We start from the raw sequence: 576,716 nt of genomic DNA, 5'->3' as shown, positions 1-576,716 counted from the left end.
TATCAAACTTTGGTTAGAAGCACAATGTAAACTCTACATGGGATGCTGTTGGTTTTTTGTTTGTTTGTTTGTTTGTTTTACTTCACTTAGTAATTTCAACAAATTTCTTTCTTTGTAATTTGTTTGTTTGTTTGTTTGTTTTTCTCAGGCTGCATTTTAACTCTCTATCTCCATTCTATAATCCAGAATTCTGGGATTATATGCATGTGATACTACACCTAGCTGGAATTGTTTTTAAAGTTATGTATATCAATGAGGCATTAAGAGCCTTTTCCTCTCAAAACAACATTTAATTCCATATGAAAAATTAGAGTTTATGTTTGATCAGGAGTTGTGCACCATTGATCAAATTAGAGTACAGTTGAGGCTACGAATGTAGTTCACCTGGCAGAGTACTTGCCTAGCACACATGAATCTATGCATTGTCTTCCTGCACTGCCTGTAATATGTGATAATGTACACCTGTAATGCCAGCACTGGAGAGCTGAGGCAGGAGAAGCAGTAGTTGAAAGTCATCCTCAGTTACATTACTGAGCCTGAGACCAGCTTAGGATACATGATGAGACTCTGGAGAGAGAGAGAGAGAGAGAGAGAGAGAGAGAGAGAGAGAGAGAGAGAGAGAAGAGAAGAGAAGAGAAGAGAAGAGAAGAGAAGAGAAGAGAAGAGAAGAGAAGAGAAGAGAAGAGAAGAGAAGAGGAGGGGAGGGGGTAGAGATGTAGTGGCACATGGTTTTAAGTCCAGCAGTCAGTAAACACTGTCAGGTGGATCTCTGTGGACAGAAGTTTCTGTCCCACTCAGTCACACAGCCATTCAGTCCCAAAGAAACACAGAGAGGCTTATGTTAATTATAAACTGTTTGTTCTATTAGCTCAGGCTTATTATTAACTAGCTCTTACAACTTAAATTAACCCATAATTCTTGTCTCTGTTTAACCATGTGGCTTGGTACCTTCCTCAGTAAGGCATTCTCATCTTGCTCCCTCTGTGTCTTGCTAGTGATTGTGTCTCTCTGCCTTTATTCTTCCCAGAATTCTCTTAGTCTAGTTTCCCTACTTATACTTCTTACCTGGCTACTTGCCAATCAGCATTTTATTAAACCAATACAAGTGACCAATCTTTACAGTGTACAAAAGTGTTCCACAGCAGTTTACGGATGAGTTTGAGACTAGCCTGATCTACATGGAGAATTTCAGACCAACTAGGGCTATATAGTGAGATCTTCTCTAAAATGGTTGCTGGGAGTGGGGTCATGGGGTAGATGACTTAGTGGTTTAGAATTTGTGTGATTGGCAGAGAATCTAGATTCAAATCCCAACAGCCATATGTTGACTCACAACCATCTGTAACGACAGTTCCCAGGAACATGGTACCCTCATTTGACTTCTAAGGGCATTAGGCAGGCAGGAGATCACATGCATACGTAAATGCAAGCAAAACATTCATGCAAAGAAATAAAGCCAATTCTTTTAAGACTTTGAATGCCTATCTGTAAATTTGTCTAGTTTTACAGTTACATTGCTCAGCGGGTATCAGTGTGCCCACACTGCTTCTCCGATGCTAAGGGAATAGTAGGAATCTGTGTCATCAGAGGCCAGAAAGCAACAGTTGTAGAATTTCAGTGGCTGTAAACAAAGCTCCCAACTCTCTGATGTCCAGAAAAAAGAACTCAAGACACTGACACTTGCCAAATGTTGTTTCTGTTCAAATATCCGGTCGTTAACCTTGCTGTTCTCCAGCCACTTCATTCACAGTTTATTCTGTGGTCTGGGGATCTCAATGGGCGTGCTGTTTGGAGTTGATGGTGATGTAGTGAAGCAGAATCAAAGAAAACTTCTGCCCATCAGCTGTCAAGAGACTGCAATAACGGGGCAGTGTTACAAGGTGATTAGTGGCATTTTTTCTTCTAAAGGAACATGACATTTTTTCTTCTATTTTTGCTTTAATACTCCAGTAAATAACAAATAATATGGATTGTTTTCTGGTTTGCTTGTTTGCTTGTTTGTTTGTTGTTTTTGAAGCAAGGTTGTAACCTAAGCTTTCTTAGAACTCCACATCACTGGAGTTATATACGGTTATAGGTTATAGCCATTCACTGCTTGTTGTGTGGTCCTGAGGACTTGAACTCTTGTCCTCATGCTAGCACAGCAAGCATTTACTTACTGAGAGATAGGCTTCCCACCCTATGTCAGGTGATTTTCAATGAGCAGATCTTCAACAATTGCTGAATTAAACATGTAAAGTCTGATCCTAACACAGAGCATTGACAATCACAGAGCTAAAAATGAGTTTAAGAGCAGTGGTTCACAGTACAGAGGCTGCACGAGGCCCTGGAACACACCAAAAATCATCCCAATGAGCTCAGGAGGTGGGAACCTCACTCTGAGTCTTCTTGTTAGTAGGCACTACAGCCTGTAAACACAATTTCCAAAAGAAAAGCTGGCGCTTTCTAAAGTCTCTTGAAGAGTATTTAGTCCTATTTGTTAGTAAAATGCAAGAAAACCAGCATACTTTTGCCTCTCTAGTGCAACCTAGGAGGGGCAGTTTCTCCTTCCTACTCTGTAAACATATATTGCATAACTCAGTCTCTCTTAGTCTGGTAAACATTCCACACCACACTGCCTGTTTTTTTGTTGTTGTGTTCCATTCGTGTGTGTGTGTGTGTGTGTGTGTGTGTGTGTGTGTGTGTGTGTGTGTGTGTAATCAACAAATCCCTGAACAGGTATGCATTAGTGAAAAATTCTCACCAAATACCAGGGACCCATGGGTGCAGTGGGTATAGGTTCTCACTTACTTGTTCCACCCAGATGCAGCATATGTCAGGAGATGAGGGCTTTCTTTGGTGTTAAAACAGACTCATTTGGGCAGATCTTTTAAACAGACCCCAGGACCCCAGAGGCAAAGCTCTTCTTTATTTTCTCCCCCCCAAACCCATGTTTTCAGATGCACAAGGTGGTGCGTACCTCTAATGCCAGCAGTCAGCAGGCTGAAGCACTGACATCACTGGCAATCTGGCACCAACCTGGCATACATGCATACACACATACCGTCTACAAATAAAATATAAAAAAGAAGACAGGTGTGAGGAGATGGCTCGGACAGCAAAGCACTTGCCATACAAGCATGAAGATCAAATTTCTGCTTTCCAGAACCCATATAAATTCTGGATAAATGTGCTGCATGCCTGTAATCCCAACAATGGGATGCAGAGACAGGAGATCTCTGAGTACAAACTGGCTACCTATAAACTAGCCAGACAGGTGATCTCTGGGTTCAAGTGAGAGATGCTGCCTCAGTATATAAGGTAGAGAGGGGCCAATGAAGATGTCAGTTTTGGGCCTCCATATATACACATATACATACATACATACCTGTACATATAGTGTTGTCCAATACATACATGCACAAAATTCAACAAATAAATTGCTAAGAGTATAATTACATTGGTAAAGTGCTTGTCTAGCATGCATGAAACCATGGGTTCAGTCCTCAGCACTGCATAAACTGGGAGTGGTACTTGCAATAGCAGCACTTCCAATGTAGGGAAGATGGATCAAGAGTTCAAAGCTGTACTTAGCTCCTGTAATAGTCAGGATTTGCTAGAGAAAAAGCAATAGAATGGATGCATATCACAAAGGGGGTGTTGTTAGGTTGGCTGACTTGATAAAGGCTGGGTTGTTTAACAGCGGGTCTCCTCACACTGGAAAAGCACAGAATCCAGTAGCTTCTTAGTCAGCAAAAGAAAACAGCTGTGACAAAAGCCTCTGCAGCACAATACAGGAAATGAACTCACCAGCTACGCATGAAAACAAGCATGTCAACAGCAAGAAAATTTTCCTTTTGCTGGTACCAAAACCAAACCTTTTCAGCCTTCCAACATATATTGCATCCTTCAGGCCTCCAGTGCCAGACTGTTGAGGGACTGCTGAGGCATCCAGCTTTATTGACCAAGAAGCTACACAGTAAGTTTGAGGCCTGAATATTCAGGCTACATGAAACCTTGTCACAAAAAACAGAAACAGGAACTGAATATAGGGCTCAGGAGTTAAAATCACTGTCTGTCTACTCTCCCAGAGGACCTGGGTTCAGTTCCTAGCACCCACATGACGACACAGAGCCATCTGTAACTCTAGATACAGAGTATCCATTGCCTTCTGCCTTCTGAAGGCACCAGTCATGAATGTAATAGACAGATACACATGCAGGGAAATACTCACACACATTCTTTTTTTTAATTTTTAAGCCAAAACTCAAATAAATGAGCAAAATAAAGTTACTTTAATATGACTTTTATGTGTGGAATTGCTGATGGGGGAATCTTGACATAAAAACTACACTCTAAGAATGAAGAACAACTTTTATAAATTCATAACATATACAGGCCTTTGAAACATATATGTAAGTGCTGGTGTGAAGTTCATGCTATAGATATATTTCACATGCTAGAGGCCCTGGGTTTAGTGCTTCTATTTTTATTGTTAATGCATGTGTATTATACAGAGAAATTGAAGCTCAAACTAAGCAAGGGAACAAAGTTTAAAAAAAACTGGGATATAGGTGTCCTTCTGAACCAAAATCCTCCCTTCTGTATACTTCCCGCTACTGTAGCAGGAAGGTAGCAATATGGAGCAACATATGAGGGGTTGATGCAACAGGGCACCTGGAAGAGTGATTGGCACTAAACCCAAGTACCTACGTGCAACCCCTGAACCTACAGGGTGGAAGAAGAGGACAAACTCCTACAGGTTGTATTTTGACTTTTATAATTGGATGTTTCTTTCCCACTCACCAGTTCCGAGTAACCACAAGGAGGCTTATATTAATTACAAACTTTCGGTCCACAACTCAGGCTTCTTACTATCTAACCCTTATACGTAAATTAAACCATTCTTATATGTTTACCCACATAGTGTTACCTTTATTAACATGGCACATCCATCTCCTGCTCCCTCTGCACCTGACTGGTGACTCCTGACTCCACCCTTCTCCTTCCCATCATCATTAGCATGGTTGTCTCACCTATACTTCCTGCTTGACTACTGGCCAATCAGCGTTTTATTAAATCAATTTGAGTGACAAATCTTTACAATGTACAAGAGCATTCTTCCACAGCAGACTTCCACAGATGTGCTGTTGCACACAAGCACAGAGATACACACACACACACACACACACACACACACACACACACACACACACACAGAGAGAGAGAGAGAGAGAGAGAGAGAGAGAGAGAGAGAGAGAGAGAGAGAGAGAGAGAAGTTAAAAAGTTAATATACAGGAAATAGGCGTGCCTTTAATCTAATTATTCAAGAAGCAGAGGCAGGCAGATCTCTGTGAGTTTGAGGTCAGCCTGACTTATTTAATAAGTTCCAGGCCAGTCAGAGCTAAATATATATATACCTAACTTGTGAAATCAGTTACTAATAGAAAAAGCCTGGTCTGAAACTTCTTCTCTGCCTGGGCAACAAACATGTATGAGAAAAGCCTGTGACATACAAACCTGGGGAAAGCAGGAGCTCTGTAAATGACCCATGGAGTCTTGAGATTCATGGCCCAAGCTTTTGAATGTATCTTTTCCCGGGTTGCTTGCCCACTCTTAGTCCCAGGAGTGTCTTCTTGCCTTCATTTCTTCTTCCTTCCACTAAATATATTATTGATTTGGGGTCTAAATAAATGGCTCCCTGTTTACGAGTGTTTACTGCTTTTCCAGAGGACCCAGGCTAAGTTTCCAGAACCCACATATTCACTCACAACTAACAGTGACTCCAATTCTAGGGGACCCAAGTCTTTTGCTGACCTCCTCGGGCTCCTGAATAGACATTCACTCAAACACATACATATGCACACAAAATAAAATAAATAAATCTTTGTGCACATGTGCTCCAGTACCTGAGGAGGCCAGAAGATGATGTCAGATCCCCTGGAACCAGAGCTACAGCAGTTATCAGTCAACATGTGTTTGCTAAGAGCTGAACCCAGGTCTTCTGCAAAAGCAAGAAGTCATTATTCCAGCTCCCTTCTCTTTCTTTTTTTTTCTTCATAGCGCAGATTGACATAGGTTCTCACTGCGTAGCCCTGGCTGGCCTAGAACTGGCTACACAGGTATCATAGAGATCTACCTGCCTGAGACTCCTAAGTTTAAGAGGTAGTGGTGTGCAGCACCATGCCCATCCCACCCCAGCTTCCCTCTTTCCTTTACTTTCTTAGTAAAATGTTTGTTCCTATTTCTTCTTAGTAAAATGTCTTACCTGTATTTCTATCTCTAAACTTGTGTCCCTGGTGCAGTTCTTTATCCTGGTTCACAATAAATCCCAGTCAGTGTTCTTTGTGCTCTGATCCACGTCTGTCATGCCATCTTCTCACACTTAAATGAAGAAATGTTAGTATTTTCATTTTAAACAAAAACAAAACTGTACATTTCTTCCCTTAGTATTCTGAATGTACTTAGTGATTTTTTTCTTTCATAGAAAGGCAGCTTTAATGGTATACAACTTACATGAATAAATTTTCATTTAATTTCACAATTTGAAAAGCAATATTAAATGAGTCCTGGGAACACAAGTGTAGAGCTAATGGGCACTGCAATCAAAGTACAGAAAAAGCAGGGGTAATGGCACATGCTTTTATTTCTGGCTCTCAAGAGGCAAGGCTGGCTGATCTACACACTGAGTTTTAGGCCAGCCAGGGCTTAATGGTGAGGTCCTTTCTCCAAATAAACAACAATAAAAAAATCAAACACAAAACCAAAACATTTCCATCATTCACAAAATTCTCTCAAGCTCTGTGGTGTTGAGTCTCCTCCCTTTACTAGCAACCTCTTATCTCTTTTCTGACTCCACAGCATCCCTGTCCTCTGCCCTCCCCTGTTCCCACCTCTCCCCGCTTTTCTCACTGACCTGGAGCTCAGTATGTATTCACACAACGGCAGCAACTTTCACACTAAGCCGATGACATTCCCAGTCACAGGTTGTCCAAGCTGGCAATAGAAAATAGGGGTTCTTTTCTGCAGCTCCACAGGCGAGTATGAAAGTGCACACAACCTCGGGAGACCTCAAAACACCATCAGCTGTTTGCATTTGCAAGAACAGATCACAATTCTGTTGGGCATCATACACATTTGACTTGACCAAGATAAGCCCCAATGTGCCTAAACCTTGCAGTCTGTGTGGAATGATCATCCATCCTCATTTCATGAGGTGCATATGTAGATCTTATGGATGCTTTCAAATCTGTGAATAATTCAGAAGCGAGCACTGATGTGTGTATCATTCCATTACAAATAGAGGCACTAAGAAAGTAGCTGACTGTGTGAGTGGATTCAATGAAAGTACCCTGCTATCATTCCAGGTTAATAAGAATTAGTATTGGGATCCAAGAGCTAAGGGAGCATGGAAAAAGCTTTAGCAGCAACCAATATAGCATGAGAAGATTCATCCCTTATATTAACTGCTCTGTCAAAATAACAATATTGAATACAGGGACATGGAGGGAAAATTAAATTTTATTTAATTTTCTATAATTCAATCATTCCTTAGGAGCCATCTGGATTATTTTTTTCTTGTTTTGATATCTCTCTCTCTCTCTCTCTCTCTCTCTCTCTCTCTCTCTCTCTCTCTCTCTCTCGTGTGTGTGTGTGTGTGTGTGTGTGTGTGTGTGTGTGTGTGAGACAGGGTCTCATTATGTGGGCACAACTTGCCTGGAAATAACTATATAAAATAGACAGGGTTGGAACTCGCATATATAATAAGCAAGTAAACACAATCTTAAAATAATAGTAGCAATATTGATGGATCCAGCAAGATGGCTCATTGAGAAAAGAAGCTTACTGCCGAGGAAGACAACTGGAGTTCCCTAGAACAACATGGTGAAAAGGAAAAATAAACTGGCTGTTGCAAGTTGTCCATTGACCACACACATGCACCTACCACCACATGCTACTTAACACCACCACAAGTTAATGACTAAGTGTAACACAAATTATTTAAAATCTCTTTAATGGTTTTGTAGGCAATTTTAAAGGATCCATGTTTGTTCAACTTTGCCTGAATATCTTTATTGTTCACAATATCAGGTAAAACTCCCCAACACGGTATTCATATGGCATCAACTCCAGAATATTCTCTTATAAAAGAGTATACTATAAATGTTCTATAAACTGACACCCACCTCCAAAATGTTCTCTTATAGTATAGTAGTATACTACATACACTCTATCTATAAGCACACATAGTATAATCTTGAGAGGAGATGGGAATAATAGTTCACTCTAGGACAAGCTTGGTTTTTCTCAGCTGCACTGTTCTAGCTCCATATCCATTTACTGATGCCCATTGCTCCTGTTCTTCTTGGTGCCATAAGTTAGAGTTCACTCAACTGCAGTATCAACTAAAGCCCAGGTGTTTTGAACACTAATATGGGAAGAAAATCTATGATTCATCATGAGGCTGTTGATGACTTATATGGGCCTTACTTATAAGCAACTTTGGTTTTCTCTTCAGAGAAGTCTTTGTGATAATTCTCTCCCCAGGATTTCTAATTCCAAAGCATATTGTATAGTGGGGATCATCTACATGTCCCTGTTTTCTCCTCTTTTCATTCCTTCAGTGGGCTATTGTTCATGTTTTAAAGCCTTCCAAAGGCTCACAGTGATAAATCTGGCTGTCACTTTCCCCCTTAGGAACTCTAGCACCACATAAATATTGCCATACTCCCATTTCAGTGGTCCTGGCAGGCTTCATCATCTGTCTGCCACCACTTTCCTCCCTTGTGAGAGCTTTAGCACTGTACAAGCCCATCCTTGTGCTGTTTTAAATCGTTCAGATGTCTTTCCTTCCTCATTAAGATCTTGACCCACCACAAGGCTTAGCAGATCCACTGAAACCCAATACTAATACTGAGGTACCTGACAAAATAACTCTTCTATGAACACAGTCTTATCAGCACCATGTATATCACACATGCCTAATCCCTCTTGTCTCCAATATTCATAGTCAATAACCTCAGTCGGCAATAACCAAGTGTCCCATCTATATGTTGCCTTGGATCATGTAGTCTTTTTCAGCAGGAGGGGTAGGTAGTTATAGCATGTGCTTTCTCCACTCCCATAGCATTCAGATGGATATCATCTGTGATCACCTCTACAGCATTACAAGTTGGGAATGTCAATGACTTTTTCTCTAGACTGCTTCCTGAATGGGGCAATGATATTTTTTAGAGAACGCTGATAAAATTGGAATAATATTTAAGTCCTGGAAGAGCTAGATGATTTATTTTCATTTACTCTCTGAGTGATGGGAAAGTGTATAACTGATATGAAGTCTTGTCTGGAGTAGTCTGTGAGGCTAAAAAAGTCTCATTTAGCAACTCTGAAGTTTTTCTGAATGCAGGATTTTTAGGAAACTTCAACAGAAGCATTCAGAGAGGCTGGATCATCTGGACTATGTGTATTGTCTTTATTGGTGTCTGTTTTTTTTCTGAAAACACACAAACTTAAAGGTAACATGTATCTGTATTAATGCAGTGTGGAATGTGGAGTAAGCAAAAGTCAGCTAAAGACGAGTTTTGTTTTATGTTTGAATAGATAAAAAGCATCTGTTAACTTTACAAGTTTATTTAGACTGTATAACCAACTAAACCTCTATCCCCGCCATATGAAAGAATGTCATATAATAATAAGTCATAAAAATTCTGTACTCAACAAAATTTATCATGTCTCATCCAGTCTCAGAGGTAGATCCCATGTAGAGGGATCAGCATATGTGTCACCTGTCCTGTAGTCTTTCTTGGCTTTTACCCTCATAACTGTAACCAAAATCCTCAGGAGGCCTCCCCCAATCAAATCCTATCTTTATTAATTTTGAAGAAATCCATAGCTTTGTGTTTCCTGTGAAAACAAAAGCAAAAACCTCTCCCACAACTCAGCATATTTTATGACTGCCATTCTCAAGTTAAGACATTTTTTAAATATATAAGTTTAGCAGTTTCCATAATCCAAAGTCTCACAGTAACTTTTGCTTTTTGTTGTTAAAAATTCAACATGCACCATACAGGATTCAGACACCATATGTATTTCCCATCTTTACGTGGCTTTTGCCTTTTATATTAATTTACTCTCTCTTTGGAGATTTCACTTTATTTTTAAACTATTTATTTTTCTGTGACTGTCTATACCCATTTTCTTTTCTTTCTTTACCATCAAACACATTTTTAAATAATTCTGTATTTGCTTAGAGGTTTTCTCTCTTTTTGCTCATCTGCAGCCTCCTCTAGTAGTGTGAGCCAAATCTTAAACTACTAAGCGGCAATAGGCTCTCTTCTGCTAGTATATAGTCTGACAGTTGGCTTTTCCTGCTTTGGATAAGCATAAGACTGGAGCCTTATGTCTGCAGCCCTGGCCAAGAGCTGGTCTATCCGCCCCATCTCTGTAAAGTTTCTGGGTCCACACTGCAGTAGGCATTTCTACCTAGTCTCCCACCACAGAGTAGCACACCACCTGCTACTCATAAACTCCATTCAAGAGCTTGGTAGTAAGTTTTCTTTAAAAAGCCAAGCCTATGTGTGCCACAAGCACCAAGTCTACTCGGAACTACCCCCCCTCAACTCCCTAACCCCCTACCCCAGCTTTTTCAGGCTCTTTGTAGATTCACATGCCAGACAATTGGCAACAAATGTATCAAGCTTTCTTGTTGGAGTATCTTTGGATCACCAGTCCCCAAATAACAATACAGAAACTTGTTATTAATTATGAAAGCCTGTCCTTTAGCTTAGTCTTGTCTCAACTAGCTCTTATAACTAAATTTAACCCATTTATATTAATCTACATTCTGCCATGTGGCTTTACTTATCTTTCATCTTACACCTCCTGTTTCCTATGCATACCTAGCTGATGACTCTGCCATTCTTTTTCCCAGAGTTATTTCTCTGTCGAAAGTCCTGCCTTTATTTCGTGCCTAGCTATAGGCCATTCAGCTTTTTATTACATCAACCACAGGAATACATCTTAAGAGTGTACAATTATTCCTCAACAAAGAGAGATAGGAATGGGAAATGTTAGAGAGAGAAGAAAGCATGAGTGTGAGAGTAGAGAGATATAGTGGAGAAAGAAGGAAAGAGAGACAGAGAGAGGAGAGAGCAAGGGAAGAGAGAAGAAGACAGAGGGGTGGGAGAGAGACAGGTTGGAGATAAGAAAGATGAAGTGGCAGAGAAGGTGAACATGGATGAAAGAAAAGAAAGAAAGAGAAGAGAGAAGAGGGGAAATTTAGGGCAAAGGGAGAGAGTTTAAAAGGAGAAAGGTAAGAGGGAGAGGGAAATGATTTGGAGAAAGAGAGGGGGAAATAGAAAGAAGTGGTGTTATGAGAAAAAATGAGGGAAGAGAGAACAGAGAAAGTAGAGAGGTAGAAGAAAGAGAATGGAGAAAGAGATATGAGGGAAAGGAGAGAGAGATATTGGAGAAATGAGAAGGTTGTGTGAGAGAGAAGACAGAGATGAAAAAGCAAGCGTAGAGAGAAACCAATAGAAGAGAAGGAGAGGAGGGTGCAGAGAGAAAGATAATGGAAAGAATAAATAGAGAGGATAGTGGGAGTAAGGAGAAAGAAGTAATGCATAGAGGGGTAAAAGACCAAAAAGAAGAAGCAGAGAGAGGGAAAAATACAGAAGAGAGAATACAGACAAATATTGGAGAGAAAGAGAAGGGATAAACGGAATTGACAGGAGAGATAAGGGAAAGAGAGAGGAGACAAAGAGAGGAAAAAGAGATAGAAAAAATTCAGGAAGAGGTAAGAAAGATAGAAGAGAGGAGGGAGAAGGAAAAGAGCATAAGAGATGACAGAGAGAGACTTGAGATTGGGAGACAGTGAGAGTGAGGAGAGCAAAAGCATCGAGACGAGTTGGAAGAGCAAAGGGGTAGAGAGGGTAGAGAGATAAAGGTGAGAGACTGAAAGGGAAGTGGAGTGAGAGAAGGAGAAAGAGGGGAATGGTGGAGATAGGAGAGAATGAGAAGAGAAAAATGAAAGGGGGAAAGAGTGGGGATAGAGCTATGAGAGAAGAGTGAGGAGGAGATAATACAGGGGAGAGACAGAAATAGGAAGAGAGATCAGAAAAGGGAAATGTGAATGAGAGCAGGGAGATGGAGAGAGAAAGAAGAGACTGTAGAGATAATGGAGAAAGGGATTGAGAAGGGAGGGGGAGAAAAAAGAATGATGGTGAAAAACAGAAGGGAGGAAAGAAGGGTAAGAGAGAAGAGAGAGAACGGAGGAGATGGGTGAGAGAAAAAGAGAGGGGGACACATCAATGATACATAGGAGAGAGGAAGAATACAGAGACAGAGAAAGAAGAGAGATGAGAAGAAATAGGAGAGTAAGAGAGGAGAGAGGGGATGGAGTGGTAAAAGAAGAGGAAAAACAAAGGAGAGAGATATGAGATAAAAGTGAAACAGTGGAAAAAATGAGATAAAAGAAAGTGTGAGGAGACAGGGAAAGGAAATAGAGGAATGAGAGGAAAGACAGAGTGGGGGCTATGGGACAGAGAGTGAAGAGAGTGATAAGAGATAGAAGAAAGAGTGGGCAGAGGGGATTATAGAAAGGATAGATAGAGTAGAAGAGGAAGAGAGGAGATAAAGAGGCCAGCAAGAGAACAAAATGAAAGAGAGGTGTTTTAGAAAGGAGTAAGAGGGAGAGAGAAATAGGGTAGAGAGAGAAGAGAGATAGAGAGAGTGAACAGATGCAGTGAGATTTGGAAAAGATAGGACCAAGGAATGAAGGAAAAGAGAGTAGAAGTGAGACAGTGTATAAAGAGAGAGAAGAGAGTAAGAGAAGAGAGATATAGATAGGGTTGATAAGAATAAGAGAGAGAAGAAGAAAAGAGAAAGAGGATAGAGATACAGAGATGCAATATGAGAGAGAGAAGAGAAAGGAAAGGGAGGAGAGCAAGAGCTATGGACAAGAAAAGAGGAATACAGAAAAGTGAGAAGTAAGAGAGGAGGGATAGAGAGGAAATTAGAGGGGAGAGAGGAAGGTGAATGGGGGTAAGAAAGGAGGGATAGAGAAAGGAGAGTGACATAGGACAGGAGAGAGAGAGAGAGAGAGAGAGAGAGAGAGAGAGAGAGAGAGAGAGAGAGAGAGAGAAAGCTAGTACACCTCCAGTGAACTCCTTAAAGGAGAAAGTTAGTTAAGAAAGGAATTAAGTCATCAGGGGATTCTAGAGGGGAAGGTTTCAGGTGGTAGATAGAGCTAAAAGGTTTATTTTCAGTAAAATTATGACTAGGACATGGATTGTTTAAATCAGCATGCTGCTTCTTTTCTCCCAGTATGCATAGAGGCTACCAGGTAACCAGGCAACAACCTACATAAACAGGGAAAAGCTGATGGCTCTTGATCAGATAGCAGATACACCAGATGCTGCAGTTTCTACAGACTTAGGTCTGGAGTTAGATTTACTGCTGTAAGTGAAGAAGAGACCTGGCTCTCTAAATTATCAGTTCCAGGGTATGCTATTATCAGCCATTCTGATTATGAATGTTTTGGGTCTTTCTATGGTTTGCATTTAATTATCTCTTCTGCTTTCCTTGTGAGTCCTGAACTAAAATCATCAGTAAACTGAGGTGAAGGTGACCAGAAGGAGCTAGGAATCTTTTAAGTGGGGTAAAACCAGAACAGCAGCTCGGGCAGGTAGTAATTCTGTGTCCTTGGAGATCCATGAATATCTAAGATGAAATACTCTATGCCTGGCCCCTAACCACTGATCAAATGCCTGCTGATAAAGATAATTGCAGGAAGGCAAATCTCTGCACTTAACTGAGAGAGAGGAGCAAGGCCAGGCAGTGGGAAACTGTTTTCATGAAACAGTTCTGAACTGTGAGAATTAATTCCAAATATGTAACAGAAAGAGAAGACAACTACAGAAAAAAAAATCCACAGCAAAGGACAGCCACTTATTCACAAAGAAATAATGCCCTAATTGTTGGACCCTCCCCTGACCCTACAAAATAAAAATTCCAATCTCTGGACTTGAAATTCCACCAATTTCCACCCTTAAAAGTTCCACCCCTTTCTCAAGAAACTCTATATAAGCCCTGTGTCCTGTTCAGTTTGCTGCTATTTCTTGCCCTAGCAGAGACAACCATCCCTGATCTTTTTCCTCCCAATAAAACTCTTGTGTGAGGTTTGCTGTGCAGTGTGACTTTGTGATAGTCCTTGGCTCCCGGCTAGCAGGATACCTCCCACCTGAGCTGTAACACTTAGAGTACTTGCGTGTGTGAAGCTCTCTTAACTGCATCTCTAATCACTACTCTACTATTAAATTTGTGTTCCTGTCTTTGCTAGTACAACCATGAATATTGCTATAGTACATAGTAAGTTCCAGGACATACACAATCCATATCTTAAACAAACAAAATATAAATAAATAGATCACCTTAGGCCAGTGAGGTGAGCTGGCTTATATGGTAAAAACATTTGTCAGTGAGCCTGACTACCCAAGTTGCATCCCTGGGCCCCGTCTGCTAGAAAGAAAGGGTGTTTGTTTTTGTCCTCTGACCTTCAAATATACACCTGGAAGACCCTCCTTACCCCACACCTAAAGTTAATTTCTTTGTCAAGGTACTAAAGCACAGAAATATGTTGATCACTGCCTCTTTTCATGTGTAAAGAAGGTTCCAATTCAACAGTGAAAAGCTAAAGGTGGTGTTTGTGCGACCTCTTCTGGCAAATAGGCCTTCATGCATTTTTACCTGAGCAATGCAAAAATGCTGGGCATGCCACCTACCTTCAGTCATTTTTTGTCAAACATCGTGGGTCATTTTCTCAAAAGGAAAACCAAGGTGTCCACTAACCTGCAAGATTACCCCACTGCTTCCCACTCACCTCCCTCTAGTCATTTGAACTGAGGAGACCATGATAAAATAAAAGAAAATGGTATGAGTATGTAACCACAACCATAGTTATATCTGGAGGGAACCTACATACAGGAATGTTGAATCTTTTTGTTTGTTTGTTTTTTTCGAGACAGGGTTTCTCTGTGGCTTTGGAGCCTGTCCTGGAACTAGCTCTGTAGACCAGGCTGGTCTCGAACTCACAGAGATCCGCCTGCCTCTGCCTCCCGAGTGCTGGGATTAAAGGCGTGCGCCACCATCGCCCGGCTTGGAATGCTGAATTTTTTTTTTTTTTTTTTTTTTTTTGGTTTTTCGAGACAGGGTTTCTCTGTGGCTTTGGAGCCTGTCCTGGAACTAGCTCTTGTAGACCAGGCTGGTCTCGAACTCACAGAGATCCGCCTGCCTCTGCCTCCCGAGTGCTGGGATTAAAGGCGTGCGCCACCATCGCCCGGCCTGGAATGTTGAATTTTTAAGGGGATAGTGTAACCCTGCCTTTCATGAATATTACATATGTTCTTCTTCATTAGAAACATCAACAGTAAACTGCAGGTGAAGCTAAAAAGGCTATGGAGAAAAAGAAGTGTAGTTAAAGAGCTTAGATTAGAGAACGGGGTCAGTCGGGGTAGGGATAGGGATGGGAAGAGAGGCTGAAAATATGTCTGGGCAGTTAAGAGTGCTTTATGTAGCTCTGGTTCCAAGTCACCATATCAAAGCTAACAATCCCCTGCAGTTTCCAGTTCCAGGATATGCAGTGCTGTTTTCTGGTCTCTGTCTGCACTCATATGGTGCACCCATTAGACAACAAAGCAGACAAAACACCCATTAACATAAAAAACAATTGAGAAGAGGAAGAAAGAGAGGGAGGACAGGAGAGGGAGGAGAAAAGGGAGACGGAGAGAGAGAGACTACACGTACAAATCGTGTACAGGTCCCAGTTTCAACCATGGTACATAAACTATTTCCTATGCAGAAAACACAGCTAGACCCATAAAAACATCAGAATTACATAGCCAATCAGAATTACCTGTCTCCCGATAACACCAAAAAAATGCCCTCCATTACATAGCAAAATTTTCTTGCTGGGAAATATTAGGCAATATTGCTCACCCTAATCTAAAGAGGATTCTTTCTGTAAGTCTAACCATGGAAGCATAAACTTTGATATGTGCAAAGATAAACTCCTAGCCTTAGTTAATGGTGTTATCTCTCAAATATAAACTCCTACTTTCAGTCAAGGGTATTGGTAAATGTGTATCTTCCTAAAATATTCCTCCCTACAAATATCAGTTATCTCAAAAAGTACATGAGTAGAGGACATTTATAAACAAGAGGGTGCTATAGGGTATTTGGTTAGAGAAAAGGTATCTATGTAAAATAATACTGGAGTGGGTGCAAACAATTATCCTCTAAGCCAAATGCATAAGGCTTTCTAACTCACTCATTTCTCCAGACATTATTACAAATTTATTGAGTGTGATTTATAAAATAACACATGTAAAATTTGGGCTTTTGTGGGTTTTGCATTTTCTACTAATATTTTATTCACTTCAGTTCTTGTCTGTGCCCCACTGGTTGCTAGGTTTCTGAATTCATCTTGGAATGATGAAGTTTGATCTTATACTCTGTGCCCAGAAGTGAAACAACATTCTTTATAATATCTGCAATGACAAGTTCATTTTGGGTGTCTCTTTACTAAGAGATGTATCTTGGAAGAGGAATGATTTCCTTCTGTTCATGTTTAGCCTATAACTATTGGAATAGACCAGGCTGGTCTCCTATTCCTGGAGATCTGCCAGCATCCTCCTTGAATACTGGGACTAATAGCACACACCACCATGCCAGACAGTTTCTTCTTGTCATCTCACAAACACAAACAATTAAATTCTGATGTGCTCACTATAAAGTATGCCATTTGTTTATGGGATTTGGGACAATAATTGAATTCTTCCATGACATCTGATGTGACTTGTAAAGTGAAAACTTTTATCAGGTCAGAAGACACTGGCAAGTGTTTTCCAGTGGCATTCAGTGTCCTGAGGTCCCCAAGACATACCTTGGTTCTGAAAGACCTTTGGACTTTTGCTGGGCTGAGGAGTGAGATGGATCCCACTAGAGAGCAATTGTGCCTTTCTCTGACTAGGGCTGAGTTTTTGTTAGAAATAGGGAACACTCTTGAGGGGAGGATTACTCAGGTCTGCCCTCATTCTCAACTCTGGAGCAAACCAAGGCAACTATGGCAGACACTGTTCAAGTACACAGAATTTATACTTCTACTAGGTTGCAACCTACACCTGGTTTGCGCATTCTCACAGCCTCAGGATGAGCACATGAAGACATTTTGCCAGAAGAGGTTGAAACAGAAACACCACCTTCTTTTCTCTACTTGAAGAGTGTGGTTATCACACCTGACTAACCTTTTACACAGCACAGATCTGTAGTTAGAATGGAGGAAGATGATACTTTAAGTCTCATCTCTAGCATGGATTAGAAGTTGGTATGGGCTCCTATTATATCACACAATGTTATATTGAAGTTTTAGCTAGTACCAGAACACCTGCTGCATCCACCCAAACTCACATGCTCATCTCAAGTGAATTACACAGATCTTCTATTCAAAACCTGCTACTCCCACCCAGCCTGTTGCCTTGTCCCAGACCTCAATACCAGCAGGCACTCCCTGGCCACTCTAACCAAAAAAGCAAGGAGGCTAATGGCAGATCTTTACCTCTCCCTCAAACCCCCAGGCTCATCCCAAGCTCTGTAGCAGACTTTCCATTGAGGCCTCTCCTCACTCTCTGCCCCCATTCCCGGGAATGAACTAAGCAGATTGCAATGGAACACCCTGCTCTCATTCCTCCTTTGAATCCCAGATGTGCCCCCTCTCAAGTCCTTCCTCATTCCTAAGTGTCAGAAGTCAATATCCAGAAACACATTCTATCTGGAACCTCCAATGACCACACCATTTAGGACCCCAGAAGAATTTCCTAAGTAGCAGTGCACAGCCAGCACACTCTCCTAAAAGCCAGAGAGAAAACAGAAACCTAGAAACAAAATATCCACCCAACAAAGACAATAACAGATATATTAGCACTTAGAAATACAATTTTCTCAATGCTGACATTGTCTAGACACCAGCAGAGAAACAAAATCAATAACAGCCAGGACAATATGTCTCCACTAGAGTCCAGCAACTCTACCACAGAAGGGTTTCACAGAATATTTCAACATAGCTAAAGCACACAAAAAGACCTTCAAACATTATTATCAGTATAATAGAGATCATCAAAGGGGAAATGAATAAACCCCTTAAGGAAACCTATTAAAACACAAACTGTGGAAAGAAATGAATGAAACTGTTCAAGACTTGAACATAGAAAGAGAATCAATAAATAAAACTTAAACTGAACAGTGACATCAGGATATTTGAAGGCAAACTTGAAAGAAGAATCCTGAATGAGGTAACCGAGACCCAGAAATATAAACATAGTGTGCATTCACTCATAAATGGACATTAGCTGTAAAGTAAATGACAACCATGCTACAATCCACAGACCCAGAGAGACTAGGTAACAAGTAGAGTTCAAGTGAGGAGAGAGGACACTTGGATCTCCTGGGGAAGGGGAAGTAGAAGAGATTTCTTGGGCAGACTGGGGACAGATGAGAATGGGAACATGAGGGATCAGGTTTGAGAGTGGTATACAGGGAGAGAATACTGAAAGAGACAACTGGAAAGGAGTTGTTGGAGGCTGCTGGTTCATTTCCCGGCCACCCACACTTCCAAAATAATCACACAGAAGCTATATTATTTGCAATACTGTTTGGCCAATAGTTGAAGCGCATTGCTAGCTATCTCTAACATCTAGAATTAACCCATTTCCATTATCTTATATTTTACCACAAGGTTCGTGTTCTGTTGTGAGGAGCGGCGGGCTGCATACCCAAAATAACAACACACAAATTGTATTCTTTTAAACAATGCTTGGCCCATTAGCTCTAGCCTCTTACTGGCTAACTCTCACATCTTGATTAACCCATTTCTAATAATCTGTGTAGCACCACAAGGTGGTGACTTACCGGAAAAGATCTTAACCTGCGTCCATCTTGGAGAGGAGAGCTATAGCATCTGCCTCACTGCCTTCTTCCTCCCAGCATTCAGTTCTGTTTACTCTGTCTACCTAATTTTCTGTCCTATCAAAGGGTCAAGGCAGTTACTTTATTAACCAATGAAAGTAACATATAGACAGATGACCCTCCTCCATCAGTGTTCTACCAGCAAGGTTCCAGCTGATAGCTCATGTCTTTCTCCTCTAGCAGCTACATGGCATCTCTCTGCCTCTGCCTTCTTTCTGCCAGCATTCAGTTTAGTTTTCCAGCCTAGCTCTGTTCTGACTGACTATAGGCTCAAAGCAGTTTCTTTATTCATTAACCAATAAAAAAAAACACATACACAGAAGAACTTCCCACATCAGAAAGGAAAGATAAATACATGTATTCTCTAATAAGGGGGTATTAGCCATTCAGTAAATAAATGGTCAGTCTATAATCTGTAGACTGAGAGAGGTTAGGTACAGAGTAAGGGACTAGAAGGAACAGATAAGAAAGAGAAATAGAATGGATAGGTTTGGATGGGTGGGAGGGCTATAATGGCAGGATCAAGAGGAGACAGAACAGGTAGAGGAAAAAAATATGGGGAGAGACAACTAAAATTAAGGGACATTTGAGTAGTAGTATGAAAAGTTAATACAGTAAAAACTTTCTAAAAATACATATATATATGAAGACATTTTAAATAAAATCTCACAGTGGCGGAAACAGGGTCTCAACTGTTCATTTTCTGTAATCAAACAAAGTTTTCTATACTAGGATTGGGTTATGTATAATTGAATTGTTGGCCAAAAAGATCCCATGGAAATCCCCAAACAACCCATTATGTCACCAAGACAATAGGTTACTATCCACAAACTGATACCAAGGTCCCATTGCTGAAGACAATATGTAAACAACTCAGTGACTGAATATAGAAAAGGGGAACTTGTGCTCACCTAGAAACTTCAGCCCTACAAGCTAGCATTTTTGGTGTACGAAGATACTCTCCACTCCACTATAGAGTAACATGAACACCAAGACAACCACAAACCATTTTGTCTACAATGGTGTATTGTCTGCAAGATATGCTAGGAAAATGGTAGCACAAAGCTTGAGGGAATAACAACCAATAACTGATTTGACTTAAGACCCATTCCTTGAGATAGAACCCATACCCGACACTGTATAACCAAGAATCAAAAACTAGCCCAGGAATCTAGGGTAAAACTAAATACTACTGGCCTAAGAAAAAAATGATAAAACAACTCCTTATGATATCCATAGATCAGTACCTTTGGTTTCCTCTCACAACAAAGTCCCACAGTCAGACATTACATAGAGAGTGAGAGACCTTGAAACACTCAATCCTAAATGGGATGTCTCCATCAAATCCCTCCCATCAGAGTTCAGGGAACCCAGTAAAAGAGGAGAAAGAATGATTGTAAGATGCAGATGGATGGAAGACACTAAGAAAATAGGTCCCTCTCAATCAACATGTGGTGCTGGAGAATTGTCTGTATTCTGTCAATCATGTTATAAATAAATGCTGATTGGCCAGGCAGGAAATATAGGCAGGAAAACCATACAGGAAGTAGAAATGATGTAATGAGAACAGGAGAATTCTGGGAAGGAGGAAGCTGATTCCTCCCACTCCTGCCCAGACCACCAAAGCAGCAGAATGTGATCTGCCCCACAGAAAAAAGGTACTGAGCCACAAGATGTGAGAGTTAGCTAATAAGAGGCTACAGCAAATGGGCCAATCAGCTTTATAACTTATAGAGATCTTTGTGTGATTTTTCTCTGGGACTAAACAGCTGGGGTACTAGGAGGGACAGAAACCCAAACAAACAAGCAGGCCTGGCCCCTTCATGTTACAAACATGAGCAAATCTCATATTAACTCTCAGAAACTGAAGCAGCATGCTCAGGGCCTGCAAGGGTCTGCACCTGGTCCTATACATACATACATAAATACATTATAGCCTCCAGTTTAGTGGTTTTCCTTTCTTTGGTCCAGTCAGTGTTTATCTGTAACAGTGCTAACTGTCAAGAACTTGCTCTATAGACCAGACTGGCCTTGAACTCATTGAGATCTGCCTACCTTAGGGCCCCTTAGTGCTGGGATTAAAGGTGTGCACCTCCATATCCAGTTCAGTTTGGTGTTTTTATGGGATTCCTGAGGATGAAAATGAGTGGGTTTATAATTCTTGTGCCTTCTCTTGGTCTTATTTCCTTCCATTAATTTATCCTGTCCAACTTCGATGTGATAGTTTTTCTTTTATCTTACTATATTTTATTCTGCTATATTTTAATATTAAACCTTTGGTTTTCTAATGATAGAAAGGGAGTTGATCATATGGGAAGAAGGAAGTGGGAGGATCAGACAGAGGAGAAACCATAATCAAGACATGTTATGTGGGAAAAGAATCTATTTTCAATAGAGGGAGAGAATGTAGGTTGGTACAATTGTCTCTTTGGTCATTGTCCACCCCTTGAGGGTGTTTTATTTTATTCCTTAATCAGTCCTGTCTTTCTTATTTAAAAAACTAAAAAGCAAAAGTTTCATTTAGTGGTACTATTAGGACTGCATATCATTTGAAAATAAATATACCTAATCAGCTCTTCAGTTCTACATATGTATGTGCTAGAGAAAATATGAAAGAAATGATGAAGTTCATGTTGTACAGTGACAAGAAAGAAAGAAAGAGAGAGAGAGAGAGAGAGAGAGAGAGAGAGAGAGAGAGAGAGAGAGAAAGAAAGAAAGAAAGAAAGAAAGAAAGAAAGAAAGAAAGAAAGAAAGAAAGGGAAGGGAAGGGAAGGAAGTCACTATTAACCTCAAGGAAGCATTTCAAAGTGATAGACCATTAATTATTATATATGAATTGTGGGAAAAATAAAGCAAAAGACTATCTTAACAAATATTGATAAAAAAGACTGGATATATTTTTATTTTTAATATTAGTAGTAGAAGTATATGAGTGTGTGTGTGTGTGTGTGTGTGTGTGTGTGTGTGTGTGTGCATGCTTGGGTGCGAGTGGATGCAAATGCTATGTGATCTTGTTCGCTACAAACTGCACACAGAACTCTGTCTTTCCAAGGCAGTGTCCCCAGTGGCTCTGGAACAAAGTATTTATTAAGCCATTCTATCTCCATGTGGAGAAGTGGTTTCAGGTTGACAGTGTTACATGTAACATGGTTTGTTTTTGTTGTGGTTGCTGCTGTTTGTATATTTGCTTGCTTGCTGTGTTTTGTGTGTGTGCAATTCTAAATTATAATTTAAAACTGTTTGTTTTTATGTTGGGTTCCCTGGAACTGGCATTGCAGATGGCTGTGAGCCAACATGTGGTTCCTGAGAACTGAACCCAAGTCCTCCACACAATAAACAAGTGATTTTAAATCACCAATTCACCTCTTCAGCTTCTTAATTCTAAATTCTAAATCACAGAACATATGTGCTCTGGAAATCTCTTCGCTCACCATGTCTTTCCTTTGGCACCCTTCCCTGTCCCATGCATCATTTTGGTTTCTTACTAGAATCCCTGCTATTATTCACAGACCCAAGCAGAACTGCAGCTACACACACCCATCCTTTCTTCACAAACAACAGCACCCTGTTGCTTGCTTTGTCACTGATCCTGTCTCAGAGCAGCCTTCTTGGCCAGCCCCTATTGAGAGTGCGTGTAATATGGATTCTGGCCACAAGAGGGCAGAGGATCGCTTTCGGAGGAACGCCTTCCTTCAGGTTCAGTGAGCCTGTAGAGCATGCTTCGTAGACTAAATACACTGGACATGAGAGAGTTTCCCTCCTGACACCAGCAGTTGGCGGAACCCTATCCTGTGCCCCGGTGTGTGTTTCGAGCTAGCCAGGAACAGCTCTTGGTTCCATGTCTGCCAGCTACAACTTGGAGCAAGGGTAGAAATGAGGAAATGAGGTCACTAAATTGTCTTTTTAAAGCAGTAAAAGACGTAAATAATTATATCAACATTACACAAACCCCTTTCAACACCAAAGTTGTAACGGTAACTTTGAATGGGAAAAATGTACATGAAATTGTTCATGAGAAATTCTCAGATTAATTCACTGTCTGGACATGAAGATCAATGGACTTGGATGATATGAAAAGAATACAACACCCACATACAAGATACCAACTCCTGATTCTTGACAAAGATAAAAATAACATTGAAAGAAAGACAGTGTTTTCAACAAACGTTACTGGGAAGACTTGAAACCCATAAGTAGAAGATTGAAACTAGATCCTTAACTCTCGATCTCCATAAAAAGCAACTCTAAATAATTGAAGGCCTTAATATGAAACAATAGATTCTAAAACTATTAGAGGAGAAAGAAGGAAAACAATTCAAAATGCAGATGTAGACTAATAATCTTTTTTGGTTTATCTCATATTTAGCTCCTCGTCTACAGGGTTTGGAGGCTCACCTGATTAAGCACAAGCTTGTTAGAAGCTGTTTTATAATCTAACCAGCTACAATCAGCTGAACTCAAAGAAAGGACAATAACTCCTTATGTATGTCCCTAAAAACTTCAAGTGACCAGTGGGGCTGGTGTGACTGGACCACATACATCCCTACTCTCTTCTGCCTAACTTGGTCAACTCATACCCAGCTATAAACCCTCTTATTTGTTTCTTCAGCACTGCAGTTTCTGCTGTTTTAACCCTTGATCTTCCTTTTACCTAAAGGCTTGGTTCTCACTGTAACATCCATGAGCAACAAACAGTTTCTGCTCCAGGACCTTTTTCCTTAATACCTGCCACATTATTTACAACAGTTAAGTTATAGAAACAGCCTAAGCATTCCACAGCAAAGGAAAGGAAAAAGAAAAGGTGGGTTATATACATACTGAAATATTTTCAAGCATAATGGAGATTGAACTTATATATTTGCGAGAATATGATGTTATCAAAAATAAGCCAGTCTCAGAAATACAGGTATCTTGTGTTGTGTTTTTTTATTTCTGTTTTTTTATGTGTATGGGTATTTTACCTGTACGTCTGTGCACTACATGTGTGTCTGGCGCCTGAGGAGGCCAGTGGGATCCCTTGAGACTGGTTAGTCGCCATGTGGATGCTGGGAATCAAACCCACATTCTCTCTAAGAGCAGCAATGCTCCTAGCCACTGATCATTTCTCTGACACCAATGTCATGTTTTATCTCATACATGATTTCTAGATTTTACACAGATGCATGTATGTCTATATGACATTTAAAAAAGTAAAACTGGGAGAAGAAAGGTGGTTTCAGAGGCCAGAGGACTTGGGTGAAAGCAGCAGCAGCTGAGGCAGTGAACTGCATCAGGGAGGTTTCCTGTGGTCAAGCAGAAAGCAGTGAGAAGCCCAATGCTGAGGACATGATGTCCAAAAACTATTACTTTGACTCCTATGCCCACTTTGGCATCCATGAGAAGATGCAGAAGGATGAGGTGACCACCGTTACTTCATCTTTCACAATCAGCACCTCTTCACAGACAGGGTAGTCTGGATGTGGGCTCAGGCACCAGTACCCTGTGAATGTTTGCAGCCAAGGCAGAAGCCCTCAAGGTCATTGGGATTGAATATCCAAGAATCTCTGAGTATGCTGTGAAGATTGTCAAAGCCAACAAGTTAGATCACATGGTGACCATCATGAAAGGCAAAGTGGAGGAGGTGGAGAAAGTGGACATCATCATCAGCGAGTGGATGGACTACTGTCTCTTCTACGAGTCCATGCTCAACACTGCGCTGCATGCCTATGACAAGGCAAAGTGGAGGAGGTGGAGAAAGTGGACATCATCATCAGCGAGTGGATGGACTACTGTCTCTTCTACGAGTCCATGCTCAACACTGTGCTACATGCCTATGACAAAGTGGAGGAGGTGGAGAAAGTGGACATCATCATCAGCGAGTGGATGGACTGTTGTCTCTTCTACGAGTCCATGCTCAACACTGTGCTGCATGCCTATGACAAGGCAAAGTGGAGGAGGTGGAGAAAGTGGACATCATCATCAGCGAGTGGATGGACTGTTGTCTCTTCTACGAGTCCATGCTCAACACCGTGCTGCATGCCTATGACAAAGTGGAGGAGGTGGAGAAAGTGGACATCATCATCAGCGAGTGGATGGACTGTTGTCTCTTCTACGAGTCCATGCTCAACACTGCGCTGCATGCCTATGACAAGTGCCTGGCACCTGATGGCCCCATATTCCCAGTCCAGGTCACCCTTTATGTGACGGCCATTGAGGACCGATAGTGCAAAGACTACAAGATCCATTGGTAGGAGAATGTATATGGTTTCGATATGTCCTACATCAAAGACGTGGCCATCAATGAGCCCTTGGTGAACATGGTGTAACCAAAGCAGCTGGTCACTAATGCCTGCCTCATAAATGAGGTGGACATTTATACAGTCAAGGTAGAGGACCTGACCTTCACCTCCTCTTCCTGCCTACAAGTGAAGAGGAATGACTACATGCATGCCTTGGTGGCCTACTTCAACACCGAGTTCACCCGATGCCACAAAAGGGCTGGCTTTTCTACCAGTCCTGAGTCCCTGTTTACACACTGGAAGCAGACTGTGTTCTACACGGAGGATTACCTAAGAGTGAAGACTCTTAAGGAGATCTTTTGCACCATTGGCATGAGGCCCAATGTCAAAAACAATCGTGACTTGGACTTTACCATCGACCTGGACTTCAAGTGCCAGCTATGTGAGCTTCTCTCTTGCTCCATCACCTACCCGATGCGCTGAGGTGGCTCCAGGCTGGCCCTCCTGCAGAAGGGGGCTTAGGGACTGGGCTTATAAGATGGGAGGGTACATCATGACTGTGTTTTTCATAACTTATGTTTTTATATGATTGCATTTACGCCAATCAATCCTCAACTGACAAAAAAGTAAAACTGTTCACAAATTAAAAAAAAAAGAAAAGGAGAGGTAAGAAAAGATAGCATAATAGTGTTAAGGGGGAGAATATGACCACAAATACAGTACACATTTATATGAAAATTAGACACATGCATTCACTTGCAGAGTAATAGTAGAATGGGTCAGGAGGTCAAAGGACTTGATGTACAAGTCTGAGGACCTGACTTTAGTCACTGGGATCCATGGTAAAAGCTAAGACCTGAAAGTTGGGATACATATGAACATACACACATATAAATACAAAAGTAAAATTTTTCTATGTGTAGGTATATATGGCAGATGCCAAAAGAAATATAAGATTAAACAATGTCAAATTGCTGGTTCTTTAGTTTAATAATATTTGTATATTCATTCAAACCTATATGTGTGGATGAATTTTAAAAAAAAACATAAAGATGGGACTACGTTCTATAATTTAAAAAGGATTTCATATTGCTTGGGGGAAAAGAAACCTAGAAGGTACAGAAGTAGATTGCTGGGTGTCTTTGAGAGTCTACCTTCCCTGGCTGTTTCCTTTCTTCTTCTCTGATCCTTTCTACCTTGCCAAGAACTGCTCAGGACTCTAAAGACCATAATGGACTAGAAATTTCCAACATTAGGAGCTCTAGCAAATGCTTGCTCTCTTACTATCAGGTATCTAGATCACAGAGACAAACAAACAAAATGGGACATCTGGTGGCTGGAGGGATGGTTCAGAAGTTAAGAGCACTTACTGCTGTGGCAGAGAACCCTGATTTGTTACCTAGCACACATGCCACGTGGCTCGCAACAGCTGGTAATTCAAGCTCTAGGAGGAAGTAAGCCTCTGGCCTCCTCAGTCACCTGTACAAACACAAACACACATACACACACACCACATACACACACACACAGTTAAAACAACAATAAAAGGAGAATTGTGGCAAAGAAAGAACAGCATCATTGGCATTGTAGGAAGATAATTTACATTGCACTTTGGGCAGGCTCTCCACTCTACGGGCATGTTTTGCACTATAAGAGAAAAGCATTCTTCTCTCTGTTTGCCCAATCAACAAAAAACTGAGCTCAGAAGTTTTGGCCTTTTAGGATTCTGCCTCAAATTGTGTGGCATGCTGGAAAATATGAAGCTTCCTTTAGATCATACAGGTGGATGAACTATTGAGGAAAGTACAGAGCACTACACACACACACACACACACACACACACATACACACATGTCCATGTACAAAGAGATAAAAATAAATCTTTGGCTTCCTTAAATTAGAGAGTTAATAATATTGTCAAATAGTATGTAATTCAGAAAAGAAAAACAACACACAGATATGTACACACAGACACATACTCATGTGCAGACTAACAGATACAATCCATAGTTTCCACCAATTAAAAGGCTAAGAATGTTGCCAAATAGTATGTAAGAATTGTAGCACAAATAATAAAAACTCAGAGACAGATATTGGAGTTCAACCTGAAGATCAGAGAAGCAAAGCAGCCAAGCCACTAGAGAGCTCTTACCTCTATAAAATCTTGAGACTGAAAGAGAACAAGCTAGTTGCTCTCTCATTCTGACTAATATTCCTCTCTAGTGCTGGGATTAAAGGTGTGCACCACCACCACCTACCTTCTAGGGCTAACTAGTGTGACTGATGGGATTAGTGTGTGTGCTACCACTGCCTAGCCTGTATGGTTGATTAGTGTGGCTATTTTGCGTTCTGGTCTTCAGACAAGCTTTATTTATTAAAATACAAATGATATATCATTACATTTCTCATTTTTGTCTAAAATACAGATGAGGGCTATTACTAATATAAAAACTACATATAGTAAGTACAATAACTATATACAATATATGCAGGCAGTAAATACATAAACAATGTCTAGTCCATTTGCATTTGACAAATTCAGAGAAAATACTCTATATCTATCCTATCTTGGTGAGATCAAAATCTTGTACCTAATTTACTTTCTATCATAATTTGTTTTCTGCATCTGGTAAACAAGGAAAAACATAACTATCTAACCTTCAATTGCCTTAGAGACCCAAGAAAAAAATAGTATCAACTTCCAAAAAAATGTGAGAAATGACAGAAAACATTAGCTGCCTGGAAAGTCACCCAAAGTTCCTTTGCAATGCTGGGCATCCATTTTTAACCTACAGGCCTAGCATATTCGACAGACTTTTCAGTAAAGCAGAATTTTCTGAAGGGCTGTCCCACCTTGTCTTAACACTGTTTGTCAGTCACTCTCCTTTGTGTCCTGCTTGTTCAGTTAGGACAGCATACTGTCAGCAGTTGCGGCAAGGGCATTTTCTTGCCCAGGGGCTTACTTTTTCCCCAAAGAAAGTAATCTCAATGTGAAGTTTCTTCTATGCCCATTATCTTCTCTGAAGTAGATTGGTGCTGCTAGGAACAGACATGTCTCATTGTCATTTAAAAAAAAAAAACTATGCTATTAATACATCTTTAAATGCCATATTCTGTAGATCTATGAAGTATTTGAAGATGACCTGTCTAAAATATATCTTTGTTTGATCTTGAAAACATACCTAATGTAACTACAAGTTCAATTATAATAGGTGATTAACTACTAATCTGCATTTTCTTATTATCCTAAACAGTTGGTAATACTAATTTTTAATGACTAGAAATTTGCATTACATATTTAGATGAGTTGTATAGGTACAACACCTTGAACAAGAGTAGAAATGTATTACAGTATGTTTAACAAAATTAATCTCAAAATTTGTAATGATATATAAAATTTGAATACAATATACAAAAGTCCAATCCAATGTAAAACATTTAAAACTAGTAGTTGCTTTTCAAAGGTAGATTTTAAAATCTACCATTTCATGTTATCATATCTATATCCTCTCTTTTCTCTTTTCAGAACAAGAACCTTGAATCTAATTTCTTTCATTTAGCTTCTTTCCTGACTGCTACCAACAACAACTTGTAACCAATCCCACTAAACAATGACAAATGTTCATAACTCATTGAATGACTAAAAACCACCCACCCTACGTCTTGAGAATGTGGGTGTTGTATTCTTAAATTTACTTCATGCTGTCTGGGGACAATGGTGTCTTTAGGGAATCATGAAAAGAAAAAGTTGGGTTAATTGTCAAGTCCTGGGAGAGGTAACTGTATCATTTGTTGTCCAGTCTCTGTGTAATGCGAAAGTACAGGGCTTATCGCAAGTCCTGGCTAGAGTAGTCTGTTAGGCTGGATCATCTCAGCTAGCCACCTTGAAATTGTTCTGAGCAGGTTATAGTCCAAAGCCAATCTTCAGGTGGTGTTTTTTCAGCTTAGTAGTGTTATCATAGCCCTGGAGGAATTATCGTTGGGGGACCACATCCTCCTTTTGGAGACTTCAAGTGTTGTTGTTAGACATGCTCAGAGTTCACTGCAGAAAACTGATAGAGATTCAAATCCAAAATTCTGTAGAAAAGGGTTGACTAAACCTTTTTCTAGAATTAGTTGGTATTCTATGTGACCATTAATATCATAAAAAAGTTTAATATATATTAATTTTATAAAATTTATACCTTAAGAAAAGTTGTTAAAGAGTCAATATAAAACCAAAGAATTATGAGATTAGTGGCAATAAATTAGTCCTTTAATATTTGTTTTTCTTCTGTCCCATATCAGGTGGTTCTTCTGACATGAGACAAAGATTTTGGATTTTAATTTGAAAAGCATACTAGAGTTTAGAGAAGAGAGCCGCACCCCAAACTCCAAAGCTAGCTTTAATCTTTAAGTGGACTGGGACTACAAAAAAGACTGTTTGCATTATGTGTCTGTAGATAATAGTAAAACAAACATTTGGGAAGATTTGTGAAATTTTATCCTGTTGGAAATGTGATATACCAATAGACCAATTTACTCTTTTTCTTAAGACATTTCTTTCTGGATTATGTTTTTCTTTTTCTTCAGATGTCTCATTTGTTTAGTGGTCTTTAGATTCCTTAGCTAGAAACCTCTATTCTTCTGAACCGTTCTCCAACCCTAATTTTGGGGAGATTCTTTTTTTGGCAAGTTATATCTGATCTAATTAAAATCATTTGTTAGTTTTATAGGTTAGTTTAAATTAAACAGTCATTCTTCTTACTGAACTATCTCTTCTAATTAAGAGTTATCTCTGGTTCAAATCAAATAAATTTTTTATCAATTTTTATGGTACCCATAGCTTTTTTTCTCCTGTGGAAACATAAGCAAAACCCCTTTCTCCATGTAACACAATGTCCTGGTTTCCACTCTGAGGTCAGTGCATCTTTAAAGTATATCGGATGATTTAATTCTGTAGTTTCTTCTACTATCCAATGTCTCTCTGCAACTGTTGTTTCTTTCTCTTTCTCATTAGCATTGGAAAATTCAAAGTTAATAAATCACTATGCAATATATTTCTGAGGGGTATTTATTATTCCTATCTGTTTTCTTATCCTTTAGAGTTCAATTTGATTTCTCTGTAACTGTTTGACCTATAGCATTGTGTAGTGTATGTGTAATATGCTTCATACTATAATAAGCAAAAAAAAAAACCTGTTTCATTTTCTTAGAGACATATGATGGAGCATTGTCTTCCTTTATTTCTTCAGATATATCCATGATGGCTATAGCTTCTAGCAAATGTGTGATTACCGAATCAGGCTTTTCCAAACCCAAAGCAGTTGCCCATTGAAATCCTGAATAGGTATAAATGGTGTGGTGTTCATATTTTAGTTTTCCAAAATCTACAAAATGGAACATATCCATCTACCAGATTTCAGTTTTATCTTATAATTCCATGGGACTATTTAAGTCTTTGTCACCATCTAAGTTTTCTTTAAATGAATCAGGTATTTAGGACTTTTCCCAATAGTGTGTCATAGATGTGAAATGTCCTCTAGCAATCTTTGGAAGTCATTATGAATCTGTAATTGATCTCTCCTAATTTATACCTTTGGGGATCTAATTTTTTGTAAACTTGTTTTATAGCCTAAATAATAAAATCTCTTCTTCATATTTTTTCAGGAGCAATTTGTAATTTCCAATAAGGCAAAATGTTCTTTACCTCTTCAAACATTCATTTGAATCAGACAGCAAGATGTCTCTATGTAATGGTAAACTATATATTCAGGAAATTGCTTACATATTGTTTCCAATGGTTGACTAACAAAATATTGGCACAAAATGGGGCTATTTAAAATTCCCTGTGAGAGAATCTTTCTTTGATATTTCTTAGCAGACTGAGAATTATTTTAAGTAGGCACTGTGAAGACAAACTTTTCTTGTAAAGATATAGTGAAAAAACAATCCTTTAAATCAGTGACTATAAGGCAATAGAGGAGGCAAAGGAATGCCAGACTGCAGACAACCTATTGGCTGAATCACCTTTTTAATAGCTCTTAGATCTGCTCCCATTCTCCATTTTGCAGATTTCTTTTAACAAGAAATATAGAAGAATTCTATTCTTCAATATGCTGAGCACTTAGTTACTCCTTTAACAGCTTTTCTAAAGCCTGCAGTTTCTCTATTGTTAAAGGCCATTGCTTATCCCATACAGGTTTGTCTGTCAACCATTTTAAAAATAGAGCTATTAGTGCCTTTGAAATAGCAGCTGTTATGTTCTGTTCTTGTACAACCTGAATGGTTAGTGACTGGTCTTTATAAAACCTAATAGTTTTTTTCCAGAAACATATGTTTATTTATCGTTCACTTCTGAGGTTGGGAATGTTAATTTGAGTATCCCATTGCTGTAATAAATCATGTGCCCACAAATACATTGCTATGTTAGTCACATATGGCTTTAATAGTCCTCTTTGTCCTTTTTGCCCTATACATTCAACCAATCCCATGCTCTCTTTTACCTGAGATAAAGTTCCAATCCCTAAAAATTGAACATTTAAATCCTGAAGAGGACAATTTGCATGCCAAGATTCTGATAAAATTATTGTTACATCCACATGTGTGTACCAGACCTTTAATGATATCATTTATTAATATTTTAATTGTTGTCTTTGTTCATTTATAGACATTTGCCAAAATACTCACTCTATGGTTTCTCCTTAATTTTTTGTTCTTTTTTCTATAGTTGTTCTATTATCCAGAGCAGGATGGTTTCTGACAATAGGCATTAGGTTCCTTAATTGCTCTGAGAAGGAATTTCCTCTTTAATGGCAGAAAAGACTGAACTGGATTTGGCATAGGGGCCTGTAAGAGGCCCCTCAGAGTTTCCCAATAGCAAAAGATTATCTTGAATATGCAATAGTCCAATGTCTACCTCTGCCACACCTTCTACATAATCCAGAAGGGAGACACATTCTGAATAGATTATTCTTAGAAAAAAAAAACTTTGTTTCTAGGAATGCCCTGTCTACAGTCCTTTTGAAGGTGACCTTGTTCCCCACAATTATAACATTTAACATTTTGATTTTTTCTTAAACCTCTGGAAATCACCTCTTCTATCCATGAATCATCATGTTCATGAGATTCAATATTTATTGTATCTTGGATCCATTCCTCCAAAAGTGTTAACTTTGACTTTAATGGCCTAATTATCCTTTTGTATAGAGAACTGGCATTTTCAAAAGCCAAAGATTCAATTACTATTTGCTAGTTTCTGAATTTGGCATCATTCTATTTACTACTGACATCAATCTTTGTAAGAAATGCATGAAGACTTCCTTTGGGCCATATATAACTTTAGTAAATGGCTCAATTTCCTATTTCTCAAATTCTGTCCAAAGAATTCAAAGCTGTTGCATGCGATAAACAGGGTGTGGCCATCATATATAGCATTTCTTTCTATAGTAGCATAATCTCCTCCAAGAATTTGATCTTGGAAGATTTCCCTACCTCTAGCTTTACTCTGTTGTTCAATAGTCTTAGCCTCTTCTCAGAACCAGGTGCTGTATTGCAATTGTGCACCAGGCTCTAAAAGACCTTTAACCAATTCTACCCATTTTTTAGGGATAATTCTATTACAAACTGAGCACAAGTTTAACATTTGCTTCACAAAAGATGAATGTAATGATTGTTCTGTCTCTTTAAGAGACAAGCTATGCCCACTCCCTCCCCCATCCACTGAGGCAGGCAGGTTTTCCTTCCTGCTTGCCACCTTAGTCTCTCTCTCTTTTCTGGCTTCCTCTCAGAGAGGCAGCTTCAGTCTCTCCTCTCTCTCTCTCTCTCTCTCTCTCTCTCTCTCTCTCTCTCTTTCTCTCTCTTTCTGCCTTTTGTTCTTCTCCCCTTCTCCCTTCCCTTCCATAAACACTAAATAAATATCCAATCTCATTTTGCATGATGTGCCTATCCTTCTATCTCCCGCCCACTGCCACCATATGGCTCACCACCAGGGATGCCGCTGGAGACCAGCCACCTTCAGAAACCTGACACATGGTCTCTTGCACTGTCTCTGCCTGGGACTGGCTGCTCTCAGGACCTGCTGCCTCCTGCCTGCCACCACATGGCCTGCTGCCTGCCACCACTCAGGGATCCTACAGCATTTTTATTAATCCATTACATTGGTGTCGTGACTTGGATAGGCTCTCCCAGCCTGCGTTCCTCTCCTGGGGGTCAGGATCCTGAACTAAGTTTTTTTTTTCACAACCATGTGTTCCATATGCCTGAGCAAGATTTCTACAGCATGATCTCTACTCACACCACCAGCTTCAATTGGTGAGTTTCCCCATTCTGGTCAGCTTAACCATTTCTCCTAACCCAAGGAATTGACCGTTGAGCTCCAGCAATCCTCTGGTGTTCCTAGAAATGGGGGGACTGCCCCCAACCATGGTCTTCAAGGCTACAGTTGTGCCCTTTGCTGGCATACATCTATGGATTGCTTCCCTTAGTTGAAATTGTGTTTAGAATGGCCCAGGGCCAATCCACCCACGACTGGGGCCCAGGGTCCCTCAGATTCTTCTTTCTCTTCTTTTTTTTTCATTTCTTTTGTTTTCTTTTTTTCCCTCACCTTGAAAGGCTGCTTGGAGGAGCTTCTGGCCTCTCTGGCTTCTGAGTCGCCCCAACCAGATCCAGCAAGGCCTTACCTTCTCACTCATGGCCTGAAGGAATGCCCTCCCATGGGTCTTGCGAAGGTCGCATGCTGATTCACACCCTACCCACAGCCGAGAGACATCTCACTGTGTGCCTTGTGGTGTTGCCGTTTGGTGGGTTTTCACAATTTCAGCTGTGGATAGCAAGCCATCCGTGTCCATCCCCCCTGAGATGGAAGCCTCTTAGAGGCCCTAAAACCCCAGGCCTTAATACCTTACTTCTTCAGCTCCTACCCTCACTCTACCGGTGTCCCACCAGCTCCACTTTTATGAGCGTTTTCTAACTACTGTCAGTGCACAGGCAAATGGAAGGAGTTTCCTCAAACTATCCCTGCAACTGCTGCCAACAAGATTGGTCAGTTTCACGAGGGGCGGGGTGGGGGCAGGGATGGGGCGGGACAGGGGCTGCCAGAAGGCAGAAGCAGACAGTCTGGGGCAGAGGAGTCCTGTGACCTTTGGAGCTCAGGTACTTCTGGAGTTTGGGTGGCTGTTGGAGACTGTTTCAGAGAGGCTACAAGAGGAAAGTCTTGGGGAAAAAAGAAAAGAAAGTCTAGCTGGTTGGGACTGGAGCCCATGTGCAGCTCTGGCAGGAGTCCTATGTGCAGCTCCGGCCTCTGCAGGTGGCTAAAAGCCACTGACAAATGGCTTTTTTTGGGGGGGGATTTGTACCCCCAAAAGTTGGGTACCAAATGTAGCACAAATAATAAAAACCCAGAGACAGATATTGGGGGTCAACCTGAAGATCAGAGAAGCAAAGCAGCCAAGTCAATAGAGAGCGCTTACCTCTATGAAATCTTCAGACTAAAAAGAGACCAAGTTCCTGTCTCATCCTGGCTTATATTCCTCCCTAGTGCTGGGATTAAAGGCATGCACCACCACTGCCCTGCCTCTAGAACTAACCAGTGTGGCTGCTGAGATTCAAATTGTGTGCCACCACTGCCTGACTAGTGTGGCTGTTTTGCATTCTGGTCTTCAGGCAAGCTTTATTTATTAAAAACAGAAGTATAATAACACTACAAAGAATTCCCTGTAGCATAATTTCTTTCATTTTGCTCTGCTCCATCTACCCTTTGTACCTTCTAATGCATTTACAAAAAGTCTTGGCTTTCTTTGTTCTGTTTCTATAAAAGCACCAGGAAACAGTATTCACACTGGAACATGGCATTTGAAGTAACCTGAATTGTGTTTTGTTGCCACAGTCATTCATATTTGACTCTGGGATACACTCTCTACCTTTGAGGTGAGAAGTGTGTTTCTGTGTCACCAACCCCTTGTGCAACTGCAGTGGGTGCAGATTACTTACTATCATTGCACTCCCAGTCAGGCATTCCAAAAGACACCCTCTAAACTCATTTATGAAAAAAAGAAGAAAGAAAAATGGGAGAAAATTTCTCAGTAAACCTTAAAGATGTAAACTTAAGAGCCACAAAATGGCATATATGGCTAATGAAAAATATACACAGGTGTACACATGAACAAAAATACACACATAAATGTATGTATGTACATGAACATAAAAATATACATGTTCACATACATAAATATACACATGTACATGCACATATAAACATATACATGTGCACACAAATAAAGGAACACATATACACACCTAAATATCTACATGCAAATATTTATAAATATTAACATGTAAATTTATATAAATAAACACATATAAACAGAAATAAATGTACACATATACACACACATAACTATCTACATGTAGTTACATATAAATATACACATGAACACATATATAAATATATACATGTAAATATATGTGTGTAAGCATACATAACTACGCATATATAAATACACATACAAATGTGTTCATGTACATATATTAACATAGATGCACAAGCACACACATATACTATACACATGTATACACAAAAATACACATACACAAATTTGAATATACAAAATGAACACACATAAATACACATTAGTATATAAATATAAACACAAAAATATACTAAAGTACACATGTAAATATAGCAATTGTTTAGGGTTACTATTTTGAGATGAAACACAAAAAGAAAATTGGAGAGGAAAGGGTTTATTCTGCTTACACTTCCATAACACTGTTAATCATCAAAGGAACTCAGAACAGGAGCTTGAACAGGGCTGGAACCTGGAGTCAGAAGCTGATGCAGAGGCCGTAGAAGGCTGCTGCTTACTGTTTTATTCCCCATGGCCTGTTCAGCCTGCTTTCTCATAGATCCCAGAACCACCTGCCCAGAAAGGGCACCACACACAATGAGCTGGGCCCTCCCATACTGATCACTAATTTAAAAAAGCATTATAGCTGGATCTCATGGAGACATTTTTCAATTGAGATTCACTTCTTTCAGCTAACTCAAACTTGTGTCACATTGACCCCAAAGCAAAAAGGACAGTCATATATAGAAACACAAAACACATGTACATGCACATAAATATACAGTTTTATGCACATAAACACGCACATGTACACACACGTGTTCTACATAAACATACACATAAACATATACATGCGTGCTCAAATTAACATATATAAAACACACGTGCACATGCGAACATAAATATACATATGCACACATGTGGACAAACAGCATGAACACACATAAATATTCACGTATAAATATATAAATTTAAAAATGTGAATGTACACACAAACAGAAATTTACACATGTAAACATATACAACTATACACACAAACACAAATAAACACATGTACACACACTAACATAAATATAAACATGTAAATATAACAAGTACACACATAAGTATATACATGCACATACATAAATATGCATAAGCTCACACATGAATATATAAATTGAATACACATAAATGCACACATGTATGCACATAAGTATACAAATGTACACACAAATATACTTATATACATACATATAGTCATATACAAAACACATAAAAACATGTACACACATAAATATATTTTTATACACATACAGTGTAACAGACTCCCAAACCTTAATAGGCTCCCAGACCTTAGCACAACTGATGCCATGATGGAATTATCATTCAGACTTTGGAACCCAGCACCATCAATGGTCTATATAACGGTAAATTTCAGACCCCACTCACCATTCTCTGAAGAGAGTATAAAAGCCATCAGTGAGCCGGGTGGAGGCATTGCTGCTGGACAGTGCAACCTGGATAGAAAGGATTTTTCCTTCATCTGAAGTGACCAGGACTCTGATGACACTGATCAAGTTTGGTGAGGATGCTTTGAATAATTTTTGCCAGGTCCTTTTTAGAAGGCTTAAAGATTAGCTGCTAGAAAATACTGCTTTTTTATGCAGTCAACTTCAGATAATAGAAAAAAAAACTTTAAAGGTGGAAGTCTTTGAGAGTATAAATAGGTCACAATTATTGGAGGTTACTCAAAAGGTTTACAATAACTGTGACTCTGTAGAAGAAAAACAAAACAAAAGATAAAAGTGATCTGAGAAGAGGAAAACAGAGACATCAATCAGAACAAAAAAGGAAAGAAGGCTGCCCTATCCTACAAAAGTGACTACAAGGAGTCTTTGCCCAGGTGCTAGAAACCCTGAAAGTGGCCAGTGGCCTAGCCATCCGAAAGACTTGATCCTGTTTCTTCTTGTTGGCTAGTCTGCTTGAGAGTAGCTGCTGCTCCATTCAGATTAGTTTAAAAGAAAAAAAAAAGAAAAGGTGCTCTTGTTTCCCCAAGTCCACCCTCCTTCCCTTCTACCTTTTCTCTCCCCATCTCCCCTAACCCCCATCCCACCCCACCCCCAAGATCCCACTTTTCCCCCCGGCAATTTTGTCTACTTCCCTTATCCAAGAGGATAACTATATGTTTTTCCTTGGGTTCACCTTCTTACTTAGCTTCTTTAGATTCGCCTATTGTAGACTCCGTGAACCCTATTTATGGCTAGAAACCAATTATGAGTGAGTACATCCCATGTTCGTCTTTTTGGGCCTGGGATACCTCACTCAGGATAGTGTTTTCTATTTCCATCCATTTGCATGCAAAATTCGAGAAGTCATTGTTTTTTACCGCAGCGTAGTACTCTAGTGTGTATATATTCCATACTTTCTTCATCCATTCTTCCATTGAAGGGCATCTAGGTTGTTTCCAGGTTCTGGCTATTACAAATAATACTGCTATGAACATAGTTGAACAAATGCTTTTGACATGTGATAGAGCATCTCTTGGGTAAATTCCCAAGAGTGGTATTGCTGGGTCCAGGGGTAGGTTGATCCCGAATTTCCGGAGAAACCGAAACACTGAAGGTTGGATAGGGGAGCACGGAACCACAATTCTTAGTTAAGGGACCCACTTTAGGGTGGGCAGGAGACTTGACCCTAGAGGGGCTCCCAGGTGCCCAAGCTGAGGTCCCCAGTTAGTTCCCTGGGCAGCTGAGGATAGGGAACCTGAAATGACCCTACCCTAGAGCAATACTGACGAATATATTGCATATCAGCCTAGAACTTGCATCTGGCGATGGATGGAGATAGAGACAGAGACCCACACTGGAGCACTGGACTGAGCTCCCAAGGTCCCAATGAGGAGCAGAAGGAGTGAGAACATGAGCAAAGATGTCGGGACCACGAGGAGTGCACCCACCCACTGAGACAGTGGAGATGATCTACTGGGAGCTCACCAAGGCCAGCTGGACTGTTACCAGAAAAAGCATGGGATAAAACTGGACTCTCGGAACATGGCGAACAATGAGGGCTGATGAGACGCCAAGGACAATGGCACGCGGTTTTGATCCTACGCAATGTGCTGGCTTGGTGGGAGCCTAGCCAGTCTGGATGTTCACCTTCCTAGATATGGATGGAGGGGGGAGGACCTAGGACGTACCACAGGGCAGGGAACCCTGACAGCTCTTTGGACTGGAAAGGGGGGGGGAGAGGAGTGGGGGGAAGGGGAGAGGGGTGGGAGGAGGGGGAGAAGAGTGGGAGGAGGGGGAGGGAAATGGGAGGCGGGTGGGAGGAGGTGGAAATTTGTTTTTTTTTCTTTTCTGTATCCTCCTTTTATCAATAAAAAAATTTAAAAAAAAAAAAAAAAGAAAAGGTGACAAACAGACCTTGGGCCAGGAACTGTTCCTAACCACCCCCAGAGAGGTGGATGTACAATAGTCAACGCATTTCAAGGCACTTCTTCTGGACCAGGCTTGTATCTAATTCTATATCTTTAAAACTTGAGGCAGCAGCCCAGCCAGCCTGGGCCAGATGATAACCCAACAGAGCCACTCCAAGAGAGCGGCCAAGCTAGAGTATGTAGACTCCACGGACCAGGAGAGAGACACAGCAGGGTATGATTCTGTGATGATGCAGTGGATGCAGGCAGGGTGCACTGGCACAAAACCCCCAATGGAGGGGTATGTGGTCCACGTGCTCCCCTGGCCCCTCCAGCTACAGCCAGCAGGAACTCACAGCTCAGCTTGTCCGGGCAGGTGCTGGCAATGCGTAAGTGCTTGTGGCTACAGTGAAAGGTAGACTCGAGCAGTTTCAGTGCCCACTTCAGGTAGGCCTCCAGCCCGGGCTGTTGCTGCCCCTGCTCTGCTCTGCACCCAATGTCACAACCCATACTTCCTGAAAGTAGCTGATGCAGTCCAATCCATCAGACCAGAAAAGATATGGGAGAAGTTTTGTTCAAGAAGAATTCTTGATGCTAAGGCCAAACTTTTCACCCAGGACTGGCTGGTGTGGGCCCAGTCCTTCAGCCAGGGGACTTCAACATGAAGGGATGAACTTCTGGCATTAACCCTGGCACTTCTCTGGGGAAGAGAAAAGACATCACTGTATACACATGGTCTGTCAATATGCATTTGCCATAGCTAATGGCCCTGGGGGCCCGAGAGAGAGAGAGAGAGAGAGAGAGAGAGAGAGAGAGAGAGAGAGAGAGAGAGACCCCTCTCCTTGGCCAGAAAGAAGTTAAAAAACCAAAAAACTCTGAGCCTACTAGAGGCCATACAGCTGCCAAGAGAGGTAGCCATTATCCACTGCAAAAAAGCATCAAAAGGAGAATCACCAGACGCTTAAGGGATTGGGCTAGCAGATTTGGCCACCTGGAAGGCAGCCGCCATAGAATCAGTGAGGCCTCTCCAAATCTTGGTTATCCTGCCTGAACCTGAATTGCTCAAGACCCAAACTATACACAAGAAACCAAGTAGGCAAAAGGGAAGATGCCAAACAGGAGGTAATGGGTGGTGATTCTTGCCAGATGAGAGGCCTGTACTCCATTATCAGAAGAAGATGATTGCAAAACACCATAAGGCCACCCATTTGGGAACAGTTAAAACTGATGAGCTACTCAGACCCAGATATCCCAGATAAGAAATCCTAGATTTGAGCTGCCCCTCTCCCTGGGGTCCGACAGTGGTCTGTCATTCAGGGAGGAAGTTTCTCTAAACTGGCAAATGTTGATTGGAAATTACATTATGCCTAGAGGCCACAAAGCTCAGGACAGATAAATGAAATATGTCCTTGAGACTGAAGAAAATGGAGCCAACATCCTACCTTTGGCCCTCCTAAGAGAAAGGTGTACCCCATAACAAGAAGAGAAGTTCATAAGGCAGAAATTACTAGCCATTCCATCCTCAAGTCCTTACAGGCCCTCCAACAGACCCACAGGACTATTCATCAGATAGTTTGAGAGACTGTGTCTGAACGTGTCCAGGAGTTCCGGCCTGGCAACCTTGTATTAGGAAAGAGGATCCCAGCCCAGAACCAAGAGCTAAGATAAAAAGCCATATACTCTGTGGACCTCACCACCCCTACAGCAGTAAAGATCACCAGTGTCACCCCATGGATCCACCACACCCAGCTGAAGGAGGCTACAGAGATAATGACAGATGAATTATTACCAGTACCTCCGACCCCTAAAGATGAGGCTGAAATGGTCTCTAAACTCTGGTTGTACTATCTTGTCATTTTTATCTCTCCATGATAAGATCCCAAAATCCCTCATAAGCCTGGACTTTGGGTATGGGAATTAAGAAGGACTGAAAGTGGAGAGCTCGTAGCCAATCTATTCACTGAGACACACCCACCTTCCAGGTAGATCTCTGTAAAATATTGCATACAGAGATGGTTCACTCACTCCTGGGGAGAAGCATGCCACTGGAGCTGTGGGTGCATTTGTAAAGAGAAGGGGTTCTGATCTATCCAGTATTATGCATACACAACTGTTGGACCCCTGAGTTGCCAGAAGCCAGACGAACACATTGTGCTCACCAGGGCTATAAAACTGAGTTCTTTTGAGAGCACACTAATCTCTTGATAGTCCTAGAAAGGAAACCATCATCACCTACTTGTGGTCACAGGCAATGCAATCCCATATCCATAAGGGTTATGGCATGGCAGGAAAACCAGTAGAACTTGGGGAGTCATGTTATACCTAAATGATCCAGATTCAGGCAGCAAATTTACTGAGCAAAAGAAACTTGCACCTAGAGTCATCTGGTCCCTTAGCCCAAATTGACCCATCTTTGACCCTCAGAATATGAGCCCTTAAGATATAAAGTCCCAAAACTTCAATTTTCCCAAGAATTTCTTTGGTAACTACAAAGACAAGTGTCTAGGAGGCAGTGGAATACAGTCTTTCAGTGTATACAAAGAGTGTATCAGCTAGTCTCAACTGGACATAGGTAAGAAATGATGACTACGGCTGGACCCCAGGCCTCTGTATTATGTTAGTATTTAAACCAATTAAACAATAAGCTTGACTTCTAACCCAGATTTCTATAAAATGGGACCAACCTAAGCTCACCTTGTGGGACCTCAAAAGGAAGAATTCCTGCTTAATGTCACCAAGATAAGCCCTAGATCAGTGGTTCTCAAACTTCCTAATGCTGTGACGTTTTAAAATAGTTCCTCATGTTATGGCCTCCATAAATTGTTTTTATTGTTACTTCACAGCTTCAATTTTGCTGTTATGAAATATGTAATGTAAAATATGAATTGCAATCCCTGCGAAAGAGTTATTCAACCCCCAAACAAGCTGTGACCCACAGTTTGAGAACCTCTACCCTAGATTGTTTCCATTTTGCAGATTTTTGTAAATATACATAGTATGTTAATTTCAGGAATGGTGGTTGAGTTTAATTAATTTAGTTAATTCTAGACCACAGAGACTGCTTTGCTTGGTTTCACTAATGGCTTAACCAAGTGTGCATCTTCTGAATTGTTTGCACTAGAGGAGAACCCGTTCCTTTACCTTCTTGTAAATGTTATACCACAGGCATTCGTTTATAACAGACAAGAGGGAAGGGTCCACCTAAATCTAGATTCTGGTCTTCCCCATGAGCAGTAAGCTGTCCCCATTCTAATTCCCCTGTTATAGTCAAGGAGGGCTCCACTGCAGTTGGAACTTCAGTCCTAGTTATGGAGGATAAAATCTTTAAGGAACACAGTGCTCAAGTAGACAGACCTGGACCGTATAGAAAATTCCGCTTTCCAACTGGAAGCCCAGTTGTATTATCCTTAGCCAAGGTTGTTCTTCCAAATTGAAGATGACTGGACCTTCTCTTTATGAGACAAGGGGGTCTTTGTATGACACTGGGAAAACTTGTTGCTTCTATGCCAGTCATTCAGGGATAATGAGAGAAAGTTTAGCCATGGTCAGAAACAACCTTCAGGAAAATAAAAAAGAGACATCAAGAATCTAACAATTGGTACCATTCTTTGTTTTCTTGGTGCCCCTGAGAAACTACTCCAACTGTTACAGCCATGGCTGGGCCATTAATTATTTTTCTGCTGGCTCCCACTATAGGACTCTGATTACTCAACTGTCTACTTAACTATGTAAAACAAAGAAAGAATTCTGCTAAACTATTAGTGATGTGAAGACAATAAAATTCCTGTCCCCGGAGGGGACTTAAAGGTGAGTGAGCAGCCAAGCAGTGGGACACCCCCCTCCCTAGGACCTCCACAGTGGGACACCCCCCTCCCTAGGACCTCCACAGTGGGACACCCCCCTCCCTAGGACCTCCACAGTGGGACACCCCCCTCCCTAGGACCTCCACAGTGGGACACCCCACTCCCTAGGACCTCCACAGTGGGACACCCCACTCCCTAGGACCTCCACAGTGGGACACCCCACTCCCTAGGACCTCCACAGTGGGACACCCCACTCCCTAGGACCTCCACAGTGGGACACCCCACTCCCTAGGACCTCCACAGTGGGACACCCCACTCCCTAGGACCTCCACAGTGGGATACCCAACTCCCTAGGACCTTCACAGTGGGACACCCCACTCCCTAGGACCTCCACAGTGGGACACCCCACTCCCTAGGACCTCCACAGTGGGACACCCCACTCCCTAGGACCTCCACAGTGGGATACCCAACTCCCTAGGACCTTCACAGTGGGACACCCCACTCCCTAGGACCTCCACAGTGGGACACCCCACTCCCTAGGACCTCCACAGTGGGACACCCCCTCCCTAGGACCTCCACTGTGGGACACCCCACGCCCTAGGACCTCCACAGTGGGACACCCCACTCCCTAGGACCTCCACAGTGGGACACCCCACTCCCTAGGACCTCCACAGTGGGATACCCAACTCCCTAGGACCTTCACAGTGGGACACCCCCCCTCCCTAGGACCTCCACTGTGGGACACCCCACTCCCTAGGACCTCCACAGTGGGACACCCCACTCCCTAGGACCTCCACAGTGGGATACCCAACTCCCTAGGACCTTCACAGTGGGACACTCCACTCCCTAGGACCTCCACAGTGGGACACCCCACTCCCTAGGACCTCCACAGTGGGACACCCCCTCCCTAGGACCTCCACTGTGGGACACCCCACTCCCTAGGACCTCCACAGTGGGACACCCCACTCCCTAGGACCTCCACAGTGGGACACCCCACTCCCTAGGACCTCCACAGTGGGACACCCCCCTCCCTAGGACCTCCACAGTGGGACACCCCACTCCCTAGGACCTCCACAGTGGGACACCCCACTCCCTAGGACCTCCACAGTGGGACAAAACCCCAGTACCCGCAACTCCCTTGGCTTTTCTAGCCAGCCAGCAGGGAGTTTCCTATTGGTAGGCTCTCCCAAAATCCAAACCCATCCAATGGCCCCTCCAAACTACTAGCCATACCTCACCCCCAAACCCACCTATCTTCCTGCAACCTCAGTGGAACTCTAAAACACAGCTTGCTCCAATATGGAGGGGATTTAAGAGGTGAATGAATAGTTATGTGGTGGGACACCCCACTCTTTAGGACCTTTACAGTGGTGCAAAACCCCAGGCCCCTCCCCCAACTTCCTCAGCTTTTCTAGCCAGCCAGCAGAGAGTTTCCTATGGGTAGGTTCTTCCAAAATCTAACCCCATCCACTGGACACTTCAAGCTATTAGCCATACCCCACCTAAGAGCTAAGAACTTGCTATAATACTGAGGGGACCAAGATAGACCACCAAGAGAGAAAACCAGGAGAGAAGTCCAAGAGAGCAGGCTTATACAGACCTCAGATGCTTTCTGAGACAGCCATGGACAGTACAGAGCAGACCAAGAAAAACTCCCAAACACTAAGACAGACACTTCAAGGATTAGACCAAGATGCACAGACACTGCCAGCCTCATTTGAAGGAAGAGATGGGTGGGTGCCAGTGCAAGAATTCCTCCAACAACCTAAGAAGCAACATGGCAACACCAGAACCCAGTGGTCACACAATAGGAAGACTTGATCATCCTAACCCAGAAGAAGTAGAAGAAAATAATTTTAAATGTAACTTTATGAAAATGATGGAAACCTTTAAAGATGAAATAAAAACACTCCGTTAAAGAAATGGAGAAAAAGACAAATAAAAAATTGGAAGAAATTAATAATTCTCTCAAACAAGCCCAAGAAAACCAAGAAAAAGCAATCAACCAGGTGAAGCAAACAGTTCAAGACTTGAAGGCTGAAATACAGGAAATAAAATACAAACAGGGAAATTTGGACATGGAAAATCTGGGTAAATGAACAGGAACTACAGAGATAAGTATAACGAACAGAATACAAGAGATGGAAGAAAGAATCTCAGGTGCTGAAGATACTATAGAGGAAATAAACTATTAGTCAAAGAGAACATTAAATCCAACAAATACTTAACACAAAATATCCAGGAAATCTGGAACTCCATGGAAAGGCCAAACCTAAGAATAATAGGGGTAGAAGAAGGAGAAGAACTCCAGTTCAAAGGCACAAAAAAATATATTCAACAAAATCATAAAAGAAAATTTTCCCAACCTAAAGAAGGATATCCTTATGAAGGTACAAGAAGTTTACAGAACACCAAATAGACTGGATCAAAAAAAAATCTCCTTGCCATTTAATAATCAAAACACAAAACATACAAAATAAAGAAAGAATATTAAGAGCTGCAAAGGAAAAAGGTGAACCAACATATAAAAGTAAACCTATTAGAAATATTCCTGACTTCTCAATGGAAACCATGAAATCCAGAAGGTCCTGGATAAATGTGCTGCAGACACTTAAGAGACCACGGATGCAAGCCCAGACTACTATACCCAGGAAAGCTTTTAATCACCATCGATGGAGAAAACAAAATATTCCATGACATAAAGATTTAAACAATATGTATCCACAAACCCAGCCTTACAGAAAGTACTAGAAGGAAAACCCCAACATGAGGAAGCTAACTGTACGCACAAAATTACAAGCAACTGATAACCCCCACCAGCATAACCCAAAGAAGGGAAACACACAAACACTACTACCAAAAAATAACCAGAATTAAAGTCTTCCTTGAATTCAACGAAAATAAAGGCGCAACATATCCAAACCTATGGGACACTATGAAATCAGTGCTAAGAGGAAAGTTCATAGCACTAAGTGCCCACATAATAAAATGGAGAAAGCTCACATTAGTGACATAACAGCACACCTGACCTGAAAGCTCTAGAACAAAAAGAAGCAGATTCACCCAGGAGGAGTAGAAGACAGGAAATAATCAAACTGAGGGCTGAAATCAATGAAATAGAAACAAAGAAAACAATGCAAAGAATTAAGAAAACAAAGAGCTGGTTCTTTGAGAAAATCAATAAGATAGACAAACCTTTATAGAAACTAATCAAAAGGTGGAGAGAGAACACTCAAATTAACAAAATCAGAAATGAAAAAGGGGACATAGCAAGAGACACTGAAGAAATTCAAAGAATCATTAGATCATACTACAAAAACCTGTACTCCACAAAATTGAAAAAAAGAAATGAACAATTTTTTAGATAGACACCACATACCTTAATTAAATCAAGACCAGGTGAGCAATTTAAATAGCCCTATCAATTGCAAGGAAATAGAAGTTGTCATCAAAAAAATCTTTCAACCAAAAAAAAAAGCCCAGGGCTGGATGGTTAGTGCAGAATTCTACCAGAACTTCCAAGAAGAGCTAATACCTATACTCCTCAAAGTGTTCCACAGAATAGAAACAGAAGGGACATTGCCTAACCCTTTTTATGAGGCTACAATTACCCTGATACCAAAGCCATACAAAGACTCAACCAAGAAAGAGAATTACAGACCAATCTCACTTATGAGCATAGATGCAAAAATACTCAATAAAATACTGGCAAACCGAATCCAAGAACAAATAAAAAAAATCATCCACCATGATCAAGTCAGCTTCATGCCAGAGAGGCAGGGCTGGTTCAACATATGAAAATCTATTACTGTAATCCATCATATAAATAAACTGAAAGAAAAAACATATGATCATTTCATTAGTTGCTGAAAAAGCATTTGACAAAAATCCAACACCCCTTCATGAAAAAGGTCTTGAGAGATCAGGGATATAAGGAGTATATCTAAATATAATAAAAGCAATATACAGCAAGCCGACAGACAGCCAACATCAAATTAAATGAGAGGAACTCAAAGCAATTCCACTAAAATCAGGAACAAGACAAGGTGTTGGGCCAAAATTATCTTGGGTCCTGTACCCCGAGGCCTGTAGGACAAAGAAAAGCCTGCCTCAAGTTTGAGGGAGCCAAGTGAGGTTGAGATGCAAAATCTAGGTAGATGCCCCTCCAGCCAGAAGGAGGGCTTGGCTGTCTCTCATTGACTGGAGGTACCCCCACATCACAGGATGTCACTTAACCTATATAAGCTGATGCTCACAGTAATAAATGGAGTTCTTGCTTTGACTTGACTCCCTATCTTGTCTGATTGTCCCGTATCGTGGGGCTGCATATCTGATTGTCCTGCACTGTGGGGCTGTGGAACAGGTGGATAGCATACTCACCTTTCCCTAGGGAATAAGGAGGCTAAGGAAGCCTAGCAACTGGCACCCAATGTTGGGCAACTGGTTGCAGGGCAAAGAGGTCTTCCAGGTGAGTGGGGCCATATGATGAGTAATGCAACTTCACACAAAAATGATCCAGAGCTTAAGGCATTGAGATATAAGCTACTCTCCCCAGGCCTGGAATTGTCAAATCACAATGCAATCCAGGCATGAAAGGATATAATTACCTGCCCCCCTGGGTACCTAATGGAAATCTTTTCTCATGGGACACATGGAACTGGGTGGAGACTCTGGCCAGAGAAAGGGAAAAACACTTTCATATACTCCCACCATTGGGGTTCTGTCCAACTATTATGGTCCTTAAGGCAGGTTTTCACCCCACTGTTCTGCCTCCCCCAATGGTGGGTAAGGAAAAAGTCAGAGACCTAAAGAATCTGAAAATTGCCAACTGGCTAGAAGGGCAGGGAAGAAGGAGATAGACAATGAGCAGGAAAAGGTCAAAGATTGGGAGAGGTCTAAAGAATCCAAAAATAACCAATTAACCCAAAGAACAGGAGAAAAGGAAACAGATGAGGGGGAAGGTAAAAAAAATGGGCACAATTTACTGAAGAGTTATTCCATGGGGGAAGAATCCAGCAGTCAGAGGCAAAGACAAAAAGAAAAGTAGATATTGTCTGTGATGAGGAGTGATCACTTCCTTATGCCCCCAGCTTATGCCCTTATGTCCTTAGGATAAATAGGGGCCCCTTTAAGGGGTTTACCTTGGGTCTCAAAAATCCACTCCCAGTTTCACCTCACTGTAATTGATCTAAAGGACTGCTTCTTCTCAATTCCTCTTCATGAGGAGGATTGTGAAAAGTTGACTCCTCTCGACCTGACGAGAGATATGAATGGACTGTTCTCTTCCAGGGTATGGCCAATAGTCTAGCCTTTAGCCAGCAATATTTGTATAGTATCCTCTCTCATTTTGACAAAGATAATACCCTCCTCTGTGTTTATATGGATGATCTATTCATTGGGCATTTGGAGAAATCAGGGCTAGCTCCCTGAGTAATAACTATTGTTGATATCCTCCAACAACGTGGCTTTAAAATAGCCCCGAATAAACTACAAAATATACCTCCATTTCATATATTGGGGTTTCAGTTAACACTCACTCAAACCAAAGTGAATAAACCCAAATTAATCCTGACTTTATCAGGCTTACAAAAGATACTGGGAGAAATGAACTGGGTAAGGCCCTGGTTGCCTGTTGAGACTAGGAGACTAGATGTATTATAGGATCTCCAAAAGGGGGAACAACCTTATGAGATCATTTTTGTACCCCCTGAGGGTCATCAGGTACTCACTGAATTCATCAATGAGCTCCATCAGGCTTCTTTGGCTAGAAATAATCCTAACATTCCAATCCAAGGCTGAATATGGTTAGAGAAAAAGACCATGCTGGCTGCCATTGTTCAGCAGTCACAAACACTAGAATGGGTACACACCACCCTGGAGGGAACTCCCAGAGTGTATTCTCTAGTTGATCAAAAAGCTGATATGATCATAAAAATCAGGGACACCTCCCTCTGACATTATGAAAAAGATTCCTCTAAGTTAATAATTCCATTCAAAATTAAGGATTTAGAATGTGCGGCCAGACATTGTTCTCAATTGAGCCTCACCCTGGAGGGATTTCTGGAGACCCTGGAGACCCAATTGGGGGTGTCCCAGTTAGTGAAGCTTTCTCAAGAACTACACCAGAGAGTCCCCTTAGTCTTTTCTTCTAGACCCTTGCCCCAAGCATTCACTCTTTGCACAGATGGTGGTAAGAATGGGACAGCCTTTGTAGTTTTCCGTGCAGGAGGACCAAGACATTTAATTATTTAATTAAATATTTAAGTATTTAATTATTAAAAATATAGATATCATCTCTACCCTTGTGGAGCACATGGTGTTTAGAAAAGACATTATAAGAACAAAGACCTCAATATAAATCTGACCACAGTGAACCTGATAGAAGAGAAAGTGGAAAGTAGTCTTCAATGCATGGGCACAGGAGTCCACTTCCTAAATATAACCCCAGCAGCACAGACACTGAGAGCAACAATAAATAAATGGAACCTACTGAAAATGAGAAGCTTCTGTGAAGCAAAGGACACAGTCAATAAAACAAAAAGGCAGCCTACAGAATGGGAAAAAATCTTTACCAACCCCACATCAGACAAAAGACTGATCTCCAAAATATATAAAAGACTCAAGAAATTAGACATTAAAATTCTAAATAACTCAATTAAAAACGTGGTACTAAATAAATAGAATTCTCAGAAAAAGAATGTCAAATGGCCAAAAGATACTTAAGGAAATGTTCAACATCCTTAGCCATCAGGGAAATACAAATCAAAACAACTCTGAGATACTATCTTGCACATGTCAGAATGGCTAAGACAAGAAAACATAAATGATAGCTTATGCTGGAGAGGATGTGGAATAAGGGGAACACTCATCTATTGCTGGTGGGAATGCAAACTTATACAACCACTTTGGAAGTCAGTATGACGGTTTTGTCAGAAAATTGGGAATCAACCTACCTTAGGATCCAGCAGTACCACTCTTGGGCATGGAAGTCAGTATGGAGGTTTCTCAGAAGATTGAGAATCAACCTACCTCAGGATCCAGCAATACCACTCTTGGGTATATGCCCAAAAGATGCTCAATCATCCTACAAAGACATTTGTTCAACTCTGTTCATAGCCAGAACCTGGAAACTACCTAGATGCCCCTCAACCAAAGAATGGACAAAGAAAGTGTGGCACATCTACACATTAGAGTACTACTCAGCAGTAAAAAAACAATGATATCTTAAATTTTGCATGAAAATTAATGGAATTAGAAAACACTATCCTGAATGAGGTAAACCAGACCCATAAAATGAATATGATATAATCTTACTATCATAAGTAAATACTCTCTATAAACAAGGGACATTGAACCTATAGTTCATGATCCTAGAGAAACTAAGTAATAAGGTGAACCCAAAGAAAAACATATATAAATCTACCTGGAAATTGGAAACAGACAAGATGTATACAAAATCATACACATGTATGCAATATACACATATGTGCAACATACACATGTGTGCAACATACACATGTATGCTTACATAAATTATATATGCATACACATAAATACATATGTGCAAACACAAAAACAAACACATGGACACACAAACATAAATATGCACATACATATCATAAATATATACAAGTGTACATACCTTAAATAAAAACATCAAAAACTCATAAACATAAACATGTACACCCACATAAATATTCACATGTACACATACATAGATATGCTCATGTATACATACAAAGATGTACACATATAAAACCATACAAATGTAAACATAAAAGCACGTATATGTACATGTGCATAAGTATGCATTTGTATACACATAAAATATATCCATGTATGCTAACAAATATACACATGTACACAGATAAATATCACATATACAACAACACATAAACATTAAGTACAAGTACAAGCATTGATATATACATGTACACATATAAATATATGCATATACAACATGAATAAACACAGTTACATACATAAATATGCATCTGTACAAACATAGGAATTTTTATATCTACACACACATAAATACACTCATGTACACACCTAAACATACACTATACACTCCAACATAATATACCCAGGAACACACACATAAATACAAACATGCATACACAAAAACACAAACATAAAACATGTACTCTCACAGAAATATACACATGTACACACAGAGAAATATACACATGTATACACAACAGAAATATACATATGTACACATAACAGAAATATACATGTATATATATACCAACACATAAACAACCAAACCACAAACATATATATAAACACATAAACGCATATACAACATAAATATATATAAGTACTGTTGTACATTTACTTAACCCAGATAGAAATTCCACAACAGACCAAAGTATAGAAACCACCAAAGTCCAGTTTGGTGAGTGAGTCATAAGTTTTATTTGGGGCTACATACAAAAAGATAAGTGAGGGCTTTCTTTCGGGAGCAGAAATGACTCAAAGAGATGCATTAAAAAGCTCACCCAAGCATGAGTGACAGCTCACAAAACTGGAAAAGTGGAGCATGCTGCAGTCTGCAGGCATCTCAACAGGCCCAGGTGCTCCAGGGCAATTCTTCTAGGCAACTTGACTGCTTCTTCCAGATGGCTGGTCTGGTCTCAGTCTTTGCAGCCTTTCTCCTCTATCTTCTTTGCTCCTAGGTTTCCTTTTCCCGGAGGACTCTCAGCTTTCATTGTTTCCTCTGGTCGACAGGGACCTATGAATCTGGTCAGTTTCAGGGCCTTCCTGAAGTTCTTTTGAGTTATGTACCTTCCTGCTTAAGAATCATCCCTACAGGATAAAATGTTGCAATCTCAGAAGTAGCTGTCATTTAATACCCACCCCCTCTCCAACTCTGTGTTTCTGCCCCCTCTTCCACAGAGATCACTGAGCCTTGGGGAGGGTGACTATAACATTCATCTATGACTTAGAAATAGATCATCATGCCACAGTAACAGCCAGTTGCTCTCAGGAGCTTTCCCAGTGAATGAGTTGAAGTTGATAACAGCAGTGATCTATGAATATAAATAAACATGTTTAGAAGTCAGCATGACAGGCACATCACATCCATCTAAAAAACCATAGAAGATGCTTCTCAATGGGGACCTATATGAAAGGTTTTTGCCCTGGCTTATACTACCAGGTTTGAACTCTTTCTTGTGGAGCAGGTCTTAAATCCAATTGGAAGGCTGTGTTAACCCACAATAGCCAAGCCACTATTGCCCAAGTAAGTACATCCCGCCTAGCATGTCAGTATTTTAGCACACAGTGTCCATAGCTAATCAGGAATGTTGGTGACAGTTTTCCACCAGAAGTTTGTGAAAAGCACAGTGCCCTTTCCAGCACTGTGAAAGCCAATGAGCATGGTGGGAGTTTCCAGGGAAGTCCTAGTTTAATTTCTCCCTGTCCTACAGTCAAAGTATGCAGGGCCTCTAGCAATATGGGTTTACAATCTAGTTCTGGCACACAGCCAATAGCAGTAGCCACAGCCTTTAAGAGTTTATGGTACCTCACAGAGAGGTAGTCTAACCCTGACACTGGAGTTTTCATTCAGTAACTTTATGACTTTGGGTAGTGCCCTTTTCCGACCATGTAGGATATATTTTGGATTTTTCTTTTTTTCAGTTTTACCCACCTCCATAGGGTTGTAAGGTAGGTGGAAGCACCATTGTACCTAGTTGTCTCTCCAATGGATTTCCAAATCTGCAAACCACTCAAAGGTCAGCATTATGTCATCTATATAACAGAAGCTTTTCCAGAGTCTATCACTGTGTCAACACTGTTTGAAAGTCCAAAGTTCAAAGTCTCTTCTAAGACTCATGGCAATCTCTTAACCCCTTAGAAAAAAATCAAAGAGCAGATTACATACTTCCAACATACAGTGCCACAGAATGTACATTACCATTTCTAAAGGGAAGAGAGGGAATGTAGTGAAATACTGGACCAAAGCAAGACTGAAAGCCAGCTAGGCAAACTCCAAGCTCTGGATCTCCATACCTGATGTCAAAATGTTCTTCAGATCTCCAACTCCTTTAAATTTTGTTGTTGTAACACACTTCCCTCTCTTGGGATGATTCCATACCTGGTCTGCAGCTCTGCAGGTTTCCCACAATTGGCACCTCCAACATCTTGGGGTCTCCAGTGAAAGTTAGACTTCACTTTCATAACTCCGTGGAATGACCTCTTTGAATCCCCAAGCAGGAACATCCCTGACATATGCCTGACCTCAGTGGCTTTTCCTAGCCACATAGGAAGATTCCACAATCCTTTCTTGTTTGCTTGATTCTAAAGCCAAAACCACATGGTCAAAGTTGGCAAGTGCTGATGCTAGATGGAGTTGGAACTTGGACTCTCATTCAGTCACATTTGCACCAGATTTCTGTTGATGCTGGTTTCATTTACTGCTTAAGTTTTTAATTTGTTTTCACAAGTTGGAAGCTCAGCTGGGTGGGATCTTGCCCTAAGATAACCATTCCCTTTATTCAATTAGAATTGGACTTTTCTTTAAACTTTTTATCTCCTTGAGCACTGAACTTATCACCATAACACTTTCTGGTTTAACTTTTCTCCTCAAACTATACATTTTGTATTTTTTTTTGCTCAGCCTGCTTCTTTTCATTGTAGATCTCCATAAGAGTGGCCACTAGCCAAGCAGTGATGGTGCAAGCCTTTAATCCCAGCACTTAGGAGGCAGAGGCAGGTAGATTTCTGTGAGTTCAAGGCTAGCCTGGTCTACAAAGAGAGTCATAGGACATCCAGGGATGCTACACAGAGAAACCTTGTCTTGAAAACACACACACACACACAGACACAGACACACACACACACACACACACACACACACACACACACACAGAGAGAGAGAGAGAGAGAGAAAGAGAGAGAGAGAGAGAGAGAGAGAGAGTGAGAGAGAGAGAGAGAGAGAGAGAGAGAACACTTACAACCACAAGATCAGTATTAGGCTATTTTGAAATCTGTTCTGCTAATGGCATTAAGCCAAAATTCTCCAATTTAGCATTGGGAGATTTTTAAGACAAAGGTAACAAGCAGCCACATTCTTGTCCACCAAATATGACAAGAATGGTGTATAGACCACTTACTAATATTCTTCCCCTCTAAAACTTCTTGAACTGGGTCCCTACAGTTCAAATCACCCTCAGCATTGTCTTCCATGCTCCTATAGGATGGCCCTCTTAAAGCAGCCAACCACTTTTCTAGTCCAAAGTCCCACAAGCAGCATGGTAAGCAATAACTCCCTGGTAACAATTTTCATCTTAGTCACTGTCCTAATGCTGTGAAGAAACACCATGACCAAGGCAACTTTTATAAGAGAAAACGTCTAATTGGGGACTTGTTTACAGTTTCAGAGGCCTTGTCCATTCTCATCAAGGCAGGGAACATGAGTGTAGGTGAATGTTACTTTCCTGCCAATAGCTCCCAAATAAATACACTGAGGCATATATTAATTACAAATACTTGGTCAATAGCTTAGGCTTGTTACTAGCTAACTCTTGCATTTAAATTGACTCATATTATTTTATCTACACTTCACCACATTACTTAGTATCTTTTCTCAATATAGCTTGTTTGTTCATTTTGTTTTTCTCTGTCTCTCTTGAGACTCCCCTGACTGTTTTCTTACAATCATTCTCTCTGTGTCAGGCTGTCTTACCACATCTCTTTCTGCCTGGCTACCAGCCAATAAGCTTTTTATTAACAATGAGAGCAACACTTTTTTCACAGTGTACAGGATTATTCCACATCACATAAGGACAGGAAGGGCAGGCCTGGTGTTGGAGGAGTACTTGAAAGCTACCCCCTGATCTACAGGTGGGAGGTGGGGGGGGGGGGTTGGAGTGGGCCTGGTATGGGCTTTTGAAACCTCAGAGTTCACCCTTAGTGACACACTTACTCCAACAAGGTTACACCTCCTAATCCTACCAGAGTTCTACTCTGATAGGTGACTAAGTATTCAAATATATGAGTCAATGGGAACCAGTATTATTTAAACCATAGCAGGTGCCTTTTGGATTTAAATCCATTTAGCTATTGGGTCAATTATGGGCATAAGGCAGGAGCACTTAGTTGCAGTAAAGAGGACTGGTCATCATACAGCTTGCATAGTATTGGTGCTGGAGCTTGTACACACATCTCACTGCCGTAGGTATGCATGTAAACTTGGTAGAGTTTGATTCTGTGCCACACCAGAAAACAGTTTGTCCAGGAGGCCTTCAGTCTATACAGTCAATGAGGTGGAGCCAGTTCTGATTCCACCTTCTGCAATAATGTATATTCCTCTCCTTTGCTGTTCTAATGCTGTGTGCATAGATTCTTCTTCTTTCCACGACTAAGACTAAAACCCTACTGGAATCATTTGCTCATGTTGCTTAAGCCACAGCCCCCAGTCACAGCTTCTGAATTCATGGTGACTTCCAATAGGAAGAGGCACTGGGGTAGTGGTGCACACAGCTGTTTAGCCTGTCCTACAAGAATCTTAGCCTGCTCAAAAGCTTTTGGAGCTTTTCTGTCCCAAATCCATATAACACTCTTTATCAATTTATACAGAGGATGCAAGATATGATATGAAAATCTGCCAGTATCCTAAGGGCCCCCCAAATGCTTGTAGCTTCTTTACATTTACAAGTAGGGACTGTTGTGGGTTTTATCAATAACGTTATCAGGTATCAGACACATGTTACCAGACCATAAAACTGCAAAAATTTTTACAACTGTGCCAAGCCCTTTCTCCTTCAAACCACAAAATCTGACATGCCTTTCCCTTTACTGGCCTCCCAGGTGTATCCCTAAGTTTGGGATAGCCCAAACCCCTTTATAGCCAAACATCATTCCCCTCTTGTCACCCAATTACAAAACCCTACCAATTACATCACCCAGGATCAATACTAACTCTCTCTCCAAAGTCTCAGGGGACTTAAGCCTCTTATTTCTGACCTCTTAAGAAAAGGACTTTTGTTCCCACCCCTTCCCCACTTAGCAACCCCATACTTACAGTTTAAAACCCAACAGAACCCACTGTTTGGTTCTGTATTTCCAATTATTAACTCTGTAGTGGATCCTTGGGTGAAGAGGACCCAACTCCTATGCTCTCTACCATCACCTTAGGGACCTTTAATTTCTCTGTTCTAGAATTCAAGGACGCCTTCTTTTCTATTCCTCTTGACCCTTTAGTCAGAAAATATGCTTGCTTTTACTTGAACTAACCCAGGCACCCAGCTTTCTACTAACTCACCCGGGCTATTCTATCCCATGGATTCTGGGATAGTTCACATCTACTTGGCCAGGCTTTCTACTAACTCACCCGGGCTATTCTATCCCATGGATTCTGGGATAGTTCACATCTACTTGGCCAGGCTTTGGCCTCTGATTTCATCTCTTTGTGTCTTCTTTAATCAATACGTAGATGATCTTCTCCCCTGTAGTCTATCCCTAAAAATTAGCCAGGCTGACACCTCTACTCTACTAAAATTTTTTGTCTGGCAGAGAATAGAGGGTCTCACCCTCTAAGGTCCAGCTGTTCACCACTCAGGTCATTACCCCCAGTCACTCACAGTCCCCACAAACACGGATGGAATTCTATCCTTCCTAGGGATTGCTGACTTCCAATGCTCTTGAATCTCTTCTTTCTCTCTTCTTGCTTGTCCCCAGATGAGGCAGCCCTTTACTTGAGCCACTCCTTTTACCCATTAAAGCCTTTCCATAAGCTTCAGTGAGACCTCCCAGTCTGAACCACTAATCAACAGGTCAGATTAATAGCTCTTACACACGCCTTTCAACTAGCAAGGGGAAATCCAAACCAAGCTTCTAATCTGATCAAGCTGCTGGTCTGACTCTCTAAGACATATATGAATCATTTGTTTCTGCTGACTTCTGCCACCCACCATATTTGATTCCAAATTCTAGAGTCCACCTCTTCAACCACTTCCCTGCACCTGTTCTAACCATCTATCTCTCCTTGCATGCTGAGTAAATGTCCTCTCTCTGGCTGCTGGAGTCTGCTAATCCCTCCAGGGAGCCCACCACAGGGGCACCTCATTGTTATGCCCTCCAGGGCCCCACCATGTGGGCAACTCTCTAGTTACTAAGATACTTGCTCCTGTCCCTCTATTGGAACCTTTCCTGTTTCCTTGCCTTCTCTCCATAGGAGCTGCCTGCCTGCCTAGTCCTGCAGCCTTCTTAAGCTCTTCTGGGCCTCTAGGACCTTGTCTCTTCTGTCTCAGATTCCTTCTGGAAGTCTCAGCTTCTCTATGTTCCTCCTAGGCTTCTCTTTTGTGTCTCAGTTCCCACTTGGATCTTATAAAACTGCCTTTGGCAGAGTTCATTTTGTGACTCTTTCTCCCTTCACAGACTCAGATTTTATTTTTAAAAAAATTGTTCTGTTACTGCAAACAGCTTGACCTCATTCCAGCCCAATGATCAAAACTGGAGTGCTCAATTTTAAAATTCTTCCATATGGTAACACCTTCTGACAGGACACAAACAAGTGATCAGAAAAATTTTTATATCTAAACGAGCTCTCTCCTCTTCTATTTCTTCCTATCTACACATGTCCAGGGTAGTTCTTGCATATAGATGTTTAACATTGAAGATGCCCCCCACCTCTAAGCCCTAACCCATCCTAATAAGGTTAAGAAATTGCTTTGTAGCAGACTTTCAAAGTCAATCCAGTTCTCTAACTCCCTCGTCTATATTTCCTTCACTGGGGCTTAACCCCCTATACCTCTTTTCTCTATAACCAAAAGGAAGATTACTGTAAACAGTGGTCAGAAATTATATTCCTCTCTAGTTAGTCCTGGGTTTAAAGACATGCACCACCACCCAGCCTCTATGGCTAACTAGTGTAGCTGCTGGGATTAAAGCTGTGTGCCACCACTGCCTGGCCTGTGTGGCTGACTAGTGTAGCTAGATTTGCACTCTGATATTCAGGCAAGCATTATTAGATCATAATAAATGGATTATAAACTAAACATCATTGTAAATAAATGGTCTAGCTAATTTGGAGATTGCTGGTTTTGTGTTCGTCGCAAGTTAAACCCACAACCACCATTCATGGCCTCACCCATTGGTCTATTAGACTCTCACCTCATCATCTATTAACTGCTCTGAACCAAAGATTACTACCACCCCTTATCTCTCCCACCCTTTGGTATCATAGACTGTTTTGACATTCATGGGCACACTGGTTTCTTTGGACTAGCCCTCAGCACTACTACTGAGCCTCTATGCCCAAAAATTCACAATGTCTTCATCCCTTGTGGCACTGATTCACTGCCTATCCACTGGGTGGGCTGGAACTTGTGTCCTGGTGTTTCTCTTTTTTAAATTAGAGGTGATACCTAGTGAAAAACCTTTGCTGGTTCCCCTCTTCATCCAAGACCTCCAACAGGTGGCTCACACCATCCTTACCCTCCAGGGCCAAATAGACTCATTAGCCACTGTAGAACTATAAAAGCACTGAGAATTAGATCTGCTAACTGGAGAGAGTGGCCTTGGCCTTTGTCTCTTCTTCAGTGAGAACTGTTGGTTCCATATCAATCAATTGGGTATAGTAGGACAGTATCTGACAACTCCAGACAGATCTCCAAAAATGTAAGGCACAGTTTGAGGCCTCTGGCTGACAGATCATTGATGGTCCAATATGGAATGATACTACCTTTCTTAACTCCCTTTCTCCTCCATCTCCCAATCCTACTAATTGCTCTCTGTCTTAAAATTTCTTGTCTAGATTTCTTCAACAGAAAACTCAAAAGAATTCTAACCAGACCTTGCACCAGTTGTTATTACAGGAATATTAACCCCTGGTTATGGAACCAGAGACCCACAACACCTGACTATATCCTGATGGTGAAGGTCTAGTTTACTACAAGGTCTTAAATGCTCCCAAGGAACAGGAAGTAGTTCAATGATAACATTGTCGTCCTTTGGAAAAGATCCCTGATTAGTTATCAAAAGTAAACAGAAAAGGAAAGGAATTCATTAACTTTATGTCATCTATATAACAAAACCTTTCCCAGCGGATGGGGCAGAACAAGGCAACATTCAGAACCGCCATCCCATAGCAAATATTGGGGTTACAAAGATAACCTTGGCAGAGCACTCTGAAAGTCTGTTCTAAGTGTCATCTGTTCTAGGCAAGTGTCAGGTGATTCTGGTGGTTTACAACTAAGAAGATACTAAAGTCGAACAAAAGCCAGAGTTAACACAGCCTGGTAGGATTCCATCCATTCATATTAATTGTTTCCTCTACAGATCAAAGTTGGATATAAACCATGGCTAGGATAGGCTAACTTCCTGTAATCCTCAGCCATTCTCTCTGAGCCATTAGGTTTTTGTATACTGGAACTCTTCCACAGAACCTCCCTACATTTCACCACACCTGATAAAAATGATGGGTCTGATTTCATCTGATTAGCCCTCCTCAGGGTCAAAGGTGAGCATGGTTTTGCTCTCCTCTGCTGTACCCGCTTGCTCCCTAGGTCAGAGAGACCCTGGGTTGGCACTTGCCCTGTAGCAGCTGTTGCCTCTCCATATACCATACCTTGATGTTGGGGGCAGTTCCTGGCTGGGCAAACCATCTCCAACCCAGCATAACCTTTTGCTGGAGGGAATTGTACCCTCCTTAATTGAAACATATAATTACCCACCCATGGAACAGGCTTGCTTGTCTTCACCTGTAATGTTCTATCATGGATGTCTTCTGTAAAGTGCACCTCAGACTTTAAAAGAGTGGTTCTCAACCTGTGAGTTTTGACCCAGGGGGATTGCATATCAGGTATCCTGAATATCATATATTTACATTACAATTCATAACAATGAAAAATAACAGTTATGAGGTAGCAATAGAACAATTTTATGGTTGAGGGAGTCACCATAACATGAGGAACAGTATTAAAGAGTCACAGCATTAGGAAGATTGAGAACCACAGCTTTAATGCATTCCTGTTTCTTAGCACACAGTTTGACGTTCTCTCAATTCTTTCTTTAGGAACAGAATTTGACATAGATCCTGCTACATTTATTATTAAGTAATCCAGGCAACCTATTCCTCTGTTTTACCTTTGGCTTATTGCCTGTAGCTTGTTCTTTTACTTTACAGACACTTTACATTCTGGTCTAAGTCACTGATATCTGTCAAAGCCTTTCCTGCTTTATAAAGATCTTACCCATCAACAGGCTCAGCAAAGCTGCTGAAGTTCCATAGACATCTCAGGGTCTTGCTGGATCAATCTTTTTCTTTAACACTGAACACAGTGTTATCTGGTCCAGTGAACTGGGGTTCAAATGTAGCTTTTCTTATTCCTAATTCCTTCAATAGCCTCTGCCCTCCTCCATGGGCCTCCAGTTCCTGATATTTATGGAACTTCAGACAGTGATAACTAAGTGTTCTTAATTTAATAAGTCAATCCATCAGGGACTGATTCCTTGCATACTATCTCAGGTTATGCAACCTTTGCCTTAAGGGTGGTTAGTTACATCACTCAGTTTTCCTGTCTCTACAGCACTTCCAATCCTCACGGCCTCACAAGCCAGGCTGAGGCATTTTCTTTCAATGTTTAAGTCTTTCCTAATTTCAGCCACTGAAGTGCTGAGTGTTTCCGAATCACACTAGCTTCTTGCATTGGCCCATGGGTGCAGATTTTTTTCTACTAAAAAAGGTGTCATTTATTACTTTTACCATTTCTCTTTCATCCTCTTGTTTATATAATTTAGTTGCCAAATTAGAGGTTAGCACAGAGGATGCTTGCTTTATTGTTGCAATTGTTCCTGTACTTGAACAAGTTCCTGTTTTACATAATCAAGTTCCTGCTTAACCTCCCTCTTGGCTTCAGAAGCATTTCTAACTACACACAACAGTGGCCGGGCAAGCTTAACCTCCCTCTCGGCTTCAGAAGCATTTCTAACTACACACAACAGTGGCCAGGCAAGCTCTCCCATTGCTTGTCATCAGTTTTGACTCTTCTGCATTAATCTCAAAGACTACAAAATTTATTCTAAACCTTTGACTTTTCAGGACATCTCTGTACTCATGTGTTAGAACTGACTCATAAAGCAGGCATGCCACCCTATACCATATAGATGAAGACTGCCTTTCTGGTATTCCTTCCACAGATACTCCTAACACTCATGGCTCACTGTTAGTTGTATGTCTCACTACCTGTAGCAAGAACTATGCAACTGCTGTCATAGTGAGAAGGCACACTAACATACACAATACAGAAAAGGGCAACTGTACCATAATTTCCTCCACGGATGTTCCCCTGTCAGGCTCCTCAGCCTCAGTAACATGCCATTGTCAGCACAGTGCACCCACTCCTCCCCAACTCACCTTTGGTTCTGTTGGACCCTGGTCTCACAGTACAGATACTACCACAGTCCAACTTGGAGAACCATAGGTTACATTGGAGTTTCATACAGGAATCTGAGTGAGGGATTACTTATGGAACAGAAATGACTCAAAGACACGTGCATAAACAAAGTCCACCCCAGCATGGGAACCAGGAGCACACTGCACAGCCTGCAGGCATAAAGGATGTCTTTCCAGATGCTTCAGTTAGTCTAAACCTCTTGCAGGCAGCTCAGCTGGTTTCTGCTTCTTACAGACAGCTCAGCTGGACTCAGAGTCTTCTTGCAGCTTTTTTCATCTTAGAGTATTCTTTACAGCTCAGCGTTCTTTCAGCTTAGAGGGACACTCAGCTTTTCTAGGGAGGGATCTGGTGAATCTAGTCAGTTTTAGCAACTTTCTGAAGAGATTTTGAGTCATTTACCTTCCTGCTTAAGGATGGTAATGTTTCAGTCACAAAAGAAACTGTTATCCAACAAGAACACACACAAAAATATACACATATATGCACACAAGTATGTATACCTGTAAAATGCATAAATATACTCACAGACACACACTTAAATATACACATATGAACATACATAAACACACATTACAATACATTAACATAAACACATACATACATAATCATAGATATGTATGCACAGATTATGTGTGTTCATGTGTATAACTATGTACATATACTGTATATATTTATTTTGTGTCCATGTGTATACTTATATGTGTCTACAAAGGTGTATGTTTATGGTGGTATGTATATATGAGTATATTAATGTTTGTGTGTTTGTGTGAGAATGCTTATGTATGTGTTTACATGGTGTATATTTATGTGAACATTTATTGTGTGTACATGTGGACATTATGTGTATACATGTATATATTTATGTGTGTGCTTATGTGTGTTTATATGTGTTTATGTGAGTGTATTTATTTGTGTGTACATGTGTATGTTTATGTGTACATGCATATTTATATATTTGTATATTTATGTGTGTATATGTATATATTATGGGAATATATAGGTGTGAATGTTTATGTTTGTGTGTATATGTTTACATTTATACATGTGTGTACATGTGGCTATATATGCACACATGTGTTTTTTATTGTGTGTATTTTATCTGTGCATGCATTTTATATCCATGTTTATGTATACACATTTATGCTTATGGATTTATGCAAGTGTATGTTTATATGTGTTTATGTGTGTACATGTGTATATTCATGTGTATACACATTTCATTTATGTGTGTGTATATCTTTAGGTGTATATACATGTGTATAATCATGTTTGTACCTATGTGTATGTATGTATGAGTATATTTATGTGTTTATGCATGTGCATATTTCTGTGTGTACATCTGTATATTATGTATATGTACATATATGTGAGTGCACATGAATATATAATCAAGTGTATAGATGTGTATATTAATTTGTCTGTGGTCATGAGTATTTATATGTATGTATACGCATATACTTGTGCGTACATGTGTATGTTTATGTGTGTATATGTATATGTCTTCAAGAATGTAAAAGTGTATGTTTATATGTGTACATGTGGATGTATTGCTTCTTTAGATTTGTGTTTACATGGGTATACTTACATGTGTACATGCTTATTATGTTGCATATGTGAATATCTAATGTTTACTTGTACATACTTATGTCTGTGTACAATGTGTATAATTATACCTGTACATGTGAATCTTTATTTGTGTACATGTCTGTATTTGTACATGTGTACATGTGAATATTATGTGACTGTACAAGTGTATGCTTATGTGTTTTTATATTTGTGCATATATTTGTATGTGCTTGTTTTTGTGTGTACATGTCCATGTTTGTGTATATCCATGTATATGTTTATGTGTGTGTACATATGTATATTTATCCTTGTACTTTTGTGTACATATATATATTTTTATGTGTGAATACATGTATATATTTTATATTACAGGTATAGGTTTATGTTTGCGTGTCCATGTGCATGTTATGTATGTACATGTGCATATTTACATGTATATGTACTTGTGTATGTATCTTTATGTGTATGTTTATGTTTATGTGTTTATATGTACAGGTATCTATTTATGTGTGTAAACATGTGTATATTTATGTGTGTGCCTGTGTGTACATGCTTTTGTTTATGTATGTGTACATTTTATATTTACTTATGTGTGCAAATGTGTACATTATTCCTCCCTATGATTTCAGAAAAAATATTCCATCCTCAGAGAGGTTTTCCTTGAACACTGTAAAAGGATATTGCTTCGTTATTTGGTGTTCTCTAATTCCCCTTGTAACATTTACTATCTTCTCTAAATATCTGAGTTATTTGCCCATTTATGTGTTCATCACTGGCCCTACTTGCTTTGCTCTAAGTACCATGAGTGAAAAGTCCAATTTTGGTTGTTTTCTAAAGTGTCTCTGAGTTATAGTTTGCACATTTTTGGTGGGTGAGTGATGGATGGATGGATGGATGGATGGATGGATGGATGGATGGATGGAATCTCCTAGACCACACATTTGATGCACATTTTGTGGGTTCCTTATAGGACCTTACAAGAGATTGAGTTTTGCCTTCAACACCAAAGGCTGGGAGTGGTGCAGCTGAGCCCACAAAATTGTGGACTTCCCACCAGAACATTTTTCCTGAAGGGAAATGATTCTGGGCAGCAAATGTAGCTTGGCTGAATAATAGACTAAGTCCCCAAAGGGAAACCGGATGGCAGAGATTCCAGTGTTCCTACCTCTTAAAGAGGCAGAGCTGCCAACATGTGGCTAAGGATTCCGTCCAATTCCAAATTCCAGACTGCACTTGGGCATTTCACACACCTAGTAAGTGCCCGATGATCATCAGAACAGTGCAGTAATTGTTTGGGAAGGGAAATGAGACCCATGAGCTTGAAAGAAGGCCTGATCTAGGACCCTCTTCAGAGACGGATGAAATGAGAACGCTGTTTTTACTTCCCTCTCACAGTGTGGCTGAGTTGGGAAGATTTTGTCATTTCTCAGGTCACTGCTGATGCTTGCAAGCAGGCCCCATTATTTCCACTATAAAATCCTGCTTTCCCTACTGATAATAAGCTGGCAGCTGAAAACCATCTCTATGATTCTAGAATGGCAGTTTCTGTAGAGAGAACTTGGGATGTGAAGAGAACCCTGGCTCAGAAATCAGAAGTGGGAAGGCCTGTGGGTGTCCAGCTAGACTTGAGGCTGTCATTGGCCCTCAACTGCCTCCCATGTAAGGAGTGATTTGAGTTTGATGGTGACTTGGGAGTTGGGAGGTTTAAAATCTGACCTTGATTCAGCAGCCATTTTTCAGTGTGAGATACTGTCAAGACCCCCCTCCTTTTCTGTAAGTCTTTGTTTATTGTTCACAGACAATATGTTTAGAGGGTCTGAGGCTCAAGATCATTCTAGCTGGGTAGGTTCAACTAAGCTATTTCATCACCAAGCAAAACTGCCTATACATAGCACTGAGCACAAAACTTCCTAATAGTGACGATTCAGTAGTGATCCGTCCTGTTTTGACACTTGTTCCTTCTGTAACTCTTTCAGACACTTGCTTGTTTCTTTAAGGTGGGTTTTGTCTATCCTTCAGAAGCCAGCCCTTAGAAGTCAGTATAAAATCAATAGCTACCACGAAATAGTTGATCAGAGAACATCAAAGTCCTAAGCAATTTCAGGGGCACCTCAAATAGAAGGCAGAGTTAAGTGTCCACTGTTCCAAATCCTCCTTCAGTGCTGGTACTACCCTCTGGCAGGCACAGGCTGTGGTGAAGGAACTTCATCAGAGGGCAGAAGGCAGAGGTCATAAGATGGAAGGAGTGTGACTTCTCAGCCAGTCTAGAAATTCTGGCAGTGGAGACTTAAGGACATTGGATTCTCCTGACCTTCACCTATTATAAAGAAAGGCAGTTGAGGAAAAGCAGCCTTATAACAACGTTTCTTGAATAGTCATGTTTAGCTCTCAATGCTTTATATATTTGGTTTTGCTTGATGATGCTTATCCTACCAAGAAGGAAACCAGGACAGTTAGCTAAAATTGCTTAACTGAATCTACAAAGCTAGAATGACCAGGATTGAATCCAAGGACTCTTTACTGCCAAATTGATGTCTGTCCTAACAACAGCCATAAAAAAAAAATAACCAAAGTGGAGGGAATGTAGTAAGCAGTGGTAGAAACCACTTTGGAACTGAGGTCTAAAGTCCTTAGTGACCTTAGACAAATTATTTGACTACTTTGAGTGACAAGATACTTCCTTATAACATGGGAATAATCAATCTTTACTTCACAGTATAATGTTAAAGGACTGCACATGCCAAGTATTTCCTGTTGGTGTCTGACATGCAATAAATGCTTTGTAAATGCCATTCACAGTTAGTATTATTGCTACTGCTATTACTTCCTTCTTCCTTCCAGGGCTCTTACAAGGCTGACAGGGGGAAGCGGCTGGGAAAGTTCTGTTTGCTGTGTGCTTGTCAGCAATCTCTTTTGTTACAATTATAGCAGTCTAAGGGAAAGAGTTATTCCAGAAGCTCAGATCCCATTCCCCTTCAGAATCGTTCAAATTCTTTACTCTGTTGCCAACAGTGATGACGAGCAAAGTTTGACTCAGTGCCCACTGAGAATGACGTCCTTCAACATCTCAAGAACTGTGCAGCAAATGCTTTTTCTGGGCTTATTTTAACATCAGAGGGACTTTGAAGCTAGGTTTCAACATTTAACATTATTATTTAGAGATGGTGTTTTTCAATGGATAAAGGGTTCTGACTTAGAGGTACCAGAGGGTAGACCAAGGGCATGAAGGAAAAGCACCTTAGATTCAAGCTAATTCTGTTGTTGATTGTTACTGATTATGACAACAGTGTATATGCATTGTAAAAAAATGCAGAAATATGTGGAGAGAAATTTAAAACATCCTGAGTGCAGTCACTCAGAAACAAAAAATGCTTATAGATCAGTGTACTTTGACTTGTTTTTATTCCGTGTTATCATTTTACATGTATTGCATAATTGTAATCATATGAGTTGTGTAATATATATTTTCCATAATTTCATACTACCAGAATATTAATTCACTTTATTTTTTTGTTTTAGGTTTATTTATTTTTACTTATGTCTTTGCGTGCTTCCTTTCTCTCTGATGGTGTTTGTGTGTGTGTGTGTGTGTGTGTGTGTGTGTGTGTCCAAGGATTCCAGAGGAAGGTGTTGGATCTTTGGAGCTGATGTTACAGATGTCTGGGAACCAAACTTAGGTCATCTACAAGAGCAGCAAATTCTCTTAATCCATCTCTCCAAGCCCCATGAATTCATTTTTAGTTTGTAGATGCTTCATATTCCAACAAAGAAGCATAGAACACAAAATACTTAATCAATTCCTTTTTAATTGTTTGGTTTTTTTCTAATTCTTACTAACCTTTTTCCCTCCCTGAGGCAGGATCTCCAGGCTGGTCTTAATCTCTACCTCTACCTCCCAAGTCTTGGGATCATAAGCATCTGCCATCATGCCAAGCATTTAATTTTTGTACACACACACACACACACACACACACACACACACACACACACATTTATTTTCTTTGAGTAGAATCTTAGTGATAAGAGTTGAAGAAGAAGAATGAAAAGGAGGAGGAGAAGAGAGTCAAAGAAGAGAATAAACAAGTTCAAGGCTTCCTAGAAAGACTTCATTCTATTAATTTTTACAGTCCTAACAACTATGAGTGACACTCTTTGATCAGTAGCAAGTAAAAATAATTCTTAAAATATTTTGATACCAGGCAAATCAGTAGGTTTAAAAGGATAGCAATCCGCCATCTTGGATTGCATTGCTGACTACTCTAGCTGCACATGCAGCATTTCTTGTTTTTAGTCACATGTTTCTTCCTTCGGGAGTTGTCTACTGTATTCTTTGCTGGACAGACTTGATTAATAGTGGCCCTGATAGCCCTACAGTTGTCTGCATAAGATGCCAAACCTTGCATTCAGCCACATCTGATAGGAGACCAGATTCCTGAAGGATTAGTAAGAGTCTGTATTAGCACTTATGTTTCAATGAAACCAGAAAGGGCAAAGAGTCTGTGTATCATAAAGGCTTTGCTATCATATTTTTATGCTTTCTGACTTCCAATACCTCTTTTTTTCTGAACTGCTGCTCTAGCAGGAGGGCTAAATTTGGTGCATGTGTCTGACCTTTCTTCAGTATTTGCCTTTGGCCTCCTGCTATGCGCAACACCCAGTGTCCACATTAACAGACTCCAGTATAGAGACAAGAATTGGCTTTGAAGTCAGGCAGACCTTGGGCAAGTCTCAACCTTTTAGACATTTATTTTCCTCTTTCAAGTATAGATGACAGTCCCAACTATAAGGAATGAATGTGTTTCTGTTTTTATGGTGCTGAGGATCAAATTCAACGTCCCACGCATGCCAGGCAATCACTCTACTCAGCTTCCGGGAGTATAAAACTCCGGAACAGTGCCTGCCCTATCACAAGACTCCTCTTACCTCAAGAATTTCTGAGCTGATTCTGTGGATTTCATGCTTAGCTAGTGCCTAGCACAAAGTGGAATTAGACTGTCCCTTCTTCAGCATCTGCTCAAACAGACTCCGAGCAGACCTTCTCTGCATCTTTGTGACCTTAACTGTCATAGTGGGACAACAGGAAAAGTACTGAACCCATTCTGATACACAGCGTCAGAGTCATTACTTCTGTCTGCTCTTCTCTTCCTAACGTGATATCATGAGCATTTTCCCTTTGCAGTTAATGATGCCAGCCTGAATCCAGCCACTCTTCCTTATTAAGGGACCTTAGGCAAGCTGCTTAACTTCTCTGTGTCCTAGCTTCCTTACTTGGATCATACAGATAATGAAAAGTATAGAATCACTCTGTGCTACTCCTAGGCTTGTGTGTTGAAATGCTAAAAGATCCTAGACAACTCCTTTGTCCTTTCTTCCACAAGAAGACAGTGAAAGGATGGTATCTGTGAACTAGGAATAAAGCTCTTCCCAGACACTCTACAAGGTGGCAGCATCTTGATCTTGGATGTCTTAACCACCAAAATTGTGAGAGACAAATTGGCATTGTTTGTAAGTGCCGTAGTCTTTGTTATAGTAACCCAAACAGTCTAGGACATAAGTACTTACTTGGTGAGGTTCTGAGGGTTCAATGAAGTAAGTCATGAAGATCTCATGACTGGCACATGCAAACTCTGTTATCTGCTATTGATATCGGCTCTGCTATCTTGACAGCCACCCTGATATGATGTTATATAACTAAATCGAACAGATGTATTCCTCTTTTCTGATGTTGGATATATATGGTATTTCCCATTTTTCAATGTAAACTATAAAGTTTACTTACAAAATAAGTCATGTTGGGCATGATGTAATCCCAGTATTCAGGAAACTAAGGTAGAGGACTATTGTGAGTTCTAACCTAAACTGGGCTACATAGGGAGTTGCAGGCCAGCCCAGATCACAAAGTAAAACTCTGCTTCAGAAAACATCTTGTAGTTTGTGGTTTAGAGATAACATCAAAGCAGTGACTTAAAAAAACGTGGGCTGGTGAGATGACTTAGAGGACAAAGGTACTAGGTACCATGCCTGCAACCTGAATTTGCTATGTGAAACTCATACAGAGGAAGGAGAGAACCAGCTCCCCCAAAATGTCTTCTGACTTCTACATGTGAGCCAAAGCATGCATATGATCATGTGCATACACACAAATGAAATAAGCTTTTAAAAAGTAATAAAAAGAATTAATGTTGAATGGAGCAATACTAGTATATTTAAGTTATTTTACAGAGCTGGAGTGGTGGTTATATCTGAAGCCAGCACCTGGGAGACTGGGGCCAGTCTATGCTATAAAGGGAAACTGTCTCAAAGTTTTATCATAAAGAAACTCAACATATCCTTGCCATGTTTCTGGCTAATTGTCCCACCTCAGAAACCTAGCCTGAAACATCCTTATTTGAGGCCCAGGAGACCTGGTCACTCTGCAAGGTCTTCTAGGCCTTTGCTCTGGAATCCTCCTGGCAGAAAAGCCAAATCAGCTTTTCTCCTCCGGTGGCGGAGAATCTCTGATACAGCACAGCTCCAGCCAGACCAGCAGTTTTTAGACAGCATTTGGAAATATCCAGTAGGGCAAGAGTCAAACCATGTCACCTGATCTGTAGTTTATGGGACAGAGGTTTCTGCAGACAGAGGCTTCTGTCTGTTAGTCTTTCAGCTAACAAAACTCAGAGTTAGCAATAGCAACCAAAATATGTAGTGACATACAGAGTGCATTTTGCATGTCAGGGTATTCATTTTTTTTTAAAAAAAGGTCTGATTTGTTTAAGGAATTAATGGCCTCCTTTTATAGACCAGGAAACTGAGGTTCAGAGAAGGTAAAGTTTTCCTCCAGGGAAACTTGATCGGAATCTGTGGCTGTAAAGGCCCAGCTCTCCCCATGAGCACAACAGGATCTTTCAGTTTAACCAGCATGTATTAGTGCTCTCTGGTAGGCACTGGTACAGACAGAGCCTGATGGGAGAGAAAAGCAGGGTATTAATAACAAGTTCTAGTCCTAAGGATGTGAGTGCTCAGGAGAAGTAATTAAGTCAGGTGGGTGGTTCATTTTATTTGTGGTACATATGTCTGAAAGCCTTCATTAATCCTTTTAGGAAGAGGCAGGGGTTGAAAGATCAGGGTTATAAACAAAGGACAGTAGGGAAATGTATGTGTGTGTGGGATGAACTCCCACTCAGAAATTCAAGTCTCCTAGAGGATGTGGCATTTTGGTTGGGGTTGAGGAACCAAAAGAATATGGCTTGGGGGAGGGAATGCCATGTCCACTCCCTTATTAAGGACAAGTAAAAATAGAACTCTGGTCAGTACTTGCTAAATATTGACCTTCAGAATAATATATAGCCCTCTCATTTTGCCCCCTTTCTTACATAGATAGGTCTATAAAGACACAGCCAGAGACAACCTCACATTCAAAATAGGAAACTGACACAAAACACAACACTGATACACATGCACACATTATTATGTTAAACATATCATATAAATTTATACAAGTTCTTATATTCACAGACTCACAGATACACACAATCTTCTCAGAAAAACAAATGTGTTTATGCTTTCATACACAAGCTTGAACATATCCTCTCTCCACCCACTACTCATTCAGGCAAATAAATGCATGCTTTCATTAACACGCACGAGTTCACACACAAATCTCACCCTGCCTGTCTGGTTGGAGGAGGATGACTAATGGGAAAGCATGCACAAAGGCAAGCATCCTAGGAGAGACCAGGGCTGCCTTTAGCAGTGAGGCTGGTAGGATGGGACTAAACCATCGGAAGACAAACTTTAGAAGTTGCTCAGCAGAGGCTACAGAGTCAGATACTGCACTGGATCCTAGTGATGGTGTAAGTTTGCCTGCATGATTTCCAACGTCTTCCAGAGTTTAAAGTCATCCAGGGTCAAGCTATGCTATCAGCCCCACCCCAAGGCCGGCCACAGGCTGGAATCTCTGGGGATGTAGAGGCAGTGCAGGCTGCTTTCCAACCTCAGGAGTGTCCTGACACAGTGCAACCCCGAGTGGTTAGCATTAATGATGGTTTAGAAGGGTGGGTCAAGCACTAAGCCCTTCGTGTACATGATATCATGCTCACAACAGCTCTGTGAGGGGAATGGGGTGTTTCCTCTCATCTCACCATTTAAGTGGTTGAGAACACTGCCTGAGCCACAAAAACACTCAGCAAGAGGTGAGGAGCTGAAATTCAACCTGGTCCTGTCCTATTCTTCCAGAGGTTCGGGCCATGAAGTGCGCATGCGAGTGTGTCTCCCCGGAGCCCGAAGCTTGCACCTTGTGCTCAAGATGGGACTCTAGACTGTCCCATCCAAATTAGTCCAGCGCCAGCCCCCTAGCAGGTGTCTGTTGGGGGTTCTAGGACTGACTTCCTGAAGCTGTCAGCAAGAGCTCCAGTTTCCCCATCTCTGAAATGGGGGTGGCAGTGCTGACACTGCAGGGCGGGGGCCAGGCTCTCTTGAGCAACAAAGTGAGTGTAGAAAACCCATCTATATACCGCTGCCACCTCCCGCGCCCATCGCCGCGACGCAGCCCGGTCCCCGCCCGAGTCGGGGTACCGCTCCGCGTCCCCATTGTTCAGGAGGGCGGAGATACTGCCCCCAGGGGACTCCCCGCCCCGGGTCCAGATTGGAGCCCAGTGGAACAGATGACTTGGCCGGGTGTCTGCCGCGCGGGGCGCGTCCTTTGTCTCCTCGGCGGCGCCGGGTGCCCGAGGCCCGCGTCCCACTCTGTGGATAGACAAAGCCGGGGCAGCCGCGAACCGGGCCGGCTCCAGCGCCGCTCGCGCCTCCCGACGTCCCGCCTGCTCCCTTCTGCGTCCTCTGATTGGTCCGCGCCGTTACAAAGAGGCCGGGGAGCGGGCGGGTCACGTGGGTGGATGCGGCTTCCTATTGGTGGACCCTGGCTGTCTATCGAGGAGGGCGGGCAGTGCGCGCTCCGCCGGGTCTCTCCCTCCGCTCTGAGGCCCGCCCGCGGGGCCGGCCGCCTGTCAGAGGGAGGTGGCGATGGTGCGCCCGGTGGCGGCAGCGGCGGCGGCGGCGGCGGCGGCGACGGCTTCCTTGGTCGGACGGCAGGGAGGAGAAGATGACTGACCGACCGACCGGATGAATGAATGAATGGCGGAGCCGAGCGCGCCATGAGGAGCCTGCCGAGCCTGGGCGGCCTCGCCCTGTTGTGTTGCGCGGCGGCCGCCGCCGCTTCAGCTGCCTCGGCGGGGAATGTCACCAGCGGCGGCGGGGCGGAGGGGCAGGTGGTCGTGTCGCCCACCCCGGGGCTGCGGGACCAAGATAGCCACCCCTTCCCTAAGGCCGCGGCTCCCACGGCGCAGGCCCCGCGGAGCGGCCCCCCGCGCAGCACTGTCCGCAGAGCAGGGGCTGCGACCCCGCCAGCCGGCTCCCCGGAGACCACCCCTCTCCGCCCCACCGCGCCACCCGCTGCCACCACCTCCCCGGTTCTAGGCCCTTCGCCCGCCACCCCTTCGGAGGAGGGACGCACTCCCGCCACCCAGCCACCACCCTCCGGACCCGCGCCCAGCACCCTTGAGAGCACAGCTGGCCAGGTGCCGACCACCCCCATAGTCACCACCGCTCAGGCTCCCAGCACTGCCGGGACCCCGACTGCCCAGTCCTGGAACAGCAGCCGCCACAGCAGCGTCCCGCCCACCGCACCTGCCACTGAAGCCCCTGCGCCTCCTCCCCCAGGTGAGTCTCGGCGCTTGCTCGCTCTCTGTCCTTTCCCCAGGCACTGCCCGTCTTCACCCCGTTCTGGCCACTTCGTGCCCTATAGACTCCCAGGGAAAATCCAGGCTCCAGCTAAGACTCAACACCAATCCTCCAAATCTAGAAAGCCTTTTGTCCCCCCTCACCCGGTGCTGTGCTCCATCCAGAGGGAAAGGCTGCTTAGTGCCTCTTCCTAAAACAGGGTTTTCTGGCTTTTATCAGAGTCCCAGAATGGCCACGAACTTTTAGGATCCGCTCAGAAAACCACCCTGTTTGGGTTATTTGGGGGAAGTTTGAAAGCCAGAATGGTGCTCTGTCAACCCCCAGGTAAAAACCTGAAAGGATTCCTCCGAAGTTCCAATTTCCTCGTTTCTTTTTATTGGTGTAGTTAATAGATGCTGGTGTGTGTGTAGAGGGGTTGGGGGTGGAAGACATACAGAGTGAATTTTGCCTACAAACAGGTCACTTTGGGACCTGAAATTAAAAATAAAAATGGCATTGTAATCCATATCTTCTCTGCAAGAGAAGTAAGTAGACTTGTTAGATTATTTGGGACAGGTGTGTATCTAGGTTGAGCACGTTTATAAATTAGGTTAAATCCCTTCCTTGCACTACTTCATTTTGTCTCAATTCCAAGGTCAGTGCTTGGGCAAATGCCATTTAAGCAAGGATGTCCATTTTTGCCTGTTTAAATCTAGGATGTGCCTTACTGCTGATGTTGACATGCCAATTTCTGTTTGCGCTCACAGTAAGAAATACAGCTCTTCTGCTAGTGAAACTCTTCAAGCAAAGTTAAGAGGCAACTGCCGTTCTTTCGCCCTTTGTATCTTAAGTGGGCCAGGAGCTTAACCCATAACTCCTACCTCTCTAAGACATTTGACAAGTGTCTGAGATCCTTTGCTTTGCATTGGGGTGGAGATTTGCCTAAAGCACTTGTCTAGCTTGATCTGATCATTGACCTAATTCTTTGGCTCAGTGGTTTACTGGGGAGTCAGGTATGGACTTTGGACTATAATTGAGCTGGTAGAGGATTTTCCCAGATAGTTAAGTCTTGAATTGTAGTTGGAGCTTGGCAAAGGCATAAGTAGGAATGCAGATTATTCACCCCAAGAAGCCACATTTGGATCTCTTTCAGTTTCAAGGAACATATTAACCAGCCATTTTTTTTAGACCTGAAATACTTTTTGGCTTTTATAAAGAGATTGACGTATTACTGAAGTTAGACTAGTAGTTAAGTGTAGACTCTGAAGTCCATTTTTAGGTTTGAGTTAGAGCTTATTTCCCCCCTTTGCCCGTGTGAGTATGAACAGGTCCTTAGTCCTTGTGCTCTCACTTTCTTCAGTCTTGAGATAAAGGTTATCACAGTCCTTATAGGTTTGCTGCACAAATTATGTAAGCTGGGCTGAGTGTGTATAGTGATATACTGAGGAAGCAGAGACAAGATCAGTTCAAAGCCAGCCTTGACTACATACCAAAACTCTATCAAGAAAGACAGAAACAGGGGAGAGAAGTTAGGAGAGCAAACAATATTTCCCTAAGTTAATGCATACCTAACTAAAGCTTAGAATAGTTCCCATGCACACCACGTGTATGCCACTTTTCGCTATGACCAGCTCTTTTCTGATCAGAAAATTATTAGAGAAGCTGAGTGGAGATTTGTGATTTTTATACTTTGTTTTAATAACAGAAAAAGAATATTAGAATCTTTAAAGTGTTAAGCTTACAATATTTAAGTAGAAATTGCATGTTTTTGTTAATATCTGATAAATACACTTGAGTCATTTCACTTTTATCATTTTAAGTTCAAAAGAAATAATGAGAACCCTACAAAGAAAATGGTAAGCATCACTTTATCGCTTCTCTAGTTCCATTCCCCAGAGGTTACTCTTCTTAGCAGTTTGGTGGAGCTTTAAAAGAATGCTCTGGGCATATATCAACGTAAAAATACTTTAACATAATTTTTAGGGCTCAGGAATAGAGATTTGCTTGGTTTGCACCCTCTCTGACACCATCAAACTTAATCAAATAGTCTGTAAAAATTAAAATGCAATAATTCTATACATATTGTTTCAACTTAGTGTATTCACTTAACTAAGTAGCATAAAACTTAATTTTTTCATGTCAGTACTTAGGATCTACCTTATTCCTTCCAATAGTTGTGTTTTTCATTGTAAATGTACACAGAATAAGGAGACTTGTTTAACAAGTTCCTTATTAATTTATTTAACTGGTTCCTAATATATATACATAGATTACTTTGAAAATCACAGAGAAGAATTCTTAAGTCTATATGTATTTATTATGTTCTCTGATACTTTGATACCAAATCAATACATATAATTCAAATCAACTTGACGTGAAGCAAAGCTGGGGTGATGAATATTTCCCAATCTGAACCTTCAGTAGTTTCCACGTTCTAATATTCATATGGTTGTCTATCTGTAGCAAACACGTTCAGGACATCAAACTGAGGTCATTCACCTTCGTTTAAATAGTCTGTAATTTATACTCTTCTGTGAATTCATTCTGTTGTCTATATTTAGTTCTCAGAGACTCAACTGACTTTGTGGCCTTCTGGTAGGCAATTTTAGCCTTACAGTGATATAATTAAGTGGGACTTTTTAATTGTAGCATGAGCTCCATTCTACTTTAGATAGTGAGTATAGCTCTTTGACAGAGGTAAACTTCTATTTGAATTTGAAAAAGCTGATTTGGCTTGCAAAGCTGGATATCCTGCCATTGGGGAAGATGGTTGTAGAATTTTATTTCAACATTTCTATGAGGACTGAGTACCATTTACTATATCATTTGGTTGAGCAGATCTTATGGCTGCATATGAATCAGTAAGAATTTTTCTCCTGGAGATTTAGCTGAAAGCTCTTACCTAACTACCAGTTAGGGCCCAGTTGTTTACAGGGTCACTGATCTGCAAACTGAAACTAATTATGGAGCAGGCAGGCCCTTTCCTCTCACAAACCTAGTACAACACTATATGGATTGTTGGATGAAGAGTGGAGAGAAATGCTGTTATCTTACTAGAGAGTAATAATCAGCAGTAAGGCCCTGAGGTAAGGACAAATGCTTGCTTGCTTGTTTGTTTTAAATGGACTTTGGAGGCAGGTAGGAGCTTAGAAGCCATTTAAAGGCCAGTATGACTTGACATTTTAAGAAATATTTCTATAGTCTTAGGTGAAACACCTCTGCCTGTACCTAACACTTGACTAGGCAGAGTCTGGGCTTTGGGAACATGTACAAGTCTGCTTTCCCTGTTCATTTCTTCCGATTTTGCAGATGTAATCGTACTCTGAGTCTTAGCTAAATAACTTCAGCATCTCCAATTGGTCTTTGACATGGTTTCATATTTCCTCACTACCCTGGTCACCTCTATTCTGAATCTTTTCAGTCTTTGTGTGTCTCTCCTAAAACAGCTGAACTGAACCTAATAATCTACTTGTACTCCAGTATAGCTCATAGCAGAGAGAGTGGTTACCATTGTTCAATACTGATTATGTGTTTAGTTCCCTAAGCACAGTTTCTTTTTTTTGGCAGCCAAATTACGCTGTTGACTCATTTACTATATCAAATATCAGACTCTTTTTTTACATATAATATATTTAAAATATATGTTAGATAAATCTTCTTTTATCTGAACTTAGAAATTATTGTAGTTTTCTAAAAATATAATCTGAAACATTTTCCAAGCTTTTAAGATTTATTATGTTAAATTCAGATGATCTTTTTCACTCCAGATTTGTCTGTCTGTTTACTCCACCTAAGTTGTTCATGACTTGCAGGGTGTTCCTATAGACCAAGTCTAAGCACAAGTCAGGACAAGTTATAGTTACCTCACTGGAAAAAGAAATTCGTGGATGTTAAAACAGTTTGGAAGGAAAGGAATAATAGTTTAGATTAGTTCTTAAGGGTCTCTCTCTTCCAGCTCTTAAGTTTTGAGATATTAGATACATATGATTCAAGGTACCCCATAAGCAATCTTAATTATTTATTTATGATTCAGACTACAAGAATAGATGTTGCTTAGCCAAGCCAGAGAATTCAGTTGAAATCTCTAACTACTATGAGGTATGAATGCAACATTGCAAATGGATTCTTTATTTGCTTGGTTTTGTTTAAGATAGGGTCTAGTTGTATAACTCAGGCTGACCTCTAAGTCGTCATTCTCTTGTTGCTGTCTCCCTGGTTTTTGAATATGCCACTATGCCTGGCTCTTTAGAATAGATTTGAAAGGAACATTCTAGAAACTCAGGTTCCTCCTAGCTGAACCAGAAAATGTTTTCTTTATCCCAACACTGTCTACTACTAAAGCCCAGAGTTGTCTTATGTGTGGTTGTGACTGTAACATTTATTTTATGAAAAAAACAAACTCTATAGGCTCCAAAGATAAAGATTTAGAGTCTTTCTTCCAAAACCTGTGTGTCTTGATATATTGGAGAATATTTCAGATTTTAGAAAGTTGGCAAATACATCATGGTGAAGTTAGGACAATATCTACTAAACAGACTAATGAAGACTTCCGTATCAACATGCACATTTAGTGGGATAAAGACCGTAAGTAACCTTGCATTTGATCAGGTCAGGCTTTGTTGACATCCACTTTCAGGGAAGGGCTTGGAGGACAGACAGCATGGTTCTTCACCTGTCTTGGAATACATGCAAGCACTTCTCTCTCGCATTTAGATAAGGTTTCACTATGTTACCTAGATTGGCCTTGTATTCAAAGACTCAAGTCATCCTTCTGCCTCAGCCTAAGTAACTAGAATTACCGGAACTCACCAATATGCCTGGATTCATAATAGTTTTTGGTGTTGGCCATTTGGCAAAAGCAAGGTAATGCAAAGTCCTAGCTCAACCATGCCAAATGAGAACAGAAAATTTTTATGGCCAATATTTCTCTGTGCCTGCCTAGGAAGGGGACTATATGAGCCAAGGCAGGATCTTCTGCCTTGGGAGAGGGACTATAGGACACTGATATTAAGAATAGTTTAGAGCTGGGGGATTCTCTGTCAGCACTTAAAGCTTTATAGGTTACCCCTCATCAGAGCTATAGTTTGGGAGCCTATCTTAAACATTGTCTCTTCCCTGGACTAGTTGTGGCTTGGTCCTAGAATTGGTCTGCATCCCTACCCTCTACACCTCAAGAACTGGAGTAAGTTAGAGGGAAACAGCATGGGCATTGGGTAAAAACATATGGGCTCCGAACACTGAGAATGCTCTGCACAGCCTTCTGCTTTGAAGACAAAATGGCATTCTAGTGGGTTCTATGTTTCTCCTGCCTCAGGGCCAGACTGAAGCGTGGGGGTGTATAAACCTTAGCACCATGAAGAGATTAAGGGTGGCTGGTGCCTCTCGATGGTGTTGTTAAAAGGGAGTCTACTTGAGGCTAATGAAGCTTCAGCTTCTTTTGGTATTTGTTCTAAATCTTGGTATCTTTTGCTACTAAGAGTTACAGAAAAAAAATATTTGATTTTGGATCTTCCACTATTTAACATTAGGTTTGAAGGCTATGAACCACTGTAATAGTAATTGCAAACATGCTGTGCTCCTGGCACAAAATATCTTACATGTGTTATTTAATCCTTTGAACAGTAAGATACTGAATTATATATTATGATCCTTATTTTTTTTTTTTGATGCTAGGGATTAAATCCAGTCACTTACACATGAGAAGCATATACTCTATGGGCTATAAGCTCAACAGTTTTATAAATAAAGAAGCAGGCCCAGAAGCAGTGCTCTTTGGAATTTATTGTGTGCTGCTCATCCATCTTTAACTTTTTGTTTTATAATGGTTTATTGCTGTGATACTAAACTATAGCTCATCTTTTTAATTAGGATTTGTCTTGCTTTTTTTTGGATATATTTGTCTGAATTATCTTTAGGACCAGACAGGGATTCTTACATTTTATTGTGTCTTATTCCTTGCCTTAGTGCCTAGTTTTGTGTAGAAATTCTTTCATCTGATTAGTTTCTGGAATATCATAAACTCCATAACATTAGTTTAGAATCTTTCAAATAAAATTTCCAGGAGGCCTTCTGGCTAGTTGAAAATTTACACATTGAAATAATCTGACTAGGTCTTTTTATCTTGATTTAACTAAAGACTCATAAAATTAAAGTACATTACTTTTCATCTCAACATTCTAAACATGTGTGCATTACCTTCCAGACATCCTGGCTCCCTTATAAAAAGAATGGACCAAAGTATTATATTGCTGTTTTTACTGATGGGCAAATTATGGGTAGAGAATTACTGCTCTAGGGACATTTCATAGAGCAGAAGTAAACAGAGATAGGTGATCTTGTTTAGCTGAAAGAAGGTTAGATAATATTTTTAGTTTTATATAGCTTTAATCTATGCTTTTTGCCATGGTCTTGATTTTTTTTTGTTGCTTTCTTTAGATATAAAAAAATCTTTATTGTTAATTTTGGCATTATGTTACAGTGTGGCTACTTTTAGGTCTTTATAAAATACAGATTTCAGTTTACCTCTTTTTTTTTTTTAGTAGAAACAGTTATACCATCTTCACTTGTACCTTTAAAAGGAGAGTTTTTTTAAAAAAATTGTGATAAAGAAGATAAAGATTGTACCAAGATCCATATGTGTTTAAATTACAGCAAATACTTACTCAAAAGTAGTAATCTTTTAGGTCTTTCTGCCCAAGTATGTCCAATAAATTATGTCAAAATAGTCTCTTTAGTAATGCTATTTTTCCATGAGTCACTGTCAGAGATCTCTTTCCCTACTTTCCTTCTCTATTTGCTAATGTTTTCAGTGCAAACTATTCCTTGTATTCCTCTTACTCTGTCTCATTCTTGGGCCCAACCCGTCTTTCCGTGTTATTTAAGGAGCCAAATTACCCTCTCTGGTGAACAATTTACCACTTTGTCCTCCTTCAGTGCCTCCTCAAAGCCTGATTCTTCTAAGAGATCTTTCTAGATGAACAAAAAGTCCTTGAAGATGTCTTGGTGTCAGGGTGCATGGGGCTGAAGCCTTTTCATGCAGAACAAAACTTGTCTGTTTTTTTTTCCTGTGACTTTGACTTTCTTCTTGATGATTTGGTTTTAGTCTACATAATGTAGATTATTAGGCCTATTTGATAAGGAAATATCATTTATATAATAAACACATGTAATTTCAGTACATAGTGCTGGAAAAAATGAAGAAAGTATTTCAAAATGGAGACTATATGTTGTTGTTGTGTTTTACTTTTTAATGTTGGGAATCAAATCAATTTTGAATACTGGAAAAGCATTATCACTGAGTCATATATCCAATCCTGAAGTTTTCATCATTTTTCAGCCTTCCATTCCTTCTAAGGAACAATAAAGAAAAAAAGAAACTTTCCTAACAATAAAATATAAACCTTTTAAGGAGCAATTTCCCTTTTCTGTTTATGAATAATAAGGCTACTTCTTGTTATATTGATTTGGTATATGAGGCTTAATTTGGTCGAGAAACAAATATTTTCATCTTTCAAATGACAATTTTCTCTGTAGAAATAAAATTAATGTTAATAGTGAACCGAATGAACCTAATAATTAACAAGTATGGTTCTTGAAATACTCAGCATCCTCTAGCGTTTTCCATCTATCTTAGGTTAATTTCTGTGTATTAAATGAGTGTAAAAAGGCTTAGTTCCTGCCCTCCTTTGATCCTTTTATTGGTAAGTTGGTAGGTTTCACACTTGATCATTTTTATTTCTAGCTGTTGTCCTTGGAATTTGTTTGTTGAGTTTAATTCTTTGGCTGGTTTTTAATTTTTTTGGCTCATATTTCAATAGCAGAAAGATGGTGGTTAGAGATTATGATTGTCTACCTTTCTTTCCTTGACACTAAATAGGGTTCAATATAATAATGAACCAGGCATAATTGAAAATAAATGGTGCTGAAGATAACAAGTGAAGCAATGGAACTAGATTGGGAAACTCAAGTAAATTTCTCTTTTTCATTTTAAAATATTTTTTAGGGTTAGGAATAATAGGAATCTGTTTGTAAATATCTTAATCTACTTCTTCAGCTGTGTTGCCCCAAATGAAATTGCTGGTATAAAAGAAACTTCCATTTTACCTCTCCTTTCTTGTCTGTGGCGAAGAATATAGAGTACTTATATGGCCAATTGCTTGTCAGGAATTTAAAATATGTATCATCACTTCTTCAACAAGAAAGGAGTTAATGTCATCATCCTCGTTTTATAGATGACAATCCTGGGACTCAAGAAGCTGAAAAGGAAAGATCAGTGAGATGACTCAGCTGATTGTTGAACCCAATAACATGGGTTCATTCCCCTGGACCCTTGTGGCAGAGGAAGAAAACTGGCTCTTGCAAGTCTGATTTCCACATGTATATGCAAGCACACTCTTATGTGCAACCAAGCATAAACACCTCATCCACCTATACACTAAATAGATAAATTTAACAAGAGGGGAGGAAGGAGTTGACTCCGACAGTTGTCCCACAAATGATCTCCACTCACTCAGCATGCTACATAAATAAATAAACGTAATTTTAAATAGGTTATTTACATTTATATCTCCACTAATTAACCCCAAGTAAAATTTCATTATTTAGTGATGAAATAAATGGAGTGATTGGTAGTTAAGAGTAGGCATGCAGTATATTCTTGAGGAAAATAATGTAATCATGATTTTTCTCTTTTAAAATAAAGTTCCCTCTAACTTTTCCCTTTTGATTATAATAGTAGGGCATGTGGAACTCTGAGAACTCACATATATTAAATCAATTATTCATTTTTATGACTTGGAATTTTTCATTCTATCTTTCTTAGTTGAAAGAAAAGCTAAAGTAAACAAATGAGAATCTGATGACTTTTGTGGAACAAAAAGCTAAGTTAGAAAACAGAATCCTTGTCTATAAGATATAAGGACTTGGGGCCCTTTTACTAATCTCACAAGTTGCGCAAATAATTTCATCTCTGAACATGGCGAACAATGAGGGCTGATGAGACGCCAAAGACAATGGCACGTGGTTTTGATCCTACGCAATCTGCTGGCTTGGTGGGAGCCTAGCCAGTTTGGATGTTCACCTTCCTAGATATGGACGGAGGGGGGAGGACCTAGGACTTACCACAGGACAGGGAACCCTGACTGCTCTTTGGACTGGAGAGGGAGGGGGAGAGGAGTGGGAGGAGGGGAGAGGGGTGGGAGGAGGGGGAGATGAGTGGGAGGAGGGGGAGAAGAGTGGGAGGAGGGGGAGGGAAATGGGAGGCTGGGAGGAGGTGGAAATTTGTTTTTTTCTTTCTTTATTGTCCTTTTATCAATAAAAAAAATATATTAAAAAAAAATGAGATGAGACCTCTGGCTTGTAAATTGGGCTCTGTGGGTATTTCTGCTTCCTCAGGTGTTTTTGGAGTCCAGTATTGGGATGCAAGAGGTGAAGTGGGTTTACTCGTGCAGTTATCAACCTCCAGTGCCGACTTCTCACTCCATACACTAGCTTCCAGTCAGCTTTGTTCTCCTGGTCTGTATGATGAGTACATTCTTTCAGTGGAGATTTAAATAGGAATTCTACTACTCTTAAAAGTTTATGGTAAATAAATTGTACTAGTTTCTGAATTATTATATAGTCATTAAAAGTCTTTCACTGGGGTAGCAAAATACATAGGAAAGAGATCTACCAAAATAGTAATTGATAAAGAGTTAAGTAGGGGGATTGTGAGTAAATTTTAAGTCTTTTCTTTGTGTTTTTTATGAAATTTCCAAGTTGTTTTTTTGTTTACTGTATCCAATTTTAATTCTGTAGTCATAACATAAATATAAAATGAGAACAATGGACAATAGTTGTAATAAGCATGATAAATCTCTGTGTATAAGAGATTAAGTCAGATTATATCACACAAAGTCATTTACCTACAATTCTGTAGTAAATTTGATGTGCATCTGAGATATTTACTCAGCATCAGTGAGAAGTAATTCTGAAGAAAGCATCTGCTGAAGATGCTATCTTGATATAAGAAACCTACTGAAACCTGACAAACCTTAGGTATGTAGATATGATGGATCATATACATTATACACACACATATGTATGTGTGTGTTCTTTTGGGAAGATTAACTGTGTGTTCTTTTTATTTTTTTTAATTTTTTTTTATTATTATTTTTTGGTTTGTTGAGACAGGGTATCTCTGTAGTTTTGGAGCCTGTCCTGGAACTCTTGTAGGCCAGGCTGGCTTCGAACTTACAGAGATCTGCCTGCCTCTGCCTTCCGAGAGCTGGGATTAAAGACATGCGCCACCACTGCCTGGCTAACTTTGTATTCTTTACGAAATCTGAACATAGGAAATTTGGTCTTTTCTCCATTTTATTCAGTTTAAAGGATTGAAATATGCGCTTTAAAATCAACTTATCTTTCACTTGTATAGAAATTTATTCAAAATGGAACAAAACCTTATTTAAAACTTGAAACATTTCAGCTTCTAAAAGAAAAAAAAAGGTGATATCCTTCAAAATGGTAGGGTAGACAAGAACATTTTTAGTAGAATACTACTATCACAGGAACTGAACTCAGGTATCAGTAGATAGGATGTCATATACAGTGAAAGAAATAACCAGCAGAGCAAATATCCCACATAAGGAGAGAAAATCCTTACCAGCTGAACATCAGACAAGGGGCTTAAAGCCAGAATTTGGGAAGAAATGCTGAAATTAAATACCAAGGAAATAGCCATTTAAAAATGGGCAATGAAAATATATACATTTAAAAAAAACACACAAATGTCCAATAACTATTTTAAGAAATGTTCAGTATCCCCACACATTGGGAGAATGTAAATTAAACTATTTTGAGATCCTACCCAGACTGGCTATCATAAATAAATATGATAACGCATATTGAACAGGTGTGGAGAAAAAGAAGTCTTATATTCTGTTGGTGGGAGTGCAAATTAATATAACCATTGTGAAAATTAGTTTGGATTGTTCTCAAAAATTTAGAAATAGAACTAGCATATGACCCAGCTATTTCATTCCTGAACTTATACCCAGAGAATCCCACAAGCTACCACAGAGATAGCAGCCCCATGTTTATTGCTACTTTATTCACTATAGCAAAGAACTGAAGTCAACCTAGTTGTCAATCAACAGATGAATGGATAATGAAAATTTGCTGGGCATATAAATGAACACTATTAGAATGTATAATATTAAATATGGCCAAACAATTTCAGAAATGAAAAATATGTTCTCCCTCATATGCATAATCTGGCCAATAATATATATAAATATGTAAGCAATATGCATGTGGTACAGTATAGCTTGTAGAAAAGAAGAAAGGCTAAATATTAGGAGATGAGGAAGGATTGTGTACAAAGTAATGGACACAAGTTATGAAAGAGGATATAAAACTAATTGTTTTTCTGGTTATAATTCTGTCATTCATATTTAACTTTTGAAACTAAATAAATACATAAAAATATATTTGATAGTGAGACTGTAAAATCCAGTCTGAAGCTCCATAACTTCTGTTCCCAGTGCTATTCTAGCTGAATATAAGTTCATTGAGTTGTACGGTTTGAGGGTCTGGTTAATTTGGATGTGTCATTTTTATTTGCAATTTTAAAAATATATAATAAAATTTAAAGTAAGAAAACAATTAAAAATTATTTTATTAAAAACACACTGTTTAAATTAAAAAATATTTTAATTCATGGCATTGTTCACTGTCTTTACCAATAGTAATCTATAATTTTTTCCCCTTAAAGATACAGAACCCTCTAGAATCTTGGTTTCAGTCTGCCCATATGGTTTGCAGTTATATCAGATGGGTTGCTTTTATACTGGTAATAGAACAGCTGTTCTATAAGATGCCTTGCCAAGGAGACAACTAAGCTCCAAGGAAAGGAGAAATTTATTCATTTGGAAGAAGGAATGTATTCTGCCTAGTCAAAGAGAAAGTGATAAGGAAAAGGAATGTTTTCAACTTGCAAGAGGAATGCTAAATAACATTTAGTTAGTCAACATTAGGCCCTTGAGATAACTGATTTTGAAAGCATATCTCAGTCTTGCATGGTTCTTAGCAACTAGCATATTTTCAGGGATCTTCTTACATTTTCATGATTTGTTTTAAACCTGATTCCTTTACTTCATGTATGTGGGCAGACAGGAGAGCAGTGATCAGGATATGATAGTCACAAGTTCCTTTTTAATGTTCATAAAATGTGATTTTTTTTGTTTTAGTATATTCTAGGAAATGTTTGGATATTGGCTACTGTGGAGGAAATTGGGAGAACTGAATAGTTTTTTAGGTGTTGTTCAGCCTTGTCAGTCATTTATAGAAATGAAATACAGATGTAGGCAGGGTTATTGGAAATAAATGAGACTGAAGTAGGGGTGCTCTGCGTTCCCGTGTGCTCTTCTGTCCTCTTTTCCCGTTGAGGCCTGATTAAATGAGGATGGCAGGACTTTGCTGCTGTGATTTCTCATCTGCTTTATGTTCCTTACAGTCCTAGTTCTGTGTGTATAGCAGTAATAGTACAAACCGCCACCCACTAACAATGTGTGGGATAATGAATAGCTAGACAGTGCACCAAATACTCAAAGCAATTTGGCTGTTGGGTATTATTATACTGAATTGTTGGTGTATTGCCTAAAAACCTATCCAGTTTAACTGGTTTTAATTTTTATGTTAGTTTGTTGTTTCAACTTGTCCACAAACGCAGGGCTGAATGGTCCAGCTAATCAGTGGAATGGCAGTCAGAGCTAAATTCCAGTCTTTCTTTCATTGATTCTGTATGCTATATAGAACACATTTTCTGATGTTCTCATATCTTAGTTTTTCTATCCATAGAATGAAGTATATAGTTTCCAGTCTTCCAAGGTTTTTGAGCAGTAAAATATATGTCAATTTGGGTTTTTCTTAACCAGAAAGTCTTTATAGAGTTCAAGCTCTTTTGGAGTATTTTTCCAGATTACATGGATTATATTTGTTTATAATATAACGTGAATTAAGATAGCTTTGTTAAAAAACACCACATGTACAAATTTATATGTGACTTTATGTTATGTTTTATAGTGTGTCTGGTTTACTCTTTTGTATAATAAAGTATGCTATTTTTTTAAAAGTTTGGGATACTTTAGTGCTATTCTTTATTTCCCTGATGATATAAAAATAATAAATTAAGCTTTATAGGTATTTAGTATTATTTCAGTTGATTTTTGAGAGGTTTTGCTTGGTTTCAATTTTGGGACAGGGTCTTGATATCTTACCTGAAATTTCACTGAGTGAAAATAGAGTAGCCTTGATCTTAGATCTTCCTGCTCCAGCCTCTCAAGTTCTGGGATTATAGGCATGTGCCACTAGGTCTGGCTCATGGTTGTGCTGTTTTTAGTGGATTCTGTTTAACCATTTTTTACATTTAAATATATAAAGATATATTCATTTTAGAAAATGTAAGCAGTTATAAAGCTTAAAAGTGGACCCAGTTATAATGACATTTTAGTGGTAACCACAGATGTTTTTTATTAACATTGTTTTTCTCTCCTTCCCTGTCACTGAGATAATTCTGTATGGATATAAGGTATAGATACCATCCTTTCACATTTTAGTGTTTTAAAATGACATGGTTTCCAATTGAAGTTGAAAGTAGAAACTTTGGTCTTATTATGTTAATTTACTTATCAAACTTTGAGAGCTTGGTATGTTCAAATTAACATATTGTTGCTTCCTTATTTTTACAGGAAGAAATCTAACCTATAAAGCTTTTTATCACTGAGTTTAATATTTTATTGCTATGCATATTGCTCCATTTCTCACAGCAATAAATGAGATCACTTATTTGTTAAGAAAACAAAAATGCAAGTTGGATTCAGCACTCTGAAGTCAAAGATATAACAGATCTACATGGGAAAATTTACCTTATTTAAATAATTTATTTGTTCTCCATAAAGAGTACAAATCTATTTTAGACAGTGACCAAGACTCTGTATGATACTTTGCTTGGTGTTCTCAGGCAGATCCAGATCAGTCACTTGCTTTTTTGTGTTTCTCCAGTACAAAAATGCTTTTTCTTGGGTGCAAGGCGACCCATGAAGCCTAAAGCTGTCTGGAACCAAGCCTGGCATGTGGTATTTTCAGTCTTGTGGTGAGAAGCCAAGGTACCCATCTGCCCAGCTCATTTATTGCCAAACGCTTAGGTGCTATGCTGAGGAAATGGCTTAAATGTAGCTCTGTCCCTCCAGAAACTGGTATTTGTCTTAAAAAATCATCTGTACTTTCTCAATTTTGAACTTTGAAATCAATATAAATGATATAAGTGAATCACATAATGCTATTGAGAAAGGATTAGATTAATTAATGATGTAAATCAATTTGACAGTGTTAAATAATTTGCGCTTAGATTAATAGACACCACATACTAAATACTCAAGATTAGCTTTAATTATTATTAATATTGCTTTATTACCTATCAGTAATGTTTGGGTAGCATCAGAGAGAACATTGTCTATTAATTCTAGATTAATAAACTTATCATTTTCCTTGATAGTCTGATAAGACTGTTATAATCAGGAAGACATACACATTGTCACAGACCAAACTTCTCTTAATGATGTTTCTAATATGCAGAGTAGGATCAGTGTTCTCGCAAAGGTTATGGATTATCCTTTAGAGGGACCCAGTTCAAGTTAGAATCATCCCATGCCATGCTGTCAGACATGACAGTACTGGTACTGCTTAGCACTGGGCTACCTAGAAACTATTTTCAAAACACAAGTGTAAGTACTCAGGAATAAGAGGCAGGAGGATCATGATACCAATACCAGCCTCAGCTACATGAGACCCTACCTCAAAACAAACAAACAAAAACATAGAAGAAAAAGCAACAGCAGCAAATGCAAATGTAAGACTCTTAAGAAATCTCCGGAATAGCCACTGTCCAGTCTGGTAGAAGTACATGCCTCTGGGATCTTTTGTTAGTATCAGGCCATAGTCACAAATGACCTAAGAAAGTGAAAGTCAGAGTACATGTGTTCAGTTCTGTATTGGTAGCATGTTGTTATTCTTAAAGAATACAAAATACACTCTGCATGTAACAAATGCAAATTATTCAAGCTCCCTGGACTTCAATACTACCCCTGTAACATGAGTATAATATTGCTACTTAATAGAGTTCTTGAGTGTTAGCCGTATCATTTAAACCCACTTCTGCCTGACTCCACAGTTTATGCATTTTTTCCTCTGACTAAATTGTATTATATTGCCAAAGCAGATGGGAGTAGCAGAAAATGGAATAAAGCATTAAGTGGGTACAAAACTCATTTTGGCTTCTGATTTTCTCACCTTTTTTAGCCTCCCCCAGCAAGCTCATATTTCTTTTTCTTTCTTGACACTTGGTTCCAGTTGTACACAGTGATCCGATCCATGTTTGCTTTCAGTAGCTCCTACAAAAATCAAAATTAGATCAAAGAGTCTTTCTCAAAGGCAGATATGGGTGCTAAGTAGGAGTAGAGAGAGGAGTTGGTGGTGAGAATAATATGAGGACAAACAGGTGCATGAGCATGGAAATGTAGAATAGAACTGAGAAGTAACTGAGATTTTCTTTCAACTCCAGACGGTTGAGACCGACTATGTCATTCTTGTTAGAATTTGGCAAGCGATACCACACACTGTGAAATGGAAGTATTGATTGTTTTTGACTGACAATAAGACCTTTCATAATTAGCATAATATGGACTCTAGATTAAGATGCTGATGTATCATAACATTGTACAAAAGTCCTAGAAGACTCCTGCTTGCAAATATGAGTCAGACTTCTGCCAGTTACTTCAGGTTACAACCATCTCCCTATTTAATGAACTTCTCAGAGAAAAGTTAGTTTCTCTTGGGAAAAGGAATAGTTGGTGTTTCAGCTATAGACCCAGCTCCATCTGATACACTCACAAAACATTGACACATACATATGTGTAAATTTTTGGAGGGTTTGTTTGCTAAAAAGAATTGAATAGCTTCAGTGTGTGGGGAATCGATATTCAACAATTATACTATCACACCTGCAAGTGGATAAGAGCAGTGATCAGGTCCAACTTCAGATGTAGAGAACACATATATAATACAAAACCAAATCATGTCATTCTCCTAATTAATAATTTAATATTTATATTGTAGTATAATAGTCCTTCAAGTAAGCAGTAAGTAATCTCAGCCCATAAAGTTCAGATTGTTTAATATGATTTGAAAGTTCTTCATTATCTCTCTTTGTCTTCAGGTCCTACATCCCTTTGCTTGTGCTTTAGACTAGTAGAATCCAACTGCCATATTTAGTGTCATATACATACTTTATGTCATCATTAGTAGTACTGGAGCAGTCGTCTGTGGAGATCTTTCTCTATGTCAGACACTAAGCTTTAGATCAGTTGCGTGACCTCATTTAATTCTCAAAAAGTATAATAAGAAATGTGCATTATCATCCCACTCTGTTAAGCTGGAATTGAAGTTTTGGGATTTTAAATAGAATGAGCAGATTTTTTATGGCTAGTAGAATGTTGAACCTTGATTTCCATTCAAATCTTTCTAGCCCCAAAGCCTGCTTTCTTAATCATTAAGCTAACTAGACTATTGCTTCTTTTTTTTTTGCCATTCTTCTGCCTGGAATATCTCTCTCTTCAGTTTAAATAGGAGTCTTATTTGTAAGTATCATAAATTACATTCTGATTAAACAGAAATGGAGTTTATTACAAGGATTTTGAGGAATTCACAAAATTTCCAGGGGAAACAAATGTAGGTCATGAAGCTGACAGTGATGCCTGATCACACCACCAAATGGGCTGCAGACAGTGCCACTGCGTGAGAACACTGCTCCCTGGGTACTGACCCTGATCGTAGGCTCTGCTGCCCATTGTCATACTAGATCATCCCCTCCTCAGCCACCAGAAAGGGCCTCATGCCCAGTCTTTGAATCACTAGTTTCTAATTTTAAAACAAGGATGATAATTTGATTGTTTCATTTTCTGTCACTGTGTATGTCCTGCTTGCAGGGAAGGCCAAAAAAACAAGACTCTGGCTTGAACCACTTGGTGGGGAATCAGGGCTAAAAAATGTGTATAATTCCTTTACAGAGACAGGGATTCTGAAGTGGTGGGAAATTATAATAGCAATCTGCTGAAAAGAATGTCAGACATAAAAAACATCTCTTCCAGAGTCTAACAAACTTATTTGTCCTTGAAAAACACCATTCATGCTGCCTTTTTACTACAATTGTGTCTTATAGGTTGTAACATTTCTGAATATATGTTAGGATTACTTGTTTTAAAGGACTGTTGTTTTAATATCAACAGTCTGTGTACTAGTTCTCTGTCCTCTTATCTGAAAGTCCGTTCTTTATTGCTGTTTGCACTTTGAAATCATCTCATGTTTAGCATGGAGGGTTATATTGCACTGGGGTGTACTTTCTTCCCACCTCCACCTCTAGAATGTCATTTCTATAAAGACAGCCCCCAACACCCAAACACAGGCTCCTAGATTAATTTTCCATGTATGTAATTCCTCAGTAATTATTGGATAGGAGAAAACTCCTGAGATAAATTATTTACCTTTGAGAATGAAACCGTAGTCAGAGAGACCTTTGAATGAGTATAGCCAGTTCAGAGCATTGTGTCATAGTTTCCAATTAAGCTATAAACAGTAAGTGGGTGGAAACAGCCTATTCTCTTTGGTTACCTCTTCCTCCTATCCAGAAGCATAACCAGAAAAGGGTAATTGTGAATTTTCCCGCAGATATGCTACTATGGTCTCTAGCAAAATGACCTGAGGGTACTATTCTTGCTCTATACAAACCCTTGTATCCCTTCTCCATTATAACCAGCTTTATTCATGATTATTGTCTGTTCTTGAGGAATAAAGAACTGTTGTGGAAACTGCCTTGAATTTATGTTTTTAAAAAATAACCCATTGAAAATAGAGACTGGGAGATGTCTCAGTGCAAGGCCTGAGTTTGATACTCATTACCAGTGTAAAAAGCCAGGGTGGTGTTGTAGGAGGCAGATACAGGAGAATTCCTAAGGCTCACTGAAGCCACACCAGCTGAATATCAAGCCCCATGGTTAGAAAGGGACTCTATCTCAAAATACAAGGTTGAGATCATGGAAGACACCTGACATCAACTTCTGGCCTCAATATATAGATACATGCATGAATACATACAAATACTATCCTATAAGAACATGTACACACACAAAATTAAAATTAGAAACTTTACTTGGAGAAATGGAGTTTAATAATTCTGAAATTAACTTTTGTAAGAGTGGTGGAATAGTAGAAATACAGGCTGGAATTTTGTGCCTTTTTTATGTTAAGTGTTTTGGCATGAACAAAAGTATGATTTGGTTAGATTGAAAGGGAGCTTTCAAGTTAACTTGAGAATCATTATTAATGACAGCTATCATCTCTGAAGCTTTGGGCTGTGCTGCTTACCTAATGTCCTCATCTATAAAATGGGCATAATGGGGATTAATATGTGAATTAAACACTAATATGTACAGCACCTAAAATTTCTGACATAAACTGGCCTTGTAAATATTAGCTGTTCTTTTCACTGCTGTGTTTTGGATACCTGCTTGCCCTTTTTTACACCCAATTCTTAATTCTTCTGTACATCTAATACTTCCAATTCTGGTGATTAGTGATGCACTATCTGCTACAGTGAAGAACCAGAATCTAAAATGAGGTTAGGTTGTTTGCCCAATAATCTGGTGGCTGAGAAGTGCTAGTTATGGAATTCAAACTCATATATTTTTTGAAATTTTTCTGTAATGGCAAAATTACATGCTAGAAAGAGATTTAATTTAATGCTCTCTATTATCCCTTTCTTTCACTCCTGTTAGTTTTAAATGCATCATTCACCCCTTTAACATCTTTATTTCTCTTTTCTCATTTTTAGTCATAGTTTCTTTATGTCTATACCATCTGTTTGCTACTCTCTTTAGCTTTGTTCGTGATGTTTATAGTAGAAAGTTTGCAAATGATTGGAAAGAACAAAGTATATTATCCCACACTACTCTGTCAATTTTTATTTTTCTTTCTTTTGTTGTTGTTTTTTTTAGCCTAACTGGTCTGTATAGTGGTGGGTTGGTTTCCAGAGGATTTATTGCATCAGATGAGTAAATATACATTATCCAGGTTTGCCATTAAGGGAAAATATCATATGTTCATACACTGAGAGCCATTTTATCTGGTATAAAAGGTGAGGAATAAGTTGCTTAGAGCTGGAGATAGTAACAGTGAAGATACTGATATACCTCGGAAGTTTTACAACCTGGGCATGGACTTTTGTGTGCATTAATCTTAAACTTGTGCACAAGACACTTGAAATTTTTCAAGTAGATTCTAGACATTTGTAGAAAAGAAAAGGTGTTTTTAAAGTTGCTATTGCTGTTCTGATAGCAACCCCTTGCCCCCATTTATAACAACAGGTCTTTTAATGGTTTATCAGAAAGTCAACATTTGTATTTGTTGTGCTTTTTAAATTGATAATCTGTGTAACAGTATCAATTTAAAAATATATACAATTAAAGTCAGTGATTACTAGTTTTCAGGGATGATAATCACAATTGTCAAGATGTAATTAATTTGTTTCCTTACTATTTAACCAATTTTCAATGTGATCTTCCATCTTTTAACTTAATCATATAAATTTTCAGATGTTCGTTTCTCTATATGTATCTGTATCTATGCTCAATTTTTTTTCCACTATACTTCATTAGCATGCTTAAACTCCACATTCCCTTCTTATTTATTGTCATTCTGAGGATTGATCTCAGGGTCTTCAGCATGCTCAATGAGGGTTCAACCATCAGCTAATCATCCAGCTCTATATTTATTTGTGTTTATGTAATAAAGCAAAGGGTGCACTTTTGGTAATAACTTTACATTTGCTTTACTCATAGTTATTATTGGCAGTTCTTTTATTCATTCATCAGGTCTTTGTAAGTTTTCCACTAGGCACTGAGTGTTTGTTAATATAGCTACTGGGGGGACAAATAAGACAGGTTTTGCATCCTGGACAACACAGTGGAGGATGACAAAAATTAGAGGATAGACTGGTATGGGTAGAGAATAAGAGTAACAAAGAAGGGACACCCCACCCAGAGTTTTCTAAGATGTAGGAGAAGGATGAGAAAAGCTTTCTGGATGAGGTTTTCTATGAGCTGAGTCTTGAAAATAAATAGGAAATGTCCAGGTGATAGAGAAGGTGAATCTAGGGAAATTACATAGAAAAAAATGTACAGAGGTAAGAGGGGACATGGGTAGGGCATTTGGAAAGTCTTAAGTGGCTAAAACATTATTGGGGTGGTACAGAGAACAGTGACATCTGAAACTGGAATGAGTTAGCAGTGTCAAATCATGGACTGCTTCCCATGTCATTTTCAGAATTTTTTCTGAAAGCCATGATGAGTTGCAGTGTAACCCAGGAAATGAACATGGTAAGGTTTGTGCTTTGAAAAGATTGTTGTGGAAAATGCATTGTTCTTTCAAAAGTGTGCTGACTCCCAGCAAATGTAATTAGAAGCCCCTGGTTATTTCTTTTATTCTTTTCTGTCACCAATTTTCTGGATTAAAGAGCTTTGGTGCTAACATAATACTAGAGGGGGCATGAATTAGTTCTCTATCCTCTCTTGTTAAGAAAACATTTGAAACCTATTTGGCTTGTTGATATAATGTTTAGCTTAGATGATTAAAGTAAATAAAATAAAACCAATAAAGTCATTTTCTTTTATGTACATTTTACTTTCTAACCTTACTGTAAACCTATAGGATCTGGTGAGGGAACTGAGGAGAAATAATGAATTTTCTCAGGGTCATATTTAGTAATGCATAGTTAATAAGCACTATTCAATATTTTATCTTTTTTCACTTACCCCTACCATATTTCATTAGTCTGAAGTGTTCCTCCCCCTTAATTATTTCCAGTGCCAACCAAACCAAAACTAGTATTATGAGAAAATGTTGGCAAAGCACTTAAACAGTAAGAACACAGAAACCCTAACAGACCTTAGAATCACTGTAGGAATAGCAGCTTATCTATGTTCCAAAAAATAGTGCATTTGAACTGTTTTGCCATATTCAAATTAATCTTGGTGAAGAGCCTTCGTCTGGCACATATTTGAACTCTGGTTTCTTGTTCAGGAGCTCATCACAAATACAGATACAAGGAAGTATGCCATGTGAATAGCTTAAACATGACTTTATTGTGGGAAAATTGGTGTTTTTCCAAAATAAACATAATAGGATTATGACGACTTTTGCACCTATTATCCATATGGGCAAGCATTTTCTGTACCACCTGAATAAGATATTGTCTCTTTTTTTTAATTGATTTTTATTGAGCTTTGCATTTTTCTCTGCTCCCCTCCCTGCCCCTCCTGTCCCCCCCTTCAAACCTCCGCCAAGGTCCCCATGCTCCCAATTTACTCAGGAGATCTTGTCTTTTTCTACTTCCCATGTAGATCATGAATACTTTCATCTGTTTAACTTATTCTGAAATTGTTTTGAAATAAATGCCAATCATTGTATCATCTATGAATATTTCAGAATATAATTTTGAAAGAAATGGTTTTCCATTCAAAATCATACTTAAAAATTAAAATATTTCTTAAACTAATTAAATGGAGATTCAGAAAGCCGTTTTCTTTTTTAACCAAAGAAATCTTTGGTTGCTTGCTTCTAGGTACATTTAGAGGTTTGAATTGGGATATATAAAAAACATACAGTATAGTGACCTTTTTTGTACCTGCTACCCATTTGGACTGCCATCACCCCATGTTGTACTCTGCCTTAATCGATACTTCCACCCATTTACCTTGCTAAAGCTAATTGTAAGGCTGAACTTGTCCTTTATTTTTTGTTGTTATTATTGAGAATTGGTGGTTTTTGTTATTGTCTCTGTCCTTCTAAATGTCTCCTACAGTCCAACTGAGGATAGATATAGCAAGGAACCTTGGGGATGTTTTTGGTAGTGTAGGATAAAGATTATTATCCACTTTCTTAATGTAAGGTAACTGGTTCAAATAGATGGCTTACCAATATTAAGGTGTTAAGTACTGTTGAAATTTCTTATTTGAACCATGCACATCCATAAATATATATTAAATGCAAGAAGCTGTTTGTAGTTATTTTTGAGGTATAATTTTATGTGCATAAATGTCTTCCCTGCATATATATGTAAATGCACCACATATGTGCCTTGTTCCTGTGGAGGTCAGATGTTTTTGTATCCCCACAAACTGGAGTTACAGAAGGTTTTGAGTTGCCATGTAGATGCTGAGAATCAAACACAGGTCCTCTACAATAGCACCAAGTGCTCTTAACTACCAAGCCATCTCTCCAACCCCTTACATTTTTTTCTAATGCCTATTACCCACATAATTTTTATAATTATGCTACTTCTGTCTTTGAATATCTAATTTCTTGTACTTTCTTAACATTCTTCTTCCTCTGACTTACCCTACCTAACTTGAGTAACTTTAGAGCTAATATAGAAGAAATTTTGGTCTCCAACAAAGTGTCAGTTGCAACTATGAAAACAACTCAAGCAAATAGTCTATTGATAGAAGAACTTTTCATTACAAAATGTTCTTTTTAAACTCCAGGATATTGGTTACTCAGTCACTGAGGAGTCTGTACTGCCATTCACTAGCACCCTGGGTGTCTGAGCAGACCTGGATAGGAATGCGCTGTTCATTTTGAATAAGAGAAAAGGATAGGGAAACTGCCGCAAACATTGCATCGTCCAAGCCAAACATTCTATTTGTTTGGGACAAGCTATTGATCTTAGGGAATATCCTCAGATACAAAGAGGTTTCATTGTAAGTGGGCTTATTTTTACTGCTCTCTGTGGGTAAATAAAATTGTTTAATGTGTGTTAGGTCTAGTGCTGTCAGAAAATGTGCACTTTGCCCACCATCTTTATTTCTGTTGAATTTTCAAGCCCTGGGGCCTTATAATTACCCTAACACTTGCATGCTGTCCACTTGACAATTAGAATGTAGTGCTAATGGAGTATGTCTTTTATATTAGCTCGGTTATATATCTGGAATGTTTATTCCCCAACGCTTTCCAACTGAGGGAGCCCAGCATGAACTCCTACTTTGGAAAATATCTGAGTGGGCAGGACTGTTTGCCACATTACCCTCATTGTCTGTCTTTGTTTATTCAGCTGAAAAGCAGTACTTGCCTCTTAGGCAGCCAGGGAGAACCTCCAGGTTTCAGAAGCTATTCAAGTGGGTAGGAAAATTGTTTGAGGAAGAGAAAGGATGAAAATTGTTATCAGACATTAACAAACTGTGCAGATGCTTTCTTATGTGAAGAATGTAATGATTTTTTTGTGATTATGTAGCCTAACTCTGGAAACATTTTTTTGTGGACGGTTTTATTAAGGTCTTTGATTTCATTTACCTTCTTACATTCAGGATAAGAGGCACTACTACTAACTTACTGACAAGCTTTATTTATTTTTACTACAGTAAAAAGTACCCTAGGTTTTTAAGACCCAAGCTGCGATCAGGTACAGGTGATGATGAAATTTCTGTGTCTAGATTAGCAGGCACATATTCTTGGCAGTTTTCTTTCATTGTCTTCATCTCTCAAGTGAATTGTTTTAGTGGGCTCCTGAAATTTTCTTTGTTTTTATCCTTACCCAGACTTTTCCCACGTTGCCTCCCGAGTTATAGTTCTATAATGCACAGCTGTGATTCTTACGTAAAATTCTTTCATAGCTACTGAGGCCTCACATGTCACCACTTCTGTCTTCTCTTCTTGCCCTAGTTACAGTCTCTAGGATATTCTTGCTTATTTGCTCATCACCCACAAACTATCTCCTTCTCTTAGTCATACCTCCTCAATTCTTTGTTCCTAGGTTAGATGTTTCTCCTTCAGAAAACCTGAACTAGATGTTTACATGTGCAAACACATGTGCTGTGCTTTTCTTTAACACCATGTGCATATCTCTGTGTAGTACTTAACAGGATATATTGCTTCTTTCCTTTTCGTTTTTTTCTTCCATAAGACAGTAAATTGTTGGAGATCAGGGATTATGTCTGCCTTAGTTGTTGTATCTCCATTTCCTAGAAATTATAGTCTCCATTTCTGGCATAGTGTAGCTTGCTGAATGATTGAATTAATAGACATGTATTTTGCTCAGAATCTTTCTTTGGTGAATGCAGAAATTTTAGCTTCTTGTTCTTGTGTTCTTGAACTTTTCCTTCTTATGTTCTATTAATTTTCATTTGTTCATTCATTGATTGTCAGTCTGACAAAATCTGGAATCACCTAGGCAACAACCTCCAGACACACCTGTGAGGGATTATCTTGATTAGGTTAGCCTCTGGCTAAGCATGTGAAGGATTATGTTAACTGAGATGGGAAAACCCAATGACTATAGGTGGCACCATTCCATGGGTTGAAGTCCTGTACTAAATAAAGATGACAGTGAGGTGAGCATCTCACTCTCCACTTTCTGACTACAGGCACAGCATGATCAGCTATCTCAAGTTTCTGTTGCTAGTTCTTTTCCACCACAATGGACTGTACACTTGAACTGTGAGCCAAAATAAACCCTTCCTTCCCTAAGTTGCTCTTGTCAGGTTATTTTATCATAGCAACAGGAAAAGAAAATAAGACACCCAATTATTCAACAAAATGTTGCTTTGAACTTTTTGAACCTCCATGCCTTTCCCAGATGCACATGCAGAGATCTGAAAGGAGAACTTCAGCTATGTACGATTGCACTATGACAGCAGGAGTGGCCCCTCTTAGGCCCCCTTTTATACCTGAACATTTAATAATTTTCTAGCTACTAGATGATCGATCAAAGTGCATTGTTTTGTTTATTTCCTGCATTTTGTACAGATGGGAAAACTCAGGCTCATAATTAAATGTTAGAACCATTGTTTGGATTCTAGACTGCTTAGCTTCAAAATTGGTTTGGAAAATATGCATACTTCTTTTGGCTTCAGTTAAGCTTCAGTCAAGAGTAGAAAAAGAAGAGAGTGATAGAGCAGGTGAGCATATGTTTAAGTGTCAGAACTTTTTTCTTTTTTTTCTTTTTTTGGTTTTTTTCGAGACAGGGTTTCTCTGTGGCTTTGGAGCCTGTCCTGGAACTAGCTCTGTAGACCAGGCTGGTCTCGAACTCACAGAGATCCACCTGCCTCTGCCTCCCGAGTGCTGGGATTAAAGGCGTGCGCCACCACCGCCCGGCCTAAGTGTCAGAACTTAAGACTCCTTCAAATCTATGGTTGGCAAAGAAATAAATGAAGGCATACTATATAATATTAGTTTCCTCCCTAAAACTAGGCTAGACCCATGGAATTTGCCACTTTGTCATACAATTCAGTAGTATTTTATGTTATCTCCAGAAATTTTTATCTTGCAAACCTGAAACTCTGTGCCCATTCAGTAGCTCCCTATTTCTCCTTCCCTAAGCCCTAGCAACCCAATTCTTTGGTTTATTTTTATGAATTTAGTTACTGCAGATAATTTCCCAATGGGCAGTCATACAATTGTCTTTTTGTGCTTTGTGATTAGCTTATTTTACTTAGTAACTGAAAATTTCACTTATGTTATAGCATGCCACATTTTTAAAAATATTCTGTGGTTTGTGTGTGTGTATAAATGTGTGTTTATGTGCCACATTTTAAAAATTTATTTGCTTATCAGTGATTATTTAGGTTCTGCCATTCTTTGAAAATGAAATATCTCCCACAGTTGCATGTGTTTGAATATTTTGTCCCCAGCTGGTGGTGCTGTTTTGGGAAGTTGTGGGACCTTTAGGAGATAGAGCCTAGAGGGTCACTGAAATGTAAGCCTTGAGGAATATACGTAATGCCACTTCTGGCCCAAACACTTTGCTTCCTGATCCACTGAGATATTTGGAGTAAGCCTGGTCCCATGTACCTATGGACACCTACTGCCATACCTTCCCTGTGTATTCACTGAACCATGGTCCCAAATAAATCCTCTCTTCCTTGTGTTGCTTCTGTCAAACATTCTGTAATGACAAGGGAAATAATACAAATCATCTCTTTTTTGTGGCTCTTATGAGCACAGCTGTTTAAAGTTCTCTCTGAAGCCCTGTTTAATGCTTCAGACATATACACTCAGACATATTGGTTCATATGGAAGGTCTATTTTTAATTTCTTGAGGAACTGCCATACTGTGATGGCTAATTTTGTTTGTCAGCTTGTTGAAATTTAGAATCACCATGGAAACACACTTCTGAGTGTGTCTCTGAGGATGTTTTCATAAAGGCTTAACTGAGCAGGAAAGACCCATACTAAATGTTGGTGGCTTTGGTACCAGACTGAAGGCAGGTAAAGCAGCTTTATTCACAAGCCATTGCTTCCTGTTTCAAGTGCAGTGTTGGCCAGTTGCTTCACCTTCCTTGCTAATGTATTGCAAACTATACACTGAAATAAACACTTCCTCCTTTATCTTGCTGTTGTCAGGTATTTGACCATAGAAATGAGAAACATAACTAATACACATATTATTTTCTTTTTTTATCTCCCCCCCTTTCTTTCCATGGTTCTGGAATCAAATTCAGGGCCTTGAGCATGTTGAACAAGGCTTTTATTACTGAACTGCATCCTCCCCAACCCCCTTTTGGAGGAAGTTTCTGTATGTAGCATCCATCATACTTGTGATCTTTATGCCTCTGACTCCTAAGTTCTAGAATTATAGGACAGTACCACCACACCCAGCTACCATACTATTTACTATAGTGGTGTACTGTTTTTTGGTCCTACTGAGACTATTGATACAACCAAAAGCAAATAGAAGGAATGAAAACAAAAATGAAGTAAGAAGAGTTGGCAGTTTTGTTAGTATGAATGGAAACATCACTAAGCAATTTACTTCCTTTAGATTTTTCAGCTAACACTTCCTTTTCTCCTCAGCCCCCAGGGCAAATACTTCAGGAAGAAACCCAAAATATTTTAACAACCATTGATCACTGAGAATTTCTATGATTACTAATTTTGATAGTACCGTGGCAATTATTAGGGAAAACTTGAGGATTGTATTTTGCATTTTTCTCTGAAATTTCATTTTGGAATGATAGTAACATGAAACACTGTTAAGAGTTTTGATGTCTGTGTGATTCCAAATTCTTATTTATTTATTTTTTAAGTGAAGTATCTTAATCTGTATTTTAGCTACTAATATTTAGCATTATGAGTTCTGATGTCTTAGCTTCCTCTTGAGGATTCCATAAGTGTGTGTATTGCTGAGGAAGTGGTTGAGTTCCATCAATGTGGGTAAGATAAGGAGCCAGCAATGTAGTAATAATAGGGATTCCAAATAGATTAAACTTGTAGCCCTCTCATCACTGTAGATGCATTTTCCTCTTTGCAATATTTATTCATTCAGAAAGCAAGCAAACAGACTCAATTGTATTATATAACACAAAGAGAAACTCTATTACTGTGCCAAACCTGTGTGTTTCAAGAAATGGTTTTACTAATCCTGCCCAAACTAGGATTTTCCTTTATACAGCTACAATAATTTACTAATAAATATATTGCCTCCGTTATCTTTGTTCCAATCCTTCCTTTGTCCTGCTGTTCTAATCCCAGATGGATTACATGGCCATCTGACCATTGGAAAGTTACTTAATTTCTCTCTGCCTCCATTTCACCATTTTATCCTACAGCTGGTAAACACCTTTAGTAATATGGCAGGATACAAGATCAACTCCAAAAAATCAGTTGCCCTCCTATACACAAAGGATAAGGAAGCAGAGAGGGAAATCAGAGAAACATCACCTTTCACGATAGCCACAAATAGCATAAAGTATCTTGGGGTAACTCTAACCAAGGAAGTGAAAGATCTGTTTGACAAAACTTTAAGTCTTTGAAGAAAGAAATTGAAGAGGATACCAGAAAATGGAAGGATCTCCCATGCTCTTGGATTGGGAGGATCAACATAGTAAAAATGGCATTTCTAACAAAGCAATCTATAGATTCAATGCAATCCCCAACAAAATCCCAACAAAATTCTTCACAGACCTTGAAAGAACAATAATCAACTTTATATGGAAAAACAAAAAACCCAGGATAGCCAAAACAATCCTATACAATTTTATCCTAAGATAAATATTGTACATATCTTTTAATTTCTTAGTAAATTTCCAATGATTTAGGGCATGTAGAATACATAAGACAATGTCTGATGTGTAATAAGGAAGTAAATTAATAAAACAGTAAATAGTCATAGAGGTTGTTACTGTTTGGTTTTTTTGTTATTATTATTACTCATTTTTGCTTCTGAAGTAGAATTCGGGATACCTGTTTCAATTAGTTTTATGTAAACTTGACACAAGTTACAGTCATCTGAAAGAAGGGGACCTCAGTTGAGAAAATGTCTCCATAAACTGTAGGCAAGCCTGTTGAGCATATTCTTAACTAGAAATTAATGGAGGAGGGTCCAGGTCATTGTGGGAGGTTCTATTCCTGGACTGATGTCTTGGGTTCTTTAAGAAAGCAGGCTGAGCCAGGCAGTGGTGCTACATGCCTTCAATACCAGCACTCAGGAGACAGAAGCAGGTCTATCTATGTACATTCAAGGCCAGCCGGGTCTACAAGAGCTAATTCCAGGACAGGCTCTAAAGCTACAGAGAAACCCTGTCTTGAAAAACCAAAGTGAAGAAAAAAGAAAAGAAAAGGAAATCAGGTTGAGAAAGTCATGAAGAGTAGACCATTAGGCCAGTAATCAACACAATTCCATGGCTTCTGCATCAGTTCCTGCCTCCAGGTTTCTGCCCTATTTCAGTTCCTGTCCGGATTCCCTTCAATGATGAACTATGATGTGTAATGGTAATTCAAATAATCCATTTCTTTCCCAACTTACTTGTGGTCAAGTGTTTCATTGTAGCGATAGAAACACGTACTAAGACACTACCTTATTACATTGATCAAGAATTTTGCATTTTCCTTTGCTTATGACAAACCTTTCAGAGACATTAGAGTAATATTTCAGACTTGTAGTGATGCATAATCCTGAGTACCCTACCAGATCTGGATGAACCCCAGGAATTAGTGTATCATTATGCTCTCTAGCTTTGGTGCTGGAATCTTTGGTGGTAAATCATTCCATGCAGGATCAAATGCAAACTTATCCTAGGTTCGGGCATGCAGGTAACTTTTTCTCCTTCTATTATTCCCCATTAATTTTTGCTGCAGCATGGTAAGTAAATCTTCACTTCACTCAACTATCTATTACTATAACTTTTGAAGTTTCTTAGGATGGTATATATAGTTCAACTCTGAGATCAAATACATACATCCTCAGTAAGCTATCCATTTAATAATATGTTCCACAGTTGGTTGCATTTGAGTATTAAGATATAATAATAATCTTCCTTTGGTTACATCCCCAGCTACTTCAGGACAGCAGCTTTCAACTGACCTTTCCTTTGTTCTCTTTGCACTCTTCTAAATGACTTTTCCAGGCATTACAGTGAGTAAATAGTTTCAGGCTTTAAGTTGCTCAGCTGCCTTCTGTAAACAGAGAAACAAAGGCAGATTCAGTCCAATGACAAAAAACATAGTATTTGAAATTGAAATTCTATTTCATCTTGTGTTTCTATTATACTGGGAATAAGATGAAGACATTACTTAGATTATTTGAGTGTATTCAGATTTTTCTGATGGTCTTTTTAGTCTACAGTTCTTGCTGTCTGTAGTTACACCTACACCACTTTCCAGAAAGAGTGCTTACAACAATAATATAGGGTAGAGAAAGAAACTACTTCTGTAGATATTCTTTTGCCTTGTATCTTCTAATTCTCAAGACACTCTTCAGTTAGGGATCAAGTGTCCTGGTTTACAAGCAGGCATGAAATTCAGTATTACAGAGCAATGAACAATGGTTTCAGGTTAGACCCCAAATCCTTTGACCCCACAGACTGATTTCCTTTTTCTTCTTTTTTAAAAATTGATTTTATTGAGCTCTACCTTTTTCTCTGCTCCCCTCCCTGTCTCCCTGCCTCTCCCTTTCCCCCTAGAACTCTCCCCCTAAGTCCCCATGCTCCCAATTTACTCAGGAGATCTTGTCTTTTCTACTTTTCATGTAGATTAATTAGATCTATGTAAGTCTCTCTTAGTGTTCTCATTGTTGTCTAAGTTCTCTGGGATTGTGATTTGTAGGCTGGTTTTCTTTGCTTTATGTTTAAAAACGACCTATGAGTGAGTACATGCAATAATTGTCTTTCTGTGTCTGGGTTACCTCACTCAAAATAATGTTTTCTAGCTCTATCTATTTTCCTGCAAAATTCAAGGTGTCGTTATTTTTTCTGCTCCATTGTGTAAATGTACCACATTTTTCTTATACATTCTTTGGTCGAGGGCACATCAGACAGAGGTCTGATCTCCAAAATATACAAAGAACTCAAGAAATTGCTCATCAAAAGAACAAATAATCCAATTTAAAAAATGTAATACAGACCTAAACAGAGAACTCTCAACAGAAGAATCTAAAATGGCTGAAAGACTCTTAAGGAAATGTTCAACATTCTTAGTCATTAGAGAAATGTAAATCAAAACAACTCTGAGATTCCATCTTACACCTGTAAGAATGGTCAAGATCAAAAACACTGATGATAACGTATGCTGGAGAGGATGTGGGGAAAAGGAAACACTGCTGCATTGCTGGTGGGAATGCAAGCTGGTACAGCCCCTTTGGATGTCAGTGTAGCAATTTCTCAGAAAATTAGGAAACAACCTTCCTCAAGACCCAGTAATACCACTTTTGGGTATATATCCAAAGGATGCTCAATCATGCCACAAGGACATGTGCTCAACTATGTTCATAGCAGCATTGTTTGTCATAGCCAGAACCTGGAAACAGACTGATTTCTTTCTACTGTTCTCTGGGCCAGATTTTAGGCTGTTCAAATTACTGTGTTTACTCTTTCAACCTCTTCCATCCCATTAAACTCTGGGCAACTGTGATCATGCTCTCAGAGAAGAGACCCATATATATACAAAAATGATTAAGATGGAGTAACAATCCTGCAGATACTAAGATATAATACTTTTTAGGCCTCAGATAGTTTAGCAATAAGTTTATTTGTTTAGTGCATTTTAGATTTGACAGTGACCTGGGAGAAGAAAAATAGTTTTTATTAAATGGGAAATTTTTCACGTAGCCTTGAAAACTGTACGTTTGGAGAAATAGTAGCACCAAGTTGCGTGGTTGTCTGTTTATTTATCTATTGTTTTCATTGAGCTATATATTTTTCTCTGCTCCCCTCCTATACATTCTTCCCTGTTCCCCTTCTACCCTTTCCTGTGATCCCCACGCTCCCAATTTACTCAGATCATCTTGTCTTTTTCTACTTCCCATGTAGATTGAATCCATGTATTTCTCTCTTAGGGTGCTCTTTGTTGCATGTCTGTCTAGGTCCAGGTAGCAGGTTGTTAGTTTAGCTTAGTCCATCCCTGAAAGTCTTGGCTTTAATTTAGCACAATTTCTTTTATAAAGATATTTGAAAACTAATTCATGGTATTACTTTGGTAATAATAGTGCATTCAAATAAATTAAGCTGATGACAAATATTAAATCATAAATTGGATGTGTACAATGTATTAAGACTTGCAAGCCAAAAGCAAATTCAAGATGCTCTGTGTCACCAGTTGAGAATTAATTTTGTTTCTTGAGCAACTGTTTCCCCCTACCCACCATTTGGTAATCATTTGATTTGATGTTACTTGCTTACAGAGAAAGCAAATGAAAGAGATGGATTAGACATAATTGGTAAATGGCCCATCTCTTATCTGAAGGAAGAAGGTTGTGGGGTGAAGTAAAATGAACAAGGACATCAGAGTAAAACAAGCATAAGTGTGCCTTCTGCCTCAGCCACTTACTACAACTGTGGATTCAGGCAATTACTGTGGATCTTTAAGTTTCTGTTTTCCTATTAATGAACTCAGGCTTAAAAGCATATGAGAGCTAAATGTTAATTGAAGTAAAATGATCAACAAAGGTTGGCATATTATTGATAATAGTGAATGGTAACTTTTTATTGTAATTAATAATAATAAGGTTGATTATACTAGTAAGGTTTTTATTACTATGAAAATACCCTGGGAGAAGGGATTTAAAAGGAAGAAGAATTTATTTTCAGTCCCAGTTTCAGAGAGTACATGATCAAGTGGCTACTGGTTTTGAGCCTGTGGTAAAACAAAATATGGTAGTGTTAAGTATGTGGCAGAGGAGGCAAAGATGCCTGGGACAAGACACAGTCTGCAAGATCACAACTCCAGTACCTACTTCCTCCAACTAGGCCCCACCTCTGAAATATTCTGAGCCTGTCTTAGTTGGGCTTTTATTGCTTTAAAGAGACACCATGATCATGGAAACTTTTACAAAGAAAACTTTTAATTGGAGTGACTTACCTACATTTTCTGAGGCTCTGTTATCATCATGATGAGACGCATAGTGACATGTCAGCAGATGTGGTACTGGAAGAATAGCTGAGAGTCCTACACATTGCAGGAAACAGAAAGTTGACTGACAGTCATACTGAGGGAAGTGAACAAAAGAGACTTGGAAACCCACGCCCACAGTGTCATACTTCCTCCAACAAGCTCACAACTCCTAATAGTGCCACTCCCATTGGGAGATTTTGTTTTAAACCACAAGATGATTCATTCATCAATGGATAAATCTATTGATTAGGTCAAAGCCCTACTGACCTACTTACGATGAGTAGAGCCATCAACTGAGGATCAAACTTACAACACCTGATCCTTCTGAGGGACATTTTATATCCATATTCAAACCATAACACTGACTTAGTTGTATGAATCATTTATTGACAAGGTACTGTGGTTAAGGAAAGTTAAAATTTGCTGTTAACTCAGATAAGTATAACCTTCAGTGGGTGACCTTATAACATGTAACTTAGATATAAGAATCTTATAGAGAACCAAGGAGAAAAATCATCTGGAATAAATTCATTAGAATGTTTCTGTGATTCTCATAATGTAAAAGTTAATAATTCCTATTAACTAATGTTTGATAGAAGATAAAATGGAAAACAATCAGTTTTAACCACTACTGACAATGAGTAAACAGTTTAGAGGTAATCGCCACAAAATTTATATAAAACACATACATATATAATTTTTTCAGTTTATTTATTTATTAAAGATTTCTGTCTCTTCCCCGCCACCGCCTCCCATTTCCCTCCCCCTCCCCCAATCAAGTTCCCCTCCCTTGTCAGCCCATAGAGCTATCAAGGTTCCCTGCCCTGTGGGAAGTCCAAGGACCACCCACCTCCATCCAGGTCTAGTAAGGTGAGCATCCAAACTGCCTAGGCTCCCAGAAAGCCAGTGCGTGCAGTAGGATCAAAAACCCATTGCCATTGTTCTTGAGTTCTCAGTAGTCCTCACTGACCACTATGTTCAGCGAGTCCAGTTTTATCCCATGCATTTTCAGACCCAGGCCAGCTGGCCTTGGTGAGCTCCCGATAGAACATCCCCATTGTCTCAGTGTGTGGGTGCACCCCTCGCGGTCCTGAGTTCCTTGCTCGTACTTCATCTCCTTCTGCTCCTGATTTGGACCTTGAGATTTCTGTCTGGTGCTCCAATGTGGGTCTCCGTCTCTATCTCCTTTCATCGCCTGATGAGGGTTAATATTCAGGAGGATGCCTATATGATTTTCTTTGTGTTCTCCTTCTTATTTAGCTTCTCTAGGATCACTAATTATAGGCTCAATGTCCTTTGTTTATGGCTAGAAACCAAATATGAGTGAGTACATCCCATGTTCCTCTTTTTGGGTCTGGCTTACCTCACTCAGGATAATGTTTTCTATTTCTATCCATTTGTATGCAAAATTCAAGAAGTCCTTGTTTTTTACTGCTGAGTAGTACTCTAATATGTATACATTCCATACTTTCTTCATCCATTCTTCTGTGGAAGGGCATCTAGGTTGTTTCCAGGTTCTGGCTATTACAAACAATGCTGCTATGAACATAGTAGAGCATATACTTTTGTTGTATGATAAGGCCTTTCTTGGGTATATTCCCAAGAGTAGTATTGCTGGTCCAGGGGTAGGTTGATCCCGAATTTCCTGAGAAACCGCCACACTGCTTTCCAAAGTGGTTGCACAAGTTTGCATTCCCACCAGCAGTGGATGAGGTTACCCCTTTCTCCACAACCTCTCCAGCAAAGGCTATCAATGATGTTTTTTATTTTAGCCATTCTGACAGGTGTAAGATGGTATCTTAAAGTTGTCTTGATTTGCATTTCCCTGATCGCTAAGGAAGTTGAGCATGACCTTAAGTGTCTTTTGGCCATTTGAATTTCTTCTTTTGAGAATTCTCTGTTCAGCTCAGTGCCCCATTTTATAATTGGGTTGATTAGATTTTTACGGTCTAGTTTCTTGAGTTCTTTATATATTTTGGAGATCAGACCTTTGTCAGTTGCGGGGTTGGTGAAGATCTTCTCCCAGTCAGTGGGTTGCCTTTGTGTCTTAGTGACAGTGTCCTTTGCTTTACAGAAGCTTCTCAGTCTCAGGAGGTCTTATTTATTCAATGAGGCCCTTAGTGTCTGTGCTGCTGGGGTTATACGTAGGAAGTGGTCTCCTGTGTCCATGTGTTAAAGAGTACTTCCCATTTTCTCTTCTATCAGGTTCAGTGTGTTCGGACTGATATTGAGGTCTTTAATCCATTTGGACTTGAGTTTTGTGCATGGCGATAGATATGGATCTATTTTCATTCTTCTACAGGTTGATATCCAGTTTTGCCAGCACAATTTGTTGAACATGCTCTCTTTTTTCCATTGTATATTTTTAGCTCCTTTATCGAAAATCAGGTGTTCATATGTTTATGGGTTAATGTCAGGGTCTTCTATTCGATTCCATTGGTCGACTTCTCTGTTTTTATGCCAATACCAAGCTGTTTTTAATACTGTAGCTCTGTAATAGAGTTTGAAGTCAGGGATGGTAATGCCTCCAGATGATCCTTTATTGTATAAGATTGTTTTGGCTATCCTGGGTTTTTTGTTTTTCCATATAAAATTGATTATTGTCTTCTCCAGATCTGTGAAGAATTTTGATGGGAGTTTGATGGGAATTGCATTGAATCTATAGATTGCTTTTGGTAGAATTGCCATTTTTACTATGTTGAACCTCCCAATCCAAGAGCAGGGGAGATCCTTCCATTTTCTGGTGTCTGCTTCAATTTCTTTCTTCAAAGACTTAAAGTTTTGTCAAACAGATCTTTCACTTTCTTGGTCAGAGTTACCCCAAGATATTTTATGTTATTTGTGGCTATCGTGAAAGGTGATGCTTCTCTGATTTCCCTCTCTGTTTCCTTATCCTTAGTGTATAGGAAGGCCACTGATTTTTTGGAGTTGATCTTGTATCCTGCCACATTACTAAAGGTGTTTATCAGATGTAGGAGTTCTTTGGTAGAGTTTTTGGGGTCGCTTATGTACACTATCATATCATCTGCAAATAACGAAAAGTTAAATTCTTCCTTTCCAATACGAATCCCCTTGATCCCCTTATGTTGTCTTATTGCTATTGCTAGAACTTCAAGCACTATATTGAAGAGGTATGGAGAGAGTGGACATCCTTGTCGAGTTCCTGATTTTAGTGGAATGGCTTTGAGTTTTTCTCCATTTATTTTAATGTTAGCTGTCGGCTTGCTGTAAATAGCTTTTATTATATTTAGGTATGACCCTTGTATACCTAGTCTCTCCAAGATCTTCATCATAAAGGGGTGTTGAATTTTGTCGAATGCTTTTTCAGCATCTAATGAAATGATCATATGTTTTTTTTTTCTGTCAGTTTATTTATATTGTGGATTACATTGATAGATTTGTGTATGTTGAACCAGCCCTGCATCTCTGGGATGAAGCCTACTTGATCATGTTTTCTAATGTGTTCTTGGATTCGGTTTGCCAGTATTTTATTGAGGATTTTTGCGTCAATGTTCATGAGTGAGATTGGCCTGTAATTCTCTTTCTTGGTTGAGTCTTTGTGTGGTTTTGGTAACAGAGTGACTGTAGCTTCATAAAAGGAATTTGGCAATGACTCTTCTGTTTCTATATTGTGAAATACATTAAGGAGTATAGGTATTAGTTCTTCTTGGAAGTTCTGGTAGAATTCCGCATTGAAACCATCTGGTCCTGGGCTTTTTTTGGTAGGGAGGTTTTTGATGACAGCTTCTAATTCTTCGCGACTAACCGGTCTATTTAGATTGTTCACCTGGTCCTGGTTTAACTTTGGTATATGGTATTTATCTAAAAAAGTGTCCATTTCTTTTACATTTTCCAGTTTTGTGGCATACAGGCTTTTGTAGTAAGATCTAATGATTCTCTGAATTTCCTCTGTGTTTGTGGTTATGTCCCCCTTTTCATTTCTGATCTTATTAATTTGCATATTCTCTCTCTGCCGTTTAATTAGTTTGGATAGGGGTTTGTTGATCTTGTTGATTTTCTCCAAGAACCAACTTTTTGTTTCATTGATTCTTTGGACTGTTTTCTGTGTTTCTATTTTGTTGATTTCAGCCCTCAGTTTGATTATTTCCAGTCTTCTGCTCCTCCTGGGAGCGTCTGCTTCTTTTTTTTTTCTAAAGCTTTCAGGTGTGCTGTTAAGTCCCCGATGTGTGCATTTTCCGTTTTCTTTAAGTGGGCACTTAGTGCTATGAACTTTCCTCTTAGCACTGCTTTCATCGTGTCCCATAGGTTTGAGTATGTTGTCTCTTTATTTTGATTAAATTCAAGGAAGATTTTAATTTCTTTCTTAATTTCTTTCTTGACCCAGGTGTGGTTCAGTGGTTGACTGTTCAGTTTCCATGAGTTTGTCGGCTTTCTGTGGGTAGTATTGTTGTTGCCTTCTAACTTTAATCCGTGGTGATCAGATAGGACACAGGTGGACACTGATATTTTTTTTTGTATCTGTGGAGGTTTCCTTTGTTTCCAAGTATGTGGTCAGTTTTTGAGAAGGTTCCATGAGCTGCAGAGAAGAAGGTATATTCTTTCTTATTCGGGTGGAGTGTTCTATAAATGTCTGTTAAATCCATTTGCTTCATTACCTCCAATAATTCTCTTAATTCTCTATTAGGTTTCTGTCTATTTGACCTGTCCACTGGAGAGAGAGGTGTGTTGAAGTCTCCTACTACTAGTGTGTGTGGTTTGATGTCTGCCTTGAGTTCTAGTAATATTTCTTTTACATAAGTGGGTGCTTTTTTATTAGGGGCCTAGATATTCAGAATTGAAACTTCATCCTGATGAATTGTTCCTGTTATGAGTATAAAGTGTCCATCTCGATCTCTTCTGATATATTTTAGTTTGAAGTCAGTTTTGTTAGAAATTAGTATGGCCACACCTGATTTTTTCTTAGGACCATTTGCTTGAAACACCTTTTCCCAACCCTTTACTCTGAGTAGATGCCTGTCTTTGTGGTTGAGATGTGTTTCTTGCAAACAGCAGAATGTTGGATCCTGTTTTCGTATCAAATCTCTTAGCCTGTGCCTTTTTATGGGTGAACTGAGCCCATTAATATTAAGTGATATTAATGACCAGTGGTTGTTTACGCCGGTTATTCTTATTGTTTTTGGTAGTAGAGTTTGTGTGTCTCCCTTCTTTGAGTTGTGTTGGTGAAGGGTCGCTAGATGCCTGAGTTATTGTAGGCAGTGTTGGCAATGTTGTGTTCCTTGGGTTGCGATTTTCCTTCTACTACTTTCTGTAGGGCAATATTGTGGCTACGTATTGTTTAAATTTGTTCTTATCCTGGAATGTCTTGATTTCTCCATTGATAATGAACAGTAGCTTGGCTGGGTATAGTAGTTCGGGTTTGCATCCCTGGTCTCTTTGCTTCTGAAGTACCTCGATCGAGGACCTTCTGGCTTTCATGGTTTCCATAGAGAAGTCACGTGTAAGTCTGATAGGTTTACCTTTATAAGTTACTTGGCCTTTTTCTTTTGCAGCTCTTAATATTCTTTCTTTAACCTGTGTATTTAGTGTTTTGATTATTATATGGTGAGGGGATGTTTTTCTTTGATCCAGTCTGTTTGGTGTTCTGTATGCTTCTTGAATATTTAAATGAATATCTTTCTTTATGTTGGGAAAGTTTTCTTCCATAATTTTGTTAAAAATATTTTCTGGGCCTTTGAGCTGTGACTCTTCTTCTTCTATTCCTATTATTCTTAGGTTTGGTCTTTTTATTGTGTCCCATATTTCCTGAATGTTTTGTGATGGAAATTTGTTGGCTTTGCTGTTTTCTTTGATCAGTGCATTTATTTTCTCTATTTTGTCCTCAGAATCTGAGATTCTTTCTTCTATCTCTTGTATTCTATTGATTATGCTTGTTTCTGTAGGCTCTGCTCGTTGACCTAGATTTTCCCTATCCAGCTGGTCCTCAGTTTGTGTTTTCTTCCTTGCTTCCATTTCAGTTTTCAATTCTTGAACTGTTTCCATTACTTGTTTGATCATTTTTTCTTGGTTTCCCAGGGTATCATGTACATATTTACTCATTTCTTCAAACTTTTTGTTATACTTCTCATCCATTTTTATAAGGGCGTTTTTCACATGTTGTTTAAGGGACTCTATTGCTTTCATAAAGTCAATTTTTTCCACTTCTTCTGTGTTAGGGTGTTCAAGTCCTTCTGTTGTAAGATCATTGGATTCTGGTGTTTTCATGCTTTTTTTTTGAGATTATTGGGTGAATTTTTGCCTTGGCGTCTGCCCATCTCCTCCTATCGATGCTATCTAATGGGTCTTTTAAAACCGGTTCTGGTTTCCCTGCTGGCCAGGGGCTCTTCTTACAAAATGTCCTCACTCTGTTTCCTGGCTCCTGCTGGGGGCCATAATCCCTCTCACCCCTCAGAAGGGTCTTCAGGAACAGGACCCGGCTCCTCTTTTGCTAGGGACCTCGCCAACCAAAGGCCTACCTCTTTGATTTAATTGTAGTTTGGCGATCTGCTCTCAGTGTTGTGCACCAGTCCCCACCATCTGCGGTCCCTGCGCATCGTCCTCTGCCGTGCTGGTCCCCAGCGTCCACCTCTACATATATAATTTTTAATTATAAACTTTTACTGATGCTATAAAAATACTGAATAAATAAGTTGTAAGGTATACCAGTACTTTTAGTTGGAAAATTCAAATATTGTAAAAGCTACTCATCTTTAATTTTTAGGATAAATGAAATTTTTAGGAAAACTACTATGGTATTTTTGGAAGGAATGTGACTACCATGTTTAGAAATATAAATAATTATGGTAATGTGAGATGTTTTGTATATGTGTTGCTTTTATTGGTTAATGAATAAAGTTGTTTGGGCGAATGGCTTAGCAGAGTAAAGCCATGTGGGATATATCCAAACAGAGATATAGAGAGAGTAGACAGAGTCAAAGAGACGCCAATGTAGCTGTTGAAGGAGACAGATGCTGGAACTTTACCAGTAGGCCACAACCTCGTGGTGATACATTGATTAATAGGAGTGGGTTAATTTAAGATATAAGAGTTACTTAATAAGAAACCTGAGCTAGTAGGCCAAACATTGTTGTAATTAATATAGTTTCTGTGTGATTATTCAGGTCTGGGTGGCTGGGAAACAAATGAGTAGTCTCCAGTTACGTTATGGAGAACTAAAGGCAAATGTGGAGACGAACAACTAAGGAGCATTTTATAAAGCTGTAGTTAGTAAAACCATTTTTCTTCTACTGGCATACAGACAGATCAATTTAATAAGTTAAAAATTGATTTTGATGTTTAGAAATGTATAGTGTGTGTGTGTATATGTGTGTATGCTTTCATATGGGTCTACATGTATGTGGGTGTGTGTGCAAATATATGCAAGTGGGTGGGAGCCAGAGTCAACTTTGGGTGTTATTCCTCAAGCCATTTCCCTCATTTATTCAAATTAGGGGGCCTGCCTTGCTGTGCCTACCTGAGGGGGAAGGGAGTTCTGTCAGCAGCTGTTGTCCGGCCCACCCCATCTCACATGCCTCAAGAGAGCAGTGTTCATGTGTATGCAAAACAAACTGAGATAGTCTGCTTTATTGCACATGTGCAACCACTTAAATAGTGGAAGCCTATCAACTGTGATTGATTAACACATTATCTCAATTTGTGAGTGCTTATAATACCAGGTTCTCTATGTGGAGGAAGCCCACTAAAGGAATATATTTTGGGGTTTTTTGGTTTTGTTTTAATAAAGTATAATTTGTATATTTTTCTTTTTGTGAATTTTATTTTTGTTGTTATATTTAAAAGCTCTTCATATAATGCAAGGATTTGTCAAACCCAATCAAATTTTTCTTGGTTTTCTTCTGGTAGTGTTGTATTTTTTTTAATGTGTATTTAGGATGATGTTTCTTCTGATAAAAAACATCTATGTAAGATATGAAGTTAGATCAAATTTTAGTCTTTTTTCTATGGAAACTTATTTTAGTGTTAACTGTCAGCTTAACAGAATTTAGAATCATCTGAGAGATGAGTCTCTGAGCGTGCCTCTTAGAGATTTTTCTCACTGAGTTATTTAACATCGAAAGACCCACTCTGAATGAGGCAGAGAGAGCTGAGCAGCAAGCATGCGTTTGGTACTTTCTTCTGACTGTGAACACAGTGTGGATAGGTGCCTCAAGGTCTTGCTGCTGTACCTTCCCAACACTGATGGACTGTAAACTAAAACTTGGAGATTAAAAAACTAAGATAAACCCCAACTGTTTAAAATCATTTGTTTTGATAAAAAAGAAACATATCCTTTTTACATTCACTTGGCTTTTCTCTTTGTTAAAACTTGGTTGATATCTATGAAAAACTTGTTTGTGGCTTTGGGAGGGGTTGAAGTAAAGACATAAACCAATAAATAAATAAAATGTAAGGGCAGATAGAGTGATGTATTTGTACAAATAGTGTAATTGTATTAATGATATTTAATTTAAGACTTAAAATTGATAAAATAGTAAATTTTGCTGTATCTATTTTGCCACAATTGAAAAAAACTCTTAAAAATATCAAGGAACTAAGAAACCAGTAAATAAGAAAAATTATCCATCTAGTGACATAGTAACCTCTTTACATACTAACCAGTTTTGTATAAATATTTAGCCTTAGATGTTTCTAAAAATTATTCAAATACAATTTAATTGAACTTTAATTGTATTTTATGATATATTGTTATTATAAAAACTAAATACCATGGTGGCTCACTTTCTACCATATACTATACTAAAAAAATTATTTTGCAGAATTCTATAAGGTATCACATGAGTGTGTGTGTATATGTGTGATATATGTGTGGGCATGTGTATCATGGTATATCTGTGAGGTCAGAGGACAATGTTGTGTCAGTTCTCTCAATTCTCTCCTTCCAGCTTCATATGGATTCTGGGTATTGAACTCGGTTTCCATCTTGCTAGCTAGTCAGTGTATAAGGTGTCTTTAGAGAAAACAAATATAAAAACAAACCAAGAGGGGCTGGAGAGATGGCTCAGCGGTTAAGAGCATTGCTTGCTCTTCCAAAGGTCCTGAGTTCAATTCCCAGCAACTACATGGTGGCTCACAACCATCTGTAATCAGGTCTGGTGCCCTCTTCTGGCCTGCAGGCATACACACAGACAGAATATTATATACATAATAAATAAATAAATAAAAGAAAAAAAACAAACCAAGAAAGTATAATTACAACACTTCTGTTCTCCACACCCTCCCCAACACCTTTTGTTTTTGAGATTGGATCTCACTATATAACTGTCCTGAAATTTGCAATATAGAACAGTCTGACCTCAGACTCTCATAGATTCTCCTGCTTCTGCCTGTCGTGTGCTACCTCAATCTGTCCCTCTCTTGTTTCCCCCTCCTTCCTTCCTTACTTCTTTCCTTCCTTCCTTTCTTCCTTCCTTCATTCTTTTCTTTCTTTTTTTTTGTACAGGTTTTTGCCATGTAGCTCAGAATGAACTGAAATTTGTGATGTTTCTGCCTTGATCTCCTTAGTGCTGGTAATTCAAGAATACTAGCCTTGCTAAGCAAACAGTGACTTATTGAATAGATGGAGTCTAGTTAGGTATCTGTAGCCAGAAAAGGAAAATTGTTCTAAAAATGTTGTTATTCGTGTTGCTGGGAATGGAGCCCATATGTGGTAGACAAGTGCTGTACTACTGAATTACATCCTCAGCCCTGAAGCCATTTCATGTAACTGACTGTGATGAACGTATCTTATTTAGGCCACTGGGTATCGGATGTCTATTGTAGTGTGACAGCAAATAACAAATCTCAGGGACATAAACCAACATTAGTGATTTATTTCTGTTTCTGGATGATTCTGTTGATTTCTTCTGGACTTACTCATTACTTTAGTTTGCTTTTCTGTTACAATGATAAAACACTGATCAACAGGAGCTTAAGGGAAGAAATAGTTTGTTTTATTTTACAATTTCCAGGTCACTATGATTCCCAGGTCATTGAGGGAAGTCAGGACAGGAGTTCAAGCAGGAACTTGGAGGCAGGGACTGAATCAGGGAACATGGAGGAGTGTGAATTACCGGTTTACTTGTGTTCTGCTTCAGTGATTTGCTAAAATGCTTTTCTTATATAGCCCAAGCCCTCCTGCCTATGGATGATTTTGCTCACAATGGTCTTCTTATATCAATTAGAAATTAAGAAATGGCCCACAAGTATGCCCACAGGACAATCTGATCAAAACATTTTCTCAATTGAGGTTCTCTAGTCCCAAATGACTAATCTGTGTCTAGGTGACAAACCAGTATTGTTTGTCAACCCATGTTGTTGAATTGGTGCATTAACTAGATCTAGAGAATCTAAGATGGTCTTATTCATGGTTGGTGCCCCACTAGGGATGTGTGGATAGCCACCTTTTCTATCCATAGAATTTATTGTAAAAGTCTTTTAAATTAGATTTATTTATTTTACTTCATATGTGAGTGTTTTGCCTGCATGTGTTTGTACGTGTGTGTGTGTGTGTGTGTGTGTGAGAGAGAGAGAGAGAGAGAGAGAGAGAGAGAGAGAGAGAGAGAGAGAGAGAGAGAGAGAGAGAGATTGGTGCCTGCAGAGGTCAGAAGAAGAATCAGATCCCCAGGAACTGTAGTTAGCAATGACTGTGAACTACCCTGTGGGTGCTATGAATTGAATCTAGCTCCTCTGCCAGAGCAACAAGTGCTCTTAACTGTTCAGCCATCTCTCTAGCCCCATCTGTAGAATTTCTTCTTATTACTTCTCCTTCTTCTTTCTTCTTCTTCTTTTAGTCTTTCAAAACTGTTTCTTTGTGTAGCCTTGGTTGTCCTATAACTTGCTCTGCAGACCAAGCTGTCCTCAACTCACAGAGATCCCCTCTGCCTCCCGAGTGCTGGAATTAAAGGTGTGCACCACCACGGCCCAAAGAATTTCTTATTGTATAGGTTTTTTTTTTGTTTTGTTTTTTTTGTTTTGTTTTGTTTAGCTCAGGTTTCTCTGTGGCAACTGGGTCCGAAACTAATGAAGGCAGAAGATCAAAGGTACTCTGAGACCAGGTTTGGAACTGTCACCTCACTTATGCCACATTGATAAGACCAAATCTTCTGATGAGAACATCACAGTGCAAGGAGGTATAGACACAGGCAAAATTCATTGGGAAACATTATTATAAGGATCTTCAGTGACAGGCACACAAGCAAAGGATAGGAATTAGCATGGTAAGTTCTCAGTGAATACTCAAAGTTGTTAGAGACTTAAGTGGAGAAAGGACCCAGAAAGGAAAGAGAAGGTATGTGAGTGTAGCTAAGTGATGGATCACATCCTTAGATGTGTGAAGCTCTGCGTTCAATTGCCCTACCTCTCCTCTCCGCCCCCCCCAAAAGAAGAAGTAATCAAAGATTAAAGGGGTAAGTGGCTTAGGAAGGCTGATGTTTTGTATCCTTAATTTTTGAGAGAGTATTTTCAGTAGTTCAGAAAAAGATTGCAGAATATTAAAGAAAAAACAAAACACATGGTAAAAAAAATCTTTCATTTTGGGAACTTTATTTGGAAGATGAATGGTTGTTATACGGGACAGAAGGTTAAGGCAAATATATCTTAGACTCTCAGAGCACTTATTTGAAGGCTGATCTGTAAAAAGTGAAAGACTGAATAGGTGTGAATGGAGACGAGTGAAGAGAGGAGAGAATCATGAAAAGAGCTGGGAGAAGGGGTGGCAAAGAGCACACTTGCAAAGACTAATTAGTTCATCTGGAAGGAGCTGGACAGTCTGAAACTGGAGAGAAAGTTAAGTGGTTGTACAAATGGAGGAAGAGAAACATTCTGTGTCCATGAAACTGGAAATAAAATCATTTGTATTTTGTAAAGAAAAGTATTTTCAGAAAGTCTTAGTTAGTACATGTAACCATAGATAATTTGACCTTTTATTTACCCATTTTTATGGTGAATGATGAGAATCAGACTCATCATTTAAGACTCATCAAAGAGCACAGAGCTAGCAAACGAGTCCTAAAGTATAACGTTAAGTGGTTATGGCTTTGTCGAATGGTATTTCTTTATTTCTTTGGTTCTAGTTAGTTATATAATTTATTTCTTCTTCTGAGTATCAGATTTCACACTCAAGATTCCTATATCCCTGTAGTAATAGGGAGCGCGGCGGCGGGGCTGCGTCCCCAAACACCCCAGCCGCCTGCCCGGCTAGCTTTACCCGAAATAATTACACAGACACTGTATTCATTTAAACACTGCTTTGGCCCCTTCCTATCTAGCCTCTTCTACGCTAATTCTCACATATTAATTTAGCCCATTTCTAATCATCTGTGTAGCGCCCCTAGGTGTGCTTACCGCGAAGATTCTAGCCTAAGTCCATCCTGGGTCGGAGCTTCATCACGTGCATCTGCCTGGCAGCTGGGCATGGCGTCTCTCTGAAGCGTCTGCTCCGGAGAGGAGAGCTGCGGAGTCTGACCTCACTTCCTCTTCCTCCCAGCGTTTTGTTCTGTTTACTCCACCTACCTATGTCCTAACCAATAACACGGGCCAAGGCAGTTCCTTTATTAGCCAATGACCTTCCTCCATCATATCCCCAGGTTGTAGTAGATAACAAGGGAGGCCATTCATGCTGTTTCTAATGTTATATATGACATATGTAGCACATATTAAATGACTGATGATATCATTTTCATACAAGTAGTAAAAGCTAGCTGTTACCTTCTTGGACTCTATCATCTTGTCCTATTAATTAGATGAATTGCCCTTGAATTGTGGAATTCTGGCAGGGATAAGCTACACTAACAATATAGCCTTCGCTGTGAGACAGAAAATTTTGTGCAAAATGTCTGCTCCTTTATTCTCAAATGTCTACATTAAAGTAAATTAAATGTTTCACTGTAGAAAATTGTGTTTGGGAAGTTTTGTGGATACATTTTTATTTTTAAGAGTTAATTTTAGAGCTTTGCTTTACAAGCAGTGACTTTTAAACTTTCCACATTTCTACTAAGCCTGCTTTAGCTCAAGAAACTCATCAGCTTTAACATTGTTTCCCAGATTTTTAAATATTTATGACCCTAACCTAGCATATCATAAACATGAAATGTAACTCGAATATCAATGCTATGTTTGAGTAAGACCCTTTATGAAAGTAAAAAACAGTAGATTTCTCCTTTTCCTTAGAGTGAAGCCTTTCCAAGATTCCTTTTCTCCAAATATACTAAAAGTGACACAGTCCTAATTTTAAAAAAATTACATTTGAACACACCATATCTTTAGGAAATCAGGCCTGTGGTCAACGTATTTTTCTAGTTTTTTGTTTGTTTGTTTGGTTTGGTTTTCAAGAGAAGGTTTCTCAGTAGCTTTAGAACCTGTCCTGGAACTAGCTCTTGCAGACCAGGCTGGCCTTGAACTCACAGGGATCCTCCTGCTTCTGCCTCCTAAGTGCTGGGTTTAAAAGCCTGCGCCACTGCCACCCAGCATTTTTAAGAATCACTTGACGTGGCCTGAATCAGCGAAGAACACAAAAGGTGCCCCTGCCCTAGACTTTTAGGTCTGTGGGGGCCACAAGCATCCAGGAGCTGACCTGGTGTCTCTGATGCCAGGCGATCAGATACCATCATTCTAAGTACTGCCAGCGGTCTCTAGGTCCTGGAATAGGGGAGAGGAGAAGCAACAGCTAAGCACCATTCCTTATGACTGGGGTGGGCAGTATTCATCCAAGTCCCACCTGTGACCCAAATGAAAGCCCATTTGCTAGGTGGTTGGACCCCATAGTGGTGAGAGAGTACAGGATACAGAAGTAGAAGAGAAGGAGAAGTAGAATGGTTTGTGGGCTGGGGAGAGAGGTGGATCCAGAGAGGTGAGAGTGGTGAGAGACTGATGTGAATGGCTGGTTGGCCACCCAAGTCCAGGGCGATGTCTGGGCCAGAACTATGACCTTATTTAAATAATTGGTTTGCTGTTTTTTTGTTTTGTTTTGTTTTTCGAGACAGGTATAGTTCTTTTGCCTCTGTAAAGGGCTAACACACTATTGTACAAAGTTAATTGAGCTTTTGGACATCACCATTAGTTCTAAGATTTATAACATTCAGAAAGAACTTTTAAAGATAGCATAGGGAGGGGGCACACACTGGCTAGGATGTGCTAGTAGTATTAGAACACAGACATGCACACACCTATCGGTTTTGTTTGTGTTTGCTTGTTTGTTTAATTTTTGAGATAAGGACTCAGATATTTCAGGTTAGCACTAAACTTACTATATAGCCAGGATTAGCCTTGAACTCCTCATCACCTTGCTTCTGCTTCCCAGCTACAAATACCAAAAAGCACTGAAAGTTCTCTAACGGGTATAATTGACCTCTGTGTATGTGATACTGGGGATTGAACCAAGGACCTTATGAACTCTAGGCAAAATCCCCTTTCATGAGCTATATCATCCCTAGCCTTTTTACTATTTTAAGACAAGGTCTCACTAAATTGTCCAGATTGGCCTCAGACTCATAATCCTCCTGTCTCAGCCTGTAAAACAGCTTGGATTGTAGGAATATGGCACAACTCCCAACTGAACAAAAACATAGATTATGAAAGTTAGAGAAACAAAAAATTTCCCAGTATGTACAAGGCTCCCAAGAAGTCAGTTATACATTAATGAAGATAATGCCCTTCCAGAATAGATGTTTGCATATGAAAAAGACACTTAAGAGAACTTGCAAGAAAAATCTTCCCTGAAAGCCAAGGTGGTTTCATTTATTGATCTTTAGTAGAGGGACTCTTGAAGAAATGTGCTGATGGGGGTAGAGATTCAATGACTCCCATGATATTTTACATTAAAATCATTCCATAAATTTAAATTCTCAGGAGAACTACTGTCTTTCTCTGGGTCTTCACATTTCGATTCTCAAACACTAAAGCAGGGCTGGAGAGGTGGCTCAGGGGTTGGAGGCACTTGCAGAGGATCCAGGTTTGGTTCCCAGCACCCACATGATGGTTTACAACTATCTGTAACTTCAGAGCCAGGGGCATCCATGTGGTATGCAGACAAAAACCTGTACATATGAGTTAAGCATTAAAAACAAAACGAACAAACAATCAAAAACCTTAAAGCCATTTAGTACCCGATTTTAGAGTTTTTTTCAGGGTTCAAATCACTTTATTACATTATTCTTCAGAACCCAGGCAACAAAATGTTGCCCAATATTGTAGTCTGTCTGTGAGCATTTATTTTACATCACTCCTTCTAATTATATCTTTATAGAGTTTTCCCCTAGGATTTCAAGGCTTTAGAAGATATACACTTGATAAACAGTATTCCATATTCACTCCTAGGAAACTGAATGAGCTTTGCATACTGTCTGTGATGAGCTTCTGTTATTTCATCTCCATTAGTGGCTGTATTGGTGCCTTACTATTAATCATACCATAGCCCCTTTGTGTTACTCTGATGTCTATGATTACAACTTATTAAAAGTCAGTACTTCCTCTGTTGCCTTGGGCTACATGTCCTTCCTATTATTTTATCAACTGAAATTTACTTTTTTCATTTTTGTAGAGCTTTCCATTAAGGGGATTTACTATTTCTGCATTAACGCCTATAGTTCCACATGAATGTCTATAGTTGTAAAAGATCTGAGATTTTTCTTACAAGTTATTAAATTACCTTGACATAATATAATGGATACTCACAGTGTTTCATATTTATTGCAGTTGCTCATCTTTCATTTGGTGTGCATAATTTTTATTTGTGGACCATCTCTGAGATAGAGGCCAAAATTCTGAGCTATAATTTAAAAGCACATATACTCTCTCACATTTATCCTAGCTTCCTGTCCTTGCTTATGTTTGTGAGATTTTTGTGATATTGCATCATTTTATCTTTTCTATTATTGGATCCGTCTTTTTGGCTCAAATATTTGTCACTTACTCTGTTACTGTTAGTATGGCCTAACACTGTAATACCAAGTGTATCTAATCAATACATATTGTTTTCATTCTCCTTGAAAATTCTGTCGTAAATTCTTTTATTTTCATCACTATATCATGGGCATATTTATCAGTACTGCACATAACCCATTATATATAGACAATTATAACAGTGCTAATTCTGTTTTCCAGACATTGTCCAAAAATAATCTTTCCCATAGGGCATAGCAAAACCGTGAATCTAACATCTGAACTACATTTGTATATTTTGTGTGGTATCACCTTCCACTGTTTTCCTACTCTTACTTCAGTTATTACAATACTTCAGACCCTATTTGGAACTATAATACAAATGCTATTATTCTACACTGTATACAGATGAAAAAAAAGAAAGCAGAGTAACTTACTTAAGACTATACAGTTAGGAGGTAAGAAGGCAGAATTTTAAACCTCAGCTCACTACCTCTTTCCCGTCTTTCTAAATTTCTCTCATATGAGAGTTACAGGAAATATGTAGTGTTTTGTTTCACAGTAATAAAATAAATTTTAGCTTTTTGTTGAATTTGATTGTATGAGAGAACCTTCAAGAATGTAACAGAAAATGAACAAAGATTCAGAGATAGGCTCAATGAGTATTTTTAGGGAATAATGAAAACATTTAATTTTCTCCATAGATATAATAAATAACCAGTTATCTTGACATCCAAGGTTTATCCACTAGAACTCTACTAAAGAAATATTTTGTTTTAAAAATATATATATTTTTAGATTAATTAGATTTTTAAAAAAATACTACTAATTGGAGATGGAGATAATAACTCAGTAGTTTAGAGTACTAGCTGCTCTTCAGAAGTCCAGATTTGATTCCTTGCACCCACATGAAGGCTCACACCTGTCTCTAATTCTAACCCCAGGGGATCTAAACTCTTTTGGCCTCAGCAGGCACCAGGCACGTGTGTGGTCCACAGACACACATGCATACAAAACACCCATACACATAAAATAATATAACAAAAAGACATGTTCTAAAAAGTAAATAAGATACTGCTAATTGTATATAATCTGTTGAGAGTACTGATTTATTTTTAATAAATACTTTATTAGTAAAGGAATAATAAAACTTTCAGTGATTATTGTAAGGCCTCTTCATCTTCTTTTTTCTTGAGACATTTTTGTCCAGTCCAGCATTATTTGTTTAGCATGTAATGAAATTTGATCTAGCGAGAAGTGTTAGATGTATGTTGAATTTTTTGCCAAATTCCAGAAGAAAGATGTTATTTTGTTTTGGCCAATTTTTGTCCAGCAGAGGTCTTGTCATGACAGGTTTACAAACTACTGAATGTGGTTTCTTTATATTCAAAAAAGACTGCCCACATATCCAAAGTATGAGACACAGAGAGGGCCTTACACATGCTAGGAAAATGTTCCACTAGTTTACAATCCCCAGGCCAAATATAAGAATCCTGATTTTGTGATAAAGCTGATTCCTTTCCCTAATCTTGGGACTAAAGATGTTAGATCTCTCCATTAGATTTTATAGTTCGCCATTCATGCTTGAAATATACAAAAAAAATTATCCACTAGTATATTCATTACCTTTACAGATTCAAAGGAAATGGGAAGAAATGAACTGATATCAAAGTATAGGAAGAGAAAAAGCATGAGGGGTGGTTGGCCTAATGGGGATTTTATGTGGAATCCTTTGTTTTTACCTGTATGGATATGCTATTTTTTAAAACTTATTTCTCTTTCTACAATACAACCTTATAAACACCCTTACTATGTAAGACTCTGGATTTACTGCTATCTAGTAATTTTTTAAATGATAAATAATAATGTTAATTAAGATTAGTTAACTAATGTTAAGTTAAAGTTTTGTCATTACAATGGCATTTTTATAGTGCCTTAATTATTCACAAATATAATTTTTCTCTCACCCAGTTTATCCCTATTTGTGAATGAAAGAAACTGGTCTATAGAATATACACAACATTTTATTTTTTTCCTAAAATTGATTTAAAGGGCATCTTTTACAAAAACAAACTTGCAAAGTCCTTTGTTAATACTGTATTAAGCTCTGTTAAAAAAATACTTTGCCTTTGCTAAAATGAGCAGAAATACTAGCAAAAACTTGCAAACAAATATTTGCATTAGAAGGCTAAAACTAGGGACTTCTAAGTCATTTACATCCAAAAAACTGTTTGAAATATACCTAAGAAAATGTTTATTTTCTAATAATTTAACTTAGAAAAGATATTTGATTTGTGATTGATTTCTCATCAGGGTGAACTTGTACTTCCTTCTCTGGGCTTATTGTTCACTTCCCTTACCACTGAGTTTTAATCCTCCATTTCTTCCTAGTTAGAACATTGAATTTCTGATTCCAGCTGTGACACAGTTTTATGTGACCTTGTATAGCTTACTGGAGTTAGTCACCAGAGCCTTATGTCTTTGCTGCTCACAGGAGAGTTATTTATGATTTAACATGTTGTCATTTCCAGCATGTACTCTGAGAGTCATGTAAATAAGCCTGCTTTGAAAGGCTTTAGTTCAGAAGCACACATGCGCAAACACACACACACAGGTTTAGGGTAAGGAAGTAGACAATGAAGACTACTGTAAAGCAAATTGAGAATGTCAGTTTTATAATTATGAACTATACACATGTTTTGTAATCTGTATACATTGCTCAATTTAAATAAACTGAATAATATGGGAAGTCAAAACTAGACTTGATTTTATTTGGCCTTACAAATTTGTCACAATTGTTTATTAACAAAAATGAAGGTTTAATAATGGCTCCCTTCTCTTTTCAGAGTATATGTGTAACTGTTCTGAGGTTGGAAGCTTGGATGTGAAGCACTGCAACCAGACATCAGGGCAGTGTGAGTGTCGTCCAGGTTACCAGGGACTTCACTGTGAAACCTGCAAAGAGGGCTTTTTCCTGAATCACACTGTTGGTCTCTGCCTGCCGTGTCACTGCAGTCCACATGGATCTCTTAGCATTCTCTGCAACAGGTAAGCAGCAGAGGGTGGAGGTGAAATTCATTGTATTTTAGTAAGGAAAAAATGTACTGGGGAGCTAGGAGGAATCAGAGGAAAAGAGCAGGGGATAGGAATGGCTAAGATTACCTATGTGTGTGTGTGTGTGCACATGTGTGTGCACATGTGTGTGTACATGCACACACACAAACACACACATATAGATATAAAAGAATAAAACACAAAGGTTTTCACTGTGGAGAATCAGTCATTTAATTAATGGGGAAAGTCACTATGTCATAGATTTATAAAATTTCATATACACTAATTCTATCACTTTGTATATTATATTTCATATCATAATTAAAACATTCTTTTTCTGCTTTAGTTGATTAAGAGGACTTTGGCTTTGTAATGGTTTTTCTAAGTTTCCTGGAAAAAAATCAACGAAGGATTCTGTTTACTGGAGGGAGTTCCTTTCAGGCATTTTTAGTGGAATATTCTTGTTGTAGTTATTAAATGTGGCTGTATATTAAGGTAACGTATTCTTGATTTACTTTTTCTGTTATCAAAAGTCTCAAATTTGTGTGCACTATTTATTGTTGATGTTTTTGTTTTCTTATTGTGGGGAGGGGTGCCATTGCACTTGTGTGGAAGTCAGATCTCTATTTGTATAGGTCCTAGAAATTGAACTCAAGACATTAGGCTTAGTGGAAAACACCTCTACCCACTAGGCCATCTCAGCAATCATACATCTATTTTTTTAATGAGTGGATAATAAACTTCATTCTTGTGGGGGAGATGGGTGTGGGAGAGATACTAAATTAAATTATTTTCTATGAGGAGGTGACTTAATCTTATGGTCCATGTTCTTTGACATTTGCTTTGTACTACATGAAAGTTTTGTGTTTTGTGTTTTGTGAACCTCAAGCTAAGAAGCTGAAGAGCCAGTGTTTCACAGTGACAAGAGCATAAACTTTAGAGTTAATGTAATCTGAATATGGACCCAGTATCTGGAGCCATTTCTGAACTGCACTGTGCTGTGGCAGTTCCACTTATTTCAGTGACTCGGCTTCTTCTCAAGGCTGCTATAAAGTGAAATGAGTTTGTGCATATAAATTGTTTAGCACATATAAATCAAGAAATTTATACTTCATTTCAAAGGAATATTGTTGAATTAATTGAGGATTTTTTAAAATAATACTTTAATTGAATCTTTGAGAATTTCATATTTGCATACAATATATATTATTATATTTATACCATACTCCTTATGATGAATTTTAAAAGAATTTTATAGCTCCATGATTTAAAATATGCTTTAGAGCTTACCAATGTATATTTTAGGTGCTTTATAAACCATTGTGTTATTATATAATGTGCTTGTATTAAAATATAGAAATAAATTTGACTGAAAACTTTATATTTTGAAATGCAACAATAATGAATGTTTATGTTATGTTATGTTATGTTAATGTTCTCTTAATCCTTATAGTAACTTTTTATATGTAGGTTAGTAGGTCATAAAGATATTAAATGACAGAATAAGAATTCCAAATTAGACCTTTTAAGTCCAAGTCCTGGCTTTACCACCATGCCTCATGCCACCTATAATGAAAAGATTGATACTCTGGTTTTTGAGATTGAGGCTATAGTACTTTTTAAAAAGACAAACAAACAAACAAAAACAACAAACATCTGTGTAGCCCTGGATGACTTGGAACTCTTAAACCAGGCTCTTCTCAAACTAATGGAGATATGGCTGCCTCTGCTGCCTCTGTTTCTGTCACTCTGCTTCTGCTTCTCAAGTGTTGGGATTAAAATTATGCACCACTATGCCTGCACATTTAAAAATTTCTTACTATACCCCCAAATCCATGCCCACACAAGCCATAATTTAGAAACTCCTCACTTAGTTTTATTGTGGTACTGGTGACTGAACCCAGGATCTTGTGCATGCTAAACAGGCACTCTACCACAAAGTGATAGTCTCAGGCCAACACACCTACCATTTTAAAAGACAGGATGCTAAAAAGCTGATAATTTGCTGACTAGCTTAATATCTTAAGATATATGTACTTTCTGAACCTCAGTGTTTTAATTTATAAAATATGATTAATATATTTAGCATGAAGGATGTCTATGAGAATTAAATTTTGTGTGGTATGTATATATTTACATTGTGAGCTGTATTTAGGTTTGGCTCAATAATTCAATAACTCTTAGAATTGAATCTGATTTGTTTGTTTTCGTTTTATTTTATTTTTGGGGGTATAAATTCTTTTTTAAATTTTTTTTATGTATTTATTTATTTATTAAAGATTTCTGCCTTCTCCCCACCACCGCCTCCCATTTCCCTCCCCCTCCCCCATCAAGTCCCCCTCCCTCATCAGCCCAAAGAGCAATCAGGGTTCCCTGCCCTGTGGGAAATCCAAGGACCACCCACCTCCATCCAGGTCTAGTAAGGTGAGCATCCAAACTGCCTAGGCTCCCAGAAAGCCAGTAAGTGCAGTAGGATCAAAAACCCATTGCCATTGTTCTTGAGTTCTCAGTAGTCCTCACTGACCGCTATGTTCAGCGAGTCCGGTTTTATCTCATGATTTTTCAGACCCGGGCCAGCAACTGAGAAATAGAATTAGTGTCTCACAAAGGAGAAGGATTAAGTCAGCAGGCTTGGATATGAGTACAATATGGAGCCATTTGTTAGTAAGTTATAGGAGAAATGAATGATTCATTATAAAAGAAAAAACTGCTTTTTTCTATTTGTATTGTTTAGCACATACAAATCAATTATAGCATGGAAAACTAACATTCTATATTTTAGGAAAAGAATATCTAAAAATAATTGAATATATGGTAAACAATTTTCTGTGCCCTTCACAATTAAACCTCATGTCAAGCATATGAAGTAGACACTAGCATTGCCATTCTTATTACATTGCGGCTTTGAACATTTGCCTAGGTAGTAGCTAGCAAGATAGAGAGTAGTTTCTAAAATACCTGCTTTCTAGAACTAGAGTACATACTCCTGTCTACTATCATGATACAACCTTTCTCAGAACCAAGAGAGTAAGCATTATCGTTTTGAGCTCTGATTCTTGACTACTAATGTTCAGAGTACTTGAATTGTTAAGGAATTTCCTCCAGTGGTCTTCTGGTAATTAGATCGTGACCCTGGTAAGGTAATTCATGTTAAATCATAACTAATCCCAGTGTAGATTTAGAAGATAAAGATCAATCCTGTAAATAAGTAACTTCTGTGATGCTTGTGTTGCTTTCTCATTACACTAGCACTTTGGAGTGAAAATATACATTTGTTCTTATCAGGAAACATATACTCTGTAAAGACTAAGGACATAGGCTATTAACTAGAAAGTAACACAAAAGAGTGTCTGTTATCTGCTGGCCTAGTCTGTCACCTGGGTACCCTGTTCCTTTAAGAGAACCAAGAGAGGCCTTATCATACAACAAAAGTATATGCTCTACAATGTTCATAGCAGCATTGTTTGTGATAGCCAGAACCTGGAAACAACCTAGATGCCCTTCAATGGAAGAATGGATGAAGAAAGTATGGAATTTATACATATTAGAGTACTACTCAGCAATAAAAAACAAGGACTTCATGAATTTTGCATACAAATGGATGGAAATAGAAAACACTATCCTGAGTGAGGTAAGCCAGACCCAAAAAGAGGAACATGGGATGTACTCACTCATATTTGGTTTCTAGCCATAAACCAAGGACATTGAGCTTATAATTAGTGATCCTAGAGAAGCTAAATAAGGAGAACCCAAAGAAAAACATATAGGCATCCTCCTGAATATTAACCTTCAGCAAGCGATGAAAGGAGACAGAGACAGAGACCCAAATTGGAGCACAGGACTGAAATCTCAAGGTCCAAATCAGGAGCAGAAGGAGAGAGAGCACGAGCATGGAACTCAGGACCGCGAGGGGTGCACCCACACACTGAGACAATGGGGATGTTCTATTGGGAACTCACCAAGGCCAGCTGGCCTCGGTCTGGAAAAGCCTGGGATAAAACCGGACTCTCTGAACATAGCGGACAATGAGGACTACTGAGAACTCAAGAACAATGGCAATGGGTTTCTGATCCTACTGCACGCACTGGCTTTGTGGGAGCCTAGGCAGTTTGGATGCTCAACTTACTAGACCTGGATGGAGGTGGGGGTTCCTTGGACTTCCCACAGGACAGGGAACCCTGATTGCTTTTCGGGCTGGGGGGAGACTTAATTGGGGGAGGGGGAGGGAAATGGGAGGCGGTGGCGGGGAAGAGACAGAAATCTTTAATAAATAAATAAATTTAAAAAAAAAAAAGAGAAAAACCCCGCCCACTCCCAAACCGCCCTTCCACTGAGGCAAAGGGACTCTTCCTCTCTTACCCTCTCCCTTCCCCACCTTTCCTTTCCCCACTTACCCCTCCATAATCCACTAGATAAACTCTATACCCAAACTCTCTGCATGACTTATCTGTCTGTCTCTCACCCGCCCCGCTGTGGTTTCCCACTTGATGTTAAGGCCTCACCTCATCAGTCCCACCATATGTTTATAAATAACAGTGTCTGAATGCAAGCCTTTTATCTACCAAAGGAACTGAGATGCGCCTTTTGGGGTTCTGATTTAAGGAAGTAGAGCGATAAGACCTTATTGTGGGGAGGTGACACAGGATTCTAGAGAATTTCCTAAAATAATACAAGAAGATGAGAAATCGCGTCCCTTAATGCCTGCCTAAAATCTTTTGACTTGATCTCTCTATTCTCATTAATAATGAATAGAAGTTCTGACCTGACACTTTCACACATTGAAGGTCTATGGAATAAACAACTGACTTTTTAAAAATTCATTTTGCCACTCTTTCTGTCCACATGTTCAATGGGAGTTGCTTCAGTGAGGGTAGATTTTGCTTGTAGGAGGCAGATGTGGGTTGAGCAGTGTCTTTGTGTGCAAACACAGAGTCCTCTATGTACTGACAGAAGGTCACCCCCTCATGTCAGTATTGGTGTTCCAGTCTGTTTAATTGGAAAAAGTTGGCCTGTAGCATCTGAACTTTTTTATTTTTGATTTGGATCACATTCCTGGTGTTTTCCTGGTCACATTTTAATCTTCAATAAATAAAGATACAATAATTTTTAATTTTGTTATTTATTTTACATACCAACCACAGTTCCCCCTCCCTCCCCTCCTCTGGCTCACCCTACTTTACCACACTCTAACCCCATCCACTCTCCAGAAAGGGTAAGACCTCTCATGGGGAGTCATTGAAGCCTGGCACATTAAGCTGAAGCAGAGTCAAGCCCCTCCCACCTATATCAAGGCTGAGCAAGGCATTCCAACATAGGGAATGGGCCTCAAAAAGCCAACTCATGCACCAGGAATAGATCCTGGTCCCACTGCTAGGGGCCCCACAAACAGACGAAGCCACATAAATGTCATCCACATACAGAGGGCCTAGTTCAGTCCCATGCAGACTCCCCAGCTGTTGGTCCAGAGTTCATGAGGGTCCCAGAAGCTCAGGTCAGCTGGCTCTGTGGGTTTCCCCAAAGCGGTAATATTTGATTTAAAAAAAAAGCATTCTGCTAGTAATGTCCTAAATCTTTTCATATATAGCTCTTAAGATATTTTCAGATCTGACTTTGTATGTAAGTAATTAAATGTATCTGCAATTTTTAAATATTCATAATATTAGGATACATGATTTGGTATTTTAGGTTACCTTAACATGGTAAGTTTTATGATGATCTAATATTCTTCCCCTTAAAATCCATGTTTGCTGCTATATAGTATATCTTGAAATACTTATTACTTTGCTTTTTCAGTTATTGGAAGGTGCTGCAGATGAGAAGGCAAATGTTAATTATGTCATAAACAAACACCAAAATTAATTTCAAATAGAAAGATTCCAGAACTCCTCCAAGGGTTATGTCCATAGAGGGCACAGAAAATAAGTTTTTGTGTGTAGTATTTGGGGGGAAACAGCTGGTACAAAATCACTGCTTTATTGTGAAGTTCTAGAAATTTTGAAAAGAAAACTTTTGATCACTGAAAGCAACAATATGGAAAGCTTTGTCATTTCATCTACCCATTGTTTCATGTAATACAGACAATTGCATTGCCAGCCATGGCAAAAGATATTATCCCTATTCTCAAGAAATTCACACGTTATTAGAAGGGTAGCTGTGAAAACCAAATGTTAGAACTTGCAGAGTATGTGAGTTAATTCAGGAAGTTCTTAGGAGAAAATTCGTATTTAAACTGAAATTTGATAAGTAATTAGAAATTTATATGAAAAGAAAGGATCACTATTTCTTGAAGGCAAAGATTGGTCATAGAGAGGAAGGTTTAAAAGAGAATAGGAAGTAGGACTCTTGTCGTTTATTTTCTGTTGTATCTCTAAAGTTTGACTGTAGTAGACACCCAATAAGCATTTGATAAGTGAAAAGAATAGATTAATGAAGAATTAATAGAGCAAGACCATGAAGGAACTAGTGTGTCCTCACATTCAGTAAATATGGTTGAATAGGAAGTGATAAGAGATTCATTTTTTAGAAAAATCATCTGCCATCCATCTTCCATCTTGTGAATGGAAAGAGTCTAATCAGGCAAGGAAACACATAAGAAAGTCTTCTCTGGAAGAACAGTACATGCTCTTTCTGTTAAACAGAAAGCTTGATAACAATTTAAGCAAGAGAAGAGAAGCCCATATCTACAGCACAGAGAAGGGAACTAATTTTAGGGTTAAATGGTTACTTTAAATGTATGAAGTTAATGGGAAATGACCTACATGTCTCTTTCTCACTTGGACATAGTAGTAAAAGTATGCACCTTGCCAGAACAAAAGAAAGAAAGAAAGAAAGAAAGAAAGAAAGAAAGAAAGAAAGAAAGAAAGAAAGAAAGAAAGAAAGATAGATGACAAGCTTAAGGCAAGTTGAAAGAAGACAGTGATGCTGTTTTGCTTTAATCATGTAGATATTGAAATGACTGAAAATTCATATAGAGATATCTAGTTGACATTTTCTTATATGTTTTCTGACAAACTAAAGAAATATTCTAAGTTATTATTTCTTAAAGGTTTATTTTAAAGTATATGTTTATGCATGTGTGTGTTCATGTGAGTACAGGTGCCTGTGGAATTCAGAAAAACGTATTGGTACCTCTAGAGCTGAACTAACAAGTGGCTGTGAGCCACGTAATATGGATGCTAAGAACTGAATCCAGGTTTGTAAATGCAGTATATACATAAGATACTATACTTTGTGCTGTTTTGTAGAAAAAATAAAACAGCACTTCAAACTTTATCCTATATACCAATTATTATTCCTACAAGTCACAAACCTCAAGTTTAAAGTATTTTTTATCCTTCAATATACTTTTTCTTAAAAGATAATCATAGTGGTAAAAAGAAGTATATAACTCAGTCTGTATATTTGATCTTGGCTTGTTTGTTTCAATAAGCATTTATACATTGTCAGATAGTTTATGTTTTAGGAGACGTGACACATAGGTTTGTGGGAAAACAAGTTAGGCTAAAGTGTGACCTCAGTGGTCAGAGAGGGTCTTGTTCAGAAACGGGCACTGAGAACACTGAGGTGTTTATGGAAACAATGCATATCTAATGTGGTCTGGAAAGAGTGGTCTGTCTTATATCTAAAGACTCCATTTCATGGCAGGCACAATTTGCCCTCCTAGTCATCTAATTATTAACTAGATAGCAGCTGTAGGCAAATGAATGGAAGAAAGAAAAAAAAACATCATTCCAGCCACTAGTGACCTTTGAGACAAGGTGTCACAGTGAATTGATACTGCTGTTGAACAAACATGTTACTGTGGCTAAATCTTATCATAGACTCCTCTTGTTTAAATCAGTTTTAGAGAAGTTTGGAATTTTGAAAGTAGTATTTTAATGCTTTATTATTGGTAACATTAAACAATCTTTTATTTTGCTTCTAATAGTCTAGTCTACTTCATCTACATGCTAATGGTAAAATCAAGTTCATATAAATGTTGTAGTTAGTATCAAGGTATTATTTGCTTAAGGTAAAAACTGACTCATATCACAAAATATGAATATGAACTATTTAAAGTGATCAAGAAGCTGAGAGACATCAGTTATACATGAAAACCAGAGTTCATTCATTGACACAGTAGCATTTAACCTGTTTATGAAGAAAGGAAACAATTTAGATATACAGAGTTTACAAAAAAAGAGGACTTTTTAGAATAGAAAATGAGAGTTAATGACTCAGTGATACACTCAACATAGATGTCAAATATAAAAAAGAGCAGGGATAAGAGATGAATCTTATAAGTTCTTCTGGGGTCAGGTCACAAAAGGCCATATAAATAGAAATTTACTCACTAAATATTTTTTAAAGATTTATTATTATTGTTAATTATATGTATGTGTATCTGTATGGGGTTTGGGCAGATGAGTACAATTCCATAGAGGTCAGAAGTGGGAATTAGATTCCCTGGAGTTGAAGTTATAGGTGGTTGTGAGTTGGCTAACATGGATACTGGGAACTGAAAATGAATCCTCTGGAAAAACAGTACACGCTCTTAACTGCTGGGCCTTATCACCAACTCCCTAGCAAGCTATCCTCAACAGCAGGAGTAAGATCAGCACTGTATTGTAGCAATATCCAATGGGGTTATGTGTAATGGTGAGTGCTTAAATGCAGAGTGAAAATTAACAAGGATCGAAATAAGTGTAACACAACAAGAATAAGAGAATGGTAAGAAAATTAAGAGTAGTTTGAAGGATAAAGTGTTGTAACAGCCGTGTTCCTGTGCATAATCTCTAGGAATTAATGCTTGGATTAATGCAAACAAATGTAAGGGTAGTTTGTGTTCATAAACTGAATTAGTAGACGTGTGCAGCAGTGCCAGCTTCCTTCTCAGGTCTATACCCTCTCGATGTGCTTTCTGTTCTATTGTTGTAGGCTGCAGGGGTTGAATTGCTGTACCCACTATCCCTCAGGAAATTTTAATCTCCCCAAGTCTTGCTGTTGAGTATCAAACAGTGCCTCTATTCCCATGTTCTTTATGTGCTGCTAAATATAAATCCAAGGATCTTTAAAGAGTTTTAAGAGCTGTTATTTTTTGTAGGGAGGCCTTTGGTGTACAAACGTAAATCAACAACTTATATGGTTGACAGTTTTTCACAAAGTTTGAATGAAATTATTCTTCTAATTACTTAATTTCTACTTAATTACTTTGGCCCTCATATGTAGTAGCAAAAAGTGCAGTGCTTTCCTTTTAAGGTCACCCATTCTCCAACAGTTAATTACTCATTCTTCAGCAACTCTGGGGGCAGTCAGTCCCCCTATGACACTAAGTATAAAGGGAATGATTCTGATCAGTTCACTGATGTTTTTTGCTGATATATGGAATTACTGATGACAGCTTGGTCCCTGAAAAACTGGATGCCTGATACACGCTCACTATTTTGATGGTATTTTACCAGTCTGGATCCTTACAGGTAGCGGTGATCTTTTTGTTTTAAGGGAGGATGAATTTAATCCTTTAATGCCAAGTTCTTGAAAGTATGCTCTTAACTGGGCTTCCTAAGTTACAGATCTTAACAATTAGTGTACACAGACTGCCATATCCTCTTGTGTTCTTGCCAGGGCCAAGAATATCTTTTAGAATTTCTACTAATAAATCTGAAATTCTCCCCCTTCCTGTCATAGACATTCAAAATGAAAAGGGCTTTGTTAAATCCTTCTCTCCAGATAATGGGACTTGTTCAACCCACATTTACATAACTGAGGGAAACCCAAGTAAGTTAAAGGATTCAGTTTAGGAGGATCAGCCTCAATGTTATTTTCGACCTCTGTTCAAATGACAAAGCAACCATAAGTTTCTCCTGCTTAAGAAAAAAGAAACCACAGAAGTAATCTCTAGGTAAATATCTTCATCATAGGTAATTTCATTACACTTTGAAAGTTTTAGAACCTTACTTCGCTGCTCCGTCCCTCCCCCAACCTGATCCCTCGTGTTCCCATTCGCCCCTCTCCCAGTTTACATATGAGATCTCTTCTATTTCATCCTTCCCAGGAAAATCTATATGTTCCACTTAGGGTCTTCCTTGTTACCTAGCCTCTCTGGAGATGTGGCTTGTAGCCTAGTTATCCTTTACTTTATAACTAACAGCTATTCATGAGTGAGTACATGCCATGTTTGTCTTTCTCAGTCTGATTACCCCACTCAGGATGATTCTTTTTCTAGTTCTATCTAGTTGCATGCAAATTTTATGATGTCATTTTTTGTAGCTGAGTAGTAGTCCATTGTGTAAATGCATCACATATTCTTCATCCATTTTTTTGGTTGAGGGGCTTCTAGTTTGTTTCTGAGTAACAGGGAGGGGAACATTTTGGGGGTTAGGGAGAAACCTGGTACCAGGGAGACTCCAAGGAATCCACAAAGATAACCCCAGCTAAGACTCTTAGCAATAGTAGAGAGGGTGCCTGAAATGACCTTCTCTTGTAATCAGATTGGTGACTACCCTAATTGTCATCAGATAACCTTCATCCAGTAACTGATGGAAACAAATGCAAAGATCCACCAGTCAAGCACTGGGCCAAGCTCTGGGAATCCTGTTGAAGAGAAGGAGGAAGGATTGTACAAGCCAGATAAATCAATTTCATCACAAGGAAACCCAAAGAAACAACTAACCTGGGTTTTTATGAGCTTACAGATTCTGGACCGACAGCTAAGGAGCCTGCATGAGGTGAACCTAGGCCATGCATGAGGTGAACATATGTGTGACAGTTGTGTAGAGTGGTCTATTTGTGGGACTCCTAGCAGTGGGAACATGTCCTGTCCCTAAGGCTTGAGCTGACTTTTGGGAACCTATTCCCCTTACTAGGTTGCCTCACCCAGGCTTAATACAAAAGAAAGAGTTTAATCCTATGTCAGCTTGATAGGCTTGCTTTATTGACACTCAAGGGAGGAGGCCTGTCTCTTTCTAAACAGAAGCAGAGGAGAAGTGGATGGGGGGAAAGAAGTGGGGAGGGAACTGGAGGAGAGGAGGGAGGAGAAACTTCAGTCAGAATGTAAAAAATATGAAAATTTTAACTAATAAAAAGAGAAAAAAGCTTTAAAGCCTTATAAACATATAATGAGTCTATAGTCTAACTTCCTTCTAAGATGAAAATAGCATATAATTAGAAAACGCTACTGACATGTTACTACATGCTATATATCCTTTCTCTAAAATGCTTGGAACCAGAAGTGTTTTACATTTTAGATATTTTTATTAACTTTACTAGTAGTTTAAGCAACCATAATCCAGAAGTCAAAAGTCTGGTGTAGAATTTCCAACAAAAATTATTTCAAAGTTTCAAGGTCATAATTGACAAGGAAGGACATTGAAGTTACAAAATTGTAGAGACTCCTTTGAGATGTGACTAGTAAATGATGGATGATAGCCTAAGAACCTGCAACAGAAAGACATAATTGGAAAGTTTAGAAAAATCCAAGTAAAGTCTGTAGTTATTAGCAGTCATATTAGGATTCTCTAGCAAAACAGAACTTATAGAATATATATATTATTAGATATCATAGAGAGAGAGATAACATGGGTATAATATTCTATAAGACAAGATGTATAGAGATATATGGGTGTACTATATATAATACAGGAGTATTATATCTGTATGTTTAGAATATAGAATATTTATTTATTTATTTATTTATTTAAAGGGATTTATTAGAATGGCTTACAGACTGTGGTCCAGCTAGTCCAACAATGACTGTCTACTTACTAATGGAGGGTCCAAGATTCCAGTAGTTTTTCAGTCCACTAGGCTGAATGTTTCAGCTGGTCTTCAGTGTATATCAGAATCCTGAAGGAGTAGTGTGCTGGCTAGTATTATGTCAACTTTGACAGAAGCCAGAGTCATTGGAGAAGAGGGAACCTCAACTGAGAAAATACCTCCTTAAGATCAGGTTATAGGTAAACCTGTAGGCCATTTTTTAATTAGTGATTGGTGTAGGAGGGCGCTTGTGAGTTGGGGCCACTCCTGGGCAGGTAGTCTTGGGTTCTTTAAGAAAGCAGACTGAGCAGGCCAGGTAGAGCAAGCCAATAAACAGCACTCTTCCATTGACTCTGTATCCGCTCTTGCCTCCAGGGTCCTGCCTATTTGAGTCCCTGTCCTGACTTTCTTCAGCGATGAACAGTGATATGGAAGTGTAAATCAAATTAAACCCTTTTCTCCTTAAGTTGCTTTGGTCATGGTGTATTTTTCAAAGCAGTAATAACCTTAACTAAGAGAAAAATAGGCTCCAATGGCAGTGAGGGAATGGATTTGCTAATGAGAGTGAGGGCAAGTAGGTAAAGAGTGTTTTCTTCTTTTATGTCCTTTATATAGGCTGCCAGCAGAAGGTGTGGCCCAGATTAAAGATAGATCTTCCCACCTCAAAAGATCTAAATTAAAAGTGAGTCTTTCTACTCCAAATGATGTAATTAAGAAAAAAAAAACCCTCATAGGTGTACCCAGCTGCTTGGATTTTAGTTAATTCAAGATATGTTCAAGTTGATAACCATCACATCAGTGTATGTTAACTTCTCAGTCTATAAATGTTTAGTGGTTATATATAATATTTAACTAAACATTAGGGGAAGTTGGGTGTTTAGTTAGGGTTTCTGTTGCTATAAAGAGACACCATGACCATGGCAACTCTTATAAAGGAATACATTTAATAGAGTAGCTTATAATTTCAGAAGATTAGTCTATTATCATCATGTTGGGACATGAATGTGAGCAGGCAGACATGGTGCTGGAGAAGGAGCTGAGAGTTCTACATCTTGATACACAGGCAATAGGAAGTAAACTGAGACACTGGGCATAGTTTGACCATAGGAGACCTCAAAGCCCACCCCCACAGTGACAGACTCCCTCAAAGAGACCATATACTTTTTTAAAAAGCCACATCTTCTAATAGTGCCACTCCCTGTGAACTTACATGGGCCAGTTGCATTCAAACTGCCACATTGGGAAAAAGACATGTGTTACTGGGTCCTAACATCTCCCTCAGGGGAGAGGGTGAGAAGGCACAGAGTCAACAGGAAAGATTCAGAGAGTCAGGCAAGTGCCAAAGCAGACTCATTTATTCAGCAACGTGGAGAGCCTTATTTTTTTTTAGAGTCTAATAAAACAATTTAATAAAACAAGGCATAATGTTTAAGGCAAAATTCATGAAGAAGGTATATAAAGTTAATATAAGATATTTTTCATAACCTTTGGGGGAAGAGACACAAGAATTTAAATAGTTTAAACATTCTTTTTAGAATATTAGACATTATAAGGTAACATAAATTTGATACAACAGGACTATATCTTTTCCAGGAGACAAACTCCATTATTAGTTCACATTTCTGAGTTACATTTTAATTATGTATATACTTATATAGCTATTTCTAATATATAAGACTTTAGGTACTGAAAATTAAAGATGTCAGAGCATATATAATAATTTGACCAAAATAAAAGTAACACCTTTTCAGCATCTTGTTGGCATTTGAAGCCCCCAACTTTACAGAAAGCTCAGGCTGATTATGTAGACAGTCTTTCCCATTGTGTTCTTCTCTAAGAAACACCAAGTAGACTCAGAATGCAACAGACCTCAACACAAGTCTGCACATGACTGTTAGAAAGTGACCACTGGAGTCAACACTGTTTCTCAGGAACACCAGTACTAACCATGTGAACTGTGAGAACTATCCCTAGACACAACTATCCCTAGACACAAAACCAACCAACTTATTTATAATTCCAGTAACAGCAGTACCAACCTCATCCTAATTTCTTCTTCCAGCTGGAGTTTTGAATAATATACAATTTTATTCAATTTGTTCATGGCAAAAGAATAAAGTATGTTCTAGTAAATACAGACAGTTTTATTCATGTAAATAACCTTCACCAAGCTACTAGATTTAATACACGCATAATACACACATGAGACTGAATATTCTATCAATTATTGAGGCTGACTAATGCTAAGAGAAAATCTAGCAGCACCTGTCAAGACCACCTCCTAAGTGTTCAGCTGTGAGCTAGTGGAATGCTTAATTTAATCCTTAGTAAATAGAGATCAAGAAAATGTAAAAGAACAGTGGCACTTATACATATTAAACTACCCTCTTTCAACCTATAGAAAAACTAGCGATATAACATACTAATCCTCAGTGACAATATTTTCCTAAGATGCTATAAATATAACAGCAGAACTTCTGTTGTCTTTTGAGGTAGCATATACATTTAAATAAAATACTATATAAAAGATAAACTTCTCTTCTGAGGGCATAGTGGTGGTAGTGGTGCTTGATGCTTGCTTCCAGTGGGCTCTGATCTCCTTGCACAGTATGATTAGGATTCCCTCTCCAGAATTCCCTCCCATACCAACAGCGGGCCCTGTTGTAGTAAAGGAAATCTCTCAGGATCAGTGTTTCTCCAAGTCAATGCAGAAGACCACAAGACCATCACTTGTATACCCTACTCCCAGCACCCAGGCTGTGTTCAGATTCATTGACATTGCATAGTCGCATGATCAGGATTCTGGCACAGCCTGTTGCTAGACCCTCAGGCCTACTCCAGGTTGGCTCAACTCTAGGCCTTGTCTTCCTTCAGCATGTGAGAACTCTGTATACTTTAAAGACTCTCTTTTAATCTCATATTTTATGATTAAAAGTCAATAGAATCATTATTGGAAGCAGTCAAAAAAGGTAATGTGGATAGCATTGTTGTCTTGACATGAGAAGAGAGTTAGTCCTAGTGATACTTCTTAGGCTAAAGGAATAAATATGGTTCATTGTATTTGCACATTTAGATATATAACATTGTTGTAAGAACACACAATTAAACTCAAAGCTAATTTAATAACCTTTCTTAAAGAAGACTTTCTAGAACTATGCTAGTAGACTTAGTTTGAAATAGAAGGAATTCTATTCCTACAGAGAAGACATTATCTTCCCTCGTGTCTTAAATCAACATGACTTTTTCCATTTTCCATCTCTGATTTTTTTTCCATCATCCCACTCCCCCAAAAAAAGAAAGTGTCATAGTAGGCAAAGCTACTGGAATGTGGAGCTTTTTTTTTCCTACCAGAATGTAATTTCCACTCAAAATGCCTAAATTTTTTAACCCAGGAAAAGGATTTGGTTATGACATTTCTCCAGACTTCCTAAAAGAAAGGCTTAAGTCCATCAGCAGTATTATTGTGGCCTTCAAAATGTAAGGTTGGTTTAAAAAAATCTTTTGTCATTAGTCTCTGATATGATACAATGCACTTTGACAATTATTTACTGAATTACATTTTTTACTCATATATAAAAACAAAAGTTATAAAGTACATCTGTACATTGTTCTATTTGCATTGAAAATATATCTATCTCTTCAAACATGTATCCTTTCTTTATGATAAAAAATTTAAGTCATTCCCTCCATTTGTGACAGTGGAAAAAATAAAGTTTTTCTTAGGTCCTTTTGAAATGCACAGCACATATTTGACATCAGTAGTCCCCTTAAAGTGCAGAGGCACACCAGAACTCTTAGTCCCCTTCCCCTCACTCATACATCTTTCTTTCTCATTTCCTAGTTCTACTCTTCCAGGGCTCTGGTAACTACCATTCTATTTTCAACTTCAATGAGATCAACTTTCTATTTTACATGTGAATGAGGTCATGTAGTATTATCTTTCTCTGTGTGGCTTATTTCATTTAACATAATGATCTCCTATATTATCACAAATGACAGAGTTTCATAATTTCTATGTCTGAATAGGGTTCTATTGTGCATACTTCTTTATCCATTCTTCAAGTGATGGACAGTAGGGTGTATTGTATTTCTAGATTCTTGTGAATAGTGCTCCAATAAACATGAGAGTAAAGATTCCTCTTTAGCATGATGATTAAATTTTTCTTGGTTATATAACCAGTAGTGGGATTGCTGGATCATATAGTTGCTCTTTTTTAATTGTTTTAAGGAACTTCTGTTCTCTTTTTTTCATCATAGCTAGCTGTAGTAGGATACATTGCCACCAATGATGCAGTGCTTCCCTTTTTTCTACTGAATTTGTCAAACTTCTACTTGTATTGGTAAATTCAGTATTTTTGTGAGAACGTTTATTTGATAATATTTGTGAAGCAATTTACAGTTCATAGTATTCTTCTAATTTGATTCAATAGCAACTTTGAGAATTAGATAAGTGTGATTATCCAGCAAATTACAGATAAAAAAATAACAATCAAAAGGTTATATAGGCCCAAGTTTGGTACCTTTTACTACCAGACTGAGTGGAGTCAATTTGATGGCTTCTACCATTGCATTTTCTTTCACTACTTTAAACTCCCATGAACTGTAGTGTCATACAGGAGGCAGTTCAGAAAGAGATCACAAGTTCTAGGGTAGCCTAGGCTAAATAGCAAACCCTAGTCTCAAGGAAGAACAACAAAGAAATAACAAGAACAAACCCTAAAGATTTCTATGGCATTCAGTGCTGTGTTAGTTTGAGGCTCTGTGTTCTAGATCAAGAGTTCTCAACTAAGAGGGAGACACAAAAAATATTTGAATAAGTACATTTTTCAGTAGATATGTTCCATAATATTGGATAGGTTCTCAAAGATATCACAAGAGTTAAATTTTATTATAATTACTACACTGAAAGGGCATAACCATAATTTCCATGTTGTCAAAAAACCTATAATAAAAAGAAAGCTTCTGGTGTCAATGACAAACCTTTTTCTCTTCTGTGTCTAATTTTCAACACATACCATGACAATATCATTTATTTTTACCTTTTTAATCTTGTAATAATCCCTTAAAGAGTTTAGAAAATGAATAGGATGTACAATACAACAGATGCTAAAGCTATTTTAAGGAAATATTTACAAGGAAATGTATTACTTTTCTTGACTGGCCTATTTGTTCAAAGAAGCAGCATAGTCCAGGAAAAGTATCAGGGGATATAAGGAGATTCGTGCTAATGAATGTGGTTAATCCTCTGTGTTTGATGCTTTACATGTACACACTCTCCAACTCCTGACAACTCAATCCTCATTCTCTCAGGGTAAGTTACTTAGCGACATGTAATAATTATTAAATAGCACAGTTTCTATTTGAACTGAGGGAAAATAAACCCGATAACTTGCACATGTTAGACAACTGCTTTTGAACTTTATAAATGGAATCTTAGAGTTAAAAAATAGTTGAACTCAGATCTGTTTGGCCCAAAGACTCTTCCCACTGTGCATTGAAATAGAACATGGCAAGATTATAAATGGCAGTGTGGGTATCTCATGGAAGTGCTAGTTGGTGTGTGTAAGCATGATTCATTGCTGTAGGGGTTGTTCGTTGAAGAGATAAATTTAGAAACCGCATTGGTCCACAATGACAATAAGTATTTTATAGAAGGAAACATGAAGTAGTGAGAGTACATATTGAGAATCATTGAAAGGAAAAGGAAAGAAGTAGGGCATATCAAACTGATCTGAAGAGTCAGAATATGTCTTGGGATTTTAATTACAGGTACTTTACTTTTGGAGATCTAAACACAAGTGTCATGGATTTATTCACTCGAGTGGGAATAAGGCAGACAGGGCAACTAGGACTAATAGCCAAACACTGCAAAGCTAGAGACAGTAATTGTAATTCCATTATTGAGAAGATTAGAGAAAGGTAAAAAGGTATTGGGGCTTAATGACATACCCCTGGGGTCATTTGCCTGAAGTAGGTTGGAATTCCTGTCAAGCTAATAGTATAATTCTGAGCCTAGAGATGGAAAGTTTACCAGGAAGGACTAGAACTGTAAACATGAAATATCTAGTGATTTTTTTCAAGTTAATTTCATACAGTTTCTCTAGTTATGGTCTCTGAAGCAATATGAGCATAGTCTGGGGATTAGTTGAAAATATAAATCCTAGGCTCAAACCAGACTCGTTGAACCAAAACCTCTGAGATAGGACTCAACAATGAAGTTACAATAAGTCCTCTGATAATTCTGGTGCATACTATACAATTCCAGAACCACTGATAATAGTGAACAATAAAAAAAATTGTTGCCAATACCCAGATAACATATATACATGAGCAAGAAACGCAAGTGAAAGAGGATGGTAGAGGAATCCTCTAGTCTTTGCTTATATAAAATAATGAAAAATGTTTGTCAGAGTCTTAATTGATTAAGCAAATTTATTAAGAGAGGTTTAGCTGAGGTAGGGGTGATTCATTTGGTAAAGTGCTTGCCAGACTGAGTTTGGATTTGCAGTACCAATTTAAAAAGTTGGACATTGTGGCACACACTTGTAATCCAAGCGCTTGGAGGACAGATACGGGAGGGTCACTGGAGCTTCCTGACCAGCTAGTTTTGTTGAATAACTGAGCTTCAGATAAAGTAAAAAAAAAAAAATAGGGGGCTGGAGAGATGGCTCAGCGGTTAAGAGCATTGTGTGCTCTTCTAAAGGACCCGAGTTTGATTCCCAGCAACCACATGGTGGCTCACAACCATCTGTAATGAGGTCTGGTGTCCTCTTCTAGCAGGCATATATGCAAACAGAATATTGTATCTATAATAAATACATAAATATTTAAAAAATACTTTCTCAAAAAAAAACACAGTGGGAAGAATAGATGAAGATACCCACCAATTCTTTAGACTGCTACCTGTACAGACACACACACACAAAAAAAAAAATTTATGTGTATATATAACATGTATGGCAAGGTTTAAGCAAAATAGTTTTTTCTTTGAGGTACTTTTTTTTCCCGGTAATCTTTTGTTTGTCTTGTTTTAAAGAACAAATCTAAGATCTCTGATGTGTTTATTGGCCCATCAGGACCTGCCATTAAGGTTTGTTCCGGTCACCTAGAATGTCATTTTATTCCCAGAATTTAAAGAGTGTACAAAATGTGACATAAAGGATCGGGACAAAGTGCACGGGAGATACTAAATGTACTAAGGCGCAAACAGATGTAATACAGTTAGAGATTATCATGAGTTAATGAAGAAATTTCATGAATTTTGGAGCCAAACGAAGTCTGTGTGACTGACTGCTGCTACATAACAAGCTGTGCATTGGAAATACAACAATGGATAAAGCACATAAAGAAAATATGATACATTTACACAATGGAGTGCTACACGGTGGTAAAAAAAATAATGGCATCTTTAAATTTGCAGGCACATGGATGGATCTAGAAAAAAACATATTAAATGAGGTAACACAGACCCAGAAAGACAAATATACTATGTACTCACTTATAAGTGGCTTCTAGACATAAAGCAAAGAAAAACCAAGCTACAGTCCATAACACCAGACAACATAGACAACAAAGAGGACCCTAAGAGAGATGTACATATATCCACATAGAAAGGAGAAAAAGACAAGATCTCCTGAGTAAATTGAGAGCATAGGAATCATGAGAGAGGATAGAAGGAAAGGGAGAGGGAGGGGAGCAGAGAAAGATGTATAGCTCAATAAATAAATAAATAAATAAATAATAAATTATGAAAAGGGGAAAAAAAACTCCTTGACTTCATAGAACTGATTTCCTAGAGGAAGAGAGAAAGTGAACAAGATAACAAGAAAATAAAATGTGTACTTATATAGAGTATTAAAAAAAACTTAGAATTTTTAGTGTGATTAGGTAAGTTCTTATAGAAAATAAAGCATTTGAATAAGAAACAGAATAAATTAGGGGCATGTCATCAGCCTCTGTTTTGGAAGAGTATTGCCAGTGTCTCTGATAAAGGAGTATGCTTTGCTATTTGGGCAATGCAGAGTCATTGTGGCTATAGTGGTGAAAAATTGGAAGTAGTCATTAGAGAAGCAGAATGCTCAAAAATTTCAGAGATATGCAGAATGCTGCTCTTTTGACAGCTATGTTTTCAAATGTTCCCATAACGACATTGGTGGGAAGTAAGATGACAGCAGTTCCAACACTGTCAATCTAGCTCAGAGACAGGCATAAAGATAAGACAGTGTGAACCCTAAGATAGCTCATATGCACAAAGACACAAACATGTGGCAGAAGAAGTTCTCAGGAGTAGAGGCGAAGGAGTTTACTTCCCAATAGATCTTACTAGAGTCTTGATTAACTGATACTATTATGAAGAAAGTGTGGTGGTACCCCTAATTTATAACATACACAAAGGAAGATTTCAGGCAGATTAAAGACTTAAATGTGAAAACAAACATAAAATTGTAGGAGACAGCACAGAGAGATGCTTTAACAGTAGTATAAAACTAATGGCAGCATATATAATTTTTAATGTGTCAGACATTGTTCTACATACATGCCTAACATGTTTACTAAATTAACCTTTATGGCACTTTTATGAGATGCTTTCTCCATTTATAGGTAGTAAAGGGGGTTAAGTAATTTATATAGAAATAAGGAAAGGGATTAAATGATTGACCCAGAACTAGAGAAATGGCTCAACAGTTAAGAGCACTTAGTCATTGTTCTATTGCTGTGAAGAGATACAATAACCACAACAACCCTTTTAATTGGGATTGCTTATAGTTCCAGAGGTTTAGTTCGTTGTCATCTCATGGTAGGAAGCATGGTGGCATGCAGGCAAACATTGTGCTCGAGAAGTAGCTCACAGTTCTACATCAAGATTCTTAGACAGCAGAAAGAGAGATAGTTGCTAGGAATTACTTGGGTTTTTGAAATTTCACACCCCACTCCCCCGCCCCCACCCCACCAGTGACACACTTGTTCCAACAAGGCCATACCTCCTAATCCTTTCAAATAGTATCACTCCCTGATAACCTAGCATTCAAATCTATGAGCCTATGGGCACCATACTCATTCAAACCACTATATCCAACTCCTTGGCCTTCTAGTCACATCATAACTTAAAATGTATTTAGTCTAACTTCAAAAGTCCCAATAGTCTATAAAGTCTCAATACTGTTTAAAAGTCCAAAGTCATGAGAATCAAGGAAATTTCTCTTAATTGTAACCCCCTGTCAAACCAAAATCAAAAAGTGAATCACATTCTTGGCACAAAATATACATTACATTCCAAAAGGGAGGAAAGCAAGCTTAGTGATGAAATATTAGATCAAAGCAAGTCCAAAAAACAGCAGGGCAAACTCCAAATTCTATATCTCCATAGCTAATGGCAAAATGGTTTTTCGTTCTGCAACTCCTTTCAGCTTTTTTGACTGTAACCGTTTCCCTCTTAGGCTGGTTCGACACCCAGTCTGCAGTTTTCTTTAGAAGATATTCCACAACCCTGACTTCTCCAACATCTTGGAGTTTCCAAGGAAATCCAGGCTTCACCTTTGCAGCTTCACAAACTGGCCTCTCTGGGCCTCCATGACAGACATGCTTGGTCTCAGAGGCTTTCCTTAGCTATGGAAGGAGATTCCACAATGTCTTTCCTTGACTCTAAAGCCAGAACCATGTGACCAAAGCTGCCAGGTTCTACTGCTTGCTGGGGCTAGAACTTGGCCCCCATGTTCAAATACACATTTAACAGCTTTTTGTTTCCAGTGGTTTCCTTCACTCCTCAAGTTTTTGTTTAGTTCCTTTTCACAAATTGGAAGCTTAGCTGGGAGGGATCTTGCCCTGAGGTCTCCACTCCCTTTATTTCCTTCAACATCAGGCTTTTCTTTAAATTTTTTATCTCCTTGAGTGCTGGACTTAACTCCATTGCTTATCTCCTCAAATGTACATTTTGCATTTTTTCTTGCTCCTTTTATTGTAGATATTTATAGGAGTGGCCACTAATAACCACTTGACACAATCAATACTAGGCTGTCTTGAAATCACTGTTAATGCTATTAATCCAAAACTCTTCCATTTAGCCTCAGGCAGATTTTTTTTTTTTTGAACAAGGGCAAAAGCAGCCACATTCTTTACCAAAATAATGGTTTCTAGGTCACTTAACTAATATTCTTCCTTTCTGAAACTGCTTGAACTGGACTCCCATCATTTAAATTGCTCTCAGCACTGTCTTCCATGCTCCCCCTAGTATGGTCCATTGAGCTTCAAAAAAAAAGAATGTTCAAATACTTTTCTAATTCAAAGTCCCAAAATCCACATGCTGCCAACCAAAAGTGTGATCAGGTCTGTTTTAGTCATCTGTTGCTGTAAAGAAAAACCATGATTACAGAAACTCCTATAAAGGAAAACATTTAATCGCAGCTTGCTTACAGTTTCAGAGGCTTAGTCCATTGTCAACATGGCTGGAAGTATGGGCTTGCACAGGCAGACATGGTGCTGGAGAAGTAACTGAAAGTTCTATAGCAGGATTCACAGGCAACAGGAAGAGAGACAGCTGCTGGTCCTGCTGTGAACTTTTGAAACTTCAAAACCCATCTCCCAGTGACACACTTGCCCTCCTAATTCTTTCAAATAGTATCACTCCCTGGTAACCACGCATGCAAATCTGTGAGCCTAAGGAACCATTCTCATTCAAAACACCACACTGTTTTTTCAGAGTAAAATTTAGATCCCAATATCCATGATAGAGATAGATGAATGTAATCCCAGCTCTTGAGGATCCCACACCATCTTCTAGCCTCTGTAGGCACCCATGTACATATGCATGTGTACATACAAATTAAACATAAAAACTTCAACAATATTTTTAGGTTTATTATATATATGAATATATACATACATGCATCCATGTTTGTATACCACATGTGTGCCTGATATCCATGGGATTCAAAATAGGATGTTAGATATGGAACTGGAGTTATGTATGGTTGTGATCCACCATGTAGATTCTGAGAATTGAATCCAGGTCCCCTGCAAAAGTGACAAGTGATCCTATCTGCTAAGCCACCTCTCCAGTCTCATAAAAAAAAATCTTAAAAGTATGATTTGCATAGAATCATATGACTAGTGAGAGAACGAAGGTTTGAATTCAGGCAGTCTAATTCCTGAGTTTGTGTTTTTGTGTTTATTTTTCACAGATACATAAAATATAAAAAGTTGTACATCAGTGTCATGTATACAACATGCATATGACTTTTTAGTGCATATACACTTTGTTTATTATTTAAATCTGGTTAAATATATCTGTCTCCTCAACTACTTTTCAATTTCTTTATGCTGAAAACTTTCAAAATGCTTTCATGTTTTTTTAGTTAAATTTTTATTTGCATGGGTGTTTCACTTGCAAGTATATCTGTGCATCTCTTGCATGAGGCCAGAAGTGGAAATATAGGGTCCCCTGGGCCTGGAGTTACAATTGTGACCCACCATGTGAGTGCTGGGAATAGAATTTGGGTCCCCTAGAGGATCAATCAGTGCTTGTTACTGCTGTGCCTCACCAGCCCTTTATTATTTTTTAAATGCATTAAACATTATTACTTTAGTGTGTATGCCCTTAATTTTGTTAAACTAATCTTCAAAATATAGAAAGGAAAATTCTGATCAATTTAACTACATTAAAAGTAAAAAAAAAAAAGTCGAGACTTCTGTTTAAGAAAAGATCTTATAAAGAAAACAAAGAGAAACCACATTTTGAGAAAGGACAGTTACAGCATTTGAAAGTGACAGGACTGCTTTCCCAGAAACATTTCTAGAGTTTCTAGAAATAAATGTGAAAGGCACTTGGGAGACCCTTTACTGAAGAGCAAACTCACATGACCTGCAGTTATGAAGACACACCTCATCACTTTAATAATCACAAGAATGCCAAGTGTTGCTGAAACACAGAGCACTTTGCTTCAGTTCAAAACCTGCACTGCCTGGTGAAGTCAGTTGACTAGTAATTTATTCCTTAGGGTGAATTGTACTCAGGAGCATAAGGGATATAGAACAGGTCTGCAGAGTGCTGATCACAACAGTTCAAAAGTTGAAAACAAACCAGGCATGATGACACACATCTTTGATTCCAACACTTAGCAGACAGAGGCAGGGGGATCTCTGTGAATTCAGGGCCAGCCTGATTTGCATAGCAAGTTCAAGGTCAGCCAGGGACACAGAATGAGACCCTGTCTCAAAGAAAGAAATCACTGTCCAAGTAATGAAGTAATTGAGCGGGCTGAGAATTCTTAGAGCTCTATTTCATCTCTTAAAAAAAAAATAAGTGACTGCTCTTCGGACTGGAGAGGGAGGGGGAGAGGAGTGAGGGAGGGGGAAGGGGAAGGGCAAAGGGAGGTGGGGAGGAGGCGGAAATTTTTAATAAAAAAATTGCTTCATACAAAAAAAAGTGAAGGGAATGAGAAATAACTTTCCTCTCAAAATTAAGCCAAGCTCCTGAGTTATAGCTCTGGGAATATATTTTTGCTGTTTTTTGTCTCTGTTTTGCTTTTGCATTTTCAAATAGACTTTTAAATTTGATGATGGTAAAGTTAGTTATTAGAAAATGTTTGTACTTAGACAGTATATTTTAATTAATAGGAATTTCTGTCTGAATTTGACTTTCCTCTAATATTCTGTGCTATTTGTTCTTAAAAATTACAAGGAATGTTTGGCATAATAGCCCAGTGTTTTCAACAATAAAGCTACCCTTTTTCCTCCAGAAAAGGAGCTTTGCTCATTGTATAATGATCTTTTCCATGACTAGAAAGATAGGGAACAGACAATCTTCAGCCAAAACGTCTAATTGTTGAGTGTTTCTGCTAATAACACAGGAAGCTATTTTATCATCCCCTTTACAAAACTATGGCTCAAAAATAAAATGAAGAATTGTCAGTAACTTTTATTTTATTTTCCTATGTAAAACCTTTTTTACTGGCTAAATTTTCTTACTACCGCCTAAGCCTTACTTTAATAGTTTGAGAGAAGTTGTAATCAACAGAGATTGGGGGGGGGGGAGTGTTGGTTTGTCTATTTGTTTGGTTTTGGTTTTTCATGATAGCTTTAGAACCTGTCCAAGAACTAGCTCTTGTTTCCCAGGCTGGCCTCAAACTCACAGACATCCTCCTACATCTGCCTCTTGAGTGCTGCAATTAAAGGCAAGTCCCACCACTGCCCTGCTTCAACAAAGTTTTTTCATAATTCTATTTTAATTACCCACCTCAATCTCTTGCCAAACTAAAACATTCCTCCTTAAAACAAAAAGTAAAAAGAAAATTGATAGACATAGTTGACATAATTTTTCTGTTTCTTGTTCTCTCTGTCAGAGTATCAACATGTAAACTATCTGAGAAAGAAAGAGAAGAGTAAGGATCTTCAGGGACATGTATATATGTATTCTCTCTCTCTCTCTCTCTCTCTCTCTCTCTCTCTCTCTCTCTCTCTCTCTCTCTCTCTGTGTGTGTGTGTGTGTGTGTGTGTGTGTGTGTGTGTGTGTGTGTGTACAGATGTGTATATATGTGTATAAGGGTGCCCACCTCGGTTCAGAACATTGCATTGAATCCTCTTCAGCTGGAGTTATAGGCAGATATAAGCTTCAGGGAATAGGTACTAGAAACCAAACTCTGATCCCCTATAAGAGCATCAAGTGCTTTTAATCACTGAACAATCCCTCCAATCCTAGTGACCATTAATACATCATTTTATATATTTTAATTAAAGTTAATGACATTATATTTAAATGTATACATAAACATGTAGTTTATATCCTGCAAATCTTAAGAATCATACAGACAGATGTTTTAATGAAAAAATTCCAAGATATTTGTATTTAAAAAATAAATGAAATCATTCGCTGATGGATACAAATGGTCCAGCTGGCTTTGATTCTATATAAGGTAGGACTCTCCAGAGTTTTCTCTTGACGATTTTACATTTTCTTTCCAGAAACTATTTGTAACCTTGTATCATTATATATGTCTTTCCCTAGCTACCTGTTACTCCAAACTAATGAAAAATTGTTTACCATTAATTTAGTACAACTTTTTAAAGGTTTTATGCATTGAATCTAAAAAGTAAATAACTCGGAGTCTTTCCTTTATTTAGATACTGTAAATTCCACCTATTCTAATGTCTTGAGGGAAAAACATGATCTAAGGCTATTGTTACCATCTTCACAGTTGCTTTCATGTTTGAGTTGAAGTCTATACTAACATTGTATGTATGGCTTTTATCTTCACTTTACGAACGAGAATAGGTAGGCTAAGGGAGAACATGTGCTTTGTGCAAGCTACTCACCAGGAAAGCTGGATGAGAACCAAGCTCTATATCCTCAGGTGCTTTCCATAAGCTCCGATACCTTCTTTCCTATCTTCCACCCCTCTCACATAGTCAAGGAAATTCTGAATACTCTATGTCCACACATCTTAAGCAAAACAACCCTTTTTAAAAAACAGATTAGTGAGTACATTTTACATGGATATGAGTCATATCTTGAGATGCCAGACTTTTGAATTTCTTTTTGAAAAATGAGTAGCTATTCATGTTGGAAAACAACCAACTTTTAAGAAATGCACTTATTGGGGTAAAGATTAAACCCAGGACCTTAATGTGTTTGTGTGCTCTGCAAGTTGAGCTAGGCTGTCAGCTATAAGAAATAACTTCCTAAAGCTTTTACTGAGTTTTTTGACAAATCATTTATATATAATACTCATTCTGATTATTGAACTTTGCTGAAGAAATATCTTTTTAAGTATTAAAGCCTTACAATATTTATTGATACCAATTTTTGTGCAAATTACGTAACTAAGCATTGGTACCACAAGAAAATCTAAAACCATATTTCGATACGTTAAGATATGTGGGGTGTATGCACAATTTTCTTTTCTTTTTTTTTAGAGTTTTGTTAATCTTTATTAAAGATCCTTCAGGAATTGTGTAAGGATTAGGACTATAACCAGAAATTAGCATTTTTAAAGTGTTTTTAACTATTGAGATAAGACATGTCATTACCAAGTAAATTAATGACAAGAGAAAATTAGCAAATAAAGCAGAGTGAAAATATGTTTATTGTGCTATGACAGCAAAGAAATCACACCAATATTCTCTTGTCATTAATCAGACTTACTATTTGAAAACATAAACCCTAAAAATAGAAATACTGATAAATAGAATATGCATATGGATGAGCAGTTGAGACCTGTTTTCTCTTCCACAATTTTCTTTTTTTCTTTTTTTCACAATTTTCTTAAATAGAGTAAACTGATTCTCAGTAAAATGTTCACAGTTTGCTAGAAATACAAATCCCTAGGAAACGACAGCAGAGGAACAACTTCTACCTTAACTGTCTTACTAGCATATCTTATAGATTTTTTTTATTTCTACTCAAGAACAAACCCTCTTTTTTACAGCCACTCCCCCACGTTTATATCATTGACCTTTGCTTGTGAATGCATTCAGCAGTCTGTGACAGGGAACCCATGAAAGGGTGCTGTATGGCTTTGCTCCGTAAAAGAAGTCATACAGGCAAAGCTTTATGTTTGCTGACTGATTGAATTCTTTAATGAAACTGATGGTGTGCCGTGAGTAACATGATGGAAAGGCACTTTTAGTGCACATCCCATAAGCAAACTTCCCACTCTATTCCCTCGATTTTTTTAAGTGAAAAAAAAAGCACCTTCTTCCCTGTTGTTAAAAAAAAAAATCTCCACAAGAAAAGTGAAGTGTGATATCTAGATTCAACAATTGACTTTGTCAGGATTCCTGAATTAAGGTCTTAAAATAAGTAACTAAGAGATAGATTCTCTAGGGAAAAACATGACATCAGTGTTTTCCAGCTGACATGGGTGTTCTGAGTGCCCAGAACAGAATGCTAAAGAGAAAACACCTTAGAGACCACTGGTTCTCAACCTTCCTAATGCTTCAAGTCTGTAATATAATTCCTCCTGTTGTGGTTGCCCCACACATGAGTTTTTCTTGCTACTTCATAACTGTAATTTTCCACTGTTATGAATCATAATGTAAATATCTGATATGCGACCTCCAAAGGGGTCATGAACCCCAGATTGAGAATTGATGTCATAGAGATAGCAACAACTAAGAAAACATGTCTATATTATAGCTGTGGGATATTTGCAATTCATTGTCTCATGGTAGATCCTCAAAAGTAACTCTTGATCCACTTGTATGTGAAGTCATTTCTTAGTGGAATGAAGAGCAAGCATGTTTCTATAGATGCCTCAGAATTCTTAAAACTTGGCTAATAAAATGCCGGTAGCCATCTTCATTATGAGTGATATTTCCTTGTGATTTTTCTCACATGTAGAAGGACTTAAGTGATCCTTCTTACTGAATCACAAAATCTTCCTGTGTTTCAGACACGATGAAAAAGTACATTCTCTATGCCAGTAGCTTTGAGGTATATTTGGGGAAGAATAAATATGTATTAGGGCAACTTTTATGTTTTTCATAGTTAAGAGGATTTACTTAACTAAATTCCTATTGGATTTTATGAAAGAGCAGTGCTCACCATCTATATGGATGGTACAAAGTTTATAACTGTCATCTAGCTTGAATATCTGAATACCTGCTATTGTATTCTCTGAGAACCTTGGGCTTTGTTACCCTACCACAGCTTTTCAAACTTCCAATTGTTCATCTTCTATTGGGGAAAATTTGACTCTTACTGGAAGTGAGAAAGAAACAAAATTTATCCTAAACAAAGTATAAAAGAATTACTGCTCAGAACTGTAGGGACACTGAGCTATGATGACCTGTGATTCACAGAATGATGGTGACAAATAAACCCAACCCACTGACTATAGACAATAACTCTGCCTTCACCAGTCAAATTAAAGGTTATGACTTCCACTTACAACAGTTACTTGGAGAGGAAGGAGAATATTTATTAACTTAGGTCTTCAACAGAGGGACTCATTGTTTTTATATTATTGTTGTATTGTTACTTCTTTTAGATTGCCTCCATTTTAAGTTTTTTATGTAGATTTACTTATTTGCCAGAAATTTACATGGCTGAATAGACTAGGTAGCTTTGAATAGTAATGCAATTCAATGTATTTTTTTTTATTTAAGATACGGTAGTTGAAAGGTGGTGTAGCACAAATCCTAAATGTCCTTAATAACAAAAACCTGGAGTCTACCATCAGGGCAAAAGCTGAAAGATCAGAAAAGTAAAAGAGCTAGGGAGTTCTTTTACCTCTACTACTAGGGAGTTCTTATGCTCAGACCAAAGAGGCGATCATGTCCCTTGGAATCATCAGTCGTTCATACTCTCTCTACAAAACCTCAGACTGCATCTGAGCTCCTGTCTCTTCCCTCCTTATTTTCCTCTTTCTGCCCAGCTATGTCCCTCTGGTCTCCATCTTCCTAGTGCTGGGATTAAAGGCATGTGATCCTAACTGCTGGATCCCCTTTGTGTGAGCTGTGTTTCTCTTTTAGACGGATTCAATCTCATGTAGCCCAGAGTATCTTTAACTCACAGAGATCTGTCTGTCTCTGTCTCCCAAGTGCTAGGATTAAAGTTGTGGCCACCCCTGTCTGACTTCTATTACTAACTTAGTGAGTTAACTCTGCACTCTGATCTTCAGGCAAGCTTTATTTGTTAGATTACAAACAAAATATCACTACAAAGTGGTAAGTTTATAATATTAACACAAGACCGGCCTTCTTTCCTTCTTTCTTTCTTTTCTAGATTACATTTATTTGAGTAAAGCTGCACTAACTTTCCGTGCAAAAATGAGGGGTTTTGTTCCTACTTTTCTGCTCCTTTTGACAATTCTCCAGATAGCCATGACAAGAAGAGGAAAGTGTCTTAGTTATTCTTCCTGTTGTGATAAAAAATACTTGGGCAAAAGCAACTTATGGCAGAAAGGACTTATTTCAGCCTTCAGCTTCACCATACAGTCAGTAATGGTGGCAAAGTTCTGATACCAGAAGCTTGGGACTGCCGGTCATAATGCATCCCCAGTCAGGAAGCAGAGAATAATGAATAATAATGAATGCTCATGCTGAGCAGCCTTTCTCCTTTTTATGCATTCCAGAACCCAAGCCACTTTTAGGATGGGTCTGCCCACCTCAAATAGCCTAGTCAACATAATCCCTCATAGGTGTTCCTCAGGTCTTGCCTTCTGGATCATTCCCGATCCTATGAAACTGGCCATCAACACTAACCATCACAGAAGCAAGGTTCAACTCTGTTTAAAATATTTTCTTAGGGATGAAAGTTAAACTTACTCTTTGGACTAGGAGCATAGTAAACTGAGAAGCGTATCTTAGTTAAATAAATAAAACCTTTACATTTGTAAACTATAGTCCAGTATCATGGTTAAAAGTTATACTCTGAAAAATTCAGTCCAGAGTCCCAATAATCTTCAAATTTAGAACTTCTATTTTTATTGCACTAATAGAAGTAGGGGTGTGATAGGGAATTGCACTAACTGACATGCATAAGAGCTGTGTAAGTATTAATAGTTTTAGCTTGGCCTGCTAAACTGAATCAACAACTCCTTAGGGAATCATTATTAGAAGCTAAATCTCTAAGAAATCTATTTTGAAATGTAGCCTACAGTTAGACTGTATCCTATGCAAAATGGCTGTTGCCAAAATCTGCTCAGACAAAGTCTAAACTTTTGAGGTCTAGATGAGCATGTAATAAAAGGCATGCATGCCTGTGGTCACAGCATTCAGCAGGCTGAAAGAGAGGGAGAAGCCCAGCTTGGACTGGATGACCCACTGAATGTCTATCTTCAAAAAAATAAAACAACCAAACAAAAACATTATCCCTAGTGAAGAAAAGGGGGACAAAGAGAGAATACTTTGGTTCTTTTTTCCCCAAGAACTCTGGTAATTAGTGTTTTTAATTTTTTTCTCTTCTCAGCACCTAATTCTAAATTTTTGTCTGTCTATTCATTGAACATTCATCAGTTATTCATTAAATATTTATAACAAACCAGGCATTTACTTTTCTGCATTTCTGAGGTTATCAGGTTGCTTACCTTTGGATTGAAATACCCATTTAACAAGGTATACATTAAAACACTCTGTTACAAGTCCCTGTACTTGTATAGATCGTGACAAAAGGAAACTACTTGATCAGCCTTTGTTTGGGGAATTTTTATAATCTAATGGCAAATAAAAGCTTAACATGTTTAAAAAATATAAAACTGATTGTACTTGGGATTAAAATGTAAATATGGAACCCACAAGAACTCTGTGTATGACTAGGAAAAGTTTCATTGGAAAAAGAACCTTGAAAGCAGCAAAAATTATATAGAGGTAAAAATGAAGAAAACTATTGCAGAAAAGTTTACAGAAGAAATAACTGTGCCAAGAGTTACTTGAGGAGAATTTTGCAGAAATAGCTGATAAACCCCAGATAAGTGAATGTTTGTAAGAATGTGGTGTGTGAAGGAGTTGAAAATATCCAGAGGGATCACTGTGAATTTATTAAATGCTGTCAGTTATACCTTATTCAGCCATTCTGAAATGCTGTGCTCTGTGCCATGTGTTCCAGTCACTTTGTTGGCCTCTGTGACTTTGGATAGAATATACCAGGCAGTGATTTTTTTTCCAGACAGGTCTGGAATTGGTCATCAGATCCCCCTGGATCTGATTTTCAGATTTTCTGGGGCTGGAACTATGGATGGTTGTGAGCCGCAGTGAGGGGGCTGGGAATTGAACTTGGGTCCTCTGCAAGAGCAGTAAGTGCTCTTAACCAGTAAGCAAACTCTCCAGCAAAATATTTTGTATATTTCTGCACCAACTCGCTGTGATTTTCCTAAAATCCATGTCATTATTTCTCCAGGAGCCTTCCTGCTTCTTGTCGTTGGTGTACCACATGCTCAACCTGGTCCCAGCATTTGTATTAGTCAGACATTAAAAGCAACCTAAATTCCATCTAGAGTGGTATGTTGCTATGAAATAATCATTTGAGGACTGGGGTTGAGTGTTTGCCTGGCAAATTATGTCATGTCTTGGGTTTAAGTCCTCAAAACTGAAACACAAACCTGTATACTGGTATGGACCCTCTCTGCTAGATGTTTATGTAGATGACAACCACAAGCATATCCTCCTTTTGTTCCTTCCATTTCCTCTTGACCCTGATCCTCTTGTGTATGGTGGAAGGCTGTCTTAAATGGATCACAGCAATGGGTGTCCTGTTTGTAGTGGAAGGCTGCTTTGTATGGGTCACAAGAATGAATGTTCTTGCCCTCTGACTTTTGTTTTGATTCATTCAACAGAAGTTATTAAACTGGATGTGGTAACACATACCTTTAATCCCAGCATTTAGGAGGCAGAGGTAGGAGGACCTCTGTGTATGTGAGGCCTGCTGGTCTACATAGTGAATTCCAGGACAGCCAGGATTACATTGGGAGACCCCATCTCAAAACAAAAACAAAAATTGTACTGTTTAAAATAAAATACCCCAACGTTTTATGTTTTAATGATTGAAGAGGATTATTAGTTTTATAATGGTCATCTATGAAAAGAAAATATAGAGAAATGAGATAGTAAATAAAAATTTTAAGTATTTTATTTTTAGTTCAAGAGGTTGATGATCAACCTAGAATTTTTATAGGATTTAGTGAAAGAGCTGGAGAAATGATTTTGTGCTTAAGAGTGCTTGCTGTTCTTATAAGGGACTAGAGTTCAGTTGCTAGTACCTATGTCTGTCAACTCACAATAGTCTGTGGCATCCAAGACCACCTTCTGCCATCTGGCATATAGGCAGACACACAAATACATAAAGATAAAATTTTAACAATTTAGTGTAAAATGCATCAGATGTCCTCATTCCAATTGTAATAGCTTAATTGTGAACACCATCTTACTTACCAGAACTATGATTTAAATACATTGTAGGCTCAAAATAGAGAATTAAATCAAATTCCTAGTCTAGAAATGAGGGTGAACTGGTTCACTTATCAAGATCTTTTTTATTCATTTGTTTGTTTAGAGTTCATTTGTTTGGGTGTTTTATTGATTTTTATTGAGCTCTACATTTTTCTCTGCTCCCCTCCCTGCCTCTCCCTTTCACTTCAACCCTCTCCCAAGGTTCCCATGCTCACAATTTACTCAAAAGATCTTGTCCCTTTCTACTTCCCATGTAGATTAGATCTATGTATGTCTCTCTTAAGGTCCTCATTGTTGTAGGTTCTCTGGGATTGTGATTTGTAGGATTGTTTTCATTTCTTTATGTTTAAAAACCACTTAATGTCAGAATACTTGTGAAAATTGTCTTTCTGGGTCTGGGTTACCTCACTCACAATGACGTTGTCTAGCCCCATCCATTTTACTGCAAAATTCAACCTGTCGTTATTTTTTTCTGCTGTGTAGTACTCCATTGTGTAAATGTGCCATGTTTTCTTTATCTATTCTTCAGTCGAGGGTATTTGGGTTGCTTCCAGGTTCTGGCTATGACAAACAATTCTGCTATGAACATAGTTGAACACATGTCCTTGTAGCACGACTGAGCATCCTTTGGATATTATAGAGGGAGGGCCCGCTTGTTCTTTTGGCCGCCTGGCTAGCTTAGCCCTGAAATAATCACACAGAAATTGTACTAATTAAATCACTGCTTGGTCAATTACCACTGGCATCTATTTGGCTAACTCTTACATCTTAATTTAACCCATTTCTAGTAATCTGTGTATCGCCACTTAGCAGTGGCTTACTGTCAAAGATTCTGCATGTCTGACTCTGGTGGCTCCATGGTGTCTCTCTGACTCTTTCCTTCTCCCAGCATTCAGTTCTGTCTTCCCCGCCTACCTAAGTTCTGCCCTATCAACAAGCCAAGGCAGTTTCTTTATTCATTAACCAATGAAAGGAAAACATAGACAGAAGGACCTCCCACCCGAATATACCTAAAAGTGGTATTACTGGGTCTTGAGGAAGGTTGTTTCCTAATTTTCTGAATGTTTTTGGTTTTTGAGACAGGATTTCTCTGTGTAACAGCTCTTACTGCCCTGAAACTAGCTTTGTATAGCAGGTTGGTCACAGAAACTCATTTGCCTCTGCCTCACAAATGCTGGGAATAAAGGCATGTGCCACTGTGCCTGGTTCATTTATCAAGATATTAATCTTCACATTTGTGAGAAAGAAGCTAAGTAAAGACTGGCTTATTTTCTCCAAATTGGAACAGATGCCTGTTGAGCTGTGGGATAATCTTGAAATGGGAAACCGCAATGGCACAAGTTCTAAGCCCCCACTGGTCATTAAAGAGAAGTTTTACACTGATAACTCCATGGATCCTTTGTCATGTATTTTAAATAGAGGATGGAATTGTCATGAAGTATTATTATTAATGCTATTCACTGAATTATATCCTTGAAGTTCTCTAGTTTTGAAATCTGGGGCTAGGAGGTTATGACTTGTGGCAAGCCTGAGCTACGTAGAGAGGTCCAGGCCAGACTTGGCTACACAGTGACACTCGGGTTCCAGAAAACAAAACCAATCAGACAAACAAAAGCCCTTTAAAAATCCCTATTATGCCTCTGGAAAGTAAAATCTAGTAGAAACTCTTGGCTGTCTTCAATTAATCTGTGGAGCTTTAAATAATGCAGTTTTCAAAATCACTGAACTTCAGTTCATTGTTCATTGTGTTTTATTTTATTCGTAGTTCTGGGAATTGCCAGTGCAGAGCAGGTGTCACTGGCTCCCTGTGTGACCGATGCGAAGACGGACATTATGGCTTTAATAAGACAGGCTGCTTGCCCTGCCAGTGCAACAACCGGTCTGATAGTTGTGATGTTCTTACAGGTACGTAGTTTCCTTAATTCGTATGAAATTACTCTTTATTAGTTCAATCTTGAAGTCTTTATATATTCTTTTCAAATATAATTTATTTTCTCTTTTTTATAATTTTTTGTTCTTTTAAAAATATATAATAAATCACATGGCAAGCCAAACTTTTATAACAACAAATATATTTCATGACTTTCAAATAGCATTGATTGAAGAGTTCTAGAAGTATGGAGATCAACACCACATGAAGTAAAGACTCGGAAGTGAAGAAATGTGTTAGAATTCTTACAAGCGAGCATGATCACTTGGGAAATTTTGTGTGAAAAAAGTTAAAACTCCATGAGATCTGAGGAAGAGTCAGATAGATCCAGGATTGCAGGGTACAATTTACTGGGCACGCTTGTACATAAGAATGGTCAAAGGTGGTAGCAAGATTGACCAGTCCTCACAACTTGAATCAACAAGTGAAAATTATGTAGTGTTACGAGGACAAAGGTGACTCTCATTAAACCTAGAATGAAGCTAGTTTATCTCACACTAACATCAAAGATGCCAGGCACATTCCTGGTGATATTGGACAGGTTCTAATAGTGAAGTTCCGTTTACCGTACCACTTTAGTTTTTTTTTTTATTAAGGATTTCTGCCTCCTCCCCGCCACCGCCTCCCTTTTCCCTCCCCCTCCCCCAATCAAGTCACCCTCCCTCATCTGCTCAAAGAGCAATCAGGGTTCCCTGACCTGTGGGTAGCCCAAGGACCGCCCACCTCTATCCAGGTCTAGTAAGGTGAGCATCCAAACTGCCTAGGCTCCCCCAAAGCCAGTACGTGCAGTAGGATCAAAAACCCACTGCGATTGTTCTTGAGTTCCCATTCTTCCTCATTGTCCGCTATGTTCAGCTAGTCCAAATTTATCCCATGCTTTTTCAGACCCAGGCCAGCTGGCCTTGGTGAGTTCCCGATAGAACATCCCCATTGTCTCAGTGTGTGGGTGAACCCCTTGCGGTCCTGAGTTCCTTGCTCGTGCTTCATCTCCTTCTGCTCCTGATTTGGACCTTGAGATTTCTGTCTGGTGTTCCAATGTGGGTCTCTGTCTCTGTCTCCTTTCATCGCCTGATGAAGGTTAATATTCATGAGGATGTCTATGTGTTTGTCTTTGGATTCACCTTCTTATTTAGCTTCTCTAGGAACATGAATTGTAAGCTCAATGTCCTTTATTTATGGCTAGAAACCAAATATGAGTGAGTACATCCCATGTTCCTCTTTTTGGGTCTGGCTTACCTCACTCAGGATAGTGTTTTCTATTTCCATCCATTTGCATGCAAAATTCAAGAAGTCGTTGTTTTTTACTGCTGAGTAATACTCTAATATGTATATATTCCATACTTTCTTCATCCATTCTTCCGTTGAAGTGCATCTAGGTTGTTTCCAGGTTCTGGCTATTACAAACAATGCTGCTATGAACCAAGTCCAAATGAATTAAAGACCTCAATATCAGTCCGAACACACTGAACCTGATAGAAGAGAAAGTGGGAAGTACTCTACAGCACATGGGCACAGGAGACCACTTCCTAGGTATAACCCCAGCAGCACAGACACTAAGGGCATCATTGAATAAATGGGACCTCCTGGGACTGAGAAGCTTCTGTAAAGCAAACGACATTGTCACTAAGACAAAAAGGCAACCTACTGACTGGGAGAAGATCCTCACCAACCCCGCAACAGACAAAGGTCTGATCTCCAAAATATATAAAGAAATCAAGAAACTAGACCGTAAAATGCTAATCAACCCAATTATAAAATGGGGCACTGAACTGAACAGAGAATTCTCAACAGAAGAAGTTCAAATGGCCAAAAGACACTTAAGGTCATGCTCAACTTCCTTAGCGATCAGGGAAATGCAAATCAAGATAACTTTAAGATACCATCTTACACCTGTCAGAATGGCTAAAATAAAAAACACCAATGATAGCCTTTGCTGGAGAGGTTGTGGAGAAAGGGGTACACTCACCCATTGCTGGTGGATTGCAAACTTGTGCAACCACTCTGGAAAGCAGTGTTTCGGTTTCTCAGGAAATTCGGGATCAACCTACCCTTGGATCCAGCAATACCACTCTTGGGAATATACCCAAGAGAGGCCCTATCATACAACAAAAGTATATGCTCCACTTTAGTTTTTTTATCTGAAGTGTGCAGGGGAGCTATTTAAGATAAGGGGATAGGGTTACTTAGGCATAATCATGAAAGTTATGGCTCGTGTTTTCTACAGTTAAGTCAAACTACATGTTTCTTTTCAGGGGAGATTTGCTGGTTCTGGGTGTGGGGTGAGGAGTAAGGGTTAGCCACAAGGAAAGGATGTGTACTTGAAGAAGAGCTTTTGACTGTGATTTGGAGCCTGCAGCACAGTTGGAAACTAGAAGAACCCTAAGCAGAAGACTGGTTTCCCCGAGGCCAGAAAATTCTTTATGCTGAGGAGACAAAATCCTTTTAGAGAGAGGAGAACCTGTTAAAACATACAGCCAGCTCTTTCTGAATCTATTATCAAACTCTAAAGATTCATGGAATGGGTTCGATTGGCACCAATGGCCATTGCTGAATCTCTCAAAGTCTTTCAGAGCTGAGGAGACAAAAGTCTGCCAGATTCTTAATCCAAAAGATCATGCTAAGAAATAGTGAAGAAGTAGAGACAGATACAAAAATTGAAGTCTACATACAACCCATTTACATGCCTGATTTAATTGGCACTATCATTTTCTCATATTTGCCTAATACAGGAAAAGAGGATCCTTTCTGATTCTTTTATATATCAAGTATGATATACAATAATAAATAACAAATACAATAATAAATAACAAAAAAATAAATAACAAAAATGGAGAAATGTGTCCAGTGATAAGCAACGGAGTCAGTACTACGAGTAATAGTGTTATAAGAGTTAACTTTAAACCTTTAAAATACCTAAAATTAGTATATTGTGGAATTAGAGGGAAAATCAGACAAAATGGGTAAAAAGAGATAAAATGTTACTACAGAACAGCACTATACTGAACATGCACACACACACGGGGTGGAGTGGAGATCATGAAGATGAGGGAGGTAGGTAATTCAGTGAAGTGTTTGCTGTGCAATCATGAGGACCTGAGTTCTAACCCCAAAGCTCATGTAAAAATGTTGTGTAGTTCTATATGTATGGGTGCTTTGTCTGCATGTATGTCTGTGCACCACATATGTGCAGTGTATGTGTAGGTTGGAAGAAGGCATCTGATTCCCCTGTAACTAGAGTAGTAAACACTTGTGAGCAGTTTCCATGTGAGTACTCGGAATTGAATGTGCGTCCTCTGGAAGAGCAGCCAATACTCTGAGCCACCCATGTCTGCAGCCCCAATGGCATGCAGTGGTAATCATAGTGCTGGGGAAACTGAGATATCCAGTCTACCCTAATTGATGAACTACAGGTCAATGAGAGATTCTCATCTCAAAAGAAATGGACAGCATTCCTGAGGATGACACTTGAAATTGACTGCTGACTTCCACTGTGCACACAACATATACTTACCTACATATAAACCTGCTCACACGTACACGTGCATTTAAAAGTAGCAATCTTGAAATTGACTGCTGACTTCCACTGTGCACACAACATATACTTACCTACATATAAACCTGCTCACACATACACGTGCATACATATACATATACATATACATACTTACCTACATATAGACCTGCTCACACATACACGTGCATACATATACATATACATATACATACTTACCTACATATAGACCTGCTCACACATACACGTGCATACATATACATATACATACTTACCTACATATAAACCTGCTCACACATACACGTGCATACATATACATATACATATACATACTTACCTACATATAAACCTGCTCACACATACACGTGCATACATATACATATACATACTTACCTACATATAGACCTGCTCACACATACACGTGCATACATATACATATACATATACATACTTACCTACATATAGACCTGCTCACACATACACGTGCATACATATACATATACATACTTACCTACATATAAACCTGCTCACACATACATGTGCATTTAAAAGTAGCAATCTTGAAATGGACTGCTGCCTTCCACTGTGCACACAAACATATACTTACCTACATATAAACCTGCTCACACATACACGTGCATACATATACATATACATACTTACCTACATATAGACCTGCTCACACATACACGTGCATACATATACATATACATACTTACCTACATATAAACCTGCTCACACATACACGTGCATACATATACATATACATATACATACTTACCTACATATAAACCTGCTCACACATACACGTGCATACATATACATATACATATACATACTTACCTACATATAAACCTGCTCACACATACACGTGCATACATATACATATACATACTTACCTACATATAAACCTGCATACATATACATATACATACTTACCTACATATAAACCTGCTCACACATACACGTGCATTTAAAAGTAGCAATCTAAAACTGAAAATTAGTGATTTTTTAAGTTAATAACATGACATTAGTTTAAGAGCAGGTTTTACCCAGTGAAGACAAAGTTAGAACCAAAGGAATACAATAAAGACCATCTAAACATACACATTTTGATAAAATTGTAGTAGAAGAAATGACAGGGACAAGTAGGTCACAGCCTGAGTTCATGTAAATATAAGGGAGGCTCTGGAAGTTATGGCCTGGAATTTTCTAAATGATTAATAAAAAAGAAAGAGTACAAAGTCCACCTACAGATCAAAAATCTGAGCAATACCCACCCTATAACAGAGAAAACCACATTTGTGCAAACTCATTTAAATTGTCACAGATTCCCTAAATGTAAGATTAGAGGAACTCGTTAGAAAGTTTTTAAACACCAACAGAAAAAATCCAGGACTTAAAGAATTCGATAAACACAAGAGGTTATGAGATAAGAGTATCAGAATATTTGAAACTGAATGGATTCCCAGAAGAAAATATGCTAGAAACTTATACTGTATGCTAATCCTCTATTCTCCAGTGAAGTGTGCATGGAGAAATCTGTCCAGAAGACACTGCGTTATATTTTCTGTGTCATCTGGCCATCCCATACCTGTGCATGATATTGCCTACTGTTCTTCTTTATTGATATATGTGTGATCCCAGCCTCTCTTCTATTCCAGAGTTATGATTCGTGATATTTCCTTCTGCCAAGAATCACCTTTCTAAGCTACCTCTATCCACACTGCAGACCCCTTTGTCTTATTAAGTCATATTCTTCCTTTAGGTCTGTCTTCATTAGCATTTCCTAATGCTCCTCACGAAACGAAAGTCCTTTGCTATACGTTACCACGTGCACTTGTAATTTTTCAGAGCACTTGTCACAGTGATGTTTACATGTTTACTTATAACCGTCACTCTCATGTGCTTGCCCACAGTAAGTTCTTTCAGGTCAGGAACATCATCAGCTTCGTCGCCATCCTTTCCGCAATCTCTAGCACAGATATTGGCACATAGTGAGCACTCACTGAATCTTTGTTGGATAAGTGAACAAACTAATGGGAAAACATGAACAAAAACAGTGAGGCTCAACATTAGATAACAAGAAGAATGCTTCATTGTCCTGTCCATTAGTTGCTCACGGGGTCTTTTATGGTACCGGAAAGCCATGTATAAGATTCTTTTCTTTTGTATCACTGAGGCAGCTCTCACACACTCTTGCACGTACTCTGGAGATAAAGAAAAATAAATCCTTTGAATTATTCTGATTTCTAAAAGAAACAAATGTTTACCATATAAAAAACTAAGAATCCAATTTAAAGAAGTGACCACCTGACTTAGAGCAGCCAGTTTATGTACAACTTTCCTAACAAGTGAGTTTTTAACAGTGCTGGGATACGGTTGCCCTCTGCTGGCCACGTTGTGTGTTTGCTCAGCTGTTCTTCCCTATATTTCTGTTTTAACTTGGTTTCAAAGTTCTGTTTTTGTAATAAAAATAAATTGGTGGAAATGGCACAGGGACAATTTTGACAATATATATAGAAAGGGTCTTAAAATATTTGACTCAGAAATTCTATTTTCAGAAACCTTCTGAGAAAATAATTCTAAATTCATTAAAAGGTTCACGTTGAAAATGAAAATGCTCATCAGAATGGTATTTATGATCCTAAAAAAGGTAGAAACTCAAATTCATAACAATAGGCAACTAATAATGTTGCCTAGATATATATGGTTAGAAACACATTAAGTCAAAGCCACCTAGTAGGTTGTTGTAAAATTAAATACATTTGTACATCTACAGGACCGTGATCATCATAAGAAGCTGAGAAATGGTATCTACTAGAATGTTTTCATTGCAGAGCTTTTATGACATATAACTACACGACAATGTGAATAATCAGACTATAAAATGATAAGTACCATATAATTAGACTGTTTCAGTGGCAAACCCCTTAATTAAAATAAAACATTAGAAGGTCAATTATTTTCTAACTATAAACTTTTCCTTCAGATAGCAGGCTTATTTTTAAGAACTCAAGACCCTATTGTGTGTTGGTAGTGTTCCACACAACAGATTCCAGCAGCCTGACTCACTGGCTGCCTTGACTGCTCAAGAACCACTTTGCTTCAGGATGCCACATCCTCCTGGCTTTCTTTGTATGGCTGCTTTTCCTTCTCCGTCAGCTGTGCTCCATCTCCCTTAGTCAGCTCTACACTAGTGCCTTGGGCTTGGAACTTAGCACGTTTGTCAGCTCTGCTTGTCCTTTTCCTCTGAGTGATCTCACCAGGTCTCAGATTTAGCTTAAATGACATTAATATATGAGCTCTTGTCAGATTTGCTTCTCCCTTGGTCTCCATGTCCAAACATCTATGTGTCATTCTTGAGTTTGCTTTCCAGCCAGTGCTGTCTTTAACACACCTGTTTGTATACATTGCTAATTCATTCTTCACTACAAATTCCAAACTATGAAAGTGCCACAATTTATTTACTCTTCTATTGACATATATTATCTGTTTTATAATTTGTGCAAAGTCAGTCTGTTTTTAGTGTGTAGCCAAAAATGGCATATTGTGACTATAATCACACACCCAGCTTTTTTTTCTCATAGGACACATTGAATTCACAGACAAGTCTAGATCAGAAATAAATCAGGAAGGGTTGGAAAGATGACTCCACAGTTAAAAACACTTGTTTCTTGGAGAGGCCCCAGATTGGGTTCCCAGCACCTTCTCTGGGCAGCTGACAACCACCTATGACTCCAATTAAAGAGCTACATTTCCCTCTTCTGCACTCTAAGGGCATCTTCACACAATGAATGTTGGGACTGCATGTATCCATGTCTACCTGGTGCCCACAGAGTTCAGAAGAGGTTGGTCTTCACAACCTAAATCTCTCTCTCTCTCTCTCTCTCTCTCTCTCTCTTTCTTTCTTTCTTTCTTTCTTTCTTTCTTTCTTTCTTTCTTTCTCTCTCTCTCTCTCCCTCCATCCCTCCCTCCCTCCTTACTTTCTTCCCTTCCTTCCTTTCTTTTTCTTTCTTTTTTCTTTTATTTATAACAGAATAGAAAACAAACACTACTCCTGTTATTTTTTTTTGTATGTAATTTTATGGTCTTCTTGTTGCAATCAGGATTTCTGAAAGTTCCTTAACTCTGAAACAATTATTTGATTCTTTTAGGTGCTTGTTTGAACTGCCAGGAAAATAGCAAAGGGGATCACTGTGAAGAATGCAAAGAGGGATTTTATCAGAGTCCTGATGCTACTAAAGAATGCCGCCAGTGCCCTTGTTCAGAAGTGACTTCTACAGGCAATTGCACCATAGGTAAGGACTTTATTTCTAGGGCTTCACTTCCTTTGGTGAAGTACAGTGCATTGATGAAATAGGTTCTGGAGGATGTAAGTGAAAGTGAGATATAAAAATCACAGTAGTTTCCCTTTCTACAAATTTACAACCAAAGCCTAATACATATATGAAAAGATACCTCAGATGTCCTAATAGCCAACACTGTGCATGTATCTGGCTTCTTTCTTGTAACATATCTTCAAAGTACACCTATATTGTAATATATATTAGTAATGTTTACTTCTTGTTGAATTATACAGATGCCGCACTTTACTTATTCTTCCCTATATTGGTGGACATTTGACAGTTACCTAGTACAGCAATACTGCTATGAACATTTCTGTTCATGTTTTTGTGTATATAAATATTGTATATAAAATATAATGTTGTCAGTACACCCTTCTGTCAGTTGATATTGGATGTTTTCCCCCATTGCTGGAGATTGAGCTCAGGAATTCATTCACATTTGCTAGCCAAGCACTGTGCCTCTGAACTGAATCCCCCAATGTTTGTCTGTACAAGTGTTTTCATTTCTTTGGGGTATATAACTAGGAGTGATTTTTTTATGTCATTTATCAGTTCTGTTTAACTCTGTGATGGAGTACCAGATGTTTTTCCAAAATTAAACACCATTTTCTGTTATCATTTTGTTGGGGATGGTCCATGCATAATGTGTATAAGTTTGTGTGTGCACAGCATGTTGTGTGCAAGGCAAAGAAACATATGAAATAGCTTCTGTCTCCATCCATCCTATATTTTTAAGATTTTCTATATTTTTAGTTACTTGTGTGTGTTTGTATGTGTGTATGTGTGTGTGTGTATTATGTACATGTGCATGTGAGTGCATTGCCTATAGAGGCCAAAAGAGGGCATCCAATTTCCAATTTCCTAGGTCTCCAAAGGTGAAGTTATAGGCCATTGCGAGCTGCCCTACATGGGTGCTGGGACCTGAATTATGGAAGAACAGTGCTTGCCCTTAACCACTGAGCTTTTTTTCTAGCCTCCCCATCTTTGTGGGGGGCAAGATTTCTCAGTAAACCTAAAACACACTGATTTAGATTGGCTAACTAGCAAGGTCCAGGGATCTACCTGTCTCTACCTTTTCAACACAGACATGCGTAGCACCATGCAGTGTAATCCCCATGGTTCTTGGGGCTTGAAATCAGGTCCTCATGCTTCCACAACAAGTGCTTTACTGATTCAGCTGTCTCTCTATTCCCTGCATCATCATTGGTAACAAGAATATCCGAGGATTCTAAATTGTTCACAGCCTCAACAACACTTTTTTTTTACACCTGTAGCTTTCCTAATGGATGTTAAATGGTATTGCATTGTGGCTTTAATTTGGACGTCTCTTATGGCTAATTGTATGCGTATTGACCACTTTTATATTTCTTTTGGGCAAATAAATCTTGAATTTTTTTATTCGTCTTAAAATTATAGCATTTTTATCAATTTGTTGATAGAGTTATAGATACAAATCACTTACCAGATGCATGATTTGTAAGAAATAAGGATATAGCTCTATGGGGGAGCTATTGCCCAGAAAGTAGGAGGTCCTAAGTTTGTTCTTTAGCATTGTAAAGTATTTGAATAAAAAAGGTTTAAAACATAACCACTTGCAAATATTTTCACTTATCCCATTAATCAATTTTTTACTTGCTTGATGTCCTTTAAGCACAAAGGATTTGTTTCTTTGATTTCACGGGCATTCAGTTTAATTTTCTTTCATTGTTTATGTTGGCTTGGGATTTCTTATGAGACTGCAGTCAAGATATTAGTCAGGGCTGCAGTCAGTAGTCTGACGGCTTAATTGGAACTGTAGAATCTGCTTTCAGTATGACTTACTCATATGGCTTGCTAGAGGCAAAAATATTCTGATAGTTACCATGTGAACTTCTTCATTAAGCTACTTAATATTATTGCAAAATGACTGCTGGATCCCCTACAAGGGAATGATCAAAAGAGGGCAGTATGGGAGCCACAGTGTATTCTTATCATTTAGTTTCTAAAGCCATCGAGATGTTCCCAGGGCCACATTACTTACTCATGCCTATCCTATCCAGTATGAACATGTCATTATCAGGGGTAGGGAACATTTGACAGAATCTGAAGTCAGTTGCTATACCTAGTCATAAGCACTGCTATATTCCTCTTTTCATAGGAAGCTATGAAAAATTTTTTCATTTAGTTCACAAATAGTAATTGAGTGCCTAATGCATGCTTGCCATTGTGATACATAAGAAATACAAAAGTCTAAAATATGCTCTTTTTTCTAAAAGACTATTCAGTGTCATAGAGAGAAAAATACACAAAGCAAATAAATGTATGGGTATGAACTTACAGGACACGAAGAAGGCTGAGCCATTGTCCCTGGGACTGGATTTATTAACTCCTAATTTTTCCTAAAAGTGATGATGCTTTTATATAGCATAATTTGATATTTATCACTATATATGTATGCATACTAAACATTTCAATGTTATGACTATCATCTTGAGTCAGGAGTATGGAAATTGTGTGTTAATATTGAAATTTGCATCAGCAGTATCAGAATTCCAGAGCATACATAGTAACATACTGTTAGTGACAATTTAAGATTTAAGACTTTTATAGGATTTGCAAGTAAGACCTTTGGCTACATAAGTTTGGCTTATTTTAAAGAACATTTTATCAAATTGCTTTACTTAGGATGTTGGTTTTTAATTATTTAATTGAGTAACTGATTGAATTCTCTTTCATATGATGAATTTAAAATGTAGAATTTTGGGGCTGGAGAGATGGTTCGGTGGTTAAGAACACTGTCTGCTCTTGCAGAGGACCCAAATTCAATTCTCAGCACCCACAAGTCAGCTCACAACTGTCTGTATCTCTAGTTCTAGGGAATCCAACAGCTGCACACAGACACAAATGCAGCTAGAACACCAATGTATATAAAATAGAAATAAATCAATCAATTTTTTAAAAAAATATAGAATTTCTCTGTGGAAAAAACATCCCTGTGAAAGTAATATACTTGAAATTCTTTGTTCATTTTTTATTTTTCTTTTAAAAAAAAACAAACTATCATTTTTTATTTTACATATCCATCCCAGTTACCACTCTTTCCCCTCCTCCTATTCCGTCAACCTCCTCCCAACCCACGCCCCACCCACTCCCTAGAAAGGCAAAGGCCCATTTCTCCAAGAAAGGACCAAGACCCTCCCCACTATATTCAGGCTGAACGAGGTATCCATCCAAAGAGATTGGGTTCCAAAAATCCGGTACAAAACAGCAGGGGCAAATCCTGGTACCACTACCAGTGGCCCCACAGTCTGCCTCTGCCATACAACTGTCACCCACATTCAGAGGATCTAGTTCGGTCCTATACTGATTTCTTCCCTATCCAACTGGAGTTGGTGAGCTCCCATTAGCTCTGGTAAACTGTTTCAGTGGGTGACCTCATCAAAGTCTTGACCTCTTTGCTCATATTCTTACCTGTCCCACTCTTAACTGGACATGGGAGCTCAGCCCAGTGCTCCACTGCTGGTCTCTGCCCCATTTCCATCAGTTGCTGGATGAAGGTTCTATGGGACATTTAAGATAGCCATCAGTCTGGCTACAGGGCAAGGCCAGTTTGGGCACCCTCTCTGCTATTGCTTAGGATCTTAGCTTGGGTCATCCTTTTGGATTCCAGGAAATTTCTCTTATGCCAGGTTTCTTGCTAGCTCTGTAATGACTCCCTCAATCAAAATATCTCTTTCCTTGCTCTCCATCTCTTTCGTTCCCCCATCTCAACTATCCCGTTCCCTTAAGTTCTCCTCACCTCTTCCCCTTTTCCCCTCCTCCTCCCACCCCCATGCTCCCAATTTTGTCAGAAGATCTTGTCTAGTTTCTCTTCCAAGGGGAATCTATATATGTCCCTCTTAGGGTTCACCTTGTTACTTACCTTCTTAGAGTTGTGGACTATAGGCTCTTTTTCCTTTGCTTCACAGCTAGTATCCACTTATGAGTGAGTACATACCATGCTCATCTTTCTGGGTCTGGGTTAATTCAGGATGTTTTTTTTTCTAGTTCAATCCATTTGCCTGCAAATTTCAAGATGTCATTGTTTTTACCATTTAGTATACTCCATTATGTAGATGTACAACATTTTCTTTATCCATTTTTCATTTGAGGGGCATCTAGGGTGTTTCCATGTTCTGGCTATTTACAAATATGCTGCTATGAATATAGTTGAACAAAGGTCCTTGTAGTATGATTGAGCAACCTTTGGGTATATACCCAAGAGTGGTGTTGCTGGATCCTGCGGTAGGCTGATTCCCAATTTTCTGAGATGCTGTCATACTAATTTAGAGTGGTTGTACAAATTTGCATTCTCACCAGCAATGGAGGAGCATTCCCCTTACTCCCACATCATCTCCAACATAAACTTTTATAGTAATATGAGCGGCGGCGGGGCTGCGTCCCCCGCACCCCAGCCGCCTGCTCGGCTAGCTTTTGCCCCGAAATAATTACAGACACTGTATTCATTTAAACACTGCTTTGGCCCATTCCTATCTAGCCTCTTCTAGGCTAATTCTCACATATTAATTTAGCCCATTTCTAATCATCTGTGTAGCGCCCCTAGGTGCGCTTACCGGGAAGATTCTAGCCTATGTCCATCCTGGGTCGGAGCTTCATTGCTAGCATCTGCCCGGGAGCGGGGCATGGCGTCTCTCGTGAGGCGTCGGCTCCCGAGAGGAGAGCTGTCGAGTCTGAGCTCACTTCCGCTTCCTCCCGGCATTCTGTTCTGTTTACTCCACCTACCTATGTCCTAACCAATAAAATGGGCCAAGGCAGTGTTTAAATGAATACAGTGTCTGTAATTATTTCGGGGCAAAAGCTAGCCCAGCAGGCGGCTGGGGTGCTGGGGACACAGCCCTGCCGCTGCTCATATTACTACAAATGGCGCCCCACGTTGGGCGCCAAAATGAAGGCGTAAGTCACAAACAATGCCACACCAATTTGGAATTATGATTAATAGGGTGGTATTTATTTAAAGGGGAAAAAACTTACAGATCACTGTCCCAGGCAACAGCCCTCTACGCAACCAGGAAAGGAGTCTAGTTGCCGGCGGAGCAGGAAGTGGAGAGAGAGAGGAGAGGGAAGTGGCTGCTTTTTTAAAGGGAGAGAGAACACGCCCCAATGGGCTGGTATCTCAGCGGCTATTGGCTGGAGGAGTGGGAGGACCTCCCGCAACAAACTTTCATCAGTGTTTTTGATATAGCCATTCTGACTGATGTAAGATGGTATCTCAGAGTAGTTTTGATTTGTAAGTTTTGATTTGTATTTCCCTGATGGCTAAGAATGTAAAACATTTCTTTAAGTGTCTTTTGTCCATTTGAGATTCTTCTGTTGAGAATTCTCTGTTTAGATCTGTAACCCATTTTTAATTACATTATTTGGAATTTTGATGTCTAATTTCTTGAGGTCTTTGTATATCAGTACTCTGTCTGACGGCGGGTTGAGGAAGCTCTTTCCCATTCATTAGGTTGCCTTTTGTCTTACTGACTGTGTTCTTTGCTTTAAGAAGCTTCTCAGTTTCAGGAGGTCCCATTTATTTATTGTTGCTCTCAGTGTTTGTGCTACTGGTGTTATATTTAGGAAATGGTCTTCTGTACCCATGCATTGAAGGATACTTCCCTCTTTCTCTTCTCTAAGGTTCAGTGTGGTCAGATTTATGTTGAGGTCTTTGTTCTTATAATGTCTCTTCTAAATACCATGTGTTCCACAAGGGTAGAGATAATATCTATATTTTTAATAATTAAATACCCAGTTATTGTTAATGCCATTAGTACATGCTGAATAAGTAGAAAGGGATATAGCTATAAGTCAGGTAGAGAGTAGTCAGGTATGTAAACTTGGAGTTTAGTCAGCTTTGGAGGGACTTATTTTTCCTACTGGGAAGTACAGAAAAGTCTTTTTGAGAAAAGTTATGAATGAACTGGGCCTTGCAAAGTAAGGACTGACTGGGAGGACACTTAGAAATTTATCCATGTAAAGGCAGTAGATCACAGCCAGAATAAATTGGGTTGGAAGAAATCTAACTAAGGTGTGCATGTGCCTGTAGGGGTAGAAAGTTCTAAGTCAATTCAGTTTGATACTTTCAGAGATTGTAGTTTGTTTTCTTACTCTTACTCTTTGAGACCTGTTACCCAGCTCTACAATAATTACAGAGAGGCTTATTCTTTCTTATGAGTGCCCAGACTTACCTTAACATGGTTCTAACCAATTTTTCTTAACTTAAATTATCCCATCTTCCTTTTACCTCTAGGCTTTTATTTATTTCTATTTTGTATACTTTTCTTTACTTCTAGTTCTGTGTCTGCTGTGTGACTAAGTGGCTGGTCCCTGGAGTCCTCCTTTTGTTCTCTTTTCTCCTCACTTCTTGGCCTTTTCTTTTCTTCCTTCTATTTATTCTCTCTGCTTTGTAGTCCCACCTGTTTCTCTCTCCTGCATAGCTATTAGCCATTCAGCTCTTTATTAAACCAATCAGATGTTTTAGACAAGCAAAGTAACACAGCTTCACAGAGTTAAACAAGTACAACATAAAATAATGCAACACATCTTCGCATCATTACACAAATATTCCACAGCATAAATAACTGTAAGGCATCTTCAACTAACATTCCACAATAAGCGATCATTGTGTGTAATGCACAAATAAGTTCCATGTAGTGATTCAATCTATATACAGTCGATGCACTAATAGGGCTTTTAGTTGAGGTTTCTATTACTGTGATAATACACCACTACCAAAAGCAACTTGGAGACGAAGAGTTTGTTTCATCTTAAAATTTCAGGTAACAGTCCATCTTTGAGCAAAGTCAGGAGAAGAACTCAAGCAGGGCAGGAACCAGGAGGGAAGAACTGAGACAGAAGCCATAGTAGAGAGCTGCTTACTGGCTTGCTCCTCCTGTCTTGCTCAACTTGCTTTTTCATAGCACCTAAGACCTACATTCAGGAATGGCACCAACCACAGTGAACTGGGTCGTCCCACATCAATCACCAGTCAATTTAATGTCCCAGGTTTGCCCATTGTCCAATCTATTGGGGACAGTTTCTCAATTGAAATGCCATTTTCTCAAATGACTGTCTTGTGGCAAGCTGATGTAAAACTAGCCAGCACAAAGGGAAGCATTCTAGGCTAGTGGGGGAATATCAGTAATAGTCTCAGAAAGAGGTGGTCGTGTGGTGAGAGTCAATGGAAGGAAGGTTGTTTCAAGTCAGCAGTAGGGACAAGGAGGCAAAAGAATCAAAAGTTTAGGACCAGATTGGTCTATATAGTGAGACACTCTTTTTAAAACAAACATCAAATAAGACAGAGTCACAAGAGGAATGTTAAAATCATGGATCAGATACTATAAGTGAGGCAGAAGTAAAGTGCAAGCAAGGAGGAGTAAAAGAAGAGGCAGATCGTGAATATCATGTCATGAGGTCCACAGGGTTCGAACATTAGAGAGAGGAAACACTCTTACAAGCCTTGATTTCAGCCCTTCAATCGCTTCTAACTGTAATTTTTGAAAAGAGTTAGTGTGCTATAGCTGTTAACAATAAAAATGTAAAACATGGTAACATTGTAAGTTATAAACTTCTCCAAAATAGGTAGAAACTTTTTGTTAAGTATTTTTTCCTATCTATCATCTGTTGCAAGAGTTATGAATTCACTCAATTGTCACTGTTTTGTACAAAGTAATTTAAGAATTTCTGACTTAAAATCCCTTAATTATAATATGGGAAACCAAGATTCTGAGTTTATTGGCTTAACTTGATGCCACGTGGCCAACTGGAGCTATAAATGCTAAGTTAAATTTGTTCCTCACTCATACAAATTTATATTTGTATGTGGATTATACTGAAAACTCTTGATTTTGATAGTGTGGATGACAAATTATGGATTGTTTCTCAAATGAAACTCACTTTTCATACAGAGTCTGAGATGAGGTACCTTGCTGCCATTTTCATTACCCTTGTAAATTATTCTTTGTGTAATAAGTTTACTATGTAAGATGAAATTATGCAAGTAGCAAACATTTATTGAACAGATACTGTGTGTAAGATACTAGGAAAGGATTGAAGATAAAGATGGAACACAAGTAGCTTTTAGTGTGATGGATGAGATAGACCACTAATCCAATTATTACCCCTTTGATGATATGTATTATGGCTGAGTATCTGACTCAAGCCCCGCTTTACCCTGCCATGGTCAGTTTATTGAGTACTAGCCTGAACTACAGAGGAGAAACAGGGTGAGCACGGGCAGGGCCAAAGTAGCTCCTGAAACAGCTATGAATTCTACTATAAAGAACATCTAGGATCCTGTTAGTAGACAGTGCTATTATTGGAAGGGGCAAGGGGCAGTTATACCCTAGGAGGAATGGCCAGTTGGGTCTATACAGTAGTATGCCATTGGTTGTGACAATAACATCTAGGAGTTCTCATTTGCATACTCTGGGGCAACAGGAGCCAGGGGAAGGAACCTTATAAGGTCATATAAAGTCCAGCCAGGATTATTTTCATGGTCAGAAATGGGGCACGTCCGCACATACACTTGAGGAAGCCTAACTGCTTGGGACATGGGGTGGTGCCAGACACTACTATTGCTCTCAGGATGAGAAAACCAGGATTTTAGGCATGTCTCCCCCTTCTTGGCTTTAGGCCAGACCAAAGGCTGAAGAGTATCTCTAACCCAAACAAAGAATCAGGTACAAATTTTTGTGCTTCTGAAAAGTAAGACATGAGTTAATTTTTACAGTTTAAATTTGCAAAGTGATTATGGGTAAGGAGGCAAGATTATGCTGTGTGTTGACAAAACCATAATACAACATTTCAGAGAAGAAAACAGGCAGGCTCTGGGAGTACTCCTAAGCCATCTGATAAGCTTGAAGCAAAGTAGATGGTGAAGTGTGGAGAGAAATGAAAAGAGCTAGGGAAAGTGGGCAGGGATTAGATTATTTTCAGTAGAAAATTCTATTTAGTTTTCACTAGTCTGACAGCCCATTAGAATTGAAGCGACTTCTCTAGATTGTTAGTATATGTAGTCAGATTCACTCTGGAGGTGATAGAGTCTGTAGAAGTGTACTACAGTAAAGAGCTGTAGGAAATATTGAGAGCGTTGGAGGTAAGAAATGATTAGAGCCTTAACCAGGAGCATAACACTAGACTAAACTCCCGCCAATATAAGAGTCTTTTAAACGATCACTGACATGAACTGCTAACTGCTCAAAATTGGGAAGGAGATGGAGGACTGAGAGTTGGTTCTTAAGTTTGGGACCTAGGCAAGTGGATGGATGTTGGAACCATCTCTATGGTGTTGAGGACAGTCATCTGTGTTAAATTTGAAAAGTTTGTAGACCCAGGTACACAGGCAGTTTGTACATCATATCCATTTTGTAATATAAGATAGGGAAAATGGAGTTGAGATACACTCCATCTTCCTTTGTTAACTGTACAAGTGAATGAACTCACCCATGGGTAAATGGATAGAGTGAAAGGTGAAAGAAACCAAGCATTGGCTTTCTGGACAGGCATATCATTCCTTCAGTATGCTAAAGAGTTAATAAACTATCTCGAGTATTGTTTCTGCTTATCTCTTTTTTTTTATTGAGAAAAGGAAAAAAAGTTTCAGCCTCCTCCCAGCCTCCCATTTCCCTCCCCCTCCTCCCACCCATCTTCCCCTCCCCCAACTCCTCTCCCCCTCCCTCTCCAGTCCAAAGAGCAGTCAGGGTTCCCTGCCCTGTGGAAAGTCCAAGGTCCTCCCCCCTCCGTCCATGTCTAGGAAGGTGAGCATCCAAACTGGCTAGGCTCCCACAAAGCCAGAACATGAAGTAGGTTCAAAACCCCGTGCCATTGTCCTTGGCTTCCTATCAGCCCTCATTGCTCGCCATGTTCAGAGAGTCCGGTTTTATCCCATGCTTTTTCAGTCATAGTCCAGCTGGCCTTGGTGGGCTCCCAATAGATCAGCCCCACTGTCTCAGTGGATGGGTGCACCCCTCGTGGTCCTTGCTCATCTTCTCCCTCCTTCTGCTCCTCATTGGGACCTTGGGAGCTAGGTCCAGTGCTCCAGTGTGGGTCTCTGTCTCTATCTCCATCCATCACCAGATGAAGGTTCATAGCCAAGAGGATAACTATGTTTTTCCTTGGGTTCACTTTCTTAAGCTTCTTTAGGTTCAGCAATTGTAGACTCCGCGACAATAATCAACTTTATATGGAAAAACAAAAAACCCAGGATAGCCAAACAATCCTATACAATAAAGGATCTTCTGGAGGCATTACCATCCCTGACTTCAAACTCTATTACAGAGCTACAGTAATGAAAACAGTGTGGTACTGGCATAAAAACAGAGAAGTCGACCAATGGAATCGTATAGAAGACCTGGATTTTAACCCACAAACCTATGAACACCTCATTTTCGATAAAGGAGCCAAAAGTATACAATGGAAGAAAGAAAGCATCTTCAACAAATGGTGCTGGCACAACTGGATGTCAACCTGTAGAAGAATGAAAATAGACCCATATCTATCACCAAGCACAAAACTCAAGTCCAAATGGATTAAAGACCTCAATATCAGTCTGAACACACTGAACCTGATAGAAGAGAAAGTGGAAAGTACCCTACAACAGATGGGCACAGGAGATCGCTTCTTATGTATAACCCCAGCAGCACAGACATTAAGGGCAACATTGAATAAATGGGACCTTCTGAAACTGAGAAGCTTCTGTAAAGCAAAGGACACTGTCACTAAGACAAAAAGGCAACATACTGACTGGGAGAAGATCTTCACCAACCCCGCAACAGACAAAGGTCTGATCTCCAAAATATATAGTGAACTCAAGAAACTAGACTTTAAAATGCTAATTAACCCAATTAAAAATGGGGCACTGAACTGAACAGAGAATTCTCAAAAGAAGAAGTTCAGATGGCCAAAAGACACTTAAGGTCATGCTCAACCTCCTTAGCAATCAGGGAAATGCAAATCAAAACAACTTTGAGGTATCATCTTACACCTGTCAGAATGGCTAAAGTCAAAAACACCAATGATAGCCTTTGCTGGAGAGTCTGTGGAGGAAGGGGTACCCTCATCCATTGCTGGTGGGAATGCAATCTTGTGCAACCACTGTGGAAATCAGTGTTTCGGTTTCTCAGGAAATTTGAAATCAACCTACCCCTGGACCCAGCAATACCACTCTTGGGAACATACCCAAGAGATGCCCTATCATATGACAAAAGCGTTTGTTCAACAATGTTCATAGCAGTATTATTTGTAATAGCCAGAACCTGGAAACAACCTAGATGCCCTTCAATGGAAGAATGGATGAAGAAAATGTGGAATATCTACACATTAGAGTACTATGCTGCGGTAAAAAACAATGACTTCTCGAATTTTGCATGCAAATGAATGGAAATAGAAAACACTATCCTGAGTGAGGTAACCCAGACCCAAAAAGATGAACATGGGATGTACTCACTCATAATTGGTTTCTAGCCATAAATAAGGGTCTGCTTATCTCTTAACAGTGAGTGAGAGAATTTACCAGGGAGGATTTGTAAACATTTTTGGAGGGCAAATAATTTAATATTTTAATGTAGCTTGAGAATTTACTGAATTATTTTTATGTTCTTTCTATTTTAGAATCTGGTGAATTGGAGCCTACATGTGTCCAGTGTAAAGATGGTTACACAGGACAGAACTGCAACAAATGTGAAAATGGCTATTACAATTATGACAGCATCTGCATACCGTGCAAGTGTCATGGCCATGTGGACCCAACTACAACTCCAAAGATTTGCAAACCTGAGAGTGGTGAATGCATCAACTGCATCCATAACACCACTGGGTTCCTGTGTGAAGCCTGCCTAGAAGGGTATGTTCGAGACCTCCAGAACAACTGCATCAAGCAAGGTAAGGCTCTATCTAAGATTACACATTTTGTATCTAATGCCAATGGTGAATGTTTCTAGACAACTGCAATTAGCTTTGTAAACCTTCCAGTTCCACCAGAGGAGTTTCTAGAAATAAATGTTGATAGGTCTTTGCCTAAAGAGGCTTCTTTCTCTTCCTGATTGTCTCCTGAAACTAGCATTAACTCTAGAAATATAAAGACTAAGACAAAGTAGGTGCGACAGTGAGACAAAGTGTGCTCATGTTTCCTCCTATCTGTTATAATTGAAAGGTCCCATCATTTGTTTTCCTCAGTGATAATGAAAGGCCTTTTCAGGTAGGGACCTATAGTCTGCTTAGAAGTTCCTCTGGAAAACTGGAGTTTATTCTGTCCTCTCACCTTTTGAGCTGACATATCTCTGTCTGTGGTATGTGAAATTTCATTAATATTCCCTTTGTTTTTTTTAAAAAAATGCCATTCATAACATAGAATGTTTTCTGTAGAGAAATTTTGTGAGGATTAACAAAAGTTAGTTAGAAATTCAGGAGGAGTTAGGGATATTTAACTATTATTAGAAGACAGAGATGTTAGCCCCTGCTCTTATACAAACTACTCCTTGTGATATTCTAATGCACACTGATTACTAAGCTGAGGTACAGTTGGTCTGTGACCTGTGACATCTTTCTGCCATGTTATTGATATTTGTGATTAGATTGTACCACATCAGTAGGTAGAAATGTTGTCACTCTGCATCCACCATGTGGGAGGTATACCTTATCCAGTCCAACGAGTACCAAGAAGACAGATTGATGGTATTTGTTAGCCATGAAGAAATACAAGCTTTGTCTGTGTTAGGTTAATTGATGTAGTGTACTGTGGTGATGAATAATACTAGTTATTTTATAGTAATTTTATTGAGTATCTATAATGTTCATTGAAGTCTTCACAAAAGCTCTGTGAAGCATGCATTATTACCCATGTTTAACATTGAAAACTCTAAAATTCTGAGAGATTGACTTTCTTATTGTAATAGAGTCCTAACAATTCCAAAGCTTTCATCCTCCCTTTGAGCCATGCTTTGGAGTAGAAGTCTAAAATGTAGTTCCTTGGTTATAAAATAGTTCAAATATACACAAAGCAAGAACTCTATACATGGAATTAAAGGAAAGCTCTTTTCTATATTGGCTGACATCAACTCTGATGTCAATAGATTTTTAATAGATTCTTAGACTTCCTCTGAAGAAAATTTTACCTTCATGAAATGACATCAGGTGTGTTGGATATATTTTTGGTCACATAATTGTCACCATTAACCATGTGATTTAGAACTTGTTGGTGGCACATTACTGCCTTTACAGAAATGTCTGAGATTATCAGTGAATGAGGAGGGAGGGAAAACGCCTATGTTCAAATTTTCTTAAAGTTTCAGCATGGGTATCATACACATTGAAGATATAATAAATAGGCTTTCTAGATCCCATAGCTTATCATTATATTTATTTAAAAATTATTTTTAGCTTGCCTTAACTTGGGTGGAGTACCATGTCAACATCCCACATCAACTTCCACTCTCATGTGTATTTCTTTTATTGTTTCTCAAAACTAGATAATTTTGTCTTTTACATTTCATTCTCTGTTTTTATTTTCAGAAGTTATTGTTCCAACTCCAGAAGTTTCTACCATTTTGGTTTTCAATGCCTCTTTGACCACATCAGTGCCCACCCCTGTTATAAATAGTACATTTGCCCCCACAACCCTGCAGACTATCTTTTCAGTAAGTTCTTCTGAAAACAGCACCTCAGCTCTTGCTGATGTATCATGGACCCAGTTTAACATCATCATTTTGACAGTCATCATCATTGTGGTAGTGCTGCTAATGGGATTCGTAGGAGCTGTGTATATGTACCGGGAATACCAAAACCGGAAACTCAATGCTCCCTTTTGGACCATCGAGCTGAAAGAAGACAATATCAGTTTCAGCAGCTACCATGACAGCATTCCCAATGCAGATGTGTCAGGATTGTTGGAGGACGATGGCAGTGAAGTGGCTCCCAATGGGCAGCTGACCCTGACGACACCCATTCATAACTACAAAGCTTGAGGAGCTGGGCTGTCCTGGAGTGTCAGGACACAATACTCACTAAATTGAATCTGCCCTCCAACCCCACATAGCCTGGGTAGAGTTTGCTGAGAATGGCATCGTGCAAATGAACTGTTCAGGTACAAACTGTAGTGCGCTTAGCCTATCTGTTGCTCTTAATTCATCCCCATGAAGATCTGAAGCACTCGTCATCATTGAGGACTTGAAGTAAAGTATATTTTTGTAACAAACCACATGTGTGTATGGAAAGGCTGAATCCCACACAGAAGCTCAAGTCTACCCAGCCTCTCAGAGGACTGCTGGGAAAGCGTTCATCTCACCAGCCATGACAAAATGCTGATGTGGAGGGGAAGACTGGTAGACTACATCATCTTCATTTTGGAAACATATATTTTAAGGAGAGGCAGGGATTGCGTATATTTCACTGTACTAAAAGCTATAACTGATGAAAAGCTGATGTCTAGGCTGAACCACACTAAACAAGCTTGGCTCTGTGTAGACTGAGGGCAGAAATGTTCCAAGAGGATCTGTAGAAGGGCTTGGATTTCCTCCCATGAGTCTCCTTCAAGGATGGGATGAAAGCACAGGATAAGCCTCTGTGGTGAGGGCGGGTGCAGCATCCAGAGAGCAGAAAGTTGATGATCCTCCTCAGGGGAGGTGCCTGCCTCTAAAGAAGCAAGGTGTACATAGTAATGTAGCATACCTGCTCAACATTGTACGTGTGTCTATTTGTAAAATAATCATGTCCTATTTTATCATCTAGACTTTATTTGTATAGCAGTTACTGGTGTTGTAAAAAGAAGATATGGAAATTGGTTAAATACTGTAAAATAGGTGGCAATATTGCTAGAGCTGGGACTCTGTTGAACACCATTCATTTTCGTCCCTATTTGGACACTGTTGAAATTTACAAGAGGTCAAATGTTTCTAATCTTTCCTCTCTCAACCTAGAGTCATATACTCTTTGACTTCCCATAGATTCAAGCAATAGATTTGAAGTCTGTATTATTAAACTGGGACACAGGATGCATTCTCTAGATACCCACTTAATTAGCCACTCTGTGTGTTTTACATTGCTCAGTGTAAACATCCTCAGAGAAAGACTTCTTTCCTGAATGTAAAGGACAGTCTTCCAAAGGACAGAAATTTTAAATTAAAAAAGAAAAGCCATCACGTTACTTGGGGCCCCTTGTTTTTATGCCCATGAAATACTTATGTACCTCCCATAACCTCCAAAATAAAGGCCTCTGACATTTGAGCATAACCTGTTCCCCACGAATCATGAGGGGTGTTTGACTTCTTCAGTGTAGAATTCATCCGTCTTCTTTCTGGCCGAGGGTTACTGTGGTTGAGTGTGCATTTAGTCCTTGTTTGTAGGTGCCATTTCCCCTGAGGCTGAGTACTGATTTTTTCATCTGTTATGCACTGACAGGTTGTGGACTAAGCAGGTCAAAAAAGGTGACCCAGTCCATGTGGTTAGGGAAATACAAAACAATGACTAGACCTAGGAAACTCAGACTTACCTTCCTCACAGAGAAAAAGAGTTTGTTCATCCTCTGTAGGAGACCCCACGTTTGTCTCAGGGTTTGGAAATGACTGGACTAGAGGATCCGGAGGTAACCTGAGGGCGCTCTGATTATGTGACTTCTTTATTAGAGTAAACATGCATCTCCTTGTACAGAAACCATTTTCAACGGGCTGATGAGCTTAGCATATGAGTTTAATGGGTTTAATCCCCACAATTACAGAATAGATCAATATTTTTACTGTCCTTTGTCATTTACAAAACACACTTTCCCATGCGTGTTCTTTTATCCTAACCGTGTCCTCTTAAGGAAGTAGTCTTGTACCCATTTTATAAATGAAGAGATGCTAAATCATTCAGGGCTATATGCACACTATTTTATGCTTGGAATCAATTCTCACCTCTGTGCCATAGTCATTTGGCTATATGATATGATATATATATATATATATATATATATATATATATATATATGAATGAATCTACTAATCCTAGGCCCTAGAAGGCTGGGATGAAGATTCACATATGTGGATGATTCTACTAGAGTTCTTATGTGCTCTCAAGTGTGCTTCCCCCTCGTGTGTGTGCACGTGTGCGTGTTTGTGTTTCTCTCTGTGCGTGATATATGTGCTTTGCAAGCACAATTCAGGGCCACATAGCTACAACTGACTTTGTGGAAAGAACACATGAGGATTTCTATCTAAAGTCAGAATTAATGATGATAAGGTAAAACTGCCAGTTAGAGTTCATTAAAATGAATGAATTCCTGGAATGGGGGGAGGGGCTTCCTCTAGCAATTGCAGCACAGGTGTGTACTGACTGCATCACACAAATTACAGAGCATTATGCAGAGTGATTACCTCACTGATACCAAAAATAAAGGTAAGGAGATAAAAAGCAAACATTTGTTAAACAGATGTTTACCCAATAAATAAATAAGAAGTGTTTGTAGGAGCCTAAAAACCAGTCAAATAGTCAAGATTCCAGCTCAGTAGAGATTCCTTGAAACAACTCTTAAAAGATAACACAGAAATTAAACCATAAAGAATGTTTATCAAGTAAGGCTCCTAGGTCATATTAATTTTTCACAATGATGAAAAGGTATAGCCTTAAAATGTATTTTAAATACACAGCACTCTGCTTGTAGAAATATTTTTGCTCTAAAGATCAACCATGAGGTAATCTCTTCAAATTAGAGTCGTAAACCATCGTAAAACACAATGCAGGGTTTTCATTCTCTGGATGCTTCACTGTCCAGCACCAAGTGTCCTCTGGAAAATCTAATGTTTGAACAACTTTTGTCTAAGTATTGATTGTGTTTTCTTTTTAAAATATAATACCTATGTGAACCTTGCTGAGAAATAGTCATCACTGCTATAAATGAACTGATGCTTGCTTGCATCTTTATTGGCTTTTGTAGTAAGCCCTATGCATTTCTGTTAGCTGGGTGTTCTCATCAGACTCAAGTGTTTCTTTGACCTCCCTATCACTAATGCCCTCCACACCACTTCCCAGGGCTGTCTTATTTACAGTCTTTTCAATTATAGAAAAGGAAAAAGGATAGTAAAATCTCTTATTTATTTGAACATTCTGAGTGCATTATTTTTCCCCAGGATACTTGAATTTTTAGAGAGGGCAAAAAGGCAGACATGGACTAGGAAAAAAGGGTTTTATTTGTTTTTCTTAACAAGATTATCCAAGTCCCAAATGATATCACTATTCTGTAGTTCCAGTAGTCCATGAACCGTTAACCATCAAAGCAGCACTCATTGACCTGCCAGATTGTCTGGGTTATTTTATCATCCAGATGTAATTTGGAAGGCGAGAGACAGCTGGAGCTTGATTATTGATTATTCACCCTGGCCCTATACCTTTTTCTTTGTGTTGTTGCTTGTAAACATAAGATTGATTCTAAATGACTGTCCCTGGCTTCTTACATTTTGAAGTAGTATTGGGTGGGAGTTGAGTTTCTGTATCCCTCAATGAAAGTTCTCTGGCAAAATATTCAGAATAAGTTAAAAAAAAAAACAGTGTAATCAGTTAGGGTAGCAGAAGTCTTTGTGATCACACACACACACACACACACACACACACACACACACACACCCTAATCTGTTGCTACTTCTGACAGCAGGTGGTTTAGGAACTGAAATGGGTTTGGTGTCTATGCTCAGGGTTGGAGAAGGTGATGGAGGGTTAAATCATCATTTTCTTTCACTCCGAGCCAGTGACTGTGCCATGGGAAGAAGCAAGAAAAACAGTTATCAGTCTGAAGAAGTCAAATAAATACTATCTAATGGCTAATGGTTATGTATCATTAAAATGTCAGTGGTTTGAATGATAATTTTTCAAAGGCCTTGGGGATCTTTCTTGTTACTTATGCATATGCAGAAATTGCAGCAGCCCTGGAATGAGCCCAGAGCTTCAGATTCGAGATAGCCCAAAGCTAAGTGGCTTCTAATCAATTGTAATGCTAGGCACAAGTACTCTGTACTCTTAAATTTCAACCCAATTAATTAGGGAATGTTTCTAAAACATTAAACTTGTATTTAGGTCACTAAAATCCTAACCCAAAATTTAAAGACATGTCTCATATGTGTACTGTACTAGGTTTCAGATGCATTTCTAAATTTGTGTATGATTTGAATATATGAAAGAATTTATACAAGAGTGTTATTTAAAATTATTAATAAATGTATATAATTTGTACCATTGTGGATTGGTTTCAATTTTTTATGCAGTGAGAAATTTTAGAAGTCTTCAGGTAAGTCCTGCAGGTCATTTGTCAGCTCACTTCATGGAAGTTATTGAATCCTTCATGTATAGACCAACATTTTATATCAGTTCATTAAAGGAGAGTCTACCCCTTGGGGAGAAGATAGCACATGGAACAATTCCTTCTCATAAAGCAAATCCATACAGAGATGAAAATACATATTAAAACATAGTATTGGGTAGGCATTTGGCTTATTTTTAGGGCACTTGCATATCGTGCACTGGTCTCCAGGTTCCATCCCAGCACTTCCAGTAAACAAACGCTAGCATATATTTTTGTTCATGCTGCTTTCTGTCCTCTTTGTTATTCACTGGGATATCTATCAAAATTGTGTTGAGAGTGACTCCCTTTGAATTTCTGACTTTCACGTGTGACACTTTCTGAAGTCTGGAAGTGAACATATTCTGTGTTGATTAGGTAACCCCTAACAAGAGTGCATCTTTCTATTATTTCCAAGTTCCCTTGAAGAGGCTCTCTTGACATTTAAACCATATTTAATGAGACACTGTCTGCATATCCCATTACATATCCAAGGGGTGTTTTGAAAAGAGGCTACAAGAAGTCTAATTTTTTTGTACTGAGAACTTTATAACCTTGAATCAATTTATTCTACCTCAGAGGCTCATAACTCATACCTGTGATCCCAGCACTCGGGAAGTGAAGGCAGGAGGATCAGGAGTTCAGGGTTATCCTGCTGATATAGTGAATTCTAGACCATCTTAGGCTATGTCAAACTATCTTAAAAAGAAATTATGTTTCAGTTAATTAATCTGGAATTTTAAAACACATTTTTTGTCCTTAACTTTACAATCATACTTTAAGAAGTTAACATCATCTGTCTGTCTAATGTATATAAATTCGGTATTTTAATAAAATGAAATAATTATGCCAGAAAGCTAAACAAATTAAATTTTCAAGAGAAAAAAAATGTATACAAACTCAGTCACTAGGAAAAATACCACTAAAACAATAAAGTATTTTATGCTTCTGGTGAAAGTCTATAAAACATCTCCATTCCATTATCACAACTGATTGTATTAATTTTCTGAGGAAAGCAAGACATGTGCCAAAGAATCAAATGCTCTTTTGTAATTCAACTGTGAAGGCAATAGTGAATAAAACCATTATAATTAGTTTTGTCTTACTGCTATTTCTTGCGGTGCTGGATCTCATATCTGCTAGACTCTAAGCCTTGCTTATTCAGATCTTCAGAATGAAACTAGGACTGGTGGGGTGGCTCAGCTGGCGGAGGTGCACAAGCCTGCAGATGTGAGTTCGGTCACCAGGACCCAGGAAAGGTGGACGATAGTACTGACTCGGCAGAGGTGTCTTCTGACTCCAACTGCACGCTGTAGCCCACATGAGTACCCACTCATAATAAAACAATTAATTAAAAACAAATTTTTTTGCAAAAGTTGATAGTGTTACTAATGTGAGCATCCTGAAAAGCCAAGTCTACGTCAGGTTAAAGTCAGTTTCACCTGTAAGTCTACTTTTAGTTTTAAAAGTCATTTTATGAAAAATAATTACAGTAAATATTTTTCAGGTTTTCTAAAATTCCTATTTATAAAATGAAAGCCACTGGACAATGATAAAATGTATTGTTCTAGAATGCGCTTGATTACATTAGTCAGTAATTTTCAAACTGGTGTGCCAGAGCTGGGGAGATGATTCCATCGGTGTTGTACATGCATGAGGACTTGGGTTCAGATCCCCAGAATTCACATAAAGGGCCACATATGGCAGTGTCTGTTTGTGATACCGGTGTTGTGGAATCAGAGAGGCAGATCCCTGGTCAGTTGATCCAGCCAAATCAGTGAACTACAGGGTCAGTGTGAGGTAAGACCCTGTCTCCAAAAATAAAAATCACTAGAAGAACACATCTCATACTAAGCTCTGGGCCTCCACACACACTCCAGAATACATATGTGCACATGCATCTGCTTGCATCCTCAAATGTATACACGCACAAACACTCAAAGTCACACATACACATGCGTGTCCCAAACAAAAACCCTGTCTGCTGCTGAGCTGAGCATTGCACTTCACACTGTTAGAGAATAAAAGCAGAATATTTATTATGTGTGCAATAGTAAGCTTTTGTAAGAAAAGGTTTGGAGGAGAGTTTTTGTGGTTCCATTTGTGTTTTCAGATCAACTGCTAAAATCATGTGTGTTGGTATTTTAATTTCTGTCCCAAATAAGGGCTCCCAGCTCTTTCCCATGCTCATTATTAACATTCAAATCTACCACTTTCAGCACATGTATAATTTCCCATATATTCATCTTAAGAACTTTTTTCTTTACCAGTGCCCCTACATATAACATCATGAGAGTGTTCATTCTTCACAGCCCTTTGGTAGAGAGCTTGTGGCTTCTTAATATGTGAAATGATATGAACACTTCTTGCTGTACCTTACTGAAAAGGCCTTTCTTTATTCCTTCCTCTTACTGTAGCATCATTTTCCTTACAACCAGGAGCTTTTCTTCTATCTCTGGTGTCTATATGTTGCTGATACTTCATAAACTCTGAGTTGTGGTTGTATAAAATTAATGGAGCCAGGCAGAATTGGTTTATGAACTTACTGGGCTTAGTATGGTAATGTTATGGTAGGATGCTAGAGTTCTTGTAGCATTGGTCTTCCTAGGAATTCCTGTACTGTCTTCACCCCCAGGATGATAGCAGTATGGAGGTGATGAAATCTTTTAAAAGCATCTTTTAAAAGATGGGCTCAATGGGAGGTGACCAGGTCTTAAGAGGTATAGATGCTTGTATCCTGGAAGTGTGAGCTTCCTCTCACAAGAGAGTCTCAAGAGAGCAGCTTGCTAGGTGAGTCCTGACCTTTCTCTATGTTTGCTGCCGGTAACTCTTGAATTTTTCCCACCCTTTACAATGCCATCTACGGTTAGACCCTCCCTATAAGCAAGCAAATGCCAACCATGCTCTTGAGTTCCCTGAAATGTGAGCTAAATAAAGCTTTATAAAGTACCCTGCCTTAGGTATTTCATTATAGCGACACAGATAAACTCAGAGAAGTACAATATTTCCTATGCAATAGCGCTATCAACATACAGGCTTCAGAGGGTTTGAGAAACCCTTCAAACTCTTATAGATCTAGCTCTTATTTATTTGTTTGATTTTCGCTTTTTGAGTTTAAGGATTAACAATTGCTTGGATAGGGATTATTTCTCTTTTTTTTAACAGTAGATATTCTCCTAAGGAATGTTAATTGATTCAGTTAATAAACTGGTTTTGACATAAAAAAAAAATCCAAGACCTAAAAAAACAGAGACTTCTACACAAGATTTTTTTTTCCAGTCTTGTGTGCAGTGTTTCTAAAATGGGAGAAAATTCTAGATGTTCAACAATAGGGAGATAGCTTAATGCAGATTCTTGTTAGATAATATATAGCCAGTAAAAATGATTAAGAATTATTAAAATGGAATGAAGATTAAGAAAAATGTGAAATTTAAAGACAAGCCTGAAATTACATTCCCTGGACTACTAGATATAGAACTGCTTATGTGCGTGCACCAGATTCCTTGTTGAAGCATTATTAAAGTAAGATAATTACAACCAGCCATATGTCTGTCACTATAAGAATGGATAAATTACAGTCTACTTATATTCTCATAGAATCCTATGCAGTAGTGGAAGATACATGAATTATAGCTATTCATTGGCTTGATTATTATGGCATCCCCTAAAAACATTGAAAAGGGGAAAAAAGCATGTCATGGTGAGTGTACATATAGAACAATTTATCTTATAAAAAAGCCAAGAATTGGGAAATAAGACATGTTGTTCGGAAGTATATGTATCTCAAAACAATGGAATAATTAGTACAAAAATGTAACTTTAGACCAAAGGAGGAACTGCAGAGATGGCTATGATTGTATTGGAAATGCTCACTTCTGAAGCCATCATAAAGAGATGGGTAATCATGCAGCTCTTGTACCCATAGAAAATCGGTGTCAGGACACCAAGCACTACAAATGCTGCAGATGCTGGTACTCCTAATGTAAATTTATGTCATATTTATAACCTACACATGTTGTATAGACTTCAAGGCATCTCTGATTTCTATTACCTACTGTAATATAAAGTTAAATTTTTGTTAATCTCCAAAGATATCATATATGGTTTTTTTGTGTCTAGACAAGGCATTTTTATTGAAATAACATAGATAAGGATAAGCATTTTAACTGGAAAACAGAATGGTAAGTGATGAGCAGATGGTTCAGGAACATTGCTATCTTCAAAGGAAATAAAATGGGGATTAAAAATTTAGAAAAAAAGTATCATCTGTAGACCTAGAGTTCAGTCACCTGTGGAAAAAAACCCAATCTTTATTGCACTCATATTTGGCAATCATCAAATCATAAAGAAGAGAAAAACGTTCTGTCTTGCTCTAGAAACTACATTCTAATTATTAGTATAACCAGCAAAGTTGGCAGGAGTGAAGCATCATGGTCAAAACTGCCAGGCACATGGTCTCAACCCAAAATATCGCATTAGAAACTTATAATTTCATTACAAATTCCTGATAACTCAGTGTATTTCTTTTTTTTCTTTTTTATTACTGTTCTTTTAATTAAAAATGTCCACCTCCTCCCACTTCTTTCCCCTTCCCCCACCTCCCCTTCCCCTCCCTCTCCAGTCCAAAGAGCAGTCAGGGTTCCCTGCCCTGTGGGAAGTCCAAGGTCCTCCCTGCTTCCCTCAGATCCAGGAAGGTGCACATCCAAACACACTAGGCTTCCACAAAGCCTGTCCGTGCAGTAGAATCAAAACCCAGTGCCATTTTCCTTAGCTTGTCAGTCATCCTCCACCGTCAGCCACATTGAGAGAGTCCGGTTTGATCCCATGCTCGTTCAGTCCCTGTCCAGCTGGCCTTGGTGAGCTCCCAATAGATCAGCCCCACTGTCTCAGTGGGTGGGTGCACCCCTCGTGGTCCTGACTTCCTTGCTCATGTTCTCCCTCCTGCTCCTCATTTGGACCTTGGGAGCTCAGTCCAGTGCTCCATTGTGGGTCTGTCTCTATCAAGGATATCATATATGTTTTTACACCACACGTTTTTGAAAGCATTCTGATTCATGCTTGCTTGAATCAATGATTGTAGAAGATAAGGATATAGAGGGGTGATGATTATAACAGACATTGTTATATATGTAGCATACGTAATGAAAACTTTTAAAAATTACACTTTGTTGTTTGGGTTGGGGGCACATTCCCTGGAGTGTGGGTGTGTAGATCAGAGAACAATGTTTGAGAGTTAGTTCCCTCCTTCCACCTTTGAGTCTCACTAATGGACCACTTAATAGAGGAGGGTCAGAGAGTTAATAGAATAGCATGATTTAATGTGTGATAGTTTGCATAAGAATATCAACCCCTCAAAAGACTCCTTTGTTTAAATGTTTGGTTCTCAGTAAGTAGAAGTGTTTGAGGAGGATTAGGAGGCTGTTTTGGAGGAGGCTTCAGAAGTTCACACTAGTCCCAGTCTTGTTCGCTTCTCCCACCACCCCTGCCCCCTCACCACATAGCAGATAAGATGTGACCTCTCAACTACTTCTTCAGCAGCATGCCTGCTTGCTGCTTGCCTGCCACCATGTTCCCCACCATGAAGTTAACGGACTAAGTCTGAAACTATAAGCAAGACCCAAATGAAACACTTTCTCTTAAAGGTTGCCTTTGCCATGTATCTCCTCACAGCTAGAGAACAGTAGCTAAGATATCATCTATGTCAAAAATATATACCTATGAAGGGGATATTTCTGGGGAAAATACCATAACTTAATTACCTGTGCTAAAGAACAAACAATATGAAGATACTGCTTTATTTCATAATGGTAAAAGAATAAATATAACGAGAGTACAAAATCCTGTTTATATGTACTTAATAATGTTGCTTCAAACCAGATGAAACCAAAACTAATAATTCCTTTAAAAAATAGATAAACCCACAATTATAATTGGAGGTTATGATACCTCTCTTAATGCAAAGAACAAGTAGACAGAAAGCCAGTAATGATGTAAAAAAACAGGAAAACACTCTGCCCATCTTGGCCTTGTTAGCCTAGAGCACTACAACCAACAACAGCAGCCTATTATAGAACACTTACCAAGATAGGCCATACAGTGGGCCATTAAACAAGATGAAATAAACTTATAGTATCAAATCAGGGCCAGTAATATGAATCACCAGGTAAAACACTTGCTGCCCAAACCTGATGACCTGAGTTTTCATCCCCGGAACCCATGTAAGGTGGAAGCAAAGAACAGACCCCTCTGCATGTGCTTGATGACACCCATGTTCACATCTTGGCGCATTAAAAAGCAGAGAAAGGGAAGTGCTGTCCCTCAGATGACTTCTTTTGTTATTTAGTCCAAGACTCCAGCCCAAAAGATGTTACCTTCACCAAGCTTAATTCTTCTACAGGTACCCTCGCAGATATACTCAAAGGTGTGCCTCATTAATGCCCAAGGTGGTGTGTTTGCTTGTTTGTTTGAAGATTTATTGATTTGTATTCCATGTGTATGAATGTTGTATCTACATGTGTAGCTATACACTACATGTGTGCCTGGTGAGTAAGAATGTCAGACGCCTACATCAGATCCTCTGAAACTGACATTACAGATTGTTATAAGCTGCCATGACAATGCTAAGAATTGAACCTTGGTCTTCGGGAAGAGCAGTGCATGCATCTAAACCACTGAGTTCTCCAGACTCTTATGTTCATCATCTTCTTTTTTTGAGACAGGGTTTCTCTGTGTAGCCTGGTTTTCCTGGCACTTGCTCTGTAGAACATGCTGGCCTCAAACTCAGAGATCTCTGCCTGCTTCTCGTTCTTGATTTCTGAAATTAAAGGCATGTGCCACCACAGAGGTTTCCAGGTCACCATGCACAAATGAAAAACCTTTGCCTGCTATCTTACAGATCCAAGGTATTTTTCAATCCAATAAATTTATCACTCAAAATTAACCACCTTTGCCATGCATCATGGTGCATACCTTTAATCCCAGCACTGGGAAGGCAGAGGTAGGTAGATCTCTGTGAGTAAAAGGCCAGCCTGGTCTACATAGGGAGTTCAAAGCGACCCTGGTCTACATAGGGAATCCAAGGCCAGCCAGGGCTACATAGGGAGTTACAGACCAGCCTGGTCTTCATAAAGAGTTCCAGGAGAGCCAAGGTTACATAGCAAGATCCTGTTTCAAAATGAACAAAAAAGAAACAACCCCAAATTAACCACCACATTAGTTGGTAAAAAGCCATAGAAACATCCAGTTCTGAATATCTGGGTTTTATTGCTGACCCTTGAAATAGTTCCAGAATGGTAAAGGTATAAGGAACTATTTTTTTTGAAACCTTAAGCCCTTGTCTACTGTACCTGAATTAAAAATTGTCAGAAAATCCTTATAGATGACATAGATGGCCAAGCGAATCAAATCCACGATTTCAGAGGGTCCAGATATTTAGTCTACCTCCTAAGGTCTAGAGAAGGGAGAAAGGCTGAGAGTGATTTTAATTATCAGTGGTCAGTGTCCTCATTAGTTAGACCCATGAAATGACACCTCCTTAAAACTCTAACCTGAGGAGTTTGGACAACTTTCAAATTGGTGACCATGTAGAGATGTAGGGATAGACTGTTCCAAGACAGCTCCTGAATTTCTGCTACCTGTGTTTTAGCCTGTTCATCCCATCTACCTGGCAGTTCTGAGTTACACTCTGTAATAAACAGGTAAGCGCAAGGAAAGGTTCCTTCTGATTTCTGCCATCCGTTCTAGCACAGTAGCAAACTAGAGGAAGAAATCATAAAAGCATTCTGTCAGAGTCAGCATAGGAGGCCTGGATTTACATAGACATCTGACATGGGACACATTTTAGTGGGATAGTATCCCAAGGCTATTGGATCTCATACTACTTCCAGGTAGACAGTGTCAGAATAACAATAAACTGTGTGCAGACCTTTTGTAGTTGGCAAGGATTTGGGGAATAGTCTGCATATATATTTGGTGTCTGTCTTAGCATTTGTATTGCTATAAAGAGACACAATGACCACAACAACTCTTTTTTTTAAATTTTAATAATATATTTTATTTTACCAATGTATTGAAGACATTTTTGCTTCAGTGTGTAATATTATAAACATTTATGTTGAAATCAGAATAATTTTTTAAAAAATTTCTACCAAATTCTCAAAAGGTGGTACATGTTTTTTTTTTTTTTTTACTTTACAACACATCCTAATTCAGACTGGCCACATTTTAAGCACTTGATGCTTTTTGTAGCTTATTTTTTGTTCTTTTTTCACTGTTGGTGCTCCAATCCAGGGCGTACAAAGTAGGCACATTCCCTATTGTGGAATAATACTCATAGAGCCCAGTTCAGATGCTGTTTTTTACCTCTTATCTTTCCTTCTTATCTCTTACCCCTTATCTCGTCTTATGTGTCTACTCATAATATGTCTTATATGTACCATTGGTTGCATTCCAGGCCCTGTCTCTAGAACTCGTGAGCTGCGACCAGCAAATCACATTCATATATCAGGCCCAATGTCTTTTTATTAGCATTGCTAAGAAATCTCCAAATTGTATAGCTGGAGAATGCATGGATTTTGTTTGTTGATTGGTTTGTTTTTACAAAAAGACGTCCATGTGTTATAGATAATGTTATTTGTTCCAAACAAAATAATAACAACTCTTATAAAGGAAAACATTTAATTGGGAAACATTTAATTAGATTGAAAGGGTTAGTAAATTACTGTTGTGGGAAGAAGCATGGCAGCATGCAGGCAAACATGGTGCTGGAGAGGTAGCTGAAGGTTCTACATCTCTGCAAGCAAGAAGAAAGACACCGGGCAAGGTTTGAGTATTTGAAACCTCAAAGATTACCCCTGGTGATACACTTCTTCCGAAAGGCCACAACTACTCCAACAAGGCCACATCTCTTAATATTGCTACTCCCTGTTGGTCCAGTATTTAAATCTATGCACCTGTGGGGGCCATTACTATCCAAACCACCACAGGGACAGAGGTGAAATACATGAGAGTATCAGAATTGGCTCCCTCCATTTTTCTTTTTCTGATGTGAGATGATGTATGCAAGTTGATGGCAAAGGCTGTCCTGTTGTCAGAGGTTTCTATTCTGCCTGGTTTCTGTCTTCCCACCAGGTCCCATAGCTGTTTAGCCCTAAAGAAATTACACAGAGGTCTATATTAACGATAAACTGATTGTCCCATTAGCTCAGAATTCTTATTAACTCTTATAACGTATAAACCCATTATTCTTATCTATGTTAGCCAGGCCAATCACATCTTCCTTCTTCTTTGGTTGGGACAGGACTGGGGTGGAATGGGCTTCCTCATTCCCAGAATTCTCCTGTTCTCATTGACCCGCCTCTACTTCCTGTCTGGTTGTCCCACCTATACTTCCTGCCTGGCTACTGGCCATTCAGCACTTATTTAAGCCATAATTGACAGGATATAAACAATTGTCCCTCACCACTTTCCCTTCTTAAAAACAAACAAACAAACAAACAAGAATACCCATGGTCAATTTTTCTGGGACTATGGGCATCGTTTTCCAGGCTACCCCCTGCTAATGTGGGGCACTAATAATCTTATGGGGACCTAAAGAAAATTTAGAATTATGATCGATTCTAAATCAAGTCCTGACTGGATATCCTGTGAGTCTTGATCATCTCAAGCAGCAGACTTGAATCTATTCTGTATGTAGAATTCAGACATCCAGGCCATCTGTTCCTACTGGAGATATCTTAGGTGGTCTTCCTTGATCAAACCTGATTTTTCTTAACTCAGAATGAATCCACAGTCTCTCATTTCCTGTGGAAACAAAAGCAAAATCTCTTCTCCAAAGTAACATACCTTTAACTTCAATTTTGAAGTCAACGTATTTTCAAAATACCTATCTTGGATTAATTTAGCAGCATTTATAAACAAATATATTTTAGCATTTGTTACTCCTTCCTCAGCATTCAAACAATTCAAAGGGAACATAATAACATGCACTATCCAGTCTCTCTGTATATTTTTCACCTTTATATGGCTTTATTTTAACCTCTATAACCTCTATTTCTTTTATTTTTACTTTTATTTTTGGCTTTTTGAGACAGGTTTTCTGTGTATCTTTGTCCCAGAACTCACTCTGTAGACCAGGCTGTCCTTGAACTCACAGAGAGCCACCTGTCACTGCCTCCCAGGTGCTGGGATTAGAAGTGTGTGTCAACACATCCTTGAATTCACAGATATCTGTCTGCTTCTACCTCCCAAGCTTTGGAATTAAAGGTGTGTGCCACCACACCTTGAACTCACAAAGGTATGCCTGCCTCTGTCTCCCAAGTGTTGGGATTAAAGGTGTGTATCACTACAGCCAACTGCCCTCTTTCTTTCTTTTTTACATTAAGGCCTTTAACCTTTAGCCTGCATATATTTTTAACACACTGTAAACCTTCTAGAGGTTTTCTTTATATTTAACACTCTCTTTACTGTATATCTCTCTTTTTTTCTGACCACATGAGACTTTAATTTGCAAAGCAATATGAAGAGGATTAAATCCATGGCTTTGACTGCTAGATACAGCCAATTCTGTAGCTTTCTGAAATTCTAGGCTCATGGCAGAGGTACCATGTTTATTGCCACAACATTGTGGCATTTCAAGGTCCTTGCCAGCAAGCAATCTGCAACAGTGTGTCCACAAACAACACTTAAATGCTCTCTCTGTTTGTACTGGCAGAACAGCCCAGAAAGCTGGGATTTTTTTTTCTGCTATCGCTGAAAACCAAAAAGCATGTGGTCAGCTTTTATCAACACCATTTAAGTGTTTCGTGGCAGGACATCTTAAAGAGCTGCAGGGTTTTGCAGCTAAAGGTGAGTCATAAAGCCTCTCTTAATTGAGAGTGTTGCTTGCCTCTAGCAAGCAGAGCAGAGCCCATCTGAGAAAATGCTGCTACAATAAGTCATGCTTTAATTCCCAATCTCTGTCAAGTTTTATGCAGATGCAATTGTCCACGTGGGTGCCATTTGTTGTCTGGGTTTCTGTCCTCCCACCAGGTTCCACAACCATTTAGCCCCAAAGTAATCACACAGAGGTCTATATTAATAATAAACTGATTGGCCCATTTGCTCAGGCTTCTTATTAACTCTTATAACTTACATTAACCCATCATTCTGATCTATGTTAGCCACATGGCTCAGTACCTTTTTCAGGGGGGCAATCACATCTTTCTTCTTCTGTGGTTGGGACAGTACTGGGAAAAAACGGGTTTTCTCCTTCCCAGAATTCTTTTGTTCTCATTGACCCACCTCTACTTCCTGTCTGGTGGTCCCTCCTATACTTCTTGCCTGGCTACTGGCATTTATTTAAAACATAATTGAAAGAATATAGACAATTGTCCCGCACCACTGTCCTTAATTTGGCATTCCATTAAAGTAGAGGGCTAGCGTCCTTCATTCTAGAGAGGCTCAGAAAATACTAATAAATGAGAAATGGAATCCTGGGTAAATGTAGTGGACACTGCCTATACATTGCAGCCTGGGACGTTGAGTTAGTACTTGATTCGAAGACCAAAGAGGCTGGCGTTTGGGTAAGCATCAAGTCCTCTGTAAAGAGAGATGCTTGTGAGGGACCCTGGGAAAAGTACAGCCTTCTTGACTAGTGGAATGATGCTGATGCAGCAGATTACTTAGGGAGGCCTCCTCTGTGGCTGGGCTAAGGATCTTCACACTTCCACACACCATCCTTCATGCTGAGTGGGTAGGAAGCAAACCTCTTCTGAAGTGTGGATGCTTTGGGTGCCCTCCCCTGTCTGCCTTTATTTTTAGAAACTTGTTGAACAGACAGACTGCAATATAGCATTTTACACATACACACATACACACACACACACACACACACACACACACTAATCATTTTCTAAATGAGTCATTGTCTTTAATAACCATGGAAAAAGTATTATACAGTCTTCCTTAAAAGGAATTTTTTTTCTTGCCAAGAGAAAAAGTTCTCCCAGACCAGAAGAAGGACATTAAGGATTGCCTATTGAGATTCTGCTTTAATTTAGATAATAATTTGTGAATAATTAACTAAATTGTATAGACATCAATGGACCATAAGTCCCTCAGAGGAATTGCCTAAGATGCACAGAACTTAAAGTGTTGAAAGAAGAGATCAGAGCCAGGTAGTGGTGGTGCATGCTTTTAATCCCAACACTCAGGAGGCAGAGGCAAGTGAATCTCTGTGAATTCAAGGCCAGCGTGGTCTACAAGAACTAGAACCAGGACGGGCTCCAAAGCTACAGAGAAACCCTGACTCAAAAAAAAAAAAAGAACAACAGATCAGAATTAGGCAGCAGTTACTTTTGAGTTTCCTGGCATTATAATGAAAAGGTAGATTCAGAAATGTCTCTTATTCTACTCACTTAGGAGGATCCCAAGCTCAATGCTAGATTGGGCAATTTAATGAAACACTATCTCCAAATAAAAGATAAGGCTTGTATTTAGGTGTGTAGTAGCTCAGTGGTAGAAAGCTTCCCTAGCATGGGGTCCTGAACCACAAACAGGAAGCAGAAAGAGCCAGCTAAAAATGACAAGAGTCTTTTGAAACCATAAACTATCCCCAGTGACATACTTCCTCCACAAGGCACTTTCCCTACTTTCCCTAAGAGCCACCAAATAGGGGTCAAGCATTGAAGTGCACAAGACTTAGGGACGCTACCTCATTCAAACTGCCACCTTCCCTTCACTGGCTTGTGGCCATATCACAATGTAAAATGCATTTAGTCCTACTTTTCAAAAGTTCCATAGTCTTTCACAGTCTCAACAATGTTTGAGGTCTAATGCCTCTTGTGACACTCTAAGAGATCTTTTAACTGTAACCCTGTAGATTAAAAAGGAGGTATGATTCTTTCAACATACAATGACACATAATATACATTACTATTCCAAACAGGGGGAATTAGAACAAAATGGGAAAATACTGGACAAAAGCAAGGCCAAAGCCCAGCAGGACATGCTCCAAATCCTGTAGCTCCATGATTCCTAATACTAAATGGTTTAAATGTCTCTGCTTTGTTGCCTGCAAAATACAGCCTCTCTTTCTTGGGTTGGTTCTAATCTGTGTGTGTAATGGTTCTTGGCAGATGTCTCTGGTTTTGGAAACCTCTAATCTCTTGAAGTCAGACTTTACATTCATGGCTTCAGAAAATGACATCTTATGGCCTCCACACAGGGACTTCACACACAGCCACAAAGCTGGCCTCAGTGATTCTCCATAACCACAGAGGAAAGTTACAGGACCCCTTTACTTGTGTATGCTTCCTGACACTAAAGGCAACACCAGAAGGATACATACCATTTCCCCTCAGATTCAATTAGCCAGGTTTTTTGCTTGTTATAGCGAATCTTAGCTGGACCCTGATGGGGTGCTGAGGCCCTATATGAAACCTTGCATACTCATATACACTTAAAATTAATCTTTCCCCTTTATTTTTAATGTAGAAATTTATGTTAAAAAGCTATATATTGACACACATAACTCTACTCTTGAATTTCTTGGCAACCAATGGAACATGAAAGCTGAGTCTTGAAATATCAACAGAAAATCTATTTGTCTGGGTTTTAAATAACAGGTCACACTACCAAGAACATTTTTTTTTGAAGCAGAGAGATACAGCTTCCAATGCAAGCTTCTCAACTACAGGCTTTTAAGAAAGTCATCTGTAAAAAGAGGAGCAGACTTATCTCCTACTATTGCAGTGCTGCTTAATGAAGCACCCAGGCACACTCAAGCTCTGCGGTGCATGGCAGTTCCCTTCCTCTCTCCCTGCTCCTTACCAAGTTTTCAAGGAGGACATTATGGAACAATAGAGTGTTGTCCTTTCTCTGGTGAGTGAAGAGCTGTATCAGGAACAGTAAGCTTTGTCTTCTGATGAGAAGGTCAGCACACACCCTAGGGTTGTCATCAGCCCATTGCTAGGTTTGGGGAACATTTGAAACAGGATGAGTTGCTGCTGTTTTTGTGTTTTCTATAGGTGAGCCAGAGGACTGAAAAGGCAATGTGATATCTGGGCACATCCTGTGGCATCATGGGAATCACTGTGCTCATCTGTTAGAAATTGGTGTGTATACGCATCTATGTTTTGTGAAGTAAGAAAGATGAATGCTTAAGAGTCTGCACACGCCCTAAGCTTCCAGTGATTGTGGACAACACTGACCCCATCTGGAACTAATTCAGTTTTCCATGCTATATCAGGAGATTTTGTTGCTGTTCTTCGTGGGGCATTTATATTACTGATTTCTATTATGTGACAGCAAAAGACTGTTTATGGGTTCAGGTCATTGCTTCTGGTTAAGACTGAGTCATTCATGCTTTCAACAACATTTACTGAATACTCACCATCTTCCAGAAACTGTAATAGACCCCAGAATATAAAATTAAAACCCTCCTATTCAGAGAAGACTAACACAAAAGAGAACATGCTTTCTCTGGAATAGTCTGTCTGTACATGGTATAAATTGCGCTGTGATTGCTTTAATAAAAAAGCTAACTGGCCGAGAGTGGGACAGGATAAGGTTACATGAAATATACAGACTAAGGACTTTGGGTAGAAGAAGGATGGAGATAGGGGAGTCCCCAGTGAGACACAGAGAGGAAACAGGAGGTGCAAGATGAAAGAGAAGTAACACCACAATTAATGCAGATTAATATAAATGAGTTAATTTAAGTTGTAAGAACTAGTCAGTAATAAGCCTGAGCTATTGATCAAGCATTTATAATTTATATTAAACCTCTGTGGATATTTTGGAGCAGCTGCCAAGACACAGAAAAACTCCAACTACAAGAACACATGGGGCATTACACTTACATGAACACTCAAATCCTTAACATGGAGAGAGAAAGATTTCCACTAGGTCATTGGGGATCTTTTAGAAGTGAGGGAAATCTTTTCTCTTTATGCTGAAATAATAGTTAGTTGCTTACTATAGCTAGGTAGACTTAGGATAGTTATGTACAATATAATACTTCAGGGCTGGGGATATGGTTCAGTTGGTGAAATTCTTTTCCAACATACATGAAGCATTGGTGTAGGGATAAGTCCCGCCCCTAAGGGGACGTGTTTGCCTCGGACTAATGTTTGCCTATAAATTTGGCGAGCGTGCTCCCAGCCACTGATTCTGCTTTCCTGGTCTCCACCGGAACGATGGTTCTGAAAGTCCATTTCTCCATTAAAGGTGTATATATATTTTTACAATCTGCCTGCATTCGTTTACGCCGTTACACATTGGCTTTAAAATCCCAGCATCATATAAACTGTACTGATGTCATAAACCTGTAATACTAGCATACAAGAGGTAAAGGCAAGATCATCAGAAGATTAAGGTTATCTTTGGCCTTATGCATTTCAAGCTAGCCTGTGACACAAAAATCAATAATGGTGAGATGTCTTACATCAAGAAATCTCAGCAATGCAGTGGTAGAGACAAGAAGATTGCCATGAGTTCTAGTCCAGTCATCATTATATAATGAGTTTCAGGCCAATCTGGGCTACAATGGGAGACCTTCCCTGTCTGAAAAAAAATCAGAAAAAAATTAAGTCACTCATTCATAAAGTTATACGTGCATGTTTCACTTCACATGTGTAGCTGGTAGTTACTTTATTGGACACCAAAGACTGAGATCACTTCTGTATTCCCTCAGAGATTTGTCAGGGAATATCGTGAGATATCCTACTGTGGCAATGGTTACATAGATGTAAGCTTTTCTTGAATTAAAATTGGTTCAACATAAAGTCAGTCTCCAGGCGCTCACCGTATAACAGATGGCTAAGGGCCATCATGAATGTAAGTTTGAACCAGATGTGATATTGTATGCTATAACCACAGCACAGAGAAGCTGAGGCAGGAGAATCATGGGTTCAAGACCAGCTTGGCAATTACAGCAAATAGACTCCCCCACCCAAAAAAAAAAAAAAATATGTCCAAAATGGCTCAGCAGAAAAAGTGTTTGTGGCAAAGCATTTGGACTTGAGTTCAGATCCATAGTATCTAGGTATAAGCCAGGAGTGAAGGTAAATTTATAACCATGGTATTCAGGGGCAAGAGGATTGGTGACATGCAGACCTTGGATCTTACTAACCAACCAGTTTAGCAAAACCATGAGTGTCAGCTTCAGTGAGAGAGCCTGCCTAAAAACTAAGGGGGAGAATAATGAAGGACATTTGACATTGACCCCTAAGTTCTACACATTTGCTGCTGCACATACATTCATACACACCTATGGAACCACACACACAATAAACACACACAGAAACTTCTTCACATACAAATATCACACAGGTGCACTTATATGAATATCACACATACATTCACATACAAGCTCAGAGAACTATGGAAGTTGGGGCCCATATGAGGCTCCAAAACATTCTCCTCAACTGTAGCCACAGGGGTTTAATGGCATACTGAAGATAGGCTTAGCATATATGAGGCCCTAAGTTCAATCATCAGTACCAAACACATTTCAAATCTGATTTGGAAGATGCTAAGAAATCACAGTATAAGCAGTATAAAAAGTCTCCTACACTGACTCACTGAAGCCATGCTTCCCAAGCCAAGAATCCCTGGCTTGTTGAACAGAGCTCTCACTGATGTTCAGTCTCCTCTTGTTTGTTGGCTCTAAGATTTGTTCAGGAAGAAGACTGTGCAGGGTGCTGGCACTCTGTCAGACAGAGTAGCCAGGGTTTGGGGGAGGCAGAGAAGCCTGATGCTCATCCCTTTGGGGCAGGAGGCACTGTTGCCTTCCCAGGCCAGCACTATTCTCTGCTGTGGCTCACTTTGTAAGGAGCAAGCGATATTTACCACCCACTTCTGCGACTCACAGACTCTATGTTCACCTTTTTATCTGCAAAATGTCCAGGAAATTTATTGACTTGATTATCCTCCTTTGCCCAGAGGAATTGTTATTTTACATATTTAATAAAGGGCTGTGAATGATGATTATAAGCATTCTCTGAAATTTTGGGATAATTTCCCCAGAAGCCTTTGGCCTTCTTTTGGTTTTAGATATCCTGAAATGTGCCTTTGACAATGAAGCTCATCAATGTAAGCTCACCATGTATCTTGACTCTCTGTGCTTTATGATGTTTACAAGTGTCAGGTTTGGAAGAATGGGAATTGAAGCTCAAGTTCATGAACTTGCTCCATGACTTCTGACAAAACTGGTTCATAAGTCTGAGTCTCAGTTTCTTTATCCCAATAATAATGGGAAAAGAGCTTCTCCCAGGGCTGATTTGAGGAAGTATTAAGAGATGAAGAACAGGGACTGGAGAGATGAGTCAGAAATTAAGAGCACCGGCTGTTCTTCCAGAAGTTCTGAGTTCAAGTACCAGCAATCACATGATGGCTCACAACCATCTGTAATGAGATTTGATGCCCTCTGTTAGCATGTAGGCAGAACACTATATACTAAATAAATAAAACCTAAAAGAGAGAAAGAAAGAGATGGGCCTAGTGATGCAGGACTGTATTTGGGAGGTCGAGGATGTAGGACCTTAAATTAAGTTCAAGGCCTGTCAAAGCTACTCAGTGAGTTCAAGGACACTGGGTAAATTTTCTCTCTCTCATACAAAACCAAGAATTGCCCACTCGTACAAGGTTCGATACTGTATAGCACACATCTTGTTGCCCATACGACATACATTGAAGAATGAGACACAGGCTTTGTAAGTAATGTTAAACAGTTGCACATCCAATTGGAGGTTTTGCTTTCTTTCCATGCGTCTCAAAAAGTAACACTACTGTGGTTTTGGTATATTCAGGTTTCCTTTTATAGGGAAGAGATCTTATTTATAAAACCTTTTCCAAAACCTGGATCACAGGAATTTGATCCCTATCCTGATTTTTATTTTTCTTATGTTAATAAAATAAGGTTTTTTCTTTTGCGTCTAATTATGAATACTTAATTCAGCTGCTTGAGGGAAGGGATTCGACCAGCCCACCAAAAGGAAAGATTATGTAACTTAATAGTGACCATGGGCTTCAGAGTGAAATCTGGGCTCAAATTCCAGCTTTGCTGTTTAGCTGCTTGCAAGGTGGTTGGGAGGAAAATACTTTATCTTCTCAGGTTCAGTAGCCAAGAGATCAATGACTTGAACTAGCAAAAGACACATTAACGGGAAAAAAGGGAATGTCATGTTTTATAAACAGTTATATGTACAAGAGTTTATACAAAAGAAGTAAAACTCAGGGAAGTGTGGGCTAGTGAGTTGATTTAATAAAAAGAAAGGAGAGTTGGCCTTCAGGGGATGGTAAGTCATTGGGAACTGACAGTAGACCATCACAAAGGGATGCTTATGCTTTGATTTTAGGAGGAAAGGGGGAATGTAAGTAAGTAATCCTTCTTTATCTTGTGGTCTTATTTGCCTTTAGCTGCAAACGATCCTTAAGCCAAAAAGACACATTTGATGCTGACATGTTAAGTGACCAGTCAAATTTGTTCTTCCCCTCAACTTGTCAACTGTAAATCTGGATCATAAGCATTCCTTCACGGGGCTGTTGTGAGGATTCAATGCACTTGGGTCAACATTCAGAGTATTCAGCGAGCTCAAGTCCTGGTAGCTCATTTCAACTATTCATGGAATTTCTCACTTGAAGAGGCCTTGGTGCTGTGATGCAATGCATTCTGTACACTGGCAAAAATAAAGCAAAATAAAATACAAGAGCCAGAAGGTTGAATTGGCAAGTGATGCTAACTAGTTGGGCTTTTGTTTGTTTGTTTTTGTCAGTTTGATACAATCTAAAGTCATTTGAGGAAGAGAATGTCAATTGAGGAACTGCCTCCATGAGATTGGACTGAATTAGGCAAGTCTGCTGAGCATTTTCTTGATTAATGATCGATGTGGAAAAGCCCAGCCCACTGTGAATGTTACCAACCCAGGCAGATGCTGCTCCTGGATTATATAAGAAAACAGAATGAGCAAATCAGTAAGTATCCTTCTTCTTTAGTGTTTCATTGAATTCCTGTTCGGATTTGCTTCAAAAATGGACTGTGATGTGGAAGTGTAAGCTAAATAAATATTCTGCCCCCAAGTTGGGTCATAGTGTTTATCTCAGCAATGGAAAGCAAACTAGGACACAATCCAAGTGTAATGTCATATTGTGTTGATGCTTTCCCATCAATCTTATCTTGTTCCTCAGAAAAGGGTGTCTGTTATCCCCTTCATATTGTTCAATTGTATTTTAAATTAACATAATGATTGTATTCCTAAGTGTATTTCAGAACATGTACACAAGATATTCAATCAAATCAGAACAGAAAGGATTTTTAGTTCCTTATTTCTTTATATGTGGATACTTTAAGTTTTTCTCATTTGATTCTTTTCATATATATAAGTCTTTGTGAACTATATCCACCCCACTCTTATCATCTTGAGAAGAAGCCAGGACTGGAATTAATTTACCAAACTGGCAATAACACTTACCATGTGCATAGCCTTAGGCTAGATGTTGGATTTATTATAGTGTTGATAAACCAGCATACTGTGAAAAGGAACTGGGTGATAATTGGGCGCTATCTCTCAATATGAATGTTGGATGTTGCAGTCTAGCTGCAAAGAGTTCTTCAGAATAAGGAGGTCTTTCAGAATATTTCTAACTTTGGGAAAAAACAGACTGGTTTTTGATCTTGGTTTGGCACAGCCTGGAGTTAGAAGAGATTGACCAGAACTAGTGCAATTTATGCAACAAGACAGAAGACAGATAATAGCAATTGACTTTAACAAACAAAATGAAATAAATTTATGCAAGGCCTTACTAAAGAAAATAGGTAACTGTGGTAGTTTGAATGTAATTGACCCTCATAAAATCAGACAGTGGCTCTTTTAGGTCTGGCTTTTGGAGTAGGCGTGGCCTTCTTGGAGGAAGTATGGCACTGTGGAGGGGCACTTTGAGGTCTCTTGTGCTCAGCCCACACCCAGTGTCTCAGTTCACTTCCTATTGCCTTCAGATCAAGATGTATAATTCTCAGCAACTTCTCTAGCACCATGTCTGCCGGCACACTGCCATGTCTCACCTACCATGATAAAAATGAATGATAAAGATCTGTACTATTAGCCACCCCAACTAAAAGTTTTCCTTTAGAAGAGTTGCCATGGTCGTGTTGTCTTTTTACAACAATAGAAAGCCCAAGACAGTAATTGAATAAACAGTTAAGAAGGGATGATGAAAAAGTTCTTCCTTAGAGTTAAATTTCAATAATAACTTTCAATAATAGAAAGAAAAGGATGGAAATACAAAAATCACCAACTGGCAAATGACATAGTCTTGGTTGTTTGGCTTATTTTTTCCAAAACTGTTTTGTATTATACAGAGGAGTGTGTGTGTGTGTACATTTGTGTGTGTGTGTGTGTGTGTCATTGTGTGCATGTGGAGATCATAGCACAACCCCAGGTGTCTGCCTTTGCTTTCCATCTTGAGACAGGGTGTCTTTCTTGTTGTCAGGCTGGCTGGACTGTGACCTTGCAGGGATTCTCCTTTCTCTGCCTCCCACCTCTGCACAGGAGCCTTGCTACAGCATCAGGCTTTCACATGGATTCAAATCAGGTTATCATGGTTGAGTGGCAATTGTTTTCCCATAGTGGCATTGGGTAAGATTTAGACACACATGGTAAAATTACTGTAGAAGTTTGAGAAACAGATTATGAAATCTCAAATAGTTCAAATAGCTCCCCACAAGAGTCTTTATTTTGTTCTTGGTTTATTTTTGTTTTTGTTTTGTTTTTTTGAGACAGGGTTTCTCTGTGTAACTGGCTGTGCTAGAACTTGCTATGTAGACGAGCTGGCCTTGAACTCATAGACTCATAGAGATCTGCCTGCTTCTGTTTCCCAAGTGCTGGTATTAAAGGCACGTGATGCCACCACCTGGCCCCACAAGGTTCTTATTAATTACAAAGGAAAAATAATACTTTTATTGTAGGGAACTTGGCATATGAAAACCTCATCTAAAATATGAGTTGCTATCCCACTCAGTAAATATATCAAATTCACATGCCTCCTTTCTACACCCTGAGAAGAGCATAGCATCTCAGTTTTGTAACATTCTAATGATAAACACATCATCTATAGTTGATCGTGGTGTGGGATTGTTTGTGACTTACACCTTCAGTACATTATGGGAGGTTGCTGCTCCCCTGCTGGTAGCCAGGAAGCAAATACTGAGAAAGAAGGGAGGCACCAGAATCCAGTTATCCCCTTCAAGTGCATGCCTCCAATGATCTGCCTGCCTTAAAGTAGGTTTTACCTCTTAAAGATTATACCATCCCCCATTGGGGACATCATTAGGGGATTTGGCTGTGGCTTTTGTCACTCAGTTGATCACTGAACCTGATTTGGCTGGCTAGGCTGGTGTCCCCTTCCTCTTTCACTTCTTCATGGGTACCCTTCCAGAAGCTGCAGCCTCCATTGAACATGGCATCTTTCCGTAATGGAGAACTATTCTTCCATCGAGGGCATAGGAGGAGATGGACTCCCCTGCTAGAAGTACAAGCAAGTTCTCATAGGCCACCATCTCCTAATAGCATCACAGGCTTGTGACTAAACTTTGATATGTGGAACTTTGGATACAAACTGTAGTGTTGCTCATCTGTATGGGGGTGGGGCAACCATCCTCGTCAACTTCCTAGAATCAGGAAGAAAAAATAGACTACAACAAAGAGCAATGTGAACATTTTAACCTGCAAAATTTATTCTTGCTGTTAGTAATAGTAACTCTACTGTCTTCAGCTGCAGAGGGTTCCTGCCAAATCAAAAGCATCTGGACACAAATGACTTCCAGCCATGCAGAATGCCCTTGTCCAAAGAAGTAATAATGCTGTCTTTGTGGGTGGACGACTGTTGTCATGGAGATGGCTCCAGAGAACCCAAACAACTGATGGGGGTGATGTCACTTCTAGGCTTGGTGGAAAGAAAACCCACAAAGAAAAAAAATGGGGCAATGGCTTCTCTAACAATGAATATGATCCAGGAGCATAAAAAACAACTTCTGATATAATTTTTATTTTGCATAATTGATTCTATTTTCAGTTTTCAGGTTCACCAAAGGTTAAGCTCATAATCCAGAAACATGGTCTTACTGAACAGGTCAAGGGATTAATCTGAATGGGAACTTCCTATAGGTTCTTTGTAGTTCTCTATTCTGTTTTTCTTTGTGGAAAAGGCAAAGTACTGAAAGGGGAGGAATAAGTTGTAGTTAGAATCTAGGCCTCCACAATTCTAGTAATGCAATCCTATCACAGCCACCTTGAAACATTTGCTTAAAGAATGAGTCTGGTGATCATAGCATTACAGTTCTGTACTATCTACACTAGACTTGATGTCTTCCTTTGATTTCTGCTTTTGTTTTTACATTTATACACATATACAGTTTCTTATGATCATATTCATCACCTCCCATCACATTCTCTTGTCCTGATGCACTCCTGATGACTCCTTTGTTCTTTCTAACGAGTCTCTCTCCTACTTTCAAGTCCCTTGTCTCAACACCGAGTTTCATTAGAATTGCTTGTCTGAGCATGGATGGGGGTTATTCATTGGAGTGTGTGTAACTAACAATGAAAGCTAATGACACCTACTCTCCCAGCAATAACAGATCTCACGTCTGAATTATAAGTTCTAAGGTGGAAACAGATCTGAACACTTGGGGAATATTGCCTGTCTGAACCACTTAAGACGTTTGATTTCAGAAGCATCTGGGTTTAAATCACAACCCTGACTCTTGCCAGTTTGTAAAAAAAGAATATTTGGAGTTATGGGGAACGAGAATGAAAATGTGAACATATAGAATTATTATTGACAGATTTCCTAAAGATATCTCACGTCAAAATTCTGTAGGATAGGTACTAGCCCATTCTCTCAGATTGAGCACTTATGCTTGTCGGTCAAGGTCACCCATTTCGTCCCCCAGAACCACAGAATATAGCAGGTAAAAGTCTCACCCCGTAAGTCTGGAGTTAGTGGTGTCCAGTACAAAAAGCCTTGTAACTGCAGAGTACCCAGCCAAAAAAACAAAACAAAAGGACAATCTGCTCCAGTTAGCAAACACTGTTCCATATCCATGTATCCTCCCCATTCCTTTCCCCCTCCTCTTTTCCCTTTGCTTCCTTCTTCTCTCTCTCTCTCTCTCTCTCTCTCTCTCTCTCTCTCTCTCTCTCTCTCTCTCTCTCTCCCTCTCTCCCTCCCTCTCTCTCCCTCTCTCCCTCCCCCTTCTTCCTCTCCCTCTTCATCCTTACTCCCTTCCCTCCCTTTCCCATTCCTCAGGACCCAGAGTGATTTTTCTCAGAATATCTTCATTCTGTTAAAGAAGGTTAAAAAAAAAAAATGGTTCCTGGGAGCCCAGATCTAAATTCAAGGAGCTGAGGATCTGATTTTAGTGGATAGTAAAATTATTTATTACTTTGGGCAAGTTATACTTCTCTCTGGGTCTCAGTTTACTGACTGTTGGTACTTGAGCCCTAATGGTAACTAAATGTACTGAGAGCTTTGACATGAAGTATTGGTGATACAGGTAGGTATAAGGCTTCAAACTCAACCTATAAATTAGCTTATAGTAGCGCTCCACCGGTGTTATTTTTATAAATCGAGGCAGAACTCAGTTATCTGAGTTTCAACATGAGGCAGAAGTCTTTTGGGGTAAAAGTAGCAAGGCGCAGGGTGTGAGGGGGCGTCATGATTACAACAGCAAACAGAATTAGATACCATGAGCTGCCCCACCTCCGACTTTTACCCTCAACAAATATGGTTCCTACCTTGGCTTAGGCACAAGTGCCCTCACACACACAAAAAAAATGTCGACCGGCCTCTCCTGTCTCAGGTTCAAGCGCGGCGGTTCTGCCCTGAGTTAAGATGGCGCCCACTCACGCTTCCCTGCCCGGTTTCAGGCCTGGCAGGGCGGCTTCAAGGCCCGTGCCTACTGACCCCGCCTGGTTTCCGTAGTAAGACGCGGAGGAAAGACGGCGGCAGCTGCGGTTTGAATTCCAGCCGCGCCGCCAGACTGAGAACAAGAGCTGGGCTGGAAGGGGCGGGACCTGGGCAGCCCAGCCGGTCGCGACAGCTTGGAGAACCTGTGGCGCCGCGGCACACACCTGTGCCACCGTCTCTGTGTTCATGATGGACTCGGGGATGGAAGAGGACGTCACCCTGCCTGGGACCCTCAGCGGCTGCAGGTGCGGCCCTGGCTTTGGGGTTCGTGGTAACTGGGTTGGGGTTCGTATTGATGGCGGTTCTCTCCCTTGAGGCCCGTGTGTGTTGGAACCTGACGGTGTCCAGGCAGCTCCACATTCGTCTGTGGTATTCTGGAACACACTCTGAGAAAATGTGTGGAATGTAAGGGACTTTTTGAAAGAGTGGGAGGAGATGGGCCTAATTGGGATTTGTATTAGTAGGGGCTGGTTGGGACTGGGCTCCTAGGGCGCTTAGTGATTCGTTCTTGTCTGAGAATCTGCATTCACTGTGGGAAGTGTGTTGTTATTTTAGACTTTCTAAGGGCTCACACAGCAGCCACCCAGGGCAGAGGCAGTGCAGGAGTTAAGAGCCTTGGCTGGAGATGGATGGAACTGGATTCAAGTCCAGCCCATAAATTGACTCTGTGGGTGACCTTGGAAAGGACTTCTGCTCTGCTCTGTAAAATGGTAATAGGCACAGATGCCCTCACCAGAATTGAATGAGATGAAAAGGAACAAGTCCTGCCTAGCAGTTCTCTTGGCAAGGCTAGCAGCTGACACAACAATGTTGAAAGGGATAATCTGTATTGCCATCACTACCACTACTACAAGTTGTGTCTTCTGTCCAAGGCCCTTGGGACCAGAAATTAGATTATTTGAGATATTTGGAATGGGTGGTTGGCATGAGAACTAACCTAGCGCAGTGTCTAACTCAGTGGATCTGCTAATACTCTCTTTCATCCTCCTGCCTTGACAGGGGAGATGCTACATTCATTTCTGGTAATTTGCCTCCTAACCCACTCTAAGCCCTCCAGGCAACTTGCCATGTTCAGGATGAAGTTTTGTAATGTGGCTTTCTAGTTTCTTCATAGCCTGCTGCATCTGCCTCTAGCTTCCCCTCTCTCTGGTTCCCAACTCTGTTTGTTCCCCAAACTCTTGGTCCTATGCCTGACTGTTAAGTTCTGTGTCAGGAATGATCTTGCTGTGTTCTTCCTACACCTTTTGCCTTATTAACACCCCTGTTCCACTGCTAGGAAACCATCACTGCTATTCCCCTCCTTGAGTGGGCTATCTATACTGTTCCAGCTACTCTCACCTGTCCCTGTCTGAACCTTGTTGACAGTTATCAGCACTGTCCAAAAGGAATACAACCAAGGCTGTATATTTAATTAAAAACTGTGATGTAAGCAGGCATGGTGGTCTCACCTTTTCCCCTAGCACTCAGGAGGCAGAAGCAGGTGGATTTCAGAGTTCAAGGCCAGCTTGGTCTACAGAGCAAGTTCCAGTATAGCCAGGGCGACATAGAGAAACCCTGTCTCAAAACAGCAACAACAAATTTCTGATATTCACAATTAAAAAGAAGAAAAAGAAACTAGTGAAATTCCTTCATTTGTGGTGCTGGAGTTTGAAGGCAGGGTCTCACATGTGCTCAGCAAATGCTTTACCACCAAGCAGCAGCAGCTTTGAAAACAGGTGAATTAGTAACATACTTTATGTAGCTTAATATTTCCATATATAATTCTAGCAGTATCTATAGAAAAACTTGTTGATGGTGTATTTTACATTTTTCAATCTTAATGTTTGACATCTGGCATGAAATTTTACACTTTGTTTCCTTTTCTGTTTGGACAAACTGCATCTCAAATCATAGTTAATGACTTGTGTGTTGGGCAGTGCAGGTGTTGGCTTTTAACATACGGTCACCACCAGATGAGATGGAGACCTATTTTAGAGCAGGAACTAGTTTTGTCCATTTTAGCAACCTCACTCCCTAGCCTAGTGTCTGGTATACAATGGGAGCAGAATGACATTTATTAAGTCACTGAGTGAAAACTGATTCTTTGAGGGGCTGCTTTTTTCCATGTTACCTGTGGGACCCCTAAAGCACAGACAGGTGAAAAGAATGGTCTGGGGTCACATGACAAATCAGGACGTAAATCTAAGCTTCCTGACTCTAAGCCTGCTCTGCCTTCTGGTTAGTCTAAACTAATCAAACTGGGTATTCCGGGGTTCTTGCTGACGTTCTGGTTAGTCTAAACTAATCAAACTGGGTATTCTCGGGCTCTTGCGGACCTGGTTAGTCTAAACTAATCAAACTGAGTATTCAGGGGCTCTTTCAGGGCTTCTGCCACTAACTGGCCCTTCAAGAGATTCAGATATATTCTGGGAGGAGTGGATCTCCATTAGGTGACCACAACAGGAGAAAATAGTTCCTGTAGCACGAATTCTAATTGGTATTAGTAATAAAAATCCAGAGTCAGTTACAGGGTTAATGCTGAAGATCAGAGAAGTAGAGAGGCCAGCTACTAGAGAGTCTTTCACCTCTACCTGTGCCCAGAGAGAGGGGTGGTCCTGCCGTCAGACTGCATCTCCAGACTCCATTAGTCTCCACCACGTCTCAGACTGTACTGAGTTCCTGTCTCCTTCTGCCTTACATTCCTCTCTCCACCCAGCCATATCCCTCCTGTCTCTACCTCCCTACTGTAAAAGTAAAGGTGTGCGATACCCAGTGATGGGATCACCTTTGTGTGAGCTCTTTTTCTCTCCTGTAGAGAGATTCAGTCTTCGTGCCCAGGGTGGTCTTGATCTAACAGAGATCCCTCTGCCTCTGTCTCTAGAGCCCTGGGATTAAAAGTGTGCGTCCCCACTTCCTGGCCTCTAGTGGCTTAGTTCTGTATTCTGATCTTCAGGCAAGCTTTATTTGTTAAAACATGAAATGTTACTACAAGTCCCAGGATAAAACCATAGCTTTTCATTTTAATATGTTGCTTTCTGAGCACCTTTCTCTTGGTAATTTGCAAACCCCATGTTTACAGCCTAAACTGAGGCCAGTTTGTCTGGGAACTTTTGTTTCATTAGGTCAGGGTACACTATTTGCTTTGAACCTAATCCTTCTGTGTGTTTCAAACAGCTTTATCCTTGTGTAATTTGGACCCAGGGATCCAGCCCCATTTAAGAAATTTACTCAGGAGGCAGAGGCAGGCAGATCTCTGTGAGTTCAAGGCCAGCCTGGTCTACAAGAGCTAATTACAGGACAGGCTCCAAAAGTACAGAGAAACCCTGTCTTGAAAAACCAAAAAACAAAAATTAACAAAAAGAGAAATTTACATCTTTTTATGTAGAAAGATCCTGTGCTTGGCAGTCAGTGTGATAACACAGATACAGATGACAGTATAAACCCTCATTGAACCACTTCCTAGTTATGCTGCTTTGACTAAGTCACTTATCTTACAAGCTTCAGTTTTACTTTGTTGATAAGATATTTTACTGATGGCAATGCAGATGAAGTAAGAGTGTACATACTAAGCACCTGGCACCTACAGGAGAAAATGTGAACTCAGTGTGTGTTCTTAAATTCCTACTGTTGTCAATACAGGATCCTCAGCACTGCAGCCCTCAGTTCATCTCTTTGTTTCATGCCAACTGTCTGTGTTCAGCTTGAGTGTCCTGAGGCCTGAGCTATTAAGTACCTGCTGCCATATCACGAGCAGGCTGGAAGGAGATGTTTAGCCATAAGCGCAGTTTTATTTGGACCATCATCATGGATGCCAGGAGAAAGGGTCTGAAAAGAGGACAGGGTAAAATCAGATGAGGACTTGGTGGTAGTGGGAGGGCTACCTCGGATCCAGGGCTTTCTTGAGCCGCGAGGCTTGAGAACTGTGGTTCCTCAGTTGATAAAGGACCTGAGTTTGATCACCAGAACCTCCCTATAGAATGCTAGGCATGGTGATGTGTGCCAGAGGGCTGAGATCAGAGGATCCCTAGGGTTAGCAGATGAGCCAGTTTAGAATAATCTGCCAACCCCAGGCACAAGAAAAAAGACCCTGTTTTAAAGAAAACAAAACAGCCAAGGCAGATGGCTCCTGAGGAAAGACCCCCCCCCCATGACCTACTCACCTCCCCGTGTCTCTGAACACTCGTGTGCATACATGCACACTGACATATGCCCCCATATGAACAGGTGCATATACATGAACATGTAGTTTTTATATCATAAAGCCTACCCATTGAAAGAAACTACAGAATATAAATAGTGTGTCAACATAACCATAATTCAAATTTAAAACATTTTCATTATTTGAAAAGAAACATGTGTCCCTTAGCAATCCTTCCTCATTTTCTTATTGTCACCCCGACGCCACTTCAGACCCCGTGGTCCACGGTCAAGAGTTTTGAGTCAAGATTTGTCTGTTCATATATAAGGCACCTTACAGTGCACATTCTTTTGTGAGATACACATTGCAGCATGCATCACTGCTTTTTTTTTCCTTTTGTATCAAATAATAGTCTGTTGTACCTATGTGCCATGTCTTGTTCATGTCAATGGATGTTGTTACTTTTTTCTGTCTATTATGAACAATGTTATGAACCTTTAATTGGATATGAGTTTTGTTTGGACACGAGTTCTCTTTGAAACTATGGAACTCCTGGTTCCACACAGGAGTAGAACTGCTAGGCTGTATGGAACTCTGTGCTTGTTATTTGAGGGACTGCCAAACACGTTTCAAAGATGGGGCCCATTTTTCTCTCTCACCAGCAGTGTTTTGCAGGCTCTGCGTTTTTGTATTTCACCAGCAATTCTCACTGTCTTTTCTACTCCAGTCATCATGGTAGGTGTGATATTATGTCACTGTAGAATTGATCCTTTAATGCAGAATGGTAGTGTATATCTTCTTATGTGCTTCTTAACCATTTGTGTGTTTTCTTTGGTGACATGTCTTTTGTGCCCAGATTAAAAAATGTAAATTATTTCAGCCCCACACTTTCATTTCTTCATATCTGCTCTAGAGGCATCTTCATACATGTACACAACAGTTATAGGTATCATACAGCATGTTTTTAAAAGAGCTGCTTAGAAACAAGTTGAATTCCAGTTAGCAGGGGATCAGGTAAATACAAATCCTTTCAAAAGCACCTTTCAGACTGCATGCAACCCCCACTGTTGGCTCTTATAAGTCAGCTTCCTGGGTTACAGTCAGGCATTTTGAAGTAGGACAGAACAGAGATGGTTTTAGGCAGTAAGGAATTCTTTATGGATCATTGTCAGTAGAACTCAAAAATTAATGCGGCGGAATGCTCTGTAGGGTTATAAATATGGTCACAGACCCATGTATACAGTCACTGAAAATGTAGGATGAATCTGTAGCTAGAGGAAGGGTGGTGTAGAGTATCACACTCACTTTAAATGCATTGGTGTGTGTCCATCCTCTGTGTCCCTTCATGGATCTTCCTCTGCCTGTTGCTCCCCACCTTGGTTTTTGAGATAGAGTCTCTCATTAACCTGGTGCTTTGCATATACTGGCTGACCAGGAATTCCCCAGATGCACGCTTTAGCACTGCCCCTACCAGTGCTGGGGTTATAGGCATATGCCACCACAGCCGTCTTCTACATGGTCTCTTGGTATCCAAACTGAGCTGTTTATGCATGTGCAGCAGACAGTTTGCCCACTGAGCTGTCTCCCCAGCCTGCATTTGTCTTATTTTAAGCCAGAACATAAAACTGTGATTCTCTGTATATAAATGCCCAGACCAAGGTTAGGAGGCACCTTGTTTCTGAAGTCATTGCTTACCTCTTAGGAAGTGACTGCGTTGGGACTCTCTAGGGAGAAAGAGCATTAGGTATGTCTGATTTTCATCTTTATGCATTTCTTCTCTAATTAAAATTCATGGCATACAGTGGAAAAGGATGTTCAGAGACAAACAACAGTGCGCTTGTTCAAGGGATTGTTTTTTTCAGGGTGAGTCCAGTTCTGCTTGAGCTCTGATGGCACTGCCAGTAAAAAGCTTAGTTCCCTTTGGGTCTTCTAGTGTGAAAGACAGTTATTTCTAGTGACTAGACGCACAGAAAGAGACAGCTTTCTTCAGAGAGGCAATAAAATAAGGCAGGAGGATGAGGTAGAGAAGTGCACTCGCTCTGGGGCCCAAGTCCTTCCTCGCCTGACACATGGTAGATGCTCATTGGTTTATGAATGTTCACCCGTTCATCCAGCAAAGAATGGTGGCCATGCTGTGTGCTGAGGCTAGAAGACCCTTCCTCTTCTCATTTATTCTTCATCATCCCTACCCCTGGCGTCAGGAGGCCATAGTAGTGAGGAGGTGCAAAGTGTACAAAGTGAAATCAAGCCAGTGTAGGCTTCTTAACTTTACTTTTAGAAGCTATATATATGTGTGTGTCTGTGTGTATATATATATATATATATATATATATGTGTGTGTGTGTGTGTGTGTGTGTGTGTGTGTGTATATATATATGTATATCACAACAAAAGAAAAAAGCAAAATTTAAAATAGCAATCATTCAAAAGATGGTGGTTGAATTTGATTTTAGTCTTTAAAATTCAGTGTAGAAAATAGTGTTTGTTCTTTAGTGATGCTTATTGTAAGAAATAGAAAATTAAGGTGAAGGAAAATATGTCTGTTCCCTTTAGTAATACTTTTGGTTCTTTGGAATATTTTCTTGGTGTTAGGTATTTTGTTGATCACCACATTTTTCAAGAAATTGTAGAATTACTTTGCATGTGATTTTTCATGATTGAAGCATGTTCTACGTACGTTTCCCCAGTTATCTTCTTCGCTGATCTACTTTAAGTGCTCATATTCTTGGTGTTGGATTTTTGTATTTCCCGGTTTTTGCTTGGTGTGATCCTGAGAGCTTTGTTTCAGTTCAAAGTTTGTTGTTCAGGAACTGTCTGAGGTGGGTCACATTCATGGAGTTGGAGGCAGAAAGAGTTTGCCAGCTGTGCTACCAAGTCAGTTTAGTTCTGTCTCAGTTACCGATATGTGAGGCAGAGGAAGCATATGTCAGGATGCCACATGACTCATGTATTTCTGGGGTTCATCGCCTTGGCATATGTGGCTATATTGCAATCAATGTAGGTATTTTGCCAATATTGAGAATGTAGTAATTACTGATTTCAGTCTGTAAATGCCAGCAGGCCAAAAGTGCCTGTGGGTACACTGAGTGCTATTCTGATTTTCTCTCTTGCTCTTGGCCCCTCTAGGGATGCTGGCAGCCTGAATACACTAACAATTTTGTCTCTTTGCCTTTCAAAAGGGCTCCCAAACGTGTCACAAGAAAAGGTCTGGCCTACCAGAGCCTGGAACATGAAGGACTTTGAAAAATGTAAGTGAAGAATCCAAATCATCCTCCTCTAAGAAGTTATGTCTGCTGCCACCATGTACCCAGACCAGGAGAGAACTGTTTCTTGAGAACTGTTTGAGTTATGCCAGAGGCGGGGGAGGGGGTGATACACGCCATGGGGCTTTCGTGGCCTGGGCCTTATATGAGGGGGCATTTACGTGTACACACCACCAGTCTTTCATAAAGGTTCTGCTAGGTTCTGACAGGTAATTGGTTTGTTTCTGGTGTCTTAAAGATGAGAGTGTTGCCGTATTATTCAGTGAAGTGTAGCTGACAATATCATAGGTACATGATTTATAAGTCGGCCTTGATTCTTGCTGCAACTCATGAGGTATTTTCTATTAGCAATTTTACAAAGGAGTTCTCAAAATAGGAGAGACTGATTTATGGTCATATTGAAAGACCCTACAGACCCCCTCCTCAAAACCCGCAGCTAGCATGCTCCCGGGGGAACGTCCTGTTTGCTTTTAAAAAATTCTCCGGATCAGTAGCCAGCCTGCTCTCGTAAGAATATCCCATGTGCTTGAGAGAGCAGGGTGTCTATGAGATAGGAAGACTGCAAGGCAGGATGTCAATACGATAGGACATCAACAAAGCAGGTTGACTGCAAAACAGGATATCTATAAGATAGGAACAGGATGACTGTTGCCAGACATCCATGATGAGAGAGGAAGCCATGCCCCCCACCTCGTTCCTATAACCACGCTTTTGCTTCTGTAAACTTGCTTTTTGCTCTTCCCTATAAAAAGCCCACCCTCCAGTTGGCAGGTGCGCAAAGTCCTCCAAAAGACTTTGCCGCCCGCAGGTACCTGTGTTTACTCAATAAGCCTCTTGCTAATTGCATCCTGTGGCCTGGTCTCGGAGTGTCTTGGTTCTGGGGTCTTCATCTGGGAAAAAGGTCCTCTCTGAGGGTCTTTCAATATAATAAATCTGTAAAAGGCAGAACTGGGATTTAAATTCATATTCCTTTAAGGTTTATTTTAATCTACTTTAGTGTGTGGTATGTGTATGCTGTGTGTGTGTGGTGCATGCATGTTGAGTATGCTAAATGTGTAGGTCTGTGTGGTTTTATGTCAAGGCCAGAGCAAGATGGCAGTTATTTTCCTCTGTCACTGTCTGCCTTATTCCCTTGCGACTGAACTTTTGCAGCTGGTCTGGCAGGTTGACTGGCTGGCCAGCAAAATCCGAGCATTTTCAATGTCTGTAAGACAATAATTTAGGTCATCTCTGCTCCTCCCACTGCTGGGCTCATATGCATGCCTGACCCTGCCCAGGTTTTTTGTTTGCTTGTTTTTCTTTCTTTTTAAGTGAGTGCTGGGGATTTGGATTCAGGTCTTGATGCCTGCATAACAGGAGCTCCACTGCCTGAGTTCACTTAAGCTTTGTTGTTCTGCTGCATTGCCCCGCCCCTTTCATTTTGTAGACTTTGTGGCTGGTGAATGGAGCATGGGTATTCTGTACCCAGTGCTGTGTTGTAATTGTCAGAGAACGGATTACTGGTGACAGGTTTGGTTTGATGCTCAGTGACTTCCAACATTGTTACCTTTCATTAGTTAGCAGACGGGGTTGTTGCCAAGTAACAGGAAACTCAGGTTATTTTCCAAATTCCAATTCTCTTTAACAAGTTACCTGCTCAACACTCTCATTCATCATGGGAAGAATTAGACTCTTCTTCATTTGTAACCAAATGAAATCCATACTATGCAAGACACAGGAAATATTTGTCAGAGAGAAGATGGAGGACGCAGAGGGAAGGACGCCTACAATTATGTCTTTCTCTCCCCAGTTGTCTTTGCAGAACAGAGTGGTGCTGTCTCTGGATTTAATTTAGCATACTCATTACTGCTAATAGTTATCTGCAAACCACTAGTGACCAATTGAAGAAATGGCTTGTCAGATCTCTAATGGAAACAAGTCATTTTTGAGCTTAGAGTTGTTATAATTTCAGCTGTACATGCGCTGTTACGCTGTGGGATCTGGGGCCTGAACTGAATGGGTTCTGATTGTTTCACATCGTGTATAATTAAAATATGCTCTCCTGTTAAAGGCTTGTTCCTATTTGATCGTAATAGCAATAATAACTGCTGTTTATTAGGCTCTGGCTCTGAGCTTGGCACTTTAAATATGAAGTTCCTCATAATATTAGAGCAACTTTGTGAGATCAACAGTTATTATTCATTGTTGAAGAACGTGGTTTTAAATTTCATTATCAGATGAGGAAATTTAGCAGCATTGTATAATTTTGGCTTCACATCTGCCTTTTGAACCCTAAAGAATCCTGCCTGCCCTATTTAAGATACTTAGGAGATACCGAGGCTTGGGGATGTGGTGTGGCAAAGGTGTTCTCAAAGGACATTACTAAGGACCACAGCTTCTCCACATAGGCTGTCTTTTGGTCTCTTTTTGCTGGCGACTTTGGGCCAGCGGCTTAGCCTCCGTCTACTTCTCTTTCAGATGGGCTGTTAGGAGGATGATGCCTCTGTCATTGAGTACCTCCGTGTGTCAGGTGGCCCTCCTTCTCCTTACTGTCTTATTACTGTCATTTTTCTCAGCTCTGCCTTGTGATTGAAGTTTCTCTTGCTCGACTGTTCTTGATGGCCAAAATCTCATTTTTCTGGAAGGTGACGGAGAGCTTTCTATGCCAATATGTTTTAGAATTTATGTTTTTTCTTTATGACTGTGGTCCTTTGGCTGCTGTTAGGTTTTTATGGCATTAATATTTTTTATTGTAGCATTTTCGAGAGCAAATTTTGCAGCTCAAGTTGAAATGACCACCCTGTTCTCACTGTATCCCTTGCAGGTCTTTATAAGTCACTGAAATTTTTCATTTGGCCTGAGCTACATTTTGTGGTGGCATTCTGGGCTTTCTGGGAGATGCCTCTAGGAAAAGAACTTGGCATCTAAGTGAGATTTAAAGGGACATGCATATGAAAGAGGCAGAATCATTTTGAGTTAGAAGGGAGACTCCTGCTTTTCTTGTTCTAGTCTTGGGTGACAACTGCATGAGCATCAGCAGGTGCATTTATCTAGGGTTTAGTGAGACATTGATCTGCTTGTGCTTCTCTCAGAGTTTATCTGTTCAGTAAACAGTTTCACATAGGCAAACCAGGTTGTCTGTCGGGTTGGGGAATCTGCAGTGGGTCCTGCCCTGGTAAGTTTCCCTGTTCTGATCTTACTGGAAAGATGGATAGGAAGATAGTTTGGTGATGCAGTGAGTGCATAAGCAGAGGGTACTGTGTGATCACCTGTGGATACCAGGGACAGATAGCAGTTGAGTAAGTGACCTGGGCTTGGAGAATACTATGTATATGAAGATTCATATACAGCTTTGAGAGAGCATGTTAATAAAGTCAGGAAACTGTGAGAATGTATTTTCAGAATGAGGCTATCTCAAGGAAATATAGCCTAGAAGTAGGAAGGCAGTCTGTTTCTTGACTGTTACACTGCTGATTTTTTGTGAAGGTGAAAGGAGAGTATGGCCATAGCTGCAGAGCTAGAGGACCTCTGGTCATTTGACAAGCCTCATTTGCAAGCCCAGAGGGCTAGGGACCCACTCAGACTTTGAACCCAGCCCTTCTGGCAGAAGGTCTTCCTGGTGGTTTCATGGTGTTGTACAAACACTGATGTGAAAACCAGGTTTCTTCCTTTATGTACTGAAACTGTTACCTGGTCATGTGCTGTCTGTGGTAACAGATGACACAGTCAGCTTTACACATGGAAGGCCTTAGGCAAGAAGTCAACAAAGAACTTTAGTTCACTGAAAGCCTGACTTTGGCTTCCCAGATGTTGTGTACTAGGGTCTTTGGATCAAACAGGACCTGGTGAAGTCAGCATTTTGTGAAGGTCTGTGATTGTCTCCTGGGACCTGGACTAGACCTATTGTTCCTTAAAAAAACTGAATATTATCCTTCATCAGGCGATGAAAGGAGACAGAGACAGAGACCCACATTGGAGCACTGGACATAAATCTCAAGGTCCCAATCAGGAGAAGAAGGAGAGAGAGCACGAGCAAGGAACTCAGGACTGCAAGGGGTGCACCCACACACTGAGACAATGGGGATGTTCTATTGGGAACTCACCAAGGCCAGCTGGCCTGGGGCAGAAAAAGCCTGGGATAAAACCGGACTCTGAATATAGCCAACAATGAGGACTAATGAGAATTCAAGAACAATGGCAATGGGTTTCTGATCCTACTGCACGTACTGGCTTTGTGGGAGCCTAGGCAGTTTGGATGCTGAACTTACTAGACCTGGATGGAGGTGGGGGTTCCTTAAACTTACCACAGGGCAGGGAACCCTGATTGCTCTTCGGGCTGATGAGGGAGGAGGACCTAATTGGGGGAGGGGGAGGGAAATGGGAGGCGGTGTCGGGGAAGAGACAGAAATCTTTAATAAATAAATAAATTAAAAAAAAGAATAAAAAAGAAAAAAAATGATTATGGCCAGGGGTGGTGGGGCACACCTTTAATCCCAGTACTTGGGAGGCAGAAGCGGGTGGATTTCTGTGAGTTTGTGGCCAACGTGGTCTACAAGAACTAGTTCCATGACTAAAGCTAAAAGCTACAGAGAAGGCCCTAAAGCTACAGAGAAGACCTGTCTCAGAAAACTGAATGAAAAACAAAAAATTATTATGTATGAGTGAGGAGGACCCTACATCTGGTGTGCATAGAATAGTTCACCTCCAGGTTTTGGCAGAGGGTGGCATAAGTAGTTTCCATTTCAGTTGTTTGTCATGAAAGCATCAGAGAGGAACCTGTATTCCACTGAGTGTGTTGGACCATAATTGTCTCTGATAAGACCTTCTGGTTTCTCATTTACAATAGTTACATATGAGACAGTAAAACTATCCTTCTGCATATTGTCTTTTTATATTTGTGTAATTTTTCTTGGGTGGGGGGGGGAATGAATGACTGGAAATGGGAGTTCTGGATGGCCCAAGCTTTAAATCAGAATCATATGCAGCCAACAATAGACCCCAGAGTCGACCTGACTTCCACCGGTGTCTTCTCAAGAATTGGGAGAAACTGGGTGGTGAGGTTGACAGCTGCTTTTCCTCATGTCTCAGCCTGATCTGCTTGAGGTTCCGGAGTCCTTTGGTCAAAACCCTTATTCCTACTTGTTGAAAAGCTTGGCTTCAGCTGACGCAGTTGGTCAGATTTGAGTGGCTAATCTGATTGGCAGGGTTACTATCTTGAAATTTGCTCTGTAATACCTGTGCTGCACTGGTTTGTCACTGGGGAGCATCCCCCTTGTCCTTCACCTCATGTCTGCAGCCTGACAGGTTAAAATCTATGCTGGATTTTAACTTTGGTTTTACGTCTCATTTGTTGACTACCAACTGGTGGTCCCATATGGCTGACTTCCAGATTGTCCTGTGAAAGTGAAGCCAGTGAGGTATTTCAGGGTTGTGTAGCAGATTTTGAGCCTTGGTATAGGAAGAACCTAGCATGATGTCCAAACTGCTGAAGTCTGCCATAAGGTGAGGGTTGCTAACCACTGCCTGAAGTTCTGCATACCAGATTCTATTTTCTGTGGTCCTCTTGATTTCCTTGACCTGGGAATAAAGTTTCTAAGTTCTTGCCATGGTCCTCGAGGCCCAGCCCAATGTGATGATCAGTTCTTTGTTTCTTGGTATTTGGCATGTTCTTGTCTCTGTATCACACAGTGCTCCATCCCACAAACTGCTTTTTACCACCACACCCAGCTTCTTCCCGTCCCAGGCCTGGGACACTGTGTCTCCCTTTCCTTGGTTGTCTGGACCTTCATGTCTAAGTTTTAATTTGAATTTGTTAGAAAGGTTATTCCTAATGCTATGTCCCAGTTCTGTGTTTTGTCTCCTAGCAGTCCCTCAGCACCCTGTCTTTGAATATTTGCTAACATGTATCACTTTTCTGTCTTGTACTCAACATTGAAGCAAATAAAATAGTAGACTTTTAGCAAGCATATGTTGATTGAATGAGTAGCTGCATGACATACTGAACCACTAAGTTTTGATTGCTTCTTCTGTAAAATGGGAAACTTAATATTTATCTAATAAACTTGTGGTGAACACAGTGCGTGGCATTTAGGTCTTCAACAAATGGTTTCTCTATGGTAGTTGTTAATAAAATGAATGGAGATAGCACTGCTAGAGGGAGACAGATTGTAATGAGGATGGGGCATGTAGAACCAGAGTGACAGGAAAAAGAGCAGAAACAAAACCGAGGTGAGGCTAAGAGTGGGAAGAGTTTGAGCAAGGCAGCAGCAGAAGAACCTGCTGGGATCCAGCCAGGCCTAGTGGCATGCAGGATGAGGATTCTCTGTGGACTTACCTGTGTGACATGGGTCTTTACAGTGTCCAGGAGTCAATTTTGGCTTTTCACTGCTAATTGTTGGGCACAGAGATTTGTGCAGTGGCAAGGCCTAGATTGAGCCTTCTGAGTTCCCAGACTCCTGCATGTTCTGTTCTGGCCATGCCCTCCAAACACCTGGCCAGATGGTGGGCTGGGCAGTCTAAATTTCTACAATCTTTGTGAAGGCCATTTGGAAAGAGATTTTGATAGTTATAAAAATAAAATTACTCTTGAGCCCAATAATCCATTTTGGGGAAATTTATCCTAAACAACCAACCCACTGGAAGGAAACAAAAAAGTCCCTGTTCACGAAGCTATTTCTTGCCACATTGTGTATAATTATGAAAAATTGGGAACAAGGGAAATTATATTTTATATTTGCCGTCTCTGACTCTTTGGCCCAAGCTTGTTTTGAGGCTATTTCATAAATGAGGAAGCGGCGGTTACAAAGATGAAATGACTTGCTTGTGAGCCTGGTTTGAGTTTAGACCTTACCTTTCAGATTGTGAAGCCTTTACCACAGCACACTGAAGCCAAGAATTCTCAGTAGAGTATAGCTGATAATTGACTCTCACTGATGTCAACGAAACTTGATACTGTCTGTGTTGGGGGGGACACATGTTTGTGTGTATCAGTGTGTGTTCATGTGTATATGCATATGTAAAGGTCAGAGGTTGTCACTGGATGCCTTTTGCAATTTCATTTAACCTACATTTTGAGACAAAAGTTTCTCTCCAAACTTGGCAGTTAGGGATTTAGCCAGCAAGTGCCAGGAATTCTTCTGTTTTTACCTCCCTAGTGTAGGATTACAGGCTTATATTGCCACCCATGGCTAATTTAATTGGGTACTGGGGGTCAGACTTGGATCTTTATGTTTGCATAACAAGCAAGCTTGGTACTGACTGAGCTATCTGTCCAGTCCTAGTGTAATCTTTTAAAGTGATCATTAGCACACACATAGTGCATAGACACACATTCAGGCAAAATACTTGTATGTATTTAAGATTGTAATCTTAAATAAAGTGATGGATATGTTTAGCTCTATAACAACATGAAACATACCTACAGTGTAATATTACATGAAAGCAGTGGAATCTACAGTCTTACCTGTGCTGTGCTGCTGTAAATGGTATTTGTGAGCAGAGACTGAAAAGCATGGGCAGAGAACTGACTGATGAGGTGGTTATGCTCCATATGTTACTCAGTTATTTTTAAACCAGCTTCTTTTTTACGTTTAATTTTATTAAAATTGTGTATGTGTGTGTGTGTTTAATGATGTGCACGTGTGTGCAGGTGCCCAAAGAGTCCAGAGGTATGAAGTTACTGGCAGTTGTGTGCCGTCTGATGTGGGTGCTGGGCCTCACACACGGGTCTTCTGGAAGAGCAGTACATGCCCTTAACCACTGAGTCATCTCTCCTGCCCTCAGTTTTTTGGTTTTGTTTTGTTTTGGGACAGGATTTTTCTCTGCAGTCACACTGCACTTTCTATGTTGCCCAGGCTAGCCGTTAACTCACCACAATTCCCTAGCTTCAGATGTGTGAGTAGTAGGATTGTTGGCATGAGCTACCATACTTGGCTGGGATCCAGTTTTAAGATCATATTCTGCTACAGTTTTGTTTGTGAATAAGTAGATATTTGCCTAGGAAAGTGTTCTTGATGGTTTGAAGACTCTAGGGAGTGTATTGGCATCAGAAACAAATTCTAAAGCATCTTCTCATTTCACTAACTCATTTGATGCTGTTGGCAGAACATTCTTATACACAATATTGCTCACCAGAGATGAAGTTTGGGAAACAAGAGGGCATACACTTTGTTATGTCTTGGTGAGATACGACAGCTTTTGTACATGCAAAGAGGATACAAAAATTATGTTAACCCAAAGCTGTGCTTGTGGAGGGCTGCAGTGAGAAATGGTTCCTTTAAAAGCTCTGCCCTGTGTACCGATTGCTAAGTGCTCGGCTCTGCCAGGTGCTTAGCTCCTTTAGTTGTCACAGCATCCCTTCAAGGTAATTGATTTTATTCTCATTTTATAGACAAGCCAACCAGTGACTCAAAGATGTCAGATAATCTTCCCAAGGTCACACAACTCATGAGCAGCGGCAAAGTGGGTTCCTATGATCCAAAGCCCTTGGTCTGAAGGAATGACATGGTAGAGTGGGCTTTGGTCTTTGGCAAGTCAGGAAACAGTCAGAGGGAGGTACTTTATGTTTCTGCTGAGGTCGACATCGTTTTTTTTTTGTTGTTGTTGTTGTTGTTGTTTTTTTTATATTTGACTTTTGTATTTTTCTCCTTTGGTTGGAGCTTGCAGCCCGCCAAGACTTTTTTGTTTGTTTGTTTTGTTTTTTGAGACAGCATTTCTCTGTAACTTTGGAGACTGTCTGGGAACTAGGTCTTGTAGACCAGACCTGCTTCGAATTCACAGAGATTCACCTGCCTCTGCCTCCCAAGTACTGGGATTAAAGTCATGCTCCACCACTGCCCGGCCAACCAAGGCTTTGATGGAGAATGGGAGCAGGAGGGAACGAGAGTCTCCCAGAGGCAGATCTTGCAAATAGGATCCTCTCATTTTAGATGACTGCCATTCCCAGCAGTGTGAGCTTCTGAGGGCTGAACTGTGGCAGATGCAGCCCTAGTGTTAGATTACTTTTGAGCACTGTTTCTAAGTCATAGTTGGTGGGTGTTATATTTTGGAGTGTTTATTCCTCTTGCATGATAAGCAGATTTTAGTTCTTCCACATAAAGCCCTCCTACCCCTAAAATTTGTTTCTCATAGAGAGGGAAATTATGCACTAGTAAAACACTGTTGTAGATTGAATTATTTTCTGAAAAACGTGTGTGAGTGTGTGTGTGTCTTGCAAGGTCAGTAGAATCCAGATCATACAGCACTTTGGACATATTTGAATCTAAGAGTGATGGGGAAAACAAACAGAAATAAAAAAACAAAACAAATGAAGCAATGTAGGAGGGTCTTCTGTTTTTTGTTGATTTCATTGGTTAATAAAGAGACTGCCTTGGCCATTTGATAGGCCAGCCCTTAGGTGGATGGAGTAGACAGAACAGAATGCTGGGAGGAAGAGGGAAGTGAGGCAATCACATGCCTTCTCCTCTCTGGGACAGATGCAATGGAGCCTGCTGCCATGTCAGACATGCTGAATCTTTCCCAGTAAGACACCACCTCAATAGAAATGGGTTAATCAAGACGTGAGAGTTAGCTAAGAAGAGGCTAGATATAATGGGCCAGACAGTGTTTAAATGAATACAGGTTGTGTGTTGTTATTTCGGGTGTTAAGCTAGCCGTGCTGGAGTCGGGCGGGATGAAAAGCAGGCCTGCTCGCCTCATTTCTACAGAGAGGTTTATGCAAGAGAGTAGCATGAGCAGATCTGTTTGACTGAAGACGGTGAGGTTGTATTTCCTTGACACAAGCATCCAGCGTGTTCTAGTTCTCTCCTGTGTTTCAACAAGTACACGTGAGATAGACATGTTCCTTCTGAGATATGGTGGGTTGAAAGGTGAGTGGCCAATGTGCCAGCACAGTTGCTAAGATGGGGAGAACAAAGGTTTGTGGAAACACCAGCCAGAGAAAACTTTAGGCAAATGATTCTAGACAGAGAGCTGGCTGGTCACCTGGCCAGAAAGATGATATTTGTGTCGAATTTTACTCATTTTGCCTGTTTGACATTTATTTGACCTCAAGAAGTCACATTTGCTCTTCCCTTATGCTTAAAAAAATCTCTATAAATAGGACAAGTATTGTTTCAAGTGTTGTTAGGACCATTCTAGCTATTGCCATAAATATTTTATTGGTAGCTGAGTAATAGAATAAGCTTTCTCTTTATAGGAAGCATCTGGCCTGGTAGAGTTTTGTTTGAATGAATATTTTACATGTTGTTTTCTTAAAACATTTAAAAGGACCCCAATGCATTGTTCCCTGCGAGCTCTATGGAGACCAATACATGGTGGACCTAGTAAGTGAGACAACAGTGGCCCTGGGACCCCGGACCCCTACTCCCTAAAACCTACATGTGGGAGAAAGGCCAGGGGCTCCCCCTCCCCAGGTGCCGTCGGCATTCCTAGCACCAGCAGGTAGCTGTTCTGCTAGACAGCCATCTACCCCACTCCCAAAGTATCATTCCCTACGAGCTCCATGGAGACCAATTTTTGGTGGACATAAGAGACATAAGGAAGAGATGGGAAAGCCCCAATGCAAGAACTCCTCCAGCATCCTAAAAAGCAACATGGTACCACCAGAACCCTGCAGACACACAACAGGAAGACTTGATCATCCTAACCCAGAAGAAGTAGAAGAAAACGACTTTAAGCGTTATGTAATGAAAATGATGGAGACCCTTAAAGAGGAAGTGAAAAACTCCCTTAAAGAAACAGAGAAGACAAACAAAAAGGTGGAAGAAATTAATAAATCCCTCAAAGAAACCCATGAACACCAAGAAAAAGCAATCAAATAGGTGAAGGAAACAGTTCATGATTTGAAGACGAAATAGAGGTAATAAAGAAAACACAAATCGAGGGAAATGGAAAATCTGGGTAAAGGAACAAGAACTACAGAGACATAACCAACAGAATACAAGAGATAGAAGAAAGAATCTCAGGCGCTGAAGATTCTATTGAGGAAATAAACTCAGTGGTCAAAGAAAACACTAAATCCAACTAATTCTTAACACAAAACATTCAGGAAATCTGGGACACAGTGAAAAGACCAAACCTGAGAATAATATGGGTAGAAGAAGGAGAAGAATTACAGCTCAAAGGCACAGAAAATATATTCAACAAAATTATACAAGAAAACTTTGCCAATCTAAAGAAGGCTATACCTATGAAGGTACAAGAATTTTACAGAACACCAAATAAACTGGATCAAAAAAAAATCCCCTCGCCATAAAATAATAAAACACAAAACATACAGAACAAAGAAAGCATATTAAGAGCCACAAAAGAAAAAGGTCAAGTAAAGCATCAGAGATGAAGAAGGACATTTTATACTCATAACAGGAACAATTGATCAAGACGAAGTCTCAATCCTCAATATCTATGCCCCTAATTCAAGTGCACCCACATATGTAAAAGAAACATTACTGAAACTTGAATCGCATATCAAACCCCACATAATAATAGTAGGAGATTTCAACACTCCTCTCTCAATATTGGACAAGTCAAATAAACAGAAACTTAAAGAGAAATAAGAGAACTAACAGATGTAATGAATCAAATGAACGTAACAGACATCTATAGAACATTCAACCCAAACAAAAAAGAATATACTTTCTTCTCAGCACCTCATGGAACCTTCTCTAAAATTGATCACATTCTTGATAACAAAGCAAACACCCACAGATACAAAAAAAAAAAAGTTATACACTGTATCTTATCAGATCACCATAGAGTAAAGTTAGAATTCAAACTCATGGAAACTGAACAGTCAACTACCTAACCACTCCTGGGTCAAGTAAGAAATAAATAAAGAAATTAAAATCTTCCTTGAATTCAATGAAAATGAAGGCAGAACATATCCAAGCCTATGGGACACTATGAAAACAGTGCTTAGAGGAAAGTTTATAGCACTAAGTGCCCACATAAGGAAAATGGAGAAAGCTCACATCAGTGACCTAACAGCATGCCTGAAAGCTCTAGAAAAAAAAAAGCAGACTCACCCAAAAAGAGAAGACAGGAAATAATCAAGTTGAGGGCTGAAATCAACAAAAGAGAAACACGGAAAACAATCCAAAGAATCAATAAAAAGATTTTTTTAAAGAAAATCAACAAGATTGATAAACCCTTATCCAAACTAATCAAAAGGCAGAGAGAGAACATCCAAATTAACAAAATCAGAGATGAAAAGGGGGACATAACAACAGACACTGAGGAAATTTAGAGAATCATTAGGTCTTACTACAAAAATCTGTATTCCACAAAACTGGAAAATGTAAAAGAAATGGACAATTTTTTAGATAGATACCACCTACCAAAATTATATCAAGACTGGGTGAGCAATTCAAATAGACATATAAGCTGCGAGGAGATAGGAGCTGCCATCAAAAACCTCCCAACAAAAAAGAAGCCCTGGGCTGGATGGTTTTATTGCTGAATTCTGCCAGAACTTTCAAGAAGAGCTAATACCTATACTCCTCAAAGTGTTCCACATAATAGAAACGGAAGGCTCACTGCCAAACTACAGTTACCCTGGACCAAAACTGCACAAAGACTCAAGCAAGAAAGAATTACAGACCAATCTCATGAATGTTAAAAAATGCTGCAAGATCCTGGGCAGCAGTAGGCAAAGGGCCCACAGAGCAGCTAGTCCCAGGCAGAGGCGGCTGCTGGTTCCTGAGCAGTGCCTGGTCCCAGGCATGCTGGTGCCAGTGAGCCCAGGGGTGTGAGCAGGCGGCGGGTAGAAGGCACATGGACAAACAAATTGTGCAGAATAGAATTGGATATTTATTACTTAGAGGGGAGAGGAGGCACGGGAAGAAGGAGAAGAGAAAGGAGAGAGGGTGTGCGTGCACCAAAAGGGAACAGTGGGAATCAAGATAGCAAGAGGAGGGCAGAGGTCATCAGGAGTGGGCGTGGCTTGTCTCTTAAAGTTACAATTAACCATAATAATGAACATGAATCCAAAAATTCTCAAAAAAATTCTGGCAAACCAAATCCAAGAACACATTAAAAAAAATCATCCATTATGATCAAGTAGGCTTCATCCCAGAGATGCAGGGCTGGTTCAACATACGAAAATCAATCAATGTAATCAACCATACAAATAAAATGAAAGAAGAAAAAACCCATATGATCATTTCACTGGATGCAGAAAAAGCATTTGACAAAATTTATCATTCCTTCATGATAAAGATATTGGAGAGATTAGGGATCCAAGGATCATATCTAAATATAATGAAAGTAATATACAGCAAGCCGACAGCTAACATCAAATTAAATGGAGGAAAAACTCAAAAACTAAAATCAGGAATGACACAAGTCTGTCTGTTCTCTCCATATCTCTTCAACATAGTTTTTGAAGTTTTAGCAATAGCAATAAGACAACATAAGGAGATCAAAGGAATTCAAATCACAAAGGAAAAAGTTAAACTTTCGTCATTTGCAGACGATATGATAGTGTATATAAGTGACCCCAAAAACTCTCCCAGAGAACTCCTACAGCTGATAAATACCTTAAGGATACAAGATCAACTCAAAAAAATCAGTAGTCCTCCTATACACAAAGGATAAAGAAGCTGAAAGGGAAATCAGAGAAACATCACTTTTCACAGTAGCCACAAATCACATAAAATATCTTGGAGTAACCCTAACAAGGACATGAAAGACCTAGTTGACAAGAACTTTATGTCTTTGAAGAAAGACATTGAAGAAGATACTGGAAAATGGAAATATCTCCCATGCTCTTGGATGGGAAGGATTAACATAGTAAAAATGGCAATCTTACCAAAGGCAATCTATACATTCAATGCAGTCCCCATCAAAATTCCAACACAATTCTTCACAGACATTAAGAGAATGATAATTTCATATGGAAAAACAAGAAACCCAGGATAGCCAAAACAATCCTGTATAATAAAGGAACTGCTGGAGGCATTACCATCCCTGACTTCAAGCTCTATAAAAGAGCTACATTAATGAAAATATCTTGGTATTGGCAGAAAATCAAAGACGTTGACCAGTGGAATCTAATTGAAGACCTGGATATTAATTCACACACCTATGAACACCTGATTTTTGACAAAGAAGCAAAAAAGATAAAATGGAAAAGAGAAAGCATCTTCAACAAATGGTGCTGGCATAACTGGAGGTCAACTTGTAGAAGAATGAAAATAGATCCATATCTATCACCATGCACAAAATTCAAGTCCAAATGGATTAAAGACCTCAATATAAATCCTACCACACTGAACCTGATAGAGGAGAAAGTGGGAAGTAACCTTCAATGCATGGGCACAGGAGACCACTTCCTAAATATAACCCCAGTAGCACAGATAATAAGAGCAACAATAAATAAATGGGACCTCCTAAAACTGAGAAGCTTCTGTAAAGCAAAAGACACAGTCAATAAGGCAAAAAGGCAGCCTACTGATTGGGTAAAAATCTTTACCAACCCCACATCAGACAAAGGACTGATCTCCAAAATATATACAGAACTCAAGAAATTAGACATTAAAATTATAAATAACCCAATTAAAAAGTGGTGTAATGAACTAAACTGAAAATTCTCATCAGAAGAATTTCAAATGGCCAAAAGATACTTAAGGACATGTTCTTTGTCCTTAGTTATCAGGAAGATTCAAATCAAAACAACCTTGAGATACCATCTTACACCTGTCAGAATGACTAAGACCAAAAACACTAATGACAGCTCATGCTAGAGAGGTTGTGGAGCAAGGGGTACACTCATCCATTGCTGGTGGTAATGCAAACTTGTGCAACCACTATGGAAATCAGTGTGGCGGTTTCTCAGAAAACTGGATATCAACCTACCTCAGGATCCAGCAGTTCCACTCTTGGGAATATATCCAAAAGATGCTCAATCATACTACAAAGACATTTGTTCAACTATGTTCATAGCAGCATTTTTTTTTTGTAATGGACAGAACTTGGAAACAACCTAGATGCCCCTCAACTGAAGAATGGATAAAGTGTGGCACATCTACACATTAGAGTACTACTCAGCAGTAAAAAATAATGACATCTTGAATTTTGCATGCAAATGGTTGGAATTAGAAAACATCCTGAGTGAGGTGACCCAGTGCCAAAAAAACGAATATGGTATGTACTCACTCATAAGTGGATACTAGTCATAAACAAAGGGCAATGAGCCTATGGCTTAGGATCCTAGAGAATCTAAGTAATAAGGTGAACCCAAAGAAAAACATATGTAGACCCACCTGGAAATTAGAATCAGACAAAAATTTGGGAGCTGGGGGTTGGGGGGGGAGAAGGGGTGTGGAGGAGAACTTGAGGGAATGGGATGGTCAAGATGGAGGAAGTACAGATATGAGAGCAAGGAAAGAGATATATTGATCGAGGGAGCCATTATGGAGTTAGCAAGAAACCTGGCTCTAGAAAAATGCCCAAGAACCCACAGGGATGAACCCAGCTGAGACCCTATGCAATAGAGGAGAGGGTGTCTGAACTGACTTTATCCTATAGTCAGACTTAATATCTTAAATATCACCATAGAACCTTTGTCCAACAACAGACAGGGACAGAGGCAATGACCCACACTGGACTGATCACGCAAGATCCAATTGAAGAGTGGAGGGAGTGAGAGTATGAGCAAGGAATTCAAGACCATGAAGGGGTCATCCACTGAGACAGTTTGATTGAGCTAATGGTAGCATTTTTGGGGCACTGGGTCATCTCACTCAGTCAACTCCAACTGGACTGGGAGTGAACAAGCATGGGAACAACCAAGGCCCTCTGAAGGGGGCTGACAACTGCTGCAGACTGAGGGGCCACTGATAGTGACACTGGGATGTGTCTCTACCGCATGTACCGGCTTCGTGGGATCCTATTCTCTTTGGATGTAAACCTTGCTCAGACTAGATGTAGTAGGGAGGGCCTTGGAGTTTCCACAGAGCAGGCATGGCATCTCCCTTAGGGTTGGAACGGTAGGGGGAGAATCTGTGGAGGGAGAGAGAGGGGACTGGGAGGAGGGAAGGGAGTGAGAATTTGGATTGGAATTTTTTTAAGTAATAAAAAAAGGGAAAAACATTTAAAAGGGGCTTTAATGAACCTTCCAGTTGTTTCTTGTGCTTTTCTATTAATCACAAAATTGAACCCTTAAGTATTATTAACAAGAGGACAAGGGTAGAAAGCTTGAAAAGTATATTACACCTAGAATATGCCCGTCATTTATCCGGTCCTAAAACTGTGTTTGTTAAGAAGAATAGTGCAGATGGGATATGGAGAGGATGGGTCAGTGGTTAAGAACCTTTGCTTTGGATCCTATCACCTAGGAGTCTTGCACATGCCTGAAACCCAGGCTTCAAGGTCAGCAGAGACAGGACCATTAGTGGGGCTTTCTGGCTTCATTCTATATGAGTCCAGGTTCAGGAAGAGACATAGTTTCAAAGGAATAGGCAGAGAGTGGTAGAAATGGTTATCTGATGTCTTCCTCGGGTCTCCATGTGCATGTATACATATGTTCATACACTCACACAGACACTGCACACATAAATAAATCTTTAAAAACAGAATAGTATGTGACATTAACTATTTTAAAATTGTCAAAAAAAAGGGGGATTTGATGAGTATGTATATGTGAAGATGTGCTAGAGTCCAAGTCTGGCTCTTCTGTTTTAACCATGTTTCAGTTGCATTATGTCAATTATCTTTATTTGTTGTTGTTGTTGTTAGATAACATTTTTCTGACTGGTCTGGAACTCACTGTGTATACTAGGTCTATCTTATTCAACTTCATTGAAATATAAATTTATATAAAGTAAATTTTACCAGTTTTAAGTATTGGATGTAGCCGGGCGGTGGTGGCGCACGCCTTTAATCCCAGCACTCGGGAGGCAGAGGCAGGCGGATCTCTGTGAGTTCGAGACCAGCCTGGTCTACAAGAGCTAGTTCCAGGACAGGCTCCAAAACCACATAGAAACCCTGCCTCGAACAACCAAAAAAAAAAAAAAAGTATTGGATGTATTTTAACTTGTGTGTTCCTGTAACTGATAGTAACTAAGATATCTATGATTGTATTTTTTTCTGTTTGTGTGTGTATGTGTGTGTAAGTGTACAGTTCTAGGCTTTTGTAACCGTCACCGCAGTCAGCATTTACAGCAATTCCATAGTAACAAAATTTCCTTGTGTTGCCTCTTTGTGGTCAAACCCTCTCTCTGCCATCAACCTCTGACAACTAGTGTTGTGTTTTCTCCGTTCCTATCATTTTCCGTTTCCTAGAATATCATACATGGAAGCATGTGTTAATGTAATGTTTGGGACAGGCTTTTTTTCTGGTGGCATGTCATTGTAATCCATTCATGGTCTGCGTTTTGTAGCTGTGACTGCTGTTTCTAAGTATTGGTGACTGTTTGTCCATTAGGGTTTGGAAGGGCTGGTGACTTCTTCCCAGCTTCCGATGCTTAGAAATCAATTGCAGTAACTCTCTGTGTTGAGGTTTCTGTGTGAGCATAGATTTCATTGGTTAGAGTGAGTAGGAGTGAAATTGCAATCTTTGATAAGTATAGTAAGTGTAGGTTTTGGTCAGACACTGCCCAACTCTTAATTGGTGTGGCCATTCCCTTTTTCATCCCAGAGAGAGAGAGAGAATTCTGCTTTCTTCTCATTTTCTTCTGCATTTGCTGTTGTCAATTAAAATATAGTTTTAGCTGTTACAATAGATGTGTTTCTCATTATAGTTTTATATTTCCCTAAAAGCTAAAGATGTTGAAATGATTTTTTTGTGTGCCTATTTACCATCTGCATATCTTCTGCTGTGTACCTTCTGCTCAAGTCTTTTGCCTTTTTTTTCTCCAAGAATAATTGGGTTTTTAGTTGTTTTCTTACAGTTATATTTGGAGAGCTATTGCGTATTCTGGATATAATTCCTCTGTAGATATGTGATATGCAAATATTTTCTCCCAGAGTGCAGCTGTCTTTTCATTCTCTTAACACTCTTTTTCAGAGCAAGTATTAAATTTTAATGAAGCCCAATGTATTGATTTTTTTTCTGTTATAGATCATGCCTTCAGTGTTATATCTAAAGAACTGTCTGCCTTGTTCTAGAGTCCAAAAATATAGTTTTATATATCTTTTTCTTAAAAAAATTATATTTTATGTGTTACATTCAGATCTGCTAGTTCATTTAAATCAACTTTTATTTAAAATGTAATTTAGGTCAAAGTTAGTTGTTCATAAAAGGATATCCAATTCCAACCATTTGTTGAAAGAATTTCCTTTCTCCCTTTCATTCATTAATCTGTTTGTTTGTTTGTTTGTTTGTTATCGCATGTGCATGGACAGTATGCAGCTCAGTGCATGTTAGGTGGTCAGAGGACAACTTGACGGCTTTTGCCTACTACTGTGTAGGTTCTAAGATCAAACAGGTTCCCAGCCTTGGAGGCAGACACCCTAAGCTCCTGAAGCAGCTCCCAACTTGCTTTTTCCTTTGATTGCTATCACTCATTATAACAGAACTCACCTGACCACATTTGGAAGCGTTCATTTGAATTTCCAACCTTCACGTTACATTCTCCTCTTTCAAGGTGGCTTCAATTCCTCTGGCTCTTCACTATTTCAAGTAAACTTTATAATCAGCTTGCTTGTGTTTACAAAAATCCTGCTAGTATTTTAATAGAATTTGTGTTAAATCTTTAAGTAAATTTCAAGAGAATTGATACTTTGTTAAGTAGAGTCTTCTAATCTGGGAATTTCACTTCCAAGAAAGTCACCTCCATTGGTTGTGGAGGTGTCACCAATGCTTTGTATTTTTAAGTACACAGTTATGTGTCTTATTAATACTGAAGGCTTTCATTTTTGGATTTATTGGAGCTGCTTCTTAAAAGGATCAATTTATGGTCATTTTTGCCATTCTTTTGAAATACAGTGGATATTTGCATGCTGACCTTGCCAAAGTTACTTTTATGTGCTAGAAATGTTTTGTGGATTCTTTCAGCTCTCTTTTCTATCTAATGTGAGTACCTTAAATTTCACATATCATGAGTGTGTGTGCACAGTTGTGCACTTTATTGCACTGCTCAGGGCTTTAAATGTAGTGTTGAAGAGCAATTCTGAGAGTAGATAGTCTTTCTTTATTCCTGAAGTTAGGGTAATAGTCCAGGCTGTCCAACCTTACCAAACTGTGCATGGGGAGGATAGGCATGCTAGCTAGCCATCGGGTCAGGCACAAGCCATGCTCTTAGAACACACTCTGTCAGCGCCCATACCTGCTCTGCTCTGTGGGAGCTGGTGGAGGAGCCCAAGGCTTGCGGGGTGTTCCTGACAGAGGCACACATGGAGATATTATGCCCCACCACTCTGGGTCTTATCTGTTATGCAAAGGGACAGTTGTTTTAGAGAGAAATTCTGCCTCATGGGCAGGCTTGCCTTCCGGTCTGACAGCGAAGGAGAAGTACAGGCTTCTTTCAGTGTGTATTTGGTTCTCCAGTCCTCCCGTCACAGTGGGCACCTTGGCCCTCTCTTGACAGTATGGGATCTGACAGTCACAGCTCTCCTTTCTCATCTTCTGGATGTGTCTCTAAGGACAGGCACAGGTTCACCCTGCTGGCTGCGTTATTCTCAGGGTCTGTCATGTTGACTTCAGCTACACCCGTCACTAGCACTCAGGTGTGTGTGAAGTGAATACACGAGTATCCACAGTGAAGGGGCCTGTGTCCTTCAGTGTGGGCTGCACTCTTGACTCTGCGTGCTCCTCTCCCCAGAGCCACTAGGCAGGAAGGAGGGAGACATATCCTTTGGATTATAAATTTTATAAAAGTGTTATTATTTTAAAAATACAAATGTGGTAGAAGAAAATGTAAAATCCGCATGCATTATTAAAAAAAAAAGTGAGAATTCAGAGAAATCTTGATTTGCTATCACTCCTTTGCATGCCGTATGCTAGTCTCCAGGACATGACTGCTTTGTGCATGCTCTCTCGACTGCATTTGGGGCAAAGTGAGAAGCCTACCATGTCTCTGTTGCCTCCCACTGACTGCCACCTGCCATAAATTTTGTCTTTGTGTTCTCCTGTGAGTCAGTTGTGAGCCCAGGGCCATGTGCGACTTCCTTTGTTCTAGTCCCTTAAGGGAAAAAAGGTTAATGACTCTGTGATATCCCTTAGAGATGGCTTCCCACCTAAGCTGGGGCCTTTTGTGAGTGTCCTGAAATCTCACACTGAAATGTGACAGGTTATACTGAGGTCTCCCATTTATCCATTCACAAGTCTTATTTTATTTTCATTAAGTCTGTAGCACGCTCCTAGTGCAACAACCACATGCGTGATTGTAAACAGCTAGGAGTAATTGCCTTTGAATGGGAAAAGCAGACTGTAAATTTGCTTGGTGGAGGGCAAACAATTTTTACGTCAGCCCCACTAAAGTGACATTTGTGCCTAGGTGATTGAATGCTCTGGCTGTTAGACACTGGGACATTTACATCATTGTTCCAAGTCCTATGGAATCCAGGGCTTTCTCTTGAGACCCGCAGTCCTTAATAATTCCCTTTTTCTGTGCTTCAGGGCTAATGAGGCTTTTGAGTGTAACATCTGCAATTGCAAGTGTGGCATAGTTAGTCCAGGCCAGAGTAGTTTGGCCACCATCAGCGCTTGCTATTCCTGCACCTTACACTGTGTCTTTTCTTACCTTTTCGCTCTGGAAGAACATTGAACTCAAGGTGGAAGTGGAAAGTCTGAAGCAGAAGCTCCAGGAGAGAGATCAGTTGCTCATCAGTGCCTCGTGAGTACCTGTCAACGAAGAGCTTGGCCATCGGGTCCCACGGGTGGGTGTTGGGCTGGGCAGTGAAGCACAACCAGCTGCTTCTCTAAGCCACTTGTTTTCTGACTGGCTTCTGAGGCTCCTTGGAGCTTGTAGTTTTTATTAAATTGTTTGTCAACTGTTTTTAAAGTATTGTAGTTATAGGAAGATGTACAGGACTTAAGGGCAAAGTGTGATGGATTTATATGAAGCAGAACACTATGTGCGACCCCCATCTGAGCCAGAAAGGAAGCATCATCAAGCTTCCAGAAAGCCCCCTTGCCTTCATGTCCTCACAGCCTCTCCCTTTTCCCAGGACACGCACTGCTCTCAACACAATTACTTTGTTCTGCCTATTTTTGAACTTTATATAAATGGAATCATACAGTAGGTCCTCTTTTGGGTCTAGCTTCCTTCCCTAGCCGTGTTTGTGAGAGTCAAGCCACTTGTGTTGTGTTTTGGGAGCTCATTTGTTCTCACTGATGAAAATGCCTAGGAGTAGAGGGGGTTCTACTGGGTAAGGATCAGAGGGCGGGTTTCAGCTAGTAACTTGTTTTAAGGCTGTTTTGTATCCTAGGGACTCCTGTAGTATGTTGTTTAAAGGAAATTGTTGGGTTTTAATGCTTAGAAGGAAAAAACCTACTATACCTATTAATAAGTTAATTTATTTAAATCTTTATTGAGTGTCTACTTGTAGACCGAGTGGCACCACAGAATTACTAGCACCATACACTGAAGCTTTCCAGGGACACCACTCACACCCCAACCCCATAGCTGTAGGCTCCCCTGAGGCACACTATGAGCAACTGGGGTATTCTGGAGGTGTTCTGGAGGCTTGTGTGACAAGTGGACACCCCAGAATGTGCCCAGAGTTTGCCCCAGAATTGTAGCAAGTTGGCTCTGCTGCAGCTCCTGAACCCACTCTGGCTTGATGTGAAGTAAACATGTTTGTGTGCTGGTCTTCCATTGTTCTGTGTATCAGTTACAATAAGGGGGCATTAAAAACAAAAGCAGTCATATTGTTGGGAGTAAATTTTATCTCTGTAACTTTAAAACACATACAAAAAGTAATTCCATTAGCAGAGGCAAATTGCACCATACTGCTGAGTATAAATTTTATTGCTACAGTAACTGTAAAATACAAAGATGATAAATGAAACGTTGGAACATTTATCATTGTGAGTTTATTTTATTGGTATAACTAAAACACAAACAAAGTGAATAAAGCTAGTAGTTGTTCAAAATTGTACGGCCTCTTGACAGCATATGTGATTTAGGCAGTGAAATGGCAAGATTAGATCTGGGCTGATGGAAGGGAGTCCAGAGTGCAGCAGAGGGAAGGGGCCATACAGGGCGCTATACAGCCCCATGGCTAAAACATCCTGAGCACCCAGGTAGAAAGAATTCAGAACCAGAACCATCTGTGTAGGAGCTGGAGGGGTGCTAAGTGTTCTGAGTGTTTGTTGTGGAAGTATAGGGACCTGAGTTTGGATTCCCAGCGCCCATATCAAATGTGGGAAAGATGTTTGTAACCTGGAGTGTGGTGGCAGGGGAGATGATGATGATGTTTAAGGAGTTACAGGGTCAGTGATACACCTGTTTAAAAAAAAATAAGGATGAGAGCAATAGAAGACAGTGACACCCTTTGTCCTCATACACATGTGTGTGAGCCACACATTCAGACATGCAGAAAAGGTAAAAATCTTTGTCTACAGCTTGGGAAAGAGAGGAGGCAGTCCACAGTTGTTCTTGTCTGTGATGCCCCTTGAGGAGTGATGGAAATTACTGTGAGTCACTGTGAACTGGAGACAGCCCTGGTCCCAGAAGTGAGCTGAGTGAGTGGGGGCTGAGGACACTTAGGGCAGTGATCAGGAAGGGAGCATGTTGGCCTAGGTTCTGGCAGGGGCTGATCTGTTCTGAGCTCAGACTCCAGCTGAGGGGTGGCAGGAGGCCTCTCAGCAGCACAGCAGGGTTGGTGCTGCCCTGGCCTCACAGGAGAGGCCTCCCAGCAGGGTGGGAGGGGGAACCTGCAGAGTACTGAGGCAGGCCTGCAGAGGACCCCTTGTGGTAGCCCATTAGTTCCAAGAGGTAATCATCTCATTTCTCACATGAGGAGACTGAGGTGTAACAACTTATTAACTGAGGCTAGAAATTTTACCCAGAGCCACACTGGGGTTGGGATAGAGTGAGAATTTAGAAGCAAATCTGTCCAGCCTGAGCCAGTGTTCCTCCTTTCAGTTATTCACACTGGATTCTATTATTGTGATATTGTGGTGGCTTTCTGAAGCCTTGCTGAAAGGAAAACTCTTCAATAAGGGCTCTGTTTACAGGTGATTTCTGTGGGAGCTTGGACAGCCAGGAGAGCCCTTTGGGTGCCCTGTTCTGGTGAATGATTCACATGGTCCAGTGTGTGAGCACCTGGTTACAGGGCTTTGGGTTAGGGAAATTAATATACTCCTGGAGTCAAGTGAGGTACTGAGTGGCAAGGAGTTTTGTTTAATTCTTCTGCTGTTGCTTTTCTGAGAAGCCAGCTTTAGGTGGAGCCATTTCCTCAGTTTTCCTTCTGGAGACTGCAGCCACTGAGGATGCAGTGAGGACTGAAGTCTCACAGCTGCAGCCAGCACCTCTCTTCCTGCATCACTGCTCATGGCCCTGTGTCTGGTTGAGTGTCTCCCACAGAGAGAACATTCTAAGGCCACAGCCCAGTGCCCTGGGCATTTAATATCACAATACCAGGTGCAGGGTGCTTGCACCCAAGTCCCTCTTCTCACCCTAAGTCGTAGTGTGTGCTGGATCCATTTTGGTGTACTTAAAACGTTTGCCCTCAGGCTGGTGCAAGGTGGAGCATGCAAATGCTAACTAACCTCACAGATCTGCTTGTTGCATGCTGCTTCTTTGCCCATTGGTTCCTGTACCACCTTCTATACCTCTGGTGTAAGAGTACTAGCAGGAAAATTGGCAGCTGCCATCAAGAATATTAAAGTGTGCTTACCCTTGGGCTCAGGGATTCCCCTTCTAGTAGTGTGTCCCTAGAAACCATTAAGTCACAACACTAATGTGTAGTGAGCAGTTTCTCGGTACCGGGCACCTCTTCTTAGATCTTGGTGTTAGTCACATGTGTTCATCAGAAGCAGCTTAGAGACTTGACTTCATAAAGTATGTTCTGTATAGTGATACAGTCGTTAAGATGATGATGCAGATTCATGTTTACTGACTTTCTAAAGCATGTTCTCAGCATAGTGAGTGATTCACTGTCCAGGTTAGTTCACTAGTATACACTACATGGTTCTGTGTGGGTAGGTAGAGCCCTGAAATGCTGTGTGTTAAAATGTTAATTCTATCCTGTGGGATAAGTACCCTCCCGTTTCTGAATTATAAGTATTATTATTTTTTTTAAAAGGAAACTTAGCTCAGGCAAATGGGAGGAATGACTGACAAATACCCCTTATCTTTTGGGGCTGGGGAAATTGTCATCAGACAGGCCCCCGACTCAGCCTGCCCTTTACCTCTCTGCAGCAAAGCAGTGGAGAGTCTCACCAAAGGGGGAGGTTCTGAAGTCCAGCGCGTGAAAGAAGATGCGAGGAGGAAGGTGCAGCAGGTTGAAGACCTCCTGACGGAAAGGATACATCTTCTAGAAGAAGTAAGTCTGGAGATGCTGTGGTCAGGCCTGGGGCGTGTGTGGTGGCCTCCTGTCTCCATGAGCATCACCTTTCTGCAGCAGTTACTGGGTGTCCTTTGGGTCTGTCCTCATGTAGGCACTCTGCCCCTGTAATTTACCTGGTTGTCTCCTTCCTGTGAGGACCCTGAGGTACAGAGAGAAGTACTAACTGGCCCAGGTGGTTGCCGAGCCCCACTGAAGGAGTTAGCCCTGAGCAAGCCTGCACTCAGATTGCTGCTGCTCGGCTATTGCCTGCCCGCCCGGCTCTTGTCCTCTCGCCAGCCTCGGTCCAGGATCTTGGAGAACTGAGTGGCTGCTCTTCTCTAGTGGACACCACAGCTTCCTGTGCTCTTCCTTCTGTCAGCAGCTGCTGTGACCCGCTAAACATCTGCCTCTGGTTGGGACAACAGACAGTGTTTCTCTATTTTAAGCTGGCATTAGAAAAACAGTTTGAGTAGCCCTTTCCTGAAGTGCTTGGATCCAGAAGTAGTTTAGACTTGCGATTATTATTATTATTGTTGTTATTATTGAACGTTTTTGCATAACTAATGAGATGTCTTAGGGATGGGCTCCAAGACTAGACACAGAACTCACTTATATTTCACGTATGCATTGTATATGTAATTAGGGAATTTTGCGCAATATTTTAACATGGCTGTGTTTGACTACAACCCATCACATGAGGTCAGGTGTTAAATTTTCTATTTTTGACATGTTGATAATCAGAAAGTTTTATATTTCGAGCCTTTCAGAATTTAGATTGGGCTGATCTATATATTAATAATTATTATGATATTTATTTATTTTTGAGGCATGATCTGGTAGGTAGAGATTTTGCTCTCAAACTTGCAATCCTCCTGTTTTAGCTTCTCAAATACTATAATTATATGCACATACTACTGTCTAAGCATTTCTTTTGCTGTAAAAGATACCATGATCACAACTCTTGGTTTTTTGAGACATGGTTTCTTTGTAGCTTTGGAGCCTTTGGAACCTGTCCTGGAAATAGCTCTTGTAGATCAAGCTGGCCTCAAACTCACAGAGATCCTTCTGCCTCTGCCTCTGCCTCTGCCTCTGCCTCTGCCTCTGCCTCTGCCTCTGCCTCTGCCTCTGCCTCTGCCTCTGCCTCTGCCTCTGCCTCTGCCTCTGCCTTTGCCTCTGCCTCTGCCTCCCCAGTGCTGGGATTAAAGGCATGCACCACTACCACCCAGCTTGACCACAAAATCTCTTATAAAAGAAAACATTTGATTGGGACTGGTTTTCAGTTTAGAGGTTTAGTCCATTATCATCATAGCAGGAAGCATGGAAGAATGAAAGCGGACATGGTGCTGGAGAGGTAGTTGAGGGCTATACATCTGGAAAGGCAGGTAGAGAGAGATCCTGGGCCTGGCTTGAATATTTGAAACTTCAAAGCTCCCCCCAGTATATGGCTTCTTCTAGTGATACCATACCAAATCCTACAACCCCTATTGATGGAGAAAATGATGATCTGTCTATGTGTTACTCTCATTGGTTAATAAAGAAACTGCCGTGGCCCATTTTAGAGGCCAGCCCTCAGGTGGGTGGAGTAGACAGAACACAAGGCTGGGAGGAAGTGAGGCAATCGCCATGCCTCTCCTCTCTGGGGCAGATATGATGAAACTGACCCAAGATGGACGTAGGCTAGAATCCTACTTCCTGGTAAGTCACCACCTCTTGGTGCTACACACATTAACAGAAATGGGTTAACCAAGATGTGAGAATTAGCCAGAATAGGCTTGAGATAATGGGCCAGACAGTGTTTAAATGAATACCATTTGTGTGTTGTTATTTTGGGGCATAAGCTAGCCAGGATATCAGGAGCCAGGTGGCAGGAACGCAGCCTGCAGCTCCTTCTATACCCCATCTCCCAATTGTGCCTTTCCTGGTTACCAAGCATTTAGATCTGTGAACATATAGTATTGCAGTGTTGGGGGTGGGGCATTTTTATTCAAGTCACCACAACCACCACCCACCACACCCTTAATCAAGACACTTGAGAAAGTTGTCACCTCTTGATGCAGCACTTGTTTGTCCCATGAGTACTTCCCAGTGCTCCTGCTTTGTAGCTTGCTGCATTTATCCCATTGGGTGAAGCATTTGCCTGTTCTGTGTTGAACACAGAAGCACCAGCTTGCAGCACTGGCTGCAGTAACAAGAACACATACTAAGCTCTGAGACCTCCCCACAGGTAGAGTTCCCCTGCTAAACCTCACGTGTGTACTTAGATATCCTTTTAAGAAACCTATGTGCTAACTACTTCCATTTCTCCCTTTCTCTCTTTTTCTCTTTTTTTAAACATACTGAAACATTAGGCCCAGAGTGGCCAGGTCATTTGCTGAAGGTCACACAGATGGTAAAGATCAGGTGATCTGGCCACATTTTAGGCTCTAACATTCTGTTGTCTCGGTCCACAACACTTTAGGGTTAGGTCAAGATCAAATGTGATATAAGACTTCTTGCTTCAGAGCCTGGCATTTAGTAGACACTCAGCAAACAACAGGCATCGTTGTTTGCTGCCTAAGAAATATGGAGTGACAGACAAGCCTCTTAAACAGATAGTTAGTGGAAAGGGCGGAGAAGAGAGGCCAGGCTTTAGCTTCTGGGTGCCAGGTGTTGGCAGTCTCCCAGCAGCTCGTTGATGGAATGTTAGGTTTCTTGTCTTCTGGAATAAGAACCAGGGCTCAGAGCTTGAATGGCTGTCCAAAGTCACACAGCAAGTATCATAGGAGAGCTGCACTTTGAACCCACGTCTATTTGGCTTTTATGTTTGCGGTGTGATCTTGAGGCAGTGGTCTTTGTGGGTGGAGAGTCAGGCCTGTTCCAGGTCACTTGCGTGCGCACCAGAGCCTTCCCCCAACAGACACATGGTGTAAATGATTTAGAAGATAATTTCCATGGTGGCTTCTCTGAGCACTCAGGAAAAGCATAGAGCTCTTCACCACTTAAATCACCTTGGAGATACAGAAATGCATTTTAGAAATGTGTAGTCATTATCTTAAAAAGAAATAGTGGGGGGCTGTTGGCTGTGGGATGAATTTGCATGGAGATTAGGGTGACTCTGGGACTTATGCATGTTTTAGTATTGAGAAGCGCATTTCTTCTTGTTCTCATTGAAGCTGTAAATATTGATCTGATTTTTCAAAACCAAAAGTACAGTTCTTGTAGAGTTGACTCTTTTCCATTGGAAGTGCCCATTACTCTTCTGATACAAGAGGGAAAAATGGTTTGCAAATATATTTATTACGCATTCTTTCCATGTATAGTAAGTACATTCAGGGAGGGGAAATGTGCCGGAGAAAAAGTCATAAATATTTATATTTTAATCCAATTTCCTTTCAAAATGTTCCCAATTGTATTGAAAAATTGCATCAAATGCATTTTATTTAACTGTAGGATGTGAAAGCCGCCCAAGCAGAACTGGAGAAGGCCTTTGCAGAGACAGAAACAGAGAAGGCGTTTCGTCTCAGCTTGGAAAGCAAGCTCTCTGAGATGAAGAAGATGCAGGAGCAGGACCTGGAGTTGACTCTGGCTCTGGAAGACAAGGACAGGTCTGGATCTGCTCCCTGGGAAGCTCAGGTCTCATCATCTGGAGAGGGAGAGAACCTAGCCTTCCTCTCCCTCCTATCTGTCATTGTTCTTCTCTAGAGTGGACTACCTTCCTGGAGTGTAGTTAACACAGCAAGATAGAAGACTGGGCATGAGAGAAACAGGAACAAGATAGTAGTGGGCGAGAGGCGGTCAGTAGACAAGTTCATGTTAGAAAGGGGCGCTGAGACCCTAAGTCTAGTGTTTAGCTTGGCTGCAGCTTCCTGGTAGACAAAAGGAAAAGTAGCCCTATAGACCTGAGATTCGTATTACCCATGAGGTAAAACAAGCCTGGATTCAGGGGAAAGCCAGTTTTGCTTGGCCCTAGCAGAGGGAAAGTGCTCTGGTGGTTCTTTCTACAAGGAGCAGTAAGTGGTGATGTCCCCACAATGAGTGCTAGTGAATTTTGTGTTATCCATTTCTCATCATGGATTTTAATGTTGACTACAGGCTGAAATTAAGCGGCGTTATACAACAAAGAGCACTGTAGATCAAATACAGAGTTCTTCAGTGCGTTGAGAATAAAATGTGTGGTGTTGGGTCAGGGAAATGGATGGGCAGTAGGGCTGTTAGGCCCACTCTAATGACCAGTCTATCCTGCAGCCAAACTTTTGACAAAACCTGTGAAGAAGAAGTTGAAATTTCCTTCTGACATTTTGATTGTCTTATTTGTTGTGTCTAAGTGGAAGGGAGGTAGCGTTAAGACAGTGGAGACAGGCCGGGCAGTGGTGGCGCACGCCTTTAATCCTAGCACTTAGGAGGCAGAGGCAGACAGATCTCTGTGAGTTCGAGACCAGCCTGGTCTACAAGAGCTAGTTCCAGGGCAGCCTCCAAAACCACAGAGAAACCCTGTCTCGAAAAACCAAAAAAAAAAAAAAAAAAAAAAAAAAAGACAGTGGAGACACACTGATACCACAGGTGCTGAAGAGCCACACCTATCTGGAATTGGATGAGACTGTTCCTGAGTGAATTGTCTCCAGAGGGTTCTGCCTGTGGTTTCTTTTCTCAGCCACTCAGTGCCCTGTGGAATGGTGTGTCCCACCACATTATTTAGCTAGTTAAAGCCCAGGCTGGCACAGACTCACTGTGTGGCAGAGGCTGTCTTTGAACTCCTGATGTCCCTACCACCCCCTCCCCATGTGCAGAGAATTTACAGGGTATGTCAGCCTGCCTAGCTGTTTAGGTTTTTGTGCCAAGTGCTGTTTGCCTTTACTTCTGACTCAGTGCCACCCTGCTATTTACCTAAATATCAAAATACTGAGGTCTGCAACTTCGTTTTCAGTTTGGCCTTGGGAAATCAGCAGAGCACATCTTCTGGGATTCTTTCCTTGAGAGGACTGAGTCAGTGGTCCTGTGGTCCACTGTGAGGGAGCCTGTGGTCATGGTCACCATATTTCAGTACCCTCTCACATCAGGTATTCATAGGACAGTATTTATTGTGATCACTGGAACCTTTTTTAGGTTCCTTTTCAGTTCTTTTATTTTTGGCTCATCGTTTAAAGTATTTTTTTTAATTTTAGTTTTGGGCCTTTAGAACTTAATGCTTCTTCAGAGTAGATTACAGGGTAGGAAGCTAAAACCATGGGCAATTCATATCTGACAGCTACTTGTGATGATGTTGAATCCTGTCCTTGTGCCTTCTTTCCCAGTTCATCAGCTCCAATAATTTCCACAATTATTTCAAATTGTTTTACTATTGTCTTTTGCAAAGGCTGAATCTCCTGGCCTGTATATATTTCTAGTGATTTCATTAAGGCACCTAGCCTCTGGTCCTCATTCTGCATTTGTGATTCCAAGGTCTGAAATTTCTCCTTTAAAGATAACATCTCATACTTGGACATTACTTGAATGGCATGCAGATTGCCATCCTGGAGAGATAGATACTCTATCGGCTAACTTAATCATAACTTTTTAACAAATTTTGATTGTCAAAATTCAATAGAAGGAATTCTTTCAAATAACTTCTTAGTACCCGCAGATATGGATTCAATTTTGCCTGTTAAATTAATGTTATCCTTATAAACAGTAATATTTTTTTCAGGTAATTTTTGATGGTATTAATCCAGTCAACTAGCTGTTCATTATTAGTCTGTAAAGACTGTACCATTCTTAAAAGTGCAATATTCCTTGTTAATGATAGAATATGGAGAAAACTGAGTCCCAATACCCAATAAATTGAAGTATCACAATAACCATATAAGCCTCATATAATACAATCCATAGCATTAGAAAAAAGTTACTAAAAGTTTCAATATTAATGCAGTCTGCCATATTGATCTGGTAAACTGTAATCTTTATTGTTCAGCAGATGTCGTGATTGCAGAGTTGCGACTTGAAGCAATGCAACCGGTGGCGACAGGAATGGTGGCTTTAGTTTCCACCTTGGTGATGGTTAAATACTGAGAAGTATGCTTTGCTTGACAAATTAAAAGCAATTAAATCAATTCCATATACAAAGCAAGAAGACTAGAACTCATGGGAAGGGATCAGAAACTGGAAGCTGTACAACTCGCCACTAGGCGAGGAATCGTGCTGGGGAACACAGCAGTCATACGTGCACTTGGGAAACTTCCATGTTGCCACATGCGGTAAACTCCACTACGGTGGGGGTTCTAAAAAATGGCTTAGGTAAAAGCAAGCCAAGCGGGCAGGGTTGGGAGACTGTCTGGGCCCTGGACCAGCTAGGCCTTTAGGCTGTCTACCCAGTATGCATAGAGTCTGAATCCACATGGGCACCAAATGAAGAAGGAAGCTAAAAAGAAATCCCACACTAGCTCAGAATTGAGAAATAGTCATTTATTTAGGGGTAGACACAAAAATAAGAATCCTCTGCTTGAACGAAGATCAGAAACTGAATCCCGCAGCCGGAAAATAGGCCAGACACATGCTCTACTTTGGCATAAATAGTGTAAGAGACGGGTGGGTAACCAGTGGCGGTAAGACTTCCTACAGCAGTTAGCACAGTGCAGTATTTTTATGAAAGAGTCCACATTCACATATTTTACTACTGACTATTGCTGCAACTGGCTGCTTTTTAAATTTTACTCTGTCTGATTTATCAATTAAACTCTAACACAGATATGTAAGTATTGGGGTGAAGGTGCACACCAAGTGAAGGCTGAATACAGTCAGGATTGTCTCAGTTCATGAATGCCTATTTAACATGAGAGGCTTCTCTTGAACCCTTCACAATGAATTTGTAAACAGTAACGAGAAACCACTGTTTGACCCATCTAGTCCTGATCCTTCTCTTCCTGCCTTCCACTCTATCCACCTAGCCAACTAGATAAGCTTTGGTTTTGGCAATGCAAGTCCTGCTTACAACTTTAATCCCTGCTATGTGGAACAGAAGATACACGGAAATATCTGTTGAATAAAGGGCATCATCATCCAATAGAACCAATGAAATAACTGCTAAACATGTCAGGACCCTCACAAGAATCTGTCCCATAATTTCCTGCAAAGTTTTTTTTTTCCTCCTCCTTTCTTCCTAGTCTCCAGTATTAAGAATTTTCCTTTCTCCCCCTATGGCTACTCAGACATTCTGCCCTAGCCTAATCCATTCCATAGGCTCCTTACCCCCAATTGAACTTATACAATTTATTAGTTCTCCAAGAAAGATAAGCCCATATGCCTTCTAAGGACTTCCTACCAATCAACAAGGAAAGAGATCATGGAATACAACAATGACTTATATAGAATTTCTAGATGTGGTAGTTCTTCACTGTTCATGAATGCTACCTAGCCAAGGAAGTCAGCAAAACAAACGAAAACCACATTCTCTTCCTGACAACATGGTCAAGAAAAACTGAATCGCAAAGGGATAGATGGGGATAGTAACTCATTTTCTGCACCAAAGTCCAGATACAACACTTCTATTTCACAGACCAAATAGGAAGAGAGGGCCAACTTCTGACCTCCATGCATTTATGCACACATACACCAAAATTAAAATTTAAAAAATACCTCTAAGCGATGAGCAATCTGCATGCTATTCAAGTAATGTCCAAGTATGAGATGTTATCTTTAAAGGAGAAATTTCAGACCTTGGAATCACAAATGCAGAATGAGGACCAGAGGCTAGGTGCCTTAATGAAATCACTAGAAATATATACAGGCTAGGAGATTCAGCCTTTGCAAAAGACAATAGTAAAACAATTTGAAATAATTGTGGAAATTATTGGAGCTGATGAACTGGGAAAGAAGGCACAAGGACAGGATTCAACATCATCACAAGTAGCTGTCAGATATGAATTGCCCATGGTTTTAGCTTCCTACCCTGTAATCTACTCTGAAGAAGCATCTAGTTCTAAAGGCCCAAAAGGATCCAAAGAAGGTAGATGGATACCTATAGAAATGAATGATCTAAAAGAAATTAAGCAGGATGGTGTAACTTGTTTGCATTCTGTATTTGTTAGGGAGATGATAAAGACATGGTCTTCTAGCATTAAAGCAACACCACATGATTGGATTCGATTTGTTTCAGCAGTCATAGAAGATGGGCCTCAATTAATGTTTAGAATTTATTTCAGAGAAGAGGCAAAAATTTTGGAACAACAGGGAAAAGCAAAAGGCCTTGAGCATTCCCAAGATCAAATTCCTGGTTGAAGGCCCTTATGCTGACCCACAGGTTCAGGCTCTTTAAGATGAACAAATCTTGTCCCTATGCCATTAGAGCAGCCTTAAATGCTTGGGACAGGATTCAAGAACTAGAAAAAACAATAATTGAATCATATACCAGGGTTAAATAGGGCCAGAGAGAACCCTTTACTGACTTTTTACAAAGATTAAATAAGGCTGTACAAATAGGAGTAACAGACCCAGATGCTACATGAGTACTTATTGAATCTCTAGCTTTTGAAAATGCCAACTTAGAATGCAAAAAGATACCTGGGCCTTTAAAGGTTAGATGAGCACCTATGGATGAATGGATCCTGCATACAATGAACATTGAGACATTTGATTATAATACTGAATCTTGGGTAGGAGAAGCAATATCCAAAGAAATGAGGAGACATCAAAATTCCAAATTATGGTAGAATAAGGCACCTGAGAAGGGATTGTAGACAAGGAATTCCTAGGAATGGCAAGAATAGGAGGACTCAGCCTTCAGATATATGTAGAAGGTGTGGCAAAGGCCAACATTGGACCAATGAATGCAGATCAACAAAAGGCAGACAAGGCAACTCAATACCATCGGGAAACTCCTTGAGGGGCCCCTCGCAGACCCCCAAGTCAAAAATGGCCCAGACATTCCCAGTTACTATGAAGAACATGTCTCACCAGGAAAATTAAAAAATCCAGAGCCTTCTGTAAAAGACATACTGCTCTAGATAATGGCATACACTGGAGGATAAGTCAAAAATTCCAATGGGAAATAGGAAGCATATATTCTGACAGACTTCTATAAATGATCAAAGACTAAAGCTAAGAGTGTGTATAAATGGCATTGTAATTGTTGGTTTGATAGACACAGGAGCAGATGTGAATATCATTATTCCAGAATCTTGGCATGCAAATTGGCCTCTTCAAAAGGCAGATATTCAATTACTAGGAATTGGAACCATATCTCAAGTTAAACAAAGCACAAGATAGGTTGACTGTATTGGGCCAGAAGATCAAAGAAGGAAGCTGATGCCATATGTGGCTAATATTGCAGTAAATTTATGGGGTCATGACCTGCTGCAGCAATGGAATACCCAGATTAACATTCTTGCCATCCTAAGAGCTCATAATTCTGGGAAGGATATTATAAGTTTAGGCTGTACAAGAACATAAAGCAACTAACAAACCTTTAGAGGTACCAACAGTCCTACTTTTAAAATGGTTAACTAAGAAGCCTATATGGCTTAAGCAGTAGCCTCTAGCTGAAGAAAATTGCAGGCTTTAGAACAGCTGGTACAATATGGTATAAGATGTTCACCATATTGAAGAAATCAACCAGCCCTTGGAATTCTCCTGTATTTGTTGTAAGAAAGAAATCTGGTAAATGGAGAATGAAGAAATCGATCAATTATTCATTGGAAGCATATTGCATGCCTCAGAATTTCATAAAAAATATTATGTCAATAGCAAAGGTTTAAAGAAAGAGTTTTCTATTACATGACAACAAGCTAAGGAGATTATAAAGAGATGCCCTACTTGCTATTTCTGTAACCAACCACTGGTACCTGCAGGGACTAACCCAAAGGGCATTCAAAGGAATAAAATCTGGCAGATGGATGTGTTCTACTTTGAAGAATTTGGAAAATTAAAATATGTACACCACACCATTGATACTGATTCAGATTTTCAGTGGGTAACTGCTTTAAGCTCAGAAAAGTCTGCTTCAGTAATCACACATTTATTAGAAGTTATGGCCATCATGGGTATATCTGCACAAATAAACACAATGGAAGTCAGGAGATGTGCTACGTTGGGGAAGGGGTTTTGTTCTTGTTTCCACAGGAGAAGAAAAACTATGGATAACATCAAAATTAATAAAGATTCAGTTTGAAAACGAGAAACCTCTTGAAAAGGAGAAATGACAGCTCCTCCACAATTGTGACAGTTATACAGATGATAAAGAAACCTCATAAGGGTTGGGGCAGGGTTCTGTTCTTGTCTTTGCAGGAAAATCCTAATCTTCAAAAATTCAAAACACCCTGGATGTTTGAATGTTGACACATGGAAAAATAACTATCCAATAAGGATCATCAAGAAAAACAAATATGACTCATAAATACAGGTGATAAAACATATACATGTATATATGTCTGTATATATATGTATATATATATACACACACATACATATACATATACGTGTGTGTGTGTGTGTGTGTGTGTGTGTGTGTGTGAATATATAGAGCTGGCTTTGGAGTTGGACACTAGCTCTGTCCCTCTCTGAATCCAAGCATGTTGTTAAAATAAAAATTCAGAGTTTCTGTCTCATGTCAGGAGCCATGATATGGGACAGAAAGAAAAATGAATTTAGAAAAAAATTTACTTTTCTTCATATTTTTTTTGTCTCTATTGTACTTTTTATTGAATATATATGTCTGTGTATGTCTATATAAATAATGTTTAAGTTTTCCACAATGAACAATGAATTTTCCTGCAGTAATCTTTGAAGTTTTCATAAAGAAGATGGGGCCCCAGAACAACAACTCCACCTGGTTGATATGACATCATGATGCTCATAGTGCTACTACAAAACCTGTTTTGGAGACCAGCTGCTCAGTGATGTGGGAGTGTCATATATCAATCTGTTGCTTTCATTGGTTAATTAATAAAGAAACTGCTTGGCCTGATAGGTTAGAACATAGGTGGGTGGAGTAAACAGAACAGAATGAACATAGTGGACAATGAAGACTACTGAGAACTCAAGAACAATGGCAATGGGTTTTTGATCCTACTGCACGTACTGGCTTTGTGGGAGCCTAGGCAGTTTGGATGCTCACCTTACTAGACCTGGATGGAGGTGGGTGGTCCTTGGACTTCCCACAGGGCAGGGAACCCTGATTGCTCTTTGGGCTGACGAGGGAGGGGGACTTGACTGGGGGAGGGAAATAGGAGGCGGTGGCGGGGAAGAGACAGAAATCTTTAAAAATAAATAAACAAACAAATAAATAAAAATATTGGAACTTAAACATCATTTTACTTTCATAGGATCCCATAGAAAGAACATTGCCCCCATGACAGCTAGAAGTAATTCTAGAAGATGATGTCCCTTCTCCCAACAATGTTTATCCTCAGGGTTAGGGACATCATTTAGGGGTTGATTATAATTAATATAGAATTGGGTTTTGGGGGTAAAATTTATAGGCTGAGGAATTTCTTTGAACAAAAGAAGGGAAAATTGGATGGTATAATAGATTAGTATGAGCTTACTCCCACTAATAATAATAGTGAGTAATAGAGTGCATACTTGTGAGTTATTATTTATAGGCAATTACATTGGCATAGATTATTGTATATTGATACACAGTAAAATTATATTGAATATTGTATGCATGTATGCTTCCACCTCTGCTTAAAATATTTTTATATATTTATATATATTTATCATATTGCAGTGTACATTTCTACCTCTGATCAAGATACTTATACATTGTTTACATGTTGAGGTCATTGCCCTTATTTGTTGCACAGTTGTTTATTGTATAAAATTCTAATATGAAATCTTAGTCTTTAAGTTATATAGGTATTAAGAATTATAGATCAATAGTCATCTATGTTTGTCATACTTATAGTTAGACTAATCAGGTTCTTCAGATACATAGAGATTATATTCTACATAGATAATCTTCAACCACTTTAAAGATCTGTAGAATATGGCATTTAAATGATTTAAGGTTCTGTTGAAGTGAGACCCGATTGGTCCTGGCAGCACCAATCTATTCCTGAGAGAGTGTTGAGCACTGAAGACACTCCACTTGGAGGTTGTTTTCTTCTTGGCAAAACTGGCCCTTGGTCAAAGAAATGTCCATGCCTCAACCACTGACAAGGTATATGGTATCCAGAAATGAATAAGCAGGACTGTCAAATCTTACCAAGACAGGGTAAGACGGTTTTGAAAAAATTCCTGCCTCTGAAAATGGTCTCTCATTTATTCTAGGCCTTAGCCAAAGTTGGTTGCTTCAATGTTGCAAATGAGATTTTGGGTGATTGCCCAGGTAGCGGGTCGTGTCTGTCATTTGTTGCACATTTTGAAAATTGCTTGATTGTACTTCCTGCTTACTCAAGTAACATTATTTTTCTTCTCAGATATTTGATGGGGTTGAAGACTAGATAGTTGCACTTACTTTTCTCTCATGACTTGGCCAAGTTATTTATTATACAAGATTTAAACTAGTTAGGATAATATAATAATTGAATGTACTTGTTCTTATTGTATATAATTTTGTATTAGGCTTAGAACTCTCTTATTTAAACAGAAGGGGGAGGTGTTATAGGAAGTCTTACAGCCACTGGTAATCTGCCCACTGGGACATAGCCTCTTATACTATATATGCCTATGTAGACCATGCATCCGACCTCTTTTCTGGCTGTGGGATTTGGATTCTGATCTCCAGTCAAGCAGAGATTCTGATTTGTGAATCTACCCCTAAATAAATAACTGTCTATTTCTCAATTCTGAGCTAGTGTGGGATTTCTTTTAAGTATCCTTCAGGCTAACTTTATTGTGATGATGTGAGATGATATGTGGTGGCGTGAAGTGTGGTAAATGACACAGGCATGATACACTGTTGGGTGACTGTGTAATGGTTTTCTTGATTGTTAGCATCACGGAACTGTTCTGTCAGTCATGACTGCTAATTAGTTAAAAGGGAGGTAGCGTATACAGTGTGGATATGCTGGACAGGCCACTGGGCCTTGTGGGAGAATCGATTCATCTGAAGGGCATAGGAAAATCATTGAAGAGTTAGGGGGGGAGCATGGGGAACCTACATGATTAGATTTTTAGTTATTGCAGTTCTTTGCTTGCCTTGGGGCTGGATTGTCACAGGGCTCTCATGCTGATGCAGACATCCAGATAGATGATGACAACTGAGACTGAAAGTCTGGGATGGGATGGAGGCGAACAGGTGATAGCAGGTGAAATGGGCACAGTGGGCTTTAAGGGCTTTGGGAAATGGGAGGATGATGCTTCCGTTAGGACAGGAGCTCTGGCGTCTGTGAGCATCTATTGTGGAGGGGGGGCAAGTGGAGGGGAGGGTGAATGGAGGGAAGGGTGAGTAAAGTGGCGGGCGAGTAGAGGGGAGAGTGAGCAGAGAGGGCATGAGTAGAGGAGAGGGTGAATGGAGGGGGTAAGTGGAGGGGCAGACAAGTGGTGGTATGGATGAGGTGAGGGCCAGGGGAGGTGCTGGCAAGCAGAAGTGAGGGGTAGGGCAGGTGAGGGGTGGGGAGGTGAGCATGAGGGGATGTGGGCAAGCTGAAGTATGCGTTTCTAGATTCCTGGCATGTGTACAGGTCTGGCTAGACAGGTATAGAAACCTGGCTTGCAGGTCTACCATTTTGTCAATCTCAGCAGTAAAGGTGTCCCAGTTAAACTCCCAGAGTCCAGCAGCCAGATGTCACCTTGATTTTTCCATTAGGATATAACGATTTGGTAAATCTCTAGGAACAAAATCTCACTTAGCCCATATTTAAGTCAAGGTCACAAGGTTAGCCCAGCACAGCAGCAAGGGTCATTATTTATATCCGGGTGACATGGATCTGACCAGCCACACAGAGGAACCTGCTGTTAGGCATGGCGAGCTGGTGAATCTTGGGGTCTGGCCTCTACTTGCATGGGTACTGCCAGTGTCTTGCTGGATTCCCACCACTGTAGTGTTGAGGCAAGCAGGCCTGCTTTTCGTCCTGCTCGGCTCCTGCACGGCTCGATTTGCACCCAAAATAACTTCCCACAGGCAGGGAACCTGATTGCTCTTTGGGCTGACGAGGGAGGGGGAGGAAAATGGGAGGCAGTGGCGGGGAAGAGGCAGAAATCTTAAATAAATAAATGAATGAATGAATGAATGAATGAATGAAAGAGATAGGTCCAGGAGAGGCACCAAAACTACAGAAATACTGTCTCAAAATAAATAAATAAAATAAAATAAAATAAAGCATTTGGAAAAAAACGTACAAACTTTATTCTTTTAAACACTGCTTGGCCCATTATATCTAGCCTCTTCTTGGCTAACTCTCATATCTTGATTAACCCATATCTAATAATCTATGTAGCACCACGAGGTGATGGCTTACCAGGAAGATTCTAGTGTACGTCCATCTTGGGCTGGAGCTTCATCACGTCTGCCCTGGAGAGGAGCGGCATGGCGTCTGACTCACTTCCCTTCTTCCCAGCATTTTGTTCTGTCTACTCCACCTACCTAATTTTCTGACCTATCAGACCAAGCAGTTTTCTTTATTGATTAACCAATGAAACAACAGATTGACAAATGACCTTCCCACATCACACCATCTGTTTCAAAGGGTCGTTATTTTCCCTACTTTAGTTTCTTCAGTCTGGGTTTTGAGCTGTTCTGCATCTGAAGGTGATCATGTTGGGAGCCCTATAGGTTGACTATAGCCAATAGATAGATTTTCTTGAAACTAAATAGTATTTTTAAAAGCTTGGATTTGTTGCTGGCATTTAAAATATCGTATTTCACAGAAGAGTGGGTTCTCACTGTTCTTGAGCCCAAAGATGTAACGCCTGTGGGTTCTTACTGGCTCAAGACTTCTGCCCTACGTGATGGGCTGAGCCGCCAGTGTCCTTTAATTGTCTAAGTTCAGGCGCCCACTTTCTCTTTTAAACTTATATTTGGTGAGGTTTTGCTCTCCATTTGCTTATTTATTATATCAGAGCTGAACCCCTAGAGGGCAGTATTGCGACTCCCTTCAGGTTTCTGGGCCAGCAAGCTGATCCTATGGTGCTCTGATTCCAGTGCACTGCTAGGTGTTTCTGCTCCCTTCTCACCTCACTGTTGTCAGGGAAGCCAGGTGCTTCACGAGGGCAGCTCTGCCAAATCTCCAGGCCTCTACTGTACAAAACTAGGTTGCTTTCTAGGCTTAGGTAACAAAGAACTCTTTGGTGAGTTTTCCAACAAAGTAACTGTTGAATATTTAATAGGCAGGGCTGGTTTTGGAGACATAGTTTCCTGGACAAAATGCTTGTCATTTGAGCACAAGGACCTGAGTTCTGATTTCCAGCACTCATGAAAAGCTGGATGTGACGATATGCATCGCGCGCATTGTAAGGCAGAGAGACAAACGGATCCCTAGAGCTAGCTTGCTAGCCAGCCCACAAAGCCAAAATAAGATGGAAACACAACTGTGGAAAAATTTGGACATTGTACTCTAACCTACACACACACACACACACACACACACACACACACACACCACATGCACAAGTAGCATGCCAGCTGTCATTTATTGATTTCAGTTGTATGTCAGAAGTGTACTCTTTTCAAGTTGTCCAACACAGGCTCAGAAAAGTAGAATGACTTATCTTGGTCACAGAGCAGCTAATCAAGCACATTGAGTTTGGTTCCAGAGAGGGAAATGTTCACATCTTCTAGAGGGCGTTATGGTTGTAGGTGGCAGCGTTTCTCCCAGACTCAGAGATGGAAGGTGCAGTTAAGGAACTCTGGTTTTATCAGGAAGGATAGAAAGGGGTTTGGGCAGAAGGTATTGATAACATATGCAAAGGCATTGAGGAACACGAAAAGCTTTGGGGTGAGCTGTCTGTGAGCTGCTGAGTACTGATCAGGATACGGATGAAACTCGGTTGTTATGACCTAAGAGCCGGGTGACTGGATGCCTCATCCTGAAGTCTGACTGTTATCTTGAGACAGGTGTTTTTAAGCATTGTCTGCTAGCTGTGGAGAGATATTCCTGCTTTTTAAATCCACACCTACCCAAACAGCTCTTGATTGGTTGTTTGCTTAGACTTCAGGGACAGCTTTCTTTCAGAGAGGGGATTTCTTACTCAGTGGCCTGCTTCTGCTGGTGAGGGATGCTGAAGGTCTGAGAAAGTGCATGACTTGACCAGCCCAGGTGCAGCTCAGAGCTAAATTCCTGGACGAGGCTAGAGACACGTGAACTCATTAACATCCCATAAATTCTGGCCCAAGCTCTGTGACCTGTGAGTGAATGCAGTTCTGTTTGTGCGTATTTATTGGACACATCTACTTTGAAGATGTCTGGCCCTGCTTCCTACCTCCTCCTGCTCCAGTGAGCTAAGAGAGCAGCTCAGAATTAATATTTAAATTTTGTTCTCTTTTAGACTGATTGAGGAGTTGAAGCTGTCTTTGAAGAGCAAAGAAGCTTTAATTCAGTGCCTTCAAGAGGAGAAATCTCAGATGGCATCTCCTGACGAGAATGTGTCATCTGGAGAACTCCGAGGACTTGCTGCCACTCTGAGGGAAGCAAAGGAGAGAGACGCTGAGGTGAGGTGACAGGGCACAGCAGGAGGGGGAGCATATCAGACTGTTCAATGGAAGTGGGGCACTCTTCAGTCTGCACGGTTTGCACAGTAACTTCCACATGCAAGTTCTCTGTCAGCTGAGGAATCTGCAGGATCCCCCTTTGTTAGGGGCTGCCTTTGTTCACGTGTCTTTAACTTCTGCATCTGTGTTTTACCATGTGTTAATTTGCTGTCACCTTGGGGCTTCTTTTTCATCCTTAGGGCTTTCTTAGTGTAAACCTGTGGTGCATTGTTCATGTCCTGTTTTCCTTTGTTGTTAGAGGCTGGCTTGTCGTCCATATTTGGTGTGAAACATCAGAGTCTGTGTGGGAAGGGGACTGGTTCTGGGCCTGGCATCATATGAGATGTTCAGTTCAGGCCTCCCGGACCTTTGGCCAAGTAGAGATTGTGATCTCCTGACCGAGTTAGGACCAGCCTTAGACCAGTCATCTCTCCAGGTTCTAAGAAGTGAACTATCAGACCTGGGCCCAAATCTCCTGGACTCCTCTTGCTCTTGTGGTTTCCAGCGGAAGCTATGTTGACTTTTCCATTCCTCTTGGGTGGAGGAAGTCGGCTGCATGGTCTGTCCACATCAGGGTATGTTCTGGAAGCTCCAGAAAGGTCGTGATTTCTCTATGAAGCAGGGTCCTTGTCCTTGTGACTGGAGCAGATTCTTAGCCTCATCAGTTAGTTTTCATTTGGAATGTGGTTGCCACTTCAGTTCCCAGGCTGTTTTCTAGTGGGCCCTTTACCTTTTCTCCTGAAGCATCTGTTTACTCTGTGAGACTCACAGTCAAACTGTGGACTGCTGCTTCACACTTTTCCTCCCTCAAACCACGTCGGACTACGAAGGAGGGCACAGCTGTGTTAATGAGGTGTGCAGCAGTGGGCGGAGTGAGTTGTGAGGTGCTCACTCAGATGGCTGTGGGAAAGCCTTCGGCACACCGCCTCTTTCTGCTCACTCATGAATACCTTTTCCTAGGCTGCACAGAGGGAATGGCAGAAGGAGAGAAATCACTGGGAAGAGAAGATCCAGGTATGTTGATTCATTTTAAGACTATTCTGAAGACTTTTTCTCCTCTTGCTTCTCATTTATTCTGAGTGCAACAGATAATTCTTTGTGACAAGAGCTACCATCGATCAGATGCCGCTGAGCACCAGTTATGCATCCAGCACAGTAGAGGTAGTTCCTCTGTCCTCACCATGACTCTCATTCCCATGTTGTACATGTAGTAGCTGAGGTTCAGAAAGGTGAAGTCACTTGCTCATGATCCCATAGCTGGAGGGAGGAATCTGCCTGTTTGATTCAACAGCTGGGCTCCAAGGGCCCTTAGTCACAACAGCTGCAATTTGTACAGTGCCTGCCAGCTTAGAAAGTACTTTCACATCTATTATCTCATCTGATCCTCACAGCAGCCCAGGAGGGAGGCAGCAGTGATTTTCTTAAGACGTGAACTCAGACTGTAAATGCAGGGCTCAGTCCCCATCAAACCAAACTCTCTGCCAGCTTTTGTAGCATTAAGGAATGAAATTAATGATCTGTTATTTCCTCCAAATAACCTGGTGCAGTCTCGAAGACTCTGATGTGACTATATTCAGATTTTAGAAGGCACTGGAGTCCTTCCCATAGGAATAGCTGTCAGCTTCTCAAATGATCAGATCCCCTTCCCTTCACTCGGCCCTGTTGCCGTGAGCAGTAACACAGTAACTGGGAGCTGATGCCACAGCGTTTGGCTCAACTAGAAAACATTAATCACAGGTTCTGATCCCAGAACCCACTTAAATGTGGAAGGAAAAAAAATGACTCTTACAGTTTTCCTCCAACCTCCATACACTTATATCAACACACACACACGTACACACACACACACACACACACACACACCGCATAATAATAAGTAACAGAACTTTGAAATCCCTGATTTTTATGAGAGAATGATGGATTTACTGGACTCCATCCTTCCATGATGTCTGCTGTGTCATGGTGGTCACTAAGTATAGAAACAGAGCAGTTTTACCATGTGTCTTTGAAGTGGATAGCAGCACTGGGTTTGGGTTGGAGCTGAGTTTCCTTCAGGACATTTAACCTCTAAGCCAACTATTTAGCTTTTCTAGACAAATTCTCGCCCTTCTAAAATGGCATCAGTCCTGTGTATTTTAGCAGTAAAGAAATGAGTAATGAAATATCGTATGTGAGAGTGACAAATGGAGTCTGGACTGTCCACTGGAGTCCCTTGGACAGTGCTAAGTGTGGTTCATGCTTTTCCAGTCAGCCAAGCTGCACGTTCACATCTTCCTTGATCAACAGCAACCTCTGCTCCAAGGAGCGTGCTTGTCTTTTCCTTTCAAGCCGACTGACCCCTTAGAGAAAGGGGCCAGAAGGCCCTTTGGTCGAGGGGCTTGGGCATGCTAGTAGCTCTTGCCCAAGGCTGCTGTAAAGGCTGCTTTAAAATGCTGACCTTTTGTTTCCTGGTGGCATAGCTGTGGTCTCCATGGGCCACCAACAAGGAGACTTGTCACCACTACTTATTTCCTCACTCTACTGTTCTGGGCCCTGGGCACAGCGGGCAGAGTCAAGTCAGACACTCTCTGACGGCTTCTGTGGAGAGCTGTGATGGAGGTGCAGGTAGAACTGAGTACAGTACACTCAGTGCTGACAGTGGGGTAGACCAGATCTCCCAAAGGAGCTCAGCCTCTGTGCTAAGGGAGCTGTGGGGAAGAGGGGAGGAGGCTTCACAGAGGAAATCAGAGCTCCTGGTGCTGGGGTGGGAGAGGCAGAGATGCATTCCTGGTAGAGGGAAGAGAAGTTACCTGCTCCAGGGTGGAGGTGGCAATGAACCTGGTATCTGGGAAGCCTGAGTGGGGCTGAAGAGGGGCAAGTTTGTTCCTGTGTACCCCTAGGTGTGATTAGAGACGTGCAGCAGGTCTGTGCTGTCCTAGTCATGGCCTAATATCTTCTCAGTGTAAGAGTCTGTGCTGTCCTAGTCATGCCCTAATATCTTCTCAGTGTAAGAGTCTGTGCTGTCCTGGTCATGCCCTAATATCTTCTCAGTGTAAGAGTCTGTGCTGTCCTAGTCATGCCCTAATATCTTCTCAGTGTAAGAGTCTGTGCTGTCCTGGTCATGCCCTAATATCTTCTCAGTGTAAGAGTCTGTGCTGTCCTAGTCATGCCCTAATATCTTCTCAGTGTAAGAGTCTGTGCTGTCCTGGTCATGCCCTAATATCTTCTCAGTGTAAGAGTCTGTGCTGTCCTAGTCATGCCCTAATATCTTCTCAGTGTAAGAGTCTGTGCTGTCCTGGTCATGCCCTAATATCTTCTCAGTGTAAGAGTCTGTGCTGTCCTGGTCATGCCCTAATATCTTCTCAGTGTAAGAGTCTGTGCTGTCCTGGTCATGCCCTAATATCTTCTCAGTGTAAGAGTCTGTGCTGTCCTGGTCATGCCCTAATATCTTCTCAGTGTAAGAGTCTGTGCTGTCCTAGTCATGCCCTAATATCTTCTCAGTGTAAGAGTCTGTGCTGTCCTGGTCATGTCCTAATATCTTCTCAGTGTAAGAGTCTGTGCTGTCCTAGTCATGTCCTAATATCTTCTCAGTGTAAGAGTCTGTGCTGTCCTATTCATGCCCTAATATCTTCTCAGTGTAAGAGTCTGTGCTGTCCTGGTCATGCCCTAATATCTTCTCAGTGTAAGAGTCTGTGCTGTCCTGGTCATGCCCTAATATCTTCTCAGTGTAAGAGTCTGTGCTGTCCTGGTCATGCCCTAATATCTTCTCAGTGTAAGAGTCTGTGCTGTCCTGGTCATGCCCTAATATCTTCTCATTGTAAGAGTCTGTGCTGTCCTAGTCATGCCCTAATATCTTCTCAGTGTAAGAGTCTGTGCTGTCCTGGTCATGCCCTAATATCTTCTCAGTGTAAGAGTCTGTGCTGTCCTGGTCATGCCCTAATATCTTCTCAGTGTAAGAGTCTGTGCTGTCCTGGTCATGCCCTAATATCTTCTCAGTGTAAGAGTCTGTGCTGTCCTAGTCATGCCCTAATATCTTCTCAGTGTAAGAGTCTGTGCTGTCCTGGTCATGCCCTAATATCTTCTCAGTGTAAGAGTCTGTGCTGTCCTGGTCATGCCCTAATATCTTCTCAGTGTAAGAGTCTGTGCTGTCCTGGTCATGCCCTAATATCTTCTCAGTGTAAGAGTCTGTGCTGTCCTGGTCATGCCCTAATATCTTCTCAGTGTAAGAGTCTGTGCTGTCCTAGTCATGCCCTAATATCTTCTCAGTGTAAGAGTCTGTGCTGTCCTGGTCATGCCCTAATATCTTCTCAGTGTAAGAGTCTGTGCTGTCCTGGTCATGCCCTAATATCTTCTCAGTGTAAGAGTCTGTGCTGTCCTGGTCATGCCCTAATATCTTCTCAGTGTAAGAGTCTGTGCTGTCCTAGTCATGCCCTAATATCTTCTCAGTGTAAGAGTCTGTGCTGTCCTGGTCATGCCCTAATATCTTCTCAGTGTAAGAGTCTGTGCTGTCCTAGTCATGCCCTAATATCTTCTCAGTGTAAGAGTCTGTGCTGTCCTGGTCATGCCCTAATATCTTCTCAGTGTAAGAGTCTGTGCTGTCCTAGTCATGCCCTAATATCTTCTCAGTGTAAGAGTCTGTGCTGTCCTGGTCATGCCCTAATATCTTCTCAGTGTAAGAGTCTGTGCTGTCCTAGTCATGCCCTAATATCTTCTCAGTGTAAGAGTCTGTGCTGTCCTGGTCATGCCCTAATATCTTCTCAGTGTAAGAGTCTGTGCTGTCCTGGTCATGCCCTAATATCTTCTCAGTGTAAGAGTCTGTGCTGTCCTGGTCATGCCCTAATATCTTCTCAGTGTAAGAGTCTGTGCTGTCCTGGTCATGCCCTAATATCTTCTCAGTGTAAGAGTCTGTGCTGTCCTAGTCATGCCCTAATATCTTCTCAGTGTAAGAGTCTGTGCTGTCCTGGTCATGCCCTAATATCTTTTCAGTGTAAGAGTCTGTGCTGTCCTGGTCATGCCCTAATATCTTCTCAGTGTAAGAGTCTGTGCTGTCCTGGTCATGCCCTAATATCTTCTCAGTGTAAGAGTCTGTGCTGTCCTGGTCATGCCCTAATATCTTCTCAGTGTAAGAGTCTGTGCTGTCCTGGTCATGCCCTAATATCTTCTCAGTGTAAGAGTCTGTGCTGTCCTGGTCATGCCCTAATATCTTCTCAGTGTAAGAGTCTGTGCTGTCCTGGTCATGCCCTAATATCTTCTCAGTGTAAGAGTCTGTGCTGTCCTGGTCATGCCCTAATATCTTCTCAGTGTAAGAGTCTGTGCTGTCCTGGTCATGCCCTAATATCTTCTCAGTGTAAGAGTCTGTGCTGTCCTGGTCATGCCCTAATATCTTCTCAGTGTAAGAGTCTGTGCTGTCCTGGTCATGCCCTAATATCTTCTCAGTGTAAGAGTCTGTGCTGTCCTGGTCATGCCCTAATATCTTCTCAGTGTAAGAGTCTGTGCTGTCCTGGTCATGCCCTAATATCTTCTCAGTGTAAGAGTCTGTGCTGTCCTGGTCATGCCCTAATATCTTCTCAGTGTAAGAGTCTGTGCTGTCCTGGTCATGCCCTAATATCTTCTCAGTGTAAGAGTCTGTGCTGTCCTGGTCATGCCCTAATATCTTCTCAGTGTAAGAGTCTGTGCTGTCCTAGTCATGCCCTAATATCTTCTCAGTGTAAGAGTCTGTGCTGTCCTGGTCATGCCCTAATATCTTCTCAGTGTAAGAGTCTGTGCTGTCCTGGTCATGCCCTAATATCTTCTCAGTGTAAGAGTCTGTGCTGTCCTGGTCATGCCCTAATATCTTCTCAGTGTAAGAGTCTGTGCTGTCCTAGTCATGCCCTAATATCTTCTCAGTGTAAGAGTCTGTGCTGTCCTGGTCATGCCCTAATATCTTCTCAGTGTAAGAGTCTGTGCTGTCCTAGTCATGCCCTAATATCTTCTCAGTGTAAGAGTCTGTGCTGTCCTGGTCATGTCCTAATATCTTCTCAGTGTAAGAGTCTGTGCTGTCCTGGTCATGCCCTAATATCTTCTCAGTGTAAGAGTCTGTGCTGTCCTAGTCATGCCCTAATATCTTCTCAGTGTAAGAGTCTGTGCTGTCCTGGTCATGCCCTAATATCTTCTCAGTGTAAGAGTCTGTGCTGTCCTGGTCATGCCCTAATATCTTCTCAGTGTAAGAGTCTGTGCTGTCCTGGTCATGCCCTAATATCTTCTCAGTGTAAGAGTCTGTGCTGTCCTGGTCATGCCCTAATATCTTCTCAGTGTAAGCCCTGGCTTCTTTGTCCATTCCCCAGAGGGGTCTTTTTTTTATTTTTATTTTAAGACAGTGTATTTTGTAGCCGTAGTGGACCTTGACCTCACTGTGTAGACAAAAATGACCCAGAATATCTGACCTCCCTGCCTTCAATTCCCATGTGCTAAATTTCATGTGTGCCATCTGTGCAGGACTGTCTTGTTTCAGTGACTTCTATTTTTCTTCAAGATTTTTTCATTCTTGTTATTATTATTATTTTTTATGTGTATGGGTGTTTTGCCTACATGTGCACCATGGGCATGCTGGGTGTCTACAGAGGCCAGAAGAGGGCATTGGATTTCCTTGAACTGGAGTTACAGACAGGTACAAACTGTTCTTTGGGTGCTGGGATTTGGTCCTGTGGAAGAACAGCCACTCTTAATTGCTATGCCATCTCTCAGTCCTTGTTATTCTTATATTATGCATATGTGTAAATGCCAGGCATGTGGGTATCCATAGAGATGGAGATCATAAGAGTGTGTTGGACCTCTGGAATTGGACTTACAGGTGGCTGACAGCCGCCTGATGTCAGTGTTAGGAACTGAACTCAGTTCCTCTGGAAGACCAGTAAGAGTTCTTACCACTGAGCCATCTCCACATCCTTCCTTCCTTCTGTCTTTTATTGTTCACATTGCATTTGTTGTTCAAATGAACTCTTGCAGAAAGAGGATGTGAAGTGCCCTATTAATTGCATAGCCCTTTAACTGATGTTAAAAACATTCTTTTGAATTATTAGGAATTTTATTTGTTTTCATAGCTTTAAAGTTTATTGTAAGATTTGTAATTGATTTACAAATTTATAAGAGGTTTAGGATATTGGATTGGGTGTGTTTTTTTGAGAGAGAAATAGAATTTAGTATTTACTTTAATTTAGTAACATGATCTGAAATCCTGATACTTAAAGTTTCTTAGCTCCTTGCACTCCATATAGGGAGGGTGATTGCATCACGGAGGGCTTTGTGACACAGGTGGCACCATGATTGCACCTTGGAAAGTGGCATGCTGCCTCCATTGTGTTTTGGGGGGCTTATATATGGCAAATGCTCATATGGAAGGGCCTAGGTGCAGACAGGCCAAGCACCCAGAAAGTGTCTGAATGAAATGGCGGGTGATAGAGCTAGTTTGAGATAAGCTGAGGCTCAACTGTTGCTTCTTGAAGAGCTCGGGATGGGCTGCTTCCTCTTGAGTTTTTGTCTGCAGTTTCTGTCCCCATGTGGCTATGTGAACACAAAGACATAGGGTTGGCAAATGGCCACAGTTGCCCTTGTGAGAGTGGTGTTCTGAAGGAGGCCTGTGAAGGAGATGCCCTGAGAGGAAAGTCTGAGCTCCTCCTAATTGTGCAGTGTAAACCCTTCCTTAGTCTGGTCCTTTCCATGGGAGAGTTGTTCAGTAGATTTGTGACCAGAAGATTTATGGGGCCATCCTAACTGCAAGGAGGCATGGTGCCCTAAGGCAAGAGCCCAAGTTGCAAATTCCTCAGCTTCCCTATTCAGACCTAGAGGCCCAGCTCTGTTGGGAGGACTGAAGCCACCATTTCCTCATGAATCTTCTCTGTTGTTCCTGGATTCTTAAGGAAGAGTATTCAATTGGTTCATTCAGTTGGACATGTTCCTTCCCCTCCCCAAGTAGTGACAGCAACAACAAAGAACTCAAAATCTTTCTGTCAAGTGTGACTCCAGATAAGTGATGTCACAGCATTGTACTTTGACTCTCACTCTCGTGTGCTTTCATCTGTCCAGGGCCTAGATTAGCTCTGGGATGCAGTGGTGGTCAGCAGGGCGGGATTCACGTCCAGGCTCTGTGTCTCTTTCTCTCAAATACTATACTAAGAGAGAAGAGATTTGTTGCACCTCAGCCTCAGCCTTCATGCTGGGCACTCATCCTGCCCTCTTTTGTTTAACCTCAAAGCCCAAAGAAGCTACCTTATCATCTCGTTTCTGGGAAGGGAGCCACTCATGTCCATGGTCACATAACTAGTCAGCAGTTGAGCCATGAATCAAGGCAAAGTCTGTTTGTTTACACAGCCCTGGAATATTGAAGGAGGTTTGAGGGAACTACCCAAGGTCACCAATTTTCAGTTCTGATTGTTTTGCTTCAGCAAGGCATGCTGTCTCCATGCCTCCCCGAAACATTTATTTTAACTCTGTGGATTGTGAGTGCATGAGACAGTTGGCTGTCTTTGTGTTGCCATGGCAGCTGTTCTTCCTCAAGGTCATCTTAATACACATCCTCCCATAGCCTCCAGGCTCTTTGCTTTAAGCCTTTTCCCATTGCAGACCATATGAGTAGGTAGATCCTGTTCCTGCTTTATCCTTTTGGAGGAGGCCCCTTACATTCAGCTGCATAGGCATTATAAAATTGAGTTGTGATATTGAAAGTATTGCCTAATGAAAGTCCAAGATTTAGAGTGCTTTAATACTTCTCATCTTCACAGTTGATGTTGAGACCACAGAATTTGGGCCACACTGGCCTGGATTTCAATGTTAAGATTAGAAATTATATAAATCTTTGTCCTTCTCTCTGTCTCTGTGAGCATTTTTTATCTTTCTGGGAAATAAGACTGATGATCCTTAGCATATATATAAAGTCAGCAGTATCTCTCATCACAGTGCTCTTGGCCCATGGTTGGCTTGTAGCTGGTGCTCAGAAAATGGTGAGTCCCATAACTGATGTAGTCACACTGAGGGAAAGGGCTTGTCTTCTTGGGGTTCTTGACTTTGCATTGTTCCTTGATGATACTGTGGGTCATATACCCCATGATGCTTATTCTCTCTACCTCCCACCTCAGCTTCTCTTTATTTCTCTCATAGTACACCAAGGGCTATGTGAGGCCTTGGGTTTCTCCCCCTAATCTTGAAGGGTGACACTTTGTAGAATATGGCACAGACCATTTTCATGTTTTAACTTGGTTTGGGGGACATGGGTCAGAACATGGCCTGCTCTAGTTACCTTTATCATTTGTTCTCTTAGATAGCTCAATTAAAACTCTTAAAGCAAACGAGAAAGGAGAGTAGAATAAATGATTATGGGACATTAATACTATAACAGTGTTTCTCAACCTGTGGGTCATAACCCCTCTGGGCATCAAACGACCCTTTCACAGGGCTTGCATAACAGATGTCCTGCATATCATGTTTTACATTTTGATTCATAACAGTGGAAAATTACAGTTATGAAGTAGCATTGAAATAATTTAATGTGCCGGGCGGTGGTGGCGCACGCCTTTAATCCCAGCACTCGGGAGGCAGAGGCAGGGGAATCTCTGTGATTTTGAGACCAGCCTGGTGTACAAGAGCTAGTTCCAGGACAGGCTCCAAAACCACAGAGAAACCCTGTCTCGAAAAACCAAAAAAAAGAGAGAGAGAGAGAGAGAGAGAGAGAGAGAGAGAGAGAGAGAGAGAGAGAGAGAGAGAGCGCCATTGCAGTACATTGAGCTCCATAGAGACAGTGCCGGGGCAAGCGAGAGCCGGACGGGCACTGGGCGACTCTGTGTCTCGCGGACGAAAATCAACTAAACATGGGCAAAGGAGATCCTAAGAAGCCGAGAGGCAAAATGTCCTCGTATGCATTCGTTGTGCAAACCTGCCGGGAGGAACACAAGAAGAAGCACCCGGATGCTTCTGTCAGCTTCTCAGAGTTCTCCTAGAAGTGCTCAGAAAGGTGGAAGACCATGTCTGCTAAAGAAAAGGGGAAATTTGAAGACATGGCCAAGGCTGACAAGGCTCGTTATGAAAGAGAAATGAAAACCTATATCCCCCCCAAAGGGGAGACCAAAAAGAAGTTCAAGGACCCCAATGCACCCAAGAGGCCTCCTTCGGCCTTCTTCTTGTTCTGTTCTGAGTATTGCCCCAAAATCAAAGGAGAACACCCTGGCTTATCCATTGGTGATGTTGCAAAGAAACTGGGAGAGATGTGGAAGGACACTTTGCAGATGACAAGCAGCCCTATGAAAAGAAGGCTGCCAAGCTGAAGGAGAAGTATGAAAAGTATATTGCTGCTTACAGAGCTAAAGGAAAACCCGATGCAGCGAAAAAGGGGGTGGTCAAGGCGGAAAAGAACAAGAAAAAGGAGGAAGAAGAAGATGATGAGGAAGACGAAGAGGATGAAGAGGAGGAGGAAGAAGAGGAAGATGAAGATAAGGAAGAAGATGATGATGAATAAGTTGGTTCTAGCACAGTTTTTTTTTCTTGTCTATAAAGCATTTAACCCCCCTGTACACAACTCACTCCTTTTAAAGAAAAAAATTGAAATGTAAGGCTGTGTAAGATTTGTTTTTAAACTGTACAGTGTCTTTTTATGTATAGACACATACACTACCGAATGTGTCTTTAGATAGCCCTGTCCTAGTGGTATTTTCAATAGCCACTAACCTTGCCTGGTACAGCCTGGGGGTTGTAAATTGGCATGGAAATTTAAAGCAGGTTCTTGTTGGTGCACAGCACAAATTAGTTATATATGGGGACGGTAGTTTTTTTGTTTGTTTGTTTTGGTTTTGGTTTTGTTTTTCATCTTCAGTTGTCTCTGATGCAGCTTATACGAAGATAATTGTTGTTCTGTTAATGAATACCACTCTGTAATTGCAAAAAAAAATTGCAGCTGTTTTGTTGACATTCTGAATCCTTCTAAGTAAATACAATTTTTTTTTATTAAAAAAAAGAAAGAAAGAATTTTATGTTTGGCGGTCACCACAACATGAGGAATTCCATTAAAGGGTCACAGCATTAAGAAATTTAAGAACCACTGTATTAGAACTTGAATCATCATCAAAATATGGGTCTAAGTGTTAGTTTAAAGAAAAGAGCTGAACATAGCAATTAGTGTAAATAGACTTATAGTACCACGCAGAGAAAGAATGCACACCTAGCATGAAATATGAATATTTAAACGGTTGGAATACCATTTTCACAAATAGACAGAAAAACAAATATAATCACAACATATGGTCTTGGATTAGGACTGAATAATCTCTTCAATGAATGGAGGTAGGATAATTGTCATTGTGAAATGCAAACTATAACCACAGCAAGATATCACCTTGAAGCTGTTAGCTTGGTTATTACCAAAAAGTCGAAAGAGAATGAGAGTAAAATTGAAATTTATCTCATCCCTTATTAAAAATGAACTCAAAACTAGATGACACACAGGAGTTAAAGTTTGCGACAATTGTTCTGGGCAGTGATTTTTTTTTATGATATAATCCTGAAAATATAGGCGGCAAAACAAAAACTTTCCCAGCGCAAATGAAACAATTTAAGAGAAACTGAGACAGCCTGTAACTGGGGAGAAAGTATAGATCTTACAGGCAGTTGATAAGTATCCATAATATTTAAGAAATCTAAACAACATTTCCGCAAGAAAACTAAATAAGCAAAGGACTTGATTAGACTTCTCAGTTGACCATAGAAATAGTACTTTATGAAAAAATATTCCCAGTCATTGTTTAAATAAATGCAAATTCCAACCACAACAGCATATCACGTATCACCTTGAAGCTGTGAGAATGGTTATTACAGAAGACGGAAGATTCGAATGCTGGGGAGGATGCAGAGGATGGGGACTCCTGTGCACTGTTGGTGGGGATGTAAATGAGTGGAATTGTTTTGAGCCCAGTATGAAAGTTCCTCAGAAAATGAAACTAGAATTATCTTACGATTCAGTAATTGCCCTTTTGTGTATACATGGAAAAGGATTGAAGTCAGTATGTTACAGAAATATCTCCACTTCCATTTCTTGTTCACTGCGGCACTGTTGACAGCAGTCAAGAATGGAAGCAACCTAAGTGTTCAACACCTACTGTATGGAAAAGAAAAATGCACACCCAGCATATTCATACACACGGACACCAGGAATTTTATTCAGCTATAAAGTGAAACTTTCATTAATAACAACATGTGTGGACCTTGGATCTAAAGAAGCTGATCCTCCGGAAGTCAAGAGTAGAGTGGTGTTTCCTGGAGTATGGTAGGGTTTGTGGGGGATATGGTGAGATGTTGACCAAAGGGAAAGCGTTTCGAACAAGAGGGATCAATTTTCTTGATGTATTATTGGTATGGTGAATATAATATGTTTAATACTTTTAACATTGCTAAAAGGACAAATTTTGAATGTCACTAAAAGATACATTTAAATGACAAACATGTTAATTTGCTTGATATACTTGTTCCTCAGTGTTTATATCAAAACATGCCATTTTACCCATAAGTATGGTTATTTTCCATTTAAAAGTAACATATTAAAACAATATTTACATGTAAAACGAAATTCTAAAGAAACACAATCTTTCTAAAGTAGTGTGCAGATTTACTGCTTGTGTGTATGTGTGTTTTAAGTATGTGTTCATGTGGGCCTATGCATATGTGTACCAATATATGTGCTAAAGGTCAGAGGTTTATGTCAGGCATCTTCCTTTGTCGCTCTCTACCTGTGAGATAAGGTTTCTCACTGAACCTGGAACTCACTGCTTCTGCCAGTCTGGCCAGTGAACTCTAGGGATATTCTTGTTTCTGTGCCTGTTTCCCCAACTCTGGATCTGTAGATTGCCCATGTCTAGATTTTTGCAGGTGCTAGTAATCAAACTCAAGGTCTTCATGCCTTCACTCTTGCTCCATTGTAGTGTTAAAGAGATATGTTTAAGTGGCTATTTTAATATAAGATCTTAAACTGCCTTGAATTTTGTGTGTGTGTGTGTATGTGAGTGGTCCTTCCAAGTGGTGTGGTGGATAGGTTTAATTAAGTGGATTGAGATCAGTGCATTATTTAAAAAAAGGGGGGGGGTAAGCCTCAGATGTGTGCTTTTGTGTAGGTATGAACTGAGAGGGTTTGGAACCGGATACCAGCTGTGTATTTTTCCTTAGTCAAGGTGATTACAAGTCTAGGACCCAGCCATGACTGGCTCAATAGAGGCCTGAGTCTCACTAGTTTACCATGGTTCTGATAAAGACCACAAACTGAGACTTACCAGGTGCCGCCTACGAAGAGACCATACAAAAAAGGATTCCTAATGTTCCAACCTCTGTAGATAGGATCACCTGCAAGTACACACCCATTACTTTTCACCAGGACATCCCTAGACAAATGTCAGCCAATCAGGGAACCTAAATCTTAGAAACCTGTCACCCCACGCCCTGCTAATGTAACCTTTCTGGTTTTTCCCTTTAAATAATGCCCTTTAGAAGGACAGGGTGCCTTGTCTTGCCACTGCTGCACCAGTTGCTGTGAGGAGGTCCTGCTGGATTGTATTATGCACTCAATGCACCTTGCTTTTGTTTTGGAGAGTTGGTCTCCCTGGTGTTCTTTTGGGGTCCCTACAGACTAGGCACAACACAAGTAACTTAGCTTCCCTTAGCCCCTTTCATTGCTCATAAAATGGGAGCAGGTCTAGAGTGTACCTCATTGGTAGAGCACCATAAGACCCCAGATTCCATCCTCTGTCTTTACTTATTTATTCATTATTTTACTCACTCTTTACTTCATTTATTTACTAAATACTTGGATATTTTATTGTGTGATGATTTGGTTATTGCTGTATAACAGATCACCCCAAAGTTGGTGTCTAAAATGACGATTTTATATTTCATTTTCCTAGCCAAGGATTTGGGCAGTGCTCATCGGAATGCTTTTGTGCTCCATGTGCCTGTCACTTGTACTGATTTAGTGGTGGGCTGCTTTGGAGAGCAAATGACTCTTAAATTAGTACCTTGATGGACATGGGTGGGAAATTAAGCTGAGGTTATCAACTGGAGTACCTGCCTTTGTCCTCTCCAGTGTAGGAAAATTAGGATGGCCATTCCTCTTAGATGTAGAATTTCCAGGCCTCCCAAAGAGTGCCCAAGGAGACAGGGATTAGAAACTTTCAGACTGAAAGTCCTGGATAAATCTAGACCTCCACAGCAGGAAGAAAATAGCTGAAAAATCCAAGCAGGAAGAGAAGAATCAAAAATCTAGGATTAGCCAGTTCAGTTTCTGTGTTTCAGGAACTAGCTGAAGATAAAGTTAGATTGTAATCTTGAGAATAATCTTGAGAAACAGGGAGTGTTTCTTCTGATTTTAGGAACTAGCTGATTATGACCTTGAGTGATCTTGAGAGGCAGGGAGTTGTCCCCTTGTGACTTTCTGTTCCATCCTCCCTGTCCCTTTGGATTACTGGGCTGTGGTTTCTTCCTATAAAAACCCCTTCCCCAGGTCACTCGGGGTCAAACTCTTCCCCTGTGTGGGTTATGAGTCTCGGCCCCAGTGCACTCATTCCCATCTCATCTCATCATTAAAGCCTCGTGTGATTGCAGCAAGGATGGTCTCTCGTGAGTTACTGGGGGGTCGTGTTATCCCGAGGCTTGAGTGAGAGTCTCCCCAGCACTGGAGGTCTTTCAAAACCTGGACCAGAAATGGTGCGTGTTCTTTAGGCTGCAATGGTCACTACATTTCTAAGCTTTAAAAAGTGGAGAGAAAAAAATTCCCTATTTCTTCATGTCCACGTGTGTATGACTCTCTTGAATACAGTAATTTCTATGTGGATGGGGCCATTACAGGGGATAGAGTAATTTCTATGTGTGTGGTGCCATTACAGGGGATAGAGTTGAGCAGTAACGAAAATATGGTCGGCTCTTGGAGGACTGAGAAAGTTCACAGAAAATATTAGCAAGTGCTATGGGGAGAGAAAATGGAGGAAAGGAGTGTGCAGGAGGAGGTGGCTGGAGGGAAGTTGTGAAAACTGGAGTGAGGTGACAGACCTGCAGAAGGTGAAGGGCAGCTCTGAACTGCAGGCCTCGGGTACAGCAAGCATGAAGGTCATGATTTGAGTAAGTACCTACAATGTAGAAGCCCGGCCAGGACAGTCAGTTGCTAGAACAGAAAGAGTGGGGCGAGCGGAGAGCTTTGAGGTAGCCAGGATTCAGCTGGAGTCAGGATGGGCTCAAAGCTCATCATCATGCTTTTGTTTTTGAGGCAAGGTCTCACTAGGGATCCCTGCCTGACTTGGGACTCAACTGTGTCGACCAGGATGGCTTCAAACTCAGAATTCTGCATGCCTCTACCTCCCGAGTGCTGGGATTAAAGACATGCACCACCATACCTCCATCATAAATTTTGAAGATAAAATAGATTAACTAAGACAATGCCTGGAACATGTCTGGGTCATGGTAAGTGCTTGCCCCAATACTTTGTGGACCATTGACCCAAAATTTGGGAGCATTCCAGTCCCTCTTTGTTGCATTGCCTACTTCTCAGTCACAGCTGCTTCTCTGACACTGGTGTGTGTACACTCTGATCAGAAACAGCAACAGGATCCCAAGGGGAAATTTTAATAAAGTATTGTTGTTGGACAGGTGAATCGTGCCTCTTCTGTAACAGCTTTCAGAAGGTAGATGGACTTTGCCCTGGCAGATATTCTGATGTGGAAGAATTGACTCTGTGCTTTGTAAGTTCACACTTTGGGTGATTCTTTTTTTACTGGCTAAATTTTCTTACTACCTTGTAAATAAAATCCTTACTTTAATATTTTAATAGTTTAATGGTTTGAGTGAAGTTATAATCAACGGAGCTTTTTTTTTTTTCGTGACATGGGTGACAGGGTTTCTATCTTTAGAACCTGTCCTAAAACTAGCTCTTGTTTCCCAGCTTGGCCTCAAACTCATAGAGATCTGCCTACATCTGCCTCCAGGGTGCTGCAATTAAAGGCGTGTCCCACCACTGCCTGGCTTCAACAGTTTTTTTCATATTCTATTTTAATTAGCCATCTCAGTTTCTTGCCAAACTAAATAATTCCTCCTTTTTAAAACAAACAGAAAAAAGAAAATTGATAGACTTAAATAACATAATTTTTCTGTTTCTTGTTCTCTCTGTCAGAGCGTCAACATGTAAACTATCTGAGAAAGAAAGAGAAGAGTAAGGATCTTCAGGGACATATATATTCATTTTCTGTGTGTGTGTGTGTATGTGTGTACAGATGTGTGTATGTGTGTATAAGGGTGCCCATAAAGGCCAGAACATTGCATTGAATCCTTTTCAGCTGGAGTTATAGGCAGTTATAAGCTTCAGGGTATAGGTACTAGAAACCAAATTCTGTTCCCTTATAAGAACATCAAGTGTTTTTAATCACTGAATAATCCCTCCAATCATAGTGACCATTAATACATCATTTTATATATTTTAAAGTTAATGACATTATTTTAAATGTATACATAAACATGTAGTTTATATTTTGCAAATCTTAAAGACAAATCATATAGACAGATGTTTTAATGAAAAAAATGCCAAGATATTTGATATTTAAAAAATAAATGAATCATTCACTGATGGATACAAATGGTCCAGCTGGCTTTGATTCTATATAAGTTAGGACTCTATAGTTTTCTCTTGATGATTTTAACATTTTCTTTCCAGAAACTATTTGTAATCTTGTATCATAATATATGTCCTTCATTAGCTGCCTGTTGCTCCAAACTGATAAAAATTGAGTGTTTACCTTTAATTTAGTGCCACTTTTGAAAAGTTTTAAAATTTGAATCTAAAAAGTAAATAACTCGGAGTCTTTCCTTTATTTAGATACTGTAAATTCCACCTATTCTAATGTCTTGAGGGAAAATCATGATCTAAAGCTATTCTTACCATCTTCACAGTTGCTTTCATGTTTGAGTTGAAGTCTATACTAACATTGTATGTATGGCTTTTATCTTCACTTTACGAAGGAGAATAGGTAGGCTAAGGGAGAACATGTGCTTTGTGCAAGCTACTCACCAGGAAAGCTGGGTGAGAACCAAGCTCTATATCCTCAGGTGCTTTCCATAGCTTCAATTCCTTCTTTCCTATCTTCCACCCCACTCACGTAGTCAATATAATTATAAAATAATGGAAATTCTGAATACTCTATGTCCACACATCTTATGCAAAACAGAACCTTTTTTAAAAAACAGATTAGTGAGTACTTTTTTATATGGATGTGTGTCATATCTTGAGATGCCAGACTTTTGAATTTCTTTTTGAAAAATGAGTAACTATTCTTGTTGGAAGACAACCAACTTGTTTAAATACTTTTAAGAAATGCATTTATTGGGGTAAAGATTAAACCCAAAGCCTTACACATGTTTGTGTGCTCTGTAAATTGAGCTATGCTGCCAGGTATAAGAAATAACTTTCTAAACTTTTACTGAGTTTTTTTTTTGACAAATCATTCATATATAATATTCATTCTGATTATTGAACTTTCCTGAAGTAATAACTGTTTAAAGCCTTTCAATATTTATTGATACTAATGATTGTGCAAATTCTGTAACTAAGCATTGGTACCTCAAGAAAATGTAAAACCATATTTGGATAGTTTAAGATATGTGGGGTATATGCACAATTTTCTTAAATAGAGTAAAATGTTCACAGTTTGCTAGAAATACAAATCCCTAGGAAACGACAGCAGAGGAACAACTTCTACCTTAAATGTCTTACTAGCATATCTTATAGATTTTTTTTATTTCTATTCAAGAACAAACCAACGTTTTTACAGCCACTCCCCCACGTTTATATCATTGACCTTTGCTTGTGAATGCATTCAGCAGTCTATGACAGAGAACCCATGAAAGGGTGCTGTATGGCTTTCTCCGTAAAAGAAGTCATACAGGCAAAGCTTTATGTTTTCTGACTGATTGGATTCTTTAATGAAATTGATGGTGTGCCGTGAGTAACCTGATGGAGAGGCTTTTAGTGCACATCCCATAAGCAAACTTCCCACTCTATTCCCTCGATTTTTTTAAGTGAAAAGAAAGCACCTTCTTGCGTGTTACTAAAAAAAAAAATCTACCCAAGAAAAGTGAAGTGTGATATCTAGATTCAACAATTGACTTTGTCAGGATTCCTGAATTAAGTCTGGTTGGTCTTAAAATAAGTAACTAAGAGATAGATTCTCTAGGGAAAAACATGGCATCAGTGTTTTCCAGCTGACATGGGTGTTCTGAGTGCCCGGAACAGAATGCTAAAGAGAAAACACCTTAGAGACCACTGGTTCTCAACCTTCCTAATGCTTCAAGTCTGTAATATAATTCCTCCTGTTGTGGTTGCCCCACACATGAGTTTTTCTTGCTACTTCATAGCTGTAATTTTCCACTGTTATGAATCATAATGTAAATATCTGATATGCGACCTCCAAAGGGGTCATGAACCCCAGATTGAGAATTGATGTCATAGAGATAGCAACAACTAAGAAAACATGTCTATATTATAGCTGTGGGATATTTGCAATTCATTGTCTCATGGTAGATCCTCAGAAGTAACTCTTGATCCACTTGTATATGAAGTCATTTCTTAGTGGAATGAAGAGCAAGCATGTTTCTATAGATGCCTCAGAATTCTTAAAACTCAGCTAATAAAATGCAGGTAGCCATCTTCATTATGAGTGATATTTCCTTGTGATTTTCTCACATGTAGAAGGACTAAAGTGATCCTTCTTACTGAATCACAAAATTTTGCGCTGTTTCAGACATGACAAAAGTACATTCTCTTTGCCAGTAGCTTTGAGTTATATATTTGGGGAAGACTAAATATGTATCGGGGCATCTTTTATGTTTTTCAAGGTTACTTAAGAGGATTTACTTAACTAAATTCGTATTGGATTTTATGAAAGAGCAGTGCTCACCATCTATATGGATGGTACAAAGTTTATAACTGTCATCTAGCTTGAATATCTGAATACCTGCTATTGTATTCTCTGAGAACCTTGGGCTTTGTTACCCTACCACAGCTCTTCAAACTTCCAATTGTTCATCTTCTATTGGGCAAAATTTGACGTTTACTGGAAGTGAGAAAGAAACAAAATTTATTCTAGAAAAGTATAAAAGAATTACTGCTCAGAACTGTAGGGACACTGAGCTATGATGACTGGGATTCACAGAATGATGGTGACAAATAAACCCAACCCACTGACTATAGACAATAACTCTGCCTTCACCAATCAAATTCAAGGTTATGACTTCCACTTACAACAGTTACTTGGAGAGGAAGGAGAATATTTATTAACTTAGTTCTTCAACAGAGGGGCTCACTGTTTTTATATTAATGTTGTATTGTTACTTCTTTTAGAATGCCTCCATTTTAAGTTATTTTTATATAGATTCACTTATTTGCCAAAAATTTACATGGCTGAATAGACTAGGTAGCTTTGAATAGAAATGCCATTCAATGTATTTTTTTTTTAATTTAAGATACAGTAGTTGAAAGGTGGTGTAGCACAAATCCTAAATGTCCTTAATAACAAAAACCTGGAGTCTACCATCGGGGCGAAAGCTGAAAGATCAGAAAAATAAAAGAGCTAGGGAGTTCTTTTACCTCTACTACTAGGGAGTTCTTAACCTCTATCACTGCTCAGACCAAAGAGGCGATCATCTCCCTAGGAATCATCAGACTGCATACTCTCTCTACAAAACCTCAGACTGCATCTGAGCTCCTGTCTCTTCCCTCCTTGTTTTCCTCTTTCTGCCCAGCTATATCCCTCTGGTCTCCACCTTCAGAGTGCTGGGATTAAAGGCATGTGATCCTAACTGCTGGATCCCCTTTGTGTGAGCTGTGTTTCTCTTTTAGACGGATTCATTCTCATGTAGCCCACAGTATACTTTAACTCACAGAGATCTGTCTGTCTCTGTCTCCCAAGTGCTAGGATTAAAGTTGTGACCACCCCTGTCTGACTTCTATTACTAACTTAGTGAGTTAGCTCTGCACTCTGATCTTCAGGCAAGCTTTATTTGTTAGATTACAAACAAAATATCACTACAAAGTGGTAAGTTTATAATATTAACACAAGACCGGCCTTCTTTCCTTCTTTCTTTCTCTTCTAGGTTAAATTTATTTGAGTAAAGCTGCACTAACTTTCCGTGCAAAAATGAGGGGTTTTGTTCCTACTTTTCTGCTTCTTTTGACAATTCTCCAGATAGCCATGACAAGAAGAGGAAAGTGTCTTAGTTATTCTTCCTGTTGTGATAAAAATACTTGGGCAAAAGCAACTTATGGCAGAAAGGACTTATTTCAGCCCTCAGCTTCAGGCTACATACAGTCAGTAATGGTGGCAAAGTTCTGATACCAGAAGCTTGTGACTGCCGGTCATAATGCATCCCCAATTAGGAAGCAGAGAATAATGAATAATAATGAATGCTCATGCTGAGCAGCCTTTCTCCTTTTTATGCATTCCAGAACCCAAGCCACTTTTAGGATGGGTCTGCCCGCCTCAAATAGCCTAGTCAACATAATCCTTCATAGGTGTTCCTCAGGTCTTGCCTTCTGGATCATTCCCGATCCTATGAAACTGGCCATCAACACTAACCACCACAGAAGCAAGGTTCAACTCTGTTTAAAATATTTTCTTAGGGGTAGAAGGTAAGCTGACTGGTTGGACTAGAAGCATAGTAAACTGAGAAGCGTATCTTAGTTAAATAAATAAAACCTTTACATTTGTAAACTATAGTCCAGTATCATGGCTAAAAGTTATACTCTGCAAAATTCAGTCCATAGTCCCAATAATCTTTCAGTTTAGAACTTCTATTTTTATTGCACTAATAGAAGTAGGGGTGTGATAGGGAATTGCACTAACTGACATGCATAAGAGCTGTGTAAGTATTAATAGTTTTAGCTTGGCCTGCTGAACTGAATCAACAGCTCCTTAGGGAATCACTATTAGAAGCTAAATCTCTAAGAAATCTATTTTTAACTGTAGCCTTCAGTTAAATTGTCTCCTATGCAGTGGGACTGTTGCCAAGATCTGCTCAGACAAAGTCTAAACTTCTGAGGTCTAGATGAGCATCTAATGAAAGGCATGCATGCCTGTGGTCACAGCATTCAGCAGACTGAAAGAGAGGACTTGCGTGGACTGGATGACCCAATGAATGCCTATCTTCAAAAATATAAAACAGCCAAACAAAAACATTATCCCTAGTGAAGAAAAGGGGGACAAAGAGAGAATACTTTAGTTCTTTTTTTTCCCCAAGAACTCTAGTAATTAGTGTTTTTCATCTTTTTTCTTCCCAGTGCCTAATTCCAAATTTTTGTCTGTCTATTCATTGAACATTCATCAGTTATTCATTAAATATGTACAACAAACCAGGCATTTACTTTTCTGCATTTCTTAGGTTACCAGGTTGCTTACCTTTGGATTGAAATACCCATTTAACAAGGTATACATTAAAACATTCTGTTACAAGTCCCTGTACTTTTGATAGATCCTGACAAAAGGAAACTACTTTATCAGCCTTTGTTTGGGAATTTTATAATCTAGTGTGAATAAAGATTAACATATTGAAAGAGTATAAAACAGATTATACTTGGGATTAAAATGTAAATAGGAGACCCACAAGATCTCTGTGGACCAGCTAGGGAAAGTTTCATTGGAAAAAGAACTTTGAAAGCAGCAAAAATTATAGAAGTAAAAATGAAGAAAACTATTGCAGGAAAGTTTACAGAAGAAATAACTGTTCCAAGAGTTACTTGAGGAGAATTTTGCAGAAATGGTTGATAAAGCACAGATAAGTGAATGTTTGTAAGAATGTGGAGTGTGAAGGAGTTGAAAATATCCAGAGGGATCACTGTGAATTTATTAAATGCTGTCAGTTATACCTTATTCAGCCATTCTGAAATGCTGTGCTCTGTGCCATGTGTTCCAGTCACTTTGTTGGCCTCTGTGACTTTGAATGGAATATTCCAGGCAGTGATTTTTTTCCAGACAGGTCTGGAATAGGTCATCAGATACTCCTGGATCTGATTTTCAGATTCCTTGGGGCTAGAACTATGGATGGTTGTGGAGCTGTAGTGAGAGTGCTGGGAATTGAACGTGGGTCCTCTGCAAGAGCAGTAAGTGCTCTTAACCAGTAAGCAAACTCTCCAGCAAAATATTTTGTATATTTCTGCCCCAACTAGCTGTGATTTTCCTAAAATCCATGTCATTATTTCTCCAGGAGCCTTTGTTCAACGCCCTTCCTGCTTCTTGCCATTGATGTACCTCAGGCCCAACCTTGTTCTCAGCGCTTGTATTAGTCAGATGTCAGAAGCAACGTAAATTCCATCTAGAGTGGTATGTTGCTATGAAATAATCATTTGAGGACTGGGGTTGAGTGTTTGCCTGGCATATTATATCATGCCTTGGGTTTAAATCCTCAAAACTGAAACACAAACCTGTATACTGATATGGACCCTCTCTGCTAGATGTTTATGTAGATGACAACCACAAGCATATCCTCCTTTTGTTCCTTCCGTTTCCTCTTGGCCCTGATCCTCCTGTGTATGGTGGAAGGCTGTCTTATAAAGGATCACAGCAATGGATGTCCTCCTGTGTGTTAGGGAAGGCTGTTTTGCATGGGCACAGGAATGAATGTTCTTGCCCTTTGACTTCTGTTTTGATTCATTCAACAGGAGTTATTAAATTGGATGTGGTAACACATGCCTTTAATCCCAGCATTTAGGAGGCAGAGGTAGGAGGGCCTCTGTGTATTTGAGGCCTGCTGCTCTAGATAGTGAATTCCAGAACAGCCAGGATTACATTGGGAGATCCCATCTCAAAACAAAAACAAAAATTGTAGTGTTTAAAAGAAAATAACTAAAAGTTTTATGTTTTAATGATTGGAGAGAATTATTAGTGTTATAAAATAAGTAGAAAGAGATCAGATTGTAAACTAAAATTTTATGTCTTTTATTTTATTTTTATTAGCATTTCCTGATGCTCCTCACAAAACGAAAGTCCTTTGCTATACATTACCACGTGCACTTGTAATTTTTCAGAACACTTGTCACAGTGATGTTTACATGTTTACTTATAACTGTCACTCTCATGTGCTTGCCCACAGTAAGTTCTTTCAGGTCAGGAACATCATCAACTTCGTCGCCATCCTTTCCGCAATCTCTAGCACAGATATTGGCACATAGTGAGCACTCACTGAATCTTTGTGGATAAGTGAACAAACTAATGGGAAAACATGAACAAAAACAGTGAGGCTCGACATTAGATAACAAGAAGAATGCTTCATTGTCCTGTCCATTAGTTGCTCACGGGGTCTTTTATGGTACCGGAAAGCCATGTATAAGATTCTTTTCTTTTGTATCACTGAGGCAGCTCTCACACACTCTTGCACATACTCTGGAGATAAAGTAAAATAAATCCTTTGAATTATTCTGATTTCTAAAAGAAACAAATGTTTACCATATAAAAAACTAAGAATCCAATTTAAAAAAGTGACCACCTGACTTAAAGCAGCCAGTTCATGTACAACTTTCCTAACAAGTGAGTTTTAACAGTGCTGGGATATGGTTGCCCTCTGGTGGCCACGTTGTATGTTTGCTCAGCTGTTCTTTCCAATTTTTTTTTTTTATTAAGAAAAGGAAAAAAAAGTTTCAGCCTCCTCCCAGCCTCCCATTTCCCTCCCCCTCCTCCCACCCGTCTTCCTCTCCCCCCACTTCTCTCCCCCTCCCTCTCCAGTCCAAAGAGCAGTCAGGGTTTTCTGCCCTGTGGAAAGTCCAAGGTCCTCCCCCCTCCGTCCATGTCTAGGAAGGCGAGCATCCAAACTGGCTAGGCTCCCACAAAGCCAGAACATGAAGTAGGAACAAAACCCCTTGCCATTGTCCTTGGCTTCTCATCAGCCCTCCTTGCTCGCCATGTTCAGAGAGTCCGGTTTTATCCCATGCTTTTTCAGTCATAGTCCAGCTGGCCTTGGTGAGCTCCCAATAGATCAGCCCCACTGTCTCAGTGGGTGGGTGCACCCCTCGTGGTCCTGACTTCCTTGCTCATCTTCTCCCTCCTTCCGCTCCCCATTGGGACCTTGGGAGCTCAGTCCAGTGCTCCAGTGTGGGTCTCTGTCTCTATCTCCATCCATCACCAGATGAAGGTTCTATGGTGATATGCAAGATATTTGTCAGTATTGCTATAGGATAGGGTCATTTCAGGTTCCCTATCCTCAGCTGCCCAAGGAACTAACTGGGGACATCGCCTTGGGCTCCTGGGAGCCACTCTAGGTTCAAGTCTCTTGCCAACCCTAAGGTGGCTCCCTTAACTAAGAATTGTGCATCCGTGCTCCCCTATCCAGCCTTCCTATATCCCAATCATCCTGTTTCCCCAAGTTCCCGCCATCCTCCCCTTCTCACTTTTCTCTCCCTATCTCCCCTTACACCCATCCCTCCCCACCCCCAAGATCCCAATGTTCTTCCCAATTTTTCTGGAATTTCTGTTTTAAATTGGTTTCAAAGTTCTGTTTTTGTAGTAAAAATAAATTGGTGAAAATAGCACAGGGACAATTTTGACAATATATATAGAAAGGGTCTTAAAATATTTGACCCAGAAATTTTATTTTCAGAAACCTTCTGAGAAAATAATTCTAAATTCAGTAAAAGGTTCACGTTGAAAAAGAAAATTCTCATCAGAATGGTATTTATGATCCTAAAAAAGGTAGATACTCAAATTCATAACAATAGGCAATTAATAATGTAGCCTGGATATATATGGTTAGAAACACATTAAGTCAAAGCCACCTAGTAGGTTGTTGTAAAATTAAATACATTTGTACATCTACAGGACCGTGATCATCATAAGAAGCTGAGAAATGGTATCTACTAGAATGTTTTCATTGCAGAGCTTTTATGACATATAACTACACGACAGTGTGAATAATCAGACTATAAAATGATAAGTACCATATAATTAGACTGTTTCAGTGGCAAACCCCTTAATTAAAATAAAACTTTAGAGGGTCAATTATTTTCTAACTATAAACTTTTCCTTCAGATAGCAGGCTTATTTTCAAGAACTCACGACCCTATTGTGTGTTGGTAGTGTTCCACACAACAGATTCCAGCAGCCTGACTCACTGGCTGCCTTGACTGCTCAAGAACCACTTTGCTTCAGGATGCCACATCCTCCTGGCTTTCTTTGTATGGCTGCTTTTCCTTCTCCGTCAGCTGTGCTCCATCTCCCTTAGTCAGCTCTACACTAGTGCCTTGGGCTTGGAACTTAGCACGTTTGTCAGCTCTGCTTGTCCTTTTCCTCTGAGTGATCTCACCAGGTCTCAGATTTAGCTTAAATGACATTAATATATGAGCTCTTGTCAGATTTGCTTCTCCCTTGGTCTCCATGTCCAAACATCTATGTGTCATTCTTGAGTTTGCTTTCCAGCCAGTGCTGTCTTTAACACACCTGTTTGTATACATTGCTAGTTCATTCTTCACTACAAATTCCAAACTATGAAAGTGCCACAATTTATTTACTCTTCTATTGACATATATTATCTGTTTTATAATTTGTGCAAAGTCAGTCTGTTTTTAGTGTGTAGCCAAAAATGGCATATTGTGACTATAATCACACACCCAGCTTTTTTTTCTCATAGGACACATTGAATTCACAGACAAGTCTAGATCAGAAATAAATCAGGAAGGGTTGGAAAGATGACTCCACAGTTAAAAACACTTGTTTCTTGGAGAGGCCCCAGGTTGGGTTCCCAGCACCTTCTCTGGGCAGCTGACAACCACCTGTGACTCCATTTAAAGAGCTACAGTTCCGTCTTCTGCACTCTAAGGGCATCTTCACACAATGGTGCACAGAACCAGGGGTAGGCACCCACACACATACTCATGAACAACGAATCTTCTTTTAAAGTTAGGTGTATTTATTTTATTGTTTTGTGTAGATGAATGTTGGGCCTGCATGTATCCATGTGCTCACAGAGGTCAGAAAAGGGTGGCCTCCACCTCTAAATCTTTCTTTCTTTCTTTCTTTCTTTCTTTCTTTCTTTCTTTCTTTCTTTCTTTCTTTCTTTCTCTTTCTTTTATTCTTTCTGTTTCTCACTCTTTCTTCCTTCCTTTCTTTTTTTCTTTTTCTTTTTTATAACAGAATAAAAAGCAACACTACTCCTGTTGTTTTTTCTTTTTTTAAATATTTATTTATTTATTATGCATACAATATTCTGCCTGTGTGTATGTCTGCAGGCCAGAAGAGGGCAACAGATCTCTTTACAGATGGTTGTGAGCCACCATGTGGTTGCCGGGAATTGAACTCAGGACCTTTGGAAGAGCAGGCAATGCTCTTAACCGCTGAGCCATCTCTCCAGCCCCTCCTGTTATTTTTTCTATGTAATTTTATGGTCTTCTTGTTGCAAGCAGGATTTCTGAAATTTCCTTAACTTTGAAACAATTATTTGATTCTTTTAGGTGCTTGTTTGAACTGTCAAGAAAATAGCAAAGGGGATCAATGTGAAGAATGCAAAGGAGGATTTTATCAGAGTCCTGATGCTACTAAAGAATGCCGCCAGTGCCCTTGTTCAGAAGTGACTTCTACAGGCAATTGCACCATAGGTAAGGACTTTTTTTTCTAGGGCTTCACTTCCTTTGGTGAAGTACAGTGCATTGATGAAATAGGTTCTGGAGGATGTAAGTGAAAGTGAGATATAAAAATCACAGTAGTTTCCCTTTCTACAAATTTACAACCAAAGCCTAATACATATATGAAAAGATACCTCAGATGTCCTAATAGCCAACACTGTGCATGTATCTGGCTTGTTTCTTGTAACATATCTTCAAAGTTCACCTATATTGTAGTATATATATATCAGTAATGCCTACATCTTCTGGTTGAATTTTACAGATGCCACACTTTATTTATTCTTCCCTGGATTGGTGAACATTTGACAGTTACGTAGTACAGCAATACTGCTATGAACATTTCTGTTCATGTTTTTGTGTATATAAATGTTGTATATAAAATATAATGTTGTCAGTACACCCTCCAGTCAGTTGATATTGGATGTTTTCCCCATTGCTGGAGATTGAGCTCAGGAATTCATTCACATTTGCTGGCCAAGCACTGTGCCTCTGAACTGAATCCCCCAGTGTTTGTCTGTGCAAGTGTTTTCATTTCTTTGTGGTATATAAGTAGGAGTGAATTTTTTATGTCATTTATCAGTTCTGTTTAACTCTGTGAGGGAATACCAGATATATTTCCAAAATTAAACACCATTTTCTGTTATCATTTTGTTGGGGATGGTCCATGCATAATGTGTATAAGTTTGTATGGGCACAGCATGTTGTGTGCAAGGCAAAGAAACATATGAAATATCTCCTGTCTCCATCCACCCTATATTTTTAAGATTGACTTTATTTTTAATTACGTGTGTGTGTGCGTGTGTGTCTGTGTTATTATGTGCATGTGCGTGTGAGTGCATTGCCTGTAGAGGCCAGAAAAGGGCTTCCAATTTCCTTGGTCCCCAGAGGTGAAGTTAAAGGCCGTTGCGAGCTGCACTACATGGGTGCTGGGACCTGAATTATGGAAGAACAGTGCTTGCCCTTAACCACTGAGCTTTTTTTCTAGCCTCCCCATCTTTGTGGGGGGCAAGATTTCTCAGTAAACCCGAAACACACTGATTTGGATTGGCTAACTAGCAAGGTCCAGGGATCTACCTGTCTCTACCTTTTCAACAGAGACATGCATAGCACCATGCAGTGTAATTGCCATGGTTCTTGGGGCTTGAAATCAGGTCCTCATGCTTCTACAGCAAGCGTTTTACTGATTCAGCTGTCTCTCTATTCTCTACATCATCATTGGTAACAAGAATATCTGAGGATTCTAAATTGTTCACAGCCTCAACAACACTTAACATCTATCTTTTTTTACACCTGTAGCCTTACTGATGGTGTAAATGTGAAATGGTATTGCATTGTGGTTTAATTTGCATGTCTCTGATGCCTAATTGTATGCTTATTGACCACTTTCATATTTCTTTTGAACAAATAACTCTTGAGTTTTTTGTTCATCTTAAAATTATAGTATTTTTTATCATTGTGTTGATAGAGTTATAGATACAAATCACTTATCAGATGCATGATTTGTAGGAAATAAAGATATAGCTCTATGGGGGAGCTATTGCCCAGAAAGTAGGAGGTCCTAAGTTTGTTCTTTAGCATTGTAAAATACTTGAATAAAAAAGGTTTAAAGCATAATCACTTGCAAATATTTTCACTTATCCCATTAATCAATTTTTTACTTGCTTGATGTCCTTTTAGCACAAAGGATTTGTTTCTTTGATTTCACGGGCATTCAGTTTAATTTTCTTTCATTGTTTATGTTGGCTTGGGATTTCTTATGAGACTGCAGTCAAGATATTAGTCAGGGCTGCAGTCAGTAGTCTGACGGCTTAATTGGAACTGTAGAATCTGCTTTCAGTATGACTTACTCATATGGCTTGCTAGAGGCAAAAATATTCTGATAGTTACCATGTGAACTTCTTCATTAAGCTACTTAATATTATTGCAAAATGACTGCTGGTTCCCCTACAAGGGAATGATCAAAAGAGGGCAGTATGGGAGCCACAGTGTATTCTTATCATTTAGTTTCTAAAGCCATCGAGATGTTCCCAGGGCCACATTACTTACTCATGCCTATCCTATCCAGTATGAACATGTCATTATCAGGGGTAGGGAACATTTGACAGAATCTGAAGTCAGTTGCTATACCTAGTCATAAGCACTGCTATATTCCTCTTTTCATAGGAAGCTATGAAAAATTCTTTCATTTAGTTCACAAATAGTAATTGAGTGCCTAATGCATGCTTGTCATTGTGATACATAAGAAATACAAAAGTCTAAAATATGCTCTTTTTTTTCTAAAAGACTATTCACTGTCATAGAGAGTAAAATACACAAAGCAAATAAATGTATGGGTATGAACTTACAGGACACGAAGAAGGCTGAGCCATTGTCCCTGGGGCTGGATTTATTAACCCCTAATTTTTCCTAAAAGTGATGATGCTTTTACAAAGCATAATTTGATATTTATCACTATATATATACATATTAAACATTTCGATGTTATGACTATCATCTTGAGTCAGGAATATGAAAATTGTGTGTTAATATTGAAATTTGCATCAGCAGTATCAGAATTCCAGAGCATACATAGTAACATACTGTTAGTGACAACTTAAGATTTAAGACCTTTATAGGATTTGCAAATAAGACCTTTGGCTACATAAGTTTGGCTTATTTTGAAGAACATTTTAACAAAAGACTTTATTTAGAATATTGCTTTTTAATTATTTAATTGAGTAACTGATTGAATTCTCTTTCATATGATGAATTTAAAATGTAGAATTTTGGGACTGGAGAGATGGTTCAGTGGTTAAGAACACTGTCTGCTCTTGCAGAGGACCCAAATTCAATTCCCAGCACCCACAAGTCAGCTCACAACTGTCTGTATCTCTAGTTCTAGGGGATCCAACAGCTGCACACAGACACACATGCAGCCAGAACACCAATGTATATAAAATAGAAATAAATCAATCATTTTTTAAAAAAATATAGAATTTATCTGTGGAAAAAAATCCCTGTGAAAGTAATGTACTTGAAATTCTTTGTTCATTTTTTTATTTTTTTAAAAAAATACTATCTTTTTTTATTTTACATACCCATCCCAGTAGCCACTCCCTCCCCTCTTCCTATTCCTTCAACCTCCCCGCAACCCACGCCCCACCCACTCCCTAGAAAGAAAAAGGCACATTTCTCCTAGGAAGAACCAAGACCCTCCCCACTATATTCAGGCTGAATGAGGTATCCATCCAAAGTTTGTACTTCCAAAAATCCGGTACAAACAGCAAGGGCAAATCCTGGTATCACTGCCAGTGGCCCCACAGTTTGCCCCAGCCATACAACTGTTCCCCACATTCAGAGGGTCTAGTTCGATCCTATACTGATTCCGTAGTGAACTCCCATTAGCTCAGGTAAGGTATTTTAGTGGGTGTCCTCATCATAGTCTTGACCTCTTTGTTCATATTCTTATCTACGCTACTATTAACTGCATATGGGAGCTCAGCCCAGTGCTCTGCTGCTGGTCTCTGCCCCATTTCATTCAATTGCTGGATGAAGGTTCTGTGGGTCATTTAAGATAGTCATCAGTCTGACTACAGGGCAAGGCCAGTTTGGGCACCCTCTCTGCTATTGCTTAGGATCTTAGCTGGAGTCATTCTTGTGGATTCCTGGGAATTTCTCTGATGCCAGGTTTCTTGCTAGCTCTGTAATGACTCCCTCAATCAAAAAATCTCTTTCCTTGCTCTCCATCTCTGTCCTTCCTCCATCTCAACTATCCCATTCCCATAAGTTCTCCTTACCCCCCCCCCACTTTCCCCTCCTCCTCCCATCCCCTTGCTCCCAATCTGTTAGGAGATCTTGTCTGGTTCCCCTTTCCATGGGGATCTATAAATATTTCTCTTAGGGTTCAGCCTGTTACTTTGCTTCTCTAGTGTTCTGGACTATAGGCTCTTTATCCTTTGCTTCACAGCTAGTATCCACTTATGAGTGAGTACATACCATGCTCATCTTTCTGGGTCTGGGTTAAATCATGATGTTTTTTTTTTTTCTAGTTCAATCCATTTGCCTGCAAATTTCAAGATGTCATTGTTTTTTACCACTGAGTAGTACTCCATTGTGTAGGTGTACCACATTTTCTTTATCCATTTTTCATTTGAGGGGCATCTAGGTTGTTTCCAGGTTCTGGCTATTTACAAATATGCTGCTATGAATATAGTTGAACAAAGGTCTTTATAGTATGATTGAGCAACCTTTGGGTATATGCCCAAGAGTGGTGTTGCTGGATCCTGCGGTAGGCTGATTCCCAATTATCTGAGGTGCTGTCATAGTGATTTAGAGTGGTTGTACAAATTTGCATTCTCACCAGCATCTCCAACATAAACTTTCATCAGTGTTTTTGATATAGCCATTCTGACTGGTGTAAGATGGTATCTCAGAGTAGTTTTGATTTGTAAGTTTTGATTTGTATTTCCCTGATGGCTAAAGATGTAAAACATTTCTTTAAGTGTCTTTTGTCCATTTGAGATTCTTCTGTTGAGAATTCTCTGTTTAGATCTGTAACCCATTTTTAATTACATTATTTGGAATTTTGATGTCTAATTTCTTGAGGTCTTTGTATATCAGTACTCTGTCTGACGGCGGGTTGAGGAAGCTCTTTCCCATTCATTAGGTTGCCTTTTGTCTTACTGACTGTTCTTTGCTTTAAGAAGCTTCTCAGTTTCAGGAGGTCCCATTTATTTATTGTTGCTCTCAGTGTTTGTGCTACTGGTGTTATATTTAGGAAATGGTCTTCTGTACCCATGCATTGAAGGATACTTCCCTCTTTCTCTTCTCTAAGGTTCAGTGTGGTCAGATTTATGTTGAGGTCTTTGTTCTTATAATGTCTCTTCTAAATACCATGTGTTCCACAAGGGTAGAGATAATATCTATATTTTTAATAATTAAATACCCAGTTATTGTTAATGCCATTAGTACATGCTGAATAAGTAGAAAGGGATATAGCTATAAGTCAGGTAGAGAGTAGTCAGGTATGTAAACCTGGAGTTTAGTCAGCTTTGGAGGGACTTATTTTTCCTACTGGGATGTACAGAAAAGTCTTTTTGAGAAAAGTTATGAATGAACTGGGCCTTGCAAAGTAAGGACTGACTGGGAGGACACTTAGAAATTTATCCATGTAAAGGCAGTAGATCACAGCCAGAATAAATTGGGTTGGAAGAAATCTAACTAAGGTGTGCATGTGCCTGTAGGGGTAGAAAATTCTAAGTCAATTCAGTTTGATACTTTCAGAGATTGTAGTTTGTTTTCTTACTCTTACTCTTTGGGACCTGTTACCCAGCTCTACAATAATTACAGAGAGGCTTATTCTTTCTTATGAGTGCCCAGACTTACCTTAACATGGTTCTAACCAATTTTTCTTAACTTAAATTATCCCATCTACCTTTTACCTTGGGCTTTTATCTTTCGCTATTCTGTAAACCTTCCTTTACTTTAATTCTGTGGCTTGTTGTGTGACTGGGTGGCTGGCCCTTGTTATCCTCCTCTTCTTCTCCTTTCTCCTCTCTTCTTGGTGTTTTCTTTTTCTCCTTCTATTTATTCTCTCTGCTTTGTAGTCCCACCTATTTCTCTCTCCTGCATAGCTATTGGCCCTTCAGCTCTTTATTAAACCCATCGAGTATTTAGACAAAGTAACACAGATTCACGGAGTTAAGCAAGTGCAACACAAAAGAACACAACAGACCTTCGCATCATTACACAAATATTCCACAGCATAAATAACTGTAGGACAACTTCAACTAACATTTCACAATAAGCGATTATTGTGTGTAATGCACCAATAAGTTACGTGTAGTGATTCAATCTATATACAGTCGATGCCCTAATAGGGTTTCTCGTTGAGGTTTCTATTACTGTGATAATACACCACTACCAAAAGCAACTTGGAGACGAGGAGTTTGTTTCGTCTTAAAATTTCAGGTAACAGTTCATCTTTGAGCAAAGTGAGGAGAACTCAAACAGGGCAGGAACCTGGAGGGAAGAACTGAGACAGAAGTCATAATAGAGTTCTGCATACTGGCCTACATTCAGGGATGGCACCAACCACAGTGAACGGGGTCCTCCCACATCAATCACCAATGAAGAAAATATCCCGTGTTTGCCCATTTTCCAATCTATTGGGGGCAGTTTCTCAATTGAAATGCCATTTTCTCAAATGACTGTCTTGTGGCAAGCTGATGTAAAACTAATCAGCACAAAGAAAAGCATTCTAGGCTAGTGGGGGAATATCAATAATAGTCTCAGAAAGAGGTGGTCGTGTGGTGAGTGAGAGTCAATGGAAGGAAGGATGTTTCATGTCAGTAGTAGGGACAGAGAGGCAGAAGGATCACAAGTTTAAGACCAGCTTGGTCTACATAGTGAGATACTCTCTTTAAAACAAATAAACAAGACAGAGTCACAAGAGGGATGTTAAAATCACTGATCAAATACTATAGGTGAGGCCGAAGCAAAGTGCAAGCAAGGAGGAGTAAAAGAAGAGGCAGATCGTGAATATCATGTCGTGAGGTCACAGGGTTTGAACGTTAGAGAGAGGAAACACTCTTACAAGCCTTGATTTCAGCCCTTCAATCTCTTCTAACTGTAATTGTTGAAAAGAGTTTGTGTGCTATGACTGTTAACCATGAAAATGTAAAACATGGTAACATTGTAAGTTATAAGCTTCTCCAAAATAAGGAGAAACTTTTTGTTAAGTATTTTTTCCTACATATCATCTGTTGCAAGAGTTATGAATTCACTCAATTGTCACTGTTTTGTACAAAGTAATTTAAGAATTTCTGATTTAAAATCCCTTAATTATAATATGGGAAACCAAGGTTCTGAGTTTATTGGCTTAACTTCATGCCACGTGACCAACTGGAGCTATAAATGCTAAGTTAAATTTGTTCCTCACTCATACAACTCTGTGGATTATACTGAAAACCCTTGATTTGGAAGTGTGGAAGACAAATTATGGATTGTTTCTCAAATGAAACTCACTTTTCATACAGAGTGTGAGATGAGGTACCTTGCTGCCGCTTTCATTACCCTTGTAAATTATTCTTTGTGTAATAAGTTTACTATGTAAGATGAAATTATGCAAGTAGCAAACATTTATTGAACAGATACTGTGTGTAAGACACTAGGAAAGGATTGAAGATAAAGATGGAACACAAGTAGCTTTTAATGTGATGGATGAGATAGACCACTAATCCAATTATTACCCCTTTGATGTTATGTGTTATGGCTGAGTATTGGACTCAAGTCCCACTTTACCCTGCCATGGTCGGTTTATTGAGTATTAGCCTGAACTACAGAGGAGAAACAGGGTGAGCACGGGCAGGGCCAAAGTAGCTCCTGAAACAGCTATGAATTCTACTGGAAAGAAGACCTGGGATCCTGTTAGTAGACAGTGCAATTATTGGAAGGAACAGGGGACAGTTATACTCTAGGAAAAATGGCCAGTTGGATCCATACTGTGGTATGCCATTGGTTGTGACAGGAACATCTAGGGGGTCTTCATTTGCATACTCTGGGGCAACAGGACTCAGGGGAAGGAACCTTTTAAGGTAATATAGGAAATCCAGCCAGGAATATTTCAGTGGTCAGATATGGAACACATCCCCACATGCACTTGAGGAAGCCTAACTGCTTGGGGCATGGGGTGGTGCCAGACACTACTATTGCTCTCAGGATGAGGAAATCCAAGATTTTAGGCATGCCTCCCCCTTCTTAGCTTCAAGCCAGACCCACAGCTGAACAGAGTATCTCTAACCCAAAAAAGATTCAGGTACAACTTTTTGTGCTTCTGAAAAGTAAGACCTGAGTTAATTTTTACAGTTTAAATTTGCAAAGTGATTATGGGTAAGGAGGCAAGATTATGCTGTGTGTTGACAAAACCATAATACAACATTTCAGAGAAGAAAACGGGCAGGCTCTGGGAGTACTCCTAAGCCATCTGATAAGCTTGAAACAAAGTAGATGGTGAAGTGTGGAGAGAAATGAAAAGAGCTAGGGAAAGTGGGCAGGGATTAGATTATTTTCAGTAGAAAATTCTATTTAGTTTTCACTAGTCTGACAGCCCATTAGAATTGAAGCGACTTCTCTAGATTGTTAGTATGTGTAGTCAGATTCACTCTGGAGGTGATAGAGACTGTAGAAGTGTACTACAGTAAAGAGCTTTAGGAAATATTGAGAGCGTTGGAGGTAGGAAATGATGAGAGCCTTACCCAGGAGCATAACAGTGGAATAGACTCCCGCCAATATAAGAGTCTTTTAAACAATCACTGACATGAACTACTAACTGCTCAAAATTGGGAAGGAGATGGAGGACTGAGAGTTGGTTCTTAAGTTTGGGACCTAGCCAAGTGGATAGATGTTGGGACCATCATTATGGTGTTGAGGACAGTCATCTGTGTTAAATTTGAAAAGTTTGTAGACCCAGTTACGCAGGCAGTTTGTACATCATATCCATTTTGTAATATAAGACAGGGAAAATGGAGTGGAGATACACTCCATCTTCCTTTGTTAACTGTACAAGTGAATGAACTCACCCATGGGTAAATGGATAGAGTGAAAGGTGAAAGAAACCAAGCATTGGCTTTCTGGACAGGCATATCATTCCTTCAGTATGCTGAAAAGTTAATAAACTATCTCGAGTATTGTTTCTGCTTATCTCTTAACAGAGAGAAAGGGAGTTTACCAGGGAGGATTTGTAAACATTTTTGGAGGGCAAATAATTTAGTATTTTAATGTAGCTTGAGAATTTACTGAATTATTTTTATGTTCTTTCTATCTTAGAATCTGGTGAATTGGAGCCTACATGTGTCCAGTGTAAAGATGGTTACACAGGACAGAACTGCAATAAATGTGAGAATGGCTATTACAATTATGACAGAATCTGCATACCGTGCAAGTGTCATGGGCATCTAGGTTGTTTCCAGGTTCTGGCTATTACAAACACTGTCACTAAGACAAAAAGACAACCCACTGACTGGGAGAAGATCTTCACCAACCCCGCAACTGACAAAGGTCTGATCTCCAAAATATATAAAGAACTCAAGAAACTAGACTGTAAAATGCTAATCAACCCAATTATAAAATGGGGCACTGAGCTGAACAGAGAATTCTCAACAGAAGAAGTTCAAATTGCCAAAAGACACTTAGGGTCATGCTCAACTTCCTTAGCTATCAGGGAAATGCAAATCAAGACAACTTTAAGATACCATCTTACAACTATCAGAATGGCTAAAATCAGAAACACCAATGATAGCCTTTGCTGGAGAGGTTGTGGAGTAAGGGGTGCACTCATCCATTGCTGGTGGAAATGCAAACTTGTGCAACTACTTTGGAAAGCAGTGTGGCGGTTTCTCAGGAAATTCGGGATCAACCTAACCCTGGACCCAGCAATACCACTCTTGGGAATATACCCAACAGATGCCCTATCATACAACAAAAGTATATGCTCAACTATGTTCATAGCAGCATTGTTTATAATAGCCAGAACCTGAAAATAGTTATTTTTTATAATAATTTTATTGAGTACCTATAATGTTCATTGAAGTCTTCTCAAAAGCTCTTTGAAGCATGCATTATTACTCATCTTTAACAGTTAAAAATCTAAAATTCTGAGAGATTGACTTTCTTGTAGTAATACAGTCCTAACAAGTCCAAAGCTTTCATCCTCCCATTGAGCTATGCTTTTGAGTAGATGTCTAAAATGTAGTTCATTGGTTATAAAATAGTTCAAATATACACAAAGCAAGAACTCTATACGTGGAATTAAAGGAAAGCTCTTTTCTATATTGGCTGACATCAACTCTGAGCATGTAAGTATCATTTTTAATAGATTTTAAAGACTTCCTCTGTGGAAACTTTTATCCTTCATGAAACACCATCAGGTGTATTGGATATATGTTCGGTCACATAATTGTCACCATTAACCATGTGATTTAGAACTTGGTGGTGGCACATTACTGCCTTTACAGAAATGTCTGAGATTATCAGTGAATGAGGAGAGAGGGAAAACTTCTATGTTAGAAATTTCTTAAAGTTTCAGAATGGGTGTCATACACATTGGAGATGTAATAACTGGGCTTTCAAGAGCCCATATCTTATTATTATATTTATTTAAAAAATTATTTTTACCTTGTATTATCCTGGGCAGAGTACCATGTCAACATCCCACATCAATTTCCACTCTCATGTGTATTTCCTTTATTGTTTCTCAAAACTAGATAATTTTGTCTTTTACATTTCATTCTCTGTTTTTATTTTCAGAAGTTATTGTTCCAACTCCAGAAGTTTCTACCATTTTGGTTTTCAATGCCTCTTTGACCACATCAGTGCCCACCCCTGTTATAAATAGTACATTTGCCCCCACAACCCTGCAGACTATCTTTTCAGTAAGTTCTTCTGAAAACAGCACCTCAGCTCTTGCTGATGTATCATGGACCCAGTTTAACATCATCATTTTGACAGTCATCATCATTGTGGTAGTGCTGCTAATGGGATTCGTAGGAGCTGTGTATATGTACCGGGAATACCAAAACCGGAAACTCAATGCTCCCTTTTGGACCATCGAGCTGAAAGAAGACAATATCAGTTTCAGCAGCTACCATGACAGCATTCCCAATGCAGATGTGTCAGGATTGTTGGAGGACGATGGCAGTGAAGTGGCTCCCAATGGGCAGCTGACCCTGACGACACCCATTCATAACTACAAAGCTTGAGGAGCTGGGCTGTCCTGGAGTGTCAGGACACAATACTCACTAAATTGAATCTGCCCTCCAACCCCACATAGCCTGGGTAGAGTTTGCTGAGAATGGCATCGTGCAAATGAACTGTTCAGGTACAAACTGTAGTGCGCTTAGCCTATCTGTTGCTCTTAATTCATCCCCATGAAGATCTGAAGCACTCGTCATCATTGAGGACTTGAAGTAAAGTATATTTTTGTAAGAAACCACATGTGTGTATGGAAAGGCTGAATCCCACACAGAAGCTCAAGTCTACCCAGCCTCTCAGAGGACTGCTGGGAAAGCGTTCATCTCACCAGCCATGACAAAATGCTGATGTGGAGGGGAAGACTGGTAGACTACATCATCTTCATTTTGGAAACATATATTTTAAGGAGAGGCAGGGATTGCGTATATTTCACTGTACTAAAAGCTATAACTGATGAAAAGCTGATGTCTAGGCTGAACCACACTAAACAAGCTTGGCTCTGTGTAGACTGAGGGCAGAAATGTTCCAAGAGGATCTGTAGAAGGGCTTGGATTTCCTCCCATGAGTCTCCTTCAAGGATGGGATGAAAGCACAGGATAAGCCTCTGTGGTGAGGGCGGGTGCAGCATCCAGAGAGCAGAAAGTTGATGATCCTCCTCAGGGGAGGTGCCTGCCTCTAAAGAAGCAAGGTGTACATAGTAATGTAGCATACCTGCTCAACATTGTACGTGTGTCTATTTGTAAAATAATCATGTCCTATTTTATCATCTAGACTTTATTTGTATAGCAGTTACTGGTGTTGTAAAAAGAAGATATGGAAATTGGTTAAATACTGTAAAATAGGTGGCAATATTGCTAGAGCTGGGACTCTGTTGAACACCATTCATTTTCGTCCCTATTTGGACACTGTTGAAATTTACAAGAGGTCAAATGTTTCTAATCTTTCCTCTCTCAACCTAGAGTCATATACTCTTTGACTTCCCATAGATTCAAGCAATAGATTTGAAGTCTGTATTATTAAACTGGGACACAGGATGCATTCTCTAGATACCCACTTAATTAGCCACTCTGTGTGTTTTACATTGCTCAGTGTAAACATCCTCAGAGAAAGACTTCTTTCCTGAATGTAAAGGACAGTCTTCCAAAGGACAGAAATTTTAAATTAAAAAAGAAAAGCCATCACGTTACTTGGGGCCCCTTGTTTTTATGCCCATGAAATACTTATGTACCTCCCATAACCTCCAAAATAAAGGCCTCTGACATTTGAGCATAACCTGTTCCCCACGAATCATGAGGGGTGTTTGACTTCTTCAGTGTAGAATTCATCCGTCTTCTTTCTGGCCGAGGGTTACTGTGGTTGAGTGTGCATTTAGTCCTTGTTTGTAGGTGCCATTTCCCCTGAGGCTGAGTACTGATTTTTTCATCTGTTATGCACTGACAGGTTGTGGACTAAGCAGGTCAAAAAAGGTGACCCAGTCCATGTGGTTAGGGAAATACAAAACAATGACTAGACCTAGGAAACTCAGACTTACCTTCCTCACAGAGAAAAAGAGTTTGTTCATCCTCTGTAGGAGACCCCACGTTTGTCTCAGGGTTTGGAAATGACTGGACTAGAGGATCCGGAGGTAACCTGAGGGCGCTCTGATTATGTGACTTCTTTATTAGAGTAAACATGCATCTCCTTGTACAGAAACCATTTTCAACGGGCTGATGAGCTTAGCATATGAGTTTAATGGGTTTAATCCCCACAATTACAGAATAGATCAATATTTTTACTGTCCTTTGTCATTTACAAAACACACTTTCCCATGCGTGTTCTTTTATCCTAACCGTGTCCTCTTAAGGAAGTAGTCTTGTACCCATTTTATAAATGAAGAGATGCTAAATCATTCAGGGCTATATGCACACTATTTTATGCTTGGAATCAATTCTCACCTCTGTGCCATAGTCATTTGGCTATATGATATGATATATATATATATATATATATATATATATATATATATATATATGAATGAATCTACTAATCCTAGGCCCTAGAAGGCTGGGATGAAGATTCACATATGTGGATGATTCTACTAGAGTTCTTATGTGCTCTCAAGTGTGCTTCCCCCTCGTGTGTGTGCACGTGTGCGTGTTTGTGTTTCTCTCTGTGCGTGATATATGTGCTTTGCAAGCACAATTCAGGGCCACATAGCTACAACTGACTTTGTGGAAAGAACACATGAGGATTTCTATCTAAAGTCAGAATTAATGATGATAAGGTAAAACTGCCAGTTAGAGTTCATTAAAATGAATGAATTCCTGGAATGGGGGAGGGGCTTCCTCTAGCAATTGCAGCACAGGTGTGTACTGACTGCATCACACAAATTACAGAGCATTATGCAGAGTGATTACCTCACTGATACCAAAAATAAAGGTAAGGAGATAAAAAGCAAACATTTGTTAAACAGATGTTTACCCAATAAATAAATAAGAAGTGTTTGTAGGAGCCTAAAAACCAGTCAAATAGTCAAGATTCCAGCTCAGTAGAGATTCCTTGAAACAACTCTTAAAAGATAACACAGAAATTAAACCATAAAGAATGTTTATCAAGTAAGGCTCCTAGGTCATATTAATTTTTCACAATGATGAAAAGGTATAGCCTTAAAATGTATTTTAAATACACAGCACTCTGCTTGTAGAAATATTTTTGCTCTAAAGATCAACCAGGAGGTAATCTTCTCTTCAAATTAGAGTCGTAAACCATCGTAAAACACAATGCAGGGTTTTCATTCTCTGGATGCTTCACTGTCCAGCACCAAGTGTCCTCTGGAAAATCTAATGTTTGAACAACTTTTGTCTAAGTATTGATTGTGTTTTCTTTTTAAAATATAATACCTATGTGAACCTTGCTGAGAAATAGTCATCACTGCTATAAATGAACTGATGCTTGCTTGCATCTTTATTGGCTTTTGTAGTAAGCCCTATGCATTTCTGTTAGCTGGGTGTTCTCATCAGACTCAAGTGTTTCTTTGACCTCCCTATCACTAACGCCCTCCACACCACTTCCCAGGGCTGTCTTATTTACAGTCTTTTCAATTATAGAAAAGGAAAAAGGATAGTAAAATCTCTTATTTATTTGAACATCCTGAGTACATTATTTTTCCCCAGGATACTTGAATTTTTAGAGAGGGCAAAAAGGCAGACATGGACTAGGAAAAAGGGTTTTATTTGTTTTTCTTAACAAGATTATCCAAGTCCCAAATGATATCACTATTCTGTAGTTCCAGTAGTCCATGAACCGTTAACCATCAAAGCAGCACTCATTGACCTGCCAGATTGTCTGGGTTATTTTATCATCCAGATGTACTTTGGAAGGCGAGAGACAGCTGGAGCTTGATTATTGATTATTCACCCTGGCCCTATACCTTTTTCTTTGTGTTGTTGCTTGTAAACATAAGATTGATTCTAAATGACTGTCCCTGGCTTCTTACATTTTGAAGTAGTATTGGGTGGGAGTTGAGTTTCTGTATCCCTCAATGAAAGTTCTCTGGCAAAATATTCAGAATAAGTTAAAAAAACAGTGTAATCAATTAGGGTAGCAGAAGTCTTTGTGATCTCATACACACACACACACACACACACACACACACACACACACACACACACACACCCTAATCTGTTGCTACTTCTGACAGCAGGTGGTTTAGGAACTGAAATGGGTTTGGTGTCTATGCTCAGGGTTGGAGAAGGTGATGGAGGGTTAAATCATCATTTTCTTTCACTCCGAGCCAGTGACTGTGCCATGGGAAGAAGCAAGAAAAACAGTTATCAGTCTGAAGAAGTCAAATAAATACTATCTAATGGCTAATGGTTATGTATCATTAAAATGTCAGTGGTTTGAATGATAATTTTTCAAAGGCCTTGGGGATCTTTCTTGTTACTTATGCATTTGCAGAAACTGCAGCAGCCCTGGAATGAGCCCAAGCTTCAGATTCGAGCTAGCCCAAAGCTAAGTGTCTTCTAGTCAATTGTAATGCTAGGCACAAGTACTCTGTACCCTTAAATTTCAACCCAAATTAATTAGGGAATGTTTCTAAAACATTAAACTTGTATTTAGGTCACTAAAACCCTAACCCAAAATTTAAAATCATGTCTCATGTGTACTGTACTAGGTTTCAGATGCATTTCTAAATTTGTGTATGATTTGAATATATGAAAGAATTTATACGAGAGTGTTATTTAAAATTATTAATAAATGTATATAATTTGTTCCATTGTGGATTGGTTTCACTTTTTTATGGGGTGAGAAATTTTAGAAGTCTTCAGGTAAGTCCTGCAGGTCATTTGTCAGCTCACTTCATGGAAGTCATTGAATCCTACATGTACAGACCAACATTTTATATCAGTTCATTAAAGGAGAGTCTACCCCTTGGAACGCTAGCATATATTTTTGTTCATGCTGCTTTCTGTCCTCTTTGCTATTCACTGGGATATCTATCAAAATTGTGTTGAGAGTGACTCCCTTTGAACTTCTGACTTTCGCGTGTGACACTTTCTGAAGTCTGGAAGTGAACATATTCTGTGTTGATTAGGTAACCCCTAACAAGAGTGCATGTTTGTAATATTTCAAAATTCCATCGAAGAGCCTCTCTTTTGACAGTTAAACCATGTTTAATGAGACACTGTCTGGTCTGCATATCCCATTACACATCCAAGGGGTGTTTTGAAAAGAGGCTACAAGAAGTCTAATTTTTTTGTACTGAGAACTTTATAACCTTGAATCAATTTATTCTACCTCAGAGGCTCATAACTCATACCTGTGATCCCAGCACTCGGGAAGTGAAGGCAGGAGGATCAGGAGTTCAGGGTCATCCTGCCGATATAGTGAATTCTAGTCCATTTTAGGCTATATGAGACTATCCTAAAAAAAATTATGTTTCAGTTAATTAATCTGGAATTTTAAAACATAATTTTTTGTCCTTAACAATCAAACTTTAAGAAGTTAAATCATCTGTCTAATGTATATAAATTGGGTATTTTAAGAGAATGGAATAATTACACCAGAAGCTAGACAAATTAAATTTTTAAGAGAAAAAAAATGTATACATACTCAGTCACTAGGAAAAATACCACTAAAACAATAAAGTATTTTATGCTTCTGGTGAAAGTCTATAAAGACATCTCCATTCCATTATCACAGCTGATTGTATTAATTTTCTGAGGAAAGGAAGACATGTGCCAAAGAATCAAATGCTCTTTTGTAATTCAACTGTGAAGGCAATTGTGAATAAAACCATTATAATTAGTTTTGTCTTACTGCTATTTCTTGCGGTGCTGGACATCAGGTGCTGGATCTCATATCTGCTAGACTCTAAGCCTTGCTTATTCAGATCTTCAGAATGAAACTAGGACTGGTGGGGTGGCTCAGCTGGCGGAGGTGCACAAGCCTGCAGATGTGAGTTCGGTCACCAGGACCCAGGAAAGGTGGACGATAGTACTGACTCGGCAGAGGTGTCTTCTGACTCCAACTGCACGCTGTAGCCCACTCATAATAAAACAATTAATTAAAAACGAATTTTTTTGCAAAAGTTGATAGTGTTACTAATGTGAGCAGCCTGAAAAGCCAAGTCTACGTCAGGTTAAAGTCAGTTTCACCTGTAAGTCTACTTTTACTTTTAAAAGCCATTTTATGAAAAATAATTACAGTAAATATTTTTCAGGTTTTCTAAAATTCCTATTTATAAAACGAAAGCCACTGGACAATGGTAAAATGTATTGTTCTAGAATGCACTTGATTACATTACTCATTAATTTTCAAACTGGTGTGCCAGAGCTGGGGAGATGATTCCATCGGTGTTGTACATGCATGAGGACTTGGGTTCAGATCCCCAGAATTCACATAAAGGGCCACATATGGCAGTGTCTGTTTGTGATACCAGTGTTGTGGAATCAGAGAGGCAGATCCCTGGTCAGTTGATCCAGCCAAATCAGTGAACTACAGGGTCAGTGTGAGGTAAGACCCTGTCTCCAAAAATAAAAATCACTAGAAGGACACATCTGATACTAAGCTCTGGGCCTCCACACACACTCCAGAATACATATGTGCACATGTGTCTGCTTGCATCCTCAAATGTATACACACACAAACACTCAAAGTCACACATACACATGTGTGTCCCAAACAAAAACCCTGTCTGCTGCTGAGCTGAGCATTGCACTTCACACTGTTACAGAATAAAAGCAGAATATTTATTACGTGTGTAATAGCAAGCTTTTGTAAGAAAATGTTTGGGAGGAGAATTTTTGTAGTTCCCTTTGTGCTTTCAAATCAACTGCTAAATTGGTGTGTGTTGGTATTTTAATTTCTGTCCCGAATATGGACTCCCAGCTCTTTCCCATGCTTATTATTACCATCCAAATCTACTACTTTCAGCACATGTATAATTTCGCATGTATATTCATCTTGTGAACTTTTTCCTTTACCAGTGCTGTTTTTCCTACCTATAACATCCTGAGAATGTTCATTCTTGCATCCCTTTGGTATAGAGCTTATGGCTTCTTAATATTTGAAATGATATGAACACTTCTTGCTGCACATTACTGAAAGGGCCTTTTTTTTCCTGCCTCTCTCTGTAGCCTTGTTTTCCTTACAACCTGATGTGGGAGTGTCATATATCAATCTGTTGATTTCATTGGTTAAGCAATAACGAAACTGCTTGGTTCTCATAGGTTAAAACATAGGTGGGTGGAAGTGAACAGAATGCTGGGAGGAAGAGGAAGTGAGCTCAGAATCGACAGCTCTGCTCTCTGGAGCAGAGAGGCCATACTCTGCTCTCCTGGACAGACACACGTGATGAAGCTCTGACCCAGGATGGACGTAGGCTAGAATCTTCCCGGTAAGCACACCTTGAGGTGCTACACACCTGATTGGAAATGGGCTAGTCCAGGTGCGAGAGTTAGCCGAGAAGAGGCTAGATATAATGGGCCAAGCAGTGTTTAAAAGAATACAGTGTCTGTGTAATTATTTCAGGGTATAAGCTAGCCAGACAGCCGGGTTGCTGGGGACGCAGCCCCACCACTCTTATTACAACAACAACCAGGCAGAATTGGTTTGTGAACTTTCTGGGCTAAATATGGTAATGTTATGGTAGGATGCTAGAGTTAAACAAAGCCGTACAAAGATGGAAAATAATCAGAGAATTTGGATACTGTATGCTATTATGCTCTTTTTAAATTGTTTGCATGCTGAGGAAAGAGCAACAGCTGCTAAAAGATATTTGTTTATAAATGCTGCTGAACTAATCCAACATAGATATTTTGAAAATACCTTGACTTTGAAATTTGGATCTAAGGGCATGATGCTTTGGAAAGGAGTTTCTTATTTTGTTTTTACAGAGGATGAGACCCAGTTCATTTCTTCTATTCTGATTTGGTATGATGGACCACGCCCTCCTGAAGGGTTGGTATGAACATCTTCAGAAAATTGCTTCACTCAACTGCCAACTGAGATGAAACTAGCACACATGTTATACCATGAAAAACCTAATTAACGATGCCCCCATTCAGCATGAAGCAGTTTGGAGAGAAAACACTGCGCCCATGTTCCCAAATATGGTTTATAAACGTTCTTTTACATTTAAAGGGGGATATGATATAGGTATGAATAATTTGTATTAGTATAGATTATTGATAGAGATTTAAGGTCAATTTTGTTATATGTATATGCATATTTCTGCTATTGATTAAAGTATTGTGATTGTGTAGTTCATTAAAAATGTAATGTATAATTAAGAAATATATGTTGTTAATGGATAATCATCAGTAATAGTCAAGCTTGTATTCATGTTAGTTAGATTTTCTAGATATATAGATATACATTTCAGTTAGATAGACATTCTTCATATCTTTCAAAGACTGCAGAATATGGCATTTAATGTTTTAATAACTTAGGACTTTTCATGACAATGAGACACTCTGCTCCTGGCAGCACCAATCTACTTCAAGAAGAAGATGGGCATCGAAGAGGATCTTTATGGAGTTTGATAGCCATTTGGGCAAGAAACTGCTCTTGCCTGGACTATTGCATAAACTGCAAACAGAGAACCCGCAGAGAGAGAACTACTGAACTTGCCTAAAGGTGAGATGATCTTTCGGGGTTCCTGATTCATGAAGGAGTCTGCAAGACATTCTGCAGGACACAACAGATAGTGGCTGAACTGACTTTGAATTTTCCTGCTTCATGGAAATGTCTGCTGGAAACTATGGGCCTGTAGGCTGATGATGGATGCCCCAGCTGTACAGAGGAACTTTGGGTGACTGTCCAGGCAGTGAGATGTCTCTGTCATTTCTAGAGTTTGAAAATTGCTTTTTTCTTGTTTGCTTAGGTAATATTGTATCTTTCTGGAGTCTTTGATGGAGTTAAGAATAGTTAGTTATAGTTATAGTTTTCCTTAGTTATGATAAAGATTATTGTAATTTTTACTTGATAACTGTTTTGTTATATGTAATTTTGCTATGTTAAAGTTAAGGCATTCCTTTGTTTTTGTTTAAACAGAAAAAGGGAAATGATGGAGGAAGGTCATTGGTTAAAAAAATAAAGAAACTGCTTGGCTGGCCCTCATAGGTTAGAACACAGGTGGGTGGAGAAAACAGAACAGAATGCTGGGAGGAAGAAGAAGTGAGCTCAGACTCCACAGCTCTCCTCTCTGGAGCAGATGCCTCAGAGAGACGCCATGCTTCCGGCTCCTGGGCAGACACACACAATGAAGCTCCGACCCAGGATGGACGTAGGCTAGAATCTTCCTGGTAAGCTCACCTAGCTGTGCTACATAGAATATTAGAAATGGGCTTGTCCAGGTGCGAGAGTTTGCCTAGAAAAGGCTAGATAGAAATGGGCCAAGCAATGTTTAAATGAATACAGTTTGTGTGTAATTATTTCGGGTAAAGCTAGCTGTGTGGGCGGCCGGGTGCCGGGGACGCAGCCTGCCGCTCGAACCACAACACTGTCCCTCAGATGACTTCTTTTGTTATTTAGTCCAAGACCCAGCCCAAAAGATGTTACCTTCACCAAGCTTAACTCTTCCACAGGTACCCTCACAGACATACTCAAAGGTGTGCCTCATTAATGCCCAAGGTGGTTTGTTTGTTTGAAGATTTATTGATTTGTATTCCATGTGTATGAATGTTGTATCTACATGTGTAGCTGTATACTAAATGTCTACTTGGTGCCTAAGAATGTCAAATGCCTGGCATAGGAGGTCCTTTTGTTTGTGTGCTGCTTTCATTGGTTAATAAATAAAGAAACTGCCTTGGCCTAGTCGATAGGACAGAACTTAGGTGGGCGGGGTGTGGGGAACAGAACTGAATGCTGGTGGAAGAAAGGCAGAGTGGGAGAGAGATACCATGGAGTGGCCAGAATCAGATATGCCGAATCTTTCCTGGTAAGCCACTGTCAATTGGCAATACATAGATTAATAGAAATGGTCTAAATCAAGGTGTAAAAGTTAGCCAATAAGATGTTAGAACAAATAGTCCAAGAGTGATTTAATGAACACAGTTCCTGTGTGGTTATTTCAAGGCTAAGCAAGCCAGGCAGCCAGGATGAACAAGCGGACCCTCTGGTTGCAAAAGATGCCTACATCAGATCCTTTGGAACTGGCATTACAAATTGTTTTAAGTTGCTATGTCAGTGCTGAGAATTGAACCTTGATCTTCTGGAAGAGCAGAAGCAGTGCATGCATTTAACCACTGAGCTCTCCAGACTCTTATGTTTCATCATCTTCTTTTTGTTGAGACAGGGTTTCTCTGTGTAGCCCTGGCTTTCCTGGCACTTGCTCTGTAGACCACACTGGCCTCAAACTCATAGGTCTGCCTGCTTCTCGTTCTTGATTTCTGAAATTAAAGGCATGTGCCACCACAAAGAGGTTTCCAGGTCAACATGCACAAATGAAAAACCTTCACCTGCTGAGGCATCTTACAAATCCAAGGTGTTTTTTTTAATTCAATAAAGTTATCACTCGAAATTAACCACCTTTGCCATGCATCGTGGTGCATGCCATTAATCCCAGCACTGGAAAAGCAGAGGAAGGCATATCATTGCGAGTCCAAGCCCAGCCACGTCTACATAAGGAGTCCAAGGCCAGCCAGGGCCACATAGGGAGTTACATACCAGCCTGGTCTACATAAGGAATTCCAGGAGAGCCAGGGTTACATGGCAAGATCCTGCCTCAAAATGAACAAAATAGAAACAACTCCAAATTAACCACCACATTAACTAGTAAAGAGCCATAGAAACATTGCATTGTCTGAAAATGTGGGTTTTATCTGGTATTATCAGAGATAAATATTTCCAGAGTGGTAAAGGTAAAAGGAACTATTTTTTTGTAACCTTAAGCTCTTGTCTACTATACCTGAATTAACAATTGTTAGAAAATCCTTATAGATGACATAGATGGCCAAGTGAATCAAATCCACGATTTCAGAGGGTCCAGACATTTAGTCTACCTCCTAAGGTCTAGAGAAGGGAGAAAGGCTGAGAGTGATTTTAATTATCAGTGGTCAGTGACCTCATTAGTTAGACCCCTGAAATGACACCTCCTTAAAACTCTAACCTGAGGAGTTTGGACAACTTTCAAATTAGTGGCCATGTAGAGATGTAGGGATAGACTGTTCCAAGACAGCTCCTGGAATTTCTGCTACCCGTACTTTAGCCTGTTCGTTCCATCACTTGGCATTTCTGAGTTACAGATTCTGTAATAAACAGGTAAGCACAAGGCAAGGGTTCTCCTGAATTCTGCCATCCATTCTAGCACAGTAGCAAACTAGAGGAAGAAATCATAAAAGCATTCTGTCAGAGTCAGCACAGGAGGCCTGGATTTACATAGACATCTGACATGGGACACATCTCAGAGGGACTGTATTCCAAGGCAAGGATCTTTTTTTTTTTTTTCGAGACAGGGTTTCTCTGTGGCTTTGGAGCCTGTCCTGGAACTAGCTCTGTAGACCAGGCTGGTCTCGAACTCACAGAGATCCGCCTGCCTCTGCCTCCTGAGTGCTGGGATTAAAGGCGTGTGCCACCATCGCCTGGCTCTGGCAATAGGATCTTATATCACTTCCAGGTAGACAGTGTCAGAATAGCAATAAACTGTAAGCAAACATTTTGTTGTCGGCAAGGATTTGGGGAATAGCCTGCACATATATTTGGTGTCTGTCTTAGCGTTTCTATTGCTATAAAGAGACACAATGACCACAACAACTCTTATTAAGGAAAACATTTAATTGGGAAACATTTAATTAGATTGAAAGTGTTAGCCCAATACTGTTGTGGGAGGAAGCATGGCAGCATGCAGGCAAACATGGTGCTGGAGAGGTAGCTGAAGGTTCTACATCTCTGCAAGCAAGAAGAAATACACTGGGCAAGGCTTGAGTATTTGAAACCTCAAGGATCACCCCTAGTGATACACTTCTTCCAACAAGGCCACACCTACTCCAACAAGGCCACTCCCTGGTGGTCCAGCATTCATACCTGTAGAAGCCATTACCATCCAAACCACCACAGGGTCAGAGGTGGAATACGTGAGAGCATCAGAATTGGCTTCCCTCCATTTTCCTTTTTCTGCTGTGAGATGATGTGTGCAAGTTGATGGCAAGGGCTGTCCTTAGTTTTGCATTCCATTAAAGTAGAGGGCTAGCGTCCTTCATTCTAGAGAGGCTCAGAAAATACTATTAAATGAGAAGCAGAATCCTGGGTAAATGTAGTGGACACTGCCTATACATTGCAGCCTGACGTTGAGTTAGTGCTTGATTCGAAGACCAAGAGGCTGGCGTTTGGGTAAGCATCAAGTCCTCTGTAAAGAGAGATGCTTGTGAGGGACCCTGGGAAAAGTACAGCCTTCTTGACTAGTGGAATGATGCTGATGCAGCAGATTCCTTAGGGAGGACTCCTCTGTGGCCTGGGCTAAGGATCTTCACACTTCCACACACCGTCCTTCATGCTGAGTGGGTAGGAAGCAAACCTCTTCTGAAGTGTGGATGCTTTGGGTTCCCTCCCCTGTCTGCCTTTATTTTCCGAAACTTGTTGAACAGAGAGGCTGCATCATAGCATTTTACATGCATGTGCACGCACACACATACCAATCATTTTCAGAATGAGCCATTGTCTTTAATCACCATGGAAAAGGTATTAAACAGTCTTGATTAAAGGGAATTTTTTTTCTTGACAAGAGATGAAGTTCTCCCAGACAAGGATAAGGGCATTAAGAATTGCCTATTAAGATTCTGCTTTGATTTAGATAATAATTCGTGGATAATTAACTAAATTGTATAGACGCCAATGGACCATGAATCCCCCAGAGGAATTGCCTAAGATGCACAGGACTGAAAGTGTTGAAAGAACAGATCAGAGCTGGGCAGTGGTGGTGCATGCTTTTAATCCTAGCACTAAGGGCGCAGAGGCCACAAAGCTGGGCTCAGCGATTCTCCATAACCACAGAGGAAAGTTACAGGACCCCTTTACTTGTGTATGCTTCCTGACACTAAAGGTAACACCAGAAGGATACATACATTTTCCACTCAGATTCAATTAGCCAGGTTTTTGCTTACTATAGCGAATCTTAGCTGGACCCTGATGGAGTGCTGAGGCCCTATATGAAACCTTACATACTCATATACACTTAAAATTAATCTTTTCCCTTTATTTTTAATGTAGAAAACGTATGCTAAAAAGCTAAATTATTAATTGACACATAACTCTACTCTTGAGTTTCTTGGCAACCACGGAACATGAAAGATGAGTCTTGAAATGTCAATAGAAAAATCTATTTGTCTAGGTTCTAAATAACAGGTCACGCTACCAAGAACATTTTTTTTTTGAAGCAGAGAAATACAGCTTCCAATGCAAACTTTCAATTACAGGCTTTTAAGAAAGTCATCTGTAAAAAGAGAAGCAGACTTATCTCCTACCATTGCAGTGAGGCTTGGTGAAGCACCCAGGTATACTCAAGCTCTGCGGTGCATGGCAGTTCCCTTCCTCTCTCCCTGCTCCTTACCAAGTTTTCAAGGATGACATTACAGAACAATAGAGTGTTGTCCTTTCTCTGGTGAGTGAAGAGCTGTATCAGGAACAGTGAGCTTTGTCTTCTGATGAGAAGGTCAGCGCATACCCTAGGGTTGTCGTCAGCCCATTGCTAGGTTGGGGAACATTTGAAACAGGATGAGTTGCTGCTGTTTCTGTGTTTTCTATAGGTGAGCCAGAGGACTGAAAAGGCAATGTGATATCTGGGTACATCCTGTGGCACCATGGGAATCACTGTGCTCACCTGTTAGAAATGGGTGTGTACGCATCTATGTTTTGTGAAGTAAGAAAGATGAATGCTTAAGAGTCTGCACACGCCCTAAGCTTCCAGTGATTGTGGACAACACTGACCCCATCTGGAACTAATTCAGTTTTCCATGCTATATCAGGAGATTTTGTTGCTGTTCTTCATGGGGCATTTATATTACTGATTTCTATTATGTGACAGCAAAAGACTGTTTATGGGTTCAGGTCATTGCTTCTGGTTAAGACTGAGTCATTCATGCTTTCAACAACATTTACTGAATACTCACCATCTTCCAGAAACTGTAATAGACCCCAGAATATAAAATTAAAACCCTCCTATTCAGAGAAGACTAACACAAAAGAGAACATGCTTTCTCTGGAATAATCTGTCTGTACATGGTATAAATTATGCTGTGATTGCTTTAATAAGGAAGCTATCTGGATGATATCGGGACAGGATAAGGTTACATGAAATATACAGACTAAGGACTTTGGGAAAAAGAAGGACGGAGATAGAGGAGTCCCCAGTGAAACACAGAAAGGAAACAGGAGGTGCAAGATGAAAGAGAAGTAACACCACAATTAATGCAGATTAATATAAATGAGTTAATTTAAGTTGTAAGAACTAGTCAGTAATAAGCCTGAGCTATTGATCAAGCATTTATAATTTATATTAAACCTCTGTGGATATTTTGGAGCAGCTGCCAAGACACAGAAAAATCTGCCTACAAGAACACATGGGGCATTACAGTTACATGAAAAGTCAAATCCTTAACATGGAGAGAGAAAGATTTCCACTAGGTCACTGGGGAACTTTTAGAAGTGAGGAAAATCTTTTCCTTTATGCTAAAATAATAGTTAGTTGCTTACTATAGCTAGGTAGACTTAGGCTAGTTATGTACAATATAATACTTCAGGGCTGGGGATATGGTTTAGTTGGTGGAGTTCTTTTCTAACATGCATGAAGCATTGGCTTAGAAATCCCAGCATCATATAAACTGTACTGATGTCATAAACCTGTAATACTAGCATACAAGAGGTAAAGGCAAGATTTAGATAGAAGATTAAGTTTATCTTTGGCCTTATGCATTTGAAGCTAGCCTGGGATACAAAAATCAATAATGGTGAGTGTCTCACAAAAAGAAATCTCAGCAATGCAGTGGTAGAGACAAGAAGATTGCCATGAGTTCTAGTCCAGTCATCATTATATAATGAGTTTTAGGTCAGTCTGGAATACAATGGGAGACCTATACTGTCTGAAAAAGAAATCAGAAAAAAATTAAGTCAGTCATTCATAAAGTTATATGTGCATGTTTCACTTCACATGTGTAGCTGGTAGTTACTTTATTGGACACCAAAGACTGAGATCACTTCTGTATTCCCTCACAGTTTTGTCAGGGAATATCGTGAGATATCCTACTGTGGCAATGGTTACATAGATGTAAGCCTTGGAAATAAAATTGGTTCAACATAAAGTCAGTCTCCAGGAGCTCACCGTATGACAGATGGCTAAGGGCCATCATGAATGTAAATTTGAACCAGATGTGATATTGTATGCTATAACCACAGCACAAGGAATCTGAGGCAGGAGATTCATGGGTACAAGACCAGCCTGGCAATATAGCAAATGAGACTCCCCCCAAAAGAAATATCTCCAAAATGAATCAGCAGGATAAGTGCTTGTGGCAAAGCATTTGGACTTGAGTTCAGATCCATAGTGTCTAGGTATAAACCAGGCGTGAAGGTAAATTTATAACCAAGGTTTTCAGGGGCGAGAGGATTGGTGACATGCAGACCTTGGATCTTACTAACTAACCAGTTTAGCAAAACCATGAGTGTCAGCTTCAGTGAGAGAGCCTGTCTAAAAACTAATAGTGAAGGACATCTGACATTGACCCCTAAGTTCTACACATTTGCTGGTGCACATACATTTATACACACCTATGGAAACATACACACACAGTTCACACATGCAAGTATCACACAGGTGCACTTATTTGAATATCACACATACATTCACATACAAGCTCAGAGAACTATGGAAGTTGGGGCACATATGAGGCTCCAAAACATTCTCCTCAACTGTAGCCACAGGGGTTTAATGGCATAGTGAAGATAGGCTTAGCATATACAAGGCCATAGTTTCAATCATCAGTACCAAACACATTTCAAATCTGATTTGGAAGACGCTAGGAAATTCACAGTATAAGCAGTAGAAACAGTCTCTTCCACTGACTCACTGAAGGCATGCTTCCCAAGCCAAGAACCCCTGGCTTGTTGAACAGAGCTCTCACTGATGTTCAGTCTCCTCTTGTTTGTGGGCTCTAAGGATCTGTTCAGGACAAGCCTGTGCAGGGTGCCTGTCACTCTGTAAGACAGAGCGGCTGGGGCCTGGGCGAGGCAGAGAAGCCTGATGCACCATCCCTCTGTGGCAGGAGGCCCTGTAGCCTTCCCAGGCCAGCACTATTCTCTGCTGTGGCTCACTTTGTAAGGAGCAGGCGATATTTACCACCCACTTCTGCAACTCACAGACTCTATGTTCACCTTTTAATCTGCAAAATGTCCAGGCAATTTATTGACTTGATTATCCTCCTTTGCCTAGAGCAATTGATATTTTACATATTTAATAAAGGGCTGTGAATGATGATTATAAGCATTCTCTGAAATTTTGGGATAATTTCCCCAGAAGCCTTTGGCCTTCTTCTGGTTTTAGATATCCTGAAATGTGCCTTTGACAATGAAGCTCATCAATGTAAGCTCATCATGTATCTGTGTCTTTCTGGATTTTATGATGTTTACAAGTGTTAGCTTTTGAAGAACAGGAATTGAAGCTCAAGTTCATGAACTTGCTCCATGACTTCTGACAAAATTGGTTCATAAATCTGAGTCTCAGTTTCTTCATCAGAATAAGAATGGAATAATAGCTTCGCTCAGGGTTGTTTTGAGGAAGTATTAAGAGATGAAGAACAGGGACTGGAGAGATGGGTCAGAAGTTAAGAGCACTGGATGCTCTTCAAGAGGTTCTGAGTTTAAGTCCTAGAAACTACATGGTGGCTCACAACCATCTGTAATGAGATTTGATGCCCTCTTCTAGCATGCAGGCATAACACTATATACTAAATAAATAAAACCTGAGAGAGAGAGAGAGAGAGAGAGAGAGAGAGAGAGAGAGAGAGAGAGAGAGAGAGAGAGAGATGGGCCTAGTGGTGCAGGACTGTATTTGGGAGGTCAAGGATGTAGGACCTTAAATTAAGTTCAAGGCCTGTCAAAGCTACTCAGTGAGTTCAAGGACACTCTGGGTAAATTTTCGCTGTCTCATACAAAACCAAGTATTGCCCACTCACACAATGTTCAATAATGTATAGCACATATCATGTTACCCATACCACATACATTGACGAATGAGACACAGGATTTGTAAGTAATGTTAAACAGTTGCACATCCAATTGGAGGTTTTGCTTTCTTTCCAAGAGCCTCAAAAAGTAACACTACTGTGGTTTTGTTATATTCAGGTTTCCCTTTATAGGGAGAGATCTTATTTATAAAACTTTTTCCAAAACCTGGATCACAGGAATTTGATCACTATCCTTATTTTTTATTTTTCTTCTGTTGATAAAATAAGGTTTTTCTTTTGTGTCTAATTATGAATACTTAATTCAGCTGCTTGAGGGAAGAAATTCGTCCAGCCCACCAAAAGGAAAGGTTATGTAACTTAATAGTGAGCATGGACTTCAGAGTGAAATCTGGGCTCAAATTCCAGCTTTACTGTTTAGCTGCTTGCAAGGTGGTTGGGAGGAAAATACTTTATCTTCTCAGGTTCAGTAGCCAAGAGATCAATGACTTGAACTAGCAAAAGACACATTAATGGGAAAAAAGGGAATGTCATGTTTTATAAACAGTTATATGTACAAGAGTTTATACAAAAGAAGTAAAACTCAGGGAAGTGTGGGCCAGTGAGTTGATTTAATAAAAAGAAAGGAGAGTTGGCCTTCAGGGGATGGTAAGTCATTGGGAACTGACAGTAGACCATCACAAAGGGATGCTTATGCTTTGATTTTAGGAGGAAAGGGGGAATGTAAGTAATCCTTCTTTATCTTGTGGTCTTATTTTCCTTTAGCTGCAAACGATCCTTAAGCCAAAAAGACACATTTGATGCTGACATGTTAAGTGACCAGTCAAATTTGTTCTTCCCCTCAACTTGTCAACTGTAAATCTGGAACATAAGCATTCCTTCACGGGGCTATTGTGAGGGTTCAATGCACTTGGGTCAACATTCGGAGTATTCAGCGAGCTCAAGTCCTGGTAGCTCATTTCAACTATTCATGGAATTTCTCAGTTGAAGAGGCCTTGGTGCTGTGATGCAATGCATTCTGTACACTGGCAAAAATAAAGCAAAATAAAATACAAGAGCCAGAAGGTTGAATTGGCAAGTGATGCTAACTAGTTGGGGTTTTGTTTGTATTTGTCAATTTGATAAAATCTAAAGTCATTTGAGAAAGAGAATGTCAATTGAGGAACTTCCTCCATGAGATTGGACTGTATTAGGCAAGTCTGCTGAGCATTTTCTTGATTAATGATCGCTGTGGGAAAGCCCAACCCACTGTGGGTGTTGCCAACCCAGGCAGATAGATGCTGCTCCTAGATTATATAAGAAAGCAGAATGAGTAAATCAGTAAGTATCTTTCTGGGGTGTTTCCTTCAATTCCTTTTCTGGATTTGCTTCAATAATGGACTGTGATGTGGAAGTGTAAGCTAGGTAAATCTTTTCTGTCCCCATGTTGGGTCATAGTGTTTATCTCACCAATGGAAAGCAAAGTAGGATACAAGCCAAGTGTAATGTCATATTATATTGATGCTTTCCCAACAATCCTATCCCGTTCCTCAGAAAAGGGTGTGTCTCATCCCCTTCCTATTGTTCAATTTTATTTTAAATTAACATAATAATTGTATTCCTAAGTGTATATCAGTATATGTACACAAGATATACTAATCAAATCAGAACAGAAAAGATTTTCAGTTCCTTATTTCTTTATATGTGGATACTTTGAGTTTTTCTCATTTGATTCTTTTCATATATATAAGTCTTTGTGAACTATATCCACTGTGCTCTTATCATCTTGAGAAGAAGCCAGGACTGGAATTAATTTAACAAACTGGCAATAACAATTACCATGTGCATAGCCTTAGGCTAGATGTTGGATTTATTATAGTGTTGATAAACCAGCATACTGTGAAAAGGAAGTGGGTGATAATTGGGAGCTATCTCTCAATATGAATGTTGGATGTTGCAGTCTAGCTGGAAAGAGTTTTTCAGAATAAGGAGGTCTTTCAGAATACTTCTGACCTTGGGATCAAACAGGCTGTTTTTTTGATCTTGGCTTGGCACAGCCTGGAGATAGAAGAGAAGCTTGCGCAGATCTAGGCCAATTTTTGCAACAAGACAAATAATAGCAATTGGCTTTACCACACAAAATGAAATAAATTTATGTAAGGCCTTACTAATGAAAATAGGTAACTGTGGTAGTTTGAATGTAATTGACCCTCATAAACTCATAGACAGTAGCACTTTTAGGTGTGGCTTTTGGAGTAGGCGTGGCCTTGTTGGAGGAAGTATGGCACTGTGGAGGGGCACTTTGAGGTCTCTTGTGCTCAGCCCACACCCAGTGTCTCAGTTCACTTGCTGTTGCCTTCAGATCAACTTGTAGAATTCTTAGTGACTCCTTAAGCACCATCTGTGCCGGCACACTGCCATGTCTCACTTACCGTGATAAATATGAATGATGAAGATCTGTAGTATAAACCACCCCAACTAAAAGTTTTCCTTTAGAAGAGTTGCCATGGTCATGGTGTCTTTTTACAGCAATAGCAATCCTAAGACAGTAAATAAATTACTGATTAAGAAGGGATGATAAGAAAGTTCTTCCTTAGAGTTAAATTTCAATAAATAACTTTCAATAATAGAGAGGAAAGGATTGAAACACAAAACCACCAACTGGCAAATGACACTGTCTTGTTTGGCTTTTTTTTCCAAAACTGTTTTGTATTTATATAGAGGAGTGTGTGTGTACGTGTGTGTATGTGTGTGTGTCATTGTGTGCATATGGAGATCATAGGACAACTCCACATGTCTGTCTTTGCTTTCCATCTTGAGACAGGGTCTCTTTCTTGTTGTCAGGCTGGCTGGCCTGTGACCTTGCAGGGATTCTCCTTTCTTTGCCTCCCACCTCTGCACAGGAGTCTTGCTACAGCATCAGGCTTTCACATGCATTCAAATCAGGTTATCATGGTTGCATGGCAATTGTTTTCCTATAGATTGGGTAAGATTTAAACATACATGGTAAAATTACTGTAGAAGTTTGAAAAACAGATTATGAAATCTCAAATAGTTCAAATAGCTTTGCATAAGAGCTATTTTTTTTGAGACAGGGTTTCTCTGTGTAACTGGCTGTGCTAGAACTTGCTTTGTAGACCACCTGGCCTTGAACTCATAGAGATCTACTTGCTTCTTTCTCCCAAGTCCTAGTATTAAAGGCATATTAATTACATCACCACCTGGCCCCACAAGATTCTCAATAATTAGTAAGGAAAAATAATACTTTTATTGTAGGGAACTTGGCATATGAAAACCTCATTTAAAATATGAGTTGCTATTCCAATCAGTGAAACATATCAACTTTACATCCCTCCTTTTCTACACCCGAGAAGAGCATAGCATCTCATTTTTGTAATATTCTAACTATAAACACATCATCTATAGTTGATCGTGATTAAAAATCACAGACACCTGACTGAAAAACATTCTAGAAAATACCTGGCATAAAGTTTTAGGAAGTTAATTGATCTCATGAAAAATAAAGAAATGTAATTTACTAGAGGAGAGGTACGAGTTGTGACAGTAAAGTACTGTGTCGCCATTTATACAATCAAAACCCTGCAAAAATCAAAGCTAATGAGCAATCTGAGTACCTTGCAATCAAATCTATAGTAAATTGTATTGTATCAGTGAAACTCCTTTTTTTCTTATGTTTGACAGCAGCTGTATTATGTTTGTATAACATGTGAATATTTCAGGGAGCAAGGTGAAGGTAAATATAACGAATTCACACACACACACACACACACACACACACACACACACACACTTACTTGAGGTGGATGCTATAACCTCACAATATATGTCCATGTTGGCCTTAAACTCATGACCCTCTTGTTCTAGCCTCCTGAGTCCTGGGACTGCAGCTGTGTACCACCATCCTTAGCTTTCTTAGACTTCCTTTGCAATAGATTTTTAAGTCTAAAATTGTTCTTAAATGAAAATCCAGGAAAGTAGATATGGCCTTTGACAAGTCTCTTTTTCCTCTCTGAGAATAATTTTCTCCTGTTAAAACTCTCTTCACAGTGAGGGAAAGATTCTTGAGATACCCAGTTCATAAAGGAGAAAGGTGTATTTTGAGGCATGGTTTCTGAGGCACTAGTCCATCGTTATACGGCCCCAGGGTGGTGGCACAGTACAGCATGGGAGGTTGCTGCTCCCCTGCTGGTAGCCAGGAAGCAAATACTGAGAAAGAAGGGAGGCTGCAGCAGAATCCTGTTATCCCCTTCAAGTGCATGCCTCCAATGACCTGCCTGCCTAAAGTGTGTTCTACCTCTTAAAGATTATACCATCTCCCAAGGGAATTTGGCTGTGGCTTCTGTCACTCAGTTGATCACTGAACCTGATTTGGCTGGCTAGGCTGCTGCCACCTGCCTCTTTCGCTTCTTCATGGGTACCCTTCCAGAAGCTGCAGCCTCCATTGAAAATGGCATCTTTCCGTAATGGAGAACTATTCTTCCATCGAGAGCATAGGAGGAGATGGACTCCCCTGCTAGAAGTACAAGCAAGTTCTCATAGGCCACCATCTCCTAATAGCATCAAAGGCTTGTGACTAAACTTTGATATGTGGAACTTTGGATACAAACTGTAGTGTTGCTCATCTGTATGGGGGTGGGGCAACCATCCTCGTCAACTTCCTAGAATCAGGAAGAAAAAATCGACTACAACAAAGAGCAATGTGAACATTTTAATCTGCAAAATTTCTTCTTGCTGTTAGTAATAGTAACTCTACTGTCTTGAGCTGCAGAGGGTTCCTGCCAAATCAAAAGCATCTGGAAGCAAATGACTTCCAGGCATGCAGATTGCCTTTGTCCAAAGAAGTAATAATGCTGTCTTTGTGGGTGGACGACTGTTGTCAAGGAGATGGCTCCAGAAACCCCAAACAACTGATGGGGGTGATGTCACTTCTAGGCTTGGTGGAAAGAAAACCCACAAAGAAAAAAAAATGGGGTAATGGCCTCTCTGTCTCTAAGCATGAATATGCTCCAGTCGCAGGAAAAACAACTTCCGATACAGTTTTTCTTGTGTATAATTGATTCTATTTTCAGTTTTCAGGTTCACCAAAGGTTAAGCTCATCATCCACAAACATGGTCTTACTGAATAGGACAAGTGATTAATCAAAATGGGAACTTCCTATAAGTTCTTTTTAGTTCTCTACTACGATTTTGTATATAGGAAAGCCAAAGTACTGAAAGGGGAGGAATAAGTTGTAGTTAGAATCTAGGCCTCCACAATTCTAGTAATGCAATTCTATCACAGCCACCTTGAAACATTTGCTTAAAGAATGAGTCTGGTGATCATAGCATTAGAGTTCTGTACTATCTACACTAGACTTGATGTCTTCCTTTGATTTCTGCTTTTGTTTTTACATTTATACACATATACAGTTTCTTATGATCATATTCATCACCTCCCATCACATTCTCTTGTCCTGATGCACTCCTGATGACTCCTTTGTTCTTTCTAACGAGTCTCTCTCCTACTTTCAAGTCCCTTTTCTCACCACCGAGTTTCATTAGAGTTGCTTGTCTGAACATGGATGGGGGTTATTCATTGGAGTGTGTGTAACTAACCATGGAAGCTAATGACACGTACTCTCCCAGCAGTAACAGATCTCACGTCTGAATTATAAGTTCTAAGGTGGAAACAGATCTGAACACTTGGGGAATATTGCCTGTCTGAACCACTTAAGACTTTGGAGTTCAGAAGCACCTGGGCTCAAATCACAGCTCCGATTCTTGTCAGATTTGTAAAGGAAGAATCTTTGGGGGGGGGTATGGGGAATGAGAATGAAGATGTGAACACATAGAATTATTATTGACAAATTTCCTAAAAATATTTCACGTTATCCTCACAAAAATCCTATAGGAGGGGACTGGGGAGATGGCTCAGTGGTTAAGAGCACTGCCTGCTCTTCCAAAGGTCCCGAGTTCAATTCCCAGCAACCACATGGTGGCTCACAACCATCTGTAAAGAGATCTGGTGCCCTCTTCTGGCCTGCAGGCACACATGCAGACAGAATACTGAGAATAGTGTATACATAAATAAATGAATAAAAAAAAATCCTATAGGATAGGTACTTGTCCATTCTCTCAGATGAGCATTTGTGCTTGTTGATCAAGGTCACCCATTTTGTCCCCCAGAACCATAGAATATGGTAGGTAAAAGTGTCACCGTAAAAGTCTGGAGTTAGTGGTGTCTAGTACAAAAAGCCTTGTAACTGAAGAGTCCCCAGCCAAAAAAACAAAACAAAACAAACAAACCAAAACAACCCAAAAAACTAAAAACAAAACAAACAAACAAACAAAAAACAAAAAACGGCAGGACGATCTGCTCTACAGTTAGCAAGCACTGTTCCACATCCTTGTATTCCCCTCCACCTTCAATTCCCCCTCTCCTCTGTCTCTTCTTTGCTCTCTCTTGGGGTGCTCTCTCTCCCTCTCCCTCCCCACTCCCTGCTGTCCCCTTCCCATTCCTCTATCACATACCTGTGTTGATTTGTTAAAAAAGAAAGTGAAGAAAAACTCTTGAGAATGGGTTTCCAAGGGAAGAATACCTGAAATTCTAATTTTGTCCACACTATTATTTGTGATGGCACAGAATGGCTCTTCTCAGAATATCTTCATTCTCTGTTCAGGAAGGTTAAAAAATGGTTCCAGGCAACCCAGATCTCAATGCAAGGAGCTAAGGATCTGGTTTTAGTGGATAGTAATCTTATTTATTACTTAGGGCAAGTTATTTCTTCTCTCTCGGTCTCAGTTTACTGATTCTTGGTGCCTGAGTCCTAATGGTAAGTAAATGTACTGAGAGCTTTGACATGAAGTATTGCTAATATAAGTACGAGGCTTCAAACTCAACCTGTAAATTAGTTTATACTAGCGATACACAGGTGTTATTTTTCTAAATCGAAGAACTCAGTTATCTGAGTTTCAACATAAGGCAGAAGCCTTTGGGTAGAAGAACCAATTCGCGAAGGGTGGTGGGGAGTCATGATTATAACAGCAAACACAATCAGATATTATGAGCTGCCCCACCTCCCGCTTAAATTAACTGACGCGGGCGGAGGTTTACCCTCAACAAATATGGTTCCTACCTTGGCTTAGGCACAAATGTCCTCACACTCAAAAAAATGGCGGCCGGCCTCTCTTGTCTCAGTATTACAGGTTCAAGCGCGGCGGTTCTGCCCTGAGTTAAGATGGCGCCCACTCACGCTTCCCTGCCCGGTTTCAGGCCTGGCAGGGCGGCTTCAAGGCCCGTGCCTACTGACCCCGCCTGGTTTCCGTAGTAAGACGCGGAGGAAAGATGGCGGCAGCTGCGGTTTGAATTCCAGCCGCGCCGCCAGACTGAGAACAAGAGCTGGGCTGGAAGGGGCGGGACCTGGGCAGCCCAGCCGGTCGCGACAGCTTGGAGAACCTGTGGCGCCGCGGCACACACCTGTGCCACCGTCTCTGTGTTCATGATGGACTCGGGGATGGAAGAGGACGTCACCCTGCCTGGGACCCTCAGCGGCTGCAGGTGCGGCCCTGGCTTTGGGGTTCGTGGTAACTGGGTTGGGGTTCGTATTGATGGCGGTTCTCTCCCTTGAGGCCCGTGTGTGTTGGAACCTGACGGTGTCCAGGCAGCTCCACATTCGTCTGTGGTATTCTGGAACACACTCTGAGAAAATGTGTGGAATGTAAGGGACTTTTTGAAAGAGTGGGAGGAGATGGGCCTAATTGGGATTTGTATTAGTAGGGGCTGGTTGGGACTGGGCTCCTAGGGCGCTTAGTGATTCGTTCTTGTCTGAGAATCTGCATTCACTGTGGGAAGTGTATTGTTATTTTAGACTTTCTAAGGGCTCACACAGCAGCCACCCAGGGCAGAGGCAGTGCAGGAGTTAAGAGCCTTGGCTGGAGATGGATGGAACTGGATTCAAGTCCAGCCCATAAATTGACTCTGTGGGTGACCTTGGAAAGGACTTCTGCTCTGCTCTGTAAAATGGTAATAGGCACAGATGCCCTCACCAGAATTGAATGAGATGAAAAGGAACAATTCCTGCCTAGCAGTTCTCTTGGCAAGGCTAGCAGCTGACACAACAATGTTGAAAGGGATGATCTGTATTGCCATCACTACCACTACTACAAGTTGTGTCTTCTGTCCAAGGCCCTTGGGACCAGAAATTAGATTATTTTGGATATTTGGAATAGGTGGTTGGCATGAGAACTAACCTAGCGCAGTGTCTAACTCAGGGGATCTGCTAATACTCTCTTTCATCCTCCTGCCTTGACAGGGGAGATGCTACATTCATTTCTGGTAATTCGCCTCCTAACCCACTCTAAGCCCTCCAGGCAACTTTGCCATGTTCAGGATGAAGTTTTGTAATGTGGCTTTCTAGTTTCTTCATAGCCTGCTGCATCTGCCTCTAGCTTCCCCTCTCTCTGGTTCCCAACTCTGTTTGTTCCCCAAACTCTTGGTCCTATGCCTGACTGTTAAGTTCTGTGTCAGGAATGATCTTGCTGTGTTCTTCCTACACCTTTTGCCTTATTAATACCCCTGTTCCACTGCTAGGAAACCATCACTGCTATTCCCCTCCTTGAGTGGGCTATCTATACTGTTCCAGCTACTCTCACTTGTCTCTGAACCTTGTTGACAGTCATCAGCACTGTCCAAAAGGAATACAACCAAGGCTGTATATTTAATTAAAAACTCTGATGTAAGACCAGGCATGGTGGTCTCACCTTTTCCCCTAGCACTCAGGAGGCAGAGGCAGGTGGATTTCAGAGTTCAAGGCCAGCTTGGTCTACAGAGCAAGTTCCAGTATAGCTAGGGCGACACAGAGAAACCCTGTCTCAAAACAGCAACAACAAATTTCTGGTATTCACAATTAAAAAGAAGAAAAAGAAACAAGTGAATTCCTTTCTTTGTGGTGCTGGAGTTTGAAGGCAGGGTCTCACATGTGCTCAGCAAATGCTTTACCACCAAGCAGCAGCAGCAGCTTTGAAGACAGGTGAATTAGTAACATACTTGATGTAGGTTAATATTTCCATATATAGTTCTAGCAAAATCTGTAGAAAAACTTGTTCATGGTGTATTTTACATTTTTCAGTCTTAATGTTTGACATCTGGCATGAAATTTTACACCTTGTTTCCTTTTCCATTTGGACAAACTGCATCTCAAGTCATAGTTAATGACTTGTGTGTTGGGCAGTGCAGGTGTTGGCTTTTAACATAAGGTCACCACTAGATGAGATGGAGACCTATTTTAGAGCAGGAACTAGTTTTGTTCATTTTAGCAACCTCACTCCCTAGCCTAGTGTCTGGTATACAATGGGAGCAGAATGACATTTATTAAGTCACTGAGTGAAAACTGATTCTTTGAGGGGCTGCTTTTTTCCATGTTACCTGTGGGACCCCTAAAGCACAGACAGGTGAAAAGAATGGTCTGGGGTCACATGACAAATCAGGACGTAAATCTAAGCTTCCTGACTCTAAGCCTGCTCTGCCTTCTGGTTAGTTTAAACTAGTCAAACTGGGTATGCTGGGGTTCTTGCTGACGTTCTGATTAGTCTAAACTAATCAAACTGGGTATTCTGGGGCTCTTGCGGACCTGGTTAGTCTAAACTAATCAAACTGAGTATTCAGGGGCTCTTTCAGGGCTTCTGCCACTAACTGGCCCTTCAAGAGATTCAGATATATTCTGGGAGGAGTGGATCTCCATTAGGTGACCACAACAGGAGAAAATAGTTCCTGTAGCACGAATTCTAATTGGTATTAGTAATAAAAATCCAGAGTCAGTTACAGGGTTAATGCTGGAGATCAGAGAAGTAGAGAGGCCAGCTACTAGAGAGTCTTTCACCTCTACCTGTGCCCAGAGAGAGGGGTGGTCCTGCCGTCAGACTGCATCTCCAGACTCCATTAGTCTCCACCACGTCTCAGACTGTACTGAGTTCCTGTCTCCTTCTGCCTTACATTCCTCTCTCCACCCAGCCATATCCCTCCTGTCTCTACCTCCCTACTGTAAAAGTAAAGGTGTGCGATACCCAGTGATGGGATCACCTTTGTGTGAGCTCTTTTTCTCTCCTGTAGAGAGATTCAGTCTTCGTGCCCAGGGTGGTCTTGATCTAACAGAGATCCCTCTGCCTCTGTCTCTAGAGCCCTGGGATTAAAAGTGTGCGTCCCCACTTCCTGGCCTCTAGTGGCTTAGTTCTGTATTCTGATCTTCAGGCAAGCTTTATTTGTTAAAACATGAAATATTACTACAGGTTCCCAGGATAAAACCATAGCTTTTCATTTTAATATGTTGCTTTCTGAACACCTTTCTCTTGGTAATTTGCAAACCCCATGTTTACAGCCTAAACTGAGGCCAGTTTGTCTGTGAACTTTTGTTTCATTAGGTCAGGGTACACTATTTCCTTTGAACCTAATTTTTTTGTTTGTTTCAAAATTGGACCCAGGGATCCAGACCCAATTAAGAAACTTACTCAGGAGGCAGAGGCAGGCAGATCTCTGTGAGTTTGAGGCCAGCCTGGTCTACAGGAGCTAGTTCCAGGCTCCAAAGGTACAGAGAAACCCTGTCTCGAAAAACCAAAAAAACAAAAAATTAAAAAAAAAAAGAAATTTACATCTTTTTATGTAGAAAGATCCTGTGCTTGGCAGTCAGTGTGATAACACAGATACAGATGACAGTATAAACCCTCATTGAACCACTTCCTAGTTATGCTGCTTTGACTAAGTCACTTATCTTACAAGCTTCAGTTTTACTTTGTTGATAACATATTTTACTGATGGCCATGTATATGAAGTAAGAGTGTACATACTAAGCACCTGGCACCTACTGGAGAAAATGTGAACTCAGTGTGTGTTCTTAAATTCCTACTGTTGTCAATACAGGATCCTCAGCACTGCAGCCCTCAGTTCATCTCTTTGTTTCATGCCAACTGTCTGTGTTCAGCTTGAGTGTCCTGAGGCCTGAGCTATTAAGTACCTGCTGCCATATCACGAGCAGGCTGGAAGGAGATGTTTAGCCATAAGCGCAGTTTTATTTGTACCATCATCATGGATGCCAGGAGAAAGGGTCTGAAAAGAGGACAGGGTAAAATCAGATGAGGACTTGGTGGTAGTGGGAGGGCTACCTTGGATCCAGGGCATTCTTGAGCCGCGAGGCTTGAGAACTGTGGTTCCTCAGTTGATAAAGGACCTGAGTTTGATCACCAGAACCTCCCTATAGAATGCTAGGCATGGTGATGTGTGCCAGAGGGCTGAGATCAGAGGATCCTTAGGGTTAGCAGATGAGCCAGTTTAGAATAATCTGCCAACCCCAGGCACAAGAAAAAAGACCCTGTTTTAAAGAAAACAAAACAGCCAAGGCAGATGGCTCCTGAGGAAAGACCCCCCCCCCCAGATGACCTTCTCACCACCCCATGTCTCTGAACACTCGTGTGCATACATGCACACTGACATATGCCCCCATATGAACAGGTGCATATACATGAACATGTAGTTTTTATATCATAAAGCCTACCCATTGAAAGAAACTACAGAATATAAATGGTGTGTCAACATAACCATAATTCAAATTTAAAACATTTTCATTATTTGAAAAGAAACATGTGTCCCTTAGCAATCCTTTCTCATTTTCCTGTTGTCACCCCGACGCCACTTCAGACCCTGTGGTCCACAGTCAAGAGTTTTGAGTCAAGATTTGTCTGTTCATATATAAGGCACCTTACAGTGCACGTTCTTTTGTGAGATACACATTGCAGCATGCATCACTACTTTTTTTTCTTTTTGTATCAAATAATAGTCTGTTGTACCTATGTGCCATGTCTTGTTCATGTCAATGGATGTTGTTACTTTTTTCTGTCTATTATGAACAATGTTATGAACCTTTAATTGGATATGAGTTTTGTTTGGACACGAGTTCTCTTTGAAACTATGGAACTCCTGGTTCCACACAGGAGTAGAACTGCCAGGCTGTATGGGAGCTCTGTGCTTGTTATTTGAGGGACTGCCAAACACGTTTCAAAGATGGGGCCCATTTTTCTCTCTCACCAGCAGTGTTTTGCAGGCTCTGGGTTTTTGTATTTCACCAGCAATTCTCACTGTCTTTTCTACTCCAGTCATCATGGTAGGTGTGATATTATGTCACTGTAGAACTGATCCTTTAATGCCGAATGGTAGTGTATATCTTCTTATGTGCTTCTTAACCATTTGTGTGTTTTCTTTGGTGACGTGTCTTTTGTGCCCAGATTAAAAAATGTAAATTATTTCAGCCCCACACTTCCATTTCTTCATATCTGCTCTAGAGGCATCTTCATACATGTACACAACGGTTATAGGTATCATACAGCATGTTTTTAAAAGAGCTGCTTAGAAACAAGTTGAATTCCAGTTAGCAGGGGATCAGGTAAATACAAATCCTTTCAAAAGCACCTTTCAGACTGCATGCAACCCCCAGGGTTGGCTCTTAAAAGTCAGCTTCCTAGGTTACAGTCAGGCGTTTTAAAGTAGGACAGAACAGAGATGGTTCCAGGCAGTAAGGAAATCTTTATGGATCATTGCCAGTAGAATTCAAAAATTAATGTGGCGGAATGCTCTGTAGGGTTATAAATATGGTCACAGACCCATGTATACAGTGACTGAAAATGTAGGATGAATCTGTAGCTAGAGGAAGGGTGGTGTAGAGTATCACACTCACTTTAAATGCATTGGTGTGTGTCCATCCTCTGTGTCCCTTCATGGATCTTCCTCTGCCTGTTGCTCCCCACCTTGGTTTTTGAGATAGAGTCTCTCATTAACCTGGTGCTTTGCATATACTGGCTGACCAGGAATTCCCCAGATGCACGCTTTGGCACTTCCCCTACCAGTGCTGGGGTTATAGGCATATGCCACCACAGCCGGCTTCTATATGGTCTCTTGGTATCCAAACTGAGCTGTTTATGCATGTGCAGCAGACAGTTTGCCCACTGAGCTGTCTCCCCAGCCTGCGTTTGTCTTATTTTAAGACAGAACATAAAACTGTGATTCTCTGTATATAAATGCCCAGACCAAGGTTAGGAGGCACCTTGTTTCTGAAGTCATTGCTTACCTCTTAGGAAGTGACTGCGTTGGGACTCTCTAGGGAGAAAGAGCATTAGGTATGTCTGATTTTCATCTTTATGCATTTCTTCTCTAATTAAAATTCATGGCATACAGTGGAAAAGGATGTTCAGAGACAAACAACAGTGCGCTTGTTCAAGTGATTGTTTTTTTCAGGGTGAGTCCAGTTCTGCTTGAGCTCTGATGTCACTGCCAGTAAAAAGCTTAGTTCCCTTTGGGTCTTCTAGTGTGAAAGACAGTTATTTCTAGTGACTAGACGCACAGAAAGAGATAGCTTCCTTTAGAGAGGCAATAAAATAAGGCAGGAGGATGAGGTAGAGAAGTGCACTCGCTCTGGGGCCCAAGTCCTTCCTCGCCTGACACGTGGTAGATGCTCATTGGTTTATGAATGTTCACCCGTTCATCCAGCAAAGAATGGTGGCCATGCTGTGTGCTGAGGCTAGAAGACCCTTCTTCTTCTCATTTATTCTTCATCATCCCTGCCCTTGGTGTCAGGAGGCCATAGTAGTGAGGAGGTGCAAAGTGTACAAAGTGAAATCAAGCCAGTGTTGGCTTCCTAACTTTACTTTTAGAAGCTTTATATATATATCACAACAAAAGAAAAAAAAAGCAAAATTTAAAATAGCAACCATTCAAAAGATGGTGGTTGAATTTGATTTTAGTCTTTAAAATTCAGTGTAGAAAATAGTGTTTGTCCTTTTAGTGATGCTTAGAAAATTAAGGTGAAGGAAAATATGTCTATTCCCTTTGAGTAATACTTTTTGTTCTTTGGAATATTTTCTTGGTGTTAGGTATTTTGTTGATCACCACGTTTCTCAAGAAATTGTAGAATTACTTTGCATGTGATTTTCATGATTGAAGCATGTTCTACTTACGTTTCCCCAGTTATCTTCTTCGCTGATCTACTTTAAGTGCTCATATTCTTGGTGTTGGATTTTTGTATTTCCCGGTTTTTGCTTGGTGTGATTCTGAGAGCTTTGTTTCAGTTCAAAGTTTGTTGTTCAGGAACAGTCTGAGGTCGGACGCGTTCATGGAGTTGGAGGGAGAAAAAAAAGTTGTCCTGTAGTCATGCAGAGCTCTTTTTTAAAATCTTATTTTCATGTTGTATCATGGAGGCATTAAATATTGTCTTCTTCAGAGCAGCTATTGCTGTAATGAAACACCATAACCCAAAGCAACTTTGGGGTCGGGAAGGTATATCTCACTTACGCTTTCAGGTAGCAGTTCATCAGTGAGGGAAGTCAGGGCAGGACTTCAAGTAGGACAGGAAACTGAAGGCGGAAGCTGATTTCGAAGCCCTGGAAGAGTGCTGCTTCCAGGCTTGTTCCTTGTGGCTTCTTCAGCTTTTTTTTGTTATAGTTCCCAGGGCCACCAGCGCAGGGATGGCACCACCCACATTGGACTGGACGTTCCCCTATAATCAGTAATTAAGAAAATGCCTTACAGCCTGATTTTATGGAAGCACTTTCTCAGTTGAACTTCCCTCCTTTCAGATGACTAAGCTTCTGTAGGTTGACATAAGATTATCCAGCACGGACATAAAAGGCCAGGACTCTAGACTTGGTTCTTTACTTCGCTGCCACTTGACTATGGAGGCACTGCAACTCTCCAGGCCTCAGGACTTTCCTTTAGAAAATGCATGCACCTTCAGGGAATTGGCAGTTGGAAGAAGGATAAATATTTTATAAATTGTAAAGCACTGTATGTTTGAAGGTGGCAGTGATGTTCTGCTTTTGTTTCTGAAGCACTATAACTATGACAGGCATCTTGCTAGGCACCATGTGCCTTGTTTATTTTTATTACCAAGCCTGTTACTCTGTGAAATAGAAGGCTATGAGACTGGTAGAGGTAAAAGCAGGACTTAGAACCGACTGCAGGGGCATGTCTGTTGTCGGTTACATTTCTGTCTCTGTCCCAAATCCTCAAAGGGCTGCCTTAGACAGTTTCACAATGACAGTGTATCAGATCAGTGACGTTTGCATGTTTGTTTGATGTTCCTCAAAGTCTGAATTTGTGCCTGTATTAATTACTTTTCTATTGCTGTGATAAGACACCATGACCAAGGCAACTTATGGAGAAAAGAAGTGTGTGACTTACAGTTTTAGAAGGTTAGTCTGTTAGAGTCTGTGACCATCATGGTGGGGACCTTGGCAGCAGGCAGACAGGATACAGGAGCAGTATTTGAGAGCTTATGTCTTGAGACTGGAGTCACTGGACTGAGAGAGGGAGACGAGGAATGGCATGGGCTTTTGAAGCCCCAAAGCCTTTCCCAAGTGACATACGTCTATTAAAGCCATACCTCCTAATCCTTCCCAAGCAGTCCCACTGATTGGGGACCAAGCATTTAAATATATGGGCTTACTGGCGTCATTCTTGTTCAGACCACCATAATTCCTGATTTCTAGAGGTTTAACTTTTGCTTGTGATGACTAGTTGATGATGTCTGACAAATAAAGTCAGACTCAAAAAACCCAAATGGCTTATAGCTGGCATAGTGCCTTCCTTCTCTTAGTCTGTACTTCTAGGTTCAATAGGTAAGTGACCATGAATATCACTCTGGTGTGTGAACTGGAACTCAGTGGAGCTCTCAGCTCCAAAGCCTGAATTCTTAAAGTTAATGCTTCCTGCCTCCTGGAAGCTTAACACTGTGTCCTTCTTGGCCGTGGCCCAATGACTGTTGCATGAAGTCTATGCTGTCTTACAGGTGCCTTTTGATCAAGTGCTAAATCATCTCTCATCCCACTGTGCTCTCTCCTAGTGACCTTCACCCTATACTGCCAAGTGAGCTGGATGGCATCAATGGCATTGCTGGCTTGGGAAACGGAGGTAAGTGTGCAAACCCAGAAAATATGGGGAGTAGGCTAACACCATGAGCATCCGAGGCCCAGAACCAACCTGAGTGCCCACAGTGGGCACTCAGCATTTTGTATATGTGTACTGATTTGCACTTAATCTTCTTCATAAACATGGACCAGAACAGTCCTTAGACTCGAATTTACTTCCTGTTAATAAATACCTGTGGAAAGACTGGACATTGAATTGGTACCAGCTTGGCACTAGGGTTCTGTTGGTTTCTATTGCTGAATGCTCGAGGCCCAAGAGAGCAGCTGTCATTACTTCATTGTCCCAGGGTTTTGTAGCAGGCTGCTGGTTGTGGTCTAGCCTCGGGAAGTAGCTGTTCAACCTGTCTGAGGTGTTCCTCTATAAATCGGCAACATGTTATGTTCAAGCTGGATTATGGCAGACTGCATCCCACTGATTATGCAACCTTCTGAATCATTTCTATTCAGGATGAAGTGTGTGCCTTCCCAAGTGTCTGTGTAGGTAGTGCTAATAATTTTCCTTGCTCAATTCTTTTAGAGATATCTGACTCATGTTTTTTTTTTCTCTTCTCTAAAGTGAGAAGATATATGCAAAAAGATGCTTTTGGAGCAGACAGAAGAAGAATAAGAAGAATTTATTTCTAGGGAATGATATAACTTAATAGTCCGTTCCCAGGTTTTCTTTGGGAGCTGTTAACTTTTACTTGAAACAACACATTTGTAAACAGAAAGTTGTGAAGTTTGCTCTTTATTCAGTAGTATGTACTTGTCTTCTTGCCAGAGTCTGGCCAAGCACTGGGATTCAGCTTGTAATGTCATTGTCTTTAGACTGAGAACAGATATGTCAGAAGTTCCTCTGATAAATCATTTGATCCAGGTTATCAACAGGATATGTTAGGTGCTGTGACAAGGCTGGGAGAGGAAGGGATTAGATGAGCATTGGCTGAGAGACTGGACAGTGGATCTGAGAGTTGACATTGGCCTGAGGTAGCAGAAAGCTGGCATGAGCTTCTCCAACAGGCGTAGCTGAGCACCAGCTGAGGACAGAAGAGAAACCCCTGTGCTCCTATTAGGGACACAGGAGTCTGCACTTTCTCTGCCCACAGCTGTCTGTGCCTGGGGTCTTCTGTTCTCTCCTCGGCCCACTGTTGCCTGCTGGCAGCTTGAAACTCAGCTCAAAACTCACTACGTTCTTTGGCTTTCCTGGGTTACTTAGCATCCTCCATCCTCTGAGCATTATATATATTTGTTTCCATTATTTCTGTTGAGTAGGCATGACAGATTTTAGATTTGTCTGGCCTACAAATCGCACTCTTCATTGGTGTTTTAAGAAAGAGTTTGCCAGCTGTGCTACCAAGGCAGTTTAGTTCTGTCTCAGTTACTGATATGTGAGGCAGAGGAAGCATATGTCAGGACTGTCTACTTTGTCACATGACTCATGTATTTCTGGGGTTCATCGCCTTGCCATATGTGGCTATATTGCAATCAATGTAGGTATTTTGCCAATATTGAGAATGTAGTAATTACTGATTTCAATCTGTAAATGCCAGCAAGCCAAAAGTGCCTGTGGGTACACTGAGTGCTATTCTGATTTTCTCTCTTGCTCTTGGCCCCTCTAGGGATGCTGGGCAGCTTGAATACACTAACAATTTTGTCTCTTTGCCTTTCAAAAGTGCTCGCAAACGTGTCACAAGAAAAGGTCTGGCCTACCAGAGCCTGGAACATGAAGGACTTTGAAAATGTAAGTGAAGAAACCATATCATCCTCCTCTAGGAAGTCATGTCTGCTATTACCATGTAGCTAGACCAGGAGAGAACTGTTTCTTGAGAACTGTTTGAGTTATGCCAGAGGCGGGGGAGGGGGTGATACACGCCATGTATTGGGGCTTTCGTGGCCTGGGCCTTATATGAGGGGGCATTTACGTGTACACACAACCAGTCTTTCATAAAGGTTCTGCTAGGTTCTGACAGGTAATTGGTTTGTTTCTGGTGTCTTAAAGATGAGAGTGTTGCCGTATTATTCAGTGAAGTGTAGCTGACAATATCATAGGTACATGATTTATAAGTCCGCCTTGGTTCTCGCTGCAATTCATGAGGTATTTTCTATTAGCAATTTTACAAAGGAGTTCTCAAAATAGGAGAGACTTATTTATGGTCATATAATAAATCTGTAAAAGGCAGAACTGGGATTTAAATTCATATTCCTTTAAGGTTTATTTTAATCTACTTTAGTGTGTGGTATGTGTATGCTGTGTGTGTGTGGTGCATGCATGTTGAGTATGCTAAATGTGTAGGTCTGTGTGGTTTTATGTCAAGGCCAGAGCAAGATGGCAGTTATTTTCCTCTGTCACTGTCTGCCTTATTTCCTTGCGACTGAACTTTTGCAGCTGGGCTGGCAGGTTGACTGGCTGGCCAGCAAAATCCGAGGATTTTCAATGTCTGTAATACAATAATTTAGGTCATCTCTGCTCCTCCCACTCCTGGGCTCATATGCATGCCTGACCCTGCCCAGGTTTTTTGTTTGCTTGTTTTTCTTTCTTTTTAAGTGAGTGCTGGGGATTTGGATTCAGGTCTTGATGCCTGCATAACAGGAGCTCCACTGCCTGAGTTCACTTAAGCATTGTTGTTCTGCTGCATTGCCCCGCCCCTTTCATTTTGTAGACTTTGTGGCTGGTGAATGGAGCATGGGTATTCTGTACCCAGTGCTGTGTTGTAATTGTCAGAGAACGGATTACTGGTGACAGGTTTGGTTTGATGCTCAGTGACTTCCAACATTGTTACCTTTCATTAGTTAGCAGACGGGGTTGTTGCCAAGTAACAGGAAACTCAGGTTATTTTCCAAATTCCAATTCTCTTTAACAAGTTACCTGCTCAACACTCTCATTCATCATGGGAAGAATTAGACTCTTCTTCATTTGTAACCAAATGAAATCCATACTATGCAAGACACAGGAAATATTTGTCAGAGAGAAGATGGAGGACGCAGAGGGAAGGACGCCTACAATTATGTCTTTCTCTCCCCAGTTGTCTTTGCAGAACAGAGTGGTGCTGTCTCTGGATTTAATTTAGCATACTCATTACTGCTAATAGTTATCTGCAAACCACCAGTGACCAATTGAAGAAATGGCTTGTCAGATCTCTAATGGAAACAAGTCATTTTTGAGCTTAGAGTTGTTATAATTTCAGCTGTACATGCGCTGTTACGCTGTGGGATCTGGGGCCTGAACTGAATGGGTTCTGATTGTTTCACATTGTGTATAATTAAAATATGCTCTCCTGTTAAAGGCTTGTTTCTATTTGATCGTAAGAGCAATAATAACTGCTGTTTATTAGGCTCTGGCTCTGAGCTTGGCACTTTAAATATGAAGTTTCTCATAATATTAGAGCAACTTTGTGAGGTCAGCAGTTATTCATTGTTGAAGGACGTGGTTTTAAATTTCATTATCAGATGAGGAAATTTAGCAGCATTGTATAATTTTGGCTTCACATCTGCCTTTTGAACCCTAAAGAATCCTGCCTGCCCTATTTAAGATACTTAGGAGATACCGAGGCTTGGGGATGTGGTGTGGCAAAGGTGTTCTCAAAGGACATTACTAAGGACCACAGCTTCTCCACATAGGCTGTCTTTTGGTCTCTTTTTGCTGGCGACTTTGGGCCAGCGGCTTAGCCTCCGTCTACTTCTCTTTCAGATGGGCTGTTAGGAGGATGATGCCTCTGTCATTGAGTACCTCATGTGTCAGGTGGCCCTCCTTCTCCTTACTGTCTTATTACTGTCATTTTTCTCAGCTCTGCCTTGTGATTGAAGTTTCTCTTGCTCAGACTGTTCTTGATGGCCAAAATCTCATTTTTCTGGAAGGTGACGGAGAGCTTTCTATGCCAATATGTTTTAGAATTTATGTTTTTTCTTTATGACTGTGGTCCTTTGGCTGCTGTTAGGTTTTTATGGCATTAATATTTTTTATTGTAGCATTTTCGAGAGCAAATTTTGCAGCTCAAGTTGAAATGACCACCCTGTTCTCACTGTATCCCTTGCAGGTCTTTATAAGTCACTGAAATTTTTCATTTGGCCTGAGCTACATTTTGTGGTGGCATTCTGGGCTTTCTGGGAGATGCCTCTAGGAAAAGAACTTGGCATCTAAGTGAGATTTAAAGGGACATGCATATGAAAGAGGCAGAATCATTTTGAGTTAGAAGGGAGACTCCTGCTTTTCTTGTTCTAGTCTTGGGTGACAACTGCATGAGCATCAGCAGGTGCATTTATCTAGGGTTTAGTGAGACATTGATCTGCTTGTGCTTCTCTCAGAGTTTATCTGTTCAGTAAACAGTTTCACATAGGCAAACCAGGTTGTCTGTCGGGTTGGGGAATCTGCAGTGGGTCCTGCCCTGGTAAGTTTCCCTGTTCTGATCTTACTGGAAAGATGGATAGGAAGATAGTTTGGTGATGCAGTGAGTGCATAAGCAGAGGGTACTGTGTGATCACCTGTGGATACCAGGGACAGATAGCAGTTGAGTAAGTGACCTGGGCTTGGAGAATACTATGTATATGAAGATTCTTATACAGCTTTGAGAGAGCATGTTAATAAAGTCAGGAAACTGTGAGAATGTATTTTCAGAATGAGGCTATCTCAAGGAAATATAGCCTAGAAGTAGGAAGGCAGTCTGTTTCTTGACTGTTACACTGCTGATTTTTTGTGAAGGTGAAAGGAGAGTATGGCCATAGCTGCAGAGCTAGAGGACCTCTGGTCATTTGACAAGCCTCATTTGCAAGCCCAGAGGGCTAGGGACTAAGAATTTGAACCCGGCCCTTCTGGCAGAAGGTCTTCCTGGTGGTTTCATGGTGTTGTACAAACACTGATGTGAAATCCAGGTTCCTTCCTTTATGTACTGAAACTGTTACCTGGTCATGTGCTGTCTGTGGTGACAGATGACAAAGTCAGCTTTACACATGGAAGGCCTTAGACAAGAAGTCAACAAAGAACTTTAGTTCACTGAAAGCCTGACTTTGGCTTCCCAGATGTTGTGTACTAGGGTCTTTGGATCAAACAGGACCTGGTGAAGTCAGCATTTTGTGAAGGTCTGTGATTGTCTGCTGGGACCTGGACTAGACCTATTGTTCCTTAAAAAAATGATTATGGCCATGGGTGGTGGGGCACACCTTTAATCCCAGTACTTGGGAGGCAGAAGCGGGTGGATTTCTGTGAGTTTGTGGCCAGCGTGGTCTACAAGAGCTAGTTCCATGACAGGCCCCAAAACAACAGAGAAGCCCTGTCTCAGAAAACTGAATTAAAAAAAAACAAAAACGATTATGTATGAGTGAGGAGGACCCTACATCTGGTGTGCATAGAATAGTTCACCTCCAGGTTTTGGCAGAGGGTGGCATAAGTAGTTTCCATTTCAGTTGTTTGTCATGAAAGCATCAGAGAGGAACCTGTATTCCACTGAGTGTGTTGGACCATAATTGTCTCTGATAAGACCCTCCGGTTTCTCATTTACAATAGTTACATATGAGACAGTAAAAGTATCCTTCTGCATATTGTCTTTTTATATTTTTGTAATTTTTCTTGGGTGGGGGGGGAATGAATGACTGGAAATGGGAGCTCTGGATGGCCCAAGCTTTAAATCAGAATCATATGCAGCCAACAATAGACCCCAGAGTCGACCCGACTTCCACTGGTGTCTTCTCAAGAATTGGGAGAAACTGGGTGGTGAGGTTGACAGCTGCTTTTCCTCATGTCTCAGCCTGATCTGCTTGAGGTACCGGAGTCCTTTGGTCAAAACCCTTATTCCTACTTGTTGAAAAGCTTGGCTTCAGCTGACGCAGTTGGTCAGATTTGAGTGGCTAATCTGATTGGCAGGGTTCCTATCTTGAAATTTGCTCTGTAATACCTGTGCTGCACTGGTTTGTCACTGGGGAGCATCCCCCTTGTCCTTCACCTCATGTCTGCAGCCTGACAGGTTAAAATCTATGCTGGATTTTAACTTTAGTTTTACGTCTCATTTGTTGACTACCGACTGGTGGTCCCATATGGCTGACTTCCAGAATGTCCTGTGAAAGTGAAGCCAGTGAGATATTTCAGGGTTGTGTAGCAGATTTTGAGCCTTGGTATAGGAAGAACCTAGCATGATTTCCAGACTGCTGAAGTCTGCCATAAGGTGAGGGTTGCTAACCACTGCCTGAAGTTCTGCATACCAGATTCTATTTTCTGTGGTCCTCTTGATTTCCTTGACCTGGGAATAAAGTTTGTAAGTTCTTGCCATGGTCCTCGAGGCCCAGCCCAATGTGATGGTCAGTTCTTTGTTTCTTGGTATTTGGCATGTTCTTGTCTCTGTGTCACACAGTGCTCCATCCCACAAACTGCTTTTTACCACCACACCCAGCTTCTTCCCGTCCCAGGCCTGGGACACTGTGTCTCCCTTTCCTTGGTTGTCTGGACCTTCATGTCTAAATTTTAATTTGAATATGTTAGAAAGTTTATCCCTAATGCTGTGTCCCAGTCTGTGTTTTGTCTCCTAGCAGTCCCTCAGCACCCTGTCTTTGAATATTTGCTAACATGTATCACTTTTCTGTCTTGTACTCAACATTGAAGCAAATAAAATAGTAGACTTTTAGCAGGCATATGTTGATTGAATGAGTAGCTGCATGACATACTGAACCACTAAATTTTGATTGCTTCTTCTGTAAAATGGGAAACTTAATATTTATCTAATAAACTTGTGGTAGTTGTTAATAAAATGAATGGAGATAACACAGCTAGAGGGAGACAGATTGTAATGAGGATGGGGCATGTAGAACCAGAGTGACAGGAAAAAGAGCAGAAACGAAACCGAGGTGAGGCTAAGAGTGGGAAGAGTTTGAGCAAGGCAGCAGCAGAAGAACCTGCTGGGATCCAGCCAGGCCTAGTGGCATGCAGGATGAGGATTCTCTGTGGACTTACCTGTGTGACATGGGTCTTTACAGTATCCAGGAGTCAATTTTGGCTTTTCACTGCTAATTGTTGGGCACAGAGATTTGTGCAGTGGCAAGGCCTAGATTGAGCCTTCTGAGTTCCCAGACTCCTGCATGTTCTGTTCTGGCCATGCCCTCCAAAAACCTGGCCAGATGGTGGCTGGGCAGTCTAAATTTCTACAATCTTTGTGAAGGCCATTTGGAAAGAGATTTTGATAGTTATAAAAATAAAATTACTCTTGAGCCCAATAATCCATTTTGGGGAAATTTATCCTGAATAATAAACCCACTGGAAGGGAAAGGAAAAAAAAGTCCCTGTTCACAAAGCTATTTCTTGCCACATTGTGTATAATTGTGAAAAATTGGGAACAAGGGAAATTACATTTTATATTTGCCATCTCTGACTCTTTGGCCCAAGCTTATTTTGAGGCTATTTCATAAATGAGGAAGCAGCTTTTGCAAACATGGAATGACTTGACTGTGAGCCTGGTTTGAGTTTAGACCTTACCTTTCAGATTGTGAAGCCACAGCATAGGAAGCCAGGAATGCTCAGTAGAGTATTGCTGAATAATTGACTCTCACTGATGTCACTGAAACTTTATACTGTCTCTGTGGGGGGGGGGGACGACACACATGTTTGTGTGTATCAGTGTTTGTTCATGTGTATATGCGTATGTAAAGGTTGTCATTGAATGCCTTTTTCAGTTTCTTTTTACCTACATTTTGAGACAAAAGTCTTTCTCCAAATCTGGCCATTAGGGATTTAGCCAGCAAGTGCCAGGAATTCTCCTTTCTTTACCTCTCTAGTATAGGCTTATAGGCTTACACTACCACCCATGGCTAATTTAATTGGGTAATGGGGGTCAGACTTGGATCTTTATGTTTGCATAACAAGCAAGCTTTGTGTTGACTGAGCTATCTGTCCAGTCCTAGTGTAATCTTTTAAAGTGATCATTAGCACATACATAGTGCATAGACTCACATGCAGGCAAAATACTTGTATGTATTTAAGATTGTAATCTTAAATAAAGTGATGGATATGTTTAGCTCTATAACAACATGAAACATACCTACAGTGTAATATTACATGAAAGCAGTGGAATCTATAGTCTTACCTGTGCTGTGCTGCTGTAAATGGTATTTGTGAGCAGAGACTGAAAAGCATGGGCAGAGAACTGACTGATGAGGTGGTTATGCTCCATATGTTACTCAGTTATTTTTAAACCAGCTTCTTTTTTACGTTTAATTTTATTAAAATTGTGTATGTGTGTGTGTGTTTAATGATGTGCACGTGTGTGCAGGTGCCCAAAGAGTCCAGAGGTATGAAGTTACTGGCAGTTGTGTGCCGTCTGATGTAGGTGCTGGGCCTCACACACGGGTCTTCTGGAAGAGCAGTACATGCCCTTAACCACTGAGTCATCTCTCCTGCCCTCAGTTTTTTGGTTTTGTTTTGTTTTGGGACAGGTTTTTTCTCTGCAGTCACACTGCACTTTCTATGTTGCCCAGGCTAGCCGTTAACTCACATGATTCCCTAGCTTCAGATGTGTGAGTAGTAGGATTGTTGGCATGAGCTACCATACTTGGCTGGGATCCAGTTTTAAGATCATATTCTGCTACAGTTTTGTTTGTGAATAAGTAGATATTTGCCTAGGAAAGTGTTCTTGATGGTTTGAAGACTCTAGGGAGTGTATTGGCATCAGAAACAAATTCTAAAGCATCTTCTCATTTCACTAACTCATTTGATGCTGTTGGCAGAACATTCTTATACACAATATTGCTCACCAGAGATGAAGTTTGGGAAACAAGAGGGCATACACTTTGTTATGTCTTGGTGAGATACGACAGCTTTTGTACATGCAAAGAGGATACAAAAATTATGTTAACCCAAAGCTGTGCTTGTGGAGGGCTGCAGTGAGAAATGGTTCCTTTAAAAGCTCTGCCCTGTGTACCGATTGCTAAGTGCTCGGCTCTGCCAGGTGCTTAGCTCCTTTAGTTGTCACAGCATCCCTTCAAGGTAATTGATTTTATTCTCATTTTATAGACAAGCCAACCAGTGACTCAAAGATGTCAGATAATCTTCCCAAGGTCACACAGCTCATGAGCAGCAGCAGAGTGGATTCCTATGATCCAAAGCCCTTGGTCTGAAGGAATGACATGGTAGAGTGGGCTTTGGTCTTTGGCAAGTCAGGAAACAGTCAGAGGGAGGTACTTTATGTTTCTGCTGAGGTCGACATCTTTTTTTTTTGTTGTTGTTGTTGTTTTTTTTTTATATTTGACTTTTGTATTTTTCTCCTTTGGTTGGAGCTTGCAGCCCGCCAAGGCTTTTTTGTTTGTTTGTTTTGTTTTTTGAGACAGCATTTCTCTGTAACTTTGGAGACTGTCTGGGAACTAGGTCTTGTAGACCAGACCTGCTTCGAATTCACAGAGATTCACCTGCCTCTGCCTCCCAAGTACTGGGATTAAAGGCATGTTCCACCACTGCCTGGCCAACTAAGGCTTTGATGGAGAATGGGAGCAGGAGGGAACGAGAGTCTCCCAGAGGCAGATCTTGCAAATAGGATCCTCTCATTTTAGATGACTGCCATTCCCAGCAGTGTGAGCTTCTGAGGGCTGGACTGTGGCAGATGCAGCCCTAGTGTTAGATTACTTTTGAGCACTGTTTCTAAGTCATAGTTGGTGGGTGTTATATTTTGGAGTGTTTATTCCTCTTGCATGATAAGCAGTTTTCAGTTCTTCCATATCAAGCCCCCCTACTCTTAGAATTTGCTTCTCATAGAGGGGGAAATTATGCATAAGGAAAACATTACTGTAGTTTGAATTATTTTCTGAAAAACCTCTGTGAGTGTGTGTGTGTATCTGGTAAGGTGGGCAGAAGCCAGACCATACAGCACTTTGGACATATTTGAAAGTAAGAGTGATGGGGAAAACACGCAGAAATAAAAACCAAAACAAAAGTAGCAAGGAGAGGTTTATGCAGGAGAGTAGCATGAGCCGATCTGTCTGACTGGAGACAGTGAGGCTGTGTTTCCTTGACACAAGCATCCAGCCCGTGTTCTAGTTGTTTCCCGTGTTTCAACAAGTATGCGCGAGATGGATGTGTTCTTTCTGAGGTATGGTGGGTTTAAAGGTGAGTGGCCAGTGTGGCAGCGCAGTGTTTCTGAAATGGGAGAACAGAGGGTCTGTGGAAGCACCAGCCAGAGAAAACTTGAGGCGAGTGATGCTAGGCAGAGCTGACTGGTCAGCTGGCCAGAAAGATGTTTGTGTCGAATTTTATTCATTTAGGCTATTTGACATTTGTTTGACCTTAAGAAGGCACATTTGCTCTTCCCTTATGCTTAATAAAATCTCTATAAATAGGACTAGTATTCTTTCAAGTGTTGTTAGGACCATTCTAGCTATTGCCATAAATATTTTATTGGTAGCTGAGTAATAGAATAAAGTTTCTCTTTATAGGAAGCATCAGTCTTGGTAGAGTTTTGTCTGAATGAATGTTTTACGCTATATTTTCTTAAAACATTTAAAAGGGGTTTTAATGAACCTTCCAATTGTTTCTTGTGCCATTCTCTTAATCACAAAATTGAAGCCTTAAGTATTATTAACAAGAGGACAAGGGTAGAAAGCTTGAAAAGTATATTACACCTAGAATATGCTCATCATTTATCCAGTCCTAAAACTGTGTTTGTTAAGAAGAATAGTACAGATGGGATATGGAGAGGATGGGTCAGTGGTTAAGAACCTTTGCTTTGGATCCTATCAGCTATGAAACTAGGAGTCTTGCACATGCCTGAAACCCAGGCTTCAAGGTCAGCAGAGACAGGACCATCAGTGGGGCTTTCTGGCTTCATTCTATATGAGTCCAGGTTCAGGAAGAGACATAGTTTCAAAGGAATAGGCAGAGAGTGGTAGAAATGGTTATCTGATGTCTTCCTCGGGTCTCCATGTGCATGTATACATATGTTCATACACTCACACAGACACTGCACACATAAATAAATCTTTAAAAACAGAATAGTATGTGACATTAACTATTTTAAAATTGTCAAAAAAAAGGGGGATTTGATGAGTATGTATATGTGAAGATGTGCTAGAGTCCAAGTCTGGCTCTTCTATTTTAACCATGTTTCAGTTGCATTATGTCAATTATCTTTATTTGTTGTTGTTGTTAGATAACATTTTTCTGACTGGTCTGGAACTCACTGTGTATACTAGGTCTATCTTATTCAACTTCATTGAAATATAAATTTATATAAAGTAAAATTTACCAGTTTTAAGTATTGGATGTATTTTAACTTGTGTGTTCCTGTAACTGATAGTAACTAAGATATCTATGAATGTATTTTTTTCTGTTTGTGTGTGTATGTGTGTGTAAGTGTACAGTTCTAGGCTTTTGTAACCGTCACCGCAGTCAGCATTTACAGCAATTCCATAGTAACAAAATTTCCTTGTGTTGCCTCTTTGTGGTCAAACCCTCTCTCTGCCATCAACCTCTGACAACTAGTGTTGTGTTTTCTCCGTTCCTATCATTTTCCGTTTCCTAGAATATCATACATGGAAGCATGTGTTAATGTAATGTTTGGGATAGGCTTTTTTTCTGGTGGCATGTCATTGTAATCCATTCATGGTCTGCGTTTTGTAGCTGTGACTGCTGTTTCTAAGTATTGGTGACTGTTTGTCCAAGAGGGTTTGGAAGGGCTGGTGACTTCTTCCCAGCTTCCGATGCTTAGAAATCAATTGCAGTAACTCTCTGTGTTGAGGTTTCTGTGTGAGCATAGATTTCATTCTTTAAAGTGAGTTGGAGTGAAATTGCAGTCATTGATAAGTGTAGTAAGTGTAGGTTTTGGTCAGACACTGCCCAACTCTTAATTGGTGTGGCCATTCCCTTTTTCATCCTAGAGAGAGAGAATTCTGCTTTCTTCTCATTTTCTTCTGCATTTGCTGTTGTCAATTAAAATATAGTTTTAGCCATTACAATAGATGTGTTTCTCATTATAGTTTTATATTTCCCTAAAAGCTAAAGATGTTGAAATGATTTTTTTGTGTGTGCCTATTTACCATCTGCATATCTTCTGCTGTGTACTTTCTGCTCAAATCTTTTGCCATTTTTTTCTCCAAGAAAAATTGGGTTTTTGGTTGTTTTCTTACAGTTATATTTGGAGAGCTATTGTGTATTCTGGATATAATTCCTCTGTAGATATGTGATATGCAAATATTTTCTCCCAGAGTGCAGCTGTCTTTTCATTCTCTTAACACTCTTTTTCAGAGCAAGTATTAAATTTTAATGAAGCACAATTTATTGATTTTTTTTCTGTTATGGATCATGCTTTTGGTGTTATAGCTAAAGAACTGTTTGCCTTGTTGTAGATCCTAACAATTTTCTTTTATATGTTTTTGTCTAAAAAGTAATCATTATTTTCTTTGTTATATTTAGATCTGCTAGTTAATTTAAATCAGCTTCTATTTAAGATATAATTTAGGTCAAGGTTAGTTGTTCATAAAAGGATATCCAGTTCCAATACCATTTGTTGAAAGGAAGACTATCCTTTCTCCTTTTCATGCCTTTATTTGCTTGTTTATTGTGTGTGTATGGGCCGTGTGCATCTCAGTGCATGTGAGGTGGTCAGAGGACAACTTGACATAAATTTCCTTCTGAGGATCAAACAGGTCCCAGCCTTGGAGGCAGACACCCTAAGCTCCTTAAGCAGCTCCCAGGTTCCTTTTTCCTTTGATTGCTGTCACTCACTTGATAGAACATGGCCATGTTTGAAAGCGTTCATTTGTTTTTCCAACCTTCATGTTATATTCTCCTCTTCCAAGATGGTTTCAGTTCATCTGGCTCTTAACTGTTTGAAGTAAACTTTATCATCAGCTTGCTTGTGTTTACAAAAATCCTGCTAGTATTTTAATTGAATTTGTGTTAAATCTTTAAGTAAATTTCAAGAGAATTGATACTTTGTTAAGTAGAGTCTTCTAATCCTGGAATTTCACTTCCAAGAAAGTCACCTCCATTGGTTGTGGAGTGTTGCAAGGAGGGCTTGCTTGTTCATCCAGGCCGCCTGGCTAGCTTAGCCCCAAAATAACCACACAGAAACTATCTTAATTAAATCACTGCTTGGCCCATTAGCTCTAACTTCTTATTGGCTAACTCTTACATTTTAGTTTAACCCATTTCTATTAATCTGTGTACCACCATATGTCAGTGGCTAAGTTTTGGCAGCATGTCTTACTCTGGCGGTGGTTCCATGGCGATTCCCTGACTCTGCTTTCTTCTTCCCAGAATTCAGTTTCCTCTTCTCCGCCTACCTAAGTTCTGCCCTATCATACTAGGGCAGTTTTTAAATTCATTAACCAATGAAAGCTGCACATGCTCAGAAGGACCTCCTACACCATTTCCCCTTTTTTGTTTAAACAATAAAGGAAGGCTTTATCATTGTAAAATTACATATAACAAAACAGTTATCAAGCAAGAATTTCCATTATAATATTTATATCTACTTTATCTTTTATTATAACTAAGGAAAACTATAACTATAAATTTTTTAACTCCATCAAAGACTTCAGAAGGATATTATATTATCTAAATAAACAGGAAGTATACAACTTTTAAAACTATAGAATTGACAAGAGATATCTCTCTGCCTGTATAGTCACCCAGTGTTCTTCTGTACCATTGGGTCAGCTATCTTCAGCCTACAGGCCCATAGTATGCAGCAGACTTTTCCATGAAGCAGGACATTTTAAAGACAGTTCCGCCTATATTGGCAGTTTGCCAGTCATTTTCTTCTGTATCCTGCAGAATATCTTGCAGACTCTTTCATAAAGCAGGAACCCTGAATCATCTCACCTTTAGTCAAGGTCAGCAGTCATTTCTCTGTGTGTTTTGTGTGTCCATTTTTTACAGCATACCATGAAGCAGTGGTTCATGGGCAGCTGTGATGAACAAGCAGCCTCTCCTTGCAACAGTGGAGGTGTCACCAATGCTTTGTATTTTTAAGTATACAGTTGTGTGTCTTATTAGGCTAATACCAAAGGCTTTCATTTTTGGAGCGATTGGAGCTGCTGCTTAAAATGTTCAGTTTATGGTCATTTGTTCCAACTCTTTTGAAATATAATGGGTATTTGCATGCTGACCTTGCCATAATTACTTTTATGTACTAGAAAGTTTTTGTAGATTCTTTCAGCTCTCTTTTCTATCTAATGTGAGTACCTTAAATTTTATGTATGCGTGAGTGTGTGTGCACACTTGTGCACGTTATTACACTCCTCAGGACTTTAAATGTAGTGTTGAAGAGCAATTCCTGAAGTTAGGGTAATAGCATAAGGTTTTTCTCCTTTGGAAACACACACTTGCAAGATATTTATTATGTGCATGATACACACACTTTGCAGTTACTGTTAGCATGTTAATGAAGTTTCTAATTCCTGCATGGCTGAGTCCATCCCTGTGTCCCAAATGACAAATGCTTTTGGGTTGGTAAAATACTTTTACTGCATGTGCTGATATGATGATTTTTTTTTAACTGTTTGTTTGTTAGTGTGGCACCTCATGTGGACTGACCGAGGAGCAGTGAATTACCCTTGCATTGCTGGGGTCAAACTAATGATGTAGCAATCTGGTTATTCAGTTTCGAGTTTCTGCTAAAGGTTTTATGTTTGTGCTCACCAGGGATTTAGTTTGCAGTTTTCCTATAATGTTTCTTTCTGCTTTTGTAGAGTAGGTTATTCTCATCAAGCCAGCTGCGGAAGACCCACAACTTGCCGTTTCTGTAAGAAGTTGAAAAGAATGGCCATTGCTGACATTGCTTTTCATTTAAGTATTTGATAGGAATTGTTACTGAAAACATCAACTTGATATTTTTTTCCTTCCTTCCTTCCTTCCTTCCTTCCTTCCTTCCTTCCTTCCTTCCTTCCTTCCTTCCTTCCTTCTTTCCTCCTTTCTTTCCTCTTTTGAGGCAAGATGTCATAAAGCCCAAGGCTGTCCTAGAACCCACTATGTACTCAAGACACTTCTAGTCTTTCTGCCTCTGCCTTCTGAGGGTTGCATTAAGTCCTATACCTCCATATCTGATTTACATGGTTTTGGGGATGGGACCCAGGGCTTCAAACATGCTAGGCAATCATTCTACCAACCGACTTACATCCTCAGCCCCTAAAAGACATCAGTTTTGAAGATAGGTACATCACTGTTTAGGTTGTGTTTTCCTCTGGTGAGTTTGTTGTGTTTGCTATCTGATGTCTGGACAGAGAATTGTGCATGTTAGTGTTTTAATCATTGTGGAATCTGTATTGATTTGTCCTAGTTCAACTCCCCCCTTTTTTGGGTATTCAACTAGGGATGAAACTTGGGGGCTCATACATGTTTTTGTGATTTATTTCCTCTCTGATACTATTATTAGAGATTTGTTAGTTTTGGTGGAAATTTGAAAAAACTAGATTTTAAACTCAAGTTTTATTGTTGTTCCTCCATCCTATTTTAATATTTAACACAATTGGTTTAATAAAATACTGATTGGCCAGTAGCCAGTTGGGAAGTATAGGCAGGGCAACAAGAATAGAATCCTGGGAAGGGGAAATGCTCAGTCTGTAGTCGTCACCTAGATGCAGAGGAATCAAGATGAGAATGCCTCACTGATAAAGGGTACCAAGCTACATGGCTACATGACTAACACAGACAAGAATTATGTGTTAATTTAAGATGTAAGAGTTAGTTAATAAGAAGCTTGAGTTAATAGGCCAACCAGTTTATAATTAAAATAATAATATTAACAATATTTAACATGATTTCTTTATTGAATCAGTGGGAGTTTCATATTATGCACCCCAGTTCCACTCACCTCCCTTTTTCTCCATAACTCCCCTCTCTTTGTAATAGTCTCCAAACGAAAATTTAAAAAAAAAAAGAAAAATCAAACAAAAACAGGAAAACGAAGAGAAACAAAAAGAAAAAAAACACAAAACAACAAAATAAAACAGCAAAGTTTCTCTTTGCTCCTTCATCTTTCCTGCCTTTCAATACCTCTTCATTTGTCCTGGTAGTATTGGGAGTTATGGTATGTGAGACAGTATACACTTTTGTTCAATCAACTTTCCTTGCAAATATTCATTGTAATGAGTCACTGGTCTGGTTCAAGGCCTCTGGTTTCTGGTTTACAATTGATGTGGGAGTGTCATATATCCGTTGCTTTCATTGGTTAATTAATAAAGAAACTGCTTGGCCTGATAGGTTAGAACATAGGTGGGTGGAGTAAACAGAACAGAATGCTGGGAGGAAGAGGAAGTGAGCTCAGACACCATGCCGCTCCTCTCCAGGGCAGATGCGATGAAGCCAGCCGCCAGGTCAGACATGCTGAATCTTTCCCGGTAAGACTGATGCTACACACATTAAGAGAAATGGGTTAACCTAGATGTGAGAATTAGCCAGTAAGAGGCTAGAGCTAATGGGCAGGCAGTGTTTAAATGTATAAAATTTGTGTGTTGTTATTTCGGGGCATAGCTAGCCAGGCAGCCAGGAGACGGGCGGCAGGAACGTAGCCCTCAGCTCCTTCTACACACAATCTACTGGATCCTTACTGGAACCGCTCCTGGATATTGTGTGGCCACCCCAGGTCATGGCGATTCTGCAGTTATTGTTCCACAGGACCAGTCCCTTCAAGAGCTCCAGCAGGTCCTAGATGAGGTGGGCAACTTAAGGTCCAGCTGTGGGCCTGGGTAGTAGTTGAGCTGATCAGTTCAGGCCACTGAGGCCACCCTCTCCAGGCAAGGAGCTGAGCCAGCTCCTCTATGCCCACAATGGGCATGACAGGGATAATGACAGCTCTCTTGCTGCAGTGTCCAGCAAGGGGCAGGACCAGTTATTCCAGGGCCAACATAGGGCAGGGCTGGCTCAGCATGGCCTTCTGATTCTGTCACCCATGGTTTCTATGTCCCCTGAAGTGACACAGGCCACAGATAGAAACATAGACCCCAGTTGCACTAGGACCATGGACCCAGACATGACCCTCAGCAGCAGCTTGGGCCCAGATGACTTCCTGTCTCTGGGTGGAAGCACAGGCTACTCACATCAGGATGACACTGGTGGCCTTACAACCCCCAGACACCAAGAGGGCCACAGGTTGTATCCCTGGCCCTGGGGATTCTGTGTAACTTTTGGTAGCAGCACAGACCCTGGCTTTGGTGGGACCATGGACCCAGACATAGTCCTCAGCAGCAGCTGAGTCTGGATGTTACTATTTACCCAACTCGCAGTACTGGCCACTTAGATCAGCACAGCCCCCATGTCAGTGTGGTCCTCAGACACTGACATTGACATGGCCCCAGATCTGGGGCATCTACATGGCCTTCAATGGTAACAGTAAACTCAGACAAATAGACGCTGGTTGCGGTAGGGCCACAGTCCCACACATGACTCTCAGCTGTAAATCTTACCCAGATGTCACCATGGCATTGAGTTCAGGCCACTCATATCTCCATGGCCCCAGCTGTAGCATGTCCTTTGGCCACCAATATGGACTTGGGTGACTGACTTGATCCTGGGCATCCACATGGTCTTTGGTGTCAACTTAGGCCACAGACTTCAACAAGATTTCCAACTGTAGTAGGACCACAGACCCAGACATGGTCTTTGGTAGCAACCCAGGACCGGATGTCACCATGGCCCCAGGTGGTGGTGTAGGCCACCCAGACCAGCGTGGCCCTTGGACATGAACATGGCTTCAGATGGTAGCCCCAAACGTAGGAATCCGCATGGCCTTCATGGCAACAGGAGCCACAGACATTAACACACACCCTGGCTGCTATAGGGCCACAGACTCAGATGTGGCCATCGGCAGCAGCCTGGGCCCTGATGACCCTATGGCCCCGAGTAGTAGCACAGGCCACTCAGGTCATTATATACTGCCCTGGCTGCAGTATGTCCCCTGGACTCCAGCACTCTACAGGTTGCATTGCAGACCCCAGACCAATGAGTGGTCCCTACTGACCACATGGACCATGGTCTTGTGTAGCAGCCTGTGTCTGTATGTCACCGTGGCCCCAGGTGGCAGCACAGGCCACACTGGTGAGTTTGGCTCCAGCATTAGCATGGCCCTCAGACACCAACATGGCCCCAGATTGCGGCCCAGACCCTGGGAATCCAAGTGGCTCTTATGGCAACAAACCACCGATATCAACACAGACCCTAGCTGCAGTAGGGCCTTGGATTTTTTTCCCCTTTCTATTTCACCAGTTTCTAGTTTTATATTTATTTTGTCCTTAATTTTGTTTTCCTTAGGTTAATTTTGCTTATTTTCCTGCTTCTGAGCTAGAGACCTCAATTGTTGACTTGAGACCTTTCTTTCCTAAAGCATTTGGCTTAGAGATTTCCTCCTCAGTATTGCTGTCACTGTGTCCAGCTATTTTTAATACATCATATTTTTGTTTTTGTTTAATTCATAGTGTCTTCTAATTTTCTCCATTACTTCTTCTTTGATCCATGCATGGCTGGCCAGAAGTGTGTTGGTTAAGTATTTTTTTTACTGCTTCTTTTTAGTTTCTGACTTTTGGTATAATGGCATTTTGGTCAGAGACCATAGTTTGGCTTTGGTGTTTTTAAGTATGTTAAGGTTTGTTTTGTGACCTAGAATATCTTGGCAATGTCCCTGCTGACTTGAGTACACGGTTAGTGTCTCCTGAATGTAAATAAGTTAGACCTGCTGGTTCATAGTATTGTTTAAAATTCTTATGCATTTTTTCTGACTTTTGTGGATTAATGAGATAGGCATGTTGGTATCTCCAACAGTAACAGTTCATGAATCTGACACTGAAGTCCTGGACTTCTGCACACTGGGATCTTTGCTTTTTATCATCATGTCACATCCCTCTTGTTCTTGACTGAATCTTTGTTTTGATGTTATCATAGCTCTCTTGTAGTTAGGGCTCACACACTGTATTTTTTTCTATTCATTTGAAAATATTTTTAACTTTTATTTTTATTTTATGTGCATGGGTGCTTGTGTGTCTGTATACCATGTGCATTCAGTGTCTTCAGAGGCCAGAAAAAGGGGATCCCCTGGGACTGGAATTACAGATTATTTTGAGCCACCATGTGGGTGCTGAGCATCAAACCTGGGTTCTCTTACTTACTGAATTGTCTCTCCAACCCTCTTTATTTTTTAACTTACTTCTATTCTTAGGTATATAGAATAAATTTCTTTTTTTAAACAATCTTTATTTTACATACCAATCCCAGTTTTCCCTTCCTCTCCTCCTCATGCTCCCCCATAAATTCTTGTATATAAGACACAATTAGTTTTTTAAATATTACATTTATTTTGTGTGTGTGTGTGTGTGTGTGTGTGTGTGTGTGTGTGTGTGTGTACACGTGTGTGCTACAAGCATGAGTGTGAAGTTCTGAGGACAACTTGTAGGAGTTGTTTTATTCTTTTACCATGTGGGTCCTAGGGTTAGAGATCAGGTTGTCTGACTTGTTAGCTGTCTTATCAGCCCCATAATTGGGTTTAAAATCTGTTCTAACAGCCTCTGTATTTTAACTGGGGTATTTATTTCATCATTTAATGTGCATCAATGTATTTTGACTTAATTTTTTTTGACATAAAATTGTAAAAATTTTTCTAATTCTTTATTTTCTTTTCAAATCTCTTTTACAGTTGCTGTGGGACAATGGTTTATACCCTGTTAATTGTATTTTACTAAAATACTGATTGGCCAGTAGTCAGGCAGGAAGTATAGGCGGGGAAACCAGGCAGGAAGTAGAGGCAGGGTGACAAGAACAGGAGAATTCTGGGAAGAGGAAAGTTTAGTCAGCAGTCCTGACCTAGCCACAGAGGAAGTAAGATGTGACTGCCTCGCTGAATAAGATACCAAGCCATGTGGCTAGCATAGACAAAAATAATGGGCTCATATAAGTTATAAGAGTTAATAGGAAGCCTGAGTTAAAAGGCCAATCAGTTTATGACTAATATAGACCTCTGTGTGATATTCTTTGGGAGTTAATGATTGCGGGACCCTGGCAGGACAGAAACTCTGACAACATACAGTATTTGAATACTTTTCATACTTCAATTAAATATATTTGATTAAATTTTAAATAGATCTTTGTATAGTTTATCTTCAAATCCTTAAGGCATTTTAGTGGTTGCTTTGGGATGACTTGTCTCTCCCCTCCTCCATCTCTTCTTCCCTTTCTCCCTCCCTCCCTCCCTTGCCCTTTATGTCTCCTCACTCCTCTTTCCATTTCACCATAAGTAAGATGTGGAAAATGTGACTATTGCCTTCTCCCGAATTAATTATATTAACACACTTGCACACTTCTATCTAGACTGTTTTGTTTACTTCAGCAGTCACATGTATTTTAAAGAGTTTGCGGGCTTTTTATTTGAATAGTTTCTGTAACTGAATGTGCAGATATTAACAATTTACATTCCTTTTCCTTCCACTTCCAGGGCTCTACCCTTCATTTGGTATCATTTCCTTTCAATCTGAAGAACTTCCTCTGTCATTTCCTTTAGAGCAGGTCTGTTGCTGATGAGTCTTCATTTTCTTGCATTTGAGAGTGCCTTGTTTTACCTTCATTCCTCAGTGTTGTTCCTGGATGGAGAGTTTTGCATGACAGTTTCCTTCAACCTGTAATGCTTCCCATGCCCTGGCCTCTCTAGTTGTGATAGAGAAATCTGCCTTTTTATCCCCCCTACCCTGACCTTTGCATGTAATATGCTAAATTTCTCAGGCTCTCAATCATTGTTTTTGTCTTTAGTGTGCACCATTGTCTAGGTGTGAGGGAGGTCCTAAGCCATTTTCCAAATAGAATGCTTTAAATTATTTCTTTGGGTATTCTTTTCCCTGAAACGTCTTTTTTCTCTTATTTCTTTTAATATTTCAAAAACTATTTCAGAAACTCTGATAAACATTAGAATTTTATCTAATGTTTTATCTCAGAATTTTATTTAGAATTTTATCTCAGCATTCATATTAATGATTTTCAAGGGGACTTTTTTGGCCTCTTTTCTGTTGGAGTTTTATTGATTTGAATTTGGGCTTGTTTTGTTTTGGGTCTACTCCAAATAGCTAATCTACTGGCTAGTCAAATGGCAATGCTGCTTTCCAATTTACAATTTCTATTTGGTTCTCTTTTTAACATCTGTTTGGGTGCTGTTCATTTTCTGATGATTTCCATTTCAAGACATACAACTTTACATTCTTTTGTGGAAGTGGTTTGAGACAGTGTCACTATGTTGCCCAGGCTGTCCAACCTGATTATCTTCCATCATCCACCTCCTGAATAATTACAAGAATTTACTACCATGTCTGGCCCAGGTTTCACATATTTACATAGTCAGATATGTTTACTTTCTCCTCACAGAAATGCATGAGATTGATTTTATTATTCTTACATTAGAGATAAAGAAATAGAGGCTGGGTCTGACTGGAATGTTGTACCTTTTCATCGTCTCTCCTTTTCCCATTTTACTGTCTCCTCTTTTATGCAATCAGTAGTCTGTCCTGTATAATATATGTCATAATGTTTCTGTTTAACAATACATCTTGCATATAACGTCATTTAAGTACACGAACTGTTCTTTCTCTGTTACATCTTTGTAATACTCTACTGAGTGGACATACCATGATTTACTTAATCATAGACTGTTGGCTTAAGTAATTTAAATTATCTACCTATTATTTGATTTTTAAGAACTCTTTAAAGTTCTTTAAGATACATGCATTTAAAACCCTTTAAGACTACATAAGATACATGCTACACATATGTGAATAGTTCAGTGAATTAACAAAAACTAAATGCCACAGGCAGTCATTATCAATGAATGATAAGAAAGAGTGTTTTTACCACCCCAGAGGAGTCATTGATATTCCCAGTGCCACCCACTTTTCCTCTGCACCAGGTAACTATCATTGTAGACTCATTTTAAGTCTCTTTCTACCCGTGTTTCTCTTATTCCTGACAACACTTCTGAGGAGAGGAATACCCCCACCCCAACTCTCAGGCAGAGATTTAAAGCGTGAAGCAAAGAAGCAGAGTGTGGGGGTGGTAGGAGGACTTTGAAAACATTTAGCTGTTTAAGCATGGCGTTGATGTTTGTTTTGATACAGGAAATTAACTTAGTGTGTAGGTTTTGTCTCCTTGGGGTTAGGCTAGTCTTTTTGTTAGTCTGCTCAGAATGCTGGATCAACGGATCAAAATGTCAGCTATTTCCCATAGTCCATGAGGTCTACTTGGCAGATTAGGTTTCTGGAGTCCCAGCAGGATATGAGCCCAGCTAATTATGTACTATCAGTGTGATCCTTGATCTTGTGTACAATAGGAGTGGTACTTTCACAGTGTAGCTTAAGAGTTGAGGCTCCACATACTAAGATCTATGTCAGTATTTGTTTGCACAATTGGATCTCAGTAAAAATCACTTTGAGAATAGCCCTGCCCCCCTTATTTTGACAAAATTTAAACTTAGAGAAAAGTTGTGATATTATAGATCACTGTCAATTTACCAGTTAACGTCCTACATTTGATGTATTTCCCTTTTTCTCTTCTAGCACTCTTAGTGGCAGATACTACCACACAGCACCCTATGTACTTGGGCATTGAGTCATCTTGTTAGGATACTCTCCTAGAAAATCATAATGTTACAACCTAACAAAGTTGTTTTCTGATTTCCCATAGTTATCATTTCCATATGTAATAAATATTTAAACATTTGAGAGTCTTCCATTATGCTTGCCAGTCTTGTTTCTGTAACCTCAGTTTGTTTAGAAGACTTGCCCTATTATTTTTACTAGATTGTCATTAGGATTTTTGAAGAATTCAGGTCTATTGTTTTGCACAATCCTTCAACTTAGATTATTCCGATTGACTCCTTGATGGAATTCACGTTAATGACTGCAGGCTGGAGTGCTTTAGATGAATTGTTTGCTCTGTGATTTATTTCTGTCTCTCTTTTTCTTCCCTTCCACCTAATGCTATCTTAGTATCCCAGCCCCATCTCCTAGTCTCTTCCTTTCCTCCTTTTCCATTGCTTTTCCATAGCCATACATTCTTTTTCACTTGTTCATTTCCGTCGCTATCCATGCTGATGCTCTTCTGCTTGTGGCTAGTGGGAACCCTGGTGGATTGGTACCATTTCAATCAGGGTCAGCTCCTTCTGGTATTTGGCCCAGTTGCTGCACCCAAGTGACTCTCCTGTGCTGGTTTTACAGCAGATCACTGAGCTGAAGAAGGAGAACTTCAACCTAAAACTCCGCATCTACTTCCTTGAGGAAAGGATGCAGCAGGAGTTTGCTGGCCCCACTGAGCACATCTACAAAACGGTGAGTAGCCAGGTTTTCCCTGGAGACATTTGACTGGTATTTGTTCTTAGAGTTAGCATTAATGGCTGCTGTCATTCAATTTGGATTGATTTGGGGGAGCAAGATGATGCTAGAACAACCCTCAGAAAACTGAAGTTATGATCTTAAGGAAGTTTTTTTTTTTTTTGTTTTTTTTCGAGACAGGGTTTCTCTGTGGTTTTGGAGCCTGTCCTGGAACTAGCTCTTGTAGACCAGGCTGGTCTCGAACTCACAGAGATCCACCTGCCTCTGCCTCCTAAGTGCTGGGATTAAAGGTGTGCACCACCACCGCCCGGCTATAAGGAAGTTTTTAAATTGTTTTGTCATCAGATTTCTGATTCACAGTCTTGATCTCAGTTGTCTTTTCATAATTATTATTTGGAAACTGGCAGTGGATCAGAATATTAGCTTTGTAACTGAATAGTAGTGTTACCAACCAGTGGGGTGGGTGACTTTTAGCCAGTCACCCCTCTCTCTGGGCTTCCTTCAATAGGGAAGTGATAGCCACAGGGCTGTTTGGATGAAATCAGAGTGACTGGTGCAGTGGGGTGACGGGAGCAGTGGGGTGATGGGTGCAGTGGGGTGACGGGTGCAGTGGGGTGATGGGTGCAGTGGGGTGACGGGTGCAGTGGGGTGACAGGTGTAATTGGGGTGCAGTGGGTGACAGGTGTAATTGGGGTGCAGTGGGTGACAGGTGTAATTGGGGTGCAGTGGGGTGATGGGTGCAGTGGGGTGACGGGTGCAGTGGGGTGATGGGTGCAGTGGGGTAACGGGTGCAGTGGGGTGACAGGTGTAATTGGGGTGCAGTGGGGTGACGGGTGTAATTGGGGTGCAGTGGGGTGACGGGTGTAATTGGGGTACAGTGGGTGACGGGTGCAGTGGGGTGATGGGTGCAGTGGGGTGATGGGTGCAGTGGGGTGATGGGTGCAGTGGGGTGACGGGTGCAGTGGGGTGACGGGTGCAGTGGGGTGACGGGTGCAGTGGGGTGACGGGTGCAGTGGGGTGACGGGTGCAGTGGGGTGACGGGTGCAGTGGGGTGACGGGTGCAGTGGGGTGACAGGTGCAGTGGGGTGACGGGTGCAGTGGGGTGATGGGTGCAGTGGGGTGACGGGTGCAGTGGGGTGATGGGTGCAGTGGGGTGACAGGTGCAGTGGGGTGACGGGTGCAGTGGGGTGACAGGTGCAGTGGGGTGACAGGTGCAGTGGGGTGACGGGTACAGTGGGGTGACAGGTGCAGTGGGGTGACGGGTACAGTGGGGTGACAGGTGCAGTGGGGTGACAGGTGCAGTGGGGTGACAGGTGCAGTGGGGTGACAGGTGCAGTGGGGTGACGGGTACAGTGGGGTGACAGGTGCAGTGGGGTGACAGGTGCAGTGGGGTGACAGGTGCAGTGGGGTGACAGGTGCAGTGGGGTGACGGGTGCAGTGGGGTGACTGGTGCAGTGGGGTGATGGGTGCGGGTACAGTGGGTGACGGGTGCAGTGGGGTGATGGGTGCAGTGGGGTGACAGGTGCAGTGGGGTGATGTGTGCAGTGGGGTGACAGGTGCAGTGGGGTGACGGGTACAGTGGGGTGACAGGTGCAGTGGGGTGACAGGTGCAGTGGGGTGACAGGTGCAGTGGGGTGACAGGTGCAGTGGGGTGACGGGTGCAGTGGGGTGACTGGTGCAGTGGGGTGATGGGTGCGGGTACAGTGGGTGACGGGTGCAGTGGGGTGATGGGTGCAGTGGGGTGACAGGTGCAGTGGGGTGATGGGTGCAGTGGGGTGACGGGTGCAGTGGGGTGACGGGTGCAGTGGGGTGATGGGTGCAGTGGGGTGATGGGTGCAGTGGGGTAACGGGTGCAGTGGGGTGACAGGTGTAATTGGGGTGCAGTGGGTGACAGGTGCAGTGGGGTGACAGGTGTAATTGGGGTGCAGTGGGGTGATGGGTGCAGTGGGGTGACGGGTACAGTGGGGTGACGGGTGCAGTGGGGTGATGGGTACAGTGGGGTGATGGGTGCAGTGGGGTGATGGGTGCAGTGGGGTGATGGTTGCAGTGGGGTGATGGGTACAGTGGGGTGACGGGTGCAGTGGGGTGATGGGTGCAGTGGGGTGATGGGTACAGTGGGGTGACGGGTGCAGTGGGGTGATGGGTGCAGTGGGGTGACGGCTGCAGAGGGGTGACTGAAGGGCAAATGGCTCCAGCAAGCGGTCAGTGCTGAGCAGTCACCATCATTGGCTTATAGACTTTGCTTAACCAAAATTAGGTTGGTCAGATTTTCTGCACTTTGACTCCTGTAGCCCTGTGTGGTTGCTTAGAACTGTCAGGAAATGTTTTTCCCACTTGAAGTCTTAACCTGCAGGTCTTTGTCTGTAAGCAAACTTTGTTTCTGAAAGTTGAAAGAAGAGTTTGACATTCTTCACATGAGTCCAAACAGTACACAAGTGCCTATTTCTTAGCTTTTGCTGGTAGATTAGCCCCTAGCCTAGGAATTACTTTGTCTTCTTGCTTCTGAAGTTTGTACTGGGGGAAACTTTTGAAAAGGGGAAAGGAGCTCCCAGCAGCAAGTGGGGTAGGAGTTGGGGGACTGCATAGGCTTTCCTGAAGAGAAATCTGACTGCCTTTCTGAGCCCTTTCAGGAGCTGAAACGCTTCCTTTTCCCTGAAGCCACAGTTTCCTCCTACAGTGTCGGAGTAGAAAGACAAAGAGCACGGTCCTTTTCTGGATGCAGTGGTGATGCAATCAGAATTTCAAGGGGAACCAATAGTTAGAGCACACTGTGCATGGTGGTCAGGCCTCTCAAGACTTCAGGTGGCAGGCTGTCAAACTGCTGCCCACTGGGTTCACAGGTTCATTTTGCTGTGATTCTCAAGAAGTTGAGACAGTGGATATTATCCTAGTGTGCACTGAGGAAACAGGCCTGGGGAATGCCAGTCACTTGCCTACTGTCCTGATGATACAGAGTGGATTTTGACCCTGACCTACCTGCCTCTGTGTATGACTTCTCCTTTTCACTGACTGAACGGCCTGCTCTTACGATCTTCCTCACCAAGCTTTTGTGTAGTGTGTGGTTCAGGTTCTGAATTTTAAGGACATAAAGGATGTGTCCTAAAAAGACGTTCTAATCGGATCCCCGGGCCCTGTTTTTAACTAGTATTGTCGATGTCCTGTGCAGAGGAGTCGTTTCATATAGAACATAGAGTTCTGTGTGACCCCTTTCGCGTAAGTACCAGCATGGTCTGTTCTGCATTTTACAGTTTTCATTCAATGATTTCTTAGATGTCTTTCCCAAAAGTAGTTTAAGAGCTCTTTTAGTCTTCCTTTTCTGACTTTATAATAGTCCATTTTGTGTTTTGAAGGCATTCTGACTCTTGGTTTGGAAATGGCTGTCATCTTACACAAACACTTAAAACTTGAGATACTGTGCATGGGGAGCATAGGCATGCTAGCTAGCCATCGGGTCAGGCACAAGCCATGCTCTTAGAACACACTCTGTCAGCGCCCATACCTGCTCTGCCCTGTGGGAGCTGGTGGAGGAACCCAAGGCTTGTGAGGTGTTCCTGACAGAGGCACACATGGAGATATTGTGCCCCACCACTCTGGGTCTTATCTGTTATGCAAAGGGACAGTTGTTCTAGAAAGAAATTCTGCCTCATGGGCAGGTTTGCCTTCCAGTCTGACAGCGAAGGAGAAATACAGGCTTCTTTCAGTGTGTATTTGGTTCCACAGTCCTCCCGTCACAGTGGGCACCTTGGCCCTCTCTTGACAGTATGGGATCTGACAGTCACAGCTCTCCTTTCTCATCTTCTGGATGTGTCTCTAAGGACAGGCACAGGGTCACCCTGCTGGCTGCGTTATTCTCAGGGTCTGTCATGTTGACTTCAGCTACACCCGTCACTAGCACTCAGGTGTGTGTGAAGTGAATACACGAGTGTCCACAGTGAAGGGGCCTGTGTCATTCAGTGTGGGCTGCACTCTTGACTCTGCGTGCTCCTCTCCCCAGAGCCACTAGGCAGGAAGGAGGGAGACATATCCTTTGGATTATAAATTTTATAAAAGTGTTATTATTTTAAAAATACAAATGTGGTAGAAGAAAATGTAAAATCCGCATGCATTATTAAAAAAAAAGTGAGAATTCAGAGAAATCTTGATTTGCTATCACTCCTTTGCATGCCGTATGCTAGTCTCCAGGACATGACTGCTTTGTGCATGCTCTCTCGACTGCATTTGGGGCAAAGTGAGAAGCCTACCATGTCCCTGTTGCCTCCCACTGACTGCCACCTGCCATAAATTTTGTCTTTGTGTTCTCCTGTGAGTCAGTTGTGAGCCCAGGGCCATGTGCGACTTCCTTTGTTCTAGTCCCTTAAGGGAAAAAAGGTTAATGACTCTGTGATATCCCTTAGAGATGGCTTCCCACCTAAGCTGGGGCCTTTTGTGAGTGTCCTGAAATCTCACACTGAAATGTGACAGGTTATACTGAGGTCTCCATTTATCCATTCACAAGTCTTATTTTATTTTCATTAAGTCTGTAGCACGCTCCTACTGCAACAACCACATGCTAGGTTGTAAACAGCTAGGAGTAATTGCCTTTGCATGGGAAAAGCAGACTGTAAATTTGCTTGGTGGAGGGCAAACAATTTTTACGTCAGCCCCGCTAAAGTGACATTTGTGCCTAGGTGATTGAATACTCTGGCTGTTAGACACTGGGACATTTACATCATTGTTCCAAGTCCTATGGAATCCAGGGCTTTCTCTTGAGACCCACAGTCCTTAATAATTCCCTTTTTCTGTGCTTCAGGGCTAATGAGGCTTTTGAGTATAACATCTGCAATTGCAAGTGTGGCATAGTTAGTCCAGGCCAGAGTAGCTTGGCCACCATCAGCGCTTGCTATTCCTGCACCTTACACTGTGTCTTTTCTTACCTTTTCGCTCTGGAAGAACATTGAACTCAAGGTGGAAGTGGAAAGTCTGAAGCAGAAGCTCCAGGAGAGAGATCAGTTGCTCATCAGTGCCTCGTGAGTACCTGTCAACCAAGAGCTTGGCCATCGGGTCCCACGGGTGGGTGTTGGGCTGGGCAGTGAAGCACAACCAGCTGCTTCTCTAAGCCACTTGTTTTCTGACTGGCTTCTGAGGCTCCTTGGAGCTTGTAGTTTTTATTAAATTGTTTGTCAACTGTTTTTAAAGTATTGTAATTATAGGAAGATGTACAGGACTTAAGGGCAAAGTGTGATGGATTTATATGAAGCAAAACACTATGTGCGACCCCCATCTGAGCCAGAAAGGAAGCATCATCAAGCTTCCAGAAAGCCCCCTTGCCTTCATGTCCTCACAGCCTCTCCCTTTTCCCAGGACACCCACTGCTCTCAACACAATTACTTTGTTCTGCCTATTTTTGAACTTTATATAAATGGAATCATACAATAGGTCCTCTTTTGGGTCTAGCTTCCTTCCCTAGCCGTGTTTGTGAGAGTCAAGCCACCTGTGTTGTGTTTTGGGAGCTCATTTGTTCTCACTGATGAAAATGCCAAAGAGTAGAGGGGGTTCTAGTGGGTAAGGCTGGGAGGCAGAGGGATGGTTTCAGCTAGTAACTTGTTTTAAGGCTGTTTTGTGTCCTAGGGACTCTTGTAGTATGTTGTTTAAAGGAGATTGTTGGGTTTTAATGCTTAAAAGTTAGAAACCTACTATATCTATTAATAAGTAAATTTATTTAAATCTTTATTGAGTGCTGACCTGTACACCGGCTGACTCCAGAATTACTAGCACCATACAATGCAGCTCTGCAGGGACACCACTCACAACCCAACCCCATAGCTGTAGGCTCCCCTGAGGCACACTATGAGCAACTCGGGTGTTCTAGTGGTGTGCTGGAGGCTTGTGGTGTGACAAGTGGAGACCCCAGAATGTGCCCAGAGTTTGCTCCAGAAGAGTGGGAGGTCTTCCCAGGTAGTCCACAAGGGCTCCTTGGACGTCTGTGTAGAAGTGCTTCTCTTGCCATGACAGTGGAACTTCTGTTGGGTATGGAGCACCGGGAACATGCTTGAGCACTCCAGGCTGGACCATCGCTGGGTCTGGTAACTCCAAGTTGGCTGTTGTAGCTTACAGGCAGACCAGAGACTCCTAGGCACAGGCTCCTTTTCTGAGTGTCCCTGAATGAGTGAATAAATTAATAAATATACCGAGACTAAGATCTTCATTGTAGTTTTTTTTTCTTTTGGAAGTGGCTCATTGTTTGGGCACTGAATCAAGTCTCTTGTACCAGATCCAAAATCAGTATGTGACCTGGTCTTCTTAATAGTCATTGCCTCACCCTAAACATCTTGGGTAGTATTTGTTTTTGGCAAAGTACATATACATTGGAATTTCTGCTCACAAGGGCTCATATACATTCCTCAATACTGTCACTCAGGAAGGGACACTTTGGGTACTTGCATGCATATTTGTATATTTTCCTAAATGCCAGGCTTTATATTTAAGGCCCTTCGTGACCTGACCAGTTTTTGTTAACTTATTTAGAAGATTCTTATCAAATGGCAGTTGTGTGTGCACTGTATGAGAGGCTCCTGGAGATACAGTGGTGATCCAAACAGCTACACGACACTTGCATTCTTCTGGGAATGATTATGATGAGATATTTACATTAGCAAATGTATGAATGCAGATTGGGAGAAGAACTGTAAAGAGAAAGGGAGCCGTGAAAGTTTGTAGGTGTGGTAGCAGATATGTAGACAGCAAAATAGAAAAGGTACACCTGTGGAGATGACATTTGACATGCAGTATGAGGTGCCAGTAGAATTAGGCGGATGTGTAAATGGAGATGTGTCTAGGAAGAGACTGTGGCAAGTCTGAGAAAATAGGAGAGTAGCGGCACTAGACATTTTGGTCTTTGTTCTAAGGTTAGATAAGTAAGTGACACAGTACGGAGTTTGCTTTTCAGAAAGGCCATTCTGAATGTTGGGTGGAAGAGGTATTGTGAGGGTACCAGGAGACCAGTGAGGAAACCAGCCGGGTGGGTGAGGTGAGCTGAGTGCTGACATGGATGGAAGGCTAATGGGAAGAGCCTTAGGAAGCACAGTCCCGTCCTTGGTGATGGGTGAGAAGGGAGATGTTGCATGTATTAGTCACAGTTCTATTGCTGTGATAAAATAGCTTGACAGAAGTGATTTGGACAGAGAAAAGGTTTATTTTAGCTTATAGTTCCGGAGGGATAACATCCATCATGACAGGGAAAGCGTGGCAGAAGCAGGAAGCTGACTGATCACTTTTTTTTTAATCCACAAACAGGGAACAGGAGAATAAAAAAGGGGGGGGGGGAGATTATTCCCAGTATACAAAACCTCAAAGCCCACCCCCAGTGGTATTCTTCCTTCAGCAAGGTTCTATAACTTTCCCAGTGTCATCAACCAGGGACCAAGTGTTTAAGTACAAGAAGAGCCTATGTGGGGCATTTCTTATTCAAACCACCACACAAGGAGAGGCTCTTTGGGATTAAGGTCATGAGCTCTATTGATGGATGCTGACATTGACTTAACAATTTCAGCTTCCTCTCTACCACCTCTTTCTCACATCCCAGACGTTCCATAACTGTTCTTACTCTAGCTTCTGAGCAGTTGCTTTCCCTTCCTTGCTTTCCCAGCCCAGTGCCTTCCCATCCTCTCCTTGTTCTAAAAGACTCAGACAGGAATCCTTGTAGCTTGCACTTGCCTCTTTCATAGACTTCTCCGTCATATGGTGTCCATCCTATGTGGGTATCTTTCTTTTCCGTGTCTAAACACTTGTGCGCCCATACATATCATTATTCAAGGAAGACCCTCATTTTATAGAGGAGGGAATCAGGCCTTGTAAAGAGAAGGGCTGTGGCCTTAGAAAGGTCAGAACTTAGGTTAGAGGTCAAGTCTCACTTTTTTTTTTTTAAATCTTTCATGTATTGACATAGTGTGTGCACGGTGTATCTAAGTGGTCTTTCAGTGACTACCTCATATTTGCTGATGGCCCTTTCCCTTTTGCTCCTACTTCCCAGAGCCCAGCAGTTTGTCTATGGTAGATGTTGATGTTGTCTTGTTAGTTTAATTCTATCAGCCATTTTGAGTTGAGTTTTGGCTGGGGAAGGGGTAGAACATGGGCTCTGCCACAGGAAAAGGACAACTCTAATTTGAATGGAAATAATCTAGAGGAAATGTTGAAGGTTAAAAATAGTAACAAGGGCCTGGCGGTGGTGTCGCACGCCTTTAATCCCAGTACTCGGGAGGCAGAGGCAGGCGGATCTCTGTGAGTTCGAGACCAGCCTGGTCTACAAGAGCTAGTTCCAGGACAGGCTCCAAAACCACAGAGAAACCCTGTCTCGAAAAAAAAAAAAAACCCAAAAAAGAAATAGTAACAAGGAAAATGTTTATGGAAGGTTCTTTCACACTGAGTGGAAAGCTGGTGTACAACTCTTGGTCTGATCCTCTTTCATAGGATCTACAAGCCAGGTCTGTACTCTTTCATAGGATCTACAAGCCAGGTCTGTACTCTTTCATAGGATCTACAAGCCAAGTCTGTACTCTTTCATAGGATCTACAAGCCAAGTCTGTACTCTTTCATAGGATCTACAAGCCAGGTCTGTACTCTTTCATAGGATCTACAAGCCAGTTCTGTACTCTTTCATAGGATCTACAAGCCAGTTCTGTACTCTTTCATAGGATCTACAAGCCAGGTCTGTACTCTTTCATAGGATCTACAAGCCAGGTCTGTACTCTTTCATAGGATCTACAAGCCAGTTCTGTATTCTTTCATAGGATCTACAAGCCAAGTCTGTACTCTTTCATAGGATCTACAAGCCAGTTCTGTACTCTTTCATAGGATCTACAAGCCAGGTCTGTACTCTTTCATAGGATCTACAAGCTAGTTCTGTACTCTTTCATAGGATCTACAAGCCAGGTCTGTACTCTTTCATAGGATCTACAAGCCAGGTCTGTACTCTTTCATAGGATCTACAAGCCAGTTCTGTACTTGTAGCCCAGGTTCTACAAAAGAAAAACAAAATGGCAGAGGGAGAGATAAGCACTGGTTCCGATCCTCCTAAGTCCCAAACTTGTATGTCCTGTGCTTGGCAGTTGTGTGAGGCTGCCAGTCTACCCGTGTCAGTGAAGAGAAAGCTAAGATCCAGAAAATTGTAGCAAGTTGGCTCTGCTGCAGCTTCTGAGCCCACTCTGGCTTGATGTGAAGTAAACATGTTTGTGTGCTGGTCTTCCATTGTTCTGTGTATCAGTTACAATAAGGGGGCATTAAAAACAAAAGCAGTCATATTGTTGGGAGTAAATTTTATCTCTGTAGCTTTAAAACACAAACAAAAAATGATAATTCCATTAACAGAGGCAAATTGCACCATACTGCTGAGTATAAATTTTATTGCTACAGTAACTGTAAAATACAAAGATGATAAATGAAATGTTGGAACATTTATCATTGTGAGTTTATTTTATTGGTATAACTAAAACACAAACAAAGTGAATAATGCTAGTAGTTGTTCAAAATTGTATGGCCTCTTGACAGCATATGTGATTCAGGCAGTGAAATGGCAAGATTAGATCTGGGCTGATGGAAGGGAGTCCAGAGTGCAGCAGAGGGAAGGGGCCATACAGGGCGCTATACAGCCCCATGGCTAAAACATCCTGAGCACCCAGGTAGAAAGAATTCAGAACCAGAACCATCTGTGTAGGAGCTGGAGGGGTGCTAAGTGTTCTGAGTGTTTGTTGTGGAAGTATAGGGACTTGAGTTTGGATTCCCAGCACCCATATCAAATGTGGGAAAGATGTTTGTAACCTGGGGTGTGGTGGCAGGGGAGATGATGATGATGTTTAAGGAGTTACAGGGTCAGTGATACACCTGTTTAAAAAAAAATGAGAGCAATAGAAGACAGTGACACCCTTTGTCCTCATACACATGTGTGTGAGCCACACATTCAGACATGCAGAAAAGGTAAAAATCTTTGTCTACAGCTTGGGAAAGAGAGGAGGCAGTCCACAGTTGTTCTTGTCTGTGATGCCCCTTGAGGAGTGATGGAAATTACTGTGAGTCACTGTGAACTGGAGACAGCCCTGGTCCCAGAAGTGAGCTGAGTGAGTGGGGGCTGAGGACACTTAGGGCAGTGATCAGGAAGGGAGCATGTTGGCCTAGGTTCTGGCAGGGGCTGATCTGTTCTGAGCTCAGACTCCAGCTGAGGGGTGGCAGGAGGCCTCCCAGCAGCACAGCAGGGTTGGTGCTGCCCTGGCCTCACAGGAGAGGCCTCCCAGCAGGGTGGGAGGGGGAACCTGCAGAGTACTGAGGCAGGCCTGCAGAGGACCCCTTATGGTAGCCCATTAGTTCCAAGAGGTAATCATCTCATTTCTCACATGAGAAGACTGAGGTGCAACAACTTATTTACTGAGGCTAGAAATTTTACCCAGAGCCACACTGGGGTTGGGATAGAGTGAGAATTTAGAAGCAAATCTATCCAGCCTGAGCCGGTGTTCCTCCTTTCAGTTATTCACACTGGATTCTATTATTGTGATATTGTGGTGGCTTTCTGAAGCCTTGCTGAAAGGAAAACTCTTCAATAAGGGCTCTGTTTGCAGGTGATTTCTGTGGGAGCTTGGACAGCCAGGAGAGCCCTTTGGGTGCCCTGTTCTGGTGAATGGTTCACGTGGTCCAGTGTGTGAGCACCTGGTTACAGGGCTTTGGGTTAGGGAAATTAATATACTCCTGGAGTCAAGTGAGGTACTGAGTGGCAAGGAGTTTTGTTTAATTCTTCTGCTGTTGCTTTTCTGAGAAGCCAGCTTTAGGTGGAGCCATTTCCTCAGTTTTCCTTCTGGAGACTGCAGCCACTGAGGATGCAGTGAGGACTGAAGTCTCACAGCTGCAGCCAGCACCTCTCTTCCTGCATCACTGCTCATGGCCCTGTGTCTGGTTGAGTGTCTCCCACAGAGAGAACATTCTAAGGCCACAGCCCAGTGCCCTGGGCATTTAATATCACAATACCAGGTGCAGGGTGCTTGCACCCAAGTCCCTCTTCTCACCCTAAGTCGTAGTGTGTGCTGGATCCATTTTGGTGTACTTAAAACGTTTGCCCTCAGGCTGGTGCAAGGTGGAGCATGCAAATGCTAACCTCACAGATCTGCTTGTTGCATGCTGCTTCTTTGCCCATTGGTTCCTGTACCACCTTCTATACCTCTGGTGTAAGAGTACTAGCAGGAAAATTGGCAGCTGCCATCAAGAATATTAAAGTGTGCTTACCCTTGGGCTCAGGGATTCCCCTTCTAGTAGTGTGTCCCTAGAAACCATTAAGTCACAACACTAATGTGTAGTGAGCAGTTTGTCGGTACCAGGCACCTCTTCTTAGATCTTGGTGTTAGTCACATGTGTTCATCAGAAGCAGCTTAGAGACTTGACTTCATAAAGTATGTTCCGTATAGTGATACAGTCGTTAAGATGATGATGCAGATTCATGTTTACTGACTTTCTAAAGTGTATTCTCAGCATAGTGAGTGATTCACTGTCCAGGTTAGTTCACTAGTATACACTACATGGTTCTGTGTGGGTAGGTAGAGCCCTGAAATGCTGTGTGTTAAAATGTTAATTCTATCCTGTGGGATAAGTACCCTCCCGTTTCTGAATTATAAGTATTATTATTTTTTTTAAAAGGAAACTTAGCTCAGGCAAATGGGAGGAATGACTGACAAATACCCCTTATCTTTTGGGGCTGGGGAAATTGTCATCAGACAGGCCCCCGACTCAGCCTGCCCTTTGCCTCTCTGCAGCAAAGCAGTGGAGAGTCTCACCAAAGGGGGAGGTTCTGAAGTCCAGCGCGTGAAAGAAGATGCGAGGAGGAAGGTACAGCAGGTTGAAGGCCTCCTGACGGAAAGGATACATCTTCTAGAAGAAGTAAGTCTGGAGATGCTGTGGTCAGGCCTGGGGCGTGTGTGGTGGCCTCCTGTCTCCATGAGCATCACCTTTCTGCAGCAGTTACTGGGTGTCCTTTGGGTCTGGCCTCATGTAGGCACTCTGCCCCTGTAATTTACCTGGTTGTCTCCTTCCTGTGAGGACCCTGAGGTACAGAGAGAAGTACTAACTGGCCCAGGTGGTTGCCGAGCCCCACTGAAGGAGTTAGCCCTGAGCAAGCCTGCACTCAGATTGCTGCTGCTCGGCTATTGCCTACCCGCCCGGCTCTTGTCCTCTCGCCAGCCTCTGTCCAGGATCTTGGAGAACTGAGTGGCTGCTCTTCTCTAGTGGACACCACAGCTTCCTGTGCTCTTCCTTCTGTCAGCAGCTGCTGTGACCCGCTAAACATCTGCCTCTGGTTGGGACAACAGACAGTGTTTCTCTATTTTAAGCTAGCATTAAGAACCACAGTTTGAGTAGCCCTTTCCTGAAGTGCTTGAATCCAGAAGTAGTTTAGGTTTGAGTTTATTATTCTTACTATTACTCATATTGAACATTTTTATATAACTAATGAGATGTCTTAGGGATGGGCTCCAAGACTAGACACAGAACTCACTTATATTTCACGTATGCATTATATATGTAATTAGGGAATTTTGCGCAATATTTTAACATGGCTGTGTTTGACTACAACCCATCACATGAGGTTAGGTGTTAAATTTTCTACTTTTGACATGTTGATAATCAGAAAGTTTTGTATTTCAAGCCTTTCAGAATTTAGATTGGGCTGATCTATATATTAATAATTATTATGATATTTATTTATTTTTGAGGCAGGATCTGGTAGGTAGAGAGTTTGCTCTCAAACTTGCAATCCTCCTGTTTCAGCTTCTCAAATACTATAATTATAAGCACATACTACTGTCTAAGCATTTCTTTTGCTATAAAAGACACCATGACCACAATAACTCTTTTTTTTTTTTTTTTTGAAACAGGGTTTCTCTGTAGCTTTGGAGCCCGTCCTGGAACTAGCTCTTGTAGATCAAGCTGGCCTCAAACTCATAGAGATCCTTCTGCCTCTGCCTCTGCCTCCCCAGTGCTGGGATTAAAGGCATGCACCACTACTACCCGGCTTGACCACAAAATTTTTTATAAAGGAAAACATTCAATTGGGACTGGTTCACAGTTTAGAGGCTCAGTCCTTTATCATCATAGCAGGAAGCATGGAAGAATGAAAGCGGACATGGTGCTGGAGAGGTAGTTGAGGGCTATACATCTGGAAAGGCAGGTAGAGAGAGATCCTGGGCCTGGCTTGAACATTTGAAACCCCAAAGCTCACCCCCAGTAACAGGCTTCTTCTAGTGCTACCACACCAAATCCTACAAAGCCTTATCTCCCAATAGTGCCTTTCCCTGTTTACCAAGCATTTAGATCTGTAAATGTATAGTATTGGGGTATTAGGGATGGGGCATTCTTATTCAAGTCACCACAACCACCACCCACCACACTCTTAATCAAGACACTTGAGAAAGTTGTCACCTCTTGATGCAGCACTTTATTTGTCCCATGAGTACTTCCTAGTGCTCCTGCTTTGTAGCTTGCTGCATTTATCCCATTGGGTGAAGCATTTGCCCGTGTGAATTGAACACAGAAGCACCAGCTTGTAGCACTGGCTGCAGTAACAGGAACACATACTAAGCTATGAGACCTCCCTACAGATAGAGTTCCCCTGCTAAGCCTCACGTGTGTGCTTAGCTATCCTTCTAAGAAACCTATGTGCTAACTACTTCCATTTCTCCCTCTCTCTCTTTTTCTCTCTTTTTTAAACGTATTGAAATATTAGGCACAAGGTGACCGGGTCATTTGCTGAAGGTCACACAGGTGGTTAAAGTCAGGTGATCTGGCCACATTTTAGGCTCTAACATTCTACTGTCTCGGTCCACAACACTTAGGGTTAGGTCAAGATCAAATGTGATATAAGACTTCTTGCTTCAGAGCCTGGCATTTAGTAGACACTCAGCAAACAACAGGCATCGTTGTTTGCTGCCTAAGAAATATGGAGTGACAGACAAGCCTCTTAAACAGATAGTTAGTGGAAAGGGCGGGGAAGAGAGGCCAGGCTTTAGCTTCTGGGTGCCAGGTGTTGGCAGTCTCCCAGCAGCTCGTTGATGGAATGTTGGGTTTCTTGTCTTCTGGAATAAGAACCAGGGCTCCGAGCCTTAATGACTGTCCAAAGTCACACAGCAAGTATCATAGGAGAGCTGCACTTTGAACCCAAGTCTATTTGACTTTTATGTTTGCGGTGTGATCTTGAGGCAGTGGTCTGTGTGGGTGGAGAGTCAGGCCTGTTCCAGATCACTTCGTGCGCACCAGAGCCTTCCCCCAACAGACATGGTCTAAATGATTTAGAAGATAATTTCCATGGTGGCTTCTCTGAGCACTCAGGAAAAGCATAGAGCTCTTCACCACTTAAATCACCTTGGAGATACAGAAATGCATTTTAGAAATGTGTAGTCATTATCTTAAAAAGAAATAGTGGGGGGCTGTGGGCTGTGGGATGAATTTGCATGGAGATTAGGGTGACTCTGGGACTTATGCATGTTTTAGTATTGAGAAGCGCATTTCTTCTTGTTCTCATTGAAGCTGTAAATATTGATCTGATTTTTCAAAACCAAAAGTACAGTTCTTGTAGAGTTGACTCTTTTCCATTGGAAGTGCCCATTACTCTTCCGATACAAGAGGGAAAAATGGTTTGCAAATATATTTATTATGTATTCTTTCCATGTATAGTACATTCAGGGAGGGGAAATGTGCCGGAGAAAAAGTCATAAATATTTATATTTTAATCCAATTTCCTTTCAAAATGTTCCCAATTGTATTGAAAAATTGCATCAAATGCATTTAATTTAACTGTAGGATGTGAAAGCCGCCCAAGCAGAACTGGAGAAGGCCTTTGCAGAGACGGAAACAGAGAAGGCGTTTCGCCTCAGCTTGGAAAGCAAGCTCTCTGAGATGAAGAAGATGCAGGAGCAGGACCTGGAGTTGACTCTGGCTCTGGAAGACAAGGACAGGTCTGGATCTGCTCCCTGGGAAGCTCAGGTCTCATCATCTGGAGAGGGAGAGAACCTAGCCTTCCTCTCCCTCCTATCTGTCATTGTTCTTCTCTAGAGTGGACTACCTTCCTGGAGTGTAGTTAACTCAGCAAGATAGAAGAGTGGGCATGAGAGAAACAGGAACAAGATAGTAGTGGGCGAGAGGTGGTTACTTGACAAGTTCATGTTAGAAAGGGGCGCTGAGACCCTAAGTCTAGTGTTTAGCTTGGCTGCAGCTTCCTGGTAGACAAAAGGAAAAGTAGCCCTATAGACCTGAGATTCGTATTACCCATGAGGTAAAACAAGCCTGGATTCAGGGGAAAGCCAGTTTTGCTTGGCCCTAGCAGAGGGAAAGTGCTCTGGTGGTTCTTTCTACAAGGAGCAGTAAGTGGTGATGTCCCCACAATGAGTGCTAGTGAATTTTGTGTTATCCATTTCCCATCATGGATTTTAATGTTGACTACAGGCTGAAATTAAGCGGCGTTATAGAACAAAGAGCACTGTAGATCAAATACAGAGTTCTTCAGTGCGTTGAGAATAAAATGTGTGGTGTTGGGTCAGGGAAATGGATGGGCAGTAGGGCTGTTAGGCCCACTCTAATGACCAGTCTATCCTGCAGCCAAACTTTTGACAAAACCTGTGAAGAAGAAGTTGAAATTTCCTTCTGACAATTTGATTGTCTAATTTGTTGTGTCTAAGTGGGAGGTAGAGTTAAGACAGTGGAGACACACTGATACCACAGGTGCTGAAGAGCCACACCTATCTGGAATTGGATGAGACTGTTCCTGAGTGAATTGTCTCCAGAGGGTTCTGCCTGTGGTTTCTTTTCTCAGCCACTCAGTGCCCTGTGGAATGGTGTGTCCCACCACATTATTTAGCTAGTTAAAGCCCAGGCTGGCACAGACTCACTGTGTGGCAGAGGCTGTCTTTGAACTCCTGATGTCACTACTACCCCCTCCCCATGTGCAGAGAATTTACAGGGTATGTCAGCCTGCCTAGCTGTTTAGGTTTTTGTGCCAAGTGCTGTTTGCCTTTACTTCTGACTCAGTGCCACCCTGCTATTTACCTAAATATTAAAATACTGAGGTCTGCAACTTCGTTTTCAGTTTGGCCTTGGGAAATCAGCAGAGCACATCTTCTGGGATTCTTTCCTTGAGAGGACTGAGTCAGTGGTCCTGTGGTCCACTGTGAGGGAGCCTGTGGTCATGGTCACCATATTTCAGTACCCTCCTACTTCAGGTATTCATAGGACAGTATTTATTGTGATCACTGGAACCTTTTTTAGGTTCCTTTTCTGTTTTTTATTTTTGGCTCATCGTTTAAAGTATTTTTTTTTTAATTTTAGTTTTGGTGTATGTGTGCTTAAATGCATGAAGGTCAGAAGTTGGCCCCCTTTTCTTAGTTTTGATCTGTGAAATAGAAGTGTTGTATCTGGACCTTGGTGCAGAAAATGAGTTATTAGCCCCATCTATCCCTTTGCGATTCATTTTTTCTTGACCATGTTTTTTTTTATTAATTAATTAATTTATTTATTAAAGATTTCTGTCTCTTCCCCTCCACTGCCTCCCATTTCCCTTCCTCTGCCCCCATCAAGTCCCCCTCCCTCTTCAGCTCAAAGAGCAATCAGGGTTCCCTGCCCTGTGGGAAGTCCAAGGACCACCCACCTCCATCCAGGTCTTGACCATGTTTTCAGGAAGAGAAGGTGTTCCTTTTGCTGACTTCTCTGCTAGGTAGCATTCATGAACAGTGAAGAACTATCACATCTAGAAATTCTATGTAAGTCATTGTTTTATTCCATGATCTTTTTCCCTTTTGATTGGCAGGAAGTCCTTAGGAGGCCTATGGGCTTGTCTTTCTTGGAGAACTAAGAAAGCTCAATTGGGGTTAAGGATCCCAAGGAATGAATTAGACTACAGTAGAATGTCTGAGTAGCCATAGGGGGAGAAAGGAGAATTCTTAGTAGTGGTGACTAGGAACAAAGGAAGAAATGAAAAGTCTTTTTAAAGGAGACCTGCCTTGCTAAAACCAAAGCTTATCTAGTTGGCTAGGTGGATAGAGTGGAGGCAGGAAGAGAAGGATCAGGATTGGATGGGGCAAACAGTGGTTTCTCGTTACTGTTTACAAATTCAGTGTGAATGTTCCAATAGAAGCCTCTCATGTTAAGTAGGCATTCTTGAACTGAGACAAACCTGACTGTATTCAACCTTTACTTGCTCTGCACCTCCACCCTAATACTTACATATCTGTGTTTGAGTTTAAGTGATAAATTAGACAGAGTGAGATTTAAAAAGCAGTCAGTTGTGGTATTAGTTAGTATGACTGTGGTCTATTCCATAAAAATACTTTACTGTGTTGTCTGAGGTTTTATATCCTGCCCAGTTCCCGCAATCTTTAAGTCCCACAGAAATCAGACAGAGATCTACAGTAACTATAAACTGATTGGCCAATTAGCTCAGGCTTTTTATTATCTCTCATAATTTACATTATCCCATTATTCTTATCTGCGTTAGCCACCTGGCTCAGTACCTTTTTCAGCCAGGCAGTTATACCTTGCTTCTTCTTTCCTAGTCACAATTGTGGAGGATTGGGCTTCCTACTTCCCAGAATTCTCTGTTTCTCATTGACCTGCCTCTACTTCCTGTCTTGCTATCCTGCCTATTCTTCCTGCCTTGCTACTGGCCAATCAGCGTTTATTTAAAATATAACTGACAGAAAACAGGCCATGGTCCCACAACAGCACTGGGCTAACCTTGTTGTGATGATGTGAGATGATATGTGGTGGCGTGAAGTGTGGTAAATGACACAGGCATGATACACTGTTGGGTGACTGTGTAAGGTTTACTTGATTGAAAGCATCATGGAACTGTTCTGTCAGTCATGACTGCTAATTAGTTAACAGGGAGGTAGCGTATACAGTGTGGATATGCTGGACAGGCCTCTGGGCCTTGTGGGAGAATCGATTCATCTGAAGGGCATAGGAAAATCATTGAAGAGTTAGGGGGGGAGCATGGGGAACCTACATGATTAGATTTTTAGTTATTGCAGTTCTTTGCTTGCCTTGGGGCTGGATTGTCACAGGGCTCTCATGCTGATGCAGACATCCAGATAGATGATGACAACTGAGACTGAAAGTCTGGGATGGGATGGAGGCGAACAGGTGATAGCAGGTGAAATGGGCACAGTGGGCTTTAAGGGCTTTGTTAGTGTAGGGAAATGTCTGTACCGGTACCTTCTTCCAGTTTTGAGAATGAGTGGCTAACAGGTGGTGCAGTTTACTCACTTTGGAGGAAGAGGAGCAATGAGGAAGCCTTTTGAGGCAGAAATGGGAGGATGATGCTTCCCGTTAGGACAGGAGCTCTAGAGTCTGTGAGCATCTTGAGTAGAGGGGACCGAGTGGAGGGGGGCGAGTGGAGTGGGGGATAATGGAGGGGAGGGTGAGTGGAGGTGCAGGCAAGTGGTGGTATAGGCAAGGGGAGGTCCTGGCAAGCAGAAGTGAAGGGGGAGGTATGGGCAAGGGGAGGGCAAGGGGAGGTATGGGCAAGTAGAAGTGAAGGGGGGAGGTATGGGCAAGGGGAGAGCAAGGGGAGGTACGGGCAAGCAGAAGTGAAGGCTAGCGGAGGTGAGAGGGCTGTAGGTGTTGGCGAGGGGAGGGGAGATGAGGAGGGGGGGAGGGCAAGGGGATGTGGGCAAGCCGAGGTGTGGGTTTCTAGATTCAGGCTGGCATTGGAGTAAATGAAGATTCATGAGTCAATGAGCATGCTTTGGATGTGCATTGGATACTATTATTGAAAAAAAAAAGGTGGCTCTGCTTATGTAGAATAGACAGATATGTCCCAATAAACATTTTGATTTAGATGGATTTACGGGTCTGGCCATGGGCATAGGAATCCTCTCAGTCCTAGAAGTTCCCATGAAGAGTTGGCATACCATGTACAAAGCCTGCACATGTAGATCACCAGGGTGTGCTGCTTAAGCTTGGCCCCTTGTTAGTTTGGGGAGAGGGCATCAGGAGGGTGTGGAGACTGGTCCAGGTGACAGCTTCTCCATGGATATTGATGGTCAGGTTTGCTTCTTTCTGAAGGCTGCGTCTTCCTGGCATGTGCACAGGTCAGGCTAGACAGGTATAGAAACCTGGCTTGCAGGTCTACCATTTTGTCAATCTCAGCAGTGAAGGTGTCCCAGTTAAACTCCCAGAGACCAGCAGCCAGATGTCACCTTGATTTTTCCCTTAGGATATAACCATTTGGTAAATCTCTAGGAACAAAATCTCACTTAGCCCATATTTAAGTCAAGGTCACAAGGTTAGCCCAGCACAGCAGCAAGGGTCGTTATTTATATCCGGGTGACATGGATCTGACCAGCCACACAGAGGAACCTGCTGTTAGGCATGGCGAGCTGGTGAATCTTGGGGTCTGGCCTCTACTTGCATGGGTACTGCCAGTGTCTTGCTGGATTCCCACCACTGTAGTGTTGAGGCAAGCAGGCCTGCTTTTCGTCCTGCTCGGCTCCTGCACGGCTCGATTTGCACCCAAAATAACTTCCCACAGGCAGGGAACCTGATTGCTCTTTGGGCTGACGAGGGAGGGGGAGGGAAATGGGAGGCAGTGGCGGGGAAGAGGCAGAAATCTTAAATAAATAAATAAATAAATAAATAAATAAATAAATAAATAAATAAATGAAAGAGATAGGTCCAGGACAGGCACCAAAACTACAGAAATACTCTGTCTCAAAATAAATAAATAAATAAATAAATAAAATAAAATAAAGCATTTGGAAAAAAAAAAACGTACAAACTTTATTCTTTTAAACACTGCTTGGCCCATTATATCTAGCCTCTTCTTGGCTAACTCTCATATCTTGATTAACCCATATCTAATAATCTATGTAGCACCACGAGGTGATGGCTTACCAGGAAGATTCTAGTGTACGTCCATCTTGGGCTGGAGCTTCATCATGTCTGCCCTGGAGAGGAGCGGCATGGCGTCTGACTCACTTCCCTTCTTCCCAGCATTTTGTTCTGTCTACTCCACCTACCTAATTTTCTGACCTATCAGACCAAGCAGTTTTCTTTATTGATTAACCAATGAAACAACAGATTGACAAATGACCTTCCCACATCACACCATCTGTTTCAAAGGGTCGTTATTTTCCCTACTTTAGTTTCTTCAGTCTGGGTTTTGAGCTGTTCTGCATCTGAAGGTGATCATGTTGGGAGCCCTATAGGTTGACTATAGCCAATAGATAGATTTTCTTGAAACTAAATAGTATTTTTAAAAGCTTGGATTTGTTGCTGGCATTTAAATTTTCGTATTTCACAGAAGAGTGGGTTCTCACTGTTCTTGAGCCCAAAGATGTAATGCCTGTGGGTGTCTTACTAGCTCAAGACTTCTGCTCCACATGATGGGCCAGGCTGCCAGTGTTCTTTAATTGTCTAAGCTCAGGCTCCCACTTTCTCATTTATTTATTTATTTATTTATTTATTTATTTATTTATTTATTTATTTATTTATTTATTTATTTATTTATATACATTTATTTATTTATTTACGATTTCTGTCTCTTCCTAGCCACTACCTCCCATTTCCCTCCCCCTCCCCCAGTCAAGTCCCCCTCCCTCGTCAGCCCAAAGAGCAATCAGGGTTCCCTGCCCTGTGAGAAGTCCAAGGACCACCCACCTCCATCCAGGTCTAGTAAGTTGAGCATCCAAACTGCCTAGGCTCCCACAAAGCCAGTAAGTGCAGTAGGATCAGAAACCCATTGCCATTGTTCTTGAGTTCTCAGTAGTCCTCATTGTCTGCTATGTTCAGCAAGTCCGGTTTTATCCCAGGCTTTTTCAGACCCAGGTCAGCTGGCCTTGGTGAGTTCCCGATAGAGCATCTCCATTGTCTCAGTGTGTGGGTGTACCCCTCGCGGTTCTGAGTTCCTTGCTCGTGCTCTCTCTCCTTCTGCTCCTGATTTGGACCTTGAGATTTCTGTCCGGTGCTCCAATGTGGGTCTCTGTCTCTGTCTCCTTTCATCGCTTGATGAAGGTTAATATTCAGGAGGATGCCTATATGTTTTTCTTTGGGTTCTCCTTCTTATTTAGCTTCTCTAGGATCACTCATTATAGGCTCAATGTCCTTTATTTATGGCTAGAAACCAAATATGAATGAGTACATCCCATGTTCCTCTTTTTGGTTCTGGCTTACCTCATTCAGGATAGTGTTTTCTATTTCCATCCATTTCCATGCAAAATTCGAGAAGTCATTGTTTTTTACTGCTGAGTAGTACTCTAATATGTATATATTCCATACTTTCTTCATCCATTCATCCATTGAAGGGCATCTAGGTTGTTTCCAGGTTCTGGCTATTACAAATAATGCTGCTATGAACATCGTTGAACAAATACTTTTGTGATATGATAGGGCATCTCTTGGGTATATTCCCAAGAGTGGTATTGCTGGGTCCAGGGGTAGGTTGATCCCGAATTTCCTGTGAAATCACCACACTGATTTCCAAAGTGGTTGCACAAGATTGCATTCCCACCAGCAATGGATGAGGGTACCCCTTCCTCCACATCCTCTCCAGCAAAGGCTATCATTGGTGTTTTTGATTTTAGCCATTCTGACAGGTGTAAGATGGTATCTTAAAGTTGTCTTGATTTGCACTTCCCTGATCACTAAGGAAGTTGAGCATAACCCCAGCAGCACAGACATTAAGGGCCTCATTGAATAAATGGGACCTCCTGAGACTGAGAAGCTTCTGTAAAGCAAAGGACACTGTCAGTAAGACAAAAAGGCAACCCCCAGACTGGGAGAAGATCTTCACCAACCCCGCAACTGACAAAGATCTGATCTCCAAAATATATAAAGAACTCAAGAAACTAGACTTTAAAATGCTAATTAACCCAATTAAAAAATGGGGCGCTGAACTGAACAGAGAAGTCTCAACAGAAGAAGTTCAAAGGGCCAAAAGACACTTAAGGTTATGCCCACTTTCTCTTTTAAACTTATATTTGGTGAGGTTTTGATCTCCATTTGCTTATTGATTATATCAGAGCTGAACCCCTAGAGGGCAGTATTGTTCCTCCCTTCAGGTTTCTGGGCCAGCAAGCTGATCCCATGGTGCTCTGATTCCAGTGCACTGCTAGGTGTTTCTGCTCCCTTCTCACCTCATTGTTGTCAGAGAAGCCAGGTGCTTCACGAGGGCAGCTCTGCCAAATCTCCAGGCCTCTACTGTACAAAACTAGGTTGCTTTCTAGGCTTAGGTAACAAAGAACTTTTTGGTGAGTTTTCCAACAAAGTAACTGTTGAATATTTAACAGGCAGGGCTGGTTTTGGAGACATTTGTCATTTGAGCACAAGGACCTGAGTTCTGATTTCCAGCACTCATGAAAAACTGGATGTGACGATATGCATCGCGCGCATTATAAGGCAGAGAGACAAACGGATCCCTAGAGCTAGCTTGCTAGCCAGCCCAGCAAAGCCAAAACAAGGTGGAAACACAACTGTGGAAAAATTTGGACATTGAACTCTGACCTCTACACACACACACACACACACACACACACACACACACACACACACACACCCCACATGCACAAGTAGCATGCCAGCTGTCATTTGTTGATTTCAGTTGTATGTCAGAAGTGTACTTTTTTCAAGTTGTCCAACACAGGCTCAGAAAAGTAGAATGACTTAGCTTGGTCACAGAGCAGCTAATCAAGCACATTGAGTTTGGTTCCAGAGAGGGAAATGTTCACATCTTCTAGAGGGCGTTATGGTTGTAGGTGGCAGCATTTCTCCCAGACTCAGAGATGGAAGGTGCAGTTAAGGAACTCTGGTTTTATCAGGAGGGATAGAAAGGGGTTTGGGCAGAAGGTATTGATAACACATGCAAAGGCATTGAGGAACACGAAAAGCTTTGGGGTGAGCTGTCTGTGAGCTGCTGAGTACTGATCAGGATACGGATGAAACTCGGTTGTTATGACCTAAGAGCCGGGTGACTGGATGCCTCATCCTGAAGTCTGACTGTTATCTTGAGACAGGTGTTTTTAAGCATTGTCTGCTAGCTGTGGAGAGATATCCCCGCTTTTTAAATCCACACCTACCCAAACAGCTCTTGATTGGTTGTTTGCTTAGACTTCAGGGACAGGTTTCTTTCAGAGAGGGGATTTCTTACTCGGTGGTCTGCTTCTGCTGGGGAGGGATGCTGACGGTCTGAGAAAGTGCATGACGTGACCAGCCCAGGTGCAGCTCAGAGCTAAATTCCTAGACGAGGCTAGAGACACGTGAACTCATTAACATCCCATAAATTCTGGCCCAAGCTCTGTGACCTGTGAGTGAATGCAGTTCTGTTTGTGCGTATTTATTGGACACATCTACTTTGAAGATGTCTGGCCCGGCTTCCTACCTCCTCCTGCTCCAGTGAGCTAAGAGAGCAGCTCAGAATTAATATTTAAATTTTGTTCTCTTTTAGACTGATTGAGGAGTTGAAGCTGTCTTTGAAGAGCAAAGAAGCTTTAATTCAGTGCCTTCAAGAGGAGAAATCTCAGATGGCATCTCCTGACGAGAATGTGTCATCTGGAGAACTCCGAGGACTTTCTGCCACTCTGAGGGAAGCAAAGGAGAGAGACGCTGAGGTGAGGTGACAGGGCACAGCAGGAGGGGGAGCATATCAGACTGTTCAAGGGAAGTGGGGCACTCTTCAGTCTGCACGGTTTGCACAGTAACTTCCACATGCAAGTTCTCTGTCAGCTGAGGAATCTGCAGGATCCCCCTTTGTCAGGGGCTGCCTTTGTTCACGTGTCTTTAACTTCTGCATCTGTGTTTGACCATGTGTTAATTTGCTGTCACCTTGGGGCTTTCTTAGTGTAAACCTGTGGTGCATTGTTCATGTCCTGTTTTCCTTTGTTGTTAGAGGCTGGCTTGTCGTCCATATTTGGTGTGAAACATCAGAGTCTGTGTGGGAAGGGGACTGGTTCTGGGCCTGGCATCATATGAGATGCTCAGTATCCTGCCCTGCTCAGGCCTCCCGGCCCTTTGGCCAAGTAGATATTGTGATCTCCTGACTGAGTTAGGAGCAGCCTTAGACCAGTCATCTCCCCAGGTTCTAAGAAGTGAACTGTCAGACCTGGGCCCAAATCTCCTGGACTCCTCTTGCTCTTGTGGTTTCCAGGGGAAGCTATGTTGACCTTCCATTCCCCTTGGGTGGAGGAAGTCGGCTGCATGGTCTGTCCACATCAGGGTATGTTCTGGAAGCTCCAGAAAGGTCGTGATTTCTCTATGAAGCAGGGTCCTTGTCCTTGTGACAGGAGCAGATTCTTAGCCTCATCAGTTAGTTTTCATTTGGAATGGGGTTGCCACTTCAGTTCCCAGGCTGTTTTCTAGTGGGCCCTTTACCTTTTCTTCTGAAGCACCTGTTTACTCTGTGAGACTCACAGTCAAACTGTGGGCTGCTGCTTCACACTTTTCCTCCCTCAAACCACGTCGGACTACGAAGGAGGGCACACCTGTGTTAATGAGGTGTGCAGCAGTGGAGGGAGTGAGTTGTGAGGTGCTCACTCAGAGGACTGTGGGAAAGCCTTCGGCGGACCGCCTCTTTCTGCTCACTCATGAATACCTTTTCCTAGGCTGCACAGAGGGAATGGCAGAAGGAGAGAAATCACTGGGAAGAGAAGATCCAGGTATGTTGATTCATTTTAAGACTGTCCTGAAGACTTTTTCTCCTCTTGCTTCTCATTTATTCTGAGTGCAAAGATAATTCTTTGTGATAAGAGCTACCATTGATCAGATGCCACTGAGCGCCTGTGATGCATCCAGCACAGTAGAGGTAGTTCCTCTGTCCTCACCATGACTCTCATTCCCATGTTGTACATGTAGTAGCTGAGGTTCAGAAAGGTGAAGTCACTTGCTCATGATCCCATAGCTGGAGGGAGGAATCTGCCTGTTTGATTCAACAGCTGGGCTCCAAGGGCCCTTAGTCACAACAGCTGCAATTTGTACAGTGCCTGCCAGCTTAGAAAGTACTTTCACATCTATTATCTCATCTGATCCTCACAGCAGCCCAGGAGGGAGGCAGCAGTGATTTTCTTAAGACGTGAACTCAGACTATAAATGCAGGGCTCAGTCCCCATCAAACCAAACTCTCTGCCAGCTTTTGTAGCATTAAGGAATGAAATTAATGATCTGTTATTTCCTCCAAATAACCTGGTGCAGTCTCGAAGACTCTGATGTGACTATATTCAGATTTTAGAAGGCACTGGAGTCCTTCCCATAGGAATAGCTGTCAGCTTCTCAAATGATCAGATCCCCTTCCCTTCACCCGGCCCTGTTGCCGTGAGCAGTAACACAGTAACTGGGAGCTGATGCCACAGCGTTTGGCTCGACTAGAAAACATTAATCACAGGTTGACAGGAATAAGATAGAATAACTGCATTTGAGTGTGCTCTTAAAGATATATTTACAGTGCATTTTGGTTGGAACACATCAACTTCGTGAATCTTTTTCTAATCTAATTTAGGCACTTCAGGAGGACCTGAGAGAGAAGGAAAGAGAAATTGCTACAGAGAAGAAAAATAGCTTAAAGAGGGATAAAGCCATTCAGGGCCTAACCATGGCATTAAAATCAAAGGAAAAAGAGGTATGTCTGAGGAGTGAAGTGGGATTTTTCTTTTTTAGTTTCTGTGGCTTGCCTGTCTTCTCCTGAAGTTTTAGCTTTAGATAGAAAGTTTGTAAGTGCTACGACAGTAAAGGAAGTGAATTTTTCAGTCAGTTGGGGTTGTGGCAGATTGTAGTCTTTGCTGTCAGTAACTAAGTATGAATAAGACATATTTTATAAAGTTTTTAGTAAGCCACATTGACAAAGGTGCAAAGATGTAAGTTGATTTTAATAGTATATGAACATAATAATTTCAACATGTCATCAGTGAAGAAAGCAATGGTGAGCTGTTTAGCATTTCTTCCGTCGACACCAAGTGTTGTGGAATATTAGTTTAAGATGTGTTACATTTGTTGATACTGTGGAGTATTTGTTTAATGATGTAAAGATGCCACATTTGTGTGATTAAATAAAATTAAGCTGGGGTCCAGAGACTGAGTCAGCAACTAGCTGACAGGAAGTGGTAAGGAGGAACCATGTGAAGTTAGGGCATTAGGTAGGGGTTGAGCAGGCGGATGTCCTGTTTTGTGGGAAGAAGAGGTTAGCTACCTGCTACTCAGCTTCTCTGAGCAAGCAGAATTTCACCTCAGCCTTTGAATCCTGGTTCTACAGAGGGACAGAGACCTCGATAAAGTTCCCTTTAGCAGATGGGACAGTGCTGGTGCCTGAGAGGACAGAATTCCTGCCTGGCTAAGGCCACTGGGCTTAAACACTATTGGTAGCTGTGGGGTTGCAGTTGCTGACTAGGACAGAAGTTGCTTAAGGAACTGCTTCTGAATTTAATGAAAATCAACAACCAAGGGTTTAAACTTCAGCTGTATTTCAAGAGGCTCACTTAAGACTTACCCAAGCACGTGGCTAGTTAGTGACTGCCCTGAAGGAGACATGAAGCGATTTGGGAAACAAGACTGTGGCTGGGAAGCAAAAAGCTTTGTTGCCTTTGGGATCCAAGGTGGTGGCTGAAGGCTCTTTTCTTGTCACTTGGTAGTCAATGAAGTTTTTGGATCTCCATGATTAACTAAGGTCCTCACTCACCAAAGAGACCCAGCTCTTCTCCTATGTGATTGGCAAGTCAGAGTGATGGGTGTTGGAACTGAGGGAAGTGAAGGTGGTGGGGAGGCAGAGGGGAGTATACCTGGTCCTGATTAGGGTGGATGTAGGGAGGGGGTGCTGCTTAGAGGAGAAGTTGCTGAGCTGAGTCCTAAATGGTGAGAAGGCCAAGGAAGAGATGCAGATGGGAGGCCAGTTTGGAGAGAACAATGGCAAAGTCTGTGGTGTGTGACACCAGAAATGGTCTGGGGTTCCCAGGGAACGAAGTGCACCATTTAAATGAGACTGTAGATGCTGGATGTGTTGCAAAGGCCCCAGGAGTGGTGGGGCTAATCATATCAACTGTTTGGGGGGGGGTACATGGCTCAATAGCAGAAAGGGTGATCACATTTTTACCTTGGAGAAGCATCTGGCTGTATTTGAAGAATGATTTCATGAGACAGAGAATGGAATTAAATGTGAGTCGCTCAGGCAAGAACCAAGAAAATCTTATTAGAACACAGGTCATAGCAACTAAGATAGAGGAAGAGGACTGTATTCAAGAAATAATATTAGGAATAATTAAAAAATAGAAATAATTTTGGAAAATCTGGTGGTTGGATTTAATGGTTAAGAGAAGGAGCAGTCAAGGTGACTGTAGATGTCTAGCTGAAGTGACCCAGGTGTGGTGACACTGCTGTGGTTCAGAGCATGAGAGTAGAGCATGTCATTGACAGGAGCATTGGCCTCCAGGGATGTAGACATCATCCTGGTTTGGAGGACAGAGGGATAGCTTGGCCCAGTGCAATTTACTTAGGAATCACTTGTATTTATTCATGAATTAAAATTCTGAGAGTTGACCAATATATCTTGGGAAAGCATAGACTAGGAAGGAAGGAAGCAAACAAGCAAGCAAGCAAGCAAACAAGCCAAGGATGAGACTATAAGGAATATTATGAGGTCAGGGATGGGACGGGCATACTCAGAGGGGACAGCAGGAATGGTTACAGAAGTAGAAAACTGGTGCTGAGAAGCTGAGGGAGTGCAGTGTCAGCTGCAGTTGCAATTTGGCCTTTGACCTTAGGAGCTATGATTCCAGCACGGGGCCCAGCTGGAGTAGACACCATCAGTGTGTGTTGTAGAGCAGTTCCAAGGTATCGTGGTCAGAGTTCATGGCACATCCCAGAGTAGAGAAGTTGAGAAATTTTGGGAGAAACCACACAGTTATTGGATAAGCCATATGAGTAGGCAGTGATAGTAGTAATGCTTGTTATTTTAGCCCCAATGTACAGTACCTCATTTAGCTCTAATAACACCGTAGTGATGAGTGGTGTTCATCATGTATTAGTCTGTTTTTCTTTACTAGATGAAATATCAGAGGCAAGGTAGCTTTATAAAGAGGTTCATTTCACTCATTTTTTTCTGATGCTCATAGTTCAAGATCACACTGTCTGATGTGTTCAACCTTTGATGAAGGTCTAGTGACAGATAACAGAAAGGCAGGCAAGAGGGGAGGTCATGTTATCAGATAAAGCCTGAGATTGGGCTCCTCTAGAACCTTCCAGGAGCATGTTCCAAGTAACCAAGGACCTCTCATTATTATTCACTTCCTGAAGGCCCACCTCCTAATATTGCCACATTGTGGATCAGATTTCTGATTCATCAACACTTGGGGGACATACTCTGACTTTATGTAGACCATGGCAACAGGTGAGGGATTGAGTCTCAGAGGGCAATAAGCCTTCGTCATCTCTTTTGATTTCTTTTAGTTTGACTCATCTAGCCCCTCCCTCCCCAGCAGGTGGCAGTGTGTGGCTTGGGTAGTTTGTGGGGCCACTGGCAGTGGGACCAGGAGCAATTCCCAATGAATGCTCTGAGAAACCTTACTCAGCCTAGACACGAGGGGAGGGCCTTGGTCCTGCCTCTATGACATGGTGATGTGACAGAATTTGTTTGACTCCCCTTAGGAGGCCTTACAGTCTCAGAGGAACAGATGGGGGTGGGGGAAGGGGAAGGGGAAGGTGGGTGGAACAGGATGGGAGGGAGGGGGAACTGGGATCAGCATGTTTAAAAAAAAAAAGAAGACTAACAGAGGGTAAGCCCCCCAATTATAAAATGGCAAAACCAGAAATGTCCCTCAGAGCTTGTGTCTCTGTTAAGGTCGGGGGAGCATGTGGGTTGCCCAGCTATGTATGTGGCGGACATTTTTTGTTTTCTAGGTTGAAGAACTTAACTCCGAAATCAAAGAGCTCACTGCTGCTCTCACCAAACCTGGGGAGGCTCCCTTGATAACACAGGCCACAAAATTCCAGGTAAGAGTTTTCATTAGTGTAAGTCACTCTCTCAGCTCCTCATTCCAAGAGAGGCCTTAACTTTGCAACTGAAGGGAAAGTAGGAGAGTTTAATAGGGGAGCCATCAGTGATCTTTAGTGATCGAATTAGTTGAATCTAATTAAAGGTTGGTCTTCCACTGATTTGGGGAGCTTTTCTGGCCTCTCAGTGTGGTGGTGGTGGTGGTAGCCACTCTGGTATTTGGGAATGCTGACTTTACTTATAGATAACATATCTCATTTTATTTTCAAAGTTCTTGAGGAAATAATTATTGTATCCTTGTATTTGTGAGGTTTTTGAGGCTCGCTAAGGGTATACAACCTACTCAGTGTCACACAGCTAACAGGTGGTAGAGTCAGGGTTTAAATTCAGCAGTTAGAACTAATAACAGCCCTTTGAACACATACTTTGTGCTCAACCCTGCTACATGTTGTCTGAAGATTATCCCCTTTATCTGTGTAACATTTGAAGTAAACACTGTTATATCCTTGTTTGATTGAACTTCAGGTTTAGAAATGTGACCTTCTCGGGGTCACCACACTGGTGCGTGGCAAGGCCGGAATTTGACTGCAGGGCTCCTGGCACTCCACAGCCTAGAGTTATTTGCTCCTCCTCTCTGGCTGCCTCTTTCTTCTTGCTGCTTTCTGAACTTGTGGTCCAGACTTTGATGCCTTGCCTTTGATCTCTTTGTTGTGCATCAAGATTGCCTCCCACCCATCTTCATGATAATCCCTCTCTTTTCCAAATTTTAGTTTCATGTTTTTAATTATTTCAGTATTTTTCTCCCATGTTTCTAGTTTGCCTATACAATGTATGTAAGCCTATTACTGATATGGAATCAGTGAGGTTTCATCATCGGGTTAAGTCCATCCTTGCTTAAACTCCTCCCGACCCTGCACCAGGGTGCTTCTGGTGGTCAGGTAGATGTTCTATCTGATTTAGGGCTATTTGATTTCCAAGATTCATAGATCCTGCCTTATCTGTTGCAGAGCTTTGGCTCACAGAAAGAATAATTGCAGTAATTTGGTTTAAATCATGGATGCTTGCAGCATAGACAGAGCTCTGCTTTTGGGATCTCAGACTTGCTGTTTCTACTGTTTTAACAGCAGATGATGAAATTGAGCTGAGCTTACATTTTATACCATTCCCCCCTTCTTAGAAAATAACAAGTTTTAAAGACCAAATTCTTTGGAAAACCATCAATATTTTCAGTTGCTTAAAAGAAAATGGTAGGAGTTGATAGCCAAAGTCCAGTCCTTATGAGCTCTAGTTTACTTTTCCTTGTTATATTGGGGCTTAAAGGGAAAAAAAGCAACCTTGTAAACTTGACTGTTACTCAGGCATACTGCACGCATTTAGTAATTTACTAACCCTTGCTCCTGGTCAAAATGCAGTGCATGCAGGGTGAGGTCTCTCAATAGCAGCACGGGCTGGATCCTTGTCTGTAGTACACAGAGATCAGGTATTGCTGAAGCTCTACTCTATATGTTGTGTATCAGGTTGGCAAGTCTAAAGACATCTCTTGATGCTTCACCCAAATTGGTATGCTTTTGACCTTCCGAGCGTTTGGAGGACAGGACTAGAGTGGCAGCCTGTTTGCAAAGCATGTCCTTTATCCTGGTCTGATTACCCTGAGTAAGCACTGCATGTTTGCAAAGCATGTCCTTTATCCTGGTCTGATTACCCTGAGTAAGCACTGCATGTTTGCAAAGCATGTCCTTTTTCCTGGTCTGACTACCCTGAGTAAGCACTGCATGTTTGCAAAGCATGTCCTTTATCCTGGTCTGATTACCCTGAGTAAGCACTGCATGTTTGCAAAGCATGTCCTTTTTCCTGGTCTGATTACCCTGAGTAAGCACTGCATGTTTGCAAAGCATGTCCTTTATCCTGGTCTGATTACCCTGAGTAAGCACTGCATGTTTGCAAAGCATGTCCTTTTTCCTGGTCTGATTACCCTGAGTAAGCACTGCATGTTTGCAAAGCATGTCCTTTTTCCTGGTCTGATTACCCTGAGTAAGCACTGCATGTTTGCAAAGCATGTCCTTTATCCTGGTCTGATTACCCTGAGTAAGCACTGCATGTTTGCAAAGCATGTCCTTTATCCTGGTCTGATTACCCTGAGTAAGCACTGCATGTTTGCAAAGCATGTCCTTTTTCCTGGTCTGATTACCCTGAGTAAGCACTGCATGTTTGCAAAGCATGTCCTTTTTCCTGGTCTGATTACCCTGAGTAAGCACTGCATGTTTGCAAAGCATGTCCTTTATCCTGGTCTGATTACCCTGAGTAAGCACTGCATGTTTGCAAAGCATGTCCTTTATCCTGGTCTGATTACCCTGAGTAAGCACTGCATGTTTGCAAAGCATGTCCTTTTTCCTGGTCTGATTACCCTGAGTAAGCACTGCATGTTTGCAAAGCATGTCCTTTTTCCTGGTCTGATTACCCTGAGTAAGCACTGCATGTTTGCAAAGCATGTCCTTTATCCTGGTCTGATTACCCTGAGTAAGCACTGCATGTTTGCAAAGCATGTCCTTTATCCTGGTCTGATTACCCTGAGTAAGCACTGCATGTTTGCAAAGCATGTCCTTTATCCTGGTCTGACTACCCTGAGTAAGCACTGCATGTTTGCAAAGCATGTCCTTTTTCCTGGTCTGATTACCCTGAGTAAGCACTGCATGTTTGCAAAGCATGTCCTTTTTCCTGGTCTGATTACCCTGAGTAAGCACTGCATGTTTGCAAAGCATGTCCTTTATCCTGGTCTGATTACCCTGAGTAAGCACTGCATGTTTGCAAAGCATGTCCTTTATCCTGGTCTGACTACCCTGAGTAAGCACTGCATGTTTGCAAAGCATGTCCTTTTTCCTGGTCTGATTACCCTGAGTAAGCACTGCATGTTTGCAAAGCATGTCCTTTTTCCTGGTCTGATTACCCTGAGTAAGCACTGCATGTTTGCAAAGCATGTCCTTTATCCTGGTCTGATTACCCTGAGTAAGCACTGCATGTTTGCAAAGCATGTCCTTTTTCCTGGTCTGATTACCCTGAGTAAGCACTGCATGTTTGCAAAGCATGTCCTTTTTCCTGGTCTGATTACCCTGAGTAAGCACTGCATGTTTGCAAAGCATGTCCTTTATCCTGGTCTGATTACCCTGAGTAAGCACTGCATGTTTGCAAAGCATGTCCTTTTTCCTGGTCTGATTACCCTGAGTAAGCACTGCATGTTTGCAAAGCATGTCCTTTATCCTGGTCTGATTACCCTGAGTAAGCACTGCATGTTTGCAAAGCATGTCCTTTATCCTGGTCTGATTACCCTGAGTAAGCACTGCATGTTTGCAAAGCATGTCCTTTTTCCTGGTCTGATTACCCTGAGTAAGCACTGCATGTTTGCAAAGCATGTCCTTTTTCCTGGTCTGATTACCCTGAGTAAGCACTGCATGTTTGCAAAGCATGTCCTTTATCCTGGTCTGATTACCCTGAGTAAGCACTGCATGTTTGCAAAGCATGTCCTTTTTCCTGGTCTGATTACCCTGAGTAAGCACTGCATGTTTGCAAAGCATGTCCTTTTTCCTGGTCTGATTACCCTGAGTAAGCACTGCATGTTTGCAAAGCATGTCCTTTATCCTGGTCTGATTACCCTGAGTAAGCACTGCATGTTTGCAAAGCATGTCCTTTTTCCTGGTCTGATTACCCTGAGTAAGCACTGCATGTTTGCAAAGCATGTCCTTTATCCTGGTCTGATTACCCTGAGTAAGCACTGCATGTTTGCAAAGCATGTCCTTTTTCCTGGTCTGATTACCCTGAGTAGGCACTGCATGTTTCTACCAGTGCTTCATCTGAGGTCTATGTAGCTTCAGTGTTGCACTGACTTTTTTTTTTTTCCAGACAGGGTTTCTCCGTAGCATTTTGTCCTGGAACTAGCTCTCGTGTAGACCAGGCTGGCCTCAAACTCACAGAGATCCGCCTGCCTCTGCCTCCCGAGTGCTTGGATTAAAGGTGTGCGCCACCACCGCCTGGCTTGTTGCACTGACTTTTTAAGTGTGTATCTTTCATGTAAAAGGACATATTGAGGTGTGTTGTGATTTCAACTAATTGCAGCCTCAGTTTAAAAGCCATTATGGGGGCTGGAGAGATAACTCAGAAGCTAAGAATACCTGCAGTTCTTCCAGAAGGTATGAGTTTGGTTTTCTACACCCAGAAAGGACAGCTTATAAGTACCTATAATTTTAGCTCCAAGGAGATTTGAAACCCTCTTCTGGTCTCTGTGGATAAATGACCCCTCCAGCATATATAATATACATAATTAAAAATAAAATGCCTCTTAAAAAGAAAAAAGACAAAAGTCAGGGTTGATTTGACATCAAACTTGACAATGAAGCAGCAGCAGGTGATATTTAAATTCTTGTGATATTTAAATTCTTAGAGTGGCTGCCAAGGTACAGATGCACAGACTCAACTTCAATTACAGGTGTGACTGTGTGCAGATTACAGTGTGGGCTGGCTGGTTCTCCTCATACCCATTCAAAGTTATTTATGGATAGGAAATGGCATTTTCCTCCAGTTGTAAAAGTAGAAACACTTATTGAAGGTATACTTAAAGTAGTAGAAAGAAAGAAATAGAAATTACCTGTATTTGAACTTTTTCATCGGGACCTTCAACTCCCCAATATTGACAAGGAGACTTACCATTTATTAATTGTGAAAGCTTGGCCGATAGCTTAGACTTTTTCCTAACCAGCTCTTATAACTTAAATTAACCCATTTCTATTAGTTTACTTTCTGCCTTGTGGCTTTATTACCTCATCTCTTAAGTGACCATCCTGCTTCCTCTGCATCCCTGGTGTCTCTGCCTTCTTCCCAGAATCCTCTCTGCCTGGAAATCCTGCCTAGCTATTGGCCTTTCACCTTTTTATTAAACCAATCAGAGTGATGTATTTTTACTGTACAAAAATTATTCCACAACAGTTATCAGCAAACTCAACTCTAAGTATGTTCACTGTTGATACCTTCACATACATGCATATATGCACATACACACACAAAAACTTTAAAAAGTTAAACAAAATTGTGTGTGTGCGTGCATATATGTATGTGGTTATACTTGGAGGCCAGAGATCAACATCCTCTGTCTCTCTCCATCTTATTATTTGAAGCAGGGTCTCTTGTTGAAATGGAGGTCATATATATAAAACTAGGTTGGCCAGTAAGCCCCAGGGATCCTTTGTCTCTACCTTTCTAGTTCTGGGCTTACAGCTGTGCAAAACTGCTTCTAGTTTTTATGTGGGTGCTAGGACTGAATTCTGGTTCTCGTGCCTGCAGAGCAAACACTTTACTAACAGAAACAACTCCCCAGCTTCTTTATTTTTTTTTTAAAAAAAAGATTGGGATTCCCATATGTTACTCAGTGTCTTAGTAATGGTAAGCATTGCTGTGAAGAGACACCATGACCACAATAGCTTTTATAAAGGAAAATATTTAATTGGTGTTGGCCTATAGGTCAGAGGTTTCATCTGTTATTATCATGGCAGTAGCGTGCTGGCATGCAGGCAGACATGGTGCTTGAGGAGCTTAGAGCTCTACATCTGGACAGATAGGCAGCAGGAAGAGATAAAGCTATACTGGGCCTGACTTGAGCATGTGAGACCTCAAACCCGCCCCCATGACACACTTTCTTCAACAAGGCCACACCTATTCCAGCAGGGCCAGGCCTCCTATTAATGCTACTACCAGTGAGCCTTTGGGGGTCATCGTCATTCAAACCACCATGCCCAGGCTCGTCCCAAACTCCTGGGCTCAAGTGATCCTCCTGCCTTGACCTCTTGAGTATCTGGGATTACAGATTTGTACTGGGCCATTAAATATTTCTTCTATAATCTTTTCTTTAACATTCTTGCCATGGCAGCATAGTGTGGATTTCCTCAGATTTTTTAATTTTCTTATTGAAATAATTGTCAACTCACATAATATGTTTCTGCATCCCCTTATTCAGTCTTCCAAGGTAATATCTCCTAAGCCATATAGCTAAAACTGGTCCAGGGCGTTTAAATTCTTTTATACTGAGCAAAATAATTTGACTAGTTTTACATTTGACCTTTAGCCACATGTAATTGGGCCAAATATTTGCCATTTGGGCTTCATTCAGGAAAAGGTAAAAGAGCCTGCTAGGGAAGTTTTTCAGGGGTCCGTTTAAGGAAAATTTAGCATGGAAAGCATTTCTATGAAATGAGTCGAATGTGTGCATTTGAGTTCTTTGAGGTTGGATATTTAAGGAGGTTTTGCCGTCATTGTTCATGCAATAATCCTGCAGAACTTCCACCACTTGGTAACTGTGAACAATAACTGTTTAACAGTCCACTAACTGATGCCCTTCTCTAGCTTCCTCTTTAAATTTAGTCTTCTTGTTTTTATTCTTGCCACTTTACTGGTGTTAATTAGAGTCTTCACTGGTGAGGGCATATGGTGCTGTGCCAGAGAAGAACACAGGCTGGGAATCATTTGAATTCCAGATTTAATTACGGGCAGTGTGGTGATAGACTAGTCACTTAGCAGCCCTGAGCTTCATTTACTCGTGGTCATGGTTTAACTCCTTGTTGTCGATGAGCATTTTGCAGACATTGTTGGCCTCTGCTTCTTGAGTTTATTTAAGCACCACCATCAACATTAATACCAATTTGCTCTCATATCCCAGTCTTCTGCTTCTTTATATTTAATTTCAAAGAACTAAACCAGAAGATTCCAAAAAGTTATTGTGGAACAGATGGTGTTCATTCTCATTTCAGGTTCCTATGTCCTGAATTTCAGTTAGAACATGGGGTCAGATGCCTGGGCTTTAGGGAGCCTGGTAGGGGCACAGCTCCTAAGACCCTAGGTTAACTGTGGCTGGAGTGTACTTGCTGAGCAAGTATGTTGACCACCTGAATAGCTAAGAGGTGATTAGTGTCAGGCGGAAATAGATTTCCCGAGTCTGGGGCCTTAACTTCAGTCTGAGTTGTGACTGACAACACAAGTATCATTGTTTTTGAGCCTCGCTTGGTCTAATTGGAAGGACAGACTTATTAAATAAGTTTACTTTTGACCTGTGTACAGCATTTGGGAGGCAGATGCAGGTGGATCTTTTTGAATTCGAGGTCAATCTGTTCTGCATAACTTGTTCCAGTCCAGCTAGAGTTAGTTACATGGCGATTTTTTTCCTATTGAAAATATTACATAGACTTCACAAAACCAAGTTTTTAGGAAACTAGAAAGAATGTAAAATGTATAATCTGAGCATGACTCAAGCCACGTCACCAAGTACCTAGATTTCCTTCTATGCGTAGACTTATTTTTAAGTGATTTATGCGTTGGCTGCTGTTTTCACTTCACACTGACATAGGTGTATCCATATGTTTTGATGTATGCTATATAGTTTTGGCAGTTTTGGACTGCTGCTCATTAGGTTGCTTGTTTTTTTTTAATATTTATTTATTTATTTATTTATTTATTTATTTATTTATTTATTATGTATACAATATTCTGTCTGTGTATCTGCCTGCAGGCCAGAAGAGGGCACCAGACCCCATTACAGATGGTTGTGAGCCACCATGTGGTTGCTGGGAATTGAACTCGGGACCTTTGGAAGAATGGGCAATGCTCTTAACCACTAAGCCATCTCTCCAGCCCCATTAGGTTGCTTGTTATCAATTACTTTTGTAATTCTATAAGGAATAACTGAATATATGCTCTCCTCTTTTGATTCTTCACAGAGTAGATCTGAGGAAGGAATCACTGGGATACATATAGGCTCACTTATACTATGCAGAGACGCGTGGTTAATTTCCATTCCCTCATATATTCCAGGCTTCTAGGTGCTTAACTGGTTTTTATTTTGTTTGTTTGTTTGTTTTGTTTTCATTTTTCAAGACAGGGTCTCTCTGTGTAACAGCCCTAACTGTCCTGGAACCAGCTCTTGTAGACCAGGCTGACCTCAGACTCACAGAGATCTGCCTCCAGAATGCTGGGATTAAAGGTGTGCACCACCACCACCCGGCTGCTTAGCTGATGCTTAAAGTGTTAATTAAGAATGAGTGTCATTTCAAAACAAGCTGAATAGCACCAGATAATCCCATTTAAACAATCTTACTTTGTAACGTAGAACTTTTCGATTCATTCTTTTTATTGTTAGTGGTTTAGAACACTTTGTTCATTTTTATATTTTATGTAAATATTTTCTCAGGTGAATTCTATATTAATGAAATAAAGACAGTCTTGTTACATTTAGCCCTTGAGCTCTGATGATATTAGAGTCTTTCAAAGTGGACTTTGCCTGCGGTGCTGACCAATGACTCCTTTTGAGCAGATAAGTCTGGGTGCAAGCCGTACTAGCAAAGGAGGCCATTGCTGGTGCTAGGACCCACCACTGCTTGTCATGTTTTCTTCGTTTTCTATTTGTTATTTATTGGCTGATTGTGATATTGGGGCTAAAACCCAGGGCTTCACATATACTAGGCAAGTGCTTTACCACTGAACTGCACTCCAAACCCTTTTTCTACCCCTTAAAAGTTACTTAATTAAATCTTTTTTAAAACCACTATGAAAGAAACATGTTTAGTCACCTTAAAGCATTAAAAAATACAGAGAAGCAGAAAAGCCAATTTATTCCCACTGCATTGAAGTCAGTTTTGTTAACAGTTTGTGTTTCTTTTCCTCCACTACCACTAGCACCACCACCACCAGCAGCACCACCACCACCACCACCAGCACCACGGGCTTTCCTCCTTTCCTAACAAAATCACAACCTAAGCTTTGTCCTGTATTCCTTGGGCTTTAGATACTGGATGCTATTAGGAGGTCTTATAGGTTTGTTTATGACATGTGAAAACCAGCTCCCTTCGCCCTCTCTCTCCTAGGGGTCTGAGGATTATGAGGCTACCCTGGCAGAAAAGGAAGCCCTGTTGACCGAGCTGCACTCAGAAAACCTCACAAAGAGCGCTGAGAACCAGAGACTGCTTGGGAATGTTAAAGTGATCACCCAGGAGTTGAGTGACCTGAAGAAGGAGAAACTGAGACTAGAGAGGGACCTGGAGGAAGCCCACCAAGAGGGGAGCAAACGGGCTCACACCATCCTTGTGAGTGCCTCCCACCCTCCTGACATGATGGGGGTTGCATCAAGACTGGGTCCTGTGATGGTTTCTGCTCATAGGAAGGGGAGTGCTGAACAGAAAACTTAAGAAAATCTGTAAGCTCTAAGGGTTTCTCTTATCTCCTTAGTGGCAATGACCCAGCTTGACATTCTCATTCACCCTCTCTCTCACTATTGCCATCAGGTGGACAATAGTTTGTGTCCTGCTTTTTCATCCATTACTCACGCGTGCTATGCTGTTGGGTGTGAATGTTTTTCAGAGAGATATTTTTTGTGTCTGTGTATTTAATCATTTGGTTGCTCTTCAGTTGTCTTAACCGGACACTTATTTCAAAGCATTGGGTATTTTCACTTTGTAACCTGTGCTTCAGCAAACACTCCTACCCCTGTGTGTGAGTATTTAGCCAATGACATAGGTTTAATTCCTGAGTCAAAACCTACCAACATTTAAAGACTACTTTATAGACATCAAATCTCCAGACAAATTATACTGGCTTGGACCTGTTTTAAGACTGTGCTCTATTCAGCACTGAGTATTAGCATCTAAAAATTCTTCCTAAATTTGCTGCACTATTAAATTTCAATTCTATCTAAACTTAAGTACTAAGCATGGTTTAATTGAATCCCTCCTGAAGGTCATGTATACACGCATAGCCTTGGTGCATCAGGCAGGACTGAGTCTGACCTGAATGGTCATGGATTCTGTGTTCTGACTCACCTTTCCAGAGTCTGGAATGGGCAGTTATAGATCGCTAAGGCTTGGGGGAGAGCCCACAGGTACCACTGGCTCTTAGCACAGATGCTGGGACTCACAGTTGCCATGCTTGTGTCAACACTGAGGAGGGAAATGCACATCTTTGCACGTTGTAGTGACTATTTCAGCAAACGTTCAGAGAGCAGTCATGGAGCGTTAGAGAAGAAGCCGTCAGCTACATGTCTCCCATTCCTTTCTCTTGTCAACACTACTTTCAACCTCAGTGTACCTGACCTCTCCATCCAGTCACAGGTTGGTCACTGCCCTGTGATTTTGGGTCACTCACATTGCCTCAGCACCCTCCATGTTGTGTAGGACACAGAATGGCCATGGCGAATTATTCTCACTGATAGCCTTCACGTGAGAACTTAATTTTCTCCTAGGGTTGGGCATTTTGACTGTGTAACTAATGCCACAGTGAACATCTCTGAGCATACAGACGTTTTCTCACAAAACACCTAGGAGAAACTGTGAGAAGTGTGGGTATTAGATGACACAGTACAAATGTTTTCTCTGCCAGGTTGTCTTGAGTCCAGAAGGTGTCCCATTGTGTGCTGCCACCAGAGATATTGCAGTAGGCCAGTTTGTTGTATTCTGATAATAGTTATGTTTTCTATATTTTGGATGCTGTTGGAAATACTTAGCATGATTTCTGAAGTCCTTGCTTTTCTGTTAATTCCAGACAAGGGAGGACACATAATGTACTGCTGTGCTGTCTTCCCTTTAGTCCTGCGGAACAGTCAGGTTGTGAGGTTCCCAGCTTGGGTCATGTACTGTTTCTGTTGGTAGGTGTGTGGATATGTGTATGTACATGTATACCATGATTGGCGGTCTCACATGTTTTTGTAGGAGGCAGGTGCCCAGAGAATATGGTGTTGTAAGACTCTGGGAAGACCAAGACAACAGCTGTTTTCCTAAGTCCTCACCTTGATTGAGCTGGCTTGGGAAACACAGCTTCCTGGCATCTCATTGTGACTGCTTTTATGCATTATTTTGTACATGTCTCTGGCATGCTGGTCTGGGCAGTTTTGTTATTTTTGCTAATGTATTTCACCCCATTGCCATCTCTTCGTAACTCTTGGTTATAGTCTAGGAGTCTGTGTCTCTGTCTGAAGGGTGTTTTACACTCGATCATGGGGGAACATGCTGAGGTAGTTATTTTGCTTCATGGTGCTAGGATAAAAACACAGGTGGAAACATAGCCATGCATATCTTATCAGCTTGTTGCTGTTAAGTAGGTTCTTTAATTATTCAGAATGCCTCCCACTTGACAGCTGCTGCTGGCATTGCTTTGTATTGACAGAAACAAAACCTAGGCCTCTCAGTGACTTCTATTTATGCCCTCAAAAAGAAGAGAAATTGACTCCAGTTTCAGTATCATTGAATTCCTTGTATAAGCCCTCATTACTAGGCATGGACATGCTTCCAGAGGAGAGGTAGAAACACACCGCTACAGGAACACAGAGGAAGGAAGTGGCTTGCAAATTGTAGAAGGTTCCTGAGGAAAATGAGTTGTCTGGTTTATGTGGCAGGAGAATAGGCAAGCATTCTACCAATGGAGCCTCATCCCTGACCTCATTGTATTTGCATTTTTGAGTCTGGCTTACTTTGTCTAATTCCATTTCTTTCCTTGAAAATATCACAGTTTCATTTCTCTTTAAAACTATAGAATTCCACTGTTTATGTTTTAGTTACCTTTCTGTTGCTCTGATAAAGTACCAAGATGAAAATCAACTTAGAGTAGAAGGGGCTTATTTTGACTTAGGGTCCCAAAGGGATAGAGTCCATTGTTACAGGAAAGGCATGACAACAGTTAAGGAAACTGTGGTGGCGGGAGCAGGAAGCTGGCTGATCACATTCCCCATCCATACACAAGAAGCAGTGAGAGAGAAAAGGAAGTAGAGCAAGGCTATACAACCTCAGGACCCATGGTGTTCCTCTAGCAAGGCTCCGCCTCTTAAAGGTTCTGTAACTTCCCCCAAAAGTACCACCAAATAGTGCCTCTAGCTGGGGACCAAGTGATAAAATACGTGGGGCATGTCTCAAACACGCACAGAATATATGCCAGGTTTTCTTTATCAATTTATTTGATGGTCATTTGTAGTAATATGGGGCAGCGGCGGCGGGGTTGCATCCCCAAACACCCCAGCCGCCTGCCCGGCTCGGCTAGCTTATGCCCGAAATAATTACACAGACACTGTATTCTTTTAAACACTGCTTGGCCCTTAGCTCTAGCCCTTACTGGCTAATTGTCACATATTAATTTAGCCCATTTCTAATCATCTGTGTAGCGCCCCTAGGTGCGCTTACCGGGAAGAATCTAGCCTAAGTCCATCCTGGGTCGGAGCTTCATAGCGTGCGTCTTCCCTGGAGCAGGTAGCATGGCGTCTCTCCTGCGTCTGCTCCGGAGAGCAGAGCTGTGGAGTCTGACCTCACTTCCTCTTCCTCCCGGCATTCTGTTCTGTTTACTCCACCCACCTAAGGGTGGGCCTATCCAATGGGCCTAGCAGTTTCTTTATTGCTTAGCTAATGAAATCAACAGATTGATATATGACACTCCCACATCACTTCCCCTTTTTCTGTTTAAACAAAAAAAGGAAGGCTTTAACCTTAACATAGCAAAATTACATATAACAAAACAGTTATCAAGTAAAAGTTACATCAGAAACATTTATACATATAACAAAATTGACCGTAAATCTCTATCAATAAAGCAAAATCTATACTAATGCAAATTATTCATATCTATATCCTTTTCCCCTTTAAATGTAAAAGAACGTTTAAAAACAATTTTTGGGAACATGGGCGCAGTTTTTTCTCTCCAAACTGCTTCCTGCTGAATGGGGGAGCTGTTAATCAGATCATTTAGGGTGTAACCTGTGTGCCAGGTTTATCTCAGTTGGCAGTTGAGTGACGTAATTTTTTTGAGGGCGTTCACAGGAACATTTCAGGAGGTCGTGGTCTATCATACCAAATCGGGATAGAAGAAATCCAAAGGGTCTGGTCCTCTGTGAAAACAAAAGAAGACTCTCTCCAAAGCATCATATCCTTAGACCCAAATTCTGAAGTCATACCCTCATGATATCCGTTCTGGTTCCACTTGGCAGCCCATATAATGAAATGTCTGTCTGTACTTAGCTCCTTTACAGTCAAAAATTTTAAAGAAAACACAATGTACATAATCCAGACTCTCTGTGAATTTTCCATCTTTACGCGGCTTATTTTTATTAATATCTATAACTATCTGTACTCTGTCTCTTTAAAGACTTTACTTTTACTTTTTTCTTTTTAAACCATTAACTTTATTCTCTATATTCTTTTTCTTCTCTCTCCCAAGCCAACGTACATTCATCCAACAGTGTGACTCATTTAGTGGTCTGAATCTGTCCTATTGTGAATCTGCAATTTTTTACTATCCAGGAGCACTTTTGATCTACGCCTTTAAATCACTAGGTGCTTAAGAATCTAAGCTGTGACATTTCTAGGTTAACTTTTTGCTTTTTGAGCGCACATCTTTGACCAGGCTGTCTTTGAACTCTCAGAGATCCGCCCGTCTCTGCCTCCCAGGCATTGGGATTAAAGGTGTTTGCAACTACACCTTGAACTCACAGAGATCTGTTCGTCTCTGCCTTCTAGGCACTGGGATTAAAGGCGTGTGCTACCACACCTTGAAGTCACAGAGGTCTATCTCCCTCTGCCTCCCAAGTGTTGGGATTAAAGGTGTGTACACACAACAACTCTCTTCCTTTTTTTGTTTTTTGCTTTAAGAACTTCAACTTTCAGCTTGCCTATATTTTTAACACACAGTAAACCATTCAGAAATTTTCTCTGTCTTTGAATCTCTCTTTACTGTATATCTCTTTTTTTCTGACCACAAGAGCCTTTAATTTACCAAGCAATCTCAGTAGGACTAAAGGCGTGGCTTTGCCAGCTAGATCCAGTCCATTTCTTAGCTTTCCAGCCTCAAGGCTGAGGTACTGGCTGTAGCCATGTTTATAGCATTTCAAGGTCCCTGCCAGCCAACAAGCTACAACAGACAACACTCAAGTCCTCTCTCGGTAGCTGGCCCTCCTGCCTCAAACAGTCAGAGTTTGCCCTGGCAGGACAGCCCAGAAAGCCGGCATTTTTAAACGCGCAGCTTTTTTCCTGCTATGGCTGAAAACCGAAAAGCATGCGTTCAGCTTTTCGCCAACACCGTTTAAGTGTTTCGTGGCAGGACCTCTTAATGAGCTGCAGGCTTTGCAGCTAAAGCTGAGTCAGGAAGCCTCTCTTAGATGAGGCGCTTGCTTGCCTCTAGCAAGCAGAGTAGACCCAAGAAATCGCTACTATCAATAAAACATGCTTTACTCTTTCCCAAGCTTTTTCAGGCTTTCTGTGGATTCAGTTGGCCACACGTCTGGGCGTCATCTGTAGTAATATGAGCGGCAGCGGCGGCGGGGTTGCATCCCCAAACACCCCAGCCGCCTGCCCGGCTCGGCTAGCTTATGCCCGAAATAATTACACAGACACTGTATTCTTTTAAACACTGCTTGGCCCTTAGCTCTAGCCCTTACTGGCTAATTGTCACATATTAATTTAGCCCATTTCTAATCATCTGTGTAGCGCCCCTAGGTGCGCTTACCGGGAAGAATCTAGCCTAAGTCCATCCTGGGTCGGAGCTTCATAGCGTGCGTCTTCCCTGGAGCAGGTAGCATGGCGTCTCTCCTGCGTCTGCTCCGGAGAGCAGAGCTGTGGAGTCTGACCTCACTTCCTCTTCCTCCCGGCATTCTGTTCTGTTTACTCCACCCACCTAAGGGTGGGCCTATCCAATGGGCCTAGCAGTTTCTTTATTGCTTAGCTAATGAAATCAACAGATTGATATATGACACTCCCACATCAGTCATTCAGGCTAGTTCTATTTCTTGGGGGTTGTGAATCATACATAAACATGGATATGCAGGGATCTTTGTGGTATGTTGACTTTGAATCCTTTAGGGGTGTACTTGAGAGGAGTATAGCTGGGTCATATGGTTGTTCTTATTTTGAGAACTCCTTTGTTGAGTAGATGATTGAGTTTTGGCACTTAATTTTTGCAGATCTTAGTGCCCTATATGTTATTCTAGGCTGGTCTTGTACAGTCAAGCCTTACCATGAGGACACTCAAATCCAGTTACATCTCTCCTGTACATGTTCAAGTTTTCCTATGCTCCACAGGCAGGAAAAGGGTATTGGAAAGAAAAATGTTAAGTCCAGGCCTATTTCTCTGTCTGCATTTAGTTCAGTCTTCAAATTATCTTTTATAATGGAAACTGTTATCAGGAGTGATGACAACAAGCAGGCATCATCCCTAGCTGTATATGGTACCTGCTGCTTTTTCAGCAGCTGACCTCATCATATGTGGCCAAAACACATGTTTGGGCCAAGAGAATGTGATGTTCATTTACAGATTATCTGAGCCTCATAATTTAGGTGACATGGATCTGGTCTCTAATTTCAAAACTTTGCCTAAGATACTATGTTATATGCTGACAAACTAGGAACATGACACAGTTCACAGAAAAGAAGGTTTTTATATTCTCTACTTTCTATAGATCAGAATAATGTGTTCTCAAGGAAACCAGCCTGCAGCGTTCTGGTTATCTGAACTTAAAAAAGTAATTTGTTCTTTTGTGTTTTTCAAACACGTGGTACTTTATAGAAAGTTATATAATTAAATGAGTTTAGGTATATAGGCTCCTAGGTATAAAGGCATTAGGCTCTTAAAGGAAAAGATGGCAAGGATTTTAAACCATAGTGAATATGGTAAGCATGTTGTGGTATCCTTTGTAGGGCTGAAGAGGAGGAGTTAAGGTTTGCCTGGCAGTTCCTAGCAGCATGAGCAATAAGGGAATTCAGGTACAAGGTCTCCAGTGATTGGAAGATGAACATTTTAAGAAAAAAGACTAGCTTTAGCTGGCACTGGGGCCCAAAGGAAGGATTGTATCAGGTGGGGTTCTGTAGAAAGAACAGTTACAGGGTCTTGAGCAATAGTCCATTCAATCACAGCAGGTCTGTTCAGACAAGATCGATGTTGTTCTAGCCAGTGAGCTTGTAAGTGTTGAGGTTTTCAGTTCTTGGGACAGGGTCTAGCTGTTTCTCATTGTTCTGTTCTCTTGGTCAAGAACTTGAAAATCAGTTGGAAGTCCTGCAGTCTTGTTTTTAGAAGAGCCCCAACTTAAAGTCCACACAGACTTAGTTTGTGTGACATTCTCTGAATTCTGATAGAATGCCAACTAGCGCTCTCTCAGATATGATCAAACCATCCTTTGCCATACCAGGAGCATTCATTTCCTGGCTCATTGTGTATGGGGAGACAATGCCTTTGCCGTGAGCAGTTTGGATCAGAGACCAGTGGACTCGCTGTGCCTGACTGTGCAAGCACATGAGGACTTGGCCCGTGAGGGTCAGGTGTCATGTTGGTTTAAATTGCCTTGATTACAGATCATGTGCCAGTTGACTTAGCACACGCTATAATTTGTAGTTTTGTTTATTCCTTACACATTTATTGAGTGCTTGCAATGTGCAGGCACTGTTGTTAGGCTTTAGTAAATACCACCTTTAATTTTACTGTGGGGATCTTACAATGTGAGAGGCTAAAATTAAGGGTGGGAGACAGTTCCTCTGTATCCTGTTAGATGCCACATTGCCACCAGAGGGAACCATATCCCTTGAAGCAAATTCAGAATACAGTTATGAGGGACCAGGAGCAATTACTCCCAGTTCAGCATCCTGACTGGAACAGTTAAAGAGACCTCTATAGGCCTTGTGACTTGGGCCTTCATGTTCTTTTCTCTTTGACTTAGAGGCCTTCTTTGGCACAGAGACTTTAAGACTGTGTGTGTGAGAGAGAGACAGACAGAGAGAGAGAGAGAGAGAGAGAGAGAGAGAGAGAGAGAGAGAGAGAGAGAACAGGAGAGGATAAGAGCAAGTCAGTTTTTTTGTGTAACAGCCTGTGTTGGACTGTAGTTGAGCTGTAATCCCTAGACTGTCACACAGTGCTTACATTTGTCAGGGACCTGTCATCTGCTGCCCTGACAAGTGAGGACTTCGGTACCTGGGCACCTAGCTCTGTGGGATGCATTTGCTGGCTACAGGCCAAAACTCTAATTAAAATTGTTACTATCAGCAAACTGGCCCAATCCTGTGTGCTCTGTGAAGGAATAGATTTAATTTTGAGGTAGTTTAGCCTGAACCTTTCTAAGTCTCATGGTACTCATTGATGGATCACCCCAAATGAAATTGGGATGACATTTCGTACATTTTGTAAATCTCAGTCAGTACATGGACACTAGACAATTATGATATAGATATGACTAATTTGCATTGGTGTGGATTTTAAGGTCAATTTTGTTATAGGTATATGTATTTCTGATATTGACTAAGGTATTGTGATTGTGTAGTTCATTTAAAAATGTGATGTATAATTAGGAAATATAGATTGTTAATGGATAATCATCAATATTAGTCAAGCTTGTAGTCATGTTAGTTAGATTTTCTAGATAAACAGAGATATATATCAGTTAAATAGGCATTCTTCACATCTTTCAAAGACTACAGAATATGGCATTTTAAATGTTTTAATAACTTAGGGCTTTTCATGACAATGAGACACGTCTGCTCCTGGCAGCACCAATCTACTTCAAGAAGAAGATGGGCATTGAAGAGGCTCCTTATGGAGTTTGATAGCCATTTGGGCAAGAAATTGCTCTTGCCTGGACTGTTGCATAAACTGGACACAAAGAACCTGCAGAAAGAGGACTGCTGAACTTGCCTAAAGGTGAGATGGTCTTTCGGGGTTCCTGATTCGTGAAAGAGTCTGCGAGACATTCTGCAGGACACAGCAGAAAGTGACTGAACTGTCTTTGAAATTTCCTGCTTCATGGAAATGTCTGCTGGAAACTATGGGCCTGTAGGCTGAAGATGGATGCCCCAATGGTACAGAGGAACTTTGGGTGACTGTCCAGGCAGTGAGATGTCTCTGTCATTTCTAGAGTTTTGGAAGTTGCTTATTTCTTGTTTGCTTAGGTAATATTATATCCTTCTGGAGTCTTTGATGGAGTTGAAGAATGGTTAGTTATAGTTTTTCATTGTTATGATAAAAGATAAAATAGATATAAATATTGTAACTGTAATTCTTACTTGATAACTTTTGTTATATGTAATTTTACTATGTTAAAGTAAAAGCCTTTTTTGTTTAAACAGAAAAAGGGGAAATGATGGAGGAGAGTCATCTGTCTATGTGTTACTTTCATTGGTTAATAAAGAAACTGCCTTGGCCATTTGATAGGGCAGAAAATTAGGTAGGCGGAGTAAACAGAACAGAATGCTGGGAAGAAGGGAAGTGAGACATATGCTATAGCTCTCCTCTCCAAGATTGACGCAGGTTAAGATCCTTCCTGGTAAGCCACCACCCCACAGTGCTACACAGATTAATAGAAATAGGTTAATCAAGATGTGAGAATTATCCAATAAGAGTCTGAAACTAATGGGCCAGGCAGTGTTTAAAAGAATACAATTTGTGTGTTGTTATTTTGGGCATAAGGCTAGCCATGCAGGAGCTGGGTGGTGGGACGCAGCCCGCTGTTCCTTCTACAGACAATAGTATCTCAGGCTGGTAGGTGGTTAATTAGGCATAGGATCATAGGTCCGAGAAGGGATTTTTTTTTTTAAACCAAACTCAAAATCTCCCTTTGGTTTTTTGGATATTTTTTTGTTTTTGTTTTTGTTTTGACTCAGATGTGGAATGTTTTGACTTGATATTATTGTAGCATAATGTGCTCTTTAAATGAAGTACACAAAATGGTGTGTCCTTGCAAATCCCAGTTTCTGGTGGGATGGGTCAAAGGGTGAAAGAACTTTCTGTACAAACCTGACATCCTAGTTTTACTCCCAGAACTCACATATATGTGGAAGGAAAGAAATGACTCTTACAATTTTCCTCCAACCTCTACACACTTGCATCAACATACACACACACACCCCATAATAATAAATAACAGAAGTTTAAAATCCCTGATTTTTATGAGAGAATGATAGATTCACTGGACTCCATCCTTCCATGATGTCTGCTGTGTCATGATGGTCACTAAGTAAAAAAATGGAGCAGTTTTAGCATGTGTCTTTGAAGTGGATAGCAGCACTGGGTTTGGGTTGGAGCTGAGTTTCCTTCAGGACATTTAACCTCTAAGCCAACTATTTAGCTTTTCTAGACAAATTCTCGCCCTTCTAAAATGGCATCAGTCCTGTGTATTTTAGCAGTAAAGAAATGAGTAATGAAATATCATATGTGAGAGTGACAAATGGGGTCTTGACTGTCCACTGGCGTCCCTTGGACAGTGCTAAGTGTGGTTCATGCTTTTCCAGTCAGCCAAGCTACACGTTCACATCTTCCTTGATCAACAGCAACCTCTGCTCCGAGGAGCGTGCTTGTCTTTTCCTTTCAAGCCGACTGACCCCTTAGAGAAAGGGGCCAGAAGGCCCTTGGGTCCAGGGGCTTAGGCATGCTAGTAGCTCTTGCCCAAGGCTGCTATAAAGGCTGCTTTAAAATGCTGATAGAGGTGGGCGGTCCTTGGGCTTCCCACAGGTCAGGGAACCCAGATTGCTCTTCCAGCAGATGAGGGAGGGTGACTTGATCGGGGGAGGGGGAGGGAAATGGGAGGCGGATGAGGGGGGGAGGCAGAAATCCTTAATAAATAAATAAATAAAAATAAATAAATAAATAAAATATTTTTAAAAACAAAAAAAAAATAAAATGCTGACCTTTTTGTTTCCTGGTGGCATAGCTGTGGTCTCCATGGGCCACCAACCAGGAGACTTGTCACCACTACTTATTTCCTCACTCTACTGTTCTGGGCCCTGGGCACAGCGGGCAGAGTCAAGTCAGACACTCTCTGACGGCTTCTGTGGAGAGCTGTGATGGAGGTGCAGGTAGAACTGAGTACAGTACACTCAGTGCTGACAGTGGGGTAGACCAGATCTCCCAAAGGAGCTCAGCCTCTGTGCTAAGGGAGCTGTGGGGAAGAAGGGAGGTTTCACAGAGGAAATCAGAGCTCCTGGTGCTGGGGTGGGAGAGGCAGAGATGCATTCCTGGTAGAGGGAAGAGAAGTTACCTGCTCCAGGGTGGAGGTGGCAATGAACCTGGTATCTGGGAAGCCTGAGTGGGGCTGAAGAGGGGCAAGTTTGTTCCTGTGTACCCCTAGGTGTGATTAGAGACGTGCAGCAGGTCTGTGCTGTCCTAGTCATGGCCTAATATCTTCTCAGTGTAAGAGTCTGTGCTGTCCTAGTCATGCCCTAATATCTTCTCAGTGTAAGAGTCTGTGCTGTCCTAGTCATGCCCTAATATCTTCTCAGTGTAAGAGTCTGTGCTGTCCTGGTCATGCCCTAATATCTTCTCAGTGTAAGAGTCTGTGCTGTCCTGGTCATGCCCTAATATCTTCTCAGTGTAAGAGTCTGTGCTGTCCTAGTCATGCCCTAATATCTTCTCAGTGTAAGAGTCTGTGCTGTCCTGGTCATGCCCTAATATCTTCTCAGTGTAAGAGTCTGTGCTGTCCTGGTCATGCCCTAATATCTTCTCAGTGTAAGAGTCTGTGCTGTCCTGGTCATGCCCTAATATCTTCTCAGTGTAAGAGTCTGTGCTGTCCTAGTCATGCCCTAATATCTTCTCAGTGTAAGAGTCTGTGCTGTCCTAGTCATGCCCTAATATCTTCTCACTGTAAGAGTCTGTGCTGTCCTGGTCATGCCCTAATATCTTCTCAGTGTAAGAGTCTGTGCTGTCCTGGTCATGCCCTAATATCTTCTCAGTGTAAGAGTCTGTGCTGTCCTGGTCATGCCCTAATATCTTCTCAGTGTAAGAGTCTGTGCTGTCCTAGTCATGCCCTAATATCTTCTCAGTGTAAGAGTCTGTGCTGTCCTAGTCATGCCCTAATATCTTCTCAGTGTAAGAGTCTGTGCTGTCCTGGTCATGCCCTAATATCTTCTCAGTGTAAGAGTCTGTGCTGTCCTGGTCATGCCCTAATATCTTCTCAGTGTAAGAGTCTGTGCTGTCCTAGTCATGCCCTAATATCTTCTCAGTGTAAGAGTCTGTGCTGTCCTAGTCATGCCCTAATATCTTCTCAGTGTAAGAGTCTGTGCTGTCCTAGTCATGCCCTAATATCTTCTCAGTGTAAGAGTCTGTGCTGTCCTGGTCATGCCCTAATATCTTCTCAGTGTAAGAGTCTGTGCTGTCCTGGTCATGCCCTAATATCTTCTCAGTGTAAGAGTCTGTGCTGTCCTAGTCATGCCCTAATATCTTCTCAGTGTAAGAGTCTGTGCTGTCCTGGTCATGCCCTAATATCTTCTCAGTGTAAGAGTCTGTGCTGTCCTAGTCATGCCCTAATATCTTCTCAGTGTAAGAGTCTGTGCTGTCCTGGTCATGCCCTAATATCTTCTCAGTGTAAGAGTCTGTGCTGTCCTAGTCATGCCCTAATATCTTCTCAGTGTAAGAGTCTGTGCTGTCCTGGTCATGCCCTAATATCTTCTCAGTGTAAGAGTCTGTGCTGTCCTAGTCATGCCCTAATATCTTCTCAGTGTAAGAGTCTGTGCTGTCCTAGTCATGCCCTAATATCTTCTCAGTGTAAGAGTCTGTGCTGTCCTAGTCATGCCCTAATATCTTCTCAGTGTAAGAGTCTGTGCTGTCCTAGTCATGCCCTAATATCTTCTCAGTGTAAGAGTCTGTGCTGTCCTGGTCATGCCCTAATATCTTCTCAGTGTAAGCCCTGGCTTCTTTGTCCATTCCCCAGAGGGGTCTTTTTTTTATTTTAAGACAGTGTATTTTGTAGCCGTAGTGGACCTTGACCTCACTGTGTAGACAAAAATGACCCAGAATATCTGACCTCCCTGCCTTCAGTTCCCATGTGCTAAATTTCATGTGTGCCATCTGTGCAGGACTGTCGTTTCAGTGACTTCTATTATTCTTCAAGATTTTTTCATTCTTGTTATTATTATTTTTTTTATGTGTATGGGTGTTTTGCCTACATGTGCACCATGGGCATGCTGGGTGTCTACAGAGGCCAGAAGAGGGCATTGGATTTCCTTGAACTGGAGTTACAGACAGGTACAAACTGTTCTTTGGGTGCTGGGATTTGAACCTGCGTCCTGTGGAAGAACAGCCACTCTTAATTGCTATGCCATCTCTCAGTCCTTGTTATTTTTATATTATGCATATGTGTAAATGCCAGGCATGTGGGTATCCATAGAGATGGAGATCATAAGAGTGTGTTGGACCTCTGGAATTGGACTTCCAGGTGGCTGGGAGCCACCTGATGTCAGTGTTAGGAACTGAACTCAGGTCCTCTGGAAGACCAGTAAGAGTTCTTACCACTGAGCCATCTCTGCATCCTTCCTTCCTTCTGTCTTTTATTGTTCACATTGCATTTGTTGTTCAAATGAACTCTTGCAGAAAGAGGATGTGAAGTGCAACTTCATAAAGTGCAGTGGGGTAGGAGGCCCAGCACCACACCGCTCTCCTCCCCTGACTGCTTGCACAGGGCTCAGTGAAACTCTGTGCTGTCCAGGCTACAACCACATCTCATGCTGATTCTGGAAATTGTCCTTGTGTCACGGAATGCCTATACCTCATTAAGATTTTGAAGAAATTACCTTTGTATATTTCAAAGTAACCACTGAGCACTTTGACAAGCTTGCTCACAGCAAAACCTGATAAGGTTGAAATTTGATGGATGAGAACCTTCTCATTCTCCATCTGGCTAGAGATAAAACAGACTTGCAGGATGGAGAAGCATGAGGGCCCGGTTTTTCATTTCTAATGTGATGTTAAGATTTAGGGGATATTTTAGTTTTCAAATAATCCACTTTTAAAACCATCCCACCTGCTCTAAGAGAGTCTTGATACGCAAAGGCAGCTCTCAGCTCAGTGTTGGCCCAGAGTGCACCTACAAATCTCAAAGGAAAATTCCCCATTAGTATAGAAATTCAGAATGCCAAGAGGCAGCATCCTGCAAGTCTTGGGTGCAGTATTCACTGGGGAGCAGGGTGGAACTGATACAGGATTGATGTTTCCAAACTTCCACCCACTCCTGTGCTTGTGGCATATAAAGCAGCTGCACCCTGGGGCACTGAAGATTCCTTGGAATTTTTGCTTTTTGCATTAAAAGCAAATACAAGTTTCTGTACTCTTTCTCACACCTGCTGAGTCAGTTTTGGGGATGCCCAGGAACATCTCGTTACATGATTCCTGTGGTAGCCAAGGTTTGTGGTTCCTACTCCTATGGCTTCTTGGGCTCAGACTGAAAAACCAGAGCTGTGAGCCAGGTGCAGTAGTGCACACCCACAATCCCTGGGCTTGGAGAGGCAGGAAAATCAGGAGCCAGGGTTGTCCTTTGCCTTATAGTGAGTTTGAGGATAGCCTGGGATCCATGAGACCTTGTTTCAGCAAACCAAAACAAGTCATCAGTGTTGTGAAAAAAAATACAATAGACTATCTTTCATTACTATTGCTTGCTTCACTTATTAGCAAATACTAATTGTACGCATTCCTGGGATTCACCAAGACATTTCCATATATACATAATTATGTATGGATCATGTCTATTCCTTCTTCTTATCATCATGTTCTGTCTAGCTCTCTACTTCCTTTCCTGTTCTGAGGTATTCCTGTTTCCTCTCAGGTTACTTTATGTTTGTTTGTTTCTACATATGGCATGAACATACAATGACTATTCTCTATATGTGGCTTATTTTCCATGACGTGATGTCCTACAATTCCATGACAGACTTGAGGATAGCCTTCCATCTCCATTGTGTGTGACACACTCATCTGGTGATGGGCACCTAGGCTGCTTCCATATCTTAGCTGGTGTGAGAAGTGACCTAGGAAACCTAGGCTGGCAGATATAGGAAACACAAATTAATAAGCATCAGCGAAAACGTGATTGTCAATCACGCAGACCTCTTTTCTTCAGTGGAAGGAAGTAATGATGCTTAGTCACCTGGAAAGCCCGAATGATATGTTTTCCATCAGCCTAGTGACCCTTTGCTATTCTAATGTTAGCTAGCCTCGCACCGTGTTCCCCAGTATCATGAGTTTTGACTCTCAGGGAATAGAACAGATTCCTTTGAAAGAGACCCTATGTACTTTGCATTCTCCACCAATAGAATCTATCCTTATGCTCATCACTGATGGTTCCTCTAGCCCACTTGTCCATGTTCCTAATGCTGTGACCCTTTAATACAGTTCTTTATGTAGTGGTGACCCCCAAACAAAATTATTTTTGTTGATACTTTATAATCATAATTTGATATTGTTATGAATTATAATGTAAATATCGAATATGCTGGATAGGTAATATTCATCCCGCAAAGGGATTAGGACCCACAGGTTGAGAACTGTCTGCTGCTCTAGGCCCTAGCTCTGAACTCTGTTTATCAGCCAATAGAATTCATTCTTATTGTAAAGGTCACAGGGCTTTGCTACTTTGCAAAGGAATTTCTATGTAGCCAGCCCTGAAGCTTTGTGCTCTTGGATCGTTTCCCTGATCGCAGTGAAACTTGGGGAGGTCGGTGGCAGGTCACAGACAGACAGACACTGACATGGACCCAGGCAGATATCTCTTGGTCTCTTGTGTGCTGACTTCATTTCTCTAGGAATGGGATCGCAGCATAGTTTTCAGGAACATTTATTATCTTTTTCTTTGTTTTTTGACAGTAGTCATGCCAAGTGGCGTGAGGTGGTATCTCATGAAGTTCTTTTTCCTTAAGATTTTATTTTATTTGTAATTATGAGTATATGTTTGATCTCTGTATAGGTATGTCCATATGAGTGCAGTGCCGTGGAAGCCAGAAGACTTTGAATCCTGTCCTAGTTAGAGTTTCTGTTGCTGTGACAGAAGACCATGACCAAAAACCAAGGTGGAGTGGAAAGGGTTTATTTAGCTTACACTTCAGCATTGCTGTTCAGTTCATCACTGTAGGAAGTCAGGACAAGAACTCAAGCAAGTCAGGATCCCGGAGGTGGGAGCTGATATAGAGGCCATGGAGGGGAGCTGCTTACTGACATGCTTCCCATGGCTTGCTCTGTCCACCTTCTTATGGAAGCCAGGACCAGCCACCCAGGGATGGAACCGCCCACCATGGGCTGTGCCCTTCCCCATTGATTTCTAAATGAGAAAATGCCTTACAGCTGGATCTCATAGAGGCATTTCCTCAGCTGAGGCTCCTTCCTCTGATGACTCTAGCTTGTGCCAAGTTGACACACAAAACCAGCCAGTACAAACCCCTTGGAGCCAGAGTTACAGGCAGCTGTGTACTGCTTTCTGTGGGCGCTGGGACCTGAACTTGGGTTTTCCTTCTGCAAGCCTTTGAGGTGCAGGTCTTTAAACCTGTTTTTGGTGTAGGCTTTTGTTGCCGTATGCTTCTCTTTGCTTGTAGTGCTTTTCCTGTGTTCCTTAGCTTTTGGTGTATTTTGTTTCCATTTTTACCTGTTTTTAAATTCCACTACCCTTTAATTTTCTTTTTTCTTTAATTGACTTTCTCAGTTACCTGCTGTTTAACAGTGTATTGTTTATTTTTCACAGAAGTATGTGTGTGCCATGCTAGTGTGTCAGCTTGTGGAGGCAGAAGAGGGCTCAGATCCCCTGGTGCTGGAGTTACAGGCTGTAGGGTTCTTTTTAACTTAGATAATTTCTGAAGTTTGGTTTCTAGGTATCCCATCTCTGTGTATTCCACAATCCCATTATGACCTGAGAAGATACAGGAAATCATTGTTTTTCATTTGTAAAGACTAATTTTTTTTCTTAATATATAGTCTCCTCTAGGGAAAGGACCATGCACTGATAGGAAAAAAAAAAATGTGTGTTTTGTAAATGTTGTATAGACTGATCTGTAAATATCTGTTAACCCATTTATCTACTACATAGTTTAACTCTGGTATTTATTTCTTTATTGTTAGAGAGTCAATCTATTAGGAAGAATCTGATATTAAGCTCTGTTGTTTTAGAGCTATCTCTTGTAGTAGGTGTAATGTTTTATAAATTCAGGTGCTCTAATACTGGTTTCTATACATATTTTTTTATTATTCAATTTTTTTTAATTAAAAATTCCCGCCTCCTCCTCGCCTCCCTTTTCCCTCCTACTCCCCTCCCCCTACCTCTCCAGTTCAAAGAGCAGTCAGGGTTCCATGCCCTGTGGGCAGTCCATGGTCCTCCCCACTCCATCCAGGGCTAGGAAGGTGAGCATCCAAACCAGCTAGGCTCACACAAAGCCAGTACATGCAGTAGGGTCAAAACTCAGTGCCATTGTCCTTGGGTTCTCAGTGGCCCTCATTGTCCACCATATTCAGAGAGTCCGGTTTTATCCCATGCCTTTTCTGCTCCAGTCCAGCTGGCCTTGGTGATGTCCTAATAGATCAGCCCCACCATGTCAGTGGGTCTTGACATCATTGTTCATGTTCTCCCTCCTTCTGTTTCTCATTTGGATCTTGGGAGCTCAGTCCATTGCTCCAATGTGGGTCTCTGTCTCTATCTCCATCCATCACCAGATGAAGTTTCTATGGTGATATGCAAGATATTCGTTAGTATGGCTATAGGATCGGGCCATTTCAGCCTCTCTCTCCTCAGCTGCCCAAGGACCTAGTTGGGGACATCTCTCTGGAACCCTGGGAACCCCTCTAGAGTCAAGACTCTTGCCAACCCTAAAATGGCTTTCTTAATTAGGATATATACTTCCCTGCTCCCATATCCATCCTTCCATTATCCCGACCATCCCATTCCCCCAAGTTCTCCCTATCCTCCCCTTCTCACTTTTCTCTCCCCATCTCCCCTTTCCCTCATCCCACCCCACCCCCTAGTTCCCAAATTTTTGCCCAGCAATCTTGTCTACTTCCAATATCCAGGAGGATAACTGTATGTTTTTCTTTGGGTTCACCTTCTTATTTAGCTTCTCTAGGATTGTAAATTACAGGCTCAATGTCCTATATTTTTGGCTAAAAACCAATTATGAGTGAGTACATCCCCTGTTCATCTTTTTGAGTCTGTCTTACCTCACTCAGGATAGTGTTTTCTATTTCCATCCATTTGCACGCAAAATACAAGATGTCATTGTTTTTTCGCTGTGTAGTACTCTCATATGTATATATTCCAGACTTTCTTCATCCATTCTTCTGTGGAAGGGCATCTAGGTTGTTTCCAGGTTCTGGCTATTACAAATGATGTTGCTATGAACATCGTTGAACAAATACTTTTGTGATATGATAGGGCATCTCTTGGGTATATTCCAAAGAGTGGTATTGCTGGGTCCTGGGGTAGGTTGATTCCGAATTTCCTGAGAAACCACCACACTGCTTTCCATAGTGGTTGCACAAGATTGCATTCCCACCAGCAATGGGTGAGTGTACCCCTTACTCCATATCCTCTCCAGCAAAGGCTATCATTGGTGTTTTTGATTTTAGCCATTCTGACAGGTGTAAGATGATATCTTAAAGTTGTTTTGATTTGCATTTCCCTGATGGCTAAGGAGGTTGAGCATGACCTTGAGTGTCTTTTGGCCATTTGAACTTCTGTTGAGAATTCTCTGTTCAGTTCAGTGCCCCATTTTTTAATTGGGTTAATTAGCATTTTAAGGTCTAGTTTCTTGAGTTCTTTATATATTTTGGAGATCAGACCTTTGTCTGTTGCGGGGTTGGTGAAGATCTTCTCCCAGTCAGTGGGTTGCCTTTTTGTCTTAGTGACAGTGTCGTTTGCTTTACAGAAGCTTCTCAGTTTCAGGAGGTCCCATTTATTCACTGTTTTCCTTAATGTCTGTGCTGCTGGGGATATATGTAGGAAGTGATCTCCTGTGCCCATATGTTGTAGAGTACTTCCCACATTCCCTTCTATCAGGTTCAGTGTGTTCAGCCTGATATTGAGGTCTTTAATCCATTTGGACTTGAGTTTTATACATGGTGATAGATATGGATCTATTTTCATTCTTCTACAGGTTGACAACCAGTTCTGCCAGCACCATTTGTTGAAGATGTTCTCTTTCTTCCATTGTATACTTTCAGCTCCTTTATCAAAAATCAGGTGTTCATAGGTTTGTGGGTTAAAATCCGGGTCTTCTAATCAATTCCATTGATGGACTTCTCTGTTTTTATACCAATACCAAACTGTTTTCAATACTGAAGCTCTGTAATAGAGTTTGAAGTCAAGGATGGTAATGCCTCCAGACGTTCATATATTGGATGAGATTGGTTTGGCTATCCTGGTTTTTTTGTTTTTCCATATAAAGTTGATTATTGTCCTCTCAAGATCTGTGAAGAATTTTGATGGGATTTTGATGGGGATTGCATTGAATCTATAGATTGCTTTTGGGAGAATTGCCATTTTTACTATGTTGATCCTCCCAATCCAAGAGCAAGGGAGATCCTTCCATTTTCTTGTATCCTCTTCAGTTTCTTTCTTCAAAGACTTAAAGTTCTTCTCAAATAGATCTTTCACTTCGTTGGTTAGAGTTACCCCAAGATATTTTATGCTATTTGTGGCTATCGTGAAAGGTGATGCGTCTCTGAATTCCCTCCCTGCACCCTTATCCTTAGTGTATAGGAGGGCAACTGATTTTTTGGAGTTGATCTTTTATTCTGCCACATCACTAAAAGTATTTATCAGCTGTAGGAGTTCTTTGGTAGAGTTTTTTGGGTCGCTTATGTGTACTATCATATCATACGCAAATAACCAAAGTTTAACTTCTTCCTTTCCAATTCGAATCCCCTTGATTCCCTTATGTTGTCTTATTGCTATTGCTAGAACTTCAAGCACTATATTGAAGAGGTATGGAGAGAGTGGACAGCCTTGTCGTGTTTTTGATTTTAGTGGGATGGCTTTGAGTATCTCTCCATTTAATTTGATGTTAGCTGTCGGCTTGCTGTAAATAGCTTTTATTATATTTAGATATGACCCTTGTATCCCTACTCTCTCCAAGACCTTTATCATAAAGGGATGTTGAATTTTGTCAAATGCTTTTTCAGCATCTAATGAAATGATCATATGGTTTTTTTCTTTCAGTTTATATATATGATGAATTACATTGATAGATTTGCGTCTGTTGAACCAGCCCTGCAACTCTGGGATGAAGCCTACTTGATCATAATGGATAATTTTTCGGATGTGTTCTTGGATTCGGTTTGCCAGTATTTTATTGAGAATTTTTGCGTCGATGCTCATGAGTGAGATAGGCCTGTAATTCTCTTTCTAGGTTGGGTCTTTGTGTGGTTTTGGTATCAGGGTAACTGTAGCTTCATAAAAGGAATTTGGCAATGACTCTTCTGTTTCTATATTGTGAAATACATTAAGGAGTATAGGTATTAGGTCTTCTTGGAAGTTCTGGTAGAATTCTGCATTGAAACCATCTGGACCTGGGCTTTTTTTGGTAGGTAGGTTTTTGATAACAGTTTCTAATTATTTGCAACTAACAGGTCTATTTAGATTCTTCACCTGGTCTTGGTTTAACTTTGGTATATGGTACTTATCTAAAAAGATGTCCATTTTTTTTTTTTTTGCGTTTTCCAGGTTTGTGGCATACAGGCTATTGTAGTAAGATCTAAAGATTATCTGAATTCCCTCTGTGTCTGTAGTTATGTCCCCCTTTTCATTTCTGATCTTATTAATTTGCGGGTTTTCTCTCTGCCGTTTGATTTGTTTGAATAGGGGTTTGTCGATCTTGTTGATTTTTTTCCAAGAACCAACTTTTTGTTTTATTGACTCTTTTGATTGTTTTCTGTGTTTCTGTTTTGTTGATTTCAGCCCTCAGATTGATTATTTCCTGTCTTCTACTCCTCCTCGGTGAGTCTGCTTTTTTTTCTAGAGCTTTCTGGTGTGCTGTTAAGTCTCCAATGTGTGCTTTCTCCGTTTTCTTTAAGTGGGCACTTAGTGCTATGAACTTTCCCCTTAGCACTGCTTTCATCGTATCCCATAGGTTTGAGTATTTTTTCTCTTTATTTTCATTAAATTCAAGGAAGACTTTAATTTCTTTTTTTATTTCTTCCTTGACCCAGGTGTGGTTCAGCAGTTGACTGTTCAGTTTCCATGACTTTGTAGGCTTTCTGGCAGTTGCCTCATTGTTGAATTCTAACTTTAATCCATGGTGATCCGATAAAACACATGTGGTTACTAAAATTTTTTTGTATCTGTGGAGGTTTGCTTTGTTACCGAGTATGTGGTCAATTTTCGAGAAGGTTCCATGAGCTGCAGAGAAGAAGGTATATTCTTTCCTATTTGGGTGGAATGTCCTATAGATGTCTATTAAGTCCATTTGCTTCATTACCTCCATTTATTCTCTTATTTCTCTATTAGGTTTCTGTCTGTTTGACCTGTCCATTGGTGAGAGAGGTGTGTTGAAGTCTTCTAATATTAGTGTGTGAGGTTTGATGTCTGCCTTGAGTTCTAGTAATGTTTCTTTTACGTAAGTGTTTGCTTTTATATTAGAGGCATAGATATTTAGGATTGAGACTTCATCTTGATAAATTGTTCCTGTTATGAGTATAAAATGACCATCTTTATCTCTTCTGATTGATTTTAGTTTCAAGTCAGATTTGTTAGAAATTAGTATGGCCACACCCGCTTGTTTCTTAGGTCCATTTGCTTAAAAACCTTTTCCTAACCTTTTACTCTGAGTAGATGTCTATATTTGTGGTTGAGGTGTGTTTCTTGTAAACAGCAGAATGTTGGATTCTGTTTTCGTATCCAATCTCTTAGCCTGTGCCTTTTTATAGGTGAATTGAGTCCATTGATATTAAGTGATATTAATGACCAGTGGTTGTTGACTCGGGTTGTTATCATTTTTTTGGTAGTAGAGTATGTGTGTCTCCCTTCTTTGAGTTGTGCTGGTGAAGGGTCGCTAGTTGTCTGAGTTATTATAGGCAGTGTTGGCAATGTTTGATTCCTTGGGTTGTGATTTTCCTTCTATTACTTTCTGTAAGGCTGGGTTTGTGACTACGTATTGTTTAAATTTGTTCTTATCCTGGAATATTTTGTTTTCTCCATTGATAGTGAACGATAGCTTGGCTGGGTATAATAGTCTGGGCTTGCATACATGGTCTCTTTGTTTCTGCAGGACCTTATCGCTTTCATGGTTTCCATAGAGAAGTCCGGTGTAAGTCTGATAGGGTTACCTTTATAAGTAACTTGACCTTTTTCCTTTGGAGCTCTTAATATTCTTTCTTTAATCTGTATGTTTTGTGTTTTGATTATTATATTGTAAGGGGATTTTTTTTGATCCAATCTATTTGGTGTTCAGTATGCTTCTTGAATATCCATAGGAATATCTTTCTTAATTTTAGGAAAGTTTCCTTCCATAATTTTGTTAAATAAATTTTCTGGGCCTTTGATCTGTAATTCTTCTTCTTCTACTATCCCCATTATTCTTAGATTTTGTCTTTTTATGATGTCCCATATTTCCTGAATGTTTTGTAAAAAGAAATTGTTGGATTTGCTGTTTTCTTTGATCAGTGCGTTTATTTTCTCAGTGGTGTCTTCAGAGTCTGACATTCTTTGTTCTATTTCTTGTATTCTAGTAGTTATGCTTGTTTCTATAGTCTCTGTTTGTTGCCCTAGATTTTCCATATCCAGTCGGCCCTCCGTTTGTGTTATTCTCCTTGCCTCCATTTCAGTTTTCAGTTCTTGAACTGTTTCCTTTACCTGTTTGATTGTTTTTCCTTGGTTTCCCAGGGCATCATTTACGTATTTATTCATTTCTTCAAACTTTTTGTTATACTTCTCATCCATTTCTATAAGGGCGTTTTTTACATTCTGTTTAAGGGACTCTATTGCTTTCATAATGTCAGTTTTTTCCCCCTTCTTCTGGATTAGGGTGTTCAAGACCTTCTGTTGGGTTCTGGTGTTTTCATGTTGTTTTTCAGATTGGTGGAGGAATTCTTGCCTTGGCGCCTGCCCATCTCTTCCTTCAAATGCTATCCTATGGATCTTATGGAACAGGATCAGGTTCCCTTGGTGGCCAGGAACCTCGTTAACAAAGGGCCTACCTTGCTGCAGACAGACTATTGAAGCAAAGCAATTCCCACCGGCCCCTTTGCCCTCAGTACCCTGTCCCAGCGCCCAAACAGGCTGATCTGGCCAATCCCGTGGCCCTGCAGAAGGGAGGAAGAAGGGAGGAGGTTCCTGGGTGCAAACTGGGATGGGTTAGGGAGAGAGAGGCCCCAGCAGAGGGGAGCAGCCCCTGCTGAATGACTGGGGAGTGAAGGGGGTCGGGGAATGTCCCTCGTGCCTATACATTTCTAATTTGTTAAATTTCATTTTAAAAAACATTTTAATATTATTATTTGTATATATGTGCTGGTGTTTGTGTGTGTGAAAATGTGTGTGTGTGCATGCATGTGTGTGCTTGTGTGTTGTCTACCTGCCGCATATGTGTTGGATACCCACCAGTAGATCTTGTCTAATGATCACAAGCTCCATTAGATTTTTCTGGTTTTCAACAATCTTTGCTTTCCTTTCTGACAGAGCCTTGCTTGGTATGATAGTCTTGGCTGAGAGTTACTTTCTTCAGCACTTGGAATACGTCAGTCCACACCCTTTGCTTATTTCTGGGAAGAAACTTGCTGTTAGTTTAATAGGCTTGCCCTTAAATATGACTTGATATTTTTCTCTTGCAAACTTTAAGATTTTTTTCTTTTTTTTTTTTGTCTCATGTGTGGTAAGGATTTTTTTTTTTGTCATACTTTCTTTTTGTTGGTCATCTTTATGTTTGGGTGTCCATGTGTTCTCCACTGTCAGGAAGTTTGTTTTGTTTTTGTTTTCTCGTCTCATTGAGTAGTTTTTCTATGACCATTCCCTTTATTTTCTTCCATGATAGGAAAGCCAGTGACACAGACATTGACCTCCTGACGGTGCTCAGAACTTCCACGCTGCTTAACACTTCCTCTTTCCTGCCTGCCTGTGATGTCTTACGTCCTGTCTGCAAGTTCCAGGGCTCTTTCTGTTGCTTGATCTATCTGTCAAGGCTTTCAATTAAATTCTTAAAAAAATCCGATTTATTGAGATTTTTGAAAATTCTCATTCATCTTTTTTAGCATTTCCCATTCATATTTCCCATTCCTGGATTCTTAAGGAAGAGTATTCAATTGGTTCATTCAGTTGGACATGTTCCTTCCCCTCCCCAAGTAGTGACAGCAACAACAAAGAACTCAAAATCTTTCTGTCAAGTGTGACTCCAGATAAGTGATGTCACAGCATTGTACTTTGACTCTCACTCTCGTGTGCTTTCATCTGTCCAGGGCCTAGATTAGCTCTGGGATGCAGTGGTGGTCAGCAGGGCGGGATTCACGTCCAGGCTCTGTGTCTCTGTCTCTCAAATACTATGAGAGAAGAGATTTGTTGCACCTCAGCCTCAGCCTTCATGCTGGGCACTCATCCTGCCCTCTTTTGTTTAACCTCAAAGCCCAAAGAAGCTACCTTATCATCTCGTTTCTGGGAAGGGAGCCACTCATGTCCATGGTCACATAACTAGTCAGCAGTTGAGCCATGAATCAAGGCAAAGTCTGTTTGTTTACACAGCCCTGGAATATTGAAGGAGGTTTGAGGGAACTACCCAAGGTCACCAATTTTCAGTTCTGATTGTTTTGCTTCAGCAAGGCATGCTGTCTCCATGCCTCCCCGAAACATTTATTTTAACTCTGTGGATTGTGAGTGCATGAGTCAGTTGGCTGTCTTTGTGTTGCCATGGCAGCTGTTCTTCCTCAAGGCCATCTTAATACACATCCTCCCATAGCCTCCAGGCTCTTTACTTTAAGCCTTTTCCCATTGCTGACCATATGAGTAGGTAGATCCTGTTCCTGCTTTATCCTTTTGGAGGAGGCCCCTTACATTCAGCTGCATAGGCATTATAAAATTGAGTTGTGATATTGAAAGTATTGCCTAATGAAAGTCCAAGATGTAGAGTGCTTTAATACTTCTCATCTTCACAGTTGATGTTGAGACCACAGAATTTGGGCCACACTGGCCTGGATTTCAATGTTAAGATTAGAAATTATATAAATCTTTGTCCTTCTCTCTGTCTCTGTGAGCATTTTTTATCTTTCTGGGAAATAAGACTGATGATCCTTAGCATATATATAAAGTCAGCAGTATCTCTCATCACAGTGCTCTTGGCCCATGGTTGGCTTGTAGCTGGTGCTCAGAAAATGGTGAGTCCCATAACTGATGTAGTCACACTGAGGGAAAGGGCTTGTCTTCTTGGGGTTCTTGACTTTGCATTGTTCCTTGATGATACTGTGGGTCATATACCCCATGATGCTTATTCTCTCTGTCCCCAACCTCTTCCTCTGTTTATTTCTCTCATAGTACACCAAGGGCTATGTGAGGCCTTGGGTTTCTCCCCCTAATCTTGAAGGGTGACACTTTGTAGAATTATGGCACAGACCATTTTCATGTTTTAACTTGGTTTGGGGGACATGGGTCAGAACATGGCCTGCTCTAGTTACCTTTATCATTTGTTCTCTTAGATAGCTCAATTAAAACTCTTAAAGCAAACGAGAAAGGAAAGTAGAATAAATGATATGGGACATAAATACTATAACAGTGTTTCTCAACCTGTGGGTCATAACCCCTCTGGGCATCAAACGACCCTTTCACAGGGCTTGCATAACAGATGTCCTGCATATCATGTTTTACATTTTGATTCATAACAGTGGAAAATTACAGTTATGAAGTAGCATTGAAATAATTTTATGTGCCGGGCGGTGGTGGCGCACGCCTTTAATCCCAGCACTCTGGAGGCAGAGGCAGGCGGATCTCTGTGAGTTCGAGACCAGCCTGGTCTACAAGAGCTAGTTCCAGGAAAGGCTCCAAAACCACAGAGAAACCATGTCTCAAAAAACCAAAGAGAGAGAGAGAGAGAGAGAGAGAGAGAGAGAGAGAGAGAGCGCCATTGCAGTACATTGAGCTCCATAGAGACAGTGCCAGGGCAAGCGAGAGCTGGACGGGCACTGGGCGACTCTGTGCCTCGCGGACGAAAATCAACTAAACATGGGCAAAGGAGATTCTAAGAAACCGAGAGGCAAAATGTCCTCGTATGCATTCGTTGTGCAAACCTGCCGGGAGGAACACAAGAAGAAGCACCCGGATGCTTCTGTCAACCTCTCAGAGTTCTCCAAGAAGTGCTCAGAAAGGTGGAAGACCATGTCTGCTAAAGAAAAGGGGAAATTTGAAGACATGGCCAAGGCTGACAAGGCTCGTTATGAAAGAGAAATGAAAACCTACATTCCCCCCAAAGGGGAGACCAAAAAGAAGTTCAAGGACCCCAATGCACCCAAGAGGCCTCCTTCGGCCTTCTTCTTGTTCTGTTCTGAGTATTGCCCCAAAATCAAAGGAGAACACCCTGGCTTATCCATTGGTGATGTTGCAAAGAAACTGGGAGAGATGTGGAAGGACACTTTGCAGATGACAAGCAGCCCTATGAAAAGAAGGCTGCCAAGCTGAAGGAGAAGTATGAAAAGGATATTGCTGCTTACAGAGCTAAAGGAAAACCCGATGCAGCGAAAAAGGGGGTGGTCAAGGCGGAAAAGAACAAGAAAAAGGAGGAAGAAGAAGATGATGAGGAAGACAAATAGGATGAAGAGGAGGAAGAAGAGGAAGACAAAGATGAGGAAGAAGATGATGATGATGAAAAAGTTGGTTCTAGCGCAGTTTTTTTTTCTTGTCTATAAAGCATTTAACCCCCCTGTACACAACTCACTCCTTTTAAAGAAAAAATTGAAATGTAAGGCTGTGTAAGATTTGTTTTTAAACTGTACAGTGTCTTTTTTTGTATAGTTAACATACTACCGAATGTGTCTTTAGATAGCCCTGTCCTAGTGGTATTTTCAATAGCCACTAACCTTGCCTGGTACAGCCTGGGGGTTGTAAATTGGCATGGAAATTTAAAGCAGGTTGTTGGTGCACAGCACAAACTAGTTATATATGGGGACGGTAGTTTTTTTTGTTTGTTTGTTTTGTTTTTGGGTTTTTTTTTCATCTTCAGTTGTCTCTGATGCAGCTTATACGAAGATAATTGTTGTTCTGTTAATGAATACCACTCTGTAATTGCAAAAAAAATTGCAGCTGTTTTGTTGACATTTTGAATGCTTCTAAGTATTAAAAAAAAAAAGAAAGAAAGAATTTTATGTTTGGCAGTCACCACAACATGAGGAATTCCATTAAAGGGTCACAGCATTAGGAAACTTAAGAACCACTGTATTAGAACTTGAATCATCATCAAAATATGGGTCTAAGTATTTGTTTAAAGAAAAGAGCTGAACATAGTAATTAGTGTAAATAGACTTATAGTACAACACACAGAAAGAATGCACACCTAGCATGAAATATGAACATTTAAACGGTTGGAATACCATTTTAACAAATAGACGGAAAAACAAATATAATCACAAATATGGTCCTGGATTAGGACTGAATAATCTCTTCAATGAATGGAGGTAGGATAATTGTCATTGTGAAATGCAAACTAAAACCACAGCAAGGTATCACCTTGAAGCTGTTAGCGTGGTTATTACCAAAAAGTCGAAAGAGAATGAGAGTAAAATTGAAATTTATCTCATCCCTTATTAAAAATGAACTCAAAACTAGATGTAAACATAGCAGTTAAAGTTTGCGACAATTGTTCTGGGCAGTGTTTTCTTCTTCTTTTTTTTTTTCAATGATATGACTCTGAAAGTATAGGCTATAAAACAAAAGCTTTCACAGAGCAAATGAAACAATTTAACAGAGGGAAGAAACAGCCTGTAACTGGGGAGAAAGTATATATAAGCTATAGATCTTACAGGCAGTTGATAGTATCCATAATATTTAAGAAATCTAAACAACATTTCCGCAAGAAAACTAAATAAGCAAAGGACTTGATTAGACTTCTCAGTTGACCATAGAAATAGTACTTTATGAAAAAATATTCCCAGTCATTGTTTAAATAAATGGAAATTCCAACCACAACAGCATATCACGTATCACCTTGAAGCTGTGAGAATGGTTATTACAGAAGACGGAAGATTCGAATGCTGGGGAGGATGCAGAGGATGGGGACTCCTGTGCACTGTTGGTGGGGATGTAAATGAGTGGAATTGTTTTGAGCCCAGTATGAAAGTTCCTCAGAAAATGAAACTAGAATTATCTTACGATTCAGTAATTGCCCTTTTGTGTATACATGGAAAAGGATTGAAGTCAGTATGTTACAGAAATATCTCCACTTCCATTTCTTGTTCACTGCGGCACTGTTGACAGCAGTCAAGAATGGAAGCAACCTAAGTGTTCAACACCTGCTGTATGGAAAAGAAAAATGCACACCCAGCATATTCATACACACAGACACCAGGAATTTTATTCAGCTATAAAGTGAAACTTTCATTAATAACAACATGTGTGGACCTTGGATCTAAAGAAGCTGATCCTCTGGAAGTCAAGAGTAGAGTGGTGTTTCCTGGAGTATGGTAGGGTTTGTGGGGGATATGGTGAGATGTTGACCAAAGGGAAAGCGTTTCGAACAAGAGGGATCAATTTTCTTGATGTATTATTGGTATGGTGAATATAATATGTTTAATACTTTTAACATTGCTAAAAGGACAAATTTTGAATGTCACTAAAAGATACATTTAAATGACAAACATGTTAATTTGCTTGATATACTTGTTCCTCAGTGTTTATATCAAAACATGCCATTTTACCCATAAGTATGGTTATTTTCCATTTAAAAGTAACATATTAAAACAATATTTACATGTAAAACGAAATTCTAAAGAAACACAATCTTTCTAAAGTAGTGTGCAGATTTACTGCTTGTGTGTATTTGTGTGTTTTAAGTATGTGTTCATGTGGGCCTATGCATATGTGTACCAATATATGTGCTAAAGGTCAGAGGTTTATGTCAGGCATCTTCCTTTGTCGCTCTCTACCTGTGAGATAAGGTTTCTCACTGAACCTGGAACTCACTGCTTCTGCTAGTCTGGCCAGTGAACTCTAGGGATATTCTTGTTTCTGTGCCTGTTTCCCCAACTCTGGATCTGTAGACTGCCCATGTCTAGATTTTTGCAGGTGCTAGTAATCAAACTCAAGGTCTTCATGCCTTCTCTCTTGATCCATTGTAGTGTTAAAGAGATATGTTTAAGTGACTATTTTAATATAAGATCTTAAACTGCCTTGAATTTTGTGTGTTTGTGTGTATGTGAGTGGTCCTTCCAAGTGGTGTGGTGGATAGGTTTAATTAAGTGGTGTGGTGGATAGGTTTAATTAAGTGGATTGAGATCAGTGCATTATTTTAAAAAAAGGGGGGGTAAGCCCCAGATGTGTGCTTTTGTGTAGGTATGAACTGAGAGGGTTTGGAACCGGATACCAGCTGTGTATTTTTCCTTAGTCAAGGTGATTACAAGTCTAGGACCCAGCCATGACTGGCTCAATAGAGGCCTGAGTCTCACTAGTTTACCATGGTTCTGATAAAGACCACAAACTGAGACTTACCAGGTGCCGCCTACGAAGAGACCATACAAAAAAGGATTCCTAATGTTCCAACCTCTGTAGATAGGATCACCTGCAGGTACATACCCATTACTTTTCACCAGGACATCCCTAGACAAATGTCAGCCAATCAGGGAACCTAAATCTTAAAGAAACCTGTCACCCCACACCCTGCTAATGTAACCTTTCTGGTTTTTCCCTTTAAATAATGCCCTTTAGAAGGACAGGGTACCTTGTTTTGCCACTGCTGCACCAGTTGCTGTGACAAGGTCCTGCTGGATTGTATTATGCACACAATACACCTTGCTTTTGTTTTGGAGAGTTGGTCTCCCTGGTGTTCTTTTGGGGTCTCTACAGACTAGGCACAACACAAGTAACTTAGCTTCCCTTAGCCCCTTTCATTGCTCATAAAATGGGAGCAGGTCTAGAGTGTACCTCATTGGTAGAGCACCATAAGACCCCAGATTCCATCCTCTGTCTTTACTTATTTATTCATTATTTTACTCACTCTTTACTTCATTTATTCACTAAATACTTGGATATTTTATTGTGTGATGATTTGGTTATTGCTGTATAACAGATCACCCCAAAGTTGGTGTCTAAAATGACGATTTTATATTTCATTTTCCTAGCCAAGGATTTGGGCAGTGCTCATCGGAATGCTTTTGTGCTCCATGTGCCTGTCACTTGTACTGATTTAGTGGGTGGGCTGCTTTGGAGAGCAAATGACTCTTAAATTAGTACCTTGATGGAGATGGGTGGGAAATTAAGCTGAGGTTATCAACTGGAGTACCTGCCTTTGTCCTCTCCAGTGTAGGAAAATTAGGATGGCCATGCCTCTTAGATGAAGGATTTCCAGGCCTCCCAAAGAGTGCCCAAGGAGACAGGAATTAGAAACTTTCAGACCTGGACCAGAAATGGTGCATGTTCTTTAGGCTGCAATGGTCACTACATTTCTAAGCTTTAAAAAGTGAAGAGAAACAAATTCCCTATCTCTTCATGGGGAAAGTCCACGTGTGTATGACTCTCTTGAATACAGTAATTTCTATGTGGATGGGGCCATTACAGGGGATAGAGTAATTTCTATGTGTGTGGTGCCATTACAGGGGATAGAGTAATTTCTATGTGTGTGGTGCCATTACAGGGGATAGAGTTGCAGCAGTAATGAAAATATGATTGGCTCTTGAAGGACTGAGAAAGTTCACAGAAAATATTAGCAAGTGCTATGGGGAGAGAAAATGGAGGAAAGGAGTGTGCGGGAGGAGGTGGCTGGAGGGAGGTTGTGAAAACTGGAGTGAGGTGACAGACCTGCAGAAGGTGAAGGGCAGCTCTGAACTGCAGGCCTCGGGTACAGCAAGCATGAAGGTCATGATTTGAGTAAGTACCTACAATGTAGAAGCCCGGCCAGGACAGTCAGTTGCTAGAACAGAAAGAGTGGGGCGAGCGGAGAGCTTTGAGGTAGCCAGGATTCAGCTGGAGTCAGGATGGGCTCAAAGCTCATCATCATGCTTTTGTTTTTGAGGCAAGGTCTCACTAGGGATCCCTGCCTGACTTGGGACTCAACTGTGTCGACCAGGATGGCTTCAAACTCAGAATTCTGCATGCCTCTACCTCCCGAGTGCTGGGATTAAAGACATGCACCACCATACCTCCATCATAAATTTTGAAGATAAAATAGATTAACTAAGACAATGCCTGGAACATGGTCTGGGTCATGGTAAGTGCTTGCCCCAATACCTTGTGGACCATTGACCCTAAATGTGGGATCATTCCAGTCCCTCCTTGTTGCATTGCCTACTTCTCAGTCACAGCTGCTTCTCTGACACTGGTGTGTGTATACACTGATCAGAAACAGCAACAGGATCCCAAGGGGAAATTTTAATAAAGTCTTGTTGTTGGACAGGTGAATCGTGCCTCTTCTGTAACAGCTTTCGGAAGGTAGATTGACTTTGCCCTGGTAGATATTCTGATGTGGAAGAATTGACTTTGTGCTTTGTTAAGTGCACACCTTGGATGATTCTTTTTTTTTAATTTTTAATTTCCTCTTTTATGCATATGAGTAATTTGCATGCTTGTATGTCTATCCATTACTGACATGGCTTGTGCCCACAGAGGCAGAAGAAGGCGTCAGCTCTCTCGGTGTTGGATTTGCAGATCCCTGTAAGATGCCATGTGGTGCTGAATAGTCAATCCCAGTCCTCTAGAGGTGCAGTTGGTGATTTTAACTCCTGCATCTTCTCTCTAGGCCCCTTGTCGATGATTCTTAAAAGAACAGCTTTTGCTTGAACTGCTATTGAAAGCATTGTTATTCATAACTAGCAAGAACAGCTTGCAAGTGGGAAAGAAGTATAGTTCTATACAGATATGGTTGGCCATCAAGAAGTTGCAAATTTAAACACTTATGAAGAAGCCTTTCCTATCAGGAAACATCTTTCCTATTTAGAAACATCTTGGAAACTAATATTGACAGGGATGGGAGGGAACAAAGCCTAAGGCTTTGTTGCTTTTTTTTGTTGTTGTTGTTGTTTGTTTGTTTGGTTGATGTCACTGCCTATTTGGAAGAATCCTCAAAATATACATACCCTTTGGCCTAGACATTCCTCTCAGGGTTTTTCCTGAAAAATCTAAAGCTAAAAGATACCCACAGCAATAAAAAGCAGTAAACTGTAATAACATATTTTGATGAGGCTCAGATACTTGGAGACCATATGCAATAAATTTTGTTGTATTTGTTAAAATTGCTAAATGAGAAGATTATGTAGGATTTTTGTTTTTGTTTTTTTGAGACAGGGTCTTGCTCTGCAGACCTACCTAACCTGAATTTTCTTTGAAGACTAGTCTGGCCAGGTTTGAGACATCATACCAGCTTTCCTTTTTTTTTTTTTTAAATTGTTCTTTTTATGTCTTTATTTAGTCGCTGTATGTTCTTTGTAAGTCATAGTATTGCAGAATAAATAAAAATGGGAAAAAGTTGAAACCAAAGTTAAAATAATGTAGAAGCTTATTGCAATTGGAGAAGGTCCAAAAGAAGCATTCACAACTCAAACGTGGCTTAAGTTGTTGGCAGAACTAGCTCATTGCTTATTATTCTGTTATTGTTGCTTTAGCATTACAGCTGGCTCTGTGTCTGGATTCTGCATTTGCACGTTTAACCAAGCTTGAGTGGAAAATTGTGTCTGTGTTGAACATGTAGAAACTTCTGGCCATTATTCTCTCATAATATTTAGTAACAGCTGTGTACAGCATTTGCAGTGTTCTCATTGGAGAATGTGGGTGTTTTCTATACAACTATTATACTGTTATAGGAAGGACTTGGGTGTTACTTTTGGTGTCCTTTGGGATTCTGGAACTAATTGCCCAGAGACATTAAGGGACAGTTTTGTTTATAGAATTAAAAACAAAGATCTGACCAAAAAAATCTTTAACACTACTACAGAATTGGATTTTGGTTTACTGTTTAGATTCCATGATCTTTGTGATCTTATTCTGGATTAAGGACCCAAGATAAAGATTGCCTTATCTTTTTCCCTTGTGGGGAGCCAGCATTTAATTTAAAAATATTTTTGTTTCTTCCCAATATTTGAGTCTCTGGTTTTGTGATTGTTTACAAAATGGTGATTATGTGTTTTCATTATATCTTATTTTATAGCTTAATATCCTTGTAAAAATATGCTTGTTTCTTCTTTTCTAGCTGTTTGTCCATACAGGAAAAATTAAACACAAAAATAACATAAGGAGTTCTATAGACACCTCAGAAGGCGTTTATTTCATGTTTCAGGTACAGCATCTTATCACAGTACAGATTTAGTCTTTCTGGAAGTCAGAAGTCTGAGACATGGCTCACCAGGTCCAGGTCGAGGCTGTTCTTATGGGCTGGATTCCTCTTAAAACTGTAGATTCTGTAGGCTGACTGATTTCTGCACCAGTGACCCCTTTCCGTCTTCAGTGCTATCCACGGTTGCTAGAGACATCTTTTGCCATCCCTTCCATCTCCAAGGGCCCTTGTACTTATTTTGGAGCTACCTTGATAACCCAGGATGACATATGCCCTTTAAAGTCATATGAGAAACAGCTTGATTTTATCTGTTAACATTTATTCATCTTTGCCATTTAGGGATTGGAGCAGGAACATCTCTGAGAAGCAATTATTCTGCCTAGCAGAGCAACCAAAAGTGTTTTTTGTTTGTTTGTTTTGCTTTTTGAAGTAGTATGAATTCACAGATTTCCTCACCCTTGCCATGCATGTGTGCATGTTGGGGATTGAACTCAAGGCTTTGTATGTACTAAGCTTCTTCCACTAAGTTATATCCTCAGCTTTAAATGTGGATTTTTGATGTATTTGAATTACTGCTCATCCTTACAAAGATTCTGTTTTCTCCCCTCAATAATGGGAAAGCGTATTCTGGTTGGTTCCCTTGGATGTGCTTATTGTTGTCTTTGGTCCCTTCCTTCCTCTTGAGTATGAATAGATGTCTGGAGTCATCTTGTATGCTCCTATCCCAAGTCTGCCATTAGTCATTCTTTCTTGTGAGGTGAGCTTCCTTAGTGCTCCATAGCGACCTGAAGCGCTGTTAAATAGAGAGCCATGGATCTGCCTTTCCAGAGGTCTGCAGCATTAGTGTCAGGATGTAGGTGATTCTGTTTTAGGTACTAATCTTTGGGACCACAGAAAAAACACATGTTTTTGGTGGGAAATGGTCGAGAACACAGTATGGATGGCAGCAAGACATTGATACTGGACCTTCTCAGTGGAAGGAAGGAAACCGCAAAGTGAAAGTGCATGTGGATAGCTCAGATTCAGGTTTACAGTGAGTCTAACTTTGTTTGTTTGCAGTTTTTTCTATTGTGTTGAAAGTCCTGGATCTAATGACATTAATAACTCTTCATTTAATAAATACACACTATGTATGTACATGCACTTTAGAATACCATTACTAGTATTATTATTTATGATATACTTACTTCAAGCAGTTTAATGTTGTGTTCCCCTTTGTCTGTGAAGATATACCTCAGTGAGGGCATTCTCATCAGTCCACTCTCAGGTTACTGAAACAGTTTCTATTTGCTCAACCTGTCAAAGTTAGGTAAAGTCAGACTCATTGTGACTTTGTTTGCTGTATTTTCAGTTTTAGGGGAACTTTAAAGGAGATAATTGTGTAAAATTTTAAATGGTCACATCTGTAAAACTCATTCTGTCTTTTCATTCTTTTTTTTTCCTATCCAGCTCTCCTCTGTCTTACAGGCAACCATTTAGTTTGTGTTATGGTGAAATATATGGCAGTATGTTTTCCTTCCTCATTTTTCCTGGCTCTCATTCCTCAACATCTACATTAATACATTCTGGAGATTACTCTGGGACATCTCCAGAGAGACTTCGTTGCTTTTTCTATGCAGCGTAAGTGTTCTGTGGTGAGATTACCCCGCAGTGTATTCCTCTTGGTGTACGCCTGGGTTCTTTGCAGTCATCGGCTTTTCCAGATAGTCAGTGTCACAGAATCAGCCTCATAATCACCTGCTGTAAGGTAGTAACAATCTTGTTTTGTATTGTTTTATTTTCCTGTCTTTTACAAAACTTCCTACCAAAATTATTTGTGTGTTTTTGCAAGTTCTTTATGACCACTGTGAAGGCCTTTCCTGGTTGATTACTTGTATTGTAGAGTCTCAGTGAGAAAAGTAAAAAAAGATTTTAGAATCTCAGGGACAAGGTAAAAAAATCTCCTGGAAGCCCCTGTTGTCCCTCTGTTTCGGTGTCCTCTCAGAGTGCTCCCTCAGGTGGATAAGCATGGAGGAAATAACCAGCAATCTATTATACTCACAGCTTGATTATATTGTTGTCTTTACTTGTAATTGTGTTTTTAAAAATATTTTTTTCTCTACTCTTTTCTCTTATTTTTTCTTTGTTTCAGGCTGTTTGGCTTTCTGGTTTTTCAGCATTATAAATAATACCGTGTGTATAAAGACTTTTTAAAATTTGTGATGTTCTGAAAATTGGTTTTTGTAGAACTCTAAACGAGAAAGAAGCCTGTATTTGTTAAATACAGTGATCAGCTTGTTCTCATCATAACTTGAGAAGTGAAGTCGGTAAGAGATTGTCACCTTGAACCCTTCAGCGAGTAAATTCCATTTTTCTTCTTTTTCTTTTGGTAGGACCTTAGAAATGAAGTTGAAAAACTAAGGAATGAAGTGAATGAGAGAGAGAAGATAGTGGAGAAGCATTGCAGGACTCTGCCTAGCGAAAGCAGTACAAAGCTCCACACTGCAGAGGAAGTGCTTGGGTGTCTAAAAGAAAGTGGAACTCAAAAAAATCTGTTGCTTCAGGTAGGATGCCATTTTTTTCCTTTCATATGTCAGTCACTTTTCAATGCAGTAGTTTATTCTAAACTCTTGCAAGGACTCTTTCTTTGAGACAGAGTCTCTTGTAACCCTGGCTAGTCTCAGACTCACTTTGAGGCTGGGGTGACTGTGAGCCTCTGACTGTCCTGTCCCCTCCTTTGGTGCACTAGGAGCCGAGGTGTATCCTACCACTGGTACCTTAACAGAGTTCACCACTGTCTGTGGTACTTAGAGCTTCCCTTATGTTTGTCATGTTCCTCTGCTGGTAGGAAGGGAAGTGCTTACCCAGGTCACATGATAAATCCAATACCCTAGCTGGATTTGCTCCTGTGCCCAAGGCTGCTCAGTCCGTTGCCCATTTCCTCTCCTGTTTAGTCTTGGAATTCCCTTCTTATTTGATCAATATACTGAATTTCTGAGATTCAACCCAGGTAACAGTGGTGGATTAAATCCAGGTATTTAATGTCACTACCTACTACTGATGCTTCATTGAAACCAGAGTGTAGAGGCGGGAAAGTGTATGTCCACAGGGCTGTGTAAAAGAACCGTACAAAAGAATCTGGGAGTTAACAAAATTTTTGATGTTAAATGTGTTTGGACGAGTGGGTCCTGCACAAGGTTCAGTTTCACCACTGTGGCACATAATAGAGAATAGCAAGCAAGAATCAAGCTGACTTAAGCTACAGCTCAAGAAAGACTCAGCAGACATAAGATGTGGCCAATGCCTTTGAAACAGATTTAACTGATATTTGAGGCAGGTCTAGGTGACCTTCCTCTCCAGCAAGAGATCTCTGGAGAATGTGAAGCAGAGGAGTGCTGACCTGGGGGCCACGGGAGGCCGGAGAGACTCACAGAGCGGAAATGGCAGTGGAGGGAGTCAGATGAGTGAAGTGTACAGACCCCAGCCAGGGAGACACCTCCTCGAGGAGGAAAGGGTGTAAGATTCTGGAAGCTGACGATTCTTACAGCTGGTTTTCACCTGTCCATCTCCTAGGAAGTCTACTTTGTTCTGACCATTTCCACACTCACTGAGTTTCTGAGCACTTTAATATTTAAAAGGTGAGTGGCCTAAGTTCATCAAAAGGGAGAAAATCTTGAAGAGGCAATTCAAAGGCTTAAGAGAATGAAGGTGCATAGAAATTGGGACAGGTGTCTCATGCCTATAATCCTAGCACTTGGAAGGCTGGGACAGGAGGGTCATGAGTGTGAGGACAGTCTGGGCTATAGAATGAGAGTTTATCTAAAGGGAATGGGGGAGAGTTTTTAGTAGAAATGCAACAATGAAAATTATATAGCTTTTTAGACCTACAAAAATCTGACAACAAAACCATATAAAATAGGGAGTAAGATCAGGATCCATGGGGATGACTCAGTGGGCATAAGTACTTGTCATAGAAGTCTCATGACCTGAGTTTGATTCCCAGGACCCACATAGAGGTGGAAGGAGAGAACTTACTCCATATAGCTGTTCTCTGACCTCCACGAGTGCTATGGCACACATGCTCAGACACACATACTCAAACACACACACACACAGAGAGAGAGAGAGAGAGAGAGAGAGAGAGAGAGAGAGAGAGAGAGAGAGAGAGAGAGAATGAGAGAGAGAATGAGAGAGAGAATGAGAGAGAGAATGAGAGAGAGAATGAGAGAGAGAATGAGAATAAAGATCAGAATCTAATACAAATAAAGGTATCTAGAAAAGAAGAATGGCCTATTAGAAATTCAGTATGATCGCTCACTTAAACCTTTTCAGCACTAGAGTTAGAAAGTTGAACATAAAAGTTGTGCAAGTCTTCCACAAAACATAATTAAACAAGAAGATAGGGAAAAGGTAAAGATAAGAAAATTAGAGGCATGGTTCAAGAGTTCCAAAATATGACTAACTGAAACTCCAGGAAGCAAAGCAGGCAAAGCAGGTCCAGGTATCAGGAGCCGTGTCCCAGAATGGAAGGACAGTTGTCCCTGCACAAGGGATAAAGGAAGACCCATAGGCTGAGGTGAGGCACTGTGATATTTCAGAGCTTGGTGATTAAGAAAGGATCTGAAAGGATCCAGAGAGGGGAGCAAGATCATGCAGCAAGAACTGGGACTCAGAGTGACATCAGAACTCCCAACAGCTGCTTTAAACACTGAAGATAGGGGGTGATGCTCTCAGACTTTAAGGAGAAATGATTTCCAAACTAGCATTCTGTCTTCAGCTAGTCTGTCGGCCAGTGAGAGCTAAGTAAGGTATTTTTTAGGTATGTGGTGTCTTAAGGTGTCTTGCATGCACTCTTCAGGAAGTTCTTGGCAGAAGAGCCATATAGACAATAGAATTAACACAGGAGAGATAAAGGATCCAGAAAATAGTGGTTTCCCCGGGATGTGCTGAAGGGAAGTCCAGAGTGACAGCTGAGCTAAGTGTAGAGTCCAGGTTGGGGTCTTGAGGGAGGGAGTCATCTGGGAAACTAGTGGAACTGATCTATTACTGATGTATTTGACCCTATTGGGAGGGATTTAATTTTTTCCTTAGAATTTGGAGAAAATTTGCAGTTTATAATAATTTTATGAACTAAATAGGCAAATAGAACAAATTAGTTACTAATTCCAAGAGTTCAGAGAACTGAATGTGACTTGACTAGCAGTGTGATCATGAATGCTGCACTGCTCAGTAGTGTTTGTGTGGCTATAATGTAATGCAAATATTGTTTCAACTAGTTATAATACAGTTGTTAGGGAAGGCCTTGAGGTGCAGATGATTTGTAAAAGAACTAAATCCCAATACTCCTGATTGGAGCCAGTTGGTAAAGTTGAAATGTAAGAAATCAAGAACCACAAGAGTGAGAATGTCATGGTCAAATCTGAAGGCAGAACAGAAGTTGCGCCTAAGGAATTGCAACTTGGCTTTGCCTGGGAGTGAGCCTTTGAGGTGAGACCTGTTCCCTTGTTAAGCTTTCCAGTGTAGTTTGGTGGTGAAAACATGAGAATAATGAAGCTGCAGTTGTGTCAACACAATCCTAGAGAGGCAGTGTTGGCCGATTTCTAGTTCTTCTCGTTATAGTTCAGTGGACTCTTACAGAGCATTGCCTGAAGGCGTAAGTCACAAACAATGCCACCCCAATTTGGGATTATGATTAATAGGGTGATATTTATTTAAAGGGGAAAAACTTACAGATCACTGTCCCAGGCAACAGCCCTCTACGCGACCAGGAGTCTAGTCGCTGGCGGAGCAGGAAGTGAAGAGAGAGAGAGGAGAGGGAAGTGGCTGCTTTTTTAAAGGGAGAGAGACCACGCCCCAATGGGCTGGTATCTCAGCGGCTATTGGCTGGAGGAGTGGGAGGACCTCCCGCAACACCTCCCCCTTCTGTTTAAATAAAAGAGTTCTAAACCTACTATGAAATTATATACAATAAGTACAAATATCCTATTCTAACTAGCTTAGGTCTTGTATAATAAATAACTTGGCCAAGTCATGAGAGAAAGTAACTATATTTATATAGTCTTCAACCCCATCAAAGATCTGAGAAGGGAAATAATGTTACCTGGGTAATTAGGAAGTTCAGTAAAACAACTTCCAAAACATGCAACAAATCACAGAGACAACTAGCTACCTAGGCAATCACCCAAAGTCACATTAGCAGCGTTGAAGCAACCAACTTTGGCTAAGGCCTAACATAACTGACGCACCATTTTCAAAGGCAAGCAGCTTTTCAAAACTATCTTACCCTGTCTTGGCAGGATAAGACAGCCCTGTTTTATCCATTAATGCACGCTCTGTATCTCTGTCAGTGGTTGAGGTATGGGCATTTCTTTGCCCCAAGGCCAGTTCTGCCAAAAAGAAAGGCTCCAGGTGGAGTGTCTTTGGTGCTCAACATTCTCTCGGGAATAGAGTGGTGTTGCCAGGAGCAATTGTGTCTCACTACCACAAAACTCTGAGTTAGATTAAAGGCCATTTTCTACAGCTCTTTGAAGAAGTTGAAGATTATCTATCTATACTGAGTATAATCTCTATATATCTAAAGAACCTGATTAGTCTAATTATAAATAACAAACTTAGATGACTATTAGTCTATATAATTCTCAATATCTATCTAACTTAAAGACTAAGAAAATAAACTACTGTGAAACAAATGAGGACAATGACCTCCAAATATAAGCAATGTACAAATATACATTGCAGTGGGTAAATATATATCAATACACAAACATTATATAAGTATCTTAATCAGAGGTGGAAATGTACACTGCAATATGGTAAATATATACAATATATATATCAATACAATATATGTCAATACATAAGAATGTTTTAAACAGAGGTAGAAACATGCATGCATACAATAGTCAATATAATTTAACTTTGTATCAATATACAAGAATCTATACCAATATATTTGTCTAACAACAGTAACTCACAATTACAAATCTATTATCCCATCATCCCTCTTTTTTTTTTTTTTCAAAATGATCCCTGAGCTTATAAAATTCCTCCCCCAACCCTCAATCGTATACTAATTATAATCAACCCCTAAATGATGTCCCTAAACCCAAGGGCAAACTTTACTGGGAGAGGGGACGTCGTCCTCTAAAATTACTTCCAGCTGTCATAGGGGCGACGTTCTTTCTGGGGGATCCTGTGAAAGTAAAATGATGGTTAAATTTCAAGATCAATGTCTTTTAAAATTGCCAATAGTCTCTGAGTATTTTGTGCAGGTCTGGCCAAAATGTTGTATAAGATGTGCACCATTTCAGCTAACCAAGTTGGAACTGTCTTGTGCAGCTGGTACCCAAAGCAGGTCTTGTTGTAGCGCTATCAGTATCATGACGTCATATCAACCAGGTGGAGTTGTTGTTATGGGGCCCCATCTTCTTCCTGGAAACTTCAAATGTCACTTCAGGAAAAATTCATTGTTCATTATGAAAAACTTAAGCATTAATCATATAGACATATATATATATATATATATTCAATGAAAGACATGATAGATATATTCAATGAAAAGTATGATAGATATGAAGAAAAGCAAAGATGTTTTCTAAACTCATATTTCTTTCTGTCCCATATCATGGCTCTTGACATGAGACAGAAACTCCAGAAACTCTGGGTTTTTCTCTTACTAACAGGCTTGGAATTGGAGAAGGACTGAGCCAGAGTCCAACTTCAAAACCAGCTTTATAAATTTAGAAATATGGTTTAATATTACTTACACAACCCTTTCAGCTTTCTTGATATTTCCTATTGGGCAGGTATTTTTCCATCTGTCAGTATCCAAATATCCAGGGTCCCTTGAATTTTTTAAAGATGAGTGTTTTCCTGTGGAGATAAGAACAGAACCCTGCCTCCATTCTATATGTTTTTCTTACCATCTGTATGAATATCATCATTGTAGATAAGTTGTCATTTCTCCTTTCCAAGAGGTTTCTCCTCTTCAAATCGAAACTTTATTAATTTTGATGGTATCCACAATTTTTCTTCTCCTGTGGAAACAAGAGCAAAACCCCTTCCCCAACGTAGCACATCTCCTGGCTTCCATTGAGAGGTCAGCACATCTTTGAAATAAATCGGTTGATTTAGTTCAGCAGACTTTTCCATTATCCAATGTCTCTCTGCTGCTGTCGTTCCTTTCTCATTAGCGTTAAGAAAATTCAAGGTTAATAAAGCATTATGTAATCTATTTCTGGGGGTATTTTCGGTCCCTTTCTGTTTGTTCAGCATATCCTTTATAGTACGATTTGATCTTTCTATAACTGCCTGACCTGTAGGATTATTTGGTATACCTGTAATGTGTTTTATATTATAATAATCAAAAAAGCGTTTCATTTTCTTAGATACATATGCTGGACCATTATCTGTCTTTATTTGTGCAGGTATACCCATGATGGCCATAACTTCCAATAAATGTGTGATTACTGAATCAGCCTTTTCTGAGCTCAGGGCAGTAGCCCATTGAAAACCTGAATACGTGTCTATGGTATGGTGTACATATTTTAATTTACCAAATTCCATAAAGTGGAACACATCCATCTGCCAGATTTCATTTCTCTTAGTACCCTTTGGGTTACTCCCTGCAGGCAACGGTGTTTGATTATAGAAAGAACAAGTAGGACATCTCTTTATAATGTCCTTAGCTTGTTGCCAAGTAATGAAAAATTCTTTCTTTAGGCCTTTACTATTGACATGATGCTTCTTATGAAATTCTGAGGCCTGCAACACACTTCCAATCAATAATTGATCAATCTCAGCATTGCCTTGGGCTAGAGGACCAGGCAGACCTGTATGGGACCGGATGTGTGTTATGTACATCGGACAAAGCCTGTTCCTGATTATGTCTTGTACCTGGATAAACAATGAAGTCAACTCTGTGTCATCTGGTATAAATTCAGCTGTCTCAATATGCAAGATAACTCTTTCTGCATATTGTGAATCTGTAACTATATTAAGAGGTTCTTTAAAATCCCTTAGCACCATAAGAATGGCATATAATTCTGCCTTCTGGACAGAATTATAAGGGCTTTGTTCCACCTTACTCAATTCATCTGACTTGTAACCTGCTTTCCCTGATTTATTTGCATCAGTATAGAAAGTACGGGCTCCAGTTATTGGAGCATCACGTACAATTCTAGGAAGAATCCAAGAAGTTCTTTTTATGAGATTAAGTCTACCACTTTTGGGATAGTTGCTATTAATTTCTCCCAAAAAATTAGCACAAGCTCTTTGCCACGGTTCATTGTCTTCCCATAACTTTTTTATTTCTTCTGTAGTAAAAGGCACTATAATTTCTGCTGGGTCTATACCTGCTAGTTGACGAAGTCTCAGCTTACCTTTTATAATTAATTCAGAGACTTTTTCCACATAAGTTTTTAATTTTTTACTTGGTTTATTAGGTATAAATATCCACTCTAAAATAATATCTTCCCTCTGCATTAGAATCCCTGTAGGAGAAATTCTGGAAGGCAATATGACTAGGATGCAGCTAAGATTTGGGTTCACCCTATCCACATGTGCCTCCTGTAATTTTTCCTCAATCATTGTTAGTTCCTTTTCTGCTTCAGCTGTCAGTTTTCTTGGACTATTCAAATCTTTATCACCATCTAAGGTTTTGTTTAAATGGACTATTAGATCAGGTGTTATCCCAACAGCTGGTCGTAGACTGGAAATGTCTCCTAACAATCTTTGGAAGTCATTAAGAGTCTTTAAGCGGTCTCTCCTAATTTGTGCCTTTTGCGTTTTAATTTTCTCTAACCCTATTCTGTAACCCAGGTAATTAATAGAATTTCCTCTTTGAATCTTTTCAGGGGCAATTTGTAATCCCCACCTAGGCAAGACTTTCTTTACTTCTTCAAACATCCTTTCTAAAGTATCTTTATTTGAATCAGATAACAAGATGTCATCCATGTAATGATAAATAATGGACTTGGGGAATTGTTTACGAATTATTTCCAATGGCTTACTTACAAAATATTGGCACAGTGTAGGACTATTGAGCATACCCTGTGGGAGGACAGTCCATTGATATCTCTTATTGGGCTGAGAATTATTATAAGTAGGCACTGTGAAGGCAAATTTTTCTCTATCCTTTTCTTGTAACGGTATAGTGAAAAAACAATCTTTCAAATCAATAACTATAAGAGGCCATCCTTTTGGTAACAGAGAAGGCAAAGGAATTCCAGACTGTAGTGGGCCCATAGGTTGAATTACTTTGTTGACAGCTCTTAGATCTGTCACCATTCTCCATTTACCAGATTTCTTTTTTACAACAAACACAGGAGAATTCCAAGGGCTGGTTGATTCTTCAATATGGTGAGCATCTAGTTGCTCTTGCACCAGCTGTTTCAATGCCTGTAGTTTATCTTCAGCTAGAGGCCACTGTTTGATCCATATTGGCTTCTCAGTTAGCCATTTTAAAGGTAGGGCTGTTGGTACCTCTAAAGGTTTGGTATTTGCTGTATGTTCTTGTACAGCCTGAATGGCTGGTGACCTTTTTCCATAATACCTCATCATATCCTTCCCAGAATTATGAATTCCTGGAAATACAGGAATGTTAATCTGGGTATTCCATTGCTGTAGCAGGTCACGGCCCCATAAATTTATGGCAATATTGGCTATATATGGCCTTAGTCTTCCTATTTGCCCTTCGGGCCCTATGCATTCAACCCATCTTGTGCTTTGTTTTACACGAGATAGGGTTCCAATTCCTAGGAACTGAACATCTACCTCTTGAAGAGGCCAATTCGGATGCCAAGATTCTGGGGTAATGATACTTACATCCGCACCTGTGTCTAATAAGCCTTCAATAAAAGTGCCATTTATACAGACTCTTAGCTTTGGTCTTTGATCATTAATAGAAGTCTGCCAAAATATACGTTTACTCTGTCCTACTGGGTTTTTTGACTCATCCTCCACACGTAATTCATCATTTAGACCAGTATTACTTTTTACAGCAGAAATTGGAGCTTTTAATTTTCTTGGTGAGGCACGTTCTCCACTGTGACTGGGAATGACTGGGCCACTGTTGGCTTGGGGGCCTGCGAGAGGCCCCCCATGGAGTTTCCCGATGATATCGGATTGCCCCGTCTATCTGTTGTTGACCTACATTCGTTGGACCAATGCCTGCCTTTACCACATCTCCTACATATACCTGAAGGCCGAGGTCTCCTATTTTTGTCATTTCCAGAAGAGATATTATTCCTAGAAATTCTTTGCCTGCAATCCCTTTGTAAATGTCCTAATTTACCACAATTAAAACACCTGGCAGTTTGATGTCTCCTCATTGCTTTGGAAATCACTTCTCCTACCCAAGATTCATCATTATAGCTAAACGTCTCAACATTCATCGTATGCTGAATCCATTCATCCATAGGTGCTGATCTAGACTTTAAAGGCCCAATTATCTTTTTGCATTCTATGTTTGCATTCTCAAAAGCTAGAGATTCAAGAAGTATTCGTCTAGATTCTGGGTCTGTTACCCCTATGTCCAGAGCCTTAATCAATCTTTGCAAAAAGTCAATAAAGGGTTCTCTCTGTCCCTGCCTAATTCTGGTATATGATTCAACCCTTTTTGCTGGATCTTGTATCCTATTCAAAGCATTTAAAGCTGCTTGGTGACATAGACACAGTACTTCATCGTCATAAAGAGCTTGGACCTGTGGATCAGCATATTCTCCTGCACCAAGAATTTGATCTTGGGAAACCTCAATACCTTTTGCTCTTCCTTGCTGTTCCATATGTTTGGATTCTTCTCTGAAATAAATTCCAAACATCAAGGAAGGTCCCTTATCTAAAACTGCAGACACTAACTGATGGAAATCATGGGGGATAGCTCTAGCATTAGAAGCCCAAGTCTTTATCATTTCCTTTACATATGCATTGTGCAAGCCAAAATTAACAACAGCTTGCTTAATTTCTTTCAGATCATTCATTGCTATTGGTGTCCATCTAGCTTCTCTGACTCCCTTTGAGCCTTTAGAAGTTGACGCTTTGTCAGAATCAAGTATAGGGTATGTCGCTAGAACCCTGGGTAAGCCAGTTCTAATAGCTGGTGGAGGCATTGTATCCTGTCCTTGTGCCTCCTTACTCTGTTCACCAGCTGCAATAATTTCTCCAATCTTTTCAAATCTTTTTATCATTGTCTCTCTTAAATCCTGAATCTCTTGACCTGTATATATTTCCAGTGATTTCACTGAGGTATCAATTTTTTGGTCCCCATTCTGCACCTGTGATTCCAAAGCTTTAATTTTTTCCTTCAAAGATAACATGTCCTCCTTAGACTTTTCTTGTATATCATGTAGATTCCCATCTTGGAGGTACATTCTGTCTGTTACCTTATCAAAACTTTGTGATAAACTCTGAAGGTCAAATTCAATAGCCTGAACCCTTTCAGGTAACTTTCTAATACCCTTGGATATGGAATCAATTTTGTCTGTCATAGTATCCACTTGTTCAGATAACCTCTTATTTTCAATAATTTTAATCCTGTCAATTAGTTGTTCATTATTAGTTCGTAAAGATTCTATCATTCTTAGGAGTGCCATATTCTTCCTTAATGATAGAATATGGAAAAGAAAACTGAAGCCTAGTAACAAGCAAATTAAGGTATTCCCATAATCATATAGACCTTGTATGATGTAATTCATTGTATTAGTAAATACAAAATTACTAATCCATTGTATTAGTGAAAACAAAGCAGTAAAATTTGCATTAGAAACGAAAATTGCCATATTACCTATTGTCCAGCAGGTGGCGCTGTTGCAGAATCGCGATGAAAACATGGTCCTGTTTCAGTGCCTTAGTAGATGTTAAAAACTGGAAAACGCAAGTTTCTCAACAAAGTAAATGTAATTAAATCAATTCCAGAGACGGAACCATAAACCCAGAATCCAGGGGTAGAGAAGAGCAATCTGGAAGCTGCTTATGCCTCCACGTGACAGAGTCACCCTGAGGGGTTGCAGCTTTCAGCAACCGCGTGCTCTGGTTCGCGCCACTTTAAGAGCTGTGCTTGCAAGAGAGATTTAAAAACAATTCAGAAAAGAGCAAACCACGGGAGGCCAAGGCCGCCGCTGCAAGGCACAGGCAGCGGCTGAGGAAGCAAGGGCTCCCGCCAAGCCGAACTTGCGGCCACCAAGCCGAACTTGTGGCCGCCAAGCCGAACTTCCGGCTGCCAAGCCGAACTCGCGGCTGCGAGCCGGGAGAGGTTCTAAAACCAAACGTTGGGTGCCAAATGAAGGCGTAAGTCACAAACAATGCCACCCCAATTTGGGATTATGATTAATAGGGTGATATTTATTTAAAGGGGAAAAACTTACAGATCACTGTCCCAGGCAACAGCCCTCTACGCGACCAGGAGTCTAGTCGCTGGCGGAGCAGGAAGTGAAGAGAGAGAGAGGAGAGGGAAGTGGCTGCTTTTTTAAAGGGAGAGAGACCACGCCCCAATGGGCTGGTATCTCAGCGGCTATTGGCTGGAGGAGTGGGAGGACCTCCCGCAACAATTGCCCATTTCTTTCTTTGTGGGTAGAGAATTCTTTCTAAATGATTGGCATGTTAAATTAATTCTGTTCCCTGCTCAGGAGGTAGATGTGGATCTTATCCCTTGCTTTCCTTCAAAGAGTGAACAAAACCCTGGCTTAGGAATCACCAGGTTGGGAATAGATATTGTACTTGAACTTGGCCAGAGACCAGAGATGCAGTCTCCTATGCCTGTTATATTATTGGATTCAGGCTTCTAAGGGGCCAGGGATGGGAACTGCACTGTGTGTCATAGAGAAAGAGCCTCATGTATGAGCACACCTTAATGCTTATTTGGAGTCCCAGCCTTTTTTAGCCTTGTGTATGTCAGTGGTTTTGTGTTTATAGTTTTAGAGGAGACTAAGACTTTGTTGGATGTAAATATGTAAGCTCTCTAATGACGTGGCATGTTGACTGGGTAAGAAATGGACCCAGGGGACATGAAATAAACAGGGTAAACCTAGGGATGGTGTCAGCTCATTGGAGCAGAGTACCATATCCACAAAAGGACAGTCACTGTGGCTAGTAAAGGCAGTTCATGGACAGCCACCATCCTCGGTCACCTTGCTGGTATGCTGCTTGCTCTCACCCAGTAGTGGTATGCAGATGATGTTGCAGCACAGCTGTGTAGTTGTCTAATGTTTGGGGATGATGGAATTATTTAGGGGACATATGAATTTTGTGGCAAAATAAGATATCTTCCCTTAAAGAGTTTAAGAACTATACACACATACATATTTGTGTGTGTATATATATATATATATATATATATATATATATGTATGTATGGTGTGTGTGTGTATGTGTGTGTGTGTGTGTATTGGATAAAAACTTTGTTATGATTAGTTTCATTTCCTTAGAAATCCAATGGAAAAGATTTGGAAGTAATAAAGCAGAACTGTTTGTTATTTAATGACTTCAGAGGAGCTCAAGTTTGGGAACGATGACTTAGTAACAGAAAAGTGTTCTCAGCAGTTACCAGGCAACAAACTCATCTTCTCTAAGGCAAGCTTGACTGAATTTGGGCGTCCACATGTGAATGTATTCATGTTACTTTCTGAAACTTATCTGATGACTCCTTTGATAGCGCCGTCTTACTGATAATTTAGTTTATAATGGGTGGGGTGGGGAGGCTTTGTTTAGCCATTCTGCAAATTATTATCCTTGTCTGGTCATTCTGGTTTGTTATGCACCTGATATCAAGAATTTCTAGCTTTTCTTGGAGAGGAATCGTGTATCTGCTCCATTAAGGATCCTTTCTTGAGAAATGTTGGATTCTAAGCAGTAGGGAAGTTGTCCTGATGAAATGTCCAGATGAGGCTCTTCCTCATCTGGGCCCCATTGTTGGTCTGTTCTCCTTTGCTCTTAACAAAGTAGTGCTTGCCAATGCCTGAAAGCACACAGTTGATGCTCTGTGTGCCTTCGTTTATGTCTGCCCATCTAAGCCCTGAGTATCCCTGCAAACACCTGTCTAGGCTAACCTTTCTTGATCCCACAGCATTGTACTGGCCCCTCTTTTGTAGCATACTCTCTTCCTCTAGTTGTTGTCCTTGGCTCTACCTCTCTGCTTCTCCTACCCTGCACCAGGTGAAGCACCATTGGCTGGGGTGAGAGTAGGTACTTATCTCTGAATCTAGTGCTCAACCCTATACTTGGCTCTGGAAATGTGAGTTTAGTGATTACATGAATGAATTATATGAATGAATATGGCAACCTGACCCACAAAAGAAGAGGTGTTAAGTATAGGACAAGTCCTTTAAACCTTTTTAAAAATTAGGCAAATTAGTTCCCTGATGAATGGTTGATTGTTTCTTGTGGTTTTGTGAAAGGTGTTTTTCAAAATAATTAACAAACTGGACAGCATGGGCATCAGCCACTGGACAGATGTAGGCACTTAGACTGGTGTAGAGCTGGAGGCTGCCCTGGACCATACCATCCTGTAGTTATTCTATTGTGGAGTGGACATTTAAGGACCCACGGCAGGAACCAAAGTGGCTATAGAGGTTACATTGGATGGTTTGGCCAGGATTTGTTTTTTAGTAGGCACAGAAGTATTTTTGCAACCAGTGCCTTCATGGTGCTTCAGTGGCAGACCAGTCCTGGGCCTGGCTGGATGAGCAATGATCCTCCCATTGGCTCTGACAGTTCGTGTTTTGGCACCTGGAGGTCCTCGTGAGAATGTCAGCCTGGGTGAGAGGAGTCCCTGGGCTGACTGGGAATCTGGAGCCTGGAGCTTTCTCCTGTTTCTGTCATTCCACTTAAGACAAGTGCAAGAACTAAGTCTCAGCCAACGTTTGGCGTTTTGATTTGGACCAAACTTAGTGGAACTGTTGAGGTGTACACAGCCTGTAGTAAGCTAGCTGTTTTGAAACTAGACGGTTTAGGTCAGGTAGTTTTCTGGTTAGTTTTATGTCAACTTGATACAAGTCAGAGTCATCTAAAAGAGCAAAGCCTCAATTGAGAAAATGCCCCCATAAGATCCCGCTGTAGGATGTTTTCTTGATTAGTGATTGATGGGGTAGTGCTCCGTCCATTGTGGGTGGTGCTGTATCTGTGTTGCTGCTTCTAGGTTCTAGATGAAAGCAGGCTGAACGAGCCTTGGAGAACAAGCCAGTAAACAGCATCCCTTGATGGCCTCTGCTTCCAAGTTCCTGCCCTGTTTAAATTTCTGTCCTGGCTTCCTTCAGTGATGAACTATAATGTGGAAGTGTAGCCAAAGAAACACTGTCCTCCCCAACTTGCTTTTGGTCATTAGGTGTCATTTCAACAATAGAAACCCCAAGATAGGTACTTTAGAGGGATACATTTCTGTGGATTTATAGGATCTAGTTATTAAACTTTGCTGCTATAATGTCTTAGTTTTATTTAGTTAATTGAACAAAATGTTTATAATCGTGTAAAGCTGGTTGAATATTTTAATATTTATTACATTTATTTATTTTGTGCTGCGACGTATCTGTCCCTCATATAACCATGGGTACCTAGACATTGCATGGGCATTTGGTAGTATCCACATCTTAGCAATTTTTAAACTATTCTTCAAAAATGCTGAAGTATTTGGCAAAGGTTTTAATCTGTTGTACAGGCCTTATTGCAGATTGCAGACAAAGAATTGTAAATTTCTGGTGTCAATTCAGGAACTCCCAGCTGTTGCAGTCATACTGTCTTTGTTCTGTTCCAGTGGTTCTCATCCTTTTATACAGTCCCTCATGATGTGACCCCCAGCCACAAAATGATTTTCATTGCTACTTCATAGCTACAATTTTGGTATTGTTATGAATCGTGATGTAAATACCTGTGTACAACATTTCCGATGGTCCTAGACGACCCCTGATAAAGAGTTCGGTTGAGAATCACTGCTCTATTCCCTCAAGAAACGTTTGCTTTTCAAATGGTTGTTCTTTCTGCGTAGAAAATGTGGATTTCTTTTGCTGTACCCTTGGCCATTTGTGTTGATTTAGGATTTATCTTCTGCCCATTTTTACAAAGAGCTCAAGGCTGTGATGTTGCTTCTGTTCCTGCTGAGCATTGTGTGGTCCTGAGAATTAATGCTTGGGTGCCGAGGGAGCTGACGGAGAGTATGTGCAGCTCCCTGCTATATGTTGCCTGTCACAGCTGTGCTTTCCAACTTGGCTGTGATGTGGTTTGGAGATGCGGCTGCGTTTTGTGAGTGTTGAAATAAATGCCTTTGTTGCAGTGTTGTGGCACAGCTGATGAAATAGGCCCCATCCATCTACCAGGTCACCAAATTCCCTGATTAGCGGAAGTGATGCGTTAAGCCTTCTCTTTACTGGTTTGCTGTCTCTTCAGATTGTTATCTGCACTGTACACATTTCCTTCAAGGCCTTAAGGAACAGGTGGCAGAGCAGAAACTGCCCCCTGCCCTTGTTGGGTACAGAATGTCAGTCATATTACTTACGATCTCTGGCCTTTGACAAGTCACCAGATCTCTTTGAAATGTCACAGATTCTAATCTGTCCTTCTGAGTGGATAAAGACTAATGGAGACACACTCATAGGTTTCCTCTAGTTTGCATGCTCCAGAAGCTAGTGTAGTCTTGAGTTCAGTGGCCATGAGGAACAACTTTGGGGACAGCTTGGAGGTTCTCACAAACACTTGATGGGATGCTCTGGAGAAATGGAGAGAGTGCCATGGACTTTAAAGACAAAGATCTTGGACTTTGGCCTCTGTCTTTGACTTAATGTAAACCTGGTCACTCCTAAATGGTTGTGTGATGTCTCCCTCTAAATCTTAGAATACCCAAGAGAGAATTGTGCTGGTTGAGCACAGCCCCAGAGCCTTGCTCACAAAGGAGCAGTGTTGGCCTGTGCACTGCTGCTGTGTCTAAGGGACATTCTGGTGAGGCAGGAGAATAGTGGTGAACAGGGCGATCACCCCTAAGGCTACGGAGGATGCCATGCAGAGCCACACATGGAGATGTGTGCCAAGTTTAGAGATGCTGGTGGAGAGGGTTGGTGGCACCTGCTCAGCAGGTGGTTCTTATTGCCCACCAACCCTAGGCAGCCTAGCTCTCTTCTATGCCAAGTAGATCTACTGGCTGTCAGCTCTGCTGAGGGTGCCAAATGACTTCATTCTAATGGGGCATGAGTCAGCGCAGGGGAATAGGTGATTGATGAAATGGGACGCAAATGGCTCTGACGAGTTCATTTATTTAACATGGGTGAGCAATTTGCTTCTAGGAAGACGTTGACTCACTCTGACTTCCATTATGCAAAATATCCACAGGAATCTCTGCTCTTAAGATTCATATCAGTCCCTGTGTTCCCCTCTTACCTATTTAATCATCAGTTCAGCGAGTGTTTATGGCAGGATTTGATTTGTGCCAGACACCAGACCTGGTTTGGGATAACGGCTATATGCTTTGCTTAGCCTGAACAGGTGGTTGGCACAAAAGCTCTGGGTAAAGGTGGGTGGGTGCTTCCAGGCCAGAGGAGAGTATCTTTCTCTGCTAGAGAGGGATTCCTCTAAGATTGGGTTTGAGAAGGTCCTACGAAATGTGGAGAGTGTTACTGGGGAGTGGTAAACAACATCTCACCACCTCTGGGCTCTCTAAGGTTCTTTGAGACTTGGAGAGGGATTTCAGAGATCCCTGAGAGGAAAGACAGGAGAAAGGAATGAAGACAGGTGTTAAGGAGTGTGGTGGCCTGAAAACTCTGGCAAAGAGCTGCCAAAAAGAAGAGGAGAGGAGAACTGGCTGGGCATCTGGGCCTTGGCCTGACAGTTCTCTTCACTGTGGTTCAGAGCCTGGCCTACTGAGATTCTCTGTCCACTAGAAGCTCACATTTACTACTTTACTTCCTAGCCCTTTTTGATTAACTTTGACATCACATGCAAACACATATCCTGACTTTACCGATTATTAGTTAAGTGAACTCAAGTTACAACTGAACAATGGGAAGATTGATATAGTGTCCAGGGCTTCTATAAAGTACCTAGCACAGCACCAGAGCATTGGGTTGGGACATAGAGCTGATACCAGGCGTCCACTCCATCCCAGGTGCCATGCATTGATTAATTCATTTAATCTTTTTAACCTCGTAAGGTAGGCGTGGGTGTGCTGAGGAGCAGAGACTTGGAGCCCATGCCCTACCTCATGATCCTGATGTTGGGCTTGATCACCATCCTTGTGTCTTGATGTCTAGAGTTGGGGAAAGGTATCCCCTTTACACCTAGGTTGTGTTCATAGTCATTGAGAGACTACCTGGAGAACATTTGGCATAACAAGCTCATACAGTCAGCACAGCTGGTAAAGGGGCAGCAGAAATGTTATGCTGTGAGACAGGATACAACAAGAACACTGAGGACTTGGTGGCTTTCTTTATCTTGATGTCCTCTCAGGTGCTTATGTGCAGCTGAGAGTTGAGAGAACCCCACGGGGCACTGTTGTGTGCAGAAGCATTTAGGAGTCCATGGGCCTAGTCTGTAGTGTGATTTACAGAAATGCTGGATATCTAGCTGGGTTACTAGCATCTCAGGCCTAGCCTGTTGGTTTATTGTTTCAATCTCGAGTGCACAGCCCTGGGCTGAAGATCTGCCTGGCCGGGAAGGACAGCACTGTTTTCCTGAGTCAGGGTGCTTAGCCTTTTTTTTTTATTTTCTTACTGCATTCGTTTGCAGTCCAGCTGAAGTCAAAGACTCATGCCCTAGAAAAAAAATGTTTAAATGCACAAAATTTATAGATGCATCAGTTGTGATATAAACCAATATTTTGAGATTCAGTTTTCAAAGTATAAAAAGTTTGCTCTAGAAATGATATTTGTAATGTATTTAAATAACAAAAATTTAGTGATGAGTATAGTGACCACAGTAGCTTTGAAATAGAAGAATAAATGTTCTGAAATATCTTTGACACTTAGAAAATAACCTATTTTAGCTGGCAGAGTCATAGAGCTAGCCCTGTGCTTATGTTGTTTGTGGCAACTACAATAGAAGTGAATGGCGCTTCCAGTTAGAGGCTAGTGAACAGAGGATGAAGATACACAGGGTTTCTGGTCACATTTGTGTATCCCCTATATGTGTTGGTAAGGTTGAGAAGAATGTCTGTGAATAGCAGCGGCCACTTTTTTTATTATTGTTTTTGGGTTAATTTGAAGTTCATAAAAACGTCCTAAGAATAAATGCATTTACCTTTTCTGCGTGATCTGAAAGTTGCACCATGACGCCCTTGTCACCTCTGAGTCCTGTAAGCAGGCATTAACCAACAGCAGGAAATGCGCATAGACTGCACTGCCTTCTAATTCTCAGGCTTATTCACAGTTCTTCAGCGGCCTCAGGAATGCTTTGCACAAAGGGTCCGATTTAGGATCCCGTCTTGAGATTTCCAGTCTTGATTTTTTAGTCTCATGGCTTTGCTCCTTTGAAGTATGCAGATCAGTTCTGTGTTCATGTGGAACTGTATGCTTAATGTTTGGTGATTTGATTTAGTTGGTGCACCTTTGGTGGGTGTGTCAATGTTGTGGGATATTTGATCGTACTGTGAAACTCTGAGACTGTGTTAACAATGTCAACCTTGGATCAGGGGGTGGAGCCACTGAGTAGCTGACAGGAATTAGTCATAGAGAGTATGGAGGAGCTAGGAATATGGATAGAGAGAGGCACACATGAAGGAGTAGGAAGGGACTTGGAGATTTGCAGGCTCTTTTAGTTTGGGGATGAATGGAGAGATGCTATCCTGCCAAAAACAAAAGTCAGCTGGTTGCCTTTCAGCCCCTGTGAGCTAGCCAGTTTTTACCCTAACACATGACTCCCGAGTCTTTGTTGATAAGTAGAAGAATAGAGACTTAGTTAAAAACTGCCTTTGGTGGCAATGGCAGTACTGGTGCTGGTGGGACAAGAAGTCCTCCCAGGTCATAGCCTGGGCGTTGTAGTAGTGATGGGAGTTGGGGGTGGGGTGGGAAGAGCAGATGATAATTAAAATATTAGGAGATTCAGGTTCACCCGCTGTGTCAGAGTGGTGATGCTGTGATCACACCTTCTTCTGTTCCATGATACATAGTCCATGTGTTTAGCTGCTAATTGTACGGGCTTTGTTAAGTTCACAAAGACTATGTCTTCAGGAATCTGGACTATCCAGTTTCCATTTTTCCTGTGTACAAAGGAAGAATATCAGGGTAGTGTTTTGAGTCTGTAAATAATCCTGATTTCCAAATACTCACCTTTTAGTTTTAGCATCCTTTTATGTCTGTTGACCAATTTGTTTATTACAGTGATGATTGCCAAATGGTTATGTTTTCTAATCCCATCATCCTTCCCTCACTTATTAATTACCATTTTACTGTAAGGAAAAGCCTCTTCTCATGTAGTCATTTGTATTAATTTTTGACTTTGTGAATTCCTATCTTATATAATTATTTTGATGTTCAAATTGTCTCATGTTTACCTGGCAAGAGCTTTTTTGAAAATGACCTCAGTATCTTCTGGACAAAGTTTTATCATTATTTATCCATTTATTTATTAGCTTTGTGGGATTATAATTGAAAACATCAAGTTTTGGTGGCTGAGGGTATAATTCATCGACATGTGGAGTGCTTGCCTAACATTCACAATTCCCTGGGTTTAGTCCCTAGCACCAGTACCACACACACACACACACTCACACAAGGTATACAGTTTAATATTTTGATAGCCATTGTGAAATCACCACAGTCAAGATACCTAACATAGTCATCACCTCAGAGTGTTCCCATGGTGTTATTGAAGAGCATGTTTACGATCTACCTTTGTAGCGGATGTCAAGTATGAGACTCTGTTGTTTACCTTGGTCCTCATGCTGCGAGCCACCTCTCTGGGACTTACTAGTATAACTGAAACTCTGATGGCTTGCACCTCTATTTCTCCATCCCTTCACAGGTCCTAGTAATCATTGCTCAGATAATTAAGAATGTATTTTCTGGCACAACAGAATGCCGGAGGCACATTTTCTTGTCTTTGATTTCATCTGTCCAGTACTGGAGTTAGCTGTTTTTCCAGATGTCTCTGGTTCCTTGGCATAATTTATCTTAATCTGCTCTGTAATTTCATAAGGTTATAGTCATTGTCAATTGCTTTTTAGGTAACGTCAAAGCTGTTAATAAGCAACTTTCCAAATCCCTAAATTGTGAAGTGGCTGCACCAGAATTTGAACTTGAAGGCTAGTTCACATTTGTGAATGCTGATCCACAAAACTGTATCCCCGTTTCATAACAGAGGAATTAATCCTCGTGGCGTTGACAATCTGCTTTTCTAAGACTGTTTTGCTAATTAGCAGTGGTCTAGCCTAGCCTCTGTCATCACCTTGTTCTGGACACCGCCAAGTGCCACTCACTTGACCTCTTCCACTCTCCTGTATGGCTCTGTTTCAGGTTTTACTAGGTTTTTCTTGGTGAGTGTTTCTGTGAAGCAGCATCTAGTGTGGTGAGGTATTCCTTAGAGTGTCCTGACATCAGGTCAGCATCACTGAGCGAGTGTGGCTGAATCAGGTGGCTTTGAGGATCTTTTACAAACAGCTTTTGGATGTTGGTAGCGTGGCTCTCTACTTTGTGTTGAGTATTAGTTAGCTTCATGTTACTATAGTGAAACACATAAGATGATTAACTTATAAAGGGAAAGTTGTTGTTGTTGTTGTTTTGCGTATAGTTTTGGAGGTTCCAGACCAGGATTGGAGTTCCTTATGTTGAGCAGGCAGTGAAAGGGAAAATCTGGCAGAAAAACTGCTCACTTCAGGTCTAGGAAGCAAAAGAAAAAGAAGAAGAGGATAGAGTCCTACAGTTCCTCTTAAGGGTGCATCCTCAATGACCTAGCACCTCCCACCAGGCATCATGTCTCAAAGCTTCTGCTACCTCCCAGTGGCACCACCCTGATGGACCTTTGGTCACTGTGCAGACTGTCATTCTCAACTTCTCCTGCAGGTGGTGCTGTGTGACTGTGGCCTGAGCTCGAGTCTGGCTCAGAGCCTTCAGTCTGTGGTTTTAAAAATCCAGACCTAGACACATGTGTTTGCATAATGACAGGCCTTATTCCTTGGCTTATGCCCTAATGTCAGATGCCCATTGTCATTTCCAGGAAAAGCAACAGTCAGACTATAAAGGGCTGACGGAGGATTTAAAGACGGAACAGAGCATATATGCCCATCTGGCGAAGACTCTGCAGGACTCAGATAGGTAAGTTTCTCTTCTGATACCACAACCACACCTACTTCCTGCTTAGTCCTGCTGGTTTCTGAGTTTGGGGTGGGAGGGGAAGGTCACAAATCCCTCTAGCCTAGTAAACTTTCAAAGCTGGTGAGTCTCCTTTAATGGTCAAATCTACATATTATCAATTAGTCAATCAGGATTGATTAGAGCAACAAAATTAGCGTTAAAATAGAGTGAATGTTCTGAGTTTTCAGTTCTTGATTTTGTAACTAGAAAGTTGTTCCATGTGCCTTCCATGAGGAAAATTCTATTGCACATGATTCAGTTGTTGCTTAGCCTCAGCAGTATGGGGGATATTTGGGACTGGATCTGTATAGATCACAGGGACACATAGATCATATAGTACCCACTATGTACTGTAGGCTTTATAGATCATATAGTACACGCTAAAGATGTGGGATATCCTTCTATATATGTTTGCCTTTATTGGTTAATGCATAAAGATGTTTTGGCCAATGACTTAGCGGAGTAAAGTCAGGCAGGAAATCTGAACAGAGATATATAGAGAGAGTAGGTAGAGTCAGAGAGATGCCATGTAGCTGCTGAAGGAGACAGACATCTGGAACTTACCAGTAGATCTCAGCCTCATGATGATACACATATTAATAGAAATGGGTTAATTTTACATGTAAGAGCTAGCTAGAAATACACCTAAGTTATTGGCCGAGCAGTAATTAATATAATTTCTCTGTGATTATTCGGGTCTGGACAGCTGGGAACAAAAGAGCAGCCTCCACTCACAATGTACCATAGACACTGTAGATCATATAATACACACTATGCACTGTAGACTTTATAGATCCATAGTACATACTATGTACTGTAGACTTTATAAATAATATAGTACATACTATGTATCATAGACTTTATAGATCATATTATACACACTATGTGCTGTAGGCTTTATAGATAATACAGTACACACTATGTACCATAGGCATTGTAGATCATATAATACACACTATGTACCGTAGGCTTTATAGTTCATATAATATACTCTATGTGCCATGGGCTTTATAGATCATATAGTTCACACCATGTACCGTCGGCTTTATATATCATATAGTACACGCTATATACTGTGGGATGTTAGTAATATCCCTAGTTCTGCCTGCAAGCTGGTGCCACAGTGCCCCATCCCAGTATGGTTGTGGCAACGACAAATGTCTTTAGATATGGCCACATGTCTTCTATAGAGTAAAATTCTCTCCAGATGAGATTCCCTGCTGTAATTCCCAAGAACCAGAATTTCTGGCTCATCAAATGAGGAAGGGGGGAAATGATGTAGATTCTTGCTGAGTGTCCACCAAGCTTTCTCATGTAACGTTCTCTCTTAACCCCCAAAACCAGCTCAAAGGAAAGATATTATTATCTCATTTTATGGCTGAGACAGCTTAGTGGACTGACTTGGGTCTATAGAGTGGGTTAGTGGCACTTCCTTCATTGAACTTTGTGTTTGTGCTCCTGGCAACCTGTTTCTAGAAGAATGTTCAGTGCCTGTTTCTCTCTGAGCAAAACACCTTTGCTATGCTGGCTACTCATACCTTGCAAGGACTCTCTAGTTGGGAAAACCTAAGTGATAGACTTGAAGCATGAGCCCAATGGCAGGAGCTTCACTAAAACTCTTCTCCTTTGCTTCCAAGTTAAATGTTTTGGCAGCATGCCACATGCAAGCCAAGCCAGTGCTGTGCTTTACCCCTGGAAGGGTTTCCATCTGCTAAACAAATTGACCATTGAGATTATTTGGAAGTGGAAGTAGGTAAAAGTTTTGTAAGCCCTTCCTTTGCATGGAGACTGCTTCACAGCGAACTGTCCTCAACACACAAGCAGAGAAGAGTAGATAGAGTGGCTTATTTCCTCCCGTGTGTGTGTGTGTGTGTGTGTGTGTGTGTGTGTATAGATAGATATAGTTGTAGATATATATAGATATATTCCATTGATGGAACTGGAAAAGTGGGGCTTGAGTCTTGCACACATAAGTCCAGCAATAGCTTCTAACCACTCTGGGAAAATATGATAAAAGCTTATGAGCCTTCTTCCTAGAAAAACCCATATATATACATTTTTACAGATAATTACAGAGCAGTGATAAACCCTTTTAGGGAACGGTATGTCAGATATTGGTTGTTTTAAAATGAAACTTTCTGCTGGGCAGTGGTGGCGCACACCTATAATCCCAGCACTTGGAAGGCAGAGGCAGAGGCAGAGGCAGGTGGATTTGTGAGTTTGAGGCCAGCCTGGTTTACAGAGTGAGTTCCAGAACTGCCAGAGATATACAGAGAAACCCTGTGTCAAACAACAGAATCAAAAACAAAACAAAAATAAGTAACCCAAATGTCAAACTTCACAGTAGGCTCAGAGCTCTGCTTTGTGGACTGTATCTCTAGTACAGGAGTCAGCTGGATTTCCATGCTCCTCTGAGAGCTGGGTGTGTGTCTTTCAGATCATGTGGCACTTGCACATGGATGTAAGTCCATAGCCTCCATGTGAATCTTCACTGTCTAGTAGAATAGCCATTAGCTAAGTGGCTACTTACACTTACTTTCAATTTAACAACATTAAACATTCAGTTCCTTGGTACATTAAGCCCCATTTCAGATGCTGAGTAGGCACATTAGCTAGTGGTTGCAATATTAGACAGTATATAGAACATGCCTGTCACTGGAGGAAGTTCTGTTGGACAGAGTTCCTCATGATTCCTGCGGCTCTAACAGGCATGTCTCTTTCATGGCCTCATTGGGTTCTGGGCTTCTTGAACTGTGTTGACCCATATGCTCAGTTAAAAATGTTGCAAAAAAATTTCACAAATGTAGGAAACTATTTAAGCAAGAAACACATAGTTCTCCCTTGCATGTTCAGTGGCATTGAGACTGTGTGGAAATACTTGTGGAGAAAAAGATTCAGGAGAATTAACATGTGTTGAATAGTTGGAGCATCGTAGCAATTTTTATTTCTTTGTGCTTTTATATTTACCTTTTTCTGTAATAAACACATTTACCATTATAACTAGCAAAAAACCAAACATACAAGTGATATGCAAGCCACAGCTTTGTTGGGCTCTGCATCTTCAGCACAAATCGGCCTGTTGGATAATTTCTGGTTGTTTTGTTTTACCTAGTATCAGCGAGGTTTTTGCCCTGCGGAAGCAGCTGGAGCAGGATGTGCTTGCCTATCGGAATCTGCAGAAGGCCCTGCAGGAACAGCTCAGTGAAATTCAGAGGCGAGAAGGTACACACTCCTTTCTATGGCTATCCTGTTGGTTGTTTTATGTGGAGGATCTTGATTGAACTGGAAGGAACCCTAGACGAGGTAGTGTGGCCACATGATACTATTTGATGACTGAGTCTGCCTCTATCTGGCTTCAGCCTTCCAGGTGGAAGGGCCTATTAAAGTCTATTCTGTAGAGGGTCTACGGTAGGTTTGCATCCTGCCCTTCTATAGGCATCATTTGCTACTCTAGCTCCAGATAACCTGAGGGACTGGAAACCCCATTGTCTGGTAATCAATCCTCATTGACTGGACTTTTCCTGCCTAGCTTCTTGAGGAGGACCTTGCATACAGACATGAAGCAAGATTGCTGTTTTAGATTCACATAGGGAGAGCAGCAGGACCAGGGCCCATGGGATAGCATGACAGTACCCATTATACTATATCTGGATCTTCTGCCATGCTACAAACTGGGATCCTTATAACTTGGTTTATATCTTGTTTCTTTCTGCACATCCAGCCCAGAGCTTGGCATATGTGGTAAAAACTGGTTGTTGCCTTGGTGGGTGACATTTCTTGACCCTGCTTTGTGCATAAAGTACAAGCTCTTGCCTTTCCACCTCTGCTCCTCACAATCATCCAGTTAGGCAGAACAATTGTCAACTTTTCTGTCTAGATGAAGGAGCTGAGCTGGGCATGGGGTCATTGATTTGCATCATCTGACCCAGGATGTGCTGCTTGGATGACCAGGGCTCTGTTCAGGAAAACCAACAGTAGATATGTATATTAAACCAGATTCTATTTGTAGTGATGCCCCACTCGGTAAATGTCCCCTGGCGCTGCTTCTTATGTTATTAGAATGTGATATGTGTCATGGGAAGCAGACCCTGACATACAGGTAACCTAGACCTATTTGTATCCACTCTGGCAGACAGTTTTTGTATTAGGTGTATGTTCTCTTCTTACAAGAACTCTGGGGCCAGTAAAATACATTAACCATTTTGATACAGCTTCAGGTCTATGCTTGGGGTCTCATCTATTTTCTGCGTATTCATCCCTAAGCAGAACCACTCTTACTTGAACTAAAATTTTATCATTTACTTGTGCCATTAAGAGTGGTTTCCAGGTATAACACTTGATAGGCCAATTATAATTCAGGATTGGCCACAGCCTACAGACAATAAGAAACCACACATGGAGACATGAGCCTGTAGCGCAGGCAAAATTACTTTTTCTCTGAAGGTCATGCTTTAACCCTGTGTGCTTCATCTCCCTACATGACTCTGTGGCAGTTGCTCTAGGTGGAAGGCATGAGAATTGGTTGGGGATCTGTTTCTAATCCTTGGTCTTCCTGTCTCCATCGCACATTTGGTTTTGTTTGTTTTTATGCAGAAGAACCATTTTCACTTTATAGTGACCAGACATCATATCTAAGTATTTGCTTTGAAGAGCACAATCAGCTCCAAGTGGAGCATTTCTCTCAAGAAGAACTCAAGAAGAAGGTATTGACCTGACCTGTCCTTGCCTCTTTAGTTCCTGATCTCAGAGGTGTGCTGTTCTCACGCCCCCTTCCTGACCACCCTCTCTTTTCCTCATTGCTTCACGACTCCTCATGTGTCCTTCACATCTATATGCACAGACAAGGTAGATTTTTTTTTTAAGAATCTTTTGAGAAATTATCAGACACTGGCATTTGGAGCTCAATTGCCTGTGCACTTGGCTTAGCAAGAGCTGGGCCTGGAGTTGGAGTACTGAGCTGAGCCTGGGAACCCTGTGATGTCTTCTGTGGAGCCTGTTGCTCTATCTCCTTTGGTGTTTTGACTCTTGCTTTGTCTTATGCAGTTCTCCAAGTGCTCCAAATGTGGCAGCCCAGAGCAGTGAACTTCTTTGTATCACTGGTTCTTCATTATAAAAGAGCCTCTCCAACTCCCCAGGGGTTTCACGGGGAATGGTTGACAAAAACTCACAGGAGTTATTGCTTTATTAAGAACAACTTATATGACTGACATTGCTAACTGGGTATAGAGAGAAGGAGGTCTCTGCTATCAAGGAAGCTCTGACACTGGCGTATCTTTCCTTCAGAATGCTCAGACACAGACAGAATGGTGTTAGCTGCCATTGACCAAGTGCCTTAGTGTGCTATGCCTGTGATCATGTGAGTTCTCATTCTGTAGACCTATGCTCTTCTAACCTTGTCTAACACAGAAGCTGAGGCTAGCTCAGGTCGCCTGCCCACAAGTTGTACTCCTCCGCCTTGAAGTGAGACCTCTATCTCTCTGCTCTTACCTCCAGGTCAGTGAGCTCATACAGCTTGTGAAGGACCTGCACACAGACAATCGGCAACTGAAGAAAACCATTTTTGATCTCTCTTCCATGGGTTTCCAGGGAAACGACAGACTTGAGTCAACAAAACAAACAGAGGTAAGAAGAAATGTTCTTGCTGTTCTGTGGTCATTGCAGAAACAACTCCCACCATCCACCCCTTCCCCTGCTTTTTAAGACTATCTGTCTGAGGGAGTTCTTTGACATTCTCTCTGCTAGAGTGGAATCTTGAGGGCCCAGTTGATCATTAGTTCTGTCCACAGGCTTCCTCCAGCTCAGATCATATCTTATCAGAAAAGTTTGATATCTTAGAATGCTATTGCTTTGGCCTAGCTCTGGCTGTTTGCTGCAGGTGGCATATCTGGATGAGTCGTGTAGTCTCAGAGTTGTTTGTAGAGTAGCTATGGCTCCAGAGAGCATGGATAATGTGGATGCAGCCTTGGAATATCCATAACTTAAAGGAAGATGTCTACACACTCCACATGGCCTCTCACCCTGGTTACTTCTAGGTGTCACTGCTGACCTATGTCTCTTTTCCTACATCAGTAACCATGCTGCGCAAGGAAGGAAGGACCTTGACACTGTGTTGGGGGAGGGAGACATTACCTTCCTGTAGCCTTGGCTAACCCATTTCTCCCGTGAAAAGATCTGGCTCCATATGTGCATTAGCATCATTCCTGAAGCCAGGGTTATTTTGACCATTGGTGCAGAGGATCTTTCTGTACCATAGTCCCTCAAGAACAAAACTGGGCTTTTCCTGAAGCATCAAGTCCATATAGGCCTCATATCTGTGGCCACACTATTTCTTGGGAAAGGTTTATGGGCTGTCTCTTCCCACCTTCCCAGTGGGAATTGCTCAGAGGCACTGTATTTATGCGCTGCCTTGGCCGTCTGCTTTCTTTGAGACAGGGATTATTATTGATCTTGGCCTCCAGGGCTCCAGATAATTTTGAAAAGCAAGAGCAATGGCAAGCCACTTACAGGAGAAACAAGTCTCCCAGCTTACTTCCTCTGAGGCTGTGTTTTTAATAAGCAGCTCCTTCTTCACGAGCTCCATTTGAGCTGTAAATGCCGAGTTTTGTTTGTTCATTTGCCCTTTGAAAAAAATCTGTTAAATGTCCCATTATGTCCTTTGGAGAACAGAGGCCTTTTCCTCTGCCCACTCTAAGATCTTAATACCAGTCAATTCAGATTTGAGTCATTTGTCAGATTGCCCTTCAATTTGATGTTCCCTAGGAAAAAAAAAAAAGCCTTTTCCTTTATAACACAGTTCCCTTGGCTTTCCCCAGGATGGGATAGCAAGAGCTGCTTGGAAAGATGATTATTATTTGAAAGGGAGATAGGATGAGGGGAGATGACAAAGAGGGGAGCCTGCTATTCTCTTGGAGGGTGTGTGTGTGTTTCTGCCTTAGTTAGGGTTTTTATTGCTGTGAAGAGGCACATGACCACTACAACTCTTATGAAGGAAACATTTAATTGGGGTAGTCCTATTACAGTTCCTGAGGTACAGTCCATTATCATCATGATGGGGAGCATGGTAGCATGCAGGCAGATGTGGTGCCGGAGTAATAAATAGCTGAGAGTCCTACAATTTGCAGACACCAGAAAGTCACCTGACTCACTGGGAGGTATCCTGAGCACAGGAAACCTCAAAGCCCACCCCCACAGTGACACATTTCCTCCAACAAGGCCAAACCTACTCCAACAAAGCCACATCTAATAGTGCCACTCCCTCTGAGATTATGGGGACCAATTACATTCAAATTACCACAGTCTCCTTTCACAATAAACAAGGCAGAAACAGCTGGAAATACCTATATTGTCCACAGCTATCTATGAGCAGCAGGATTTACAGAGTGGGAGACAGAACATCATTTCTATTCTCTTGGATGTTGTAAATCAGAAAATGAGAGAGATGGGGGAGGGGAGGGGAGATTTTAGAATATAGAGAACTGTCCCTTAATCTTGTTGCTTTAAAACAGCATAATTAACATTCATAACTTTGCCTTCTGGTTGTGCTACTTATGTTGAAATGCAGTTTTCTTATTCTCATTAAATCATAGCATCATTTTCTATTTTCCTGAGGAACTGAAGTTTAATGGCCTAACTCTTACTGGATACATGGATGACTTCAAGTGATTGTTGCAAATTGAATGTTTGTACACAGGTTTTGTCTTCCTTTTTTGTCTCTAGTTGTTTCCTTAGATTGTATTTCCAGATATGTAATTACAGATAGATGCAGATATGCAGTATGCATATAATTTGTTTTCTGATACCTCCCCCCAACAACTCTTAATTTGATAAAGGTAGGAGTCTTTTAGAGGCCTGATAAAGTTTTTCATGTTTCTTTCCAAAGTGGCTGCCCATAATCAGAGTCATTGCATCAGGACCTGAGGATGCATATTGCCCATATGTGGGTAGCTTATGTAGAAGCCATCCATGTGACCAGCTGTCCTGTTGTCTTAATGAGTTTAATTATAAACGTCTCTACCGAGGTGCCCCTGCTTGTGTGTGTTTCCAGTTATTATTGATGTTAGAGGAGTCACTGTCAGATGGGATAATATCAGCAGGACAGAGCTAGGGTAGTGAGTATTGAAACGCCTGACATGCAGCATGCGGAACTGGCGACTCTGGCTGAGGGCATGTGAGGGGAGGATGCTGGCAAGATAACTCACTAAGGTTAGTGGTTACTGTCATTTACTTTTATTATTATTTTGTCATTCTTATATGTGGTTAGAAACTTGAGGATGGGGGGGCATGGAGATAAATAAAAGAGCTTAATTTAATTGAGTTCACTTATTAGTAGGGCTGTCACATTCATCAAGAAATGGACCTTGTGTGACTCTCAAGCAATGTCTTATAAATTTTTCCACTTGGCAGCCCCTTTTCCCCTGAGGAATTTCTACACAGTCTCAGCCATCTAGCTATACATAGCTCACAGTTTCTGGTAATAAATCATAAAGAAATGGGTTTTAAAACAAGTCTTTGGTGTACATATAATTTTACCATTTATTAAAGACAGAAGCAAATTTATATGCTAATGAGATAGATGTGCTTGTTTATTTTTATTTAAAGACTTAAATCTTGCCTGAATATTTATAGTGCAGGGTGTGTAGCATCTTCAACATTTCTCAGAGTTGATTGATATTTTGATTTTATAATATTAATTCTTTAAATGTTGCTTCATATAAATGCGGAGTACAAAAAAGCAGAAGTATGTTTAGAGACTATTTCAGAAATTGTTGGACAGGACTGGAGAGATGGCTCAACAGTTAAGGATGCTTGCTGCACTATCATGTGGACTAGAATTGGGAGCCTGTTATCTATGTAGCAAGTTGAGTGTCCTTAAACCCCTTTAAACTACTGGCTTCTGCATGCACAGAGGTCCATGTACCCACACATAAATACACTCATATAACAGATAGACACACTGATAAATATGCACAAGAGAATGAAACTTAAAAATATTATTGGTAATTCTGATTAAATTTCAAGCCAAACTTTATTTAATAATTTTTACCTTTTTAAAATGAGCTGCCACTGAACTACTAACAATAGTAGTTTTCAAATCAGGCAGTATACAGTATACACACGGGTGAGCCATTTGATACTTACACTTTGAGGAATGGTGATAAGAAAATATCAATTCTATTTTCTGTAATTAATTCATGCGTCTGTAAGAACAGTAAAGTGTATGTACAGGAATTGCTTGCATCTAGTAGTCTCAAATCTGAAGACAAATCTGTGTTTCAGGCAGTGGTAGTTGGTATTGCACAGGGTCATGACATGCACACTGCATGGAACCCATGCTGGCTGTTCAGAAAGAAAGTTGTGTTGAAGTTGTGTGATGCAGTATGGGCAGTTGCTACCAGAAACCCATTAAAGTTTGAAGTAACTTTGGTTGCCATGTGTTCAGGAAGCTTTGAATGTTGCCAGTGTTGTTGTGACCCTCACATTCAGTGACTCTCTATGGGGCACTGCATAAGCCAAGCATGGTGGTGAGTACCTGCAATTGCAGCGCTGGCAATTGGAGCCGGGAGGATCAGAAGTTCACAGTCATCTTCAGTTACTTAGTGAGTTTGAAGTGAGCTTGGGCCACATGAGACCCTGGCTCAAAACAAAAAACAAACAACAATAACAAAATTAAAGTATACCTAGTTTTTCTGTATAAATATATCCATTAAATGACAGTAACGCTAACACAACATTCAGGTCGTTATATAAGACTTCAAGCCATATTTTTTTAAAAGCCATTTTTCCTTTTTAAGTTGATTATTTTCTATTGTATAATTATTTTCTGTTGTATAATGGAAGTAACATAATTGAGGCATCTTAATTATTGTAGGCATTAATGGTGTACTGTGTATTGTTTAGATTCCTATGTAAACTTTTTAATGTTTAAACTAAGGCAATGTGTTTAGTTCATCAAGCATTTTGTTATTTCTTTAAGGTTCTTTCTTCTAGTTTCACGATATGTGTGTTATTTTATCTGTAGGTGTCTACCGTGGAGCAGCTCATATGTTGCTCCCTCTAACTACCCACTGCCAACCTTTCCCAACTCAGGTTGTCAGGCTTGGTGGCAAGTGCCTTTACCCACTAAGCCATCTCCCATGCTCTCAACCAGTATATATTTTATAGTTACTTTTTTTTTTTCATGAAATGAAGAAGCTGAAAGCCTATATTTGCTAAGTTCCACAAGTATATGTAACTGTAAACTCCTTTCAAGATTCTCCACGTCCTTTTGTGTCAATCCCCTGCCTCATTGGCTCCCCTGCTCTGTCTACTGTGTTTTCATTTTCTGTTAGACTTTTACTTAATTACAGTGATAGTGTGTCAAGTCTTTACACATCATAATCTTCCTGAAATTCACTGATGTTGTTATATAAGCTAATAGTTTCTTGTATCCCATTGTTTGAATGTAGTAGTGTTTGCTCATCATGCTGTTAGATTCATTGACAAAAGGTGATACATGTATCAGTATTTCAGGATAGTTTTTACTAGTGAGCACCTAGGAGTAAGTTTAATATTTTTATGCTTCTACAAGCAAGTTTAGTAGCCTTGTTTGGTCCTTATCACCTAAGAATATCTGTAGGGCATAGTAGTACACACACATAATCCCAACACTCAGGAGGCAGAGTCAGGCAGACCACACAAATTTCAGTCCAGTCTGGTTTATATACTGAGTCAGGGATATATAGTAAAATTTAATCCCTTGTCTCCACTGCCAAGGATTCAAGAAAAAGTAAGAAGCCAATAGAGCAAGGGTGTCTCAGTAGTTTTGTAAACTTTTATGTTTTAGCAAGTTTGTTAACATCAACCTGTATCATGTTTTGTAGCATTGTCGGATGTGAGTTCTTGTTCATCAGATCTCTTTGATCTTGATTGTAGTTCAGATGTATCAGGCTAGAGTGTTCTTTTTTTTTTTTTTGCTTTTTCGAGACAGGGTTTCTCTGTGGTTTTGGAGCCTGTCCTGGAACTAGCTCTTGTAGATCAGGCTGGTCTTGAATTCACAGAGATCTGCCTGCCTCTGCCTCCCAAGTGCTGGGATTTTTTTTTTTTTTTTGGTTTTTCAAGACAGGGTTTCTCTGTAGCTTTGGAGCCTGTCCTGGAACTCGCTCTGTAGACCAGGCTGGTCTCGAACTCACAGAGATCCGCCCCAAGTGCTGGGATTAAAGGCGTGCGCCACCACCGCCCAGCTGTAGTTTAGATGTATCAGGCTAGAGTGTTCTGGTCTTGAGAATTTTCTATAAAGTAACATTCTGGATTAGTTTGTTTTGTTTTGCATTTCTTCTAAAGAGCAAGATTCTTCCTCTGAGAGGAATATAAGGATTTCAGCTGGACAGGGGGAGTTAAGATTGCAGTTGACTGATGGAAAGAACTCATAAGGTGAAACTCATGGTATGGAACCACAAGTATCACATATACACAATTGCCCAATACGTGACCCTAAACTCAGTGGTTTTCCCACCTCCAGCTAAGTGATGATGCATCAGCAACATGAGATTTGATAGGATTTTTGGAATAGGTTTGATTGACACACTGACTGGGCATGGCCACCTTGGTGTATATCTAGTGCCTCTTGGTTAATTCATATGTCTTCCTTTCTTGCTTTAACTTTTTATTGATTCTTTGTGAATTTTATATCATGCGCCTCAATCCCACTCATCTCCCTGTCCATTCATATCCACTCTCTGCCCTTGTAACCTCCCGCTCCCTCAAAAAAAAAAAACCCAAAATAAAAATGATAAAAAGTTTAAAAAATTAAATTAAAAAATATTTTACCTAGGAAGCTATGTTATGTCACCCAGTCTACCCCTTTTGACCAAATAGCTTTACATGCAAATAAGTGTTCATTGCAATGAGTCATTGGTCTGGTTCGAGGTCTCTAGAGGCTTCTGCTACTCTATCAATACTGGATCCTCACTGGGACTCCTCTCAGATATCCTGCTGTTGCCCTGTGACATGGAGATCTTCCAGCTTTGGTTCTGCAGGACCAGCCCTTGTATATGCTCCTGCAGTTCTTAGATGGAGTAGAATTTGGGCCTGGATCTGGCACTGGGTGGTAGCTGAGCTGGCCAGCCCGCCTGCCCTCCTGTGCTAGTGCCAACAGGGCCAGCTCTCCTTCTTTGCCCAGGTAAGGTGTTGGACCAGCTCCCCTGGCTGTGATAGCTGGCAAGGGGCAGGACCAGCTCACCCTCACCCACACCACAAGGGCCAGTTCTCCATCACTACCCTGATGACGGGCAGGGCCCTAGTGCCAGTGCAGGCAACGGGCAAGATAAGCTCTCCCATACTACCCAGGCAGGGGGTGAGCCAACTCTCCCATCAACTTCAGGCAGCGAGGGGTGTGGCCATCTCTCCCATGCCTAAGCCACCATACTTCCTGCAAGGAAATTCATGTCTTATGACCAAAACCTTGGTTGTTTGGAGAGTTGGGCTATTGCTTTCCTGGGAACTGTACCATCCATTCTGGGGAACACAGAATGCAGAAACATTGGGACTTTATAGCTTTTAAGGAATTTCAGATTCATTCAGTCTTTTTTAAGTCCTTCATTTCCAAAAGTATAAAGTTATCAGCAACCTGACACTCTTCTCATTAGAGATGACTTTTTGTCATCAAAATGACAGTGTTACTGGGACTGTCCATGTCACATGTGTGACATTCTAACAAGAGGTTTATTCCCCGTGCTAAACAGGAGAAGTGATGAATAATTTGGGTGCACCATGAATTTCATTTACTGCTTTTTTGCTCTTTGCTATTTTCAATTCCATCAATAGCTATTTTCTAAAATCTTGTTACCTTTCTATAATCTGAAAGTGGATTTAGCAAAGGCAGAATGGCAGTGGCAGAAGAGAGCATGCTCAATTTATAGCTTCACCTGAAGAGCATGCAGTGCTAGGGAAAGGCCCCCAGTTATTTGGGGGGGGGTATCCATAGCCAGTAGCTCTGACTTAGTTTTTATCTGATAGCTTTGGCATTTGTATCTTTGTTTGTTTGTGTGTTATTGTTGTTGTTGTTATTGACTGTTTGGCTTTTTTTTTTGAGAAAAGACACCACTGATTTGTTCATACATATTCATGCTGGACACGTTGTTGTTGTTGTTATTGCATTTTTCATACTAACCCATGCTCCATATAGCGTCTGGCTAGCGGAGAGGATGAAGGTACAATCAAAATTGAAGCAGATGATAAGAATCATTTCCAGAGTGACCAGCATTTGGAGCAGAGTAATGAGGTAGAAACAGAGTTTATTCCTTACTCTGTCTCGCCCTGTGTCCAAATCAGTCTGCTATCTGGGAGTATGTGTGGTTCATTTTCTGTTTATTCTGCCTGCATTGTGTCTACTTTATGCCAGTGGGCATCAGAGAAACTGATCGCTCTCTCTCTCTGTCTCTGTCTCTCTTTCTCTCTTCTCTCTCTCTCTCTCTCTCTCTCTCTCTCTCTCTCTCTCTCTCTCTCTCTCTCTCTGTTGTGTGTGTGTGTGTGTCCTCTCTCTCTCTTTTTATTCAGAACTTATAAAGTAGGTGATGGATCCAGTCATGAAACATAGTAGCTATAGAACAATAAGAATTGACTGTTGGACCTGGATAGATGATCCAAGTCACCCTATTTGTTTTATGCATTGGAAATAGGCCTTTGAGAGGAGATGATTTATTGAAGGCACAGATTAGAATGCCAGTGATGGAAGTAGGGTATGAATTCTTGTGTCTGGACTCTTAGAAACTATCAGGTCATCTGACTGAAGTGCAAGTGGACCTGATGAAACTGAGTGACTCTGCAATCTCATGACCCCTGTAATCCAACTCAGTATTATTCTGATCATTAACCCAACCCATATAGAATCTTCTAGTCATGCTGCTACTGAACAGTTGGGCTAAACAGTCTACAAGCCTAAAAGAACCTTAAATATTGAGATGTGGTAGGATATAGATGCTGCAGCTTTGATTGAGATGTACTAAGAGATGCTGTAGGTATGGAACTTTGTCTCCAAGGTATCCCACGTTCACAGAGACATGAGTGGGCAATAACTGACCTGGATAGTTTTGGAGCACAAAGTAATGAAAATGGATGCTTTGGAATCACATGAACCTGGTCTTGAGCCTTTTTTGCCTAACCTCTAAACTACCCTTGTGTGTAGGGTCTCTCAGATACTAAAACCAAAAGACATGTCATTAAGTACTTAGCAAATAATAATAATTTCTGCTTTTAATTACTGTACTATAATTTTTTTCCTTTTTTTGAGATTGCTTATTTGACGGATTTAATAATTAGAATGATGACAAAAAGAACCTATATATAACAGCTCATATGTGTGAATCTTGTTATCCATTTAAAAAAAAATCTTAAATCATTTTTCCAGTGTGGATAGATGGAGCGATGGCTAATGTGTGTATCACTAACAGTAATGAAGTCAACAGAAGTCATTTATAAGCTGGTTGAGGAAATTTACAGCTTTGGATAGGGGAGAGAGGATGCTAATTGTATCATCTTGGGACATACATGCCCAGAACAGCCTTTAACTAGAAGTCTCTGTGGTAGTACTCCTCTGGGAACCCCAATGGCCCAGGAAGGTGAATCTGTAAATAACATCTCCATGGGAATTAAGAACTTTCCACCCTCCTAATGAGATACATCAAATCCCTGTTAATTAGTGTCAGTAGAATAATAATAATGTATGTATCTGTAGCATAAGTAATGATGTTATGTGAAACCTATGATGACTGTACAAAACATGGTTGAGGGCATTCATTTTGCGTCCTTCTTAGGAAGAATTTCCAAGGAGTGGACTGTGGAATGGGAGAACATGCATCAAGGATGCACCTGTAGTGAGTCAGACACTTACCCTAACTTGGTCATCTTATTTTCATAGCAAGATGTATGGTACCACTTTAGAGTAAGAAAATTGAGGGTAAGGAAAGTGATGTAAGTGCCTGCCTTCCTTAACATGAGTGTGAGTATATGGACTTGCAGGCCTGTATCCTCCCTTTTTTTTTTCTTGTTCCTGCCTGTGGACCAGTACTCACCTGTAGCCCTTTCTTCTCCCCCCATCCTTCCCATTCTCCATATAACTCTGTTTGACCACACACTTTCATTTGCAGATCATGGAGGACTATGCCAAGAGTGACTGCAAAAATGAATATTTAAGGCATATGGATTCCAATATTTTAGACCATGATGGAGCCAACACACCTGGTATCCCTGGAGACCAGATCCTGGAAGACAAACTCCTAGGCCTGCTTGCCACTTTGTTCCAAAAGAAGGCCACACTGTTACTGGAAGCCAGGTAGACATGGGCCCAGGTATCTCTTTTTTTGAGGAGGAGTACACTTAGGTTGCTAAATGGACTCAGATGGTGGTGGCAGTGTACCTGAGAGCTCCTGAAATGGCTGGGAAGGAATCTAGCCAGTCGTGCAATTAAGTAATTAGGCTGCTTGCTGGTGGCTGTGAAGGGACTTGAGCAGAGCCACACTCAGGCCCATTACAAAGAGATGAGAGAAAGCTTTTCCCCAAAATTATTCCTGTGAGTCCCAGAAAGCTGCCTGACTGTCAAGAGCACGACGAGTCAGCCCTCCTGGCATCTCCTCTGGTTTTGGCATCAGCTTAAAAACACCATTGTAGTCGCGACTCCGCTGTTTTATGTTAAGCTTGAACTAAATTCCTCAGTTTATTTGCTGGGAGTTGTTCCTATTTGGGGAAATACTACAGTTGTTTTCCTGACACAAAGAAGCATTAGGTATGTTTGTATTTTGTAAATTAGTCCTTTATGAGCTATTTCCTCTTTCATATTCCTTCTAGGCCACCCATGGCAGTTGCATGGTTATGAAACCAGGAAGAGCTGTGCTGTCTTTTTCTCAGTATCTCAGTTTTTCTGATCACTTCTCAGAGTTGCTGGGTGGACTTAGAAAAAAATTATTGAGGATAGTTGGGTATGATCTATATTTCAATAAAAGCTCTCAGTGCTGATACAGGCAGAAAAAGTTACTACTGCTTTGTCTCTTAGCAAGTGCCAGCTACCCTAGTCTTTCTTATATCATTGCAATATTAAGCCTTGGGAGACCTTTCTCCTGAGACAAAGACTGGAGCATTCTGTGGTTGGCAAGCTTAGTGACACCCAACCTTTTAATCCCTGACACCTAACATTTTCTGAGGATGAATCTTGGAGGGACATGTCCAGTTTATCTTCAAAGGGAATTGGACAAGCATAGTTGGTACTAAAGACTAGAGAGTAGTGTTTAGATGTACATTTTATAGTTCAGAGGTCATAGACACGTTGGGGTTCTAGATCGGGATATCAGGGCTACTTCCTCTCCAACGCTTCCTTTCATCACTTCCCCTATGATCATTGCAGCAGGCTTCTCCCATTTGGGTGGGCATCACAGTGCTTCTGGCAGTCATTTAAAAATTCAGTGCGTTATTCTACCTAACTGTGCATTCGCACCAGCTGTGTGTCTGGTTAGCCCACTTCTTAGCTGTTTGTGCTGCTTTAGCCTTGCTGTCTATGCATAGGCTGCACTGCCCATCTCAACATGGAGAACAAATCTCCGAGTAGCCTTTGTTTCAGGGCTCTGGCACAGGCTGGTAATTAACACTTAATACGTGTGCTTTTTTCTTCGTCTTCCCTGATTAAGCCTAGTCCTCTGTTGTGCCCCAGCCTTGGCTAGCTGCTCATATTACCTGTGTTTCTAGGTTCTGTGTTTCTAGCACTTATTGTGTGTGGCACATCATGGAACTGTTTTGCAGGTTCTCTTATCCATACTGACTGATGTCCCCATTTCATTCCTCAAACAGATAGATATGATCACCTTTGAGCCACCATTTAAGTGTCAACTGCAAACGCTGTCATGTGGTAGAATAGAAAGAAGTATCCCTGCTGCTATCCAAGAAAGCCTTCCCTGTGTGGATTCACGTCTGACCTCCTAATTCCCTGTTTCTTCTGAGTCATTATTTTTCTTTTTGTCTGAGTCATTTTCATAAACATAAGACACACCTGATATTAGATATTTGGAAAGAATGCCTCCTTCCCTTCTGATTTCACATCCATTTCAGCTACTGTCCAATTTCTTTATTCTCATTCAGGCAACATTTCTCAAAAGACTTGCTGATATTCATAGCTTCCACCCTGTATAATTCTCTACCCCCATCTTAAGAGACCTCACAGCCTTTGCCTCATTTATTAAGTCAGTAACAGTTTCTAAACTGTGAAATCCACCGGCCAGCTTTTTGGCAGCATCTGGCCCTATTCCCTGCCCTTGCTCTCAGCCTCCTTTGTTAGAGGATAGTGGTATATCTTAGAGCCCTGTTTTTGGCCCCTTTCTTTGTTCCTCCATTCCCTCCTGCTGTTGGAATGGGTTACATGACTCTGATTTCTGTGTAATGATCCTAATAACTCTTTGCTGGACACCTCATTTTGCTTATGGATCAGATATTTCAGTGCTGACCTAAGACCCACATGGTACCACTCTGCTGCTTCTCTAGTCTGTGTCATGTTTATGTCCTGCATTGCCTAATAACTGTAGCCTACAGTTACAAGCTCCTCAGTCCCTAAAGCCCATAGCAAGTCCTCATGGTCACCCTCAGATTATAACCCAAGTTCAGTTCCTTCTGATCTCCACTCTTACCTTGTCACTGCCAACATCTCTTATTTGGACTTCTGCAATCGTGAAGCCTTCTTATTTACCCTCTTGTTCCCATTTCTACCTCTCTGTAGTTCGTTCTCCATAGAGTAGCCGGGGTCTTTTAAAAAAACTTAGGTCAGGTTGCTCCTCTCCTATGGTAACACCTTTCAGCAGATTCCCACTGTCACAGTCAGATCAGCTTCTAGACCCAACCTCTGCCATTTCTCCAGCTTCATTATAGACGCCTTGTGTTTTCTGAGCCTCGGCCACACCAAGCTTGTTTTTTTTTTTGGGGGGGGGGGCTTCTGGTAGCTAGTGTTCCCTGTGCTGTGATAGACTTACCCAAATGCACAATCAGCAGAGCTTTGGTGAGCAGTCAGCTCTGTGGGGAGGCTCTTCCCAACCATTTGGTTTAAAGAGAATCCCATTTGTATGCTTTCTCTGATTCATTCCTGCCTTCTCTCTCATTCATAATCCTTAGATTATTATGTAAGTACTATGCATTGATTTAGTTCTCAGTGTATGCATAGCTGTGTGTCTGTCACTGTTTTAAAGGCATGCCCATTCCTCTTCGGAAAAATGGAAAGTATCCAGTCACTGAATGAATGGCAGATAGTTGAGCATTTCACAGTGCAGCAAAGATTAAGTTTGGAAAACCAGGAAGAATTAGAACTCTCTTGGTGTCATAAAGGCCTAGGTTTTAATCTTTGCTCTGCCACTTGGCTGAAACCTTGTTTTCTCTTTGAGCCTGTTTCTTCATCTGGTCTCACAGCCTGGGAGGATGTTGTGTATTTCAAGGACCTGACACATGGCAAGTGCTTAGTAAATGTCAGTGCCTTCTCTTATACCTTCTGCTTGACACAGATGCTTGGGGGGGGGGGGGGAGAGGTGTAGAAGCACCACCCAGGCTTCTGATGAGACCCTTGGACCACACCAGTCTGAAGGTCCTGACGACAGAGACAGCTTAATGATTTCGCTATTCCCATTTCCAGCCAAGCAACACTTGAAATGTTTGATTTAATAGCCACCACTTTAGTATATTGCAGTGGCCTCCTTTGCCGCTGTTTACTACCCATTTGAAAAGTATTTTTCTTAGGTTTTATTGTGTGTTATTTGGTGGTGAGTGATGGTCGTCCTCCTTTGGCTAGCTGACTAGCAATTGTCATTATTATTAAGAAGGGAATAGAAAGAAAGGAAAATTTAGTCCTGATACTAAGAATATCAGAAATATTTTTAAAGTTGATGTTTATTATAGCTTAAGTTGGTCTTTGTAGTATAAATGATTTTATACTAGAAGTACGTAATGGCAGCTTGCATTTTGCTTTTAATTTTTCAAATTCGAATTGAGTTCACTTCCGTGATCTAGACCATGGGACTCTGGAAATAAGGCGGGGTTTACTGCTGTCTGAAGTGGGCGTGTTGAAAAGATGAGCCTGGGCAGTGCCATTTTCCATGGTGGCTGACATCAGAGGGAGGGTAAGCTAGATATGGCTACATTACAAGATTTCTTGCAGTAAAGCAATAAAGAATCTGAATGGAAACAGCAGTGGAAGTAACCCAAAGGCTTCTCTGTGACTGCATGAGCTAATGTAGCTAAGAGACCCTTCCAACAGCCAGTCATGGCTCCTAGACCAGCCCTTGCCTAGAGCACTTTCTCTCAGTTCTCTAGTTCTGTTTCACCTCTGCCCCATCTTTTTTGTTTTCTTTATTTCATCAGTGATTTAAACTTTATTCTTTTATTTAATTTTATTGATTTTTTATTGAGCTTCACTTTTTTCTCTGCTCCCCACCCTTTTTCTCCCCTCTCCTTCAACCCTCTCCCAAGGTCCCCATGCTCCCAATTTACTTAGAAGATCTTGTCTTTTTCTTCTTCCCATGTAGATTAGATCCATGTATGTCTCTCTTAGAATCTTCATTGTTGTCTAAGTTTTCTGGGATTGTGGTTTGTGGGCTGGTTTTCTTTGCTTTATGTTTAAAACCCACTTATGAGTGAGTACGTGTGATAATTGTCTTTCTGGGTCAGGGTTACCTCACTCAAAATGATGTTGTCTAGCTCCATCCATTTACCTGCAAAATTTAAGATGTCATTATTTTTTTCTCCTGTGTAGTACTCCATTGTGTAAATGTACCACATTTTCCTTATCCATTCTTCAGTCGAGGGGCATTTAGGTTGTTTCCAGGTTCTGGCTATGACAAACAATGCTGCCATGAACATAGTTGAGAACATCTTGTGGCACAATTGAGCATCCTTTGGATATATACCCAAAAGTGGTATTATGGGTCTTGAGGAAGATTGTTTCCTGATTTTCTGAGAAATCTCCACACTGACATCCAAAGGGGCTGTAACAGTTTGCATTCCCACCAGCAATGCAGAAGTGTTCCCTTTACCCCACAACCTCTCCATCATAAGCTCTCATCAGTGTTTTTGATCTTCGCCATTCTTACAGGTGTAAGATTTTTTTTTTTCTGAGATAAGGTTTTATGTAACCCAGTTTGGCCTGGAGCTTACTTGGTAAATGATCTTTCTGCTTCCATCTCCTGAGTGATTACAGCATGAGCCACTGAACCTGGCCAGATTGTATGGTTTAGTGGGCTTTATGTTTGGTAATGGATTTGCCAGGATTTAATTACCCATTCTCATTCCTATTTTCAAACCCTAACGTATTAGCCAGTCTTTGCTGCAGTAACAAGCAATCACAAGCATTCAATGTTCTGAAAGACTCCCAGCTGAGAATTTGATTCATGTTTCACTCTTCTGAGACTGAGGCTGGAAGTTATATTTTGGAAGTTGCTTCCAGGATGCTGGTATGAACCCCCTTATGCCCATATATCCCCCTTGGCCTTGTGGATTAGTCACTTACATACATACTCCTTCCCAGCATCAGTTTGCGTCTTTGCTGTAGCCTTTGTGCCAATACAGTGTCCGATACACAGAGGAAGTTTCCAGCCATATGTGCCATACCAGAACCATCCTGGGTGCTTCTCATGCTGGCTTTACTCCCAGTCCCCGAAAAGCAGAGCCAGAGAACTCAGCCTTGTGTATATGGGAACAGGAAGCCAGTGAAGATGGTGTGGTTGGTCTGGGCAGCCGGGCACTCTGGTGGGCAGTGCAGCCTGGGGCTTGTGTCCTCAGGATGGAAGCTAGGACATTGATGCCATGGCTCTCAGCCCAGACAGCTCAGCTCTCTCACCACTCCACCCTGTCTTGCGGGCTGACTCAGCTTTGAAGGGCAGCAGAGAAGCACAAGGTGCTTGGAGTGGGACCTGCTGTGTCTACAGGAACTGTCCACACAGCTGCAGCTACTAGCAGAAGTGGGGCAAGGCACATGACAAAGAACATCTGCTATCAGGATGCTACCTCTTTTAATCCTCATTGTTCCTTTAATCTTCCTATTCTCTGGAAGGAGATTTACCATCCTGTCAAAGAATCACATAGTTTGGAGCCATTCCATTTGTAACTTATTTGAATTTATTTTACTTTCTGTGCTGGGGTCAAACAGAGGCATGGACATGCTAAGCAAATGCTGTGTCTCTGAGCAACATGCTTAGCCCCTGAAGCCATTTATCTGTCTTTGCCCCAGTTTGCTCTCTATGGCTGTGAAAAAGACCATGTCCAAAAGCAGTTTGGGGAGGATGGTGTTTATTTGGCTTACCAGGTCATAGTCCATCATCAGAGAAATCAAAGCAGGAACTGAAGCAAAGACCAAGGAGTAAAGCTGCTTGCTGGCTTACTCAGGCTGCTTTCTTATACAATCCAGGATCACTGCTCAGGGATAGCACTTCTCAAGGTGTGCTGGGTTCCTCTGTATCAGTCAGTCAAGAAGATGCCCCACAGGCTTGACTACAAGCCAGTCTGAAGGGGCATGTTTTCAGTTGAGATTCCTGCTTTTCAGATTACTCTAGAATGTGCCAATTTGACAAACCAGCTAGCAACAGCCTTCAAAGCAATGCACTTTGTGCTCTATCTGCATGCTTGTTAATGAAGCATCCTTCATTAATATCTGTTTCTTGAGCACCTATTATAGACCAAGATTAATCAGGTCACTAGTGCATGGACAATCCAGGTTGGCATAGTTAGTCCAAAGCCATATTTGTATACTGAACATAGGAATGGGGCCAGTATCATGGAGTTGGGTCCCTTATAATTTTCATGGACACCCTGTGATCCCATTTATTCCTCCTTAGGCAAGCCCCTTTTCATATATCCATGTGGTCCACTTAGCTGGCTTTGTACTTATGTGACATTATCCACTAGCTAAGCAGGGTAATACCTGTCTTGTTTGGGTATTGTGAGGTTGCATGAGTTCAAATGTTTGTCATGGTTCCTGGCATATTTGGGAACTCACTATGTTTAATGCAAGTGAAATCTGGACTGGATCGGTGGGGGAGAACTTGGGAGGCTAGGTTGTCGCTGAATCTGAAATAGGAGGCTGATTCTTCCACTGTCTTTTTTTTGGAAAAGCAGACCAGATCTTCTGAAAGCTCTGGGTGCCTTGGTTTTGGAACGAATATACTCGGGAGAGCAGGAACTTCCTGGAGATCACCTTGATAGTAAAGCTAAGAAGGCACTTCAGCAAGTAGCTGTTCGGCTGAGAGATGAACTTGACCTTTCCTTCCCAGACGACTCATTCTCCAAGTCACACAATGAACTCAAGTCAACATGGGGGACCTGGCTAGTAAAGACAGGTGACAGAGCCAAGGTGGAGCTGAAGAATGCCTCAGTGCAAACTATCACCATAGAGGACACCCCCCATGAATTCAAATCTAAGGGCAAGAGAGAAGCTTGGCAAGAGAAACCAAAAGAGGCCATTTTCAGCACTGACCCTGAGTCAGAGGCCTTATGTGAGATGCCAGGGCTACGGGCCACTCCCCTCTCATTCCCTAGTACAATCAACAAGGTAAGGTTTTCTGTATATTAATTATGTATTTACCTTAAACAGTAACAACAGCAAAGTTTTAAAAAATCACCTTCAATGCCACCATATTTTTTGTTTCTGTGAATGCCAAATCTGGCAGTTCCCTTGTGCTTTTGTTGCCTCAGCTGCCTTCCCCTGGCCTCTCCTGCACTCTGCCCTTCTTTTGCTCTCCTCCCACTTCTTACTCTGACCCCAGCCTTATCTTATTTACCAGGACACTCCGGTGTTTTCACTAGGAAAATCACACCTGGAATTCTGTCTATCCATCTACCTGTAGCTTTCTCTTGGTTTTATGGACTAGGATGTTTCCCCATGATGGCCGCTTAAGATTCTCCAGGGCCAGAGTTTATATGGTTTTTTTCTACTGAAGGGTATTTCCCTTTGCATGTTGTAAATTTGTAAAAACTCAGCTTTAGGGGATGAGAGCCTGGCTTCTGTTTAAGGAGGAATTTGTGTGGAAGACATCATTCTGAGGGCTTTATTTCTCTTGGATGCCAGATTCTGAGCACTCAGAGTTAACCAGCCTAAAGTAAAGGGCCTAGGCTGGGGCACCCACTATATCTGCCTGCAAGAACATCCCTGTTCCCTGCCAAGCTGCCCTCCAGCCACAGTAGTCAAAATGGAGACGTCTGGTTTTGCTGAGTCAATGTGTGTGTGTGCTGGTTTTTTCCCTGAGCTGCTCTGTAAACTGTAAGCACAGCCACACAGACCAGATGATTAAGACTCAGACTTTCTTGACAGTGCATGATTGGACCTACCTTTCAGTCCTTTGGGAGTAAGGGTTGGCGTTGAGAATCTCTGTAACAGTGATGTGTTCTGTTAAAGAAGGAAAGAGGTTATGATTCTGATACCCATAGAGAAAGCTATAGTATGCTTGCTTCTGATGGCTGCTTTGTAGCATAGAAATCAACTGTACACACTGCTTCATAGCCTCAGAATGGAGAATTAAGTTTCTTTTCTGACCACTAAATTACTGCTTTTGTGCCTACCAAACAGAGTTAGATATATCATTAACAAAATTGCTTTTGATTGTTTTAAATTATTCACCAAAACTGTAATTTCTAGTAGAGCATTTTCTAAAGATATCAGTAGAGACTAAAACAAACAAACAAACATATATATATATATATATATATATATATATATATAATATGCACTGCCATTATATTAATGGTATTCAAAATGCAAATTTGTTCAATTTGGCTAGAGTAGAATTGCTTTTGTTTGCCCCAGCTCCTTCAGTTTGTACCTATGTATTAGGAAAACTGGGTAGATTTATTATTTTTTTTCTTTTTTGTTTGTTTGCTTTTTTCTGTTGTATGGTATGCCATCCTGTGCTCAGGAAATTGGATAATTGAATGAACTTAATTTTTTCAAATATATTTTATTTATAAATAAAATTATCTTTACTATGTTTTCAAAAGAGGAAAATTTTATTCATTCATTCCCTTACGTTTATCATCTGCTGTATGTACCGAGGACCGTGCCAAGTTCCCTTTATTATCTTATTTAATTTTTTCAACAAATGTAATCATTGTACATTGAAAGAAACACAGTGTCACAAAACGTAGAGACCTGTCCAGAAATCCTTAGCTGGCAAGTGGAGAGGAGATAGTTACTTGCTTGGCTTCAGAGAAAGACATTGGCTTTCTTTGTGGTTTTGATAGTGGCAAAATTGGTAATCCAGTGACTTAAGCCAGAACTCTGTATCTAGTTAAAAAGGATATCAGTGCAGCCTAAAGGTGAGACAGAGACCAGAATGGCCAGAAACGTGGTTATACAGGACTTTATAGACATACTTGTATTTGTATCAGGCCTGGCTGCCCACATGACCTCTCAGTACTTGGAATGGGATCAGTGTAACCCAGATTCCCAGGCTATATGAAGGCACAGTGAGGTAAGAGTGCAAGTGCCCAGGGCAGGTGACTGTGTGGCAGGAGCTCATAACATGTGAATTCTATTCCTAAGTAATACCATACAGTCTTCCATCTTTAATAATGATGGTAGGTGAGACTGCTCCAGTCCATATGGCAGCGTTTTATGTGGTGTTAGAACTCATGTTAGGCTGAATGATGGCAATCTTCCAACCTCAGATAGGCCTTGGCATTTGTGCACTTCAGATATCTTCTTTGCTGACATATGACACACAGATTTGGGCCCAAGAATAAAGACTGGTAGATACCCAGGACCAAAATTTGTTATTTCCCAGTTGTCTACTGAGGCATTTACCTCCCCCCAACTGGTTCCTCTCACCTCCTCAGACTGCCCTTGTCCTTGAACATTCTCCCTTCACCTCCTTGGAATTCCAGGACAGAGAGATCTCACTTGTCCTAACAGCCTTGGAGTTTGAAGAGCTGGTTTGATTCCCCAAGCCTTATACTGTTTGATACTGGAGTAGCTGCGTGACATCTTGGCTCTTTGAAAACAAATATGATAGAACATTTCCATGATTCCCTAAGCAAGCTCTGTATTCTTTAGTAATCAAACCAGTTTCCCACCTGCCCATCCCAAGTTCTAAGCAGCCACTAATCTACCTCCTGGTTACCTGACATTTTCTATAGAGAATCTTATAACATGTGACTAACTTTTCCACTTAATACTTTCAGAGTGCAACATGAAATAGCTCTTCCTTTGTTTTTATCACTACATAGCATTCTAGAGTATGGTTATTGCACATCTTATTTTGAATATTATATATTTTGTTGCTATTCATACAGATGTTTGTGTGGACAGGTGTTTTTATTTCTCTTGAGAAGATACACAGGAATAAACATGATGACCCACATGGTTACTCAATGTTTAACCATTTTGAGGAACTTCCAGCTTACCGACTGTGCCATTCTATCTTTCTCCCAACAATGTATGAGGCTTCCAGTTCCATCACTTCCTTACCCACATTTGGTACCATCTCTTCCCTAGTGGAAATGGGTATATGCTGTTGAAATTTCAGTAGCATTTCTCTGATGATCAGTGATGCTGAACATTTTCCCATGTGCTTTTTAGCTCTGTGTTGTCTCCTCCAGAGACATGCCTGCCTGGTCTCTTTCCTATTTTTTAATCGGACCATTGTATTTCATTATTATTGAATTGTAATACTTTACATATTCTAGGTTTGATTCCCTGTTCTCATGTTTTGAGTATGTTTGAAATTTACCACTTCATCAGGCCTCTAGATTGTCTACTATATACTAAATTGGAACCTATGATTGGTGTGGTAAAGATATGCAGAGGCTGAAACTCTAGGCCTTACATTCATGTTTGGAAGACAGGCGGTAACTATGGATTTTCTCAGGCATTACAATGATGCTAATGTCCTCTGGAAAAAATGACAGGGACTCTGAGTGTGTAACAGGAAGCTTTGGCTTGGACTTGGAAGTCAAGGGCTTGTTCTTTTGAGGGTGGCACATCTGAACTGTCCTGATGAATGGCTTAGTAGGGAAGCAGAGGTGAGCAAGAATGAGTGTTTAGACAAAGCATATGCTAAAGCTCTGAAGTGCAAGAAGCATGGTATTGTGAGGAGCCTATAGAAGTTTTGTGTGACCAGAGAGTAGGCTAAAGAGGGGATGAGCATTGACTTAGACTGTGGGTCATGCTGTACTATGGTGTGGACATTGATCTTTGACTTAAAATAACCAGGAAAATAGTTTTAAGCACTAAGGAATAGTCAGTTTGCCTCTTTGCAGTAGCATGGAGTGGATTAGAGAAACTCAAAATGAATGCTATACTCCCCAGGAGGCTGCTTGGGTGAGAGCTAGGAGCCTGTACTGGGGTGCCAGAGGAAGGTGAGGAGAGTTAGAAGAACTGAGAAGCACCTTAGAAATTGTACGTACGGAAGTCTGCTGAGCACTAAAAGGGAGTGATGAGAAGAAAGGGAGGTTCATAAAGACTCAGCTTCCTGGCTGGTGTAGTGAGTGGATGAGTGCAATAGCTATGGCAATAGCCTGCTGCTGGGGATGCGACATAATGAAATCAAGGCTGGTGGGAAGCTCTGGGTTTGAGAAATACACTAGGTAGCAACCCAGTCAGTAGCCACTTAAGTAGGGGACTTGCAAAAGCATAAGACAGATGGGCTCACACTAGGAATGGTGGAAAAACAGATAAAAACAAAAATAAAAACATTTCTGAGAAGACTGTTAAATATGAAATAACCAATTTTAGAATGTTTGAATTATCCAAAGAGAATATGAACCAGAACCCAGAGGGTGTTAGGAAGGACCCTTAACAGTGTAGATATATGTCAGGGAGGGGGTGGGAATCTGCCACTATTTGTGCTCTTTCTTAGGGACAGACAGGACAGAGATGCCGTTGTATAGGGCTAGATGTGTGGGTGAGCACCTCTATTTTAACCAATTTTAAAAACACAAAAATGTTGCTCATAAAACAAAATATGTTTTAAGCATACTCAGTACTGTACCTGTGTGTTTCCAGGATGCTGAGAAGACAGAATTGATGATCAAGTTAAAAGCATCTGAGTTATTGGAAAATGTGTATGATCTTCCAGCCTCCCAAGAGGTGGTAGCTCAGCTCCAGATTCAGGTTCTAGAGCTTCAGGGGGAGCTGAAAGAGTGTAAAACACGCAATAAGAAACTCCATGACAAGCTAATTCTGGCAGAGGCAATGATGGAGGGGATGACAATACCCAACCCTGTGTTGCTGAATGGTAAGCATCAAGAAAATGTATTCTCCATGAGCTGGGTGAGTGACCCACAGAACTGCCTAAAATGCTCTTCCTATTGTTCAGAATTGCAGTGATTTTATATAAGTTCCATGAACTGCAGTGATTAAGAAAAATGCACAGTGGAAAAATATGAGAAGGGAAACAAATCAGTTGGCTTCTTTTTTATTCTGGAGTCTGGAGTAGTAGGATTTGTAATAATCTCAGGTCATGGAGGCAGGGTCTCTCCTGCTTTCCCTTAGAGTTGTGTATGAATGCCTTGGTTTGAATCTGGATTTTTTTTTCAACTATTTCCCAGGCCTGTGAGAGACTTAGCAGGTAGCAGTACAATTTGTAAATGATGGTCTTCTTTGCAGAGTTATCAGGCTAACTTGAGGCTCACCTCAAATGCTACTGACTTTTTATCTCTGTACATATAATCCACTCCCCTAGTCATGATTCTTCAGGGACATAAGGGTTAAAATATGCCTAAGGAAGCAGAATCCAAAGACTTGGACAAAACCTTTCAGACTCCTGAACTAGTGTCTCCTACTTCAAGACAATAGTACTTCAAGATTGTGGATCACCATTACAGTGGGTGGTTTGAAAGAAAATGACCCCTACAAGGAGTCGCATTATTAGGAGGTGTGACTTTGTTGGAGGAAGTGTGTCATATCACTGTGGAGGCAGGCTTTGAGATCTCATATATGCTCAAGCCATGCCCAGTAAGACAGACCACTTTCTGTTGCCTGTGTATCAAGATGTAGGACTCTTAACTCCAGCACCACCGGTCACAACATACTGATAACGGACTAAACCTCTGAAACTGTAAGTGAGCCACACCACAAATGTTTTTCTTTATAGGAGTTGCTGTTGTCATGGTTTTTATGATTTTTGTTGTCAGTGGGTCCTGAGCAGCTTGCTTGCGGCGGGGCAGGCTGGTTCTGGTGACAGTGAGGTTCCTTGACGGGAGAGCTGCACAGACCCAGCCATGCGGTGAGTGGCTGGGCAGGTGACAATGAGTCCCCAGAAGGCACAGGTTCTCAACATTGAGAGGCTGGGTGGGCAGGTGAGCTGGTGGGAGACACGTGGACAGACACATCGTACAGAATAGAATTGGATATTTATCATTTAGAGGCAGGGAGAAGGAGAAGAGAACAGAGAGAGAGAAAAGGGGGGCAGAAAATTGGGGAGAAGCAGAAGCAAAGCTGCCTCTCTGAGAGGAAGACGGAAAAGAGAGCGAGCTTAGGCCGGAAGCTGAAGATCAGCCTGCCTCAGCGGATGGGGGAGGGAGTGGGTGTGGCTTGTCTCTTAAAGAGACAAAAATCATAACATTCCCAGCTCTTTTTTACAATAAAAAGTGGGAGATTAGACACCACAGTTTGACATGTTGTATGAAAAAGCCACAATTTTTGAGCTGTAAGGATTTTTTAAGCTTAATAAGAGGGATGTAAAGGCATGATCTGCCCTGTCACTAAGCCGCCATGCCACAGCACAAGCCGCAGAGGGGAGCAAAAGGCTGGAACCAAAAAAACTGCACCATGCCGTGGCTGGAATTGAAAAAGCCCGCTGGAATTTTAAAAAAGCCGGGGAGCTGCCATGGGCGGTTGCTATCCAGAGCCAAAATTGTGAAAACCCACGAAACAGCGGCACCCAAGGCCATAACGGGAATGGGTACGAATCGGCGCAAACACCCAGGACTCGTGGGCGAGCGTCCTCAGACCACAAGTGGGGTGTTATGGCTGGCTGGATTCAGTCGTTCGGGGTGACTCAGAAACCAGAGGCTGAGGCTTCTCTGAGCAGCATTTACGATGAGGGAAGAAAAAAGGAAAGAAGAAATGGGAAAAAAAATGAAGAAATTGGGGGACCCTGGGTCCCCAGTCAAATGCACTGTATGGGGACTGTGCAGTGCTAAACACGATTCTGGTTAAGGGAAGCAACTGTAGCAGAACAGGGGGAGACTCACCGATTGAAACCAGAAAGATAGTGGTGGGAGTGGGAAAAAAAAAAAACAAACCCAGTTCAGGATCCTAACCCTTGGAAAGGAGTTTCGGGGAGGAGCGCCTATCCGAGTTGCGGGACACCAATTGTTAAAAATGCTGCAAGGTCCCTGGCGGCAGTAGGCAGTGGGCCCACAGAGCAGCTAGTCCCAGGCAGAGACGGCTGCCAGTTTCCGAGCAGTGCCTGGTCCCAGACGGGCTGGTCCCAGTGAGCCCGGGGGTGTGATCAGGCGGCGGGTAGAAGACACACGGACAGACACATTGTACAGAATAGAATTGGATATTTATTACTTAGAGGAGGGGGAACAAGGAGAAGAGGAGAGAGACAGAGAAAGGAGCGGGAGAGAGGGAGCGCACGCGCCAAAAGGGAACAGTGAGAATCAAGATGGCTAGAGGAGGGCAGGGGTTGCCAGGAGTGGGCCTACCTTGTCTCTTAAAGTGACAATTAACCATAACAATGGTGTCTCTTCACAACAATAGAAACACTAATTAAGGCAGATGTTGGTTCCAGGGACTAGGGTATTGTTGTAAAAGACCAGACCATGTTTTTGTTTGGAGGAATTTGAACTTTAGTATTTTGGGTTAAGAATGAAGTAGAGTTCTTTAAGCACTTCTTAATGGGCAATACCAGTAGGAGCATGGAAGACAGTGTTGCTAAGAGTGATTTGAACTGGCAAGGGTTAGCTCAACAGGTTTCGGAGTTGTTATAGTATATTGCCTAGAAATCGTTCTTGTGATATTTTGGTGAAGAATGTGACTGCTTTTTACCTCTGTCTGAAAAGTTTGAGGCTAAAATGAAGAGTTTTGGATTAAATCCCTTGGCAGAGGAAATCTCAAAACATCCCAGTATAGAATCTGTTGTGTGGTTGCTAGTGTTAACTCTAATGAAGATATATAATGAGAAGGAGCAAGCTGAGCAAGGAAAAATACAAAATTTGAAATTTGAGGAGTAAAGGAGCACCAAAACATGGAATGGAGCTAAATCCTGTGCAGATAAAAGATTAAGAAATGAGTGAAAGGGGATGGTGACCTCAAGGCATCATCCCACCCAGCTAAATTTCCATTTTATGAAAGGGAATTAAAGGCTTAGAGCCAGGTGTGGTGCACACCTTTAATCCCAGCACTGGGAAGGCAGAAGATGGTGGATCTCTAAGTTTGAGGTCAGCCTGGTTTGCAGATCCAGTTCCAAGACAGCCAAACTTAGGAAGTGAAGATAACCATCAAAAATGGAAAGCTGGTGAAGATATAATTGATCAATGGGGCCATGTTCCAACCCCAGTAAGCAGCAGAACTTGGCAACTTTAACCATGTGGTCCTGGCTTTAAGGATAAAAGAAAGGATTAAGGAAAGTCACTGAAGCCAGTCGGGCATGTGTCATGGGGTGTCTCTGAATGGAGGCCAGAGAGACCATTTGCATGAAGCTGTGAAGTTGAATCCTGGATTGTCTTAGAGATCTCAAAACTTTAGAGATGCCAGAACCCTGAGCTACCTGCCGAGGAAGCTGCTAACAGGAAGTGGAACCAGCCCAGGAGAACAAAGTGTGTTGTAGTCAACAAAACTGAAAGGAGTTGGAGATCTGAAGAGTGCTTTCATATCAGACATGGAGATGCAGAGTTTGGAGTGTGCCAGGCTGGGTTTTCAGTCTTGTTTTGGACCAGTATTTCTTCACTGTGCTTCCTTCCCTGTCTTTTGGAATGGTAATGAATATCCTGTGCCATTATATATTGAAAGTATGTGATCTGCTTTTTGATTTTATAGGTGATGGCAGTTAAGAGATCGCATGAATTTCAGAAGAGACTTTGAACTTTAGAAGTTTAAATAAATTTGAGACTGTTATAGACTATGTGGATTTTTGAAGTTAGACTGAATGCATTTTTTGTATTATACTATGGCCATCAGCCTTTGGGGGGCAGGAATAGAATGTGGTCCCTCTCTATTAGAAGATGTGGCTTTATTGGAATGGGTATGGCCTTGTTGGAGGAAGTGTGTCACTGTTGGGGCAGGTTTTGAGGTCTCATATGCCCAAGTGTCTCAGGCCACTTTGTGTTGCTCTTGGATGAAGATGTAAGAACTCTCTGCCCCTGCTCCAGCACCATGTCTGCCTCCATGCTGCCTTGCTCCCCACCATGATGATAATGGACTGAACCTCTGAACTATAAGCAAGCTACCACAATTGCATTTCCTTTATAAGGAAATAAATTTCCTTTATAAGAGTTGCCATGGTCATGGTGTCTCTTCACAGCAACAGAAACCCTAACTAAGACAGCCAACGCTCTGAGAATCTGGAGAGTACAGAGAACCCTCATAGAATAGTTCAGGTCAGCACAAAAGTAGCACTTACATCTTCCCCAAAGGCTTATGAAACTTCAAATGTGCCCATGTTGGCACTTGATTCTGATCTCCTACTGTAAGCAGTTGACAGTCACATGATGAACCTTTATCCACAGTAGGAACCCTGTGTGCCAATCTGTTCTAGGCTGTGTGGTGATAGAAGCACAAAACAGATGAGGTCTCTTTCCAGCTTATGTTGTTGAGTGTTTTTACAAGGAAAACATTTAATTGAGGTGGCTCACTTAACAGTTTCAGAGGTTCAGTCCATTATCATCATGTCAGAGAACATGGTGGAATGTGAAGACAAGCTACTTATTGTACAATACAATGCCTGTGAAAAGTGCAACAGGATGAGGGGCTTGGGGCATGAAGAGTGAATAGGGTTCACTAACACTCATGGGTGTTAGAGTGCTCTGTGACAAGGTGGGATTTGGTTGGAAACTAGGAGCTGTTAGCATGCTTGTCGTGAGTGAAGGAAGAAGAACAAAGGCCCTGGTATTGCTTTATACTTGAGAACTTGGGTATGGAGTAGGGAGACCAGTTACAGGAATGGCTGGTGTGCATAGCATGGGAGGGGGCAGGCAGAGATGTAGAAGATGAGGTCAGTGAGCAGCAGACCAGGTGCACTATCAGAGACTATTCTAGGACTTCATCTTCACAAGAGTAGAAACTGTTGGAGGCTTTTGAGCCACACAATGGTGAGATCTCACTTAAGCTTTAAAACAGGAGCTGGCAAAGTACTGTCTTTGGCCAAATCAAACTTGCTGCTCTCTTTTGTGATTTAAGCTTATTGATAACCAGCTCTATTCATTCACATAGCAACTGTAACTGTTTTATTATAAAGTAGAGTTAAAGGTATGCTAGAGACCCTAAAGTCTAAAAATTGTGTCATTTTGCTTATTGAAGGAAACAGGCCAACTTGTGTTTTAAAGGGATAGTTTCCTTTGCTCTCCATTGGAAGGATGGAGTTGCCCTGCAGCAGTATAGGAAAGATCACAGTAGAGGCAGGAATTGGGGGATGCTAGATTTCTGGCTAACAGTTTGTTGAACAATCCTGGTAGAGACTTCAGGCAGGCAGCTGGAAAGAGGTGAGTTTGTTGTCTAGGAGAAGGGAATAAGCTTGAAAAGAAACCAGGGAATAACCACATATACTAATATTTGATATTGTATAGCTCAGGTCCATAGAGATGAAACTGAGGAGTTCTAGAGGTTAGAGGTTCTACTGAGGAGCAGCAGCAGGTGAGGTGGGATAACAAGTAACGGTGACATCTCAGCATCTCAGAAGCTGAGTTAGAGTGGTAGTCAGCTACTGAGAAGATGAGTCTGAGGGTCTGTCTGCCTTGGTGTTTAATGAGTCCTTTAAGAAGGAAGCTTCTATGGGAGGGGCCTGATGGGCATAAGTTCCAGAGTGACTACACTGAGGCCAGAAGTTGGAGACACCAAGGATAGACACCTCTGTGGAATTGCACTGATGTGAGGTGTGATGGGCAAGGGCCACCAATTACATTCAGACTACCACAGAAAGCTCAACTGTTTCTAGCTTGCCAACAAAAGATTCAAGTACTAGATAGGAAATTGTCAGGTCAGAGCATTTCTAGAGTAGGTCAGGGGTGGGAGTTGATTCTTGTAGCCCTGGGTTTCCTGTGGCACTAATCAAATGAGTCTCTGTTAATTGTTGAACCCATTACACACATTAAATACATATTCTAATTGAATCTTCCTGCTGTCTTTGGAGGCAGTTCCAGTAACTATTGTCTCCATCTTAAGCATAGGCAGCAGTTAAAGAGAGGAAGTGACTTGGACAGTTACTCTGGTACTCATCGCCAGGGCTCCATATGAAGTAGCCTGGCTGATTCCAAAGGCCTAACACATAATACTCTATAGGGATTTTGTGATGCTCTGCAGCCAGAGGCAGCTTCCCTGGAAGTTTAGGCTGTCTCTTAGATTCACTTACTTGGGGTTTCAAGCTCAGTCACCTTCTACAGAATCAGACTTCCCCTCCCTCCTTTCCCACTTCCCATTAATTCTTCCTTCCATCCATCTAGGCATCTAGTCACCCTGTTGTTAAGCATTATCTGATAGTCTGCTATGTCTTCAGCCAGCTTAGAGAGTAGGAAAAAGACAGACCACATACAGTTCTCCACCTTCTGAGCGTTCCCTGTCATATTGTAGTGGGGGCAGATAATTGAGCAGTGTTGGGGGGTGGGACTTTAGAGGTAAAGTGCTGTGGCAGAGGTGACCCAGCCAGAAGAGGGACTGGCATTTGTCTACGACTTGCCATCTGCTCTACACACTTGCTGAAACTCTATAGAGTGCATCAGCCAGGTGCTGCTCTGGCTATCACCCAGAAGCCTCTGGGACTTCTCTCACTTTGGAAAAGTGGTCATGGGTTGATGGAATTTATTTTCTCACTCATAGTTTTTTGAGAACTTGAACTTAAACCATTTCAGACAAGCTGTACTATATTTATGCTTTTATGTCCTGTTATGGCAGCTCGATAGATTAATTTTATCTTATAAATTGCATTTTGCCTCCCCAGTGTTTTTATTCTCCCAGTTGTGTCTTTGTGTTCTTCTCAGTTGCTTGGCTAAATTTCAAGTCTCCCGTTTTATTTTTCTTTCTCATTGCCAGAGCCTGCAGCTGTTGTGAGAGCAGTCTACCAGGACAACCCAGGCAAGCAAGAAGGACCTGAAACCACACGCTCTGCTTGGAAAGACAAAGAAGCGGACAGTGACCAATATACGAGCTTTGAGATCGGTTAGAATTCCACCATTATGCAACAGTTACTGAGTACTAGGCATTGTTCACTACTATTTTATATCAAAGTCCTTACTAGGTCCAAAAAAAAAAAAAACCTCTCTTTAGGGGCTTCTTTATCATTCCCATATGACAAAGGACAGGTGAGGTTATTTGAAAATAACTGACTAGGGTCACATATCTGGTAAGGAGACAGGCGAGTCAGGGAATACCATAATGTCAGTGGGACTTACTGGTCTATTTTCAGGTGCTTCTGCAAGGTGGGTTCAGATTGTTTATCTTGAGGACACAGTGTCATCTTTCAATAGACCTCACATCAGGGACATGGAATTGTAGCAGGCCATTAGCATCCAGCTTGGTGTTGGCTGTTGTTGAGTTGCTCTCTGTCAGTCTAGGAGGAGTGAGACCAAGACTGTGAACTTTCCCAGTAGGTCAGTGGGGGTGTGCAGAGAGGAGAGAGGACTCCAACAAGTTTGTATCCCCTCCCTTTAATTATGAAGTATTATAAGCCCACAAATCTACACAAAGGACACAACATTGATTCACATTCCTGTCCAGTTAGGATGAGCTAATGCTTATTCTTATTCTTTTTACCTTAGATTTTTTTATCCTTTTGTTAAAAACAAAATTACTTTTGTTTTACATTGAGTTCACTTTGCAAGAAGTCGTGGTCATTGAGAATTCTAAGTCTGTGGCAAGATGGCAGGGAGTAACCAGCCTATTGAAAAAGACTGAGCTATGGCCCAGGGGCCCAGCTGTGTATTCTCCCCAGGCTGGAGTTTCCTGTGCTGATTGCATGGTCTTGTGCTTTGGGGTGGTCTAGGCTTTCAAGAAAAAACTTCTGTGCCAGGCAACAAAGTGCTAGTTAGCTCAACTGTGGGTCATGGTTTGAATGTGGACTGCCACTCACAGACTCGTGGGTTTGAACACGTGGTCCCTAGCTGGTGGTGCTGTTTTTAGAGGCTGTGGAATGTGGTGCTTGTTCATTGCTAGGATTAGTGGAGGCTTCTTCTCTCAGTACCCATTTTTCACTGGGCTGCATTGATCTTTCAGAGTGTGCCTCCTGTACTGTGGACATGTGACTGCCTGTGCTTGAACTCCTTCTCCCTTCTCCCTCATCTCCACCCAAGATGTACCTTTTGTGGACATAGTTTTTGTATATCCTAGCACTTGAGCACTGGTGTTGTTGATTTATTCAGTGACTGCTTAGCGCAGGGCTGCATGCCATGGGTGACAAGTTTAGCTTTGGCTCCTTTTTCAAAACCACCTCGGTAGGTGCTTGGGGAAGAAATGAAGGGCATCAGTTGCACAGGTGCTATTGGTCTTACTCTTAAGAGTTCAGAGCTATTCTCATTTGCCTCTGACACAGGAAACTCCAGTCCTAGGATGCTGGCAGAAGACAACAGGTGCAGTGTTTCTCCTTTTTATTTTGGGTAGCTCCAGCTTTTAAAACCTTGCCCTCCACTTGAGTAACACAGACAACTCAGGTAAAGGTGCTAGGCTCGCCGGCAGGTCTCAGTACATAATCGTCTAAGTCCCCAGGCCTGCCAGCTTGCAAGTTCAGGGAAATGGATGGATGGGTAGGAGGGTGAGTGGGTGGATGATAGGTAGGTAGATAGATAGGCAGACAGACAGATTCCTTTCCTACAACATTCATGCATTTTTATCCAAAAGTATAATTAGTTTGCTCAGGGCTGCCAAGGACAAAATGGCAAAGTTACATTGTTTTACTGGTGCTGCCATGAGAGTTGCTATGCATTAGCCTTGGAGCTTGGGAGTTCCTGCCTCTGCTAAATCCAAATGGTTATAGATTGTGGACTTTGAGAGTACTTCTTGGCAGGGGGTGGGGAGGTTCTTAGCTTTTTTCCCCCTTTTGTTGAAAATAGATTTTTCTCTCACATACTGTGTACTGATTATGGTTTTCTCTCGCTCTGCTCCTCTCAGTTTCTCCCTGCCTCCACTCCCTTTCTATCTCTGATTTGAAAACGATCAGACTTCCAAGGGGTAATAGTAAAATATAGTCTTGGCAACAGCATGGGTTGTTTGGAGATTCTTATGGGATCCCTTTACCAACAACTCAATTAGATGTAACCCAAACCCAGTAGTGCAAGCTTCATGTGGTGACAAGAGATGGACAATTGGGATTCTGTCCTCATTATTTGGTGATTTTGTTTAGATCACCTTCATATATGTATGTATTTTAGCAAGGATCTACTGTGTTAGGTTTCTGTACTTCCTTGAAGGTATAGGAATGTTATATTTGTTTCTTTGTTAGAAGCAAAGTTTAAAGTGGAGGTCTGAGTGTCAATGTGAGGATGCACATGCTCCTTGGCACTCTCAGTATTGTATACCCGCATATCAGGGCCAAAGTCTCCCAGACTCAGCCTTCTTTTTCCCTTTATCTTTGCTTGAATTTCTCACCTGGCTGTGTTTTGACTGGCTATTGGCCACATCAGCTTCTGGAAATAAAACATATTCACAGCATACAGAAGGGCGTCCCACATCAAACAATGTGATTGATCTTAGTTTCTTTGAGGGAACATTTCTTCTTGCTATCTAATGCATGTAGTGCAAGGAGATTGCTATGTTTATAGGGGTGCCCAACCTTTGATGACATTTTAGTCCACAGATGTGTTGGGCTGCATCCATAGCTTCCTGGGGCACGTGTTACTTATGGAGCTAAGGTTGGATACATTTACGTATTTCTTCATCTTAGAGGATGACTCCCTGGAACAGAATTTTTGTTGAGTTATCACTTGGTTGTTCTTTCTGTTCCTTGCACTCTGATCTACAAGAACTTACCACATACCCTTTCTGTCACTCAACTCGTGCCAGATACAGAGAAATAGATTAATATCATGGTTCCTAATTGATAACATATTGTACACTATAGAAATGCTATATCGAGAATACTTCCATTAACACATATACCCACTGCTGTCTAAAACCCAAATGCTGTTGGCATTGTGAACACTGGCAAGAATGGACTTGTGACTATGAGGAACAAATTGTAGAACCTGTGACTTCACAGAATATTGATGATTGTCTTTCAGAAAACCATTCTAGGTCATCTGGTCCAGCTCACGTGGTTCTTCTTAAAGCCTTTTCTCAAGCCAGTTTTTGCTTGGATGCCTCCCATTATGAAATCTTCCATCTTTGTCTCAGTGGGTGGATGCACCCCTCGTGGTCCCGACTTCCTTGCTCATGTTCTCCCTCCTTCTGCTCCTCATTGGGACCTTGGGAGCTCAGTCCAGTGCTCCAGTGTGGGTCTCTGTCTCTATCTCCATCCATCACCAGATGAAGGTTCTATGGTGATATGCAAGATATTCGTCAGTATTGCTCTAGGATAGGGTCATTTCAGGTTCCCTATCCTCAGCTGCCCAAGGAACTAACTGGGGACATCGCCTTGGGCTCCTGGGAGCCACTCTAGGTTCAAGTCTCTTGCCAACCCTAAGGTGGCTCCCTTAACTAAGAATTGTGCTTCCGTGCTCCCCTATCCAACCTTCCTTTATCCCAATCATCTGGCTTTGTGGGAGCCTAGCCAGTTTGGATGTTCACCTTCCTAGATATGGACGGAGAGGGGAGGACCTTGGACTTTCCACAGGGCAGGGAACCCTGACTGCTCTTTGGACTGGAGAGGGAGGGGGAGAGGAGTAGGGAGAGGAGGAGAAGGGTGGGAGGAGGGGGAGGGAAATGGGAGGCTGGGAGGAGGCGGAAACTTGTTTTTTTCCTTTTCTCAATAAAAAAAAAAAAGAAATCTTCCATCTTTGACAGATTGTCTCTAGGAAATAGGAAAACAAAGGGCATTCCTGTTTGCTGAGTTCCCTTACTGCTATGTTCAAAAGCTATACTAGCCTGTTCCTGATATCGTTCAGTACCAAATAAACATAGCTCCTTCCTCTTAATAAGTAGTATTCTTTCTACTTTACAAATGAAAGTCGGGAGGCTCAGAACAGTGCAATAATTTGCTTAAGTAAGCTTATTCAAAACAAAGCGGCAGAGCCAGCGTTGGAAAACAAGTCTGTTCATTAAAAAAAAGAAAAAAAATATTTTTCAGGCCTAGAAAGATGTCTCACTAGTTAAGAGTGCTTACTGCTCCTACAAAGGACCTGTCTCAGCACCTATGTCCAGGCAGCTCACAACTGCCTCTACTACCAGTTCTGACACTCTTGATGGTACATAGACAGACAAGCAGGCACATAAATGTAGATGGGAGTACACAATTCAAAGGTGAATTCACAGAAAAAGGAAAATTAGACCTGAGTGGAAGGACAAGTGTATATTCAGGCCACAGTATATGCAAAAGCCTTGGATTGTGAAGTAACATGATGTGTGCAGAAGGTTCGGATGACTTTGTGGAAACTCTCTGTGGGATGCCTCTAACCAGGTCCTGGGAGTCTTAGAGTAGCAGTACTCAACTGATGTGTTGCTGGTTAATCATGGTTAAATTAGAACACTTACCTGAGAAAAGGATGGATCGAGTGGCAATATTGTGTGCTAGTCAGCTTTGTAGAGCATGACAGACTTTCTAAGCAATCAGCTTGAAAGGATAGACAGTATTTTGACTCATGGATAGGGTCTTACTGTCCTCTTTAGCGATAATTTTCTTCTACGAGGCCCCACCTCCTAAACTCAGTACAATCTTCCAGCAGTGCCATAAAAAATAAGCTTTTAATGCACAAGCTTTCAAACATTTAAGATCCAGAATTCAATTGTGGGAAACACTAGAGGCAGGTGGCTATTATGTTAGTGTTTGACTCAGCCATGGCTCTGGCAACATAAGGGGTTGATTGCAGCAAAGGAGATACTGACAAAAATTAGTATTTGATTTTCAGATTCTGAAATGTGTCCACCTGATGACCTTGCCCTATTACCAGCAGGCAAAGAGAACACAGGAGACTTCTTAGGCCCAACCTCTGTAGCCACTTACTTGAATTCTATCAATCAACTCTACATTAAAGACAGTGTGATTGGGACTGACCACTCTGAGAACATCAATATCCCCAGTGACACAGAAGACTTAAAACAGAAAATCCATGACTTGCAAACCGAGCTGAATAGCTACCGGAACTTCATTGTCCAGTTACAGAAGCACTCTCAGTGCAATGAGGCCATTATCACAGTTTTGTGTGGGACAGATGGGGCTCAAGATGGCTTGAACAAGCCAATGGGCCAAACTGATGATGAAGAGATGGCAGTTTCAAGTTTGCACCAAGTACGGTATGTAAAGCATATGAAAATCCTCCATCCACTAACACCAGAGATGATTGACAGTGAGATGCTAGAGAGCCTCAAACAGCAGCTGGTGGAACAGGAGAAGGAGCTACAGAAGGAGCAGGATTTGAACTTGAAACTTTTTAGTGAAATCCATAACCTGGAGAACAAGTTCCGAGACCTCTCTCCGTCAAGGTACATCCTATTTCTTCCTGCACCAGCCTCCTACCTTTTAAGCCTGCAGTTCTCCAGGTTGTTGCTAGGCAAGAGCCCTGGAGCTGTAAGGGAAAGCTGCTGCTTTGGACAGGTAGAGTGTACGCTAGGGACACTTTACCTGGGTTCAGGCAGCCAGGGCAAGAGTGAAAAGCTACGCTGCATAGTATCACTCTATGCACACCAGTTAGATGTGCAGCTTCTGAGATCGGCAGGGCAGGTGGTGCCCTGCTCAGGCTGAGGACTCAGGGTAAAAGCTCCACAGCAGTTACTCTGTGGATTGCAGTGTGTTTGCTGAGCTGCGGTGTTTATTTTTGAACTCTGATATTGTATTTTGCTGTAGTGTGGAAGTAGAACGGATGTCCTAGGCAGGTTGGAAGGAATATAAATGTTTTCCATATCTTTACCCTTTAAGGTCATCTTAGAGAAATAAGCCTGTGTTGAAAGCGAGAAATTCTTAGGTCATGAAGATAATGCTTTATGGTTATAAATATATACATTTGCTTCGTGAGATATGGCATAATGGGATCATCTGTAAAGTTGACCTTCATTCTTACTAATTTCAGACAAATTAGTTCTTTGCTCTGAATAGTCAAAGAGCCAGAGTGATTTTTTTTTTCAAAACTTCCCAAGCAGCAAGATTGAGGGAAGCTTACTTATTGATGGGCAGTTCTATCAGCCCCCAGGCAGAAAGTGTTTGATTTTTTGTTGTTGTTGATATTGTTTAATTGAAACAGAGTTTTACCCTGTAATTCAGGGGGCCCTCAAACTCACAGTCTTCCTGCCTCAGCCTTCTGACTGCTGGGATTGCAGGTGTGTTGATAGGTAATAACCTATTACTTAGCCACAGATACACTATGCAGGAGACACTCTTAGCTTGTTTTTGTAGATAGAGAAACTGAGACTCAAAGATGTTGCTATGACTTGCCTGTGGCCAGCTTTAAGTCCACACTGTCTTACTCTTCCTCCTCCACAGAATTGGCCTCTACCTTTAAGATGAATGTCTTGTGATTTGCTTGTAGGTTAACAGTGGTCATGGTGAATCAAAGTGCCTGTCAGGCCTCTTTAGATCCAGCTTATTGTAGCTACTTTTCCTCTCTCAGATTTTTCTCTGTGCTTGCTCCAACATTCCTAGGCTTGCATAGAGAAGGATGGTACCTAATGGTAAGGAGATGATATTGGATAGTAAAGGTTTAGCAATCTGTGTGTTTTAAAAGCATAGCTTTACTACCTAAATATTTTTAGGACATTTCCTTTTCTGCATGAATTCATTTGTTGGAAGCCAGGGAGAACTGGGTGCCATAAGATAGCTTATTTCCATGACCAGTGGGTCCCAAGTTACTCAGTAAGTGGTACCTAAGACTCCAGCTCTTTCCTTTGGAAGCAGACAGTCCTATCTTTTTACCCTTGCCATATATATATATATATATATATATATATATATGAATTTTTGGTGGGTCCCTAACCCTTGGGGCACTTGTTTCTACAATTCAGAATTCTGTCTTTGAAGAGCATATGGAAACTAATTGTTCTCCTGAGTCCTTGCCAATCTATGCTTTAATTGGGGGCGTTCTAAGGTTAAAAATATTGCAGAAGAATCTCTGTTCAAGCATTTGTTGGCTGTTTGAACTCAAAAAAGGAGTGACCTTGTACAGTTTCAATTTTTGTAAAGTATATATGCTTGTACAGCTGCAGGCTTTCAGAAATTATGCTCTGTCATTTTTCCAATTAGTATTAAGGTCACAAAAATTCAATTCTAAAATGACACACACATTTTCCTTCCCTCTTTTATCAGATACGATTCATTGGTTCAGTCCCAAGCCAGGGAGCTCTCCCTACAGCGGCAGCAGATTAAGGATAGCCATGACATCTGTGTCATTTACCGTCAACACATGAGCACCATGATCAAGGCATTTGAGGAGCTTCTGCAAGCCAGTGATGTGGATAGTTGTGTGGCTGAGGGCTTCCGGGAACAGCTAACACAGTGTGCTGAGCTGCCTGAGCAACTGGAAAAGCTGTTTCACCATGGTAAGTGGGTAGAGGCACTGGTCCTATACTCTCTGACTTCTTGCTTGGGCACTGGCAGAATTCACTCCTTGGCTTCGTGCATCTCCTAGCCAGCTATACACACTGACCTATTCTGCCGTTAGGCTCAACAGCCTTCTTCCTCATGGTCTTTGCATGTTACGTCCTCCTTCCTTTTCTCAGCCATTCTACTGAGGATGTCCTCCTTGACAATCTCCATAATGCTCCTGCCACCCGCTGACATCCCGTCTCCTTCACCTGTTGCATTTTTCTTAGTCTTCACAGTGGAAGAATGAGTGAGTTCAGTTTTATGGTGTGGTGAGTATGGCCCATGACAGGAAATACACCATCTGTGGTCATGCCAGGAATAGATGGCTGAGCTTAGATTTTACATCTTATCTCTTCGCATAAGTCTGTCTGTTCCCACTAAATCTATTGTTAGCCTTTTTGGTATTTTAGTAGTTATTTGGTTGGAAGTGGGCAGTGATAACTCAATGCTTTAGTCACTTCTCTATTGCCACACCAGGCACCATGGCAGCTCTTATAAAAGAAATCCTTCATTTGGGGTTTACTTACAGTTTCAGAGGTTTAGTCTATTATTGTCACGGTGGAGAGCGTGGCAGCATGCAGTCAGGCACTGGAGCAGTAATTGGTAGCTGCATCATTTTCTGTAGGCAGAGAGAGAGACTGAGACTGGCCTTGTGGGCTTTTAAAACCTCAAAGCCCACCCCCAGGGACACACTTCCCCCAGGAGGCAACATCTCCTAATCCTTATAATTTTTTCAAATTGTGCCACTTCCTGGTGTTTGAGCATTCAAATATATAAGCCTGTGGGGGCCATTCTTTTTTTGTTGTTGTTGTTTTTGTTTTTTTTGTTTTGTTTTGTTTTTGTTTTTTCGAGACAGGGTTTCTCTGTGGTTTTGGAGCCTGTCCTGGAACTAGCTCTTGTAGACCAGGCTGGTCTCGAACTCACAGAGATCCGCCTGCCTCTGCCTCCCTAGTGCTGGGATTAAAGGCGTGCGCCACCACCGCCCGGCTGTGGGGGCCATTCTGATTCAAACCACCACACTTGATTGTGTTGGTGATGAGCCTGGGGGTTATGAATATTACTTTCATATCCAAGATTGAGGGTCTACGATGACAAATGTAGTCACTGAGTCAAGCTGTGTAGGCAGAGCTTTGTCTTCCCCTGTAAGATGTGGACCTTCTGACTTTGCTTACCTATAACCTCAGCACTCTAATACCTAGGTGGCAAAATCCCTCTAAGGGTTAAGTGGTAGCTGTGAGGCCTTAACTGTGTGAGTAACATATGGCTCTCATGACAAAGTAATTCCTACCACATGAGTTTATGTTGAGTCAGAACTGTGTGCTTTACATGTGCGAAAAGTGAGTTACGCAGAGACACAGTGGACTTGGTGCAGGCAGGATTGACTGTTCTTCTGCCTCCCATTCAAATAGAATAGACAGTTTACTGTGGATCTTGTGTGTGCACTTTAATTTCATGATGAGCACAGCTGTTCTAATCAGTGGGATATGTGTCCCACTCACATTGCTGTTAGTCTGGGTGCAAGGACCAAGTGTTCCTGTTGCTTGGACATTGCATTTCCCCTTCTGTGACTGTTCAGACCAGTGCCTTTCTACACAGGCTACACTCACTCTCTACAGAAGGCGTTCTTTGTTCACCCCAAGTAGGAGAGAGAGCTGCTTCCTGTTCTTCTCTCTGGGTTATCTGCAACTCATACATGACAGTCTGACTCTGTGCTGGAGGCTATCACAGGAGTATTCCCGGGAATCAGAGATTGGAACTAATACCCTGGCATATGGGTCATTAGCCTTTGAGAGTCAGATATCCTCTATGGAGTTAGCAACACCCACCTTCACAGAGCTGTTTGTAAGAAATAAGTGAGACTATTTAAAGTGCTTCACATTGCCCTTGGAAACAGTATGCGTTTGGGAAGTGACAGTAATGATTACAGGAAAGTTTTGGTTGCATCACTGGCCCAGGCTGTCAAACAAAGGATTCTGACTCCTGTCACCATGGAATCACTTTCTCCATTTAAATTAGTTTTCTTGCTCCAAAAATATAACCCAGAAGCCTGGCGTGGTGATACAGGTTTATCTCCCAAGCGGGGATGAGGAAAGAGGATTTTTTGTGGTCAGCCTGGGATACATAGATCTGCCTTAAACAAATGAACAACAACAACAGCAATCTTCTTTACTTTTTGTAAAAAAGAAAAAAAATTGAGAGGCAAAGTTCCCTCCATCCCCTCTAATCCCCACCCCAGCTGAGGATGGACTATGCTTATCTTCTCTGGGGTCCTCCCACCACCACCATGCTGCACCTCCTTGAAAGTGAACTCACCAAGGGCAGACAGGACAACTCTGCAGCCATCCTTGTTATACCCTGTGTGCCAGGCTTCTGGGAGGAGCCATGGTAGACAGGAAGGAAGAAGCATGGAGTTGGATTGGGGATGCTAGGTATTGAGTATGTGAGACAGGTGGAGCCAAAGAGGCTTCTGGACAACAGCAGGAGGCAGGCTGGGTCAGCCTTTTACAAGTCAACTTCTGCACTGTGATCCTCTTGTTTTTCACACAAGGAAGCCAAAGCTAGCCTTTGATTTTTGCTTTTTCTTGATTTCTGTGTTACAAAGATGACACTCCCTCACTGTGCGAGCTCAGAGCTCTTAGGTTTGCCAGAGAAATGGGAGCAGTGTTTTCATGACATGCATGCCAAGCTCCTACATATCTGACAGATGGTCTCCTACCACCTGTGTGGAGGCAGTTTCTACCAAGAAATTCAGTTTATCAGTTGTTAGGATCCCTTCATCAATCTCACAAAGATGGCCGTTTGCCACTTCGCTTTAAAAGGACCCTATTGTGATGACGGGACAGGTATAATACAAGCTCCCCAAAAGATCTTTTATTTCACAGACTCAATCTGATGGTGTTATTGGAGCACCTCCTGCCATACGCATGGAGGCCAGGTCTTTGAGGGTTTTAAGATGGGCTTGTGGTCAGGAAGCTCAGGATGCTTGAAGTTATCCCAGACCAAAGGCTCCTATCCTGTGCATGAAGCTCATGACACTAAGTTCAGTGATGCCCATACAGCAGGCCACCACCTTCTATATGCCTGGCAGTACTTGTACAGCTTCTAACTGTTGGCAGCGCAGGGCTAAATGGTGGCCTGTCTTGAGATCTGTGAGATCAGAGGCTTTTTGTTACCTGAAGGCTGGTGAACAGCCCCAGTTCTTTCAGAAGGTAAGTGTCCTGCCCATTATAAATTGTCCTTCAGGACTTTGAGCTCTGACCCAGTCAGATGTGACTTTCCCTTTTTGAGGAGGAGTGCAGAAGGCAGACATAGGGACTACAGACTTGAGGGCACCTACCAGGCTGGGGGGACTGCCAACCTCTCCTTGCCACAGCATCACACTAGTATGGGAAAGATATAGCCAGCAAGGTCCATGCGTAGACCTACACCTGCCATGACCCTGCCCCTTCCTGAAGTGGAGCCTTGGACTTGCACTTGTGCTGTAGAGTGGAGGGAAGTGCTAACACTTTGGATTATAGGAAGACCCGAGACAGTGCATGTAGAGGAATTGTATCCAGGGCTGCTGCCTCCTCACTGTGGGCATTTGTCTTTTCCTGTGGGTGACAGTGCTGTACAGTGTCAAGTATATGGTGACCTGCTGGGATGGAGAGGGAGCCTGGCTGCCATACAGGCCTCCCTGTGCTAACCATCAGCTGAATCACAAGACATAAAGCAAACATGCTTGCTCTGGTGCCCTTTTCCTTACCAGTGATGTCTGGGGACTTTTCCTTTTGGGAGTTTAGAGCGCTGTAGGTGCAGGCTAATTATAGTCTCATTTTTCAAGGCAGCAATAGAAGGGCTTTTTTTTCTTTTTTCTTTAGCAATGCATCAGTTTCTTCAAAGAGCTCATCCTGGTCTGCAATTTCCAGAGTTTTGAAGTATTTTTAAAATAAAGTTGTTAGTTGCTTTGAAACCTGGGCCCTTGCATCCTTTCAAATGATGACACTTGGGAACAGAGCACAGCGTCTTTCCCCCACAGCATCCTGCGCTTTATTTTTGTTTTCTTTTGTGATTTCTGTTAGTCATTTCCCCTGCTGTCAACAGTGGCCTCTTCAAATGCACTCCAGTACTGCTTTCCCCACTAATCCCAGTTCTGAGAGCCTTTCCTAGGGAAAGAATTTAAATGCAGATAAAGCCATATGCACATACATATTTGTCTCACTTATTTACTAAAATTAAAATTTGGAGTTGACCTAAATATCCAGTAGGGAACTACAAGATCCAATCCATGTGTGCCTGCCATAGAATGTTAGCATCATCTTCACAGTGGAGGCTTCTGAAACAAACTTCGTAAAAGAAATGTTCGTCATAAAGTGTGGTGTGAAAAACTTAAGTCAGCATCCTCTTCCCACATTCATGAAAGGGAGAACAGAAGGCAGTTTGGATCGTGCCTGCAGAGGGGAGGGTGGGAGGTTCGGGATCGTGCCTGCAGATAGGGTGGGAAGAGGGAGGCTTTATGATTCTGTTACCCACTGCTCACGGTGAGCACATATTCCTTCCACTAGTGCCAGAGGATGTTGTGTTGTTCTGTGGTTCTGGGACTAGAACCCAGGACTTCATATGTGTTGTACTATACCACTCACTGTGTCTCTAGCCCTCCTTTTATTTTGTATCTGCATATGTACATGTGTATGTGTGTGTGTGCATGTGTTTGTGCAGGCATATGTGTGTGTGTGTGTGTGTGTGTGTGTGTGTGTGTGTATGTGTGTGTGTGTGTATGTGTGTGTGTGTGTGGAAGATGGGGACTGCTGGAGTGGAGGGCAGAGGTTGATGCCACACGTCTTCCTTAATTGTTCTTTTTATTTTTATTTTTTGAGGCAGGGTCTCCCATTCATCTTGGAAACACTGTTCTTTTCTTTACTGCCTGGCCAGGTAGTCCTGAGCACCTTTTGTTTCTTCCTCTCCAGTGCTGCAGTTTTAGGCCCAAGCTACCACATCTAAAAAAAAAAAAAAATCATGGTTGTATGGTAGGCACTTTACCAACTAAGCTGTCTCTATACCCCCAGAAGTTGCCTTGAATTTATGATCTTCAGCCACTTGAATATCTAGGATGACAGGCCTTTGCCACTAGACCCTGCTGTTGTCTGTGTTTTAGACATAGGAAAGCGCTGCATCCAGAGACCACCATGGTGGCTGCTTTCTAGATTTCTTCCTTTCAGCTAGAACGAGTGCCTGAATTAGTGTGTATGAACTTAAGCTGCGGTCTGTGGTCAAGAGCTTTAAGATGGATCCTTGCCTCTGCAAATATATGAACAAGGATGTATTGGTGAACAGTTTTTATTTATTTATTTTATTAATTATTTATTAAAGATTTCTGCCTCCTCCCTGCCACTGCCTCCCATCCTCCCCCTCCCCCTCATCAGCCCAAAGAGCAATCAGGGTTCCCTGTCCTGTGGGAAGTCCAAGGACCTCCCACCTCCATCCAGGTCTAGTAAGGTGAGCATCCAAACTCCTAGGCTCCCACAAAGCCAGTACGTGCAGTAGGATCAGAAACCCATTGCCCTGAGGATCGTTTACCTCACGTGCACCCTGCCCATCCTGCTGGTTTGTATCTCTGTGTCCTCTGACTTCTGCCCTTCTCCCCAGCCTTCTCTCGGCACTGAAATTCCACCTAACCACCAGCCAATCAGCTTTCGAGATTGATTTTGAGAGCAACATGTCTTCACAGTGTACAGAAGGATTATTCCCCAGCACTTAACAATTGAGCCATCTCTCTAGCCCTGCATCATTTTTTGCATAACTTCTAATTGCCTCCTGTGACAAGGGTTCCGATCCTCAGGGCAGCACATTGATGAATAGAAATGGGCTGATTTAAATTATAGGAGCTAGCTAAAAGCAAGCTTAAGCTATGTAGTTTCCGATCACCTAGGGCCGTGGAAAGAGATCCTATCTTAAAAAGTTAAAACAAAAACCAAACAAAAAAAGAAAAGTATTATCTAATAGAGAAATAGACAAAATAGTTAATAAGCAAATGAAAATATGTTTACTACTTAAAAATAAAGACACACAACTCATTACTATTTTTCACCCAGGTTTGTTGTTGTTGTTTGAAATGGGGGAGGTGTCTAACTATGTGGTGACTATGTTTGAGACACTGGTCTTGAACTCACAGTGATCTTTCTTCCTCAGCCGCCCACAGGCTGGAGTTAGAGGCACGAAGGTTACATGCTTCACACAGCTAAGTATGCTTGGTAATGTGTTTATCTACAAAGTACAAACTCAGGCTGGAGAGATGGCTCAGAGGTTAAGAGCACTGGCTGCTCTTCCAAAGATCCTGAGTTCAATTCCTAGCAACCACATGGTGGCTCACAACCATCTGTAATGAGATCTGGTGCCCTCTTCTGGCCTGCAGATATCCATGCAGACAGAATGCTGTATACATAATAAATAAATAAATCTTTAAAAAAACCCCATTGCCATTGTTCTTGAGTTCTCAGTAGTCCTCATTGTCCGCTATGTTCAGCGAGTCCAGTTTTATCCCATGCTTTTTCAGACCCGGGCCAGCTGGCCTTGGTGAGTTCCCGATAGAACATCCCCATTGTCTCAGGGTGTGGGTGCACCCCTCGCGGTCCTGAGTTCCTTGCTCGTGCTCCCTCTCCTTCTGCTCCTGATTTGGACCTTGAGATTTCTGTCCCGTGCTCCTCTGTCTCAGTCTTCTTTCATCGCCTGATGAAGGTTAATATTCAGGAGGATGCCTATGTGTTTGTCTTTGGGTTCACCTTCTTATTTAGCTGGTGAACAGTTTTTAAAAGCTCTTTTCAGCCTCTAATGTTCTCTGTGCTCCTAGGAACGTTGGCCGGAACGGAACCGCATCCCCAGAGGGACCTGCAGGAGAGGTGAGTGTGTAGCGCTCCTTAAGGAATCTCAAGGAGTTGCCAGCCTTGATTTGCCTGCAGGTTTTTAAAATTTAAAGCTCCCTGTTTTCTGCAACTTTATGTTTTTTGTAAATAAGGCACCAGCACCCATAGAAGCAACAGTGACTGCACGGCAACCATAGTCCACCACTGTAAGTCCTGCAGCTGCACACACTGGGTTCAGGTGACTTGTGGTGTTTCTGTCAGTAACACCACAGGTCCCACTGTCCTAAGCCTGGCACTGGAGCATGTGCCAACTGATTTGTTCTCCTTCCCTCCCTGCACCTCCTACCCTCTGCCCCGTGTCTCCTTACCTGGCTCCTTATTCTCCTGACCCGCTCTACGTAGCTATGTACACTGTCACTTTTCTTGAGTAGTGGGAAAGCCATTCCTCAGAGGCATCTGGGACAGAAATGACCATGGACCTTGCCAACACCCTGTGTCTTTCTGTTCCAGCATCAGCTTTTCTTGCCATACCACTTGACATAGTTCCATGAAGCACTTAACCGTGTGGTGTGTGCTACATTCCCATTTGGCTCACTCCTCTCTAAGGAGAACAACATTGTCTAGCACTGACGGGGTTTCACCCTTATTGCTTCTGATGCCACAATTCAAGCATTTTCATTCACACTTCAGGATGAGGAGCTTGTGGTTCAGAGCTGTGTACCTTCATTGAGTGGTAGAGCTGGAACTGGAACTCTAGTCTGCCGTGTTCCAGCATCAGTTTTTCTGTGCTGTCGTTTGAGGATAAGAATGTTAGCAGGGACTATATGCTTTCTTTGCTTACTTCTTCAGCCAACTGGCTGTGCTAAGGGCTTGCCCACTTACGCTTCTTATGCTGTGATTTTAATGTGTGTGGCTTGGGGGTCCTTTGGAGTGAAATGAAGAAATGGATAGTCTGGGATGTAGAAACGTAGATTTCATTGGCTTCACAGAGGCCACCAGCATCATTATCATCATTACGGAGAGTAGTCAGGGAGGTGCCCTACCTCACTGGACAATGTTGTTATCAAGGTGACTGTAGACGTAAAAGAAACTCTTCCCCCTGCAGTGTCACCAGAGTTACCTTCTAGTTGAACCCATGCATCCATCCTTATTCCACATCCTGCTGGCAGCTATGGAGAGGGAAAGGAAGGCCTTTGAGTGGGGCTGTTCCCAACTAGTCTTAGGATCTAAAGAATCAAAGTGATGATACTGGGACCTCCCTGGACTATGTCCATGACTGATGTAAAGGAGTCATGGCTTCAGGGGCAAGCCAGGCCCACTGGGTGGTCCATAGAAGCTGTTTTTAGGATTCTCAGTCCAACGCTCTCCTACAGGACTAATGGGGGTCTTTGAAGTCCAGAAAGTAAGGATGAAGCTTTTCAGAATTGCTGTTCTGGGAGACTGAGTGTGTCCAGAGACTAAGTGGGAGGGAGGCAAGGAGCATCTTTCTGTCCTCTTCCACCAGGTGTTTCTCCTTTCCATCTCTGAGTTTGCTGCTCTTCCTTCTGCTCTGCTGTTTTCAGTTGTAGGCTCAGCACTCACAGGTCACTCCTGTGCTAATGAAATGGGTACTCTTGGCCCTCACTGTACATTTGGAAGGCAGCAGCACGCCTGGCATCCTTCACACTGTCTGGGCTCAGCTGCACCCGGTGTTTACGTGTTAATGGATGCACTGCAGCTTTGGAGTCCTTTGCTCTTGTCTAAGTACATGAATAATGAGACTGGCCACTGACGAGAAGTAGTAGGGAAAGGGGGAGTACAAAGAGCTTAAATTAAGGAGCTTATCTATAATGGAGATTCACACTGGCTTTTCACAGCATTCAGCTGGTTTTTTTCTTGTGACTTAGGTGGTCCTTGCAAATCCAGGTTACTGACCAGATGATTGCCAGAATGGTAATATAGAAACCTGCCAAGGGAGTCAAGATATCTTTTTTAGGTCTAAGGCCATCCTGTGACTTTGGGATGGACTCCCACATTCTCTTGGGGCTATGGGGCCAGATACCCGTAGGTCTAATGTGAGTGGTGCCACTTATGAACCGAGACAGCACCTGGCTCATGATGCACCTTGGCTTCCTCGATTGTAAAAGACAATAGTGCTTCCTTCCTCAGAGGGTGTCCGTGAGGACAAATAAAGATCCAGAACCCTGGGACAGAACAGCACTTTGTGAACAGGTGCCCCTGAATCATGCTTTGTCTCAGGCTGCTGCCCTATAAATCACAGTGTTGGACAAGCACAGTCTCTTCCCTTCCTTTTCTTCCTTGATTCCAGACTTAAGCCCATGGAGGCCCTTCTAAGGACTAACTGAGGTTCTATGGATGGTCAGTCACAAAGAGAAAGTTATCCCTAAGTATTCAAGCACATGGTCCAGCTTGGGATCATGGTGTGGGAAATGACATTTCTTTTTAAAATTTTAAGAATTTCTTTTTATTCATTTTTGAGAATATCGTATGAGTATTGTTTTTGTATTATTGCTTCTTCCGTTCAGTTCCTCCCATCTCCCTTTCTTCTCAAATTCATGGATTCTTACTCTTTAATTATAATTATTACATATATATGTATATACATACATACATTTATAAATCCAGTCTTCACTAGATGATCTCAGGAGGTTGTATTTGGATATGACTTTTCTTTTGATCTTGAAGGTTGAGAACTGAGGAAGACAACTTAACCCATCATCATCTCCTGCCTGACTCTGCCGAGCCTTCTGCCTCTCATGCACTGTCAGATGATGAGATGTCTGATAAATCCTTCCTGTCTCTAGACCAGAAGACAGACAACAAGACTGGGAAGTTCCCTGCTATGGAGAACAGTTTTCCTCAAGGTGAGCTAAGCTTCACTAAGCACCGAAGGCATAACCAGGCTGTCTTGTTTTGATGAGCAGAATGGGTTTATGTATGTCTGACCATTTCACCAGTGGAGGGAGAACCAGAACTGCTCATGGAGGATGATTTATCAGCGGAAGGAGCCATGATGTTACAGTATGCTAGCAGTGAGGAAGTCTTGGTTTCTTTTTTTTTTTTTAATTGAGAAAAGGAAGAAAAAAAAAACAAGTTTCCACCTCCTCCCAGCCTCCCATTTCCCTCCCCCTCCTCCCACCCTTCTCCCCCTCCCCCCACTCCTCTCCCCCTCCCTCTCCAGTCCAAAAAGCAGTCAGGGTTCCCTGCCCTGTGGTAAGTCCTAGGTCCTCCCCCCTCTGTCCATATCTAGGAAGGTGAACATCCAAACTGGCTAGGCTCCCACAAAGCCAGCACATTGCGTAGGATCAAAACCCCGTGCCATTGTCCTTGGCTTCTCATCAGCCCTCATTGTTCGCCATGTTCAGAGAGTCCAGTTTTAACCCATGCTTTTTCGGTCACAGTCCAGCTGGCCTTGGTGAGCTCCCAGTAGATCAGCTCCACTGTCTCAGTGGGTGGGTGCACCCTTCGGGGTCCCGACTTCTTTGCTCCTGTTCTCCCTCCTTCTGCTCCTTATTGGGACCTTGGGAATTCAGTCCAGTGCTCCAGTGTGGGTCTCTGTCTCTATCTCCATCCATCACCAGATGAAGGTTCTATGATGATATGCAAGATATTCGTCAGTATTGCTACAGGCTAGGGTCATTTCAGGTTCCCTATCCTCAGCTGCCCAAGGAACTAGCTGGGGACCTCGGCTTGGGCTCCTGGGAGCCACTCTAGGTTCAAGTCTCTTGCCAACCCTAAGGTGGCTCCCTTAACTAAGAATTGTGCTTCCGTGCTCCCCTATCCAACCTTCCTTTATCCCAATCCTCCTTTTTCCCCAAGTTTCCCCCATCCTCCCCTTCTCCCTTTTCTCTCCCCATCTCCCCTTACTGTTCATAGCAGTATTATTTGTAATAGCCAGAACCTGGAAACAACCTAGATGCCCCTCAATGGAAGAATGGATGAAGAAAGTGTGGAATATCTACACATTAGAGTACTACGCTGCGGTAAAAAACAATGACTTCTCAAATTTTGCATGCAAATGGATGGAAATAGAAAACACTATTCTGAGTGAGGTAACCCAGACCCAAAAAGATGAACTTTGGATGTGCTCACTCATAATTGGTTTCTAGCCATAAATAAGGGTCACGGAGTCTACAATTGGTGAACCTAAAGAAGCTAAGTAAGAAGGTGAACCAAAGGAAAAACATATAGTTACCCTCTTGGCTATGGGAAGTAGACAAAATTGCCGGGGAGAAAATTGGGATCTTGGGGTGGGGTAGGATGGGGTAAGGGGACTTGGTTTCTTTTTAAATGATGACTCGGGCGATCTGCTCTTTTCAAAGGGTCGGTAGAAAGCCCTGCGGATATGTCACTGTTGTTAGTTGTCCTTTAGTTTCTGCACATCCTGAAGCAGGTCCCTTAAGTGATGACTCTTGGCCATGGCATCAGGCCTTTTAATTTGGTCTACTCAGGCTGCTGCAGCTGAATACAGGGGTCGGCAGACAGCACAAATCCATCTCTCACAATTCTGATGTGTGGAAAGCAGAGGTCAGTGTGCCTTACAGGCAGTGTGGTTGAGTTCTGTGAGCATCCTCTTCCCACTTGAATTCTGACATAGAAGAAGAAAGGTCAGAGGAGATCCCTATGGTCTGTCCACAAGAACATTAATCACGGGCATTGCGTCCTCATGACCTAATTTCCTCCAGGGGCTCCACTCCCTGACACCATCACACCTGTGCTAAGGGCTTCAGCATGGGAATTTCAGAGCACAGATGTTCTGCCTTGTTCTGTTGCTAGATGTGAACTAAACTGGCCAAATCAGATTCCCAGGGACCTTCCCCATTCTTCTTTCTGCTTACAGCCTTCATTTCTTCTCTTGGGATAGAAGTTGGACTTACTGTTTGTCATTCAGTATGTTTCAGAGATCCAAAGTACTATAGAGGCAGGCCAGATGGACTTGTGCTTAGCACACTTTTCCACCCAAGAGACAGATAGCCAGTATTGGAGGCTGTGCAGGGTGTATCCTCTTACAGTTGCACAGCACTGCTCCAAAGTACAAAGTAGCTCTAGGTAATGTGCATGGTCCAAATGAGCTAATTCACAAGAAGGCAAGGTGTGGAGCACAGCCTATGTGTCAGGCCTTTGATACGTATAAACTCTGTATCTCTCTTGATGGTCTCTGATCTCTTGCCTATTCCAGTGGGTTTTTTCTAAGTCACCACAGTGGATTCTGTAACACACACTACTAGCACTCCTTGCTAAAACCTTTTGTTAATACTAAATTAATTACATAAGCCATTGCTTATTGAATTGTAATTGAATTGTAATTGAAGTGTTTGGTTTAAACAGCTAGATTTCTTTTAGATGGAGAAGCCGACCAATATGTCCATGATACTAGAGCCAAGTCTTTGCCCCATGATGTCCTCTAAGGCTCCTCTGGATACTCAGGTCCCACATCTTAGATGTACCTAGAATATGACGTGCACATTCTTGGTATAACTCAGGAACCAACCAAATCTTCCAGTGGCCAGTCACCTAGACTTCCTGGGGTTTCTGGTGGTATCCCTTAGAGATTTTTGTGAGACTTGATTTTTCCATCACTTCTGGTTGTGGGTTCTGCCCTCATCTACTTTAGGTTAGACTATAAATCATTTCCCTGTCCTTAATGTACCCCACTTCTGCACTTAGTCCAGTGTAACACTTAGCCCCTCTCCAGGATACTGAAACCACTGCATGAGATCTGATCGCATGGGTGGAGGAGCAGCGTGAATGGATCTTTCAAAGGGAATGTGATCCCATTTTCTCTATGTGGTCTTAGGCACAGCTCTCTTCTGCCTATCACTGTATTTTTTTTTAATATAAGAGATAAAGGTTAAAATAAATATAGAAAAAAAATTAATTTTTCCAAATCTCAAAGTAATTCAGGCCTGTCTCTTGTCTCTGTTCAGCAAGGATGTGTCTGGGCTGCCTGTGCCCTTAGTGCATCACTAGCCCTTTTCTTGAGTGGGAGCTCCGTGCTCTGGAGCCATTGAAATACAGCCACTGTTTGCTCTTTTGTTTTTGTTTTTGTTTTATTTCTCTTCAGCTTTTTCTTCTCTGTATCTGTTTTTTCTTTTGTCACGTTTTTAATCTGTATAGAGAAATAATTTGGCATTTTTTTTCTTTGCTCACTTACCATTCTTTCATAGACTTTCTGACATGTTGTCAGATAATGTCACTTTTAGTGGCTTTGGAACAGCCCTCAGATGGCTGAACTGCAGTTTTCCTTCTCTTCCTAGAGCTCAGCACTTTCTCACAATTGTAAACAGTGCTGCAGGGGAGTCTTGAACACAAAGCCTTCCTCTTTGAGGGCATTTTCTTAATATAAATTCTCTAAATTTGGAACTACCCAACAGAAGACACACATTTATTTTTCTGTTCTTTCTTTTTTGTGTGTGGCAGATTTTATAGGATTTATGGTTTTTACAAGTTAGGACTTACTGGAAGAGTTTACTGTAAGACAGGAGGATCCTCTTCTCCCACTTTGGAAAAGGTGTTATAGTATTCCATTCTCCTCAGGATGGCTGCATAATTAATGCATGGTGTCTAATTCCCCTGGGGATGTTTCCTTCAGCCCATGTGATAATCCTCACTCTGAAAGATGGCTTGTGTAGAGCATCATCACTCCACAGTCAGCAGTGTGAGACTCAAATAAACCAGCAAGGAAGGTGGCAGTCCAAACCAGTGAGCTGGCTGACTCTGGGCTGACGGTCTTCTGGAAGAAGGTTGGCAGGACCTCGAGGCTGGGCCGGGAGGACCAATGCTGGGCACACCACAAATGTGCACAGACAGCCTTTCCCGCCGTGCTGCAGCGGGAGGCAGACATTCCACTAAATGACTTGCCGCACTTCTGGCATTAATAGGAGATAGCTGAAGGTCTGGGAATTAAGTCATCTCATAAACATTCAAATTCATGGCAAAATTACTATTTAATTAGGAAAAGATCTGTAACATTGTGCTACTTTTAAATGAAAGCCATTTTGGAGGAATTAAAACTGGGTCATAACATTAGTCTAATGTTTTAAAACAAACATTACTAAGACACACTGAGTGTACCCTAATTGATGAATTAAAGACATTAGTTTTGCCTTTGGATATTTAATGTGATTATGTTTTAAACACTGACTCTGGAAATCCTCCTCTAGAGTGAAACTATTCTTCCTTCTTTCTCTGTTGAAGTGAGATGTGGCAGAAGGTAAAAAAATTAATACACAATCATCCTAGGAAATTTGGAAAAATTAAGTATTTATTAAATGATATGTTAAAATGTCAAATGGAGGTTTTTAAAAGCCTGAAATCTATCACCTTGAGGTAACTACAATTAATATTTCATTGTAATTGCTTTTTTGGTTTATTTGTTTATACTACCTGTATGTTCTTATATAGAATTGGGATTATGTAGTAACCAATTTTATATCTTTTGAAATTTGCCATAACATAACACATTTTCCATATTTATAGTTTTCATTGCATAATTTAATAGCTGTGTAATCCCTCAGCATAGTGAATGGACCTCGGTTCAATGAACAATTTGAGCTGTTTCAGTTTCCTGTCACTTGTAAACTCAGATAAGTATTTTCATGCATTCTGGCCAGTGCCTGTGATCATCTCACGTGAGCCTTAAATAGAGTCCTGGAAGTAGAACTATTTGGGAACCGACACTGGAGAACTTTCCTAAAACTAGTGATATCAGTATCCCTAGAGGGTCATACACATTTATACTCACACAGCAGTGATCTGAAAAACATTCTTTTTATTACCTCTCTCACTAGCATTGTTTTAAGTCTTGAAATTAATGAATGATAAAGGGATAACATACTCATTGCAGAAAAAAAGAAAACTAGCCTAGAAAATTATCTGGATTCATTAGGAAGGTAATTTAATCAACTCTCAGGCAGTTCAGACTAACTTGAAAGTGATCTGTTACTTTCACCATAAGGAAGATTTTAAATTAATATTTGATATTGAGAAGAATAAAAGGCTGCATTAGAGTTAGCATTAAAATTGTATGGAGTATAATTTTTGTGTGTGATGTAAAGTTACTTCCTCATGGAGGGCTGCAGAGAGCCATTATTGAGCCATGACTATGTGCTGTGGGAAATAGCTTGGCCTCCCCAAACCTGGGAAAGAATTGCCAGCTGCTGACTATCTCAATACATCCAGGGCTATTGAAATTTCAAGATCTCTGCATAATCCACCAACTATTCAATTTGTTGGGGACTTTAGACTTTAAATTTAAAATGTTTTTTCTTCCTGTAGACTTACTAATGGAACACATACAGGAAATTCGAACTTTGAGAAAGAATTTGGAAGAATTTATTAAAACAAATGAGAAGCTCCGGAAACAGCTGGAACATCAGAGGTCTGAGACTGACCAAGGTAAGGAAGGATTTTCCCAGGGTAAGAAATGGGGTTTGGTGGGTTGCTGCTCTGTGATGTGTTTGCCTGAAGAGGCTCTCTGTGAATCATACTGGGTGGAGAAATTGGCTAGCCTCTGGGGTCCTGAGCTGTAACTGTGTTCTCACTATAGTGGTATGGATTGGGATTCTAAAATAGAATAGAGCCGTATTTTTTCCTTTTTATCAATAGTAGACTATAAGCCAGGTAGTGGTGGCGCACACTTTTAATTCCAGCACATGAGAATCAGAGGCAGGTGGATCTCTGTGAGTTCGAGACCAGCCTGGTCTACAAGAGCTAGTTCCAGGACAGGCTCCAAGGCTACAGAGAAACCCTGTCTCAAAACAAAAACAACAACAACAATAGACCATAAACTGACATCTGGCAAATCTTTCATGCCAAAGAAGGCCAGCACTATTCCCACCCCACCTCAGTTTGCTTTGAAGGGAATGGTCTTCCTTTAAAACTGAACACCTGTAAGACACTCCTTCACATGGTTCAGAAACCAGCTGTTGCTCACTGTAACTGTTAACCCCTCCCTCCCTCCTTTCCTCCTCTCTCTCCTTGGTTTCCTCTGTAGTCATTGTATTGTTGAAGTTGGTTGGGTTGCCCTGGGTATGTTGATCGGTGTTGACTTTGGCAGTTCACTCTAGTCTTAGTTGTTTAATGAAACATGGTTTTTCTGCTATTAAATGAAGCAGTGTCATGAACAAGGCCTTGCTCAGTGCTCACTCAATAAATAGTTGCTTTTATCACTGTTGGTTTTATTTTACTATTTTATGTAACAAGGCCAGTTTAACTTTCAGTCTTTCCATGCTCTACCATTGAGGACGCTGACACCATTTTAGAGATGAGATCACTGAGTTCTAGAAATGTAGGACTCATTGGTAAAACTCAAGACTTGGACCCCAGTCCATTTTTCATTGCTCTGTAGTCCACACATAAGGCTGGTTCTGAAAGTTCTGCGTGTGCTTCGGTTTCCACTGTGGTTTGCAAGAAGCTTCCAGTCTTCTGCCTGGGCTTCCATTCATCCCATGCACCCTTCATCCTCCTCCCTCACCCCTAGGAAATTTGATTAATTTGAGTTATTAGTTGTGTCAAACATAGGAAAGAAATTCATGCCGGGCCCTTGATGTTCACTCTTGGTAATGCCTGAGTTAGATTCATTATGTTTTACATTTTCCCCAGCAAATCCAATTATGGAATTATTTGGGGGTTCAAATGGCCACCGGCTACAGTGGAGCCCAATTGTAGAATAATTCCTCTGACAGGGACGTTTACAGAGAGGCATTCATAAAATCTTCACTCTCGTGGAGAGATGTGCTGTTCTCGCCTTATTGTCACAGTTTCTGGGAAGACAAAACAAAAAGCAGTCCTCCCTCCCCCTGATGTGAAATGTTCATCTTGGGGATCACTCTGAAAAGACAGGACTCTGTACGATGTCAAGGGGGAATGTCAGAAACTCTTATGCCTTAGAGGCTCTAGCTCACTGCAAGTTGTCTGGTCTGACTGCAGAGGTAGTACTCAAAGCAAAGGCTTGCCGCATAGCATCCAGGTGGTCTTCATGAGGGCAGTCGGGCCTAGGTAGGTTTAGTGAATCGGGAATGTTTTATGGCCTATTATTTATTTATTTTCAGGTAATTTCCTGGCATCGATCAGTTTCGATGTTGGGATTTCTGCTGCTTGTTCTGATGAGTCTGTGGTTCTCTTGTGGCCCCACTCTCTGTTCATCTAGAAACGCAGATGAGAACACAGTGCAGCAGCATGGGTGTTTGTATTGTGCTAACCGAGGCTTGGCAGGGAGGTGGGCAACTTGCCTGATGCCTTGCAGCTGTTAAGCAGGAGACAGGCAGGAACTCTGAAATGATCCCAGAGTTCACTGGGACAATTAGGGGAAGAGACATTTGTGAATAAAAATTAATCTGATTTAATTCTGTATGACTCATGTGTCAGAGAAGTTCTGTAGAGTGGGAAGAATATTTCCAGGAGAGCTAGCCACACCTTGTTTAGAAGGGGTGTGGATGCACACCATAGGCACGTATGTACATATCCAGTGCTTTCAGCTGCAGGGAGCTGGGAAGAAACGTGAGAACAAGCAGTGGAAACAAGGGCTGGTTTTTATACCTCCATTGATCACAAGAAACCCAGCGGCAGAGAGCTCTGACGCAGGCTTAGGCTGACTTACTTCCATGGTGACTATTTACTGTCAGTGTCCCATCTTCCTAGGACAGTGTCCAAGGCATGGGAAGGTAGAGTCTGGAGCTTCTCTCTTCTCTAGTGCACCATCTCCTTGAAGCCCTCAGCAGATTTCACTTAGGTCTCACTGGTTGCCAGAGACCCCTGCCCATGTCCTTACCTGGTGTCTGGGAGCACAGGGTTGTGGCATTTTGGTTGTGGTGTAGTAAGTGAACTAAATCAGTACAGAAGCCAGGAGGGAAGCATCTGCCTGCTACACAGAGAAGATGCTGGGCATCCTGCAAGTGTTCAAGGCCGGCTGTGAATGGAGCACCCCAATAATAGCTGCAGACAAGAAAGCTGTGCTGAGCTTGGGAGGCCAAGGAGGTGCCAAGCATGAGGCATGCCCTAGGTTGAATGACATAAAGTGCCCCCCATCTAATTCTAGATCCCAGTCTCCACAGTGTACACTTCTAGAAAGGGAATTAAGCCAGTAATTGATAGAGTATAGTTTTGACAGGGGAAGTGGGTGTGAAGAGCATAAAAGTCACCTGGTTATCAGCATTTTCTGGACCTGGGGTCTGAATGGAAAGAAAATGGTGTCTGTTGTGGCTCGGGAGCAGAGCAATGGAGGGGCTTGAATTCGACACAGAGAAGTTTATTGTTTGTACTGCAGACCACCAGATATTTTTCAGCATGAAATAGCAGTGAAAGGGTTGTGCTCGAGATGATAACATCATTGGTAAAACAGCAGGGAATGAAGCTAGACGAGGTGCTTAAGACCTAGAGCATATTAGAAAGTTTGCCATAGTCTGAGCATTCTGGGAAAGAATCAGCAGCTGTAATTGCCTGCTTGGACAGGAGGACAAAGGGGAATTTAGGATATTCCCTCATGCAAGCCTAGGTCAGAAATTGGAGTGGGTCTTCTCCTAAGACAGGGAAAGGGTAAGAAAGACCAGAGGGGGCAGAGTCAGACCAAGCTGCCTCAGAGACAAGGCCCAAGGCCTAAGAGTCAGTTGACCATGATGGTTGCTACTGTCATTTTTCACCCTGCTGTGGTTCAGCTCTCATCTTTGTTCATCTTCAGGGCATGGTGATATAGAAGCCTCCTCTTGCCTCCCTGTTAAGCTCACTGTCCTTGCCCTTTAGACTCTGGCTGTGTGTTGTTACATGGTTCGTGGGCTGGTTTTCATTGCATGCTATATTTCTTCATTGTTTCGGCATATTTCTTAGAAAGATTTATCCATCCTGTCCGAAGCTGTCTATAAGTCACCATTCCTGTGTGTTCTTATAGGTTCCACAAATGTTTTTGCTTATGGCTCAGAGCTGCACAGCTCTCTGACATCAGAGATACATTTCCTGAGGAAGCAGAACCAGGCCCTCAGTATGATGCTTGAGAAAGGGGCCAGAGGTAAGAAATCAGGGGCCACCTGCAGCCTAAATTCCAAAGCCCTTTGTCAAAAGATATCTGGAGCTGACACCCTAGATTCCAAAGGGGCGGACCTGACAATTTTCTACCTTTAACTGCACACCAATCCTGTGGAGCATTCCTTGTTTTATTAGCTAAGAAAACCAGGGCACAGGTGGGTTACAAACCGCCGCACCTACCTGTTGTGACAACTAGAGTAAAAATCCTCCAGAGCAGCTGGGCGGTGGTGGTGCCCACCTTTAATCCCCGCACTCGGGAGGCAGAGGCAGGTGGATCTCTGTGAGTTCGAGGCTAACCTGGTCTACAAGAGTTAGTTCTAGGACAGGCTCCAGAGTTACAGAGAAACCCTGTCTCAAAAAACCAAAAAAGAAAGAAAGAAGAAAAAAGTCTCTACCAGGGTCTCAACATATGTTACTGTATTTTCTCATCCCATCCCAGGAAGAGAGAAGCACTGGAAATTTATTACTGCCAAATCTTTACTGGAGATTTTCTCCTACCAGTGAAGTTTATCCAGAATTCCTTATAAGGATTCGTAATTCTTTCTCTTGGAGCTTAGCTGCCAATGAGCTTTTACTTATGTTACTGTTCATATGTATAATGATTCTAGAGTGAAGAATTATTAGCCCTGTTTCTCAAGTAAGAATTCACAGCCTAAGCAATTGCCCTGGTGTGGTCACTGAGCTACAGGTGCTGGAGCTGGAATGTAGGTCAGCTTATCCCACAGTCCTGGGGGTGATATGGGTACTGATTTTGCCTTAAGAGTCAAAACTGGGGCTCATGCAGTTCATGCATTCATTCAATAACTTTTCTCTATCCTGACATACAGGGGAGCTTGGTAGACTGATACAGAAATAAACAAGCCCGTATAGCATTAGAAGGCTATAATCCGATGGATGAAATGGGCAAACCTATAGCAAGGAGGAGTTAGGCCTGCTGTGATAAAAGGCAGGCCCTTCAGCTCAAGTCCTCAGGATCCAAGTCTACAAAGGAAAGGGATGCTTATCCAAGGTGTCTGAGGGTCAGCGGAGAAGAGACAAGGCGCAGGTTAGAGATGGAGTGATGCAGCTGTGCTGATGTCACGTGGACCAGCAGGAGCCCTCGTGCACATGGAAATACTGAATCCTGGTTAATAGTAGATCTACCTCCAAGGCTGTGCCCCTTCCTGTCCATATGGCTACAGGGAAGCCTTACCCCTGTCTCTCATTTGTTTCTCATCTGGAAGATGGGGAAATTCCCAGGGCCTGCCTTGGCAGTATGCTGCAAAGACAGGACATTGAAACACTAGAGGGCTTGCTGTAGTGCCCTATATACAGTTAGTGCTAGGGTGTGCTACCATTGCCACTCCTTTGGCTCTCGTGTGGTGTGTCTGAGGCCTGGGCTAATAATAAGCCTGTCCAGACAGCAACTCTGCATCCTCAGTCTGGCCCAAGGGAGGAAGCTGAGGCACTGAGGAGTGAAGAGCTTCACTTAGGGTCACAGTAGCAATTGGAGAAGCTGCACTAGAACTCTTCCTCCATCTCCCTTCTGGGAGTCTTATTGTTTCCTGAGCCTCCAAGGGTTATTCCTCTGGGGAGCCCATGGCCTCCTGTGGAGTTCTGCAGTAGGCTTGCTGCTCTCCGTACTCATTGATATCTGGGTTCCTGCCTGTCGCTGTACCCACCATACTCACTAAGGTAAAGTAACAGAGGTTTTCAAGAACCATTATGTAATAGGAAGTTAAGTAGACCCCTTTCATTCTAGTGATGTTTAATCTGCAGCCTTGATATTGACAGATTTACCTGCCTAAAATGCATAGGATAATTGCAATGCCGAAACTATAAATGCCAGATTAAATCTCATTCTTTTCTGTATTCTTGGAGTGCTTGAGCTGAACTGCCATACCAAGATAATAAGATTGGAAAAAACAAATGGTATCCCTTCTCATTTTGGTATTTGCAGATAAACAGAAAGAGAATGAGAAATTACTTGAGTCCCTGTCTAGGAAGGCTGCAAGTCTTGAGCACCTTCAGCTAGAGTACACCAGTGTGAAGGAGGAAAATGAAAGGTTACAGAGAGACATCAGTGAGAAGGAGAGACACAATCAGCAGCTGACCCAGGAGATCTGCAGCAGCCGCCAGGAGCTGAACAGGTGGGCTTGACTCGGCTGGCCCTGATGGCCTGCTGTGCCTGAGGATGAGATTGTTGGCACGAGGCACAGTGACTCCAACCCTAGTGTGCAGAAACAAGCATTGTCAGCTGGGCGTAAATGTATGGAGAGTGGTCCTCTAAAAGAGAAGGAGGATGCTTGGGGTGGCTAGTATTTTCACTAGAGTGGTCAAGAAAGGGCTTTCTCAAAAGACCCCTTTTAATAGAGAGCCACACAGTGAACATGTGAGGTGAAACTATTGGAGATGGCCATGTTTGGCAGAAGGCACATAGTCCCTAAGACAGAGTTGCTGTGGCAAACCAGAGAGGGTGCTATGCTTGACTATAGTAGGAGCTGAGGGAAGGGAGGAGGGTGGATGCTTAGTCATGTTTGGCTTCTGGCCCTCTAAAGACTCCAGTTTTGCTCCAGATGGCATAGGTCACTGAGAGACTCTGAGTGAGCCAGGAAGATGTACATATACTCATTCTTCCTCTTAGACTCCACCTTATTCCTTGTGTCAACACACAGGGCTGTCTCTTCTGTGTGAGTCACCTCCCTCATCCCTGCCCAGGTGCCATCAGACATCCCTGAGTAGAGGTTCTGGATCTTCCCTGCCTATGTACCTCTAGAGAGTGACAGCCTTTTGGGTTTCTTTGGCAGGAATTGGAGGACACCTTCCTTTAGAATGTCTATGAAGGTTACTTGAGAGGTCTATTAAGTGTGAGGCATAGGCTATGTGGGAACTGGGAACTGTGATGGAAATCTTAACAGTGCTTGTCCTAGCACATTTTGTCCACACCCTCTCTGTGAGTCCTGGATACGCCTCCTGGAGGGAGAATTAACCCTTCCGACCTTCCTGGGTCCATTTCAGGGTACAGGAAGAAATGAAGTCAAGGCAGCAGCTGCTCTCACAGAACGATAAGTTGCTCCAGGCCCTCCGAGTGGAGCTGAAGGTGTATGAGAAGCTGGATGAGGAACATAGGAAGCCACAGAGAGGTACTGTGTGCTCAGGGCCAGGCCTGAGGCATCTCAGGGCTATGAGCTCACCCAAAAAGCTGTTCATTGGGTGTGGGAGGACATGGCTCTTGCTTTTCCTTATCCTACCATTAAACCCATACTGGCCCATAGATAGACTAGGTATATTTAGAAGCAAAATCTTTGGCCTACTCTTTGTTTTTGAGGCAGTGTTTTTCTATGTAGCACAGACTGACCTTAAATTAAAAATCCACATGCCTTAGCCTTACAGGTATATATCACCTAAAGCTAAAGTCTGGAGTCTCACTTCTTTCATCTCAGCTTGTTCTGACTTCACCAGTAACTGGTTCAGTTATAGCCTCTACAAGCAGGTCTGTCAGTATCCACCGTGTGGAGCTCTGAAAGTTAAATGAGGGCATTTATTGAAACAACTTAGCCACATTCCTGGCACATAGTAGGCATCCAAGAAATAACTTTGTCATAGATTTCCCATCATTCATCCAACAGATATTCCAGAGTGCCGCCACATGCCAGACATTACTCTTAGGTGCTTTTCAGCCTTGGTGTGCTCTCTTTCTAGAGAATGCAGATCAGAGTGCCTGACTATAAGGTCTAACATTTGAGAATCAATTTGGAGGCACAGTGGGGGGGTTTCTAAAACTAATTTTCCAGATGGTTTCTCCCTATTGAAAGTTTATCTAGAAAGGGTCATCTCTCAGCTTTTGCTTCTTCTCAAGTTGCTTCTCTTGTTCTTGCTATTGTCCCTGCCTTTTTAATATACTGTAGCCCTTAAAATCATCCCCTTTCATTCTATAATTCTGGTCCAAATAGATTTTATTACCACTAGACATAATTTCGGGGTTTGGTGTGCAATTTGCTAGGCTTTTATGGCCAGAAGTGAAATTAATTTCCAGCTCTTACTTAGCTTGTGGAATAGCAGCAATTAAGTCAGCCAATATTTTTGTTTTTAAAGTCGAGTTGTTATTTTAAATTGTACCTACTTCTTAGGAGGGGGCTGGATGGTGGTGCTGGGTTGAAATGCCCTTGAGTTTCTTTGATGGCTGACCTTTGATCTTGGGAAATGTCAAAGCTTTCCTTTGTATGTGTCTGCAGAGGCCCAAGGTGAGGCATCTAAAGAAGGCTGGAATGGGCCCGATTCTTTCAGCGACCTGCATGGCCTCCTGACAGAGATGAGGGCTCTCCGTGAGCAGCTGGAGAGGAGCATCCAGACTAACAGTGCCCTGAGGAGCAGGCTGGAGGAACAACTGTCACAGGGAGCGAAGATGCCCCAGGAAGGGGCTCTCACTCTGGCTGTCAAGACCCTATCTGTCACCGAATGTTCCCTTCAGCTGGATGAGCATGGTAGGAGCTAGGCTCTTTTCCCTTTGTGGGCATTCAACTCTCTGGGTCAGCATGATATGCGATCCTCTGATTGATGCCCTCTGGCTGCTCTCAGCTCACCTTTTAACACTGCTGCATAGTCTCTGTGTAGACACTGGGTTCTCTGGAAGTAGAGTTATGGCTTCCAGTGGCCTGTGCTGTCTCGTCTTGCTGTTTAGTCCCACCTACAGCTCACTAAGAACTTTTGCCTTGGTTTTGTTTTGTTTGGTTTTGGTTTTGGGGAGAGGATTTCTTTGTATAGCCATGGCTGTCTTGGAACTCTATATATACCAGGCCAGCCTTGAATTCAAGGGATCCCCCTTCCCCTGCACATCTTCAAGGTGTGCACTACAACTCCCCACTCACTTGTTGCCTTTAAATGAGATCCTAAACCCCTTCCTTACTCTGGCTTTCAACATCTCATAAATCCCAGGAAGCTTCCTGGTAACAGCTGGGTCTGATTTGCATTTGCTTGTGTACTTGTATGGGCTAGAGATGCCTGGGAAGGGCAGAGGATATGCAGACTTGCCACACACAGCCAGCAGGGGCTGGAACCAACCAGCAAGCAGCTCACATATCGGCTTCCTACCGACTATATTGTCCGTCTGTTACCTTACCATTTCCCTGTTGCTTTAGAGTTCTAGTTTACAAAATAAATGGTAGCATGACTTGCTGTTAAATAATATTATTAGGATAAAACCCAGTAGGGTTTTATCTCAGCAGATGGGGTGGTCTTATTAAAGCATATCTGCCTGGAGTACCATTACTCCGCATTCATAGTGGGACATGGTGGAAGAAACTTGCATGGGAGATTCCAGCACCTGAACATACTTACTGTTCTGCCACTGGCATGCTGAGTTATCTCAGTCTCCTGGTCTCTTTCTTTGAAAAACAAAGTATAGCATTGTTCTGCCCACTAAGCACGTAAGAGTTCAGGAGCTTCTCAGGGGTGAGAGTGCTTCATGTATTATCTACCATCTCATGGACCTCCATCAAGTGTTTCAGTTGTTGCAGCTCCCTTTCCTCTCATGTTCAGGTTACTGTATCAGCTTCCCCACTAGCTCTTCCACTCTAAAACATAGACCTCAACCTAACATTTCCCACCTTGAGTGGGTCACTTAGCCCTCAGGGTGCAAGTACTGCATCCTACTATGCCCTTCCCTGTACCCAGGTCTTAGCTACAGGAATTGTGTATCTTCTCCCTAAATGATGACTCATACTCTGCTTGACTTTTCTTACCCTCCTTCCCTCGAGGCACTGAAAAAGTTTTAAAAGATAATTCAGGCATCAGCTCCTGGGATGCCCACATAGGGTCCCCCTCACCTGTCTCTATACTTAGCTCCCTTATCCTTGGCCACTCTGAGATGAAGTTAACTGTTTACTGTTTTGACAGGAGGGTTCTTCAAGAGAGGGCTCTGGGCCTGGCCCCTCTGTTAGCTGGTGTCTGCACAGGGTACCAGGGAGTGAATAGAATGTGCATGGTCCTGGCTACAGGACTGTGTGCGGTGAAGGTGTGAGTGAATGTTCAGTTTCTAAAATGAATGGATGCATGTGTGATACTCTACCACATACTAATTCCATCCTTTCTCTAGTGTTAATGATGGTAAAGCTCATTTTCCTCTCTTGTTTTGTTTGTTATAGATGGCACCAAATGTCCTGAGGCCAGTAATAATTCATTTGATCTATTTGAGTCCACCCAGGCAATGGCACCTAAATCAGGTATAAACTGGTTAGCTGCAGTAGTGTTGGGTATGACAGTAAAGCTTTGTAAATAGAAGAAAGGGAGGTCCCTGGCTGCTGGGTAGTGGTTTGGGACTTAGGTTTGTATCTCTAGAGGATACTCTCCAAGCCACTGAATTCATCCTAGGAGTTAACCAAGTACAACCTCAGAGACTTAAAACTTGAAGTTTTAAACTGAAACCACCTTTGTATGGATTTCAGGGTCTCTGGGATCCAGCTTCAGCAGTACTGGACAGTCTGCTCCCTCTGCAGTGGGGGCTGACCACACGGATGAGTCATTACCTCCAACTGTGCTTTAACGTTCTCACGGTTTCTAATTTTCACCAGTCTCGTCCCCTCACTTCCTCAAGACTCAAGAATGCAGGCATCTCTGTAAAATACCTCTCCAACCACCCCCGTCAAAATTAACCAAGTTAAAAAGCAACAGGATTTTCTAGGTGCATAATGCTGACTTCCTGTCTGGGACAGCTCAAGCTGCCTTTTCCAAGGAGCCTTCCTTGACTTCCCTCCTTGCTCAGATAGCTCTTTAACTTTGATCTCTGGCTCACTCTCACTTTGCATTTATAATTCCTGCAGCTTCAGTATTCCCATTAGACCCTGGACTATTGTCATGAAAATAACAGCATGGTTCATCTTACCAGCCTAGGGTCTACCACAGAGTGAGTGTTCAATAAACATTGGTTATGTTGATTTCAGACTTTGCTCAATGTAAGATAATACAGCTGTAGGCTCAAGGCCAGGCCCCGTTGCTCTCGTGCTCGCTCAGCATAACTCCATGGACACAGGGGCCACCCCAAGTAGATCTAACATTTGCCTCTTCTTTTGTAGCTTCCGAGACTCCTCTGCTCTCTGGAACTGACGTGGACTCTCTCTCCTGTGACAGTAGCACTTCCATCATCAGCCCCCCTTGCATGCCTTGCCTGGTTGCTGAACACCATGTGTGGGCAAGCAAGAGTGGCCACCATATGCTGGGCCTGATTGAGGACTATGATGCCCTCCATAAGCAGATCAGCCGTGGCCAGAGACTGCTTGCCAAGATGGACATTCAAACTCAAGAGGCTCTGGGCCCCACAAGTCAAAAGCTGGGGCCAAAGGTAACCTAAGTGTAGGGCTGATGTGGTAAGATCCTTCCTGTTCCCAGTAAGCAGAGGGACTGGCTACATTCTCTGGAAGATTCCTAACAGCCTAGACTTCAGTAAAGCCCTAAAAGGGAGGAGTTGGGAACTGTTGCACATGAAAGCGCAGAATTGAGGGGGCAGGCTGTTGGTGATCAGTGGCCAGCATGTTGAGATTGTACCCTGGTTGACCGTGGCCACTTCTCCCCAGTCTTTCTGCTACTCTTTGTCCCTTCATCCTCTTGTATCATTCCACCCCTCCACTTACGCACCATGTGGGCCGACTTGTCTACTTGGCCTCTGGGCTGCTGTGGGGCAATTAGAGGCCCTGATCTTCATGTACACTGTACCAGACCCAATCAGGTTGTCCCCTTACGACACAGAGCTCACATCTGGCCGTGAGCCATACTGACCATGCCATACTGTAATTTCTTACAGCCACTCTGTGATGCATGTGTTCCTGAGAGATGTTCTATGTCCACCGTAAGGTCATCTTCCTGCAGAGGAGATTGTGTGTGTATTTGCTCAGAACAGCCCTGTGAAGGAGGTTATATCAGTCCAGTGTAGAGATGATGAACATTGACTGTTCTCAGTCCTGCAGCCAGCATGCTCTGTTTTCTGGCCATTGCTGGCCGACTGACCCCCTTCTCTCTGGGAAGCAGCTCTAAGGACTTCTGGTTGCTGGGCTGGCTTCAGTCAGTCTGCCCACTGTCAGTCATCCTCTTTCCCCAACATGTCCTGCTCTGAACAGGCAGGGCCACAGGTGCTGTCCTTGTTTCCCCCCATATCTGTCTCCAGCCTCTTTCTCTTGACTTTTCTGGCTTGACATTCCCCATCCTTAACTTCGCTCTTCTCCCTACCTCATCCTCCTGGAATCCTCCTCATCTCAAGTTACCCGTTGTCACAGACTTACATGCCTGACACAAGTCGTCATGTGTTTGACATGCATTACCTCCAAGGCACCAGGTGAGAGATGGTACTAGACCTTTGAGCTTCCATTAGTCACAGCTTCTGGACACCACTTTTAAGGTTTCTTTTTCTTTGCATGTGTATGTAGGTATGGTGTGCATGTACATGTATATTGTGTATGTGATTACCTGTATGTGATCACATATATATGTGCAGATACTTATGTGTGGAGGTCCGATGTTGACTTCCAGTCTCATCGCTGTCTACATTCTTTATTGAGGTGGAGTTTCTCAATTGAACCCAAACTCACTGATCACCAGTGTAGCTAGCCAGCTTGTTTGAGAGTCTGGATCCCCAAACTCTCCCTCTTTAGTGCTTGGATTTTAGATAGCCACCACACCTGCCCAGCTTCTACATGTCCACCTGCTTACTCAGCAAGCTCTTTATTCACTGAGTCATTTCCTCAGTTAGTCTAGATTGTCACTGAACACAGCTGAGTTCCCGGTGGTATTTGCTTTGGCTTTGTGTATGACTTTGCTTTTTTTGTTTTACTATATTTAAGAATCATATTTGCATTTTGTCTTCTCCTAGATGATAAGCTCCATGAGAGACGGGACAGTGTTTTTATGGCCCATTAAATAAACAATACCTACTTACTCCCCTTACCTTGTATAGAGTAAGTGCTTGATAAATAATATTGAATAAATTAACACTAATAAGATTCCTGTTCTTTTCTGATTAAAAAAATACTTATTTTGAAAGCTAAAATCGTAGAAAAGAATAAAAACAAAACTTCTCTTCAAATACACTTAAAGGTCAGCACTTGTAATTGTGTGTGTGTGTGTGTGTGTGTGAGAGAGAGAGAGAGAGAGAGAGAGAGAGAGAGAGAGAGAGAGAGAGAGAAACATACAAAAATAAACACATATTTTGGGGACACTCGAAGTTTATCAAATAGTCAGAAATATGAGGTTCATATATTTCAGCTATGTGGTATTAATACTTTTTCTTTTGAGCACTTGCCTTTTCAGTGACTGCCAATAAGCTACTGCGGACCTAGCATGGGCTATTCCTTTTTTCACTGTGTGTGGGCATGTCAACTGCAGTGAGTTATCTTTTTGTACAAATCTCTTACTATATTTTGATTAGGTGTAAAGTAGGTTTCCCCATTTAAAGTCTGGGAAGGTTTTAGGAATGCTGTTAACTGTTAGCATGTTACTTTACTCTTCAGAGAGCTTGTGTCTATGGTTCTGAGCTAATGTCTGTCTCTATACACCTTTGTCTTTGTTGAATAATATTCATATTTTTGTCATTTTGCTATCTAAACAGGTGTGCAGTTTTTTATCTATCAGTTGCAAAGAGAAATGCTTTTCAGTTTCCTCTTGCTCCTCTTTTTATCTCTCTTCCACTGCGCCACATTCTCTTTGTTCTCTTGCCTTTGACACTTCTCCCCATGTGAGTGTGCCTCCAGCACAGAGACGGAGAGAGGTTCCAGAGACCCCTGATACCGTACATTCTCAGAAGGCCATCTGTGGCAAATATATCAGTGTTGTGCCCTGGGCTGTGTTGCTATCCTTTGCTCTCTGGTGGTCTGGATGGAGTTACTGTGGGTTAGTAACCATGGTTATTGACTGGGTTAAACTTACCATCAAAATTCTCTCTACTGTATAGCTCATAGGTGTTGCATAACCCTGGTTCCCTCTCATCATGTGGAACAGGAGCCCTCGTCTGAAGCCTTCTGCTGCCTATTAAGTCATGCTTGTCTGTGAGTGATCCCTGTCAAGGTGACTTGTAATAGCTTCGTTATCCTTTGTAGGTTCCACTGTCTGTGCCTCTGAGCAAGTTTCTCTCCAGCATGAACACAGCCAGGCTGATCCTGGAAGAAGCCTCAAGGTTGCTGAAACTCTTCTGGAGGGTCTCGGTCCCCACAGATGGCCAGTGTTCACTTCACTGTGAGCAGGTAGGTGATCCCACATGCTCAGAGGCTCAAATACCAGAGAGGCCTGCATCTCTGTTCATTCTATGGCCAGTTAAGAACTGGCCCACAGCTAATGTGCCCCACCTTGAGCATGGTACCCGGGATTTGGGAGCCATACTGAGTTCTTACCTAATTCCCAGCATGCCATTATTGAGTTGTATTCTGTTCACACTATGTACAATGTTCAGGGCCTGGGTTGTGGAACTGATTTGAACGCATACATGTTTGAACTCTGGGTTTGTTCTTGACTTGCTGGGTTTCACATGTCAGCTTGTCTTTATGGACCAGCTTGCTCAAATTCCTAGCAATGCCTTGCACTTCAGGGCCTTCTGATCTATTGATGGCTTCCGCTGGATTTTTGTGAATAACTATATAACTATTTGAGAGCGAAAGGTCAGAAGCCTTGTCTTGGCTTTCAACAGTAGGATTCACGTGTATCCTGGCACAGTGTACAACACCCTGGCTAATCGCAGGAAAAGGATGTTAGAGTTCCGCTTGGTCGCCCAGTCGATATTTTCTATTTCATTTGACTGGATTGATAAATGTTTTCCAAAGGTGAGCACGAAGGCAGAAGGGAAGTGTACATTTCAAGTCACTACCTCATTTAGTTTTGGCAGCTCTCAGACCGTCACAGCCTGGCAGTGAGGTTGTTTGTTTCGAAACTTCCCATGACACAAGTGTCCTGGGGAGCAAGGGGACACTACGCTCAAGGATGTTTATAATCATACATGTGACATGGCTGAAAGATGAGTGATAATTGGATCACTTGAGCTCTAACCTTACTGGCTTTTCTTTCTGAACCCACAGACTCTTTTCTATCGGAGGCTTACATGACACTGACCGTCTGCCTGCTATGTATGTCCTATGACTCTGCTGACTGCCTTTTACTCTCAGGTCAAGAAAGAGGGCCCCTTGGTCACTCAGCCATAGCATCATCTTCTGTTTTATCAAACCCTTACACACATTGTAATTATATATTTGTTTGCTTAATGCCTGTCTCCCTCTGTTTTCCTTCAGGATCTATGTCTGTTTTATTCATGTTTTTTAATGAATGAATGACTAGATGGATGAATGAATAATTTTTTCCACTCTCCAAAATCAATGCCTGCTCTAAATTATGTTAAAGGTAACATGTCTGAGCTAAACGGTTTACCCTTGGTGCATTTTTTTGCCTTTGGCAGACAGAAGAAGCTGTTAAGTAGACAGAATCCAGTTTGTCTACTTTGACAGAATACATACACCCCTCCACCCCCCCACACATACACTCTTGTAGCCCTGTTGATCCTCTTCCACCTGCAAATGAATCGGGGGCGGGGGAGGGGGGACTGTCAGTCTTTGTGTCCATGCACCCTTCTTGAAGGCATCTTAGGTAATCGATTATGTTCACATCAGCATCATAAGGATTCAGAGCCGAGGAGGACCGCAGAGATGCACCATGTGCTTGCTGGTATTCATGGACTGCTGTGTGGTAGGAAGTTGCTTCTGGGCACATTGCTTTTTTCTGCCTGGTCTTCATGTGGCGCCTTTTGTTTGGTGTGGGTGAAGCAGACTTCTGAGTTTATAGCAGCAGGTCTAGGTGCTTGACAACTTCCTCTTTTCTCTGTGTTGTCTATTTACCTTTATATTTAACTCAACTCCCCCCTCAGCCCCTAGCAATGATCTGGAAAGTGTGCATCAGGTTATCTGAGAAATGTATATGAAGGGTTACCAAATATAGACATATCCTTAAAACAGGAGACTCGTAGGACTGTGAGGGGTTAGCTTGGAGGGTCAGAGGTACATGATGATTTTTCTAATCAACACTGATTTGTAGATTTGACTTTGGAGCCATATAAAACTTTACATAATTATAAATAGAATTAATCAAAATGGGAGTGAGGGAGCAATGTCTAAAGATTCATAGCAATGGGAAGTCAGCCAGCCATACTGTGTATCACTGGGGACATGGCCATGGGAGCAGACATGCCAGTGATATACCACGTTGGTTTGAGACTTCCCCAAAGCACAGAGTTTTCAATGGTTTTCTTTGGTTATGTTGTTCGCAGACACTGGTGTTAATAATATGGTACGTTCCTATTGTAAGATAAGTGTAAATTCTTTACATTTATTTATTTATGTGTACACACATACTTGTGTACTGGCATGCACGTGGACGTCAAAGAACTGCCTGTAGAAGTCAGTTCACTCCTTCCACCACATGCGGCCTGGGACTTCACCTTATTAGCAGCTTTGGTAGCAGGTGCCTTCACCTGTGATGTAAGATAAACAGTGCAGAATTTCATTAGGAACTGAGAGTTTTACTGAAAGAAGGATAAATATTAAATCCGAGAAATGAAAACCATATGATCCTAAATTTGAATTATAAGCATAAAAATGAACTGTGATGCATTTTCTGTTTTACAAATTGACTGAATAGCTCCACATAAGATACTGTAGAAATAATTGCATTCAGAGCATCAGAGATACCCTAAGACTGGTTCTGAGGGCCTCTTTTCAAGGGTTGGGCCAGGCCTCCTACAGGAAATGGCTTATTTCAGTTCTGGGCAGACACACAAGATGAGCTTAGAACATACAACATCCTAGTGAGGAAGAGGGAGGTAAATCTTGGACCTGCCCCATAGTATCCACTGAAAGGTTTTGATAAGTGCAGCTGCTAGGACCTCACTTTTGCTATCCTGATGTGTACAACCAGGAGCATTGAAAACCACAGATTAAAAGAAGGTAGCTTATAACTGTGTACTTCTTCTTTGGATGCTAAGTTGAATAGATTATATTTTTTTAAAAAAAAGAAGTCTGACTTTGGTAGTTTTTCAGGATTTGATAGACTTTTTTATAGACTAGGCATTCCTAATACAGTTGCTTTAAAAATCTAGTATTTGGGGTTTGTGTTTTCATGCTCAGTGGTGCTCAGGAGTTATCTTGTGCTAATGCTGTATAGGTTCAGAGAACTTTGTAAGTGATGTATACTGAACTATTTTATAGATGACATGACATTGGAGGGAGGCTAAACCAGTGTCAGGCCTTGAACTGACAGTTGTTAGTTCTGGGCAGGTTCCGGGATTCCTATCCAATTCTGTTGACTTGTATAGATATTTGAGATGCTCATCATGAAAAGGAAAAGAGTAACCTCCCCCAGAAGCCAGGTGAAGTGCTGACGGTGTGCATGTTCTCGAGGGTGGGGGTGGGAGGCTTCCACTCCTGTTCATTGATTCTAAGTGCCTACTTGGTGCCACATGTCCTGCTAACACTAAAATCTTACCCCTTGTTGTGGCCTCAGGGACTTAGGTAGTTTTCTTTTTTAATTCACAAATGGAGTATGTTTGGACAATTAGGTCAAGGTGTCATTATTCATTTTTTTAATTAACGTATATTATATTTAATTGACATAATTACACATTTTATGTATAATTTCATGCTGTGAGGTTTTAATACATGTGTACAAGATGAGGGTGATCAGCATGCCCACTATGTATTATTTCCTTGGGTTGGCATCATTCAAAATCCTCCATGTTAGCTGGAGTTGCACATTCTTACTCCCGTTTTCCAGAAGTAGGAGCCATGTAACTTCAGGAAGTTACATGACTTGCCTCAGAATTCTGCAGCCAGGAAGTGGCAGAGCTAGGCTCTAGAATTTTGCTGTCTTAGTATACTTTCCGTCATGAGATGAACGGGAAGATTTAAGTACAGTGAAACAACAGACATAAATATTTAAATTTACTTGTTTTAAGTGCTAGCTTGAAGATGTCCAGTTTTAAGTGAGTTCTGGTAAGCACTGGCCTGCAAACTGGAGGCTGGCACCTGCTCTTCAATAGCCGCAGGTGCGCAGAGACAAGAAAGGAGCTCTTTGCTGGTTGGGGTCATTGCTGCCATCTAGCATGGCATGGCTTCCTGAGCTCCCAGTAAGGAGGGAGTGTTAGTTGAAGTGTTAAATCAGCATTATAGCTTTAAAGAATATATGAATGGGGCTAGGGAGCTGGCTCAGATGGAAAAACCTGTAGAAGCATGAGGACCTGAGCACCCGTGTCGAATCTGGCCCTGAAGGGTGTGCACATCTCTGAGCCCAGCATTAAGACAGGAAGTAGTGGCAAAATTCAGTGACTACCTAGCTAATTCAGTGATTTCAGAGTCAGTGAGAAACCCTGCGTCAAAACTAAGATGGATCGCAATGAAGAAAATCACCCAATGCTATTCTCTGGCCCTGTGTGTGTGTTCACACAGGTACGACCACATGTGCACATATACACATGAATATGTATAATACACATAGATTTGTAGTACGTACACACATACAACAAATTATCGTTTCAGACAGCCTGAAATCATATCTCTTGGAAATAACTAACATTATGGCTTTTTGCCATATCAATACATCTGTGTTCAGTTTTATGAACAGTTGTTGGTTTTGGTTTCTTTATCACTAATTATAATCATCTATCAATAAAAGCCCTGAAACATTGTAGCTGCAGAATTATTCCTTCCTATTTAAGCCCTATGCTGACCTGACTGTAGAAAGAGCAAAGGGATAAACCAAGCAATCTAGGAAAGCAATCTTGCTCCGGCAAGACTGCCTTCTTGTCTTCCACCATAGCCTTTGAATCTCACTTTACTACAGTATGAAAGATGAGCCAGATGCTAGTCCAGTGTCACAGATGCAGAACTGTAGGGAGACTTTGACCTAGGATCGTGGCCTGTGAAATCCTGACTAGAAGATAAGTATTCATGGGCTCCTGGCCTGTACTAGAGAATCAAAGCAAATCTAATGATGAAATTAGGATCTGTTTTGGAGAATCACTGAAGTCTTTGTACCTGACATGATTGGTTAACCTAAAAGGAAGTTAAGGTGGGGAATAAAAAAAGATACATACCTTAAACCTTTTAGTTTAACTTAAAACATAAATGTGCATTCATTTCTCATTCCTTTGATATAGGGCCAGGCCTTTTCTTTGAATATGGGTTTTCTGATTGGAGTTCCACATCTTCTTTCTTTCACAAACCATATCCATAATGTATTTCTGTCACTACCAATTTCTGTTTCTTCAAGATGAAGAGGAAACTTAAGGCACTTGCAGAGCAATCCGAATATAGAATTCTTATAGACTGTTCCTCCTACATCTTTTATAGTTGTCTCGCCCACACCTAATTTGCTAGCAAAGTGTTTTTCAGTGAGTTGCCTTTATCTGGTCTCCCATAAAGCATATTTTAGTTTCCATACGGCCAGCTTTCCGTCCATATATGTGGCTCACAGGTCAACATAATTTGTAATTAGAATCTGATGTTCTGTTGAAAGCACAGATACCACAAACATGTTTGGAACAAACTAGAAAAGACTCTACAGGGACTGCCAACGTACTGTGTCCCTTCTTGGTAGCAAAGGTGTAGTGCAGCCAAGGGAAAAGGAGTGTTCTTAGTCCTGGAGTCAGTTAAGGGAGTCTCCACTGCGACACTCACAAGATGGTGGATGTGGCATGCACACTCCACTCTGGAAAAAAAAGAAACAAAATTGGTCTGTACTTGATGAGTATTGTTGTGTTAAGATTAAAACATTAAAAAATTTAAATCAGTATTATAACTTATGTTAACAAAAAAGAAACTACAAAAATTTAAAACTCACCATTGATGTTTGGTTACCACATCAATATATGTTTATAGCTGTAGGGATCTGTTTCCTTTTATGAAACAGAAATGTCTCACATGCAGCATTCAGTCTATTGATTTCTTTCTTTCACTAATTTTAATCATCTTTTGAAATCAATAAATAGATCTCTACAGCATCCGTTTTAATGGCTACACAATTCTTTTTTTTCAATGTAAGTACCACAATTTTTTTTATTCAGATTACTATGAACCAACTCAGTTTATTGTTCTTGCCTCTGGCAGTGCCAAGGTGAGTGCCCATGGAGAAAGACATAATCCTGTGCTGATGTGATTGTCCCTGGGCGTAGATGCTGTGGCACAGAATGGACAGGCAGAGAGATAGAATGCATTTACCATTCAGTCTGTCTTGTACCATCACTGGGCCACAACCATTCCAAGAGCTATCACAGTCCTGACTTTCCTCCTCTCCCTTGATTCTGTCCAGTTCTGCTAATGTATTGTGCACAAAGGGCTTCTGGCTTATTCAGATATTTTGCTAGTGAAGTTCAGCATCTTTTGATGTTATTTTTAGTTCCTCCGATGTAATCTAGTGTTTTAGTTATTATATTTTTCTCATTATTTTTTCTTTAGATTGGAGAACTGAAGGCAGAGATCACCAAACTACACAGAAAGTTGTTTGAACAAGAAAAGAAGTTGCAGAACACAGCAAAACTTCTGCAGCAGAAAAAGCACCAGGAGAAAATCATTTGGGACCAGTGTGAGTGAGAGGCGGGGGCTGCCACACTGACAGCTGCCTACCTCTGTGGTCAGGTCAGGGCTGACAGTGCAGTCATGGCCTGCACCCTTTGGGGCCCAGGCTTCTGAGATTATGCCTCCTTCTTGGGGTTTATTTTCCTGCCTCACCCTTTTTGAACTGCACAGTGAGTTCTGCCAGGACTGTCCTCTCATGGGTAACAGATGGTGCATTATAGGAACGTGGTGAGTGTCCTAGGGGAAGGGCCCATAACTGATTCTGAAAGGAGTAGACATTGGAACACGGAATGGCAGTCTAGGACAGGACCTGCAATGACAGAGGTGACGGTAGGTTTGGTTTATGTGTGAGAACCCAGAATTATCTTGCTGGTGAAATAAATGCGGACTGTGCAAGGCTGAGGTAAGGGGGACCAGAGACCAGGGCCTCTTGGGAAAGACCTCCAGAGGAGATCAACGGGGCTCCTTCCTGCAGAGGACCAAGCTGGCATGTTTCACATGAAAGTCTGCATGGTGTTCCTACCATGGGCTTCAGGGGAGAAGGAAGACAGCTTAAGGTCTGTGCTGACTCTTAACTCAGCCACATCAGGGCCTCGTATTCAAACCCACAACACTCCTCACCCATGTGTGGAGACAAGCAACTTCCACCAGGCTCTCCAGCAGCTCAACGCTGGCCTTGCCTGTACTGTCAGCTTATCAGATTGCCTGTTTTAGGATTGTTACCAATTGTACCTTCTTCTGTCCACTATTGCAGCTGGTGGCTTCTCTCTCAGCAGTATTTCTTAGAAGCATGGGGCATAGAGGATTGCAAAGTAGGTGGTCTCATTAGCTGCCCTCTAGGAATCTTCTGGAAAAGACTATGAGGTTACTGAGGGTTTGAACTGCAAATGAATAAAATTCAGTTATGGCCAGACACTGGGCTCCTGTTCTCTGTCCTTTTCATAGCTCTGGGGACAGGGGACAGGTAGTTTATTTTGTAAAGGACCCTGAACTCAATGAAGGGTAAGGGGGCGTAAGCTTCAGGGTTATCAACTTGAGGGCCTGCCAGAGGCAGCCTGAAAGTAGTGTGAGGCTTTGGTCCAAGATTAAATCTGATTGTCACTGAGGCATGTCAATAAGATAGCAGAGGAACAGTGTAGTGATAAGGAGCGGCGGCGGGGATGCGTCCCCAACACCCCAGCTGCCTGCACGGCTAGCTTATGCCCGAAATAACAACACACAAACTATATTCATTTAAACACTGCCCTTTAGCTCTAGCCCTTACAGGCTAATTCTCACATCCCGATCAACCCATCTCTAATAATCTGTGAGCACCGGTCTTACCGGGAAAGATTCAGCATGTCTAACCTGGCGGCTTACTTCATCGCGTGTGTCTGCCCGGGAGCGAGGCATGGTGTCTCTCTGAGGCGTCTGTTCCCGAGAGGAGAGCTGTGGAGTCTGACCTCACTTCCTATTCCTCCCAGCGTTCTGTTCTGTTTACCCTTCCCACCTATCTTCTAACCAATGAGGACCAAGCAGTTTCTTTTTATTTAACCAATGACCTTCCTCCATCAGAACAGGATTCCCAGGCGTCTTGTAAACATGCTGAAAACAGGTCAAGGCTTTCACTTGAGCAAGAGTGCACATTAGTTTTCTGGTCATGCGATACAGTCCCTGGAAGGAAGGTTAAGCTTGTTTTGGCTCACAGTTTAGAGGGTTAACCATAGTGGGGACATGCTGGTAGGATTAGTTCCTGTGTGGGGGAATAGTAGCATGAGGTAACTAGTCACATCATGTGACAGACAAAATGCAGCCAAGATTAGAGGGACCACGCTATCATCCTCAAAGCCTATTCCCCATGACCTAGTCACATTAGCCAGGCCTCACTTTACAACCTCTTCAAATAGTCCCACCAATTGGGAATTGAGTGTTCAAACACAGGAGTACATTTTATGTACAAAACAGGGAGCATTTCATGTCCAACCATAACAGGGAAAGTGGGACAAAGAGCCTTGAACTGGGCTCGAGGAGCAGCAGGATTTGCTATGGTTCATTTGTGCATCTGCTGTCACAAGACAGAGCATGAAGGCTTGGGAGATGAATGACAGTTCCTCAAACACACAGGGCTGTGAAGGAAGGTTGAATTTGAAAGATAGGTGATTGCCCAACAGACTGGATATTGTTAGATCGGCTGAGAGACTTAATGTCACCTATGGAAAAGAGAAGCCCTCCAAGGTGTGGGTGACAGGGGCAGTTAGCGGCATGCTCAGGTGCTATTGAGCATTAGGGCCAGACTCCTGAGGGCAATAGGACTTTGGCACAGGTTCCCTCCTGAACCTCCTGCTGCTGATTCTGGTTTGGGATGAGGAACCTCAGGAGTCAGCAGAATTCAGCTCAGGTGGTGACCCTACTGTGACAAATCAGAAAGCTAGAACCATGCCATGTTGAATCTTGGGTCAGTATTAGGAATGTGCCCAGGTCTCAGCTATACCCTCTTGTGTGACATGTATTACATGGCTCTGATTATGAGCTTTAGGCTCCTCCTCTCTAAACAGAGACAGCAGTTTTAAGGAAAGCTGGCCACAGTGGCCTGGATAATAGTTACAATTGCATCAGTAAAATTTGGAGAGTGGGACCACCAATGTAGGGGATAAAACAGGTACCCCACAGATGTTGGCTGTTCCCCCTTTTCAGGCATTTTTGCATAGTGCTGCTCATGGAAATGGTGTCACCATCAATATATGATAAACCTGGTTTGGAGCTGGCCTGAGCAAGGACAGGGTGGGGATCTTGCCCCAGGTTAGTTTGCATGTGTCTGGCCTGTGACTCCTCTGTACCAGATCCTCCTCCTTGTCCCAATGAGCTGAGTCCCTGGATATCCCTAAGCCCTCCAACCTGCCAACTCTGTTCCTAGTTTTGAAGTGACACAGTGACATTAATATGGTATTCCCTACCCCTCCTTCTTCATGTGGCAACAGGGATGAAAAAGATCCAGGGACCACCCCTCAGTATTTGGACTGATATTACCTCTCAGAATCTGCAGGAGAGAGCTGGGAAAGGGTGAGACATGGGAACCTGGGTCCCTACCACTCATGAGTCACATGGCCTGGCACTTTCCACTTCACTTCTGTGCTTCTGGTCCTCCTTTGCCAAGTAAGGGGAGTAATCCTGTCTCACAGGATTGAGGTCTTCAATGAGTATTTCCATGTCCTATGGCCAGGTGAGCTCTCCAGTAGGCATTTTCCTCTCCGGTCTTTGGTGGGGTGGGAGATGCCTGGACTGAGTTCTGTGGCCCATGCGTGTGCCTTGTCTCTTCACTGAGGTCAGTCTGATTTGGGATGTATTCTTTACCACTCTGAACCTCATCTTCTTATGACAGCAGGAATTTCTGAGTGTGGTAACATGGATGGTGTACCTATTCAAATGTCAGACTTCAAAACATGGGCCAGGGAATCCTTACAGTTTATGATAAGCTTGACTCACTGGGTGCATTGTCGGAGACCAGCTTTGACAGAAATGCCACTTACCAGGGTAGGGGCATGGGGATCAGAAAATTTAGTAATGAGTACAAAGACATGAGTAAAAATAATAAAACAGAAACATAGGATAGTATTGGGAGAGAGTTCCAGTGAATACTGAAATCGCCTGTGTTTAATTTCCATCCACTTTTTATATCCCAATACAAAAGGGGGGAGAAGGCAACAAAAGGCTTCTTTAACATGATACAAAGGACAACTTGAACAGTTAATTCCTTTAACACTTTGAGACGTCGAGTCATTGGCATTCTGTTGTTTAGGCAGTGAATCTACCCTAGACCAAGTATCCTGAAGGTAACCACTTCCCAGGTTAAACCTCCAATTACAGAAGAAGGAGCAGAAGTATGCTGGCATATCTTGACCATCTGTCAGGGGGGAGTGGATCTACCTGTATGTGCTATCTTACTGTCAAAGAACCAAGTAACCTCATCCTGGGTCAGGATGCGTAGCCCTGGTTGTTGTCAACAATTATTGTACAACCTTAAACTCTCCAACCTTCAGACAATGTGGAAATAGGCTCACATTTTTGGGCCTCCATCTTACACCCAGTGGTCTTTCAAGGTTATTTTTAACCTCCATGCCATGACAAGCTTTTCTGGGTCATAGGTCCCTTGATGGATGAATCTTGAGAAAGTGATGCTCTATGCCTGGAAAGATTCACAATTCCTATCCACATCAGAGTTGTATGCTGGGTCCCGTATGTTGGGCTTCTGGGCACACCATGGACCCTGCAGCCAGGGGTAAGGTGGAGACAGAGAGGCAAGGAACACCAGTGAAATTCTTTTTACTCAGATAAAAGTGAAGTTCACTATGTCTGTTGACCTCTATGCCTCCAGATGGATTTTTTTGTGAAACAAGAAAGACATTTCCTCCAGGCAGGTATTCTAATAAGTGGACAGTGGGCCATATGCTGGGGTGAGCTACAGGTGCCATATGCTGGGGTGAGCTGCAGTGGTTCATATGCTGGGGTGAGCTGCAGTGGTTCATATGCTGGGGTGAGCTACAGGTGCCATATGCTGGGGTGAGCTGCAGTGGTTCATATGCTGGGGTGAGCTGCAGGTGCCATATGCTGGGGTGAGCTGCAGTGGTTCATATGCTGGGGTGAGCTGCAGTGGTTCATATGCTGGGGTGAGCTGCAGTGGTTCATATGCTGGGGTGAGCTGCAGTGGTTCATATGCTGGGGTGAGCTGCAGTGGTTCATATGCTGGGGTGAGCTGCAGGTGCCATATGCTGGGGTGAGCTGCAGTGGTTCATATGCTGGGGTGAGCTGCAGTGGTTCATATGCTGGGGTGAGCTGCAGTGGTTCATATGCTGGGGTGAGCTGCAGTGGTTCATATGCTGGGGTGAGCTACAGGTGCCATATGCTGGGGTGAGCTGCAGGTGTCATATGCTGGGGTGAGCTGCAGTGGTTCATATGCTGGGGTGAGCTGCAGTGGTTCATATGCTGGGGTGAGCTGCAGTGGTTCATATGCTGGGGTGAGCTGCAGGTGTCATATGCTGGGGTGAGCTGCAGTGGTTCATATGCTGGGGTGAGCTGCAGTGGTTCATATGCTGGGGTGAGCTACAGGTGCCATATGCTGGGGTGAGCTGCAGTGGTTCATATGCTGGGGTGAGCCGCAGGTGGCCATATGCTGGGGTGAGCTGCAGTGGTTCATATGCTGGGGTGAGCTACAGTGGTTCATATGCTGGGGTGAGCTGCAGTGGTTCATATGCTGGGGTGAGCTGCAGGTGGCCTCAGCAAGCATGAGTCAAGGGGGCTGGGATTGTGAGGAGCAGGGTACTCCCAGGCCCTCACCGGGTCCTAGTTAGGATGGATTCTTATTTTATTCCTTTTTCTCAAGCTAGCCTTAAACTCATGACAGTCCTCTTGCCTCTCAGCATCCTAAATTCTGCCTCTAGATTCCTGATCAGGCTCAGAAATCTGGAGTTTCCCTCACCGCTTTAGTCTTTGCTAGACAAGGGGCTGTGGAAGAAAGCACCTTTGTGTGTGGTTGCTCCAAGTAGTGGGCACTCCTGTCTCAAATTCTGACACAGCTCAAGTGTCACTACGCAGGGGCCCTGAACTCTCCCATTAACCCACCCCTGGTTAGACAGAGCAGGTTGCCCTGGGGAGCCGTTCTGAGCTATTCCACCAGCTGAAGGGCAGGAGGATAAAAATGCCCTGAGTTCTTCCAGGATACCAGAGGCATGCTTGAAGAAAGGCTGTTGTGTAAAACTTTGCTTTCACAGTACTTCCCTGGACACTTGGCATGGGCCTGCAAGTGTGGATTTCTTTCCCACACTGCTTTCTAGGGGGCAAGGACAGCAGAGGAAGCCAGGCACTGTCAGATCCTGCCCTCTACACTGGCCAGCAGCATCCTTCCCAGTCATTAGCAGGTGATCCAGGTGGCCATGCAGAACCGGGCATTGCCTCTGAAAAGTAGCATACATACTACTGTGAGGTCCCTGTGAGGACTTGAAGTGTTTGTTGTCTGTGGTCCACCCTTCCCAGTGCATTTATTTGGCCCTGGGAGTTGAAAAGGAACAAATGAGGCCTTCATACTTCTCTCTGGTCTCGATTGTTCAGGGCTTTTGTGTAGGTTACTGAGTTCTATGACAAAAACCTGAGAGAAGCAATGTAAGGGGAAAAGGATTTCTTTTGGCTCGTGGTTTGATGGAATATGGGGTCCATCCTGGTGGGGGAAGGCATACAGAGGTAGAATCAGGGGTGGTGTAAGCTAACAGTTCCTTTATGTCTTGGTGGATCAGAAAATCTAGAGTGCTGGCCAGAGACAAAAGTACATATCCTTTCAAGTGATGGCACCAGCAGCCCACTTCTATTAGGCCACTGTCTTAAAAGTTTCCTAAGCCTCTGTGATCATCTTTAATCGTGAATGTGACATACCCTAAAATCACCTGTGAAGAGAGTCTCAAGGGGGGATTGTCTATACTGGTTTAGCCTGTGGGCATGTCTGGAGGGGACTTTCTTACTAAAATTAATTGATGTGGGAAGACCCAGCAGTTCCCTGGGCAGGGGATTCTGAACTGGTAGGAGTAGAGAAATTGAAGTGAACACAAGCAAGCCAGAAGCGTGCATTCTTCTCTGCCCTTGACAGTGAATGTGACCAGCTATCTCAAGTTCCTGCTGCCTTGACGTCTACAGTGACAAACTGTAGCCTAGAATTGTGAGCTAATGTAAACTCTTCTCGGTGTTGCTTTTTGCCAGAATATTCTATCACAGAAACATAAATGGCACTGGGACACTCTCCAAAACAGCACCACCAGAGGGTCATGTGTTCAAACGTGAGCCTGTTGAAGACCCTTCAGACATCATCCAGTTGTCTGGGTCCAGGCTTCCCCGTCACTGGCTTTGTTCTTTATTCTATTCTTCTGAGGTCTGTGGCTCTAATTGTTCCTTTCTTTGCTTTTTTCTCAGTGGTCATCACCCACCAAGTCCTTCAGAAGGCCAGACGAAACCTCGAGGTAGTGACCCCTGAGTTGTTTGCACTGAAAGTTTTGGGTAACTAGAAGCTGGGGATGTCTAAATTGTCCTCGTTTGAAGAATAAAGTCAAAGGTGTGACCAAGGGTTATGGCTTCCACAAGCAGCTGTAGCTTCTGCCCAGAGAGCACAAAACATTCCATTCTCTCACACCTGTCCTCAGTGGACACTCTTGATTCCTTTTCCAATGCTGTTTTACTAAGGAGAGTACAGCAAACAGCAGCCCACGCAGAGGCATGTGTGCAGCAGCCTCCTGGAATGAATGAATGAGTGAATGAATGAGTGAATGCAGTATTTTACTTCAGACACTCCATGACCTAATATTCTCTCTCTTTCTCTTTTCCCAGCAAAGGACTAGGACTGCTCATTCAGGAACATCCAGTCCCAGCAGACCGGGCTCGTGAAATAATAAATACAATAATAGTAAAAATAATAAAATAATAAAAAAAATAAAGCTTGTGGTTCTGAGATTTCTTGCCTCTGCCCTCACTGTAGCTCCTGATGGTGAAGGAAGCAAAGGCTGCTGGCCAGAGGAAGTGTGTGGTTGTGCAGTGATTTCTGTCTGAAAGTTGGCTTGAGGTTCTTATCTCGAAGGTTTCATTGCTCTGCAGTCAGGCGCCATAAAGGCTGTGATCTGGAGCTTCCCGCACATCTGATGGGCTCCACATCCGCCCCAGATCTGAGAACCAATTCCCAATAGCACTGTCTCTTTAAATGATCCATCCTGGTGGAGCCTCTGAGCCAAGGACCTGAACTCTTACACCAATGTCTTAGGGGCCAGATGCAGGGCCTGCAGATCTCACTGTTAAGTCAGGAGGGAGCATAACCCCAGTCCCCTGGCATCTGGCCTGGGAGTAGCATTGGTCTGGACTCCAAATCCCAGCATGCCAGGTCCTGACCCCTTCCCATGGGAAGGTCAGGACCACTCCCACAGGGTTTTTAAGTGGGCTATCAAAGGAGAAACGTGTGGTTCCGGTTTGCCTGTGCTCCCCACTTTCCTGTCTCTCCGCCATGCTCTTGGCCAACCGAGAGCGCTGTATTTAATAAAACATGGGCATTTAATTTGATTTAATCTGACCTAATTGGATTTCTTTGCACCGGTGGAGCGGCTCGTCTTAGGATTTTTCCTAACACTCACATACTCTTTTGTTTTCTTTCCTTTTTTCTTTTTTGTTTTGTTTTTCAAAACAGGATTTCTCTGTAGCTTTGGAGCCTATCCTGGTACTCACTCTGTAGCCCAGGCTGGCCTCAAACTTGGAGATCCCCCTGCCTTTGCCTCCTGAGTGTTAGGATTAAAGGCTTGTGCCACCACTGCCCAGCTTTCACATACATCTAAGCCCACTCCAGAATCCAGAGGAAAATAAGTCCGTTGTGGGCTTGCCTTGGCTGTGACTCCTCAGGCAGGTCCTTAGCTCCTAACACCCTGCCCTAGAGCCATCTTCTAGGCTGGAGTTGTTTCCGATTTAGGAAACAGAATGAGGCCTGGAGCTGGGACTTGGCTTTTGCACTCCCCTGTGACGCCAGTCTCCTCAGCTGTCCATGTTGCTGTCTCGTACACTTGGTGCAGCCCTGTCACTGACTTTCATGTTAAATGGTTCTTAGCGTTGTTCTGAGCTGCATAGATCCCTGAGCATTAAAGCCTGGCTTAGCTCTGGTTGCAGCTGAATTTTCTTTCAAGTGGAGTCCATCGTACTGCATGTTGCTTACCTTCCTTGCTTCATCCTTCCTCGCCTGCTACCTCATCTCTTCTGCTCTGACCTCTAGGAGGTCTTTTTTCTACTCTGGTATGCTCCTTTGTAGTCTTTCACTCCTTTCTCTTGAAGAATCATCTCCCTCCTTTCTCTAAAGTAGCAAGGTGCAGAAACAAACCAGGCACTTCCCTCCTTGCCCATGTTGGCAGCTTCCTACTGCCCTCTAGTTCTAGGCCAGGCTGCTGGCAGGGATCACACAGCCCCAGGTTTGGCTGCTGCCACTCTCTCCTCTTGCCTCCTTTCTCCTGGCAGGTTCCAGGCCAGCTTACTGTCTCAGCCTAAGATGCCCCTGCTGTCTTCTAAGCCTCAGCCAGACCACAGCCTCTCTGAAAGCCTCTCTCTGCATTTTCTTTTCCCAGCCAGCTTTGCCTGGGCCTTGGGAAATCTTTTCTGATGCTGGAATCCTGAGACTCTGATTCTAGGCACTGTCTTCCTCTCTGTCCCCTTTGCAGTCTCTGCTGGGACACTTTTCGTTTTTACTACTCCTCCCTGAGCTCTTGGAGAGCACCTTGTGTCCCCACTGAATGCCAGGCTTTCTCTCTAGCATGCTTTCTAAAGCGCTCTCTTTCTCCCTCCATCCCCCCCCCCACACACACACGGAGGGGGCAGCGTTGCTGCCTGTGCTACTTCCGTCTAGACTCCAAACTGACTTCCCCTGCTGCCCTGCCAAGGGCCTCCAGTGCTCAGCTAGAGAGCTGAGGCCCAGGTGCAGCTCTCTGGCTCCATCTGCTCAGCGGGCCAGCCTCTTCCTGCACGAACTCCTGTCATCTGTGCTCTCTTCTGTACAGCTGCATCTTTTACTGATGTGCCAGTGTGTGAAAAGCAGGTGGAGGCATTGCTTCATGTTGGGTTCCCTGCTGTACAAGTCGCCCCTTTTCCTTAGAAGCTTGTCTGCTGGGTAGTGCAGTAGACCGGCTTCTGGTCCCCAGCTTCATGCTTCAGTCCTTAATTTGCACAGCTGTTTAGTAGAAGTTTCTTTCCACCCAGTCCTGGTGTCTTAAGCTGTAAAAACCGAAGTTAGCTGAACGATAAGACTGCTGTCCTAAATCGGCATCTCTTCTTGGGTGTCTCAGCGCTGACCTCGGGCCAGTTTCTGCAGTGCTGTCTTGAGTGCCTTTGTCAGATGTACACAAGTGCATGTGTGGCCAGTGCTTTAGTACAGGCTGGTGGGGAACACCAGGCCAGGCCAGCTGACAGACCTGGGTTCAGGTGTGTCTGTGGTGAGCAGTATTACCTTGCCTGGCATATGCCTAGCACATTGCCCATGGGAGCTGAGCTTGGTCATTGGCAACTTGGAGTTTGGAACCCCTGGCCACTAAACTGAGGCACCTGGGAGCAGACGCTGCAGGGCAGAATGTCTGGAAGCCCAGAGGTGCCTCACTTCAGGTCTTCCACCGACTTTCAGCAGCACAGTCGTCCAGAATAACTGATATTATTCTCTAGCCTAAAATAGTCCCAGACTTGGGCTAGGGGAAGCCCTTCCTTGTCCAGGAGACAGGGGAGCATGCTGGTTTGTTTTGGCTGGATGAGGGCCAATAACAAACTGCAAATAAAGACAGTTTGGACCTTGGAAAATGTTCCTTTGTCCCTGGTGAGTTAATTTTACCAGCAGCTGGATTCAGGAGGCTCTGAAGCAGTAATCAAAAAAATGCATCAATTTCCCACTGGTGAACTTAATCACCACATGTGCCTGAGCAACTGCACCTGAGGGACCCAGCTGCAGAGACCAAATATCTAGAGAGAACAGAGGGACAGGCTGGGCCTCCTGCCTTCTCTGTCTCGGGAGTGGCCTTCAGTCTCTGCCCCACCATGAAGCCCAAAGTGCAGTTGCTCAGTCAGTCACCTCCATTGTCTGCTCTCTGAATGATCCTGCCTTCTGGATCTTTCTTTCAAGAATGCTGTCTGTTGGAAGACTTTGTCTTATGAGCCTTTCTTCCCCACACTTTCTGGTACAATGTCCTGGGAGGCCAGGGCAGGGGCTCAGAGACCAACAACTGAATTCCTTGAAATAGCAGCCCTAAGAACTGCTTGTAAATGACCCATGAATGGAGAAAGAGTGATCTTGTTAATAAGGTCTTGGTATTGTAGAGGCCAAGAAGCCTGCCTTTGGGAACCTGGCCCTGCCAGATTACCTCTTCAATCTTGGCCTTATTTTAAGCCTAACTGAAAATTTCAATTATCACAATGAGTTATCCTGTCCCTTGAAATGCAAAGGCTCTGCCCCAGCAGCAAGGCAACTTACCTCACCACAGACAGCTCCTCCCAACCTGTACTGTCAGGTGCCAGGTAGGTGGCTGTTTAGAGACCCAGAGAGCCAGTATCTTGCTGTAGGCTTCAGGGCTCTTAGAGCAAGATTTCTTTTTCTCTTCCGCAGGTGTAATGGGCACTGTGAAGCCAGACTGGTCAGACCGTGGAGTAGCTCCACTGTCACAGGTCATTCTTCCATTTAGTAGCTTAAGCTAGAGGCCCTCGTGTCTTTGAGTCCTTTACTCTCCAGAAGCAATATGTCAATAGGTCCGCTCGATTCCCCAAAGCCATCACTCCTTTCAAGTGATCATCTGCTTTCACCAAGACCACGTTGTGCAGTGGCTTTGCCCTTTAGCTCCCCACATCCACACTGATACTGTCCAACTGTCACCAAAGACTACAAGTTTCTACACAAAACTGGTTGTGTCATCCTCTGGTCAACCCCAGTAGGACCTTCTATCATACCTTGAGCATGACATGCAGGCCCCAGGGCTCCTGTGTTCTATCCTCATAGAGCTTTTTTCTTTCCTGCCACCACCAGACCTTGGCACATGTTGCCCATGCCTAGCATGCTCTCACCCTGGCTTCCCTAGCTGGTTGACTCTTCTTGAGATCAGGGGCCCAGTCTTCATTCTGTCTAGCTTCTGTGTTTACAGACTTCCCTGTTGATTATCCCTCTTTTGTATCTGGCTGCTGTTTAGACTCTTGACAGCAACAGTGGTGGGGCCTGGGTGTCAACAGGAGGCAGACGACTTCATTGGCAAATAGGAAAGAAGTCTAGATAAGGTGGATGTGGGCACAGGATCGCTGGAAGCTACTGAGAGAGCCATACTGGAGTGTCCTCACAGGAGCCAAGGTAGGGGTAAGGCAGGGCACTCCAAGCCTCCTATCTAGAAACATAGAAACAGATGGTAGCCAAGTATCTGCCCGGAAGGGCTGTTTTTACTCCCAGATCCTTAATAGACTGCCATTGGGGAATGATCCAAATGCCCCTGGCCTCAACCTTTGAGAGCATGTTCTCCTTTCCTGCCCATATATCATCACTCCTTGGGTGTTTTCTGTCTTCATGATGCACTCTGGGAAAGCCATCCTTGCATGTTCCTCTTCTTAGAATGAATGCAGAATTCACAAAATAATGCCACACTAGTTCAAAATTATGAATAATAAAGGGTTATTTATTTAGGGAAAACTTACAGATCACTGTCCTAGTCAACAGTCCTCTGCATGAACAGGGAACAGGAACAGAGTCTAGCATCCGGAAGCAAGAGTCAGAAGCAAGAGAGTGAGAACATGCTTTACAGCTGCATTTACAGTATAAGAGACCATGCCCAAGTGGACTGGTATCTTAAAGACTATTGGCTGAAGGAGTAGAATGTGCTGCCACAGCACCTCCCCCTTTTGTTTAAATAAGAGTTCCAAACCCAAAACAAAACTATATACACTAGGAACAGATATCAAGTATAATTAGAATTGCAACCAGCATAAACAATATTAAGCAAGGAACATATGCTAAATGTTTTAATAAATATTCTGTCCTAAGGAGTCTAAGTCTTGTATAGGAAATGGCTTGGCTAGATCATAAGAGGACAGTAACTATGACTATTTAATCTTCAATATCATCAAAGACCTGAGAAGGGAGATAATATTACTTGAGCAGGCAGGAAGTACAATCAAGCAGCTTCCAAAGCAAGCAATATATGATGGAGACAATTAGCTACCTGAACAATCATCCAAAGTCTCATTTGCAACATTGAAGCAACCAACTTTAGCTAAGGCCTAGTGTAACTGACAGACCATTTTCAGAGGCAGGAAACTTTTCAGAACCATCTTATCCTGTCTTGGAAAGATTTGACAATCTTTTTCCTTATTGTAGTAATATGGAGCGGCGGCGGGGCTGCGTCCCCAACACCCCAGCCGCCTGCCCGGCTAGCTTATGGCCCGAAATAATTACACAGACACTGTATTCATTTAATCACTGCTTGGCCCTCTAGCTCTAGCCCTTACTGGCTAATTCTGATATACTGATCAACCCATCTCTAATAATCTGTGAGCACCGGTCTTACCGGGAAGATTCTAGTTCGGAGCTTCATCGCGTGTGTCTGCCCGGGAGCGGGGCATGGCGTCTCTGCTGAGGCGTCTGCTCCCGAGAGGAGAGCTGTCGAGTCTGACCTCACTTCCTCTTCCTCCCAGCATTCTGTTCTGTTTACTCCACCTACCTATGTCCTAACCAATAACATGGGCCAAGGCAGTTCCTTTATTAGCCAATGACCTTCCTCCATCACCTTATGTCCTGCTTATCCATTTTCTGATACCATGTACTTTGTTCAGCTCTCACTTCTGACTGCTAGACTCTGTTCCTGTTCCCCATTCGTGCAGAGGACTGTTGTTTAGAACAGTAACCAGTAAGTTTTCCCTAAATAAATAACCCTTTATTATTCATAATTCTGAACTAATGTGGGATTATTTTGTGATCTGGTGCCCAACCATTTGGTTTTAGAGCCCCCATCTCTGACTGCCTCGTGTATCCTCAGAGCATACCTGACTCAACAGGAGTCCTTCCTCAGCCACCTTAGCCACAGCCTGTGCACAGAGCCAGCAGTTCATTTGGATATAGAATTCTCATGCAAAGATCTTTCTTGCTACAGATTGGTTGTGGTTCTTTATATTTTCTCAATACATGCCTCTGAGTGGCTTCAAGTACCATCTGTGTACTGTGATTACCATTAATGAATAAACTGCTTTGGACCTATAGCAAGGCAGAACTTAGGTAGGCAGGGAAAGCTAGGCTGAATGCTGAGAGAAAGAAGGGTGGAGTCAGAGAGATGCCATGAAGCCACAGGCAGAGTCAGACATGTCAAAACTTCAGCAGGTAAGCCACAACCACGTGGCAATATACAGATCAATAGAAATGGATTAAATATAAGATTTAGCCAATAAGAAGCTACAGCTCATGAGCCAAGCAGTGATTTAATTAATATAGTTTCTATGTGATTATTTTGGGTCTAAGCTAGCTGGCCGGCTGAGAACCAACAAGCAGCCTCCCACTACATTACAAATCTAGGTCCCGCTTTTACCCTCGACCTCTCTCTACTCTTTCCTCTCTTTTCCATTTCTGCCCATCCTTACAGCCACTGACCTGCAGATGGGTTGGGCACCTCTGGTATAGGAGAAGGCAACATTCTTCCTCTGGGTCTGTCTACCTTTAGCTCCTTACCTGTTTTCTGTAGAATCAGGGTAAACTGCACTGCAAGACAATGAATCTCCCATAACCATTCATTGATAGTTGGCCCTCCAGTGTGACACGGCTTCCTACATCTCTCATCCATCTGAACCCTCTTTGGTGGTGTCCCTGGCCCCTTCCATATGGTACCAGTCTCACCACTCTCTTCCCAGACCCTGAAATAACCTGCAACTCTTGGCCATGTATACCTTACTTCTAGTCTAAAAATGCTCATCTCGCAAATCTTTAGCCCAACACCACAGACACCAAAAGCCTCACCCAGGCATCACCTCTAGGCATCTGTTCTTTAAATCACAATTTTCCCCTGTATAAGAAACACAATCCTATTTTTCTACCCCTAGTAACTGTATTAGTGTTAGATTTCAACTACAAGCAGCTAAACTAATTGAGACCAAAGAAGGGATCTAAACTCCATTGATAATTTGACTATATTAGTAAAGACGTAGAATTGATATAAGTAAATTGTCTTGTTCTGCTATGACCTATCAGTATTCTAGGATCCTGATGATTATTTCCCAAGCTTTGCTTTTAAGAGGATTCTGGGCAAAGTTGATTCTGTATCAGTTTACTGAATTTGCTTTTTTATCTATTGAACATATATGCCAGGAACTACATCTTACATTGTCATATTTAATCCTATTGAGTAGTAGTTTTGACTTTATTTTTATGTATATAAGCATTTGACCTTATGAAATCTATATGCATCATGGGTATGCAGTGCCTGTAGAGACCAAAAGAAGGCATCAGAATCCATGAGACTGGAGTTACCAGTTGTGAGCCACCATGTGGATGCTCTTAACCCCTAATCAATCTTTCCAGCCCTGATATTATGTCCTTTCAATAGAGGAAGAGGAATTCATAACAATTTTGGTATTGTATAATAATTAAACAGTCTTTGTGGCAGGCAGAATGATGGCCCCTTAAGATGCCCACACCTGCCATGTTTCTCTTGAACTGTAAACATGGTTCTTTATTTGCAAATGAGCATGTGTAGAGGTGATTCAGACCCCATAATCTGACTTGGAGAGTTTATGTTTACCCAGGTGGGCCCAGCCTGATCAGAGTCTGCAGAGATGGGTCAAAGAGAGCTGTGACATCTAGAAGAGGAAAAGAAGTATGGTCATGGTGAAGGGCAATGCCAAGAGTCAGGAATGCAGATGGCCTTGAGAAGCTGAAAAGGGCAGCAAGCCAATCCTCTGGCATGGCTACAAAATGCCTGAGAAGTTTATGGGAGAACTGTATTGGGTCTGTGGTTTGCAGGTGGTGCAGTTCATCAGGAGGAGGAGAAGCTGCCTATAATGGCAAGAGTTTGTGGTAGCAACTTGTTCACATGGTGCAGACCAGAAGCAGAAGCAACTAGAACCTTCAAAGCCAGCCTCTAGTGATCCACCTCTAACTACACCCACACGGCAGAGTCTCCAGAGCCTCTTGAAACATCCATACCAGCTGAAGACCAGGCATTGAAACACTTGAGCCTGCGCAGCACGCTGCATGTTAAAACCGTGACAACAACACTGCATTCCAGGGGAACAACCCTTACCTTGTGCTCAGTGAAACCTGTTCCAGTTGCCTCCCTATGATACATTAGGACAAAAAGGTCATGCTATCTAACATGTCTATGTTCGTGATGATCTCTGATGACAGCAGTGGAAAACTAACATGCCTCACATAGTGAACATGGATGAGGAAATGACTTCACAGGTAATGTGTCACTTTCTTGTAACAGTACAGGATATGTACTGATGTGAGTACCTGGCTTGGGAATTCGTGAGCTGCCATTCCTGAAGGAGCACAACAAAAGCTGTGGACATGAGAGAGGAGACTACTGGCTGTGTGGGCAGGTACTGGCAATGGGCCTTAGACGAAAAGTCTCTGGAGATGATAGCCAGAAGCCATGTGCCCAGACTGGGAGACTATGGTTCTCTCTACCCACTCAGGCCTCTGCCACCACCCTGCCCTTAGGCAAGTTGTTATATATGGTTACACTACTCCATTACTTTAGAATGTGTCTGTGTAATGTGTTGAAGGAATTATTGAAATGTGTAATTACAGTGTGCCTTGTAATATAAAACAAGTCTATTATATTCATTTGATGGAACCATGTGCCATAATGTCTATTCTAATATAAGTGATCCTGCCATTAGAGTGTTATATTGTGTGTGATGGTAATTGTCCCTCCACAGACCTCAGCTTCCCACCTTGCCCGGTTGGTTGTCATCCTTCCTCAAAACATTTCTTCTGCCACAAGATGGGGGATACATGGGCTTCCCAGGTACAAAAGTATTTGGGGGCACTTTATCTAGTCCCTCATTAGACAGACATGTAGGTACGTGAAGCCCAGAAGAGTATGCTTGCCTGGCCAAGGCCCAGAGCTGGTCAAAGGCTCCCATCTCTTAAGTTCTAGCCAATGTTCAGTTCAGTGTTTTCTGGGTGGTTCTGAGATTTGGAACCCTATTTTAAAAGAGTGTAAAGGCAGACTGAGATGGGCATCCAGGATCCTGGTGACTGAGGAGGCCATTAGGCCTCCTTTCCTACTCCGAGACACCTTAGGAAACACTAGAGCTCCAAGGGACACCATCTGAAAAACAGTGACTCAACCAAGCTCCGTTTTGTCCAGATGGGGAGCTGAGGGTCTTGAATGGAAATGAGAGCTTATCAGGTATTCTAGTTTTATTTCTGTTGCTGTGGCAAAATATCCTGACATAAACCAGCTTAAGGGAGAATGAATTTCAGATTACAGTTTGCTATTATTGAGAAGTCAGGGCAGAAACCTGAAGCAGATTAATCACAGTCACGTCAAAAACAGAGACATGAATATATACAGTCTTAGTACTTGGCTAGCTTTCTCCACTCTGGAGTCCAGCACTCCAAACCAGGGAAGAGTGCTACCCACTTTCAGGCTGGGTCTTCCCACATCAATTAACACCACAAGTCAGTCTCCTACAGACACACCCATAGGCCAGCCTGATCTGGACTATACCTCATGGAGACTTTCCCCCATATGATTCTAGATTGTATTAACTGTCTAAGCATCACACTGGGATCACCCCCAAGTTGTGAGGAGAGCTGGGTCAACATTCATGCCACTGGACTTACACCCTTCTTTCATGGGTAACTTGAGCTCTGCTGTCAGGCAGCATGGATCCCGGGGGGCTTGCTAATCTCAGAGTCAGGGAGTTCCTGGAGACCTAGGCATATCATGGCATGCTAGGTTCAGGAATCTATTTTATTTTTGGCTATGATCCCAGGCTTTAATGGATGAGCCACCTCTCCAGACTGAAATCTTTATTTTAGATGGAAGTCCCTGGGCATCCAGAAACCCTCCCTCCTGAGGGCCTCTAGTTCTCAGTCTTTTCCACTGCTCTTTCTGGGCCTGAGTCAGGATGAACCTCCTTCCAAACATTAGCTATGTGCCTGACCCTTACTACCCATCCATGGGTAATATGAAGCCCCTCTTACCTTCCATTGAGAGTGCAAGAGCATCATGGATGTACGTGTGTAGTTAGGAGCGGTGGGCAGCGTTCCCGGTGCCCGGTTGCTCACACGGCTAGCTTTACCCAAAATAATTACATGGAAACTGTATTCTTTTAAACACTGCTTGGCCCATTTGCTCTAGCTTCTTACTGGCTAACTCTCACATCTTGATTAACCCATTTCTATTAATGTGTGTAGCACCACAAGGTGGTAGCTTACGAGAAAGATTCTAATCTGCGTCCATCTCCAAGAGGAGAGCTATGGCGACTGCCTGACTCGGCTTTCTTTCTCCCAGAATTCTGTTCTGTCTATTCCGCCTACCTAATTTTCTGTCCTATTAAAGGGCCAAGGCAGTTTCTTTATTTAACCAATGAAATCAACACAAAACAGAAGACTCTCCCACATCATATGTGGGGACTTCTTAGCTAGAGGGAAGCCAACAAGGGTAGAACAGCTCTTAGATAAGAACAGGAGGGGACAGACCTGCAGGAGATATGAAAGTGAGCGGGACTGGGGTGAGCAGGTGAGTAGTCCTGGGCAAAGGAGATGGCAGCTACATCAGCGAGCCCAAAGCATGAGAGTACCCAGTAATCATTCATGACGGTGGTGCACCAGGATGAGAAACAACAGGAGGCAAGCTTAGCGAAAGGACTTGGGAGGTCCATGGCAGTGATTCAAGGGAGAGGGGTGCAGGTCTTGAGTGCTTGCAGCACAGGCTGAGAGCTTTGCTTCAGGTTTACTGTTAATCTTCCAGCTGAGGACTCTGCTTCCACCTCCTTGCCACCAGATGGATTATTTTTCATATATGACTAAGGTCCTCACTTCTCAGACTGGTGACATTTCCATCATCTTAGTTATCTGAGCCCCAGGTCCTTTTATTTCCCTCATTTTGTTCCTTATAAGGTGAGGAAATCTATGGGAAGGTCACACAGCAGATACTTCCCATTTGATTTCAGCAGTGAAAATAGTTCCTAACCAGTGCTCCTTTGCCTTGTGAGCTGGGCAGCCTCACAGTAGTGAGCCTCAACATATGTAGTTGTGTTGACTACTGAGAGATCTCCTATGAAGGGGCCAGGAAAAATCTCTCCACCTTCCAGGAGACTCTTGACAGAGATTGAAGAGATGCGTGCTGGTAGCAGGCATGTACTGAGCTTACAATGAAGGTCAAAACTGGTCTTTCTTATGTGGAGATCAATGTAGTAGCATGTTAGGAAGAAAGAAACAGAAAACACTCCCTCTCAGCTTGCTCTCTTGTCACTGGGCTCTGAACCAGTTCTTCCCTTAGCTTGGAGTTTCATGGTTCCGCCACCTACCTATAGCTGTAAGGTTCATAGCAATTAGAGACCTAAGGACCTGGGCCTGGCTCCACCACAAGGCTCTCTTTTGCTGATCTCTTTCCCCTCAAGCCTTCCCAGTTCCACACAAGGAACCCACGCAGGCCCTGCTCCTGGTTCATTATGGTTCGGCTCTGATAACATGCTATGTCATGGTTGAGTTTCTCTCTTTTACAGAAGAGGGAGTAGAACCCAGGGGAGTAGGGCTCTTGGTCAGTCAAATGGCCCAGTGAGCATGAGCTGGCCATTAAGTGTAGCTGATTCTGCCAACCCTCTAGAAAGCAGCTTATCCCCAACCTAACAGGGTGAACTGCTAAGCAGTTGCGCATACGCAGTATGTGTTTCAAGTCCAACAATCTCTTAATTTGCACTAAGTGTTTTAAACACTGCCCAGAAATATGAACTACATCCTCCTATGAGGTGGGAAATATCCTCTCTCAAAACCACTACACCTGTGTAAAGATGGTGAAGAGACAGGAGGCGGTAATCCAGCAGCCAGCAACAAGACCTAAGTAGAAGAAGATCATCTTTGAAATGGCACAGAAGTGCTATTTCTTCGCTAAGGCAGCAGGGCATAGGTGACTCCAACTGGGCTACATATTTTAATTCCAGTCTCTGCAGATGTGAATATGCGTATTGCTCAGAGAATAGACACTAATTGATAAGCAACTAAATAATGTGTAACATGAAAGCAAATATAGCTTCTTTAAAAACTTTTAGTCTTTCATACATTACATCTTGACCAGTTTCCCCTCCCTCCATCCCTCCCAGTCCTTTCCCCACCTCTTTTCCCAAGATCAACTCAACCCGTCCTCCTCTGTTTCCCTTCAAAAAGAAAAAAGAATAGGCTTCCCAGCAATATCCACTGAATATTGCCTCGCAAGATACAATAAACCCACATATCAAGGCTGTACATGGCAACCCAGTAGGAGGAAAGAATCCCAGGCACAGGCAAGAGTCAGAGACACCCCCCACACCCATTTTTGGGAATCCCACAGGAACTCGAAGATAAACAACCACAGTATGTTTGCAGAGGACCTAGTGTAGAGACATAGAAGGTCAATGATTGTCACTTCAGTTTCTGTGAGCCCCTTGAAGCCCTGCTTTCTTGATTCTTTAGACTGCGTTCTCATGTTGTCCTCAATCCCTGCTTCTGACAATCCTTCCACCTCCTTCTGTGGGTTCCCCTGGCTTTTCCTAGTGGCAAACAAACTTTAAATGTGGTGGAAAACAAAAGAATGAAATTAAAACTGGGATGGTGTAACAGGAGGGCCCGCTTGTTCGTCCCGGCTGCCCAGCTAGCTTAGCCCTGAAAAAACCGCACAGAAACTGTATTTATTAAAGCACTGCTCGGCCCATTAGCTCTAATTCTTATTGGCTAACTTTTACATATTAGTTTAACCCATTTCTATTCATCTGTATGTCACCACGAGGTCATGGCCTACCAGTAAAGTCTCAGGATATCTACCTTTGGTGGCAGGTCCATGGCATCTCTCTGACACTGCTTTTGCTTTCTTTCTCCCAAAATTCAGTTCTGTCTTCTCTGACTACCTAAGCTCTGCCCTATCAAAGGCCCAAAGCAGTTTCTTTATTAATCAATGAAAGCAGCACAAAGGCAGAAGGACCTCTTACACCATTTTTCCTTTTCTGTTTAAACAAAAAGGAAGACGTTAACTTTAACATAGTAAAATTACATATAACAAAACAATTATCAAGCAAGAATTACAGTTACAATATTTATATCTACTTTACCTGTTATTATAACTAAGTAAAACTATAAGTATAAAATTTTTAACTCCATCAAAGACTCCAGAAGGATATAATATTACTTAAGTAGACAGGAAGTGCATTGTAAGCAACTTCCAAAACTCTAGAATTGACAGAGACATCTCGCTGCCTGGACAGTAGCATTGGGGCATCCATCTTCAGCCTACAGTGTAGTAGGAGCTGTGGGCTGCATTCCTGCCACCCGACTCCCGGCCACCTGGCTAGCTTATACCCCAAAATAACAACACACAAATTGTATTCTTTTAAACACTGCCTGGCCCATTATATCTAGCCTCTTCTTGGCTAACTCTCACATCTCAACTAGCCCATTTCTAATAATCTGTGTAGCGCCATGAGGCAGTAGCTTACCAGGAAAATTCTAGCCTATGTCCATCTTGGATCGGAGCTTCATTGCATCTTGCTCAGAGAGGAGAGGCATGGAGATTGCCTTACTTCCTTGCTTCCCAGCATTCTGTTCTGTCTACTCCACCTACCTACGGGCTGGCCTATCAAATGGGCCAAGGCAGTTTCTTTATTAACCAATGAAATCACCTACATCATTTCCCCTTTTTCTGTTTAAACAAAAAAGAAAGGCTTTCACTTTAACATAGTAAAATCACATATAACAAAACAGTTATCAAACAATATTTACAGTTACAATATTTATATCTATTTTATCTTTTATCATAACAATAGAAAACTATAACTATTTATCTATTATTTAACTCCATCAAAGACTCCAGAAGGATATAATATTACTTAAGTAAACAAGAAGTAAGAAACTTCCAAAACTCTATAAGGGACAGAGACATCTCACTGCCTGGACAGTCACCCAAAGTTCTTTTGTACCACTGGGGCATCCATCTTCAGCCTAAGTTCTGCCCTATGAAGGGCCCAAAGTAGTTTCTTTATTAATCAATGAAAGCAACACAAAGACAAAAGGACCTCCTATACCAGGAGATTGAAGAGTGTTTTCCACATTCCATGAAAATGACACCCAAAGGCTTTCAAATATTTGATTTATGGTTAAGATACAGTTTGGCATCTTCTGGGCTTCTGACCTCACATCCCTGTGATAGGCATTAGAGGTGGTACAGTGAGGAGAGGAAGAGGTTCTCCAAAAAGGACTGGAGAGCTGCAGGAAGTACCTGAGGGAAGACCCACCATCCAGTCTCTAACACAGAGACATACTGCACCCCAGAGGAACAGTGGGTCAGGTCCCCAGGAGGTTTAGTAGTGATGTGAGTTGAATTTTATAGTGTCCGAAAATATGTTACAATTTCAGCCCCTAGTGCATCATTGTGGCATCATTGCAGGCAAAATTAGTTAAGGTCCTATTGGAGTAAGGTGGGCCCCCAATCAAATTCAATATGACTAGTGACCTAATAAGAGGAGGAACATAAATGAAAGTTCAGACAAGACAAAACAAGCAGACAAAGGAAAGAGTGATTTGAGACAGTGCCAGGGGATAATCTCTAGGGTGGTCTCTTTAAGAATCAGACCCTGTCTAGTTACAAGTTGGGGTAATTACAGAAGAGAGGGCAAAGAAGGAGGGTGCGAAATGCATCCTGTGGTCTGAGATTGGCTGTTACTGAGAGTCAGTAATGAGTGGTGAGTTAAACAGTGGCTGATTGGTAAACATCTCAGATGGCCGACAATTGTGAGGGTCTGTAGGGAGCAAGCAGAACAGGGAGCTAGGAACACCAGCCTGCACTACAGTTTCCTGTGGTTGGTTTTCGGAGCCTGCTACCATTCAACCAAAATGGAGAAACTTCACAAAACATGTGGCTGTGCCTAATAAGCTCCATACAGAGAAAATGATGGCGACAGTGTTTGAGAGGGATGTGGTTGCAGTGATGTCATTGAATGCTGCAGATCACTCACCAGACACCAGCAGAGCTAAGAAGAGGTGCAAGATCTCCTTGGGCTCAGACTTCTAGCTTACAATAGATAGCTGTTCTGAACCACCCAGATGGTGGTACTTTATTGAAGCTGCTCTGTGGACCAGATCCAACTTCCGTGTTCATGTTCCATAGTTAACAAGCCCAGTGTTAATATGAATCCCACATCCTGGCCCAAGATGCTACTTCTTGAGAATATTCCTGACTTATTCTCTGATCAACATAGAGCTGTGAAATGCTATTTGTTTTGCCACTGTTTCTTATGTGTGTAGTTCTGGCTCCCTAGATCTGGTGTTTAATCTTCATTGTCAGTTTGATTGGGTTTAGAATCACCTAGGACACACACTTCTGGACACATCTGTGCAGATGTTCTCAGATAGTTTAACCAAGGAAAGAAGACCCACTCTAAAAGTGGGCGGCAAATTTCATGGGCTAGGTTCCTAGACTGGATAAAGAGAAGGTACCAGAACACCAGTGTCTTAGTTACTTTTCTATTACTGTGACAAAATACCATGACCAAGACAACTTATAAAAGACGGTGTTTAGTTGGGTTATGGTTCCAGAGAGTTAGAGTCCATGACGGTGGAACAAAAGCATGATGGCAGGAACAGCTGAGGGATTGTATTTGCAAGGGCAAGCAATAGGCAGAGAGCACCCTGGGAATAGCATGAATCATTTGAAACCTCAAAGCCTGCACCCAAAAATGTATCTCCCCCATCAAGGCCATACCCCCTTATCCTTCACAAACAGTTCCCGCAACTAGAGACCAAATATTTAAACACAGGAGTCTAGGGGGATCTTCTCATTCAAAGTACCACAACCAGTATTCATCTGTCTATCTCCGCTTTCTGGTGTGGGTGCAGTGCGACCAGCCAGCTCATTCTGCCATCATGCCTTTGCGCCACCATTCATTGTACCCTTTCTAACTATTAGGTAAAAGAAACCCTTCCGCTGTTATGTTGCCTCTCATCAAACACATGGTTACAGCATCAAGAGGTGTAGCTAATACTCTGGACTATAAGGATCATCTCAAAATTCAATTCAGCGTATCCTACAAGGCGCACTGCTTGAACTTCCTAACCAAATATGCCTTCACTCAGCCTCACCCTCCCGTGCTCCCCTCCCCCTTCTTTATCAGCACCTTGGTTCTCTTGCTTTTCCCCTGCAGGCTCCTGCTCAGAGCTCTTATGCACTTTCTGGTTGAGACATCCCCTCCTTGATGTCACTTTTTCAGTCTGGCTTACGGGATCCCACATTTATAGTCAATCCTGTTCCCCACATGCTTGAATGCACCTTGCTGGCATGCTGCCAAATCATTTTTGTATGTACTATCTTTATTGCTTATCACCTGTCCCCCAACCAACCAACCACACACACACACACACACACACACACACACACACACACACACACACTATAAATACCACAAGGCCAAAGATGTCATCTGTCTTACTCACCTGAAGTACTGTTGGTATCTTGTAAACATGCAGTAAACATTTCTCAACAAATAATGCTGTGTCCAGGTCCAGCATGGAGGGGACTAGTATATTTCTTTATATAGCTCAGAACATCATAAGGAACCACTATTAGCAGGTACCTTAGCTCAGGTGCTGGGAGCAACAATGGCCGATGGCATAGCGGGGGTGGGATGGGGAAAGAAAGAGAATTGCTTTCTCTGGAAGGAGTGATCAGAGGCCCTCAGAGCAACCTGAACTGAGTGGATAAGTCATGGCAAGAGGCCTGGCCAAAGGGCCCAGTATGCAGAAAAGCAGAAGTAAATGTCAAAAGCACAGGGGATTTCTTTATGCTGCTGTGGTAAATGAAGTGAGAAGGCTAAGCGCAAAGACGGGGCTCAGAGAGGAGCTGGAACAACAGCCAGGCCTGAGACCCTGAGCTGTAAACACCTTGGTGAGCAGTCTTCTTCCTGGAAATTCCTGGAATTCAGCAGGTACTGACCACACAGGGGCAGGCCTTCTTGAGCTGATTTAAATGATGAGGCATGGAACATGAGCACTGACCTGTCTGCGAATGCAGTATGCTCCTAAGGCCTGCCATCCCTGCCGGGTGGACTGTATTCCCCCAAACTGAGTCTGTAGTAATATGAAGCGGCGGGGCTGCGTCCCCAACACCCCAGCCGCCTGCCCGGCTAGCTTATGCCCCGAAATAATTACACACAAACTGTATTCATTTAAACGCTGCTTTGGCCCATTTCTATCTAGCCTCTTCTAGCCTAATTCTCACATATTAATTTAGCCCATTTCTAATCATCTGTGTAGCGCCCCTAGGTGCGCTTACCGGGAAGATTCTAGCCTATGTCCATCCTGGGTCAGAGCTGCATTGCTTGCGTCTGCCTGGGAGCTGGGAGCATGGTGTCTCTCTCTGAGGTGTCTGCTCCTGAGACGAGAGCTGTCGAGTCTGAGCTCACTTCCTCTTCCTCTCAGCGTTTTGTTCTGTTTACTCCTCCTACCTATCTTCTAACCAATGAAATGGGCCAAGGCAGTTCCTTTATTAGCCAATGACCTTCCTCCATCATGAGTCAAAGCAAAATCCTCTCTGCTAAGTTGCTTCTTATTGGGTGTGACCATTTAAGACTCTTAACCCACTCAATGTCACTTGGCTGGAGGTCATTCTTGGGCACAACAGGCAGAGTCCCATTTTCTTCAAATCCTATCAGCCCACCTACACCACTTAGAACCCTTGGTAGGAAAGTGTCGGAACCAGCTCAAGCTACCTTATTCCCTAAGAGAGATTCAGTGTCTTGTAACTGAGTGACTGGTTGCACATAGAGAAGCCTTGGGGAGGATGGAGCCAGGGTCTCACCACTGTTCCTCTCTCCTTGTCATCAGCTGATTCCCCTCCCTCCCAAGAGTGCTGTCAGTGATGGAGAGGTGGGTGGGGTGTGGTCAGAGGTAGAGGGGCCATGGATGTGCTTCCAGTCTCAGAGCCTCTCAGCCCTGTAAGAGAACAAGAGGGACTGTGAGGCGCCAGTGAGAAAGCCCCACTGCATTTGTGTGGTGGGGCAACCCCCACTGTACTGGGTTTAAGTAGAGCCCTGTAGCAGTCCCGACCATGGGAAGAGAAGGGAACGGCCTACGGAAAAGCAAGCATGAGCTTAGAAGGCCATGAGAACAGGCAGGTAGAATGACACCTTCCAGTCTCATGAGGCCTCTGGTAACTTCCCTGCTACTCTGAAGCAGCCCCTTGAAGTGAGAACTAACGTGACAAATTGGTGGTAAGGTGGGCACCCATTATAAAATGAAAATGCTTATCAGAGAAATAATATTAACAGTAAAATAAATTAGGCTGCAAACTGACATCATAATTTTATAAATTAATTATGAATAAAAAGAAGATACTTCTCAAAGGAAGGGGGAAGTCTAATTTCAATGGACAGTAATTGATTCCGCTGCTGAGGGAGTCATTAACATTCCTGAAGTACAAATTGCTCCTTTGCTAGTCCTGCAATCCCCTAGGGATCCTTCCAAGGCATTGATGGGGTCTGAAGGCCCATGGCCGGGAAGATGTTTTTGGGGACCAGGGAACATGACTTACTTTTGCCTGTGCTGCTTTGATGTTTGGTCCCTATGCAGTGTGGCTGTGGGCATCCTGCCCCTACTCATTGCCTTGGTCAGGCCATGAGCCCTTGGCACAGAGCACCCATTATGCTGCTGGACCCTGGCTGCTACTGAGAGGCTCACAGTTGTCTTCGTTGGCTCAAAGTCAGATGGAAAAGACGGCCCTGTTTTCAGCACACTACACACGTACTGTGGCTGGGAAAAGGCAGTGTCTGGGTGCACAGAGGAGTTGAGTCCTGTGGGGAGTCTGAGGACCACGAGGCATTGTTTGCAAAGAAGCTGAGCAGCTAAGTGCAAATAAAGAGGCCAGACACTGGAGCCTGTACTTTATCCTGAGACCACAGGACTCAGAAAGGCCTGAGACAGAAGTGTGACTGGTATCTTAAGAGAGGGACTGCAATGTTCTGGAACCCCACCATCATATTCTTTCTATACTGAATCCCTCCCCCTGTCCATAGAATACTCTATCTATCTATCTATCTATCTATCTATCTATCTATCTATCTATCTATCTATCTATCTTTTCTTTCTATCTTTCTATCTATTTTATTTTGCTAAATATGGTTTAACATAACAATTATTCATTTGATCCGATCCGATACGATATTTTGATATACTTATAATGTGTCATGTTTAAATAAGACTATATAAGTCCATTTCCTCAGACATACATCTTGTCATCATAGTGAATTCTTCCAAGTCCTTTATTCTCACTTCATGAAATATGCCAGTATATAACTGTCATCTATAGCTCCCTACTCTGTAGCAGCCACAGAATGGTTTACTCCTGTTGTTCATCAGTCTTGCCCCAGCATTCACGCCTTTGGCCCCATTTACAGGTGCTCCCCAGCTGTCCGCAGCCTGGGGTGTCTGATGCTTTGTAATTAGATCTGGGCTGTGCTAACTATGCATCTCAGCATCCTTTCAGGTGGTGTAAGACACATTCACTTGATTGCCTGATCATGTGGCATCTGTATGGCCCCTATCTTTGTGGAGTCACCTCGTAGCCTTAGTCTTTATTATTATTAAGTAATTACTTGATGGTAGTGGTGGTGCTTTGACAAGTTGTAAATATCCCATTCCTCTTTACTTCAATTGTCTATCGACACCACCATAGCCTTCTATTTCCTGGTTTGCATGGGAATTGTGACTCGATGGCACCATCATTCCAACTGATGCTTGCCCTATTCAGGGAAAGCCAGCAGGGGCCTTTGCCAGCTGGCTCTTGGGCTTCCTGCCCAGGGCATGCTACCTTTTAAACACTTTTGCTTTTGTATTCTCACAGAGCCCCAGGACTGCGTGACTGGGGCTTCCACCATATGTTTCAATGAGTGAAGAAATCCTTCACTCTCTTCTGTGGCCTTAAGCTGTCCCTTTGCCAGATGTTCCCTGTACCTGACACCAGTGCCCTGGGTGGGAAGACAGAGGAAGAAGAGCTGCAGTATGTCTCTTAGCTCAGCCTTCACTCTTTATGGCCTATGAAGAGGGCAAAAGGGAAGTTTTACTGTAAGGCACAGGCATATCATTACAGACAGCATATCCTGTGAGGTTCAAGTCCAGCCAGCAGACCCAAGAGGACTGCTGAGGCTATCTGCTGCTGACAGACCAGAGAGGGGAAGGCACTTGCCCAACAGCACACAGGATTTTAGTAACAGAGCCGAGAACCCAACTTCTTCCCTAGATCAGACACTGGAATACTGGGACTATGGTAGATATGCTGGGCTGGATGGAGAAAAAGTCATGGGAGTAGGGGTGAATGTAGAGGATCTTTGCTTTCCTACAAGAGCTCAGTCTCTTCTTGTGTGATACCCTCATCTCAGGAGCCTCCTTCTGGTCTCTCCGGCCTTCTGCTGCCCCAGGTACCCACTCCCTTTGCAAGGAGGGAGGTAGGAAAGAGGTTCTATTAGACAGGTGTTGCCTGATGTCCTGGGGCAAGGGTGGAAGGCCAGACTTTCAGGATTTAGAAAATGTCTATTTACGATGGGCATGATTCCTGTAACCCCAGCGTTCAGAAGGGTGAGGCAGGAGGTTGCCATCTTAGGCTGCAGAATGAGACCTAGACTGTGTCAAAAAGAGAAGAGAAAAGAAGAAAAAATAAATATGAACAAGAAAACAGAAAGTATAGGGACTACACATTTGCTTTCTAGGACTGGGGTTTTGGATGGAGTCCAGAACCTTCTGGAAGGACATGGCTGAGACCACAGTCTCTGCTGCCAGTACAACTATGGGGAGATGGGTCATGGAGGAAGGTGTGACTTCCATTAAGGGCCAGAGACAAAAAAAGGATGGGAGCTCTAGAAATGGCATTGCCTTTGTGAGGAATGCTCCACATACGTGTGGACATTACATAGGCTGGGCTACATGGCACCTTGTGTGCGTTGCTGTCAACCAACAACCTACAATACTAACTTTGTGCAGTGGTCAAAGATTCCTATCAAATGGGCAATAGAAAATAGGTTGAATGGTTAGCTGTGAAAAACAATACTTGGGCTGAAGTCGAGTCTGGTACCCTGGGGTGTGATGTTGTCCAAAAAAACTAATCTGAAGGAATTTTCAGTGAGCTGGAGATATGCTCACAAGATAACATTTACCAGAACAAACAGGATGCAATACTAGACCCAGGTCAAGGGGTGTTCGTGAAACAGTGGCAGAGTCCACCAACATGTTAGCAGGGTTTAAATCTGGATCATAGGATTGTGGGAGACTTTTATCCCCTTCCATATCCTTCTGTGTTCTCTTCAGTAAACAACATTACTTATATTGTGTACAATAAAAATATATAAGAAATAATATTACTTTTACAATAAGAAAAAGAAGCCCATAAAAATTTACAAAAGGAATAAGACACTGTGTAATTTTAGGTAACATGGTCCCTTTTTTCCACAGTGACTTTTGCATTAGCTGAAGCCCAGACTGCCTGATTCAGAGCCTGCTTCTTTCCAAACTGTCTCTGCCTTGGTGGCATGCTGACGGCATTTCGACTTGTGCAGTAGAATTAAGGATGCACTGCCTGGGAGGTGAGGAACATAGTGGGAAGACGAGGGAGTGATGAGAGGAGATGACACCCACAATATCCTTGTGGCCATTTAAGTTACTCCCAAACCAGGCATGGCTGTTCTCAATAGAATTTTGGGAGCAGCCGCAGTAATTTATTCACTTCTTGATGTCACCTCCCAGGGAAGCATGCATTGATGGGTATTGGGGAAAATTAAGGGTGCAGTGTATGGGCAGAACACAGCTCCACATTAAGTGACCAGGGAGTAAACTAATCATTACAGAAAATAAAATGCAATATTGCTTACACTGGATAGCATGGTCATTGCTCACATGACACTGTAGCAGGTATAGTTACGTGCTCAGAAGACTGTGAGTATGAGCATTCCATCATGGGCAGGGAAGAGACATTGGGGGAGGGGAGTCATTTTCTCCAGTGATGTAACCATAGTTAGCTGCCTATACGCTGGTAAATAATGCCCCCACTCATGCTAATACAATGAGAAACCTTCATTAAACTGGATGGGACATACACACATTCATACATACACACATCTGCACATGTACACACATATACATGTGGAGGGGGAAGAAAAAGAAAGTAAAGGGGGACTTGTTTGGAAGAATAAAACTTTAGTGGGAGTGGGAGATGATAATAGAGAATAATGGGGGTATATTATAGTCATATGTAAAACCGTCAAAGAATAAAAATGAAAATGGTTTATAAAGAAACTCTTCTTCCATCCTTGTACCATCTCAAGCCCCATGATCTTGATACTATCTCTATTCAGGTAACAAGAAAGCCAAGGCCAGAGGGACTGGAAATTTTCCGTGTTGCACAGCTATTAGATGACAGGATCCAAGCTTTAGTCTGACTGTACAATGTCACATTCAGGCCACACCTTGTGATCAGTGCTTCCACCTATGGGTGATGTTTGAATCACTGAAAACCATCTGTGGCCCAGTTCTGGGAGATGCGGGATTGCCATGTTGGCTGTTGCCAACTCCTTCTGATGCTGATGAGCTCCCAGGAAGCAGTCCAGGAATCTCTCACATCAGTGCAGCCAATGGTTCAGAAGGCCTGGCTTCCTTAGGCTGGCTTTCTGTTGGTCTCTTTCCCAACAAATTAGAAATTCACCAGACAAAAAGATGGAGAGCAATGTGAGCATCTGGACCACACAGGCTCAGGTTGTCAGCTGGATGTGGCTGCACAACACCAAAGGCTCGACACAGAAAACCCAGTCTTTCTCTTGAATTGACATCCATGAATGGCTGCCAATGTCTTCCTGAACAAGACTAGGTAAACAGTCCTAGGGTTAAGCTTTGTCAAATGAAGTTCTGTAGCATGAATTCTAATTGGTCTTAATAGTAAAAACCCAGAGTAAGATATTAAAGTAAATGCTGAAAGACAGAGAAGAAGCCAGCCACTAGAGAGACTTCTTACTCTACCAAATCCTCATACCAAATAGGGCGATCCTGTCTCCATGAATCCTCAGACTGCTGTCTCCTCCCACCTTATATTCCTCTCTCCTCCTAGCCATATCACTTCCTGTCTCCATATCTCTAGTGCTGGGATCAAATGTGTGAGATCCCAAGTGCTGGGATCAAAAGTAGGGGCTCTGTTTCCCTTTTAGACAGGTTAAATCTCCAGTGTGGCCTTGAACTCCTCTCTTCCTGTTTCCACCTCCTGAGCACAAGTGCTAGGTGTGTGCCTGGCCTCTATGGCTAACTAGTGACTAGCTCCACCCTCTGATCTTCAGCCAAGCTTTATTACTTAGAACACAAGTGTCACCACAAAGTTCCTGTGGCTCATGGGACTGATTGCCTTACACCTAGGAAAAGAGGATGCTATGGCTTAGATTTGAGATATCCCTATGTGCATTTGTGTTTGAACAAATGCAAGCCGCTCATAATGCTGTTTTAGAAGGCTGTGGAACTGTTGGCATATGGGACCAGCTGGCTGTTCTAAAGCCATAGGTAAGTGCAGGCTTTGATAGTTAGAGCCTGGCCCTCTCTGGTCTAGTTCTCTGCTTCCTGGCCAATGGCCAGTGGGAAGCTTCTATTTCCATGGCCACTAGAGCCATTTCCATACCTCCATGCCTTCTCTGTCATGATGATATCTGTATCTCCTGAGTCAAGAGCCACAGTAAACCATTCTTGCCTTAATTTGCTTTTGTTGGGTATGTGTTCACAACAGTGGGAGATGTGGCTAGTACAGAGGGGCTCCATCACCTCATCAGAATAGATGTCCCACAATCGCGCATCAAGATATTCTAACCCCATTGCTTGAGTCACTGCCTTTACTGGATGGAAGCTGCTGCTTCCCCACTGATATGGATGAAGATGGAGAACTTTGTAGCTTTACCAAACTGTCCCTCACTGAACTCTACAATAAAGGGAACCTTAGACAGTTTACCAATTGCTTTTGTATGTTCTAATGACATGCTATGTCTCTGTTTCTCGGCTTACTCCTTTTATCTTGGAAGTATTGATCTCTGCTTTGAAAAATTAAGAAATAAGAAGACACATTTTCTTCTGTGTCTCTTGTCCATGCCCAACTCTTGTTAAATAATTATTCTTGCATTGTCAAGGTCCATAACATTTATATTCACTCTGTTACCATAATGGTGATTTCTCTATGGCTCTAAATTTTCAAACACAATAAAAATATCATTTATATGCTTTATATTATGTGAGTATTCACTGCAGAAGTGAGCAGGATGGTGAGGTGTGCATGCAACTGAGTGTATTGCGTTTTGAAGTCTTCCCTACTCAAAGGAGTATTCTAGATATGGGGGCTGCTGACTCAGCAGCCATTGATTCCTAAGTCTATTCTTTGAATGTTTTATGCCTTGGAATGTTTAGAATTAAGTATCCAGTCTAGGGTGGTTTGTACATTAATGATACTGAGTATCTGTCACCACACATTAGCTCTAGATCCTTTTCATTCCTTTAAAATAAAGTACTATCTTACCCCTATTCTTCCTCCACTAGTCCCTGGCAACTGCTCATCTGCTTTCTGTTTCTGTGAATTTGACTCTTCTCTATATTTCATGTAAAAAAAATTATACAATATATGTGCTGGATTTTCTCCACATAAGATAGTATTTTCAAAGTTCACCTGTCTTTGCATGTTCTTTTTTATAGCTGCATTGTATTCCACTGCATGCATAGACCACATTTTATTTACCTGTTCACTTTAATTATTTTGTCACTCTGGAAAATTATGTTACAGATCCTCATGACTGTGTAACAAGTTCCTCTCCATAGAGCCATTTCTCCAGCCCCTTTTATGCATTCTTGAGAATGAAAATCCTCTTTTCCGTTCTTCCTCTCATTCGATAGTCTGACTTTGTATAAAGCCCTGAGATAAGACCACTTTCCTGCACGGACAGAGATGTGGTAGAATGCGATAGATGAATCATGCCCCCCCCCCCCCCAAAAAAATCATCAGGCTGTAACACCTGGAACCTTGGGGTGTTTTCTTCTATGGCAAAAAAGGGGACTTTGGAGGTATGATTAGGGACTTTGAAATGAGAATATTCTGCATAACCCAGGAGGGCCCTAATATATGATAAGTGTTCTTATGAGGGAGTCCGGGAGAGATTTGTTTACTGGTTCCAAAGTCACACTTGCCTAATAAATCCTAGGCATTGTAAAATCTTGTTCCAAAGTACCTCAGTATGTTTCTAGAGTTGGTGCACCTTCCTAATAACAAAAAAAAAAATCATCAAATATTAGCCAAAGTTACTTTCTCAGCTTATTTGTATTCTATCTATTTTTTCCTACTAAATCCTTGGATTCCTTTGGCACCTGCGTATCTTAATTGTCTCGCATGGTGCATCTTCCCTCGTCTTCACTGCGACAAGGTCTGCCCTCCTACAGTACCTGGCCCAAGTTTGTTTGTTCTGTTCCCGTATGATTGCAGCCCCAGTAACAAAGCAGGAAGGTGGTGTAGTGGAGGGGGTCATCTGAGGAGGCAGCTGCTCTGGGCTCTGGCTGTGAGGAGGCTCTTTCCAGCCTGTACTGCTTTGACTTATGGGATGTTCCTCACTGCAGGACTTGGAACACACTCTCTTGATTTGGTCTCTACATCATCATCAGCGGGTGAGGGGGGGACTGTGGTGTGCATACCTGCAATATTTTAAGAGCATCATGAGTCACGAAGGTAGTTCACTGTATCAGATGATGCCTGTGGGCTACTGGAGTCTGCCCTTCAGGAGCTCTCCCGAGAACAGTCAGAGACCATGCGATCAAGTGGCACATGCAGTCTGGCCCTGGCAGTCATATTCTTCAAGAAATGACTTGGGCCTTGTGAAAACATAAATGAGAATATTATTTAAAACTCAGAGGGTGGTTGGGCCTCTAAGAAGTGTTTATCTGAATCTAAAAAAAAAAATCCCTAAAACTCTATGTTTGGCTTCACCTGGATGCTGGATGCTAGGAAGCAGTGAGTTTTTATGAATTGGAGAATGAAGTGATGGGGGAGAGAGAGGTGGAGACATGCAAACAGGTTGATGGATTACAAAGACCTAGGTGAGGTACTGTTCATTTACTTCGAGGTTTACTTTCATACTAAAGTTTTTACCTTTCACCTTGGTATAAAAGTAAACACCGTGAAGACTGAGATACAACACATGGGAAGGGCGCACAAGGACTTTAACACTGTAATAAAAAACCAGAACCTCAAGCTAACAGTCAGCTTTGTCTATCAGGGAGGAAACCTCAGTTCAAAGGAAGGATCTATTTCAGATGTCAAGAGGTGAATGGGGATAGTAAGGGATGCATTTCAGGCACTAAAAATGGTTTGGTCAGCAAGAGACATAATGACAACAAAATTACAAGTATATGAGACACTTGTCTTGAGCTGCCTTCTTTAAAACTCTGAAACCTGGACAATGAGATGCTTCTCAGAACAGAGGCTGAATGTGTTTGAGATGGCATGTCTCAGAAGGACTTTGAGCATCACACAAAGAGATAAGCTGCACAACGATGACATTAAGAAACATCTCCATCTATAGAAGAAAGTTAACTACAAGATACAGCAATGGCACTTGAAATACTTTGACCATGTTATGAGAATGAATGATGGCAGATACCTGAAGATAGCACTGTTTGGAGGAGTGCATGGGATAAGATGAAGAGGAAGGCCCAAAAATGCTAGATAGGCAGCAGATAGGAAGACTGTGGAACCTTGGGTATGACAATAACACAAGCATCTAGGACTGCTCAGGATAGGAACAGCTGGAGAACCGCCATAAACAGATATCCATGCATGCTTAAGCATTGCTGGGCATAAATGGTAAATGATGAGGTGAGACAAAGAAGATGGGCAGAGTTGTAGCAGGGAATAGAATCATCACTGTACCCCTGTAAGCTATAGTGAGATAGGCTTTGTGGGAAGTCAAATCCATGTTGTGGAGGATCACCGTAAAGGCTCCAAGAAGGCAAGAAACAGAGATAAAGAAGGGTCAGTGATGGACAGTTCACGTGGAAAAGAGCCATATTGTCAGAACTACAGTAAATATGGAAGATGGCCTATGTGGGTCTAAAAGCCCCCTCCTTCCAGGTGAATAGATCCATGGTTTTCTAAATTCTAGACAGCATGTTGAAAACCAAGTGATAAAGTAAAAACAATTTGCAAAGTCTCAAGTCAGAAAAAGAAAAGCTTCTGAAATAGGACCCAGGCAGAAACAGGTTGGCCCGACTTTGGACTACACTGATACCTGCATGGACTGGGCCTTCTCTGTCTTTTCATATCATCCTATATTGAGAAACAAATAGTTTCATCATCTGTCAGACGGGACAGGAACCAGCCTTCCTTGTAGGAATGTCAGGTAATTGAGTGAAAGGCCTTGCAGCGTTGAAGCCTAGACCAGCTCTCAGAGGAATGAAAATGTTGGGACTGGAGAGATAGGCTTGATCAGTGAAGTGTTTGCCTTTCACGCTTGAGGACCTGAGTTCACCACCCTGTCCACCCCAATCCATCTAAGACCAGAGCCAGGTATGGTGATGTGCATTTACAAACGTAGTGCTGGGGAGACAAACAAGGATTCCTGATTCACAGGCTTACTGAGCAGCCAGCTATGCTTACTTGGTGAGTCCCGTGCCAATAAAAGGCTCTATCTCATAAACAAGGTTGATAGAAGCTGAGGAATGACAGCTAAGATTGTCCTCTGGCCTGTACATAGATGTTTTGTGCACCCCTACATGAACACACACACACACACACACACACACACACACACACACACACACACACACTGAAGATGCATACCTACCTGGGACATTCTGAGGCAGATACATCTTGAATACCTAGGTGTCCAAACAGGTTTTAGATAAATGAAGATAGTCATTTTTGTCATTTATGGATGGAAGATGCAGCCAAGTAGGTATTTGGGCATAGAATAGTTAGTATCCACTATTGGGCATAGGGGCAAGCATCACTGAATTGGGAGTGTTTTCTGGCTGTGGTTACCTCCTGGTAGTCTATAATCAAGTAACTATTTGACCCATAAGTGTCTTCTTGTTACAACGCCTTCAGCTCTATTCATGACCCAACTCCAAGACCCTACCCCAAATCGTGGGGACATGAAACTGCCCACAGCAAGAGAGTCTGGCATGGTCCCTGTTCAGGATACTAAAATTCTGGTATCCAGAAAGGTCCTGGATATTTATCAGGTCCCAACCTATCAAACTCCAGAAACTCCTTGCTTGAATTTTTACTCCCTCCTATTAATAAGGCCATCTTCTTCTTTGCTGGTCAGAGCAGACTAATTCAGACCAGAACACTAAATGCTGGCAGGCTGTATAGTTATGGAAGTGTATAGTTCCATTTCATCGGACCTAGCTCCATTCTGCTCTAATCGGGGGTAGAAACTCTAGCCTAAACATGCTGGGACAAAGGAATTTGAGGCTGGCCTTGAAGACACTTCCTGAATTTGCCCTGCCAGGGAAGGGTAGGTTTGAATGAGCTCTGTAATCTAGCCTCAATGTGTCACTCTCTTTTCTCCCAGAATCCTTGCTGGGTCTTTGCGTTGTGTAGCAAAACAAATTGAGGTATAGATGAGGGATGTGCCTGAAAGACGCAGTCCTCAGTGTGGCCTTGACCTGTAAGAGTTTTGGATATTGCCAAGACTCCCTGTGTCCACAGGAAAAAACCTAGTAGCTACTGTAAGATCAGGACCTTGGGGCCAGCCATTGTTAGCTAAGACTGATGCCTCCAAGTTGGCTGGGGGAACCCCTGGATGGTCACAGTACACATAGCCTCCAAGTCCTCCTTTCTCTGTTGCTTCGGTTTCTACTGCTGGCAGGAAATCTCCTTCCCTGTGCCACCAGGATACCTGAGGCACCTTTTGAAGCCAGATCTTCAAGCCCTGGAAAAGCCGTGACGTTCGAAGAAATGAGGCAGTTGTTTGTCTTTCTTTTCACGCAGCATTGCCTCTCCTCCTCCTTTTCACGCAGCATTGCCTCTCCTCCTCCTTTTCTGGTAAAAGTACAAAGAGCAGTTGAGGTCCAACCATCGTCTTGCTCCTGGGACATGTACACCATCCTGTAATATGGATTCTCCTAAGAACCATGCAGGTGCTCTGGCCAGGGTCTTTGTGTCAAATATACAAAGTCTCCTTCGGCTCTGGCTGTGGCCCACAGGGATCCTGACCTGTGTATGCTGTACTGATGGGCAATAAAGGTCTTTGCTTTTAGAGAAGAAGGCATCCCTGGAGAGATGAGAGCTGGCCTGAACTATGATGGTAAAGGCATGTGCCTTGGCTCTAGCATGTGTGGTTTAGATGCAACACTGCATAGGAGTCAAGGGAGGAATGATGGGCTCTGTTTTAGGGATTTCCTTCAACTCACCAAGTCTCAGTTTTCTTCTCTGTGAAATGGGCATAAATAAGAGCAGTCCTTACCTATCTGAGGAATGAGTGAAATCTCACTATAAAGCCCCAAGGAACAGAAGCAGGGCAACAGACCAGCACTTGGATTTAGCCCATTGCCATGGTGGCCTGGACATCTTTCTGAGAGGGACAGATCTGCCAGAGCAGTGAGATTCTAGACCCAGCTCCCCTGAATACGTGGAATCAGAAAGAGGTGGGGACAGTGTATAACTTTCTTCACTGGAGTGTTGGAGATAGTCTTATGTTCTGAGTCAAAGTAGCTCCGACCTAGGGTAACCCTCAGGCAACTATTCTTCAAAGCCTCTGACAGTCTTTGGAGAGTACAGACCCATTTTATAGGCTCGGCAACCTGTATGCCTGACTATCTGATCAGAATGCAAATGCAAGCCCACCCGTCTTTGACACTTGCCTTTCAAGAATTATGGCTATTTACTGACTGTTGAGGAAACTGAACCCAGAGATGCCCAGTGTCCCCTAGCCTGTGAAATTAGAAGCAGGTCTTAATCCTACATCCTTGCTCTCCTTCCTGGGCCAAGTGCCCTAAGTGGTAGAATGGGGTGTTGACCTTTCTTTGCCATCCTTCTTAGTGACCTAGGGAACAGCCTCAGAGGTGATAAACATACCATTCCTGCTGGTGAATCACTTCCCTGGTGGAACATGGCCTCCATTTAAGGCTGGTCTTGGGATCATTGCTGTAGCAACCGAGTCTCCAATAACAGACTGTCTCTGGAAACTTAATGGCCTGTGAATGATAACAGATAATTTGCAAATTTGACATAATCGGTACTGGCCAATTTCCATTCAATTATTTGTTAATAAACACCAGGACCCTCAGTTGGAGTTTTATGCTTACAAATTGGAAGTGAAAAGCTCAAGTCTGAATAGAGTGGAATACCTGACTCATTTTTAAAGCATTTTATTTTGGCAGGGCCCAGGAACACCCAAGGTTTACTTGGTGTTCATTTGCATTGTGAATATTTTAAAATAGTAATTATCTGAAAAAAGTCAAATATTTGCTTTATCTATCTAATTCAATTTCCCAAAGGCCTTTGGGATTTAAATTAACGCCCTTGTAATATCTTCATTGAAAAAGAAGATTAATTATGCTTACATGGAACCTAATTTGGCTTATCAGACCTTTAATGTGGCAGCGATAGTGAGCACATTTAAATTTAGGATTACGAGGGTGATCCTGGTTCCTTATTTGGGAGACTTTTAATATTTGTCATTATTTTTATGCATATCATTTCCCCCCGCCTGCTCAGGAAAATTAAAATGTCGGTTCTAAAAGAAATAAACATTATGTATTGACATTGGCAATTATGTTTTGGTATTTAAGGATGCATAAAGAACTGCACACAGGGCGTCAAATATAAATTTGCTGTTAATGCCCTTAGACGGGAGCTTGGGCTCTCCCCTCTAACTCTCTTGGAATGGGGAAGCTCTCTCTGTGGAGTCTTGACTTTTAGGGGCACTGAAAAGTGCTTGAAGATTTGAGAAACTGCAGGCGCTGTGGGTTGGGGTCTGGGAGGTTCTCTTCGTTATTGAGTCACTGTGATAATAGTCTATCAACTTTGTGACGATAGCCTGTCTATCTGGTTTCCTATCTGTAAATGTAACCATTTCCCTAGGTGTCATTCCTCAGTGACAGGGCCATATATGACCTACTCATGAGTGATTGGGAAACCCAGTGTTTGAGGTCAACTATGTGTGGAGTTTTGATCCCTAACAAAGGCAGTGATGTCTTGGAAAGCACAGAAATTGTAAGTCAAGAGTTAGGTTTTTTTGTCTGTTGACTTTTGCTGAATAACAAATAACAGCCAGTAAATTTATTACGTAATAATTTCTATAATAATTAATCAATCAATTAATTAATAATTTATTAATTATTATTAATATCAGAACTATTTTTTCAAGTGTATGTGTATGGTTGCCTGATAACTAATCTTGACTAAATCTGTTTGTGTGTCTTACATCAATTGGCAGATGCATGGGGGTGGGGAGTGGGTGGCCTAGAATGGGGCCAAATAGGATGTTCCATTCATTTTCTTATTCTCTAGCACAGAGGTTTGGGACTCTTTTGACCAAATAAGGGCTTGCTTGGGGGAACAGAAACATACCAATGCTTTTTCAAACTTCTGCATGACTCTGGTTTGTAACTATCTCATTGGCTAAAGTAATAATCTAGAATCAGGGTAGGCAGGGACTACTGAAAGCAGGGATGATGGAATCCTTCTAGGAAAAGCATTTACCGCAGGTGTCCTTCAAGTCTTCCTCGTCTGCAACACCTGGACAGTGCCACTGAACTCTATGTTCGGTCTTTTCACCTGTCCAATCTGGTGGGCACACTCTGAGGCTTTACTGATGCAACTGTTTTCAGTTTCTGACTCCAGTACCTTGTAGTTTCTCAGAAATGCTAAGCATGCAGGATGAATCTCCAAGGAAGCACACTGCAGGTTCACTCATACAGTAAAATATCAGGATCCAGGGAGATGGCTCAGTTGAGAAAATGCTTGCTGAATAAGCATAAAAGTTCTTCATGAAGGTCCGGGATCTATGTAAAAAGCTGGGTATGACCACCTGCATTTGTAATCCCAGAGCTGGGATGGTGGAGACAAATGAGTCCCTGGGGCTTTCTGACAAGGGTAGCATCAAGTCCCAGTAAGAAACCCTGCCTCAAAAACAAGTTAGACATCATCTAAGGAATGATATTTGAGTTTGACCTCTGACCTCTAAACATGTATACACATAACCTTCCAAATATGTACCCCTCACACAAAACAGCGAAGAATCAAGAACCAACTAATGATAGGAAGAAGTCTGGTTAGATAAATCATTGTTATCTATCTAACAAAATCATTTTTAGATTAATATACTGGCATGGTAGGAAGTCTATGACAAATTATTGAGTAGAAAAACAAGCAAGATTCAGTTCAATTTGCAAAGCACACTGTCATTATGTATGTGGCTGACACTGTATGTGGGGATGTTTATTTCCATTTATAGATAAATAGCTGTATCACCATGCCCCAAACCATGAATAATAGGATCCAGTAATTCTAGAGAGTTTGAATTTTTACAATGGACATGTAGTACTTTAGGGATTGGGAAAGAAAAGAAACAAATAGAAACAAAAATTAGGCAAAGCCTAGCAAAACAATGGCTTTTAGCTTTTAAATTAGCCAAACAATTGCTAGGAGTCTATAAAAGTAAAATATTGCTGACTATAACAATGTTGTCAGCTGTCAGTTGTGGAAGACGGTGGATGTAGAGTACTGCACACACGGTGTCAGACATGGACAATAGGTGGGCACCTCACTCACACGTGAGGAGGGTACTAAGACATGATGACAATAGCTCTCAGAGTTGACCTGTATCTGATGACCGCTCACCTTCACATGGTGAAGCAACATCATGCCATTTTTACTGAGTGATAAAGAAGAATGACCCATGCTTAACTTTCTTCAGAATTGCTAGAGGTCATTTCTTTTAAGTACAGATTTCTAGGCCTAGTCCACATCCAGTAAGCTAGTTCTTTCTGGGGTGGAGCCCAGAAATGTGTTTTAATATGTATTCACAGGGATTTTGAAGCAGTTGGTACCTGCTTTTCTTCTTCTTCTCCTTCTCCTTCTCCTTCTCCTTCTCCTTCTCCTTCTCCTTCTCCTTCTCCTCCTCCTCCTCCTCCTCCTCCTCCTCCTCCTCCTCCTCCTCCTCCTCCTCCTCCTCCTCCTCCTCCTCCTTCTTCTTCTTCTTCTTCTTCTTCTTCTTCTTCTTCTTCTTCTCCTTCTTCTTCCCTTTCTTCTTCTTCCCTTTTTTCTTCTTCCCCTTCTTCTTCCCCTTCTTCTTTACTCTTTTGGGTTTTTTATTTTTTTTAAATATTTATTTATTTATTATGTATACGATATTCTGTTTGCGTGTATGTCTCCAGGCCAGAAGAGGGCACCAGACCTCATTACAGATGGTTGTGAGCCACCATGTGGTTGCTGGGAATTGAACTCAGGACCTTTGGAAGAGCAGGCGATGCTCTTAACCACCAGGGTTTCTCTGTGTAACTTTGGAGCCTGTTCTGGAGACAAGGCTGGCCTCAAACTCACAGAGATCCTCCAGTCACTGCCTCCCTAGTGCTGAAATTAAAGGCGTGCGCTGCCACCACCTGGTCAGTAACTGCTCTCTTAAATCACTTCACCTCATTTTGTGACTTTCACAACTCTTATCATGCCCATTTCTCACTGTATTGCTGAAGGACCTGAGACTCAAAGACAGAGCTCACTTGCTTGGGTCCTGGAGGAAATGGGGTCAGAATCTAAACCCTCACATCAAAAAGGACTCTCAGGCAAGAAGGGTTTTGTGACGGTGACAGCTTGAGTTCTGGGGTGACCTGACAGCTTATGTCGGTTACCTCCACTTTCTTGTCCAGTTGTTGAGATCCAATGGTCATTTCTCTATCAGGTATATGGCAGCCCATGCTGGTGTGAGTGTGTGACATTGAGGACACTAACACGATAACAACGATCCAGATAATAAAACAGGAACAAGAGGTGGTCCACCTTCTCCTTCCACCGTAGAGCATCGACCTCTAAGAGCCCTTCTCCTCCTCTTCCCTGGTCCTTCCTTCCTTCCTTCTTTCTTTCTTTCTTTCTTTCTTTCTTTCTTTCTTTCTTTCTTGTTTTGCTTTTTTTTCAAAATTACTTACTTAAACAGTTTTTTTTTAATTTAAGTATATTTAATCTTATTCTTTTCCTCCTGAGTCCTTCTGGACTCTCCCTTTTCCCCTCCCTAACTACCCAGCTTTAAGTTCTTTCTCAAAAAAAAAAAAACCAAACAAACAAAAATACAATACAACAAATCCCTAAACCCAAGAAAATAAATTAAATCATCTCCCCAAACAAAACAAAATTCCAAAGTGTAACTAAATAAAGGCACACACAAAACAATCATGGATTCTAATAAATGTTTATTGGTCAACTACTCCTGAACAGGAGGCCTGTCCTGGAGTGGTTGAGATACCGAGTGTCACTCCATTAGAGAGAACTGATTGTCCTTCTCCCAGAAGGTATAAATATGACAGTTCAGTTGTCAACATTTTCCCTAGAGGCTAGATTTCATTCATTCTCTCTCTCTCTCTCTCTCTCTGTTTTTTCCTGGAGCTTGCTCTGTAGACCAGGCTGGCCTTGAACTCACAGAGCTCCACCTGTCTCTGACAGTGCTGGGCTTAAAGGTGTGTTACTACCACCAGACTCATTCACTTACTTTTTAAATATAGCAAAATACAATATAAGAAGATAAAAACTAACACATCAAAGATGGACAAGAGAAATCAATAAAGCGAGCCCAAGAGAAGGCTCAAGAATCAGGCTTACCCACTTGTTTACACACTCAGTTGTCCTATAAAAACACTAAACTGGGAGTCTTAATGTAAGCACAGAGGACATGGTGCAGACCTGTGCAGGCCCTGTGCATGCTGCTTCAGTCTCTGTGAGTTCATAGGAGCATCGCTTATGTTGATTTAGATGACCTTGTCCTCCTGGTGGCCTCTGGTTCTTACCTCCTGAATGATACAAGGTGGCTGTGACCAGAGTTTGGGCCATGTAAGGCTGAGGATGTGAGCACTGGAGAAGGTGTTATCTGCCTTGTGATCTCACTTTAAAGCTTTTGGGTACCACATGCTATGAAAGGCAGAACTAGACAAGCCTGTGCCCTCAAACCTCTGATGAAGCCCTACAATGTCCCTCATTCCCTCACTAGCTCCAAACTGATTTTTTGACTCCTGTAAGGTACCTGGGTATTGGTTTGTAGTTATTTTATTTCTTCTCAACAGTTTTATTGGGATATATTTTGTCTACCATATGATCCACGCTGCTAGAATGTCCGGGGCAGCAGTACAGGAGAGGGATATTCGCAGCTGTTGGACCGTCGCTCTGAAAGTTTACATCTCAGAAGAATTTTGGGTACCTTTCAGTCATCACTCTTCAAGTCCTCATCTGAGTTTAAGATCATCTACTACAGAGCTGCCTATTACGGAAAGTTCAGGCAAATAGAGGCACATGTTTTGTGTTCACTAGTTACTTTTCTCAGTACTGTAACAAAATACTTCAGAAAAGCAGCAGAAAGAAAGCAAGCTTTGTTTGCCTCCACCCTCTAAGGGTATAATCGGTCCTGGTGCAGAAGGCACAGAGGTAAGGGAGTTAGGCATCTGGTCACACTGCAGCTGCAGTATGGAAGCTGAGAGGGACAAATTCTGGTACTCAGTTTATTATACAGCCTGGGACCCCAGCTCATGGGACAGTGCCACCCACATTTAGTGTGGGTCTTTCCACTTCAATTAACCCAGTATACAAACTTCCTCACATACATACCCAGAGATTTGTCTCGAAGGCAACTCTAGAGCCTCTCACACTAACAACACAAAACACAGCTTGTTTTGAATATTGACCCATGTGACATCATGCATGGGAACTGTATGTCTGTCCACAGTAAAGGGACATCATACATTAAGTGTATGTATTTTGATGAACATACACTTAAAGCATCTGTTTTGTTTTATAAACATGTTAGTGTCTCTCCAATCATTTGCTAATCACTTTTACAGAATGTTAAAAGGATACTGCCAGGTTGAGGAAAAAGTAAGAAAACGTGTCAAAGAATCTTTGCGAGCAGAGTATCACAGAAATTGGAAAAATGATCTCACTAGGAATTCTCCAGCTGCTAGCTTTATAATTACCCACAGTGAAAAAGACTCTGAGTGCATGAAGTAGGGTTATCTCTAAATAAGTGCTGGTCACCCACATTATCGAGCAGTGAGTCACAGGACTTGGACTCATTGGCAGGAAGAGCTGTTCAAGATATGGAGTTGACTCAATTATAGGCTCTCACTTTTAGAAAAGGATCCTTTTTGTGTCGTGCCCATCTGGAGCTATGTTCACCAAAATGTTCCCATGGAAGGTTGGAATTTCAAGTGGTATGTAAGCATTTTAATTTGGGGGAGGGAAGGTAAAGAAATTGGGGTGAGAAGTAGCCAAGTATAGAAGCTTAAGATGCCATGAGAATGTTGTTCCCATAGATGGCCACCAGAAAGTCATCTGCATTACAGATAAAGCTTCCATGTTCTCTGTCACTGGGCGATAGGAACCCCATAAGACTAGGTGATCCAGGCAACTCAAGACAGGAGACATCAGTTAGTTGTCAAAACATGTCTCACTGCAGAATGACAGAGAGGAAACTTACTGGGTTTTGTTTTCCCAAATCCAGGGTTTTGGGGACCCTACCCCCAGCCAAGCCTGCGAAGGGAGGGTCCTCTGGCCCCTAAGTAGATGGGTCTTCCAGGACTTGTGACACTGGACTCTGTTGGGAAGGCGGCTTTTCTTTCCCCTATGCATCTTCACTCAAATAGCCTTGAATATGTTACTTATGTTCTCCGGGCCTCAGCTTCCCCATGGAAACATTTCCTTTGTTGCTTCCTGGAGAGGAGAAAATGAGTGAACACCCTGGTCAGGTGCCAAGAATAGGATCTTTCATTGGGAAACAGTTCATCTGCTTGGACTCCTCCATCCCATCCTCTGTCTGATTTATTGGGGTGTTTTTAAAATGTACCCTGGAGGATGCCATGTTCCTTTTCCAAAAGCACATTCTCATTTGTCAGGCTTCTGGACCCGCCGGGTTTCTGGGACTCTCCCTCAGATGGTCACTTTCTCTGCCTAGATGCCTTCCCTTCAGAGAAGCTTCAGTGACCTCCTTTCTTCCTCTCTAACTATGCTTTCTCCTCTTCTTGCCTTCTTTCCTGTCACCTAACCTATGCCTCCTTATTTTTCAGGAATGATGAAAAACCACATCTTTTAAGCCATTTTCCAGACCCCAGTCCTCCACTGTGCACTCCACTTCCTTTTGTGATCCAGTGTGATGCCTCCTTTCAGATGGCCCCAGAGTATGGATGGATGTCCCTCCAGCCTATTCAGGGTTCATAGTGTTTGCCGCTGAGGACCAGGCACATAGTTGACAGGTACCTTGATAATGAAGCCAGACCAGGATGTAGGGGCATACAGATAGGGAAATGACTGCCTTATTACAGCTGTGCCTCCTCTCTCTCTCTCTCTCTCTCTCTCTCTCTCTCTCTCTCTCTCTCTCTCTCTCTCTTTCTCTCTCTCGTTATGTGACATTTCAGTTGCCTTCTGATATTCCCAAGACTGTAAATAAAAATTTGCTTTGAATCAGACGGTGGATTCAAGCTGACAAACACTACCCAAAGATGAGCTTTGGACTACAAACTGCTCAGGACAAGTTCAAGGCAGCTAGCTTAGATGGTTCAACCTCATGTACTAATCCAGCCAGGACTTCAGATAAGTCCTACACTTTCCCATTATACAGGGACTGGCAACAAATGATACAACTAGCTCTCCCAGGATTTAACCTTTATCTCCATTTTCTCAGGGAACTTGTAGGTTCTCTAGACATCCTGTTGCCCCCCAGACATCAGGAAGCAACTAGAGAACATGATATCCACATTCCCAAGATGTGGGGTGGATGGATTTTGGTCATTCAATGGGTTATGAATATTTGTCATCATTTAGGGAGGTTGGTTATAAGTTGTTATTGTGAATAGTCAAAAAAGCTGATCAAAGGCGATTAGATTCAGGGATCTCATTCTGAAGGAAAAAAAAGTGGGACTATAGAAATTATAGGATAAAAAAAGTAGATTATTAATTCTACTTTTAAACTAAAAAGCAACCAATAGTCTTAAATATTTTACATTGGAATGGATTTTTGTACACTAATACAAATTTAAGGTTATTTTTGTTAGAACATATTATACATTCATTTCTGCTCTTGCTTAAGGTACTGTACCAATGCAATGTAATATAAATTTCCAGTCTTTGAAAGTTATTATCACAAGTTATTTAGGATAATAAGGAAATTCAGTTTAGTAGTTAGTCACTAATAGTAATCAAACTTGTAGTCATGTTAGGTCAATGTCAAACAGAGATATATTTTAAATAGACAGGTGGTCTTCAAACACCTCAGAGATCTACAGAATATGGCATTTAAAATATTTCGATAACATGAGATTTTCATGGCAATGAGACACATTTGTTCCTGGCACCACCAATCTATTTCAAATGAGATAATGGGCATTGAGGAATCTTCATATGGACATTGTTTTCTCTGTGACAAAAGTTAGCCACTGGTCAAGAAACCACCCTTACCTCAAATGCTGACAGTATGCTGTCCAAATTGGACAAGCAGGATACAAAAGGAAACTACTGTTGAACTTTGCTGAGACAAGGTGGGACAGTCCTTCAAAATTGCTGCTTCACAAAGGAGTCTATCAGATATTCCAGGCCTGAAGACCAAAGAGGGATACCCCAACATTGCAGAGGAACTTTGGATAACCATCCAGGCAACCATCTGTTCCTGGTTTTCTATAGTTTTGGAAGTTGTTTGCTCTGTACTTCCTATTTACTCAAGTAATATTTTATCTTTCTTGGGTCTTTGATGGGTTGAAGACTAGATAGTCACAGTTTTTCAGTTTTCCTTGTTACCAGATTCAGAAAAAAAATTCGTGAAAGAGGTGTCAAGTGTATAAGAGACATAAAGGTTTAAATTATCTATCTAAAATTTTTTGAGGTGTAAAAATTAGTTTTAGGTTGGTAATACAAGTAAGTTAAAATAGAAAATGAATTAGATACAAAACTTTGAACTCACAAAGAAAAGACAGATAACCAAGTATTTTCTCTAAATTTGCTAAATACACATCGACTGAACATTAAGAATATAATTCTTACCTGATAGTTGTTCTTATTGTATATAGTTTTTTTGTGTCAGTATTAAAACTTATCCTTTTTGTTTAGACAAAAGGAGGAAATATTTTGTGATATTTTGATCACATTCTGATGCTCCCAAAACTGTTAATAAAATTTGCTTTGAATGAGAGGGCAGATCTAGTTATAAGCTGACCAAAATTAACCATAGAGGTTTTGGAGAACTGAGGGCAGATAGACAGAAAGTAGAAGGACTTTACTTAGAGACAATCTTGGTCTCTTTTTGGATGGAGAGAGAGAAGGTGGCTTTTGCTTCTCCACTGCTTCTTTGATGATTTAGGCTTTTACTCCCATATCTGACTTTTGAGTTTTTGCTGATAAAGAGTAATTAGATAAATGCATTACTTATGTCTCTACCTTCCCCCCTTTGTTATGCACCCTGATGATTATTTGGAGGCTTCCCATGGAGCTCAGTGGGAATCTGTATGCTCTACATCCCTATGTCCTTTTCCTTTTCCTCTCAACTATACTCCTGACAAATTGGATCTGGGGTAGCTCCTACCTACACTCATGCTCCTTTTAATTGGCCAACTAACATTAGCTTTCAGGTTCCAATCAAGTGGCCCCTCTTCTACAAAGTCCTCCTTGAACCCAATAGATCTATGGTCTTGCCACCTCCTTGTCTCCACTCTAGCCTTCATGCATCAGAGCTTTAATCCTTAAGTATCAGGATCCTTAGCTAGCAAAGGACTCCTTATGGGCATCCAGGATTTTCCAACTTCCAACACAGGTTTGGACCTTAAAGTCCCAAGTTTGGCTCTGCCACTGCCTGTCTCTGATGGCTCAGTCATTCTAGATCAGTGTATCTATGTGACACAAGATATAGCAGGATACCAAGCAAAACACTGCACAGTCACATACTCTAGGCTTCAAAGTTTACCTACCTCTTCACATCTCAGTATCTATTCATTGAAATAGTTGAGCTATTGTATCTATTCTATATTTGAGAAAACCTAGGCCATAGAAGGAAAAGGATTCACAAACCCCAGAAGAGTCAGAAATAGTTTGTATGTGCATACAAAAAGACCTCTGGCCCATCTGCTGTAAAGAACATTTGAGTTTTTTTTTTTTTAAGAAAGAATTGGCTATTATACATCTAATTGCCACAATTTAAAATCCCCCAAGAAGAGAGCCTCTGTTGATAAACTATCTTTATTTTGTTAGCCTGTGTACATGCCTGGTGCAAGGGCATTGTGTAATTGTTCATTGACATAGGAAGATCCAGCTCACTGCAGGCAGTGCCATTTTCCTAGGCTGGATGTAAGAGTAGAATGTTAGCTAAGAATGAGCAAAACAAGAAGGCAAGTTGGGAGCATGGGTACCTTCCTTTTCTCTGTCCTTGACTGTGGATGTGATGTGACCAGCTTTCTCAAGTTCCTGCTTCCCAACTTCTCTGTCATAATGTGCTGTAACCTAGAATTATGAACCAAATAATAAACCCTTTCTTCTCTTCTATTGTTTTTTTTTTGCCAGAGTATTTTATTATAGCACAGAAACTAGAACAGGTGCTTTGAGACTGAGACGTGCAGGAGGAGACTTCAGGTAGAGGGACAGCTTGAGCCATGCTATGTAGGGGAGATGGGGGAAGTTGTAGATGTATGGATAGTTCCAAGATCCTGGAATCTATGTACTACTCTCGGGGTGAGGGGTGAGAGAAATGCTAAGTGTGGCCTTGGTGGAGTAGGGGTGGTATTGGAGGAAATGTGTTCCTGGGGGCAGGCTTTGAAGTCTCAGATGTTTAAGCCAAGCCCAGCGTGGCTTTCTCTTCCTGTTACCTATTAATCCAGATATAGAACTATCAGCTTCTTCTCCAGCACCTTGTCTGTCTGCACACCACCCTGATGGAGGAAGGTCATTGGTTAATTAAATAAAAAAAATGCTTGCCCTGATTGGTTAGAACATAGGTGGGTGGAGTAAACAGAAGAGAATGCTGGGAGGAAGAGGAAGTGAGCTCAGAGACGCCATGCTCTCCTCTCCCAGGCAGACGCACGCGATGAAGCAAGCCGCCAGGTCAGACATGCTGAATCTTTCTCCGGTAAGACCGATGCTACACAGTTTATTAGAGATGGGTTGATCGGGATGTCAGAATTAGCCAGTAAGGCCTAGAGCTAATGGGCCAAGCAGTGTTTAAAAGAATACAGTTTCTGTGTAATTATTTCAGGTATAAAGCTTGCCATGCGGGCGGCCAGGAGCCAGGAACGTAGCCCGCCGCTAATATTACAACAGAGTGGTGCCCAACGTGATGGACTAAATCCACTTAAAAACCTGAGAGGGCTTTAAAAAAAAAGGGAGAGAGAGTTTAACACAGATTTTTGCTGTTTGTTGGTGGCGTGCTGTAGAGAGATTTCCTGATTCAGCAACAGCAGCAGAAAAAAAGCTACGTCATTTTAAAGCGCGGCTTCCTGGCGCTGTGCCACCAGTGCAAACTCTGGCTTTAAAGCATTTCAATGGCTTTGATGGGACTGGATGTTTGTGTTCCCACTTGGGATCAGAAGGAGAGTGCTCTGAGACCATGCTGATGGCTCAGCACTCCCCGACTGAACCTGGGCAAACCACAGAATCAGGCTTAGGCAGGTGGAAGAGCATGGAGGATTCCTGCTGTCATACAGAGACATGTTTTCAGACTGCGCAGTGCTCTGCGTGTCAGATTTGGCTGTAACTTGGATGAAAAGAGTTTCTGTGCCGCACACTCAGTCTCAGAGTTAAACTGCTGAGTGAGGCTCCAATATGGACTGCTGTGTGCCTGGAACTGTGTGTGGCTCAGGGGCACCAAATGGCTCTGAGGCAGGAGCAGGCTCAGCTCCGCCATGCTGAACTGTGCTGGTCTCAGGCAGGAACTACTATAGTTATCGTAATAACAGCGCAGTTAAGGTTTAGGCTGAGCAGGACACAGGCGGTACCGTATTACCTCTACATGGTGCAACTTAAGTTTTTAAGTAGTGCTTAACATTTTAAGAAATGCTCCTGGATAGTAATAAAAAATTACAGATTCACAATAAAACAGATTCAGACACTGTTGGATGAATGTACGTAGGCTTGGGAGAGAGAAGAAAAAGAATATAAAGAATAAAGTTAATGTCTTAAAAAAAGGGTAAAATCTTTAAAGAGACAGAGTACAGATAGTTAAGAGATTAAAAGAAATAAAGAAAAATAAGCCACGTAAAAATGGAAAATTCACAGAGAGTCTGGATTATGTACATTGTGTTTTCTTTAAAATTTTTGACTGTGAAGGAGCTAAGTACAGAGAGACATTTCATTACATGGGCTGCCAAGCTAAACCAGAATGGATATAAGGGTATTACGATTTCAAAATTTGGGTCTAAGGATATGATGCTTTGGAGAGGGTCTTCTTTTGTTTTCACAGAGGACCAGATCCTGTGGATTGATTCTACCCCGATGTGGTATGATAGACCACAACCTCCTGAAAAGTTGCTGTGAACACCCTCAAAAAATTACTTCACTCAACTGCCAACTGAGATGAACCTGACACACAGGTTACACCCTAAATGATTTGATTAACAGTGCCCCCATTCAGCAGGAAGCAGTTTGGAGAGAAAAAACTGTGCCCATGTTCCCAAAATATTGTTTATAAATGTTCTTTTACATTTAAAGGGGGAAATGATATAGGTATGAATAATTTGCATTGGTATGGATTTTAAGGTCAATTTTATTATATGTATATGTGTTTCTGATCTTGATTAAGGTATCGTGATTGTGTAGTTCATTTAAAAATGTAATGTATAATTAGGAAATATAGGTTGTTAATGGATAATCATCAACAATAGTCAAGCTTGTAGTTATGTTAGTTAGATTTTCTAGATATATAGAGATATATTTCAGTTAGATTGGCATTCATATCTTTCAAAGAGTATGGAATATGCTATTTAATGTTTTAATAACTGAGGACTTTTCGTGACAGTGAGACACGTCTGCTCCTGGCAGCACCAATCTGCTTCAAGAGGACAATGGGCATCGAAGAGGCTCTTTATGGAGTTTGATAGCCATTTGGGCAAGAAACTGCTCTTGCCTGGACTATTGTATAAACTGGACACAGAGAACCAGCAGAGAGAGGACTATTGAACTTGCCTAAAGGTGAGATGATCTTTTGGGGTTCCTGATTCATGAAGGAGTCTGCGAGACATCTGCAGGACACAGCAGATAGTGACTGAACTGCCTTTGAAATTTCCTGCTTCATGGAAACGTCTCTGGGTACTATGGGCCTGTAGGTCGAAGATGGATGCCCCAACGGTACAGAGGAACTTTGGGTGACTGTTCAGGCAGCAAAATGTCTCTGTCATTTCTAGAGTTTTGAAAGTTGCTTATTTCTTGTTTACTTAGGTAATATTATATCCTTCTGGAGTCTTTGATGCAGTTGAAGAATAGATAGATAGTTAAGTTGTTTTCCTTTGTTAAGATAAAGATAAAATAGATGTAAACATTGTAATTTTTACTTGATAGCTGTTTTGTTATATGTAATTTTGCTATGTTAAAGTTAAAGCCTTCCTTTTTTGTTTAAACAGAAAAAGGGGAAATGATGGAGGAAGGTCATTGGTTAATTAAATAAAGAAACTGCTTGCCATGATAGGTTAGAACATAGGTGGGTGGAGTAAACAGAAGAGAATGCTGGGAGGAAGAGGAAGTGAGCTTAGAGACGCCATGCTCTCCTCTCCCGGGCAGACGCACGCGATGAAGCAAGCCGCCAGGTCAGACATGCTGAATCTTTCCCGGTAAGACCGGTGCTACACAGTTTATTAGAGATGGGTTGATCGGGATGTCAGAATTAGCCAGTAAGGCCTAGAGCTAATGGGCCAAGCAGTGTTTAAAAGAATACAATTTGCGTGTTGTTATTTCGGGGTATAAGCTAGCCAGGCAGCCAGGGTGCTGGGGATGCAGCCCCGCCACTCTTATTACTACACCACCCTGCTTCCTGCTATGACAATAATGTACTAAACCTCTGAAACTGTAAGTCAGCCCCAATTAAATGTCTTCCTTTACAAGAGTTGCTGTTGCCATGTTGTCTCTTCACAGCAAAAGAAAGCTTAAAAAAATGAGGTAAAGAATCTGATTTTTCTCTCTTGGTTACCTGGGGTTAAAGAAGGCCTTTGAGTGAGAAGAAAGATTCACTCAAAAAGAGAATGCTTCTGTGAGTGGAAAGGACATGAAGAAGGTTGAAGCATTGGGTAGGCAAAACATGTTGGTTCTTATGTCAGCAGTCTGGAATGAGGGCAAACCCCTGTCCTTTGTCCTTGTCTGACTTTGGTGAGATTCTCAGGGATATAGATAGATTCTTCCAGGGCTTCTGCTGGTACCTACTTGCCTGCTCTTACAATGTGATGGGTCCAGATGAGGGCTTGAGGTAGGAACTGTGACTACAGCCTCTCAATTCCACAGGACATCGCAGTGGCCTTAGAATTCCTCCTAGAGTCACTGTCCTGAAAAACCTTGATGGAGGTGTGTGGCTTCAAGAACATGGGTCAGCTGGCTATATTTGGATGCCCAGTGATAAAATACAAGGTCAAGTGGGTTAGAAGAGTCAGAGTCACTTGAGAACCAGTGTTTGTTTTGTTTTAATTCTTATTTGTGCTTTTAGAATTTCAGGATGAACTCATGGAGAAGGCCAAGGAAAACAATTTCTAAACACATGATTGAAACATTGAAAGGACCTATCTCTTCTTCTTCAATGTCCCCTGTTGTGTGAGTTTTGGGGGAAAAACCATGAACAAACATCTATTCATTTAACACAGGGCACCGATGTCAGAACAAAGAAATGTTTCTTTATTGGAGAAATGGGGGGGGGGGGACAAGGTCTCCTATATCTCAGGCTTGCCTCAAACTTGCTGTATAGCTGAGAATGACATTGAGATCCTGACTCCTCCCTCAGCCTCCATCTCCTGAATGCTAAGGATACAGGTGTGGGCCAGCATACCTGGTGTCATGTAGTACTAAGAAATGAATGCAGAGCCTTGTTCATGCTAGGTAAGCACGCTACCAATTGAGTCACACTCCCCAACGTTAAAGAAATGGTTGTATCCATTTCCAGATTGCTGAACCACGAGTTTATTGAAGTTAGTTGCAGGAGGATGAGTAACTTTTGGGCTGTATCATTGAGAAATCCCACCTCAGCATGGGTGTTCACTCATGAAAACTGTATCATCAGATTTCCTCTCAGAACTTGAAGGCAACTACTCCATTAAAGTGCCTTCCCTATCTCAACAATTGTTATTGGTTATACAATCTCAATGGGGAGCCTAGTGGGGCCTGTAAATTCCATGAGCATCCTAAGTTTTGTTTGTTTGGAGTTTATTGACTCTTGTGAGCCTCCTGACTCCATTTAGAAGGATATGTTTCTTTTCAATCAGAAGAAAACAGCTATAATCACAGTCTCAATGGGCTCAAAGACACACTTTTTACAGAGACTTCTCTGGCCCCTTCTTCTCTCACTGGAGAGGGTGGCTTTCCCCTATAAGGTGGTTAATTGAAAATAGAAGGTTCTATAGCTCCAGAAATTTGCAAAGATTACTAATGTCTAGTGATCTCGTTGTTAGGAAAGATTGCTGTGATTGTAGTAGATGGTTCTGATTGGCTCAAGGTGATGTCTTGAGTTAATGTTGAAGTCAGGTTGGAATCGTGGTCTCTGATTTTTCTGACCTATCTTAGGTTGATTTTATTGTCAGTAAAGGAAGCATACACAACGCCTTGACATTTATGTAGTAATTTCCATCCTTTTTCTCAGCTGAGCATACCCTTAAGCTTGGGCATGGCTTTTTTATTTCACAGGTAAGGAAACTGAGTCCAAGAAGAAGTGTGATGGTGGTGGTGGGGTCTTACTGCTAGTATTTGGAGGCCAGATTTCCTGATCTATAATGTGAAATTCTTTGAAGTCTGTCAATAAATCTCCAAATGTGGTTATATTAGTGTCTCTGAAGAACATATTTGAGATCAGGAACCTAAGCTCTTTATCCCTGAATTTAGAGCAGGAGCTGTGTATCTACTTTCAAGCTAGGTTCCCAAGGAGTCCTGAAGCAAGTCACTGGCAGGTCCTACTTAGAAATGATTGTGACCTAGCCCAGAGTTTGGACTTGAACTTGTATATGTTACACCTGAGCCTCACGTTCAAGTACCCTATGAAACTCAAGGTCTGCACTGGACTAGAGGATTTTTACTGTAGTTCTAATGAGTTTGTGAGAGACACTGGTGCTGCAGGATCATGGACCACTTGGTTTCTATGGCTAAGATTGTGGACTCGTACTGTAGGTACACATCAGGTTGGATAGACTATAATATAAGCAGAGATGTGCTTTGTTGTCCCTTCCCAGGAGAGGTTAATCTGAGATGTCATATCAGTTTCTAATCTTCAAATCTAACCATCCCTCTCCTTTGTTTAATCTACGCCAAAATAATGAGAGTTCTGAAAGCATAAGAAAGAACCTATCAATTAGGGGAATCTCACTTAAAGCAGCTTCTGATGGAAAAAATCTTTCCATGATGTCCTATGAGGTTAGGGAGGGACAGAAATTGCTGAATGCATTGGAAAATGCAGGAAATCCTACCTATCCAAAGATGCTTTTTTTTATGTGTGGTCCCCAATACTATCTCTAATCCCCTCCTGAATCTTGTGTTATGTTGATAGTTCCCTAAGTATTTTTAATTAGATTTCCAAAGCAAAAGAAAGTTTCCAAAGTTAATTAAAAGTTGCCTCACTGTAATTGTATAAAAGCAGCTTTTGCTTCTGAAAATTAAATTATTATAATTAAACTCCTCTATCCATTTAAAGATTGTACCGGAATGTTTATTATCCATTTATTATGAAGAAACCTTGGGATGGATGCTGCTCCCATAAGCAGGATTTGGCCCAGCGGATGGGTCATGTCATGGAATCAGCCTTTCCCTCTTTTGTTGTCTCATGTCTCTGGGGAGGGAAAATGAAATGCCATATGAGTTTAGTGCTTGAATGAAATACAAGTTTTAAGTCCATCTCCAAATTCTGGCCATCTCTCATGGCAGACCACTTCACTGCTCACTTGCATTAACTCCCTCTCCCTAAGGTACTCTATTTTCTTATTTTTTAAAGACTTTTTAATTTTTATTTTGTGCTTTTGAGTGCTTGCCTTTATGTATGTATGTGTACTACATGCATGTAGTA

General features: G+C 41.3%; 3 protein-coding genes and 3 pseudogenes across 8 annotated transcripts; all 6 read left to right on the top strand.

Moving 5' to 3' along the window:
- Nucleotides 1-23,833: 23,833 nt before the first annotated feature.
- LOC142834256 (protein arginine N-methyltransferase 1 pseudogene) lies at nt 23,834-25,697 on the top strand (annotated as a pseudogene).
- A 45,954-nt stretch (nt 25,698-71,651) lies between these two features.
- Nucleotides 71,652-184,417, top strand: Megf9 (multiple EGF like domains 9). The gene is made up of 6 exons (XM_075944814.1): nt 71,652-72,408; nt 123,594-123,795; nt 158,180-158,319; nt 166,013-166,156; nt 177,833-178,102; nt 179,732-184,417. The coding sequence occupies exons 1-6, from the start codon at nt 71,820-71,822 to the stop codon at nt 180,181-180,183; spliced, it is 1,797 nt and encodes a 598-aa protein (XP_075800929.1). The 5' UTR covers nt 71,652-71,819; the 3' UTR covers nt 180,184-184,417.
- A 23,828-nt stretch (nt 184,418-208,245) lies between these two features.
- Nucleotides 208,246-283,377, top strand: LOC142834255 (CDK5 regulatory subunit-associated protein 2-like). Its single transcript, XM_075946541.1, has 8 exons — nt 208,246-208,513; nt 208,545-208,711; nt 236,523-236,599; nt 240,134-240,257; nt 243,690-243,844; nt 256,638-256,800; nt 257,800-257,853; nt 283,289-283,377. Exons 1-8 carry the CDS (start codon nt 208,246-208,248, stop codon nt 283,298-283,300), a joined length of 1,020 nt encoding a protein of 339 aa, XP_075802656.1. The 3' UTR covers nt 283,301-283,377.
- On the top strand, nt 266,570-414,492 carry LOC142833920 (high mobility group protein B1 pseudogene; annotated as a pseudogene).
- Nucleotides 318,154-529,033, top strand: Cdk5rap2 (CDK5 regulatory subunit associated protein 2). 6 transcript variants are annotated; one of them, XM_075945801.1, is made up of 36 exons: nt 318,154-318,379; nt 326,700-326,767; nt 328,437-328,504; nt 349,906-350,016; nt 354,949-355,025; nt 361,785-361,908; nt 364,822-364,976; nt 373,454-373,616; nt 374,607-374,660; nt 375,497-375,616; nt 378,883-378,975; nt 387,871-388,089; nt 423,501-423,671; nt 444,229-444,326; nt 447,478-447,587; nt 448,959-449,068; nt 449,859-449,987; nt 459,488-459,672; nt 466,470-466,902; nt 471,349-471,580; nt 478,537-478,662; nt 483,540-484,071; nt 485,885-486,117; nt 492,990-493,038; nt 495,688-495,866; nt 501,280-501,399; nt 504,887-505,003; nt 506,960-507,149; nt 508,018-508,142; nt 509,235-509,483; nt 511,143-511,220; nt 512,070-512,335; nt 515,079-515,222; nt 521,466-521,592; nt 528,516-528,562; nt 528,927-529,033. In XM_075945801.1, exons 1-36 carry the CDS (start codon nt 318,321-318,323, stop codon nt 528,981-528,983), a joined length of 5,418 nt encoding a protein of 1,805 aa, XP_075801916.1. In that variant the 5' UTR covers nt 318,154-318,320; the 3' UTR covers nt 528,984-529,033. The 6 variants fall into 6 exon arrangements, with proteins under 6 accessions (XP_075801916.1, XP_075801914.1, XP_075801915.1 ...); XM_075945799.1 differs by having other exon boundaries at nt 483,498-484,071; XM_075945800.1 differs by having other exon boundaries at nt 466,467-466,902.
- Nucleotides 413,811-414,689, top strand: LOC142833921 (high mobility group protein B1 pseudogene; annotated as a pseudogene).
- Nucleotides 529,034-576,716: the final 47,683 nt, after the last annotated feature.

Source organism: Microtus pennsylvanicus, chromosome 13 (assembly GCF_037038515.1).
Source record: "Microtus pennsylvanicus isolate mMicPen1 chromosome 13, mMicPen1.hap1, whole genome shotgun sequence".
NCBI lineage: Eukaryota > Metazoa > Chordata > Mammalia > Rodentia > Cricetidae > Microtus > Microtus pennsylvanicus.
This window is presented reverse-complemented; position numbering and strand designations above follow the sequence as displayed.

Coding starts and splice junctions, on each gene's coding strand:
- Cdk5rap2 (XM_075945798.1), top strand. CDS start 318,321: ATGATGGACTCGGGGATGGAAGAGGACGTCACCCTGCCTGGGACCCTC. Junction 447,588..448,958: donor TGAAATTCAGAGGCGAGAAG/GTACACACTCCT, acceptor GTTTTTATGCAG/AAGAACCATTTTCACTTTAT. Junction 508,143..509,234: donor ACATAGGAAGCCACAGAGAG/GTACTGTGTGCT, acceptor ATGTGTCTGCAG/AGGCCCAAGGTGAGGCATCT.
- Megf9 (XM_075944814.1), top strand. CDS start 71,820: ATGAATGGCGGAGCCGAGCGCGCCATGAGGAGCCTGCCGAGCCTGGGC. Junction 158,320..166,012: donor TAGTTGTGATGTTCTTACAG/GTACGTAGTTTC, acceptor TGATTCTTTTAG/GTGCTTGTTTGAACTGCCAG. Junction 178,103..179,731: donor GAACAACTGCATCAAGCAAG/GTAAGGCTCTAT, acceptor TTTTATTTTCAG/AAGTTATTGTTCCAACTCCA.
- LOC142834255 (XM_075946541.1), top strand. CDS start 208,246: ATGAGCTGCCCCACCTCCGACTTTTACCCTCAACAAATATGGTTCCTA. Junction 208,514..208,544: donor GAAAGACGGCGGCAGCTGCG/GTTTGAATTCCA, acceptor CGCCAGACTGAG/AACAAGAGCTGGGCTGGAAG. Junction 243,845..256,637: donor GCTCTGGAAGACAAGGACAG/GTCTGGATCTGC, acceptor GTTCTCTTTTAG/ACTGATTGAGGAGTTGAAGC.